The 576,716-nt window shown below is 38.5% G+C and overlaps 18 protein-coding genes and 1 long non-coding RNA gene across 27 annotated transcripts in view; 9 read left to right on the plus strand and 10 right to left on the minus strand.

Moving 5' to 3' along the window:
* The window catches only part of cdh4 (cadherin 4, type 1, R-cadherin (retinal)), a 235,449-nt gene extending 173,847 nt beyond the window's left edge, over positions 1-61,602 (plus strand). The window contains exons 6-17 of the mRNA XM_057362164.1: positions 11,141-11,296; positions 15,389-15,533; positions 25,090-25,262; positions 36,881-37,018; positions 45,238-45,423; positions 49,025-49,278; positions 52,485-52,627; positions 53,557-53,793; positions 56,423-56,656; positions 56,783-56,922; positions 57,055-57,219; positions 58,916-61,602. Coding sequence (XP_057218147.1) covers positions 11,141-11,296; positions 15,389-15,533; positions 25,090-25,262; positions 36,881-37,018; positions 45,238-45,423; positions 49,025-49,278; positions 52,485-52,627; positions 53,557-53,793; positions 56,423-56,656; positions 56,783-56,922; positions 57,055-57,219; positions 58,916-59,122 — 2,178 coding nt within the window. The 3' untranslated portion in view covers positions 59,123-61,602. The remainder of the gene's footprint in view (positions 1-11,140; positions 11,297-15,388; positions 15,534-25,089; positions 25,263-36,880; positions 37,019-45,237; positions 45,424-49,024; positions 49,279-52,484; positions 52,628-53,556; positions 53,794-56,422; positions 56,657-56,782; positions 56,923-57,054; positions 57,220-58,915) is intronic.
* Positions 61,603-73,926: 12,324 nt separating this feature from the next.
* taf4a (TAF4A RNA polymerase II, TATA box binding protein (TBP)-associated factor) lies at positions 73,927-88,143 on the minus strand. 2 transcript variants are annotated; one of them, XM_057362549.1, is made up of 15 exons: positions 85,713-88,143; positions 83,873-84,012; positions 83,578-83,691; positions 83,348-83,440; positions 82,864-82,986; positions 81,981-82,070; positions 81,342-81,515; positions 79,922-80,066; positions 79,733-79,841; positions 79,385-79,554; positions 79,161-79,291; positions 78,236-78,361; positions 75,981-76,037; positions 75,757-75,876; positions 73,927-74,778 (listed from the first exon to the last, which is right to left on the minus strand). In XM_057362549.1, the coding sequence occupies exons 1-15, from the start codon at positions 86,389-86,391 to the stop codon at positions 74,611-74,613; spliced, it is 2,439 nt and encodes an 812-aa protein (XP_057218532.1). In that variant the 5' UTR covers positions 86,392-88,143; the 3' UTR covers positions 73,927-74,610. The 2 variants fall into 2 exon arrangements, with proteins under 2 accessions (XP_057218532.1, XP_057218531.1); XM_057362548.1 differs by having other exon boundaries at positions 73,928-74,778; positions 83,348-83,443.
* Positions 88,144-88,663: 520 nt separating this feature from the next.
* On the plus strand, positions 88,664-92,537 carry LOC130571644 (acidic mammalian chitinase-like). Its single transcript, XM_057362769.1, has 11 exons — positions 88,664-88,688; positions 88,859-88,888; positions 89,029-89,230; positions 89,628-89,684; positions 89,870-90,035; positions 90,117-90,241; positions 90,328-90,451; positions 90,678-90,863; positions 90,997-91,119; positions 91,746-91,887; positions 92,221-92,537. The coding sequence occupies exons 1-11, from the start codon at positions 88,664-88,666 to the stop codon at positions 92,535-92,537; spliced, it is 1,497 nt and encodes a 498-aa protein (XP_057218752.1).
* Positions 92,538-99,142: 6,605 nt separating this feature from the next.
* Positions 99,143-102,653, plus strand: LOC130571645 (acidic mammalian chitinase-like). Its single transcript, XM_057362770.1, has 10 exons — positions 99,143-99,147; positions 99,454-99,512; positions 100,177-100,378; positions 100,511-100,567; positions 100,653-100,818; positions 101,049-101,173; positions 101,517-101,637; positions 101,726-101,911; positions 101,986-102,108; positions 102,486-102,653. Exons 1-10 carry the CDS (start codon positions 99,143-99,145, stop codon positions 102,651-102,653), a joined length of 1,212 nt encoding a protein of 403 aa, XP_057218753.1.
* Positions 102,654-104,173: 1,520 nt separating this feature from the next.
* Positions 104,174-108,684, minus strand: slc6a14 (solute carrier family 6 member 14). Its single transcript, XM_057362771.1, has 14 exons — positions 108,619-108,684; positions 108,324-108,492; positions 107,898-108,029; positions 107,453-107,605; positions 107,072-107,189; positions 106,706-106,838; positions 106,393-106,533; positions 106,074-106,302; positions 105,644-105,769; positions 105,231-105,349; positions 104,932-105,031; positions 104,728-104,837; positions 104,468-104,635; positions 104,174-104,339 (listed from the first exon to the last, which is right to left on the minus strand). Exons 1-14 carry the CDS (start codon positions 108,682-108,684, stop codon positions 104,202-104,204), a joined length of 1,902 nt encoding a protein of 633 aa, XP_057218754.1. The 3' UTR covers positions 104,174-104,201.
* A 2,297-nt stretch (positions 108,685-110,981) lies between these two features.
* On the minus strand, positions 110,982-114,276 carry fmoda (fibromodulin a). The gene is made up of 3 exons (XM_057362406.1): positions 114,164-114,276; positions 112,513-113,418; positions 110,982-111,822 (listed from the first exon to the last, which is right to left on the minus strand). Exons 2-3 carry the CDS (start codon positions 113,396-113,398, stop codon positions 111,671-111,673), a joined length of 1,038 nt encoding a protein of 345 aa, XP_057218389.1. The 5' UTR covers positions 113,399-113,418; positions 114,164-114,276; the 3' UTR covers positions 110,982-111,670.
* A 6,994-nt stretch (positions 114,277-121,270) lies between these two features.
* Positions 121,271-126,501, plus strand: zgc:113307 (uncharacterized protein LOC553753 homolog). The gene is made up of 4 exons (XM_057362266.1): positions 121,271-121,792; positions 122,170-122,806; positions 122,999-123,316; positions 125,799-126,501. Exons 2-4 carry the CDS (start codon positions 122,182-122,184, stop codon positions 125,948-125,950), a joined length of 1,095 nt encoding a protein of 364 aa, XP_057218249.1. The 5' UTR covers positions 121,271-121,792; positions 122,170-122,181; the 3' UTR covers positions 125,951-126,501.
* A 4,097-nt stretch (positions 126,502-130,598) lies between these two features.
* prelp (proline/arginine-rich end leucine-rich repeat protein) lies at positions 130,599-135,445 on the plus strand. Its single transcript, XM_057362083.1, has 3 exons — positions 130,599-130,890; positions 133,664-134,640; positions 134,741-135,445. The coding sequence occupies exons 2-3, from the start codon at positions 133,668-133,670 to the stop codon at positions 134,902-134,904; spliced, it is 1,137 nt and encodes a 378-aa protein (XP_057218066.1). The 5' UTR covers positions 130,599-130,890; positions 133,664-133,667; the 3' UTR covers positions 134,905-135,445.
* A 3,668-nt stretch (positions 135,446-139,113) lies between these two features.
* il19l (interleukin 19 like) lies at positions 139,114-141,354 on the plus strand. The gene is made up of 6 exons (XM_057362437.1): positions 139,114-139,151; positions 139,283-139,461; positions 139,989-140,051; positions 140,155-140,307; positions 140,444-140,518; positions 140,842-141,354. The coding sequence occupies exons 2-6, from the start codon at positions 139,303-139,305 to the stop codon at positions 140,923-140,925; spliced, it is 534 nt and encodes a 177-aa protein (XP_057218420.1). The 5' UTR covers positions 139,114-139,151; positions 139,283-139,302; the 3' UTR covers positions 140,926-141,354.
* A 10,930-nt stretch (positions 141,355-152,284) lies between these two features.
* Positions 152,285-155,238, plus strand: il10 (interleukin 10). Its single transcript, XM_057362122.1, has 5 exons — positions 152,285-152,763; positions 152,873-152,929; positions 153,149-153,304; positions 153,758-153,820; positions 153,992-155,238. The coding sequence occupies exons 1-5, from the start codon at positions 152,599-152,601 to the stop codon at positions 154,085-154,087; spliced, it is 537 nt and encodes a 178-aa protein (XP_057218105.1). The 5' UTR covers positions 152,285-152,598; the 3' UTR covers positions 154,088-155,238.
* A 2,984-nt stretch (positions 155,239-158,222) lies between these two features.
* Positions 158,223-206,161, minus strand: mapkapk2a (MAPK activated protein kinase 2a). Its single transcript, XM_057362098.1, has 10 exons — positions 205,494-206,161; positions 173,218-173,357; positions 163,439-163,503; positions 163,256-163,335; positions 163,033-163,159; positions 162,818-162,893; positions 162,528-162,652; positions 162,311-162,396; positions 162,128-162,208; positions 158,223-159,948 (listed from the first exon to the last, which is right to left on the minus strand). The coding sequence occupies exons 1-10, from the start codon at positions 205,719-205,721 to the stop codon at positions 159,799-159,801; spliced, it is 1,158 nt and encodes a 385-aa protein (XP_057218081.1). The 5' UTR covers positions 205,722-206,161; the 3' UTR covers positions 158,223-159,798.
* Positions 192,264-193,862, minus strand: LOC130571248 (uncharacterized). 2 transcript variants are annotated; one of them, XM_057362101.1, is made up of 3 exons: positions 193,424-193,862; positions 192,711-192,837; positions 192,264-192,618 (listed from the first exon to the last, which is right to left on the minus strand). In XM_057362101.1, exons 1-3 carry the CDS (start codon positions 193,490-193,492, stop codon positions 192,458-192,460), a joined length of 357 nt encoding a protein of 118 aa, XP_057218084.1. In that variant the 5' UTR covers positions 193,493-193,862; the 3' UTR covers positions 192,264-192,457. The 2 variants fall into 2 exon arrangements, with proteins under 2 accessions (XP_057218084.1, XP_057218083.1); XM_057362100.1 differs by having other exon boundaries at positions 192,264-192,837.
* Positions 206,162-213,877: 7,716 nt separating the features above from the next.
* LOC130571724 (uncharacterized) lies at positions 213,878-215,369 on the minus strand. The gene is made up of 3 exons (XR_008965116.1): positions 214,876-215,369; positions 214,546-214,716; positions 213,878-214,215 (listed from the first exon to the last, which is right to left on the minus strand). It is a non-coding gene; the product is annotated as an uncharacterized LOC130571724 (long non-coding RNA).
* A 3,717-nt stretch (positions 215,370-219,086) lies between these two features.
* On the minus strand, positions 219,087-228,168 carry dyrk3 (dual specificity tyrosine phosphorylation regulated kinase 3). The gene is made up of 3 exons (XM_057362455.1): positions 227,318-228,168; positions 226,229-226,344; positions 219,087-223,712 (listed from the first exon to the last, which is right to left on the minus strand). Exons 1-3 carry the CDS (start codon positions 227,358-227,360, stop codon positions 222,144-222,146), a joined length of 1,728 nt encoding a protein of 575 aa, XP_057218438.1. The 5' UTR covers positions 227,361-228,168; the 3' UTR covers positions 219,087-222,143.
* Positions 228,169-230,329: 2,161 nt separating this feature from the next.
* On the minus strand, positions 230,330-269,777 carry rassf5 (Ras association domain family member 5). 2 transcript variants are annotated; one of them, XM_057362171.1, is made up of 6 exons: positions 268,991-269,777; positions 254,963-255,093; positions 233,436-233,552; positions 233,072-233,354; positions 232,868-232,983; positions 230,330-232,621 (listed from the first exon to the last, which is right to left on the minus strand). In XM_057362171.1, the coding sequence occupies exons 1-6, from the start codon at positions 269,697-269,699 to the stop codon at positions 232,469-232,471; spliced, it is 1,509 nt and encodes a 502-aa protein (XP_057218154.1). In that variant the 5' UTR covers positions 269,700-269,777; the 3' UTR covers positions 230,330-232,468. The 2 variants fall into 2 exon arrangements, with proteins under 2 accessions (XP_057218154.1, XP_057218155.1); XM_057362172.1 differs by lacking the exon at positions 268,991-269,777 and adding an exon at positions 263,352-263,983.
* Positions 269,778-270,130: 353 nt separating this feature from the next.
* On the minus strand, positions 270,131-284,365 carry ikbke (inhibitor of nuclear factor kappa B kinase subunit epsilon). Its single transcript, XM_057362651.1, has 21 exons — positions 283,819-284,365; positions 283,217-283,343; positions 282,955-283,092; positions 282,646-282,781; positions 282,290-282,471; positions 281,883-282,043; positions 278,824-278,934; positions 278,539-278,718; positions 278,030-278,226; positions 277,779-277,837; positions 277,599-277,690; positions 277,429-277,530; positions 277,181-277,241; positions 276,989-277,104; positions 273,512-273,588; positions 272,517-272,556; positions 272,343-272,444; positions 271,574-271,670; positions 271,339-271,430; positions 271,186-271,257; positions 270,131-271,082 (listed from the first exon to the last, which is right to left on the minus strand). Exons 2-21 carry the CDS (start codon positions 283,328-283,330, stop codon positions 271,019-271,021), a joined length of 2,193 nt encoding a protein of 730 aa, XP_057218634.1. The 5' UTR covers positions 283,331-283,343; positions 283,819-284,365; the 3' UTR covers positions 270,131-271,018.
* Positions 284,366-285,312: 947 nt separating this feature from the next.
* srgap2 (SLIT-ROBO Rho GTPase activating protein 2) lies at positions 285,313-372,614 on the minus strand. Of its 3 annotated transcripts, none has more exons than XM_057361304.1 (23): positions 372,490-372,614; positions 371,578-372,081; positions 328,871-329,063; positions 319,805-319,967; positions 313,472-313,534; positions 309,336-309,551; positions 308,225-308,353; positions 306,910-307,131; positions 305,947-306,048; positions 305,359-305,556; positions 302,496-302,580; positions 299,950-299,977; positions 299,469-299,499; positions 298,413-298,473; positions 297,370-297,447; positions 297,097-297,231; positions 296,873-296,978; positions 294,284-294,508; positions 290,350-290,429; positions 289,859-290,039; positions 289,618-289,764; positions 289,218-289,539; positions 285,313-288,105 (listed from the first exon to the last, which is right to left on the minus strand). In XM_057361304.1, exons 2-23 carry the CDS (start codon positions 371,642-371,644, stop codon positions 287,638-287,640), a joined length of 3,300 nt encoding a protein of 1,099 aa, XP_057217287.1. In that variant the 5' UTR covers positions 371,645-372,081; positions 372,490-372,614; the 3' UTR covers positions 285,313-287,637. The 3 variants fall into 3 exon arrangements, with proteins under 3 accessions (XP_057217287.1, XP_057217285.1, XP_057217286.1); XM_057361302.1 differs by having other exon boundaries at positions 289,859-290,066; XM_057361303.1 differs by lacking the exons at positions 371,578-372,081; positions 372,490-372,614 and adding an exon at positions 330,340-330,464 and having other exon boundaries at positions 289,859-290,066.
* Positions 372,615-372,907: 293 nt separating this feature from the next.
* On the plus strand, positions 372,908-376,006 carry fam72a (family with sequence similarity 72 member A). The gene is made up of 4 exons (XM_057361305.1): positions 372,908-373,702; positions 373,813-373,890; positions 374,218-374,342; positions 374,434-376,006. The coding sequence occupies exons 1-4, from the start codon at positions 373,557-373,559 to the stop codon at positions 374,529-374,531; spliced, it is 447 nt and encodes a 148-aa protein (XP_057217288.1). The 5' UTR covers positions 372,908-373,556; the 3' UTR covers positions 374,532-376,006.
* Positions 376,007-529,184: 153,178 nt separating this feature from the next.
* Positions 529,185-576,716, plus strand: part of foxp4 (forkhead box P4) — a 116,161-nt gene continuing 68,629 nt past the window's right edge. For 3 of the 4 annotated variants that reach the window (XM_057362132.1, XM_057362133.1, XM_057362135.1), the window contains exons 1-3: positions 529,185-529,681; positions 566,747-566,870; positions 567,048-567,225. In XM_057362132.1, the coding sequence (XP_057218115.1) occupies positions 566,836-566,870; positions 567,048-567,225 (213 nt within the window). In that variant the 5' untranslated portion in view covers positions 529,185-529,681; positions 566,747-566,835. The remainder of the gene's footprint in view (positions 529,682-566,746; positions 566,871-567,047; positions 567,226-576,716) is intronic. The other variant, XM_057362134.1, reaches the window with a different exon arrangement.

A 576,716-nucleotide genomic window follows, 5' to 3' on the forward strand; every position in this document is an offset into this window, starting at 1 on the left:
AGTGAGCACTCCGTTCATAATACCCGCAGATTAGCTATCAAAGCTTTTGTTGCATAAAAACCTTTTTTTGTGGCTCAAAAATGTCTACATTTCACGCCAGATGTACCGTAGCAGTCATTTTGAGGCGTACGACGCTAAACCAACACCCCATTAACCAGTGACATCATTATGATAGCCATGATTCCCTCCATCCTTCTTATTAGCCCCACTCTCATCTGCATCTCTGGCTCTTCCTTTATTTCCGCCGCCTCGCCCGTGCACGTGACATTTCCCTCCGCATCCATTCTTCATGCTGCCTGTTTGTGTTTCTAAGAGCACGGCGTTGAGGGAGAGAGCAGAAAGATTGGTGAGGTGGATGGCTGCGACTCGCATGATAGAAAAAGTGCCGAAGCAGCACAAGCAGCCGTCTCCTCTCTCCTGCAGTCGTGTAGAGGTTGCCTCTCTAATTACCCGCCCCCCTCCTTCACGCCGCTGCCCCACCTCTTAGCTTGTACCCGGGGATTTGTCCATTGTGCTTTTCAATAGACACAGCGTGATTGGACTGAAAGCAGTCATTAGCCTGTGCCACTGTCTCTGGGGTCCTATTGCTTTTATAGAGGAAGAGAAAAAGATAGACCCGTGGCTGCGAGAATACGGGGAGGTTCTGCGCAGGAATACATAAAGGCTCTATTTGTACTATTCGCACATTGTGCTGACTAAAGGAAATTAATGTCAATGTTGATATGTGGAAAATTCCCATAATTCCACGAGTATCCAGCTATTCAGTGGACAGCTATTTTAATTGCAAAGCTAATGCCGTAATTGCATTTGTGATTTAATTCTTAGCAGCCATTAATATTAATTTTCTCCCTAATTATCTCATTTCAACACTGTTCAGCTTCTCTCTTCTCAGCTGGGAAAGGGCTTGGCCCGCTGTCACAAACTGGATGTGAATACATCACTGTATGACAGTCTCCTCAAAGGGATGAACGGTAACACATCAGATAGATTAATATCTTATTGATGGCCTTTAAAGACATGGATATTTCATTTATATGTGATATATATCAAAACATCTATGTCATGTTTAAATGATGTGTTATAGCTGTGTTAGAGCTGTCAATTTAATACAGTATGATCTCCCTTGGTCTGTACCTTATATAAAGTCTATAATCAATAAATTATATAACGAATAATTCATCAAAGCAAGTTAGGTTTGGAGTAACGCTTCCATTTTTTGGACGTCTTGATTAAACGTAGACACAGCGGCTATTTCAGGCAATGCGCCTCGCGAACAGCACAGATAACAGGCAGCACAGAATGACAAGCTGTCCATACAAGATAGAGTATGTACTTTTGTTTAAAGACACTTGCACAACTTTTAACTACACACAACTTACTATACATCAAGTGCAGAATGATGCACTCTAACGGCTTATATTTCCCACAACTCACCGCGAGTAGGCGGAGTTAAGTGACGCTCCACTGCATTAATAAAATTAAATAACTGATGCGTCACTAAATTAATAAATATAAGCACAAAGTTAACATTACATATGAAACAATGAATGAATAAATACTTAAATGGAAAGAAGAGCTGTATTTTGATGTGTGTGACAGTTAATGGCCACAATGTTGTCTAGGCAACAACGGCCACTTCTGTTTCCTGTTAGTATGTCCCAGTGTGTGCATATTGTTTTGCTACACACTAAAATGTATATACTTTTCCATAACAAAAACAGTACATACTTTTAGTGCATATTATAAGTAGGCAAATTGGGACGCAGCAATGTGCTGTGTCTGAAACCATAGATATCAAAACTAGATGCCCCATTCAAGCGCTCCAGGCACATAGACGCGTCCGCCATCTTGGAAGGGTCTACTGACGTCACTCACAGTTTACTAGAATGCCACAACACCTGCGCAGCCATGGCTGTGCATTTAAATTCCCGAAAAATTGGATACCCTTTCGTTGTTGTCATGTGTTAGTGTAGCAAATATAATGTTTGAGTTTGCACAACGACAAATATGTTTTCATAATCATGCACAGTCAGTTTGCTCTTGAGTGTTAACGGACCGGCTTGGCAGGGTAGCCAGATCTGTGAAACAAAATCCTTCATCACGAGCCTAATGTCCCTAGTCCATATAGCAGAACTTAACATTCATAAATAAAATCATCTTAAGATTGACGGCTATATAATACAATTCTTCCACTCCTAACCGATGGATAAAACAAACCGGAGCAACAGTTACAATTTTAACCCAATTCACGCGAAAGCCGCAGACTTGGCAATACAGACGGACTCGCACCGTTCCAATATGGCGGACAAAATACATATATAGGGGCTATAGAAACAGATGCTAATGCGGCATCAAGTTTTAATATCTATGTCTGAAGCCACTCCCTCGTTCACTATTCCCTATATAGCTAATGACATTTGAGTCCACTACAGGGGGAAGAAGTGAATGGAAATTAGTGATTGATTTCGGACACTGACATATATAGCCTGCGTCTCACAGTACTGTCGCAGACGTTCGTCATAAACATAACCATTAGCTTTTATTACACCTGTGTGGCTTTGTGGATTGTTTTATAAAATACTCAAATTCATTTTCACTTTATTTGTCACGTTTATTGTATTAGTTTAAAATAAGGAGAACAAAACAACCGTCACATTTATTTGCAGGCATGCTTATTTATCACGTTTAATACAATTATTTTATATATATAAAATAAAACAGTAGTGTTTATCTCATTCAGTTAATCTGCATATTCTTTAAATGTAGAAAATAACTGTCAACAAGAATAAACATAAGTGGGTATAATCACACATGCGTAACATTAATGATCAGTGTGTCCTCCAGCTAATTCTAATCAAGCGGTCGTCTCGTGTTGTATCATGGGAAATAGTGAATGAGCGTACGTCGTGTACACTCAAAGTGTACGTCGGATGTACACTCAAAATCAGAGTGTATTGTGGGTAAAAAAGAGTGAACGAATGTAGGGAATGAAAATAAATTGCCTCGATGATTTTTTGTATTCGAATTACTTGAGTTACTCGAGGAATCGTTCCATCCCTAGTTCGTTTTGTGGTTTTAGATCGAGCAGTATTTCCTACTGATTAAAGAGCCGTAGTTCACAGAAGAGCTGTGCATAAAACAAAGAATCGATTTCAGAATCGATGTTGACATGTATATTTATTGTGAATTGCGATATATATCGCCCAGCACTACATTTCTGTCAATACATTTCTTTCAAGATCCTCCAAAAAATGACACATTGTACCTTTAAAAAATATTACTGGCCAAATACAAAAAGTTGGCATTTTGCGAAGCTCAATTGCAACATGGATTGCTGTGGACTGTAGGTGAAAGTCTTATGTTATAAAATATTATGCAAAACATTTTGTAATATTTTTCATTGATTTACTCTCCGCCCATGATAATAAAACACCTTTGAATTATCTTTTTTTTTCAAAATGTAATATGTATGATTCATTTGATTTGATTAAAATTAGCAATTGATTGACAGTCCTAGTTTTATATACCACATTCATATTTCATATTCATATTTTTATATACATATTGATATGCATATATATATATATATGTAATAAAAGGAAATGTAACCTCACTACAGCAACAGTCTTCTACACATTTTTCTGGTCCGTGCCATCTTCTGCCCGATATATTTTTTTTTATTTGCCATCATGCAGTTATTGCCGCACTCCACTCTTCATCTCCTCCTTGTCTTCCTCTGAGAATGCAGTGGTGAATTCATGCAATTTGATTTGGCCTGTGTCTCTGCAGATGGCTGTCTCTCCTCATACTTCTCCATTGCTCTCCTCTTTTCGCTCACATGCTTATTTTATCCTCTGCACTGTCACTCTCTCTCTCTCTCTCTCTCTCTCTCTCTCTCTCTCTCTCTCTCTCTCTCTCTCTCTCTCTCTCTCTCTCTCTCTCTCTCTCTCTCTCGTCTCTCTCTCTCTCTCTCTCTCTCTCTCTCTCTCTCTCTCTCTCTCTCTCTCTCTCTCTCTCTCTCTCTCTCTCTCTCTCTCTCTCTCTCTTGCTCCTCGTCTCAAAATAAAAACAACTTTCAGGGGAGACAGAGAAATCGATCACGTTGACAAAAGATCCGCATGACTGCAGCCCTGGAGATGTGGTTCATCTTTCAGTCTTCCTCTTTATTCTCCTTGTGATAAACTCCTGATATCAGTCCGCAGTGTGATTGTGTTCTGTATTCACACCGAACAGCTTCCCTAGCGAGCATGATCGGGGTAGCTTTTCAATATTGGTCTGTACATGCATGTGTTGTACACGACTTCATTTTGCACATCGTGTTTAACACATTACTGTGGAATGTTGGCACTTTAACACGTGGGGGTTGCAATTACAAACCTCGCCTTCACCGGTACAGCCAGTGCTGTTGTAATTAAAGCCGGACCATTAATCTCACTACAGGACCTGAGGAATTACAGTGAAATGAGGCGGAGCTTTCAAGAGTCAAATCAGACGTGTTTCAGTACATCGAAATTGAGCCGGTTGAAATGTGAATATCAGTCTGGCTGAATCACCCCCTTGTGTTCCATTGCCGCCTCATTTATATAGATGGAGCTCCTTGTCACGCCATACGTAATGAGCGAGAAGAACAGAAGACACAGAAAAAGTAGAAAAGAATAAAATCCATATTTCAAAATCCAGCCTCCGCTCTACATTCAGATATTTCCGATTCAGTCTGGGATTTATAATAAAGTAGTCTGTGTGGAACAGGCAATTTCGGCTGTTTCTAATGAGATTAGAAATAAGAGCGTTTGACTGACTTTGTCACAAGCTCTCTTATGGGTAATATTAAACCTAAGTGCCTGCAACTGAATCCTAAACGTCGTTCATGACTAGTGGGGTACTGCAAATCTTGTGGCCCCCTTGCGAACCATGAGACGGTAGTGACGTCATTCATAAGCATTATAATCAGAGCTGAAATCAATGAGTTTTGATATAGAAGGTGAAATAGAATTGCCAAAACTGCAGCTCTCTGTTATGAGGATGGGCATGTGTTCACTGTGCATGTAAATAAACAATGAACCTTCATGAGTAATGTTCATGTGCATGAGTCATTCATTCATTCATTCATTCATTTGTGTTAATGCCATTCCAGCGTTCATAGCTAGTCCACGAATAAAAGCTAATGTTTCATTTTACCACAACAACATTTGATTATTTCTTCTCTTCTGGCTCATTCGAATTTGTCCATCAGTGAGACAGAACCTCCATCAATCCTGACAGATCTTTGAGAAGATGTTACATCCAGGATCAAAACGAATGCCGTGAGAAGTGCGAGACAGCTTGTTGGGTTATCACCTTGATGTGAACATAAGAAACTATGATTCAGAGAGTTAGAAGACTGACAGAAATAGGCTTCTGTCAAATTTATAGTGAAATGAATCATTCAATAGACACTTTTGAAAGTAGTGCGTTTTAGGAAATTTGTTAAAAGGTGTCAGGTTTGGTCACACATCTGTGACGTAAAGGAGACAAAGGTTTATCGCTTTGAACCTTGATCTTAAAGGATGTGACTAATCTTCTAATTGCACATTTCCCAAAGCATCCTACCTAAATGGGCTGCCATAGCAATACGTTTCAAACTGTTACACCGAACATTTTCAGCCACTCTATTTCTTTTCACAATAAATCCTCCACAGTGCCTCCTCACTTTTTCTTTTTGGGTGCATTTCTCATCGGTTAGCATGCTGGCAGAAAGATGATTCATCATTGTGAATAGTATCCGGCTGTCTATGGAGTATTGGACGGAAAACAATGAAGCTAAACAGCAGCCCTGGTCTCTATATAGCCGGGCAGGGGCTTGTGTACTGAATTATTGAGAGTGATCACACCAGCACAATCTGTAATCAGGGAGCCTTCGTATAGACGCCCACAAACACACACGCGCATTCACATGCGAATGAAAAGACCACTTTGTAGTTAGACACTTTGCAAGGCTTTGAAGACTTTCAATTCAGCTTTCTGGTCTTTAGTTACAGTTTCAGCAGAGGTTTTGTAAGGGACTCATTGGGGTTGTCAGAAATGAAATCTTAATTAAAAGTACATGACGGAAAGTAGAAGCACTAAGGATAAACACATTTTTTTTAAAAGGTATTGAATCGTCAACATTGTATTTGCTTTTTTAAATTGTTTATTTAATTGTTAATACTTTTAAATAAAAAAACATACAGGTAGGGCTGTCACGATTATTAAATAATCGTCTCATCGCGATTGTTTGACCTCATCGCGATGGTTTCAGATCATCGCAATTATTGCACATCTCTATAGAAGACACTAGGGGGAGCTGTAGTGCATCTGCATATTGCATATTTTATTGTATTGTAACTAAAGCATGGTAATACTTGTAAAATGTACCACCACAACACAATCACTTAAAAAAAACTAAAGCATAAACCATAAAAATTACCTGCAGTACAATTTAATATTATTTAAGCAAATCTCAGTGTGAAAACCAGTCTACAAAAATCTCATTAACTTTTATTGTAGTCTTGCAAGTGAGAAAAAAACAGACTAGAAGCTTTTCTATGACTGATAGCATTTTAATGGTGGCTTCAATTCACACCTGATCAATTTACTTCATTTACAAGTATTTGGCGGTTGTATTATTGACAGGTAAAAGCCTAAACCTGAAGTATGAAGACCCAATTTTTTCTTATGTATTTCCAAGAAAAGAACATAGTCTTTATATTCAGAACAATATGGTCATTTCAAAGCTGAATAAAAAATGTATGAGAATTAAAAGTCAAAGCTCTAAAACAGACAATTAATTGTCATAATCGCCATGATTTATTAGACAAATAATCGTCAGCCAAATTTCATAATCGTGACAGCCCTACATACAGGTAACGGATTAGGCCTATCTTCCTTTATATTGTAATCTAGATTGGTCTAGAGAGCTTCTAATCGAAGGAGCTTCTTAAAGCCTGTAGGCAAGAGAACCTGGAGGTGCGATGATCAGACTGCACTCACTGACCGTCACATCATCTGCCTCACACAGCTTTCGACTCACATAGCCTGGGTGAATGCCTCAGGTTCTCACAGGAGGAGCAGACAGTGAAAAGCCAATAAGAAGTCATAAAAGGTAGAGTGCAATACTATAAAATAAAAAAGCCATTCCTGATGGCAAAAAAAATAAAACGGGGCCATCAAGACGCCTGAGTAGCAGTCCACAGAGGCATATAGAAAAGAAACACACTTTTGGGCTTCAGTAGTGCATTTCAATGATCTCCAATAGGTCATTTAGCCTGATTTGTTGTTTTTATTTTCTCTATTTACATTGTCAGTCACACATGTGAATACCTAGAAATAACTTGAAATAATACAGTAGTACATTTAGAATTCTAAAGTTGTCTTTCGTTATGCCAGATCACAAAATGAAAAACAAAACAGCAGTGCGGAGAAAATCTAATGAAGGATTCAGTCTCTGATGCGAAAAGAATTCCCTGCATGACCAGGGTTGTGGGTTTTATTCCCAAGGAATACACAAACTGATTAAAATGTATATTTTGAATGCATCCTAACTCATTTTGGATAAAAGCATTTGGTTAATATTGAGCCAATCCCTTGCCTGATTCCATTTCCTCTTTTGAAAGATGCACTTAGGATCACTGATAAAAACTCTACCAGAGATTGAAAAAGGCCAAAGTCACTCAGAACCTGCCCCAGAAATTACACATGTATTTCCAACACGGTATCTGTGGAACAATCTCATCCCTTACACTCTAGGCTGCTTCCACTATTCGCCTGTACTTGCTGTGCTTCTAGGTTTGAAAAATAGCTTTTTGTCGTTGGCACTCTGTTCAGATGTCTCAAGCTCAGGGGACTTAACAGGGGCGCACATCATCATTTATTCAATTTAGCAACATAAAGAATGTTCATTAAACAGGAAGTTGGCAATCCAGGGGTCGGCAATGGGACACGTCCTACTACAGTAGGTGGCCCATGGGATGAATTTTAAAAAGACTTTTAAATGTACAAGAGATTTCCCTCTTTCCCTCTGGGATGTTTAAACAGGTATGTCATTGGGATGGCTAGAGCAAGCGAACTTCGGAAGAATATGATTCATCTGAATCAGGAAAAGGTGGATATTCTAGGTGTGTGTTCATGGTGCACCACCACGGCTGCTGAATTATTGAGCAGAAAAACTCTTTTTGATCCGTTCTATGTAGCCCACATACCAATCTCTTACCTGTCAGCCTCCCAGAAAGCCATTCATTTTTCAAATGTTTGCAAGGAGGATGCTGTGCTATGTTATTTTTCCGAGCGAAAGATATTTCCAATCCCCTTTGTGCTTTAAATTGATATGTATCCGACATGCTCTTTTCAGAATACATCAAAATACTTTCTTGACTTCAGATTTGATAGCCAGTTTACACTGGAAAGCAGTGAGATAAAAAGATGCTGAACTTTGACTTGCGCCTTTTTGTCTTTACAAACCTTGAAAATCAATGTGGACTGAAGATGTATAGAAAAGCTATCAGGAACGGGCTTCATTACCAACTTAATATACAGATTCATACAGTAATGTCATAAGCGAGGTACCTTCTGGGTGATTTTAGCCGCTGCTTTAATGGAAAAAGAACTTTACCAAAGCAAATGTTACGATATTGCACCCAAAGGTCATATGTGGGAGTTTAGTACGTCTGAGTGAAATGAATAAAAAACCATCACGCTCCGAATGCAGAATATGTTATGTAAAAAAGGACTGTAGCACGCTCACCAGTCATTTCACTTTCACGCATGGTTTCCAGACCCCCGGCTCAGGGAATGGGTAGGCGGGGCACGGGGTTTATATCCTGTGACTCAAACGCGTCAGGGTTTACATTTGATTGCTTCAGCACAAAATCCCTTCACATCAAATGTCTCGCGCACCGCAAAGCCCGGTGACATGCAGAAACGTGGTCGTAATTATGAATCTGGTGATATTTTGTGAAGTGCCGCCTGGTCCGAAAGTGGAGATTGTTATGTGGGTTCACATAAGCTCATCTCCGCAAAGAGATATCTCCGCTCTGTTTTCATTTTTCAGATGGATTCCTGTGTGTGAAATAAAAATGCAACAAAATTGGTATGTGTGGAAAAGTGGAATGCGTAAACAAGCATTTCAACAATAGAGGAATAAAGTGGCCCCCAAAAATGTAACTGGACAGAATAGCATGCATTATATTACAAAATATCAAATCTAGTGGTGTTTTTTTAAAGAAATGACACCTTTTTTAAGCAAAACATTTCACAAAAGAAAATGTTTGATGTGTGTTTGTTAAAAAGAGGAAACATTTTTAGGTTGTTTTTATGCAAAAATGTTTTAAAGCACAATGCAACGCATACAGTACACTATCCAACACTATTGACTGGAACAGTAAAAAAAACTACTATGATAATCTGTTGTGCCACAGAACTGTTTTGGTTTCCCACATCCTTAAATGTGTTCAGCAGAACAAAGAAATGTGTACAGGTTTAGAACAACTTGATGGTGAGTAAATAATGACAGATTTTTTAAAATCTATTTTAGTTCCCAGTCATTTCTAAAACCCCTACATACAGTATTAATGTATTTTTTATTTTCTTAATGCTATAATCCCCAAACAGGTTAACTGCTTGCACATGTGGTTTATACTGCTCATATGTTTGACTCATTCAGTGCAATGACAGCCATTTTATTCAAATGCGTCCGATTCACCAGCATGAGCAAAAGATTAAAGAGGCCATAAACTGTGTTCTGGTGGTTTTATAGGAGAAGCATTTTGTTACACAAACAGGCTAAACAAGGCACAACAAAATCTGTTATTAGAAGTTTGATGAGAAGAACCATTGTGAGAAACATCCTCCGTCAAACCAGAAACATCAAGCAGATTGATATCCAGATGTTTAATGTCCCACGGTTCTGCAACATGTTTCTTGCTTCAGTGCAAGAGACAGAGAAACAGAAGAGGGAAATGTGTATCGCATTCAGCCGTGCCATGGTTAATGATGCCAGATAGAAAGACAGGAGACAGGAAAAGATGGATGGGGGTAGGCAAAAGCAAAAATCGTCTATGCATCTGTTCTTTACATCAAGTTTGGATGAAAAATTCAAGACAAGAACTCCATGCACAGTTATCCTACAGTCTCAATTAAAAGTCATACAGCAATGTTGATGTCTGTGAATTGCAGTTTTCAGTTCATTAAGAGAATCAGTCTATGAAAATATACACAGTATGACATTTAATGTGTTCATGTATATTCATGTGGTGTTTAATATGTTTTTAAGAATGTCCTAATGGCTAAAAGTCAAGCCTTAGGAATACACTATCATATAGATGACCCCAGAGCTTACTAGTTGGACTAAAAACAATGAAACCTTTTTGATTTTAAAGGATCTTTAAAGTGGCACTGTGCAATTTTTTCCACCTCCGAATAGCTTACTTGTAGCTAGGTCTGCACAGATATTTTTACATCGTAAAAATAAACACATCCACTTTAACAAATGAGACTGTTGCTTTTGTCCTGTATCTTTCTGTCTATTTCCTTCATTCTAAGTTTGTGTGGCAGGCAATTGTCAGGCAGCTGACAAAAAGTGCGTTATCATTATGATCAATGGCCCAGTTCACTTGGCATCCAATTGTCACGTATCAAACCTGATGCTGAATAAAATGGACTTTTTGTGAAGCAACGCTGACAGTGCCTCGACTTTGATTAATAAACAAGCATGTGATGGCACATTTCACTGCCGCATTATCCTGTACGTTTTTTTTTAATTTCCTGATTCTACCAAAGTCTGAAGATTGGATCAGTTTTGTCTGGTGCAATAATGTTATATTAAAAAGTAAACTGTCTACGCCATAAAAATGTGTATTTCTGCAAACATTTCGGAATACAAAGGAAGCGTCAGGGCGCTTGAAAAAGAGTGAATTAAATGCAGACATTGATCGGACGGCTATGAAAAGAGACAGCGTGCATTGATATTTTACGATTTGCCAAACGTTGCATGTTTGAGGTATTTGCTGTTCAATCTTTTAAAGATCTTAACATGCCATATCTTGCCGTGGACGTATATATATTGACAGTGTAAATGCCTCCTGTGTTTGATTATCTATAAATCTTCCCACATTGTTCCTTCCTGCAGATTCGATCAGACCAGGACAAAGAGATTGAGATCCGGTACAGTATAACAGGAGCAGGAGCAGACCAGCCTCCTGGTGACATCTACATCATCGACCCTGTGACAGGGAAAATGTCTGTCACCAAACCTCTGGACAGAGAGGAAAGAGCCTCCTATCATGTAAGTGCTGTTCACCTGGAAAGATCAGTTTTACCTTGTTTATTTAAAATGAATACTTGAAACACTTTTAAATGAAAATTCTTTAATAATTTACCATCGTGGCATCCAAGATATATGACTTTCTTTTTTTCAGATGAACACAAACAAATAGATCATAATGACATCATGTTAATGTCTAAAATGTGGTCCAAAAAACATGTATACACAACATTAAAATAATCCACATGATTCCAGTATCTTAAAAGGATAGTTCACTCAAAGATTAGAAAATAAGATAACCGTTTTTTACTTTTACACCCTTATGTAATCAATACCTATTAACCTTCCAAAAGTCGTGGGAAAAATGCATAGGCTTTCAGTCGAGGGAACCACTTCACCGCTAACTTCCTGGTTGGCCTCCCAAAACACGTCATCTCTGCGGCTCCCTATTGCCAGGCATTTTAAATGTTAATATCATTTATTTTATCTGGCTGCATAAAAGAACTTTTAATCAGCACTTAAACAAAACCCAACAAATTCAAAGATCTGACTTGACAGCGAGTGGAAAGTTGGACAGTTTCAGCCATCAAAACAAGCGCGTTTGCCTTGTCAGCGATTTACAAGCAAACTCCACAGACTCCGTAAATGCTCCTTGCTTGTTAAGCAAAGTTTGCAGAAAGCATAAAACTCGTGCCTCGTTGTGCAATTAAGTCCATTCAAATTGCTTTCAATGCATTAAAAACCAAGCGCTTCGGACCTGCCGGCTGCCGTCACTTGTTAAGGACGCTCCTTTATTTTGTTTTTCCTCAGCTATCCTGTTTATGTAGCTCTTTTCCTTATGAATAATGTGCGACGAGAAATCCAGAGACAAAGAAAAGAATTGCTTTGACACGTCAGGTTTTTTCAGTTAGTCAAACTGTCAATTAGACGAAGGTTCAGTAGCGATGCGCGGATGAGAGAGGGAGAAAACGGTGTTGAATTGTCACAAGTGATGAGTGTGCAGCTCCCAATGCTTTTACTCAGCTGGGGAATCAAATCAAACAGTGACCCTGCCCCCATCATGTTTCTGCCTGTCACCCCAACCCCGTCACAAGCAGACTGCCAGCAAACCCTCTCCGGTTCCTCCCTCGACTGTCATTCACTCACGCACTCCTAACACGACACATTGCTTTTGATTCTCATGGTTGTTCCTTACAATTATAAGTGCCTTTTTATCTACCTCAGCCCTTGGTGTATATTTAGAACGGCTATAAAATGAGGTCTTCTCCATCTGTGGCTTCTACCCTCGCTCTCTCGCTTTCTTTTCTCTTAACTCTCCGGTTCATTGAGCAGTAGATGATGTGGCACTTTGCGTCTACCTATCAGTCTAAATTACAGCTAAGCTTGTCTCATCCTCACCAGGGGTGTGTGTGAGCGCCCGCATATCTGAATAAGTCAGCAGCACCCACGATGGTTAAGCTAGCGTTTGTGTGTGTGTATAAATGTGTGCGATTCTGTGCGTGTATGGGTTTATTTGCAGTCAGAAGCCTGCGCCTGCAGTAAGTGAGTCAGACCAATAGGCATATGAACGCTGTTAAGGTTAAGTGGCCCCTCGGGTACCTCGCCGGGCCCTCCGTTACTCACCAAAGTATGATTATACGTGTGACTGAGATCCTCAGATCTGACATCTGCTTACATTTTACACTTTCAGATCTCAATATTCCAGTTTCTCAGACTTCCAGATGAATAATTGTGGCTTTTCAGAGCATCGATTTTAAAGTGCGGCTAAATGTTGAAGGTGAATGATTCAATTTGAGATAGAATTGAATGTTTATTTACTCGCTGGTGGAGCTTGTCATTTAAAACTTGCACATGACTCTTTCTTCTGTGCAACACAAATATAGATATTTTGAGAAATGTCTCGGTGGTTTTGTGTCCATACAATGAAAGTCAATTGGGGACTATGTTGTTTGGTTATAAACATTTGTTGAAATGTTGGAGAAAACGTTCTTCAAACGTTGGTTATCTTCTTTTGTGTTCTGCAGAAGAAAGAAAGTATGTCTTAAGAGGTGTATAAAGACCTTACATTATGAAGCGTTATGTTTCTATTACCTTAGAATGAGCTATTTCTATCTACATACACAGCGGGTCCCCTTACATGGAATTCACCATGTTGTTTCTACAGTAGCTCTAAACGGACAAACTGCTCTACAGAGCGCGTTTCGTAAATATGTTACCTCCTTTGGAAAATAAGCGAAAACGTAACAACGTCTCAGTTCGGTGTCAACCACCATAGTGCTTCAAAAGAGAGGGGGATGGGGTGGATTGAGCCATTGGTTGCAATTCACAACCTCACCGCTAGATGCCGCTAAAATCTCCAGATTGCTCCTTTAACAAGAGTGACTACTTTAAATGTGTGTGAGTTTTACATTCTTATTACAAAAGCATCATGGATAAACCATGATATATGATATGATATGATATGATATGATATGATATGATATGATATGATAAGAAAATATAAGCAATTGTTCCTTGACTCGAACCTCAGACATCTGTGTAACAGACAAAGATAACAAAGGTTATTGTAATTGTGTGCTGCAGTCATGGCTTTCTGCCTCTAGCTCTTTCTGTAGTCTATAGTTTGCTCTCATTTGTGAGTTTCCTGTAGTTTTTCTTCACTGCCCGAGTGTGTCTCGAAGCGCTGGAGTGTATTGCAAAATTGAAGGGCTGATAGCTTTGACACGGTGGAAAGAGAAGAAAATAAAATGATAAAGCACTATGGGAGGACTCGGTTTCTTTACCGATCTCTCTCTGTCACTCTGTGTCTTACTAGAGTATTCGTCCTGTCAGCTGGCATGTTAATAATGCCATTAAGCCGCACATTTGCAGTCCGCACGCTCTTGTGGGTCGACAGATCAAAGATGCAGTGTCTTGGGCACTAACAACAGACAATGTTGAGCATATCTAAACGCACGCAAACAAACACACACACACACACACACACACACACACACACACACACACACACACACACACACACACACACACACACACACTTCCTAGCTGCCTCACCAACCCATGTAGAATGCGAAGCACAGCAGCTGAGAAAACAGATTTTCCTGTTGTGTCTTTATTTATTTGTTTGCTTGACAGTTAGTTTTGCCACGCACAACAAAAACAAGTCGTCTTGGGGAGTATTAGATGAAAGCTTAATTGTGTGATTAGATTGTTGTTGCAAAAGATAGCATTTAATAGTCAATACAGATACTGTAGTGCCTGTATAAGGAAATATATTGTTTTATCTAAATATGATTGAATATAAGCACAGTCCTCCAGATATTGTCAGTCTGAGGCAGACTTGGTTTTTTTTATTTTGTATAGTAGGGGCACAATATAAAATCTTGCCTAGGGCACCAACAGAGGCTGGGCCGGCCCTGGTGTAGAGGATTATCCCTCTTATTACTGAGGCAGGATTTTTGGCTAATAGTTTTATTTAGCGCTTGCACATGTAATTTTGTAGTATATAAAATCGAAGAAAAGAATTTGGAGGTAATCCATCCTTAAACCTCTCTCCCCTCTATCTGACCTCTCTCTCTCTCTTTCCTTTTCTTTATCTGTTTCTCTTTCCCTTTATCTCTTGCTGTAGTTGTTTCTTGATTCCCTCTTTCCTGCAGTCTCCTCTGGCAATGTTCTATCTTTAAAAAGGACAATTATATGTTAAGGGATTGTTTATCTGAATTAAAGAAAGCTTTATCTTACCTCGCGCAGCTTTTCTACAATCTAACCCAAACGGGCATTTTTGTAAAATTAATAAAACTCCAACGCACCTTAGCTTCCTCTGGAAGTCTTCTTAGAATAGTAACTCATGGATTTTAGATAGGAACCAGGCAACGCTGTCCCACTAGATCCCACATCTAACATGTATGAAATATGAATGCGTTTTTCGTTCTGTGCCTCCCTTTGGGCACGTGTGAGCTCTTTATTGCCTGAGACTGTCTTAAAGATTATCTAATATCCACAGAAGCTGCTTAACCAGACATGATAAGTGAATTTCTGTACCATGTGGATTTATTTATTATTGAATAATGTGTTATTGGTATGTCATAGTAATGAAACTTTTCTCATCCACAGCTCAGAGCCCATGCAGTAGATATTAATGGGAACCAAATGGAGCCTCCTATTGATCTATACATTTATGTCATCGACATGAATGACAACAGACCCGAGTTCAAAAACCAGGTGTACAACGGATCGGTCGCGGAAGGGTCCAAGCCTGGTAAGTATTTTTATGAAGTTCTGTAAATGTGTTATATTATTTAATGTCATTATGAATAAAATTATACCATAGTGCAGGAATAATAATTTATGATGATCATGTCACAGTGACAGACAGTGATGCTGACTTGACAATAGTGGTGATGAAGCAGCATCATACATTGTAATGCTTCACAGAAGCAGACTAAATCTATATACAGGATTACAATCACAGGAAACAGGACTGTATCACATGCTGAAATGTTGATTATGTATTTGCATGCACAGCAGACAGAAAACAAGATGTGCACTGATTGTCCTGACAGAGCTGCCGTAGCTCTGCAGTGTAATGAGGCTGCAGGAGCCGTTTCCAGGTCAACTGCTCTCTTGTGTGATGTGAAGCAAAGAGTTTAGCACAGAGATCTATTCTGAAAGGTTGGCTATGGAATTGCTTCACTTTCATTAATGTTGTGGTGAAGCGTTTACTGATCGGTTAAAAAAAATACATATCCAGCACTTTACAAAAAATATTTTACTCAAGGGCAGGGCTCCAGACTAACTTTTTTTACTAGGAGCACTGGACCCCTGACTGAAAATTTAAGGAGCGCAACCAAAAAAGGGGCACACCTTAAATCAGCCTGCAATGCAATTATAACTGTATTACTGATACTGACAAATAAGTTACTTGATAACAGCAGATTTGGTTCTGCTTATTTAAAAAGAAGCAGAGTATACAGAGAAGCTTTGTTATTGATTGGTGCTAAATAGAGAGACTGTAATCTGAATTCATTTGAACCAACAGAAATTGTGCTTGTCAAAAAGTATATATTTAATTGTTTACAGTGTTACACATTAAAGGAGTCATGAATTAAGACATACATTTTAACATGAGCTTTTGTTATATAAGAGGGAATCGTATTCAAGCGAACATCCTGTAAGTGTCAGAAATGAAAACGCCCTTGTTACTGAAATTACAACTGTTATTGACACCAGGCCCAGTGAACGGCAGATCCTGGAATGCACCTATCTATGACATCATAGATTCTCCACAGAAGAATATCAATGACTACTTCTCTAGCCCCGCCTACTGGTTCGCGCATGACAGTACTAAAGTAACACGAGTTGTGCGGAACCAGATAGAGCGCGCAAGCAATAAACATGCCGGTAAAGATCGCAAAATATTGTGCAGTCAGTGCCTGGCTGTGGAAGCACACAGTCCGACATTAGTAGTGCGTTGTTGAAATTTATTTTTAAAGACGTTCCAGCTCACGTGGGTAAAAAATTGTGCGTTTGTTCAATTCATTTCACCGTGGATTCCTTTGTGAACAAGGCACAGGTCGATGCTGGATTTGCGGAGAGACTAAAATTAAAAAGCAGTGCTGTGCCGTCAATATTGGATCCGATAGGAATGGCACAGCAATCTTGTGTGAATAAAACATTTTTGTACTATGCGTCACTATTGCTTTGTTAGAGGTCGCTTGATATGCCCGTGATAGCCCTATTCGCATGGGATTAGTATTACCTGGGGACCTCTAGTCATTTGAAATCGGCCATGTGTGTAATTTGTAAAGTAAAAATTCCCCCACAAATTACCTACCATATTTCTACGAACACCGAGGTCCTGTGATACTATTAGTCTCGTGCGAATCGGCATCTCAGTGATTTGGCGGGCTCATATATCATTTTTCAAGGTTTTATCCACCATTTGCGAATAATGGAGGGTGTTTTGAAGTGTTTTGATATTACTTCGGGTGCTGGGTCATATCCATACACTGTCAACACTGTCGTTTTGTCCGGGAGTCTCCCGTTTGTTTATTTATCATAGAAACTCTCATAACATTTGAGACCCGCGGTGATCACGGTGATCTTCTGTCTGGTTCGCGATCACGGGTCTCAAATGCTGACAGGTCCGGTCATATATCATTAAACACCATACAACAATAGGCTATACAAACTATACGCAAAGCCTTGCCATCACATCTGGGAAGTAAGTCAGTAAATTTGAGTAAAATCACAGGCTTCACTTATCCCGTGCGAATGCACCACATGAAATACAGATGTGGGGAGGTCATTTCTAAATCACAAGAGGTCCCCAGATAATACTAATCCCATGCGAATAGAGCTAATGTGTAACCTATTGTTACGTGTCTAACCAAATTCACAGAAGGCTCCAACAAAGTTTACTACGCAAACTGCTATCCAATAATAGCAGTGGGCGTTTACTTCCAAGTCTTCAATACGGCATGCCCATTGAGCATTTGTCGAGCCGGCCTCAAAACCCAAGTAGAAAATAGCTTATTACTTATTGATTTTGATGTTTTTGAATGTAAAAACCACGCGAACGTCATAAGTAGACCTCATATAACAGTATAAAACAATGAACAAGGCCAGTTCACGGCACCTTTAAAGCAAAATGAAAGGTCTTGTGTTATTACATTCTTACGAGGATTTTATTGTGTATGAAGGACACTTTTCCTCATGTTCACACAACAATGTAAATATAACGTCAAATAAAACTTAACAAGAGCATTTGCGTGTCATTCGTTCTTGTTGTGAACGGATTTGAAATGATCCAGCGCTGTCTTAATAATCTACAGTTAAATGACGTTTCCTGAACTCCTCAGTGGTTAGTTTCACGTATCAAATCGTTCGTCCTCGGGCTCAAAAAATCCGTCACAGCTAACAGCGACTCGTAGTAATGTGCTCACGTTTACTGATGTGTGTAAACTTGTCAATGAGGACCTGGATTGTGCGCATCCTGTTTAGCCAATCAGATTCAACCTTACCATTCAACCAATCATAACCGCGGAGAAACGGCTCTGCGCACCTTTTGCTCAGTTTGAGCCAGATGGACATAAGTGGTTATATATACATAGAGATTAATTGTTTGGTCGAAATTATTGGTAGGGACAATTTAGTGTTCCCTGTGTAACTATAGAAAACATCCTTGTTACAATTAACCCCGCATTACTTTGTGCCCCGCGCTCCCCTATACTTTTATAAACTAAAAAGTGGATCAATTTATTCCCAAGTATATAGAAACATACTAGATAAAGAAATTCCATACAAAATAAACACAAAATTTGTTAAATAGCAGAACACAAACAATGAACAGAAAAATGAAAATGAACAGAAATATGATCTGCAAAGAAAAGAATGCATCAGTAAAAAAATTGGAGCCCAAATTAACATCACTGTCCCTATTAACAATGTTACCTAACCCACAATACAAACACATATCCCATATTGCCCCTTATGTTGACAGTATGCTGACATGTCCTAAAATAGCCCTTATTTTGGTTTGAAGCTTGTTTTGCTTTTTTTGGTGGAAAAGGGTGTCAACCCCAAACTAGTTCTGTTCCTTGATGATTAAGATATCATCATTACAATAGTTTAGTATTTAACCTTGAGGTCCCCATATGAATATGCTTGTTGTGAATGCTCCTTTATGCTCTTTCAACTGCTCATGTTGTGTCCCAAAGTTGAAGTCAGAGTTGACTCCATGAGCTCCAAAAGCATAGTCTGTCCAACATCTGTAACAATACTGCCCGAACATCTCGCCTCTAAGGAAAAAACTTTAGTCTTTATTTTGTTGAGCTCTCCTCGATGAAACTTTGTTCTCGCGGGAATTCATAAACAAAGAGAAAAAAGAGGAGCACAATATTTTGTGTTTCCCTTCAGTAGAGCGTGGATCTGCTCTGCGCCAAACAAGCACTCTAAATTATCCATGGAAAACGGAGGCATTACAGACTGTGCCATTACCGCTGTCCGTGCTGACATCCTTGATGTTTTATGTGAATTAAAAACATTGCTTCCCCAGAATTCAAGCTCAACTCCACTCTCGAGGCGGACCTCGTGAGACTGCGTTTAATCTCATTGCCTTGAAAAATGGCAGTGCCAATAATTTGCCCGGTGATCTTCAGCGATCACAAGGATTTTATCACAGCAGATGTTTTGTATATTTTAAAAGTAAACGTTGAAGGAACATGTTTACCTGTTTAACTCGCCAATGGAAGCTTAAACCAAACAGATGCTCGAATCAGAGTGTCTCTGAAGTATAACAGGGGATTTTTTTATCAGCCGCTGCACCACGGGCCGCGTTCAAAGAGGAGCATGCGGGGAGGTGTCCTTATCACCAGCCGCAGATGTATGTGAACTTATCAGATCAATTCAGTAGAGAAATCCAGGTTTAAATGATACATTACTGATTTTGTTGCCAGCAGAATACCTACTCGGAGGTGTAGACAAACAAAGTAATTGTGTTCCTTGTTGCCCAAACACAAGTAATCACCCAATTACAGTGTATTTAGAAGACTGATCCAATTTAAGTTTAATCTAATTCGGCTGTGTTTCAGAATTGGATCAAATTGAATATAGTTTAATGTGAATCCAGCATTTTCTCATTTTTCTGATATGCGAGTAAATGATGACAGATTTTTTTTGGGGGGGGTGAACTGTCCCTTTAAGGCTATGACAGAATGACATTCTAGACAATTGTTTTTTCATACGCATGCTCATCTTTAAACCATTTTGTCTGTTGTTTTAGATTTTACTGGCCTCCGAAACAACTGTAACCAGCTAACTTGGCTGTGCTTTCTGTTCGTCTGCATTAAATAAATAATTAAATAAGACATTTTCTCAGTCTGTGGCAGAGAAAAACAAGCCGCAGCAAGTCGAGCCTTGAAAATTTCTTATTCACACTCTTAGCCGGCATGTCCGGTAAGGACTTTGCTATCAGTGGCTGATAGGACGAAACTCGACGTTCAGTCTCAGACGCCCGGGCATGAGGGTTAATTAGGCCCTGACGTCCGTGCACGGGAGAGGAGAAAACTAAGCAGCGAGAGGAGAGAGGAATGTTTCAATCAGTTTAATGGTCTTAAAGTAGGTGTCTGCCTCGGGCTCGTTTTGCAGGAAAAGTCATTTGCCTCTTCATGGCCCTCAAAGGACTCCATATGGCTACGAAAACAGATTTGCTTTTGAAAGCCCTGTGCAAGCATGTTGGGGTGTAGCTGAGAAATCTGTGTGAGCAAACAGGGGGCCGATGGCTTATAGGCAGCTGTGTTTTGGGTTTGTTATAGTTTTGATCATTTTCAAGTTTTGGTTTTAATTTCATTTTATTTTTTAAAATAATTTTTACCACGTATACTAAAATGGCACTATACCTAAAACAATACCATTTTTTGTCAAATGAACAGTAAATGGCATTGAACGTGTTAAAGGTCCAGTGTATGAAATTAAGCGGCATCTAGTGGTGAGGTTGTGAATTGACAAAGGACTAAGATGTACATATTTACGTGCTCTGTAGAGTAGTTTGTCTGTTTGGGGCTACTAGAGAAACAACATTGTGAATTCCATGCAAGGGGACCCGCGGATGTATGTAGATAGAAACAGCTCATTCTAAGGTAATAAAAACATAACGCTTCATTATGTAAGATCTTTATACACCTCTGAAGACATAGTTATGTATAATATATTGCATTTATGTCAATAGATCTTCTTAAAAAATTACACACTGGACGTTTAACATTAAAAAAGCTATTAGTTTTCCTAGTGTAACATGTAGCTAGAACAATTTTTTGTCATCTCCAGGGCATTTATAATTGAGAACATGTTCTGGAGCTGAATTACCAAACCGTGGTACATGGTATAGAACATTTTCATTCATTTAATTAATACAAAATATCAAAATATCAATATATTGAACCGAACACTAGATGTCTATTTATAGTTTTAGCTTAGCGTTTTGTTTTTGTTTACGATAATGCTTTTTGGGGGGTTTAGTTTCAATTATAACAGAATCACCTTGGGCTGTGTTGTCTTGTATGCCATCACATGCATTAGAAAGGATTGATTGCATCCGACAACCTTAAAATGGAGCAAAAACTATTTTTGTAATTCCAGAAGCTTTTACAACGCCGGCGCTGCAAGGGTGGGTTTCCAATCCCAGACTGGTTATGTTAAACTTGTTAAATCTAATGACTCCCCAATTTCTTATATACCTGTGAAAGAGAGAGTCTTCCAACCAGCGTGCGTCTAGTGAAAGGAGGAATTTTGAGCTTCAGTGGTTTAAGTCGAAAAGCAATTACAGCATTGAATTAGTTTTCAAATTAAAAAGCAATTGAAAGGGCCCAGGGGTTAACCGTTTCCTGCGCGGTCATCTCTCTCACTTTTACACATAAAGAGCATTTAATCCCGTTACAGAATGGCACTCATTGAAAATTGAAAACGACAGAGTTGACATGCAACTCTCTTGTCCTTTTTTTCCTGTCCATTTGCTCGCGCTCTCTGTCTCAATCCCTGGTTGTTCAAAATTTGATGTAGCCCCATCAGAAAGGGGCTTCATTGTTTTTTTCTCCCTTCATTCGTTTCTTCCTTTTCCCCGTTCTCGTGGGGTGCAGTGACAGATTCGGCTTTGAAACGTAATGAACTTTGAAATAGAACCCTCAGCCAAATTTATCCCCTCATAGGTGTGTTGTCACAGAAATGATGACACTATCTCCATACAATCACAGTGGTGCTGGAGACAGAGGTGGGTAGAGTAGCCAAAATCTTTATTCAAGTAAAAGTACAAGCAACCATTTTAAAAATTACTTGAGTAAAATTAAAAAAGTATGCAATGAAAAAAGTAGTACTCAAGTAGCTAGTTACTTCGTTACTTTGTATCTGATTATATAGGCCTACTACTGTCACGAACTGTGGCAGGAGAAGAACCCAAGCGTAGGCAGGCAGTGAAGGGTTTAACAAAAAGGATATTTATTTAAACATGAAAACGAAACAAAAACCCACGATGGGGAAAAAACGGATACGAATACAAAACATAAATTAAAACAAAACACTTCTCACAGGTGAGCAAAAAATAACCAAACAAACTAACGACGCAACGTCTAAATGAAAAGCAATGCAAGACAAGACAAGACAAGGGTATCCACTACAGGTAATCCACAACAGGTACCGTAACACACAAGGTCAAAGGCACACGACACGGTACATCCACAGACACAACGTGGTACATCCACAGACACAACGTGGTACATCCACAGACACAACGTGGTACATCCACAGACACAACGTGGTACGTACATACACACGCAATACAAGAGCACAGGACAAAGAAACAAGAGGGTATATATAGGGAAGACAAACGAGGGCTAACGACATGGGGCAGGTGTGGGACATTAAACACTCAGGGAAAGATAACGAGGAAACGAGAGGAATGGGGTCAATGACAAGACACTGGAGAGAACGTATATTATTGTCAAACGGACAATAATATGTTTCTCTCCACACATAACCAAAGACTTTGTCATGGCTCTGCTACAGGACCAAGAAAAACATGACTAAGGAAGCAGAGCCATGACAACTACATTAAATTAATATTAACGCCATTATTTTAATATTACATTTAATCAATATTTTTAATTATCATAAGCAGATATCTTTGCAATATACTAAAGAGACTAAAGAATAGACAAACACAGAAGAGACAAGCATTTCTGTAAATTTCATCTAGTCCTGATGTCAATGTAGTTTACACAACTTATTTAGAATAATAGACCATGTCAAACTAAAGCATGAACTAAACTCAGAGCATTTCCTAAGATGATCTAGAACATCTGCAGTGCTCTCTTAAATGAAATACACATTTTTGAACAAAGCTCTGTTTTCTCGTGTTGTGTCACGTGTGTGTTGTGAAACGCTCTTACTTGTAAACAAACAGTAAACAGTGAACCACACGCCCATCAACAAGTTTTCTTCCTTCTGTTCTTCAAATGTATATTTCTGCAAGCCCACGTCTCTGTGTCTGACAGGTAACGCGCATGTTGCGGTGTCTGACAGGTAACGCGCATGTTGCGGTGTCTGACGAACAGGTTGCGCGGGTGCGCGCATATGGCTGGCATTTATCATTGCTGGCAAACAATATGACACATTTGCAGTTTTGATTGTATAGATATAGATTAATATCCACTTCATCCAACGCTCTTTGTGTTCTGCGTGTTCTTAAGTTTCGCGCTACGAGGAGTGAGTAATCTTGCTTCAGATGATTCAGATCGTGCTGCGAACTGAACAAATCATTTGAACTGATTCATTAGCCTATTCAATTGGTTTTGCCCATTGTTCAATTAATGCTTTCAAAAGAATCGAATCAAAAGAATCGATCACTCGGGAATGCCCGTAAAAAGAGACGACAACCTTGAAATAAACAACGCGTTTTAAAAAGCATATTTTAAAATGAAGGAACGAAGGAACGTCATGCAATGTAACAAAGTAAAAGTACAGATTTTCTATTAGAAATTTACCCAAGTAAGAGTAAAAGTACACACTTTTAATTTTACATAAAAAGTACATATTTTACAAAATGTAACTCAAGTAAATGTAACGAAGTAAATGTAGCCCGTTACTACCCACCTCTGGCCGGAGATACCCGCGAACACGCCCTGCCACGCCGGCGTTCTCGCCCACAATTAATATTAAATGACAGAAGTGACGGAAACGCATGAGCAACAGAATGACATTAACACAGAATGACAGGGTGACATTTTGCCCGCTTTGCAAAGAGGTTTATCCTCAGTTTCTCTGTTTGGAGGCCCCTAATTGCTCACTCACATTTAAGGTGGTGTGAAACAGGCTCTCAGAAATCGATAAACACATTTTGGGGACTAAAGGCCATACGGCTCATCGTCTGCCACCTGACGCCTCACACGCACACATACACTTCACACTCAAAATGTTCTGGCTGAAATTGTTGTTTTTATTCACATGACCAGAGGTTAAATTGGTTCTGGCACCTTCAATTCAAAACATTATTGGCGCGTTGTTTGAAGTTCATTCCAGTTCATATATGCGCCAGTTTTTGATTCAATGCACACATTTTGTGTGAAGTGAGTTTGCTTGCTCAAATAAATAGTTAATGTGCTTTGTTTTTTTCCCCCTTTTTGGGGGGCTTCCCTCTAGTCTGTGATGGAATCTTGTTGAGATGGTTCTGTCCAGAGAACCAGTTTTGTTTGGTTTATTAAAAGTTTTTTATTAAAGCAAGAATCATAAGCTTTAGTCATAATTGTGGTTGTCTAGTTCTTTTTTTATTTTTATGGTAACTCAAAGGGTTTAACATTGGGGAATGTCATACACTGTACAGTATATTGCTTAGGACTTCAGAGTCAGCAGCAGATTTTAAGGTTCTGGTGATTTAGAACAAATAAAGGTGAGAGTGGGGACTTTTAAAGCTGGCGCAGCTATAGCAAAGCAATGGCATAATAAAACTGATGGAGTTGACGAAGGAGAAATGCAGACGGCACCTCATTACTGAAAAGATTCTGTAAGGAAAGCAGAATCGGGGATAAGCAAGCGGAGAAGATAAAACTCAGGTGTGAGAAACCGTGGGATTAGATGTGATGTTTGGACATCGCTCAGGCAAAGCGAGCAGCAGACAAAGTTTGGATCGCTGATTAAATAGCTCCGCTTTGTGTGTGCGTTGGTTCTTGGAACCCCAGACAAACAAGCACAGCTGTTGTGCAACTCCAGCGCGATTATGCATGCATGAGCGTTTTGATTTACGCTTGTTTTCCCTTCTTCCTCTGTAGGCACTTCTGTAATGCAAGTAACGGCCTTTGACGCCGACGACAGCACCACGGCAAATGGGCTCGTGCACTACCGCATCCTCAGCCAGACGCCGCACATCCCCATTCCCAATATGTTCACCATCAACGGAGCCACCGGAGAAATCAGCACCATCGCAGCAGGCATTGACCGTGAGGTCAGTGATGTCACTTCCTCTTGATGTACATACAAAATTTGTTTACGGAAACCCTCAGCAGACACGATGATATTTCCGTTCTTTCAGAGATCTGCTTAATTTGTTTGGAGTGCTCATCTATTAATAGATTTGCATGTTTGTGTGTGTGTTTACACCTTGCTTTCATAAAGAACGCCTGGCTTTGTTTCTCCCCGGGCTTCTGGCGTAATTAGTCCACAGCTATGATGTGTTTGAGAATACTTCCCTCCGTCTCTCGTGGATGGCGTTCAGAGGAGACTCTCTTGAACTATAACAAACAGTGTTTTTGGAATCAACTTAATGATCAGCCTGTCCTTTGAGCTGTCTGTAACCTTTTCAAGTTGAAGAGCAGCTATCTGCCCACGTCTGCCCCTCCCGAAACGCAACACACGACAACAGCCACAGCTGTTATGGCTGTTGATTGAGAAAATCATTGTTGATTATTAATTTGCATACAGTATGTAGCATGCCAGATTAGGGTTAATGTCACATTGACAAAGCAATGCACATTGACTATAGTGTGTCTGGATGGATGCAGAGGTGGACACTAGTACTTAAGTATTTTTTACTCTCAAGTACACTTTGAAGTATTTGTACTTTATCAAGGTGTTTTTACTTTGGAAAAATTAAAATTCTCCCTAAAATGAAAATATTGTCATCATTTATTCACCCTCTTGTCATTTTAAACCTGTATGACTTTTTCTTTCACAGAACACAAAAGAAGATATTTTGAAGTTGGTGCACGGTGCCGGCACCCATTCACTTCTATTATACGGACACAAAACCAGTGCAAGTGAATGGGTGCTAGTTAACAACATTCTTCAAAATATCTTCTTTTGTGTTCTGCAGTCATACAGATTTGAAATAACAAGAGGGTGAGTAAATGATGACAGAATTTTTATTGTTGGGTGAACTATCACTTTAATACCTAAGTACATTAAAAATCTAGTATTTTCTTAATTTTTCTTAAGTATTTTTTGCTAAAAAAAAAAGTCAGAAATACTGGATGACATACCACATGTCCAGTGGTTGTGAAACAAGGGGAACATATCAGAACAATGGAGATGTACAGCATATACAGTCAGCTTTTTAGGCAATATTAGACACACTTATGTGTTATTGAAAAAGAGGTTTGCAATAGTTCTTTTATGCATTTGGCAGACACTTTTATCCACTTTGTCAACTCATACAAATGTGGATTCAGCTCGTGTTTCATCCCTATGCCCTATTGCACAATAGAGACGTTTGTATCCTCATGAGTTTTGTTATAGGTATTATCAGCCCCGCCTAGCGTAGAATTCAATCATCTGATCACTGTGGTCTCTACCGGCTAATTTACAATGCGGTTGACTTCATTTTCAGTACATGCATGCCCTCAGATCCCCACACAAATGAACTCGGTGGGTCATGGGAACAGCTTACCCATAACTCATCTGAGTCTTAGAGCCTGACCCTTCCCACCAGACGTGTCCTCATCTTTAACCTCTCCAATAATCCCCCCTCCTCTATCTCTGTATCTATTCGTTTTTCTTGCTCCCTCACTTTCTCACAAACACAGGCACGCACGTCCTTAACCTCCCTCTGCTCCACTAATGAGGAGGGTCATTCAGAGGTCCATTCAATTTATCCCAGAATGCTTAAGCGGACCTGCGGGGAAGTCTTTCAGCCTCTCCTTTTTCTCTGCGTCCTACGTGATCACTTGCTTTTCCCATCATTGAATCTGGTCTCGTTCTCATTAGCATCATATTTAAATATTGCAAGATTTTCTTTGTCAAGTAAGTTGTAGCGACAGACTGCACTTCTCTGTTTTTAAAGAAAATAACCATTATGAAGTTCTGAGTATATATTAACATTTATGCATTTGCCAGATGGTTTTATTCAAAGAGACTTCATTAGTATTTGTGTTTCCTGGGGATCAAATGCATGAACCCTAACGCAATGTTTAAAAAACTATAGAAAAACTTGGTTGAACTCCGTTTGAAAATGGTTATAAAAAGACTGTAACTCCTCTGTGGATCCATTTTCTATACTGTATATGCACCAGGTTATTACAGTGGTAGATTGTTTAGCAAACTCAAACAGCATTATGATAATAAACTATATTACTTGGTGAAGGAATTGTTTGTTCTAGATCCTCATTTTCTACTGTATGAAATTAATAACCTGTAAGCAATAAGTGATTGTTAAAGAGATAGTTCACCAAAAAATGAAAATTCTGTCATCATTTACTCGCCCTCAGATTGTTGCAAACCTGTATACATTTGTGTCACGGGTGGTGAGGGAAGAACCCAAATGCAGGAAGGCGGCAGTGAAGGGGTTAAACAAGATATTTATTTAAACTAAACAAAAACCCACGAGGGGGTGTAGAACAAGAACATAAGTAAGATACAAACATAAAACAAAAGACTTCCCACGATGGGGCAAAAAATCTCTCAAACTAAAATACGACACAACGTCAAGGCAGGGTAAGGTAACTAAATAAACATACAAACAAGGCACATGATACAGACAATGCACAGGACTCACAAATACAAGGCACAAAGTACCAGGTACACAGAACAATCCACGAACGCAAGACAAAGAAACATGAGGGCATTTATAGGTAAGACAAACAAAGGATAACGAGCGAGGGCAGGTGGGAAACATTAGACACGGAAGGAAAGCGATACATGAAACGAGAGGGGCGGGGCCAATGACAAGACACTGGAGAGAACGCTTATTATTGTCAAAAGGACAATAATATGTTTCTCTCCACACATAACCAAAGGCTTTGTCGTGACTCTGCTACAGGACCAAGAAAATCATGACTAAATGAAGCAGAGCCATGACACATTTGTTTGTTCTGCTAAACACAAAGGAAGATATTTGGAAGAATGTCACTAACTGAACAGATCTCTACAGAACAGAACCGCCTCTTTACTAAACATATAGTTTCCCAAGATGTGCCGCGTTGCATCTTTAACATGCGAACACCTTGGTTCCCATAACTGTACGCGCACTTCACACACAAGTCACATCTTTAACTGCCAAACACATCGTTTCCCATAACTGTATGCACACTCGGTCTTTGACAACTGTGCACATTGTTTTGTCTGACTGTACTCTTACCGGCAGCGAACAGCTCCCTTCGCCACTAAATGACATTATATTTGACACATCTTGTCATTAAAGTGCTAGTTCGCCCAAAAATGAAAATGCTGTCATCATTTACTCACCCTCAGGTTGTTTCAAACCTGTATACATTTCTTTGTTCAGTTCCAGGACATCATCTACTACCATAATAGGGGGAAAAAATTGTTGAACACAAAATTAGATATTTTGAAGAATTTAAGAAAACAAACAGTTCTGGGACACCTTTGACTACCATTTAATTTTTCCTACTATGCTGGTCAATGATGTTCCAGAACTGAAAATTGCATTAATCCGAATATCTTTCTCTGTGTTCATCAGAACAAAGTAATTTATACAGGTACGAAATTACATGAGGGTGAGTAAATGATGACAGAATATTCATTTTTGGGTGAACTATCACTTTAATAGGCTATACATACTGACTGGACCGCTAAATAAATAGACTGCTATTGTTATACAAGTATGAGGATTATTTATGGTACTGGTCATTTCAAGAGTGGAAAAAAAGTGATGGAAAAATATTTATTTTCATACATTTTAAATGTTTAAATGTGGAGAGCGCTCATTGCATCACACCCTCTCCTGGCTGCATTATTATGTGAAAATAGGTGCTTTATGGAGTGTTTGTATACATGATTATAACATTTTAATATTTCATTAATTTAGGGAAATGAACAAGTGTCTTAGCATTCAAGGGACTATTTGGCCAACCAGCTTATTCCTGCTTGAAAATACTGTACTGTGTATAGTTATAGTGTAATAGTTAAAAAATAATAACAGTTAATTTAAATGGAATCGGAACCGGAAAATCTCTTACGATACCCGACCCTACCGTTTAAACACAAAAAGTAAGCCTGACTTTGAGTTAAACCAAAATAAGTGATTTCAAATTCTAGGTTTAGATAGAAATGCCTTACTTTTACAGGTCATGCATTACTGTAGTTTTACCATGGTAAAACAAGTCATCAAAACAAGTCCGTTTTAGACAGCATTCTTGTGCTAAAGTCATTATAATAAATCCTTTGGCATCTTGTTTCATTTGGCACATAATAATCCATACCCTTTGTGCCACTTCGGATGACACTGTTGTCATGTCAAGATTTTCTATTTTCTCTCCAACAAGTTCTCATAAGTCTATACCCGGAGCCATGTCTGCTAATCCAATGACTAAAACAGACTGGCTGAGATGGTCTCTACAGGAGAGTGAATGTGGGTCGTAGTGCCGACTGCAGGCAGGTAATCTGTCGTCCTCTCAGGAGCGGAGTGAGCCTGTCATTAATCTAAAACTGTGATTGCGCTCTCTTCCACCTGTGCTCTTCAATTAGAACTAGGACACACTTGTGTGTTTACAAACCTACAACGCAAATGGAACAGTTGGAAGATTTTCAACATCGTATTCCATGACGGTTATGTTGCTGGATGAGACTGAAAGGAACGATTCGCCCTAAAATGAAATTCTGTCATCATTTATATACACTCATGTCACTCCAAATGCCAGAGGCAAGTTTGAGTGAATAAAGACTTACGTTTTTGTCTTTGCCACACATAAACCCGTCATAATGCTTCTGAAGATATGAATTATAGCACGTCGTTTGGATTAGTTTTATAGTGCTTTTTATATTTTTTGGAACTTGACAGTAATAATCATCCTCCACTTCTATCACAGGAAAAAAGAGTATAATGTATTACTCTATATAAAAAATATTATAATGTATGTATAAGTTATACTGTTATATAACCTTTATATAAAAGTTATGTATAATTTACTATAGTTAACTGAAGTCAAATTTCTGGACACTATAGACGGTTTCATCAGACGCATGCGCCTGGTGTATTAAATTAAATTAAAACTACTCAACAGTTATGGATTTTTGCAGAGGTCTGTACTGCAAGTTAAGTTTGGGCCACATAACCTTTGTTTATGTTGTTGCAGCTGAAACCGTCTTTAGCATTTTGGAAGCTTAATTAAGTAATGATGCTATAGTATAGTGAAGTATAGTGCATATTTACTTTCATTTTGTTTTTAGCATTATTTAGTTTTATTATTATTTAAAATGAGCTTTTATTTTAGATGTTTTGTTTTTATGTTAATTTTAGTACATTTTTTTGCAATTTTATTATATGCTCTTGTTTTTTATGTTGCTATATAACATTTTAGTTTTTGTTTATTATTAGAATTTTAGTGCCTTATATTTATTTCAGTTTATTTCTGGGGCAACATTTCAATGTTTCTTTTAGTTTAAGTTTTTCCAAAAAAATTTAGGCCAATATTTTATTTGATTTCAATAAACAGAAACTTTTTCAAAGTTTTGATTTTAGTAAACAAAAATAACCTTGGTATAGTGCTATAATATACTATAGTATACTTAAGTTTACTGTTGTAAATGCTTTTGTTTACTATAGTATTTTGTTCATGTGGGATAAGAGAATGCAATTTTTGGAAAAGAATGAGTAAAAATGATGACAGAATTTTCATTCATCACTTTATTACTATATTATAAAATAAAACAAAAAAATGTCAGCGTGTCTCACATGTTGCTCTCTCGAGGGAAGCTTTTAGAAATGCTTTAAGAGAAACTTGTGTACAGGTGAGATGGCGGAGATTCTCACTAAGGGTTTGCAAAAGTGAAGAAATGCTGTTTAAACATTCAGTATGAAAAGTGTCGGGCATAAATGAATATGTTCCCTTTTAACATTGCCACCGTTGCCACTGGCTTACTCACTGGGAGACTGCTGAATTAGTTTAATCCATAAATATAAACAACTTGCGTTTAACAACACACATGCATATTAACATATTTGAACAAATATAATCTTTCCGCACGTTTTGGTATTATTGCAAATTGTTCTGGTATATTGTAACTTTAGGCTCCCAGTCATGATAACAATATTTAAAATAATAATATACCTAAATGAAATATACTTCGATTGAATAATTTACAGTTTCTGACAATCCACTGACATCAGTGTACATTGCATAGAGAAAGACTTGCAATAAGACCATATACTCTCTTTAATATTTCCCCTAGTATTATTTTTATTATTTTTTTATTATGACGTATGTAAAGCTGCTTTGTTACAATGAAAATTGTGAAAAGCGCTTTATAAATAAAATTGAATTAAGATTCCTTGGGAGCTTTCATTTCAACATCATGTTGTACACAGCAGGGGGCAATGCTCGTGTGTAGATTCCCGCAGATACATAGGGGAGACTGCCATCTTGCATCACGCACCCTAATATTTCCCTCTCTGCGTTCCCATCTCTCTTCCTCACACACACACGCACACACGCACACACACACACACACACACACATCCATTTTCACATCAGGAGGATAATCCTCCATCATCAGTACCTGTAGTCTAATTGGAATATTTATGCAGTAATTAGTGGGTTGAAGGAGCCTCGTACTGTAGCTGCACTGGTGGGAGTTCGCATTGACTTTAATGTCACACACATCTGATCAGGTCTGAATACCAATTACCCTCTCACACAAAGACCCCGTCACCTCTACACACCTCTTAACCCACTCGCCATCACCTGTCTGATTACAGCAGCTAACAAGCAGCCCCACCCTTCCACTGCATGTCTTTGACTGTCAGCTTGTCTTACGCTCTTCATAGCGTGTGTGTCATGACGTACTTTACAACTTCTCTTTCAGTTTTTCTGGAACTTTATGTCTTCTCTTTCTGCTTTAATTGCACTGTTTGAATCTTTAATGTCATTCTTAAATGTAGTTGGATGGGTCTTTTGCTTTTTGAGTTGAGGACAGGCCTTCCTTGGGTTAGGGCTCTCACTTGGCGGATAGAGGAATGGAACAGGGCCACTCTTTCATATTGGAAACAAGTGTTGAGTGTTTAGTTCATCAAGTCTAGTTTATAAAATAATGTGTTAAATGCAATAAGAATGTATGTGTAATGCTTACACTGTTATTAAATAAAAAGAAATTCATGTACAGAGTAAATACTTGTACATTTCATGTACTACAATTAAAAATGTATTGGTCAACAGAACAAAGAAATGTACAACAGAACAATTTTCCTACTAGTCAATGGTGGCCAAAGAACTGTTACAAGCATTCGTCCAAATCTTTCTTTGTGTTCATCAGACAGATTTGGAACAACTTGAGGGTGAGTAAACGAAGACAGAATTTTCATTGTCGAGTAAACTGTTCCTTTAACCTGATGTAGTTCCAAATCTGTAGAACACAAAAGAAAATATTTTTAAGAACGTTGGTCGGAGCCCATTGAGTGTATATAGAAACAAAACCACTTAGACATTTCTCAAAATATCTTCTTTTGTTTTCCAGAAGAAAAAGTCAAGAGTCATATAGGTTTGGAACTACATTATTGTGAATAAATACTGGCATTTATTTTTGTGTGAACTATTCAATTGATATTCTGTTTTTGTTTAACACGCTGCTTTTTTCAGTAACATTTGATATCAAACAGTAATTGGCAGATTCCCTGCAGTAGTGGATTCTCTGTTACATCAAGTTTTTTATTTGATACTTTTAGTCAGATATCTGATTTTATTCATCTGACTGATATCTGATATAAACACGGTGCTTGCGCTCTGTTTTAAAACACATAAAAGCACTTCAAAGTTCTGCTGTGCAATGGCAGTGCCGTATCTTTTTGTGTGTGCGTGTTAAATGCCCTGTGTGTCTGTCCTACAGCTCTGTGAATCTGTTCGGGCCAGATTGTCCAGGCTGTTGCTTTTCATTACCTGTCTCTTGTCTCTGCCAGAGGCCCTGTGGTGTGGTCTCTGTCTCTGTGTCTCTGTGTGTGTGCCCGCTCTTGCACAGTTATGTCAGGTCTGGGTTAAAATGTGTCCACTCTGCTGCGCCTGATTAGGGAATCGATCGGCGTGCAATGTGTGTGTGTGTGTGTTTCCCAGTTGCTCCTAAGGGATCCAAAGCTTCCTGCGGTACGTGATGAAAAGAATCATAACTTCTGCTTGCACTTTCTTTCCCATCCTCTCCTCTACCATCACATCTAGGTGCCGCTCCTCACCTCCCCTTCATGTCCTCTCCTTCCCTTCCCTCCCAAGAGATTCAGAGGTGAAGTCAGGGCATGCTGGGGCTGTGAAACGCTCCTCATAACGGTTGACTCAAGCCTGCGCGGGTGAAGCGTGTCTTTGGCTGGGTCTGCTGTCGAGTCGGGGAGAGATTCTGCCAGTTGTCCCGAGGTGTAATCATTTCACATTCTCTTCAGGACTGGAAATGTGTTTAAGCTGTTCTCCCGGGGTCAGGTTCCGTTCCCTCCAGCCGACGCTGTATGAAAAGTGTGCGAGATTAATTACACACTGATTTGTTCCTCTTCTTCTCCGCACAGCATAACCAGAGGAGACAGTATTGATACTTCATAAATAAAGGTCAGCTGCTATTGAGTTCTCATTAATAGAGCTGAACGGGGCAATATTATCGAGAGGACGCAGGTTTTAATGACTCTCAGCCCGAATCCGCAGTACTCGGAGGGGTTTTAAGTGCTTTAAACGCTCTGAGGAGTCCCTGACCTGCCTCATAAATACTGGTTCGTAGGGAGAACCCCTTTTCACAGAAATAGTCCTGGTTCTCCTATCGAAGCCGGTGCCAGATCTATAGAGAACTGGTCTGTGTTTCCAGCGAGCCGCACAGCACGGTTGAATTTTATTCAGCGCGACTAGCTGGCTTTGATGCAAAAGTGAGAGGTTTTCTCATATGAAAAACAAAGTCAAAGCAATCAATTCAAGTAGGCACGTCAGATACAGAAGTGCACAGTTTGGTAGTATAATGTTGCTACGTTAATGATACAATGCTCTACTAAGCATGAAAACAGCATACACAAATATTGCAGAAATAGTCAATTTTTTATTAGATTGATCTATTTTTATTGATTCTTTTAGATGCATTTACATTATATATTTATTCAAGGTGCTATCCATCATTTCATGTGTTCCCCGGGAACTGCAGTATAATTTTTCTGCATATATTTGAAGAGTTTGGTTCCGAAAGGAGATAACTCTGTTTTTTTATTTTTCAAAAATCATGTTTTTTATCATATTTTTTGTGTTTTATTGTGTTAGTTAGCTGTATTTTTTGAGTTATTGTGGCTTAAATCAAAACTAACCAACTGCAGTTTGATTGATATTAATTGGAATGCACAATAAAAAAACGTGACTTTGGAAAAAATTTAAAAACGGAGTTATCTCATTTTGGAACCGAACTCTTCATTTGAACAACCTTAAAGTCGACATGAAATGGAAGTAACGATCGTATTCTTTTCCATTTCGTGACATATCTGATTGAAACGGCTTCTGAAATGAGAGAAAATGTAGGGCGGGACTTGATTTCCTACATCAAGAACTGATTTGATCTTTGGAAGATGGGTGTTGCTAACAAAATGGAGGCAGATTTGAATGTGAGTTCGCAGTCAATTGTGGAGGATTATTTACTTTTACTTTATTTCCCCACCGAACTTACCATCAGCACCCTCCCATGAAGAAAGCTCCGCCCTCACGCCATTCCTTGTGACAGGAAGTGATCAGAAGTCGTTTCAGGAGGGGGTCAATGTTTTTGATTAAATATTATGAGGGCACATAAATTTAAATAAATAATGAAGTGCACAGTTAAGTCACTTATAAAAACACTACAATATTCCATAAAAAATATGATTTTTTATTTTTCCTTTCATGCCGTCATGCCAAAAGCGCACTTGCAATGTCTTAAAAGGCCTTCAGGTTTTGTCACCGAGGCAGTGAGAGTGATAGGAGGCATCTACCCTTAATGTTTACCTGAGGTTAAATTTAAAACCTATGGTCAATCATGTCCTATAACATTAAAGGGGTCATATGACACGGCTAAAACGAATATTATTGATTGTTTTAGATGTAATGCAAGGTTAAAAAATGCTGTATTTTCCACATACCGTGCATGTTTGTATCTCCTCTTTGCCCCGCCTCTCTGAAACGCGCAGATTTTTTACAAAGCTCATCGCTCTGAAAAGCGAGGTGTGCTATTATTGGCCAGTTAACCAGTGCGTAGTGATTGGTCGAATACTGCAAACGTGTGATGAAAATGTAACGCCTTTTACCATATTTAGAACATCAGGTTCCAAAGCAATTGTACTGACAGGTACCTTACTTGCGTATACATTTGGGCGGTCTTAGTCAAATCATACCATGAACTGAGGTAGATTTGTGGGGGTGTGGTTACACGAGGTGTTTCAGGCATGCTCACCCAGATTAGACAAAATGCATCTTTTGTTCCAACACTTTAATTTTTGCAATTTTACGTGTCTAATACATGCATGGGCAACTTCTAACACACCAAAGACACAGAAAAACATGTATTTGCGCCATATGACCCCTTTAAAGACAAAAAGCTATCAAAGCAAAGCCATCAATGTTCCAGCAATCTCCTGTATGGGTATTCATTGCTTCATATCAGCTTTAACCGTCAGCCGCTTCCTTCCAAGACACTCATACTCCAGACTGGTCTCAGCGGAACGGTGACTTGTCCTTGACTCCACCATTTTTTGTCCACAACAAGAGAAGGCTTTCAGCCAAACGGATTAATATGACTGAAGCTGGAAGAGACGGCGCAGAGGCTTTGGCTCAGCTTCAGCTCACTGTCTCCTCCCAGTGTGGACTAACTGGAGTCAGATTCACCCGGGCATGGACAGGGCGCAGTTTCAGATCTGTGCCCGAAGGAATGTAGGCCATGCCTCAACAAACAATCCGTGCATGTGTCTCTGTTTATGTGTTTCTATCCATCTGTTGCCCTCGCGACCCCCTGCGTTTTATCCGTGATGATAAACAGGCTGGTTCACGTCTTGGTGTGGAGTTGTTTTTGCGTATACTGATCATCTGTGTGCGCAAAAGTTGTGTGTGTGCTTCCATAAATAGCGAGTGACTAAGTATCAAAGTAGAACAAAGCTTACAGTAGCCATGTGTCCTAATTAACAAAAAACGCTTGTACACAGACAGACATACAATAGCAGTGAATGGGTGCCGGCGCTGTTCGGTTACCAACATTCTTTAAAATATCTTCTTTTGTGTTCTGCGGAAGAAAGGAAGTCATACAGGTTTGCAATGACAAGAGGGTGAGTAAATGATGACAGAATTTTCAGTTTAGGGTGAATTTGCACTTTAAAAGCAATAAAGGATTCGAAACCTGACAGAAATCTTATGATTATTGGAAAAATAAAAGATTGAAGCTCCACCCCTAAACCTAACATCACTGCGGTGAAAGCACACCATACTAAGATTATATGAATTCATACGAATTAGCTACCTTGTCAAATGCTTACAAACTGTGTTGTCATATAAATATTTTTTGGACAAAGTACCAGTTCCCATACCTGACTTAGCATAGTATTTTTTGAGTACCGTCTCAGTATACAGTAGTCCGTGGCTTGAGATACAGTACATGTTTAGCAAATGTGTTTTCCTTCAGCTTATTGAAATCTCTTCTGTGTCTTTCCAGAAAGTGTCACAGTACAGCGTCATTGTCCAGGCCACAGATATGGAGGGCAGCTTGAACTTCGGTCTGTCCAACACAGCCACTGCCCTCATTTCCATCACAGACATCAACGACAACCCTCCCGAGCTGGATGCTAAAACGGTAAGTGTCCTGCAGCACCAAATGTCCTGGGTTTCCCAACCTGTTCTGTTTTGTGTTCACATACAGACCCATTCCTTCATCAACACCAGACCAGAAATGTGTGCCGTTTAACTTAAGACGTATGAAATCACGTCACTTTTTACAGACGTTAATGGAATGATCATTAGAGGACCTCTACAGAAGAGCGGCTGAAAACATAAAAAGCAGGCAAACATATTACATTTAATTATTTCAGATTCGCAAGGAGTTCTGTTTGTGTTTCCTTTTATGCTTGGAGGCTATTTTCTGTGGAAAATATGTTTTGTATTTAAGTTATATTGGTTTGTGTGCTTTGAAGCGCTGTAGCATTGTACAGTATAAAAGGGATAGCGCACCCAAAAATAAAAATTCGGTCATTGTTTATTCACCCTCAAACCTGTATATGACACATTCTTCTGTGGAACACAAAAGATAATATTTCGAGAAATGTCTCTGTGGTTTTGTGTCCATACAATGACAATCAGTGGGGGCCAATGTTGTTTGGTTACCAGCGTTCTTCAAAATATCTTCTTTTGTGTTCTGCAGAAGAAAGTCACACAGGTTTGTAATGACATGAGGGTGAGTAAATGATGACTAAATGTTCATTTTTGGGTGAACTACTGTATTCCTTTAATGCAAATAAGTTGAGAAAACAGTAAATCGGCCTCTGTCCAATTGTACGCACAAGAAAAATATAATAACACTTAGTTATTTTAATCTGTTGACAGCCCTAATATTTTAAATATATATAATTTGTCTTCGATAAATTTACATTTTACCAAGTACTCCATTGAAACCTGATTTCTGAATTCTAGCTGTGTCTTGATACTCACGTAATTCACACTATTTTCTGACAGCTGGGGAAACAAAAGTTGTGAAACAAAGAGATTAATTTAGTGCAAGGAATTCTGGGAGGGAATGAGATGGAGTGAAATGAAGGCTGGAGGTCTCTCTGTCTTCTCATTGTGCCAGATATGCCCTTTAGGTGACTATAGTTTCTCTACAGGCATCTGGCTTGAATCCCCCTTTCATATCCTCTTTTTTCTCAATATCCTCCATCTCCGGTTTTCTTTATCTCTGTATCCTCACACCTTTGTCTCTGCCTACTCTTACCGGCGTTTGTTTCTGTCTGCCTTCATATCTCCCTCCTTATTTTTCTAGTTAAGTATAGATCTCCTTTGCTCAATCATTCTCTCTGGTTTTCAATGTCTGTCTCTCTCTCCCATTCCATTTATTTCCTGCTATCTGCCATGCCTATTTTATCTCTCCCTCACAGCACTCATCTATGGTGCCCTTGCGTTCTTTCTCTCATTAAGTAATAACCTCGGGCTTCTTCCGCGCTGTCTGATGCTGAAACATTCTGAATTATTTTGCACTTTTTTTCTACCTGTTATATTTATTTGAAGGCCAAGCGATACTTAGTGAATTAGTATGACAGCTATCGTCTGGCATCAGACGACCGTGCTTTTCATTTTAATTGATGTCAGATCATTTTCAGACGTTGAGTCAGAAGACTAGATGTTTCTGGACAGGTCTGGGGCGTCTGGCTGTTGTTGTTGGTGGGTTGCTTGAGATCCGATGAGCTGAATGTGTGCAGTTTTTTATTGTGTGGCCTAAGCCCTATTCAATGTGAAGCTTTGCCAGCCACAGTAGGAGGCTTCAAAGGTTTACAGGGTGTAGGGGTTGAAAATAACATATCGTTCAGAGGGTACTTTAAAGCAGCATCTTGTAGTTGCAAGATGGCTGAATCGACTTTCTGACTGGGCGTAAAGGTCCTTTCTATCTATTTCCTGTCAAATTCATGTAAAAATGCCAAAACAATTATTTTTTCGTAAATTATTTTTTACGATTGTTTGAACAATTTACGTGTTCAGTCATGTAATATCCCGCTATTAATTCGTGAATTAATGACAAAATCCTCCAATTTTGCGATCCAATTATGTATTATGTATACATCAATTATATTATATGTGTATATTCATAATATTTCAAAAAAATACTATATGTAATATTATATAATTTACATTTACATTACATTTTTAATATAATATAGATCTTACTAAAATATATTATTTTTAAAGTGGCCCTGACACACGCAGTTTCCTATACGAGTACCTATAGAGTAGTATTGCATACTTCGTATCTTCGAAGAGTATTTAGTTTGATCACATTTATAAAAGATAGATACAGCTGTACGATTTTTTCCGAAAGCATACAGCGCGTCTGGGGGAGGGGGGGGATGGGAGGGGTTGTCTGAATTAAAGCACGTGCGCACCCATTGCCAACAAAACACAGACATCAGTTTCACTCACCGAACTGCGGTTCATGTCCGGCATCTTTTAGCGCTGGGACGGCTCAATATATCAGTTTGAAACGATCTCCAAATCCAGCATTATATCCACCATTTGTATAACATTCATCACCCAAATGCAGTGAACAAACAAACACCTGAACTTTGCGAACGTATGCTCTCTCTCTCTCTCCTGCACACAAGTGAAAGTGATGTCTGTGCATGCTCCTTCTCCTGCTCTCCTTGCTGCTGCGTGGGCGTGCCGCGTGCTTTTCCGGGAGAATTGTCCAATAAGGGACTAAGAAAAATTGTTACAAAACAGTTTTATATGTTCGAAAAAAACTTTCCGAAACCTGTACGATCGCTGGGGGAGTGTATCGAGCACAGAAATACTACGTAATATGCCCAACAAGTTGACCATGTTAAGCATGAGAAGACAGCACGTTTAACATTGTAAAGAAGTCAGAATGCATGACACATCGTTGAAGCACCCCTTTAATGGTATTTTGAACAATAATCATGTTCAGTAATGTAATAGGCCTATCCCACTATTAATTAATGAATTAATGACAAAATAGTCTAGTATAACGAGCAAATTTTGTATTATATATACATCAATTATATTTATTACATATTCATAATATTTCCCAAAAATACTATATATAATATAATACAATTTAAATTACAATATAATATAACACAGATCTTTTTTTACAGTTGTTTTTTTAACAATTTACGTGTTCAATCATGTAATATCCCGCTATTAATTCATGAATTAATGACAAAATGATCTAGTATTGTGATCAAATGATGTATTATGTATACATCAATTATATTTTACATATTAATAATATTTCCCAAAAATGCTATATATAATATAATACAATTTACATTTAAATTACAATATAATATAACAGATCTTTTTTCCAATAATTGTTTTTTTAACTATTTACGTGTTCAGTCATGTAATATTCTGCTAAATTAATGATAAAATAGTCTTAATGTTGCGATCCAATTATGTATTATATATACATCTGTTATATATATTTATATATATATATATATATTTCATCATACATTGCTGGCATTTATGAGATTCGGTCCAGGCTGAAAGAGAATTGGGTGAAAACATGCAGAGAGACAAAGATAGGCCTCCATCCATCTTTTCTTGACACCTCCCCTAAGTAATACACACTAAGATTTTCTCAGCCGTGTGCTTCAACCTCTTGTTTGAATGAGCAGAAGGGAAAAAGTGCAAAACTGAAAGCGAGACTAAAATGAAATGAACTCATTGCTCACCCGCCCACTTAATTGCTCTTGATATTCAAAAAACTTCTTAAGTTTCAAAAGTTTGTGCACGCAGCTCCACCCACAAGCGCGTGCATCATTGTCCATCACGGCGTTCGTAATTATACAGAGCAACAGAAGAACGACTCGGCAATTCGGTTGTCTCGTCGTAGCTCAGTGTGTATGACAGGTCCTAACAGAGCAAGTTAACCCAGATGACACCAGCAATTAAGTTCCACACTCAGCGCATGGTCTCGCTCCCGATAACAAACACTTGTGTCACATATCACTGAGCAGAGAGAAAATTAGCCACAACTGGTTTATGGAGGGCTTGCGCGACCTGACACTTCTGAGGGTTTGTTGATTCAGTCAGCAATTTGCAAGGTGCTGATTCCATCTTTTTGAAATAGAACGTAAAGGAAAGAAAGAAAGAAAGCCTTGAAATCATGCTGGAGTGCAGACAGCTAATTGACTTGTTCATAACCGTCTAAATTTGTTACTACAGGCTTTTGCTGGCTAAACTCAAATAAACATTTCATTATAGTACAGCTTTAATGTCTAAAGCAGGGAATATCAACATTGAAATAAACTTCTTGCAGACACATTATGGATTTGGGCCGTGGTATTGGGGTTGTGCTTACTCCAATTGCATTTTGTGGCAGACATAGACACAATAATGCAGACACACACGCCGTTTTTCAAGCGGAATGTGTGAGTTATGTGCTAGAACTAATTTGTTTTGTTTGTCATCCTCTCTCTCTCTCTCTCTCTCTCTCTGTCTCTCTGTCTCTCTCCCCCCCCCTCTCTCTCTCTCTCTCTCTCTCTCTCTCTCTCTCTCTCTCTCTCTCTCTCTCTCTGCTCTCTCTCCCCCTCTCTCTCTCCTTTTCCTCTATCCCTCCTCTCTCCTCTATCCCTCTCTCTCTCTCTCTCTCTCCTCTCTCTCTCTCTCTCTCCTCTCATCTCTCTCTCCTCTCTTCTCTCTCTCTCCTCCTCTCTCCTCTTCTCTCTCTCTCTCTCCTCTCTCTCTCTGCTCTTCTCCCCCTCTCTCTCCCTCTCTCCCTCTCTCTCCTCTCTTCTCTGCTGTCTCTCTGTCCTCTCTCCCCCTCTCTCTCTCTCTTTCTCTCCCCCTCTCTCTCTATCCCCTCTCCTCTCTCTCTCTCTCTCCCTCTCTCTCTCTCTCTCTCTCTCTTCTCTCTCTCTTCCCCCCTCTCTCCTCTCTCTCCTCATCCCCTCTCATCTCTATCCCTCTCTCTCTCTTCTATCCCTCTCTCTCTCACCCTCTCTCTCTCTCTCTCTCTCTCTCTCTCTCTCCTCCTCCTCTCTCTCTTCTCTCTCTGTCTCTCTCTCTCTCCCTCTCTCTCTCTCTCTTTTCCTATCCCCCTCTCTCTCTTCCTCTCTCTCTCTCTCTCTCTCTCTCTCTATCCCTCTCTCTCCCTCTCTCTCTCTCATCTCTCTCTCTCTCCCTCTCTCTCTTCTCTCCTCCTCGCCTCTCTCTTCTTCTCTCTCTCTCCTCTCTCTCTCTCTCTTCNTCTCTCTCTCTCTCTCTCTCTCTCTCTCTCTCTCTCTCTCTCTCTCTCTCTCTCTCTCTCTCTCTCATCTCTCCTCTCTCTCTCTCTCTCTCTATCCCTCTCTCTCTCTTCCTCTATCTCTCTCTCTCTTCCTCTATCCCTCTCTCTCTCTCTCTATCCCTCTCTCTCTCTCTCTTCCTCTATCCCTCTCTCTCTCTATCCCTCTCTCTCTCTCTCTCTCTCTTCCTCTACCCCTCCCTCTCTCTCACCCACACAGACTGAGTTTGAGCAGAGTAGAAATGTTTGTGATTATTTGCATTTGACAGGGGCATGAAGCGGCATACATCTTGCCGTAGGAGACCCACCGAAACGTAAGCAAGCTAATTAAGCGAAATTGCTTGAGGGGGTGTAAACCTACCAGATATATCGCTTCCAATTTGAAGACAGCCGTATGTTTTATTCATGTAAAAGGCGCATGAATATGGAAAGAGTTGTCACTTCTAAAGTGTAAAAGTAACAACTGCTAAGACATACAACTCATCAGTTCCTGTTTTAAAGCACAATGATGACTATAATGACAATGATAATGATGATGATTATGATGATATTTGTTTAGATGATGATTATGATGAAGACAGTGGGTCTGAAAGTTCATTGTTAGGGGAAGCGTCATAAATGATAAATAAATATAAAAAAGTATTGTAAAATGTTTTATTGTCATTGCAGGGTGTTTGTGCATGTTGCTGCGGATCAGATATCTTTTTTATAGGATACATTATATCATCTCTGTGTGCAAAGAGGATTTTCTTTTTATGTGCTATATTTAGTTTTACAGACTGTCTAAATGTTTTATCATGTGGTGACATGGATATGTGTCAGAGGATATGTGTTTGTTTGTTTGTTCAAAACCCTGAAGTGCAGTCCTCCAAGTCCTGCACTTCATGAATAAAATAAATGTAAATTATGATTTATCATAAGTATAAACATATTATCTGTGTGACATTATTGTCAAAATTATGTCAACTTTATATGAACAAGTAGATAAGAAATGAAGTTTTAAAGCTCAGCTTTAAAAAAAATGTATTCATATATAAATATAAAAAATGGTTTAACAAACCAAACAATCTTTAGGTCTGATGTGAATTTATTTTCAGGTTTCAAGAAGCTGTTGACAAATATTCACGCCAGCGTGATGTGAGTTTTAAAAATTGAATATTGGGAAAAATACTGATCATGTCATTAAATATGAATCATGCTACTAGTTATGAATGTCTTTTAGCTCCTACATCCACTGACCTGAAAGGGAATGTGTTGAATATTGATGAGAAATAGTAAAACATATATAAAAATTTATTCTAATCAATGCATTACTCTCACTGTTGATTTTATTATTGAAACGCGTCAAACCATCTACTGCATCTAGAATCATTTTAGAGATGGTCAGATTTTCTAATAATTTATAGAGGGTGTCTGAAACGTTGCCCTTGGTTTTCTAGGACATGAAGAAAAACAGTACTTTACTTAAACAGTAAAATAACTTCTTTATTACTTCACCCCACAAATCCACATAAGCAAGTATCACTTTCTTACCTTCTCTCTCTCCACACACACACACACACACGCACACTTGCAATTTGAAAGTCGATAAAGAGAAATGTGACTGTGATTTTGCACAGATCACTCAATCACATCTTTCGCTGTCCTGTCCTCTATTGGTCTCTCACGCCCCGTCCTGGAAGGGACACAGCACACTTGTTTGATCTCGACAGAGTGTTTTTCTGCTTATCAGCAAACGCAGCTGTGCAAGCCAGACAGCATGCAGCCGGTGAGACAGGACGGCCCTCTGATGTTTTCATCACTACATCCACTAGATATTACTCGCTGTGTCTCTCGTTTCCATCCTCTCTCGCACCGTCTGTCTGTCTCTCTCTCTCTTCTTTCTTCAATTTCAGCAACTAAACCATGAAAATAAGCCACAATTTATTTTCCCACTTTAAGCGTTTGAATCTGGTTTGGTGATGAAGTATGTGTGTAAGCATCACTGCTGAATATTCAGCACTGTGTGTTTGGCTGTAGTCTGTTCTGCATGGTGATGCCATTACAGTGAACAGCATCTGGCAAACACACTTCATAACCATGTTAAACAGCAGGAGAGAGAAGCAGATTACCGAGCCGTAATGAGCCCATGTGCATGTGCTACAGCCTGCCGTACATTCACACCTTGGGCGATGGGTAAACCTACTTTAGTCGACTTTGTTTGTGTGATGTTATTTTAATAAATGAGACTCAAAGCCTAGACTTTACCCAGTCTGTAACCTTAACCCGAATCATTCTGCAATACTTTAACGCCATTCTCTACAGTCTGTGAGTTCTGGAACAGAAATGGCTGGTTTGGTATAATGGTTAAAACTCAGGACTAATAAAAAACAGAAGGTTGTGGATCCAAACCTGGAGGCCTGAACCATGAGTAAGCTCATGTGTTTGGATTAGGAGTCAAATATATTCCTCAGAACTGCAATGTATCGTTAAACTCACTGTATACTGCAGGTACTTTGTATATTCGTATATTCTGTATGTATATGCATCTTGTACAGTCATATACATATCCTGGACATTCATTTGCATTCTGCATAATCTACATATACTGTATATTCGCTATATATTCACATGTGTATTCACATTATGTCCATTATGTATATTCACGTAGTAGTTATGTATATCTATTTATTTAGTAAATCTGTACATACAGTATATCTATAATTACAATACCACTTTTGGCAAGATGCTAACTGCATTTCGCTGCCTTGTTTTCATGTGCAATTAAGTTGAATCTAATTGAATCTAAAAACTAAATGTCACCTGCTAACAAATGATGCTGCACATACAGTAGTGGCCAAAAGTAATGTCAGTGGTGTGTATTTGTACAATATTTCCTTTTAATTCCTCCTCGGGTAGGTTAAACCACCAGAATATAAGGTGTATAGACAAAAAACACTAAGTTTTTAATGTATTTATTAGACAATATTATTTGGCAAATAGACACACAGCATATTAGGGGCGTATTAGGAATCAGAAAATGACTCATGTTCCTCTCATTTATGTGCATCTTCCTTTAGTTCCTAGGGGAGGTTCCGGAAAATGCCGTGGGTGTGGTTGTGGCCAATTTGACGGTGCGAGACAAGGATCAGCCTCACACGCCCAACTGGAACGCCGTCTATAGGATTGTGGGAGGAGATCCCATGGGACATTTCGCCATACGCACTGATGAGATCACCAATGACGGAAGGGTCATTGTAGTTAAGGTGAGTGCATCCAGACATCTCATAAAATGTATTTGCTTGTCTGTAATGCTGGATACATGACTGTTGGTTATGTTGGTTGTGTTTGGTAACCTTCAACTGAACTCTTCTAACACTTTGAAAAAGTTAGTCTCTAATGCTTCATATCGTGTGTTTGTGAAATATGCTCCCACTCCCAATCTTGTATCCCACATACAATATTGGGAGTTTAACTGGTGGGACGCATATGTTTGTGTGTGTTCTTCCATATAAACTTGTTTATTTGGCCATTCCCATGGTGTTTTAGAGAGAGTGATACTGTAAGCCCTTGGCACTCTCAAGAAATTGATTTCAGCCTCTCTGGAAGTGTTACACAGCTTTTTTGGTCACACGCAGTCCAGCTCGCCGTAATCATTTCCGCCTACGGAACAGCTGATCCACTCGCGCTGGTCTCACAAATCCTAACCTTTACTTTAGGGCTCACTTCAACACTTCCTAACTCAATCAAAGTGACTTCCTGTTCCCTTTCCAACACTTTTAGTGTTTTTAGGGCCTTTCAGAGAAAAACTGTAAAAGTGAAATGATTTTTGGTAGTACTTATTTATGTTTGTATGCTTTCTCTTGCCAGTGGAACTGGCTTCATTTAGACACTTCCATTGAATGGTCTATCATTTTCACAAAATATACAGTAGTGGGGATATATTTGTACAATATTTAAGTTAGATTACACTATCAAAGTGGTGTATGAAGGTGTACTGTATGGTACAAAATAAACTAAACACTAAACTTTTAAACCACAGCAGGGTGGTAAGGGTTTTATTCTAATATACAAAACAAAAATGCATAGAAAAACAAAAAACTTGCAGGAAATAGCAAGTGTTAACTACAATTTTTAAAAATTTTACAATTTTGTCGTAATATTTTGTAGTCATTTTCCTTGCAGACATTTTCTTTATAAACTTTGCACATGTTTAGTGGGTAATATTATGTTTAGCCTCCTTAAATTCTCAAAGCTGAGCTTGAGTTTATACTCCACCAATGCAACATGAATAGGCCTACAACATTTTTAATGCATCTGTAATAAAAGTTTTGAATAAAGAGTGAAGATGCCAACTGTCCAAAGTTGGACATCAATTTTGGCCACTTTTGGCTTGTGTTTGTGTGTACTAGAGGGTGACACGGGAGTGGATTTTCAAACCTCTCCCATCCCACTCCCACAAAAATATCCCATCCCATCCCAGTCCGACAAAAAAACTGGGGGAAAATCCCGTCCCGTCCCAATTCCGGAAGAATGACTCTCATTCCCTCCCACTACCGTGTTGTGTTTATTTATTTACCTGCTCTTGGTGTCTGCGGGTCTTTATGCGATGCGACTTTGGTGGGAGAAGCTGCACTCGTGGAGCGAAAAGGGTTGAAATGAAGCGCGTATGGCGCTAAATAAAGATATTAGAGGATATGGTAGCAATATCATCAGCATAAATGGCCCTAAAGGTGCGTGTGATGTGTACAGCTTGGTTATGTAGACACGCTGCTCAATTTAAACTATAGAAATATTCCGATGTTTTTAATGGTTCATTATGTTTCGCTGTCTGGATAGAACGAAGCCGAGGTACGGATCCGGATTTGGTGCATTACCGCCAACAACTGTTATGGGTGTGGAGCGCGTCATTCACTTAACCAGCCACACCAAAGCAAACAGGAGAGCATATAGAGACAGCGCCACTTTAGAATTGAGTTCAAAATTAAAATATATAGTTTATTTATATAAAAGGTATGATTCCCGGTTCCGCCAACTTCTTTTTTCCTGTCCCATCCCAGTCATTTAATTAATTGTGATTTTGTTTTCCATCCCGCGCAGAGGTGGAAAGTAACGAATTACATTTACTCGCGTTACTGTATTGAGTAGGGTTTTTGTGTACTTGTACTTCTTTAAGTAGCTTTTTAAAATCTGTAATATTACTTGTACTTAAGTATGATTTGTGTGATGTATTGTACTTCGTTATATTTAAAATCACACCCGTTACTGAGTAAAAAAATGAAAACATCGCAAGGAAAATAACGTGACCGGAAATTACTGTACATTTACAGTAATATGTATTTATTACATTTAGTACATTTACTCTCATTCCGTACAAATGTGGAACCCTGCGTGGAACCATTTATACGTGATTTCACTACTGAAATTAAGCAGTGTAAATTTGTTAAGAAACTAAGAGGCCGTTTACACAAGACCGTTTTCTAGTGAAAGCATTTATGTGTTTTGGCTGTCCGTTTACACGGAAACGGCGTTTTAGGGGACTGAAAACGTAAACTTTTGAAAACGGGTCTCAAAGTGCAACTTTTTGAAAAAGCTTCCACTTTCGTTTCCATGTAAACTGCAAGTCGGAACTTTCTGAAATCGATGACGTCTCGCGCATGCGTATTACGCGCTCGGTCTCGCGAGTATAGCCAAAACAACATGGCGGCTTCCCGTACTGTGAGCTCTCGCTGCTCGACTATGTATTAACGTTTCCCCAGCAAAATGTGGATTTGCTGCACCAATGAGACCAGCGGAGACACACTATTTACATTCGCCAGACTATAAACACACATATACTGTACGTCGACCACGGTATTAAAAAGCACCTTTGGCTTATTACTGTGCATATGTATGCGCAAAGGCACGTCCGGCTTCTATACACAACAACATCGCCATCCACTGGCCTGGCGTGCATACTACAGCGGTTTTATCTGTTTTCCTGGATCCGTGTAAATGCAGACAGTTTTGATAACGCTGTCATGTGTACGTGAAACTTTTCTAAAACGCAAAGGAAAAACTTTTCCGTTTTTCATTGTGTAAACGTGGCCTTAGGCTTAAAATCTTTTTTAAGGCTTAACTTTGCTTCTGAAGAAAATGTATATTGATTTAATAATTGTTTAGTTAATATTTCTGCTATATGATTCTGTGATATTTCTGCAAAACAAGACAAACAATTCTTTATTTGTTGCAGTACACTTGTATTATATTTTAATATATAAAATTAGGCACTATGATGACTGTTGTTGGTGTTGCACAAAAAAAGGAGAGGTCCCGCCCCCACCCCCCCGCCCCGCTTTTAAAAAGTAACTAAGTAACTTTTACTTTGAGTTCATTTTAAACAAGCTACTTTTTACTTTTAATTGAGTAGATTTTTTGACTGGTAATTTTACTTGTACTCAAGTACAATTTCATCAAAGTAGTAGTACTTGTATTTGAGTATAATTTTTTTACTTTTTCCACCCCTGATCCCAAAAATTCAGATTCACAAAAAAATGTCAGCCTCTAGTGTGTAGTGTATACTGAAAAATAATGGTAGACATTTCAGCAGTGACCAATTTGTCCTGAAGGGCTCTTAAAAGCCTGTGAAAATGCAAAATAAGCTTTCCCCAGATGTTATTGACCTCCATGGAGTGTACCATTTGTTGTTAAGGCAGAAGATCTTTGTACTTATTAAAAAAGATAAAGCCAACATATTTGTATCTTCTTCTACCATTAGATTGATACTCTTTATGCTACATGAAAATACTAGTAGTAAAGGTATTGGAATCTAACAATTTCTACCTCTGTTTCTTTTTCTCATGTGTGTATGTTTGTGTGCACGTGTAGCCGGTGGACTACGAGCGAAACGGAGCCTTCATGTTAACAGTGGTGGTCTCGAACCAGGCTCATTTATCCAGCGGGATCCCCTCATCTCTGTCCTCCACTGCTGGTGTTACTATCACGGTGTTGGATGTTAACGAGGCTCCTGTCTTCCCATCCAACCCTAAAATCATACGCTTTGAAGAAGGAGTGCCTGCCGAAACCACCCTCGCTACCTTCGCCGCACTAGATCCAGACCGCTTCATCCAGCAGACTATCAGGTAGACAACATTGTCTAAATGACAGGAAATGCGTTTGTCTGTCGGTTTGAAACTGTCAAGATGTCTATCTGCCTGAGCGACTGTGTAACTGTCACATCGCCATCCATTTACACCCTTCCTCGCTCAAATATGCCAAAATAAAGTGCACAGACACATCATATCGAGTCACCATCTGAAACGTTTTTTTTGGACTAGCTTGACAAATCCCCAAAATCATTCCAAAATCTGTGAAATTGCATGTTTCTCTATGATAATAATTGATTCCATAACAAAAACTGATGTGCTATTGAACAGTCCTTATGATTGCTTTTGGTTAAAACTGAACAAAAATCAGTCACTTTGCAAGTACAAAAACTGTCTCCTTATCTTACCAAGATTCATGACGTTAAGCTTATAAATAATGATTGTGAGTTGAGCAATTTTGCAGGAAATGTCACTTGTATTTGACAGCCCTTATAAAATAAGTGAAGCACCTGTAATTTTATTATTCATACATAGATGGCGATATAAAGTCAACAGTTACGAATTGCAGCTGGTAAAACAAATATTAGTGTAAATTAGTATACAAATTCGCATGGGGTATGTAAAAGCATAGTAATTAGTATAAAATGAGTGGACATTTTAGCTAATTATATTGAAACAATGGCAGGTAGCATTTAAGTTAACATTGCTTAATTTTTTAAGTAATTATTTACATAACCAGTCAGTAAAACAAGATCAAAATAAATTGTAAAAAGCAGTGAGTGATTGTTTTTTTCTTTTCTAGCCAGTATTGTTGTTTGATATATAACAACAGACAGCATCAGCTCTATTAGACTGCCATTACTTTGACAGATTTTGTCCTGCCAGTTTACATTTACTCAAGCAAAACTGACTGTGTTTACATTCATATGCATTCGAAGCGAGTCTTTGAATGATTGATTCACTTTGAGTTATCGCTGTTGATGGTTTAAATAAAGCTCACGTTACGCCATTTATGAATAAATCAACCTACTGTGAGATTTGTCAATCTACAATTTTCTACCAATCTGGTTCCCTTTTCAATTTCTGCTGAATCATACTTGAGTTCTATTCTGAATATCATTGTCATACATCCACGATATTTGTTAAGTGACTGGTAAATGTATGAGGCATTTTATAGAAACCCAACTCAATACAGATCCATCACTCAGGTCATGCCGTTCAGCGATCGACTTGAGTGAATGTCAGACGTACATGTAATTTCTATACTGTGCTTTATGTCAAGTGATGTAGCACATATCGTTCGCACCATTAGCACCCCAGGGAGCAGCTAAATGCGTTTAATTGACTCTCTCCTGTTCCGGTACCATGGTTGTGGCTGCGTTGCCAAGCAACAGGGTGAAAGGTCACCGAGTAATGAGGCAAACCGTTCCCCAGACTGCTGGTTCTATTGTGTGTCCCCCCTCTCTCTCTTACACTTTTACGCTTGATCGTTCTTGATTTCTTTTTTCAAGACTCAAAAGTGTGCAGGCAAGATGCCAGCTTGAGGTATTGATCCAAAGTTCGCCTCTATGCACGTTCGCGCGCACACACACACACACACACACACACATTGACACATACGCACTCGGGGGACCTTCACTAGACTTGCTCCATAGATCACTGTGTGCAAGAAATGGTCCAATCAATACAGTCCACGCTGTGGCGCTCGCTTTGATTGTATCAGTGTTATAGGCTCAAGCATGGAAGTGCTTTGCAAACCAGATACCTTGACAAACAAAAGCTTGGAAATGATCCTTTGGCCATATAATTGCTTTTAAATAGACCTCCCTGCTGAAAAAAAAGCAATAGAAACCATCACAGAAATTCTGATGGTGTACCATTATGAACAATTAGCTTTTCCCATTAAAACTATTACAAAGTTCCTTTTTTTGTAGTGTGTTTTGGGCATTATTCCCATAGGATTTAACGGTGTTCCCATCTGCCAGATAACATCCCGCCAATAGAATCCATCACATACCAGTAGACACCAGTATTAAAACCAATACAATTCCCATTAAATGCATTAAATTATCTATTGTGTTTTTAGCAGGGTTCTATTTTTTTGTTCAGCGGGGCTGTGTTTGCTATTTTAAAGGGATGGTTACATAAAATTCATATAAATATTATTTAAATTGCCTGCTGGAAAAAGCTACCAAAACCAGTCTTAGTAGGTTTACTGGTCAGTTAAGACCGGTTTAAGATGATTTATCTGTTCACCCAGCCTGGCAAAGCTGGTGTTTATCTGGTTTAAGATGATAGGCCAACTGGTCTACCAAATTTAAGACCAGCTAATCTGGTTTAAGATTTATGTTCATTTTTAGATGGTTGTTTATTAAACATTTTATCAATGTGATTCAAGTTCTCATTCAAGTCGGGAGGGGATAAATACATTTTGGGATAAAGTCATGGATAGGAGTGCAAATGTGGTATTACGATCATGTAATTGGTAGTACGCTCAGACACAATACGCTGACTTTTCTGTTCTGATTTTCCAGAAATATCTGTGGAATTGCGTTGAATGGATTAAAACAGTGTAAATGAGTCGAAGAGAGCTGAGAGTACTATAATCTTGGCAGCTGAAAGCGTAATCAAATTAGCTCAAATATTTAATGAATTACCACATGAGGGGTAGGGAACGTGTAGAAAGAATTCTCAATTTGCATGTTGCACAATGGCCTGATTAATTGTCATTTTGTGATAGTCTGACACCAATCAGAAATCGCAGTGAATCCATGCAGTCACTTTCTTACCAACTCTGAGACCCGGTCCGGCAGATAAATAGACTCTAACAGCCTTTAACTTCAATATCTAGGATTAATAGCACCGAAGGCAGATACATTACCCAATAATATAGAGAAGAAAGATTATGTGTCACATCAGTGATTTGATTGAGTGTAAATATTTCCATATTCCTCTGTGCGGATCCATTGATCAGAACAGAACTGATTTGAATAGCCGCCCGAGCAGCGACTGAACGTGGGGCATATCTTAATAATCCACATCCTATATCCTCATAAGAGACAAAATATGATTTTAGCAGCATTTAAATTGATTGATGATCTCCAAAGTTCTACATTATTACCCTCAGCCATACCGTTGCGGGCGAAATTATGATTGAATGTGGAGCTTTATGGACGTGTCTTGTGGATGCTTATGGATTTTTATGTGACGTAATCTGATGAACAAATGCTTTTGGCCTTCAGGTACTCCAAACTTTCAGATCCAGCCAACTGGCTGAAAATCAACAGGACCAATGGAAGGATCACCACGACGGCGGTTCTGGACCGGGAGTCACCATATATGAAGAAGAATGTTTATGAAGCTACCTTTTTGGCCGTGGACAATGGTAAGGAATGGGGAAAAGTTGGAAAGTTTGAGCAAAATGAAAACTTTGTGTTCCCAGCATTATGTATGAAAAAAGGTTAGTTGAGGGGCTGGCTTAAACAAGCAGTTCACAGACAATCGATTCGTAACCTATCAGCACCGGGGTATATTATATTCCACCATGGAGTTCCAACAAAACTGCTGTCCAATCACAATTGATACGCGTGTCCATTTTTACCCAAACTTTCTCAAATAGGCATCCCGAAATGGGCTGCGTTGCTGAACACCACTAGTTTCTTCACAAGCTCAGAAAACTTTAGACGGAGTTTGTATGATTAGGAAATCGACCGATCTATCTGCCTGTCGTGTCGGGTTTTCCCCAAACGTTTTTAGAGGTGCCCGTAGTGGCAGGTTTGTCAGGTGTCCTATCTGAACAAAAGCATATTGGGCTAAATCAATATCTCTTTTGGGACTAGCGTTTTGTCTAGCAGTTGATACAGATGTCCAAGGTGACAGGTTATATTTTAGAGTCATATCGGCCATTCTAATAACAGAATTCTACAGAATCAATCTTTATAACACGTGGCCTGTTATTCTCAAGTCGGAGCTTTGGGGAACGACACAGACTTTGTTTTCAGCCCCTCGCCTGTGACGGGAGATTGCGTTTGTGAGAGTATATATCTGGCCTTTGTGCGCTACGGTTTTGTCTTTGATTCACACCCAGCTGCAGGGAGCAGATGTGTCTGTTTCTTCAGGCAAAGTTATTACACGTTGCTGTCCTCTGAGAGATGCCGGCTCTATTAAAGAGAAAACCGCTGTGTGAAATATTCATGCGCAGTTATCGTTTGTTATATCTGACACGATTGAAAGTTTTCAGGACAAATGCATAAAATGTGCGTTTATAACCCCCGTGCACCCCGCAGCCGTTGTCATCATCTTTCTCTCTCGTAGGTTCTCCTCCGGCCACAGGAACCGGGACTCTTCAGATTTACTTGATAGATGTGAATGACAACATGCCCGTCCTAGTTCCGCAAGAGGCTCTGGTTTGCGAGAGGTCAAGACACGGATATCCGGTCAACATCACGGCGTCTGATTTAGATACAGAACCCAACGCTGGGCCATATGTCTTTGAGCTGCCCTCTTACCCGTCTTCTGTTCGCCGTAACTGGACCATCTCACGGCTCAATGGTGAGAGATAAATTTTCAGTCATAAATATTTTTAATAGTATGAGCCACACGTGTGGACTTTTTACACTTAAACCTGCCTGAGCTTGTCTTCCGGCCTGTTCAGACTGTTGGTTTTAGAAGGGTTTCGAATCAACCAGATTGACTTGTCAACCTCTAAAATCTGTTCAAACTTGATAAGATTAATAGCAAATCAAAGGAGTAGTCATATCTTATTTTGGCTTCACATGTGTAGTCACGATTTTGGATTTCACTTCGTGCTTTTGTAAAACTAACCTTATTTACAGCAGTCTCTTATTCACACATCACTCTAGTTGTGACAGTTTAATAGGCTGCCTCATTAAAAATGTGACTTTTATTAAGGGAAGCATTCTTTCGTTTATTGTTGGTTGTGTGTTGCCAAACAATTTGCAGTGACAAAATAGCAGCTTGAATATTAATTCTGCTCAGTGCGGGGCTTCATAACCCGGGGTTAAAATAACCCTCTTTCAAAACGAATGTTATTTAACCCCAGGAATAAAGTGACTTTCATCCGGGGTTAAAAAGACTACAGGACAAACAAAACCTTAATAGAGTTTAATACACGACTGTGTATGTTGATGTGTGGTGCGTTAGAACGATAGCTCTCTAAACCATAACTTAAGAACTAGAAAATAAAAGAATCCATGTTTAATAATTGTGACCATGTCTTTGAAATCAAGACTAAAGTATGGAGTCAAAGTAGGGTCACATATATTTGCAACAAAAAGGTTTGCAAACAAAAAATAAGTTTTGCAAAATAAAAATTGAGCAAAAAAATACAACTGCAAACCAAAATAATGAATTGTGAAATAAAACTTAGGTATTGAGAGAAAAAAAGTTTTGCAAACAGAATGATCATGTGAGTTGAGCCTTGGATGTTTCATTGCATTTCTTCCAGAGCACAACACCTGTAGCCAAAACAAAGGAAAATCAACAGAATTATTAACTCCTTATATGAGCGTTAAAATGTTTACACAAATCATGGAACCTTTCTAACCATAAAGATACTTACTGTAATATTTAAGCTATGTAAAGTAGTGTCTTGTGTCTGAACAAAGGCATCTGCATATGAGACACAGAGTAAAGAGCAAATAACACAGTTAATATAAACATGTACAACAATGCCAAGGATGTGCATTGAGTACAGAGAATCAGCAAGTTAAAGCAAGTCATATTTTATAAGTCTAGTGAGTGAAGTTATACGACCCATTTACCATGGTTTTACTACAGTAGCCATAGTTTAACCATGGTATATGTACTACTATGCTAATACAACAGGTAAATATATATAGCAGTTTATACAGTGAAAGTGTAATAACCATTTTGTTTTTGGCAGATTGATTACAACTTGTGTTGTCTGTTGGCCTGTAGAATACATGTAGCAGCCATTCATACTGCTTAAAAAACCTCAGTTATCAATAACGCAGTTATTGATCTCTAAGTTCTTTAACTTGAGCAAACGTGTTAATATACATTTTAGTTAACAAACAAAAACACAGGTTTAATTGTGAAAACAATCACCTAGACATACTTGAGATCTGCCTCCTCTGCTCTGCCATGACGATCAATCCGTTGCTCTGTTGTCCAGCATGCCCAGACCTGGGCATGCCCAGACCCGTTATACACACCCCAATCCCCAAATATTTTATCTCTCAGTACTTAATTTTTTTTTTTTGCAAAACTTTTTTTTCTCTCAATACCTAAGTTTTATTTCGCAATCCATTATTTTGGTTTGCAGTTGTATTTTTTTTGCTCAATTTTTTTTTTTCTGTAGAAGGTACTGAATGATTATTAAATGTCAAACAACGACAAATCAGTCGAACCGGAAAAGGTAAGTATTTTGTTGGAATGGGATAGCTACTGCTGATTGGACGAAACTCCTGTCAATCAAGATATCCAGGACGCTCGATGTTGATGCAAAACTTTTTTTTCTCTCAATACCTAAGTTTTATTTCGCAATTGATTATTTTGGTTTGCAGTTGTATTTTTTTGCTCAATTTTTATTTTTATTTTGCGAAACTTGTTTTTTGTTTGCAAACCTTTTTTGTTGCAAATATATGTGACCCTACTTTGACTCCATACTAAAGTCTTTTAATCAAATTATGAGATTATGAACATCAAAGTAGTCATAGCCAAAAAATGGGCTATTTTTGCTTATTGCTGTATATAATAGAGTATATGATCGATTTCAAGATACAGTACTCAAATTTTCATTTATTACTGTATATCATATATATAATTTATTTATTAGAATTTATTTTAAATGCTGATTAAATGAATGATTTAATTGGTTTTGTTATTTTGCACAAAAAATGTAAATATAAACATCTTACTCAGTCAATATTAAAGATATCAAGATAGAATATTTTGAAAGAATGTTCTTTACATTATGTAGCATAATTTTATGTAAACGAAAAAAACTGTAAATCACAAAAAGAAAGATTTAGCTGGGTTTTCACAGGCAGGGTCACAATTATAATAAATGTGCATTCTTATAACTATTCAGAGTTCCTTAAAAGGAAAAACATATTGTTTAAGCCCTAAAACTTAAACACGTATGCAACATCCCAGTGACCATTCAATATCATTCTTCATTATATCTTTACTACAGGAAATTATGCCCAGTTGAAACTGCGGATCCCATACCTGGAGTCAGGCGTGTACCGAGTTTCCATTGTAGTCTCAGACTCAGGAAACCCTCCCCTGTCCAACACTTCGGTCTTGAAGGTGAAGGTGTGTCCCTGCGATGAAAACGGAGACTGTACTGTGGCCGGGGCGGTGACTGTCGCCGGGCTGGGGACCGGAGCTATCATCACCATCCTCATCTGCATTATTATACTGCTCAGTAAGTGATGGATGGACAGACATTCAATGCAAGACACACTCAGACCATTATTTGTGATTTTTTTGCCCCATTTTTGATGAATACGTTTGTCAGTTTGACAATTTTAAAATGTGTGTGTGTGTATAGGCATGGTGCTGTTCTTTGTGGTATGGGTGAAGCGCAGAGAGAAGGAACGTCAGACCAAACCTCTATTGATCGATCCTGAAGATGACGTCAGAGATAATATTCTGAAATATGATGAAGAGGGAGGAGGAGAGGAAGATCAGGTCAGAGTCTCTCTCTCTCTGATATTGATTGTAGAGTCAAGCCTGCTCGTAATTTTCAATATTTTGTTTCTCATAAGTCTGTTGCAAAAGCATTGCTGACCCTGTTTTCACATAATGTTATTTCTGTTGCAGGACTATGACCTAAGTCAGCTGCAGCAGCCCGAGTCTCTGGATCATATAATGAGCAAGCCTGCAGGTGTGAGGAGAGTGGACGAGAGACCCGTTATCCTAGAATCTCAGTATCCTGTCCGGCCAACGGTACCACACCCAGGAGACATCGGGGAGTTCATCATTGATGTATGATCTCTGTTTATATTCACAAATATAACCAAGGCCAAATTCTAATGCTGGTAAAGGGTCATGGGCTTTTTGTTCACTCTAAATAATGTTGGGTTATTTCAACCCAGCATTTGGTCAAAAATGGACAAACCCAACAGTTATGTTATAAGTTATCCTATACTGGGTTGTTATAAGCCATTGTTGGGTCCAATATAAACATTTGGTTAATTTAACTCAACAGTTCAGTTTGTCCATTTTTGACCCAAAACTGGGTTAAAAACAACCCAGCATTTTTTAGTGTGTAAATGGCAAATTGGCAAAGTTATATGTTTATTACATTTTATTATCTTTCTTCTTTGTATTCCACCAATAATATTAGTGTTTTTTTCAGCACTATTATGTATGTGTATGCAACCTCTATTTTTTACCCTTAAAGGAATAGTTAAATTTAAGATTTGTGGAGTCTGCGTGTAGCCATTTTTTTACGTGCCCATGTTAACAAATTAGATCATTCATACAGCATGCGGTGCGGCCTATCCGTTGCAGTGCGGTGCAGCAGTGCATCGATCGATTACACATCAAGTCTATTTTTGCTGTATAGCACGAACTGTTTAAAGCGATAGCACACGTATCATGCTCAAAATCACACCAATTGAGATTAAAATTGAGTAATTTCACCATAAATGCATGTAATTAAAGTGAGCCACTAATTTTCACAGTCATCTTACTGCTTTGATTTCGGGATAAAGCAAGAAAAAGCAAAACACTCCTAAACACCTAATCTGGTAAAAAATGATCTAAAAGTACATTTTTATGTGAAAGACCCCTGTTGAAAACACCAGCATATGCTGGTTTGGTATGTTTTGATGCTGGTTTCAGCTGGTCATGTGCTGGTCCTTAGCTGGTCATTTGCTGGTCCTTAGCTGGTTTAAGCTGGTCAAACCAGCATCAAAACATACCTAATGCAGTTTATGCTGTTTTTTTTTTCAAACAGTTTGTTTGTAACAAGTTTGTTAAAATGCATATGGGGGAGGGGCTTATCTGCTGAAAGTGAAACTATGTGACAATTGTTGAACTTGTGGGCCACAGAAGCCACGGATCGGCACGGCAAACGCAGTACCTATATGTGTAAAGACATCCAGCGCAATATGTACTGTATACGCACTGCAAACAAAGTATGTGTGAAACAGGCTTAAGAGTCCTTCTGAAACCTAGTATCTCCAGATTTGCTGTTTTTAGGAAACTAAAAAAAAACCTTTACTTTTTTAATTAAAATTTTAACTGTTGTCAAAGTGGACAAGCACTTTTTAATACTTTTTATTGGTTAGATATTTGCAAAACCCAGTGACAAACATAAAGGGTGACTAATAATGATTTATGGCAAAAAATAAAAATCACTGAATATGGAGATACAAGGTTTCAGAGCCTGAATTACATTGAGACAGGTTCGCATAACAAAAACGAGTCATTTTTACAGCTTGTTGCAATAAATGCTCGTTTTGGGACACTTTGAAACATTTTTGCAAGTTACAGTACGTCTTCATAGTACATCAAGCTCTTTTATCTAAAGGATCAAGGAAACTGTGATTCCTTGTGGCGTGGCCCCTTTAAATACCACCCCAGTGTAATTTCAGTTTACAGTCCTCATGTACTGTGCATGACACCTCTATTGTGTCTGTTCTGAAACGGTCTCATGTTCTCTCTCTCATGTTAGGGTCTGCGTGCAGCAGATAATGACCCCACCGCTCCCCCCTACGACTCCCTGCTGGTGTTCGACTACGAGGGCACCGGCTCCACAGCAGGCTCTGTCAGCTCCCTGGACTCTTCCAGCTCTGGGGAACAGGACTATGACTACCTCAACGACTGGGGTCCGCGCTTCAAAAAGCTGGCGGACCTCTACGGAGGAGGGGGAGAGGACTGAAGGTGCCAGTTAGAAGAGGGCAGAGAGGAACAGAGAGGGCCAGGAGGGACAATTAGCTTCTCGGTTGAAGCGTTTTATCGAGAAGCCGTACGCCAAGCCTCCGACGCAGGCTGACTTTCTCTCAAAGTAGTTCCACTGTAAGCTATGGAGCCATCGAGAGGGGAAGGATATTGCCCTGCAGCCTGCTCTGGACCTTTGCTGCAATCTAATCAAGTATTTTATGGCTTTTTACAATATTTCGCGTTGTGGTTTCTTCAGTGTTGTTTTGTCATTCCTCTCGGACTGCCTGGAGACGGAAGATGGAATCGAGATGTGATGGAAACAGCGAACTCCGCACGCACGAAGAAAACAAGTCAGAGTGCTCTTTCTCTGTTTGCTTTGTCACAAAGAAGAGTTCCACACACACACACGTTTTCTCGCAACTTGAATTTCAGTAGAACAGAAGCACTGTTGTTGATAAAGTGCCTTTTGTGGTGTGTTTTGTATCGGACTCCTGCAATCTCAGGGTCGGTTGCCATTTTGAAAAGTTTCTTCTGGGCGCACGTCCTTGTTCTTGTCCGCTCCGATATTTTTCTTTCATCCCTGCATCAGTGGTGCAACGCCTCTTTGAGTACCACGTGGGAAAACAAACAAAAGAAACTGAGAATGTTTTGTCAAGACTTCTGGTGATAAACACAGGTCTCATCGAGAGACTCATTTTCCCGTAAGAAATCTCATTCTCCCGTGACAAATTGGAGCGTAAGAAGTACAGTGATCCAATTCTGAAATCATAATTTGTTGTTGGTTTTTCAAACTTGACCGACCGCGACCATATAATGTTATGTTGTGTAATGGTTGTGTAAAAACTCAAGGTCTTTATTTTAAAAGAAGAAAAATCAGTAATGGAGAATGCCTTTTAGCTCATACTCTTGCCTGCCTTGTACGATTTTGTGTTGCGTTCCGATTTGTAAAGGTAATTTAGGCATGACAAGTTATCAGACAGCGAGACTAGAAGAGATGGCTGAAGAAACCCGACTCTAAACGGATTGCATCAGAAGAAACCTCTTTTTTTTCTGTCTTGAACATTCCCCTTTTCTAACTTTATAAGTTGATTAAAATATTATACGTGCATGACTTCTTTCAAGAACAATGTCTCGGATCTCTCGCACTTGTTCCTCTGTGGTCAGAATGTGAAAAGTAGTTGGCAAAGAATATACACCATACAGAATAAATATACTCTGAGAAAAATTAAAAAAAATGAACAAAAGTGTAAAAAAATACTGTAAAATACATATTTTTGAAGTATGATCTGAAACATTTGCTGCTCTTCAAGCTCTGAATTGGGCTAAATGACAATGTCTGGGCCCGTCTGGTTTTAATCGTGTGTGTTTGTATGCGAGTGTGCGCGTGCGAGTGTGTTTGTTTGTCTATATCGTGTAGGATTTTTAAATTCTCTTTTCTACGTTTGTGTTTTGTATTTCTTTTCTTAGGTTTTAAGTTCTGTTTTATGAAAAATGCAGCAGCGTTTTTGTCCTGTCTTGCTGACGAAAGTCTGTTTCGTATGTTCCGTCCCCGGATAAGGGTCTAAACCTGCATTGCAGAGAAGCTTAAACTCATGCCTGCTCCACCATTCAGTGTAACTGATTTCTCTTTCCATTCATCTCAAATATTGGATGTGCTTTAGAGAATAAACAATCACAGTTTTTAAAAAAAGAAGCGTTTGAAAACCATGGTCTTTGTCCTGTTCACAATAGTCCCATGTCTCTTCCTCACTTTGATATCCATCTTTCGTGTAACCTCTGACTTTATTACATCATCGAGTGACAATTGAATTTTGTTGATACTCTCAGTGTGGGATTTCTGATTAAGCCACAAAATCAGGCCGTTCCTAAAATGGCAGCGTGATTATGACTACAACTTCTAGATTTCCATGCATTACCATTATATTAACATGGAGTTAACATAATTTTGGATGAATGCTCCTCCTACACATTTGCCTTTAGAAGCATTAATGATGGACCACTTATCTGATAGAAAGTTTTCCAGTCTTTTCACATGTATTTAAATGAAATTCATTCACATGACCCAGTGAAAGGTCAGTCTACTCAAAGGGCATCTGGCATAATTAAAACATAAGGCCCGTGACTAAAGATGAATATCTGAGAGGAGATTAAAACTGAAGACCATAAACTTTATGGAAATTAAAATTGGGTGTAAAGATTCACGTGTCATAAGAGTGAATTCTCTTTAGGGACACATTTGGTGATTATTTCAAAGTTTTTATGATATTCAGATGAATCTATTGATAAAAAAAATTTCTTTTTAGCCACTGCAAAGTTTAGTTCCAACCGTAATGAAACAAAAGCTCCTGTAATCCTGGTGTTTAGATAGTCTATTTTATTAAGGTTGGAGCTTAACTCAGCAAAATGGTTTCCCACCACAACCAAAGCTGAATAGACCTGTCATATATCTGTAGCCCTAATAGAACCCTCATTTATTGTTTGGGTTCTGAAAGACCCCTTTTGCAGTTCTAAAGAAAGTTTTAAGTAAATGTAAATTTTGGGTTTTAAGTTAACCAATGCTATATTATTTTAACCCATTATTTGGTCCGATATAAACATTTTCTGGGTGAATTTAACCCAACAGTTGGGTTCATCTCTTTTTGATCTAACACTCGATTAAAAATAATTTAAGCATATTCAATTAATGTCCGCATGCTTTATAAGATTCTGCATCTGGTCTACACACTGTAGAGATACACTCCTGTCAGTTGTTTCTATTTTCTAACTACAAAATTACTCCAAACAGAAATATTTTCACTAGAGTGAGAATAGCTACCAGTCTCTCTTGAGAGGGAAAAACAAAGGCGTACAGCTTCAATAAAACTAAATAAAGCAACATTAAAAGGATTGGGTGAATTTTAAAGGGGTCATATGGTGCGAATATGTGTTCTTTACGAGTATCTGTGTCTTTGGTGTGTTATAAGTTGCCCATGCATGTATTAGACACGTAAATTTGCAAAAATTAAAGCGTTGGAACAAAAGATGCATTCTATCTAAAAGCGATGCTCACCCAGACCGGCCTGAAACCCCTCGTGTAACCACACCCCCACAAATCTTCCTCAGTTTGTGGTATGATTTGACTAAGACCGCCCAAATGTATACGCAAGTAAGGTACCTGTCAGTACAATTGCTTTGAACCTGATGTTCTAAATATGGTAAGAGGCGTTACATTTCGTCACATGGTTGCAGCATTCGACCAATCACTACGCACTGGTTAACTGGCCAATCATAGCACACCTCGCTTTTCAGAGCGATGAAGAGGAGATATAAACATGCACGGTATGTGGAAAATACAGCGTTTTTGAACCTTAAATCGTGTATACAGCATTACATCTAAAACAAACGATAAAATTTGTTTTAGCCGTGTCATATGACCCCTTTAACATATATAAATTAAGTAAAAAAAATAAGTCTATCTTAACAGAACATGTAGGCTATGCCACAGCTCTGATTTATCTGCTTTTCACTCTTTAAATAATCTCCCAAATATCAAAATCCATCATCATTTACTCACCCTCGTGTTGTTCTAATCCCATGTGACTTTCTTGCATGGAACAAAAAAAGATGTTCAGCAAAATGTCCGCCAGCTCTTTTCCGCACAATAAAGCAGGTGTAGACAGGGGACCGTGGTCACCATTTGCTTTCATTGTAGAGAACAGCTTGGACAGCAGTCTGCTATAACTCTTTCTGTGTCGTGTGCACAGCATGAGGGTGAGAAAATTGAATGAACTGTCCCATAAACATTTTGCACAATTTGAAAATGCTACGAACAGTTAGTCAATTCTCTTTGTTTTAATCGGAGAATCTCCTTCTGTGCTTGTCAAATATTGCATACTAATGAATAACCGTTTCATCTACCCTGCATGAAACAAAACTGTGAGTACGAGTATATCTCTGTGGTTTCGGCAAAGAGGAGGTATAACACCAGAGAGAGTGAGAGCTGTAGGGGATTGGGTCTCTCTACGGCCGTGTCTATCAATTAGTGCTCTGATTAATCCCTTCCTTCAATCTCATCAAGCAGAACACTGCTAATTACCCACAGACGAGAGAAGAGAGGGATGTTGAAAGAGAAAACTGTAACAGTATGTGTAACTAAGCGCAGAAAGGGGCGGAAAGTAAGAACGAACGGGAGGAGACGGATACAAAAAAGCACTGCCGTGATACTCCGGTTCAGCTGGTATGGTACTGCCTTGGTACTTAGACATCATGTACCGGGTGCTATTCTCGGGTACCAAAATTGCATTGTGGGACTATGGAACAGTATGTTTTGAAACTTCTTTATAAATCAGACAAGAAAGGTCACTCTTTGGGGTGAGGTGTGACATTTCATATAAAAAAGATTTTTTTATTTTTACTATTTCTGAAGCCAAATAAAATGAATTTCTCTCATCGATGTGGTTTTAAAGCAGCCAGGCTATTGCAGGGACAAATATAGTAAGGCATGCTGATGGATTGTTCCTCACGAACACAAACTTAACAGTTGGCTTGCGGCCAACGCTGTGTGTGTGTGTGTCATAAATAAAGTTTGCCCTTTTAAATACGCTCCTACATATTTTTCATCTACTCAATAAAGGCTTGCATTCCTCAGTCCATGAATGAGAACAAATCAATTTGAAAATGATTTGGACAGTGTTCATGTGCCTGCCTACATTTTTCAATAGGGTTTCTTAATTGAATGTTTCCAGGTAAGTGCTGAGAACGTCCAGGGAACGTGAATCACTTTGCCGCTCCGCTTTGCTGAATCAGCCGCACTCCAAGGCTATTGTGAGACGCAACTCCTTTTAGCTGCATAATTGTATTGAATACAAAGGCTCCTTGCGGTTTATTTGTCAATGTCAGCTGTAATGACAAGCCACGGTTCGCTTAACTGTCATTCGGCATTATGAATAAATATGCAACGTGGTGCATTTTAATAATTCATCAACTCAATAATACTATACACATAAAAACGCTGTAGAAGGTACCGAATGGTTATTAAATGTCAAGCTCTAAATTTGTTTTATCAACATGGTACCCACCGGTAACCGTTTGCTAACAAAACATGATGAGAGACCAGTCACCGGGGTAATGTAGAAATCTGTATTCAGCAACATGACATTCATACTGAAGTCAAAACTCGGCATTGGCAGAACTCAAAAATTCCTATGGGGTGCTATAGTTGGTTCTTCCCGATGTGGGCGTGTCTCAGGAGAGGACACTAATTGGCTGTGGCCAAAACATACAGTCTCTGTGGATTTGAGTTCAGTTGTTATGTATATATATTTCAGGTGGAAGTTGTCACACTGTTCTAGTTCAATATCATTTTGCTGAGTCTGACGAATTGCGTTTAATATATTTTTGTGGCTCGGAAAGAGATTTGTACGGTGGCCGGGAAGTGCAAAACAAAACAACAAATCGCAAAACTAAAAACAAATCTAAAAGCAAAATAAAAACCCCAAAATTAAAATGACACATCTGAAAACACAATATCAAATCTAAAAACAAAATAGCAAATCATAAAACACAACAACAATTCGGGAAACAAAATAACTAGTCAGAAACCACAACGACAAATCAGTCAAACCGGAAAAGGTAGGTATTTTTTTGGAATGGGATAGCTACTGCTGATTGGATGAAACTCCTGTCAATCAAGATATCCAGGACGCTCGATGTTACTATGAGAAAGGACACAGCGCATATTCTTTGATTAAGGTTCAAATGCCACATTTTGTTAATAAAGTTGAAACGGGCTCATCTTGCATTAGGAGTATATGCGTGTCTGTTTCACACTGCATGCATGCGCGGCTTGTTGTTTTGTTTTGCACTTCTTGGCCACGGTAGATTTGTCATCGAAGATTTATCTAGGGAAAATAATATCTCCCGAAAAGTTTTTTTTATGGTGTAATCCAACAAAGTTTATAGAATCATACCCCTACAAAAAACTACCAAACAGTTCCACTGTACTACCATGCTATTTTAGAAATGTATGTGTCACAATATTTTTATTGAAGTACCACAAGAATAACATGATGTTCAGCAAAAGTACCACAATTTGCATCCTTATCTGATAGCATCACTGTACCACAGTAGCACCACAATAGCTTTTGGATATGATTTGGTTGAATTATTATATATATATTATTATATATAACCAATTAATGAGATGTTACTAACTTCATATTTAGAGAGGTACTACAACATTTACTACAACATCTCCAAGCTAACATAGTACAGTTGTTTCAAGTAAACATTACTATTTTAGAAAAACATTATTCTGTAAACTTTTTTCTTAGTTATGCAGCCATTTTAAATTTCTCCATTAGTGGAAAATGGGTCTAAATGGAGTTTTACTAATCAATTGGGGACTATTTGGCTATAATTTTAAGTGAAAATACTGAATTTATCATGCATCTTGTTTATTGTGTTTTCTTCTTTTGTTTTTCTTTTAACCCACTTTGAATCAAACCCCAACATTTATTTATATTAGTTGCATTTAATTGATGACCCACAAACATAATATCAATCATGCCTTTGTTTCGGTTAGATCTTTAACATTTTATGTTAACTTTAAATTGAGATTTTCCAGAATGTCAATATAAACCTTTTATGAATATAAAACTTTCTGTATTTGAAATTTGAAATTTGGACATTTGCAGTCAGTTTGACAGCACTGAATGAAAAATGAACCTCATTCCTTCAAAGAGGTTTAAAGTTTCCTTACTGAAAATAGGGGAGAACACATTTCGGAAGAAGAGTATACTTGAAGCCTGCAGGCACTTCCACCCTATATTTCTAGTTGCAATTTTATACTTGCAGGTAATATATTTTTTATATGCAATTATAAAATCTAAGTATTTGAAAATGGCTGTGTGGGTTTAATGTTGCTTTAAAGTATTTAGATAACAAACAAAGAGATGTTTAATTCTAAAAGCATCCATAAAGCTTAAAATAGAGGTAATACGTGATCATTTTTATCTCCTTTGTAAGCATTTTTTCTTCCTCTACGGTGTCTATTAATAAGATTTATTTCAGAATTTATTTCAGAATGGCACATGATAATGACGCTGACTACCATTCAAATAATTGTTTAGAAAGCAATATACTGTAGAATTGTCTAGTTCATGTATGCATTGTTTTGGAATGGACAACAAGGAACGTAATGATTTTAAAATGACCTACACAACTACAACATTTCAACAATTATGAATTCGTTTTTTAGACTACTATTTTACAAAATTCAAGACGCTTTTCCCAAATGATGGATTTGAAACCTAATTCCTTATTCTAATAAGCCTAAATCTATTACCTGGCATTAAATGATCAAACCTTCATCTTAATACTGCCTGACCCACCAATGACATCCGTAACATTTTGATTATTTATTAAACAAGTGATTATGTGACAGTTAATCAACAGCCGCTGCTCAAACAGACACAATTTCCATAGGCTGAAAGCAATTACCATTAGAACTGTGCATGTAGCAGCAAGTGACACACTGATACATGGTTTCATCCAAATGAAAATATCCTGTTTGTCTTTCCAGCTGAGATACACCTCATTAGACAGATATAAATCAAATATACAGATGCACTGTTTACACGCAAATGTTCAGGTTTCCATCCATTACAGACCGAAACATAGAGCAGGTGCTTGTTTGAGGTTTCCCATGTGTCCTGAAAGCACCATCCACACAGTATTTTCTCTTTTTGAGGTTTAAATTCAGCAGTAACTTTGCGAGTGGATAATGATTACTTGTCTGTGCACATGCTTGTTTTTTTGCTTGTTTGTGAATGTTGCATCTCTGTTAATGGCCCCTTTTTATGTGCCAACAGTGGGCTCCATTAAATACGACCAGAATAACAGTGGAAAGCCGCAATGTGTTTTTGTGCAAATTATTGATGACAGAACCTTTCAGGTCAATTTTTTGATGGCGGATAAAGACGGTAAGGGGGCGTTTTAAAGTTTTCAGTTTGTTCAACTACAAGATTGTTGTTTCGACCCATGTCTAAAGGAATAAGCTCAAGTCAACATATTTTGAAATGTCTTTATGAATTCAAACTGTATTATTGTCTAAGACGTTAAAACAGAATAGAGACATTACTGCTCCGAAGTAAATTGTTGACGGAGACTGTTTGGTTGCATTGATTGATACATTGTATTGCAGCAACAGCATGTGGTTCAAACTCTCCCTGAAAAGTTTGTGTTGAAATTACCTTATAAACGTTTGTATTCTGCGGAGTCTGGGTGTACGAGTGCACATTAAATATGATTTATTCAACATTTAGCCCTAAACGTTTGGCTGTGCTAAATAATTTGGCTCTAGCTGAGACTGCAGCATTTGAAAGATGAGAGAAATCTTTGGCATGGTGTCTCTTCATTAATATTGTTAATGAACTAAGAACAGAAAAACAAAACTAACACCGACATGCTTATGGCAAATCGGGACCATATCACATTCACAGAATGTAAACAGGCATACAAGCTAGAATGTACTGCTTCATTGGCTCTTTCAAAGGCACAGCAGTGTACTGGATTTAATCAGTTAATATCTGTGGTGAGAAGCCACAGGCGTCAGAATCTTACTGATGAAAGTGCAGTGATTGTTGACTCACACCCGCTCGCCATCGGAATCACCCCCAGTCCAGTAAATGTAATATCTTCTCCTTTGGGTCATTGCCTAACTACGGGAGTCCTGAGGTGGTATCTTTAACATTCATGCAGAGAGGCTAAATATTCTGGATTGGATTCCTCTTTTCCCATTTGTACAAAGTATAACAAATTCTAAATATGTAATGCACATTATTGCGCTGCTTAATCTTTGTTTGGAACTTTTTGCTGTATTAACATGTGCAGCACAACAGTACATTTGCATAAGTCAACACAGTCATAGTTTTGTGTAAAGGGACCCCAAAAACAGGGGCAACTCTTAAGATTTCAGCTGCTAACAATATTGGAAAACGCGTTAGTCTGGAGGGCTTTTGTTTTGAACGCAAGCACTCGCAAATTCCTTTAAACAGTATTTTATTTTAAACAAAGCAGAAAAAACTGCAACATTAACAGTGTGCTAACAATAGATTGCTACTGTAATATTTTGTGGCATTTGCAAAGGCAAACATCACTATTACTATCGCTCAGAGTTATTTAAAGTCAACTGCATGAATTACACTTTAAATCATTAAATTTAATTTAAACATGGCTTGTTGTTACTTTTTTGTGAGTGGTTGGATGATAAAAATATTCCAAATAAATTGGAATAATAACAATTGCAAAGATAGAACTTAGGCAATATCTAGGGACCAGAATATAATAAAGTCTTGGGGATAAAACATCCTGACAACCACACATTTATCCAAAGAAACTTAGGACAGTTTCACCGGGCACACGTAAGCGGAACATAACTAGCGCATATTACACCCATGTGAACAGTTTAGCGATGAATCTATTTTATTTGCGCTGCTAATGGTCAATTAAAGTGACATTGCATTGTTTATGGTCAAAGTACATCAGGGCGTGTTTACCATTTTGGGGGCCCTAAGCAAAGTCAAGACCTGAGGCCCCTCACACACTGCCTAACATTTTTGTTTGAATTGCAGCGCAGTATTGAGTATATGGAATTCATATATACATACAAATATAAACTGGATTTATTTTACGTTGAACCACATAACAGCACAAAATTCTCTACAGTTTGTTATAAGAATAAACCTTCTTGGTTTTGGGATGAAAAAGTGTCCTTTGTTTTATTCAGAATAATACAGAATGCTTTTAGCTACAGTATAAGAACATAAAAGGTGCAAGATTCTTCTTTTCATGCTTCTTTTCATAGCATTGTTTTGCTATATTCGTAAAATTAGTGTTAGATTTCTTTTCTTTTCTTTCATTTTTGAGCACCGCTTTGATACGTGCGCTTCATTGCGTATATCTCAGTAATGTCTAAATCAAGCGTCAAATTATTTTACCGCTGGTAGCCACTAGGGGGCCCCCAAGCTTGCGGGGCCCTACGCATTTGCGTGCGTGGTGGTTAACTACGCTACTATGATGATATATGTGTATTCCCTGGGAATCAAACTCATGATGCTTGCACTGCTAAGCAATGTTCTACAAACTTCAGGGACACAAGCAACACCTTCCTGGTCACAGCTCTAGCACAGACAAGCAAAACAATATGCTACTTGCAGATACTTTGGATAAAACGCATGCGTTTATCTTCTTGAGCTATTATCCACGTCATTGACATTAATCTTAGGTTTAGTTCTGTATTAAAATGAATGACGTGAGCGTCCATTTATCATCACGTTTCACTAAAACAGGCTGAGTGTGCTGTATTAGAACAAATACAGGTGAAGGCAAACAAGGATGAGAGAGAGAGCAGCTGTTGAGGTGGCTCTCATAAATTGGAGTTGACGCAGCTCAAATGAATACATGCACAAAGACAATGAAACATAATCACTCTGAGCGCGTCTCCCAGTGATTCCAGTACAAGCTGCTGACACAAGCAATCTTACATCACGGACCCACACGACCGTAACCATTAGGAATAGTCATGGTTTAACTACTGTAGTATTTTTGGTTTTACTTGTAGTAAAATTGACTGTCTCACTATACCATAACAGTGGGTAAATTATGACAATACAAGTGGTTATCTGCAAATAAATAACAAGGTAACTACACCTTTATGGTTTCATCGAATGCACACGCCTGGCTCGAAGTTAACTTCCGGTCTGTGTTTGTTAATCGGTCTGGCTAGTGGCTTTTATTTAAGCCTCATTTATATTAGTAGGCTATTCATTTATATAATAAACAATTTGTTGAGTTTTTTTGTATGTTAATTTGATTAAATAAACAATTTGTTACATTTATCTTGTCACATTTAAGTTTAGCCAAGTAACTGTTCTTCTGGTAAGCCAAAATAATACTGGCTAGACTTTAACTTACTAGCTAATGTAATTTACTTGTTACTGTTTACTTGCTTTTCTTCAGGAATAATCTACAGGGACTTTTCTTTGCAGATATGTAGCCTACCAGAAGTTAAATTTGGGCCACAAAAGTGCGCGTGCGTGTTTGTTTATGCGGTTACCGTCTATGAAGATTTACACCAGGGGTCACCAACTAGCGGACTCCGGTCCCATTCGGGTTGCTCCACCCAATCAAATCCAAAGTCTGTGTGATTTTCTCCCTCCGCCAGCCACGCTGTTTACACAGAGCCGTCTGTGAGATGTAGCTAGGCAACCAGGCAGCCTCCGCCATCTCTGTCCGCCTCTTGAGGGGGCGCTTATGTGGGTTTAGCTCTAGAGGAACAGTGGCCCTTGCAGCGAGAAAAGGAATTGCACAGGATTGTGCCCGCATACAAAGGGCATTAGAGACTGACTCTGCACTGCGGGATAGACTAACATCATTCATTGTAGTCAATTTTGTTATGATTCAGTTAAGCTACAGGGTAAAGTAAAAACCAACTTGCAAGCCTTCTAAAGGGTAGCACAGAGAAATGTTTCGCCCGTTAACTAGTTTGGCTCATAACAGATTACCTGTAGGTCTTTAAAGGGATACTTCATACAAAAATGAAAATTCTGTCATCATTTACTCACCTTCGAGTTGTTCCAAATCTGTATAAATTTCTTTGGTCTAATGAACACAGAGAAATATATTTGGGACAGAGGTGTAAAGAGTACCTGAAAACCATACTTAAGTAAAAGTACAGATACCTTGCAGTGAAAATTACTCCATTACAAGTTACAAGTCACCAATTCCAAAACGACTTGAGTAAAAGTCTTTGAGTATCTGATTTTAACAGTACTTGAGTATTTTACTCATACTGAATGTAGGCTCAAAGCAGCACTAGTCCTCAACACTTAAGAGACACATCAGTGAAAAACTAGAAACAGTTGATTTGTGAGGTGAGCAATCGCATTTATTTTCTTAAATCATAATAAGACTGAACACCTCAAAATTGCAACAAATCATGGTCGACACCATAACCTACGTCATTACAAACACCCTAAGTCTCATTTAAGCTCAAGTGCTCATAAGTAAACCAAAGTCCTTCAAAAAGGTCTCTTCAATATAACAGATAAATAAAATAATGTTAAGTAGAATTAAAAAGTCAAAGCCTTTTTGCACTGGACATGCTGGTTTGGGCCTCATCGCCAGCTGCAGTCATGTCCTCATTTCACATACACTGTTAGCCCTTACCTGCCATTTCTACAGTAATATATTGGCAACACTGTTGCCTGCTAGTTACTGTAGGTGTTTTACAGTAAACTACTGCAATGGCTGTTTGAAGATACATTATTAAAGAATCTATTAACGCACTTAAGTCACACAGTCTTAGATGAACAAGTGTAAATAACAGATGAACACAATAAATCTGTCAAGATTTCACCAGAGGAGAATTAAACACAAACATCAATAACATCTTCACATATTACAGACACCACTTTCACTTTATTTCTGTCATCTGTGTAAGATCTTATTGAGATTTAACTCTAGTTCATAGTGGTTCAATTATGTTTTAAGTCACCATTATGGCGATCAGTGTTTGCTTTGGTTGGACTCTTTGACTTTCTTGTAGCTTTAAAATGTACACTTATACAATAACACTGAAAGGGACTTTACAGGAACCGCAACTTTATGTTTGCTTAGTAACTGAAGATACATCTGAAAGAATTCAATCATTAAATAATAATAATATAGCATTAAAGATTTATTAAGATATGTTTGGTAAAGTGATTACATGTTATAATGGAAAGATCTCTGTCAGAAAATCTTTCTTTGCAATTGAGACACAGTTAGACACTTGACATACAAACCTCATCAATGGTGACAAACAATCATGAATGAGTTTTGTACTATGTACCCAGCATGCATTGCAGCATGAAGCTGTTCAGTTGATTGTCACCATTGTTGAGATTCATATGTGGATTGTTCATTTCTCTGTGTCCGACTCATTCTATAGGTTAATATTTTGTCTATATAGTGTGAGAGCACTTTTGAAAATTGAAATACTATACATTCTTTTTACTGGTTTACATCACTTCATGGCAATAGTCCCACCACATGGTCAAATTTTGAGCAAACATGTTTAGAGCACATTTAGGAAGAGTTAGTTTTAAAAATAAGAGCTTTTGTAGATGTGTGACCTACAGTAACTAGCTGGCAACAGTGTTGCCAATATATTACTGTAGAAATAGCGGGTAAGGGCTAACCGTGTGTAAACCGCCAGCGATTGACATCTACCTGATACTGCACTCATATTCATATAAAGAAGCCATGTTGACAAGTTTTTGTAAGTTAGAGCAAAATCCACAAGATTGTAGTACCTTCATTGCCCTGTAAATGGCGATATTAATTATAAGATAGGTGCCATGCAAAATGTAATGTGTAATTGCATTAGTCATTACAAATGTAGTGGAGTAAAGAGTACATATACTTGTTCAAAAATGTAGTCAAGTAGAGAGTAAAAGTTGCTAATATCTTTAATACTCAGTACAACTACAAAGTAGCCAAAAAGATACTTAAGTAAAGTAACTAAGTACATTTACTCCAATACTTTACACCACTGATTTGGGAGAATGCTTCCCAGGTAGCACAATCTATCTGGCTTACGTCTATTTGACGTCTGCATTTACATCTGCAAAACATCTGCAATACATAGTTTGCTCATCTTCAATACGTCTGGGAGACGTCTGAACGTCTGTAATACGTCTGCTAAAGATCTGGAAAACATCTGCTGTGTAAAAACATCTGCTAAACATCTTAGAAAGAGCAGCTTTACATCCATTCTAAATCATAAACATCTTACAGACATCTTCTTGATGTCTATATGACGTCTGACAGCAGACGTCTCCGAGACGTATTGCAGATGAGCAAACTATGTATTGCAGATGTCTTCCAGATGTAAATGTAATCGTCAAATAGACGTAAGCCAGATGTGTGTGTGCTATCAGGGTTATAACCAGACAGATTTTGCCCCCCATTTACTAGGAAAAAATATAATGGTAGTCAAAATGCCCCAGAACTGGTTGCTGTCCTACATTCTTCAAAATGTCTTCTTTTGTGTTCAACAGAAAAAAATCCAAAGTATTTTTTCCTACCATGGGAGTCAATGGGGGGCAAGATCTGTTTGGTTATAAGCATTCTTCCAAATATATTTCTCTGTGTTCATCAGAACAAAGAAATTTATACATTTATAAATGTATACGTTTAAGGCACAAAGCCTATTAACCACGGTTTTATTACAATAAAAGTAGTTTTTATATAGATTATTATTGTTTGTATAACTAATTATCAGCTATAAGGTTCCTGTAGAATAGATCATGTGTGGCTGCTATGTTTATTTCTACAAATTCCACTTCAACTTTGGTTACTGTATTAAAACCATGGTTCATTTTCGTAATTAGCGTTGTATGATGGTCAAGAAGCTGCTTACAGATTAGAAGAAACAGAAGTTGTAAGCAGTAAATCAACTGATGCCATCTTGCCTTGCCAACACTGTCAAGTACCCCGATTAAACACGAGTTAACCCTGAAGGGATGACGTAGTTGCGTGTCTAAATCAGACTACAAACAGGGTTTAATCCAACAGTGTTGATGAATTATACAGAGGACAAAAAATTAACACATTTCTAAATCAAAGAACTCAAAAACCTAAACATCCTGTCATGTGCAATAGCAACCTTGTCATAAAATGCCCCAGGCGAGTGTAAATTGTATGTGCAATCACACTTTGATGGTCTGAGACTAGCATTTATTTCAATTATATCATTTGCAGTTTACCTCAACATAAATGAGCAGCAATGAGCACAAGTCTACAGTACCACCTAGTGGTTTAAAAAAGGAACAACAATGTTGGGCAGTGTGACGTCTGCTTGACTAAATATCCTGTTGTACACACTTGATTTAAAAAAACATTAATAACCGGATTATGTAACTAAAATAACACTTGATGACTGGGGAAATACCGGGTATTATATTTTAACCAAGTTAACAATGCAAACGAAACTGATTCAGACGTCAGTAGTAGTATTCTTCGCGTTATAACACCACACCACGAATATTTTAATAGAAACTTTGTCCACGTTTATTTCTTAAAACATCTTTATAAAAACACAAATATAAAATGAATGGGTAGTTCCACTGTGAATTCTTTTTTACATACATAATTTGCACATTACAAAGCCACCTTCTATGAAAACAAAAACATGATATATGTATTTTTTTAAAACACAATTAAAAGAATGAAATCCAAAAGACAAATTAAAAGACATAAAACAAACCGAATGTGAAAGACAGAGGAGCACAGGTCAACTCGAGAAAGCGAAGGAAAATGTATCACTGTGTGAGTATGTGAGACAGTGATGAAGTGAGAAGAGTACAAGAGTGATAAAGAAAGATTTAAAGGGAATGACAGAGAATGATAATAACAATAACAGAGACCTAAAGGCTGAAAAGATGGAAGGATAGGGGCCATCAGTTATTTGAGGAGGGCTTGGTAGAGCAAGTGTGAGTGGTTGGTGCTCCTCTCGTTCTCTAGACAGAAGAGCAAATCCCTGAGGTTTACGCGCGTGATGCGTTGGCGAGTGTACTGCCTCGACGCTCCTGCATTTAAGCCCCCGGACGCACTCCCTGACAAACCCGATCCCTGTGAAGACACAAAAACACATTATCTCATGTACCTGACACTGGTTTCAGTAACAGTGAGTAGTCAACAACCGTCAATAAAGAACTGACAGTTCTGCTGCTGGTAAGAGTTGGTAAGTTCTGGATGATGGAAAGATGAAGTGTACAGTAATTACAGAAAAAAAGCAGTGACATGATGGTGACAGTACTGAGGAGGCAAACAACAGACGTTGAGACCTGAAAATAATGAAAAAGCCACCTAAAATTGCATTCATGGACCAACAATATTTTTACAGTCTCCTGAAATGCATGTTTGTAAAAAAGTAGGGGTAAAATTAGGGATGCACGATAAATTATCGGCCATATCGGTAGCGGCAGATAAATTGTCATTTTTAATGTTATCGTATCGGCCGATAATCAAATTTAGGCCGATATATTATAAATAAAAGCAGATGTCCACGTTTTGCCTTTTGTTTCAGTCTTAGGGAATTTTATATTAATATTAAGATACTGTATATCAACCAATATATCGGTTATCGGCTTCCAATGTTAAAGAATTATCGGTTATCGTCATAGGCCAAAATTTACATATCGGTGCATCCCGAGGTTAAATAGCAAATAGTAGTGCATCATTGTTTATCCTTTAATTTATTTTATGGTTGCTAAGAGAGTCATTGTGAGACACAAGGTGAATAATATGATGGTACTGCGCTCTCAGGATAAAGTAATGTAGGTAGTGAAAAATGGATTTTCTTTTTTATGGAAACCTCTGCTCACCCTTTTAAAACCGCGAGAATAAATTTTTTAAACCGTTCTGAAAACTCAGATTTGGTAGCCCCATATGGCATCTTCCATTTGTTACAATCCGAGACCTTTGAACCCCAACATGACATCTCAGAGCTGCTCAACAAGTGCTAAATGATTCACAGAGGGCAAGGGGGGAGAAGAAGACAAGGTGGAAGACAGCAGAGCGACTTGAGGAGAGAGAGACATTCTGTACCTCTGTGTCAGTCCCGAGCGAAGGAGAATCCAGTTTCCTTTTCTTTCTGGGTCCAATAGCCGCCAGCGCCGTCATGTTAGCCTCCCTCTGTCGAATCTGCGCCAACTCCTGCTGCTGCATCTGTAGCCACATACACACGCGCACGCACACGCATCAGCTCTGATCCCTAATCAAACACAATGGTCCTCTGACAAGATAAACATCTCATAAGACCGCCGCCTAACCTCTTTGGCCTTCTGTTTCAGCCGCAGCTGCTCGGGGTCCTCTTGTCGCGAACGTGACTGCAAAACATAAACAGCAATTAGAGATATACATGGAGAGACTTGATCTGTTGGAATCAACTGAACATGTGAAAATTAGGGCCGTCTATCAATTAGCACATTACATCTCAGAACATTTATCACGCTAACACATTCGGTTCGTTTTTAAGGAGAGAAAATGAATGTGCAATTGTGCAGTTTTTGTGGATGACACTCAGGATATATGTGCATATATTCATGTAACACAACTTACTTTTTCATGCACAAAAAATATATTAAAACATCTTTTTATTTAACTACTTTAATGTATAGGAAATGCATATACAGAACTAAAGCAAACCTGCAATAATCCACTGATAAAACAATTTTGCCTTGCTTTATGAATATAATGTTAAGAGTCTAAAGATGTTTTTGCTGCCAGCCTGCGTTCTTCCCTCTGTGTTTATATTAGCATTTCTATGAGTGATGGTGTTTCATTGGTGGGTAACATTTCACTTGTTGAGCTTCAATGATAATTAAATTTCACCATACAAAGAATGCAAATGACTATTTTGTTGAGCATCCCATCTGGGGATAATTTATAACTAAATGATCCGCAAAGACTGGATTTCTCCATCATTCACTGATGAACGTCTTCTCCACTAGAGACTTTTGTGCGTGACATTTGCACTGCAAATTGCTCGGAAAGGTTCAGATCGGTATTTAGAAATCACACAAAAAAAACCCACTAAAACAGTTGCAATATTAAACTGAATAAACCTTGTATTTTTAAATAATCTGCATAAAACGTATTTGATTTTATTTATTGATGTTTTAACTGCAAATCCATTCAGGATAAGACCGTTCAACTGAACTTGGTGCTTAATCAATCATTTCAACTAGAGCTGTCCCCAAATAGTCGATTAAACATTAGTCGATGTGAAGGAGGCTTGGTCAAATACGTTTTCATTGGTCGGTTAGTTGCGAAAATGAAATAAACAAACTCACGTGACGTCACGCAGTCAGTATGCGCGTTAAAACTTCACGGCGCTGCACAGCTTGGTCAGTGTATGACATCAAAAGAAACAACGCGAGATCAACGCGAACAGTGCCTACGTTAATAAATATGAAGAGACGCCATTTGGTGCTGCGCGATGATGACAGCCTGACCACAAAAGCATTGAAGATACGACTCGCAGAAGAAATTGACAAGAGATGGGAATTAACAGGAAATCTCGCGACCAGCTGCAGTCTTAGACCCACGTTTTAAGAGCTTGTCATTCCTTGACACTGACAAACGAGAAGATGCATACTCCACAGTGTCAGATCTGGCAGAAAGTTTATCTACAGAAGCTGCGCAATATAGGGATCATGACAGCATTAGTACTACAGTCTACAGAGGAGCGTGAGCCCGCACCAAAAAAGAAAAATCAGGCCGAGATATCCATGCTTCTTAGGTTTGGCGTTTGCTACGTTTATTCGTTTTCGTTAATTTCCCTCTTCAATATAATTTTTCAGTCAAGTGTTTTTGCAATTTATTTATTTTGTTTGCCTTGCTTTGCACAAAGTTGTTTATGACTTGTCCATAGGCCTGTTTTTTTCTTTTATTATTTACTTTATTTGTACGTTTTACTCTTTTTCTACTTAATATTAAATTTTGTACTAATATTTTAAAGAGTTGCCGTTTGCGGTATGTTTATTTATTTGTTTTATTTATTTATTTGTTCCCTTTAAAAAAGAATGAAATTTTCTGTTTATTTTATTCAAAAGGGTGTTTTATGTTTATGGTTATTTTGTTGGCAAGTTCATTTGGCATGAAACTGATGTTATAGTTTGTATTTTTGTTAATAAATTATTTAAATATACAGGCAGTCTCCATGCTGTTTTTCACATGATAATTATAACTGTAAATTATAACTGCGGCTCATTTATGTGTCTGTTTAAGCGCTTAATTTATATTTTAAATGCTTTATTATTATGATTTAGCATTTTTCTGTAATATGGAAGTGTTAAAAAACATATTTCCTCAGCCGGTAAACTTAAGACTATTCTTTTCATGGTATATATACGCAAGTAATTATGTTAATATCATAAATGTGCGATTATTCGACTAATTGCTGAAATGAAGGACTACTAGTCGACTTGGAAAATCTTTAGTCGGGGGCAGCCCTAATTTCAACTTCTTGCTAATGGCAGTACTGGAGGTTTTTCTGAGCGTGTTTGTGTGTGTGTATACTAACCTTAGCTGCCTTCATTAAAATTTCTCTCTCCTGTTCCTCTTTCTTCTGCTTCTCCAACTGGTCGAGCTGCTCAAAGAACTTCAGCTGAGAGCGAACGTCCTCCACCTGCTCGTACCGACTGTCCTCCTGCACACACACAAATACACATAAAAGGAATAAATCATATAGACAAGAAAATTCTGTTATTGTTTACTCGCCCTTCATGCCGATCCATGAAACACAAATTTTTGAAGTATATTCCTGCAGCTTTTTTCACACAACAGATCATAGTCACCAGAGGCTGTCCAAATGGACACTAGCTGTGTATCAGTCTGTATGACTTCAGGCAACTTGGAATGTAGTGCGTGATAGCTTTGTGCTGAAGAATCAGAAGAATTATTGAAATATATTCGTATGATCACATAAAGCTCAAGTAGATCTGGAAAATCGCTTATTTTGGCAGCTTGACAGACATGATCACGATGAGTGTTCGCTGTATAAAAGATTCATCATAATGTTCTACTTTTGTTTGTACAATGTACAATTATAGCATATTAGGTTGGAACAACCTAAATGAGGATGAGTAAATAATGCCAGAATTGTCATTTTTGGGTGATTTAAAATGATAGTTTAGCCAAATTCTGACATCATTTACTCAATCTTTTGTCAATTCAGTCCTGTATGACTTTCACCCGCAGAGCACAAAAGAAGATATTTTGAAGAATGTTGTTAACTGGCACCCATTCACTTGCATTGGTTTTGTGTCCCGACAATAGCAGTGAATGGGTGCCGGCGCAGTTTGGTTATCAACATTCTTCAAAACATCTTCTTTTGTGTTCTGCGGAAGAAAGAAAGTCATACGGGTTTAAAATGACAAGAGGGTGAGTAAATGATGACAGAATTTTCATTTTAGGGTCAACTCTCCCTTTAAGTCACATTACTGTACCTTGTAAGTCATGTTCTTTTGTTGGGCAATCAATGAGACTTTCTCTAGAAGGTTTTGCAGTCTCTGTTGAGTTGCATGAGAGACGATGTTCACCACTTCGGGTCCCAGCTCCGTCACCCCAAACCTCTTGCCTGATAATGTGCAGGACAACATCAGGTTTCATCAACGCAAGAAAGATGACTTTTGGAAGTTTAAACATAATGTAATTCTACTAGATGCCTCACCTATCTGTAGTATCTTGTGCTGTAGCATACTGGCCGAGAGAAAAGCTTCGTCCTTACAAGACCGTGTGACTGCGCCAACCAGTTCTGAGTTGGTGGCCAGGATTCGGGCGCTCTCTTCAGAAAGATTAACACCTGCCATTGAGGCCACATCGTTGATGTCATCATCATCCCTGTATAGACACATATATACGAACATAGCATCATTGTCAAAACTTTGTAATCTAAGATGTTTTATTCAAAATTATAGCTATGGAGTACACTTCCCAGAGTACTATGAGGTGATCAGAACACCACCATGATTCACATGAATACAACAAGGCAACAGAGATACGTACGACATACACAGACCTGAAAGTTCCTCCTGCAGCATCCTTCGCTTTATTCCTCTGCACTAAAGCTACAGATACGGAACCATGAGTCAGTTTAGTGCTGCTCACCACACCCTGCTTTAGTGCCACTGAGACAGAGAGAGATCATGAGTTATCATAATGCCGTTACACACAGACACTGACAGACCGGATTGATGGATGGACTCACATGTCTGGATCTGTTTAAGCTGCACCTGAGGCTGACCCATCACTACGTGGCTTTGAGGTTGACCCCTGAGCGTTACCATGGGATTGGTTGTCAGGGTAACCTGAGGGGGCTTCACTATTGTCCCCTGCTGCGAGGGCTGCAACACCTTAATGAAACACACTTTAATAAACACACCCATTTGAAAGTATGTTTTACTACATACATTAACAACATTGTGTTTAGTTTCATTCATCAAATCTTTATCTCTTAATTACCTCTCAGTCATGAAGATCTTTTGACTTTTTAAGTAACTTTTTGGAGGCGGTTGTCTGAACGCTGCTGTGTTTCAGCGCTATTTATTTTAGAAAGTGTGAAAGATATCTGCAGTACAAAAGAAGCAGGGGGTGTAAACTCCCTAAGGCTCTTTTCACACTGAATGAAAATGACCTATTCATTTCAGTCATCCGAAATCATCAATATCTGTAATCAAACCGTCACAGATTTCAGTCTATTGTGTCCATTAATCTGTGTGCAGTGTTTAGTACATATATAATGGGATTTATAAGAAATCTTACTTTAAATTTTAAAGGGACAGTTCACCCAAAAATGAATAATTTATACAGGTTTGGAACAAGCTGAGGGTGAGTAAATGATGACAGAACTTTCATTTTTGGGTGAACTGTCCCTTTAATTTCATTTATTAATGATGGCTCCTTAAGAATTCCATTAAAGAGGAAGCTACTAGTTGAAACATTGACTTCAGATAGCACAATCCTTAAAGTGATAGCTCACTTAAAAATGAAAATTCTGTCATTTACTCACCCTCTTTTCATTTCAAACCTGTATGACTTTATAACCTTTCTTCCTCAGAACACAAAAGAAGATATTTAGCTTTTTGTTGCTAACCGGCAACCGTTTAACTTGCATTGGTTTTGTGTCCATACAATAGATGTGAATGGGTGCCACGGTTACCAACTTCCTTCAAAATATCCTCTTTTGTGTTCTGCGCAAGAAAGTCATACAGGTTTGAAATGACCAGAGGGTGAGTAAATGACCGGATTTTCATTTTGGGGTGAACTATCACTTAATTAGGTTACACATACTTCATAAAACCAGTGTTCTGGCAGTGTTGGTGAAACGCAGATGTTGAAAAACCAAGCAGAACTAACTGTTGTGAAAAATCCAAAAGATAAAATTGTCCAAAAGCTCTGTGATGTAACCAGTCCATATTCTGTAAGGCTGTTTAAAAGACACAGCCCAGACTTTGCCACAAACCAAATACATAAATTACCATAATACAACCGTTAACACTCAATACTTCTATCTGTAATTATTGAACCCAGTGTAAATTAAGACTAAAAACCTCACTTCCCTGTCTTGTACTTATAACTTACTCATAACCCCAACCTTTGGTAAGGAATGCGTGTGGATGTATGATTACCAGAGAGGCGGTGTGGCTGGAGTTGCTGAGGCCAGGCTGGATTAGTGTGCGGGGAGCTGTGGTAGCAGCGGTGTTGGGGCTGGTCAGCACCACAGTGGGTGACTGGAGGGTTTGGCTCTGCTGAATGAAGGCTGTTGAGTCGGGAGTGAGCTGTCGCAGAGCTGGAAGACTCCTCTGAGGAAACACATGGAAAGAGAGATTTTTAGTTCAGGGCAAGATTGCAAAATCCCTTGTAATAACTAACTGGCGGGGTGAGTACTGTATCGATTTAAATGCATGTGAAATTCATTTCAACGTGAAGAGTGTGATTTACACAAAGTTTGACAATATTTTGCCACACAGAGAGTCGCAACCCCAAATCCACAGACTTCAAACAGACTTTCTTGTTTTCTGATGTTGATGCACAACAGACTACAAATGCCAATTACAGCATTCACATGTTCCACATGTAGGCCCTTAATCCCAGTTCTCACCTTCCAATTAGTGACCTGATTTTCAATCCAATTAGTAGACTTTTAGGTCCCTTAGGATAATAATTCATTTAATAACAGGTCATTATACTATAATTTACTGATAATAACGTTACAACTAGACTTTACAGTAAATGAGCTACATGAATGTTTTGCCAGTGAGTTTTACCTTAAGGAAAGGCACTAGGTAAGGCTGTGGAGAGGAGTTGAGCTCTTTGTAGAGTCTGCTGGTGAACTCCTCGGCTTCAATCGTCCCTTCCTGAGGGAACAAACAGCAATCAGTTCCAACAAAAGCGCACACAAGAGGACATTTCAGTAGATTTACAGCTTGATTTGCCCATTACCACTGACTCTGAGCAGAATACATATTAAAGGTAGACTAAGAAAGACTTTAAATGGAACAAAGTGAATATATTTGAATCAGCTTTTTTGGAGACCACTCCAAATTTTTATTTATTCAGCATTTCTAGATGTATTGTGGCCATTCCAGCCCAGTGTCTGCAAAATCAACTAAATCAAATCTCAGGAGTGACGAAGTCATCCAACAGCAATGTGAAAGGCTGACAGCATAACAAGACACATGAAAATTGTGATAAAAATTGAGGTTATCACATAAAAAAATCCTTTTCAACTTTTCCTAAATACGTGTGCAAATATTACTGTTGTATTGCTTAAAAGTGAATATGAACTTGTTTTCTTTGCAGTATTTGAGGTCTGAAATAATACAGAGCATCTTTTCTGTTATTTTGACCTCATTCTCTAGTTTTCATTTTCTGCAAATAAACGCAAATAGAAACAATTTTTATTGTATTTTTATTTGAAATTTGGTAGAAATATTGTTAGTAGTTCACAGAATGAAACAAAATAATAATTTGACCTAAACACAAACCTATAAATTGTAAATTCAGAAATGGTCTCTTAATACATTTTCCACGGCTGTATATTATTATCATAAAAATACAAATATGTAAAACAGCAGACTCTAATTTCAACCTCAAAATTCTTAAAAATCAGAAAAGAATCATGCAACTCTTTGGACATGTAAAACTCACCAGCAGGTTCTTGACCAGCTCTTTGACGTTGGCGACAGTCTCCGTTGACTGCTTACCGCTAGTGGCCAGCTTTATCAACGTGGACAGAAAGTTCCTACATTTCTTTACATTCTCCATCGTCTCCTATAATTAAAGAAACAAAACAATTGCATTAGCACAACATGAGAATACAACCTGACATACACGACATACATACAAGGTTACAATTACGTGGCATAAGACCTGAATCATGTAACAGGGATTTCAGGGGATTCCCACCCTGTGAGAAACCAGTTGTTTTTTTGTGAGAAAAGCTTGGATCTGAAGGTCAAATGTCAACTTTATCGACACTTTTTCATCTGACATATCATCTCAGTTTCCACCATTCCTTTCATATATATGTTTAAGTCAGTCTACCGATTTCAGGCATAAAGCTAAAGGCCGAAGTCTTCCGTTGTGAACCAGCTTGTATTTGTGTGACTGCTAAGTTAGTGCAGCCTCCTACCGTTGTCGAGGTGACGGTGGTCCCCGTGGCAGCAGTCACAGTCCTCTGGGCGGTTCCCGCCTGCACTGACAGCACTGTGCCAACAGAGGATGCCTGCTGACACGCCAGGAGAGGCGGAGTATAAAAATAGAGGATTAAAACCACCACACAAATATGCTTAACAGCACAGATCAATTTAAATTTGAATGTGTGCTTCAACATGAGACATTTCTATGGTGCTTTGTTGTTACCTGCACAGGTGGTCTCTGGAGTGTGGTGGTGGCCGTGCTGCTGGCTGTCTGGGATCCCTGCCTTATGATGGCGGTAGGGGTCATCTGTCGGGCCATTAGTGGGGTTCCAGGTACCTGCAGGTAAACAGAGAACAAATTCAATTAAATAAGAGACACTGTAGATATCTGCATCTGATGTTATATTAAACCAGAACAGTCACTATAACTTCAAGATTATTCTGATCTCTTCTGGGCCAGTATTTCTGAAATATTTATGGCCATGGCAAATCTGTTCAGAGCAATGAGATGACATTACCTGCGCAGAGGTGATTGGCCCAGGGGTGGTGCTGGTGGGGGCAGCAGGGCGGGTGGCCTGAGACTGGGCCTGCATCTGTGCCAACATCTGCTGAGGAATCATCAACAACTGACCGCTGTCACTACGCACCAACACCATACCTGGACACACAAACACATGCACGTGATGTCGTGTTATTTATGAATGAGCTTCTACTCTTGATCCAACTGAAGGTCTAGCTTAAGTTTGGCAGCCGTGCACTGTTTAGAGACATGAGGAATAAATTGCACAGTTGGTGGCCTATATTTCACAGCACAGTGAGAACCCTACACACTTGCTCTCCAGTTACCGTGTGAACCAACCGATGTGTTTCGAACAGAAACCGTTGGTTGGAGGATCCAGATGGCGTCTAGAAGAAATGTGTCAAGCAGTCTGACTAACCAAAAACCACCCAGACAACAGCTTTGTAAGAATGATGATATATCCAAAATGAAAGTCGTGAAGTGTCCTTCAGTAAATGAAAATCTAGTTATCTTTTAATTGCTTTTACTAGTGGGGCATGGTTGGACTACGGTATATAATATAAAGATACAGACCAAATAGGACAGTGACATCCGCAGCTGACAGGCCATGAATGTAGGTGTTCCTGTAGCTCAATTGGTTGAGCCTTGCATTACGCAAACGCAAAGATCATAGGTTCGATACCCAGAGAACACACATATAGTATTGATAAGCCGATGTGATGACATCACAAATGATACAATGTAATGCAATTCAGTTACTTTGTTGCTGTCCTTAAGACGATATACATTTGTATTTTGAAGATCAGAAACAAATGGGAGATTTTAAAGAGAGTTAGCATCATTCACAACAAGTCTGTGTGCATGAATGTAATGGCCAGTTAGATGCGTTTAAATCAGTCAGCAGTACAGAAAAGTTTTGTTCAAATGTGCGTTCACTGCTTGATTTTATCATCAACAACAGCCTGCAGATACAATTTAAGGAGAGATTTTTCAGTGTTTTTGCGAGATTAAACTGAAGTTTATTTTAGTGAGGTTAAACTTTTTTTGCTCTCTTTCTATACAATTTATTCCCAGTTTGATCATCCGTTTTGTTTTTCATGCTAGTAAGAGAAGCCGTCTTTATTTAGTAATGAGTAAAACAAGCAATAAGAGCAATAAAATATTTCATAAACGCTTCTTAGCTTGTTTTGTCTGTGCGGCCAATAAGAATAAATCATGCAACAATTTAGTCTAGTCTATTAATTGACATGAATAATCATGATTACAATATCAATGTTGTAATCTTTCAGTTCTCTGTAATAAATACCTGTTTTCATCTGACGTCAGTACAATAGTCAGGATTGTTACTTTTACTAAAATAATGCCATTGTGTGGCATCTGTACTTAAAGCTTGCGTGCATACTATTTCCCCAAATGACACTGACAGCAACATTTTATCAGTCAGTAAAGTTTTACAACTTTACTTCTAATTGTGATCCACGCAAAACACTCATATCTAACACATGTATAATATAAAACTCAGGCAGAAATGATCGACTGTTTGCTTGTGATCTTCCTTAGAAAGCATTGTAATAATCACTTTTATCAAGTTTTCTTGGTACCATTGAACAAGTTGACATCGTTTAAAAACTATAAAACGCAAGTTGCAACATATTGAATTCTTCTTATTAATATATTAAACATATTACTTAAATGTTATACATTAGCACGCATTAAGCACAAAACACAAATGCATAGGAAATATTACTATCCACACAACTTCCTCCACTACAGACTGTCACACATAAACTGCGTCACTGTACACAAAGTTGAGAAGAGCACTGATGAGAGTGGGGTACCTGGAGGTAGCTGGATGTTCTGGATGCCCTGGCCCGGGCTGCTCTGGTGTAGTCGGGGCGCTAACACCTGTGGCGCAATAGTCCTGATGGCAGGACTGGATGCAACAGTCGCCGGAGCTGCTGTTCTCGCAACTCCCTGCAAAACAGCTCCCGTGGCCACCACGGGGCTCTGAATCTGGGGTCCGAGGGTCATGCCGGCGGGGCTGACAGTTTTAGGGGACTCGGACTTGTTGGGACTCGCAGACACAGAGGCGGGTGTCTGGTTCATCGAAAGAGGGGTGGCGGTAGTAGTTATTCCCGGTGCTGGCTGGGTCGCTACATTGGCTACAGTCACCGAAACGGCGTTATTGTTACTTCCGTTAATAGTTAAACCTGTTCCAGCAGTTTGCATAGATGGCCTGACAACTGAGGGTCCAGCACACTGTGGACTCCCGTAAGAAGACTGGATCACCGTGTTTGGGCTCGGGGCAACAGTCACGTTTGCATGTCCTTTCGACACCCCGGGTCCGTTATTGACAACCGGGACAGAAGCCGAAGCGTCGTCTGATGATGATGTCGACTGGCCACCGGACACTGGAGTGCCGCTTCCAGTGTGCGGATCCATCGCATTGCCTCCGTTCAAAGTTTGCACTGTGGACGTCCCGATCTTCGCACCGTGGCTGGGCAAAGTAGTTACCATAGCATTAAGAAACACTGTATCGGGTTAGTCGTTATCCATCTGTGTGCACATCAGTTCAAGAAGTTTTGATTCATCCACTGCAAACACCCCCTTATTTCCCTCCAGTTGCTTTTCGAAGTAGGAGCGAGCGTGAGTGAAGGGGAATCTCGTGTCACAATGTCAATACGGATTTGACAAGCGCCCTTGTCAACTCAACTCCACTAGTAACAATGATCATGTGAGAAATAATGCTCTAACATACTTCAAGACTCGCTGCTTTCACTATGTTCATATTTACAAGACTCGCAGCAGTAGCCTGAGCTCGCAAAATGTTAACATTAGCTAGTTGAATTGCCTCTTTTCCCGGAGTCGGCGGGGTGATTACCAACTGCCTGGGCGCTTACCTCAAATTTATTGTGACAAGATCTGGTAACTTCTAATCTAACACAACTTGAAGTAACGAGAAAAAGTTTCTTGCCCACTCTTTTAATACAGAAATCCTTATATAGCAGGTCAAAGCCTGCCGCCATCTTCGATGTGAACAGTGAGGAGCTTTGGACAAAATGACATTGCGCATGTGCGCAGAAGCGGAAACGTCATTACGCTCAGATTTTCGAGCGATGTCATTGGTCGTGCGCCTACGTGGAGGCGGGACATAAGAAACGTCAGTTGATTCTGGCGGAGCGCGGTCAGAGTCGGAGTGGCTGGGGCTGTCATCGAGAAAAGGGCCTTGTGAAGTTGAAAAACAGCCGTTGATTTATGCACAGGGTGCTCTCGGGTATATCTATACGCACTGTTAGAGTTCACGCGTTTGTTATAAAGTGTGCATCGGCTGTTCTGCGAACTTCACAGCAGGCTGTCTTCCTCCAAGATGGCCTCGTGTTTTGAAGCGTCTCTGTTAAAGGCGTGAAAAGGCGCCACACCTCTAGCAGCGTGACATAGAGGGCACGAATGCTACTGCACCAAGATAGCGCTGCTGTTACATAGTTCACCGGATGCCAGTTTAACCCCGTTTGATTTACAACATCCTCACGTTTACTTACTGCAGTTAGCTGGCAGTGTTCGGAAAATCACGTTTAAGTTTTTGTTTGAAGATGAAATTAGTATTATGTGCATAGATTAGATAGGAATTCATTCAACTCCGATAAAAAAAAAACTGCAAAGGCACCTTAACGTTGTGTTAGTGAGATGATCAACAAAAACTTTAATATTGTAAATGTTTTTACCAGTGAGTTTTATGAAAAATGCAAATACAATATACTACATGTTTGTGTGTGTGAAGATTTACTAAATGTTTATACTTTTTTTTACATGTTATAGAAGCAAATGTAATCATGTGTCCCAGATCAAGGAGTAGTTCATGTATGAGTGGTATGTTGATCAGAATGTGAGTCACTTTTTCTGTGAACTTCTAAAAAATTGATAAGCCGTGTTCATGGAATAGCAGTGGACATTGAGAGTAAATAATTGTTATATTGCCCTTGCTCTGATTTCATCCGTGACTCATTCATATCATTTCTTCTATATTCATAGCCCCTGTGTTCACTTAGTCATTTGTCCAGTGTTGTTTGTGTTGCTTTGTTATTATGGGTTTAGCTTATGGTGTGGTTGGATTAATTTGTCTGATCAATCATGAATAAAAGCTGAGAGTTTACCTTTGTTACAACTTCGATATAATTAAATAAAAAAGTTTAAAAACTCCATTTTTAAAAATGTAAAAATCATGTTTTTTATGTTTCATTGTGTTAGTTAGCTGTTTTCTGTTTTGTTTTTATGCACAATAAAAAGCATGATTTTTGAAAATTGTTTTTGCAAATGAACTTTTCATATATAATTTTGGATCACATGTTAATATAACTCGGAGTTAAAGCAGATTTAATACAGATAAACAGCAGACATATAGCAGTTATTGTGCTAAAGATAAAAAGAACTTTATGAATGCTAATAATAATGTCTATATAATAGTGTCTAATAATAAATGCATAAAAAGGTAAAGTATGCACTGACACATTGAAAATTTAAATATGTCATCTAGATATTGTTAGTGAGTGCAAGGACAGATCAAGTTCATCTGATAAACAATGAAAGGCTTTTAGAAAAGTACTCTTGTACAAACATAACTGTTGTTTTTTTGAATTGTTGAACTTGTCAATGTTGAATTTACAGTCAGCCCATTAAGAGCCAGTGCAAATATGATAGGAAGTACTCTGAAATCTGGATCTGAAAGGTGGTCCTTTCAAGGAATATAAAAGGCACAAAGGCACAGATTCCATGATTATTCTACATAGGCAACATGAGTAAGATGCTGATTTGTGTTGGTAAGTTGGAAATCACCCTGTTACAGTGCATTTATATTCATCTTTATAATGTTACATACGTTTGGATTGGTTTGATGTAAATGTAAACAACACATATTTGACGGAACTCACTTTGACAGGTTGTTTCTATAAAGAAAGAGATGATTTAAATGGTTATATTTGCATTACAGGTCTGGCTCTCCTGCTGCATGTGCAGCTAGGTAGGTATCAGATTTACATTTCATACTTTACACAGATGCTATTTGTCCTCACTGATTCAGAAGTTAGTTTCTTGTTCAACAAATACTCAGCAAATACGGTGTATAGCAGTGCTTCTTTCTAACCGTCTCATCTCCACCAGGATCAACCTATTTGTTAACATGTTACTTCACCAACTGGGGTCAGTATAGACCCGGTGCTGGACAGTTTTTGCCAACAAATATAGACCCGTGCCTGTGTGACCATCTGATTTATGCCTTCGCTGGCATGGAGAACAACGAGATCAAGACTACGGACTGGGATGATGATAATTTCTATGAACAGTTTCAAGCCTTGAAAAACCAGTTAGTATACTTCTGCATACTAGAAAAAAGCATTAATACTCACAACAGGCCTCTAAATATTAAACACAATATGTGTTCTGTAGTTCTTTCTAATAGTGAGTGTGCGTGCGTGTTTATAAAACCTTTTTAAAAACCCATCTTTTTTCCTTAGCTTTTATTAGGGTTAATGATTATATTTGTTTTATTAGAGTATTTTCTGTTTGTTTTTATTCATTGTTGAAATTTTATGTTCTGTGTTCATATGTTTATATTGTTTTTTTTCTTTTTCTTCTTATGCTATGACCATTGTACAGCACTTTGGTTGTCTTGGGCCATGCTTAAATGTGCTTTATAAATAAATAGCTTGAACTTGAACTTAAACTTTAAATAAGCACGTAAATAAACTATTTTCTTACAGGAACAATAATTTGAAGACACTCCTGGCTATCGGTGGATGGAATTTTGGTACCCAAAAGTAAGAGTCAAATAGTGTAACTTTTATTTATCCATATGACAGGAAATTCTTGTTGCAACCCGTACCTCCAAAGCATTAAAAATGTACAGTATGCACACTTTTTAGATCATACATTTTATTGTATAATAACAAGTGTTTCATAAACAGTAGATGGAGTTTATTCTTGGTTTCCATCTTTTATTCAGGTTCAGTACAATGGTCTCTACCCCAGCTAACCGCCAAACTTTCATCACATCTGTGATCAACTTCTTGAGGTTGAACGGGTTTGATGGTCTGGACCTTTTCTGGCAGTACCCTGGTTCCCGTGGCAGCCCTCCTCAGGACAAACAGCTCTTCACTATCCTGACACAGGTGAGACAGCATCCTAACTAAATGGTGGTCAAGTCAACATAAAAAACAACATGAATGCACACCAACGCTTATCTTTATCAGGAAATAATTGCTGCGTTTGAAGCGGAGAGCCAGTCAATCAACCGTCCCCGTCTTCTGCTGACGGCTGCTGTTTCCGCCAACAAGCCCATGATCAATGCTTCATATGAGATTGCCCAGCTTGGCCAGTGCGTAGAGACATTCTTACCTTTTTTTATTCCTGTTAGATCCACAAAACACTTTTATGCCAAGCGATCCTCTTTTCCCTTTGCAGAACTCTTGACTACTTTCATGTGATGACGTATGACTTTCATGGATCCTGGGATAAGATAACAGGGGAGAATAGCCCCCTGTATCCTGGTCCAGCAGACCGAAATGGCCTTGTAGACTTTAATGTGGTAAGTTTTTTATTTACAACAACCCTGCTGAAGAAAACAGCATTGCAGCCTAATTTATTTGAACAGCATGAGTTTCTCTGGTCAGAAAAGCCATGATGGTTGACAGCCTCACCTCGAACCAGCATAGAAATTCAATGGGAACCCATTATTGTTCAATGCTGAAGAAATTTCAGCAATTTTGTGTTTGAAACTTCACTTTAATTTTGTGGACTGACTTTATTTTTAGGACTTCGCAATGAAGTACTGGCAGAGCAATGGAGTCCCGGCTGAGAAACTTCTTGTCGGTTTTCCCACCTATGGACGTACTTTTAATCTGACCAACCCGAGCAACACCAGTGTTGGAGCTCCTGCTAGTGGACCTGGGCCTGCCGGACCTTTCACAAAACAAGCTGGAGTCTGGGCATACTATGAAGTGAGAATTTAGGAGATTTCACATAATAAATTAAAAGCCACTTTTTGCTTAAATATGACACTGTAGTTTATCTCAGGCTGTCATGCAGAGCTGTGACTCATACTGTATGTATGTTTGTTTGTTTGGTTCTCAGATCTGTTCCTTTATATCAAGTGGAGCTGATCAGGCGTGGGATACTCCCCAGATGGTTCCCTATGCATACAACAGCCAGAATGTTTGGGTTGGTTATGATGACATCCAAAGCTTCCAAGACAAGGTAAAGTCTCGTCTGGTGTAATATACAGCTACTGAAAGAAAACACTCCAATTTTTCATTTAATAAGCATTTCTAGATGTGTTGTGGCCATTCCAGTCCAGTGTCTGTTGAATTCCAATAAAATCAGAACTTAGGAGTGACGTAAAGTCATTCAACAGCAATGTGAAAGACTAACAGCATGACAAGACACATGAAAACTGTGATAAACATCGAGGTTATTGTATGAAATATTTATTTTTGAACTTTTCCTGAATACATGTAGAAACATTACTGTTGTATTGCTTAAAAGTGAATATGAACTTATCTTCTTTGCAGTGTTTGAGGTCTGAAAAAATACAGAGCATCTTTTCTGTTATTTTGACTTGTTTCTCCAGTTTTCATTTTCTGCAAATAAAAGCAATATTTTTATTTGAAATTTGGCAGAAATATTGTCGGTAGTTTACAGAATGAAACAAAAATTCAGAAATTTCAGAAAAACTGAAAATAGTTTTGGAATGGTGTCTTAATTTTTTCCACGGCTGTTATGTCATTATTGATCACATTCACATGGCAGCTGTAAAAATGTTTCTTTCCATAGATTTTCCCACAAATCACAACATAATGGTAAATGTGATTTCTCACAACTAGATTCAGTGGCTGAAACAATACAACTATGGAGGGGCCATGGTTTGGACATTAGATCTGGATGATTTTACTGGCCTTTTCTGTAATGAGGGGAAGTTTCCTCTGATCAGCACTTTGAAAAGTGGCCTGGAAACTGGAAACCCTGGTAAGAACAACAGCAGAGTCACATAGAGTATGTCAATGTACAGACTACGGCCTTTATGAGATGATAGCTGTCCTTAAAGCAATTTACAAGCATTGTGGAAACGTGTGCGCCCTATAAGAACAGAAGTCTATAAGAAAACTACTGTATAATGAAAAACAATCATTATTTGTATAATTATGTTGCTCATTATTTGGCACATAAATCCTAGGAATATTATATTGTAAAATATTAAATAATAATGTGCTTTGCAATAAATGAGGTATAGTGTTGATATTTCTTTGTAGTATATATCTGTGTTCTGAGGATCACACACAATTTTCTCTCTCCCATCAGATTGCAATAACTGTTCCAGCCCCCTACCAGTCACACAGGCCCCTGCTACACAACAGCCTGGAAGTGACACAACTTTTGGTATCATTACTGAAGAGACCACCACTGTAGAAAGCACCACTACAGAATGTAATACTGTCGGAAGCACCGCTGAAGAAACTACACCTGAGGGAACCACTACCATAGAAACCACCACTGAAGAAAGCACCACTACAGAATGTAATACTGTCGGAAGCACCGCTGAAGAAACTACACCTGAGGGAACCACTACCATAGAAACCACCACTGAAAGAAACACCAGCACTGGAAACAGCAGTTGAAAAATGGCTTCTGTGCAGGCAAAGCCAACAATCCTGTACCTTGATCCATCAACAAGATCCGTTCTATAGTACAATAGAAACTAGCGCACATTAAACACATTAAAAACAGTTACAGAATGTAACCTAATTTGGCCCCCATTCGCTTCATTAGTTGACCTTTGTTTTACTCTTTTACGATAACTTAAAATCTCACGGGACTGTAGTATTCGTGATGTTTTCCAATAGTGGTTTTAAGTCAATGTACTAGGAAAAGCATTGATTGCTGGATGGCTCTGAATTAAAAAGAAAAGAAAATATAGGATTTTGTCTTGTGTCATTGTGTTCAAACACATCGATCACATCTGTAAATAGAGAACACCTAAATCATTTACATGATTATGTCTAAAATATGATTTCTTTCAAATATTAAAAACACAAGACCTTGAACATGACAACAGAAGACCAGGGCTGCGTTTCCCGAAACCTTCTTAACGCTACGTCGTTCTTAAGTTATACCTTAAGCTGTACCTTATTGTTATTACGTGTTTCCTGAAACCTTCTTAGTTAAGTATCTGTAAGTCATACTTTCGTAAGGTTGGTCTGGACCGCTCTTAGCTATACCTTATAGCGGTTGATGGTTCATACCGCTATGCAAAAAGCTTTTCTACATCGCAGTTTAATTTCACATAATAAAATTTAATATAATAATTTAATATAAAATTCTATTTAGTATTACATTTACATTTTTAATTTAACTAGTTTTAATTTTACAAATAAAATACTCGGGTTTAATACACTCAGTGTAGGCTATTGAAGTGTTTGGGTTGAATTGTCATACACTGATGGTTGTTAGCGTTTTTAATTACATCCTATTATCCCAAGGCACATCAGCTGGCAAACCATTTGACAGGAAAGGCGTAGTCTATATAAAGGGAATGAATGTTATGGGGAGTTTGGTCAACCTATGGCAGCGAGACAGCGAATAGTTGTCTTAAATCAAAGAAGGCGCCGTCCGTGGAGCCAGTTAGTGTATTGCACAATTTCATTGTGAGAACATGTCAGAAGAGAAAATTCTACACAAATTTAGCCTGCCACGGGAGGCTAACTGTACTGTACGTATGCCTTTCACCAGGCACGACGTGATGGAGGCACATCAAGGCGTCCATGCCATTGCGGGTGTCCCGCGAGTGATTGGCATTCTGGATGGGACACTTATCCCTATACACAAATGAGTGATGTACGCCAATAATGTGAATCAACACAGATCGTGGAGAACATTAACACACGATGGCAAACTATAAGAATATAAATGACCCTTTCAAAAACAAGCGAAGCCAAACAGCCAGTTAATGTAGCTGGTTAACGCAGAAAACGTATGGCCGTGAGGGTGCGGGATCGGACACTTGCAAAATTATAAATACATACACACACACACACACACACATATTTCTTTATTTATTTATACTATTTCAGTGAGCCCTGATAAATGCAATTTCTACTATTTCTAAAGCGTTTCTTTATAATAAACATTGTTTTCTCAATACTTTACCCACTCTATAACGCAAGGTAGAGCGAACAATCGATTCTCGATCATCGATATCAACCTATTCAGCACCACCGCCATGGACAGCACCTGCTAACGTCGCACTTAAGAAGGTTTACCTTAAGTAACCTCAAAAGGTATAGTTCGGGGAACACGCCTAGAAAAGGTATAACTTGAGTTAAGGTGTACCTTTAGAGTCTTTGTAGCGCGCTAAGAGACAACGTTATCGGGAAACGCAGCCCAGAACTTTCCCGCACCATCATTTCTGCCATAACTATTTTTTAAAGACATTCTTATGGAGCGAAAATTGTGCCTAAACTTAACAAACAAATCCAGCGTTTTGCAAACAAACGCAACCTTTTTTGCAAAAGAAACTAAACTCTGAAACAAACAGAAAGCGTTTTACAAATACATAATGCAATTCGAGAGAAAATGCAAAGGTGTAACATATAAATGTACTGTGTTTAAGTCTCACCTTTTTATGAGATTCTCTCAGCTTGATTTTCTCACAAATGTGACCGTGCAGATTTTCTCACAAATGTGATCGTCCAGATTTTCTCACAAATGTGACCGTGCAGATTTTCTCACAAATGTGATCGTACAGATTTTCTCAGTTATGCAACTTCTCCCAAAACAGCAGATAGTTCAATTGTTTGACTTAGATTTATATTACTGTTTTTTTGTGCTGGTTTATTTTATTGCAAAAATTGCCCAAATAGCTTGAAATAGCCAAAAAAATAGCAGCATTCATTTTAAACCTAAATAGGCTAATGGCAACCAAACAAAGCCGACGACTGACTGAAACAACTGCCACGACGATTTATTTGCTTTTCCATCTTTTATAGCCTAGAAAGCTCTCTACTTTAATGCCATAGTGTTTAGACATAATGTTAAATACTTTTTATCTATGAGTTGTTATGTATAAAAGTCAAACATATGTATCAGTGCAACTTTCATGCAGAAAAATCACTAAAAACCGAGTCACATCTCAGAAAGAGCGCAAAATACTATACTGAAATCTTACAAAAAAATGACATATAAAAATATAAATAAATATAAATCAGGCCCGGTTCCTGCCAGGTGCAGAAGTGTGGACTAGCAGATATCCTGGGTGGGGATATACCCCAACCGCACAGACAGTATAGCTGCAGACAAAATTAAGAGTCCATTTAAAAAGTATTTTCCTCTTTTTCTGATAAGAATGTGATTTGGTAAAATGATAATTTTTGTTTATTTCTGTGAACTTTTGACAACATTTCTCCCAAATTTCATATAATTTATTTTTATTTATTTGGAGAAAATGGGTGAAAACTGGTGAAAACAGAAAAGATGATCTGCATTTTTAAAACAGAAACACAAAAACAAGTTCATATTTAGTTTTAAGCAACACAAAACTAAGAAAACGTTAGAAAACGTAAAAAAATGTTTTATGAAATAACCCAGATTTTTTTTTAAATTAGTTTGTTATCGTGCTCAGTCACTCTTGAGGTTTGCTTTTGTTGGAATTCAACAAACACTGCAGTATATGACTGCAATACATGCAGGATTTAAATGATTTATTTTTATATAAATATAAAAAACAGACAACATTTCATTGATGTTTTACACCTTAAATAAAGCGGTTATGTAAACTGGACATAAATAGAAGCCTACAAAATAAAGTGGGCTAAGAACATTCCCCATTCACTGAACGATCACTGATTTCTGTTTAATTTCTTTTAATGAATTGAATGAATTAATCTGATTACACTGCACAATGAACTTTACATCGTGTCTGCTGTTTTTTATGTGGTATCGTGAGCGCGCATCGCACCTAAACTGAACTATTTTGCACATTGTTTCGCTACCACCTGCAGAGTGAATTGGGGTGTTTGAGATGGAGAGAAACAGATTTATTTCTGAAGCGGGAGCTTTGGAAGATGGAGCTTTCAGTCATTACTGAAAGTCAATAGGTTAAAATCTAGCCTATATATTGCAAGCAAATAATAGCTGTTTGTTAACAGCACAAAATAAGACCGCAAAAACGAAGAAATGAATCTGATTTTACTGCACAATTAATTTGACATGCTTAATTTTACATATGTGCAGTGCGTCTAAAATTCCTTTGCACAGTATTTTGCTTCCACCTGTAGCATGTAGCATGCTTCTCTGTTACAAACTAAAGCCAGAGCAGTGAAGTGAAGAGTGACGTTGCTTTCAGCCAATAGAAAATACAACAATTTTTGGTGTTATTTTTTGATTCTCATTGGGTGGGCAAGACAGATGTTTAGGGGGATTCAGCCCACCCCTGCCCATGCCTAGAGCAAGCCCTGATATAAACAAAAAATTATGTCAAAATTCCCTTATAATAAAGTATCCTTGAAAAAGTAGTTTGTTTTGTGAACGTAAACAGTTGCAAATTGTGACAACATTGCAAATTGCATCCAGTTTGTTGTATGTTATTTGTATATTAAAACCAAATGCATAATTCATTATTTATTATTAAAAACAGCAACTGATTATTATTAACAGTTTCAATAAATTTCATGAGACTAACTGAATGAAACTTGATGAATGAAATTAATTTAGTTTCTGGCACTAGCTGGCAAGGGTGGCACTCAAGGTAATGTTCATGGCTTCTTCCTATAGAAACTAATTCTCAATAGCACCACCTGCTGTTGCACATGCATTTGTGAGAAAATCTGCACGGTCACATTTGTGAGAAAATCTGCACGGTCACATTTGTGAGAACATCTGGACGATCACATTTGTGAGAAAATCTGCACGGTCACATTTGTGAGAAAATCAAGCTGAGAGAATCTCATAAAAATGTGAGACTTAAACACAGTACATTTACATGTTACACCTTTGCATTTTCTCTCGAATTGCATTATGTATTTGTAAAACGCTTTCTGTTTGTTTCAGAGTTTAGTTTCTTTTGCAAAAAAGGTTGCGTTTGTTTGCAAAACGCTGGATTTGTTTGTTAAGTTTAGGCACAATTTTCGCTCCATACATTCTGCTATTCAATAAAATTGTTGTTTGCAGTTTATAACTTTTATAAGCAGTTCACCTCTCTTATTAACCATAGCATGTGTTACATAAAAAAACATAACTTTTAGCATTTTCAGAATATCTGCATGTGAAGTTAAAATAATGCTTATGTCATGTATGTGTAGTGGCAGTGAGCATACACTGACTAAATCATCAAGAGATTTGAGCTTAACTCCATGCCGATTGTTATTTAGGAGTTGTCCGTTTAGCATTAGCGTTATCTTGGTTATTATTACTCTTTTGATTTCAATAAATACTGTATTGCTGTTGGGTTTAATGTTATTTCATCTTATCTCTGTGAGTCATAAGTTACAATACGTCATGATCTTAGAACCTTTAATAGTAAATGAAAGAGTATATAAGTCAGTGGCTTTTTAAACTTATAATGAGAAGTATAGCTGCATTAGTGGTAGGTATGTACATATACAGTAAATAGCAACAAATAACAAGTGCAAATAGTTCATAAATGAGAAGTGATATGTTTTTTATCAAGGTCAATTTGGTTCTGGTCAATGCTATTAAAATAAACAGAGGAGAACAGTATTGTGAACAACAAATTTTTACTCTCAAGAATTTTCGAGTATCTGTATATTGATATGTATTTTTTACCTTTAAAGCTTAAGTACATTAAAAATGTAGTTTTCTTACATTTTAAATTAATGTGAATGGTGTAATTTGTAATGTAAATGCAGTTCATCCCTGTCAGTTCAAAGTGAAAATCACACTACAATACGTGTCATCATTGCAAAATGATAGCGCAATATATAATTTTATAATGACGGTAGACAAAAGCTTCACCTGCTGCAGGTAGATGCGCTATTTTAGGAAACGCTCCACCGGGTCGTATTTGGGGAACGTTGAAAACGACCAATGTGGTCGTATGAGTTGGAGGACTTGTTCAGACAGAGAGAATAATCCTACATTTTTAATGTACTCAAGAATTAAAGGTAAAAAAAACATTGTATGTCATGGATCTTTGTAATGTGGTGAAGTAAAATTTTCCAAGTAACAGATGTGCTTGAATAAAAATATACTTGACTAAATAAAAAAAATACTTTCCACCAAAATACTTTTCCAGATTGTACTTTCCACAAATAAACAGCAGGAATGAACAGACATCACCAGAGTCCCTTAAACATTTTGAGTGTTACATCTTATAGGTAAAGTATGTATAAAGTGTTTTTAGTGCAGTTAAATCAGTGTGCAGTGTGCAAATCACACACACTTTTTTGCATTAATGATAGCATCTGTCCAGCACATGTGCCCAGTCACTTGTGCATACCTTTCTTTATTTAACTTTTGGGTAATGCTTATCACATTGTGTAACATTTGATATTTGCTTTTATTAGAAAATGTAGCCTTATTACAACAGTAAAAGGGATAGGCAAAAGGCTCAATGCAGTACTCCATAATATGTAACAGATCATTGCAATAATTCTGTCAACATATAGAATAATTCTGTGATTTATGTAAATGTTTCTAATTACACATTAAGATAAGAATTTTTTTATTGGAACTTGACACTTAGCACCTATATCACAAATATATTACAATGCATTATAGGCTTTATCATTTTTAGTCATTGAATAGGTAAATACCGTTTTGATTAAAGTTTAAAAGTGTCAGCTATACAGTAGACATTGTTATTGAGCACAAAGACTGATTAAATATATCTCGTAAATAGGCTTTAAGGGAATTACTCTTGTTCAAACATTTTTGATATGCTCACAATGTATTCAACATGAAAGCAGCTGCCATTAGGAACTAGTACAAATATAATTAAAAGCAAAATGGATGTCAGAGGTTGTCCTGTCAGAGAATATAAAGCAGGAATTCCCTTTACATACAGTAGTCACAATGATCAAGCATCTGATTCATGTGGGTAAGAAAAATCATTTCTTTATTTATATATCAAATAACATTGTTCTGTGATATTTGGGTAGTTTTTGTAAGTCTGAATTGCACTAGTTTTATTTTATTTCATAAATGAGTTTCAGAAATTAATTTAAGTGGTTTTATTATTATTTATATAATATTATTTATATCATTTATTATGGGGTGAGAAGTACTGGAATAGTATTTCATTATTATACTTTCCTTATTTTCCAAAAAATGTAGAAAAACTATACTGAAACAGATTAGACAACTTTTATTCTTCCTCAATCGCAAGATACGTTTTGCAAGATTATTTCAGCATTACGTTTATTGGACTGCACATCTTGTGGCTTGATTTCTCAATCTTTTTCTTTTTGTTAATTTATTCGTATAGCCTGTGTCATTCATTTTAAAGAAAACAAAAATATTTTTCTTAACTTTGTTACTTTAAAAACACTTTGTATGCTTTTAAACAGTGTAATTTTTCAGTGCTTCTTACACTTCTGTTTGTATAACAGGTCTAGTTCTTCTGCTGCAGGCGCAGCTAGGTAGGTTCCAAATTTCAGGTAAAATTGTCATGAAACTCTCAAACAAATATGTGACCCTGGATCACAAAACCAGTCTTAAGTAGCACGGGAACATTTTTAGTAAAAGACAAAAATACATTGTGTGGGTCAAAATTATCGATTTTTCTTTTATGCCAAAAACCATTAGGATATTAAGGAAAGATCATGTTCCATGAAGATATTTTGTAAATTTCCTACCTTAAATATATAAAAACTTTATTTTTGTGAGTGGATGGTCTGCCACAGTGCCCCTGATTAACAACTTCAAAGGCAATTTTCTCAATATTTTGATTTTTTTGCGCTCTCAGATTCCTGAGTTTTAAACGGTTGTATCTGAGCCAGATATTGTCCTATTCTAACAACTCATATATCTATAGAAAGTTTATTTATTCAGCTTGCAGATTATGTAAAAATCTCAATTTCGAAAAATTGACCCACAAGACACATATGGGCTTTTAATTGTAGCTTTTTAAGTACTGTCAGTGTTTGTTAGACAGATGTCAGGATATTTCTGCTGACTGATCTAAATGTAAATTCCTGCCATGAAGCAGGAATTAAGCTTTGGACAACACATGTATACAGTATCTTGTTATACAACTTTTACCTAAAATGTTCATTAATGCTTTATTCTAACTGTCTTCATTAGGCTTGTCTTATCTGTTAACATGTTACTTCACCAACTGGGCTCAGTACAGACCCAACGCTGGAAAGTTTTTTCCATCCAATATAGACCCATGCCTGTGTGACCATCTGATCTATGCCTTTGCTGGCATGGAGAACAATGAGATCAAGACCACTGAGTGGGATGACAATGCACTGTATGAACAGCTGCAGGCTCTGAAGATCCAGTCAGTATTTAGAACAACAAATAAATAAAACAGCAATCTTGTGTCCCTAAACGGGTCTATATGAACTTAATCTTTGTTCTCACATTCTTAAAAAGATTATAATATAAATTATTATTTTCTGTTCTCCAACAGAAACAGTAATCTGAAGACGCTCCTATCAGTGGGTGGATGGGATTTTGGTACCCAGAAGTAAGAGATCATCAGAATCCATTATATACTCGTCTTGAAAACGCTTACCTCACTGTCTCTGTTGCTGTATTCTTTTTCTCGTCAGGTTCAGCACAATGGTTTCTACCCCAGCTAACCGCCAGACTTTCATCACATCCGTGATCAAGTTCTTGAGGTTGAATGGGTTTGATGGTCTGGACATCGTCTGGCAATACCCAGGTACCCGTGGCAGCCCTCCTCAGGACAAACAACTCTTCACTATCCTGACACAGGTGGGACAGAACTTGTTGATGTCAGTGTTATATTAATAATATACTCTATATGTTATTACAGTCTAACTAACAATGTACAGTAACACTCGGTTGTATATAGAGTATGTCCAGTACAAGGGTCTGAAAAATGTTAAAAACATTGTTCGAATGGTCTTGCAGCTTGTGACAAATAAACAAAAACAAACAGTCCTTAAAGATCAATACTGTAGGTACATTATATGTCACATCAGGAAATTATTGCTGCATTTGAAGCAGAAGGCAAAGAAACCAACCGCCCTCGTCTTCTGCTGACCGCTGCTGTTGCTGCCATCAAATCCTTCATTGACTCTGGATATCAGATTGCTGAACTTGGCCGGTATGTAGACATTCAAGGAAATATTTATATACAATCTGTAATTTTTACTCACCCTTGTTTCATTCCCAACTCTTTTTTTTGGCAAAAAAATAATATTTTGAAGAATGTTGGGAACTGAACAGTCAACCAATGCCGTCAACCATTCACTTCTATTTTATGGACTCAAAACCAATGCAAATGAATGGGTGCAGTTAACGACATTCTTCAAAATATCTGCTTTAGTGTTCTGCGAAAGAAAGTCATACAGGTTTGAAATGACATGAGGGTGAGCAAATGTTGACAGAATTTTCATTTTTGGGTGAACTATCACTTTGAGTCAATACATTCTTTTTTCTTCCTGTAGGACTCTTGATTATTTCCATGTTATGACTTATGATTACCATGGCTCTTGGGATCAGGTGACGGGGGAGAGCAGCCCCCTGTTCCCTGGACCATCTGATCATGGTTTTCTTAACTTCAATGTGGTACGTAATCCAATGACTTGGTTTTGGTGAAAACCATGAAAACCAGTGTTGTCCAAATCTGTGATATTTGTTTCTTTAATGTTGTTAGAACTTTTCAATGAACTACTGGAAGAGTAATGGAGCCCCTGCTGAAAAGCTTCTCGTCGGTTTTCCCACCTATGGACGGACCTTCATGTTGGCCAACCCGAGCAACACCAGTGTTGGAGCTCCTGCTAGTGGACCTGGGCCTGCCGGACCTTACACAGAAGAGGCTGGATTCCTGGCGTATTATGAAGTAAGACTAAATATTTGTTTAGATCATCCTAAATCTAGGCTACCATGCAGTACAATAACTTCTATTTCCATCAGATCTGTTCTTTCCTGGCAAGTGGAGGTAGTCAGGCGTGGGATACTCCCCAGATGGTTCCCTATGCATACAACAGCCAAAGTGTTTGGGTTGGTTATGATAACATGAAGAGCTACCTGGCCAAGGTAAGGTTTAGTCTAGACTCATTTTTTGGCTGCCCATCCTACTGACTTCGGCTCTTCTATTAGAGTATATGTGATTCATAGTAAGCCACATAAAAAATCTCTGATTCAGATTTAAACATTGTATGTTAAACAAATGTATAATTTTATAAAGTAAATAATGCATTTGTAATTAATTTGTTGTAAAAAAAAAAAATATTGAGGATTCTAAAATGTTTGTAGGTCATATATGAAATAAGCACTTTAGTGACATTCACCTCATTGATAAGATCAGATTTCCAATAAAGCGAAAGATGCTGTATTGTAATGTCATACCTTAAATGCCGTTACTCGCACAGTGCTTACATACAGATAAACTAATCTTTCTGAAAACATTACAGATACAGTGGTTGACACAAAATAACTTTGGAGGTGCCATGGTATGGACAATGGACCTAGATGATTTTACTGGCAGCTTCTGTAATTTTGGAAGATATCCCCTGATCAACACACTGAAAAGAGGCCTGGGAACTGGGAACCCTGGTAAGAACTATACTGTAGCAACATGAATGATGGTTAAACATCCTGAAGGTTGTTTTTTCCAATGACTGCAAATATATATGTGGTTGTCCTTCTATAACAATTACATCCAAGTTATATATCGCTGCTGTTTTTCAGGAAATGGAAAATACACTGTACATTTTAAATGATTAAATACTGTGTTGTCAAAGTTGACAAGCACTCTTTAATACTTTTTATTGGTTAGATATTTGCAAAACCCAGTAACAAACATAAAGGGTGTCTAATAATAATGACTTATGGAGAATTGAGGGTTCAGAAGGACAGCAGCGATATAAAGTCATTTTTTGTGATTTACTGTTTTACTACATCAATCGTTATTTTAAAAAGTAACAGAGGTACCTTCTGTTTGCACTGTGTCATATGGATCCTATAAAATGTTACTTTCTCACACCACTATCTTTTACAACTCCAGCTTGCAACAGTTGTTCTGGCCCCCTGCCATTCATCCAGTAACCTTCTACACCTCAGCCTGATGCTGGTAAAACATGAAGCTCAGAATAAAGCACCAGATGGGAATTTTTGTGCTTATAAAGTCAATAGCCTGTATTTACAATAACCACCAACAAGACCAATTCTACAACTGCAAATTTTAATAAAATATATGTTCAGTAATTTTGTGTGTAATATACAGTATGTTTTTTTGGGGGGGATTAATCCATTTCAGCAGGGGCGGACTGGCCATCTGGCGTACCGGGCGTTTTCCCGGTGGGCCGCTAACGTATGGGGCCGGAACGGAGGCGGTGGGCCGCTAACGTATGGGGCCGGAACGGAGGTGGTGGGCCGCTAACGTATGGGGCCGGAACGGAGACGGTGGCCGCTAACATATGGGCCATAACGGAGGCATTGGCTGCTTAGACGGGCGTATTATAAATGCGAATGCACGCAACGCGAATGCAAAAGACACGTATGCATGCACCCACCCAACCCACCCCCCGTCGACAGATTCGGTGGAGGGCCGATGCGGGCCTAAAAATGCCAGGGCCGATTTTTCTTGCCAGTCCAGCCCTGCATTTCAGTAATACACATAACAAAGTCTACAATGTCTGCAATCTACAATGCTAAATTATATTTGTTAGTCTGATATAAAACTAATTTGCTTTAAATTCACTTAAGCTTTTAAGCTCCCTTCTTTTTTTTAAGTCAACTGAACTTATTTACAGCTTAATAAATAATACATTTTAGTCATAAGCACACAATAGAATATAGTGAATTAAGTAAAGGATAATAATCTAAATGATGACTTTTACATTGCATTGTGCAATAAGAACAGTACAAGCACCTAAAAAGATAATTGTAAACATACAAAACTCTTGCAAAAGGTAGCAAATATCTACAAAAAATACTGTAAGAAATGTGGAACAATCAAACAATCAAAAACTTTGAAATGCTAAAAAATAAAAAAATAAAATGTTCAGTTGTTGTGCAATTTTTTTCATATGTAAATAATATATATGCTTTATCATTGCACACAGTTTCACAAGAAAAAAAATGGTTCTCTACTTTTCTGTGACCAAAGTTCTGCAAATCCATTAAAATTACAACCTAGTATCACACTTATTTGAGATTACAAATATATTTGGATCAGGCACGACTCTCGTACCATAATGTTCCTTTCTGTGATGCTCCAAGTAAGGACCCCAGTCTTCTGTGGGCGAGCAGGCTGATTTGACACGCTGTATAATAAAAGCCATAGAATCATAAAAAGACAGAAAAATACAACACAACTATGTCATATACATGTTTCTATCATTCTTGCAAAAAAATAATAATTTTGATTTGCAGATAAATGTAAATTCTATACCTGCCAGAGGTGTCCGTTAGCTTTGTACACTCTCCAGACTGCCAGTATGGGGATCCATAGTAGGCAAAATGCAGTCATGCACCAGCCCAGGGAAATGCCCCATTGTGGGTATGTAACTGAGCCATATGTGGGGGGAGTAAAAGTATATAGAGACCATCCAAGTATGATCTAATGAAAAGAATTGTAAAAAATAATGTAAGAAATGTATTTTTATGTGTATGATTAACATTACATTCGAAAATAAATGATAATGTGCATACAATTAGAACCTCTGGGGTTATAAAAAACCAGCAAGCTCTCCACCATAACCAGAAGAGGGCGTTCTTGGTCCCGATCATCATCTCAATGTCCTTGATGAAACGATTACCTCCTGAAATTTTCGGTTTAGATATAAAGAGTTAGGAATGTATAAAGCAAAAAATAAAGATACAGAAGCACATCATATTTTACTAATATATATTTACCATATAGAAAGGCTAGACCTATGACTTCCAGCAGTCCTGCAACTAGTAAAATCCATCCAGCACAAAATGTGTCGATCAGATTCACCCAGTATATTCCTGCCTATAAAACAGCATTTAAGCATGTGTTTCTGTTTTCAGTTTGGACACTACTATATGGAGAATTGATGTTTAATGTAATTTCTTCCATGACTGTAAAAACCTTTGTAAAGTTGATTCGAAGTTCATTCCACATGCACTTACATCTTTTTAAGGTGTTCAAGATTTTCTCAGTCAGTGCTGCTCAATATTCTTATTCTTACCCCAGTGACACACGGCAGGCCGAGCAGAAAGAGAAGAATGCAGACTGCTGTGGTAACAAGACCCCGTCTGGACTTCAAAACGTTGGGATAGGCATCCTGAAGGCAGGTGGTGATAACCTCTGTGAACAGATCATTATTCATATCAAATATTTGAGCACTTGTGCAAATATTCACAGAGAACAGTTGTTCTTAAGAAAGACTGTCTTGTTAAGCTTTACATTTGCACAGGCCAGACCATTTTTTTTCAGAATATCACAATCCTTTTACTGAGATTTGACAAATTTTCCTATAAATTAAAAAAAAAAAAGTTTACAAAAGCCACAATTCCCTTAACTGCAAGACTGAATGGCATGCAATACAGTTTCTCAACAGGTCAGGTCTTCAAAATATTGTTGATCACTCAACAGTCTTACCTATTCCTGCAAACTGAGAGTCCAGGCCAAGAGTTATAAGCATGAAGAAGAACAGGATTGACCACAGGGGTGATATAGGCAGCTTAGAGAGAGCATCAGGGTATGCAATGAAAGCTAATGCAAAGCCTGAAACACAAGTTTGGGCATAGATTTTTTCAAAAATGTACAAAAAAATACACAAATTAAGTAAACACAGATATGATTGTTTTGTTGATTTGAAGTTAATATGATATTAAAATTAATTAGTATTTTATTTTATTATGAAAGAAAGAAAAACTGTAAGAATTTGGTCCAAGGTTTTTAAACCTCTTATGTTGTTCAGCCCCTCCAATCTAACTACATAAAGACTACATCCAGCTTTCTTCACATTGTTACAAATACCATTCCATACTGACTTTAAATCACAACCCATTTTAATTTCAAATTTTACCCGCATCTGCAACTTCTGACACCGGTTTCTTATAGACGTGTGCCATGTGTCCGAGGATGGAGAAGATTGCAAAGCCAGCAAACACGCTGGTGCCACAGTTTGTAACACACACTATAATGGAATCTTGATAGCAGTTGTTGTAAAATTTATTGTAGGATGACAGAGCCATTAAACCGCCCCAGGCAATGGAGAGAGAAAAGAATATCTGAGTAGCTGCGTCCTTCCAAACCTGTAGTTCAAAAGGGGGCTAAATTAGCTCCGTGATAATATTCACATATTATCAGTGAATATGAACAGTGAAGAGGAAGTTTAACTGAACCTCAGCCTCGCCCAGTTTAGTGAGGTTGGACTGGGAACCGATGTAGTACTCGATGCCATTGCTCGCTCCCTCTAGTGTGGCACCGCGAATCAGCAGAATCAAAAGGACGATGTAAGGGAAGGTAGCTGTGAAATAAACAACCTGAAACATACGATTGATCAGATATAGACTTCTGTGAATATTAAACTGGGATAGCAGATATGATTTAAACATAGAACATGACACACTTTATATTTAAGGTAGCATAACATTTGTGTCTTTAGTGAAACATTCACTGTAAATCATAGAAACATTACTGAGGTGAAACGCTAACCTTCCCAGAGGACTTGATGCCTTTGAAGAGAGCTGCACCGACTATTATCCAAGCCAGCAGTAGACAGAGGGCCAGATGCCAGACGATGGGCCCCGTCTCATCCATACTGCTTGTGCGCTGAAGAGCCACTTTACTGAGAAAAGATCAACCAGTCACAAAAATGTTTAACAAATATAAGGGAAAACACACAAACATACCAATAAAAGAATTAAATATTAAAACAAACAACATAAATTAGTTGCAAACATGCAGTGCCAGAAACATGCAATGTGTCCTGGAATAAAAGCGTAAGTATAAATAATCTGACATTATATATATTTGGCAGGTTTTATTTGGTATCTGTTACAACAACAAATGTCAACTTACTTCCAATATTGCTCACTAGGGCTCTGCCCTGGTACAAAGTCACCCTGGCATGTGTGATTCTCAGCGGTCACATTCAGTGAAACAACGCTAACGTGGTAAACAGTCGAATTACAACATCCTATTAGGATCAGATAAACAACTGATCAGGACTTTTATGCAGTTTTGCAATTCTTCTTTTCCATAAGCAACTAGTTGATCTAACAATTTAATGTCTTATTATTAAGCAAAGGAAGTTTCCATTAAGGAAATTTCTCACATTGTTAAAATTGAAAGGAAGAATTCCCTTTAAAACCAGTTCTGCTGGAAAGATCCAAAAGATTTTCGCTGTCTGAGCAAAAGCCCTGCAACCTATGACCTATGACCTGTCTTTATATAACAAACCTATGTCAGTTGCGTTGCAGCTCATGCCTGAAGCTCCACTCCAGGGAAGTGGATATTGAAAAGATGCAAAAAGGTAATAGATGCTGTATGCAATGATGATATTATAGTAGATGGACACAAATGTGCTGACCAGCATCATTGTGATACCAACACCTAAAAAATCCATAAAATACACAGTAAGACAAGCATTTTATGTCAATTGTTTAGTTTGAAGCTAAAGTAATTCAAAACAGACCATCAAAATGTAGAAATGTTCACATACCCTATTAGACAATAATGTTTCCTGAGGACATATTCAAGTGTGCCTTCTGCATAATAATTAGATATGTGTCTGCAGAATGTTTTAAGTGTGTCTCAAGGTCACTTTGGTACTTCGGCAAATTAGCCTTGAGACATTTGCTGCCACATCAACGTGTGTCTGACTACTATTAAACTGATAGTTTACCTTGTAGTATAGGCACAGCTTTCCAGACATTGATGGGACCTTGGCTGCAAAACTGTCCAAATGAGCTTTCCAAGAAGAATAGAGGAACGCCAGCAACAGCCAACATGATGGTGTAGGGAATGAGGAAAGCCCCTTTTTTCGTTAGAAATGTGTAGTGTCAGCAACAGAGGTATATTATTGTATAAGCCAAGGTAACAGGATTATGAGAAGAGATCATTACAGGCATGTTTTGCATTTCACGGCACAAAATATAAAAAATATAAAAAATAAGGTAAGAAAAAAACTTGTTTTGCCTTTAAAATAAGTTTATGTTTATATTGTTCACATCCCATTGTTAAATAAGTCAAGAAACACTTTTACCAATTTATGAAAAATACAAAAATACAACTCCAAGTGAATGATAGAGCAAGGTTAAAGGACTATTACCTCCTCCATGTTTGTATGCCAAGTAGGGAAATCTCCACACATTGCCAAGACCTACTGCATAACCAATCATAGACAGCATATATTCTCTTTTACTGCTCCAATTCCCTCTGTCAGTGTTTTCATCTTCTGTTCCAACATGAGAGTCTTTCCTCGTAGGTTCATTGTTTGTCTGCAAAAAAAAAAGAAAAGAAATAAAAGTCAAACATGGGTTAATAAATTAATCATTAATAAAGCACTTTCTCACTATTATAAAATAAATGTGAGGTAATATGAATTAAGCCACTATTATTATTACCTGGTCACCTGCAGATGAGTTTTTAAATAGTATGTCTGTAATGTCACTTGAGTTGCATTTCCTCATTCTTCAGGTCTGAAGAGCAGCGGTAAAGTGATGAATTCACCTGAACAAGAGAACTTGAACTGCACTGGCTGATGTGGTCTTATATACTGCATGTCACGGCCTCCCCGCCTCAGTAAACCAACCAAACCCTCGCAACCCCCCCACCCCCAGACCAAACACCATGACAAAACGTCACATTTAGAGTGTTCATGCAGTAAACATTGCTGCTAAACTACACTAGTAGTTTTTTAGTAAATTTACCTCCACAGTTTAGTGTATACAGTATACTTCTCACAAGTTTATACACAGCTCATCATGCTGTATTTTTATACTATTTTTCACGTTTGTCTAAGTTTTATTATATATTATACAGCATGTTGATATAAGCTTAAACTCTAATGAATAGAAATCACTCTTTTGATGCTTGGGCGTGACCCAAAAAGGCTAAAAAAGAACACTGTCAGTCTGTCATCACAACCCATTATGATATAAAGCATGAGACATATTGATTCATCCAAAGCATTTCCAGATTATTTTATCAGTAAATACCTATTTAGGGAAGTAACAAAAAATGTCATAGGAATGTGTTTTCTAATAGGACATGATAGAAGAACACGTTTCATGGTTAAATCAAAGTTCAATTCATAGTAGTAATAAAACATTGTTTTCAAAAAAATTTGTTCATCATGTGCCACTGATCAAGCTAAGCTCCACACAATTCACACATTCTGCTGTTTAGTTGATCAATCAAAATGGTGGAAAGTTGACATGCTTCAATTGATGTGCAAGGCTCTTGATACATTATCGGAGTAAACAAGCGAAATATCAGGACACAAGAAATGGATGAAAGATTCTGGGAACTAATCACTTCCCTGTTTTTTTAGCTGCTAAAGTATAGATTCCAAATCCCTTATTGACATTCCACAGACTTTTCTCAATAGCCGTACACAGAGTGATGGAGAGCAAACATGAGAGCTTTGAGCACAATAGGCAACATTAACTATTAACCTAACAGATTGATTTAAACATCTATAAGTCGCAAATAAGGGAACTAAAATAAAAAGCAACAATCATAACCTCAACATCTGTACTGAATCTAGACTTCTAAGTGGTTGCTAATGTACTAACCGGCAGATTATAATAGTTTACTAGCACACATGAAGCTTTTGTAAGTATAGGTCACGGGATGTGTACCACAACATGATGTTATTGGCCCAAACTATCAGGACTGTCATTAAAGTGCTTATCGGGTAATTACAGGTAAAAAACAACAACATCTTCAATGGCCGTGACTATGTGATCACACTGAATGTATGAAAGAGCTGAAACAGATAATGCTTTGCTTTATTCAGATGAGTTCATTTGACATCTGCATTTTAATTCCAATGATTCAGTGAGTCACATAAATAATCTCTCATAAAAAGATTGTTTGGGCTAAAAATATGATATCTTTCTCTGGGGTATTGTAATGTGTTTGATATTTTCTGTTAAGGTAACTATCTAGTCTACTTAGCAGTCATCTACTTTAAAAAAATATCTTTTACATTTTGAAAATTGTTCCCAATGCAAGTCCTCATGACCTTTTATAGAAAATAACATCAGCACCCTTAAAAGGATTTGCACCCAGTATTTGTTTCCACATTAGATTATTGAGATCATGAAGGGGTGGATACTGTATTACCAATAAAGGGAGTGCAGTTGGTAAAGTCAGTGTCACTTGTCATCTACATTTTAACTCCTGCGGGATGACACACTTAATATGCAGTTATGAGTTGTTAACATAATTGTTCACATGTCACACTAGGACGTCATAATCACACTGTCACAAGTCGCTTAAACATGTTTCCACATGTGATGTGTAATGTATAAATATCTCAGGCTGCTAAAACACATGACTGTTTTCTTAGGAAACTTGCAAATTGTGTTACATTAATAGGTAACTGATTGATGTCATAATTTAGGAGAGCACGAAAGTTACACTTTCTTAACTGCAAACCTTTTTATGAAGGTTATTTCCTTGACTCCTTGTTCTCAGAAAAATGTTCTTCATGCAAGAATATATCAGCACTATAGCATGTGCTGATTTTTCAGGACACATTGAGATTTTAATTAAATAAATGTTTAATTTAGGAAATGGGGGAACCATGAGTATGTCTGTGTTTAGATTTTCTGGTTTGGACTAACAAATTGTTTATTTTCTAGGCATTTTCTAGGCCAAGCCAATTCAAATATAAAATGATCAAAGGTTTGTTCTTGTGAGACATGATTTGTTTTGTTCACAAAAACGCATTTTAGAAAATAAAATATGTTAGCTTTATTGAGGCATACGTATGAAAGATCTTCGGGTATATTTAAACACCGGGACATTAGGCTTTTAACATACAACATGCATTAAACTGATTACAAAAAACAATTCAGTGTTTATCTTTTTCACATGTTTAAAATAGAGATTACACATTTTAAACTGCATTAGTTTTAAAACAATGAAAAGCAGAAAATATCTTGCTCTATAATGATCATAACATTATAGAATCAGTTAGTAAGTCAAGTAAAAACCTTCTGTGTTCAGTTCCTACTTCTGCTTCATAGGTAGAATAAATACTCACAGCACTGTTCAAACTTGTTTCCTGAACAGATCTGAACCCACGCTGTAAACACCTACAGTAAATCAAATGTAAAGCAGACTGCAATTTCCATTGTAGTGCTTGTTGTCTTATAAACTTACACATAAAATAAAGCAAAAAATCATATTCGACTTTGCAGGCTTTGCATACCTTTACAGTGGATTTTAATTTCCTATAAAATCTCAAAATCTCTCAATTTGTTCATTTTTTCCCATTTTAGAATTTGTGTGTCTCTTCGAAGTCCACAGGAAATTACATTCCTCTTATACAAAATCCTGAAGCACTTTAAATTCAGGTTAAAAAGAAACCTCAAAGTCATGCTACTTTGTGATGTTAAATGATGGAGGAACACAATAGAGCCCCCTACTGGATGACAAGTGACATTACAGGGCGATATCAGAAGCAAGGCGCAGGCACAGGGCAGCTTCAGTGGGCATGTCTCCAGCACTGATTTCATTTCCCTCCAGCCGCAGGACTTTCAGCTTGGAAAAGTTCATAATGTCCACCACACTGCAGAAACTGCCCAATGTAAACTCTGACAAAGAAAAAATAAATTTCACAAGTATACACAATTTTAACATTTTTGTTAGGGGTCACTCATTTTTCCACAAATGTTCCCTATAACGTATTGTTTTAAACATTCATTTTAATACATTTTGCTCAGTATATGTTGAAAAAATGTAGTTAAATTGTCAGCTTGTAAAGGAATTCTTCTAAAAATCTTTATCTTTTAATGCGGGGACCATGCTTAAGCATTTTACTCTCAAGTACATCTGTACTTTATCACAGTGTTTGTACTTTTGCCTTTTTTTTCTTTAATAAATAATAAAGCGTGTATCATCATTTCTACTACATAACAGTTTAAATGCATGTTGTTTATTACCTTTAATACTTAGCTATGCACAGTAAAAAATCTTTATTCCTTTTACTTAAGTATTTTCACTCAAAAATTTACTTTTTAATACAAAATACAAGAACAAACAAAGGTATGCATTTTAAGTAAGAGTTTAAATGTACTTAAGTAAAAAGATATTTTAAAATGTAAAAATATATATATATGAAATGTAGTGGAGTAAAAAGCACGATATACGGTTTAGAAGTAAAACATTTCCAAGGCAAATAGACTGATAAAGTACAGATACCTGAAGGAACCAACATGGCGAATTCCATGTAAGGGGACCTGCGGTGTGTGTAGATAGAAATAGTAATAAAAACATAAACATACCTTTGATCTGATTTGCCTGGAGATAGAGATGCTGCAGACTGCTACTAACAACAGGAATCCTCTCCAGCTTGTTAAAAGACAAATCGAGCTCCACCAGACCGCTGATGTTAAAGGTGTTTTGGGGGATGCCTTTGTCTGTCAGCGCATTGTGAGAGAACCGGACGTACTGCAGGTTGGTGAATTGGCTGAGAAAGTCAGCAGGGATTGCGTCGATTGAGTTTGACTCTAGGTAGAGTTGGTGAAGCATCTCGGGAAGACCATCTGGAACCTTCTTCAGCTGATTACTGCTCACGTCCAGCAGAGTTAAAGACTTGAGGCCTTTCAAGCTCCCGCTGATTTCCTGCAGGCCGTTGTTATGGAGCAGAAGAATGGTCAAATTCTCCATCCCCTCAAAAGCACTGGGGGACACTTTGGTGATGCTGTTGTGATTGAGATGAAGGTCACGCAGGGAGCGTGGTAGGTTGGACGGCACCTCGGTTAGGTTGTTGTTGCTCAGGTACAGGCGATCCAAGTTGGCCAGTTTAGAAAACGCATTCTTGCCCACAGAGTTGATATGGTTCTCGTGCAGCATAATCCACACCAGGTTGGTGGCATTACCGAAAACGTTGTCTGGGACAGAGGTGATCTGATTGTGTTGCAGGTACACATACTTCATCCGAGACGGGATGTACGGCATTTTTTTCATGTCGCGGTTGTCACAGTACATGGCCACTGGGAAGGTTGGAGGGCAGTCACACTCCTCTGGACATTCTCCACCGGTGTTGTCGGCCTGAAGAGAGGCATAACCAGGACTGTGCAAAGAGGCAAGCCAATGGAAGGGATCTCTGTTCTGAGCCAGCGTGAAGTTCACGAGTCCCAATGCCAACAGGAGAGCAATTGGCCTCATTGTAACAGAGAGAGGAGACTCTATAGACAGATGTACACTTTAATATTCATGGATTTCTAATGGGGAAGGGAATATGAACATTCTGTTGATAACCTTTCTTTCTTCTGCAGAACACAAAAGAAGATATTTTGAAGAATGTTGGTAACCAAACAAGATTGGACCCCATTGAGTTCCGCTGAATAAACACAAAACATTTCTCAAAATATCTTCTTTTGTGTTCCACAGATGAAAGAATCATCTACAGGTTTTGAAAGACATGATGGTGAATAAATGATGACAGAATTTTTTATTTTTAATAACTTAAAAAAATGGCTTAAACCAACTGAGGAATGTTCAAAACTCCTTTAAATTTAGCAGGACTGAGCAGCTAATATGGGCCCAAAAACTCTTAAGACAAACCAGCGGAGACCAGCAATGAAGTATTGAAAGAATAGATTAAATAGAAACAGAACGGGGAGGGGAATGGTCCCTTACACAGAATAAAACAAAAGAACAGTATAACTAAAGATTAGTATGAATTGTATAAAACAGAAATCATATGTGTATAGAATATATAGAAAGAGAGCGGTGTTATATAATAACTCAAAACCTTAAGAAAAATCTCACATCACCGCAAAGAAAATGTTGAAGAGTAAACAACACTGTGAGTTTTTCCAAAGTCTCCAAATGATGCAAGATGCAATATTTCATAAATGAATGAATAAATAAATAATCAACTCCAACAGTAACCAAGTCTTCCATTAAAGATTTGGCAATCACACCTACCTGATCAATGTGAAGGCACACCCCGTCTCTTTGTCCCACTGCGAGTCTCTGTAGCAATATGGAGTCGGTTTGGCAAAGTCTGCAACTATACCCTCTCCCCTGCAAGCATTTTTCCTCCACCCTCCAAAAGCCCCCACTGAAACCCCATCCAATTACAGAGGACTTTCTTCTCTCAATCTCAAGTCCATTTTTCACCAGCACTGAATGGCTGGTCTCGATCACTCCCAGCTGTGGAACATGTTAGGAACATCTGCTTCTGCAAACATCAAGCTTTTCTCATCAAGGAGAAAGTGTCCCTCATCATGAGACAGACCTATCAACACAACAGTGCATCGGGGGATGTACGCACAACTCATACAGAGTCTTCTTTTGGTCCGTCCAAAAGACAAGCTTGAGTAACAGTACAGCTTTTTTCCCTTGCCTGGTTAAGATGTGGCAGCACCTTAGATCATTTCTATTAGAAAAGAAAAAAAATGGAATGTGGTAACTTTTAATGCTATCTTTGTTAAATGTTTATCTGTTTTTTAATGAGACAGATTTGATTGTGAACGTCTGGTCTTCACTTAACAAACAGTACATGTAGTAAATAACAGTAAATAAACTTTTTTTTCATATCTTCTGTCCATGTATCTCCAGGCACTCATCGTGATGAATGCTAGGGTCTTCTACCTCCTGAGAGGCCTTTCTTTGTGATTTTTGATGCCTGCTTGGAGCCAGCTGGTTTAAGGTAAGCAGATCTATCGTATGCTATAGAGGTGCTGTGCTTCGGACAAGACATAAAGCCTGACGGCTACATGATCTGACAGCTCCAGCTCCAGGCCTGAATATACCATTACAGCTACAGGTCTTAGGGGATGTCAACATTTTTCTTTATGTTTTGAAGATGTCCAGGGATGGGGCACATCATATTCATAATGGTTGTAGTGAGCAAACGCTGTAGTTCACTTTTAGGTAATTCTACAATCTGGCCTGCTTTAAAGTAACGATTCAAAGATCATAATACAGAAACTTCATTAAAGCATGCAAACAATCGTCCAAATGCAGTTTGAGTAATGGTGTAATTGAATGCAGTTTAAAGGAGTAGTTCACTTCAAAATTTGCCCCTATTGACTTTCCATAGTAATTCAAAGTCAATGGGGACAAATTTTGAAGTGAAGGACTCCTTTAAGATTAGTGGTCAATGAGAAAAAAAATGCTTAAAAACTGTAAATAGAATGTGAATAAAAATGTTTTCTCTTAAGAATTGTATTGTCGTAACATATGGTTAGCTGGATAGCTTCAATTATTTCACGATATATCAAATAATATGGGTTAAATATGGTCAACTTAACCTTGGTTGGATTGTCTTACTTTAGGTTCATTTAAACCAGCTGTTGGGTTTGTCCACATTTTACCCAACCATGGGTAGACACAACACAGTGTTTTTTAGATAAACAGATGATAGACAGAAAAGTGTACACAATCAAATCAGTACATTTATTTTTACTCAGTTCAGTTCACTTATTTGTCACATACACAACGTAATACAACTTGGAGTGTAATGTAGGTCTGGTCAGTTTTTCTTATATTTCAGTTACCATATTGCTTCAGAACATTGGTTGGTTTTATCACTTTATCACTCATGTTTTTTGTTTTTACCCTAACCTAATACCCAGAATGCACTGGGGCTTATCCCAGAGGGAGATGAACTCAGCATCAGGAAACACTTTACATTCCTGACATCCTTGTCGCCTCTCCTACTGATCTCTTCAGGTATGAGACTGAAGCTCTTTGAACTTTAGTGTGATTTAGCGCATAGAGGTCGAAAAACACAGGTGACTTGAATCACTCTCAACACAGACGTGTTGTCTCACATTATCTTGAGTGACTGCCCCGACTGTAAACTATAAATAAATGAGTACTATGTGTCCAAACATTTCACTTGTGCCTAGAAGATGGCAGATTATAAATTATAATGGCACATCAGTAAAATATCAAGCGTATAGCTTCAGTTCTGGCAGGCACGTTAGTCAAGCTTGCTCAGCTGATGTCATCAGGTGCAGCTAATCAGTGTCAACCAATAGTGAAACAACATATACTTGGCCACATCCACACGAAGCCAGAGCGGTCCCTACCCAATCTTTCTTTTCCATTTTCACAGCGTCGGCTCAAGAAATATCTGCGTACACGAAATCGCTAAACCGACTCAAAACGATGTAGTATACATGCCAAGTCAATGTGTGGCGCTGTAATTCTGCCACAGAGATGCACTAAAAACGGAGAAGATTTGGAGCATGCGCATAAACTTTGCGCGCTGGGGTGATGACATCATCGTTTTAGAAAATATACGGAGCAGCTGTACAAACGAAATCATAAGGGTGGGCGTTTTCAGATTTATCCACTCTAGGACCCGGTTTAAAAAAAACAGCGGGGTTCAAGCTCCCAAAACACCGGATCCGTGTGGACGAAATGCCGATACGATACAAAATCTTGACGTATACAGCTAAACGCATCTCCGTGTGGATGGCCTCAAAGACTGTGTCCTATTTAAGTTGCCTTCTTATTGCTCTTCTACAGCGTTTTAAAGGGGTCATATGACACGGCTAAAACGAATAGTACCATTTGTTTTATATGTAATGCAATGTGTATACCAGTGGCGATCGGTGCCTCCTTTTCAGGGGAAGCAGGAATACGTGTTCAGCGCTTCACATGAACCTATGTGCCTCGCGCATCATGTCAAAATACGTGCCTGCTGCAGACGCGTCGAAAGGGTTTATGATAAAAGAGACGCTCGAGTTGAGAAGACACTGCGTTAACACTTAACTCTGATTACACATGAGACTAAGCCAGTATCTAGCAAACGCCAGCATCTCTTTTATTAAGAACCCTTTCGACGCGTCTGCAGCAGGCACGTATTTTGAAATGACGCGCCACACACATGACGGGCTAAATGTATGGTTTGCCGAGCTTCGCATTACTGCTTCCCCGGAAGAGGAGTCACGGATCGTCCACTGGTGTATACACGATTTAAGGTTCATAAACGCTGTATTTTCCACATACCGTGCATGTTTGGATCTCCTCTTTGCCCCGCCTCTCTGAAACGCGCTGATTTTTTACAAAGCTCATCGCTCTGAAAAGCGAGGTGTGCTATGATTGGCCAGTAAACCAGTGCGTAGTGATTGGTCGAATACTGCAAGCGTGTGACGGAAATGTAACGCCTCTTACCATATTTGAAACATCAGGTTCAAAGCAATTGTACTGACAGGTACGCCCACCCTACTTGCGTATACATTTGGGCGGTCTTAGTCAAATCATACCACAAACTGAGGTAGATTTGTGGGGGTGTGGTTACACGAGGCCTTTCATGCAGGCTTGGGTGAGCATTACTTTTAGATACAATGCATCTTTTGTTCCGACACTTTAATTTTTGCAATTTTATGTGTCTAATACATGCATGGGCAACTTATAATGCCCCAAAGACACATAAAAACACTTATTCGCGTCGTATGACCCCTTTAATCATGTCACTTTCAAAAAACCCACCGCCATCCCCAAATCCTGACTGATGATGTCCTTTTAGTATATTAATTTTGCATATCACTATTACGCAAGGGATGTATATCCCTGTTTTGAAGGGGATATTATTATTGTTGCACTCCTGCTCTGTTCGTGGAAGGCTGCATGGACAGGCAGAGAGTTTGCACAGAACAGTTTCATTCTGCCAACCTTAAATATTGCTATTGTTTAAATCTTTGACAGTAGTGATCCTGACAGAAGTCATTTTTAATTGGTCTAACTGTAGTATGGATTATTTCACCAGAACACAGTCATGACACTCTTTGTGTCATGATAGAGAGTGATGATAGAGATACAGCTCCCTCTAGTTATCGGTTTAGGGAAAAACATGTGAGCTGAGACATCACTCACATTCAAAGTCAGACGATCTCACCAAGAAATACTTTGGCCATACTGGCTGGAAGCTTGATAATACTAGAGATATCAAAATGATACATGCAGTTTAGAGCAAAAACAAAAGATGTACAAGTTCCTTACATATTATATTTTCAGGAGGTCTGGCAAAACAATCTTCTCCGTCCTTGCCGTTATGTACGCATGGCTTGGCATGGTTGCTGCTGCAGACGGCAAACCACAAAAGTGGCACAAAGCGTTCAGTCATAATGTGCCAAGAGAGAAACAGGACATGCAACATCAGCATATACTCATAAAAATGCAAACACAAACACACTATACACATGTAAGCAGTGTTCGGACTGGAAGAATTTATGCTGACTGAGACAGAATGAAAGCTGAAGCAGTACTGGAAGTTAAGAACATGGGTATAGAGGAGTATGAATATCTCGCTGAATGAGATCCAAACGCTTAAAGCGTTTACCCAAAAAGGAATATTCTGTCACCATTTACACACTCTCAAGTTGTTCCAAACCTGTATATGTGTCTTTGTTCTGTTGAACTCAAAAGAATATATTTTGAAGAATGTTGGAATGCAAAACAGTTCTAAGGCACCTTTAACTACCATTTTTATATGTTCTTACTATAGTCAATAGTGCGCCAGAACTGAAAATTGCTAACATTCTTCTAAATATCTCCTTTGGGTTCAGCAAAACAATGAGATTTATACAGATTTGGAACAACTTGGGTGAGTAAATGATGACAGAATTTTTATTTTGGGTGAACTGTTCCTTTAAGATGTAACTCTATAGGATCTGTAACAGCAATAATGAAATGTAACAGCAAAACTAGCTTGTCTACAAGGGTTGATTTTGTTGTTGATGAAGGTGTACAGAGTCTCTGGCAAGACTGCCTGTCAGGTCCTAAAGTAAAATTTAAAAAACTACTGAAGGATCTTAATTTCCTTCTGTTCATATGGAAAAGAAATTCGGCAGCCAGTGGCACACTCCTGGGTTTCAGGGAACAGAATAACACAGACAACCCCTAAAACAGTCCAGACTCAAAGAAATACTTTCAGAGTGAAGTCAGTGTTTATGAAAAGTTACCTGTCTAGCCTTCAAAAAGATCTCAAAAGACTCTGGGAAGATTTTTTAATCTTGTAAATGGCCTCAGGCTAAAGACTGCAAGACAAAATATGAATCTATATGATGCAAACTCTACAACCCACTCTCACAACTATAGCTTACTGAATATCACATATTTTTTTAAGAAAACAAAAATGTAAAAAAGTAAACCGACACTTGTTAGTTGTTAAACTTTGTGGAACAGCTGTGGTTTTGCAGGACACCTGTGTATCTTAAACCAAATGTAATAATAATAATAATATAACTGTAACATAACTTACATTTCATATTTCTAAATATTCTATCATTTAAAAATATATCAATATTCCACTACACCTAAGAGACACCTTTTCACAGAATGTTGGTTTTGTGATTGTTATGGTTCACTTGAGTGCTAGGGGGCACTCTGACATCAAACCTCCATAGACCAAAACATTGTCTCATCACCATGGAGGGGTTTTGACGTGTCTGGAATGAAACTCTGAAGTACTCTCTCTCTCTCCCTCTTTTCTTTTCTCTCCTCTTGGTTTCATCCTGTATCACACACATTCAGACAAACAGGGTCTGTTTGGCTCCCCAGGTTCCCTCCAGATGTGTAACTGTAATCAAGCTCTCTCCTTGAGATGTTATGGAGCATGTTTGCAGAGACAAAATAATATACAGTTAAACATACTCCCTTTTCTCACAGACTCGATGACGTGCAATTACAGGTCATCAGTTAGCGTCCTCGGGGCTGTTTATGTATATATTAGGGCTGCAGCTATCGATTATTTTAGTAATCGAGTATTCTACTGATTTTTCCATCGATTAATCGGGTATTCGGATAATAAGTACTTTTTCTTTATTAAAGAGCAACTCTAAATATACAAGAGAAAACAAGACAGGTCTCTTAAAATGAACATCTAATTTGTTTCCTTTTTAGAAAAAATAACATTTATTGCTGAAATTGCATACATTAATATCTGTGAAAACTAAACCCATTTAGTACATTCCATTGACATATTACATTTAAAATGCAATATAGGCCTAATACAAATGTATAAATAAGAAACATTAATAAAAATAGAAAGAATAATTTCAAAGATAAACAACTAACTTCAGCTTATGCATGATGCATTTAGTTTATCTAAATTAGTTTTAGTTTCTTTTTTACTATTAAATAGTAATATATTCGTCCACATAAAAATACTGAGTTAACCGGACTTTTATTTTGGCAGGTCGTCGGAAGACGCTTATTTTTTAGTGTGTTACCTTCACTCCGTAAAATGTTCTGAAATAAACTCTCAGAGCAACTCTGGAGATGAAGTTCATGTGTTCATGTCCTCATAAAGCGCAGACGCAGACAAATTCATGAGCATCACGCGTGTAGCACGTTAAACTGTGCAGTTCATTCACTCAGACACGCAGAACAGACAGACGACACGTGTAAATAACAGGATTCGGCGTCCACTAACGTAAGTCCGCATCTAGTTTGATGGACTCAATGCAGCCGGAAAACAAGTTTCACTCGAAATAGACTAAAACTAAGTAAAATAGCAGTTCACCATTTCAATAAGCTATCATTTATTAATCAGCATGAGAAATACGTGTGAACAGACTAAAATGCGTGTGTCTCACGGTGAATGCGTGAGACTTGAGAGCCCTGTAACATTTAGCGGGCTGTGCGTCAGTAATAACGGTCCGTGGGGGAACGCAGTGCTCCGTGTGTACTGTAGTTAAGTGGATTAAACGAGGCAAAATTTGCCTCTATGATTTTTTGTATTCGAATTACTCGAGGAATCGTTTCAGCCCTAGTATATATGCATAATATATGATTCTTAATCAGCTGAACACATCAAGTTTTTCAAGGAAGTCTTAATACATGTTAAGGACATTATTTGGTGTGCATTTAAAGGGATAGTTCACCCAAAAATGACTTTAATTTACTCACTTTCTTGCCATTTCAAATCTGTAAGACTTCTGCAGAACACAAAAGAAGATATTTTGAAGAATGTTGGTAACCGAACAATAGTGGTACTTATTCACTTGCATTGGTTTTGTGCCCATACAATAGAAGTGAATGGGTACCACCGTTGTTCGGTTATCAACATTCTTTCGAAATATCTTCTTTTGTGTTCTGCAGAAGAAAGTCGTACAGCTTTGAAATGACAAGAGGGCATGTAAATAACGACAGAATTCTCATTATCACTTTAATGTGACTACAAACGTGATTTTTTTTCCCTTTCAAAGAAATACAATTCAAACTTTTCATTTTTGAGTGAACTATTCCTTTAAGATGAACAGGGCTTAAATCACAACAGCATTGTCTGTAAAGATTACCCTTTTACATCGCCAGCACACATGTTTCTAACAAATGCTGTGCAGTGTGGTTAGACTCCAACCATAAGCTTCCGAGTTGGAAAAAAACGAGTTCGAGTAAGTGTATGAATGGAAAGTAAAGGAAAGCACTGGGGCACTGGCCATCGCTGAGTGAGGAATGTTGCAGTAGCTGGGTACAACTCCTCAGGTTATCTCCACAGACGCCATGCAGTGTCCTGTGTAAACTGCCATACGGATCGTCTCGACAAATCTTCCGCTCCAGACACTGCTAACTAAAACTGGCTGTGGAAGAAGAAAGGTATGCACATTCCTTTTACATATGATAAAGATGTTTCATTGTGACAATATAGCCTCTTTCATTGTGAGCAGTATAGCCTCTTGTATTTTATTAAACAACTCTGTTTAACTTTTTGAGCACAAACAACAGAACGGTTACATAACTTAAGTGCATGTACATTATTAATGTAAATCATGAAACAGAAAACCTATTATTAACACATACAGTAAGCAATTATATAAAATCATCTTGGCATTGCTGCAGTTCTGGCTAGGTTTAAAAAACATTTTCCTACTTGAATTATTATTGTCTAAACAGCACGTGTGAGAGCTTTTATAAATTGCACGATGACAAAACGGCTTCATGATGTCATCGTAGACTGTTTTTGTTTAATTCAGGCAGGCAGACGAATGGATATCAGGTCAATTCTTCTGGTACTTTCTGTGTTTGGGCCAGCTTGGGCCTCCACAGTGGATTTGGATGACTATGGAGGTGTGCCTCTCTGGATAAATCGTTTTTTGGGAGAGCCAAGTGTGTTGACGTTAAAAGATCGGATGGAACCAGGATGGTTTCGAGCAGTAAATTCCCAAAGCTGTCCCCTGGATTGCGACTGCCCGATTCAGTGGCCAACCGCACTTTATTGTGAGCACAGGGGCTTTGATCAGCTCCCCACCGGTCTTCCAGCCCGTACACAGTACCTTTTCCTCCACGGGAATAACATCACTTCCTTCGGCTCCGGAGAGTTTGCCAATGCCACCAAACTGCGTTGGCTGATCTTGGATCGCAACCAGCTTCTGAGTGAGCAACTCGATAACGCATTGTTCTCCAATCTGACCAACTTGGTAAATCTCTTCATAAACAAAAATAGCTTAACAGAGGTGCCGGCTGGACTTCCCAGCAGTCTTAAGCAGCTACGTCTTGCATATAACCACATTGAAAAGATTTCCTCGGGCGTTTTCCAAAATCTGGGAAGCCTAGCCGTACTTCTTTTACAAGGCAATCGTCTGAAGACCATTGAGGAGGGTGACTTTAAAGGTATTGTTTTCATAGTTTTATAATTGTAATAAAAGACCACAATCTCTCATATCATATCATAACATTCTTGCATAAGATACAGACACGTCTTTCAAAAGATAAAATCGTCCAAAAACACTGCATTAACAACAAATACTAAAAGCGAATCTGTAATTCAGTTCTGTTATGTCTATGTGTCACAATGTTCACCAGGTCTTGGAGCCCTCAACTTACTGGATCTCAGTCACAACTTCCTGGAAACTTTTCCTAAAAACCTGCCCCCATCTGTCCAGCAGCTTTACCTGTCAAACAACTCGCTGACCGGCCTGACCGATGACAGCCTTCAGGGTTTCAACAGACTCCAATACCTACGGCTCGGACACAACAAGCTGAAGAACGAAGGTTTGGAACCTGACGCCTTCAACCTCACATCTCTGGTAGAGCTGGATCTTTCCTATAACCAGCTGACCAAAATCCCTACAGTTCCCATAACCCTTCTGTACCTTTACCTGGAGGTCAACCACATCCAAGGTGAGTGGATGTTAGAGGTGTTTACAAGACAAGACAAGACAGACCACAGACCAAGACAGTTTACTTGCAAGACAGACCACTTCAGAAAACGCAAACAACGCTGGTCCAAAAGAACTTCCTGTTTCAGTTTTTTAACATTGCGTGTTTGAACGGAATTCAGCAGAACATTTATAACCAAATAAAAATGTTAAATGACTATATTTAAGATTTTATTATTTATGTAAGATTTAAATAAAATAAAAAAATGAAACTGGAAGTGCTGCTGGACCAGCGCTTACATATTGTGAAGTGAGGAAGGGGGCTGGTTCTGCAACACCAGTCTGGTAAAACAGCACTGAAACATCTGCTGGATTTCATTTTGACAGAGGAAAATTCTCACTCCAAACGATCGTTTCACGCCATGCCGAACGAAAGAATAATTTTGACAAGACACAGAACGAACACTCCATGCTTTAGCTATTCTCTCCCTTACATTAACAAAACATTCAATCAGTGTCTTAAACAGAATTCGGAGAGCACACGTGCCAATTTTACTGCAGATCCTCAAAATGACAAGAAGTTTATAATGGAGAAAAGTAATGTTGACATAACTGAAGAAGCTCTTGGTTTTTGTATCTATGACATAACTAAAATGTGTCGAACTGCTCCTGATGAAAAAGGCCCAAATAATTCATTGAGAATCATAAATAAATAATATGAAAATTAAAAAACAGCGAATAAAAATATTTATTACATTTAGATAATACACACAAATTATCCGAAATTTGTATATACAAATATTCAAAAATAAAAAGCAGGACTTTTCATCCATGAGGAGTTGATACATAACAGGTGGGTGTTCCATTCAAGAAGTTAAAACTGAATGAAATTTTGATCAAATATTGTTTAAACAGCCATGTGGCTATTGATCAACAGTATGCATAAGTCTGCACAGCTAAAGTGACATCAGTGGAAAAGCAAAGCAATGTCAGAGAAAGAGCCAGTTTTATTCTGAATACCCGATGAATTATTCACAATATCACATGCATTTAGAAAGTAAACATTTCACATCGACTTCGAATATCAGCAATGTTCAGAAATGTTTCTAAACACAGAGCCAGACACTTGACTGAGAACGGACACGATGTTTGTGTCCCAAACATCAATGTTCTAGAAAGAGACCGTGTTCTTAGACCGATGAAATAATCCTTGGAATGGGAGACCCAGACGGGCCATGAGAAAAATGATGGAAAATGTGACAGATTTTGGGGGGAAAATAACAAACTTCCCCTCCTCTCAGCATTTCCTTTCCCCCTTTCTCAGCCTCCGAACCGGTTTGTCACACTGTGTTTGCAGAAAACCACTCGGTCTGATGAAAATACGGGCCAGCTAGCCCGAGAAAGTAGGTTAGCTGAAGGAGGAGGTGGGAGAAAATGATGGAGGGAGAAAAGAGGAGGGAAGAAAGTTTGGAAACATCTGTAAACACTCCAGAAGGAATCCACATATGCTAAAAGCACGCTCTGTTCCCCCACCCCTCCTCAGGAGCGCACCGGGCTCAGTTTCAGCACACTTCTTTACTGAGAGAACTTAGCAGACATTCGGTTTTACAGGCAGCGGTTCTGATTCATTGTTTTTTAACCATATAACAAAACCTCAAGCTATGAATAGTGGTCTAGCAGCTAATACATTCTGACTGCCACATAGTGAAGTATAATATGCTTATTATTAATAAACCACTACTGAGAAGTAGAAAACAGATGATTGTTATATTAGTGTGGAGAAAGAGGTTAGGATAAAGTGTAAAGAACCTGTCAGCTTGATAACCAGAAAACAAACGGAAAGAACGTAACAGTGGAATGTTTTGATTCGCCTCCTTCCAAAGTCAAGAAACCATCTGAGGGTGGAGACACTGTGTGCCTGTTTTCACACAGAGCTCCAAAAAATATATTATTAACAATATTATTGCTAGGCTTCTGTGTAGAGGATTGAAAAATGTTACAAACCCGAACTGATTGGTAAATCCACATCTATTAGAAATCCAATATAATCTTCTTGATGATTTAAAGGTTCAGTGTGTAATTTCTTGGAGGATCTATTGACAGAAATGCAATATATTATACATAACTATGTCTTCAGAGGTGTATAAAGGCCTTACATGATGCGTTATGTTTTCATAACCTTAGAATGAGCTATTTCTATCTACATACACGGCGGGTCCCCTTACATGGAATTCGCCATGTTGTTTCTACAGTAGCCCTAAACGGACAAACTGCTCTACAGAACGTGTTTCATAAATACGTTATCTCCTTCGGCCAAGAAATGAAAACGTGACGACATCTTCTGTTCTGTGTCAGCCACTGCAGAGCTTTGAAAGGGTGGGGTGGAGTGAGCAGTTGGTTGCAATTCGCAACCTCACCGCTAGATGCCACTAAATTTCATACAATGGACCTTTAAAAACTAAAAAAATACAGCATTCACCAGTTCTGTTTGTTATGTCCTCCAGAGTTCAACGTGAGCAGCTTCTGCAGGATACTGGGACCCACGTCATATTCACGTATGAAGATACTGAGGCTGGATGGTAATATGCTGGAGTATCACAAGCTGCCGTCTGATTGGGTGTTCTGTCTACGAGTCATCCATAACATTTATGTTTGATCTAATAATATAGGATATGGTTTAATAAACTTAACCTTTTAATCCAGTTTCAAAATCTTTACAATGCAATAACAATTTGGATGATGGAATTATTTTCCTATTAATCAACAGCTTTGTGTCTGTTTGAACACACAATTGAAATGTGTAAAACTAGGTACACTGTTCAAAAATAATAATAATTTGACAGAATTTTAGTGTTTTATTTGACAAAATTTGACGTATTTTTGAAATGCAGTAAAAAATGTCCAATTACAGAAATAGAATGCAAATTTACAAGTCAGGTGTAAAATAACATGTAGTTTTACTTTACGAAAAATGTTATTTAATGTTTTTCTGGCACCCAAGCTGCCAGAATATGACTGTTTCTTATGGGTATTTTTTACAGTGTAGAATCATTTAAGGAGGTTATAACATCTGGCTTTTTATCATGGCCTAGAAATCATAAAGTTTTGAGTAACAATATAAAGCTTTTTGTACTGAAAGACGATGCTTGAATGTTCTTTTTGGTACACTGTAGTAATCTGAATACTGCCAATAAATGCTGCTGTCAAGGCTGAGACATTCATTACTAGTGGTTTTCATAGATCAATGATCAGGACACACTTGGACAAAGACTCAAGTATTTTGGCAGAGGCAATCTTGAATTATTCATATTTCCAAAAACACTGCATGACACATTCACAAAAATGACTAGTCTTTCTGTTGGCACCATGTGTTTCCCATTCTTAAGATGTAAGACCCTCCCACTCAAATCTTGAGTATTTTCAAGTTTGAACATTCCTAGAAAAAAAACACAGCAGCTAATGTTTAATAAACATACCACAATGTTTTCCAGCTTAGTACAGAATATAAGAAAATAAAAATAAATATGACTGTTGGTGTGTGTGGACATAGAAAAAATGTTGAGAAAAGATGGTGACATCTTCAAAATCGTTCCCTTCCCATCCTATGCTCACCCCAAATTGGTTTGGAACTATAGAGCTATAGATATGCTGATCAAAAGATTACTTTCTACCTCTTCTCTTTATATTGACATCACAATCCCATTAGCTGACTAAAAAAAGAAGAGCTACAGTGACTTTTCATGACGTTTTCATCTCAAATGAAACAAAATCAGTAGCTGTTTTTAAATGCACAGTATTCCGACATTAAATCATAATAGTGCTGGATCACACACTTACTAAGAAACGACTAAAAACATGGATTTAATGGCCCATGTGTTCAAGAGGCCTGAACTCCCTCTGGGTCTTTCACAGAGATGTCTGAAGAGGCAAAGCAGCAGTCATGAATCAGCTCGGTTTGGACTCTGCATTCCCCATTAGCAGAACCATGACAACAGAATAAACCTGTAAATGCACTTTCTTCTTGAACTTAAAGCAAACAAGATCTCAGATAAACAAAGGAAAGCCAATCGCATACACAATCATAGGAACCATAACAACTTTTCCTATAACTTCTAACGGGCTATCAATGACAACCAAACAGATACATCCAAATGTCACTATAAATCCAAATGTTTCATTTTTATTTTAGTTATGATGTTAGGTTCGGTCCTACATCACTATTGGAACACATTTTCTATAAACCTTCCAGCTATATGAAGAAAACAGACAACCAGGCAAAAGATACAAGCCAAGAAGTTTGTATTAGAGAATGATGGGGTATAAGGAATAATATATAGCTGTGTTGTGTTAGAGTCATTAGAGGCATAAGACAGATACACATCACCTCTGGTGAAGGAAAAGACTGTCCCATAAAGAAACAGAACTTTGGACCAGAGGTGCTACTGGGGCCTACAGCATCCTCAAAGGGCCATTATGAATATGAAATATTAGGAAGCAAAATGGAAAAACGTACGATTACTAAAATTGAAGCCGTTTTTCATTACCACCTTCTGTGAGATAAGTGCTGCTATAAAGTCTGTGGATTCATTTTCACATTTAGCAATTTAGTTATGTACACCTACACCAACTCTACATGCATAGACTGGCTACACGTTGGCTAAACGTTCTGTGAAGATGAGTTCTATTGGCCCACTTTCAAACATTTTGTCTGACTAACTCAAACCCAGCAGATTCGCATAAACTACAATGTGTACTTGTGGGGATCTGTCTGTGTGTCAGAGAGAAAAACAGCATTACATCAACAAGACCCCCACCACCATAGACATCATCAAAATACGTTAAGTGGCCACAACTGCATTAAAAGTCTGGCATTCTGGGTTTTATTAATTCAAACTGAAAGGCTGGGTGGTAAAACTATTCACAACGCTGTTAAACTGCCTCATAATTTCATTCAGGGTGGCAAAACAAAAGAGTGCATGGCTGGATGGTTTCATAGATACATTGTGTGTCATGTTAATGTAATTGTAATGTTTCCATGTTATATTGCTTAACATTAATGTCATGCATCACAGTTAGTGTCAATGTATATGTAATATTTTCTTTGGCAGCGGCAAAATATCACTTTGTGCAGGTTACACAAGCCATGAACCACCCACTTACAGTAGAAATGACAAAGTTTTTTTTACATTTTAGGGTGGTTGGGATTTTCACACATACTGTGTGTCGTTGTGTGCACACCCACACACACAATAAAAACAAACCAGATGGCAAGACTATACACACTTATATCATCTGTCAAACACATGCCAAAAACATTAATCACACCTAAAGAAAGAGAAAGTGCATCTTCTATTAAATGCTCAGACAGGGTCGGTATAACCTTGTACGTCCATTAGTTATCACTTTGTGCCAAACCATAGTTACTGGACAATAAATCTAGTAAATAAGCAATTAATAAAGCTTATAATGTAAAACATTTGTCAGTGTTGTAAAAGGAAGGAAAGACTTTTACTGTGTAGTCATTGTTGCCAAAAGGGGTTTCCAATTAAAACCTTACCAGCTATTTACTTTTAAAGATGGCTTTAAACAGAGAGACAGGGTTTGGCTGGTACTTGAGGTTCAAGCATCAAAGATGTCATGACAAAAGGAGTGTTTTGCATTGACTGCACATTAAGGTAGGAGATTAAAAGAGTCAGTTTGGACACAAAAGTTAAGATGAACTTATGTTAATACCAATAAAGAGGACTCACTTTTCTCTTACACAATACTTTGTTGGTACACATAAATGTCACATAACAGTGGTGCCAACAGACACTTCAACATCTCTAACACCCCGCATCGCTTCTGGCCAGGTACGATTGGTCTGCACTGCCCTGTGTGAAGTTAAACTCACCTGTTATTTTCTTGTGTCTTCAGAGTAATTAGTCGAGTTAAAACTTGGGTTATTGGCTCCATAACAACTGTTTTTGGAATTAAGTGCCCTTGAGTTTAGATGGCAGGAAGTGGGGAAGTTGGGGGTGTTAACGCAAGACCTCCTAGGGTTTGCATCAAGACATGCTGTTAATGACGCTGGAAGAAATTACATATTCTTGCAAGAATATGCAGAGATTTATTGCTGTGCCATACACACATACACAAGAGTTGACCCAAATGAGCTCACAAATCAGAATAAATGCCACGATGACTCATGTGCGGTACTCGGCTAGACAGATTACACAAACATACACATATAAACAACACTGCTGCAATGTTATCTGACAAAATCCCAGAAGGAGCTGTGGTTTCTATAGGGTTCTAGGATTGAGATGAAAGGGAAGCATAATGGATAGAGAACGCCATAAGAAGAGATTTTACAGAATGAAAAACTGGATTAACAACACTGGTGACATTACCTCATATTTAAACAACATTATCCTCACAATGAGAAAGTTGAGGTTCAGTGAGGCTGACCACATCTAAAGTCCTTAAGATTTCTTCAAAGCATGAGCGATACATTAAAGAAATGTGTGACATTTCCAGCGATATCATAGAAAAACAACATTAAACTGTGTTTTAAAACACTTACTGGTCGAGTTTTCAAACACAAGACAGTATATGGCACCTTCCACCAATGCAGTACAATTTGGTTTCTCATTAAACTGTTTAAAGCATTTACAATCCTCTATCTGTTATGAGAAAATTACTTTTTGAAAGTTTGAAAAGGAAAAAAAAGAGTTGTTAGGTTTCATTTGTTACTCTATTCATGGAAAATGCTACACGTCACAGATGTTGCTACTCCAGATGTTGAATCCCCTTGGGTTCAACTTTCCAGGGTGTAAATGTGCACATGTGTGTGAGGGAGAAAATTGAGTAGGTTTCTTTGGGAGAATCACATACAGCAAATTAAAAAACGGCCTCAAGCAGTGGAGAGAGAGAGAGAGAGAGAGAGAGAGAGAGAGAGAGACTGCCCAGTGCAAATAATATTACAAACAACAATTTAGACAACACCAAATAAGGAAGCTCTTTTGATAAGCTGTTTTAACTTCATCATACAAAGTGTTAAGTGTGCAAAAAGGGTAAAAAAGGGGACGTTTTATAGGACCCCAAACTAAATAAATTAGCTTCCAAACTAAATAAAAGGCACATGCGTTTGATTAACTCCTCCAAGCATCCCTCATGATCAGCCAGAGACGGTGCTGAAAACAGCTACAGTACACTGCATCAGAACCGCAGAATTCTGATCTCAGTACAGTTTGCACAGCCCTCCACCCTGTCCCTCTGCTGCACTGTACAGAACACACCCATGCACATGCATTAGTGTATACAGCGGGGTGCGATGCGAACAGATCCTGTCGTCAAGGGATGGACGTTTCGATTTCATTTGAGCTACTTTCCCTGAAGGCGGGGCAGAGAGACAGCGCTGTTGACCTTCAGAAGGAAAAGAGGCAAAGACCCAATAGACGGATCGCTGAGCAGAGGAGAACAAGGGAGGCAGGGAGGAAAAAGGGGGAAACAGCGAGAGAGAGAGGAGGTGAAATATCGAAGAGAGAGAAAATCTCGCTGAGAGTGAAGTGACAGCTAGAGGATTCATCACACGAGGGCAGGAACCAGCAACAGGTAAGAAACAAAATATGGTTTCTTCCAAATAAATGGGCACAAACTACCATTTGTGTGGAGTCTAAAAAACGGTGGATTCCATCTAGATATAGCCAAATATTTATTTATGCATTTATTTGAATTTAACCTGCGTTTATAAATTAAGGTATAGATTCCTTTACAGTTTACAACCTCTTTGTAGGGTAAGATATTTTTTTTACATTTAATGGTAAAACAGGCAGAGGCTTCTTTACAAATGTATACTCTTCTGTAAAGTCTAAAGAACTTGTGGTTATTAAGTTTCCTTAGATCCACAATAATTACCTGCAGTATTCATATTCTTACTCTAAATTCAGTAAATATTTATTACTAGTACAATAATCATTTACTAAATGACGAATGTAAAAAGGAGTCTAGGTTCACCTGTCAAACTCTCCTTTTATACCTCCTTATAATCCAGGTCTATACTCTAATCCTGATCTATCAAAGCCGTATTTCAAGACAGAAACCAGCAAAACCTAAATGATGCAAATATCCAAATGTGTGTAACAGAGGCTGGTTGGGGAGGAACACCACCTGTGATATCTATCGGCTATCCTGATTTTGCCAAGTGGTTGATATCCTTAGGGCAACATCATGTTGACCCTGGGACAACATTTAAATCAACCAATCAGATTTCAGAAATAAGTTTACAGTTTATTTTAAATTTAATCTTCCAACCAGGATTAGGTGCTTCTAGACCATTGTTTTTCACTTATCATTTCCCTCTGATTTTAGGGGGTAAGTTATGGTTAGAGTTGGGCTTTGGTGTGGGTTTAGGTTTTATTTATAAAAATGTTGTCCTTAGGTCAACAAAATCAGGTCGAGCGATATCTACTCACAGCCTACATACACCTTTAACTGAATCTAGACATGGCTGATCTAAATCTCTTAACAGTATATTACTTATGCATCAGACTGATCTGTTTTTCAGTCAAACCATCTCTATGTTGATTCAGAAATCACATCTCAAAGACCTCTTTAATAACTAAATACAATTGATTCCTTTGAGTTTTATTGCGCTCATGATATGTTTTTGCTTAATAATACTATACTATGCAAATGTTATTTTGTTATTAAATTAATCAACAATTCTAAGAATTCCTGTTTTTTCTTTAGCCAGAAAGCAACTAATCGAAGCAAACTTTCTTTTGCACCACACCTAAAGCAGGCACGCAGCAGAATAACAAATGCACATTTCCCTAAGATTTCTAGTTCCCAAGGCCCGTCCATGCTGCCTGTTCTCCATGACCAAGCAGCTGACTCCCGGCCAGACTCTCTGAGCCAAACATCTGATTGCGATCATCTATCAGACCCACATTAGGCTGCTCCTTGTTTTGTGCTGGGGTGCGAGTCTTTGCATAGAATGCATAAAAAATCTTTCTGGTAAAATGATTCCTGTGGACATTACAAAGTTTAGCTATTTAATTTTATTTAAGTTAATGAACACTAAATATAGTACAGTCAGGAAAATCACTAATTTAAAGAAATGATTAGCTATTAGGTGTAAGCTAACCAAACACAGTGCTGCACACCCCTGCTTGAAGGAATAGTTCACTTTAAAATAAACCCCATTGACTTTCCATAGTAGGAATAAAACTGACTATGGAAAGTCAATAGGGGCTTAATTTAAAGTGAACTAATTGTTACCGTAAAGTTAACTTTTCTGCATATACTGTAGTTCCCAATAGAGTACAGAGCAGAAAAACCATGAAATCTGTTATCAGTCTGTTACAAAGCCATGTATCCTTTGCTAAACCACAGCAATAATCTCCAAGTGGAAATCACTTTCCAGAAACGATCAGCCTGTCAAAATTTAAGAAATAAGGGCTATAAATTATATTCGCTTAAAAACAATATACTGCAATTGCACCGGAAGACGAAATGAATTCTGCTTTGCATCATTCAGAACTATCCTCAAGTGAGCATCTGGACACTTCTGCTGGATGCTGAAACATTTAGGTCACATAGCAAGACAAAAATCCAAAACACAGATGAGACAGTACAAAGTCTTGATCCGTGTCTACCTAGCCATCTAAACGTATCATAACTTTTTTTACTCTGTGTGGTTGGCACATCAAGCTTTATAGAAATGTCTTCCAAATAATGATGTAATCTGTTTGTGTTCCACCAGTTAGCAGTTAAACTCTGAAGGGTTACTTCATAGGCAAACATGTGGCAGATAAAGCACAGAAAGCATAGCAATGCTGTGACCGGCTACAGCCATTGGATTGCTCTGAGCTCCCTGGGGTTTTTAATCTGTTTCTCTCATCACGGCTCACTCTTTCCCAGGTCCAGCTTTAAACAATAGAGCCTTTATCAGAGTGAAGAGCTACTTTTTTATTTTAAAAGACGGTAGAAGTTTAACAATCCAGACAGATTTGGTGGGTGGCTGAATGTTGACAAAATGTTTATATTCTTTCCTTCTTGTAAATCGCTTTGGATAAAAGCATCTGCCAAATGAATCAATGTAATATGACTGCATGCTTAAAAAACAGCATCAGAGTCTGGCTGTGTACATTCAAACCCTGATCAGGACATCTTATAAAAATAAAAAAAGAGAGATATTTAATATCTCAGTAGACTACTTTGAGATTAAACACATATAGTCTATGTAGACTTGTCTCTGGTTTTCTCATATTGTTTCTCCTCTTTTTGTTATTTTATTTTTATTTATAATGTTAATTTTTTTAATGATTATTATGATGCACTATTAGCACATGATCAAGTAAAACAAAGCTCTCTTTCTTTCTAGGACCATGAAAGCTGGGCTTGCATACTGCTCTCTTCTTATCCTTCTTATGATAACAGATGTCTGGGGCCAGCGAAGGCCAAAACCAAAGCCCGTCCGGCCACCCACCACCAAGAAACCTCCTGCTCCCAAAAAACCTTCCTCACCTGACCCAAAACCGGAGCCCCAGGAACCCACAGATTTCCCTCCTCCAATCCTAGGCCCTCCCTCTGAATTCCCAGACTGCCCCCGAGAGTGTTTCTGTCCACCATCTTACCCAAATGCCCTGTACTGTGAAAGCCGCAACCTCCGGAAGGTCCCGATCATCCCAGCCCGTACCCACTATCTCTACCTACAGAACAATTACATTGACATAGTATCTGCAGAGCCCTTCAACAACTGCAGTGATCTTAAGTGGATAAATCTGGGAAACAACCGCATCCGTTCGGTGGAGAAACAAGTTTTTGAGAAGCTGCCAAATTTGCTTTACCTTTATATGGAGAGGAACGAACTGAAGGAAGTCCCCAATGATCTGCCGGCCGGCCTGGAGCAGCTTAGACTCAGCCACAACCAGATCTCAAAGATTCCTGCCGGAGCATTCAGCAAGATGGAGCACCTTGCTCTTCTGGACATGCATCAAAACCGGATTAGTGATAGCAGCTTGGGCAAGAACATCTTCAAAGATCTTAAGAACTTGATTCAGCTTAACCTGGCCCATAACATCCTCAGGAGGATGCCCACTAACATACCAAACAGCATCTTTCAACTGTTCCTAGACAGGAATAACATCGAGGAGATTCCAAATGACTATTTCAAGGATTTCGCAAACCTGGCCTTTGTGAGACTTAACTACAACCAGCTCAACGACAAAGGCCTTCCCAAAATGGTGTTCAACGTGAGCTCACTCGTGGATTTGCAGTTGGCCCATAACCAGCTGACCACTGTTCCGCTGTTCAGCTCTGAGCTGGAGCAACTTCACCTGAACAACAATAACATTGAGAGTATGTATCATAATATTGTTTATTGTCTCCAAAATAGTGTCTTTCACGTATCAACTAGTACAGTCTGTGAGTGTTGAATAACAATGACTTATGTTTGCAGGTGTAAATGGAACAGAGATCTGCCCCTACAACTCTCACAATCCGCATGATGAGAACGGCGTGCCCAGACTGAGGTACTTACGTTTGGAGGGTAACCACCTGAGTCCACCCGTGCCCCTGGATGTCATCATGTGTTTCAGACACCTCCACGCAATAGTAATATAGAGGACATTATGAGTCGTGAACAAACACATGCATGCCTGAGCACAATCGGGTATTCCTGTCTACTTGACTGTACTGATTGAATCAAACAGTACCACAGAATAAATGGCAATGCATTTTCTCTCAATGTTCAGGAATGTTTCAATGTGTAACCTAAGAATCTCCAATGCACCATATTTATTGAATTTTCTGCCTTGAATACAATTGAGCATGAGTATTCGGCATTAAATGTTTATATGCGATTATACACATGCAGCAGCAATGGCTATGAGTGAAACCCTAAAAATAAAGGTACATTAACTGACGCACTGTGTAGTTACAACTATTGTATAAGGTGTAAGAAGTATACTGCTCTTTAAAGGTAGACTAAGAGGAGCACGAACTCTAGATGTATACATTGTGACATGCAGAATGATATAAAGGGAGGTACGGTAACTACTGTGTAGTTGATAATGTCCTTAATGTGCCTGTGTTTTTAAGGTACTGTGTGCAGTCCTGGCTTTACCTTGTGTCAGTATTTCTATATAAATAAATGTTCTATTCAAAAGTATTTCGTGTGCTTATTTATTAAGGCTTCGGGGCTCAAAGCGCACAATTCACTTTAAAAGAGGATGAACGTTCAATTAAATCAGGCTGAAGTTATTAAAGGGACAGTTCACCCACATTTTTTTCATCATTAATTGCACTGTAATATCAGTAATATGACTCTTTCTTCTGTGGAACACAAAACAAGATATTTTGAGAAATGTCTCAGTGGTTTTGGGTCCACACAATGGAAGTCAATGGGCCAATGTTTGGTTACCAGCGTTCCTCAAAATATCTTCTGTGTTCTGCAGAAGACAGAAAGTCATAGAGGTTTGGAATGACAGAAAGCTGAGCAAATGATAAAACAATTTTAATTTTCCCATGAACTATCCCTTTAAGTCAGGCCTATACCATACCACTTTATTTAAGACTTAACAGAATTATGAAGAAATCATGACAAATACATTTTTACACCAATAACAGTTTTGAAAATAGTCTACCATTATAATATGATATATGATGCTATGATTGACTGTTTCTTAAAAATATTCATAATAATTGATATTAATAATAATTAATATTATGAATCTTTATATAATTAAAATGAACATATCTAATAGTATTAAAATGAGAAAATTAATAATAGATCTGATGTACAATTTGTAATAATATACTGTACAGTACAACCGCCTCAACACATTTTTTTTCTGTCTATAGCGACATCTTGTGTCAACAATTATAAAGCACAATATTTGAGAGAATCAATCTGTCATCAATTTATAGCCTTCAATTTTATTAAGGACATCAATGATAATTAAGATCCATTTTAATAAAATTATTCGGGAAAACCCACTGCTCCTAAAAACATCTCTAGAAATTGTCTTGCATTTTGTATCAATATTCTGAGAAATGATTCTAAACATTTCTGATGGATTTTGTGTTGTAGTGCTGCATTGTAGTGTCAAATGAAAACAATATTCTCATAGAGCTCAATTAAAGCCTTAGATTAAAAAATGAATACAGCTCCATGATGACTGTCATAACATCTGCACGACGTCATGTTTTACCGCGCATCACGTTTTGATTGACGTGACATGAATACAAATAAATCAATGAACCATGCAACCAGGAAATGTGTTACGATTAGTTATCATAAATTACTATTGTTTTGATTGTCTTCCTGCTTACTGCTTGTAAACACACAACGTTGTTGTATTTCAACATCTAGTTTTAAAAATAGGACAGTGGTTGGTGTTTTAAAGCAAGCTTTCATCATTTACTTCGGTTAGTTACAAGAAGTCTTGCCACACAGTAACCAGTATTTCGGAAACTGGTTTGCTTTGGAAACATTTAGAGCAATGCAGTGTTCTTATGTTAAGAAAACAAAACAAATGCCTACAGGATTATGAAAGAGAATTCATGTTTATTTTCTGCCAATGAGAAATTGTAGAAAAAGCATTCGACTGGATAAAGTGTGTACTTAAATGTTCTTGTAGAAAACAGCTGACCTGTTCTATTCAAATGTATGCAAAGTAAATGTCAAATACAAAAACCAACTAGAGGCTATTACAGGAATTTGCATTGAAAATGGAAAAGAATGACGCTTAATAAAAAAGGAAAGTCCAAGTTTCTGGTGTGTCTTTATCAGATAAGCAAGGGTTGTGGTAGGTGGTTAATGCTTTGAGCAACTAAACAAAAGGTTGTAGTTTTTCTCATTTGACTTTTGAAGTTATCACTTGTCCAAGGCTCTTTATCCCCAAACGCCCAGTGGGACTGTCCCAATGGTAAATGTACAGTAAGTTCTTTTAGACAATACATGCGCTAAATAAAGAATTACCATATGTGACCCTGGATCACAAAACCAGTCTTAAGTAGCACGGGAAAATTTTTAGTAAAAGACAAAAATACATTGTGTGGGTCAAAATTATTGATTTTTCTTTTATGCCAAATATCATTAGGATATTAAGTAAAGATCATGTTCCATGAAGATATTTTGTAAATTTCCTACCTTAAATATATAAAAACTTTATTTTTGTGAGTGGATGGTCTGCCACAGTGCCCCTGATTAACAACTTCAAAGGCAATTTTCTCAATATTTTGATTTTTTTGCGCTCTCAGATTCCAGAGTTTTAAACGGTTGTATCTCAACCAGATATTGTCCTATTTTAACAACTCATATATCTATAGAAAGTTTATTTATTCAGCTTTCAGATTATGTAAAAATCTCAATTTCGAAAAACTGACCCATAAGACTGGTTTTGTTGTCCAGGGTCACATATGATGTGTGAAAGTACAGTGGTATGCAATCTGTCTTCCTCAATATTGTGGTTTTTAGTTACACGTGAAAATTATTTCTCTGTCACACTGTATATTAATGTGAGATGTTCACTAGCACGTTCCTGCCACAAATCTACAGGTTGATTTTTCTCGTTACATTATCAAAATTCAAATGTAATTACTCAACTAATCCTACTACAATCTTCTTGTTAGTCTATCAAAATACAGATATCAGAATTTAGATATCAAAACTATGAACGTCTTTAAAAGAACGTTACTGTCATAAAGGGAAGAAGATTACTTTAATAAAAGTGTATTTTTAAACCCTTAATTTGAAGGTTTCTCAGCTGTGGTAGTATACGTTTTCAATAATATTGTCATTTTCAATATTGTCATCCATTACATCAGACATTTTTTTAAATCCTTTATGTAACTGAAAAACCAAGTAATATGGCAACATTTACAATCATGTACCATGTGTAGACATATTGCTACAGCATTCATTTTAGTGTCAAGACAAAAAAAATCCTTTCATCATTTAGTCACCCTCTTGTCTTTCCAAACCTGTATGACTTTTTTTCATTTACAGAACACAAAAGAAGACATTTTGAAAAATTGTTGATAACCAAACAACATTGATCCCCGTTGACTTCCATTGTATGGACACAAAAACACAGAGACATTTCTCAAAATATCTTCTTTTGTGCTCCATAGAAGAGAGAGTCATGCACAGGTTTTGAATTACATAAGAGTAAATACACAATTAAATTGTAATAAATACGTTTATTTTGTGGTGAACTATCCTTTTAACGTTTATCTACTTTCACATTTTTTTTAATATAGCATTAGTTATGCACAATGACATATATGATAACTAACATTAACAAAAGTATTTTGTTTTATGATTTACTGTTAGATCATGTTCGCTAATGCTTTGACAAATATTAATCATCCATGTTTCTCCTGCTATGAGACCAATAATGCTAAATGGGAACTGGTAAAACCATTTGACAGCTCTGGTCCATATTAACAAACAAATATGCATGAAAAATTTAAAAATAATTATAATTCATACATTTAGTTACAGTATTTCGGTTGTGTCCCATCTCAAGAAAATTACCTAATAATAACGAAAAATGAACATTCAATAGTCAATAATACATCGTGGACCGCTCAGCTGAATAGTGAACAAAAAGGTAGCACAGGTATTTTAATATAAATGAGTTCACTAAAAGGAAGTGCCTGCATCCTTTGACACAAATACTAATTGAGACATAATGACTTAATGAACTTGCAAAATCAGGTAACTTCCTTTTACTGTAATGGGAGGTAGAGGAGAATCAAGGAATACCTGCCAAAATTCCCCTCCTGTCCTATAAGAGCACCTGTGATCAGCATCCAGAGCTGCACATCACAGCACAAAGAAAAAGCTCAGCGGACCTCACCAGGTAATACTATATCATGATGACAATACCTTACAGATAAGGATAACTCATTATGGTTTATTGTAGTTATGTAACTGATATATTGTTGATGTTGCGTATATGCAGATGCCTCAATGCATTTTTCATTGTTTCAGGCTGAATATTCAGAAGCATCATGAAGATCACCCTCATCTTATATAGTTGGCTTGTCTGCACGCTGCTGGGGTGTCTATGGGGTACAGCTCAGGCTCGAAAGCTTCATCTGGGCAACTGTGTAGTTAACATTCATACTCACGAGCTCAGGCATCATTTCCAGCACATCCGTCAGGCCATGGTGAGTACGCCTACTGAGTCTAAATCATACCTGAGTGACATCATTTCATTACATTCTTTAAAAATAGTCGGTGGCAAACGGATGCAAGCTAAACACGTATAAGTAGTAATATTTCCCGCCATAACAATGTCGTCATTTGTGATGTCAATGTCATTTCTTGACAGCTAGCTGTGACATCTCAACAAACAGGTTTATTTAAGCAGTCAATATCATTCTTCTCTGCTTGCATGCCTTATTGAACATGTGGCAAGACACGCTTTACCGCTTCACTTTTGAACGCAATGTTCCATTGGTTTTCCAAAAGCGGCATGACAAAGAATAGTCCAAAGTGAAAGAACGTCACGGAGCGATCAATGAGCTTTTGGAAACCCCTGACACGAGAAAAGAGTAAACGTGTAGCACTTCGACAGGATGACAAATCATATCCTCACAATTTGAATAGCAAAATAAGACCAGTAAATTGATGACACAACATTTAACGTAAACCTCGACATTATTTTTCAATCTGATTACATTTTTGTTGACAGATATCAGGAGACGATCACAAGAGCATCAGATTACTTAGAAAAGACATGATGCACAATTTACAGGTAAGATTATGAGTACATCAGATCTAATCCATGTCAAATCAAGTGATCGACTGACGAACCACATACTGAATTAAAGAGCACATATGCGTCTTCTCATTTCTAGGTCACAGAAACGTGTTGTTTCCTCAAGCAGCTTCTTCACTTTTACATGGATAAGGTCTTTATTAGCTTCACAAGTGGCAATTCCCTACACCGCAGAACCACCAGTGTCCTTGCCAACTCCTTTCTTGGCATCTCCAAGGACCTGCGAGCATGTGTATGTAGATGTTCCTAAGAGCCTCAAAATGAATGAATGAATGATTCAAAATATTAGCAATTTTAAGACTAAAACAGACAGTTTAAGCTTTAAGCAGATTAAACTAACCATGTCATGGTTTCTTTCTACCCTAAAGCATGCTAAGACACAATGTGAATGCACTGAAGGGGTCCGATTAAAACTTGCTGGCATTCAAACCATGTATGAAAAGGTAAGACAAACAATGAACTGACAGCAGAGGTAACACTGTAACTAGGCCTGTCTTGATTCAGTGGCACTGAATGCTGTACAGATTTCAACAGAGTTTTAACACATGTCATTTAATTCTACACATTATTTATTTCTACTCATTTCCATTTAAAACATTCTGTATAATGGCATAGACAGTAATTCTCTTACAATCAGCACTGGAAATAGGAAAAATGTGCTCCGATTCATTCATGGCAGTCAAGTAATAACTAGCTTTGTGTTATATGTAATATATAACACAATATATAGAAACAATTGTTTTTTGCTTTGTTTTCTGTTTTTTAGCTTGACCACGCAGAAGCAGCAGTGAAGGCTATCGGAGAACTGGATTCACTGTTTGAATGGATAGAGAGTTTCCAAAACCATTAACATCAAAACCAAACTAAACTAAGTTAATTTATTATACTACTAAAGCACAAACTAAGCTACATTAATTTATACATTTGTTTATTTACGACTAAACTAGATAAAAAGTGGTTTTAGGAACTATAACATCATGGACTGCCATATACTGGGAAAGAGATGACGGCTGATTAATGTTTCAGCATTTGGATATATAATGTATGTAGGAATAATTTATTCCAATAATAGACTACATTTTATGGACTATATATTTATATGCATATTTGCATGATGCATTGTTGTCATGTTGCAATGTAGACCTTTGAGGTCAGTTTGTAATTTGGGTTTTAAACAAACTTTTTATGAACTTTGATATTAGTGTGTGTTGCAGTTTTTCCCAATGTGTAAAATAAGTAATTGTAAAACATACAGTAGTGTATATGAAATAAAAGATATTTAAACAATCGTGCATTCTGTTTTTGAGACATAATTATAAGAAACTGTTTTAGAACTGATGCCTTATGTGAGAAGTTTCACCCCATGTGAGAACAGATTTTAATCTTGTTTTTCATGTCTATGCTAAACGAAAACACCTTGATGCAAAGAGCTGCAGCTTGCAGTTTTCATAACGATAATCACGATTACTCAGTGATTTCTGTCTGTCTGCTTTCTCTGTAGCCTAATATTTAAGAGTTATTTACAGACGTTCATAATCAAGCATTACATATTACACTTATGTATAGAAAAATAAAAATATGTATTTAGATAATTATGCATAAACACTAGTGTATGATATATTTCACTTTATAATATTTCACTTTGAAAATGGTTAATGTATGCAGACTTGTATGTAGCCTTTAAATGCAACCTGAAACTTTTTTATTCTCTTTGTCGGCCTAGCTAAATCACAAAAAAGATTAGTTAGTTGTATACATATACAGGGCCGTAGCTAGAGGATTGGGGGCCCCCTGAAAAAATATTGATGTGGGCCCCCCCACGCACACATATCATATACTGTACAATATACAAGCATGGAGGCCCACTTATATCCTAATAGGTGTTTCTTACAAAATAACAAAACAGTTAACAAATAAATGCATATAAAGGTTTTATACTGAACATCAGCACAAGAAAAATACACAAATATAAACCAAATATTATAACAAATAAATAGCAACAGTAAAGCAACAAAAAATTATTTTATCCGTAATGAACACTGATAAATAAATGACTAATAAATAAAACACTACTATTACTCGTTGTCTTCATTTAGATTATAAATGGTGCTGCATAATATATTATTGAACAAAGCTAATAGCTACATTTCTTCTTCCAAGAGCATTGTGTTGCATTCATGTTTTCTTGACCGTAACACAGCCGGCAGGTCCGTAATGCTTGTCATAATGCATCGTGACAGTTTTTTTCTGTTTGTTATACAAACCAGTTAACTCTATTTACAGTTGCGTTCAAAAAAAAAACACTGGGATTTTGACCACGCTATGCGGTCGGCGACCAATACGCGCCAGTAACCTAAATAAAATTATGTGATGGCGGCAACGGTGGTCGATAGTTTACATGACAACATACTAACCTGTCTTAAAGAAGTCTTGATAGACTGGGATACAGCAATTCTCCTGGCCTCTCTCTCCTTCTTTTCATTCCGTTTCTGGTAACCTGATTTATATTTTCTTTTCCCCAACATTGTCAGTCAGCATGTACATCGCTAACTTCATCTGACGTCTCAACTCTGATTGGTCGTCTTGTTCACGAGCTGGGGTGGGACTTCTGAGAATACTTCGTATCAGACTAAACCATTTTTCGGGAGGGTAGGAGCAGATATTAGAAAATTTCTTTAACCAAATTGCATGCTTTTTTGTGGTTTTCATAATATCTCAGTTATACAACTAATAAAATATTAGAATTATTCACAGAACATGGGCCTATATAGTATAATTCCTGGATTTTGTGGGGCCCCCTGGGCGGTGGGGGCCCCTAGAATTGTCCCCACCTTTCACCCCACTAGCGACGGCCCTGTATATATATATATATATTAGTCTGACAATTCAAAAAGAGCTTAGAAATAAAATGTCCTCAACCATTGTAATCTGCTATGCTGGACAAAAATCAGATATTATTAAGATAAACATCAAAACTGTGTTCCTTAGCGAATTAAATCCCGCTTTGTACATCACGGAGAAATGTTCTTTTTTTAAATAAATGTTGGAATAGGCTATTCAAGTAGCTTTCCGTTTACACTACAGTAACGTAGACAGTGCATATGACACGTGCCATAAATTATTCATTTGTTCACTTTCATAAAGGCTTTATAAAAAACGAATTCAGTGAAACCACATCAACAAAAGATATTTCCTGCTGTATAATACTTGCTGATCAAATAACACTTATTATGCTAAAAAGGCGATCAATGCATTGGAGGCGAAAAACTCCCGAAACACGAAAAACAACCACTCTTACAAAATGGTTTTGCTACACCACAGTTTAGCCATATGAAGTAAAACTATACAAATGATAATCCGCTGAAAACGGTACTTGCTGTATATAACAATGAATACATTCCAAATTTGGTAACGTTGTGTGACTCAAAATTTTTAATAACTGATTTGCATTGGGTCACATAAATTGGGTCAATCTTACCCAAAAGGGGAGAAATACTTCCTTTAAAATTTCCCAGGACTACCCAAATCGAGGACTAAGCAACTAGCTCCTTACAGCATTGCAGTATGAATCAAATGACCTTTAAAATCCTCTTATTCCTGCTTTACTATGGGAAAACACACGTGACGGGTAGCTGGCACAGAAAAGGTCAATAAAACAGCAAAGCGTTTTGGAGTATCACAGCTGTTGAGTCATTCACTGTTGTATCAATTCTGTAATGTACACGCTGGTCATTGTGTAGAGATGATGACCATAAGTAATATTCTTATTAGTAATGTTAAATCTATAGGAACTTGTTTGGAATAGCTCGAGCTAACTGCGGTTTGAAAATAACGGTAAAATACACTAAACAGTGCATCAGACATAAAAAATGCCTTAAAAATAAAAATGTATTCGAAGTGAAGTGAAGTGACCTATTAGTCAGATATGGTGACCCATACCCGAAATGTGATGAAATGTGTATTCAGTATTACCACAAACGGAATATGCCTAACAACGTTTAAATATGTGTTTGTTTTAGTTTATATCTGTTGAATATCGATGGTTTTACTGTGGCAAACAACTCACTTCAGAACACACGTTGCAGTTGGCGTTTAAAATTAGTCATTCGTTTTACTTTGTGCAAAGTTGTTCGTGGTTGTCGAGGATAATCTCGTGTCACGCAACATGTCCACTGGGTGTTCAAATTCAAGCTGCGCAGACGCAGACTGATCTATGTTTGACATCAAAGTTGCGCGAGAGAGAAACTGTTGTTTTTGTTTTTGATCGCTCTCGCGGTACTTGTATATCATACGCCGATTGTTCTACATGGCGCCGCATGAAGTCGAATTGATTTGTTACGGTGCGTTTCCACTACAGCGGATCGTCCCGCTTGCAACGCTGAAACGCGTTTGCTTCAAGGCGTGTTCAGTATTACACTACTAGAGCATGCCTCCCAAAAGAATCCTTTTGTTAAGTTTGTTTCTTTCTTTTCTTTCTTTTTTCTTATATTGTCTTCATTCATAGACTATCATTTCTACTTCCCCCCGCCTGGTCTCTGTTTAGCGATCTAATTAATTGTCATCACTCACACCTGTTTCCCATTACCGGTCTCCTTATTTATGCCACTTTGTTCTCTCACTAGTCGTGGCGTTGTATTCTTTGCGCTGCAACCAGTTGGATTACGGCCAGTTGTTTTGTCTTTCGGCCAGTTGTTTTGTCTTTCGGCCAGTTGTTTTGTCTTTCGGCCAGTTGTTTTGTCTTTCGGCCTGTTGTTTTGTCTTTCGGCCTGTTGTTTTGTCTTTTGGCCAGTATCGCTGATACCAGTTTGCTGCTCTGGGAAGCCGGTTTGGACGTCTTTCTTTCCCATTCGGCTGCTCCCGTTACCAGTTGGATTTGGCGCACACTCGCCCTCTGGATTTATTGCTGATTTGTTTATTTTTTGTGTTCTCGGGTCAGGAATACCCTGTCCCCCTGTGTTCTGGGTTGTTTCACCCAGGTTTAAATAAACCTTTTTCTTTTGCCTTCATCTCCTGCATCTGAGTCCTTTGTAGCGCCGTGACACCTTTTCTCTTATCTTTCTCTTATCGTTCTTATCCTTTTTGTAGGCATCCCTCAATCCCTTCCATTTTTCTTTTGCAAATATCAGCTAAATATGGTGGATATACAACAACAACACAAGAAACATGAACACAAAACAAATTTTACTACTTCGAAACCTACCAGGAACACCAACAGCCTCTGCCACTTTGCGCCATGTGTCATTTTTCAATGTTGCTTCTCTATATGAATAATAAAGCAAAAAGCCCCAAGAAGCATTGAGTTACTGGGGTATTTTATAACGGCTTTGAACTCCGCTCAGCCAATCAGAATCAAGGACCAGAACTGACCATTTTATAAAGAGAAGTATCGTAGAGCACAGGGAATGAAGACACAGCGACAATCATCTTCTCCATGTTGCTGCTCACAAATTAATTTAGAAGACAACATTGGTTACATACTGTATGTAGCCAATAACATGTGCATTGATTGATGATTGCCTTGAAGAAGTGATCAATAAAGGATTTTGGACTACATGATTTCTCAGTAGGGGAGTTTATTTGTGTAACATTTTAATCCTACATTAAATATATAGGAATAAATGCTTGTGTAACATTTTGATGCTACATTAAATATATACAATGACAGTTTAATACAGTTTCATTCATAAGACAGAAGCATAAAAAATGCATTAAAATATTAGGCGCACACTTTTTTTAGCATATTTATTTTTTGAAAATATTAAACAGAATGTACATTTATAATATCACTGATAAAAGAATAATTAAGCAATACACAAATAAGATAAAAGCAGATTCAAAGAAACAATAAAAATTACATTCTGATAGAGAGAGATGACATGAGTTTCTGCTCACTACTCCACCAGTTCCGCAAGCAATCGGAAGCATACGTCATAATCTTGGCTCACCTACTTTTCACAGCGATTGGCTGCCGCCCGGTGTTTTCCGCTTGATATTTGCATAAAGTCAAGAAAAGCCCAACTTTTTGACGCTCTCAGCTGCTCCCAACGCCCTTTCCACACCGCTGTCGGTCCCATAATGCAACAGGTGAGCGTCAAGCGCAGCTCTCATACAAATGAATTGAAAACGCTCGCTCTGCTCCGCACGTTCCGCGCCAGTGGAAACGCACCGTTAGGTCGTGTTTGCGCACGAATGGTACTCCAGAAACCTTTTTAGATGATTTCATAGGCAGCAAATTTTAAATATAAATGCTGATAGCTAAGGAAATTGTGTGTCAACACTTGAAAAAGTGTATCAAGTACAGAAATACTAGCCTACATCATACGTCCAACTCATTTTTTAACAAGTTAACCATGTTAAGCTTGAGAAGCCAGCATGTTTAACAATGTAAAGTGAGAATGCATGACATAGCATGATACCCCATCTTTAAGGATAGCTATGCTGCCTTCAAAAATCAAATCAGATTATAGTATGTAGTACAGGGTTCGAATTGAGGGCGGGAGGTCCCCTCATAAGCCTTAAGGGCCCCCTCATATAAGGTCTAAAATAATGAACTTGGGGATCCTCTGGTTTTTCATTAAAACTAGACTAAAAACCCAACTATTTTTGTCAAATTATCAAGCTAAAACAAAACACTATTGTCCATTATTTGTCCAAATTGAATATGATGCAAATTAAAATGACATTTTTAACTGACAAATCCGTGTATGCTCAAGCGTGCCACATGGTGTTCAATGAAGACATGTACAGAGATGTCGCACTGAGACACTGACCGTGTGCAGATCCTCTCATATTGAAAGCGTTTATCTTAAAACTTAACAAAAACTATAATTTTGATATGCAAGTCTTTCTTTATGTACAGTGTTATGTCTCACAATGTCAGATGCTAAACTTTGGCATTTCCCCAAGAATATTTTTCTTTCCCTCAAAACTTAATAATTTATTATTAATTTATGATAATTTTGCGCTCCCTTCTGCAAGCATGCGCCGACTTTGACGAGAGCGTACCCTTCTGCCTTGGCCCAAAGGAATGACATTAGTTTTTCTTATTCTGCATTGGTTCATATGGATTGTTTTCATAAACTTGATCTACATTATCAGGAGATGAATCACGTTTTAAAACGCTCATACGCTTCTGCATACGGTGACTGGCAGCACTGTACAGACAGCCACTATTCACTTTGACCCGTCCTCTCCCTCACTCGCTCCAAGGAGTTTTTGTATTAATATTCCAAAATAAAAAGGGAACAGCACTGCATTACAATAATATAAAGAACAAGATTAAAAGGACAAGAAAATAAATTAATTTCTCCCTCATGTGGATCTCTTTTAATTAATTATCAACATTTTAAGGACATAATGTCAAATTACTGTGATCCAAACTATCATGAGATTGATGCCTGTACTGGCAGCTCTGTTTTTTTTACTTGTTAGCCTAAAACAAGTCCAACCATGGATTAAGGCATGCCTTGATGCCTTCCTTGGAATGCATCCTTTACTTACTGTAGGATTCTCCGGATGTGTCAGCTTGCCATAATGTGGCACCTGCAACTTGCTACACGTCATGTCTACCATGAAACACATAAATGTGTGCCATTGCAGTTTGATTGGATGTGCCACCTTTGATGTAAACAACAAAACATTTATATAAAAACATTACTATATGAACAGTTTTCTCCTCCCTTTAATTGTTTACAAGTCTATGTTGCTATCCACACTATTTTACGATTAGTTGCATTCTGCAGTATTTTTTTCCGTTGCCCGCATTCGTGATCAAAAAAGACCTGCAACCCCGGTTGAGTACTGCATAATTTTATTGCCTTATGTTGTCCTTTGAAAACAACTCATGCACATGCAGTAACAGGAAGGGAGTAGTTTCTAAAACATACATATATGCTTTGCAGACACATGCTGTTTTTGTTTTGGAAGCCCCAGTCATGTGGGCACAATTGGCCGCAAAGGCACGAGCCATAAAAACATCCTATGTTGTTGACAGGCTTCGTACAGTGCGCTCTCATCTGCGTCACTGCAGAGCGCCCATGAGAGGAGTGGGTTTAACACCTTAACGTTAAACAGCCAAACTGAAGAAAAATGTGAAACTGAAACCTCAATGGATGATGCGGTTAGCCTTACTGCTTGACAAAAAGTATTTCCTCTAAGACAAGGCTTTTGTCTCTAAGTGGGGTAAGGGACAGGCAGTGACCAAAAGACATACTAAAGAACTACGCCAATGTCTAGCTTTAAGAATCATGCAACAGATTCTAAAGCTTGCTTCAACAGCACATGCCTAGTACAAAATTATTTTTTAAAATGGCACTAATTAAAGTCATGTTGAGTCTTCTGTATTTATCTAATTCCGTGGTCAGACTTGACTTTGAGTATGTGAAATTCGGTTCGGACGGTGGTACGAAAATGGCAGGAGCGATTCCTCCATTTTTTACACTTCTGTACCGAGAGGTCATGCTGTGGTGTCTTGATCTTCTATTGGTATCACTCACTCACGTGACGCGAATTCGCAGGTCAGTGGGGTCATGCCCACGGACCATTGGCTAAACGTTTTATGCATAAGGCACACTTTTCTGGAAACACTTCAGCACGTTCAAAGTCGTCATCTGATTGGTTGAATTTCACAGGCTTTCCGGGAGACGTGCGTGTCGCGTTCTTTAACGGTCCGCTTAGAAACAACACGAAGCCGTCTGATCTAAGAAGTAAGCTGTCGTGTTTACAACGGTTGCTATAAGAATTCATCACGATCGAATAAACGCGTAATTCTTAAAAGTATGTGAGGTTCATGGCATAAAGTTATAATCATTGTTGTTTCTGTTAACTTTTGACACGTTTGTGAATGTACACCGGTCTGTTACTGCGGGGACATTTCCACGCCTCTAAACATAACGCGGCACAAAACAAAACGTGATTGGTTGCTTTACCTGTCAGTCATATGGCCTCTTGGGCGGGCCTTGGCCAAAGAAAGTGGTGATAAGTTCCAGACCTTCACTATGAAGGTCTGGCTACGCTATACTAGAGCTCACCAAACTTTAACTTTGCTACGCAGCGAAATTACTTCGGACGGGCTTGCATTTCCGGTCTGATCCATTCGCATGCGTAGGAATGGAAGTCAATGGAACGAAAGGCAAGTGTGACCGCTGATTTAGAAAGAAGTATATGATTATTGTAAATGACTAATATGTTATTTATGTGCAATAGAGTGAGCTTAAAATAAATGCCTGCAACAAAATGATTTGGATAAATATAAATAATGCCTCACAGTATTAGCTTTATATATAGAATCATAACTTCCTAAGAGTATGGTCAATGAGTCGATTGTGGTAAAGCATGATTTTAGCCTGCGTGTGCTCAGTCAAGGATCACACCGAAACTAACTGTTGCCTAACAGAAACTACACTTAATTTGAATTAGGGGTTTCACATCAATTAGACATGTTAATTTAGCTGAGAATAAGGGTTCAACATAATGTTTTTTATTCATTTCATGAATCCAGAATAAGTCAAAGTGGTTTAAAATGTGTCTTACAAAAGTAAAACTAAAGGAATAGTACACATAAAAATAAGAAAATGTACTCAACCTGACCCCCACACATTGAACTTCATATAATATTTTTATCATATTTAGAGATCATTATCTCTTATCTAGAGATCATGTATGTATTGGCAACACAGAGATCATCTCAGTTCAAATAGTCAAAACTTAACGGTTCTTGCGAGGTTTGACGTTAGTGATGTTCTGCTGTATTTGATCAGCCACACTTTTTATGTGTTACCGTGACCAAGGATACATGATGGATTGATCACTAAATAAACTCAAAATATTATCATAATCTCTCACAAATGTGTCATTTCACTTCAAAACGCATTTATTAACTCATAAATTGGAAAACTTTATTGATGCATGTCAATGTTTATTGGAGCTTCTCCGTGTTGACCCCATATAAGATGACATGATGGGATTTTATTATAAAATTATTCTTTTGTGTTCTACCGAAGAAGAAAAGTTATATACATCTAAGACAGCATGAGAGGTTGACATTAGTGAGCAAGTTTCATATCTGTTGACATATAGTGAAACATGAAGTTGTCTATATGTAATGTAAATACATATGAGACACATATGAGGCTTGTATTCGATAAGGGGCCAGAGTGTCCCTTCTTGGCTTTCCCGTCAAAACACCTTATATTTGCAACTCAATCATCGAATTATTGTGGTGACAACAAGGACAAGGGGCGGCTGGTAGTGTTTTCCTTTGCTCATGGAGAATCAGGGTCTAATCCAGTCAGCATCATGTCCAGACCACCACCAACAATGTACCAAAATAAAGTTAACAGAAATTGATGCAACCGTTCTGCTTAGTAATATGTCTGATGGAAAAACTTTAACCAGTTACATAACAACAAACTAAACAAGTCCAACTGTTCACAGTGATAAATAGACTGCGTCTGTGATTTAAGACAAGCTTTCCTATGAGGGTTAAATTGATTTTAAGTTCTTCGTATATTGCACATTATTATAAAAATACTTTTTTTATATTATTATATTTTTATGGAGAGCCCCTCCATTACGTTCAGTGACTTTCAGTAATCTTTGAGTCTGAAGCTGATAAATGCTTCTCACCTCAGATGCACTGTGTGCAGGAGAGAAAAACCACCGGTTTGCATCATGGGTTTTGTTTGCCCCACTGCACCTCACTCTCAGACATGTGAATTACACCCAGAAGTTTTTGCATGTGTAATAGTCAGTCATGGAAGAGGTTAGCTCATTCATGCTTATCTCATTCAATGAGAGCTAATGAAATTCCATACCATCTTACTTGTTTCTGGTAAAAGCCTGTACTGAGGAGAATTCAGCATAATTGATTACAAATCATAAATTGTTGTTTCACATGAGAGATCAATTGTGTACACTATTTAAGTCTGATATTCATACTATCATGTACACCACAAAATGTACTGTTACGGCTAATTGGCCTTTTAGAGATTGAGATATGTTATCATTGATTTGGTAACATGATTTTTTTCTTTCTGCATTTTAAAAGTCATCATAACATTTTTCAACAGAAAAACTGCTTCAGTGATTGTGCAACTTTTATGGAGACATCATAGTTTCACTGCATGCATGTGCATTTTGAAGGATAGCTCACACAATAATTTGTCATCATGTACTCACCCTCATGTAGTTTTCAACCCATTCCAGTTTTTTTTTCTCTGGAACACGAAAATGTGATTAATACGATTCTGCTGATTTTTACAAAGTGAGTACAGTCCTAAAAATTATACTCATCATTTAAAAATGATGGAAAAGTACCTTACAGGTTACTTCGTAGGACTCAAGTGCTATATTCCAGGTCTTTAAAAGCCATCTGTCAGCTTTTTTTGTTTGTCAACACAAATCATTGGTGACCTCCTTACTTTTTCCCTTTTTCCATGCCCCCTTTTTCTCATTTGATTAGTTGCACTGTATGCAGATATGTCGTATGCAGAACATACTACATATACATATACAGGTATGTACAGCTGCTTTGTAACAATGAAAATTGTAAAAGCGCTATATAATTAAAGTTGAGTTGAGTTGAGGTATATTGTTTTTCAAATGAAATTTAAATGAACTTTGCAGCAGTCATTTTCCGTACACAATAAATTGCACTTTTTATCAATCTTTGTCATTATTGATTTGGGCACGTCTCGCCGCATAACAATGTTACATTTTCTGACATGACATGCATTGTTTGTGAGAGGCTAACATTTGGAGAGTGCAGAAGAAAGGTTGGTGTGTGTAACATAGAATTTAATGGAGCATAGAGTAAATGTGAAAGATATCTGCGGTTTAGAATACTAGGGAGCTATTTGTCACTGAAACCACACTGGACCCCTACAGTCATTTCTGTATGAATGATACGCTCACCTGTCAGTGTGTGAGTTAGTCAATGCACATGCAGGTCTTCAGTAAAAAGATATGTCAGAGATGAGATGTCTGTTCAGTTTACTGCTTGTATAATGTCTGACAAGTTTTCCCGAAACTGACAGAAAAAGTATGTTAGAACATAAATATAAATTTGATGCAAACTTGAATAGCCTATTATTAAACCTTGACCAGTCGATTTGGAAGAAATGTATTATTATTCATTGATTATTTATTTGATCTGTTATTATTCGGACAGAGAAATGATGAACTGTGGTGAATCTTAGCAAACGGATGTTTAATACCCTAAACACAGAGAAATCAAGTGTTTGGAAAACAAATGAAGTAAAAGAATTCCATCCGAGGTCATTGATGAAAAATTTCTGTACCACTTCTGTATTACAAAAACAGCAGCATCATCAATGAAGGTGATGATGACACAGGCTGAGTAAGAGAAATAGATTACCGGTAAGTCAACCCCCCAACACAGGAAGCAACTAGGAATTTTTGTAAAATGGGGTATAAAATAACGGCACCCCAAAGCACATCTGTACATCATCTCCACTCTTGCGGGCTCAGAATATCAAGAAAGAGTTAACAACAAACAAGAAGAATGAATTTCTCTGGAGTCATCTTTTCTGCTGTGGTCCTGCTTCTGCTTTCTGACTCTGCTCAATGCAAAAGAGACTGCAAGTCTGAGTGCTGCTCGTTTGTGGAGGGCATTCCCGCGAGACTGAAGGAGCTCCGCTCGTCATATAAACAAATACTCAAGTTATACGTGAGTATATTTTGGCTGATGTCCAGCTTAGATATACACAGCATCAAGTCTTAGCCAATTGCAATTGTGATGTTTCCCTCACATTTATTTGTCTCTTTGCTTGGTCCAGGAATCCAATGACGACCTCGAAGCGTTATTAGACAACAATGTGCAAAAGAACATCAATGTAAGTGAACACCTATGTACTCCTATGCACTTGAATCGGCAGTTGTCAGCTATTAAATGAGTAACAAAACAGCAGAAGCATCATACTGAAACTAAAGGTTGTAGCAATGTGTGCAAACCAAACTAACTCACGTCTCACCAAGCATCCTGCGCTGCAAAACGCCACGGCAGTCCGTAAAAGTCTCGTGAAGAATCAAGCTCGTGTATTTATGATCCACAGGGTCCTCACGGATGTCATGTCGTGAACGACATTTTGCGCTTCTACTTGGAAACAGTCCTGCCGACAGCCGTGAAGGACAACAATGCGCACATCAAAACGCCCATCGACTCCATTGGAAATATATTCCAGAGTCTCCAGAGGGACATGGTGAAATGCGTAAGTATACATACAGAAACGTATAGAAAAAAGTCTCCGTAAATTTGTCGTTTTCAATTGTAGATAATAAATCCTGTTAAAAAAATCACACAATAGAAATTATAAACACAATAGAATTCTTATGGATTCAATGGTTATAACAGAAACTGTATTTATTGTTTTTAACAGCAGGGAATATTAGCAAATGTCTACTATTAAAACAACTCTACTGCAAAGATTTGCATTGCTTATGCAATTACAATAGGTACCAATCATTTTAAAATGTAGTTTAGGCATTTTGAGATGTCGTAATAAAGTGCCAAAGTACAAAAAGTCAGCGTGGCTTTTGTTGCCAAGAGCTGTTGCACATAAACAAAATACCTACGAAATTTGTTGTGTAATGGTATGGTGAGGCAATATAGGTGTCTTTAAAATTGCAAACTATGAAGTAACACATGCATGTTTGTGTTTCAGAGGATTTACCTTTCTTGCCATAAGGCCTTTGATATCACCAGCATAAAAGACTCATATGAAAAGGTTGGTCATTTCACAATTAGTTAATAAGAGGAAACCCTTTATTCTGTGTAACGTGTTACATGATCAAATCTGACATTCTGAAATTGTATCAAACTTGCGTTATAATGCCCAATCATGTTTCTGAACGTTTTTTCAAAGGTTAACATGTTTCTGTTGTTTTTATGTTTTTAGATGGAGGACAAGGGCGTTTACAAAGCAATGGGAGAGCTTGATTTGCTGTTTAAGTACATTGAACAATATGTAGCATCAAAGAGAGGCAAGCACTAATAGGATGACAGTGTGGGGATTGGACGGAGGGCATGATGGACGTGCATCTCACTACAGTCTGATGCAGTGCCCGTCTCTCTCTCTGCTTCAGTTTATGAACTTCTGGAAACAATGACAATTTCACATTGTCAGTTTGACAGTGTTTTGCATAGATCTAAAACGTCGAATGCTTTTTAAGTCACATTGACCAGGATAAATCTGAAGATTAGTTGCATTTTGGCAACTTCATGAAACTACTTGAAATCTTTTTACTTTATATACTGATATTTATAAATCTTTTTATTTATTTTTTTATGTTTTGCAAACTTAATGTTTTTATTTACGATGCGTGTATTTTATTTTGTAATGAAATAGTTGATCCATTATTGCAAATAAATGAACAAACATTTCCTTATTTGGTGCATGTGGTTTGTCTTTCTCGTGTCAAGATACAAGTCTGCTTTTTACTTCCTAGTCTTCGTCTCGATGTTGAATGTGCAAACCTACTCTTTGAAGTAGCATGTGATTTAAACAGTCCTCCTATTAGCATATCATATAACACTTGTACATAGGATGTGTCAAAATGAACAAGTGAGGTTTTTTAAAACAAGTCTCGTGCTAACCTCAAAAGTGACCTAAATAGAGCAGTTACCAGCAACAGTGCAGTCAACCCTTTACTGTAATACAGCGATACATGTCGCACCCTAATGAGATTAACTATGTAACAGCTAACACATGCAGTGGAACTTTAAACCTGCAGCTGTGGCGTTAACATCTGAGTCAGCAAAAAGTCATTTGCATGGGAACAAGAAAATAGTTTCAGTTGTCATGTTAAATGCTAAGCAAGGTCTGGAGTGGTTAGCTGGTTGCAATTGAAATTGAAATGTTGTGCACAACAACAGTATAGAGTGTTAAATATAGTGTTATTACCAACATTTACAAACAAACAGTCGTGGGCACAAGTCAGCTTCAGAGACAACAAACAAACAAGCATTTGATGACTAAATAGATCATTTTCAAAGTGAATCTAAAGTTGTCCTTTCTGCCATCACGCCTGTTTAAAATGATAGAACACAGCGCACAAAAGAAGTTATTTTGAAGAAAGATGGTAACCGAACAGCACTGGACTCCATTCACTTTTATTGCATGGACACAAAACCAATGCAAGTGAATGTCGGCCAGTTAATCAACATTCTTCAAAATATCTTCTTTTGTGTTCTGCGGAATGATGACAGAAGTTTCATTTTTGGGTGAACTATCACTTTAAGCAGCCATATTTCATGTATTGAATAGCATCTGTATTATTTGCATACTATCATGGAATTCTATATTGTTTATAATAATGATATAACATATCATTTATAATATATAGGATTATTTCATATTTTACAGTTGCGTATGTAATGTATGCATATACACTATATGGACAAAAGTATTGGGAGGCCCGCTTCTATTGAACAGCTTTGACTACTTTATTCATTTCCGTTAAAATTCTAGAGAATTGTGCTTCAAATTTTTTAGCAACAGTTTGGACAGGGCACTTTTCTATTCCAACATGACAATGCAAAGCAAAATTCATAAAGAAATTATTGATTCCGTCTGGTGTGGACGAACTTGTCTGGTGTGCATAAAGACCAGACCTGAACCCAGCTGAACACTTTCGAGCCAAACACTCATCATTCAAACCCATCAATGACTTCATTTCAGAACAGAAAATGCCCTTTCAAAACTGTTGCAACAAAGATGCAACAAAATTCTTTGTTTGTATACCATAGAAAAATGTTTTGAATGGCATTTTAATATATTGATTACAGGATTAGATAAACATGTTTATTAGAAGGTAGTGCCCCAATACTGTTGACCATGTAGTTTACATATGTGTAGAATATGTGTTGTTCACTCACTCATGGTTTCTCTCTCATCCAATTTTGCATGTGGGCTTCTCAATGGGTGATTTGTGAGTCGCCGTTTGTTTTAAAGCTGCTTTGGAGCATTGTGTATTTTAAAAGCGTTCTTTCAAAAACATTGAAAACAAATAATGATTTTATTCTTTTCTGTGGGATATAATGAAAGATACATCTATGCTGTCTTCGTAAACCAGCCTAGATTGCACAAATTTTTACATGCCTTGATGCATTCCTACCTCTGCATACTGCCTGTGAAGGAGCACTTGTTGGCAGTCTGTGCAGATAACAAATATGCAGTAAAACCGAAGAAAATTTAAATGAGACTTGTGATAGCCAAGAGATCGGGTCAGTTCTCATAGCACCATGCGAGTATCGGGTGGTGATGCAGAGTCTGAAAGTGCTGTTGAGTATATGTGAGAAAGAGGTGTTACATTGACACAGGTCAAAGGGAAGGAACTTTCAAGTCACTTTCTGGGAGTTTGGAAATGGAGTTTGAATGAGTCTTAATACACATCTGCACATTTATACAAATAGAATAGCCTGTTAGTTAATGGAAGTGCCAGCTAAACTGTCAAATTTCTAAGGAAACATGGATGAGAAATGATAGCAGTAATGGTCAAACTGTTCCTGTATTGACCATGACCGTTTAAAGCAAATCTTATACATACTAAATACATAGAAATATATAAAACCTTGACTGTGACTGCTTTATAGTTTATTGCTACACGGCTCGTTGGAATGCTTGATTCTGATTGGCCAGTCGCGAGACATTTGCAGGTTCGTTATTCCCAGATAACAACTGCTCAAAACTAATAAAACATGGTAAACCGGCTGCAGCAAATCATTTTGACAGGTTTTTTGACAAAATTAAATATATATATATATATGTCTTTTAATAACATATATGACATTATATTTACAAATATTTATGTCGTTTCTTAACTTAAAACCGAAAGTAAACTGCTTTTCCTCGCGGAAGGTCTGCATTCGGTAAAAATATTTCAAATTCAAAATTCATGTCCAGTTTTTTCTAATGTGGCAAGTAGCCGTGTAATAAGCGGGATAATGTACAATCAGCCGGCTGTTGTCGCAAAATGAGCCACGTCAGTGTGATACAAAACACTGTTGGGGCTTATTTCTGCGATAACAACCATTGCCTGTACATTATCCCTTACTTATATAACTATGAATATTAATACTTTGCAAATTCTACTTTTCATTAAAAATATATAATGATTAGTTCTTATGGAAATAACTAGTACAAAAAAACAGTCTATACATGCTGACTGTAAATATTCTGTAGCGTTAGCTCATAACTGGATTATTCTCTTGTAAAATGTCTAATTTTCCTAAATGGTAACACAAACTTGCTCGAGTTTCTGTTTAATAAGTTGACAGTCATTTCCTCTTAATAGGCATTAAGTCTTATGTACAACAGAGTTTGACGATGGCGAAAGTCCATTTGAAGTTAATTTACCAACCAACGAAACTGTATTTGTTCGGAAACACTCCACTATTTCATCTCCAACATCTTGACAAATCCTGGTAAGCTAGGGTCACAGGTCACTCAGTATTTAGAATGAAATAAGATTGTAAGAAGCTTTTTTAACAAAAAGAAGCTGTACCTGTATCCCAAATTAAGGGATCAAGGTTTGCATGTCCCAGTCAGACCTTATAATAGATGCCATCTAAAAACAGCATTTTGAAAGCCAATCAAGAGTGCCATGTACCGGTAATATTTCATAATAATCATTAATGAAGAACTTGAGTCTTCTTCAATCATTATTATACATAATTTCAAGACCTCTGTTTCGGGGGTGAAGAGGGGGAGACATGGGGGTGTTAAGATGGGTACCGAAAGGGGTAATTTCCCTTTGCGGCATAGTCAGATGAACAATTTCTTACAAAATTGCATGACTCAGGTCACTAGAATCAAATGAGCTGTTCACGTTATTTCACAATTACTGAGAAGAGTTGTGGGGGCATTCACAGTCATTCAGAACTTTAGTGCCACTCGCTCTGACTGCTGCGATATACGTTTATCCATACGGATGGGACACGGATTTAAATAAAAATAAGAAAACCTAAATGTATAGATTAATGCTAAACTAAACTAATACTTATTAACTAATACTTAAATAAAAACTGTTAAAGATAAACATGTTCAGTGAAAAGGTTGTGTTGCGTTGTCTCTTAACATCAGATCAATCAATATTTGAGTCATTTCATGGCACGTCTTCAAACAAATGTTGTGTTTTAGGCATTTTAATGCAAAGTTGAAGCAGACCAAGACATAAGTACAGCAGTTAAATACTAAAAACAGGACCCACTTCTGCCTCTCCCTGTTAGTATAAAATTCTGTGGGAATACTAGTCTGTTTTTCAACTTGAATGACAATGTACACTTTGCATTGAGATAAGAAGGCATGGAGAGTAAAGAGAAGTCCAACACGATGGCAGTATCAAAGCAATATTTTCCAGACTAAATGATGAAGGGCAACGAAATGCTGTTTGGGAGCTCATTGACTTTCCTCAACTGTATGTTCAACACTTTGGGCATTAACTCGCATCCCTTTAAGAGGATAAAGCACACGACAAATATGAATATACAGATTTTAAAAAGACTATATAGAAAAATAAAATAAAATGCAACCTTTCAGCATCGGTCATTAGTGCAGCTAACACCAGTCCACTGGATCTGTAAGAATCTCCATGAAACTACTGGCGTCTCCAAGCTGCTTAGGTGCATTCAAACAATAATGCAATTACTGCATGGTAGGTATAGTTCATAGACACAACATGAACATACACGAAAGGACGCCCACCACCTTCACAAAGATCCCATATTCATATTGATTCATTATACACTTTTAAAAAAATAACAATGGGCTTTGCTGTTCAGGGCGGTGAGTTAAAACTGATGTATTTTTAAATGAAACTCCAGAGCATGTTAACATTCCCTACAAATACACAAGAAAAACAAGCTGGATACAAATATGCATAGAATCGATACAAGGCAAATTATTGATAACCCAATGGTGTGCAATAAGCTCAAGCATGAATCAAGAGAGCAGAAGCAATGTGCTGGATTGGCTTATTGGATATAGCGAAAGACTCGAATACTAAATCTTGAAAGCTGAGCAATGTGCATTATTTCTTTAAATCTGAATGAATCAATCCAACTCGGAGTAAGGCTAATTGAAACTAAAGATCTTGTATTTAACTTGACAGGGCCCTGAACAATACTGACCAACTTATTCACAGTAGAGAACAGAACGTGTCTACATTCAAAGAGTCATTTCAGAAATACATTTTCTATATCTGGGCACTAGTATTGACTGCAGTCATTTGGAGCATTCAAGTGCAGAAATGACATGTACTGTGTAGAAAAGAGGAACATTAGGAAAGTTAAGCATTATGCAAAGGCTTCTCCAAGCATTAGCAGAAGGAAATGCAACAACTCATCTTACGAACTCAAATGGAACATAATTAAAAATAACAGACAGTGTGTAACTTATGAACTCATGTACCAATGGCTTCTGATTTAGCATTCTAATTACCCCAACAAACACCATGTGAAAAAAAGTACTTGTGACAAATTTAAAAAGCAAATTACTGGACAACGGCTGTTTTACAACTCTTGAGTCTTGTATTGTAATTTCACAGCCCATTTCTTTTGGTAGCAACGTTGTTTATTGGTTACAAATGGTGAGTGAATAAAAAGAAATATTCAGAGTGATTAAAAAAAAAAAAAAGAGTTATTGCTTGCTTAACGTTTGAACTGAATGTACGTGTGTAAATGTGTGCATGTGTGTCAAAGATGTCCCTAGCAAGCAGGCGTCTCATTTTCAGCAGCCGTATTGTTGGCTTTCTTTCTCCTCTTCATCAGCATTGGATTGGAGGAGTCTTCGATCCTCTTAATTTTGATCTGTTCGTAGTCGACTCTCATTGTCGCCAAGGCACTAGTCATTTCCTCCTGTTGAGCGACAGATGAATTATCATTTTACAATCAAGATCTGAGGTGAGAGTTTCAGAATAAAGAAAGCATCCTTACTGTAACAGAACCTCATAAATGACTTTTTGTTACATTATAAGGATTACCCAGCACAGGAAACTGTGTGGCGTGCAAAAAACAGTCCTCGAGTTGTGCACACATGAAATTTGACTTTCTAATGATTTAAGCTGTTTCTTAGAATTGAAATTGACTTATAATCAACATGTCATTTAAAGATATTTTTTTGACCAAGATGGTTGTCAAGGGCACTCATTTGGTTTAAACACTGGTAAATTTAAAGCGGAGCTATCATGCTATGTCATGCATTCTGACTTCTTTACACTGTTAAACGCGCTGGCTTCTCATGCTTGATATGGTCAACTTGTTAAAAAACGAGTTGGACATATGATGCAGTATTTCTGTACTTGATACACTCCCCCAGCACTTCAACTTGTTTCGAAAAGTTTTTCTTGTCCTGGATTCCTGTGTCGTCACAGGGATCCTATTCCTTTTATTGGCTGAAAGCACGGCAAGGTGAAGGCAAAAAAAGCCCGCCCACCAGCCAACCGACGAGCGAGACCCGCTTACCATTAAGGTCATCTGCAGTGCGTCAAGGCGCTGCGCAGCTCGTTACTCTTGCCATAGTGAAGTTTAGGTTTGTCTGTTTGTTCACGGCATTTCAGTGATGGATGTTATATAAACGGTGGATATAACGCTGGATTTGGAGATCGTTTGAAACTGATAGATGTCGTGGTCCCACTGCTAAAAGATGCCGGACATGAACTACATGCAGCAAGTCAAACTAAAGTCATATTCGCACAGGATTAGTATTATCTGGGGACCTCTGGTCATTTGTAATAATCGCAGAGATTGTCTGTGATCTTAATCCCGTGCGAAACGGCCATGTCTGTAATTTGTCAAGTAAAAATTCCCCCACAAATTACCTGCCATATTTTGACGAACACCGAGGCCCTGTGATAATATTAGTCCAGTGCGAATCGGCATCTCTGCGATTTGAAATTTTGAACAAGATTTGGCGGGATCGTATCTCATTTTTTCAAGGTTTCTGTGCGCCTTTTCAGTCATCTTTCGCAAAGAATGGAAGCTGCGTTGGAGTGTTTTCACAGTATTTTGGGTGCTGGGTTATCGCTACATACCAGACAACAATAATATTGGCAGAGAGAAAATATTCACTGTAAAAAAACATGACAGGATCAGAAGAGCGAAACAAAAAAGAAGGAATATATGGAGATGGTTGACATGCATGGCAGCATGCGGTAAGGAACATTCTTCTGTTTACATACAACTACACCTACAACGACAAGACTTTCAAGTAGGGCTGTCAACGGTAACGCATTAACGCATGCGATTAATTATTTCAAATTAATCTAGCGTTACATTATGTAATCACGCTCTTATTCGTGTACAGGCTTTTAAACCACTTAAGTGCGATTTGAAACAGTTGCTTTGACATGTTCAATGAAGATAGCTTCTAAACTGTGGGACGTGGCAAAACGCAACGCGAGGTCCAGCCTGGTGTGTACAGTAAAGGGCTAAAGGCTGCGTCAATGAATGAATCTCTGTCAGACAGCGCATCCGTGTTAATTTCTCTTTCGTGCCATGTTTAGAAAGAGGGAAGCGCCTTCACGTCATTTCCGGGAGATAAGTCAGTAAATTCGAGTAAAATCACAGAGTTCACTTATCCAGTGCGAATGCGCAACATGATCACAGACAATCTCTGCAATTATTACAAATGACCAGAGGTCCCCAGATAATACTAATCCTTTATTAAATATACCAGAATAAATATATCCTTTATTTCCTAGTTTATTAAATATACCAGAAAAGTTTGAAGGTTAAAGAATCGTTAACTAGTGTAAAGTAGGCTTTGTAAATGATTTTCAGGGGAAAAAGAGAACTAATGGTTACCTTGTTTTCTGCAGTGAATGTTTTCAAATAAAAGCAGTTGTCCACTTTTTGCCATTTGTTTCAGTCATTCAGTCAATTTTACATTTATATTTAGATAGTGTATATCAGCTTCCAATGTTAAAGAATTATTAGTTATCGGTCAAAATTTACATATCGGTGCATCTCTACATTAAACCCTTTCGTGCTCATGAATCTATTTGTGATGAGTCTGAGGGGAGCATGAAGTTCTCACCTTGACATCTTCCCAAGCATCTTTTTCTTCTTTCAGAACACGGCTGGTGTGTAGGGGGGTCTGAGGAACTTCCATTGATTGCTATAATGACACAATCGCAACAAATCAATAAGAAGATTGCGAAATAAAACTGCAATGTACACCGGACATGAGCACACGACCTGCTGCAAAATCAAAACTCACATTGATCCAGGGGTGATTCATGAACTCTGTGATGGTCATCCTCTGTGTTGGCTCAGTTTTCAGTAATGTTCTGATAAGCTGTTTGGCTGAAAACAGACAGTCATTAAAAAATCTATGCTTATTCTTAGAAATGTGCTAAGCATGCCTTGAAGCTAACAGCATTCTAGGAAAGCCTTCCAGTCAATTTAACAAAATAGGAACTAGCTGAAATAGCTACCTTCCTCTGAGACATCAGACCACTCAGGGTTTGGAAACTCGTACTGTCCCATACGGATTCGTTTCTTCATACCAGGTGATATAGCCAGGCCATGGTTAGAATAGAAAGGTGGGTAACCACATAGCCTACAAGTGAAAGAAAAAAGTTTTGTAGCTAAATACATGTGACAGTTACGTTTAGTAGTTATAGTACATCAGACAAGGTTAAATGTGAAAAATCCAGTCGATATAGCAGACATTGTTTTTATTGGCCAAACAGACATATGAACAACACAAGACAGATTCACTTACAGAATATACATGATGACACCCAAAGACCACATGTCACAGGACTTGTCATACTTTTCTGGACCAAGAACCTCTGGGGCTATAACATGGAAAGGATGAAAATACATTTAAATGAAAATGTTTGATCTTGTATCAAAATACCCACGCAGAAAATAGAAAAATGTGTGTAATGTGGTTTGATCTCAACTTATTGATGATTATCAACATGATATTCTTACCAACGTAATAAGGAGTATAGCAAGGGGTGGCCAGTGAGTTGTGTGTGGTTGTCTCCTTTGCAAATCCAAAGTCTGTCAGTTTGAGAAGGGCATTGGGCCTTTTAGAGGTATATAACAGGTTCTCTGGCTGCAAGGTAGATGTTTAGAATGATTAAGATTTCAGTTAAGATATCAGAACATCTATACACCACCAAATGAATGATGCCCATCGTAAGACTTTCACCTTGACGTCTCTGTGTGCAATGTTTATAGCATGCAAATACTGAATGGCCTCTCCTATACTCTTCATGATATCTGATGCCTCTGAAAAATAAAGACAAATCAAGAAATTAGCCATTTATAAAGTTAAAATAAATAAAAGCCACTTTATAAAGTAAATCTGATAAAAAGTTAGGCAACTATGTACCTCTTTCAGTGAATGCCTGGTCCCCTCTGTCCTGAATCCGACTAAACAGCTCACCTCCATCCATACTTCAAAACATACAGAACAAGCAAATTAGGGATGTTCCCCGAATATTCAAATATTCGATCCGCAATAACTACTCGAATATTAAAAATGCTATTTGAATATTCCCATTTTTCATAAGAATAAAACTGCGTCACCACAGGGTTAAGTTACCATTAGGCTACAGAAGACCTTAGAGTTGTCACGTCTTATTTAACGCTTCTTCACTTCTTCTGTAATGATTTTTTAATGTACAGAAAATATCCTAATATTCCTAAATCTTTGTTCACTCAGATCGCAAGCTAGTTTAGATATTTTAAGTTTACACACTGGATGCCCGGATCTCGTTTTATGCTCGGCTCACATCACCATATTAAAATGTTTCAAAACTGGTGAGCCACAGAATCCGTTAACATTACTTACATTAGGTATAAAAATATCAACGAATATTAAATGATTAACAATAATTCATTTATTACCATTACTTGTTTGGAGCGGTTGTTCTTAGTAAATTCATATTCGTTCGTTAAAAATATATTAAGTAATGCTAATTTCAACAACTTGAACATGAAAATGTACATTTCACTGCAACAAATGTTAATGAATTTGGCCTTAACATAAGACTGCCACCTTTTTCCATACCTAAAAGCAAGAATTTTCTTTCTATAAGTTCAAATAGGGTTGTTACAGTCTGTAAATAAATTCGCACGGATGCTTTTTTTGTTTGTTTTAAAACGCGCTGTGATTCATTACCTTAGTTGAAATAAATAGGCCTACCTTATTTATTGATGCAAATCCAATGCAAAGCTAAACAAGACAGACACTGACCGTGAACGACAAAGAAAACAATATTTATATGCGTGCTGATCAGCAGAATATCTTCCTCAGATGACAGTCACGTAATCAGGGAATCAAGCACTATGGCTCCGTCTTTGTTGCGGGGTATTTTTTTTTTAGGATCTTAACAGTCGGCATGAGGTATCAAGCCCGTTTACTTTATTTATTATCAACATTATAAACAATAAAGCCAGATATTCTTGTCAAATCTGGGTTTTGTTACCGGGAGTTAGAGAAGAGCAGCGTGTTTTCCGCTGTCGGCTTGTTAAGCGCCGGCTTGTTGAACAGACTTTCACCAGAGTAAAATAAACCTATATGCTTGTTTGTTCTCATCAAGAACATGTAAAACAAAATAAACAAGATAACCATATATCACAGACTGTCAATATAGCCTACGTTGCGTTTTGTTCGTTTTGTTTTGTCTGTTTTCTTTTTGTATTATACCGTTCCGCGCAGGTTTAAATGCAGTTTTTATGTATTTTTCTATTTTTTCAACATAAAAAACGACATACAGGATATAATATTAATTAGGGATGTAACATTTCACCGTGAGCCGGTTGAAAATCGGTTATAATTAGCGACGATTCAAATCGGTTGAGGCTTGAACTGAATCGCAATACATTTTTTGAACAGCAGGGGCCGCTATTTTCACTGCAAACCTAAACGTGGATGCAGATATTTCTTAAATGCAAAAAAATCCAAGAAAAGCACAGACAGTATTAGTTTGTTTATATTAAGAGACTTTTTCTATTATTAATTAGTTATAAAATTGCAGTTTAGTTTTGTTATTTGAAATAAAACATTATTTTATCATACAAAGAAACGTGAAGCATTTAAGAAATAATGCAAGGGACGTTGTCCATTTCTAATTTGTTTCAACTCATTTTTTCAAAATAAATCGTGAGTAAATCGTGAATAAATCGCATCGTGAGATCAGAATCGTGAATCGCATCGCATCGTGAGCTGAGTGAATCGTTACATCCCTAATATTAATGCATGCTTGATGTGAAATTGTGACTAAATAAAAACGTAACAAATTACGTCATTATTAACTTAATTTAAATAAACCAATATTCGAATATTTGTTTTTTATGAGCTCAAATATTCGAATATGAAATTATTTAAAAATGCCCATCCCTAAAGCAAATCCGATTAAATAAAGACAAAACAGCCATTTCTTTAAAGGTCCAGAACATAACATTTAGCGGCATCTAGTGGTGAGGTTGCGAATTGCAACCAACGGCTCACTCCCCTATAAGGCCTTTATACACCTCTGAAGACATATTTATGTATATTATATTGCAATTCTGTCGACAGATCCTCCAAAAAAATGACCCTTTGAGACAATAAATAATTTCACAATGCAAATTGGCGAACGTGCTGGCCTACCACAACTTCAAATACATATAAAACCACATGAAGGGGGATCTTTTCACCTTTGCCCCCCAAGTAATCGTTGCGGTTATCATTTCCGATTATACACAAACCACTTCTAAGTGTGCAAGTCGGGTGAGTTAGATTTCTTGCAAGTATGCCAGTTGCGAGAAACTGGGTCAGTGGGCTTACAAAGACTGTCTCTCTCATCAGAAAAGAGAGGAAGGGGGGGAGAAAAAGGATGATTTCATAACGGGGACAGTGACTCGAAAACGTGTGATTCTTTGATGTGGCCTAAGAACATCTACTTTGCATTAGGGTAACATTACATTTCAAAGTGGAAAGCGAACACTGCCATAGGGCTCCGCTGATAACCGTGTTCATCTGCTATGCAAATGTGCAGAATTTTGCCGTTCTCACATCCTCACTATGGGCTGAAGCGTGCACGGTGAGTTTCATTTCTATGTTTCACCTACAACTGCAGCCGGTTTCACTTGAAATCATCAAACTTCTGACACAAATAGAAAAAACGCTATGAGTTTGACTGAGAACACTCGCGCTGAGAACACAAGTGCCGATGAACGACCGCAACACGTTTCTCTGCTTTCATTCTCACTAAACCCAGCAAATTTGCGTCCTGTCTGATAGCCAGCAAACACTACATCAGAATGTATAAGAAAAAAGCTGGGTTAAGATGAAGAGTATAATATGCAGAGACGTGAGGTTTATGGTACAAACCTCTAATAGGTGTGAAGCGGCACCCATACACCACCCCCCAAGACTATTCACATTGCACTGTGCTTTAACCATAACTTTTCTTAGAAAAACTACCCCAAAAAAACGTGTTGCACTAAACACTGTGCTGGCATTTTCCATCAGCTGCTGCACACTCAGTTCTGATGACCTGTAGATTCTGTTTCCTGAGTGCTGAGCAGTTGAAGGCCTTGGTCTGATTTCTTGTAATCTATTTTGATCTGCTGCAGTCTGTGGTGCACATTCAGCCATCTTATTTGAAAATTTCACCATGAGTAACAACATTGATATATGGATGATTTAAGAATGATGCCGGCGAACTAAACCTCCACAACATAATTTATGTTCTAGCAATGTCAAACATCATGGGACGGTTTCCCGGACAGGGTTTAAGCCTAGTCCCATACTAATTTAAATGTTAGAGGTGTCTTAATCGAAAACAACTTGCACTGACATATCTTAAAATATTTCAGTGTGATTGTTTTGTCTCAAGATGCCCACCAGTAATGTTTTTTTGTAAAGTACGTTTTTAAAAACAACTTAAATATCCTAATTTAACCAAGGCCTAGTCCTGGCTAGGGATGTAACGATTATCGGTTTAATGGTTTACCGTGATAATAACGCCCAACTGTTAGTATTACCGTGCCTTTTTTAATTACCGTTAAACCGTACCAGTGTTTCGGCTTGAAAATGTGACTTTCCCCCAATCTGCCATGACTAGGGATGTTATCGATATTATCGGCAGATAATGGCTTATAAATTAATTATCGGCATCGGCCCAATAAAGAAAATAACGCAGATATGCCTCGCCGATAGGAAGCTGTAATTAAATCATGCTTGTAAAAGCAGCACATTCTTACATTAACTGAGTGCGCAAAGAAATCCATCTCTGCGCCCGTCAGCCGCGCACTGCCTATTTATTGATTAACGTTTTTAACTAAAACACAGAGTAAAAATAAAGTTGAATCCTGCCCATCATCCATCGGGAGTAGACTTTGAACTTGAGCTCAAGCGTGCATAATATGCAACGCGCCGCCCTGTGACTTTCGTCTCTGCACACTGCCGTTTTTTAGTCTCCATTTCAAAGACACCTATGCTCGTTGCTTCTTTAATTAATATTCACCAAATTCGTTTTCCAAATGTTTTAAAATTATTTAGTTTATCATAATTTTAAAATGTGAAAAGTTCAGGGCTCGACATTAACGCTTGTCCGGAACAAGTGAATGTTTTGTATGGGCAAATGAGAGATAACTTTACTTGCCCGACTGGACAAGTAACTGGAAAAAAAATAACAACAGTGCGACATATATGTAGAATAATAAGAATATGTGCATTAGACAGAGCTGTGTGTTTGTGTGTAGTGCGTTTGTCGTGGTGGTGCTTGTTGTGTGTTACAATAATCAATGGCGCATCGCACTCGCAGTCCATGTAACTACATGCGGAGCTGAATCCTGTTATTTAAATGTCATCTGGCTGTTCTGCGTGTCTGAGTGAATTACGTGCACAGTTTAACATACAACAGGAGTGATGGTCGAGGATTTATCTGCGTCTGCACTGTATGAGGATGTGAACACACTTCCTCTCCAGAGTTGCTCTGAGAGTTTATTTTGCGAGCGTTTTACTGTTTGAGTGAAGCTATCTGCAAACAAGCATCTTCCCGAAGACCCACCAAAATAAAAAGTCCCGTTAAATTGAACACTGACAAAAAATACTGTGGTGTACTAAAGTATTTGCTTTTGAAAACTGTAGTGCCCTTGTAGTGAATTGATAAACACTGTATACTATAGTAAAGTTCAAAATCACTATAGTATCTAAGAATTTTCCTGCAGTTTACTATAGTATACTACAGTAATTTATGTGGACAAATATACCACTGTTGTATAGTTAAAAAGGAAAAATACACAACTGAGAAATATTCAAACAAATTTAGGTAATCTAAAAATGATACGGCCCTAATTTATTCATCTGTATGTATCATTAATGTCTTTTGTCAGTTACCTGTCTATTCATGATGAACTGCACTTGCATATTTTTTTTTTATGATGACAACAGACGATTTATACTCCTACAGTTTGGCCTGTGCTACCAAACTTTAAACCTTTCTAGCACCAGTCCTATGTGCAAAAAATGTTAACCTACAGCGTTAACACTAATAATAATTACTGCTTGCCTTTGTTATATAGCAGTCATGGAGAGTAGGCCTACAACCAAATTCAGGCGGACAAAGTAGACACTAGTTAAAATGCTTAGAAGCAAACTTTACCAATCTAGATCCGGAACAATTATATTGAGAATTCAAATGAAATATCTTTTTTTATCGTTGGACAAGTAATTTTTGTACTCGGACAAGTGAATGACAAGTTTACTTGTCCGAAGGACAACCACATGACAATGCTTAATGTCAAGCCCTGTGAAAAGGCACAGTCACTGAAGTGACCGGACTATGCCCCCTTGTTTTTTTCCACGGGCTCAGTGCTGGCGCTTATTTTTTTCCCATGCAGCTTATAATTGCGACCAAAGCCTGGCACTTTTAGCTGCGTAAAAACACCCGATGAATAGACAGCATATATCGGTATCGGCATCGGCTTAATTGAGGTGGAAATTATCGGCATATCAGATATCGGCAAAAATCCAATATCGTGCATCACTAGCCATGACTAATATTAATGTTATTTATGTGATGCAAATTAAACAAAAGTACATTTAAAGGTCAACTCAATATTAAATTTGGTTTACATCAGTACTTTTTTGACATTTCCAGAACACGTTAATAAAACCGTGATAACATTGATAATCACGATAATGCTGTTCGCTATAATCTTGATCCTGGTTTAAGCTAATCCCTGTCATGGAAACTCCCCCATGGGTTCAATTCCCAAGAAATGCATGTAAAGCCAAAGTTACTTTGGAGAAAATCATCTACCAAGTCTGGAAAGTACATCCTGCACTCACTCGTCTCAGCCTATTTCGTTAGAAACCATGGTTCTTTGTCTCATTGATAAGGCTATCATACCCAAAGAACCTCTTGCATTATTAAACACGAAACAGTTCCGTTACTAACGTTCCAATGCTCGTTTGTCTGACTAAAACAGCAGTAATTGAAAAAAAATCTAAAGTCATCTAAGGTCAGTACTTGTTACGTTTTTAAAAGGAATGTAAAATGATACTCCTAGTTAATTTGGCAATCCTCATAAGAATCAATCCTGCGGAAATGTGGACATGAACAGGAAGGGTAAGTCAAGTGGAAACATACCGCTGTCTCCACTCTGGTTCTTGGTACACTGAAAATTTCCAAAACTCAACAATTCTGGAGAACACAGAGTGCAAGAAAACAGCTGACTTTCAGCAAAACGGTGTTCTGCTAATAAGACGACTTACATTGCATTCTGAAAGTATTCAAAGCGCTTCACTTTTTCCACATTTGGTTATGTTACAACCTTATTCCAAAATGGATTAAATTATTTATTTTCCTCAAAATTCTACAAACAATACCCCATAATGACAACGTGAAAGAGGTTTGTTTGAAATCTTTGCAAATTTATTAAAAATAAAAAACGAAAAAAGCACATGTACATAAGTATTCACAGCCATTGCTCAATACTTTGTTGAAGCACCTTTGGCACCAATTACAGCCTCAAGTCTTTTTGAGTATGATGCTACAAGCTTGTCACAACTATTTTTGGGCAGTTAATGTTTCTATTCTTCTTTGCAGGACCTCTCAAGCTCCTTCAGGTTGGAAGGGGAGTGTCGGTGCACAGCCATTTTCAGATCTCTCCAGAGATGTTCAATAAGGTTCAAGTCTGACTCTGGCTGGGCCACTCAAGGACATTCACAGAGTTGTCCTGGAGCCACTCCTTTGTTATCTTGGCTGTGTGCTAGGGTCATTGTCCTGTTGGAAGATGAACCTTCGCCCCAGTCTGAGGTCCAGAGCGCTCTATAGCAGGTTTTCATCGAGGATGTCTCTGTACATTGCTGCATTCATCTTTCCCTCGATCCTGACTAATCGCCCAGTTCCTGCCGCTGAAAACCATCCCCACAGCATGATGCTGCCACCACCATGCGACCATGCGGATGGTATTGGCCAGGTGATGAGCGGTGCCTGGTTTCCTCCAGACATGACGCTTGCCATTCAGGCCAAAAAGTTCAATCTTAGTTTCATCAGAGCAGAGAATTTTGTTTCTCATGGTCCGAGAGTCCTTCAGGTGCCTTTTGGCAAACTCCAGGCAGGCTGTCATGTGCCTTTTACGGAGGAGTGGCTTCCGTCTGGGCACTCTGCCATACACACCTGATTGGTGGAGTGCTGCAGAGATGGTTGTTCTTCTGGAAGGTTCTACTCTCTCCACAGAGACATGCTGGAGCTCTGTCAGAGTGACCATCGGTTTCTTGGTCACCTCCCTGACTAAGGCCCTTCTCCCCCGATCGCTCAGTTTGAAGAGGAAGCTCTAGGAAGAGTCCTGGTGGTTCCAAACTTCTTCCATTTACAGATGATGGAGGCCACTGTGCTCATTGGGCCCTTCAATGGTGCAGAAAATTTTCTGTACCCTTCCCCAGATCTGTGCCTCGATACAATCCTGTCTTGGAGGTCTACAGACAATTCCTTGGACTTCATGGCTTGGTTTGTGCTCTGACATGCACTGTTAACTGTGGGACCTTATATAGACAGGTGTGTGCCTTTCCAAATCATGTCCAATCAACTGAATTTACCACAGGTGGACTCCAATCAAGCTGTAGAAACATCTCAAGGGAGATCAGTGGAAACAGGATGCACCTGAGCTCAATTTTGAGTGTCATGGCAAAGGCTGTGAATACTTATGTACATGTGCTTTTTTCGTTTTTTATTTTTAATAAATTTGCAAAGATTTCAAACAAACTTATTTCACGTTGTCATTATGGGGTATTGTTTGTCGAATTTTGAGGAAAATAATGAATTTAATCCATTTTGGAATAAGGCTGTAGCATAACAAAAAGTAGAAAAAGTGAAGCGCTGTGAATACTTTCCGGATGCACCGTATCTCTTTTTCAGGAGATTATGTGACTGCTTTCGGTTTGTGAGGGTGCTATGCACCCAGTGTTTGACCTAGAATGGACTGACACTAGCATACGTTCACAAAAAGAGTGAGAGCAACTGTGTGTAACTTCTTGCATTGTGCAATGTGTTATTTGGCTTATTTTATTCAAATCATAGGTACATACTGTACATACAATTCAGATGCATTGTCTAAATGTGCTGCCACAGCCGTTTTTCCTGCCTATGCCCCCTATTGGCAAAGTACGAGAAAACACGGACCACCGAGAAAGACAGCTACCTCCAAAACCATTAAAATATCCTCACATCTTTGCCTACTGGCCAAAAATGGTGACAAATATTTCCTTTTGACTTCCTGTAAAAAAAAAAGCCAGCATCAACACGACACCAAGAGACCTCATAATCAAAGAAATGGAAACAGGAAGGTGTGATTTCTGTTCCTCACATCAACATATGAGAGAATAAAGGCGTTCGTATCGTTGGCTTTCCAGATCAAAAACTTGAATGAAGATGTCAAAAGTGCATCACTTTGATGTTATCAGTGAAAGCAGACGTTTCAGCAAACCAAATCATGTTGAAACCAAACAAAAGAAAAACTCTTGCCCTGTAGATATTACGCATGACATGCAATAACCTGTGTCTGTTTGTTGCATAACTCCAAAAGACCATTTCAATACAAACACTACACATCATTTCAGAACATCCTATGGTTCATGAACATCTACCAGCTACACCAAAATGTGAAATCAGATAAAAAACTGCACTAGACTACTCCATATTCACAGCAGTACTATTTCCCCTCCCTTAAACGTTTCATATAATCAGTTCAGTAGTCTGCAAATTAAGCAGCCTATTGCTGACTTAACCATAACATTATTATTTTGTGTCATTATGTGACAACTTGCATTTTGATCATTGCAGGGACCGTCCCAGAGAAGCAACTATGGTTTCCTTGTCTTGTTGAAAAGTACAATGGTGCTCGGCAGAGAGGGAAGTAGCTATATGTTGCAGTGAAGTGTGGGAAGCAATGGTGTTGCGTTTATGCATATTATAGTCTATATGGAGAAGAGGTCACCGCACCACGTCACACATTTCTGGCGGACGAGGGACTTTTCAATTCACTCAGACATGAAAGGGTCCTACAGGTGCCTGACAGATTATCGTAAGTAGCGTTTAAACACCTGCTGGTAAGCCATTTACACAGATGAGACGCTAAAGCCTCTCTAAACCAATGTAATGATGCACCAGGTGATAATGCATTAAAGAGATTTTTCAACAAAACTGATTTGACCTCTGTAAATCCACCTTATTACTCATTTTCCTTGTATATTCTTGCTGAAACTCTTGGCCACTTATCTGAGCATTATTGTCATAATGTACTTTCAGTGTATTACAGCAACTATTCAATTAACTACTATTGTGTACTGCATACATCGTACGGGTTCTGACAAAATGGATGTATAAATACAATTTAAAATTAAATGTTTTAATTTTTGGGTTCCTTAAGACGTAAAAGCCGAGCAGTGTAAAGAAGAGGGGACAAAAAAAATAGGATCAAGAAAAAATGAGAATAAAAATCCTGATTGCTTAAGGTGAACTGATCATAAGGTTATATTCAGTACTGAAATGTTGTAAATTCCTTTGAATTGCTTTTTTAATGGAAAGTTGTCCCAAAAAAGGTGAAATATAAAAAATAACAACAATTCAGGGCATGTCACTCTCTAGACAATAATGAATACAGGTGACTCACCACTCCATTACAATAAGAAGGCACTTCCTGTTTTGGTAGAGGTTCTCATAGACGTCAACAATTCTGACGATATGGGTACAAGAGGAGGCTCGCCAATGCAGCTCCACCTCTCGTCTCGCTTTGGGACAGTCATGAAGCATCTATAAGAGTGGATGAAGAGAAGAACAAGTATGAACAGTTATTACTCAAAACTAAAGTTGATCTGAAACACACATACAGCCACAGAAAAAAATTAAGAGACAACTACAGTTTTGCCTTTAATCAGCATGTCTGCATGTGCTGCGGCTATTCCAGTCAAGTGTCTGTTGACTTTCAACAAAAACAAACTGAGAAAGTCACCCAACAGCAATGTGAATGCAAAAAAAAATGCATGAAAGTTGTGAAAAGAATCACTATATACCACTAAATCCATTTTTTGTTGTGTGTTGTTTCAACAATTATGAACTATGAATTATGAACTTTGCAGTATTCAAATACTGCATCTTTTTTGTTTGTTTTTCATCAGATTGTCCCGTTTCAATTTTCTACAAAAAATGCAAATGAAACAATATTTTTATGTGGAATTTGGGAGAAATGTTGTCACTAGTCCACAGAACAAAACAAACATTTCATTTTACTGATCATGACATGCACCTATGAATAGCAAATTCAGAAAAACTCAAAATAATTTTGAAGCGGTCTTTTGAATTTTTTCCAAAGCAGTGTATATCATATGTATTCTATTTACATAATATATGATGATATACATTATATATGTATACATGAAAACATATTATACATGTATACAATTGTATAGATCACGTATCACATCTATACAAACACACACACATTGTAAGACATTGCATGTTTACAATTATACAGTAATCTGTTTGGAAGGATTTCCCATCGGAAATAAATAAGCTCCAATCATTATCAAGACTTGAGTCCAGATTTCTGAACATATGCCGCCCCCTACAGATGACAAAGCTTAATAACATTGAGCTGCAGTCTTTGTAAATGTTCCATTTATCACTCTGCAGACAGAGCAAGTACACCTAAGAATGTCTGCCATGTGCAATTTTTACTTTTACTGTAACACAACCCTGTATTGCTAAAAATTCAGAGGTCATATGACATGCTATCTCCCAGGGGGAATATTCATGAAAAATTTAATGTTTTCCTAATGTGTCAACATAGGAGTTGACTGTACTACTTCGATTCTTTTACTATTCGAGTATTCTACTGATTTTCCATCGATTAATCGGGTATTCGGATAATAAGTACTTTTTCTTTATTAAAAAGCAATACTAAATATACTAGAGATAGTAAGACAGGTCTCTTAAAATGAGTAAAACAACTAATTTGTTTCCCTTTTAGAACAATTAAAGTTTTTATTGCTGAAATTGCATACATTAACTTCTGTGAAAACTAAACCCATTTAGTACATTCCATTGCCATATTCAATTCAAAATACAATATAATACAAATATATAAATAAGAAACATGAATAAAAATACTGTAGAAAGAATAATTTCAAAGATAAACAACTAACTTCAGCTTATGCATGAAGCATTTAGTTTATCTAAATTAGATTTAGTTTCTTTTTTTACAATTAAATAGTAATATATACCTTATTATTATTTTGCCAGGTTGTCGGAAGACGCTTATTTTTTAGTATGTCTGTTTCTTCACTCAAACAATAACATGTTCGTGAAATAAACTCTCAGAGCAACTCAGTGAAGTTCATGTCTATTCAACGCAGACGCAGACAAATTCATGAGCATCACGCGTGTAGCATGTTAAACTGTGCAGTTCATTCACTCAGACACGCAGATCAGACAGACGACATGTGTAAATAACAGGATTCCGCATCTAGTTTGATGGACTCAATGCAGCCGGAAAACAAGTTTCACTCGCAAAATAGACTAAAACTAAGTAAAACAGCAGTTCACCATTTAAATTAAATTTATCATTTATTAATCAGAATGAGACATACGTGTGAGCGTGTGAACAGACTAAAATGCGTGTTTCTCATGGTAAATGCGTGAGACTTGAGAGCCCTGTAACATTTAGCGGGCTGTGCGTCAGTAATAACGGTCCGTGGGGAAACGCAGCGCTCCGTGTGTACTGTAGTTAAATGGATTAAACGAGGCTTCGAGGCAACAAAATTTGCCTCTATGATTTTTTGTATTCGAATTACTCGAGGAATCGTTTCAGCCCCATCTACAAATAAGGCATGTTATACTGTACCATACCACAAAGTTATGTATGACAAGCAATGGAAAGAATCTATGGGGGGTTAGCAGGCAGTCATTCCCTCATGCCTAGAAAGCCAACTTACAAGTGTAAGGATTCCTCTCTTTGCCCACATCACACGTACTCACATAAGCTTGCAGGGGGCTAAGAGAGCTCATTCTGGTTAGTCTCAACCAACACTAATGTACACCTTTTCTTCCAGCAACACTTCAGATTATCTAGACACACTCCCCAAATGTAAAATGGGACTCAAATACATATACACAGAGAGAGACATTTTAAAGTTATGAAAGCTTGTAAACCTCAGCTGCTTAAGGGATAGTTCACCCAAAAATAAAAATTTGAATAATGTAAATTTTTATAATTTATAAAAAAATTATTAATTTACTCTCATGTCATTAAAACGTCTTAATGCCTCTTTCTTCTGTGGAACACAAAATTAATTATTTGTTAGAAATGTTTCAGTGGTTTTGTGTCTGTACAGTGGGGGCCAATGTCATTTGGTTACCAACGTTCTTCAAAATATCTTCTTTTGCATTCTGCAGAAGAAAACAAGTCATGTAGGCTTTAAATTGCATGAGGGTGATTCAATTATGCAAACTTTATTTTTGGGTGAACTATCCCTCGGAGTCGCAGGCACATCAGGTGATGTCATTCACACTCTCAGGACAGGCACTGACAGTCACAAAGATTTTTTGTTACATTTGTTTCCACTGAATGTACTGTAATTTTAAGTAGCATTATTAGTTTTATGTCTTAACATTTGTATTTTAATTACAAAACAATTAATTTCTCACAACTTTAAAATTGGCAAAGGCAACTCAAATATACAAACTAAAAACACCTTCAGTAATTGATGTAGTTAATAGTGCACTCCACTATTATTGGTACCCTTAGTAAATATGACCAAAGGCGGCTGTAAACATTTGTTTCTCGTTTTGATCTTTTAAAATTCCAACATTTCATTGAAAGAAAACAATTTGAAGTAGGGGGAATATCACATTTAAAAAAAAATCTTCCATCAATGTTGGCCACAATTATTGGCACCCTTGTATTTAATATCTGCAACCTCAATTTATAAGAAAAACAGCTCTGAGTGTTTTCTTTTCAGTCTGATGTGGTTTGAGAATACATTGAGAGACATCCGAGTCTATTCCTCCATTAAGAATTTCTCCAGATACTTCAAATGTTGGTGCTCCCTCTTCTTCAGTTCATCCCACTCATTTTCTATAGGGTTCAGGTCAGGGAACTGGGATGGCTATGGAAGGATCTTGGTTTTGTGTTCAGTGACCCATTATTTGTTGATTTGGATGTTTGTTTTGAACCAATGTGCTGATGAAAGATCTAATCACAACCCATTATAATATTTCTATAACAGCAAGTCGGGTTTTGATTTTTATATCTGTTGGTATTTGATATTATACATGATGCCATGTATCTGATCAAGATGTCCAGAAAAATCTCATTCTAATTCACAAATTCATTGTTGTTTTTTCAAGCAGGGATGGTGTTTGCAGTAAAACCACAGGATCCACAAATGTACCATTTTCTATATATAGTAACCATACTCCAATTAATCTATTTTTAGAAAAACCATTGTAACTAAAAATACCATAGTTTCATTATATTAGCTATAGTTTATGTTTGTAGTTAAACTATGGTAATACAAATAAATGGTAATAATCCAACAAACTTATGGCTTCTACACTTTACTATATAAAAGAACCTTACTGGTAAATTGATGCTAAAACTGGTAAAGGGAATATAATATACAAAAAAAAACACTGCTCATAAATAAATATAGGCCTAGGGGGCTAATTAGGACAATAAGTATGAGGCTAAATGATCATACAGGATTATATCTAAACTAAACATATATGTGCTAAACATATAAAGCTCTTAAAGGAGTTGTTTACTTCAAAATTTGTCCCCATTGACTTTCCATAGTAAGAATAAAAATTGCTATGGAAACTCAAGGTGGGGCAAATTTGAAGTGAACTACTCCTTTAATACAACTGATACTGTGAGCTACTCAGTGTATTCAGTAGGTTGCTTCAGGGGCATAAGGTATACGACAATAAAACAATGCACCACTGACAAAGGAAATTTACTTTTAATACTTGAGTACTTTTAAAAGCACGTACTTCTGTACTTTTACTTAAGTAAGAATCTGTCTTTACAACTTTTACTTGTAGTGGATATTAGTAGTAATATTTGACCAGTAGTATCTGTACTTTCACTCAAGTAAGGAAGTTGTGTACTTCGTCCACCTCTGCGTCTGGCACGAGCTGCGCAGAGACACATCTTCTATATATTTGATGTTATTTTCAATAAAAGAGTTATAAAAAGTGAGGCGCGTCTTCTTTATACAACGTGAGATGCGCAGACATGCGTCTTCTTTATACAACGCGGACTGCGCAAACTGCTCGTCTTCTTTATACAGCGCGGGCTCCACAGTTATTCTGATGTTATATTCAATAAAAGAGTGATACAGTGAGGCGCGTCTTCTTTATACAACTCGAGCTGTGCAGACACATCTTTATGTAAGGGATAATGTACAGGCAGCCGGTTATCAACACAGAAATAAGGTGAGGTTTTGTTAACAACTCAATTTGCAGCCGGCAGCACAGAGCAACGAGCGTCACCTGATGTCAAATGAAACATTTGTTGGAATCACCATGCTGGCTCAACATCATCAAGTCTATCAGCCATTGGCGATGGACGATGGCATCGTCTATCGGCCCAACCCTAATAGACACACATTGTCTTTCAGGCAGATTTGCAACATTAGTCCATTAAAACGTCTTAATTATTGCCCTGAGGTTGGAAATGGGAATTTTTATTTTTTCAACCTCTTAAATTCACTTTCTATTTTGTGTAGCTCAACAATCTTTTGCTGCACATCAGGGCCGGTATTCACAAAACATCTTAAGGCTAAAAGTAGCTCCTAACTTGCTGATTTAGGAGAAACTCTTAAAAATAATGGCCGTGTCTGTCCTAATTTAGGACTCCTAATTTTTTGTGCTAAGAGTATTTCACAAAGCGTTTTAGCACTAAAACTAGCTCCTAAAACTGTGAGACGTTAGGAGTAGTGAAGAGGACTCCTAAGTCACTAAGACCAACTCACAACAATCCTAAAATGGCTGTAACACCGGCAGTCTACCTTGAAACTTAAACATTTTAGAAAGATTTCATGACAATGAGCTCAACCATAAAGACTACTAATATCTGCTAACTGTTAATGAGACAGGCAAAATGCTTACAATTAACTGAACATTTACTTTATATGAACATATAGTTTATTTGCACAAGATAACTCCTTTTTTAAAATAATTCAAAAAATCACGTTGTTTATTGTGTTTTGTTGTATTTGTTAGCTGTATTTTTTAAAGTTATTGTTACTTAATAAAAAACAATAAAAAACAAACAAAATGCAGAATAAAAACTTTAATTTAGAAAATAAAATGAGTTATTAGTTCTTGTAAATGAACTCTTCACTTGTTGAATTAGTAATTTAGTGTATATTTTATCATCTTAATTTGAATACGTTAATAGATATTAAAACATTTTATTTGAATATGACCACATTTTTGTTTTAAGATCTTAATTTAAATATGTCAGCATGAGACCCCTATACTATAATATTTCTATGATTAAATGACTGACAGAGACCCATCCACTGTGGTCATAGTCAGTAAACTTGCTGACATCATCCATAGCAACGAGGTCAACCCCGCTTTTTTTCTTAGCTTAACATTTATTTCTGTTCCTTAGTAAAAGTTGCTCTCAGCAGCATTGTGAATAGCTTTTATGTTGAAACTCTTAACTAAAAACTTTTACTGCTGTTTTGGAGAGCTCTTAGTGTTATGATAAAATGTTTTGTGACTACGGGCCTAGAACGATATTCTTTGTTTTTACCCATTGTGATGAATGAGTAAGGGGGTTTAGGCTTTGTGTTACTTAATATTATTCTCCAGTGAAACAAGAAGTCATGACTGGACAACATCATGTTTCTTGTCACCTTGGTGTGCTCAGAAAATGTTAATATTAATGGGAATATACATATACACACATATTTTTTTTGACTCAGAATTTCTAGGGGTGCCAATAATTGTGGCCAGGGTGTATTAGAGAAAAACTTTTTTTCACAATGTGATATTCCCCCCACTTCAAATTGTTGAAAACTTGAATGAAATGTTGGATTTTTTTTAAATCAAAGATCAAAACGAGAAACAATGCAGATTTATTTTTACAGCCTTCTTTGCTCATATTTACCAAGGGTGCCAATAATAGTGGAGGGCACTGTATGAAAGTTCTCACATCCATCATTTTGTATGCAAGAACAAGGCAACAGTAAACAATGGCAGGCAGTGTTGGGTAAGTTACTCTGAAAAAGTAATTAATTACTAGTTACATATTCAATAGTGTAATTAGATTACTGTACAAATTACTCTCTCCAAAAAGTATTTAATTACTTATTACTAATTACTTTCTATATCCTATATCAACCTTGATTAGTTAAGTGATTCAAGGATAGACAATAAACGGCTCTTTTAATTAATTCAAATAAATAATATAAAACTACATAAAGTGGTATTATTAACTTACCAAAGTATTACAAATGTGAGAATTATACATTGAAGCACAGATTTTAAAGTTAGACTTTGAATTTTGATGTGAGTTCCACTATTGCACACATATACTTATATTACACAAAGTATTTAGTTTAATTACATCAGAAGTAACTAATTAAATTACAAAAAATTGAGTAATCCCTTACTTTACTTTTCAAGGGAAAGTAATTAAATTACAGTAACTAATTACTAAGTAACTAGTTACACCCAACACTGATGGCAGGTCAAAATGATCTTTCTGGGTAAGGTGAGACACACATCATTGTTCGAGGAAAGTGTTGACACAGACCACATTTATTGCCGTCACTCACTGGTCTAATGCACGTTTTAATGAACACCAAAGAGAAAAGCTTGAGAACAACACTCTTCGGCAATTCAATTTCTGCTCCGTCATTCTGAGTAAGGTTAAAGCACGCATACCATGTCTGTGTAACTAAGGCAGCACTGAAAGAAACTGCGTCATAAAAGGGCTCTAGGTCCAACTTGGTGTATTTGGCTTGCGTCATGGTTTCTGGAAGGCAGCCACGAAAACCTCCCCTCCGTTTCAATGTAACTGGGACATCTATATTGGACTTTGGTGACTTAAGTCAAAGATATTAAATGTCATCAGCAAATCTGGTGTGAGTGAGAGAGAGGACAAGACATATGGCAGGTGGAATGAGCTTTGTTTTGTATGTGAAGGGGATATGAAAAAGGGGGCGGTGTCACGTGTGGTGTCTGTCAAGAGGGAGGGTATTGGTTTTCTCCTATGAAACATGTGGTGGGGCTGCGTGTTCTCCTGTTTCACTGCCAAGCCCAAAGCAACCTTGATATCTTGCTAACGTCCTGACAACAAACAACAACTTGCGAAGACTTACACAAACAAATATGACACCCACAATGGCATTCGGGCACATTAAGTAAAAACATAAGGGAGTTTTAGAACTCCAAACAAAGTCTTCTAGTTACATTTGCTTATAAAACCATTAGCATCCATTTCTGTGCCTCGTTTCAACATGTACTAACTTACTAAAGAGACAAAGACATTTTTAAATGAGAGCTAAAAAAAAAGCTCAAAATATACAAAAAAACTCAATATCATTGGAATCTTTCCTACTACCAAAGATCTGTTTCTTTAATACCACCAGATCGGTAGGAAAATCGTGTCCATCTGTTATCAGTGGTTTGCCTTCACCCGCTCAGTGGGCGAATGGCAGATGTGGCCCAGCACAAAAGAGACCCTCCGCATACACACAAAAGAGCAGGGTGAGGGGGTCCTATAGGATGTGAGGGGGGGCGAAGGTGGAGGGTCTTCCACCTGCTTCTGTTTAGGGACCTAAAAAGCCTTTAAGCTACTTACTATCTTCATTTGGTAAAAAGCTCTTTGTCTAAGGATGTATTTGCAAGACTGTGCATGTGTGTGTTCGCTTGAGCGTGTGATGACGTACTATTGGTCATTGTGATGAATGGTCATCCACATGATAGGGTAAACATATTTGTTTCAAAGTGTCTTCATCTGATTAAAGACATCTGCCAGTGAGCCCCAATAACAGTGAGATTTAACTAGCTGATATGAGGCATTTAACTTTATGAACAACAGGGGCTTTGGCCATGAAACATAACAACATCTAAAGAAGAGACACATTATCTTCCATTTTTTTCTTTATAAAAGACTTTGTAGCATGATTCAACCTTCTCAACCGACTCCACATTATGACAGACTGCTTTTTAACAGTAAGTCTCTTTACTCTGATTCAGTAAGTTTCAGTACTTCGATTCAATGATATGCCATTCTTGTTTTCCTCTCAGTGTAAGGGTTTCATTTTTAAGCATTCTGAGAAGAAAGTATATTTGCTGCCAAAACAACCTGTCATCTGCTAACCCATAGCATCACTTACGGTCACCTCGGGCACTGGATGACACATGAAGTGCATAATGTTTTGCAAGACAAAGGCTGCATTTGAAATTGCGCATTCGGTTACTCATGTACTATTCAGAATATAGTTAATACAATACGCACAGAAAACATTTGGGAGTGACCATGGCGTATGAGAGTAAATCTCCTAAATCAAATAGGCGCACGACAGTTAAATACAGCAGTCACTTCCGATCTGAGTGATTCATCTCATTTAATCCTTATTTACAAGATTGACACTCCTTACTAATTAGGTAATACTTACATAATTAATACGTTACACAATAGTAATTACAGTATTTGCAGTAAAACTAGCAGCTTATTTTAAAAAATTTGCACAATTCTTTCACTTTCTATTACACTAGCTCGGCGGTCGTTTCGACAGGAGTATACCAAGAATTGCCAAACAACATTACATTTTTAGTCATTAATAACTGGAATATAGCTGACAAATGGGTTAAATGGGGTTTTCAAACTATTGATAAACAACGATTTAGCTTCTCACAGCAGTGAACACACAACATGAAGCCCCAAAACGTAACCATTTCTTATTCTGAATGAACACACAAAATTCATCCACCAGGTGTCCCTGCATGTTCAAGAATGCACGTATGACTAAAGAAAGACCGTTAAAAGGTCACTTTCACTTCTACACATCTAACAGCCTGCCTTCACTTCCTCAACATGACTGTGTGTGCTATCTACCCTGACCCATTCAATTCCCACTTCTCATAAGCACACTCTGCAGTTCTAACACACACACACCAAATCTGTGGATGGTATTTCCGTGTTATCAGATGACATTTTGTTCACACCACACCACTGAGCAGAACCAAGCCAATGATAATGATCCTTTCAACAGCAACACTTCTTGATTTGGCTTAGTCATATGTTTTCCCTTAGGGGTTTTCCACCTGTCTTACTGGCTGAGAGAGATCGGAAACTGCATAGTAAATGTGGTCAATTTACTTCTCTGGAAATGGAGGTTGAGCCACATGGGGATGATGAATAATAAAGTCTAACAGACCAGCATTATATTTGCTGGGCTATAAACGGAGTAAAAACCTTTCATCATTTATTGGTAAAATAAACAAATAAGTGTAATGCTACAGGACATGTGAGAGGTATATAAGTGTTATCAAAATGTCACTCTACATCAGACTGTGGGTGAACACTGTGGTGTAGGGCTGTATAGATTCCTCTAGTAACTCGAGTAATTCGAATACAAAAAAAATCATCGAAGCAAGCTTCGTTTAATCCATTTCACTACGGAGCACTGCGTTTCCCCATGGACCATAATTACTGACACACATCCCGCCAAACTCTGGACATGTTATGTAAACACAGAAGACGCTGCAGAATACATTACAGAAAAATAAACCGAGGGCAGAGGTTTTCATTTCTGCTCTGACAACCACGAGACTGCGAGAAACACTTTGTGTGTGTGTGTGTGTGTGTGTGTGTGTGTGTGTGTGTGTGTGTATACCAAACTTTTAGGACTTCAGCCAGCAAAGTTTATCCTGTCTGACTAGTGCGCGTCCCATAATGTCTTTATGGCTGTTTAAACACATGAGCACCTAACAGGACAGTACAGTGCGGCATATAAGTAGGGCTGGGCGATTAATCGAAAAGTAATCGAAACCGACATTAAGAAGCTCTAACCGACGTAATTTTTCAATATCGGTTATTTTGAATACTTTCCCTTTAATATCCATGTCGACGCGTGCAGCTGTACCTCACTTTTTTCTTATCAGAGCAAAAGAGACTTAAAATATTCAATTTATTTTGGGCATACACATATATGTAAGATATTATTAGAAACTGTAAGTTGTCTACTTTTACGTGTGTACACATACAATAACGTCAAAGCGTTATTTTGTAAAATAAAGAAAATAAACAGGGTGTGTTATCAGCCGTCTCCACTCCGCTCACATAAGTAATTTCTGAAATGCGTCACTGATCCAAAACTCAGCAAATACTTATCACACAAACATGAAACGTATGTCTAAAGAAAGCTTAAAATGTCTAGTTTTAAATGCCCCGATTCAAAAGGAAATGAAATATTCTGTGTTAATGTAATATGTGTGAAAGACAGGTACAGTTGATACGAGACATTCTCGTATTTTTCTCACGACACATGCAGACAGATGATTTGCTGATTTGTGTTGCGTTTGTTCTCCTGTCTTCAGTGGCAGAGGAAATGTTTCCAAAAAATAACACAAAGATGTCTATTATTCGAAATGTTCAATAAATAACCATAAATGCTTTGTATTTTCTTTGATTATCTAATAAGAAATGTTTCATTAGAAAAAATACCCCACCTTTAGTCGGGCATATTTACACTACAAACCTTGTCAGTGATCTATGCGAGCAACAAACAAAGAAAAATAAACAAAATAATTGTTCAATAATCGTAATCGAGAGAAAATGTTCAATTAATCGAAACTTTGATTTTAGGCCAAATCGCCCAGCCCTACATATATGTATTTACCAGTGCAGCACATACGCGATAAAGTTTGGCAGGTGCATTAAACGGAGCCGCTTGTTTGTGTGAAGTGCGTTTGTCGTTGTGCTTGTTTCTGTGTGACGTTAATCAATGGTGCACTGCCATTTTACTTAGTTTTAGTCTATTTTGCGAGTGAAACTTGTTTTCCGGCTGCATTGAGTCCATATAATTGAGTCCATATACTGTAACTAAATAATCCCGTTATTTAAACATGCCATTCGCTGATTTTCATGGATTTGTCTGCGTCTGTGCTGAATGAGGACATGAACACATGAACTTCCTCTCCAGCGTTGCTCTGAGAGTTTATTTCAGATCATTTTACTGAGTGAAGCTATGTGAAGTGAAGCTATCAAACACGCACTAAATAGCCAAAATAAAAGTCTGGTTAACTATAGCAGTTTTATGTGGACAAATATATTAATATTTAATAGTAAAAAATAAAAAACTGAACTTTGAAAAATTAAAACTAATTTAGGTAAATTAACTAAATGCATCATGCATAAGCTGAAGTAAGTCGTTTACCTTTGAAATTATTATTTTTATGTATGTTTCTTATTTACATATTTGTATTATATTGCAATTTGAATGTAATATGGCAATGGAATGTACTAAATGGGTTTAGTTTTCACAGATATTAGTGCATGCAATTTTGGCAATTAAAATGTTAATTTTTCAAAAAAGGAAACAAATTACATGTTCATTTTAAGAGACGTCTTATTTTCTCTTGTATATTTAGTATTGCTCTTTAATAAAGAAAAGTACTTATTATCCGAATACCATGGAATAATTGGTAGAATACTCGATTACTAAAATAATCGACAGCTACAGCCCTACTGTGGTGTGTGTATTACAGGTCTGGTTTCATTCATGCAGAGGCTATGTATGAGCAATGGTTCCCCTTACCATAAAACAAGACCATTAAAAATCATGTGACCAATCATGACATTACGCTATGCAGTCAAAGTATCTCTTACACAGTAGTAAAAAATATACACAAATCCCAAAACAATCTACACTTTAGTTGCGTCTTACTTGGGAAAATAACCTCTGACAGTCATCATTCCATGAAGTTAGAGAGGAAGTACAACCTTGCCATGAGGATCAGCACCGAAAGAAACAGTTCCTCTTTACAAAAAAATTTGAAGACTATGAAACATTCATAAATATGACTAAAATACTAGGCGTTCTTTTCCACGACAAGGCACAGAGTGCAAGAGCAACCCTTATTCAGGGCTCCAGACTACGATTAAATGGTCCAGTTTTTGAGACAGCGCAAGCATTTTTTACAAGTACTTCCGCATGTGCGACCTGCAAATTTGGAATTTGTTTTAATTGTTATTTCATGTGGAAAGACTAGTAGAACGTGAGAACTCCCCCAGTGCAGGGTGTGTGAGAGAAGTCAACTGCATGCCAGTGTGCAGGTCACTCAGGTGTCACTGATGTTTCCCACTGCTGTGAATGCGCACAATCCAGGTTGTCATTGACAAGTTTACACACACACAACGTGAGCGCATTACTACGGTTCAAATGAATTCAGATTCCAGTCTCTTAGGGCTGGGCGGAATGACGGAAATATGCAGTTACCGCGGAATAAAATGTCAACTGTAAGAGATTTTTCTATTCCGTGTATTCCGCAGGTGTGGTTAACTCGTTGTTCTGCAAGTTGGGAGTTATGATGAAAAAACATGTGAATTAATGCATCCATAACAAACAGGGCTCCAGACTATGACTAAAACGGTCGTATTTGCGACTAAAAATATTAATTTGCGAGTGATATTTTTGCAGAGATCGCCACAGCGACCATGCAAATGTACTCGTTTTAAATTGTTTCCAACGGAAGCGCCGCTTCCAGAAGGTATCTGCAGGTGCATATTAAAAAAGCTCATTCTCACGTATTTCAGAACAGAAGTCAGATTGTTTTGTAAATCTGTTAATAGTTTTAATAAAGTTCAACTTTAAGCGCGCCGAGGCGAAACTTGCGTTGAAATGTGCGATGATGCTCACAGCATGAGCGCTTTGACGTGACGTGACGCAAACCCCCGTTTTGGGAGACGCATGTGGAGTCACCAGAGACTCGCAGTGCAAAGACAAACCTAAAGACAGAGAGTCACAACACACTAAAAATGCGCATCTAATAAAGAGTAGGGATGGGCGATATGTCCCTAAAACGATATTTTCTGGTATTTGTTGCGATAACTATACAAATGACGATATAACTATAACACAAGTGATAGTAGCTGCATGTAGTCTAGAGCCTCAGAAACACAAACATTAATCAAAAAGTAAAACGTACCCCAAATCAAACAGGCTCCTAAAATATACCTACAGTATTTTTGTAAATATAAAATATAATGGTGACATTAGACTTCAAAAGGTTGTAGTAAAGAAATAATTAAATTAACTAAAACTCCATATACACATCATGTCATACCTAAACTGTATATAGCCTATAGTTGGGTGGAAACGATCACATCACGCTGTCAATTACTCTCTCCTGAATGTTTAAAAAAATACTTTTAGCCGAACTCAATGTTGTGGCGTTTTAATGTATTAAGACTATCAATAAATACTTAAACTAATTAAATAAATGAAAGTGAAACTAAACATCAACTCAGATGCACCTACAGTGCCATCCTTCACGAGAGGGAAGCTCCTCTTTTAGTGCAAACTCTTTCTCAGCTTCACGTCCACCCTCCGCTAAACACATATGAGCTGTGAATGGGTGTCACAAAGAAATACATCATCAACTAGGATTTTTCGTTTATATCGCGGGAAGACTAATTCCTAACGTGGGGAGAACTTCTACCGGTATATCGCAAACTATATAACATCACCCATCCCTAATAGAGAGTACAGAGCGATGAAGACCTACAGTACATGAACACCGGTTTACAACACCAGTCATATACTGTACTCTTATTGTTTGTGCATATATTCATACTTCATTGTTATACTTGTTGTCTATCTTTCTACTCTATACATATGATATAGCCAGAAGATAAATAAATAAAAAAATCTCATTATCAAAACTTAATTTGATATCTTTAGTACATTTTCAAATAAATAAAAAAATCTCATTATCAGAACTTAATTTGATATCTTTAGTACATTTTCATAGCTTACTACATAGGGATGGGCAATATTATATCGTTTGCGATATACCGGTAGAAATTCCCCACACGATAGGAATTAGTCTTCCCCCTTCCTATAAACGATAAATTCTAGTTGATGACGTATTTCTTTGTGAGACCCATTCACAGCTCAAGTGTGAAGCGAAAACAGGTAAAGCTGAGAAAGAGTTTGCACTAAAAGACGAGCTCTAAATCTTGTTTAGGTTGGCACTGTTGATGCATCAGAGTTCATGTTTAGTTTCACTTTCGTTTTATTTAATTTGTTTTTTAAGTATTCGTTGATAGTCATAATACATTACACCACAACATTTAGTTTGGCTAAACGTATTTATTTAAACATTTGTTAGATGTTATGCGGCGTGCGCAAATTGTTTAATACGATTTCTTGCCTGTTATATACAGGATGAACAGAGCGTCCCGTGCGCAGCTCGCGCCCACATGTGCTTTAATAGCGACACAGCGCGCACAGCACTGCTGCCCGTTTACATACAGTACAAATGCGAGTTTGTATTACGTTATTTTAAATACGTTTATGAGTGTATGAAAGCATGGATTATTTAATTAGATTTCTTTTATCCGCATTTTTCTGTTCTCTTTCTGTAGCGCGAGTTATAGACAGATTCAGTGTATGTTGCTGTGAGAAGAGAAGGTTCACACAGTTCAAGAGAGAGTGATTGACAGCGTGATGCGATCGATCGTTTCCACCCAACAATAGAATATATACAGTTTTAGGTATGACATGATGTGTTTATTGAGCTTTAGTTCATTTAACTTTTCTTTACTACAACCTTTTGAAGTCGAATCTCACTATTATATTTTATATTTACAAAAATACTGTAGGTATATTTTAGGAGCTGTTTGATTTGGGGTAAGTTTTACTTTTTGATAATATTTGTTTTTCTGAGGGTCTAGACTACATGCAGCTACTATCACTTGATGCAAAAAACAGTGGTGGATGGCGTTATGGATACATCGTCATTTTTATCGTTATCGCAACAAATACCAGGAATAATCGTGATAAAGTTTTAGGGCCATATCGCCCATCCCTATACCTACATTACAACTATGGTGAGCATTCAAATGAACTGTAATAAATAAATAAATTAAGTCTAAGTAAAATGAGGTATAAGATATAGAATTATAATGGGAGATTGTTACCATGAAATAAAATAACTAATTCCGTGAAATAGATTTTTGGTCATTAATTTTTATAAATAATAAACATTTTTGCTTGCGCTCCTAAAATTTTCAGTCAGAGGCTATAGTGCTCCTAGTAAAAAAGTTAGTTAGTACACCTAATGTGTTTTCACCATGCGAATTGTGAAAACATCTGGGGCCTGGTCTATAAACACTGCATACACACAACATAGCCAATGAAGTGTGGAAACAATTTTTCATGCACATATCAGGATTTATCAAAATAAATTTAGTAGAAATTTGTGCACACCGCACTGGATGAAATCTAGAGCCCGACCGATATGGATTTTTTGGGGGCCGACGCAGATACCAATATTAGGGAGTTAAAACTGTACATTGTACTGCATAATAGTACAGTCCCAGTCAAAAGTTTGGACACACTAACTGGAAGTGCTGTATATAGGCCACATATAGGGCTGTCACGATTATTAAATAATCGTCTCATCGCGATTGTTTGACCTCATCGCGATGATTTCGGATCATCGCAATTATCGCACATCTCTATAGAAGACACTAGGGGGAGCTGTAGTGCATCTGCATATTGCATATTTTAGTGTATATATTGTTACTAAAGCATGGTAATACTTGTAAAATGTACCACCACAACACAATCACTTAAAAAAAAAACTAAAACATATACAAATTACCTGCAGTACAATTTAATATTATTTAAGCAAATCTCAGTGTGAAAACCAGTCTACCAAAATTTAATTAACACACAAGTTAAATTTTATTGTAGTCTTGCAAGTGAGAAAAAAACAAACTAGAAGCTTTTCTATGACTGATAGCATTTTAATGGTGGCTTCAATTCACTCCTGATCAATTTACTTCATTTACAAGTATTTGGTGGTTGTATTATTGACAGGTAAAAGCCTTAACCTTAAATATATGATGACCCAATATTTTCCGATGTATTTCCAAGAAAAAAACATAGTCTTGTATTCAGAACAATATGGTCGTTTCAATCGCTGAATCAAAAATGTATGAGAATTAAATGTCAAAGCTCAAAAACAGACAATTAATCGTCATAATCGCCAAAGCCCTAAAACAGACAATTAATCGCCATAATCGCAATGATTTATTAGACAATTAATCGTCAATCAAATTTCATAATCGTGACAGCCCTAGCCACATAAACACATTTTTTTGCAATGATCACTCAAATTATGTGATCAAACACTTATGATGACATGACAAAGATATGTAATGGAGGCAGGGTATTTAACAATACACTTTATGGTCCAAAATAAGCTTTTTTTTATTGATTTATCAAAAATGACAAATTCGGCAGAAATCATAGGGCTCTACTAATGTAGCAAACAAATTTGATAAGCTCATTGTGAGAGCAAAAGACAGGAACATTGTTTATTTACTTTATAGCATTCCGTCTTACCAACTAGGTAACAACTTCCTGTCACCATTCAACAGACTTGCGCCACGAGCACACTGTTGTGGTTGTTGTACAGGAAACAACAAATGAGAAAGCAGCCACAGAAAGTTCAAATGTATGACCCAACATTTTAATAGTGGCAGGAAATGGAGAAACTAGCTATGTTTACATGGACACATCGGATTCGATTTATTCAGATTGTGTAATCTGATTGTAGTGTTTACATGAACAAAAGATAAAATGATCGGATTGATGTGCGTGTTTATATGCTTAAAGCGGATTAAATCTTTTGACATGCGCACTGCGCATGAATGGGTCTTTCCCGCTGTTTCAGGATGCGGATACTACTATCCTTTCTCTAACCACTATTTTACTTTTTAAAAAATAGACTTGATATTTTACTATTTGGTATTCTAATTAGAAGGTGACGCGAAGATTAAGCTTTATTCTGTGCTGCCTTGATTTATACAACTTTAAAAATGCCCCTTCCTTCGCCAAAAACAAGAAGTCTGTGGATGTGGGTTCGAAGCAAGGACTGGTGGGAAAACGTTGTTCTTTCCCACTTCACAGATGATGAATGGAAGGAAAATTTCAGAATGACTCGACAGACATATGAGACTCTGCATGATGGTGGAGGGGTACATGGCACCTGATGAAATTACCGTGAGAGCACCAATACAATGCGAGTCGCAATCGTGCTGTATAAACTCGGAAGCTGTGCTGAGTACCGTGTCATTTCTAATCAGTTTGGGGTCCATAAAAGCACGGTGAAGAAATTTGTTTACTTGTTCTGTAAGGGCATGGTGCAAGGACCGACAAAGCAGCTGATTCGGGTACCAAATGAGGAGGAGGCAACAGAGATCGCTAGAAGGTTTCAGGAAGCACACAACATCCCGCAAATAATGGGTCTTATAGATGGGACACATATTCCCATCCTTCCTCCTTCAGATGGGTACAAGGACTTGGTCAACAGAAAAGGGTGGCCGTCTTACGTCTTGCAAGCAGTTGTCGATCACAAATCATGGTAAGTAAATTCCTTTTTAGCATGATATAATTTTGTAATAATGTATTTTTTTCTAAATAATAAACAATTAAAAACTATGAATGAATAAATCTTCTGGTTTTAAAAAAGCATTATGACACTATGTGGAAAGGACAGTATTTATTTTATTAACTATAATGAAACTATTTTCAAAAAATAATTATACTTTATTTTCAGTTTTTGGAGCATCAGCTGTAAAATGCCTGGCAGCGCACATGATGCCAATGTGCTGCGCCAGTCTGATCTCTTCCAAAGATGTCACCTGCTGCCAAAGGTGAGGCTTGTGACATATTTACTTTTTAGTATAAGAGAACATGAATTAAATGTCTCGCCTTATTATTTTTTTAGGGTGTGAAAAACATCGAGGGACAGGACACAAGACTTTTAATAGTCGGGGATCCTGCATACCCACTCCTCGACTGGCTCTTGAAAGGGTATACAAACTCTGCGCGTTTAATTCCAGAACAAGAATATTTTTATGTGTACCTGAGCTCACTACAAGTAGGAGTTGAAAACACCTTTGGGATGTTAAAGTCAAGGTGGAGGGTGCTGTTAAAAAGAAGTGATTTTCACTTTTCCTTTACGCCAGCTGTGATTGCCACCTGCTGTGCACTACATAACTTCAGAATGAGAAGGACAATACCAACAGCAGGTGGTTGGAAGAGGCTTGTGACCTCAATTCCATGTATCCTCAGCCTAACCAGCCAGTGAATATGGAGTACAGTGCAACTGGAAACAATGCAAGAACAGCTCTCACAACTTATATGGCAAACCACTTTCTCCTACGTGCAGGGTATTTCCACTAAATGAAGCCACTTAAAAACAACTCTGTGTTGAAAAGGTAAAAAACTTTTAATAAAGAACAGTTTCACACATTTGAAAAAGTTATATCTTTCACAAGTTTAAGTGCAATATTTACCAATTTCAATGAAGAACAGTTTAACACATTTGAAAAAGTTATCTCTCACATGTGCAAAAGTTACCCATTTCTAAAACACAATTAAAATGTTAATGGTAACATATGCAAAAAAAGTTTGCCTAAGCTGCAAACACAACTTTCTTTGCAAAACTACAACATTAAAGTTACAGGTGTCAACTCAAATTGAAAAAAAAACCCTGCCAAAACTGGCAATAAAACTTGCAAAAACACCCAAAAACAAAATGGCTAACACAACAAGAGCCAGACTGTTTTTTTATATATTTTTTCTCATCTAACCCAGGTCGTGTAGGCTATGGTCAGATCTACAGCTTCCGCTGCCATCTGGGCTACTATGGGAGTGGTACATTGGCCTATTGTAAAACGGACCCATGTATTGCTGTTGAGGCTGCAGAAAAGGGTTTGAGGTTGGAGGCTGTCCCTGGAAAGGAGGAGCTGCTTGGTAGGGTTGAGAAAAAATACTCCTGAGACCATCAAATATCTTCCCTAACAGATATTCAGTTGAGCGAGTGCTTTCTTCCACACACCTTGAAAGTAACATCTCATCACGTTGTTGATTTCTCTCTTGGTGTTGTTCAATTCTATCCAAGAAGGATTTTTGTTCAGCTGACCAAACCTGCATGAGTTTAGCATAACCAGATGAGGATTTTTTTCCTAAAAAAAATATATATGCATTATTTCAAATGTCTGATTGCAGTGACAATCAAAAGAACACATAATACCTGTTTGTTTACATATTACCTAATATTCTTGCATTTGTTAACTAAAACTTAGTGCAACGTACATTTAAAAACGGACAATAGGTATATGACAACATTAAGTCCTTCTTATTGTGTGTCACAATAAAATAAAGTTCCACTAACCTTGTGTGTGTTTCTCTATAAACACAAGAAACTGTGTAATTTTTTATTTTGAGAAATTGCATACAAAACTTGTGTTGTTCTGTTAAGCACTTAACAACCAAGTAAAACTAAAAACTTTGTAAAACCTTCCTGTTTTTCGATTAATAAAGAATGGTTCTAATAATGCCAAAAGTCATGGGTTTTTATTGGTGGGAAACAAAGCAATATAAAAACTTATAAGCAGTAACTTAATAAACAGTAATCGAATGAATCCAGTGCACTGCTCGTTCCCGCATCCTCAAAGCTGCAGTCATCTAAATATGACGATCATCATGAATAAACAGCTAACGATACATAAATATATGTCGCTGCACGTGTTGCAAAACATGACAACTTACCAGACGCGTCTTCTGTGACAGAAGCACTCCCATCAAGCGAATCCTCTTCCGGCACCTGGAAGCCGACATCTACGGCATGAGCAGCGACAGTTACCAGTGGTCTTTCTCCCATTATCTCGTCCATAATATTGTAGAAGAGAAAATTAGCCGGGGATTCTCCAATTTTGTTGTTATGGGATTTCGCTTTGTAGTATCCACTCTTCAGGGCTTTCCAGCGGTTTTTTATTTGCTCAACTGACCTGTTTATCCCGGCTTCTTGCAGTTTTTCGAACACCTGCTTGAACAGTTCGTTATTCCTTGACTTGCAACCGTCTAATCTTTCAACTATTTTCTGTTCTTTTACAAAGTGCAACAAAGTGGTTTCTGTTGCAGACCAATTTTGTTTCCAACACGCCATCTCTACTTTGATAACAGGTGCGTTATACATCATTACGTCTTTGCGTCCCATCGATGTCTTTGCGCATGCGTAGACCTTTCTAGTTCGTTTTCAATCAGATCAAGTGTATACGTGTCCTATTAAGCGGTTTACAAATGGTATAAACCACCCCTTACAATCCGACAGTCATTTTTAATCTGATTGATGTGTTTATATGGAACATTTTCATTCGGATTGGACGTTTAATCAGATTACAATGGTCCATGTAAACGCAGCTACTGAAAGCAGCACATGCATACAAAAAAAAAACATCGGAGTGGTAATTCATTACAAGCTTTACATGGCAAACAAAACTGCAAGATATAATAAATTTAAAGGCACTAGTCTTTCTAACTAATTAAAACAAGCAGATCCCTTCCATGTTAATTTAAGAGATAAGATTCAGTGCATACTGATAACAGAAGACTTATGTCCTATCTTTCAAAGCAATGTCCTAGACAAAAAAAGAAGCTTTTCACCAGACTATACTAGGGATGTGCGAGACCATTCTAGTTGCATATGTTCCCTAAATTTAATCGGTGCGACCTCAAAATATATTTGGGAGCATTTGTGCGAGTGCACATTTTGTTGTGGTGCTACCTGTTTTCATTACTGTACAGAACACACTAATAACTGCACAAAGTATGTGCGTACCGCCGGCCCGGCCATTTATAGACAACGTGATTTTATTATTACAATTACTTAAATATCAATATTTTAATATTTCAAATGCAAGAAAGACGGATTGATGTTATTTGATGGCAGAATGAGCTGTAAATGCGGTGAATGCATCTTGAGCACACTCAATAAAACTGAGATGAGAATGTCTCAGCTTCTAGATTCATAGTAGTTTGAAATTTCTTTGATTATACCATATGTTCTATAAATGAGCTAATATGGGCAGTATGCTTTATTAGCTGCTTTTCAATGCATTCTATAGCTTGTTCTGCACTTTTTGTCCATTGCTTTCTATTTGCTTTTTGTTTACACGCATTGCTTTGCTTTATAAATAATAAAAACATGATATAATGTAGGCTATCCACCTTATTTTGGGCGTAAATGTGGGAGCCGCCATCTTTGAGCTGTTTGTGTTTAGACTTCCGGTGAGCCACTATAGCTAATGACAGTAGTAAGAGTTGCTGTTTTGACTTGTAAATTAATATTTATTCTGGAACCCAAAGGTTCAAGCGTAATGTGTGCAGTTAGAGGTTGCCATAATAGCCTGTACAAACGCAAAAAATGTCTACAAAACATTGGCTTTGACCATAATACACGCACCAGAGCTGAATCTGGATGTCGCGCACCCTATGATCTGCATCCATTATTCATTATTTTAGCCTACTGGATATTCTTTCTCCTGGAAAATTGACCTACTTGACTACAATAACTAATTAATGACTAAACAACTATTACTAACGTTTATTAATAAACGTTCAAAGGCAGGAGTTTACGGGGTAGAGTTACACTAAATCTAAAATAGCAGGTAACATATAAGACATATTAAGCACAACTAAAACAGTATGCAAATAGTGGTATAATAATATTAGCAGCAGTTAAAATTTAGCTGTTAACATTTTTATACGTATTTAGCAGTTAAAACTTAATAGGCTAAAGCAAACCTACCTGCCAGAGGATCGCAGCTGCATGACCAGCTACAGGACTTGCCCTGTCATTACATTACATTACATTTTCATTTAATTCGCTTTTATCCAAAGCACATTTAACATTTTGTCAACCCGCTAAACAGTAGGCTACTGCTAGCCTTTACCAGGCCATGTTACTAGGAGGATTGAAGCTGAAGCAAGCAAGGTAGAGAATGAACAACATGAAATATTGTCTTTATTTAGACATAAAAACAGACAGTTATTGGTTAGTATGTTTTGAGTCGTTTTTAGAAAGTTGTGACGGATGCTGCAGCTCTGTGGAGACCTGTGATACAAGAGCAACCAGCTGTCTCCACTCTTCATTCCGAAAAAACAGACTTAAAGGAGAAAATAAAATGGATTTTGTATAGGCTACATATTTTAAGCCCAGGCACAGACCAGCCAAAGCAAACAAATGCTCATCGCATTACTTCTTGCAGCCGCTAAAACGATCCAGTCAGTGTTGGCGCATCAGCAAATTTATAAATATTAATGATCATAACGTCAGGAAAGTGGAACACATATGCCGTTTTAGCTACATTAAGTCTTGGAAATGAACAGTTTGATTAATAGCCTACATTCTTTAGTCTTTAAAATGTATTAAAGTTTTTGGACCGCCTTCTGGGCCATTCTTAGTTTTAGACTAGTCGACTACACGGTTACAAAACTTTCGTTTAAATGACTGTCAAATTAGTCGTAACGCACATCCCTAGACTATACTAGAAATAGACTTGTGTCACAATACAAACTGAGCACACATATTTGGCTGACAGTAGGAAATAGAAGAGCTACATATATAATTTCTATGAAATGTGCCACTTTTCTAAATCTTAACATCTAAATCTTAACTAAATCTTCTAAATCTTAACATTGTGTATGAGCTGTACAGAAAAGGAAAATTAGATTTTAAGCCAAAGTCTGATATGACACTGCCTACGTCTGTTCTTCGGAACACATTCCTCATAGCTGTCTAGCAACTCAGTATATGTGATGAGCAGTAATGTTATCACTGAAATCTTTTCCACCTCCTCAAAATACACAGCCAAAGTCCCATTCACAATGATTTAAACAATGACATGCTGAATGCAACATGTTAAAAGTAGTGATGCACAGAAATTTCGGCTGCCGAAAAATTTCTGCCGAAAATAGCATTAGTAAGAAATAGGCCGAAATAAAAGCTGAAATATCCGGCACCCATGCTTCTCCTTTCCTCACTCACGCTCACTCTCACTTTAGCTGTTATCAAAGGACGATAATGTAAGCGCGCCATAAAGGCTGAAACTAATAAATAACAACAGCTCAAAACCAGCTGACAAAAAATGACACGCAAGCTCTGTGTGATGCGCGACTGCGTGTGACCGGCTTTATGTTTCTTTATTGTCAGATATCACGTGCATGCATTGACTTGTGCGTGTTTTAAAACCAAACTTTAAATGCAACAAACTCTTCATGTGAATGTTTAGCAGAACGATCTGTCAGTAACTGATGATGTAGCTCACATGGACTGTCATCCAGTAGGTGCTGATATCACTGAAGCTCATTTTAAGCTTGTTTACATGAACAGACTCACTGCCCCTCTGAGTTCTGCGTGTTGTTTTCATTAAAATGATTGTGCACCATATATAAACATCTTGTATTAGCAAGAGCTGCTGAGTATGACTATAACTTGACTACTATAATTCCAAGATAATTCTAAAACTACATTGTTTAGATTATTGATAAAAAAGTTATATTTGATTGTGTTGCAATGACCAAGGAAAAATTATATATTTTGTATTGTTTTAAAATATGTTCTTCTTAATTTGGTATTTTTTTTACTGTGTGTAATTAATGCAATTAACAAAACTATTTATAGTTTTTTTTAGACAGATTATAAAACAAAGTCTTGCATCTACATATAGCATTTATGATATTAATAGTATAAATAATCAGCATGTTAAGAGCATTTCATTGTGAATCATGTTTTAATTGGAAAGAATATTTAGAATCAGTTCTAGTAGGAATGGCATGGAAAGCCTGTTAGTAACTTTGTAAGTACTCCTGCTCATGATATATTCATTTCAGTTGTTACATTTTGTTGTCAGTAGTTTTTTTTAAATATTAAAATAGACCATTGGGACTTCGCTTCAGCACCAGAGCCTACAGCACATTTTCTCAGTTACTAGACCTTCTATGTTTCATACAGACTGTGGCTATCAGAATAAAAAGTAAATGGCCTGATAAAACATTAGATTGATTGATTTAACATTATTTATTAAAAAAAGTATTGTCCGGACTAGAGGTGGGCGGAATGGCCAAAAATCTATTTCACGGAATGAGTCATTTTATTTCACGGTAACGATATATTTCATGAAACAATCTCCCATTATAATTCTATATTTTATACCTCATTTTTCTTAGATTGATTGACTTATTTATTACAGTTCATTTAAATGCTCACCATAGTTAAAAGATATCAAATTAAGTTCTTATAATCAGATGTATTATTTATTCATATTTATCTTCTGGCTATATCATATGTATACAGTAGGAAGATAGACAACATATATAACAATAAAGTATGATGCACAAACAATGAGAGTACAGTATATGACTAGTGTTATAAACTGGTGTTCATGGGGTCTGTACTGTAGGTCTTTATCGCTCTTCACTCTCTATTAGATGAGCATTTTTAGTGTGTTGTGACTCTCTGTCTTTAGGTTTGTTTATTCTCGGGCTTGTTTTTGCACTGCAAGTCTCTGGTGACTCCTCACGCGTCTCCCAAAACTGGAGGTAGAAGCGCATCACATCAAAGCGCTCACGCGCTCGCGAGCATCATCGCACATTTCAACGCAAGTTTCACCTTGGCTCGTCTGAAGTTAAACTTTATAAAACTATTAACAGCTTTTCAAAACAACCTGACTTCTGAAATACGTGTTGAGAATAAGCTTTTTTAAATGCTGGCGCAGATCCCTGCACGAGCACTGCGGGTTAGAGAAGCGCCAGACTGGAGCGGATCACTAAACTACAGACTGAAAGAAGGTCAAAAGAATGTTTGATACGTTCACTTGTTACTGGTGGATTAATTCCTTCGTTTTTTTCAAAATAACGCCTAATTTGCAGAGCGCAGAGTTAACCACGCCTACTTATTTACATTCCGCGGAATACACGGAATAGAAAAATCTCTTACGGTTGACATTTTATTCCGCAGTAACAGAATATTCTGTCATTCAGCCCAGCCCTAGTCCGGACTGCCGCCACAAAAACAATATAGCGATCGCAGCCCCCCCCAAGCCATAAACCTAGGGGAAACACTACAGTGCATCACTAAATAAAATAAAATCAATCTATCAAATGTATACCATTATTTGACTTATTTGTGAGTGTTGTTTTGTAAAGTCCATGGCCAAAAAACAGAACATAAGGACAGACAACACATGACGTTTAATTCTCAATTTAAACAGATCAATATATCCTAGGACATATCCCACAAATCTGTGGATTAAAGAGTAGGTTAAATATTAGGGGTGGGCCGATCACGATACCCTGGATCGGTATCGCGTCGATACTAGGGCTGGGCGATGCGTTTTAAAAAAAATGATCAATAATCGACTTCAAAATCATTGTGATGTCCGATAATATCGGGTGTGTTTGACTTCATGCAACGTTGCGCAGACGATCAATCTGCGGATACGGACTGGGAGGGAATTCGTCCCGGACCCGCCAAGTGCCAAACAAACAAGCACGCCGACACACACACAGGCGCACCATGCGCACAAACCAGTGTTGCAGTGACTTCTTTCATCAGGTAAAGCGCGTAGATAAACCATAGCTTTTATGCAGTAGAAAAATGTTGCAGGTGTCCTGAAATTTCATCCTACCCGTCAGACTATCCTACCAGGCACGCGCACATCAATGTTACGTCATTTTTTTGTGCTTAAAAATCATCCTACCCTTTTATTTTATACTGCTACGGGAATACGACAGTGTATTTTCGTTGTTAAATCATTCTACATATAGTACAATTTGATGGGATGTTGCGCTGTAAATTAATCCTACATGTTTCTTTTATGCTGGTAGGATAATCTGGTATTTATGCTGTAAATTTATTTTGTGCGTTTATTTTAAGATGGTAGGACTATCTATCTGACGGGGTATTTTGCATTGAAAAATCATCCTACCTGTTTATTTTGTCGATGTGGTTTAGATTATATTAAGTTTTGCCCTGCGGTAGGAAAATCTGACAGGACAATTCGAACACCGGTTCAGCCTCGCGAGCGTGAGGTTTTGATTTGCCGACGTAGCTCGTCTTTCTCTTGGTCTGTCTGTGCAGCGACCGGCAGAAAACAGCAGCACTTTCAACTGACCGAACAAAACAGCGTTTCGAAAATTCTGTCACTGTTACTGACTGCCTGGCATATGAACATTAACGTTCACGATAAAGCCTACATCGCATGATAATGTTATAACGCGTATTATTATCAATTATCGTATTGTATCGGTCTGTTGTAATTGACATCGGGATATTTGCGAGACATCGGCGATATACGATAACATCGTCACATCGCCCAGCCCTAGTCGATACGGACATTTTTTGCTGGATCGGGTGTCGGAAGTGGTGGGACGATCCAAAATCCGATCTTGTGCTGAATAATATAATCGAGCTTTAAGAAGGCTGAGCTATTAGGAAATAAGAGTTTTCTTGCTGTAAGAGTTTTCATGCACTAAATTTTAACCTTTTCTTTTGTCATGCGATAGCGTTATGTGAGGAGAAATCAAAAGTTCATGAAAACTCTGCTACTGCGGTCATCTGTCACTCTCCATTCAACATAGTGTTCGGAGACAGTCAGGACGCTACTCTTTCCAAGATGTTCCAATGTTTTAATTATTCTGCATAATCACTAGATAATAGTCTTTGGATTTGTTTAAAAGGATTGTATTTTGCTGGAGTTGGGTGTCTTAGATTAAAGCATTGGAAGCGGTCTGAGTAAAACACGTCACTCACACACACACACACAATAGCTCTGTTTTTAAACCTCTGATGAAAAGGCTCAGTAAACTATTGGAAGGATGCAATGCACTTTATGTAAAACATATAACATATCTCTCTTACCTTTGTGTTGTAACTGTTATAATCTATAAAAGAAGATGTGTTAAGCGCGTCAAGGCGGATGTATTAAGCGCATCATTTCTGCGCACAGTACGTGTAAATACGATCATCAATGAAGCGTGTCATCCAGCTCCCAGAATGCGCAATACGTGTAGAGAAGCAGATCCATTAAGCACATCATTCTGCACCCGAGATGGGGCCTTTTGTGCCACTTTACATTAGAGCAGAGATGTACAGTAGTGAAGTATTTTCACTTTTACTCATGTACATTTTTCAAGTATCTGTACTTTATGAAAGTGTTTTTACTTTAAAAAAAATATTGCACTACATTATAAAGCATATATCATTATGTTCAGTCAACTTTCATAAGTAATAGTTTTGTTCAATACAATAAAATACATGCAATTCTACACTGATCAGGAAAAAGCAGGACAAGTATCGGATCGATATCAGTCAAAACTTACAATATAGGTATCGGAATCGTATTGTAGAGGAAAAACTGGTGTCGGCCCACCCCTATTAAATATAGGATAATCATGACAATTATTAAAAAATTAATAAAGTAAACAGAACAAAAGTATAGAAAAAGTAGTGCTGATTTCTGTAGTAAACAACAACATTTTCAGCTGTCAACAATGCATTCTATGGTGTGTCATGCCTGGTTAGGACACGGTAAGAGGGTAGGTAGGTTCAACACCTCAAAATAAATAAGTGTTTCATCTCTGGTTCACACAAGGAGATAACAAGATTTAAGTCCTTAAAACATCCTTTTTTGTGAAGTCTTGTAAACACATTTCCAGACAGCCCTTTGATAACAGTGTGCATTTAAACAAGTCCACCTGACTTTGAACTAGGGCTGTGCCGATAAACGATATCATATCGAATCGCGATAGAATGCATTTCAAAAACGATGATAAGCTATTGGCATTTTGACTCGATATGGATTAATTGGCAAAGAAAACTCAACATGAGGAGGAAAACATTACTGGAAGCGGAAACAAAGGTGAAACTAACCTCGAGTTGTCATCACGCCGTTTATCAAGTGTCTTATTTATTTCCGCAATCGCCGGTTAAACAAAACAAACGTGAGGCGCAATTGCAAGCGAGTTACTTCGAAACTCAAGCACAAACATTTTTATATCCATCGTTAACATATCTGCTAACATGAGCTGGTGCATATGAAACAAACCAGCACTGCCCTGTACAGATTAGAGATGTAATGAAGTGAGTTTGTGTGCACATTAAAATATTAAACATTGTATGTAAGATGCTTGCATGATTAAAGAAATGTACTACAGTTTATGTGAGATGTCTTTTTGAAAGACTGAGGTTCACTGAATGCATTGAATGAATCCCACTACTCGAGCAAGACATTATTGCAGCGTTATGTATGTGCGCAGGTGCTGAGCCAATAGCTTTCGAATGTACCAGTAACGGAGCCCTTTCATTGGTTGAATGTACTGAATGAACATTCCCTTTACTTAACGAGTCAATTGAGTCAAAATGAGACTGGTACATGTTGTTCATGGCCTAATATCCTCTGTGTTGCAACATTAATTTAATTGAATTTTAACTGGTTAAAGGTTAACTTTTGTTAATAAACTGTATTTAAAATAGATTATTTTAAATACAGTTTTTTAATTAAATATATATCGAAATAAATATAGTTATCGATCAATATAGAAAAAAACTATCGAGTTTACTTTTTTGCCATATCGCCCAGCCCTACTTTGAACCCAATCTGCCTTCACAAGTTTAAACCTGCAAGTGCATGAATTAAAGATCACAGTGTCACAGTAATGTCTATCTATCAGGCACAAAGTATTCTTTGCCTTGTTCTTTTCTTCCTCGTGTTTTCAATGACATAAAATGATTATATCTGCATACCAAGCTGAATTAAAGATTTATGGAATCAGCAAATGCATTTACTTCCAAGTAAGCAGAGTCATGAGCATGCTGATAAACAATGAAATGGTCTCCAAGCACATAGACATTAATGCACCGCTTGCGTAGACTCATGGGCAGAGAGTAGACTACTCTTCAGATCAAACTGGCTTTATTAATAGGTAAGGTATCTGCTGTTCAGCTCCGATTCACATTTCCCAAAAAATATTGATCCAAGAAACACTGACACACAACCACAAAAACTAATGACGTAATGCTTAAAGGGATAGTTCACCCAAAAACTATATGTAAATGTACTAACCCTCAGATTGCTTCAAACCTGTATACATTTCTTTGTTCAGCTAAACACAAAGGAAGATATTTGGGAGAATGTCAGTAAACGAGCAGATCTCATCACTCATTGACTCCCATAGTAGTTATTTTCACTAATCCCTACTATGGAAGTAAATGGGGGACGAGCTGCTCGGTTACTGACATTCTTCCAAATATCTTCCTTTGTGTTTAGAGGAACAAAGAAATTTATACAGGGTTGGAACAATCTGAGGGCGAGTAAATGATGACAGAATGTTTCAAAATTTTCATTTTTGGGTGAAAAAAAAATCGCTTTAACTGTCAGTTTTCCTATAACACAGATCATCAATGGACTCCACAAACAACCATCCAATCTCGATGTTCTCACTTAATCCAATGCTTTACAATGCCCCGGTTTTCCTGACTCCCACAAGCATGCATAGCAGTGCTCTTCAGGGTGCTAAAAAAAGCCAGGCTGTGTGTTGGTAATGAATGTAAGGCTAAGCCAGATTTGTCACCAGAGACCCGCACGATGCTGACATCATCAGTTGCCCTTGAAGATCAAATGGGTTAAACTTCACCAAATAATTACTCCACCGCATCAAGCTGAAGCAAACATCAAAAAATAAATCTTACAATAATGTTCATCATTATCAGTAAGGTGTGAAGCGACTGATTTGAGATTGTAGAAATACTTTGGGAGGCACCCGAACAAGTTCCAACTATGAAGTAATAAACATGAGCTACAACCAACTAACCAAAAATATGTTTTGAGGTGGTGAAAGAACACCTCTGCATTTCTACTCTGCTGCTAGTACAGACAGCAAGTGGGAGGAAGCCAACCACAGATGTGGATTGTTTTGACCTATGATACATAAACAACTTCACATAATTAGTTTTAGAAATGGTCATGCCCAATACCAGTACCTCTTCTACTAGAAGAGAAGATAAAACACAAATCACAATAATAACACTTGTAAAGACAACAATCCATATAAGACAACCAGCCCAGCATTGGGTCAAAGAGGGACGAACCCAGATGCTAGGTTAAATTAACTGTCTATATCAGGCTCAAAATTGGGTTAAAACAGCACAGCATTTTTGGTCGAAAAATCCCAGCAAAAGTTAGTGATAGTTCACCCAAAAATGAAATGTCTGTCATCATTTACTCACCATCTTATTTCAAAACTTTATGACTTACTTTCTTTTCAGCAGAACACAAAAGAAGCTCTTTCGAAAAAAGTTGGTAACTGACCAGCTCTGGCCCCCATTCACTTCTATTGTATAGACACAAAATCAATGCAAGTGAATGGGGGCCAGTTTACAACATTCTTCAAAAAAATCTTCTTTTGTGTTCTGCGGAAGAAAGTCATACAGGTTTGAAACGACAAGAGGGTGAGTAAATGGCGACAGAATTTTTATTTTTGGGGGAACTATCACTTTAAATTACAACCACACTGTTGGGTTTGCCCTTTTTTTTGACCCAACACTGGGTTGACAATAACCCAGATTTTTTTTAGAGTGTGTATGTTTGTACACAAATGTAGATGTTATAACACAGCTTACAGCCAAAATTAAAGTGTATTTACGCATAGATGTACGCCAAAATTTAACTATGATGATATTTCAGTGGCATAGTACAATACATCAAGTACCGGCAAAGGATGTAAAAGACATTTTACTATTAGATCCTATTACCTAGTTGGTAAACATTTACCAGTAACTTAAAGTGATAGTTCACACAAAAATGAAAATTCTGTCATCATTTACTCACCGTCTTGTCATGTCAAACCTGTATGAGTTTCTTTCTTCCGCAGAACACAAAAGAAGATGTTTTGAAAGCTGTTGTTGACCGTACAGTGATGGCAGCCAATCACTTAAATTGGTTTTGTGTCCATACAATAGAAGTCAATGGCTGCCACCGCTGTTCAGTTATCAGCATTCTTCAAAATATCTTCTTTTGTGTTCTGGAGAAGAAAGAAAGTCATACAGGTTTGAAATGACAAGAGATTGAGTAAATGATGACCGAATTTACTTTTTTGGGTGAACTATCCCTTTAACTTCTGCCGGAAAATATACTCAACTAAATAAATGGCCATGCTGGTTTAAATACAACGCATGCGTTTGAGACAAAGTAATGCAGTTTATTCCTTTTGTGAATGTAATATTCTAAACTATCAGTACGTAAACCAATACTACATGCCAATCTGATCAACACCTGTGAGTCAATTTACACACCCTTTCCACAATTACCTGATCAAAACAACTATTCACATTCCTGTTTTGTTAAAGCCTGTGGATTTGCGTCAATTCAAATAACCTCCCCTTGATAGAGGTGGGAAGTCTTATGTCATTCTCTGTCCTCTCCTCCACGCCACTTTTTCCAAAACACTGGTTAATATCAAAGGCCGGCTGGATCAAGGACATGCTCTGCCACCTGGTTCTTAATAAAACAGATGGCTGTTCAATTTCCATTGTGCTCCTAAAATGAATGATTAACCAACTCTTAAATCACTGTTCTGCACTGTGTATCCTGAAACGACACCTGCAGTAAGACACTTAGTAAGCTTACCTACTGTTAGCTAGAAAAATAGGTAGATGTCGTGAAGGTGGTAAAAATATATGGTATAAAAAGCTCAAGAACAATGTTAAAGTGTGCTGTTTTGTAGATAAAAGATATCCGTCAATAAGATCATTACAGCAGATTTATAAATGTCACTGTCCTACCTTTAAAGCGTACTTCTCCCCACTTCTCTTGTGAAAGATCTCCAGGACCCTGCCATTTATGCCCAGTCCCAGGACCTGACTAGTGACTTTGTAGTCGTCGATTATGGCATTTTTCTTGATCTGAAGTGAACCTTTTCCCAGCATGAACTGGGCTGGATTTTGCTGCTGCTGCTGTTGTGGCTGCTGCTGGTTCGGAAACTTCGGCGGACTGTTAGCGTTAGTCAACATCCTCCACCTTTTTCTTCCCTCAGTTAAACAACTAACGTTAGCTACTTCTCCCGAACTTCAATCCTTCTTTGGCAACACCCAAGGCGAGAATCTGCCTCAGAGAGTTCGACCCTAGGCACATAAACGACGTTTAAAAGCGATAAAACTGACACAAACCCTCCTCCTTCGGTTTCTCGCTGACTAGCCAAGCTAGCTAATATCCATGTCTAGGGTCAATCCACCACCAACTCAAGGCTCAGAGAGTAAAAAGGCGAGCTGTATAAAAACAATTTCAGGTTAAATGAGTTCGAAGTGTCGTCTAGTATTGGGAAAACGCCGCCTAACCAGTTAAAAACACGAAAGTTGAGTTAAAAAGTGGAAAATGACATGCGCTTAAACGGCTGTTCTCTGTGAGAAGCACACTGGCCCTTTGAGACTTTCGGCCAGCGTCTTGTTACTCTGACGTCATCATTGGGTTTGGAATGTCTGCGCTCTTAAAGGAGCCGACAGCTATTGGGTGCGTTTGACTTTCAAGCAACACTGCGTAGACCAATCAAGAGATGACATCAAAATACCGCGAGAACAATTCAAAACCTAGCTCACCTATTTGAGCGCTCTCGCGAAATTATTGTCAAGCGCCGAATCGCCGATCGGTCTGCGCAGAGCTGCGTGAAGTCGAACACACCTATTCACTCGGATTGATAAAGGGGTGATGTTAAAATATTTGAATGTGTGATATTTGTAAAGGTGGAAACTGAAGACAACATTGTCCTAATGTTTTATTAGTTGCCAGCTTATTTTTTGTTTAGTTATTTTAATGTCATCTTCCCCCGGCTGTAAACAATTTCAAATGTTTTGTTTAATAAAACAAACGACGTCAGTCATTACAGCCGCAAGAGGGCGTTGTCTGCAAACGGTTCACATGTGCTTCGCTTATTTTAAATTATACACTGTGAATTAAAAATTAAACAATTATATGTAACATTTTAAACAATACATTTGTGATACTAAATAACGTTTCTTACCTCATACAAAAAAATATTAATAGGCTAAGTAAATTTCATTAACTCAACACCAGACATTTTACATGGTCGTAATCAGAAAATACACAAGAGGGCGCATTCGATTACATCATCCCCTAAAAGCAACCGTTTAGAAAAGTTTCAATACCTTTGTTTTGTTTATTATGAAACAGGCAAAGGCACAGAACAGATTTAAAGATTGTAGTTGGCAAAAGGGCTTTCAAATGGCTTTGGTAGATATTGAGGAATGACTCAAATTCTTCTTGTCATTTCAGGCTGGGTGATCTCAAACAGAACTCAGACATGTAAATTGTTAAAACGTTTGGCACTGTGATTTTATGACATATAATCACGTGTCTGTTGTTGACACTTAAAACAATTGCTTAAAAGAATTCACTCTTCGTCATGTGCAGATACCCTAACACTTGTAAGGCAGATGTTATCAGCAATCTTGTCTTTTGTGTCAGCAATATTTCACAGACACATCCCCTGTTTTGTTAAAGGTGGTAACCTCAAAAGAGCTCAGTAAGAAGTGAAGCTCAAGCATACATTTAAAACTCTTTCAAGGAATGAAAAGAGATGGAAAATCCCTGTTATCAAACTGTCACTTGTGTTATGAGTCATGCCTTATACATGGTGTGTATTAATGTTGGATGGAAACATGCTTGTTGTTGCAGTATGTGGACCAACATCGCTGTCCAAGTTGATAAAAAGAAAGAAAAAAAAACTTTACAAAATCTACCTTAATGCACCCTAATGTTAGGGTAGAAATGTTCGATTGGTTTTGAGTTTATACATTTATGCAAATATGTCGAGTAACCAAAACAAGCTTGTAAGTTTGTTTTTCAGGGTTACTCTGTTTGATGTTTTCATTAAAGAACACAATATTTGATGCTTGTTACAAAACTTAATATGCAAATTATATGTGTTGCTAACTCGTTGTTAGTTTTTGGTGGTATCACTGTTATTTTATAGAGAGATAGTTTTATTCCTCATTTTATACCATTTTCAAATCTACAGACAGCTCTCTAAAAACTATATTAATCCAAAGGTTACGCCTATGTTTTTAGGTTGGGTGCATGCAGGGAATTCTGCAGGCTACATGGAGCATATGAGCCAAGGCTATTTACAGCAACCTGCTTCCAGTCGCGCTTGCTTCCCAAAAGCTAAAAACATCCAAACCCAGGGGAGAACTCTATATTGAGGGTAGTATCTAATTTCATACGTAGTCTATGTGGAAAATGGACTTGGCTTGCATCTGTGGACAGACGTGTGTGAACCCACTGCACCCACCAATTATACCAGGGTTTACCGTATGTCATCTACTTCCTGCTGATAAGCACAGTGACTTTGGCGAACTCACACAGATATCCAATTTAAATAGGTAAAACAGGCCTCTTTAACTTTATTTGTGTACCAACTATCTGCACAGAAACAAACATTTCACAAGCTCTAGAGAAGAAGAACAGGACACAAGCAACAGCAACCCAAATCTAGGCACAGTTTGAATGGCCTCCCCCTTCCCCCAGCCTAGAAAACAGCTCGACATGTTCCAATTTATCCAGAGACTGTGGTATTTAGGCCCTGTAGCTTAAGAGACAGTGCTATATTAACATGAAGACCAAACATACAAATTAGATAAACTCATTCGTTGAAATGCTGTCATAAAACACAATTAGACAGCAATAAAATGGATTTTAAAAAAACATGAAGGCTATGTAAAATGTTCATGATGTACCATTTGATCAGGGAGTCATTCCAGTCTGCATGTGACAGTGCAGTTATTTAAGTGGAATGTTTCTATGGTGATGCACGAAAAGAACAAGGGGGAGTATGCATTAGTTGGCATCATGGTTTATTTATTTAATAATTCAATGACTCAATAATTTAATTGACATTTATATCTTAGTGCATGACTTTTTGAAGTACCTCCAATAAAAAAGCTCTGTTTTGATTTTATATTGTTAAAATGATCAAGAACTTACAAATCCAATATGCACAAAGTAAACACAATAATAAGGAACTTCTTGTTCATAAAATTGCCGGGTATCATTTTGGCAGATCACATGACAGTGTGGAATTTCCCCTTAAGGAACACAGAATAAAAGCATTGTTGGGTATAGCACTCATGGTCACCGACAATTTTGTTATGGCCTAAAGCCAAAGCAAGAGATGATTAAAAGAAAGATATAAGAAAGGAAGGAAGGTTGAAGGAGAAGCTGTGACCATTCATAAACTCATGACCATAAACCACGTAACATCACAACAATCAAGGACATGCATTGTTGGTCCAATTATGGCAGTCATTTATAATTCAGTAACTTTTTATTTTCATATTGAATACATTTATTATATTTTAAATATCATAACTGATATTTTAGAGCCGATCGAAGCTGCAGCAGTGTCACACACACACGCACCCTGCAGTGTCCCTGAAGTCTAATAGACGCTATTAAAGCTCTATAAATTTTTACTGTTGCAACAGTGCTATTCAGCCAGGTGTTCAAAGGTTTGTGTTTAACGGGAATCTTTCTGCGATTAGCTGAGCTTGTATTTTGACAGATTTTAATCTTAACAAACATCTTTTGATGTTTGCATTATACTTCCTTTAGCTGTTTCTCATACACTGTATACAACTTTATTTCAACAGCTGCCTTAAATCAAATTGGCTTTACAAGTCCTTTAAATTAAATTATATTAACGTATTCAATTATACTATAAAAAAGGTGCATTTCACATAACTAATCAAATGAAGTTAAAACTGATTCAATTATTTTGATTATTTTGGTGTAATTTTTAGGAGGAGCTACTTACAGAAATGCAATATAATATATAACTATTTCTTCAGAGGTGTATAAAGACCTTACATAATAAAGAGCATGTTTTTATTACCTTAGAATTAGTTATTTCTATCTACATACACCGTGGGTCCCCTTACATGGAATTCATCATGTTGTTTCTACAGTAGCCTAATGGACAAACTTCACTACAGAGTGTTTTTCGTAAATATGTTGTATAGGGTATATATATGTGAGTAGGGCACTATTGTGGATGGTCGAAGGGCTCGCACGTTCGAGTCGCATGAAAATTCCTGTCGTCTCGCCCTCGTCTCATTTTCATAAGCAACAAAGAGCTTGACGGTGGAAATTTGTTTAGCCTACTTCTGGGTGCCAGTTTCCCTTGTGTCTCACTCAGCTAGAAAAACTGCCCCACTTTACATTCACTACTCTGTCACATGAACGCACCGATGACATGGCTAAGATGCTCCAGTTGTCATGTACAACTGATTTTAAATTACTTTTGAGTTCGAGCCTTCAAACTAAATCAACATCTCGGTGTACCCAGACCCAGTAACCCAATACTCTAGATAGCAACCAGCCAGGTTGGCAGAGGGGCATATGACCTGCAATAATGAACAGAAACAGTATTGTGTCTGTTCAGTGAATAGCAATTGAGGATGGCCCACATATTTTGTTTTGTGGACAATTCATAATGTTTTCAGACAAGTGGCTTGCAAATTCAAACATCATGGAACATGTTCACAGTTACAATTATAAACTATACACCTGTTTGAACTTGAGGTGAACTAACTTAGCAGCAAGAGAAAACATGAGCGACTTGCCTTAACTTAAAGATCTATTGGTCTATGTGCTTTTGGGCACAGACGCCAAATCCACCTAAACCTTCTGATCTTGCATTTAGATTACATGAGCTATTTGTGTGCAAGATTACCGCTACACAGTAAATCACCACAATGATCGTGAATAGATTATACAACTTTACTCTGAGAATTCTGAATTGTTTAATTCTACATCAGAATAGGGCCACTTGTTACAAGTTTTATCTTTTAATCATGCTCAACCACTTGTTTATTTTCGTATTTGTTCACATTGACTGGGGTTAAGTCAGTCCAGTGGCTCGCTAATCCGTGACCTCTCTGATCCCAGTCACGTTTCAACATTTGACACTCCAGCCGGCTACGACGCAGCCTACTGCCCTAGATAAAACATACGGCTGCTTTTTCCATACACTCAGCTTTTGAGGTGATAATGGCGTTGATATTTTGGGCAGGGGTTACTGAGGGCGACTGAGGGCGTGACGCTGATACTTGCTCATACTTACACCGTCATCACACAGACACGAAAACTTTGTCAATTCAGAGATATCCACCTGGTTTGGTGTCTGCACCCAGACATGCCCGATAGGCCCGGGATGGGCATTACCTGAGCATCTGCTCATGCATACACAATGACCGTCTTGGCGTATCTGAACCCAAGGCCATCTGTGTTGTTTCCTTATCATTCCATCATGACCAGTAGTCTATGCTAATCCATACTCACGTCTTCCTGGAGGAGAGAGTTATAAATAATCTGCTGTGCCTCAGACATCTGCATGAGTATCACATTCTAATATTGCTGCAAATACAGACCTCATGTTTCAGTGTAGATTTCACTGCCTAATAGGATTAACTGAATCACCCCTTGCAAGGCGCCTTGGCCAATTAGACTTCAACTCATATGCACAAATGTCTCCAGAGTTTCTGTAGTCAGGGACACAATGCACTCCCAAGCCTGTCTATCTTAACCTTGAACTAGAATGTATACACCTCATACCTCAGATCAAATATTTACCATGTTATTTGTGGTCGAGCAACAAGAGCTATGCGGGTGGAACTGGGATTTGCTGATGTGGCTTGCTTTTGCTTAGTTATCTCATAAGAAAATAAACACAGAGCTTTGGTTTGAACATTTCCAGTGAGTGAGAATGAAACCCAGAAACGTAAACTTAAATGAAATCTAATATACGTCAAAGTAACCAAACGGAATCAATTGCAGCTAACTCCTAGCATGCTAAATGACATTAGTGTCCTCATCCAATGCATGCTGGGAAAATTGAAAACCTCCCACAGTAATGCTACGTTAACTTATCAATTAAACACACTTTGTTTTTACAAATTTTACTTTTATTCAAATTTTAGTGAGAAAGATTAAAATGCTATACACGTTCAGTCATGTTAAACTATGTTGTTCCCGAGCTAACACGGAACGTTCTTAAAACTTTGGCTAACATTCTCAAAAGTGCTTTCAAAATTATTTTAAAAAAAAGCTTTTTATCAATAGTGTCATTGCAAAATATTCTAAAAATGTTGCTGTAAACATGCTTTACTTTCATTGTAGGTGGAACATTTAAACACATTGTGAAATAACGTTTATCATAACTTAATGGGAATGTTAGCTTGTTAGCTCTCTTCCTCTTTTTAAAACCTATAGAGACACAGTATAGGATTTGTGCTACAAGGAAAATAAGTCTGTCAGCAGCACTTACAGAACAATATTCAGTTTCTGCATTCTTAATAGCAAACAAGACTGACATCTACTCAAGATAACTGAGGGACTGAATTATTTACAGATCTCATTCTAATGCTTAGTTGTACAAGTATTTTTCTCTTAAATGGAATTTCAGAGTTGGTTTATGAATTCTTGCAGAAGTTAAAACATCTATAACATCGGTATTTTTTCCTGTTGAAGGAATTATCCTACAGCTGCTTTTGCATGTTTAGCATGCAAAAGTATCTATTATTTCCTCTCAAAAAGTCCAACAAAAAACCTTGTTGTTTGATTTCAGTTAAAGACATTTAGTTCAATTGAATTTTGTCCCAATACAAACTGAATGTCACATGATGGCTGCCTGGTGTTTGGCTGGCTCTAAATCTGTTTGTGATGGGTGTTTCATTCCCGATCAAGTGTCTGTTATTGTTGTGCCAATAACAGAGCAGATGAGCCGGACTCCCTCGCTTACCTTGACCTGGCTACTGTCCTGTTCCCTTCCCTACTGATGCATGACCAGTTATTCTGAACCAGATAATTATCCTAATCAATGTAACGTATGCAGAAAAACTGATCTCGGATCAGTGGAAACGGAGACTTCTGAACAGCACCCTGTCATAAGCAGGCGTATATAGGGTCCTTCACGGCCTGCATTGTGCCCGATCCTGCTGATATGGGAAAGCACTCAACGGTCAGTGTGCTGGGAGAACAAAGCTTAGCTGCTCCTTCAGCATGCCAACAGCTGCTCGGCAGGAGGCCTGGCCATAGAAAGCTTGCGCTTTTTTCACCATTTGCTCATATGCAACTAAGACAACAGGCACACACATTGAGAAACACATGTACATGTGATTCTCATCCAGATAAACACACACAGATATAAATCCTGTATAGTCTGAATGCAGTATAGTGCGACATGTTGAGAAACTCTGCTTTTTGTCTTTTTAGTCTTTAACGCATTCTGGAAATGTAGATTAATATGTATCAGTTTGTTTTTAACTCGTTTTTGTACTGTGAATAACACAATATGTATGTAGAGTCTTGTAAAGTTAGAGAAGTCATTTTTTCATAGAGGCGAGGCGAACCAAAAGTCACCTGTAATCTTGTCCAAGATGTTTTTTTCTTGCATTGCAGCCTCGCTGTTGAAACCAGATGATGCCACAAATAACCTGTTTACCTAGCAACAGTGATGCCCGGTAACAAGCTTCTGATTTAATAAAATTAGACAATGTCCTGCAAATGCAACATCATCCACAATATATATGACATTTCTACTAGTAGCTTTGAGATTGACTTGGGTGGTGAGTATTCTGACTAGGAAATATTATGTGCAATAAAAAAAATCGTACTAAATCAGGTTTGCCCGAAAGCCTTGCATAAATTCCACAAAGCTCGCACCCAGGCCAAGTTGTATATTATTTCGAACACTCTGTTCTTAAAGGAGCAGAGGAACACTGCTTCAAACTAAACCTGTTCCTGAAAGAACAACGGCTCCAGTCCAAACATTCTTTCTCTTTTGTAAACAGCATTATACACAGCAGTCATCATTTGTTCCCAGTGCTGCATGGTGTCAAAACTCTTTTCCATATAGACCTGGGGTTCATCATAGAATCATTTACACTATTTTTTGTAATTTGGCTTGACTGAAAGAAAAAAAACCATCATGTTCGCACGAATATATATGTATATTCATTCATTTCAGGATAAAAATGTTGCCATGACAACAAAATACTTTAGACAGCAAGCGTGGAGTCGGTTGTTAATGTCTATTGTCTGGCTATTTAAACATTAAGATTATTTTGGAAGGATATGGTAGTCTAGAAAGCTGCATCCCAATGTTTTATTGACCTACTTCAAGACTGCGCTTTTGATAAAACAATACAGCAATCGTCAGTGTAAACCTTTTAGGGGGTAAAATGAGGAAAGAAAAGAGAGGAAATTACTTTTGGGAGACAGGAAGAGGGAAAAGTGAGAGCAGATGCTAAGTTGTTTTTATGGGTCTCGACACGAAAAAGACAAAAAGAGGGAGTTTTCTTACTCAGAATAAGGTGTGATTCTATCACCCCAAGTTTTTCCTAGGCAGACGCTCCTCAGATGGACACTCCAAAAGAGGAACATGGTCTCATTTTCCTGTGGAGACTGTGGAGTCATGCGCTATTTCAGTGCCTGCTGAGTTCAGTCGTAAACAAATGAGCAAAAAACAGACAAAAGAGACAGAGCACATGAGAAGACGGTAGATACTGACATACGAGGAAGCTCATTATAATAAAAAATACATTTATATAGTTAAAGTGAAAGCTTTAAACACGCATTATCACATTACCATTACATTTTTCTGCAATTAAAAAACAAAGGGCATTACTTTTACATTTAAATACTTAGTTATCTTGAAAACTCACAACACAAAAAATCTTTCTAAAAATTTTGGGTGGTTTTTTTGTTCTTGAGGAACTACAAGAAGCCCTCACTTCAGGTCTAGTCACACAGAGGTCTAGCTACCTCTTCCTTGTCTGCGCTTCAATCCCTGGTTCATCCTGACCCTGTTGTAACCGAGAGCTCTGGCTATTGCACTGGAATGTGGAATGTTGGGGTTGTGGGACAAATGCAGCCCCACCTTTTGAAAACGTTTGCCACCACAGTTGTGGGGATCTGTGCGCGGCATGTGTCGGCCTGTGAATGCATGAGTGCCTTTGTGAAGGAGGGCAGGGCCTTACAAAGCTGCTGAGTTCAGATTTAATAAGTATGCCCCCAACCCAACGCTGACACTTAAAGCATTATCAGTATGGAAACAAAGACATTCAATGAGTGTAACAGTTCATGTAGACCTACCCTTTGAATATGTCTCTTCTTCTGGATGGTGGCACATACCACAGATGACACAATAATTCACATGTAGAGGGCTTGTCAGTCCTGATTCTTAAGAAAAAAATTATTCACAAAATCATGAATTGTATTCATACAAGATGTCAGGACAACCCGGTCTCATGAATTGCATATAAATAACACGCTGTTGCATTATCTTGAAATACGCACGCCAAAGTTCGATTTCGCTTGCATATGATACGCCAATGTTTGCGTGCACCTCGCTGGAGAGCAGCCATTTTGAAACGTACATGAAGAGGAAACACTGAAATAATTAAAATAATACTGTTAGGGTTTGGGTTAGAGCTTATAATATGCACGCACGCTAACATTAGGTTTAGGGTTTGGGTTAGGGGACAGGTTAATAAGACAAATTGCCGGTTAATATGCACTCGCGCTAAATTGGCGTATCATATGTACGCAAAAATAGGCGTATTTATGCACACAAAATCGAACTTTGGCGTACGTATTTCACGATAATGCAACACGCGTGTTATTTATACGGACATATTGTGTCATTACCCTTGAATACAGTTCACTAGAGGCACTTTTGACAATAGAGTACCCCAGAGATGACGTAATTTTGTATGCTAACGCAGGAAGTGAGTTAGCATTTTAGCACTTCTGGTTCCATTGCCCCCAAAGTACATGGGTTTTTGAATGGCTTTTTGGTAAATTGCCTGAAACAAAACCTCTAAATATTTGCATTTTTAATCTATGACATAAAACACACCAGTTATAGCCACTCATGATTCTTTAAAGCTTGTGTCTTAAACTCGGCGGTTGCTAACAAGTTGCTAAAACCTGGCAGGGACGTTAGACGTCATCGCGCATATACAGTAAATCTCACAACATGGTCACAAATCTCTCATTTTAAATGAATCTCTACTTTTTAATAAAGTTTGAAAAAGTTGTCGGAGGCTTGGTGGTGGTGACATATAACCTCATGTTAGCTTTTTACTTCTGGTGTAAACTAAGCATCATAAACCTTTGTTAATCACAGATCTTATTTTTTGCGATCTTCCAGAAGTCTATGGGGAAAATGCATAGGATTTGGGTCGAGGGAAAACTTCTGCTTTGGCCTACAAAAATATGTCATCTCTGCAATACTCTGTTTTATCATTTTTAATTACATGAATTGAAATAAGAATTTCATTATGTAATGATAATCACAGTTTTCACTTTGTGATAAACCTTGAACTGACTAACACTACCGGAATGGGTGCACTTTATTTTACACTGTACGTAACCAAAAAAATACTGCTAACTACATGTACTTAATGTGGGTTAGGTTTAGAGTTAGGTTCAGGGTTGGTACCTAGTAATTATACATAACATGTAAATGTACAACAGGACTCCACAATAAAGTGCTATTACGGGAATGACTAAGTATGAGTCAATTTACTTATACACTAAGTAATAACACAAATAACAAAATACAAATAAAATGGTATATTGGTAGAAATGTGCTTTCTTTTTACTCAAAAAAACTTAACTCAGAATCTAAAGTTCTCAACAACAACAAAAAAAGAGTAGAAGTCCTTGTACAAGGAGACACAACATAACATAAGAAATAAGGAAAATGTAATCAAAGATAGACAATAAAATATTTTAAACAATTATATATATATATATATATAAAATCATTCAGGGACAAACCAATTCACTTTCCATGAAGGCCACAGTTTTATGAGACACGCTGTGTGGAAAAAGAAGATGTGTCTGTCTCGTACAACAGTCTGTCACAGTAATGATGGGGCTTTGGTAAATGACAAAATAGACTGCATCATCAGCCTATGAAAGAGACAGCAAAATTAATGACACATCAGTGATTCACTTTTCATTGACGCATTTCATTCAGCTGTGATGAAAGCTGTCAGTTTGGCTACTTCCCAAATCCAGGTGAGCCTCCATAAACTCTGTTTTCAATCCAGGCAGTGTTTTTCTCCCACCCTATTTTATAAAACCAACTTAAACTAGCAATCTTATGAATCCTAAACTAATAATTATGAAATGATAAAAACATTATTCCTAAAATAATGCAAATCAATAATAGGCCTTGAAATGGAAGAAAAAAACTATATAGGATGTCAAACTTTTTGGGGGAGTAAAAATAGCTTTCTCTGTTTATGCCTCTAAGCATGACACTAAAACACACCATACCAAAGCTTATAACATCAATGGTAAATTCTCTCAAAACAAACAAGGCATGTAATAGCATGAAGCGCATGTCAGCGATATGAAGAAACAAGGACAATATAATAAAAAATTCTTATTGAAGGCACTGTTGGAATTACCCTGAAGTCATCATGGCATCATAACAGCAGTTGTCTTACATTATTCATTTTGTGCTTTATGGATTTATGGTTACAGTAAAAGAAAAGACTATTTCCTTCAAAGATAAAAATAACCTGATGATACTTAGAAGTGATGTTTGTTTCAATGGAAAACTCTAATATATCAGATAATCAGACATTTCTCAGTACATCCAAATAAATCTGCGGTTGGAAATGCAAAGCAATTTCATCTTTAAACTGTAAAAACTCACATTCCTAAAAAAACGTCACCTCAGCCTTGAAAACTGAACATATTTCTTTATCATGCTCTTCTGTCACATTCATGAACAGTTACTAACATATCACAACAGCTGGCCCACAATCCTTTGTGAGGGCTCCATATGGCCACAGGACTAAGTCTTTAAGCCCTTTAGGGAAGACAGTCCATGACACAAAGAGTGAGAGGAAAGAGGTGCGACATCTTGGTCCATTCACACAGTGTCTGACCGCTGATGAGTCCATATGGGTCATATGTTCCGTGTGTTGGACCCTTAATGAGATTGACTTAATCTGCTCTCTTTGGCAGGTCAATTTGTGGGACTAAATAAACTCCGCACTACCTACATCTCAAGGAGTGCAGATGAGGCATGAGTGGCTACCAAAGACAGCTTGGACGTGCTGAAGACTGTTGTCTTCACATGTCGCAAACAAGACATTCATACTCACAACTGCTCTAACATATTACATACATTCACATTGGTCACATGAAGATCAATATACCAACAAATGGTTTTTAAAACATGTGAGGGGTTGCTTATATAAAGCTGACATTATAAAAGAGTTTTAATAGATGCTCAACAGGTAAATTTCCAGTTCTTTCATTTAAACAAACAAGTTTTGAACCCCTACAGATAAAAAATGTGTGGACGGTAACAGAGACAGGAAAGGTAAGCAGCTGTGTGGTTTGGGTATATTAAATTCAAATTATTAAGAGTTTTGAAAAATAAAATGGCATATCTTTGCGAATAGATAGATTTATAATGGATAGTTTACACAAGAATCCAAATTTTTCCAAAAATATTTTCTTCTGCAGAACAGAAAAGAAGATATTTTGAAGAACGTTGGTAACCAAACAACTTTGGCCTCCATTGAATGAACAAAAAACCACTGAGACATTTCTCAAAATATCTACTTTTGTTTTCCACAGAAAAATATAGTCACATACAGTTTTTCCAAAGACATGATGGTGAATAAATTATGACAAAAGTTTATTTTTCCAAATTATATCTTGATAAAAAAAGGCTAATGTTATGTGTTTTATGACAGTTATTATAGTTTCGATTTTAGTTTTATTTAGTGTTATTAATACTTAAAATGAGCTTTTATTTTTAGATGTTGTTTTTATGTTCATTTTAGTTAAAGTTTTAGCAATTTTGTTATATGCTTTTGTCATTTTATAACTGATTTGTTTATTTTTTAGATCGGTTTTATTTTATGTCTTTGTTTATTATCATAATTTTAGTGCTTTAAACTTTTAACAACATTTCAGGTTTTCTTTTAGTTAAGTTTTTCCGAAAATTGTTAGGTCAATATTTTATGCGATTTCAATGAATTAATTTTGGTAAACTAAAACAACCTTGCGTTATGACACACACATCTACTTTAATAACTTCGAGAACTCAATGAGCATGTAAACATTGAGCTATTATTATGCATTATTATGTGATTATGATGTAATCGCATGCAAATATACCTACAAACCGGTTTGCCATCTCTGCTGCTATTTCCACGCTTGACTTAACTGGAGTTTCGTGAAAGTAGCCTGACAATTTCATATTTTGCCTCATAATAAATATTGCACAACTCTGACCTCTCGTGACAGTGTTTTCAAGCACTGTGTTTTCCAAAAGACTCCACGTCCAACAGTCTATTGTTTTATTGTTCAATCTACTGGGATATCCCCAGTCTAAACATTCAGCCATGCCAATATTGCCTGGAAAGCGCAGTCTAAATCATTAAGAGCCTCAAAACAGCTATTGAAACAGCATAACCAAATCCACATGAAATGGATTATACTCACAAGTCACATTGGCTGTCTGATTTGGTTTGACTTCTGGCACACAATGTTCATATATGGAGTCATATTCAATCACACACTGATGAAATGGACATACCTTTGGGGCAGTCAAAAAACAACATGAAAGGATTTTTTAGCCATACTGTACAGTTATCACATACAAATGTATGCCTTCTGGATGTTATGCATATTTTTGTGATGAAATACAAATGAAGCATGAAAACAGCAAACATGTCAAAATTAAATTATTTTATCATTCTGCAGAACACCAAAGAAGATATTTTGAAGAAAGTTTGTAACCAAAAAACATTGGCCACCATTGACATCCATAGACACTAAACCACTGAGACATTTCTCAAAACACCTTTAGTTAGAATATAACATTTTGGGGTGAATTATCCATTTAAATACATGATTCTCAAGAAAAACCTACTGATTTGCCTTTGAAGGGCTGGAATTACACTCAACCATAATGGTTTACATTTCCTGAAGTAATTTCAAAGTGCACATGTCCACAAAACGGCACAAGACAGAAAAAAGACAAGTTTCAAACTTTAAAATAGGTATTTATCCATTTTATTTCTTTTTTTTTTTTTAAAGAAACTAATACAAGCTCATTTGTTTACTTACACACACCATCATTACGAAAGTCTTGTCCTTTACTCCTTTTTATCACATATTTTTATGCTTTCTGTGATTATCATGCTCTGGAGCACATGGCCAACAGTCAGACAAACACCATCACAGAAAAAATACACCATTACCTCTTTTTTAAAAACATGAACAGTAAAAACTCTATAAAAGGGTGAAATAATAGTAGTACAAAAACCTGACCATTATTCTGGAGGAGAAACATTAGCCATCCCGTGCTGAGCCTTGATGATTTAGTCAAGTGTTGAATTAAAGGCACAGAAATGGATTTCCACACACAGAGACGAACTTTAGAGAGAGATAGCCACGTGAGCGGGTGCTTTGGTGAAAAATTCATGCTAATGAAAACAGGCAGGGATACAGAAGCGAGACGCTGTTATTTGTGCGGTAGTGATCTCTCGAGAGAGACGAACAGAGAAAAAAGATTTTCACAAGCTTTAGTGGAAGGAGGTAGACAAACAACATTTTTGAAACCACATTTGCCTGGATACTTTCCAATAACTGAAATATTTCCTTATGCATTCCAAGCTGAACCACTGCAACCTCGAAGAGTGAACCCCAAAATGATTATGATCGGAATTTTTTTATGGAGGACCGAAAATTGTGATGTAATTTGAAGCACCAATGTTTCTAAAGCTAAAAACACACAATGAGGTTAAGACCTGAGAAAGAAGCTAGTTGATTGTTGCCGTATTGCAGGTATAAGTAAAACAATATTGTGTTGTTTTCGAAGACATTTCCTTGTTTCCAACCTTGGTCCAGGTAGCACACAGAGACTTTGCATACACCTGTTAGTGCCACTGGGTTAAGCACCTTGCATTATCACAGTCCTTTAGCAGATTAGTGTCTTACCAACTATTAGTTTCAAAGCATTCAGTGTTCAATTCACAGCTAGAAAAAGTGAGGCAGTGTCAATAAACATGCTTACATTAGATGACCAAAACCCTTTCCAAATGCATATATCTTTCTTACAAACAGACTGTCAGAGGCCCTTTAATAAGAAATACTCAAAGTGCAGACCGGATCGCACAAGAGGTGGGTGAACGTGCTGCGTGCTCGACTGTATACAAAATAGGATTCTCGTGTAAACCTAAAGGACTGAGAAAGAGTGATAGCGAAAGAAAGGAGACCACTCTGCAGAGATACACCAGACCACACAACATCAGTTTCACTCTCTGTATCCTGATGCTACGCTCTGGGGGATGGGAACGGCTTTTTGTTTGCACTTTGGTCGTGTCGTTTTTCCTCACCCTCCCCGACTCTGTATATATAGTGATTACTGTAGTTGCTGCAGGCTAAACAAGACAATACAAATGTGCTCATGGTTGAGGTTTAAAAGACCGAGGGAGTCCCTGTAAACACACTGAACATGTGTATGAAGTTCACTCCGACACACGTTTCACACCAATTTGTTCAGCATCTGTCACTGCCCGGAGCAAACAACACACAGTCATTGACAATATTACCAATGTGCAATTCCCTTCCACCCGACCAGCTTTGGGAAACACGCTGTTCACCATACAGGCAAATATGAGATACCGCCCATAGCCTTTAAGTGAAACCTGACCACCATCTTTCAATATAGCACTGATAAAAACTCTCCTGCAACACCTGCGAAACAGCCCCCGTCGTTTCTAATGCCCCCCCCCGGATAGGATTGTAGTCTTGACAGGTGACAGGTAACTGTAACACACAACTCTACCGCTCACAAACTTGTCTAACTTTCTTTAATCGTATTCTAGGGACACACGTGTTGTGGGGAGAAATATCAGCATCAACTATGGGACATATTTGGGATTATGAACTCTCGATTCCTCTGTGTTTTAATTCAGTATTACAGCGAGAACTAAATTTTTAAGAATTCACTCAAAGCTTTTCAAACATTTTAAGAATGAGACAGAAAACAGCCCTTTGAGATGCAAGTTAAGTGTTTCTCAGCAGAAGTAGTGCAAACTTCAGAAAGAACTATTAGCAGTCAGCATCCAAATTTCACCCACCTCATTTAAAAGCACTCTTTTCCAAACCACGGTAAAAAAAATAGCCCTGATAACAACTTGAAATTTCGCACAACTTACCAAAGCCCATCTGATAAAAACACAGTATAACATGTTGTATAAAATTGTTTTTTTCGTATGTTACACTTCATTAAAATTTTTAAGTCAAAACCGTTTTGACACTCAAAAAATCCACTTCTAAAACTGCTACAAATATCCCTGAAAGCTAAGGAATCTCTATGAAACGAGTTTCGGCAGCACTGTACGTAAGGGTATACTTCCACTGGAGTCCCCCATCATGGTGGTCCGCAGTTTGTTATTGGTTGGGCCCATGACAGGCGGTACCTTGGAGATAATGGTAGGTAAAGAGGTGCTGTGCTCTGTGATGCGTTTGGGCACCATCGACTTTTCTCCACCGGGTACAGGCTTGGGCAATCTCTTGTAGAGCCATGGGTGTCTTAAAGCCTGAACCGGCGTCATTCGTGTAGTAGTGTCCCAATCCAAACACTTCTTCAGAAAGTCAATGAACGTTGGGTCATCGCAGCCTTTGAGAGCCGTCACCCACTCCTTGCTACCCGGGGGACCTCGCATTTTTCCTCGCCGAGAGCGGCTCCCTTTGAGCACCACCGTGCCGTTGCTGAGTGCGCTCACTGTGCAATATCGAGGGTGGCCTTTGGAGCTGATGAAGTTCTTGGCACGCTTGGCTTGTTCCAGCTGTTTCTGAGGAGGCATACCCAGTAACTCCATCATGCAGGCGAGCTGGTCGCCCTCATCTTCCCCAGGAAACAGAGGGTATCCGGTAAGAAGCTCGGCCAGAATGCAACCGAAGCTCCACATGTCTATAGGCATCCCATACCGGGAGCCCAAGATGACTTCGGGTGCGCGGTAAAAACGGGATTGGATGTAAGTGTAGATGCGTTGGTGATCAAAACAGCTAGAGCCGAAGTCAATGACCTTGATGCCGCTCCTGCCTTGTTGCTTGAGTAAAATATTCTCCGGTTTTAGGTCACAGTGGATGATCTTATGGCGATGGAGAGCCTCCAGGCATTGGAGGATAGAGTGTGCAAACTTGCGTACCAGCGGCAGACTGAACCCTTGGAACTTGTTGCGTTTAATGAGCTCGTACAAGTTCATACTGAGCAGCTCGAAGGTCATGCATATGTGGTTACGGAAGGTGAAGTTCTCCAACATGTGGACAACGTTCATGCTGCCCGTCTTGTCTTGCTTCTTCAGGTGCTCCAGAATTCGGATCTCCTCAGCAGCTTGCCGATGAAAGCGCTTCTCATTGCGCACCATCTTCAGGGCGAGGTGCTGCTGTAACTTGTGGTCGTAAACCTTCGCCACCTGCCCGAAACTACCTTTGCCGATCACCTTGAGGAACTCGTAGCGATAGGCGAGGTGGTCGTGAGGTACGTGGATGTAACCTCCCTGGTCATCGTCGTATCCGCAGTTGTTGGTGCCTCCTGCAACGGCTTGCTTTTTTTTGGCGTTTGGTCCCACGAAGTAGATCTCCGGATAGCTGTGGATCTCCTGCTGCTCCAGTGTAGTCAACTGTTGCCTGTATTGCTTCAGGGCTTGTTCCGTGGTCATCGGGGTGGCCAGCTTTGGGATTTTTGTTGAGCTCTCTGAGGATTTCACAGAGATGTTGCTCTCCACACTTCTCTCTTTGGTGATCGCAGATTGAGGCTTGATGGGTACCTGACTTGTGCCATTGATTTTGCGGTTGTATGTGTCTTCGTAAACGTACTTCACCTTCAATTGCCCTCCTCGGGTCCCTAGATCTTTCACTGTAGGCTTGTTGACACCCTTAAGAAGGAAAGAGATAATTTAGTATACATTATAATTTGTCATTAGTTACAACTTCCTACTTTAAAGCCAACACTGAGGATTAGGAAGGCTTAATAATGAAAGTAAAAAAATGAACGGCTGGCTACCTCGTATCACTTGTAGCTCCAGAGCATGACAGAAATCAATATGATGTTAGTCTGAGGTTCTATCGGGCCAGTGTTAAATGATCAATAACGTAAACATGCAGAGCTGATTAGCTGCCTAGTAACCCTGAGAATAACACGGGTTCAGAGAGGAGGGGGATTTGATGCACGAGTGATAATTTCAGTGACCGAGAATGCACAGTGGAACGTGACCACGAAACTAGAAGAACAGGATGTTGTTTCTATACTTACAGGGCATTCAGGAAAAACCTATACAGGCCAGAGTCTATTTGTAATTGTTGGAAACAGTCATGCTGTTTTCTTCAAAATACACTATGGAGAACCAATTAAAATATAAACCTATCTACATGTTTGGTTTAAAGGGACAGTTCACCCAAAAACGAAAATCCTTGCATCATTTACTCGCCCTCATATCGAAACTGACTTTCTTTCTTCTGCAGAACACAAAAGAAGATATTATGAAGAACGTCGGCAACCAAACAACATCGGCTCCCATTGTGTGGACACAAAACCACCGAGACATTTCTCAAAATATCTTCTTTTGTGTTCCACAGAAGTAAGTCATACATTTTTGGAATGATATGAGGGTGAATAAATAATTCATTTTGGGGAGAATTATCCCTTTAAGGAAGGGAGTATGACCGCACCATGTTGTTTTTACCTAACATACAAACATAGCGCTTAGAATGCATTTTTTACATGGTTGAGAGATTACCACTCAAACTAACTATATAATTAAATTTGCATTTACCTTACATAATAAGTATACCACAAGTTATAGTGGGCTTTGCTGACTGAATGCGAATAGAAGAACCATCTTTCACATTCAGAATGTTTAATGCACCATGGTTGCTCCAAGTCCCATTTGTACTGACGAGTTCCCTATCAAAGATTTATAGTTAAACCCTTTTGGCTCTGTATAAAAGAAAAACATCCAAAGACAACTGAAGACAAGACAAGAGATTAAAATTAGGTCACATATGTAAAAGTATAAGGTGAACCCACTGCCTCGAAAACTGTTCCAATTGTGTTAGTGGGGGCAGGGACATGGAATGACATTTCTGAGGAGTTGGGCGAAAATAGATTCATGTGTGTTGGGAACTGACGGATAATGCAGAGAGCAGCCAAATACACAGCTGCAGCATCCCAGACATCAGCTATCAATCACATAAACATCCTTATATACTCAAGTAATTATTCAAAACAGTACTACAAACAATAAGTACAGTTTATGATCTCAGTGAAATGTTGTGTAGAAGTGACAAAGGACAATAAATCAAAGTTGTTCACTATAGTTCGGGTATCGAGTACTTTAAGAGACAGTTCACCCCAAAATAAAAATTCTGTCATTTACTCACCCTCAAGTTATTTCAAACCATTGTCTACCATAGTGGGAAAACTATTGTTTTTTTCTGTAAAAAACAAGAATATATTTTGAAGAATGTAGGAAACAAACAGTTCTGGGGCACTTTTGACTACCATTGTAATTTCTCTATGGTAGTCAATGGTGTCCTAGAACTGTTTGGTTACAAGCATTCTTCCAAATATCTTTCTCTGCGTTCGTCAGAACAAAGACATTAAAACAGATGTGGAACAACTTAAGGATGAGTAAATGAAGACAGAATTTTTATTTTTGGGTGAACTGTTCCTTTAAGACAGACCAAACACTGGTTAATTATTTGCTGGAGTTAGTTATATATAGTTATATATGATATAGTTTTATAACCAAATTAATGCCACCAGGTCCAGTACGTACAGTGTATTATTTATTGCATAACAATAAAGATCTGACTAGAGAATCGGATTATCATATCCCTTACTTCCTCTTTTCCATGATGACGCATCCTTCTGTAAGCTACATGGACCTAACTGCAGGTATAATGTGCTCGGTTTGAAAACCTGATATTGTCCCATGCAGTGTAAAATAATCATTTATTAAACTGAGTGTTATTACATAATAAAAAAACTATGCACACAGCTGAGCCGCTGACCTTGTGTGCTACACAAGCTGTGAAACACAATAAACACTCATGTGTCACAGACTGAACCTGCACCATCAGCAGAATGTGGGGGGGGAGACTTCTCCAAATAAGTGACGTTCCAAAACGCACAAGTGGCAATAGCACATGCCCTCTTCTGTGGTTTAGTGGCTCAGCTGTGCAAATCTATACAAGCAAGTTCAGCAGGATGAGCACACAAGGCAACATTTTGCAACCTATGGAACATTTTCAAGCCCACTTACTCAATACACTACCGCACACAAGCAGTTTCCCGTTCATGCACTAGAGAAATAGTTTCACCATGAGACTGAGGAAGGATGACCCCAGAAAGTCATGGGCACCACTGGGGAAACAGGAAGTCAGAACTTACCGTGTGTTTGGGGAGGGGAGGCAGTCCGGAGGGACTCTGTCCATTCACATCAGCATCCTGATTCACAACATGATCGGTTCGCATGTAGGAGTCATACAGACCATCCCCGTGGCGAGCTGTGGAACAATACGACCATAATATGAGCATGGCATTATGTTGAGAATCACATTTAAATCGCAACAGAACATTTTTGCAGTAAAATACAGATCGTTGACATAAATCGTCCATGTGTCCTGTGGTGTGACAAGCAAAATGTAGAATACAAACTGTTAATATTACACTGTTTTATATGAATAATATATGTATATTTATCATATAAAATAGCAATAGAGAGTTGTATCTACATTGTTAGACTTTTTTCTCAATTTTTGCCGTCAAACCATAGGATAAGTTTGCATAATAGTTTGCCTCATCCAATACATCTGTTACACAAAATGATACATAAGGATGCAAGTAACAGATACACAAGGATAAAGTAAAAGAAGCAAGCTTCCCATCTGAGACACGACAAATCCCCTTAGGGAAGCATGTAACCAAGTTACAGGTGCGTCAGACAAAAGACAGTCGCAGGTGGCTACATATTAAACCAGTCTTTAGGACTCATTCCAGTTTTAACAGTTTCCAAAATTCTGCATTATTATATTATTACACTTTTTTATAACTGGAGTACTTTTGCATAGACAACAATGGGTACAGTACGCTGTATTCCAGTAAGGATGAAGAAATGAGCACCGAATAACAAAACAATGAACAGCACATATTTTATGCACCATTTATATGTTATAGTACCGTTATATACTACGAACGTATTACAAACACTTGACGCATTAAAATGTGGTATATTCTTTCTAGTCACCAATGCATTCAGTAGTATTGACATGCGACAATTGACGTTGCAGAATTACAATAGGGAAAAGAAAAAGTCCGCAAACTTGTTCACTACGGTAGGTTCACCAAAAATAGTTAAAATAACACGCATGCACTGCTTGTCTTCATAAATAACACTGTTATCCAGCTGTCTTCAAATAGTCTCTGCCAGATTAGCCACTGCAAACTCAGAAACTCTGCATATTAACTGGATATAATTACCTGCAGTTATGGGGCCATCTGGTTTTCTGCTCAATATCATCATGATTGGACGCAGTCAACATCAAACTCTTCTTTTTCCTCTGAAAAATATTTGTACTAGATCCATCCAAAACAATAACGCATGCTTGATGGGGAAAACGTCGTTTGGGTTTGAAAACACTTGTGGGATATCAACAGTCTTGTATCCGATGAGAAGCTTTACAAATGTCCAAAGAAACTGACAACAACTTCACAGTGTTGCAGGGTTGAGGCATGATCCCCTTTAAGATGTTTTCGTCTGGCTTATCGGTTTGACCACCTGTATTGCAATCTTGGTAGACATCTACACTTCCATTCTACAAATGAAACAAACAAACTTTAGACAAAAGAAGGTAATGGTAAGTGAGGAAAGGTCGGGCTTCCACTGTCTTCCTCGTCGATGATGAAGACTCAAAGTTGCAACAAGCGTTTCTTTCTGCGAGAATCAAAGCAGAAATATAAACTCTCTCCCTAAACCACAATTACATTGAGTCCGAGCACTAAACCAATGTGGATCTCCGCTCGTTCCTCCTCTGGAATATCGTGTTGTTTGTTTGATCACAAGAGTCATCCCAGCCAAAGCGCACGATCCAACGACCAGCTAAAGCTTAGGCTAGCGCTTACTCTTTTCCGGATAGCGCGAGCCTAACTTGCTTTTATTAGAAAACGAGGGGTGGGGGGAGTTTTAACTCATAATCCCCCCGAACCCTTGTCGACATACGAAACAAAGCTCGTCCTCGAAAGGTCTGAGTGTTTTGGATCTCTGCTGCTCTGTCCCGTTGGCTACACTCACGCATAGATGTGGGGTTTCTTAGCTTGTTGCTAAGAGCGTCGTCGGCTTCGCCCAGCGCGACGTCATCAGACAGGGAGCGTGAGGGGACTGCCCGGGGCGCGGCCACAACAACGCCATTCCGGCTCGAAAGCCGACTCTTGAGCCAAAATGGGGGAATAAACGTGAGAGGAATTTTAAATGGGTCATGGATTGAGAAATCTAATTTATTTTTGGCGTGAAGAGATAAACCCGTGTATCATTCGTTCAGTCATTTTTTTTATTTAAAATTGAAAGTTGAAAAATGAGAAAACGGCAGAACGTCCCTCTTAGTCCCCAAAACCCCGCTCTTTATTAATACTTTTCACACAAAAAGGTAGGCAATGTAAACATTAGTTCCCTAAAAAAATCACAGAAATTTTACTGGATTTAATGGTTGTAATGGGAATTTTATTGGTTTAAATGTTGGTGTATTAGTGGGATCTGGTGGAAAACAATTCTAGCACACCATTAAATCCCACTGGAACCAGGCTTAATATAATGGGTTTAATGGTAAACAGTGAATGGTTTATATTTGTAATGGAAAACGTTAAAATTTCCATTAGGTTGATGAACAGTGAACTAACATGAACATACTTATTGACTTTAATCAACATTAACAAAGATCAATACATGTCTACTAAATAAGTCTATTTTAGTTTGTTATATAGAATACAATCTATAAACTACCATACCTACTTTTTCAACTTTTCTGTGATTTAAGTTGAATTTAAATGTAATATTTAGAGCTAGAACAGACATGTTTAAAGAGCAAGCACTTTAACAAAACTATTATTTTGCAAAGTAAACACGACGTAAGTGTGAAAAATATCAACACACAACGACCCTAAGCAGTATTGCATATATATTAAATAGGCTTGGCTAGTCCGGTATCGTTGTCAAACTCTTTAGAGCTCAGATATAGATCATCAACACTGCTACAAGAGCACATTCAGGGGTGACAGAGGTGATATGGTGAGACATGTCAAGCTAAATTAGGTCACCTAATTTAGGTGTGCTTACAACAGGTCTGTGGCTATAGTATGCTATTCTTAGCTGTCAGTCTTAGGGTAAACCGAGACCGGTCTTTATTTGTGTCTTCAAATGACATATTGACTTTGTTTGCAGGTTGACCTCTCAGTAGCAGACTGGACGGGTGTGTCTAATGGCATCTCAGGAGGGGGTCTTCAACATTATGATGGACACACACAACTGCTGCCTTTTTGTGGTGACTTGAAAGGTTTCTGGGTGCCCTTAGTATAACGCAAGACTTTTCCAAGTATGGGCATGCTGTTGAACCCGCAAGGTCAACTTTCCTGCAACGCTGTTTTTTAGACATGTACCGAGTGTAACGGACATGTTTTTCTTGTATTGTCTCATGTGTACACAAACACACAGTGCACCACATGTGCAATAGTTGACTATTGACACTATACACTCTTAAAAATAAAGGTGCTTGAAAGGTTCTTCACAGCGATGCCATAGAAGAACCATTTTTGGTTCCACAAAGAACCATTCATCAAATGTTCTTTAAAGAGCCATTTCTTTTTTACCTTTTCATATCTTAAGAACCTTTTTGCCAGAACCTTTTTGTGAAGCAGAAAGGTTTTTCGGATGTTAAAGGTTCTTTCCATTTAGATAAAAAAGGTTCTTCTATGGCATCGAAGAACCTTTTGAAGCACATTTAATTTTAAGAGTGTACTGTTCAATGCTGGTTCTTATTTGTTCGGAGAAGTTATGACAACAGTGGTGGCACCTCACAGTCTGTTTCAATCTCTGTGCCATGTGCACATCATATACAGTTAATTCAGTCAATATAGTTCATGTAGTAATTATATTTAGGTTGGATTTACACTTAATGAATAAAATCACAAATACATTTTTTCTTTGTGTCAGTCATATTCTTTTGAAATTTTCTTTCTGAGGGAAACTTTATTCACATTGGAACTATAAGATTAGGGTTCCCTCTGCTGGATGTGAAGGACTTTGCTGAAATTCTATTTTTTGAAGCTTAAAAATACATCAGCTAATACATGACACAAACAGTAATATTCTGTCAATTATATATTTATAGTTTTCACTTTTATACCATTAAAGGCTACAATTTTGCAACCCAAAACCAGTTTAATTAACAGAAATACAACCAATTATTTTAGCTATAGTTTGCAGATTACCAGACACACTCATCACCATAAAAGCATGAATTTTTATTTCACTCTTCTGTATATTTACAGCTTTATAGACATTTTAAATCTGAAACAAAATGATTGCCCAATAGTACTGATTTGTCCACATATTCAAGTGTACACACTGAAATTGAACCAAAAAAAATAAATTAAACACATTAAACACAAAGCATACATACGCACACATTCTTTCTCACACACACTTAACACAAGTCCCTTAAAGTCCCACTTGGGCTTGATGGGCCTGGCATTAAAAGCACCTGGGGTACTGCCACTGTACGTGTGTGAATCTTTCAATATGTGGGGTTATAGGGCCAGACATCTAGAGCGTATGTACAGTACAAAACTACACAGAGACTAAAGGCACTGCCAGCAGGAATTTGACTGTCAGGGAAATGCAGCCTGAGCAGACATATCAATCCTCTTCCCTTTGCCTAAGAGTTGAAGTGATACCTCCAGTCCACTAGGGGCTGTACAGACAAAATCATACAATGCAAGCACAAGGGGAGAGTGATCAAAATGGAAACTTTCAAGTGCCATCTCTGCTAATGGTCCCAATGAAACGGTCAACCCTAATAAATTCAGTCTGTGATTTCGGCCATGACAAAACTGACATATACATGCTAGAGATGTTCATCCATACAGAGCTGTTTAGTTTTTTTAAAGGACTTGCAATCATAAATGCTTATATGGAGAAAGCAAATCAAAAGTCGACTTTATTCTTGAGAATTTGTAATAATGACATAATGTTGATGTTTGGGTGAACTACCTCTTATCAATTGACACAAACATCCAATGTTTTATGGACTGACGGTAAATAATTTGAAAATGACGAAACGCATTAAAACACAAATCCCTTTTTAAAACACATTATCAAAGCAAAGAAGAGAAGATGGTTAAAACGTCCCATTACAGAATAATATGGACCACATAGGCCTACTGGCAGACCACTTAGTGGTCTTGATCTGGTCTGACGGTAAAAGATGTCATGACTCCATAATACACATCTAACTTTACCTCTTTAGAACAATCTCGTTAATGTCATAATCAAAATACAGGGGTTTTACTTTGGTGCAATATAGATTTCAATATATTACAGCTTCAAATTAAAATAAAAGTTCGATTTGGATCCACATGGCCATTCAGACCACTTATATAGATGTCATCCTCCCAATCTAACATGACCTTCATATGTGCGAAAAGCTAACATTAAGCACTGTTGGTATATCTGAGTGAGTGATTTGTCAGTGCTGAGGCTTAAGACACCTGAACAGATGAGGGCTCTTTCCAGAGACCCAACACTCTGAGTAACAGTCTGGGTGCTTAATCAAACTGCTTAATCTATTCCAACATACAGAGGCTTATTTAAATATTACATACAGTGCTGTGGGTCTTTTCATGGCTTTACTGGAGGTTTGGCCATTTTGTTTTTAAAATTAAAATAGAGGGGGTGATTGTTTTGACTCCTGTAAGCACACTGTGACCAAATATCTACAGTTTTTCTTAGTTTATAATCTCAAGTATAAGCAGTAACATTTGTACAGTATTTAGCATTTAATTGTTTCTGATCTGTGTATAGTTTTCTATGTGGACGGGATTACTCTTTGTCCCGATATCATAATTTATGGTAAATCTTTTCACTTCCCCTGAAGAAGTGCTTTACTCCCCTATTTCATACAGTTATTCCCTGATAGGGGACATGCGCTAGACACAAGCAGAGAGACCAAAAGGAAAGTCATGCTTTAAGTAACACTTGCAGTAGCAGCAATAGCAGCAGCATGTAAAAACAAAACAAACAAAATGACACATACACACAGGCAGACTGGTCGATGTAATAACAAACAAACAAAAAAGAAAAACGAAACGAAACCCATTTAGCCAGAAATATACTCCTGGGCTTTCAACAGTGTGCCATTTCAAAGAGAATCTTTAGAAAGTATTAATATTTAGTTACATCCTCCTCTTTGTTTGAGTCATGTCTCATACCTTGCTCCTCTTTGGGGTCAAAGGTCAGAGAGTCATGCTGAGAGCTTTACAGTGTCCTGAGTGGAGGGTTTGTAAGTGAGTCTGTTGGGCTACCCCTCCTCCAGGCCGCCCTCGTGTCGGCTCAGTTTGATGAAGGAGATTTAATGTTGGACATTAGCCTGGTTTGCCCTGAACTTCACACAGAGCCTGTTGCAACTTCTCCCTGTAGGAAGCGTAACGTTGTTCCACCAGCCGCACGCGCTCGTTCTCTTCCTTCTCCAGGATGATCAGGAAGTTCTGAAGCTCAGGAACTGAGAATGCATGCCACTACAAACAGAGAAGAAATGTTATTAAAGTCAACTTAGATATATGTCTGACAGGATACTGAGGATAAGAGATTGTAGGAAAAAAGGTAAAACAATTGAAGGAATGATCATGTCAGCTGAAAGGGAAAGTCATTTTTGGAGGCGAAGCAACATTTTGATGAAAGATTATAAAAGAATGATGTGCATTAAGAAAGGTTTCATGTCAAACTCCAAGACAACTATCAAAATATCAGTAAGAATATCTCACCTCCACCTCACCAGTCTCATTTTCCTTAAGTACAAAAGTCAAGTTCTCCAAGTCTGGACCTGCTAACAGCCTCAGGTAGAGCGGGCAGTCTGATGTCGGCAACTTTTCGAAAAGATCTAACAAGCAAACAACACTTCAATGTTTTTCCATGACACTGAAACATATCATGTTCGTTTTAACATTCAAAGACGCTCAGTTGCTCACCCTGGCTGTCTCGTCGGGTAAGGCGATATAGAGCAAACTTGCTTGGGTTATCTTGTACCATGAACTTCTTCAGCAAGCCCTGGATGACCTCACGGACCGTGGTGGTACTGCTTATGTGTAGCTGTTTAACAGTCTCGCTGGGCAGGTAGAACGATATGCGTTTATCGGAACTATCACAGGAGGAACACGGCCCTGGTGACTTCCCGTCTACAGAAAGTACAGTTACAGGTCTGCGTAACTTCAAGTGAACCTTTATGAAGCCAGTGTATGAGCCATCTGAACCCTGGAGAAGAACACGAGAACCTTTATCAGAGCTTCTGTCACAGTAACATTGAAATACGTGCAAATACCTGACAAAACTTACTAATTTCATTCCATTCTCTGTCACTTTGGAGTTGTAGTCGTCGATTTTTGCTTTTATCTCTTCCTCTGTGAGGGATGTTACGTTTTCTTCTTCTTCCTCTGCTGCGAGTGCGACATTCTAAAACCCAGAAAAAGAACAGTGAATCAAACACAGTGGAACTAATACGATTTACGTCATCAACGTCACGTAATAGTGAATTCTGTCTTGTGTTTCTAGAGACATTATGAGCATGTTTTATGACATTACTTGGAAGGCCAGAGAACAGATAGTGATTGACATAAAGACTCTGGTTTCACTCATTTTAAAGGTGACCTTTGCTATGCAAACAGAGAGTTCCTTTGAATTGGTTCATCTAAACATTTCTGTTGGCATTTAGTGTAGAAGACATTCATGGCATCACAATATTTAGCTATTTGCCCTTTTCACGATTTCTTGGCAACACTGAACTCAATCCAACATACTTCTCAATCCATATTGAATACAGTTTCTATACAGTTTCTAAGGAGTTCTGGATTATTACAAAAATCCAAGAGTCAATGATAGGATTATTTGTATATCGTCGCTGTCCTTCCAAAACCTTGAATGTCCAAATTCGCTGTTTTTAGGAAATGGAAAGAATACTGTACTTTATTAATGATTAAATACAGTGTTGTCAAAGTTCACATGCACTTTTTAATACTTTCTATTGGTTAGATATTTGCGAAACCCAGTGACAAATATAAAGGGTGACTAATAATAATGATTGATGGCAAAAACTAAAAGTCATGAAATATGGAGATATGAGGTTTCAGAAGGACAGCAGCGAAGTGCAAGTCTATTGAAATTTAGCATTAGAATATCTAAGCATTTACTGGCAGAAAACTCCAATATGAATGAAAATTTGTGTTGCTGACTGGGCTATGCTTTAGGGGCCACTTTTATTGATCAACTCCAGGGGGCAATGTCATTCAATGAGCCATATAGACACCGATCTCTGTGTGTGTGGGCAACAGCAACAGTTTTACTGTCTCTCGAGACCTCTTTAAACATATACAGATTTATCTACGCTGGACATAGGAGTCAATAAATAGTACATTTTTGCTGCAGTATTGGCCACCGAGGACGTCTACCCCATCTATAAAGATTCATCAATACACCTTTCATAGGAAACACGTCCCCAAATTATTTTTTTCTTTTACCCCAATGAATGAAAAACACGACCAAAAAAAAAGAAAAGGGCCTTTTAATCTCATAAATGCTGTGATTTTTCAATACTTCAGAAATGCCCTTGATATGCCACACACTGTCCTCCATGTAAAACGAGCAGAAATAAGGGATAGGAAAGATGACGGGGCGTGCAGCACTATATTCCATCTTCTACAGTGGCGGAATGAAACACTACTCACGGAGGGGTGTTCTGGGGGGATGACATGCAATGCAGTTGCTGAGCAAGCCTTAGCAACAAAGATTCAGTCGGAGGTATTTTTAGCTACTGGCTGCTTCCCCCGTAATGCACGCAAAAGTGAGTTTCCCTCGTCTCTTTCTGGGACGAAGGAACAAGAACGAAAATAAGCAGGATCATTAATTCATGGAGATCCCTGGGGTGCCTGCATGGCAGCTCCAGGTCTCATTGAGCAGAAAAACACACACATTCATACACGAACACACAGACAGACTGACAGGAGGGGAGGAAGAATTTATCAGGATGCTTAGCAAATAAATGATTTCTGCCCAGCCCACATACTAGAGATGCTCGACATGGATACGATTAAAGGCACAGAATGTTTCAAAATCATTTCGAATGAAATGGAGGCAAGACGTGTTGTTGTGACAGACGGAATCTTCAGACAGGAAATGTGCAATGGTTGCTGCACATGTTGGTTTGTGCGGTATGTTCTGGTAGAAATGAAACACAGCACTAAATGAGGCAACATAAAATCTCCACGAGTGGAAGCAAAATTGGGTCTTAATGTCAGACGACAAAGTATGAGAGTTCTCTTTCACAGGCTAAATTGTATGTCAGGATGAGAGACGCTGTGACATCCGGGTTAGTGATTTATGAAGAGATTTCATAGGAAATGAAATATCTGTACACCTGTTCTCAAATAATCAGTGCATTATGTGGTTTACAAAGGTGACAATATGTAACGTTGTAAAATGTTATAATTTAAGCAACCTTATAATAAAAATGAATAAGTAAGGGAAACCCACGGCTAGCCGTGCATTAAAGGGTTTTAGTGCATGACGTGGGGCCAAGAACCACCCGACGAAGTGCATTAAAATCATTTACCGCAAGGCTAGCTGTGGATTATCTCACTTAAACCATGGTCATTTGCCAAGTTAAAGCTGTTATTGATGTTTACCGTGCAATTTTTCATCAAACAGGTGAAAATGACAGTTTTTCTCGTCAGTTAATTTCAAATGTTGATCAAACTGATTGGAGCCATTGAGAGAGAGTTGCGTCAACTCCGTTGACTCCAATGGAACAGTTTTTCACAGCAATGGCGGTTCACGGAGCCTCTCAAAAGTTCCAGGAAGTTACTAGTAACGCATGGAGCTGCAGCAAAACAGACCGATTGTGATGAACCTTTAACCCATTTAAAGACGTCAGTCAATTAATGAATAAAAAAATGAAAGAAATAAAGCATTAAAAGAGAAAACATAAATTGCTGGAACTGTCTGAAGGATCCATGAATCCATGCAAAAATGCTGAACTTCACAGTTGTCACGATTCACTCTCTCTCAACAGCTTTGACTGGAACTACCAGTGCATTAAACGGTTTTAATGCACACCTTCAAGCCAATCAGAATCAAGTATTCAAACAGACAATGATAATTATATTGAAAAGTACATTCTTCTGTATCATAAAAATACTGTGCACATTATGTTTTGGAATATCACGCAGAAAGATTCATCTACAAGATTTTCAATTAAACATCCTATATACAGGAAGCCTTTTATTTAGGAAACCAGGCTCATGTGGAAACATTATGCAACACATCTAGGATGTCTACCAATGCTGCAAAACAAAGATTTTTGAGGTCTCGTCTTCCTTCTCTCATCACTTGGAATCCCTTGGTGCATGCAACAAAAATCTCTCAGGAATTCCTGTATTTGTGACCAGAGGACTGTGTGTTTATAAATATATCTTCATCCCTCCCTTCCTCACATCCAAGGATTTCCAAGGCAGAGAAAGTTTGGCCTTTTGGAACAATGTAACCAAACAATAAATACCAGTGTGAATGCGAGTTCTGTTGCTGATGGTCTCATGCAGTGTTGGGTAAGTTACTCTGAAAAAGTAATTAAGTAATTACCAGTTACATATTCAATAGTGTAATTAGATTACTGTACAAATTACTCTCTCCAAAAAGTATTTAACTACTTATTACTGATTACTTTCTATATCCTACTTCAACCTTGATTAGAAATGATTTAAGGATAGACATGAAACGACTTATTTAATTCATTCAAATAAATAATAAATAACTACATAAACTATTCTTATTAACTGACCAAAGTTTACAAATGTGAGAAGTATATATCAAAGCATACATTTTAAAGTTAGACTTATAATTTTGATGTCATTTCCACTATAGAATATGTTTCATAGTATTTAGTTCAATTACATCAGAAGTAACTAATTAAATTACAGAAAAATAAGAGGAATTTAAATACTTTTCCCTTCAAAAAGTAAAGTAAGGGATTACAGTAACTAATTACTTAGTAACTAGTTACACGCAACACTGGTTTCATGAACATGCATTCACTTATAAATGACATGCAACAGGACGACACGGAAGCTTGGCTGTCACGTCCCATCAACTTCTTCCAGCGTATGAATCATATTTTTGAGGGTGTGAGGACATGAATAATGTCCTGCACCAAAGACGCTCATTCAGTGTTCTCAAGATACCTCAAGATATAATAGAATCCTACTTTATTTTATTAACATTATTTCAGAGAGAAGACAAAGTTATTTAATTCTGATGAAAGACAAAGACTGATATTTGTTTTCTTTGGAATAACATGCACTAGGAACTAATGAAACTAATGCACTAATGAAACATGTATACTAGGCCCATGAATGTGTAATGAAGAAGTAAATGGTTAGTTTAAATTTCATGTTCCATTTGAAGAATTCTTGCTGTAATCTACAAGTGAAGGCCACAATACAAATGTGTGTGTGTGAGTGGATGCACTGATAGGTTACGCTGAAGAAAACTGTGTTCATGTGTTACACAGTGAGCATTGGTGAGCGTGGGAGTTGTAATTGGAATAAATGGCATCATAAGTGTGTGTGATTGTGGGCGAGTTATGTGTGGGATGTCTCCTGATTCTCAGCTCATTGTATCTCCGGTCTTGCATGGAGCTTGCTCACATCAGAGCTACAATATTATTAATAAACACAAATATTTTCCCCAATCCCCCCAAAATGAAAGTTCTATTATCCTTTACTCACCCTCTTGTCATGTCAAACCTGTATGGCTTTCTTGCTTCTGCAGAACACAAAAGAAGATATTTGGAAAATGTTGTTAACCGGCACCCATTCACTTGCATTGGTTTTGTGTCCATACAATAGAAGTGAATCTGCCGGCCCGGCGCTGTTTAGTTAACAACATTCTTCAAAATATCTCCTTTTTTTGTTCTGTGGAAGAAATCCTCAATCTTTCATTTTCGGGTGAACTATCCCTTTAAATACACTAATATAAATGCTCTTCTAAACAAATCTGAGAAATCTGTGAGTTGCACCTTATCAGATTTTTACAGTGGTGACATCAAACACAAACCGGATATCCTGTGAGTGTGCGAAGAGCAGCGTGTGGCAGACTTTGTAACTTTCCAGAGCATTCCTTGCTGTGGGTCGACAAGGTAAAAAACTGGACAGATCAGGGTGAGAGAGCAGCCAGTCGGCCCATGTGAAATGTGGGAAAGGGTTTTGATTAAAGCAATCAAAAAGATAAAACCTTGTCTAACTTGTATGTAATTTAAACAATGCCGTTTCAATTGAACAATGCATTTGATTGTTAAACACTCAGAGCCATACTTCACATCAAAAAGTTGAAGAATCAAACAAACAGAGGAAAGAAAGTCAGCTACGGCACAAGAAGAGGGTGTTACCGCATGCGTAACAAAGGAGCTTTGGGGCACGACCTGAGCAAATATCAACTTACAGAGCTGACATGGCACGAGAGAAAAGGGCAAGGCTGTGGATGTTATCGGAGCGTCATGTCAAAGTCATCACTGCATGTCAGGCAGGTGTCCTTGAGCTCAGCACATGGCTACTCAAACTAATTAGGGAATGCAATGCCCTCAGTGTCAGTTTCAGACTACATGGGAGTCATCTACGCCTGCACCTGCCCAACGGCCTCTAGTCATATACTGTTGGACATCGTAGATGCAACACATTCAGTTTATCAGCGTGAAAACTATTGTAAAATATAGTTAACTACAAATACAAGCATTACTATTCATTTTAATAAAGTTGCATGTTGTAGCATGTAAGCTTAAAGCATGATACTTATATTGATTTGAACATAAAAATGTTTAAGAGTCTCCACATCGCTGCAAGTGCATGAAATGTAATTTGTATATGCACACTTTGGTGAGGGCGGAACAGATTCGATTTAAGTATTTACATGCTTGTTTATTGCGATTAAAATCAAAATACGCCATACATTTAAGTACAATTATGAGCGTTTGATAGAAAAACTGTGTATAAATGAGGTCAAGTATATTTGTCACGAACGGTGAGGGAACAAGGACAGAGGACCCAGGTGCAGACAGCGGGTAAGGGGTTAACAAGACTTTAATAATAAAATAAAACAAAGACAAAACAAAAACCCACGAGGGGGTAAAACAAGAACAAGGATATAACAGGACACAGGAACAAGGACTAACTACACCTAACATGACTAAAGATAACATTTACCATTCAATACCAATACCAATACCAATAACTAGACTAGACAGGAACTCACCCACATGAAACGAATGACAATGAACCAGCACAGGACAGAAAACACAAGGGCATTATAAGGGATCAAAATCCTTTAGGGGACAGGTGTGGGGCATGAAATCATAATGAGCACTAACGAGGAAACAAGAGGGCAGGAACAATGACGAGACCGGAGATTATGGAAGGCCATCAGTGCCAAAATGCCCCTCTCCACATGAAACAAGAGGTTCTGTCATGATTCTGCCACTAGATCAAGAAAAGCAAGACAAGATGGGGCAGAACCATGACAATATTATCAAAATTGGCTAAATCTCATTATTGCATTAGTTAGGGTGCATGTAAACAGTCAATGTCAAGTTTTTATAATCAACATCTCATCTTGGATTTATTTTTTCACAATCCACACAGGATTTTAGCCTCCATAAAGAAAACACTGTGCTGCCTAAGAATTAGACTAAAACAAGTAAACTAGTAAGGCAGCATTGATAAGCTGCAGACCGTTTGGAACAGCCTCGCTTTAGTAGTATGACTATGATAGGTCAAAATGTTGCCTTTGTAGGCGGCATACTGGTTTTTATACCAGCAACTGTTGTAATTTACTTCTAATGTGCTTTAATGCATCAGCTATAGCTGCAGTCAAAACCGAGCATAGTAAGGGTTCTATAATAGAAAGGCTACTACTGTACTACTACCTGCATGCTTGCTGTTGAACAGATTAATAGATATTTTGGGTTTATTAATGTTTATACATCCGTGTGTATACATGCCTCACATTACAAGATCATCTGCAATTTCAAATATTTTTAAGGCTATATTTCTCAGCACCCTTTCAAAGATGAAGTGGCCTGGATTTTCCCTGCTGTTTCTGACACAGTGTAGGAACGATGCTTTTCAATTTGCTCCCTCCCACACACTGCATATGCGTACTCATTTCTCTCTCTCTCATTACTGGGTCAAGTGTGCAGTAGATCCTGCCTCTCTGCAGCTAGCATGAATGCAAAGCCCATCATCTTCATGCCTGAATAAACAGCCTAGATCATCAGAGTCTTCAACACCTCTCCAGTAGACACAAACCCTTCATGCACACATATAAATGTTTGATAGAAAATGATTAAAAACATTTTTAATGAAAGTCTTCTTGATCTAAGCAGCATGAATAATTCTGATTTTATTTTTATGCATTTTCCTAATGATACATAAAGTTGATTTATACACCACCTGGCAACAACGGCTGTTTGCTTTAGCCATTTCAAAGCAAAAACAGAAATTTTGGTCGAAAGAGATTTTAGCAATTTCTGCTATTTTGCTCAGATTAACTAGTCATACCAACATATTAATAGTGATGCAAGAATCTACGAGGCTTGACATTTTGTTGCTGCTTACTAGGTAGGGAACCATTTGTCGAAGTGACAAGCACCTGTACCTCATATGCTACCCCAAATATAAGCGCTCTTCAATCATAGAAACTGAATAAAACAGCTCATAACTTTCACTTCTTATCAAGTGCGATGATCTGCCTTATGTTTGCATGACTTTGCCTATTCAAATGTCAGCACCTCCCTGGCTGCCCTCAAAGGAAGTTATTTCATTTGGTGAAGGAAACCAGACCCAATTATGCAGCGTGTTTATACTGTTAACATTTTGTTTCCCCTCCTATAGCACAGACATTAGGGTTACAAATCTCCACAAATATATACAAGTACTACAGTAAGGCACATGTGTAATGGGTCTATTCCTAGTGTGGGGATGTGTGTTCTCTTTAATAAATTTGTGGAATAATGATCAACCAGAGAAGCAGTGCTATTTATCAAAGCACTGTGGCAGTTTTCCTCACCCAGTACTTTGTGGTTTAAAAGCCTTTGGCCTGCTGCGGTTAACAGAGTCAGATAAATAGGAAGTGCATTATTGATCGACAAAAGCAATTTTAATCCCATAATTTACAAGGAGAGCATGCACTAAACTGAAAGCATAACGTAGTATTTGATTTATCCATCCCTAGGTAGTTGCTAGAAGATGATAGTTTATGCTACATTAACTTCACAAAACTTGTCTTGTCAAACTGCACTCAATTTCTGTCCAATAAACAAATAACAATTGAACGGTGGAAGTCTTATAATCCAAACAGTGACCAAGAGAGGCCTTTTCTCAAAATTGCAAATGCATCTAAAATCTGTCATCCAAGTTAAAATGACAACAACCTTCTCCCAGCACCAATATACACTATACAATACACAATACACAAAAGGCCAATACAACTGCATAAACACAGGTCAACTTAAACTGTGCCCGCTGAATGCCCTCAAACTGGCGACTCGCGCTGTGCCCAGACAAAGATGAGAAGAGAATGAATAATTCACATCATGACCTGAGTCTGAGAAGCTCTTTCCAAACCTGAATCTGATACATTACAGTAAGACACTGTAAGGCTGGTGAGTTTAGGTAAGAAAGTAAAGTTTACAGTATTTAAACAGAACGCCTGACAACATTGTCTGATGATTCATATTGCCATTTCTTTGACATTCACAATGAAACTGCATTACACTTACAAGATATGATTCTTATTGAACAACATTTTAGTCACTTAAGAACCGTACCTCAACAGAGTGTAGACCTAACAGGAAGTCAGTGAAAATACTGAGAGTTTCTGCTACAATCAGCAGCCATTTCCTTCCTTTCACAGCAATAGAGAGATTGGGGGTGTGAAGGTGCATTGTAACATTAAAAAAGTTTATAATGAAGGCCAAGATATGTAGCTAATGAGCTGCAACTTAATGCACATTATAAAGCACTCGACATAAATGCATTTGGTGCATGATATAAATGTCACTAAATAAGGATGATAAAATAAAGCTACACTCGTAAAGCTATGTGAGTCGTAAGAAAATAAAATAAATCTTTCAGGTCTTGCAGTGTTTCACATGTAAGATGTGACTTATTAAAGGATGGTTCACCCAAAAATGAAAATTCTGTTGTCGTTTACTCACCCTCAGATTGTTCCAAACCTTTATAAATGTATTTGTTGTGCTAAACACAAAGTAAGATATTTGGAAGAATGTCAGTAACCAAACAGATCTCATCACCCATTGACTCCCATAGTATTAATTTCCTTACTATGGCAGTAAATGGGGGATGTGATCTGTTTGGTTACTGACATTCTTCCAAATATCTTCCATTTTGTTCAGCAAAACAAAGAAATTTATACAGTTTTGGAACAACCCAAGGTTGTCCGAGTCAATGATGACAGAATTTTCATTTTTGGGTGAACTTTCCCTTTAAATGTATAAATATTAATGAAAATACCTATAAAATTACACTATCAGAGTGTGCGACAATCACCTAAAATGTTTGTTTTTTTACGTCAAAAACCCCTCATACGCGCATCTTTGAGATAACTATCATCAGTTGGGGTAAATGAGTGATCTCAACACAAAAGAGGAATCTCTCCTCTTACTACCACGTTAACAGTCCTCAAACCTAAAATAGTGCCTTTGTATCATCTGCAAAAATGACAAACCCAAACACACATTGTTTGGAGTAGAAAACCGTAACCTAGTCTTTCAGTAAGATATCTTTCAGTTTGGTGCTGCAAAATTACTCATGAAAATCCTATTATTCAAAAGCAAGAGATAATTGTTGTCAGTATTGAGTCACGTGAGCTCTTGAGAAATTTTCATTTAAACACGAGTTTGAAGTCTTTCTAAACAGGGAAGGTTTTTACATACAGTGTTCCATAGGCAAAGCTCTGTTCTAGTGCTTGTAATCTAACCCTTAAAGTCTGAACAATGTTGAGCTGAACGGTGATCTCAAAAGAAGCCATAACAGACCTTGATGCAGTCCCTCACATCATCATAAACATTTTTGCTCTAGAGTCTAGATTTCATCAAACCAACTCACAAACCCATTCTGAATGCACACTATAAGCATTTCCCACAATTCAACAAGTTTAACCAAATTTAGCACTTACAAAACACCAAGAGAAATGCACACTATCTCACTTCCGTGCGCACACTTCCGTGAGGTGTTTCTCCTTTTGGGTGTGACTAAGGTCACTCAATCTATGTTAAACCCAACAGCCTCGCTTTTAAACGCTACCTTGGCTACTTGCTTGGCCTGTGGCCGGCGAAAGAAGGAGGTCTTGGCGGTGAAGAAGGTGAAGTCATCGCTCTCCTCATCCAGGCTGCAGTATCCACTGCTCATGCTGTTACTGCCGGTCATTTGCGGCGTGGGATCCAGTTTGAGGGACTCGGTGTCCACCCTGAGGTGGGCTTCAGGGGACCAGGTGCACCATTCCAGACTCCAGTGATGCGAAAGGGCAGACTGACTAGGAGCGGGGACCACAAGTTAAGGTGAAGGGACAGTGCTCCACGTGCAACCGGAAGTCAAGCTGTCACTCGGCGTGTATGTTCAGAAGAGCGCGTGAGCGTCACAGCCGGTATCTGATGCTCAGTTCCTGTTTCCACAGGTCACAGGTGACAGTGAAGAAGTACGTTCCCTCTCTCTATGTAGCCGACAGCTCAGTGCATGATAGCAACGACCACCAAGAGCAACGCCAGTCCACAGAATGAGAAAATTAGACCAAATATGGAGAAGCGGTATATCCCCGCACGTCACAAACAGTCACACAGGTTTGATGTAGAAAAGCTCCTGAGCTCTGAAGGTTTCCGGAAAACGTTGCATGAACATGCTGTTGAATATTCCTAAAGCTGGGTGAGAAAGAGGCAAGAGTCTCCCTTCACAGTGAAGCTGCGGCAGCTGCCAGAGAAGAGCCGGAAAATCAACCTGCTTCTTTCTGCCTTACAGGGACTGAGAAAGCGGAGAAGTGACGTAGCACGCCTCCCTCCCTTCCTCCTCTCACACCAGCACGCCTGCTCTCTCTCTCTCTCTTGCTCCACCATCTGTGGTTGGGTCTGTTATAGTGCCTACACGCTTACCCCAAAACCCCCTCCCACTTCCACTATCTCTCTTCCTGCACTAAACTGCTTTTTGCTCAACTAAATATACTTCCCAATAAAGTGAGAGAGAGAGGCAGCGAGCGAGAGGAAGAAAGAGACCTCTGCGTGTTTTAAAAGCTATTTTACATACAGTATCTCCTGAGGTGCAAAGTGCATCCGGCACTCCCTATGGGAGTCAGCATGAATATTAGTGAACATCACTGCATTGGCTCTTTTCATACAAAGAGCTTTGCAATAAACAAAGCTTTTTATTTACATAGCACTTATCAAATAAACAAAATTGGACATGAAATATTGTTTTGAGTATGTGAGCAATAGGAGACTAAGTGATATGGAAGACTATAAACTATAGCAGAGATATGTAGGAAATTGTCTTTCACAATGGTCCATTATACAGTTTAATGGTCATTATAATCAAATGTATGACCGCACAACGCCACGTCTGGCTGTTCAGAATCAAGTAATCCAGAGAGCGGTATAACACGCTTTTAAAAGCCACAGGTAGAATTGAAAGGCTGTAACAGATCATCATTACAGCAGCACGGTTGTTCTATAAATAATTCATTGCACTGTATTGCCGCTTCTGCCTTTCCAATGTGCTGTCATGAGCCATCTACCACTAATGCAAATGCAGAGAGACAATCCTTATGTTTTTATATCTAAAAAGTAGAGGGTGCTGTAGCAATGGCTAGAGAAAGAATAACATGCTGCATCTAAACAGGGTTGCCAGATTTTGTAACCTACCCAATGTCCAATCAAACTAGCCCCAAAATAGCCCAAACACCACAACTCAAAATATGCCACTCTCATAACTGTCACTGTTATGCATTAGACAATTCAATAATAAATGCAAATCATTGTATAGTAGTAGTCATTGACCGTATATTTACATAAATAATATAATCTTACCTTGAGATTTACAGCTGATCATGACACAATCATGACAAGACCCGCAATCTGTTACCATAGAAACGAAAACCAGTGCCCCTTCCTGACAAAAACGTATATTTGGTCAAATATAGTGCCACAGATTTCTTATTGTTAGAATATACATATGGTAGAAAAAATTTGTTTATTACATGCATATAGGCCACTACAATTTATAGACGTTTCATCAGACACGCGCCTGGCCTTAAGTTAACTTCCCGTCTGTGTTTGTTGATCGGTCTGGCTAGTGGCAAATAATATTACTATTTATATTTTAATCAATTTATATTAATATTAATTTATATACATTTTTATTGTACAATAATTGTATTAAATAAACAATTTGTTGAATGGGTCGTGTAACTTTGTTGCATTTGCGTTTAGCCAAGTAACGGTTCTTCTAGTAGTAACCCAAAATAACACTGGATAGAATAACTTTTAACTTGCTAGCTAATGTAATCTACTTATTTCTTTTGCTTGTTTTCAGAAGTAATCTACTGGGACTTTGGGAATGTGTACCGAAAGTTAAGTTTGGGCCACAAAAGCGTGCATGCGCAGTAACGTTTGTTCACGTTTTTGCTTTCTCTATAATTATTTCAAATCTTCTTACAAAGAATAAAAACAACCAGCGGAATCAGTTTAAAAGTAGCCCAATTCGTATATAATGCATATAGAAATTGACACATGCACACAGAAACTTTGTATGTAAAAAACATCATTAGAAAACCGCCACGACAAGATGTACATATTATGTGCCTCTGGAGGTCAAAATTACAGTGACATTTGATCTCTCCCTGCCCTCATAAGGCAATTGGTCTTAACCTTTAACCCTGACCTTGGGGGCAAAAACACAAAGCGCAGCTCTAGCACCAGTAAACGTTACTTGTAAGAACAAGAGGAAATGAAATCACCGTCCAATCGTGATCATTTCAGAGACCTAACAAATTATTAGGGATTTTTTTTTCAATTAGACTCCTGTGTGTGCTTAGCAACAATTCCAGACTGTTACTATGGTAAAACGCCCTGGCAATATGCCATCTTAAAATTAGCACATTCATCACTTCTTTCTCATTCCTTGCTTTCCTCAAGCCAGTTTCTCCAGCTGGGAAGCGATTCATCACAGAGGGAGATGAAAGACAAGAAAAAATACTCTGACTCTATAAACAGATGAAGGTTGAAATCCACATCGAGTTTCCCTCATCAGCTTTATTACATTCTCATTGAACACTGCACTGCACCACATTTCTGCCATTTTATTTCATTACAGCACATGCTTCTTGTGTACTGGACTATATATTAAGTCCATATCCATAAACCCTGATGGCTGCTCTGGTGTCCGAGCATATAGCAAAAGACATAAAAACATCATCACGATCAGCTCATGACAAATTACTTGAAGCTGTGGCCTTGGGTCGCATTATCATAATCAATGAGGGACTGAACGCTTCTCGAGACGCTCGATATCCAAACCCTCAGGGGAGAGAGAGGGTTCTCTTTTGGCTACCGTCAATACATCCCAATTAATTTCCACTAAAGTTCAATCTTTTCTCTCAAAAGAGTTTGTAAGGGGCTTCATGCGGGTGCCTGGAAAATATAATCAATACCATGGATCAAAGTAAAATCACCCGCACAAAAGCGATACGCTGAAACCGCAAGGGTGCCGATACGGACAGACTAACCTGAGCGGCACCTCCTGCGAGGCATCATCATATAAAATACGAGTTGAAAGACCTCATTTGTCACTGTTGAATACAGGCTTGTACAGTTGCCTCACTGCTATTTGAAGTATGGAACGAAGAGGCCATTCGAGTGTTTATAGAGAGCTTGGGGCATTGTGGTGGTCAATGTCTGTGATAATGAAAATTCATCTCACAATCACAGGCATTTTTCTCTTCAGGATACCAGCTGCTGTGTATTTTTCCTGCAATTTTTGTCCAAACGCTCATCCCAAATGCTTTTGTAATTGGTTTGGTATTGTGCAAATGTCACAATCTGTGAAGAGTAATCGGAGACCTGGATGGATCATGACAGTGATACTCAAGTACCATACACTGGACTCAGCTTTAGTTACACAGTGGCGTTAAATGTGGTTAGGATACGCTTCTGAAAAAGCCTTAACACTTCTCTCTCTCCTTCTCGCACCTCGTTTAATAATACAGTCAGTCTCTGGTTTCCACGCTTGGTGATGCACAAAGTGTGCAGAAGAATAAGAGTATATGCTTAACCTGCGATACAGAACCGCATACGCTCCTGCTATAATGCTGTTATCATCTATAATATCGATCATTACAGCCTCAGAGTCTAGGTCTAGATGCAGTCTGAAATATTAGTAGCTGATGAACCAAACACTCTGTGCGAGTAAATGCAGCAGATTATTTGGTGCATGACTTCCTGTGAAATAACAAGCATACAGTCACTGTTCACAAACCTTGTACAGTATGTCCAAATTCGCTGTTTTTAAGGAAATGGAAAAACACTGTACTTTTTAAATGATTAAAAACTGTGTTGTCAAAGTTGACAAGCACTTTTTAATACTGGTTACATATTTGCAAAAGCATGTGACAAACATGAAGGGTGACTAATAATAATAATTATTTATGGCAAAAAATAAAAATCACGAAATATGGAGATACAAGGTTACAGAAGGACAGCAGCGATACGTGTGATTGTATATGCAAGTCTTTGGCTTTTGAGTCTACTAAAAAACAACAACAAAAAAAAGCTCAGGTAGTGCAATGTTTTCTGCTTCTCATTCTTTGGGCTTATTTTAGGGTGTTTTGTAGGAAGCACCCGGAGTGTTTCATTCTACGGGCATTTCTAAAGCGATTGTGGAGTAAACTTAGGCTTGCCTGCTCATTCCTGAAAACCACGCAAGGCTCGGAAGCTTATGCGTGAGGGCACAGGCAGATTTCATAACTGGTGAACTGAGATGTAGTAAAACACATACACTGCTCTGCGTGGGTTGTCTAAGTGCGTTTTTTACAGTGGAAGAGAGAAAAAAATTGAAACAGAATTTATATAATATATTGTAGGCTCTGTGTCTAAATATATGTACATATAAAGTTTAAATAAATGGAGGCCATGCAGCTCATTTGTAAAAGCTGTACAATATAAACCTTACTCCACGATCTCTGGCTTCAGATAACAGAGTTAAGTCTACATATACTGTACATGTACCCAAAAAACTCACCCTCATGTCATTTCAAACATGACTTTCTTTCTTCCACACAAAAGAAGATATTTTAAAGAACGTTGGTAACCAAACAACACTGGACCCCATTGACTTCTATTGGATGGACACAGCCACTGAGACATTTCTCATAATATCTTCTTTTGTGCTCCACAGAACAACGAGTGATACACACGTTTTGAATAACATGGGGGTGAATAAATGATGACAGTACCTGTATTTTTAGGTGAACTATCCCTTTAAGTTAAGCTTTCCATAATAAGAAAGATGTTGTATAAAACACTGGCGATTTTTAAATGGTGATATAAATATGTAGCTATAAGTGGCACATTTTCTGCTAAACTGCTCTTGATTTCTAATTTGTTATCCTGGCTTGTAGGGAGCTGTAGTGCACGCGACATTATAAAGTGTGTGTTTGCTGTGTGCGTGTACACACCCGAGGACAGGAAAAGGAAGTGTATGAGAGATGACAACAGCCTATCTTCACTACCATACAAGTCAAAGCCGATGATCCATCCACCAGCTGGGAAAACAAAGCTCACAAACATACCCTCAACACACGATCAACAACACTCTCATTAACACCCATAAAATAAAATAATCCTGCAAATGTATTCATATGTGTGCCTGATGGTGCAGTGGACTCCAGAGACCCCACCCAATCAGTTTATCTTTAATGGTGGCCGGGAGGATGTTCAAAACTGGAGGTATAAACACAACCTCAGGGTGGAGAATTGCTTTAGCTAATGGTGGTCTTCCTTTCTCTGGTGCCTGTAACGTTCTGACTGTAGGGTGTTGTTGTGCTGCCATGAGTGAAACATATTCTGAAGCGAACTGTTAATGCTAATGCAGAGATGAGGTTCTGACACTCGCCGGGCTAATGTTGAGGCCGTAGGGGGAACAAGAGGGCCAGTGCACTGTGCTTGCATGATGTGAGGGACATTAGGGTAATGTGCATGAGGAACATTTTGTATTCTTATGAGACAAGGACAAGGAAAAAAAATAGAAAGGGGGGATAAATATTTGAACTTCAAAAACATTAATGAGCGTGATTTATGATTGATAGGTCTTACATTTATTTCCTTATAATAACAACATACCCACAACAATATTGCTTGAAGGTTTGTCTTTTACAGCTAGCCTCAGAAGACATGATTTCTCAGTTTCACTTTTGTAAAAATGCGCAATATTAATAGTTGTCTGTACATATTGCTGACATAGAGAAAATATATTAACTTTAAAGGTGAAACAAATAATTTTTCAAACAATGTTTGATTTTCCTTTCCTGTGTGTACTACTTTTTCATTCTGTCACAGAGGCAATAACACATGCACAAACAGGCATAAAATGGCATTATAATAACAAGTGATCTTTAGGCCAGTGGGTTGTTTCGATGAATGCCCTTGAGATCCACACACACGCTGTGACTCATCTACATAAGGTCAATGGTCCTCCCCCAGTCCCCTGGCACTGGTGTGGCTATGAAACGGCTCTGTTCAAATAGATGCTTCTGGCGGTAAAGGTCCGTAATGTCCCTGTAGTCAAAGATGGATGTCTAGCTGCTCTTCATTGTAATTAAGTTATGAGGCACTCTTTACAGACCGTCTGCATTTACTGTGCATTTCCAATGTCTGTCTAAGCTCAGAATAAAGGGTCTCTCAGGTGTATTTCAATAGCAGTAATGATAATTACATTGGGATTCATTTTACAGGATTCAGTCAATGTAATCCATGCCTGTCGTGATCTGTCGCTCTTTCCATTTCATTAAAAAATTACTTCCTTTTGATTTGATTTACTTTGGTAAAAAATAGTCACGTTTTCTTTTCCATTTAAACTTAAATAAGAAAACAGTATACAGTAAATTTCTTTGCTGTATTTTTTGTGGAATCAATATGTAATGATTGACAGATACATGGATTGACACACATTCAATGTGACAGACCACTAAAAGCTTTGATCTGTACTAATGAAATAAATAACTTATGTAGGGGTTGTTTCATGTGCTTTATTGCAAACAATACTCATAGAGCACCTGACATCCACACACTCATGTAATGGAGGCATTCACATGCAAATCACACCGCAGAAGTGCAAAACCCCCTGCATAATATATTTGCACACGTCTGCCCCCTGTGGTGAGACTTGGAATGACAGACAATTGTAAACAGCCTTATAATGTATACATCTAACCTAATCAGTCATTCTGTGCAACAGCATCAAATCAGCGAGGCAATCTGTAGTTTCCTGACCCGTGTATAAAGCGCAATAATGTGAGATTTCATTCCGTCGAGAAAAACCCATAATGCCCTCTGCTGACAGCTTCATATTCAACAACTCTCAATCTCTTTGACATCACAGGCCAGCTGGGTTAGCGTTTTACCTCATTTAGAGAAGAGAGAAAGAGACAGAAGAGGACTTTAAATTAGACAGACAGGCTGCCATCACAAATAAAATGTCTGATAAAATGGCTCTTTTCATTAATATGCAGACAACATGATGAGAAAGAGTTTGTTTCATTATCCGCTTGTTCTGCTGGACTTAACATACATTAAAGGAACAGTTCGCCCTCAATTTGTTCCAAATCTGTATACATTTCTTTGCTCTGATGAACACAAAAATATATATTTGGAAGGATGCTTGTCCCCAAACAGTTCTTGGCCACCATTGACTACCATAGTAGAAAAATTACCTTGAAAATGTCTTGGTTCTGTAGACCACAAAATATATTTTGAATAATGTAGGAAAGCAAACAGTTCTGGGGCACTTTTGAGACTACCATTGTATTTTTTTCCTACTATGCACTGTAAACCCGAATAAGTTGGTTTTGAGTTTGTTGTACTGTTGTTGACTCCTTTTAATTTTGAACAATTTTAAGTAAGCAAAACTAGTCAGTTTTGAGTTTGTTGTACTGTTGTTGACTCCTTCTAATTTTGAACATTTAGCAAAGTAACTTTTTTTATTTACAGCTAAATAAATGAAAGGTCTTAAGACAACCTAAACAGTTCAGCTGCATCAACAATTAACAAACAGCCTTCACAGAGAGTGATGCAACACACACACGACTGCTATTGCACCTCCCACAACCTAAGCATAAGCACCACTCTTCTGAACGATGGTAACCCCAAAAGTCAAAAACACAACAAACTCTTCTAAATATCCAAGATAATTGAACATTCATCATTAACAAGGCTTTTTCCTTTCTAAAAACTCATAAAATAACACTTCATTTCAAAATTTACTTTCCTAATGCAGTCTCACGCAAAGCATGCTACGAACTGAATTTCATTCTCAACAAATCATCTTGAATTAACTTGTTGAAATTAAGTTAAACTAACTCAAAAGTAAGAATTAGTTACAGGAACTCAAAACATTTAAGTTAGGAATTTTTTTATATAAAATTAAGTTTACACTACTTAAACTGTTTAATTTCTTTGAACATTCGGGTTTACAGTGTGGTAGTCAACGGTGGCCAAGAACTGTTTGGTTACAAGCCTTCTTCCAAATATCTTTCTCTGTGTTCATCAGAACAAAGAAATGTATACTGTCTCTGTGTGTGTGTGTCTCAGAGGACAGTGTGCCCCAGGCTGCCTCTTGCTGCTTTTTCTCAGTCCTAACTGTGCTGTCACTTCCTCTGTACCTGGAACTAAACTCCTTGCTAAGGTAATTCGCAGTCAAGCATCAGACACGCAGCTGAGTGGATGCTAATATGTCCCAGTAAATTGACTTCCCAAGACTAATGTAATTCTGTTTCAACCATCACATCGTCTTCATAGAATCCCAGGGCTCTAGACTAACTTTTTGCACTGGTTGCACTGGTGCACCTAAATTTTTTTTTTTTGTTTTTCTTTTTTAAATTTTTGTTTTTCCTAATTTTTTTTCTTTTTTTTTTTTATTTTATTTTTTTTTTTTTTTTTAATCGCTGTCAATATAGGTAATATTGGTTTGTAAATGATTAACTAACAATCTGGTCAACATAAAGTTCTTTATTTGAGGCACAATTCTACAAGAAAGCAGGGCTCTAACACTTGAGAGAGGTGGCACTGGTGCTACCAAGTTTAGTTGGTGGCACCAGCCCTTAATTTTATAGCACTAGAGTAGTGGGGTGAGGTATGAAAAAATAATCACTGAAACTTCATTAAAATGTATTTAATACATTAATAAATCAATTAGAAATTAATACAAATCATTGTTTATGATTAAATTATTTTTAATGTACATGTAAACTCTTCCAACACTTTACCATATTTAAAGCACATCTTTCTTTAAAGCTACTTTCTTCCTTTATTTGTTGTGAACAACTACTATAAGAGAAAATCTTTGTTGTTTGATGAACATTATAAACAGAGATCTTTATTTTGCTGCTGCCCCTTTAAGAGCTCGCGCAATATACTTGGAACGCACATGTTTTGTTTCCCAACTGTTTTGTCACGAAACTGAATACCTTTACAAGGTTTCTTGTTAATATGGGAATTTTTACGTTATTTTGTGTTAATATGTCCGTTTCAGAGTAAGAAGGCGTGAAAGAGAACTCTGTTTAGTATTTTGTGCTCGGACTCTCTGGGCGCGCGCATATCTCAAACAACCCGCGAGACCTGAAGGCTTTAAGGGGCTGTGTCCACCGGGGCGCATTTACGCGGCAGGAGCTCGGCTGAAAACGCCCGCTGCAGGCGCAGCGTTCTGCCCAAAGTTGAGCATTTTTCAACTCTGGGTGCCCGGTCGAACGCCAGCGCTGATTGTGGGGAAAACGCATAGCACCAGCGCTGAGCGGACAAAAAACGTCAACGGATGGCTTTTTTTAAAGCGCGGCCTTACCGTTGAAAACAATTGAAAAAAAAAACAGGCTGGCCGCAGGCGTAACCGCCTCGGTGGACACACGGCTTAAGTGATTATGCTTCATGAAAGCTGCATTGATACACGTTTGGCTTCTATCAATAGCGAGTTATATTTATAAGTATTTATATAGTATTTAGCGTGATGTATAACGTTTTGTATGCTTTGCAGTATTGTTAGAGAGCTTTACGTTTTTAAGTTTAAACACGTTTCCTGCATTAGCTTAACATGCATACAATACTCGCAACACATTTCGTTATCTTTGCTGTTTGTACCTTAGCCGGGGAAATTCTTATATTCTGCATATTTATTTAAATTGCGAAATTGAGCGCTTCACTCGTCTGCTCTTTCGGTCCTTCGCCTCTTCGCCCCGCTAATTACGTCTTTGGGGCGGGGCCACTGATAGATAAGAGAATGGTTGAAGGAGGGTAGACGTAAATGAGTGACTGAATAGGCCGCTTACGCAATTTAAGATTTCTGCGCATTAAATTTATAATACGCAAAAATTATATATCATTCAGATTGGCAGTCGCACTGGTGCGACCATTAAGAAAAACGTGTCGCACTGGCAGGAAAAATAGTCGCAAAATGAGACCATTTAGTCGCAGTCTAGCGTGTCAGAGCATTGGTTATGATTTTCGGACGGATCAGGCATTAACTTAACATTCTTAACGAAAAAGTTGTCAGTCGTTCTTTTCATCTTCTCTCATCATCTGCGGCTACATCCACTCTGTTTATCTGACGGGCCTAGGCTACTCACCTCTGTCTGTCTGCAGCAGTGTTGCCAACTTTTGCAAGACAAACAAGCAACTGCAGCTCCAAAAACAAGCCCAAAACAAGCCCAACATTATTCATGATCATCAATGTAATTTATTATCAATTATTTATTATTAATGAACGAGCCTGGGTCATTTTAAACTGACACTACCCTGTTTGAAAAACACAAACATAAATTATTTTACAAAAATTAATTGCAAATCTCTGATGTGAGCAGTATAGGCCTGGAGAGATGGAAAAGGAGAAGATATAATGACCACTTAACGTAGCTGTAACAGCCACACATTTATAATAAAGTAAAACTGAACTATATGCATTTGATGTATACTTTTTAAAATTATATTCTGCAATGATCAATACATTTATTTAATACAATAAAAATGTTTGATGTTTACCTTATAGCCTAATAAATAGGGTCATCCCTCCCTACCCCTTTGCTGCACCGTGATCAGATCTGAACGTTTCGTTCATTTTCAGTGACAGTGCGACCAGCTGTTCGAGGGAAAATGGATCCAGGGGGGCACAGATTTTGTGGCATTTTATGAAATATAGAAATTGATCATAGATTTTATGCAATCAAACAAAAGAAAAATAAGACCACCAGACAAAAGAATTGATGTTTCAGCATTGTATAACCGAATATGTTTTTGTTTAAATAAATATGTTAAATTTAAGATTATAAGTCTTTATTTGGGGGGCCGCAAAGCGATGCACTCTACACAAAGGGGGCCTTACAACGAAAAAGTTTGAGAACCACTGGTCTAGAGCACTGAATCCTGCTATTTTTTCTGACTTTGGGAAAACACACACAATAGTATAATATGAACATAATACCTTTAAAAATGAACACAATACCTTTAAAAAGTATTGGAGGAGGAGGAGCTCTCTTGTGGTGTGTAAAAAACAATAACCTACCGTCTCCTGATGGTTTGTGTCAATGGGCCCATGTGAAGTGGTGGCAGACACATTCTCAGCCTGATGGTCTAGTTGGTTGCAGTCCAGCTGAACAAGCCCCTGACACTCCAAATGACATGTGTAGCTGCAGTCTGATGGCCAGAGACAAACAAGGTGCACAAAGTTAGTAAGAGCCATGAATCACACAGAGAAAAGGCACAGTTTAGAGAAGCAGTGAAGCCTGCCAACACTCCTTCAGGACCAGAAAAAGCACCAATGTTAAAAGAGCCAGAGGAGCATCAGATCATGTGGTTTATTTAGTGTCAGCCATGTCTATGCCTTGGGAAACATGTCAGTGCTGATCATGTGTATATCTGGCTCATATACAGTATAGGGCGACACTTTACATTAGGGTAACATTGAGTTCAAAATGACAATACTTCAACAGCTTTTATTAATGTTTAGATTAATTCATGTTTTTTTTAACAATTGTACATTACATTTCTATTGTAAGGAAAAAATAAAAATACAAAAATGTATGTTATCGTTGGTTTATCTTTAAATGTAATGTACAAAATCCAGAAAAGACTGCACACTCTCTCATTTACCCTTTAGACAGAGTGTCTGATGTGCCTCTATATAAACATGAATTATGTAAAAGAATTCAGTCATGTGAGGTTCACACACACTTTTCACAATAACAGCTGTTAAACATTTTCCTATTCATTTAACTTCACCTAAAACAGATTTGTACCCCAAGCTATGTTTCTAGAAATTGGAAGACTATTTCAGTTCTCAAAAGCTGTAACATTTATTACAGTGATGATGAACATTGTGCTTTTGAGAAGGTTGTTGTGTGTGGCGCCATCTAGTGTCTGATACTCTGAACTGTTTTTAGAAAGGAAATGAGAGGGGAGTTTATCATCATCTGTTTATCTTTATTTAATATTTTATGTTATATTTAACAATAATACAATTAAACAGTAATAATATTAGCTTTAGCTGAATTGACTGGATTTTAAAATGGTCACATACTGAAAAAAGCCAACCAACAGATGGCATCAGAGAGCGCAACATCAAAGTTAAAGGTATAATTTACCCCAAATTAAAACTCTGTTATCAATTATTTACTCTTATGTAGTGTAAAACCTGTATGTGACCATTTCTACGGTGTAACACAAAAGATGATATTTTGAGAAATGTCTCAGTGGTTTTGCATCCCTTCCATATTGTGTCCATTGTTCTTAAAATAAAATCGAATTTTCTGTTCTGCAGACGAATAAAGTCATACAGGTTTGGAATGACATGAGGGGTCAGTAAATGATGGAAAAAGTGCACATTTTGGGTGAACTATCCCTTTAACAGACACCAATTAAAAAGGTTATTAAAGGCCTTGAACAGACAGCTGCCGCTCAGTGCCTGCCAAGAAACTTTTCATTAACACACGACCATTCATTTTCTCCTCCCATATGCCCATCCGGTGCCCTTTTCCATGTACTAGCTTTGGAAACCAGCATATCAAAGAAAACACTAGTTAGCTTCCCACATCATGCAAACGTCTCTATTTAAGCAACATAACAGAGAGAACAAAATGACCTCAGATTAGGGCAGAAGCCAAAATCAACACAACTGCATAAAAAAATCCATGCATGAGCATCCATATTCATTGCTCACAGCCACACGGTAACCAAGGAAACAACACTCAGTGCCACTGGATATGTTCCTTCATAGGCTGACCATGATTTTACATGACATTGCGTCCTGCAGTGAGAGCTGAACAGTAACCGACATTCGTACATGATGTCTTAGTCTGTGATCTACAACATAACAACACGGAGCCCAATGTGTTTACCTTTCGTTTTGCTTTCAAGACACCGTTCAATGACACACAGATGTTGTGTATCTGTCCCCACACACCAGCAATATAAGCTGGGGCACAATGAGGGTGACAGATCAACAGTAACTGCTGATCAATTATCAGCAGATTGATTATCAGTGCCAAACACATTGCCTCTGTCAGCAGGGAAGAACAGGGAGTTGCACATCTCTTAGAATGGAGATTAAGAACGCAAAAACGCCCTAGATAACACACATGGAAAACAGACATCCCTTTCGCGTCACGGCAACACCACCAAAACATCATTCTTCAGGGGAGTGTTGAGCGTGACTCTGAGAAAGAGCGTCCAAACCAAACACACCGATTCAGGGTCAGGAAATGCATTATGGGAGGAGGTGAGTCTTCTGTCCGGCTGTGCCTCTCACCTCTAACCTCAGCTTTATATCAACAGTGTAGTTTAATCATGCAACACCCTGATAACTTTACACAGTGATAATATGGGAATTACTTTAAAAGAAGTAAATAGTGCAGCAGCGGGTGGAAAATAAAATGAGCCGAATGCTTGTCCACACAAAAACTGGACAAAACTGGAGGCATACAACAGCCAAATGGTTTAAGACTTAGATGTCAAGTGATTTTCATAGCACACTCCTGTGGCCTCCTGCAATGACCTGATCCTTCAAATCATGCATGCTAAACACACTGGACATATGTTCACTAAACCCATCGCCCCCTTCATATTCATATGCCCTTACTGCAGTGTAGTTTGAACCCCCTGACCCCGATTAATCTGAGGAGCGTGCCGCCAAGGGCGTATTACTGACCGGCAGCTTCTGAGGTTACAGACAATAAAGATAAGCCGAGATTTAACAGATCTTTAGATGCGTCCCCAGCATGAAGGTTTATACAATATATACTTAATGTTCAGGACTGACTAGGTGGAATATGATTGGATGATGTATTTTAAGATACATGATAAGATTGTTCGTCTGGTGTTTGAATGTTTGTCCCAAATTATAGATCCAAATTCAATTAAAGATGGAGACATTTTTTTTACTTACACAGGAGCAATAAATATGTACTTGAATAACAAAATGAAAAAATGGGTTACTAGTCTTAAAACGTCTAAAATATACATACTTAACCTTATACATTAGGGTGGTTTCCTGTACATGGTTTAAGGCTAGTCCTAGACTAAGATGAATGTTAGAGCTGTCTAAACTGAAAACAGCTTACACAGACACATCTTAAAATACATCTGTGTCATTGTTTTGTCTTAAAATGCACACCAGTAATGTTTTTCATAAGGCATGTTTTTTTTTAAAACTTATTTAAATGTTCTAATTTTTCAAAGGCCTAGTCCTAGTGTAATCTAATCCCTGTCTGGGAAACCACCCCTTTCATTTAAAGATACCAATAATACCTGTATAAATCTGTCAACAACAGACATGCAAAACTATATAATACAAACATACAGGTAGATATTTCCACGTAAACTCAAGACTGCCTTGAGATCATCTGTCATGTTCTCGTGTACTATTGGGGTCAATGGTAGAAAAACCCCATAGACAGAGAATTAAACTTGGAGTTTACATAAACAGTAAGTAATGCTTATTGTTATAAAAAACAGTGCTGGTGACAGAGGGTCAAACTCTTGCCCTTGTCACATTAAACACAATATTTATTTGGGCACACAAGGAATGCCTTCAGTAGGGCAAATACTTGCATCCCTGGGCCTGTCCCTCTAAAAACATCACTTCCCACTTTAACATGGCTACTTCCTTACGGGTGAACTGTGTCTACGCAGTAAAATTATTTTGGTATTTATCTGAACTCATATTGTGCCGAACTCCCTGCAATAACTGGAATGCGAGGGGGAGTTTATGAGGGACGAGAACACTGATGCCTTTTTGTCCCTCACGCGCCTTCTCGCCTCCCACTTCCCTCTGACATTTCTGCTCTCCCCCTTTGTCTTCCATACATCAGCATTTTCCACCTCAGGATTCACAGTTCCTTCTTAGAGCTACAATTTGCATCCAACAACCCCTTTTTTCTATGTGTGTGTGTCTCTCTCTTTCGCTCTCTGTTTCTCGGATTCTGCTTCAGTCAGCAACATTTTCTGGCATTTTTTCCCTCTCAGCTGACGCACTGACCCTATAACCTTGCTGCGAGCCCTTTCCCATAATGCCCAGTTTATCTGGTGTAAAATATCCAGTGTTGCTCTTGAATACAGTGTTTAACAGGTACTGTAAATAAGAAGTGAAAATGTATTGGTCGATTTAATTGACTCACAACATGCCAGCTAGGATCATATTCCAACAACTTGCCCCCAATGAAGTGTATCGGACTTAACCCTGTAATTTAGGACAAAATTACTTTTCCTGAATTAAACACAAATATTCAAATAAAAACACAGAAAACACACAGCAGTTCAATAGATACGTGACAAAGAGAGAACAGACAAATACACAGGAGATCTCTCTAATCCTCACTTGTTTTTCCTAGCTAGTTTTTAGATTTAAAAAAGAGAGCCAATGTCTCTCACATTGTTCTCCTAAGAAAGTGACCTCTGTCTCAGTTGGAGTTTAGAAAAGACGAAAATGTTATAAAAACTTAAAAAAATAAATTGTATAGCCCTATATGCTCTAACGGCAATTTTGTTTATATCTAGTGTATTTTTATCCCTCCAAAAAAATTGAGATGAAACTGAAACACCAGAAACAATGTTGATATTTAAAGGTCTACAGAGCTATGAAAAAACAACTCCTGACATTTTTTTCTTTTGGCCAGACACGCATTTCATTCAAATGGCAACAAATGTGCCAACGTTTTATGAACATATCGAGCGTATCGACTCGCACAAAGACCTATCTTTATTGGAGGCCTTGGTGGGGGAAAACAGTGTGTGTTCTATTATGAAACATGCAATGTTCCATTATACTGAGCGGGCAAATACATATTTATCCACATTCATAGACAAGGGGTAATAGTCATGGATAATGGTGTGTATTTAGTCAGTAATTAAACTGAACAGATGACTTTTGTCCGAAGAGGGACCACACAGCATCACTGGACCTTTCTTGACATTTTTCTTCATTGCAGATGACCCATAATACAATCTATGATTCTGTTATATTTTACATTTTTTTCTAAACAGCCTGATGTAATTCATGGCAAACAATCGCTTACAGGTTGCTTCAAAACCTGTCATTCAAGTAGAAGGTGGTTTTCATTCATTGGAAAGTACCTTCACTTCACCTCCCTTCTTTCTTCGTGAGATAAAAATTATTATGAGATCATTTTACTAAATGTTTTCACAAAAAAAGCTTATTATTGGAATTACCACACTGTAAAACACAGTCTGGCACTTATAGTATAAAACCTATTAAAAACAATGAATAGAAGTAACCTGACCTTCTCAATGCTTAGATGGCAAAAACCAAGGCCCATTAAAGTGAAGTATTGATGCAACACAAATCAGGACACAAGATAAAGCACAGACTAAACCTTTCAGATGTTAAAGATGCTGAAAGAGCACTAAAATCTAATCTAATGTATTTAAGAAACTGCACTGCCATGGTCACTGTTGTCTTGAACATGCCACACAATCATCGCCTCAGATGAACACCTAGCTTACACTGACAGAATGTTCAGCCTGACTGGAATGCATTGAGAGTGGTAAATTTGTCATTTGAAATTAAAAGTTATTGTGAACGTTCGGTCGTTAGTGAAAACTACCATAAAGAAGTACATGTGTAGTGTTTACTGTTTACTTTGAGATGGATGCAGACAAAGTATAAATACAGACAGGTTTGTTTAAAGGGGTCATATGGCGCAAATACGTGTTTTACTGTGTCTTTAGTGTGCTATAAGTTGCCCATGCATGTATTAGACATGTAAAATTGCAAAAATGAAAGTGTCGGAACAAAAGATGCATTCTATCTAAAAGCGAATGCTCACCCAGACCGGCCTGAAACGCCTCGTGTAACCACACCCCCACAAATCTTCCTCAGTTCGTGGTATGAGTAAGACTGCCCAAATCTATACGCAAGTAGGCTGGGCGTACCTGTCAGTGCAATTGCTTTGAACCTGATGTTTCAAATATGGTAAGAGGTGTTACATTTCTGTCAGACGCTTTCAGTATTTGACTAATCACTGGTTAACTGGCCAATCATAGCACACCTCGCTTTTCAGAGCGATGAGCTTTGTAAAAAATCTGCGCATTTCAGAGAGGCGGGGCAAAGAGGAGATACAAACATGCACGGTATGTGGAAAATACAGCATTTTTTAACCTTAAATCGTGTATACGCATTACATTACATCTAAAACAAACGATAATATTTATTTTAGCCTTGTCATGACCCCTTTAAGGCATTTCACAGCCAGGCTTTCACAATCAAGCTCACAAAACTTCTACCCTGTACAATCAACCACATCCACAACACCTTCAGCATAGTATTGAACTGTATGTTTTCAGTAAAATGAAAAACAAAGCATCTCTTCAACATCAGTTTTCTACGATCATTGTAGACTACATTGTTTCTCCCGATATTATCATTTGTCTGAATTTTTGCCATTTTATTTGACCTTACTCAAACACGCAACGCCTCAATGAACTTTAAAATTGGCTTGACAAGCTGGGCATTTATTTTGCAACATGAAAAATTAATGCCGCCCGCAGTTAATGTCTCTGTCTCACTCAGCAGTGTCTCTGTCATCTACAGCAGTGAGTCAGTGTGTGTGAGAGCGGAAGGCTAACTTCACCGTGAAAAAGGACGGAGAAGTGCGTCACCAATGCACTTTTTTTCTCAATCTCAAATGCATTTCTGAACCGGAAACAAAAAATGCTTAGATTTACCAACCAGACTTCAAATTAGTCTGGCCATCATAGATATTTTTCAATGAAACTGAAAAGTCAGATGGACATCATTCACAGAGCTACAGGTTGTTTGTCCATACCAAAGCATCAAGTACGACTGTTAGCAATCAGTTAAATTACGTTTGGTGATTAATATTACTGTACTTGAAGAAATACTGTTTTGTGCTAAAACATAATTTTTGTAATTGAAATTACATTCAGATATGGGCTTTTAAAACATATTGGGATTACAACCGTTGTCTTATTTGTCAAACACAAAAACTCACATCCTTGTGGTACCTGTAGTCCATTCAATATTTATATGAAGTATGACTGTAGTTTATGTGTACAGGAAATTCCGTCAACCTCAGACTGTACTCATTAATCATTATTCAAATAAAAAAACTTCCAAAAACCCATTAGAAATTCCTTAGGGCAGTGGTCACCAACCCTGCTCCTGGAGATCGACTGTCCTGAAGATTTCAGCTCCAACCCCAATCAAACACACCTGATCTATCTAATCAAGGTGTTCAGGTTTGCTTGATAATTACAGACAGGTGTGCTGAAGCAGGGTTGGAGCTGCAGTCTGCAGGACGGTCGATCTCCAGGAGCAGGGTTGGTGACCACTGCCTTAGGGAATACATGGGTGCTGTAACTGGCATCCACACAAAAGCACTAACTTGCTTTAAAATCAAAGGTTAAGCACCCAGTGCATCACCTTCACATCGGTCACAGACTCGACACCAAAGCTGAGCTGCCATTGGTCTTACCAATGTCAAGGTCATGAGTTTGTTTCCTAGGAATGGTACAACTAATCAAATGTATACCTCAAATTCACTGTAAGTCAGTTTGGGTAAAAGTATCTGCCAAATGCACGAATGCATATTCTTGCTTTCATTTGACCATGATACTAAGTGAATTGAAAGCAAATTAACTTTCACTTAACCAGATCTCTTTATGTTCATTAGGCTGGTGTACTGTATCCCTCTCCACAAGAAGAGATTCCGGTCCAGATCAATGAGTAATTCAATTTCAGCTCCCTTGGTTTCTGATCAAAATGACATTTTGCCAAAAACAGCACCGAGATCAAATTTATCCATTAATGTCTGGGTGTATAGCTTACAAATTAAAATTAAAACACCCTAGACCTTTTAAAACACCCTAGCAACTATACAGGATCACCCTGGCAACCAACATCAACACCTATTCATGAATTAAGCACATACACCACTTGCATTAAAAATCTATATTGTATTTTTTAAACTGTGGCAGTGCTATCACAGGTGTCACAATAGTTACTATAGTTCCATAGTGTGATAACTAAGCACTACTGTCTCTTTCTCATGATCGCATTGCACGCTGTCTCTCTGGTTTACTGGCACATTCTAGAACCACAGAAGCATTTATCGGCTAAGTTACAGATCAATGTCTACCACCACACTCTATGAATAGAAAACAAAAGGTAGGGAAAGATGGATAGACATAATTATAGAGAGAATGAAACAGGCAAAGAAACACATCAGGATCGTGATACGCCAACAAGAACAGAACAGGGCTATTTAAGGAAGGCAAAAGTCACTGCAGAGGTTTTCACTTAAACCAAACTGTTCAGGTCTAGTCACAGCGAAAATCGTCTCTTGTATGTTGCTCCAAACACTGTGTATGTTATCATCTACAAAACCGAACACTACTAATCTCTCTCTCTCCTCTGTTACCTGATAACTCGAGGGTCCCACTACTGCTGGAGCGCCGCAGAATGCGGAGGCCCTCGGACCAAGAGCGGGACTTGGGCAGGCGTCGGAAGAACCGTCCCAGACGCTTGGAGACCTGTCCGAAGCAGGCGCTGGCGACAGCCTCCTCTGTCTCCGGCAGCATGACGGTCGTTATCTCTGGCCTGTTACGGCCTTGCCCCAAGTTCCACCATTGCGTCCCGCTCCAGGTGCCGGTCCTCGAGCGGCTGCCGGTGGGTCTGGGCGCCTGTGGCTCCGTGGCGTTGAGGTGTGGGCTCTCTTCGCCAGTCGCTCCTGTGCGTCCACCATCGCAGTGCTGCGCTGGGTTTTGTGTTGTGCTGTGAACACCCCCCCTCCCCTGCCTTTCTGCCACCCTGCACCCCTACCCTCACCCAATACCCTCTCTCTGACACAATCCCACGCTCCACTCGCCCGCTTGCTGGTACTCTTCTCCTGTTTCTGTTCCCTGCTCTTGGTTTTCTCACGCAGTGCAGAACTCGTAGCAGCACAGACTGCACCCACTCATCCTGCTCTCTGCAGCATGTTTTTCATTGAATCCTTAAAGGCGCAGCCACACTGCACTCCTAACACTTCTCTCTCTCTCTCTCTCTCTCTCTCTCTCTCTCTCTCTCTCTCTCTCTCTCTCTATCGATCCACCTTTCTCTCCCTCCCTCGATGACTCTCTCATGTCACTCACTCTCTGACATCAGTCATGCCACTTCCTGTGTGAGAGAACACGGCCCACGGTTTGACAAACCTGTTGTCCTGAAGGACGTATCAAGTTTGTACCAATGCTCTGGCCCCCAATGAAGACCACTTTCTCTCAATTCAATTTTTACTCTCTCTCTCTCTCTCTCTCGGTTCTCTTCTTTTCTCTCAGTGTGCTGTGTATCTATAAATAAGGAGAATTGAGAGCAGCCTCCTGCTCCATTTCACTATAGAAAATAGCCATGAAGATGATTGTGAAACAAAACTAGAAAACCTTTGTAAATCAATTCATATCTATGATTCCACGCACATTTTCCAGTTTAGAGGTTCAGAACCTAAAAATGACACGTAATTCCTGAATAAGACACCTGAACAACATCCTTTATTGAATCAACATCTCAAATACTTTGTTCCACTTGACTAATTCTCAGCTCTGAATAAACACCAAGCAGTGTACATGAGCCATTGGACTGATTATAATAAATGGGGTGACACATTTCTTGCTGTCCTCACACCCCGATTCTCCCAGAAGAGAGAGTGGGTGAGAGAGATAGAGAGGAAGAGAGTAGCCAAGGGCAGTCTAATAATAGCCTGCGATAACTCCCAAAAGTTCTGTCACATATACAATATACTCAGTTTCTTCTGCAGTAACACTCACCGCCTCAAACATCCAACCGGAGATCTCATTAACACATATTTACTTCACACACACATCACATGTCACACACTACCCGCATGATACACATCCAACTCCACCTGATACTTTCATTAGTGTAACTACATAAAATAATGCCTCAAGGTTTCGTTTCCAATAGCTCATTAATTGGCCTCAGTCTGAATACTATGAGGCCAAAGAGCTTCAACAGGAAGAGAGATGACTAAACATGCCTGGTTCATCTGTGGCCAGAGGTGAATGTTGTGTTGAGAAGTCATAGATAAAGCTCCTACTGTACGCCGTGTTCAACAAGGTTAAACCTGTGCTCACCAATCCACTAGAATGTAGCCCAACATGTGCAGAAAAAAACTACACAGGTTAATGAATAATACTTTGTGTCAATGAGTTTTTGTAGGCGTAAAGAGTCAGGCTTAAGCCAGAGGTTTTATTTATTTTGGAAAGTTGGGAATTAGGGAGGAAGGCCAATTTAGTAGTAGAGGTTTCTTATCTTGATATGAAAAGAGTGCATGGAAATGACTTTGAATAACTTGAGCTATAAATGTTTCCTTATCTTAGAATAGAAGTAGACACGCTGCCAAACAAAATAGAAAATGTTTTAAGATGCATCTTTCTGCCAAAAATGATAAAAAATGTGTATGTTATCGTGACAGAGTACGATGCTAGCAACACCACGGTCATGGGTTCATTTTCTACAAAGCACGTTAAAAGCATCTACAGTGCCAAAAGCAAAGAGGAAGACAAATACTTCTAGACTAATATAACAGTCCATCTGAAACGTTTAATTAAAAATCAATCCGATGTCTGACTGGCATCCAGAAACCGTAATCCACCTGAAATATGGCTATATACAGTTTGGCCATAATGTGGATTAAGCACAGCATCAGACAGTCAGTCACTCCTCCATTACATACATTTGGGTGCTGAAATAAGGGGGGAAGTTTACCAAAACTAAGCCAGATTAGACACCGAGCTAGACAAAGACAGAGCGAGGAGCCTTTAAAAAGACAGACTAAGTATACTCTGGTAGTACTGATGTGTTGAGACAGGTCCAGGGAGGACGTCTTATTTTAGATGCCCACAGTCACGCTAGCAGTCAAGCTACCTGAGACGTCACTAAATCTTTCCATGACTTAGCATAAAGCATATACAGTACAGAATATATAGATGGAAAATAACTCGATTGTAAAACCTAATGGTACTAAAGACAATATAGTGCGCAGTATGTCTTTCACAAATCTATTTAGCGAGGCATTTGTGCAACTGAAGACGGATGAGAGGTTTTAGGGTTTCAAGTGTGTGTGTGTCCTTGTTTGGCTATATTTGTGAGGGCCCAATTGTCCTCAGTAACACTGTGAACAATCATTACACAACCCACTTAAAAAGGCTCATAAATCGGTCAAATCACATTTTTCTTTTAATCTAATATCATGCACGTTCGTGTGATGATTAGGATTAAGTGTAGGTTTAGGGTAGGGCCTATACAATATATCATTAGCCTGACATAAAATTGATGGAAGTCTATGTAATGTCCCGACTAGTATGGCAAAAGAAACGTGTGTGTGTCTTTGTGAGACAAAGAAAGAGAAAGTATGAACATAAAGGAGGCGAGTTGTTGAGAGAAGGAAACAAGCATTGATGTTCTCTTACTGCTGCTCTCTCATTCTGTATGTGTAATTATGGACTGTGTGTGGACTAAATTGGTGACTTGTAGTAGTCAGTATGCACCATCTTTAGCTCGTCTGAACAACCAACCACAACCTCCGAAATACAGCATTTCCCAGATTGCCTTCAGAATGGACTGTTTAAAACCAATGAGCAACAATGAAAATATCAAAATGTTATGCTTTACCTATAGCAGAGTCAGAAACATGTCACATTGATATGCGGGGAGTTGAAGGCACTAGTTGATAAAATACAATGATATTTTGACAAAATACATACCGGTGCCTATGGTAAAGGCAAATCAAGACATGTTCATAACATACCGTAAAAACACAAAAGCCCCCTGAACTGAAAGTGTCAAAATTTTAAAACTGCCTTTGGAAATCCCCATCAGATCTCATACTAAATCCTTCTTGTTGAATGTCAGATGCATACCACAACAAACATACCCCAGGAATAAAAACACCCCACCCTGGTATTGACAATAAAAGGTTAAATGAAAGAGGAACAAGTGCTCAAAAGGTCCATGGTTTCATGAAAATCGTGGAACTGTATGAACTGTGATAAGCAGCTTCTTCTTTCTTATGATTCTTTCAGCATGGGCTGAATTCCTTTGTGTCCTTCAGAGATGGATGGCTTTTATTGGGTTACTGCTGGTGCCACACTGCCGGGCAGAAGCAGAGAAAATCAGGGAGAAAAACAGAGGAAATGAGAGATAACGTGTTATGGCCCGCCGGCTCTACAGCTCAGCTTCAGTAAATTAGTTTTAAAGGGATTTATGACTGTCTACACCTACAAAGATAAATGAGAGGAATGGACAGATTTGACTTCCCTGAAGTGGAAAGACAGCAAACTATGGTTAATGTAGTTTGGAATAGGACTTGGATTAATATACAGTTTTTTTCCATTAGCAGATTGCTCTGAAATTGGAACTGCTGTTAGGTTTTATCCCCAAATGTGTCATTTTTGAGCTCTGATCCAAATTCCAGAATCATCCCTAATTTGCATTAACTGGAGGTTCACTGCGTTCACAGTTACCTCCAGTCCTCAGGTCTGATTAAACAAGTGGCATTTAAATAGCGCTGCCTTATCAAGCAATTCACTGCGGTACCTTTCCAAAAGAGAACTGCTGACACAATGCCAGCTCAGCATCGCTTTTACACATACTGTACACACACACACACACACACGCACGCACGCACGCACGCACGCACACAAAACACACACAATCAAACACATACTGCGCAGAGCTGCAGGCTGAGCCTTCTGTTCTCAATGTGCATCACATCACTGTAAGCCATTAAAGCATTTTGTACCTTCATTCCATTCATTCTTTGTATTTGCCATGAAGTAGAAACCTCCCAAATATTTTCTTTAAAAAACAAAGACTTTTGTTATTAATACATGTCACTTGTAAGAAAGTGGAGCAGGATCAAAACGAAGAGCAATGGCAGCCCTTTAGAAGCAGGAGAGTAAAAGATTAAATTATCAAGCACATCAAATAAGCTGATGATGGGACAGTGGATGAGAAATGCCAAATCATGTGTCAAAATGACAACATTATAGTGAGCAGTACAGTACACCTTTCTTTAAATGAATAAGACAAATGGAAATATTTAAATAATTCTGGCATTTTGGTCCTTTGGCAGAAGTGCAGTTTACCTCAGACCCCATTTCATTTATTGAGGAAGCACACGAATTCACATGTTCCTGAAATCCTTTCACTAGTAAGGAAATCTGATGAATGCAGTTAGTCAGAAAACAATAATTTATATTCTTAGAGCCCCTGCTCCCATTCCTAAACATCTATGCAAACATGACAAATAATGAAAATGAAAAACAAACATGAACCTCAGGTAGGGAATTTCCCCCCATCTTTTCATGCCTAACCTCCTCAATCCTCAACATGCATCAGTATGCTTCATTTTGATAAAGTACACCGGAAGGTCCTATAACAGAAGAGCCATACAGTACAAGCACTCCCTCCAGCAATAAATCCCAAAACAAACAATATTTTTTAGTTATGCAAGCATGGAGACTCCACTTTTTAAGGTGCCTCTTCAATGAGATTTCTTTCTCTTAGCCGTTTCAAAATTAGTTCCTATAATGATGTTTTCTTTATATAAAATAATTCAAGGCTTTGAAATTGACAGGTTAAAAACATGTGGCTCATTTACGCATTTTTTGACAATAAAAAAATTGGCAAGCTATTTATGGAGGTAAAAAATAAAGATTCATAAAAGGTTCTTTTTGGGCTGTATGTGGTTCAATAATATCCACAAAAGCTTTTTTGCTGCATAGGTACTTAGCAGTATAGTGTTAAATAGTTCTACAGACAATAAAAAGGTTAAAAATTGATCTTCTAAGAACCTTTGAATGTCCTTTGGGGAACAAAATGAATCGTTTTTAAGAGTGCATGCAGTCCACTGGAAATTTTTTAACAAACTAACAACACAATTTTTTTAAAGATATCAGTACTTTAGCAGCACACTCTCCCTGTTAACGGTTTTACAATGTCACCCTGAGGCTGTTCCCACAGCATCATGTAAACAGCACCAGACAGACAGCCATCACTTACTTTGACACTTGAAGGCAGCGCTGGTGATGTGCCGGTTGCAGGCGTCGCACCAGTCCTGTCTCACCTTTCTGGAGGTGAAGTTGTGGCCCTCTCCCTTTTCCACCTTCACCCTCGGGTCTTTCTGGTGAAAGATGGACCACGCTTCTCTTCTCAGAGGCTCGCTCCGCATCTTCACGACTCCTGACCTCGCCTGTGTCAGCCTGTCGAGCTGCAGACCCTCCAATTCATCAGGCACCGAGCTCGCGCTTTGGGAGAAATTGCCGTGTTCCCGCGGTGATGAGGACGAGGGAATCTTTCCCGTGTCCTTCATCGAACTCCTCCGGTTCCCTGTCGTGTACTTGCTGAAAATCCCGTTATTATTGTTCGCGTTTTCTCTGTCAAGGCGGCACTGCTGCAGCGCGTGGCCAGCCGTGTCACCGTGTGTGGATTTCGGCATCTCAGTCTCTTTATTTCGCGCGTCCATAGCACTACGTGGTGAACCGGTCTCACAGGCTGGGTTTGGGGATGCTGAACGCTGTTCGTGATTTAATAACACGCAGACCGCGACTCTCGTGCTGTCCGCATCACTCGGCCGGTGTCGCATGATCTTCTCCAGGGACCATTTGCGCGAGAATTTCTTTCTGTCGGTCGCCTTCAGCTTCTGGAGGAGCTGCTGGTCCGAGTCGAGGTGGTGTGGAGCGGGGTGCTGACCTAAAGTGACGGACGCCATGTCTGTAACTTAGTAGTATGTGCGTGGAATACAAACTGAATTGGAGCGCCAGCTGCGAGCGTGTGGTGACGCGCGTACTCGTCGAGCAGCGAGCTTTAAATGACAGTTGACGAGCGGACGCGCGCTCTTTAAAGCACATGTGAGCCTGCCCCTCACAAACTTCTGCTGTCAACTAAACAACCGAAACAAGAAACACTACATTCACAGCGAGAATTGTCAACCTGTTTGTTTTTGTATTATATTTCATTTTTAATGTGAAAATATTGTATACAATATTTAATATAATTAATAATTTATCATAATAAATCATTAATATACATGGTAATAAACTTATATTTCTCATTTGTTAATTATAGCTTATATATTTATACTGCAAAATTATTATATCATTATTTTATTATTAAATAAAGCAAATATAATTACATTCAAACTGTTTCACAGATTTGATTAAAATGTAAAATGTATTAGAGGTATATAAATAGTATGTTTAGATAAATATATATAAACATACCTTACACTAGAAAGTGAAGATTTATTACAACACATACAAAAAAGGCAATAAACAACGTTGATAAAAATTTCCATATGTAGACAAACACACAAATGTAGCTGAACCACAGTGGTCTCTGTGATGTCACCAGACATGGTAGTTCCCCATGAGCCAGGAATTCCCCATTCACTCAAACCATATAACACAACATCAAAACCCATCCAACACAAATTTCACCCTACAAGTCATATCTTACTGTAAACTGAAATAACATTAAATGAGACAGTTGACTCCTGTCATGATGATAATATTTGGAGTCGTGTCTGCTGTTCACATAGAGCCCGGATCAACACTGTCAAACAAATAAAACACAGAATCCAAAACACAATCTGACCACATAAAACTTTTTGTATTGCTCCGTGTTGTGTGATTACTCAGCTGTGATCAATAGACTAATTCAATTTGTGCTGTTCTCTTTTCCAAACGGAATCAATTACACCGGGTGGATTTAACGGCTCTCGCTTTATTTCATGGCTGTGCAATAATTACAACATTATTGTCGGCTGAACGCACAATGCCATCAACAGTGTCTCTAGATTACTCAGGAGAACTGCTGCTGTATGAATATTGACCTGTAGTGACATTTTGGAATTGTTGTGGATTTACTCTTGGCTTTTGAGAGAAAGTTTTTGGGTAAAAATATAAATGTAGTTTACAAAAGTACTTTGAAAACAGTTCTGTTTTGAGATGACTTTTGTATTCTAGCCACTTTCTTTCGCTTTCTCTTTCCATTTTCTTTCATTGTGGTATTGTGTAGTCTCAAAGATCCTCATGGTCTTTTGGGTTGAGGTACTTTTCTCTCCATTGGCAGTTTAGCAGTAACTACTCCAAGGCTTCAAAACACAGAAGACGGTTAAATTGTGAAAGGATTTTCAAAAGAGACTTCATTCTTTTGAAATAATACATACAGTAGAGTACAACAATAGGACCGCATACCTCTCTATAATGTTGTTGTTACTCTGTAGTTCTCGTGCCACGGCCTCCATCTCGCCTTTCAATCTATTCATTCTAAAAACAGAAAGTGTCTCATTAAGAATTCATACCGTTTAAATGGAAATATATACTGCCTCCTTCGCTCCAGTGACGTACCGGAGAATCATGTGGTCTTCATTTTTTGGTCTGTCCATGCCCTCGGCTCCTAATGGCTGCTGGAGAGCTCTGAGCACAGCTTGGTCCAAAACCTGCCAAGATCATGGTCAGGTTAGGCTTCGCTCAAGCATTCAAGCACATGTGTACAATAAATGTTTGTGCTGTCATATAGCAGTAAAATACCAAAACGAAGTCAATGAGACAGAACGTGTGTGGGTTTTTTTGAGAGGTTAACCTTGCTCTGCTGGGCTTCACACACATGCAGATCTCCCATCCGCTGTCGCAGGGCACCACTGAAGTGCTCTAAACTTGACTGCATCTCATGCAGAACTCTGTTTGAACATCAAATACTAACTTAAACGCAAGACATAAATAACACAGAATGTCCTATTGCAGAAGGTTTATCCTGTTTAGTTTAGGTGTGCGAGCTATAAATAATAATAAGCTGGTAATCTTGAGTAATATCCTCTTTAGTCTCCAAAGATAAACTCCAGAGAGCTTTGTTGACAGTGAAATTCAATATACATTCAGGCTTTCTTTTAAATCTGTCCAAGAAGTAGCAGCACCAAAACATACGAAGAATGTTTCTGAATCTATACTTTCCAAACTTTTGGCCCACCTTTTTCATATCAAATATATTTGGAGAACATAGGAAGCATTCATGAGAGGACCGTGCTTTAAAATGGTGGGCCAAGTTTTAAAAAAGGTACATTTCCATCCATTCCATCTAGCTGTTTTTAAAAGCCACAATGTGTCCTGTGTAAATGGCTCCTGATGATAAAAGGCTGCCAGTTAAATCCAATGTTTAAACTAGACTAACTAGAACTAGATACTAGACATAACTAGCAGAAAACAATCAATTATAAGAAATATGTTGGTTATATAAGTTATTGTATTGCATATTGTATATTACATATTATATACTGTACTTCATTTAGCAACTTCACATTCTTTAATATTGTGCAGTCATAGTCTATACTTAGTCCACATGACCTCTTCCTCACCTGTTCCAGTTCGATGCAGCCATCAGAACATCCTGGTATTTTTGCAAACAGTCATCCTTGAATAAAGCCTTCAACTTCTTTATGTATGAAGATAAATTGAGCCTGGGCAGAATATGTGCATTTGTCAGATTATTGACACACACATTTAAGAAGTTGTTAATGTTTAATACTCACTTTTCAAACTTGTGAATCTGTTCGTCATTATAGCTGAGCTCTGGGACAGAAAAGGAATGAATTAGCATCAGTCTGATAACTATTTCAACATTTCAGTCCCATTGAATTCTTTTCCATATGACTGTTGGAGATAGGATCTATTTTAGCTGACTGCACAGACTCACATCAGACATTATCATAGCAGGCAGGCAGAAAGGAGGATTAGATTCTCCATGGCTGCCTGTCTGGAATGGTCCTCACTGTCAGATAAGACAGAGCTTCTCCTCCTCATAGTGGGAGCAACCAACACAGTACTGAGTGATAATCTCACTGATCTCAGTACTGGCTCCACATTCACCAACTCCTATCTGTACCCTCTCAAAGAGTATAGTGACTTCTTTTAAGTGTTTTTTTTTTTTAAGTATTTTAAAGTACTTAAATATTATTATTTATATTTTAAAGATTTAAAGTTTTTGTAATAAAATGTCCTGTTACTTGAAACACGACAGAAATGAACCAATACAATTTATCGTTATTGATGTTTCACCATATTTTAATTGTGCACTCATAAGGGTTTCAATTTTGCTAAAATCTCAAAATATTATTTGACTTCTTATTTACACCTTACACATTATATCACTTTTATAGAAAAGTTTAACACACTCAAGTCATTTATTTGAATTACTTTAATGATGATGGATATGCAGCTTTTGGAGCTTCAATAAATTTAGATCTACATATTGCAATTAAGTGTTTTTTAATCTTTGTGTTCATCTGAAGAAAGGAAGTCCGATATAATACATCTGGGACGGAACGAGGGTGAATTAGAGAATTGTCAATTTCAGGAGAACTATTCATTTAAAGCTTTACATTTCTATTTTATTCAAGTTCAGACAAACACAGAAGGTTGTGTGTCTCACGGATAATCACATTGCAGTGGCTAATCTATATCTGACAGTCAACTAGAGTATATTTGTGTTGAGTGAATATGAGAGGGAAAACATTCATGCACTCACTTCCTGTCACTCTGTCTTTGCAGTACCGCTGATGTACAGCAGCAATCTTTCCCATCAGAACCTCCATCTTCTGAATGCTGCATTAAAAACACATGCTGGGTCTGATCACATTACAAATTTACACAATCTCACAAGCCAGTAAAGAACAGCATGTAAAATATTATATAGGTCTGTTATTATTAAATTAAAAGAAAAGAATGAGTTGATTTCATCAACTTTTACACAAAAGTACTTAATTGTTTTAACCAAGTTAATATCTGTGAGCTAACTATGTTGGACATTCTTAAATCTATTGAAGGGGGTATGCAATGGTGTTTCATGCATTCTGACTTCTTTACAATGTTAAACGTGCTATCTTCTCATTCTTGACATGGTCAACTTGTCAAAAAACGAGTTGGGCGTAGGACGTAGTATTTCTGTGCTCGATACACTCCTCCAGCGTTCGTATAGGTTTCGGAAAGTGTTTTTCGAACATGAAAATCCATTTTGTAACAACTTTTCTTAGTCCCTTATTGGACAATTCTCCCGGAAAAGCATGCCCACACGTCAACCAAGGAGAGCGGGAGAAGGAGCATGCGCCCACGTCACTTTCACTTGTGTGCAGGAGAGAGAGCACTACGTTCGTGAAGTTCAGGTGTTTGTTTGTTCACTGCATTTGGGTGATGAATGTTGTATAAATGGTGGATATAACGCTGGATGGAGATCGTTTGAAACTGATATATGGAGCCGTCCCAGCGCTAAAAGATGCCGGACATGAACCATGAGTGAAACTGATGTCTGTGTTTTGTTGGCAATGGGTTCTTTAGTTCCGCCAATACTATAAATACGGTTCGGCACGCGCTTGGACCGCGGCTCATCTTAAATCTGACGACGCATTTATAATATGGTTTGTTAAAAATTATAATGCGTAAAACAGACTGACAAAGTTCAGCTAATCAGAATCAGAATCAGAATCAGAATCAGAAGAGCTTTATTGCCAAGTGTGCTTGCACACACAAGGAATTTTCTTTGGTGTTGGAAGCTTCTAGTACAGACATTCAACACAATGACAATACAATATAATACGATTTACAGTCTAAAAGATTCTAAATTGTGCATATATAAAATAAAGACTATTTTACAGAAAATGGGGGATAATAACATATAAGAGACATTGTACAGGGTAGTATATAGTAGAATAAACATATTAACAGATTGTATGTACACTTGTGCAAATGGATAATTTAGTAAGTAGAGGTAGTGTTATATACATGTATACATAAGATGTAGATATAATAAGGCACTATAGTGCACACTATAGGAGTAGTGGAAGTGGAATATTGCTCTTAAGGAGCAGTTATCTGTTTAGGAGGGAGATTGCCTGGGGGAAGAAGCTGCTTCTGTGTCTGGAAGTCCTGGTGTTTGGTGCTCTAAAGCGCCGGCCAGAGGGCAGCAGATCAAAGAGTTTGTGTGCTGGGTGTGTGGAGTCAATGATGATTTTTCTTGCCCTGTTTTTCACTCTGGAATCGTACAGGTCCTGAAGTGTGGGCAGAGGAGCACCAATAATTTTCTCAGCACTACGAACTGTCCGTTGTAGTCTTCGTAGGTCTGATTTGGTGGCCGAGCCATACCAAACAGTAATTGAAGTGCACAGAACAGATTCGATGACCACTGAGTAGAACTGGGTCAGTAGCTCCTGTGGTAGGTTGAACTTCCTCAATTGACGGAGGAAGTATAACCTCTGCTGGGCCTTCTTTACAATGGAGTCTATGTGGGACTCCCACTTCAGGTCCTGAGAGATGGTGGAGCCCAGGAACCTGAATGACTCCACAGTATCCACAGTGCTGTCCAGGATGGTGAGGGGAGGAAGTGATGGAGGGTTCCTTCTGAAATCCACTATCATCTCCACTGTCTTGAATGCATTCAGCTCTAGGTTGTTTTGACTACACCAGGCAGCCAGCTGAGCAACCTCCTTTCTGTAGGCAGATTCATCACCGTCTTGAATAAGGCCAATGACTGTGGTGTCATCTGCAAACTTCAGGAGTTTGACAGAAGGGTCTGTAGAGGTGCATTCGTTTGTGTAGAGTGAATATAGCAGTGGAGAAAGAACACATCCTTGAGGAGCTCCGGTGCTGATGGTACATGTGCTGGATTTAAATTTTCCCAACCTCACTAGCTGCTGCCTGTTCGACAGGAAGTTAATAATCCACTAATGTATGTTTGTTGATGGATACACATGTAATACCTACAACAAATCAAATAACGTAGACGAATTTCAATAGGATTGAAGTATGCTGTATGTGATGTGGGCTGGACTGGGAAGAAAATTCGGCCCTGGCATTTTTAGACCCGCATCTGCCCTACACCGAATTTGTCTTCCGGGGGGGGGGGGGGGGGGGGGGGTGCATGCATACGTGTCTTTTTGCGTTGCGTGCATTCACATTTATAATACATCCGTCTAAGCGGCCAACGCCTCCGTTACGGCCCCATACATTAGCGGCCCATGTTGCTGTTTAAACTACACTCATTCAAGCCTTGACAATTTAAACATTTAAGTGCAAGATGATGCACGAGAAAACTCGCTTGCGCGCTGTGAGAAGATCCGAAGCGCGCATAAGGAAAGTCTCAGACATGGCACAAATATTGAGTTGTCTTTGAAGTCTTGCGCTTAAATGGACAAATTCACACACGAAGTAGGTCATGTTATGTCTTAAGTGAATAGACGAAACAGACGAAAAACAAGGCATGTGTACAGTATCAGTATACTGGATCTGTTTCATTCCTCTTAAAGCGACAGCAGCGAATTCCTGCTGTCTGTTAAAAGTCAAAGAAATCACTCACTGCTTGTGACTCAATAGCTTCTGTAACTTCAATTATGATTCATCTTTATTTAATTTGTACATATGCAATGTTATGTTTTATTTGATTACTTTAATCCATTTCTATACCTTAAAAGGTATATATACAGTATCTTATTTTATTTTCTGCTTTGCTCTGTTGTATTATTGGTGCTGTTACTTGTAGCTTGATTATTCGTTCTTATTTTTATTTGTCAGTAGTCCCTTTTCCCTGAACATAGCATAAACCAAACCGAACCGAAACCGTGACAAACCGAACCGTGAGTAGTTTGAACCGTTACACCCTTAGTATTCAGCCAATCACAATGCAATAAACATATAAACGCATTGTATTGCACCAAAAACACAAGTTAATAATGGTTTTAATCATGTCATATCAACCCTTTTAATCAGGGAGTGAATTTTTAAAGTGTCCCCCACTGAATCTATGGCCTTTTCCATCACGGTATATAATACTTTGGAAAATAATAATATAGAACACTTTAATGTAAATGTTATTGCCATCAGTGCAGTGTTTTTTGCGTTTGAATGTACAGTAGTTAGGTATTAATATAAAACTATTGGCACAAGCATAATGATCTACTATTATGATGAACCACTATTAAGACATGATTATACTGATCCCAACAGTTTGTATCACCTCTTGTCTTGTGCCAGTGTCTCCGAGTGTTTCAACAGCATCACGTGCAAATGTTGTAGCTGGTTCTGAAACTCTTTGATTCCACTGCCGTACATCCTCTTCAGATCTTCTTCAATCTGCACACAGCAGTACACATCAAACACACAACCTCTCCATTTACTAAACACAAGACTCACAGAACACAACTCATACCAGGGTCAGCTTCTTCTTATTGTCTGTGAGATCTGGAAACTCATGTGCAAACTTGTGTGTGCTGGTCGGGAAGAATGAAGAGACATCCATCAAAACCTCATTATAAACCGGTCAAGTTTATTTGTGCACCACTGCATGTACTGTAGTAGCATTAGTTATATTATATAAATTTAGCATACTAAAATACAACCGATTTATACTCAGAACCATCACTAATAATGCATTGTATTACTGAGACAAATACTTACAATCTGTGGAGGTTTTCCTCTGTGCCTATGCAGGACAGCAGCTTCATATTCACCATGGCAATCCTCTGTGCCATATTACTGCTTTCTATACCTGTGGTTTCACTGCAGTCAAGAGGGAATATTGTTTAAGAGCATCATATCATATACTAGAAGGTTCTAGTCATACTTACATGTAGATATAAAATCCGTGCAGAATCAACTCTCTGTACTTCTGCATGGATCGAGCTATCCGCAAATACTGATGGATGACTCCAACAATTGTCTTAAGAAGGAACAAGAAAAGGAAACATTGTAGTGACATATAAGGAAAATAAGCATCAGAAATTCAACGTATAGACTTCAATGCTTACCTTTGAGAAAGTGTAATCTGCCATTACATCAAACCTAGTAGGCATATTAGGGGATTCAGCTACAGAACAGAAGTCAAAAAGTAGAAGGGAAAATAATGGAGTTTAATTTGTATGTGAAATTAAATTACCTTTAGGAGCCCCCGAATGCTTTATTGACAAATACTGCAAACATAAATTCTTTTATTACACAGCACAGAACTGCCACTCAGGCATTAGAATGATAATAAAAAACACATTTGTTGGATCCTTACGCTCTCTGTATTGAAGTCCAACTAGTTTCTCCGGCTGTCGGCTGATCAAAATGATTGGTCGATCTGGACTGGTAGGCGGGAGGTTGACTACTTTCATGCTTGGCTCCAATATGAGACGATGACCCTGAAACAGGTACTGCTGAAACTCAGGTTCAATCCCAGTCTGAACTTGAACATCCTCAAAAAAGATGGAGACTCTATTAAGAAGAAATTAAACAAAATGGTCAGAAACATTTCCAACCACACTGACCTACATTAGGCTACACGAACTGAACCTACTTTTTAATGACTCTAATTTACTCAAATTACTCGCACACCCAAATATAATAAAACACAATTTTTTGATGATTTAAATTTTGTGACTGACAGCAAACAAATGATATGACACACACTTCTTTTGCCTTCTATAGCAGTAAAAATGGATATAAAAACATTGAAGAAAACAATACAGTTCATGCATATGTAACCATCAATTGTACAGATGTGTAAAAGAATGAAAGCAAACAAACGTGTTGTGGAAGCGGATGTAGATGCTGTGTGTTGTGGCACGCTGGAGAGAGAAGACGTGGATTGTGATGCGGTGCAGAATGTCAGAGGTGGCGGCAAAGAACTGGACGAAGCCCCAGCACTTCTCCTGATTGGCCTCCAGTATGCTGGCCAACACTGGAACCAGTTGAGTCTTTAAACCTCTGCAAATACCAGAGACATGAGTGAACTGCTGCTAAACTCAAGAGGACTGTTGCATTCGTAGTAAATAAAGATTACTATCAATAACTTCTCAGTATTCAGCTCACTCTGAGAGCTGGCAGGACTGTGGCATCGTGTAGCTCCATTCAATAGGGCCGTCCTCCGCTTTCTGTACACCTGCAATGGCTCCCTCTGGCTTTTCTGTTGTGATCTTGTACCTGGAAGAAAACACATTAAAGGTCCAATGTTTAATTTTTTGGAGGATCTATTGACAGAAATGCAATTTAATATACATGACTATGTCTTCAGAGGTGTATGGAATGATTTTGCGGACTAAATTAAAAAGGAATTACAAACTACATTTGCAAATGCGTTTTCTATTTATTCCTGTAAAAATTGTGACATAATTCAAACGCAAAAGCAAACCATTTGCATTTGCGCGAACGCACAATGTCCGCCAAATATCAAAAGGATAAGCAAAGTCTATTTGCAATTGAATTACCTCTGTCTTACGAGTTACGACCCTGCCATATTTAAATCGAAATGGCAATTCCCCATAGGCTATTTCACTTCCTCTGGCGTCGCGTATTAAGCCTGCCAAAACTCAAATGAAATCGCAAATCTCTTTGCATTTGCGTTTCCTCTGACTTGTACAGAAACCTGTCAATCAATGGCGGGGGTGGGTTTATTCAACGGGGCGTGTGTTTGTATTGGGAAGTGACATCATTCACCGTCGACTGGAACTTAAGTAGATACATGTGATACAGCTAGCAAACACATTAGGAGTGAAGTTACAACTGCACTCACAATCGGCGTTGAAAACAGTGCAGTTTTCCGTTTGTTTGGAAATAAATCGCGCTGGAACTCTGGGCTCAGAGCGGCATCACTTAGCATGTGAAACTTCAGTGCAGGATGGATAATTATCACCTGCAACATTCCTCTACACATGTTTGTTTGTTTGTTTATGGTATTCGTTTTCACAGTACTCCGAAGTCAAAGCGAGGACATGACATTTATTGACAACACTGTCACCGTATTTTGCATCATGATTATACGTGTTGTAAATCATAACAAAACATGTTCACTTTGTATGAATAAACAGCATCCTGCATTAGCATTGTTGTTCATTATGCATATAACAAGTTAATAATAAATTACAAAAGTACATGAATTCTACATCTCTTTATTTGTGTATCATAACATAGTGAGACAAAGACAAACTTGTGCTCCAGTGTTTTAGTGAGTTTGCTGGACACAGAAGTAGCTGTCATCTACGAATTAGAGAATCATCTGCCAACCTGAGAAATTAATGTAATTATGATGAATCCACACTGCTTCAATATGACTTTTATTGGTAGCTCATTGAGATCAACAGACCCCTCTTTTTATTGTTCATCTGTTTATCGAGCCCGTTGAACTTCTTTAAATTAAACTTGTTAAGTACACTGTAAACCCGCATGTTCAAAGAAATTAAACAGTTTAAGTAGTGTAAACTTAATTTTATATAAAAAAAATTCCTAACTTAAATGTTTTGAGTTCCTGTAACTAATTCTTACTTTTGAGTTAGTTTAACTTAATTTCAACAAGTTAATTCAAGATGATTTGTTGAGAATGAAATTCAGTTCCCAGCATGCTTTGCGTGAGACTGCATTAGGAAAGTAAATTTTGAAATGAAGTGTTATTTTATGAGTTTTTAGAAAGGAAAAAGCCTTGTTAATGATGAATGTTCAATTATCTTGGATATTTAGAAGAGTTTGTTGTATTTTTGACTTTTGGGGTTACCATCGTTCAGAAGAGTGGTGCTTATGCTTAGGTTGTGGGGGGTGCAATAGCAGTCGTGTGTGTGTGTTGCATCACTCTTGTTGCACACATTGTTGATGCAGCTGAACTGTTTAGGTTGTCTTAAGACCTTTCATTTATTTAGCTGTAATTAAAAAAAGTTACTTTGCTAAATGTTCAAAATTAAAAGGAGTCAACAACAGTACAACAAACTCAAAACTGACTAGTTTTGCTTACTTAAAATTGTTCAAAATTAAAAGGAGTCAACAACAGTACAACAAACTCAAAACTTACTAGTTTTGCTTACTTAAAATTGTTCAAAATTAAAAGGAGTCAACAACAGTACAACAAACTCAAAACTTACTAGTTTTGCTTACTTAAAATTGGGAACATCGTAACTCAAAAAATTTGATGTAACTGATTACCTCAAATTTTTTGAGTTTTCCCAACTTATTCGGGTTTACAGTGTACCGCAATTGTGATTCATTGTAAAGATTTTCTCTATATGAAACTTTGCATCTGATCCTCGTTTGTTCCATTATTGTTATTTTGGCTTTTAGCTGTAGCTGAATCCCTTTTAGCCACAACCGGTGTCGCCCTGATGGTGTCACCTTGGTGTTGGACTGACTGCCACCACTGTAACGGTGAATGACGTCACTTCCCGATACAAACACGCCCCGTTGAATAACCCCACCCCCGCCATTGATTGACAGGTTTCTGTACAAGTCAGAGGAAACGCAAATGCAAAGGGATTTGCGATTTCATTTGAGTTTTGGCAGGCTTAATACGCGACACCAGAGGAAGTGAAATAGCATATGGGGAATTGCTATTGCGATTTAAATATGGCAGGGTCATAACTCGTAAGACACAGGTAATTCATTTGCAAATAGACTTTGCTTTTCCTTTTGAAATTTGGCAGACATTGTACGTTCGCGTAAATGCAAATGGTTGCATTTGCGTTTGAATTATGTCACAATTTTGACACGAACAAATAGAAAACGCATTTGCAAATGCAGTTTGCAATTCCTTTTTTATTTAGTCCGCAGAATCATTCCATAGAGGTGTATAAGACCTTACATAAAGATACTTTAGAATGAGCTATTTCTATCTACATACACCACGGGTCCCCTTACATGAAATTCACCATGTTGTTTCTACAGTAGCCCTAAACGGACAAACAGCTCTACAGAATGCGTTTTGTAAATACGTTATCTCTTTCGGCAAATAAGTGAAAATGTGATGACATCTTAGTACTGTGTCAGCCACCTAGTGCTTCGAAAGGGAGGGGGGAGTAAGCGCTTGTTTGCAATTCGCAACCTCACCACTAGATCATTTGGGAATAGTTGGTTTCCCCTTATTTACTAAATCATTTGATAAGGACTCTCACATGGTTTTCTTGTTTCTCCGTGGGCCTCCAAACGGTATGAAAGGAAGGCTGCCAGTTGCAGCGTGATAGAAGGTGACACCAATACTCCAAAGATCCACAGAAACTCCATAAGCTTTCTGCTGCGGCTTTCTCAATACAGCTCGCTCATACATATCAGGATGCTGAAGCACAGATACACAGAAAAGTTAACATCAGCAAATACATAGTTTTCATGGACATCAAAAGAACCACAACAAAAACATAAGTAGATTTTTGATAAGAAACCGCATTGGTGATATTGACTGATTTCTGTGAATTACTGAAAAAAGAATGCTCTTTAGGCCTTTAATGTGGAATAGGCATCTACTGATGTGTCTATTAATGTGCACAAGAAATTTTGATAGCAATAAAAAACACTTCCGCCCTACCAGGTATTCCTCTGTGCCATATATTGACAAAAACTTCTCATCATCTTCCAACTCTCTAGCAGCACCAAAGTCTGTCAGCTTGTACACCGAGCATCCATCCTCACCGACCTGCCTCATGATATTTCCAGGTTTGATGTCTCTGTGCACCACCCCTTTTTCCCGCAAATGGTTCATACCTTGGACTGTATACGTTCAAAGTAAAAGAAAGAAATGAAACTGTTGTTTAAGTTGAAGAGAACTAGTTGTCTGGGTTGGGCATGTGGGATAATTATTGATCGGAGTATCTACATATCCAAATTACGAATTTGACATCTTAATAGCAAACTAAAAATGAGTTGTCATTTTTGGGGTCTTACCCACACACTGTAACACGATGAGAAACTCTGATTCACAAAGTCCAAAAGCATTTTCAGGTTTCTCCAGCAGGTTCAGCAGACTACCACCTGAACATAACTCCATCACCAGAACCTTCTGCTTTGGGTTCATATGCATCTGACAGGCACAAGAATCGAGACGGACGGTGTATTTTTCATACTCTGAATTCATCAAAGGGTCTTGAACGACCCCAACACTATACATCAAAGAGCGAGACAAAGCTTGAAAATGTCAGCAATACCGCGGGTGGAAAATACTAAACAGCATCACAAACCACATCAGATGCGTACCTCCTCCACAGCAAAGAGTTTAACAATGTTGACGTGATTGAGCCTCTGCAACATCTCAAACTCTCTCATCTGAACTTCATACGGCCTGTTGTAGCTCACCAGGTTGAAGACCTTCACGGCAACCAGCTCACCTGTTTTCTAAAGGACAGAATCAAAGTCATATGACTGTGGAGATGATTTTGTGCATAGAACCTAAAACAGCTTCCATGACTAATAATGGTTCTGTACGGGGTGTAATGATGGTGTCATGATGATGAAGTACTTTGTTTCGTGCTTTGTAAATGCTTGCCGTCGCCCCCTGACCAAGAATATCATCCAGGGACCAGAGGTGATTCACCGTACTCGCCATCATCGTACTGGCACCAGGGGATGACATGATCGTGTGGGCTCTGAGAATGACCGAAAAAACATAAATAAACATTTTCTTACATGAGATTTATAAAGTTTGTCTAGTATCCCCTACTGCAAGTATTTATAAACCACACTAAATGAATGACATTATATTAGACAGTATAAAGTAAAACCCTGTGGCATCTCTAATGGCACTAACTAAACGTTTTATCAGAACTAACTACTATTACGATAATTATATATGGCTATTCCTCAAATTATTATGGTTTAATAAAAAATATCATAGTTGAAATACGGTTCCAGTCGTAAAACCGTGGTTAAGTTTCGTTAAGGAAGCTATGGTGGCAGTAGTTACCAGTGTTAAGGTAACATGCACATCCCTATATTAGCTGATAAAAACACAACATTATGTTCAAGATGGAATCATTTTCAGTTTTATAGGAGCTCAACCTAAGAAAACAAAGTTAAGGTTCAGAGCCTCGTGTGTTTGTTTATAAAATAAAAGTAACTCACCACCAGTGTACAGTACTTCAGAGTAACACAGCAGGTATTCACATCCAACCGACAGCAGAAGTGTTAAATAAAGCCAATTTCCTATATGACCGGCAAGTCAAATGTAAAAGCACACCATACTCTCATATCATCGATGAATGTGAGGAGGATTTCCCAGACTCGCTCACAATACATGATTTTTGACAACTAAATAAGTTAGACAGACAAATCGCGTGTGTTGGTCGTCGACACATCTTCCATAACTTGGCAAACCCTGCAAGTTTCTTTAAACGAAGTTCTTGCACCAACAGTCCGATTGAAGAAACTATGAAAACAGAAGGACGGAAATCCACCCGCTTTCATTCTATCAGGAACTTCCTTGTTCATTTGTATCGAGTTGTAAGTTATATGGTACGCGTGTCATTTTCTGCACGGTTTATTCCTCTTAAATTCAGACATGAACTTGACAACATAATGTGGGTAAAAGAATTATAAAGGCACTGATTTATGTTATACCGCAAACCACAACCATATTCACGCTAAATATTTAATGTGGCGAGCTAATAAAAAGTTTTTCTGACGCCCTCTATAGGCTGATATTTCAAATGGCAACGTCTGTTGTACGTCATGCTGTACGTATGGCAACGTAAGTGTACGTAAGGCTCTTTTTAATCTCTTTTCGTCTTTATAGTATTACATTTGTATATTTTTAATAAAAGCAAGCAAAGTGGGACATGATAAACACAAGGATAACATATTTTTAAGTCAAATTATTGACGTTTCAAAGATAGTATTGTGCGACAGGAAAGCCTTTAAAAAAATCCAGAAAACCCGTACTGTATTTGAAGAGTTTGGTTCCAAAATGAGATAACAAAAAACATTCAATTAATATCAATCAAACTGCAAAAATACAGCTAACTAACACGATAAAAACATGATAACATAATAAAAAACATGATTTTTTATTTGAAAAAAACCTCATTTTGGAAATAAACTCTTCATTTGGGTTTTCCTTCCTGTGTATGCTCAAAACAGAATGAGGAATTACTTACTTGAGATACGGGGCATTCCCCAACTTTTAAAACACCGACAAATGTAAATCACTCATGACCGCTGCAAAATCTGAATGATGTTAAAGTTTAATGTCTTTTTAAAATCAACAAAATCTAATGAATCCATTTTTAAATGCATGGTAATGTGCATGTGTGCTGTCTGTAATATAAAGATTATAATCAAATTCTTGTTTAAAAGTTTAAAGCGTAGTTGAATCATATTTTTGAATAACATTAGATATATTTCACGATATGTGTCATGTGATGATGAGGAACCTCCTATCTGTTTGTATGCTAAAGTTCATTAAATCATGTCTAATGTAATGCTTGTACAAGCAGTTTTACAACATCACTTTGTGGTTATTTTCCAATCTGGGACTTAAATACTAGTCTCTGAATGTTGAATGCACTTGCTGTATGGCTCCAGAAGTTGTCCGGTGTTATTACAATTAAATCTGAGGCACATATTCAAGCAATTTTTATTTAAAAAGGTTTACTACAAGAACTACACGTGGAATTATATAGGCTAATGTGTATTTGAGTGGCAACTACTATTGCTGTAACTGTACAATACTGTACCAAACAAAACCCCACAAACAAAGTAAGAAAAAAAGAAAAAGAAAATGAATGTACCTCTGTAATGTACACTATTGTATATACAAAGTACATCTGAACACAGGTGACCCTGGCAACAGATATATGAATCGACAACTATAAATATATTTAAGAAGACAATTCATTTTACAGTCTTGCTTAAACTGGACAGGAATTACGTTTGAACAATAGTTATGATTACAAAACAGAAAGGAAATCACCCTCAATTTGTTCACAAACACACAATTCAAGTGTATAATGATTGATTTCAATTTACCAAATTAAAGAAAAAAATATGCATGTAAACAGAGGCGTCAGCCAACAGCATTCTGTTTTTTTTTTAATTAAAAAAGGGACTTTGCATGTAAAAGTCCCAGCCACAAAAGACCTCCAATAAAACAGTTCCAGTTGCCTTTATGAGGTATCGGTAACAATATACACAGAATACTTTCAATCATTTAACACATGAACAAATGTAACCACCGGTTAAGACTTTTTTCCCGAACGCAACATGACAACACATTAAACAGTTCCGAAAATAATACATTAGGAGAAGGCTCGTCCTCAAGACGTTCGTTAAAAAACAAAAATGCCTTAGTGATTTACAGCTCAATCTTTCCGTAGGTATTTTCTGGGATGTCACAGTCAGCCATGCATGTAAAACAGTACATACCAGGGCTTGTAGAGTGAAGAAACGCTTCAAATTGAAGCAGACTACTGAAGTTGGATGTTTTCACAAACCAGCTCAGCGCATTTTCTCAGATCTCATACTACTGTAAATAGTAAGGCCTCACTGAGGGAGATCCGTTCTGTTGAAGGCATAAACACGCAGACCATGTGAGGAGGAATTTAGCTCTTGGATGGATGTTGGACAGACGTTAATGAAGTATTTAGATTGTCAGACCATAAAGAGGCTAAATTATCGTTTTTTCCTCAGCTACAACAAGAACAAGAAAGTGGCAACCTTATGTCAACTATCGGGGTATATAAGAATGCAAAAAGCGATGTAGCTTTTCTCTCTCGCATGTTTTCCCCTTTTTGTCTGCTTAAATCCTCTGAGGTGCGTAAATTTTCCCTTTTTTTTGCTAAGATTCATAATATACATACATATACATACAGTACATACTGATACAAAGTTACCATGATACAGAGCGGGACCAAGTAATGACCTAAGAAAAATGTATTAAAATTGTTTTTTCACTTTTTTATTCTTTATATGTGAGCAATGAAGAAACAGTGTTGTGCTTGTGTGTGTAACAGGACATTCCTCATTTTAGATATTTTTTTCCAGTTATAATCATGATTAGTTAACGTATACAAAACAACACTGCATTTTAGCACTTATGTGACCACTGATATAATAATACAATACGTACACATGTTAGGCTTTTCAGAAAAATTTCAGAAGTGCTGTTGATTGATAGGGAAATGAATCGGTTTGCCAGGGAAGGCATTAGTTTGTTGCCATGCAAATATTCTGTCAAAGTCGAGGCTGGTTTGTAGGTTCTGGCTAACTGGTCTCATGCAAAGATGTTCTGTTACATTATTGTGTTAGTTTGCCGCCTTGTAAAAAGAAAGACAGGCTACAGCAAATATACGTTACTTAGCAACTAATGTACATGAAGACCCTGCGTTTCATACCAGATGCTCGATGCCAATGAATTGTAGTGCATTACTGTGAGCAATGAACTGTAAGTATTGTGTGACAGGTTGAACAACATGATGGTTGTTAAACAGAGTAAAGACAAAGGTTTGAACATTTCTGGTTATGCTGAGATGTAGCTGGAAATTCCTGTTTTTTTTTTTGTGCAGGCCTCAACAGACCAGCCACGATTCTGAGGGGAAAAAAGAGTTCTTACGGTATTTTTATGGAAAGAAATAATATCCACGGCTCACTCATACTTACAGTTTGAATAAAATCAGTCTACACATACGGGGAAAACCCCAAATCACTAAATCGGGATTAGAGACGTTATTGGTGACGTCCTTGTTCAAATCCGAACTAAAACAGTGCTGTAAAATCACTCCAATATTTCCACATGTGTATATCAGTTCCACACACACATACACACTCTGTGTCGTTCACTCGCGCAAGCAGTCCGTATGCAGATGTCCATTAAGATCCAGAAAAAGTCGAAATCATTTCGTTTTGTTCTTGGAATTAATAGACATAGACGGGGAGGTTGTAAACCCTTCAGACGGGGCAGGATTTGTCAGTGGGTGGTGGAGGGGGCGGAGGGGTCGGGGGTATGGTGGTGGTCGGGGAGCCCATCGCTGGACTGCCCCCTGCAGATCCGCTCTTCGGGAAGACCACAGGTTTGGGTCTGGTGGCTGGAGGCTTGCTCTCTCTAAAGGTGGATCCAGAAGCAGAGAGACCCGTGGCTGACATGGACGACAGAGGGCTCTTGGATCCGCTGCTCCTGCTGGGCCGAAAGGTGGAGGGCATGTCGCTGACCGAGCTGGCGCTGCGATGTAGGGGATGCTGGGAGGAGTCGGACTCACGGAGCAGGCGAGAGTGGAGCGGGCTAGACGGCTCAGACGCACCACCGCTCTTCAGCTGCTCCAGAGTGTCCAGCACGATGTCAGGAGCGTGTTTGACGCTGCTCTGCCTTTCCAGCTCTCGCAGCTCACTTATCGCCGTGGTCATAGTGTCCTCAATGTCCTGAGAGAGAGAATGGCACAAAGAGAAGAAGGAAAATACAGAGACGGAGTTAGTCAGTGCGCAGTGTGGTACTGTAGCAGATTGTCAGTCTGCCATTGGCAGGTGAATTTAGAACATAGATTCAAACGAAACCATTAAATGCAATAAATACAGTATTTACTTTAGTTGTAGTACTGCTGGGAAATGCACCTGGCCGAAAGTAAACTTATAATATATTTTATATGTCATTGATTTGAATATTTTATTGTATATTAATTGTTTTAAATTACATTTATTATTATTATTGATTCTTTGCGGAGGTCTACCGGAATTTAAGTTAATGTTGTTGCCGCTGAAACCGTCTATACTTACTGTATACTTCTCTGTCAGTACAAGTCAAGTATTCTCAAATGTTCATTTTATTTAAGTAGTAATTACAACAGATACGTTCTAATTTCACTTTAAATGAAATATACAAACAGCACACTTGATTAACCTTTTTTGTACGGTTCAGGCAGAAAGATTACGGCAGCTACTGTGAATGCAAAAAAAAAATCTTTTTGCTAAAAATATATCATGCATTTTATAGCTGATTTGCTGTGGGCGGAAATAGACAAAATTAGTCATAACGGGTCGCAGCCTGCTGTGAGATATTCTCAGTCAGGGTGCCTGAACCGCGGGTCCTTCAACTCAATTACAAGCACAGCCTGAATCGATCCTGCACCTCCATCCAGCCATGAAATTAACGCTCAAAGGAAGATAAATAAGACACTTTACAACACACAGACTGCTGTAGAGACCTCAGCACTTTCTTAATAGAACAGAGGACAAGGACTTCCCGTGTGTCGTTTTTAGTCAGTGCCTGCATGCATGTCAACTTCAGTTCGGTTTAACTTTGTAACATGAACTGTAATAAAAATATAGCTGTTTCCCTGATAATCATTAAGTAGCCATTTAATAAGGCCTGCATGTGTGCAAATGTAAATATGACTAAAGGATGACAACTAATAAATAAAAGAATTATGAATAACTCAAATTAATTGTTAAAGTCTATTCATTTACTTATTTGGCACAAATCACAGCATGTGTGGAAGTGCACTAAATCAAGATTCTTGATTCTAGGTTGGTTGTACCTGTGAGCTATGCTCCACCTGAGCGATAATCTCCGGGTCCATGGTTGGTCTGTGGTTGCTAAAACTCTTGGATCTTCCTGCAGGTGCAGTTTTCCGGAGCTGAGGCCCTTCCACTTTAGTCTTCAGAGAGGCGTGTCGGGTGATGGAGTTCAGGACGCTGTGAGCGCTGACCGGTCGCTTGTCTGTTCCCTCCTTGGACAGTCCTCCTGCAGACATGGGGGTGGTCTTTAAACCCCCAGCTGCTCCAGAAGAGCCCTCTCCCAGCCCCTCCACTGTCCGGAAGGTTCTACGGACGCTGGTTGCTTCTGGACGTTTCCTCAGCCTGTGATAGATCAATAAAGATAAATAAAAACAGGCGCAGTTCATTAATAGATATTATTCTCGGGCTTTATACACTTACTTGTTGAGGTTGGCCAGGTAGATATCAGCTACATGGCCTACAGTGGGCGAACTGGCGCTGGTCCTGGTGGACACCTTTTCTTCCATGGCATCATGGGATGACTCCAGGTCAGCTTTGGGACTTCCTCTGCCTGCAAACCCATCCGGCCTATCACAAAAAATTAACTTAGAGACACATTTACAAATTGAATGAACAATTAATACATTTATTTCTTATGATGCACAATAATCGAACAGCTTACGTGTCCTGCACCACTATGTACTGGTGCGCCACCAGTCCATCCGTGCCGTTGTGGCGACCCTCCCACCAGTCATCAGAGGCTCTGTGGTACAGCAGCAGAGACGCCCCCTTCTTAAAGGACAGCTCAAGGTTGGTGCGTCCAGAGTAGTCGAAACGTGCGATGGCCTCGATGGGGTCGGACTCTGAAATGTTTAAGGTCCTTGACTTTACTACTCAGACACGTGAGAGAGCACAAGAGAGAGAGAGAGAGGGAACAAGGGAAGAGAGCAAAGGGAAAGAGGAAGGGTTAATCCAAGGGAAGCCAGGCCGGTTAGAGCACACAGTTGAAAACAGGACTGGAGCTGCAGCAGGGGTATGCGGACACAAGAGGGCGTTGTGATAGTTTGGGACTGCGTTAGGCTTGGCAGGTACAATGTAAAAAGTTGTTTTAAGCTAAGCAGCAGTAATGTATAGAAGGGCTTAGGTTTGTGTACGTGTCCCATCTTGACTCACCATCATCACTGTTGCGTATTTCAGAGGGTGTGTCAGGTGCAGGCTCATCCACTAGAGGGGGCTCAATGTGTGGACTATCACTGTAGAAAGAGAGAAGAGAGGTCAGTGGAAACCCTCAATAACAGGCCTTCTTACATTAGATAAGTCAACAACAGAATAATAAAAAAAACACACACAAATGTTCAAAAGTTTAAAGCGTGTGACTAAATCATTCTTCTGACCTTACAAATCTTTTGATCTGAAGGTGTATGCTTAAATGCTGAAAATGGTTTTGAAGACAAAAATTACAATTGTACAAACAATTAGTTTCTTTCATTACAAAGCAAAATTTTTGTGTAGTATTTTCTTTAAAAAAAAAAAAGATTATTTGAACTGAATAATGAAAATGCAGCCAATAAGAGCACAGCATACATATGAACTCCATTAATACTGTTAAAAAAGTGGTGAAACTTCAAGAAGCAGATGCAAAGAGAACATTTTTCCAAACTGTAGACAAAGGCTGACTAAAAACGGTAAAATATAACAGTTTTGATTTATTTTATTGTAAGTTCTGGTTTAGTTTACCTTAATTTAGTTTAGTCACATTTTGATATACAATTTATGGTAAAATACAAGAAATATTAACAAAGCTAGAGAAAGTGACCCTAAACCTGCTCACCCTGAACTATACTAAACTGTAGTGTACCTGTAGTGTCATGTATTTTTCTTAGTCTCAAAGACATTTTTGATTTGATGTTTGACTTTATTTTGTCAATCAGAATATTCTAAAATGTATAGAATAGTAAAATAATACAGAAATATAGCTGCAAGCTGCAATTACGGGGTCAAGCCTGACAAGGGCACAAAGGGAAATAATGGTGAGTTTGGGAAAGCCGTTTAAAAGCGTAGGAAAAAGCTCATGATTTCAGACCAAAGTGTAACAAAGTATAGTTTAGGAAAAAATAGGCATTTTTCATATCTTTGCACCAGTAAGTGGCATTGTGATGAACTGGTCATGTACAGTCATGACAGTTATGAAATATTAATAGAAACTGAGTCAAATTTTGAAGTCAATCAGACCAACAGTACAGTAGTTAGAGCCAATTTAATGCTTTGTTCAATAAGGCAAATACAGAAATACTGTTAGAAGTTCGCAGAATGAATCAAAAATGATAATTTTACCAAAACACACACCTATAAGTAAATTCAGAAAAACTGAACCGTATTTTGAAATGGTCTCTTATTTTTTTTCTGTGGATATATGTACCATGCCCTATATACTGTAGGTGCTTGATCCCTAATGAGTAAATTTCTGAAGCACAATAGGTAAAGTAACAAGTAAAATAAGATATTCTCAATAAATAAATAAGTCTCGAGTTGATTTTTAAAAAACTATTATGACTTTAACTCTCTTTCCGTCTCTCGTTTTAGTCTGAAACGGTGCGTGTTTTTTTTAAACAAAAACAGGAAGTAGAACACAGATTTCAAGATCAAAGCTATAACTTCCTGTGTCCTCCTGACTCTGAACTGAACCTGCTCTCACGGTTCCACCAGGAATCCACTGCACTAATGCACAGCAAAATGGCTCTTTACCAAAGTCATACAAGCTTCAGTGCAGATAACAACTCTGTTATGCAATTCACAAGCCAAGAAACCCTCTAATACCCCAGTATTCATTTAGTATAAAACTCCCCCATAGAGCACTCAGCCGAAAACACTGACTAATTTACTGTCATCACTATACCAATAAAGCCGTTTTCTCGTAACACATGCTGGAGGACAGTCAAGCTCAACAGAGTTAATGTGCGGCGCTAAGACCATCCTGGCTTATTACATTGACAACTTGCACACATGAAGCCATGCCTAATAAAAAGCTTAGTTTCATTACAGAGCGGCTTTAGACAGAAGGAACTCTGGGATACGACTGCTCAGTGTGCTAATCTCTGCCCGGTGTGCGTCATGAAACATTGTCAGACAAGTTTTTGGCAAAGCACACGTATGTGGACACTTTGTCAGTGTTGCAGTGAACCTTTGCATCTCTTAGGACAGCAAATTGCTATGAAGTGTGGTTGAACATGTGCTTGTGTTTAAACGTCTCTTAAATGACAGATTGGCTCTGTTGAGCAGTTAGTTAGTGAAGATAATCCCACGATCCTCATGTCACTCTGTGTGAGTGAGTGAGCGTGCAGCTTTGATCTGGGCTCTTAAGGTAAACCGATCCTTTGGCTTCTGTACCCTCAAGCAGATGAGTTTGTGCTCGGAGAGGTCAGAAGTCACTCTGATTTCTAACGTCTTCCACAGTCTTCCACTGCTCTCTGTTTACACTACCCAGTTGTCGTACAAAAACGAGATTTTAAAGCAAAAACGGTTTCCACACACGTTTCAGACTGAATCTTACACAATAGTGTCGCACTCATACTTTTGCTAAGTGGCATTGAAACTGCACGAGAGATGATGGAAGACATGAGGGTGAGGTAGGCTAACAGATTTGTCTTTTTTTGGTCAATTATTCCTTTAAAACTTTTTTGCATAAAAAAATCTTTATTATTCTTAAAGTTGACTAAAACTAAATGCATTTTATATCATTGAAACATTTTTGTTAATAAAAAACAATAAAAATATCCGCCTTAATATTATTTGGAAAGCTTAAACTAACCAACAATTAGAAATGTTGCCTCAGTAACTGAAATAAGTCTAAAAATTTTTACTGAACATAAATAAAAACTAAAGCTGAAATAAAAATAAATTCACCTTATGTAGCAACATAAAAAATAAATAATAAAATGACAAATGCACATTAAAAAATTGTAAAAAATGTAATTACTACAATAACAAAACTATTGCACTATGAAGTTGATCTTTCAGGTATGATTATTTTGACGTCATTTGACTTCAAGCCGCGTGAAGATCATAAGGTAAAGTGCAATTTTATGTTTCAAACAGAGATAGCAATAGAGAGGAAAAAGTTGTGGAATTGACGCTTAAAATTGACTAGACAGGGTTCCTAGCCAAAAAATGTTGAACCTCTTGGCAGAAATCAAGTTTGCAACGTGTTGTTGTTTATGTGTCTCAAACTCATGACCTAAAGCCACAGGAAACCCTCAACAGAAAACACATCATTTCACCGACTCAATTTTTTAATTACCGCCCATGTAATCCAAACAATCCCGAGCATGACAACCATGTGGAATAAGCTGCGTTTTCACACCCGTATCTCCCAGACAAACCAGATAAACTGGGTGTCCCGAAATCTTCTTAAAGGTACGTCATTCTTAAATTATACCTTAAGAGTGGTAGCGATATACTCTTAAGAACCAAGTAGTGATACGAAGGTATCGGGAAACCCAGCCCAGTTCTAAGCACAACTTTCTTTCTACGTTACATCAGTATCTAAAGTCACTTCCTCCTTCACATCCAAAGCAGTTATTTAAAAGCTGTAGGAGAGGATTCCATTAACACTTGGCCTTGAGCAGAGAGGATGACCTCTTCTTTCATTTAAAAAAACACTTCATGATAATATTATATGAGATTGGCCTCCTGCCACGCTTCTGGTTATGTTCACTGTGACATCTCTCGGGAGTCTGCAGGGTCACGTGCTGACACACGCTGGGGGTCGGCAACGTATCTGTAACTTTACCCACTGTAACGCTGTTTTAATGACCTTAATATGTGTAGGATGTAAACATTAAAAAGACTTCTCTGGATCTTAAAGACCGACTTCCTGTAATTTCTCTTCATCTTTCAAAAGCCTTATCCATCATGTCAAACTGCTTCTGTATTAAATCATACCCGTCTCATTTCTGGCTTTGCGGTTCGGCTGAGCAGCTGCTTCAATAAAACGTGCGGCCAAAATTCTCATTGCCAAGATTATGAGCCTCATTTTCAGCTTTTGAACTTTTATTTTGTAACCACATTTACTCAAACTGACTCCAGATTCTGTTGGTTGTAACCGCACCAGTATTCTTCAGTGACTCCTCCGCGGTCATAAACGGGCCCCTCCAGCTCACGAGGCCCAGGGAAGATACTATCATGATGGATAATGATGGTTTTGATGAGCTCGTTCACATGTGCCTGGCAGGAGACCTGATCGTGGCCCTCGGGTACAGACATGAGTGTGGGGCCGAAGCAGATGGCCAGGTTGTAGGGGTCCATCATGTTGTCGTCACTGTACTGCGACAGACTAGAGAAAGAGAAAAAACGAAGAATGAACAAATAAACAATGAATATGTGATGTGAATGTTGCGCCTTAGTTGAGTGCGAAAATGTACTTTGCTAAAATCTTAGTTCTATGCAAATGAACTATTTAAGCTCGTTTTAGATTAAGCGTCTTGTTCACAAATGCCGTGAAGAGACCAGCTCTCTCTGTACTAATGTGAAAAGCAGACCGAGACTCTACCTACGCTTTCTTACGACAGCTCATCTATCAGAGCCTGAGGCGGTCTACTCTCACACATATGTTTGGACGCTTCTTACTGATCTCACTCCACAGGATGCCCCTTCATGTGCTTACAGAGACCCCATAAAGCGAGAAAATATGTTCTAGGGAAATATATTTGTGTGTTTGGTGGTGGGACAGAGAGGTGGTGTTTGGTGAGTGAGGGGTTGGGGTAAAAGCAGTTGGGTCTCATAAACTTCAACATGGAGAGACTCCAAACCAAATTTATGGGAGCTGTCCTTCCCAGACAGATACAGCACAGCGGTCTCCGATTACCCACAATGTTTTCTTTCTCTGTTTTCTGTATGTCTTCCGTACCATTCAAGTGTGATGTCTTCATTGTAAATGTGTTTTTGTGGTAACACTGGACCTTGCGCACGACCAGTGAGAGGCGAGAGCAGCAGTTCTTCAGAGACTCATTCTGGCACCCCGGTTGACTTTTATAGTGGAGGAAAGATCTATCGGCCATACAGCAAACACAGAGGCCATTCACAGACGTCTGGCATGGGAGGGCTAATGGGGGCTCGATGGCAACAACATACCTCAACACACTCGCCATCTCACTCACTTCCCATTTCTGGCTGTGATACCAAAGCTGGAGCAGGTTCAGTCGGTTTGGGGAAACCAAACACGCCTGTGTGCGCACCAGCAGGCTGGTATAGAAGCTAAGATCATGTTGTGGTCTGGGGGGGTCTTTCAAAAGAACCACAGGGTGGAAAAAAGGGGGGTGGCAGTGATACAGAGAGAACCGTTTCAAGGGGTTCAGTGCTATAGCATCAGCTAGCGTTGGGTTTGGGCCAATAGTCAAGAGAATTTTAGATTTGTAGGTCTTGTAAAATGCAAGTTTAAGAACACACATAAGCAATTTGTGGGAAGGGAGGTTAGCTATAGTAAATCACTAGAAAATAACATTGATTTATAGGAACAGATTGCAAAAAAGGTCCCATCTGTCGCAGCTGCAATACCATTGGTTACGACACATGCAACAACAAATGTATATAGCTTTTATAGATAGGACAGTGAAGAGAGGACGGGAATTTATATGGGGTGAGAGAGGGGAACAGGGGTCGGGAAAGGACTCAAGTCAGGACTTGGTTCACCATAAGTCAATGTGCAGTGCACTTGTCTATTGGTTTACGAAGGCATTTGGCATTGGTTAAAGCTGTTATACAATAAGTTAAAACTGCTACAATGCGTCTTTATCATTTATTATCTAAAAGAGAGATGAACCCATACAAAATTTCCCCACCGATAGTGATAACCAATTTTTCAGAGTGATATCTGCCGGATGCCGATTCTGAAGATTAAATAAATATTTCTTAACTTTCTGAATGTTATTAATTCATATATTGACTAATAATATTGAACATCAAACTCGTGATGTTTCTTAACATTACAAATACATATATATATATATATATATAAACTATTGGCCGATAGCGTGAAAATTGGCTTTAAAGACTTTTTAAAGACCGATTATTGACATTGATATATTGGTGCATCTTTAATATAAAAAGAAGATGCAATGAAAATCAGATTTGGGAGCTGAAATGGCCAGCAATTTCCAGTCCATTCTCTATACAAATCTACTACACAATTTAGTAGACTTATATTGACTTCTATAACAACATCCATTGAATGCAAAATATCGCTGCTGTCCTTCTGAAAACTTGTATCTCCATAAATAAGTTATTGAATAATATGATTAATATTATTATATAAATAAGTTATTGAATAATATTATTAGTCACCCTTAATGTTTGTCACTGGGTTTTGCGAATATGTAGACAATAAGAAGTGCTTCTCAACTTCGACAACACTGTATTTCATCATTTAAAAAGTACAGTGTTTTTTTCCACTTCCTGAAAAACTGTGTGAATTTAGACATCCAAGGTCTTGGAAGGACCGAGGCGAAATTCTCATTTGAAAGGGAGTAAATGATGACATTTTTGGGCAAACTAACACTCTAACAGCACTTCTGGACGTGAGATCTTTTTGAACTTATTGAAAACCCATTTAAACAAAAGAGCCACATGACTTCTATGGAAAACATTCAGCACTGCCCAGCAAACAAATCTTTCCATATGAGCTTTGAACAATGGCACTCACTGCTTGAGGAAAGCAAACAAGTATCTCATGATGACCAGGGTGCTGCTGGGTAGTGACAGCAGGACTTTACGGATGTGGACAGCTCTGTCCTGGAGGTTCTCCATGGCTGAAAAAACATCAAAAATGAGTTCATTCAACACAAAAACTGGGTCCTCTATTGTCTAATATGGAAAGCCTGAATTGAGTATGTGAGGTGTGGGTGTAAGAAATAAGTGGACACTCACAGACACAGGACATGAGATCATGGAAGACTTCCTTTGGAAAGAGGGCGTTCTCCAGGCCTCTGAAATAGAGCTTTAAAACTCCAGCGATAGAGTCCATTTCGTGGTCGTTCTGATCCCCAGCCAGCGGATCCTCTCCTGAGACACAAAGAGAAGAATCAAAATATACTACAAATAGATGAAGAACAATGACTGGGTCCTTTAATAATACAAGCTGATTCAAAACAGAGAGGAGACCCTAACAAAGGAAACAGATGATGGTCCAGATTGATTCACCTCTCTCAAAGGCGTTCTTTATGTCATTGACTTCCACCTGGGAGCCAGACACCCTGAATATACCCTCGTGATGGAGACCTATACAGACACACACAACATTATGGACACAAAGAACAGACAGGACGTGGCTTTTTCTCTAGTTTGTGCTGTGTGTTGAGGTTAAAGTAGATGCAGGTACATATATATATATTGAATGACTCTTTAACTAATCCATTATCTTTATCAGTTAAAACTGTATTGTATATTAGTCAAATAATATATAAAAGTGGTTGCTGAATATTGACTCACTGAGTGATATACAGCCGTGGAAAATAATAAAGAGACCATTTCAAAATTATTTTCAGGTTTTTTTAATTTACTTTTTATAGGTATGCGTTTAGGTAAAACGATAATTTTAGATTCACTGTGTGAACTACTAACAATATTTATCCCAAATTTCAAATAAAAACAAGCAATACAACAGTAATATTTGTACACGTATTTAGGACAACTTCAAAAATATTTTTTATGTGATAACCTGGATTTTTATCACAGTGACTTTTATCATGCTGTCTTTCACATTGCCGTTGGACAACTTGATGTCACTCCTGAGGTTTGATTTTGTTGAGATTCAACAGACACTGGACTGGAATGGCCCCAATACATCTAGAAATGCCGATTAAATTAATATTTGGGATGGTCTCTTCATTTTTTTCTGCGGCTGTATTTATAAGCTAGCAATAAGCTACAGAAGGCTGTGCTACATTGTGTAACCCATTATAATGGTTAAACCATGAAAGAATCAATTTTATAATACAAAAATAAAAACATTAAAATGGCAGAATAAAAACTGTCTTTTATATTTAGTATGTGTTTAGGACAAATATGAGGGAATCCCCAGTGCCAAAACAAAACTCTGTAGAAAATATGACTTATCGATTTAGAAACAGAAAAGCAGAAATGATCGACAGAACATCGTGTTCATTTCTGCAGAAAAGACCTGAGAGTTGCACTGCTATAGTGCCTTTGGCAAGAACAGCGAAAGTGAGATGGAGAGAGCTCACCATGTCGACTGATGAAGCGTATACAGCTCTCCACCATGAGGGGAATGATTTGGCTGGGCTCCTAGGAGAGCAAAAAAAGCAAAAAATGAGGGAGAAAATATGCAGGTCTGGTCAAATGGTTAGAGGGAAGGGTCCCTGGACATTTCACAGCACAGGAAACCTTTCTGAACAAGGGTTTCTGTTTCTGAACGGGATTCAAATTGTAATAATATTTGCAAAGGGAGGCAGGCATCAGACAGAATTTAGAAGGGATGAAAAAACACAGTTTGAGCCACGGGGGAATGGGGCAATGGTTGCTAGGAGACAGCTTCTCTCCACAGCTTCCTTTTGTTTATTTGAGTGAACAGGAAATGGCTAAGCCATGCGGAATCTGGGCCACGTCTAGCCTGAACGTAACTGTGTGAGGTCACGCTTACAGACACCGGTTAAGACGTGTGTGTCACTGTAAGACTAATACATACACCACTGCTGTTATTATGATGCTATTTAACAAAAGACGGAAAATGCAAATCTATTTGAAGTACATCAAAGTGCAAAGCATTGTGGGATTGTTTGTTTTAATATGATTATCTTTATGACTTTACAATCTTTATGTTGTAATTCATCCAATGGGGACTGTATTGTATATCATTATCCATCACTAGAGGGCGATATGGACATTAGGGTGGTACTCGGAAGGGATGCGGTGGGTAATTTTTTTAATCAACAGTGCTGGGTCACTGCCCCAAACCTGTGGGGTTGTAAATCCCTGTTGGGTTTAGGTAATAGGACAGACATGCTAAATTTATCCCAACGGTTTAGTTAGCAAATTTATTCCACTGTGATGTGCAAAATGATTGCAGGGTGGCATTGCCAGGAAAGTGACTACACACTGTAAATATTACAAAGAAGAGAGAAGTTACAGATCTGTGATGAATAAAAAGGGAATTGATCGACATTCCCAGTACCAATTATCTTGAGACGTGTTTAGAGATGTACGTGCATTCACGTTTATGAGATAAGAGATCACACGCAAATATACACACTATAAAACAAACACACAGGGCCGGTAATTACCTGTTTCCGCACAGTAGAGTCCCTGCGACCGCTAGAGAGAGAGAGAGAGAGAGAGAGAGAGAGAGAGAGAGAGAGAGAGAGAGAGAGCTCTGTCATTACGATGGATCATTTTCCCTCAAACTGCTCTCATTTTCCTCCATATTCAATCCACAAACCGCCTGTGGCCATTAGACCAGTAGAAATTACCCTCCAGTGACGGGTCCTATTTTAATATACTGCTCTTATATACACTTAAAACAAATACAGGCTGTCATTAAATCTGTTATTTCTATCTATTCTATAAACTCTTTGTTTTCACATCGATTTCCACACCGCATTATAATTGAAGTGTAAGACCCTCTCAATAAATAAATCATCAGAATGGAATAAAAGATGAATGTGTCTAGACGAGATTGATAAATGACCCTAAAACATCTGCATGTGTGCTAAATGATGGCTTTTTGTGTCTTGTTTGGGTGTGTTGGTTTCCTTTCCCACTTACCTGGCAAGGCAGTAGTCGGTCTTCTGACCTGAAGGGAGCGATAGAGTCAGGGAAGAGAAAAAAAACATTAGAAAAGCTGTTAGATAGAAGCTGGATGTGTGAGGAAGCGACCACAGCTGGATAGTAAAGCTGCCTGGTTTCCTCTGGGAGTAAAACATTTGCTCTTCTTGTCTGTACTGTTAAAAACAACCTTCCTGTGGGATGTGACCTCATACCCACATGGCCCTGACAGGATCGTTCTTACTATGCAGCACAGTTTCACATCCCTGTTATATATTCTTAAATGTATTGAACGTATAACTATGTTTATGAAATTCACAATTTGAAACCATTTTGACATTTTGGTTTCAAGCAGATATTGCCATTTTCCCGGATGCTATGAACTACATACACACAAAAAATGGAACTGCAATAACAAATGTATTTTCATTTTTTTTCATTTCTCCAGGCAACATTTTTTTGATAAAATATGTTATCTTAAGAGTATTATCTTAAAAACATTTAAATGTTTTTCCTATAAATTCCCCTGGAAGTTGCCTTAGGAAAAAACAACACAAATATTAGCAATAAAGCAACATTCATTGCTAATATATGTTTTATTATTACAATTATTTTATAATATGCTTTGTGGTATTACTTATATTTGTCTCACTTTAAAACATTCTATCCTGTTAATATAACAATATATCCTGTCAGATAAAAAGTAAAAAATGTTTAAAATATCAGTCGACGCTGTACTCTATACGCTAATTGTCGCTCATTCACTGAGCAATGGCTAACCCTGGCTCTTTATTGCCACTCATCTTCTTGCCATTGTATCAACAATTTGTAAGTAACAAAGTTTAAATGCTTAAAATTGATCATTTTAGAAAAATTACCATTCTAAAAAAATATTCGTTACCAAGCTTAAAATTCATAACAGGAAAGGCCCAGCATCTCCACAGCTCATGCACACACACACAGAACTCAGCAATACATCCCAAACATACGACAGACATCAGAGAGCTAATCATCAAACCACTACTTCCCTCAGTCATCTTCTGTCGTGTGTCTGTGCTGGGACATTCTGTCAGTGTGTTTCAATAACAACAGCTGGGCTCTGCACATACTGTACCAAAAACCATTTCACACTAAAATTCTGATTCACTAAGGCATTTTGATTATGTTCAAATCTGTTTTCATTGGCTTTAATGAGTAACAGAGCTAAAATGAGTAACAGAGCAAACAGGATCCTTGTATTTTTATATTATTATACACAGCAGAAAATGATATAGAATCTGTCCAAACTGGTTAATGCCCTCCGTAAGCAAGGGTACAGTGTTGAGAAGTACTGTAAGAAAGAATGCACCAAGACCAGTACCAACCAGTATATGAAGTATGGACATTCACTTTTTAGAAGGGTCAGTTAGCCAACACTATTACCATCTCCTCAGAAACATTAAACACATCATCATCTCTTAATCATCTGTGTTATCAGTCGGATAAAGACCATTTCATCTGACGCGCGTGCGCCTGACCCCCACTTAACTTCCGGTTTGTGTTTGGCTAGTGTCTAATAATGTAACTATTTAAATTGTATTTAATTTATGTTAATATTAATTGTATTGTTATTTTACTGTATAATAATTGTATTAAATAAACGATTTGTTGCATTTTGTCGTATGTTCATTTTATTAAATAAACAATTTGTTGAATGGGTCCTGTAGTTTGGTCGCATTTAAACAAACCGTGTGGTACATTGACATCTAGCGGTCGAGCTTGGTATCGGAGTCTAAATTCAAAATATTGGAGAGGCAAGTTTAGCCAAGTTACAGTTCTTCTCGGTTTCTTTTGATTGTTATCAGAAATAATCTGCAGGCACTCTATTGTATGTTAAGTTGGGGTCATAAAAGTGCGCATGGGCAGCAACGTTTGTTTATGTTGTTAGGATGAAACCGTCTATACTGACTGAGTTTAACTGAGTTTAACAAAACACAGAGCAGAAAATCCTCATTGTGCTCACACACACAGTCATGTTCACATATCCCGCTATGTCTTATATCAGTCTGTTTGCCCTTTGACCTCCACCACCCAGGACTGCCAATATGAGCTCAGAAGACAGCAGTACAGAGCAGTACTGTGATGTTGAACTTTTATGCTCTGATGACCACAGACTGATGACATCAGTACCACCCTCAAGCTAACACACACACACTTTCCTCAGTCCCTTCTCTGCCTGACACTGAAACCCCCCCCACACACACATACTGTACACATAAGTCTACAACACACACTCTCTCTTATCACTAAAAGAAAACACATTCCATTTTTAAATTAAAAGTATTACATAAACAATTTATTAATTATTTGATCATTTGGTTCCTGGACTTCTATTGTTTTGATATAAAGCTAATAATATTTACTACAGACTCGTCTGATCTTACTTAAGTTCGTTTAGCATTTTTAGCAAAGAAATACATTTTTTAAATGGAGGACGTCAGTTCTGGGGACAACTGAGTCCATAAACTAAACCCACATTCAAGTCACTTCAGGGTACAATAACTCACTTTCTCCCAGAGTCTTCTGAATCAGATCATGTTTAGCCTGTAGCTTGGTGATGAGGTTCCTGCCCTCGAGAAACTCCTTCAGTTTCTGAAACGGAAAACAAAATCACAGGTTTAGCCCAACCGCTAGCCATCTCAAACACTTCTGAACAAACACTGCAGACAAATTTCACTCAAACATAATCAATCTTTGCTTCTTTTCTCCACCGTGACAAGAAAAATCCTGCCTCCACCCCTTTCAATTTGCTGTGCTGTGAGACTATACATCTTGTTGGCGTAAACATTAACTTCATATTCACTGGCCTAGGATATATGCGCTGTGATACCTTATGGCTATTTGGGGGCAGAAACCCTGACCTGATGGAAACCTGACAACAGACAGACAGTTAGAGGGTCAAGAGATGGATGGAGAAGAACCCGAACTGCGGAGGGATTGAGGGAGCTGAGCGGACAGATGCTTATGATTACATCCATCATATATCACAGCCACACCAGCAGAACGGTAAAGCAGACAATGATAGAATGGTCAAGGCATGAAGCCATGCACTGATGCTTTTGGCAGAAGAGACGGACAGAAATGGAAAGTATATAAAGGGAAACAAATTGAGGGAAAAATGTAGCAAGCTGATGAAGAGGTGCTAAAATGTCTGCATAACATCAATTGACAGAAGCTTTCTTTAGTGAATATATGTGCTCTTATTGATCATTCTGTCCAATATTAGGCCGAAGTAAATGCAAATCCATCTTTTGCCACTAGGATATTATACATATTTTCTATGTCCTAACATAAAAAAATGTATGCAACACAAAATCACAAATGACCAAAGCTGATAGTATTTTTGAATTTGATTGTTATCGACCATTCTACTGTATATCGTATAACATGTTGTCCTTCTGAAACCTCGTATCTCCATATTTTGTGACTTTTATTTTTTGTCATAAATCAGTAGTCACCCTTTATGCTTGTCACTGGGATTTGTGCAAATATCTAACCAATAAAATGGATTAAAAAGTGCTTGTCAACTTGGACAACACAGCATTTAATAATTTAAAATGTACAGTGTTTTTCCATTTCCTGAAAAACAGTGAATTTGGACATACGAGGTTTAAATTGGAAGGACAGTGACGATATTTAATACTACATTGGAACCAGGTGCTTATATTTTTCAATATATTAAAAGTGTCATTTAGATTATTTGTATTAATTAATTTATTGTAATATCGAAATATATTAATACAATGTATTATTCTATAGATTTTCAAATGTGTATTAAAAGATTTAATATATTGACGTTAGGGCTGCTCGATTATGACAAAAATCATAATCACGATTAATTTGGCCAATATTGAGATCCCGATTATTTAACACGATTACTCACTAAGTTTTAAAACAACATAGAAAAATAAAAAAACTTGGCTTTTAAATGTGAATTCAACTGCAAAATAAATGTAAAGAAATAGCACAGCTGAACTACTGTAAAGGAAGGGGGTGCGCTGTGGATTTATACCACAAGAAAAGAGAGGATCCTTGCAAAATGGAATGCGGCACAATAATCGTTTTACGTTGATTATTTTGTTTTTGTAATTGCTGAAGGCCAAAATTGACGATTACAATTATTTTCGATTAATTGCACAGTCCTAATTGACGTTGTCATTATCATGTGACCCCTATGCTCTTTAACAACAGCTGCAAAAATAATGTAGGCCTACTTAGGTTTTGTTGAAGGGATACTTCACCCAAAAATGAAAATTCTGTCATCATTTACTCACCTTCGAGTTGTTCCAAATCTGTATAAATTTCTGTATAAATTTATTCTTATGAACACAGAGAAAGATATTTGGAAGAATGCTTATTAGCAAACAGATCTTGCCCCCCATTGACTCCCATAGTAGAAAAATTACTTTATCATTTTTTTGTTCTGTTGAACACAAAAGAAGACATTTTGAAGAATGAAGGACAGCAAACAGTTCTGGGGCAGTTTTGACGCCCATTGTATTTTTTCCTACTATGGAAGTCAATGCGGGGCAAAATCTGTCTGGTTATAAGCATTCTTCCAAATATCTTTCTCGGTAAATGATGATAGAATTTTAATTTTTGGGTGAATTAGCCCTTTAAACAAGCACTATTTAACCAAGAGGAATATACTTCTTGGTACCTTTATCACCTACACTTGAAAAGAGCCACCGCCCATTTTCCACTATATTTCGTTTATTAACTTTTGGAATTTTGCTCCTCAGCCCTGTGGCATTATGGGAACAAAAAGGTACCACTTAATGTTTTTTGCATACTAAGGTTTCAGACTATTCATGATGCATTGCATACTGATTTCCATACTACTATATAGTATGGAAGTAGGTGATTTCAGATGCAGCCCAAATATATTTACATTTTCACCCATCACTGCTGCAATTATTAGTGGTTACCAGAAGATAGCTATACTTTTCTATAAGTGCTGTATAGTGTTATAAATGTCAGAAAAGAGAATGGGGTCAAAAGAGCACATTTCAAGTCCCTAAACATGACTCTTTGCCTTTCACGCACCACTAACTAAAGAGGCTTTCTGTCGTAAAGAGGAGTACTCCTGCAATGTTATTTTCCAGAATTACAACGTGTAATTCTGTTTCAGCCGTCAACAAATAAGCACAGATCAATAAATGGCAGTCAATCGCTGCAGTCCTGCAATTTCCTCTAATTGCCGTCTTCTGTACGAGAGCCTTTTATAAGAGGCCTTTGAGTGAGGACAAAGACATTAAGCTGTATATAAAACATTCAATCTCTTATCTCTCCCATTGTGCTCTATATTCCTATTTTCCACCCTCCATCCATCCATCCACCACCTTCCTCACTCTTTGACCCCTCATTTACCGTGAAGTAGAACTGTTCGGTCTCCTGCTGGTTGGCCCGTCTCTTGGCGATGCTGGGTTTGCTCATGAAAGATTCCGACACGGTGGACTTGACCGACTCCATGGAGTTGCTGTGGTGGAAGCAGTCGGTCACATCAAAGTCCTCAATGGTCACCATGTCCTGGATGGTTTGGAGAGTGGCCTCCATTGTCTTCTTCACCTGGAGGGAGGCATGGCGGGATGGCATGATTATTAAAGAGCATACTCATTGGCAATGTTGCAGATTTATTAATGCAGAACTTTTGTTTATGAAAGACGGATGTTTCTATGAAAATGTGCAACGCTCCGCAATATTTATAGGAATCTGTTCACTCTGTCCTTGATTTGATTTGTAACAGCGCTCATGGAATGTAGAAGCTCATATGATATATGCATGTGTGTGATATCAATGTTGAAATGGAAAACATGCTTGAAAGAAATGTTTACACAAATGTATACAGAATTAAACGAGTAGCCTATATGTACAGTATGTACAGTATGTAAATACACATCTGTTTGTTATTGTGACGGTATGTAAACAAATATGTTTGCTTGCGTTTGTGTATATCACCTCTTCGTTCTCTATCGTGAGTGTGGACAATCTGGACTGAAGCTGCTGGCATCTCTGGATCAGCTCTACCTGCACGGGCTGCTGGGCACACATGTGTCCCTCCTGAGTGCAAAGAGACCATGAGACACAGGAGAACTGAAGCTGAACCATCTCCAGCAGTGATCACACACATCTTGTCCCCACGTGCTTCGGCTACACTTACAAACGGAGGACAAAATCTGACCTACACTAGCCTCTATCTGCCCCCTCTGTCTCTCATATTGACTCTCTTTCACTTTCCCTCTTTTGCCCTGACAGCTGAAGAACATCTGGCCCGCTGTGGTCCACCCTTTCCCTGAGGGATGAGCACACAACAGGGCACATATGCACTGGGGATAACCAGCTGCTTGACTCATCACACACAAACACACACACATCCGAGCCCCTGATGCAAGGACAGTGGTTTAAAAAAATGTAAAAACAAACACGCACCATACGTTTTGTATTGCAGATGACAATTTATATCGAACGCATGAAGAAAAAAAGTAGTCTTGGTATTATCACTGATAGTAGCTTCTTTAAAAATATAGATCGTCTTTAGCTTTGAATGCAGATCTTATAAAATCGTTTGTTATAGATGTCTACAACGCTTTCTTTCTGACTTTTTTAAATTACAAAATCTGTTTTAAAAACCTCAATCAAGTTCAATCATGCTACATTTTCCACACGGCTTGTTTCTTAAGATTCATCTAAAAATAAAAATTCTGTCTTCATTTAAATTTTACTCATCATCCAAATCTGTATAAATGTCTTTTTTCTGATGAAAACAGAGGAAGATATTTGGAATTTGGCACCAGTAAAGCAGCATCCACTTTCCTAAGTATGTTTGTGCAAGTGCATACCAGCATTTTGACTCTGCTGCTGGTACATGAAAATAATTGCCAATTTTTAGTTATACTATTACTTATAATTTGGCAAACTGACCATATCTCCCATGTGAGACTGGAAATCGAAGCGCATTGGAGGGCAGAAGACGTTGTTGTAGGTCTCCATGAGCTTCTGTTTGTCAGCGTTGGCCTCCAGGTTCTCCGCAGCATTTTCAATGGTCTCGAGACCGCAGTGTTTGGAAGTCTCCACGTTAAACTCGGCTGAGAGGTAGGTACGCAGTGCACGGTTTAAGCTGGCATGGTATCCCAGGTCACAGCACTGAGAGAAGGAAAGAAAATGAGAGTCAGATCAGTTTTGGGGTCTGATGAGTCAGGAAATCAAAGAGGTACAAAAGGAAGCATCCAAACATTTTCTGACACCTTTCATTTTACTTTCTGTATCTTTGTAAAATTCTAACTGAAACCAGTGTATTATTTTTAACTAAAGAGCCGTCCAATCAAAACACACAGAACATGCCTAAATCTCCAGTGGGAGGAAACTGACTCGCCCGTTTTTCTATTAACACACACACGGTTTGACACTTTCACGTCCATGCTCTGATTGCGTAAAATGAAAGACTGCTCAAAGTAAACCCATCATTCATTTTCACAGCCTCGGAGGCTTTGCGGGCCCCAGCGTGCTGCAAATGAGGGTAATATGACCACTTTGTGGGTGCCTTGTTAGAAAGATTCTGATACTAATAGGATGGGACAAGCGGGCCCTCTGGCGGAGCTCACCCAGGGGGCTGCTGCAGGTCTACCTGCAGGGTCAGACTTAAAGAAACAAGACTGATGAGGCAGCAAATGCCCCGCTGTCACATGGTATTATGTAAGAAAGCTAAAACTAACTCTGCAAACGTATCCAGTACACATTTGGTCAATGAAGCCCCCTTGTCTAATAAACTTTACTCAGTGTGAGTCGAGCGTAACTACATTGTCAAAACAAATAATAACAATGACAATCAGAAAATGCTGGCAGTTTCACAGCAAATAGTTTTGAGCCGAAATTTTATTAGAGCAAAAATGAGATATCAAGAGACTTTTAGGGAGGAATACAGTACAAACTACGTTAAATGGATAGTTCACCCAAATATGAAAATTCTGTCATCATTTACATACCCTCTTGTCATTTCAAGCCTGTATGACTTTATTTCCTCCGCAGAACACAAAAGAAGATAGTTTGAAGAATGATGGTAACAACAAACGTTACCCATTGACTTGCATTGGCTTTGTGTCCATACAACAGAAGTCAATGGGTAACGCCCTTTTTAGCTTACCAACAGTAGAAAGAAAGTCATACAGGTTTGAAATGAAATGAAATTCAGAACCAGACCTTTTTAAAGCTATACTGATCTGAGACAAGTTGAACTTACATCTATGAGGTCTGACAAATCGTGGATGTAGTATTTGAAGACGCAGCTGTTGGTGGCCTCCAGAGCCAGAACGTACTCATTCCTGGCCTTGATGGCTTTCAGCTTGTTCTCGGTATACTTCGCTTGACGCTGAAAACAAAAAATGAGATCAGAATGAAAAACAAACAAAGACAAACTTAGAACTCAGCATGGAGGACGGGCACCTTGTTTAGCGTCTACAAGCCCATGCTACCACAAACAAACACAACAAGCTTCTCACAGAGTGACCACAAGCTTCCCCCACATAGAGGAGCTGCTGTTGACCTTGTGGAAACAGAGATGGCCCGGTGGAACAACCCAGTGACGTCCACATCTGTCATTCTGTCAACTGGTGGTACTGGACAGAGATGGTAACCAGAGGTCTCCGGAAGAACAAAGAAAGAAATTGACAACAGTATCTGGCCCAGACATGCTAATCCGTGACCTCTGACCTCATGTCATCTAATTACATCATCTACTGACATTCTCAACACAGCGCATACTGTTCTGACGGACACATGCGGTTAGATTCATTTTTGAAATCGCTGTTGAGCGTTCAAAATTTTACTACGGCCGTGTCGAATTGGGCGCTGCTGGAATTTGCTGACTGGTATGTCAGGAATACGACGGTCGGATCATTATATTAACCAGGCAGTTAAACAACGACTTGTATTTTATCCTTTACATTCTTGTCTGGTAAGGCTATAATGTATAGTCATCCTCGTATCACCCTGATGTGTTTTTATTCCATTTTTGTGCAGTTATTTGGACTTTGCAAGTCAATATACCAAACAAATAAACAGACAAGCTGTAATGAATTATTTAAATAAAAATGAAAAGTCATCCTGAGGTAAAACAGTCTCAATTATATAGTTAGGACTAAGTGCAGATTTTCAGGAACCAATCAGAATGGAATATTATTAACATTTACAACATTGTACAAAATGTTAAACAAATATCTTTAGGATTTTGTCCAATATGAAAGAAATATCAAATTAAATAAATAAAAACTGACACCAAAAATGCTTCTGGACCAGCGTTTACATCTTGTGAAGTGGCCTATACTTTGAACTCTCTCATCCTTCATTCTCACCTTCTCCTTCATCTTCTCGATCTTCTTGACGGAGCTGCGGCGCACGTGTTTCTCCTCGATCTTGATGTTGGTGAGGGAGTCAGGCGAGCGCGGAGTCTGTCTGTCCTCGTGTCGGACGCTGCGGCTCATTTGCTTCTCTTCCTGTTTCTCTGCCTCCTTCAGCTTGCTCTCAGCGTTGATGCTGTCCATGTTATACATGTGATAGGTCTTCATCACCTGTGGAATAAAGAGGGCAAATTGGATGGAGGCACTGTGTAATGTTCAAAGGTCAAACTTTCAAGAACTTTGTCATGCAGCTGTTACGAAGACATTTTGAGTATCAGAAATCTATACAGCTGTTGGAGTCTTAAAGTGACAGTACACCCTAAAATAAAAATTCTCTAATCATTTACTCACCCTCTTGTCATTTCAAGCCTGTATGACTTTCTTTATTCCGCAGAACACAATAGAAGATATTTTCAAGAATGTTGGTAACCGAGCAATGGCGTTACCCATTCACTTCTATTGTACGGACACAAAACCAATGCAAGTCAATGGGTACCGCCGTTCTACGGTTACCAACATTCTTCAAAATATGTTCTTATCTTTGGTATCTTAACTATCCCCAAACCTGATCCTAATCCAAATTTAACAAACCTGATACAAATTGCATTCACTTATGTATGTTGGCATCATGATGTAAGTATACCTAAACAAATGGCATCATTATATCAATCATCATTCACAAAATTACAGTACTGGTGATCAGTCCAAAAGATCAGATGAAAAACACAAAAATGTATTCACAGACTGAACAAAGCCAAATTTTTGTTGTCTTGTATGAGACAAATTGGACTTTGCGTAGGCAGAGAAATATGATGGCAGGCAAAGCAATTGAATTTCATTCATTCAGAGAGAATAATTCGATTTTAGTGCACAAGTATTTTTAGCAGGCCTCAAACTGTTTTGGCATTTTAGTCGGTTTGTTTAAATTGCCCAAGAAACTTTGCAGGTGGTCATACCCATGAAAGCTGCCGACGGGGAAAAAAGCAGACAAGAACAGGGCTGAAACAGGAAAACACTTGAACCTGTGACCTCTCTGCCTCAACAGCACAGAGTTATTCACAACGCATTTGACTCCTAAGCACTCAAAGAAATTGCTTCGCAACAAAATCATTTGCACAGATCATTTATCCAGTACTCACAGTCAGGCATGCAGGGCAAAACTGATTTTCCTTTTTAGCTCGATGTGTTTGGGGAGGGAGAGGGGGCGATGTACGACTGCTACGTTTCCATCATGAGGGCTACGGTTCCTGTGGGGCCGATTACTGAGCAGAATGAGATTGAGATGATCTAGAGTCTAGCCCAAGCAAACCTATGACTAGCTTTACCCCATCCATTCACATAACAGAGGAGGAATAAACTGAGCAGATAAACATTGTATTGAGTGGACCACAGACCACAGTATTTAAAGGGATAGTTCACCCCAAAATGAAAATTCTTTCATCATTTAGTCACCCTCATGTCATTTCAAACCCGTATTACTTTCTTTCTGCAACAGAACACAAAAGAAGATATTTTGAAGAATGGTGGTAATCAAACAACATTACCCCATTCCATTTCTTGGCTTTTATGAGACTGTCAGCCTTCATGATGTGTTTAATAAGCTGAGTTAGCTCTCTGCAATATCAACATTAATAGAAAACATTTAGTGGGAATCTGAAAAAATTTGCTTCCTTCTTGCTCTCCTAAAGTGCAAGGAAGTGTCATGTTTTTTACATTCTGTTGAGGAACAATGCTGAAGATCACTGTCTCAGAAGTGCTGACTTAATAATCACCCTCAGCTTTTCCATTCATTCCTCCCTCTCTTCATAAAAAAGTGCAGATGTCACTAAAAATGGTGCCAGGTTTATTTTCATAATCCTTAACTCTTTAATTTAAGGATTTGCTTGCTTTTATGGCTATTGAAATAGGCTACAGTCATCACCAGGAGCCCATATGTGGGGGGAGTCCCGAAAACCCCACCCTGAAAACCCCAAACTATTTTGTTCTCCCCCACAAGAGTGAGGAATAAAGAAATGTGTGCAGAATAACAAAAGCAATTTCTAATTTCAATAGGCTGAAATCTTTAGAATTGTGATGCACGTGGCATGCAGCTTATTAAATGCACGAAGCCGCGTGCAACACTGCGGCGCGTATCGGAAAGTGCTATCACATCTCATTAACAGTACAGCAGGATAATATTATATCATGAGTTTGGATCCACTGATTCAGCCCTGATTTTTCCATGAAACATTGCTAATTCTAGTACTGCTAGGAACACGGGTCACTGCGGTGGTGTGGGAAATCACAAAAGTCTATAAAACAGTAATCATGGGTTAAAAGAGAGGTTAACTGCTATTTAAGGTCTATTTAAACTGTGAATGGGTTCACTAGGAGAGAACTTGCATAACGTTTTAATATTAGAGTGTTATTAGAAAGTATTAGAGTGACCACTATCCTATAAAATAACAATTTAGCCTCAACAGTCAAAACATTCTTGATTATATGCTAAATCAATAAAAAAGTAAAAAAATTTAGTTAATCCATTGAATTAACGTTCAATTCATTATAGTATTTTGTTTTCATTTTAACAATATTAATTACTAAAATATACAATATTTCTCTGCCCCATATTGCAAGCAACCCTGATACAAAGTTTTTGGACAAAATATGATCCCCATGACTTTCCATAGTAGGAATAAAAAATACTACACTCAAGTCATTATGGGTACCATTTTTGGGAACTATTTCTTGAAAAAAGTAGCATTCCTGAAAACTGTGACAGTCTGAAATCAATCGTTAAGACCCCCTTTTCAGCAATAAAAGGAAAATCTTGTTACCATTCTTGTGTCCTCATTTCTAAAATTAGGATTGAGTACATTGTGAAAAAAGCTGTAAAACTAGGGTAGAATGTACTGTATTAATATGAATGAATTTTCCATACTGATTTTTTAAAGCCGTTTCAGCTGTATTATTTTGTACTGCATTGTGTTTTATATGGTTAACAAAAATTATCGTAAAATTAATGCTTAATGTCCTGTGGCAGAAAATTACCAGTACATTTTCCTTCATTTTGTTCATTTTTTTAGTTTAGGTCTGATAAAAACTACAGTGCGTAATGAGAGGGACAGGTCTGTAATGAGAGGGTCTGTGTTTCAGAACCTCAACTGCTGCCATTCAATAACATCATTAGTGTTTGAACATCCCACATTCTCTCCTCTCTGGTACTGCTAAAGTAATAAATTGTTGATGTCGTTCTGAAACCTCATATGTCCAAATTTACTGTTTGTCATGAAATGGATAAACACTGTACTGTTTACATACTTTGTTGTCAAAGTTGACAAGCACTTTTTAATACTTTTTATTGGTTAGATATTTGCAAAACCCAGTAACAACATAAAGGTTGACTAACAATAATGATTTATGGCAAAAATTTAAATCAGAAAATATGGAGATACAAGGTTTCAGAATGACAGCAGCGATATGTGCTCCAGAGTCTCAGGTAGGATTTGAGCAGTCAGGTAGTGTAGCTTCATGTTAGATTCATTGTTGGCTGACGCCTATAATTACTATCATTCACAACATGCTCGCACGGCGCACACGCCTGTCTTTCAGTCTGGTAAAACATTATCTTTTTGTGATACAAACACATCCATTTCATGGCACATAAATATTTAGAGGGTTCTTCAAGACCTTTTTCAAACTAGAAATCTGAGGCCAGACAACATAGACTAACATAACCACTCACACAGAGACATTTTAGACAGAGAAGAAAAAATATAAACTATAGCCAACCGCATGCCTTAAAAAAACTGATTGGGCATCAACCACAAGAGAATAAAATAACCACTGGACTGAAGCAGAAGTTCAGCCCCACAATTCCTCAGAACTACGGCAGGGTGATGTAGAGGAACCAGACAGATAGAGCGATAGAGAGAGAGAACATTGTGTACTGAAACTCTCCCTTTGAAGTCTTTGTAAGTAGCACAACAAGATACTGAAACGCTGCAAATTTCTGCAGAAAGATGATTGCCTCAAATTTACTCCCACTAGTGCTAAAAAATAAAGATGTGCAGTATTAGAATAGGGTTTGTTTGTGTTTATTGGTATCTTACTGTGTACAGCTCATTAAGGACCTTCATCATATCCTCTTGTAGCTGGAGGCCCACCTCTTTACTCTGTAGACAGAGAAAAACATTTGTAAAGGACACAGATAGAGACAGAGAGAGGCAGTAGATATTATAACCGGGTAGATCTTGATCAACAGTAGTGTCCTGTACTCCATCACTTTGCAGGCACTTCCAGCCAACTATCCTTCATAAGGGCAGAGGTGGATCTGTCTCGGGTTGTGAGCCCTGAGGCTGTCACTTTCACAGACTGATGGGATGTCCACCTGCCCTCTCAGTAATGGAGGTCAGCACCGGCAAACCTCGCACACATCTAATTCAATCGATAGTCTACTGTTGCCCAACATATAAGATTGTACAGGAACACACTGCACAGGGGTTATTTTAGACATTCATTTTACTCTGACATATTGGAAGTATTGGGAACGTTACTCATAAATAAATAGGGCTGTCAAACGATTAATCGCGATTAATCGCATCCAGAATAAAAGTTTGTGTTTACATAATATATGTCTATGTACTGTGCATATTAATTTTTTATTTATAAATACAAACACATACACATGAATACATATTTAGGAAATATTTACATATATTTATTTATATTTACTAATAATTGAAATTATATATCAATGTTTATGAATTTTTAGATTTTCCTTAAATATATGCATGTATGTGTATGTGTTAATAACTACAAAATTATTATGCACAGTACACAGATATATATTATGTAAACACAAACTTTTATTCTGGATGCGATTAATCGCGATTAATCGTTTGACAGCCCTAAAATATATATTAAAAAGTTATGATTGTTTGCCTGTTATGCACAATACATTACACATAAATTACATCTAAAGCTATATCACCATATCTACATAAAAACATAACTTGCAGGTTATTTGCATACTTATAGTTATGGGGGTTAAAGTCAAATTATGTCAACCTGCTCAAAATTACCCAAAGGCACTAACTGTGACATGAACTGAGATGACTAATGTCAATGTAAATCTTGTTAATAATATGTACATTATAATGTTGTAAATAATATACTTTAATTAAACACTTGACAGTTTCTGACAATACAACATAGTATTCAGTTAAGTTTCATTACACTGCATAGAAAAAAATGTGTAAAAATACAATTTATTTTAATACCAAATTTTGTGTATTTTACTTATTCATGTCTTATTATTGTTATTTTCTTTACAATGTATGTAAAGCTGCTTTACAACAATTCAAATTGTGCAAAGCGCTATATAAATAAAACTGAATTGATTTGAAAAAAATATATATTGTAATTTTACAATTCAGAAACTTTACGTCCCGAATAAGTGATATTTGTTTACTTGTAATAATAAGTTACAGATTTAAGCTTTCATTTTTGCAATCACAGGATGTAGCTAATATGTGGCACATAAACACAAAGGATCTTAATCAAGATGACACATTAAATTTGAACAGATAAATTTACACAGACGTACAATGCTAAGGAAGGGGTAAAAAGAATCAACTGCATGTGCAACACAATCTGACATAAAAACTAACAATGTACAATGTGTCATGTAGCTTGTTACTGTAAAGGCTATTATGCTTTGAAAACTGAGCTACTTTAACTCAACTACATGTTTTTACAGTTTTTACTCGCCCATCAAACTCAACTACATGTTTTTACAGTTTTTACTCGCCCATCACTGTTCTGCCCTGGCATCTAAGGTTTATATTTCTGTCAGAGCCACAGGTCTGTTATTTGAGAAAACTTGAAGTGGGTAGACTTTGTAAAAGCATTGAATTTCCTTCCAATATCAATTTTCAATGCATGTTATAACTTCTGCAGCCAAACTGAAGCTGGAAAGCATTACTCATACTGTACATTTGATGAGACTTCCTCTCAGAACCTTCAAAACGGAGAAGCGTGGTGAAGGTTTTGTGAAATGGAAATGGTGGTTTGCAGTTCTGGTGGATTCTGTGTCTTGTACGAGGAAGTTCAGGAACGATGGCACAGCATGACATGAAAATAAAGCACTCGCGAGTTCAAGTCCAAACCCTGACAGCGAACGTCTCTCCAACTTCAAACTTCAATCGCTGTGGGCTGATAACTCGACATGCAGCCAAATGAAAGTCTAGCATTCACAGAAAGCTTTCATACAGCTCTTTACCCTCATTGACATTTTTGTGGGGTTATGTGTGAGTGAATGGTTTTTGGACAAATGTCAATTAGCTCCTGAATTCCTGAGGATAAAAAGTGAAGGAAATCATGGGAGAGACAGGAAACATGTGACTGAAATGTCAAACAGACGGACATGGATGTGTGTGCATTAGGGGTGTAACGATACTTCGTATTACGATATTTCGCGATGCAAAAATGTTACGATGCACATCGTAGAGAGATGGGGATATTTTACGATATGTTTAATTCTATTCGTTGAGCGGTCAAGACGCTACCTACTCTGCGTCAGCGCGTCACGTGTGCTTATCTCACATATGCGGTAGAGAGAGAAGTCTCTGTGAGAAGGGGAAGCACAAGACACAATCTGTGTCTCCACGTGATTTACAAAGCGTCTTATTTTCCTTCACAATCGCCGTTAAGACACAGCAAACTTGAAGCGTGACTGCAGGCGAGTCACCCCGAAACTCATTACAAAGGCAGCACAAACGTTTTTAAATGCCAATGTTAGTTTATCCGCTAACGTGAGCTGCTGCATAATGTGATATGCAAAGAAACTAGCGCTGTTCCGATCAGAGAAGCGATGAAGTGAGTCGTACTGTATATTAAAAGATCGAATTGACACTGATCTTAATTATAATTTCAGTTAAGCCTTAAAATGTTAAAATTCTTTATTAAATTGTATGTGCAACAAAATAAGTTACTGAAATTGTTAATATTTTGAAAATAAATGTTATTTGCATTTTTAATTTCGTTCAAAATATCGAGATGTGTATCGTATCGTGAACCCATGCATCGAGATATGTACCAAATCGTGAGCTGAGTGTATCGTTACACCCCTAGTGTGCATGAGTTGAAGGCCAGGACAGATTAAAAACTGGCACAAAGTACAGTCCCAAAAGAGTGGAGCTCATTTATTAACCCATTCAAAGAGTTATTTAATAACATTTTAATAAAATGTAATAATATGAAAATATTTCAAATTATTTCATCCTTCTATTCTCTAAAATGTATAAGAACCAATAAAGAAATGAATAAAGAATATTTATTAATGAACGAAAATCTTAATGAGGAAAATATCTACACATCACTCTTTGGTGAGTAGATTTATTCTGTCTGCTGTTTGGATTGTTGCATCTCATCCACTTCTTTCCATTTTCCCCTCTTCTCCATCACTCACAAACATATATAACACTTCCCTTCGAACACCATAACACCGCTGCGGTGAAATTAATCTTCAGTAGTGTGGGGAGAGCGGGCAGCTATGCCTTTCCTCCATCTGTTCTCAGACACACTCCAAAGACAACACACACACACACTCACACACACAATGAGCCTGAGAAATGGGTGTAAACTATTGATTTTCCATGAAGAGCTCTATAAATCTAACAGACAACTACTGTGATGGACAGACATGGATTTACAAATCCTAATGAGGAGTCGTACTTGTTAAATGACAAGATCACAAGCTCGTCTATGATCTTGGCAGGAGATGGTTTGGCACAAAGCTTGGATCATCACTTTGGGGTGCTGGTGTGTGTTGTTGTGAAGGGGAATTGGTTTACTGGCACATCAGTCACATGTCGGTCGATTGATCGTATCAACAGGATTTTGTTGCTCTGAGCAACATTTAATCCTGCAATTCCTTTAAAGGAGCAATGTGGAGATTTTAGCGACATCTAGTGGTGAGGTTGAAAATTGCAACCCCTTCCTATAGAACCACTACGGTGGCTCTCACAGGACAAACATGTTGTCGCGTTTTTGCTTCGTTGCCGAAAGGGGATAACGTATTTACGAAATGCGCTCTGTAGAGCAGTTTGTCCTTTTAGAAACACTGTAGATACAACATGGCGAATTCCATGCAAGGGGACCCGCAGCATGTGTAGATAGAAACAGCTCATACTAAGGTCATAAAAACATGACGCTTCATTATGTAAAGTCTTTATACACCTCTGAAAACATAGTTATGTATATTATACTGCATTTCTGTCAGTAGATCCTCCTAAATATTACACAAAGCACATTTAAACAATAAAAAGGAATTTTATAGGAACTTAGTATAAAAAAACTTGTCAGATTAAAACTGTAAATGTAATACTGTAAATGTAAATGTGACAGTGTATACGAAACTTCCTGCTATACTTGTATTTTTCTGAGTGTTTTCTTGTGTCAGGGTTGTTATGGTTCAATAAAGATTGTCTGGACATGGCTCCCTTGACTCTATTTGCATTTAGAGTGCAGAATTTCTGCAGCGTGTCGTAGAGCTTTTAAGACAGGTGGGAGCATGGGCTCGGGGACATGGGGTTAACCCAATCGCACAGACATTAATGAGTGCCAGGAAGCCTCCAGAGGGCGGTCAGCTGCGATATTAAGCAAGGCCCGTTATTTCTACAATGTGGAGGGCCGAGCGAGCTTCCCCGCAGTAGAGTGAGACAGAGGAGAATGTTGAACGAGAGGCCTCAGGAGAGCTGAGAAACTGTCAGAGACACAGCAAGAGAGATAGAGGTGCTGATTGGGATCGAAGTCCGTTTATGGAAGTCGTGCCACTCGGCAGCCATGTTTGCAAAAATCACAATTAAATAGCATAGTTCCGATCACTGATTAAACCTGATATTAACTGTACCATAACTGTGGTTTGCTAAGCTTAAGTTGCGCTAAAATCTCCTTTTTTGAAGTCGCTTCAGCTACTGCGCATGCCAACAGGCTGGCAAGCGCCTCACCAGAGCCCCGCCCCAGAGAATCATCAGCCTTTATCGATTGACGATTGGATCTTTTTAATGGAAGGCGGGACTTTCTTCGCTAAAGTGGCCATATTGAGCGTTGCATTCCTCCCCGTTCATTGTAATGGCAGTGGCGCATATTGTTAATATCTATTACATTTACATTTACATTTATGCATTTGGCAGACGCTTTTATCCAAAGCGACTTACATTGCATTGTATTATACATTTGTTTCTGACTATGTGCAATCCCCTGGGATCGAACCCATGACCTATTATCTTTGTTGGGATTCTTACCGCTAGTTACACTGTACAAGGAACAGAAATGTATAAATGATTCAAAACAAGCCTCCTGATATGAAAGGAAAATGTAGTTCAGATTTTAGCATTCTGCATTTTGGGGATTTTGGTGAGGTATGGCAATTTTTATTGTTAAAAAGTACATTAAAGTTTTTACTTCGTTTTTACTTCCGTATTCTGACGCATTTCCGAGTGAAAAGGAAGTACAAACGAGAAAATTAGTGGACGTGGCTTGCGTTTTTCACTGCGCAACAGCCGTTGCATTTTAAAATGAAACTGGCAGCAGACTGACAGTTGAAGGGGAGGAGTTAACGGATGCTCCGCCCAAGCCGTCTAATTTACGTCATTTGAGATGCATAGTCATTTCAGGGGGAAGTGCATTTTCAGATTTTAACTGAAGATTATAATGAATTTTAAAAAGAAAATGACCCACATGGATAAGCTATTTATTATAAACGCTGCAATATTTCATGACAAGCTTAAGTAAAGCTTCATTAAGGCCTAGATTAAAACCAGTAATCTTCAAACTGAATCTGTAAAATAACCTAAACTGAGAATTTTTTTACTGTATGGATCGGAAAGCACCGCTCTCAAAATGGAAACAGTTCTAGGTCAATAAGATATCTAACTAGTCTAGACAAGCCCAAGGGAATGTGACACCAAAGGCTGGAATCCTTCTCATATCTTAATTCCACCTACTGACAGTGACTGACAGTATACAATGTTTTAGCAAGCTTAACCAAAATCTTATTTACTTCCATCAATTATAATCGTCTTAATGTCACAAAAAATGTCTCCATCTAGTTAAGTAACTGCAGATCATTCAGAAGCACTCAATTAGATTCTCAAAATCTTTCTTTTAGGATTTTTAGACAGCTCAGTATGGTCTGTATGTACCAACAACATAACCAGCACAGTAGATGTTGATCAAAACAATACGTAATGTGCACATCTGCAAACAAAATGACTTAAGTTGTAACAGACTGACATGTCTCTGGTGTTATTTGTTTCAGAAATAACTTCAAAATTGTGTAAAAGGTAAATAAGGCAAAAGGGTGAAAGTCCTCATGAATGAGAAAAGATATGATGCAAGATGTCTCAATAAAACTGAAAGATTCAAACAGAGAAACCGACCTTCTTGAAGAGGCGCCCCGAGTCCTCGCTGATCTGGGCAAAGCGGGGTATGATGTTATTGAGGTAGAGATCGCTCAGAGTGGCGTGGTCTCGACTCTCTCTCTTCACCTGAGCTAACAGAAGGTTCCAGCAGTTGACCGGAGACAAGATATTCTGCTCTTTCCTGTAGAGAACAGAGAAGAACAAGCACCTGTGTTGAAACAGACTGTCTACACGCACAACAAATACTGAATGCACAGCTGGTCATCATGCACAAGTGTAGAGTGTGAAATATTATATACTGCAATAGAGAGTATATTTCCTCTGATACCGAATGATGCGATGGATAATAAAATGCAATATGTGGTCATGATTTTATTTGATTCAATTATGCTACAATTGAATAACATGACATGAAACATTTTTACAAATACATAGTCATCGCCCTCCAACACACTCTTTTTACTTTTTGCCATTGCAAAGTAAAAAAATGCAAAATATCTAAAGTCTCAAAATAAGGGATGTACGATAAATTATCGGCAATATCGGTATTGGCCGATAAATGGTCATTTTTAATGTTTTCGGTATCAGCCCATAATACAATTTAGGCCAATATATAATAGCCGAATCGTTTGCTCTGGTTCAACCACTTCATCTGCACGCTGCTCACAGTTCAAATACAGTACAGTACTGTTTTTCTGTCATGATCTTTCACTTACTGCTGTTAGCAAAACATTGTTGATGTACAGTAGTATGTAGATATTTATGAATGTTGCAATTATAGGAACAAAAGCATATTGTTTGAAGCCGACTGCTGTCTGAATGCTTTCTGTCTTGAGACCTGTTAGACTTGTGGCTATTGAGAACACCTTTCTGGAAGAACATCTTTAATTTGCTTATTAAATAAAAAATTTAATTACTTTATAAAAAAGTTTAAAAGTTAAAGAATCTTTAATTCGTGTAAAGTAGGCTTGGTACATGATTTTCAGGGGGGAAAGAAATTCAGTTTTAGAAAAAGTTTAATTACTATATACAATATTAATATTTAGATACTGTATATCGGCCAATATATCGATTATCGGCTTCCCATGTTCAAGAATGATCGGTTATCGTTATCGGGCAAAATTTGCATATCGGTGCCTCCCTACTTAAAATATTCACATGGTTAAGAAGCAACATATAGTTTATTGTTATGTGACAAGGACATTTTGTTAGCACAATTTGATTTGAAAGGTTTAGAACATAATTAAAACCGAAAAAAAGATTGGCCTTTGTTTTGCAGTCATGCTGGATGCATCTTAGATAATTGACTCTCTGCACTTCTATCACTGCCAAAACCATTTAAACAGATAAACAGATGCAGACACAGAAGAAAATGAGGCGTGACAAGCACATTATCAGCACACAGATATATCACCCCTCCTGACTGCTGCTCCGATCAGAAATTTGCCCTTGATGATGTTAAAGACCGTATTATAGTATTTAGGGTATACATATGTATAAATCTGCCCTGATAAACCCTTTGCCCTCCGTGTGGAGGTACCTCAGACTATACACCAACCCATGACATAGCAAAGAGGAATGCTGCTAAGCCCTGAGTTACACAGGGCATATGCTGGAGGGATGGACGGAGCGGTTTGTGCATGCCAGAGAAGACAGCTGATGCTGAGAGTCCCGTGTAGAAGCCGCGGTGGTGGGACTCATGCCCTCCTGTCAAAATGCTTTTGAATGGGTGGGGCACAACCTGATGTTTCTTCAGACCAGACAGTCTGTAATGTCTGTAGAGATTCTCTTTATCCTCAAGGCAGACATAATTTGTATTCCGTTTGTATTATAATAAACTTTTGATTAACAGTGTGCCTAAATATGTCTCACTGTTGTACACTGTACTTTTCAGGCTCAACGGTGGAGCTCCCGAATCCCAGCTGAGAATCTGTGAGAACCACTATTTATCACGCCCACTCAAACAACCACCGCCATTATCCATCAACATTATGCAAACATGTAGATTTGTGCTAAACAGTGCTAAACAACTCATGACCTACAGGGGCTAATATGTCAAAGTAAAATCCATTTCCTTTTTAATTTTACAAACACTGTAATTTATCAAAACACTTGTACATATAGGAATAAACACATACACAGTGAAAAACAGAATTTCCTCTGTTGCAATAGTGCTGCCCATCCTCAATCTAAACAGCAACCGCTTGACTTGACCAATGGTGAAACAACAACTTAAATTCTACTCAAAATATTGTTATTGGTGCAGCAAGATTAACAAATATGCTTAAAATAAATGCAAACCAATTTGGATGTGGAATCAGTCACTGTTTCGCTTATCAGGTGAATTATTGATTTCAAGATGTATTTACTATAAAGCAAGACAAACTACACTGAAAAAAACAACTAGCAGGAATACCTTTTTTGTGTTAAAGGCGGGGTGTCCGATTTCTCTTAGCCGTTGTTGATGTTCAAATCACCAAAACAAACACACGCTGTCGTCAGCGCTCGGCTCGGCTAATGTCCGTCCTGTGCACTGTGCACCTTACTGCTGATTGGCTACAAGGTTGTTTTGGTACTCGTCCCGACTCAGTGTAATTCGGAAATCGGTTACCCCGCCTTTAATTTTTTTGTGTAAATTTACACAAAAAAATAAGCACATCCTACTAGTTTTTGCAGTGTAGATAAATAAATATTACATATAATTATGCATTTAAAAAAAATGATTAATTTTGTTCACTGTATCATTAGGACTGTATCAGTTAAACATTTGGGCGTTATGTCATCCATGTAATCTAAAACAAGTACTGTATAAACTGGTAGGGCTGCTCGATTATGACACAAATCATAATCACGATTATTTTGGCCAATATTGAGATCCCGATTATTTAACATGATTACTCACTAAGTTTTAAAACAACATAGAAAAATAAAAAAACTTCGCTTTTAAACTGTGAATTCAACTGCAAAATAAATGTAAAGAAATAGCACAGCTGAACCACTGTAAAGGAAGGGGGTGCGCTGTGGATTTATACCACAAGAAAAGAGAGGATCCTTGCAAAATGGAATGCGGCACAATAATCGTTTTACGTCGATTATTTTGTTTTTGTAATTGTTGAAGGCAAAAATTGACGATTACAATTATTTTCGATTAATTGCACAACCCTATAAACTGGGCTTGGACGATGGCACACACGGGATTCACATGTACAGATGTAACACTTGTATGACACTGTCTTCTGTATTGAAGAGCGCACTGGATTAATCCTATCGCTCTGCGGGGTCTCTCTGCTGCTCTGTACAGGACATTCTTCTAGATCTGCCCGAAGACAAAACTTCCAGACAGACGCCCCTCCCTACAAGTTCAAAGCGAGAGAAAATCAGCCAGCGTTCAGAGCTCAGCGGGAGGTACATCACAACCTGTTCCTCTTCTCAACATCTGTCAGAACGGTGAAAAGGACACGACACATCTCACTTCATTTTCGCCCATGCAAATCTTTTGATGGTGGGATTGAAATAAACACACAGCCCAATCAATTCTTCTATCCTTTGATATTCTTCTTTGATAGGACATTGCCTTGCATTGCGATGAACAGTGATTTGTTTTATTCAAGATGGCCGACAGAGTACTTGCACATGAAAAGCATTTCAGATCAGTCGTGTATGAGGTCTTGAAAGGATAGTTGACCCAAAAATTCTGTCATCATTTACTCACCCTCATGTCATGTCTTGTCATGACTTTCTTTCTTCCGCAGAACACAGAAGAAGATATTTTAAAGAATGTTGGTAACCAAACAACGGTGGTACCCATTGACTTGTACTGCTTTTGTGGCTGTACAATAGAAGTGAATGGGGACCACCGTTGTTTGGATACCAACTTTCTTCAAAATATTTTCTTTTGTGTTCTGCGTCATACAGGCTTGACATGACAAGAGGGCGCGTAAATGATGACAGAATTTTCATTTTTGGGTGAACTATCCCTAAATGTACAGCCCCAGAGACAAATGATATTGGTTGAATTTTGTAGCAATGAGCAAAAACAAGTTTACACAAGCAAACCAAGAACTTTGAGATGTCATAATACATCTGTCAGAAAGAATGGGATGAGTAGTGTTGAATTATGGATAAATTCAGGATAAAGTTAAAAACTCCCATGAGACAGATAACCTGATGGCCACCGTCCAACCAAACTATTTCAGCATAGTTAAAACATGTTTGGGAGTTCAGGAGCATCTCTTCCCACCACCTTCCCTTCGAAAACCCCCTCAGTAACACATTTCCCCTATTTAAACAAGGGCAGAAAAGACATGTAGCATAAATAATTGCATTTGGACGATACAGCTGAAGTGAAATGAGGAATGAGAACATTGGCAAGACAAGCACACAGCATGTTGGTATAAAGAAACAACAAGGCGGTATGAAACTGGTCTGAGCATGTAGCAAAAACGTGAAGTAAAATTAAGGTATTGCACAACAAGGGTTCATGAAAGGTGAGTCGCTAATGGTTAGCCACAACGCTCTGTGAGATATAAGGCCTTGGACGTCGGTACAGTCATGAGACCTTTTAGCACATTTCTTGGCTCACAAAAATGTTTTGACACCTCATGACTGATACACACACATTTTAGGATAAATAATGAAAGTAAGAGATTAAGAACAAACAAGGTGTCCATTCTCTATTCGCAACACAGAACCGAACTATCAATCACTTGAACGTAAAACAACCCTGAGAAACATCCTCAAACATCTCCCAAACATACTAATTTACTTTTTTATATGCAAAGAAGCACAACACATGCTTAAACGCATAAGACAGAGTCCTTGGAGAGACACATATCCTCTTGAGAAACCGAAAAAAACAGACAAAGAGATGTTGATGAGATTAGCATGGCCCCTTGGCTGATGGAAAGGCTTTCCAAATGGGCATTCAAACTGGGGCGCTCCGGGTCATTTGCAGAAGGCCGTGAAAAAGTTGAGATCGCATGAGCTGAGGAATTGACCAATTAACAGCAAAGTCATTGCAAACAGAGCCGTTCTTTCACTGAAGGAACGCTTCGGAGAGCCAAAAAGGGCCCTATTCCTTGGTGAAACCATCAGAGATGTGACATGATGGCATGCGAAAAATTGTGAGAGGTGAAGAATACAATGGAATTCTTGATATTTGGTGTGCACAAAAAATGAACGTATGATACAAATACACAACGCAATGTGTGAGGTTTCGGAAAAAAGAAAACCCACCAAAGAGGAATAAATGGCAGCGAATGTCGGATTCTCTCTCTTGTACTTTTAAAGTACATGAAAAGAGGTGTTAAGGGGGATTTTTCACTCTGGTGAGAAGTGTTTTACAAGTCACTGGTTTCTGTCCAGACACGACTTTGGAAAAACATCATTCAACCACGTCAAAATATAAAGGAAATGAAACTTGTCCTGTTTGCCTTCTCTTACCACCACACACACAAGTACAGACATACAAACCGGATCAGACAGACACACTTCCTCTAGACAAACTCATCACAAATGGAAAGGCTGTTTTTGTGATACTGGATATAGCACAATAGGTAAATTTACGGCACACAGACTGTAAATAAAGCTCATTGGAAAAGGATTGAAAGTGCATTTAAGAAAACAATGTGAAAAGACATCAAATGACAGCACTCTGGAATGACAAAGACCTTTGTTGTCTGTAACCTCTTCCGTTCCTACACACAAAGGGGAAGAGAAACGTTGTGAACTTGAAGTCTAATCTTGGATCATCAGAAGAGAGCAGTAAGCATGTGACACATCATTGCTCTTCTGTGGAACTAGTGGAACCACTGTTCTTTATATCTGTCACGAGTCCACTTGTCATCGGGTCTCCGGCTGGCTGGCTGAGCAAATGACGCAGTGTCATACCACACATTTATGAATTAAACTCTTTTGACCCTTGACTGGTAGTTCATAAGGCTGCTGAGTGATTCCTGAAAGAACATAATCAATATGTGGTGGTCTCCTAAGGATCATTCCTCAGATGCCCTTCAACCGTAGAGGACTGTGGAACACACGGCGTACCCGACAGCCACGTTACACTGGAGGAGCAGGGCCGGAAAATACCTCGCATACCAACACAGCATTATCATTCCAGATGCTGCTTTCGCCTGTTACACTTGTAGATGTTGAAAGAGGATTCCTGGGGATTATGGAGATTCGAATATGGAAGATATTTCATATTCAAAACTTGAAAATGAGCAAAGCAATACTTAGTGAAGTCAAACCGAATCCAGAATAAAAGTTTGTGTTTACATAATATATGTCTGTGTACTGTGCATTTTTATTTTGTTTTTATAAATGTATACACATACATGTAAACATATTTAGCAAATATTTACATGTATTCATTTATATTTAACAATTATTGAAATTATATATGAATGTTTATTAAGTTTTATATTTTATTAATAATGTATGTGTATGTGTTTATAAATACAAAATTAATATGCAACGTACACAGACATGTAATACGTAAACACAAACCTTTATTTTGGATGCAATTAATCGCGATTCATTGTTTGACAGTCCTAATGAAGTTAACTTTGAAACAAAACAAATGGTGAAAAAAGTAATAAAAGAAAACCGTATTTAGTTATTGCATCTTTATCTGTAAAAAATTGTTTTACTGTAATTTAAAAATGTATATAATTTTTGATAAATCATTACTATTGGTCACCCTTCATGTTTGACTGTTTGTTTTGCAAATGTTTAACCAATAAAAAGTGTTTAATTATTTAATGATTTAAAAAAGACCATTTTCTGAAAAGTAGCAGTTTTGGTATCCACCTGACAGCAACAATATACAGATAAAAGTCAGAAATTTGTCAAAAACTCACATAGCCTTCAAAAATATCCAAAATGAGGAGTGAAACTGCAAAAAATCAAAAAGACATAATATACAAAAGCAAACCAACACACTCCAACAATGAAAAACAACAAGTGCAAGATAAAATCTGAGAAAGACAAAAAAGGGCAAACATTGTGGTCACGTGTGACTTTCCTCGATGGTTCCTTCACCAAGCATTGTAATCGGACACTGAAAACGGCATGTTGCTGAATTTTTCTCTAGTTTTTCTTCAGTAAAGTATGAGATTTTATTGAAAGATTCTTGTTAGATTTATATTATGTTTGTATTGTTATATCGCCCAGGGCTCTGCTATATCATACAGAGCTCAGGGAAACACAGCTCCTCTCTCAGGCTGTGAGGAGCACCGGAGTCTCATCTGCACTGTGGTCTCCGAGAGCTGTCACACAAACCTCATGTCCCTCTCAAAAATTCAGTCTGTTAATTATTGATCACATCTGCCAGCTGATGTTGCGTATGTTGACTTTCCCAGACATGAAGCAGACCTTCAGACCTTGTCAATGAAAGCCGTGGAGCCAAGTGAATTTACCAAAACAAGGCAAAAAGATTTTAAAAGTGAGAGAAGCATCTGAAGGGAGATGGTGTAAAGGTGACAAATGAAAGCAGCATGAAGTAATGAAAGGAAAAGTTCAAGCTCTGGATACTCCCGCTGTCAAAACAATGCCTGGGGCAAAACTGTCAGAAAGAAACTTGTGCCAACTGACAAAGTACGCAGGAAAACAAGACTTCGGTTAAAATCCTGTCCAACATATTTACATAGCGACACAGAAGGGTCAACAATGTATTATAACAAAACAGTCCGTTAGGAGTTAAGGAGGAACTGTAATAAATGTTAAGCTGTTTGCACTAAACACACAAAGTAAAAGATGTTCCTGTTAGACATCATCCTGAAGTCCTGAATTCTAAAACCGCTTCTTATTTACAGTATGGCTGTATTTATTGTCAGGTTTTCAGCATACATGTGCTATTCCAGGCAATCCTGAAATTAAATCCTGAGAAAACTCTTCAAAATTAAGCCCCACATATAAAAACAATACACTGGAAAGGGAGTTTGACACAACTCAAAGGAAGGTCTTGTTTGGACTGAACATCTAAAAGCATTACAAGCTAATCATTTTAATTAAATATAAACAGCCAGCTAGGACTTTAAACAATACAAAACTGCACTGTAGTTCATAATGGAAGCCATTTAAGCATTTTCTCTTGTCTTTTAAAGAAACTCCAGCTGTTTCACCATAATACAAGATAATAACTCTTAACTGCTACAATATCAGGATCAAATGTGGGTCACTGGAGCAGAACCAAAGACTTCGAAGAAAATACTTGACATTATTCCATGATCAGAAAGAATCCCCACTGCCATCTCATCAAAGTCATGAGACAAAGACGCTTATATAACAGCGGGGTCTTCTGAAAAGACTCTGTATTCTCATGATCTGAGAACTGGCTCATCGCAAACAATGAGAAACAAGGAGACCTTGTTTACACCTGCCTGCTAAACTATATACATTTTACAAAAAGCTATAATATTTTAACACTTGTATATGGTAGTATACAATTTATCAATGTTTTTGAGTCACTAAGGGTGTCCTGTTTCCAGCAATCTGTTCTTGTTTTTTAATGGAAGAACAAGTCATTTTGTAAAAAAAATAGTTAATTTTGAAAACTTTCAATAATCCCAAAGGGAGATATCACATTGGATATCTCATGACCTTGGTGAGTTTAACTCAGCGTTCTTAATCTCCACTGAAAAACAGCTTGTGTAATCGTGCATGATAGGGAAAAAGCCTGGATAAACATATTGATCTGAAACTGTGCGCAGTTAAGAGCACATATTACTAAACTGCACTGTTTCATTTAATTTCTAAATATACGTATAATTAAATCTATTTAAATCTATTAATATTTTACATTTTAATTACTTACATTATTTTACCATTTAATGAAGAGTTTATTAGCAAAAACAAATTGTTTTTTTACTATGTCATCATGTTTTTATTGTTTTTCGTGTTAGTTTGCTGTGTTTTTTTAGTTGTTATTACTTAATCAAAACAACCCAAGTGCCGTTTGATATTAATTGGAATCCATAATAAAAACATTGAATTTTTTAAAATGAACTCTTGAAGTATAGAAGTTTGTTCACAAAATACTTTACGGCATCAGCAAAAACCAGCCATTTATAAATCTTCTCTTACTTGTATTGAGGGTCTTTTGTGTAGCGTGTCTTGGCCAGGAACCTCTCAGCCAGCTTCTCGAGGTTGCGCGAGTAGTCCATCTCGATTTCGGCCTTCTTGCGGAAGAAGTCCTGCAGGTCCTGCAAGAGCTGCACCCGGAGCTCACATTGCTGGTCCAAACACTTGAGCTGCTCCACCAGCTGAGCTCGAATCTCTGCCAAACAGAGCACAAGAAAAGAAAGCGGGTTTTTATAGTACTTCACAATGCAGTATGCATACATTTGTTTTACTTTTCACGTTTGTAAATGTGATAAAAACCATGCAAGTTCAAACATTTGCATGACTTTATTGCGATGTCACACTACAGCACTTCACAGGATTTTGATGCAGGCAGAAAACCTATGAAATAAGAATTTCATTGTACTAAAGCAGAGATGACAATAATATTATTTGGTTGAAAGAGAGATTCCAGACATAAAGTACATAGCTGATCATGTGTTACTGAGTGGAGATCAGGCCCATCAAACACACAAGCCTATCACTTCTCATTTCCGTTTTCTACAGCATCTCTTCCTCTTTCTCCCTATCCAGCACCGGTGCGACTGACAAACTGACCAATATATATTTTTGGCTTATTCTAAATTTAATGCGCAGAAATGTTATATTGCGCATGCTGCGCATTCAGTCACTCATTTTCGTCTTCCCTCCTTCAACCATTCACTTATCTATCAGTGCCCCCGCCCCCATAGACGTAATGCGCGGCGCATTTAATGCTATGATGAAGCGGAAGGTTCGACAATCTTGCAACTCAAATATGTTTTCCCATATTAACAAGATAATTCCCATATTAACAAGAATCATTGTAAAGGTAGTTCGTTTCGTGAACAAACAGTTGGGAAACAAAGCGCATGTGTTACAGTAAAGTGCGCGAGCTCTTAAAGGGGCAGCAGCACAATAAAGATCTCTGTTTATAATGTTCATCAAACCACAAAGGACGGCCCAAAAACACTCACTGATATTAAAGGAATTGTGTTCTCTTATGAGTTGTTCGCAACAAATAAAGGAAGAAAGTAGCTTTAAGAAAGACATGCTTTAAATATGGTAAAGTGATGAAATAGAGTTTACATATACAATAAAAATAATTCAATCACAAACAATGATTTGTATTAATTTCTAATTGATTTATTAATGTATTAGACACATTTGAATGAGGTTTTAGTGATTCTTTTTTCTTAAGGGCTGGTGCCACCAACTGAACAACTTGGTAGCACCAGTGCCACCTCTCTCAAATGTTAGTCTAGAGCCCTGTTTGTTTGCATGATTTAACATGATTGCTTAACTTTTCAAAGCATTTCAGATTTTTTGCACAGTTTCCACCTGCAGGATCGCATTTCAATTGACGTCAACTCACGAATTCACTGTCAAACCACAAACTTAAAAGTATACGAAAACCACTAAACCACCCGAACCACGTATAAAATCCACAATACCTTTGCATTTTCTGCTGTATAGAAACCTGATGACTTTTGCTTCCATGTGCTCACACAGTCCCAGCCAGCAGTAGAGAGGAGAGGTTCAGGATCTGACAGTCTCGGGGCTATGATACCCAACTGCCCGGCTGTATTGTGCTTTTACGCTGAGAGCACACTTTCAGTCTGACATCATAGAGAAGTGGGATTTCCATGGCCCCTGTGTCTCTACAAGCTCCTAACACAACAAACTCACAAACTTCCCTCCAGACTGCTGGTGTGAATGAACTTTTACAGTTGAGCTGTATTCCAAGTCGGTAAAAATAACCAGTCGGTCCCTCATTCAGGCATGCTTTGTCAAACATGTGTCAATACCACTGACGCTGTAATTTTCTTCCCTCCGTATAATTTATGAGGATAGGAAGTGAGTCAGTGGTGCATTGTAATGCCTCAGATCTCAAAGGGAAGCCTGTAATTTTAGCAAAAGGCAAAGTGCATCTAAACACGCAAACACGGTATGAAGCAGCATGGTCGGTCAACCCGCTGGGTTTTCATAATGACATTATGACCTTTTATTGAGATAAACGTAGAGACTAAAAAAATCAACTGCTTGTGAGGGTTGTGCATCTGGTCATCGTTGAAAAACAGGAACTGAGAATGTCTTTTAAAACTTCCAAATGCAATAAAAAGACACAGAATTCAAGTTCAATTCTGAGGACGTGGTACTAAAACCGTCAACATCATGTGAGGGATGAATAAATCAGTACAAATCAATACAAATCAATACAAACTTTGACTTTATAAACTTTTGAAATATAAGGGATTCATCTCTAAATTTTGCTGAATTTTAAATGATGGTACCCCACCCAGTGTGGTCAAGCCCACTCTTCTGTGGAGATCTCTCAAAGTGAAACTCAAGTCAGGAGTTCTGCATTTGTCAGGGGCTCATCAAACGCTTCCCAAGTCTGGGAAATACTGTACCAGTTCTGAGCTATTCTGAGTCTACTCATAGAGTGAAATACACAGCTACACAATCATTGAAAGGCTATAAACTCTCTTCAGTTCATTTCCACAGGAGCTCCACTGGGTGTCTGAACCCATTTTGATTCACTCTATGAATTATAAATTAATAAAGAGCTTTAGAAATATAGTATGTCCTCTGTAACATTTAGGCCGGGTTTGAGTCCAGTCTGGGACGCGACCAGATTACTCTCCACCTCTCTCATTCAATTTCCCTGTCCTTCTTGACTGTTCTATAAACAAAGGTTAAAAATAAAAAAATCATTCCTGTGCCAACCAGATGTGCTTTTATTACCAAAACCTTTCATATTTCTGTGTTTACATGGACATTATGTTACAGACCCTAATGTCTTACAAATGAAAACAAATCTCAACTTTCAAACCCGTAAGACTTTCTTTTTCTGCAGAACACAAAAGAAGATATTTTAAAGAATGCTGATAACCGAACAATGGCAGTACCCATTCACTCGTATAGGTTTTGTGTCCATACAATGGAAGTCAATGGAGTGCAGTGTTGTTTAGATATCAACTTTCTTTAAAATATTTTCTTTTGTGTTTTGCAGAAGAAAGAAAGTCATACAGGTTTGAAATGACAAGACGTGAGTAAATGATGACAGAATTTTCATTCTTGGGCGAACTATCCCGTATCAAGCTCCTGAATTAAAAATCATAATGAAATACTACATGGTCTTAGGGTTGTGCAAAGAAAATAAAGAAATACAGTAGCCACAGTATTCACATAGAACTGGTAAAACATTCACAAAGAAGGCTAGATTATAAATACAGTTTTTTGAGGACTGTGAACGACACACAGACCATTTTGCGAGATGTAAAGACTAGGGCTGAAACGAATACAAAAAATCATAGAGGCAAATTTTGTAGCCTCGAAGCCTCGTTTAATCCATTTAACTACAGTACACACGGAGCGCTGCGTTTCCCCACGGACCGTTATTACTGACGCACAGCCCGCTAAATGTTACAGGGTGAGACACGCATTTTAGTCTGTTCACACATATTTCTCATGCTGATAAATATGTGATAGCTTATTGAAATGGTGAACTGCTATTTTACTTAGTTTTAGTCTATTTTGCGAGTGAAACTTGTTTTCCGGCTGCATTGAGTCCATCAAACTAGATGCGGAATCCTGTTATTTACACATGTCGTCTGTCTGTTCTGCGTGTCTGAGTGAATGAACTGCACAGTTTAACGTGCTACACGCGTGATGCTCATGAATTTGTCTGCGTCTGCGCTTTATGAGGACATGAACACATGAACTTCATCTCCAGAGTTGCTCTGAGAGTTTATTTAACGAGTGAAGAAACAGACATAGTAAAAAATAAGCGTCTTCCGACAACCTGCCAAAATAAAAGTCATAGGCTATATATTACTATTTAATAGTAAAAAAAGGAAACTAAAACTAATTTATATAAACTAAATGTATCATGCATAAACTGAAGTTAGTTGCTTACCTTTGAAATTATTCTTTCTATTTTTATTCATGTTTCTTATTTATATATTTGTATTATATTGCATTTTGAATTGAATATGGCAATGGAATGTACTAAATGGGTTTAGTTTTCACAGATGTTAATGTATGCAATTTCAGCAATAAAAACTTTAATTGTTCTAAAAAGGAAACAAATTAGTTGTTTTACTCATTTTAAGAGACCTGTCTTATTTTCTCTTGTATATTTAGTATTGCTTTTTAATAAAGAAAAAGTACTTATTATCCGAATACCCGATTAATCGATGGAAAAATCAGTAGAATACTCGATTAGTAAAAGAATCGATAGCTGCAGCCCTAGTAAAGACTAAAGAAGACGAAGAAGCACTTCCTATTTTAATTTTTATTTATTTATATTTACAACCAACAGAACATTCACAACTGATAAACGTTTCAACATTTTCAAGATTTAATAATACATGTTAATGTAAGAATGCTCGTAAACAGAAAATGGGAGTATGTCATGAAATGACATAAGATTTTAGGTACAGAGGCCTAGACATGATGAGACCACAATGAGATCCTGACGAGTCATCAAAAGGAAAAATAAATGATTCATTCTTATCCAAAATCCTCTTACATTAGAAGGTTGCCTGTTGCTTGGTGGTACATTACACAAGTGAAAAAAAACAGTTTCACTTTAGCAGTTCGTAACAACATCCAAAAAAGCCACTCTTCCTTAGAAGCGATTCACTTAAGAGAACACTTGGTTGTTCCACTGAATTATGAACAAGTTCAATTGACCTTGATTCAAACAGCCTGTGCCTGATTGAGAAGCATTAGTCAAGCATGTCCTAAACATTAAGACGACATTAAAGCTTAACCCATGTCAAAGTAATCAGACTGCAGTCTCATTTGCTGAACATGCATTATATAACGACATAATTGCATAGCTGTATGGCGCTCTTTCAGACACAGATGTTGCCTTTTCATGCGGCCAGCGTGCCACAAAGAAGTGACTGGGGTTTCATTATAGACCAGAACAAAACACAGCGTTGGGTAATACCTACTATGGTCTATGAACAGCATCCTGCTGAGATTTCTGCTCAGTCTGGGTATTAGACAGGCATGTATTATTGATTCTGGTGCCTCTTAGTTAGAGGCGGAAGGGGGGGTTGAGTGTGAAACAGAATGACAGACGAGCTGGCGTTAGACAAAAGAGGAACAAGGAACCAAAGATCATCATATGGAGATGAATGTTGTACACACACAAAATCTGACATCATTTAATGACTGACCACATTTAAACGTAAAGGGATAGTTCACCCAAAAATGAAAACACTGTCATCATTTACTCACCCTCTTGTCATTTTGAACCTGTATGACTTTCTTACTTCCGCAGAACACAAAAGAAGGTATTTTGAAGAAAGTTGGTAGCCGAACAGCGCCGGCATCCATTCCCTTGTATTGTATGGACACAAAACCAATGCAAGTGAAAGCGGGTCATACAGGTTTGAAATGACAAGAGGGTGAGGAAATGATGACAGAATTTTCATTTTGGGGTGAACTACCCCTTTAAGTGATTCTTAGAAATCCCTAAAAATGTTGGCCTGAATGGTTCGCATGACAAACTAAACCCCCTACGCTTTCATTATAGAGAAAAGTTCAGACACTTCTCCATTTGTGTTCTGCACAATAAGAAAGCCAATCGAAGTTTCTTCAACCTGAGGGTGAATAAATAATGTCAACATTATAATTTTCAGTTGAACCATTCTTTTTAAAACGCATGTTTATAAAAACTATGGTTTTAAGTCCAGTTCACTGGACTGTAATCTGATGGTACAGCCTCTTCCAGGCCAAATCTGCCCTCCTTCCCTTCTTATCCCAGCTGTCACTATGCTCATTTCCCTGAAAGCGTCTCGGCCGGCTACCCGAAAAACCACACCCCAAATCTGTCATATCTCATTACAAGCCCTGGCCAAGGGCACCAAACTCCAGGCTGGTTGCCAGAGCTTAGAAATCACCAGGAGGTAGACAGCAAGACTGCTGTCCTTAAGAGACGGTCTTCCGTGTTCTCAATTCTGGACCGCTGGGGTGCCATGGTGACTAAGAGGGGGAGATTAGTGCCACAAAGACATCTCAAAGGGGTTTGTGGACAACACTTACTGGGAGGACAGGAAGGGTTAAATTCATGTGCATTCAAAAACAATGCATAAACAACACAGCCTGTTGTCACATTAGTCATCCTCACAAGGTTAAGTGCATGTCTGAGGTATTCCCTGTGGCAAACACACTGACGTATTTAAAGGGGTCATATGGCGCGAATACATGTTTTTTTGTGTCTTTGTTGTGTTATAAGTTGCCCATGCATATGTTAAGACACGTAAAATTGCAAAAATTAAAGTGTCGGAACAAAAGATGCACTCTATCTAAAAGCGAATGCTCACCCAGACCGGCCTGAAACGCCTCGTGTAACCACACCCCCACAAATCTACGTCAGTTCATGGTATGATTTGATGCCAAAATGTATACGCCCAAATGTATATGCAAGTAAGGTGGCCGTACCTGTCAGTACAATTGCTTTGGAACCTGATGTTACAAATATGGTAATACTCTTGCAGTATTCGACCAATCACTGGTTAGCTGGCCAATCATAGCGCGTGTTTCAGAGAGGAGGGGCAAAGAGGAGATACAAACATGCACGCTATGTGGAAAATACAGTGTTTTCGAACCTTAAATCGTGTATACACATTGCATTACATCTAAAACAAATGATAATATTAGTTTTAGCCGTGTCATATGACCCCTTTAATAAATTATGAATTAAAACACCTAAATTGACTATAGTCTATATTTTTGCAGATATCATCCCTGGAGTTCCTATCAAGGAAGATAATAAACATCTTACGTTTCCATTCTGTCAGTAAAGTTCTGGCAGTATTGGCCCTGTCTCAGCAAAAAAGTGTGTCAGCAATATCAATGGGTTTTTCATCAAAAAAATCTTACTAAAAATGCTGAGGAAAGATATTTTTACTTAAAGTGATAGTTCACCCAAAAATGAAAATTCTGTCATCATTTACTCACCTTCTTGTCATTACAAATCTGTATAAATTTCTTTCTTCCACAAAACACAAAATAATGATTGCAATCTTATTGGATGTATACGTCAAAGGTGAAGTTCATAACATTCACTACGCATAAAGCTTTGAGCTTTACGCTTGGACAAACTTTCTGTAAAGCAAGCCTGGTTCTGTTCATATGCTGTTTGGGGCCATTGTGGACAACTATACTGCATTTTTGTCTCACAGCTGGGTGTGAGAAGACAGCAAGGAAGATTTATACATTTGTGCATTTGATAAAAACAGCATTGTGCAGCTTTGAGTCAGGCTATTGTCTTCTAAACACTTATGAGATACAATAAAAAAGGTCTGAAAGGGAGCAGTTGTTTCCAGGAGGCTGGATGGATGGCGTATACGGTTTGCGTCACCAAAGGCAGCTTGAAGGAAAATCCTTCATTCAGCAGAGCAAACAGGAAGCAGAAGGGACCCAACAGGAAGTCATGTTGTGCAGCATGTTATAGAAAGACGGAAGGAGGAGGAGTTATAGAGCCAACTTTACAATGCGTAAGAGGATCTGAACCAAAACTCCAGGGAGAATGGGAAGAACAGCTGGCTGGAGTGAGATCACCCACCTGAGCTGTAGTGTGAGCCCAAACTACAGTGAGGATGAAAGAATGTATAGGTTTTTTTCCCGTCACATTTTCTGGGTCCCCAAATTGGTCTGTCCATCATTTAATAATATATTTCAGCAGGATGGATTATATTAGTTCCAGACATGCCAAACCTAATCCTCAATTGAAAGATGCATTCTTCATCGAGGGAACGGGGGGACAGGAAATTTAGGGGGGATACGGTTTCAGGAGAGGTGGAAGGAGAAAAATAAGGAGGACAAAATGGTCTCAGCAACATTTTGTATCCTCACTGCACTTTTCCACCTTTAAATACATCTATCGAAAATGTTCATGCCTTATATTAATTCTCATAACCTGGAAAAAATAGTTTGATTTCCAGGTTTTCTATGATCATGGGAACCCTGCAGGAATTGGAAAAATCAAGGGAAGGAGGAAAATTACTTAAATCTTATAAGCTTGTGATAAATGATACGGTTGGAGCATTATGGCACCATTACACGTCAACTGTCATTATCCTGATGAGGAAGAGATTGTTTGCGCCATGAGAATCACTTTAAGGATGTGTAACGGTGACTCTAACGGAAAGCGTGTGTTAAGTTGATGAGAGATGGAGGAAAGACAAAGAGGAAAACCAGGCACATGAATGAAACCACGCTGACATGCCAACATCTACACCAATGAACATCAGAACGAATAGATGAAAAGAGACACACTCCCATTAGAGAGCAGCTGTCAGGACAAAATAAACATCTTGGAGGAACAAAAGAAGAGGAAGCGTGTGTGTGTGTGTGTGTGCATGTGTGACCTAAGGCTAAAAAATAAACTCAATCTGACAGAACATTATCAAAGCCTTAATTCCCCTCAATTTCCATAATCAAACCTGTTACCGTGGAAACCAAAGTCTACGTGAAGACTGAGGGGAGTGTGGCTGAACATCAGAATCACTCAAGAGAATTCCCTTGATAAATCATTGAAACATTTACAGGAGATAATTGCCCAATGATGGTGACCCATATTTTCTGTTCCACGGATAACCCGCTTCAGTGTGAATGAATGAGCAAACACAGCATTGAAATTCCTTCAGGAGAGAGAGACTATCGGGAACATGGAAAAACAATTGTCACCTATGCATACAATGTAAAATGTAAAGATCCCACACACATACATGTGACAGGATTGTGTCACTTGAAAAACATCTTAGGTCAGAGATGTGGCTTTGTGGACAATGCTCCAGACATGTTGTGTAACATTGCCTCACGAACCCAAGATCGAGTCTGGATCCTGTTGTCCTCTCTCTTCCCCTATTGCTCCCTGTGTCTCTTTGCTATGCTCTTAAAATAAGCGGCAAAAAATGTAACTTAAGATGTTTCAAAAATGAAAATCTTTCATCATTTACTCACCCTCATGTCACTCAAAACCTGTATGACTTTCTTTATTCTGCAGAACACAAAAGATATTTTGAAGAACATTGGCAACCAAACAACAATGGACCTCATTGACTTCCATTGTTTGAACAAAACCACCGAGACATTTCTGAAAATATATCTTTTATGTATTCTACAGAAAAAAAGTACAGTTTTGGAATGACAAGAGGATGAGTAAAAAAATGCAAGAATTTTCATGTTTGGTTGAATTATCCCTTTAAAAAAGGAAAACACATTAGAACAGACATATTGGATGAAGTAACAAACTAAATGGTGGAAACAAAAAATGGAATATACACTAATAATAATAATTAGAGTATCTTGATTCAGACAAGGTAAACTGATACGGATCTAAATCTGTAAAAAATAAAAGAATGTCGCTTATACGTCTATTGATCTGTCTGCAATGGTACTGGAACTGGTAAAAACAGAAGATATTTAAGTCGGCTAGCTTACACAATACCCGTGGAGATCACTTCACAGTTTCATGGCAGACGTTCAGGGCATTCCAACGCTGGTCCAATGAAAACATCTGGGGAATGGAGGGCAGCTCTACCTCCCTGGTAAGTTTGTCAAGAATGAGCCAACTGGGAATGTACCCACTCCGCGGGATGACATTTCTCTCATAAAGACTTGTTCTGTACTGTAGCTGTGCAGCTCAGGTCAGAAAATATTAACCCGTTTCAAGATCATATGACCAGCAGCCTGCCTAAAAAATGCACAGCGGGAGGTCATATGATATTTGAAAACTGCAAGAACGACTGAATGAAACCGACTTGAAATATATGAGAAACCAAAGAAACTTCCAAAACTAGTGGATTCCATGTCCTAGTCTATTCTTGTTTATTGAGGCATCGGGCCAATACTCTGGGTATGAGTAGAGAGGAAATTCTTTGGCTGTAAGGAAAACAGAAGTCAACCTTTACTCCAGTCTACAAGCCAATGATGATCGCAAACCGTTTCACAGCTTCGCTGTCCTCTGTTGATTGTGCAACATTGATGTTAATGATCGAGCGCCAGGGTCTGCTGCTGGACTTCTTCAATTAGCGATTGGCACATGGTTGGGTTAACACTTTCAACAGTCCATTAACAAACAGCGACTACTGAAGAGGAAGTTATGGACAAGTCATTGGGGTCATTTAAAGCTTTATGTGGTCGATTGGCTTTGAAATATCGCTTTTAAAGTTAAGCACAACATGAGCGAGTTCTGAATAACTTTATGATAAAAAACAAATTGGTAAATCATTAACTGGTGAATCATGCATTTTGACAAACACCCAACAACCAAAATGATATGACATTTTCTTGTTAAATGTATTTCTGTATGTAATGTATGAGCTGTGGAAAGCATCATACACTACTGACAAAGACTAAAAGTCAATTGAGTCAAGTTTGTGTTTCTTTGAACATTGCTTGAATTTCTATTGCGACAGCAGCCCAACAGCAAAGATCAGTAAAGGCATCTGCTTACACCACATATTCTCACAAGAGTTCTCAATAAATGTCTTTTCTGTCTGTGACATTGCCAGAGGAGAAGCAAAGCCAATTAGCAAGCACAGCAAATGACGGGTTGCTTAATACACAGAGAATGAGAAGAGGAGATGTGTGTGTGCGGGTGTGTGAGTTTCACAATCTGCTGTACTTTTCTCTCAGATTCCTATCTGACAAATAAAACCTTTCATATTTCGTCAGAATATAGTCTCACTTTACAGACAAACCGAAAGGAGAAGAACACAGAGATATCTCTCCTATGTCTTGCCCGAGATATCCACAACAACATCAGCAATAATAATGAGCAATAAATCACACCCTATTTAACCTCAGCCTGTAAAACACATGGTTTTGGGAACATGGACAATAAATTTAATCTCATCTGTTGGCTTTGCGCTACATTGAACCTTCAATAACGCCGTCTCTTGGCTTCATGTCTTTAAAACGCTTGATTTTTAAGAGAATTGTTGGTGCTTGTGGCAGATCTAGTTTTCAGTATGATTTGGTGGCTGGTGTGGGAGGTTGTGTGTTAACCAGCTTCCCTCCATTTTACCTCTAAATTCTACTAATGTGTTTTTCCTCCCATTTAGAGGTCACATGTGAGCCCCAGCGGTCTTCAATCAAATCAATTAAAGGAAACCCCTCATGACCCAAAACCCCTCCCCGCCACAAGAATAAACGTGTGCGCGTGTGTGAGACTGTGTACTGACTCCGCCCCTTGAGTGTGACTGACAACCACAACTCCCAGAGTCCCAGGCAACCAACGAGAAGGCCATTCCTTTTTCCTCATATTTTGGGAAATGATCAGAGACATGTCTGAAATGAATGCTGCCTTCACATGCTCTCGGAAATTCGATAATTCCCACTTCTACCCGGAAGTAACGTCTGGATTTAGTAACATTAAAACCTTACAAGTGTCTGCTAACATTAAATGAGCACCGTTCCATAAATTATTTCTGGGTTGAAGTGGGAATTTCCAAGAGCACATGAAGGCAGCATTAATCCTAGTGTTCTTCTTGCTACATACTTAGCAGAATACACCCATGTTTCCGGCATTCTGATTACTCACTGAATTAGCATCTGACTTACTCATTGACAACATACAGTAAGGTAATGCTTTGCTATAATAAAAGGCCTTTTAGTTTGTTTTGTTTAGAGTTAAAACTCATTATGGGGGAACAGACAACAAATACAGTGCATGCTACACACATTTGCATACTATGTGAAGCATGCAAACAAATACTGTTGAGAAACAAGACACAGACAGCTATGGCTAATACTATCCCTACTTCATAGTAGTGTTTAAGTGTTTTACAGTCTAATAATCTACTACATTTTGCTGTTCTGTTGAAGTCTGTGTTTAAATATACTGCTTGGACATTAATACACTGCTTCACATCCCGCCTGTGCATAAAATTACTCTAAAAGGAAAACACCTTCGGTAATAATGTTGCCGATCTGTTTATGCCCATGAGTTGACCTTCTGTCAGACTTCATGCTTTGTGTCACTGGTGCCACTTCCTTACCTCACCCAGCCACGAGCGGACACGGCCATCTGTGATGCAGTCTGGTCTCCTGCTCCACTCCCCAGTGTGCCATGTACAGCATCACTCCTTCTACACACCGTAAAACCAGCCAGCCATCTGGCAAGACAGATAATGTGGCCAGGAATTACAGGATCGCGTGCCGCTTCCTCACACTAATATACCGTGACCAGGTTAGTATGGAAAAGATGAAAGAACATCCAATAATAAACTAATTATGCACATAAGGGATCATTTCGGACATTAGCAGCAATTTTATCCGAGTCGATTTGGAAAATAAAATATCTTTCTTCTAACCTAGCAATCACACAGAACACCTTAGCAACCACATACCAATGACCTGGTAACCAGCCACAGCATCCCAGCATCAAGACGGTGACTTTTGCAGAGACAAGCAGCATGGAGAATAGTGCAAATCTAGTTGAACTTAAAATTTCACAACGCTTCTTTGTCATTGGGTGACAAACCCTGAGCCTGTCTGCAATGACAGCTTTTTGACATGGGGTGCTTATCTATGAGAAGTGTGATATTAATGAACAGCCTTCTCTATCAAACCCCTCACTGGTGAAAAACAGCATCTTATCAAGCGGAAAGAGGATCAGACTAACGGTAGCATGAAAGGAGTGAGGAGACGATTGAAACCAATGATCTGTTCAAACAGATGTTAAAGGAAAAACCCAAAGCTTTCGCACAAATCCTTTGGAGCATCGGGCAGCTGCACAATTTTCCCTCCCACATACAGACAACTCATTACTAACACTTAACACACATATGCAAATGCAGAACTCCGCCATAAGGCCCAATGTTCTTAAAACACTGTCTCAGTCTGTGTTTACAAATGGACAACGCATAGTAATCAGCTTTCCCGTCCGTCCGGGGATTTGAGAGGGGGTGTGTTAATCCAGCCAGCTTTGGCAGGAAGTGGTTTAAGAAACAGCCGTGCGACAAACTCGCAGGCGGGTACATGAGCAGCACGTATGAGTATGGATGCAGGGTTTGGAAAAAAGAACAGCCACCCGTCTTCCGTAAGTGACAGAGAAGGCAGAGGTCAAGCTCAGAATCTACAAAACCTTGATCTCGATCTTCAGACCTCATGAATTGCGTTGTACTTGTACTGTGCACTGAAAGTCCAAACAATGCTTTATGCTTGACACAGACAAACAGTAGGTGAAACATCTTCAATGAATAAGCACATATTGATGTTTTACAAGGACATTTTGGCTTAGAACTAAAAGAGATAACTGGCAAATGCGTCTGTTGGCACTACAGATAAAATTGAAGGTGCTTGTCAGCCGATTCACATAAAATATATTGACTTTTCAGAATTTCTTTGGCAATACCCATGCATGCATAACACCTTGTGGCATAAACTGGAATGCCAACCACAAGCACCCAACATCATGGACCAGTGTTGGGTAAGTTACTCTGAAAAAGTAATTAATTACTAGTTACTAATTACATATTCAATAGTGTAATTAGATTACTGTACAAATTACTCTCTCCAAAAAGTATTTAGTTACTTATTACTAATTACTTTCTATATCCTACATCAACCTTGATGAGTTAAGTGATTGAAGGATAGACATCAAAAGGCTCTTTTAATTCATTCAAATAAATAATATTAAACTACATAAAGTACTCTTATTAACTGACCAAAGTATTACAAATGTGAGAATTATACATTAAAGCACAGATTTTAAAGTTAGACTTTGAATTTTGATGTCAATTCCACTATTGCACACACATATATTACACAAAGTATTTAGTTTAATTACATCAGAAGTAACTGTAATTAAATTACAGATTAAATAAGAGTAATCCCTTACTTTACTTTTCAAGGGAAAAGTAATTAAATTACAGTAACTAATTACTTAGTAACTAGTTACACCCAACACTGTCATGGACCTCATGGATGCTCTTGTGCCCAATGGGAAGCAAATCTCCACAGCCATGTTAGACATATAGAGAAAAGCATTCCTAGAGGAATAAAAGCTGTTATAGCAACAGAGAGAACCAACGCCCTATTACCATCCATGCTTTTAAAATTAAAAGTCCAATAAGCACATATGGGTGTTGACAGAGGTTTGGCTTTGTAATATACTGTATATTCACATCACATGCTGCGTTTTTCACAGAACTGAATGCACAATGTTTCTTTAATCCTACAGAGGATTCCTGGAAAGGCATGATGCTTTTATAGTTCTTCTAAAATCAGAAAAAAATCAGAAGAATGAACGGAGAGCGGGACAAGAAAAAGAGAGCAAAGGATTGATATTGACAGGTCCTGTTTCTTTCTCATAAAGCCTTTGTAGCGAGGAAGGCGGGGCGAGAGCCGTGGGGCGAGTAAGGCGGGGCCGGCGGCGTAAGTGGCAACGAGTGTCAGCTGTGCGACCGCCGGTCCCCGCATGCCTCACGGGGGAGCTCGGGAGCATAAGAGGACGAGCGACCGGACCATCGAGAGAGAGGACCTGGGGCGAGTAAGGCGGGGCCGGCGGCGTAAGTGGCAACGAGTGTCAGCTGTGCGACCGCCGGTCCCGCCTTACTCGCCCCACGGCTCTCGCCCCGCCTTCCTCGCTACAGCCTTCTGCATGTAACAATTTCCTTTACTGGAGGAAACAGAGAATAGACCTTGGATGGTGTATTTTCTTATCCTGTTGACATATGTGTTTATCTTTGTTTAATTCTGCCTATGCAGTCAGAAAAACAATTAGACTTTTACGAAACCTATAACCTATTAGACTTCATATGTGGCAGTTAGGTTAAACTGAAAATATGAGAGGTGAAACCACATGCCATATCACAGTCTGTGATTTCACAGTTGCACGCAGCAGATGTTTATCGCATGCAGGCCTATGACTGTGCCTGAAGAAGAGACGTTGAGTCCAGAGAGGACGGTGTGGTGAAAGAAAGAAGCAAATGATATGGATCAGAGCGTATAGATGAATAAATGAGTTCGGAGCCAGGCTGAAAAGACGGGGGGTTCTTATCAGAACCTCACAATCCCATGCTGAAGATAACAGTGACAGCAGTGTGCGGTGGCATGCAGATACCATCACCCACCTCCAATCAAATCTACATCTACAGACAACAATGTCATCACATGAAAAAGAGCGAGGGAAAGTGGCACGGTGAGAAAAGAGGTGAGCCTTAAAGGGACAGTGTGCAAAAAACAGCCTTAAACACAATCACAAATACATTGATTGTTTCCAAAATAACCTGGTCTCCAATAGCCCCTGTCAACCATTGCTTGGACAAACAGGTCGCTGTAATGTTGCTCAAACATAAATACAGATCCTGTGTTCTCCCTTGTGCTCTTTTTACAAAAAAAGTGACCCTACGACTGGCTTACTTATAGTTGACTTTGCACATTAAATTGGAAAAGAAGAAAGTATTTTAAAAGTAAAGGTCACCAAAAAATGAAAATTGTATCGTAATTTATGAACCCTAATGTCAATCAAAACCTGTATGTGTGACTGTTTGTGGAACACAAGAGATATTGTCTGCGTAGTTCTGCAGAAGAAAGTCCATCCCTTGTGTGTTCATAGGCAAATTAATCATTTTTAAATGTTTAAAAAACGTTTTAAAAATGTACACTGAAAGGTATTGCTGCCATAAAACCATTTCACATGCACAGACATCTTTTTCATTCCTAACATTCCCCTCATCTCTCTTCTGATGTCTGTATTGATTAGAGATCAGACCAGTTTTTCATAGACAACACGCTCCATTGAAAAACTTTAAAGTCACCGTCTCTTTAAATGAGTACACGCTTAATGATCAAAACTACTAATACACAGCTTAGTCTGTTTAATCCTGCTACACAGTGAGCCACAAAGGGACAAATATGACCTCATACCTCTCTGCACTACATCTTCAAATAGTGCATTATGCTCAGGACAAGGGAACACTTACAGAACATTGTGCAAATTAACAAAATGGCCATTCTGGCTGGTGACCACCTGCAGTTAGATTAAGCCAGTGTCCTCAGAGTGGTCTGATGTTCCTTACGGTCTCAGCTCTCGGGTGATGTTTACGGGGTTGTGAGGTAAGCCGACGGGCACATCGCCCCCTCATTTCTCTGGACAGACTATAGCAATGCCTGCTTAGAAAGCAGAAATGAGATTAGCGGGGCACAGGACGGCCTGGTGCCCATTGTCTGCATGCATTATCACACCCACTCAGGGTGTTGACGGTTAGCCGTCGTTCTGCTGACGTATGCTGGGCCTTTGTGTGCCAGGTACGAGTCCAGAGATCCAGTGTGTCTCTTTCTTGCTGTCATACTCACAGACAGTGAACAGAGTCAAACATACACACATTTATAGTACACAATTATTTCGATAAATATAGCATAATAAATTATTAAATAAGCGCAACATAACAACAACAGACTAACCATAACCTGTTTTGTCTTGGTTTGCCAGTAAAATCTCTTTACATTTTACAACTACAATTATTTATTTAGCCTATGCTTTTATCCAAAGAATTTACAGCTGAGGAATCCACAGTAATACAAAAATAATGATATTAATATTTGTCTTCCAGATACACTAATATTTACTTTAAAGATAGTTCAATTGAATAATTAAGTTTATTTTTCTTACACCATCGGCAAAAACTTTTTCTAGTTTTAAGCATAGAAACCAAAAAGCTATTTGCCAATAATGTGAGCGAAATAAACATGTTCTCTGAAAAGAAATCTTATTATCTTTTTGTTTCTCATATAAACTCTCTTTTAGATATTTTATTGGAAAACAAGAGAAATAAAAATGTTTATTTATTTGTGAATTATTATTTTAATTAAGGTCATCCTTAAGAGAGGTTTTGACGGGTTTGTTCCCTGAAGCATCGAGAAGTAAACACTTGTGGGTCACAAAGTGGACTGAGGTGGGTTGCGAAAGGTCATGACACAATGACACAAAAACTGTTTAGTCCATTCAATGACCAGCAATGAGAAAAGGTTTTGACATATAACAAAGGAATATAAAAATTACCTTCTACTAAAAAAGAACTAATATGCATTTTCCCATATTTCAATTTAAAAATATTAATATTAAAATATTAATATTACCTGTCTAGGGGGTCCTGAAAAAAAACTCTTACGAAAATATCTCACACACTATATGAAGTGTTTAACACAATTTCAAATTTCAAAAGAGTATCTGTATTTAACAAAGCAATTTAACAGCTATTCCAAGAATCACTTTTTACATACAATGCAGTTTCAAGCAAGGGCAGCATTGAAAAAGCAATCACGTACTGGTTCTGCATGACAGCTGATAGTAAATCTACCTTTAACCTCACAGGTACTTACAAACTTAAAAAGCTACATACCTCAGCTGTATATTAACATCTTAATATTAGCCACACTTCTGCATGGTGGTGACTGGGTCATTTTAAACTTTGTAAGCTTGGAATATTGTTTCTCTAACCTGCAGTGTCACTTGGCACTGCCACGGTCACGGTCCAAAAGTGCATTAAAGTTTCAAAGCACAGCGCTGGCGAGACAGGCGTGATGATGATTTAGTAGCTGGGTAGAGAAGGCTTTAGAGACAAGCATCGTTTTAATACTACATAAATAAAGAGGTTATTAAATTACTGCGGTCAAAGCGGACGCGCCGCACACCCTGCGAAACTGTGCCATATGCTGAATTCCAGCAAGAGTGCGTGTTTGTATGAGGAACAGTGCTGGATTGTGTCGGTGAGCTGATGTGGACCACTGCGGTTCACCTGAGCTCAACACTTCGTGGTATATATCCTCTGAGAAAAGAGCAAACATTATAGTGTGAGAAAGTGTGTGTGCGTCTACACAAAAACAGCTCAAGTGTGCATTAGCAGAGACTTACATCCGAGCAAATATGAGCCTTGTGTCAACACACAAGCAAGAGCTTTTTTCCTAACATAGAGCTTTTATAATGGAAAGTGTGGCTGTGAAAAAAAATCACAATTTCCACACATGTAATGTAAGGTTTGATACCCATTCAAACAAACAAACCAATAAACAAAAATATATCCTTGTGCAACCAATTCGCAAACAGCTAAGACGTTATCACTCTGATTGAAGTAAAATGTGATAATTTGCTAAATAATGTGTAACAATAATGCTTTAAAGGAAACGTTCATCCAAAAATGAAAATTCTGTCATCATTTTCTCACCCTCTTGACAACGGTGGTACCCATCGACTTGCATTGGTTTTGTGTCCGTCCAATAGAAGTGAATGGGTACCGCCATTGTTCAGTTACCGACATTCTCCAAAATGTCTTCTTTTGTGATCTGAAGAAGAAAGAAAGTCATACTGGCTTGAAATGACATGAATGAGTGAGTAAATAATGACAGAATTTTCATTTTTGGGAGAACTATCAGCAGATGATGTTGTAAAATCCTTTAGTTATGGCAAACCATTATGCATATTTGCAGTATTTTGATAAATTGTCATTGTCAAACTTTTAACATATTCAATGTTGCTCTGCATCCACAATTAATCTCTGCTTTATGTTTAAAATACATGAGAAGCAGATTTTGGTCCAATCAGTTCTAAATGTGGGCGGAGCACCCAGCACAATCTAAACACAACTAACAAAGAAGTAAATGACTTGAGACAGCTGGTGTGAGATGTATGTATCGATTCTGATCCTGTCAAGAATGATCGCAAAAGACAACATCTAAACACGTTTAAAGATCAAACAGAACTCCAAACCATCTCCTAAAGTAATAACCAGAAAAACATCAACGTTAATAACATCAATGCAGAATATGAGATGCCCACAGACGTCAAATATACTATATTTATTACGCACAATTCAATTCAAACACAAAAAGATTAACCATATCCAATCAATCAAAATTCACTTGAGCTTCTGGTTTGTTTTAAAGTGATTGTCAAATACTGTAGCACAGGAACCTGATAGCTACTGGTCAACAAAACTGGCAGCATTTCAAATCATCTCTGGCCTCTCCAAACCAGGTGGTGTTCTAAACGCAATCTGATCTAAGGATGAGCTCTGTGACCCCGCTGGCAACATCTAATATAATAGAAAATACATTGTGAAAAATGCAATTGATTGTGCTTGAGGTTCTCGCATCGGGAACCAGAACGGTAAACAATTAGGGTTTGATCAAAACCGTCTCTAGGCGGTATTTTTATCTAAGGGATATAGAAGCGCCAGAGGAAGTGTTGGTACAGAGAGAATGACTAATGCTTTTAAAATGCTGTACAAAAGAACTTGAATTATAAATGTTTTTATTAAATATGCATTATACTGTATGGCAAGCAATATTTTTAATTCAGCATTGTAGGTTACATTTAAATATAACAAAACTTACTATTATTATAAATTTAAATTATGTCATTTTACAAAATTTTACTGCCATTTTTCACAGATTTATCATGTTTTAAATACAATGATAAAAAAAATAGTGCAAATGTACAGTCTTTTAATTTGAAACATGTAATTTTACATGAAAAAAATGACCAAGCCAGGAATTTTCACTTTTTTACGGGATGTTTTTACAGTGAAATATGGTAAAAAAAAACGTCAAATTACAGGAAGACTGCAAATGTACATAAAAGGTGTCATTTTAAAAACAACTATTTTACTGTATTTTTCTGGTGTCCCAGCTGCCAGAAAATTTCAGGAGTTTTTTTTCAGATTTTTTTACAGTGCAGGTGAATATGATGTGTCATATAAAATGTGTCAATGCGTCTAATTTCAGAATAAAGCTGTATATATCATGATAATAATGCATTTTGGATAGATATAAATATAAGTTCTAATAACATTTATAGACATGTCAAAAGCATTCTGAGTCACAAATGAAATTTTAAGTAGTTGTGGCAGTAGCTCACAAACCTGACTGGGAAACGAAGTAGACATCTGGCCTTCTGTGCTGTAACTCATTCTGAATGTAGCGGCATTTCCTTTGCTTAGACAAGGGCGACATTATAACTGCTGTAAAACTTCAAACCCTTCCTGCCGTCACACACAGACCTGCATTGTGCTGGCGGGCCCAGTCTGAAGTGCCCGAATCGGCAGGAACATGTGGAGGCTTTTCAGCGACTGCTGTTCTATTCCCTGACCCAGTGAATTTAGAGTCTCCGAGTTGCCAAAGTTCCTGGCAAAACATTTGCTTTTGAATAACCATGAGACAATCCAGAGTCAGACACTCTCAGGTACCATGAATAAATATAACGTTACTCATTCTAACATGGTTTAAAGTGACATTTATGTAGTTGGCATATGCTTTTATAAAAAAAAGAATGTGGTTACGGTACAAATAAAATACTGATTCTATAGAGAGGAAAATGTATTGCATCATTAGATGACGTAACGTTATACAGTCTTGTCATTACTCAAGGAGAACGTAGAGGGCACAGAAAAACAGCTGAATCAGAATTGGTTGTTTCAACCACCGCAATCTCTTAATCACCCAGCTGCCTCTGCTCTCCACCGCTCCTCACTCTCGGGTGGTATAACTCATCCCAGCAGCCTGCTGAGTGTGAGAGCGATTTAGTCACTCGAATGGGAAACAGCAGCACATCGCTGTAATGACTTGGAGAGCGGCACGTTTTTCAGGGCCGGGTGGCGGCTGCGACACTGCATCAGGGTGAAATACGACAGTCATTTAGGAATGGAGGAAAGCTCACAATCACCAGGGGAGACGGAGCTGCTGGGCCTAGGATGCGGCAGTCGCGATGGGCGTGGACTTTGTTGAAACAAAGAATATGAAAGCATCCTTTAAAAGGCCATTAGATTTAAACTATCCCTGGCTTGTTGCTAATTTCCAGCTCATGTTAGATGGATTGCTGGTGTCACACAATGCTGCGTTACACAAGGTGATGACAATATTGTGCTCACTTCATACTGCAGACACACAAACACACCGAAAGTAGGCCAGTGTGGACTGGAAGAGAGGACAGGGAAACTCACAACACCTCAGCAGAATTACACTGTGGAATGCTATAATAACTCTTCAAGACAAAACATATCCTTTGCAAGAAAAAAGTCAAGGAAGGGAGAAATTGTTCTACTTAGTAAATCTTTTTTAAGCATTCTCAAGGCAGTCGTGAGTCGTTTTGTTTTTTAATCTCCAATTATGAAATGTCTTGTATTGACTGACTGATATATTGACTAAGTTGAAATGTTTACTTAATTTTGAGTAAATTAATATTGCATACAACATGTTTATATGGTTTCAGTATCTGTCCTTGTTTATTTAAATTGCCACTGATCATGAATACCTTCTGAAACCCCGTATCTCCATATTTTCGCTTTAATTATTATATGATGTTTATTCATATTATTCATATATATATATATATATTCATATATAATTAATTTGCATCCTGTTTAGGAAAGATAAGTACAAAATGTATTTGCAAAGTTCATTTAATGCAGTAAATGCAACAGCTTTAGTAGATAAAACAAAATAAATGCACAAATTGTCAAATTGTTCCGTGGAATCATTAAGCATACTTTTATCTTCACTCTCAAACTCTAGCGGTTTTATTCATTGGTATTTCCTGACACGGACAACAATGCCGCCAATTAAAAACCCTTACATTTTAGACGCATTCTTTCATGTGAATGTGTGTGCAACTCTCAGAGTAACAAACCCCAGGACCAACATCTAAAAACAGATCTCGACCTGTTTTCTCATCGTGCATGAAAGGCATGCTGATTTATGGCTTGCACTGCAAGTTCTGCAATCCTCTGCAACTGATTTTATAAACTTTAAGATCCAGAGCAAATCCTTTCATCCCCCTCTCTCTTTTCTTGTTTTCTGGGGAACGTCTGGTGCCGTTCTATTTCCTGCAGCCGCAGGCGCAGAAAGCTGCAATGCAGGAGGGGGGCAATCAGGACACATTGTTCTAAATTACACCGCCTGTTTTTGTTTGCTTAATGAATTGCATGGCACCATAAGGTGACTGCAGGTGCTCTATAATGCCACAGCCTTCACTGGGAGACGCCAGATTTCATGCTGCAACATAAATGTAGACTGCAGAAACTGCAAGGATGTATTTTACACAGAAACAAGAGGGAGGGCGTGCGAATAATGCTGTGTAAAGCTTAGAATTTCAGTGCAAGAATCAGGGAGTGTGCTGCAGTTCAAGCACATTTAATAGTGTGGAACAGTGGGGTTATATCAGGAGGAATTTATCTGCCCTATGGGTTTAATCAGGGGTGGGTTGCTATGCGCTACAGAAAACTGAACAGCCATGTGTGTCTGCAGCAGGAGGCAACCGACGGATGATTATTTTTGACATTGTGAGAGAATCCTATGGCAATGAGATGATGAGAACCACAGTGAGGTCTATATCCCAAGACCTTTCCAATGTTACCAGGTGATATTTGATTTTTAGTATTTTGCAAATCTGCACAAAGATGATCCTCAATGAGTCTGAGAAAATAGTGAATCTATTTAGAATGCATAAAAAGCAGATCAGACATTAGAAATGTTTTCACTTACGGGCATTTGGTGGTGGTGTTGCTGTGTAATCTATGCATAACAACTCGAATAATTAGATTTATAAGCTCTGAATAGCCCCAGACTGCACACATGGTGGCAAAAAGCAATTTGGAGTAGCACAAACCCAGATTAGCCTGCTGTGATTATGATAATTATGCTAATGCTAAAATGTTTACTTGTGATTATCCACCGCTAATACGGGAATTTAGCATTTGGACATTTGTGGAAAAGTTGAATTGTTAGCCTTTGTCAAGTCAGCTAGAATCAACCAAAGACTTGAGATGAATGACACTTTATTTGTTTGTAGCGTTAGGTTTCCAGAGGCAACTAATAAGCCACAGGTAAAGTTGCTTAAAAGATCCACAGAGATGATTTAAACTTCCAAAGGCTTGAGAACACGCTGCTACCTACAACGGCTGGAAGACAGACGGCTTAGCCGAGCTCCTCAGCGACTGGCTTTCTGAATTTTGCATTGAAGATTCGGCATATGCCTCTATACTACAGTACTGTATCCTTGTCTGGGTGTCAAATCTACAATGAGACCAGAAGGCATTCTCCGAACCCAAGCAGTCATCAATAGCATGTTTTTCAAGACGGTTTAATGTGGTTTAGGATTATGGAAGACCCCTAAGTTGCAGGCTCCGAGGCAGGATATTAGATCAGCAGGAGGGGTGTTGTGAGACCGTCTGAGGTGGACCAGTTGAAGGAATGGGAAAAAGCAAAGTTGTTTATCTATTACTAATTTAAAGCTGCAATTTGTAACTTTTTGGGTTACAACTATACAAAATGATTGGGCAAGTATAGGACTCTATGAAATCCGTAATTTTTTCCAGAAATTTTGTTTAATTTTTTCCCAAATTCCGTTTTTTCCGACGTGAAAAAATACTTAAGTAAACTATGAAATTTATTTACAAAATATATTAAAAAGCTACAGTGGATACTTTGCACCATACAGTGAAAAAAGAGGGTATAATGTACTTAACTAGGTTAATAAACCATCTTACCAGTATACATTGTCTTTTTTCTTTCGTTTTCAGATCTACTTAAATGTAAGTATTATTTTTATAATTTTAGTAGCACTTTAACTTAAATTTACTAAAGTCAATAATATACTAAGTGGTCGATTTATTTAAAAAAAAATTGTGGGGACGTTGTGGTAAAATCTTAACTTATTCAAGTTAACCAGACTTTTATTTTGAAAGGTCGCTGCAAAGGTTGTTTGACAGCAGAGCCATTGAGAGAGAGAGTCGCGTCAACTCCGTTGACTCCAATGGAAGAGGTTTTTTTTACCGAAAGTGGAGGTTCGTGAAGGCTCTCAATAGTTCCCGGAAGTTACTAGTAACGCATGGAGCTGCGGCTAAACAGACCAACTGAGGTAAAATTTGAACCCATTTAAAGACGAAGCCACTTAATGAATAAAAACATGAATAAAATAAAGCATTTAAAGAGAACACATAACTTCCTGGAACTATCTGAAGGCTCCATGAATCACTGACACAAACTTACGTTGGCGCAACTCTCCCTCTAAATGGCTCTGTTTGACAGTAGATTCAATACAGTTAAAAGCACCACATGAGCATTACGTGTGCAGTACACGCAATCCAACCACTTTTGATACAGACAAGCTGATTATTTAGACCGCATCTGAATAATTCTCATGTTATTCGTAGCACAATTAGCATTGTGTTAGCTGTTCAGCACTACTTTCTGGCTAAGAAGTAATAACTTTACATTTGCCAGATTCTGTGCCATTATACAGCACATTCTGTTTTTATGCCTGGATTCCACGATTCCGTCCGCGTTTTCCACATCGCAGAAATCATAGGGCCCTACAAGTACTCACAAATACAGGTTTGGTGAAAGAACAAAAATAACTTGATCTCTTTCATCTCTTTAATAGTTAGATTGTTACTTATGAGGAACATTTTTGTTCCAATCTCTGTATACACAGTCTACAGCACATTAACTGCAACATGTGAATCAACAAAACAAACACATCCTAGACAGAATGAGCTCTGTTGCACTGTTCCTCCTGTTTCACAGAGAGATGATGCATCTGATTGTTTCCAGCCATTGTGGTTGGGGGTCTCCTGTTGCCATGGTAATAGCGCTGACAGGCCCGGGGCCGCCAAGAGCAGAGGTCAGTGGCAGGATGCCAAACTCCCCCCAACAGGCATCATTAGACAATGCAAAGTGGACACAGCGTGAGTTCGGGACACCAAGAAATGCATTGTTGCACTGCAGATCCATTCAGTGGCACTCTCACGCTAGCACAGAAAAGCTCCTGACACTGGCATCTACAAAACAGCACTGCAGTTGTAAACACCGACACACACTCCAATGTGAGATACTGTAGGAAGACAATGGCTGGCCTCTGCGTTTGATGCCACACCCTTTCCTTCATGTCGCTTGAAGTATCTACACTGGACTCTTCAGAGCTGAACAAATAAGATTGGGCCGCATGACAGATATTCCAGCGGTAGAGAGGCCATGTTATCAGAGGGGCCTGGAACAGGGCAGGGACTGGCCAACACAAACAAAGTCTAAGCTATCCGCTCCATCCTCCAACACAAAACTCTCTGACATCCCTCTCTTCATCTTCACGCACACCTCATCTTTAAGAACTTAAGCACTTTCACCGTTCTATTTATGATAGAAGCCACGAGCTCAGACAGTAAACGCTGGATTAACAGCGTTTATCCAGCGTTTCCCCTTACCAGCCCAAAAACAGGAAGCAGAAACGAAAGCGAAAAGGAGAGGCAAAGAGAAGTTCGGCTTCTCCTGTCGCCTGCTTTGTGTTCTCTATATCTGCTGTTTAATTATTGACGCACTTGTCACACTGCTTAAAGATGAGAGTGAAATACACTTCCACTGAGGAAGTAAATGCACACACACACACACACACACACGCCATACAGAGTTTCTTGACAAAAGCGAAGACATACGTTTTCGCCTCTAAATGGACTGAAAAATAACAACTAACTGAAAAATGACACCAAAAGAATACAAACCTCCATTCTCTCATAGAAAACGTACAGTGGTGACTAGGGCTGTGTATTGGCAAGCGCCTCCCGATACGATACATATCACGATAGATGGGTCACGATACAATATATTGCTATGTATTTCAATACGATACACATTTGCAATATATTGCAATACTTTAAATAGAAAATGTAAAAAGTAGAGCTAGAAATACAACTTGCTGTGCACCACCGGGGGTTTTCTGTAAGGATAAGTGTAAAAACATCCCTTACCTCTGCAGAGTGGCCATGATGTGGGATGCATGGACCTTTAGATCAGAGGTTTGGGTTCTCAAACTGTGGATTGTGTCCCTCAGGTGGGTAGCACAGGGGAATAAGGTGGCTCACGTAAGTCACATGGCTGTTGTGGTGCATTACAGTTAAAACAATGAACATGGGCAGTATAAAACCCCTGGTTCATGCGTTCTGTAAATGCGCTGGTGTCACATCCGTGAAAGCACAATAAATGTCATTTTTACTTTTCTTAATAAACTTTTTGTCTAATGCACTGCAGTAGCCAAGTGACTTGTGTCATGACTTGCGAAGCCTACAAACAGCATTATTTTATATAACTCATTTACTCCATTACTTATTTTGAAAACCAAAGCACACCCAAACATCAGCTCTGAGAGCTCCAACCATTCTTATATTTTTCCACTTACTTTGGCTGTATGTATATGACATGATTTAAAAAAAAAGTCGATAGTAGAGGTATCACTAATTCTATGGATTAGACATGTGCCCGGTTAACCGCGGTTACCACTAAATCCTGCTGAAACCGAGCTGGCTGCGATAATGCAAGGTATTGATTATTTTATTGATGCGTAGCTTATCCGTGAAGCACGTCTCTGGAATCAGTAGGAAATGCTGCTCGATCTAAAAGCAGTGCGAGTTTGAGTCACTTATAACGTGCATTTAAAAAAGCACCACCTGTCAAACATGATCATTATAAATATACTTTATTATCATGAAAATACCTGAGGAGGCTTGAGTAACAGTGATAAAAACATGTCCTTAGGCATTTCCTAGAACTAGGGGAAACTAGGGGAACTAGTGTTATGGTCTTCTTCTGCAGTGCGTATTTTCGAGTTTCTGCAAGAGAGCGCCCTCTGGCTTTCGGATGCAGCAGCATTTTACTGTACTTACTGTTTACTGTTACTGTTACCTAGAAAAACATGGTAGTACCACTGCTTGTCCGTTTAGGGCTACTGTAGAAACAACATGGTGAATTCCATGTAAGGGGACCTGCAGTGTACAGGATGTAGACAGAAATAGCTCATTCTAAGGTAATAAAAATAGTGATGCTCTGATAGGTAAATTTTGGCCGATAACGATAACCGATAATTCTTTAACATTGGAAGCTGATAACCGACATATTGCCCGATATACATTATCTAAATATTCATATAAAATTCCCTAAGACTGAAACAAAAGGCAAAAAGTGGACAACTGCTTTTATTTGAAAACATTCACCGCGGAAAACAAGGTAACCATTAGTTCTCTTTTTTCCCCTGAAAATCATGTACCAAGCCTACTTTACACTAGTTAACAATTCTTTAACCTTCAAACTTTTCTGGTATATTTAATAAACAAATAAGATTTTCATTAGCCACATGTCTAACAGGTCTCAAGACAGAAAGCATTCAGACAGCAGTCTGATTCAAACCACATGCTTTTGTTCCAATAATTTCACATTCATAAATACTGTAACTACTACATACTGTACCTACATCAACAATGTTTTGATAATAGCAGTAAGTGAATGATCACGACAGAAAGACAGTACTGTACTGTATTTTACTGCGAGCAGCGTGCAGATGAAGTAAACCAGAGGAAATGATTTAAGATTTATCAGTTTTAACATATCGGCTTAAATTTTATTATCGTCCGATACCGATAACATTAAAAATGACCATTTATCGGCCGATACCGATATGGCCGATAATTTATTGTGCATCCCTACATAAAAACATAACGCTTCATTATGTAAGGTCTTTAAACACCTCTGAAGACATAGTTATGTATATTATATTGAATTTCTGTCAATAGATCCTCCAAAAAATGACACACTGGACCTTTAAAGAATAGCATTTAAAGCTTAATTGAAACTTCTGTATGTGAATGAATATTTTCACTTTTCACTTTAAAACAGAAAAGATCATGTCACTGAAAAATAAAACTGAATTTTAACATTTAAAATACAATTCCAAGCTCTAAATTAATGTCCCATGTTGGCAGCTCAACCAATAGGATCACTGAACAAAAGTCATATCGGAAAACAATCAACATAGCTTAAACACCCCTATTGGTTAGTTAGCAGTATATCATTTGACCAAAACTGTCAAGACCAACAGTGAGCGAATACTGACAGTAAGGATCATTTTAGACTACCTGTCTCTAAAAATGACATCATCTGTGACCTTATCCCTCATTTAAAACAGCCAATCTGCCACATAGACAGAACACATCACACCTTGCACCATCACACACATGCAATCTAGTGGGTGAACAGCGAGGTCTGTTGTGCACGGGGAAGGATAATCTATTATTTACTGAGAGACAAACAACAGACTGTTCAGTGAAGCACAGTTTTGGTCTGCTGCAGCGATTAACAGCGAATTCCAACACTTCTTATTCAATTCAAAGTGGTGAAATACAGTTGAAATGCTTTTTTAAGAACACATATGCTCAAACTCACAGATCTCATGCCGAGTGTGAAATGAGCACAAGCGCTCAAAGATATTCCTTTAAAGTAGTCGCCTCATCTGTTTGTCAGCTGGGTTGCAGAAAGCAGAGACAAACTTCATACTGTACATTAACCCCCTAGGAAGATACATGGTAGTGATCAACTGTGACATGTCTACTATTTCCTCTAACAAAAAAATGCTTTGTAAATTATGTGCTAGGCAGGAAGAAAACTGATACATCTTGCATTTGTTTTCCTAATCCGTCTTTGAAACGGTTGTTTTATCTAAGGAACATTAAAGGGAGGTTGGAAACTCATCCCACCAGGAAGCTGTTTGATGTCGCTGAGCTCAAACGCCACAACTGTATCTGAACTTTAGCACTGCAGTCAGCACAAAACAGTTCAACCTCGGCCTGGTTTCAGTTCATTATTTAGCCTATGTTTTAACTTTTAACATGATACAACAAAGATATCGTTGCTGTCGTTTTGAAACCTTGGATGTCCAAATTCGCTGTTTTTCAGGAAATGAAAGAAACACTTTTAAACTATTAAATGCTGTGTTGTCAAAGTTGACAAGCACTTTTTAATACTTTTTATTGGTTAGATATTTGCACCCAGTGACAAACATAAAGGGTGACTAATAATAATGGTTTATGGCAACAACAACAAAAAATATGGAGATAACAAGGTTTAAAAAGTACATCTTTTGAGATGAAAATTTGGAGAACAAATTTTAGTATAGTATTAGTAAAATTAGTTTAGTATTTAGTAGTGTTCACTTGTAACTTGAAATGTACAGAAATGAGGGTCACCCTACTTATTGATTCATTTATTTTAAAGGTCCAGTGTGTAATTTTTTGGAGGATCTATTGACAGAAATGCAATCTAATATACATAAGTATGTCTTCAGAGGTGTATAAAGACTTTACATAATGAAGCGTTATGTTTTTATTACCTTAGAATGAGCTATTTATCTTCATACACCGCGGGTCCCCTTGCATGGAATTCACCATGTTACATTATAGAAAGTATTGAAATTTTACCATCAACATCTCAATTACAAAGTACAAATAGCTGCACTGCAGTAAACCCATGCTTATAAAGATGAAACAAGTTTATGATTATTAATTTGTCCATTAAACAAAAGACCTCTGTGTTCCCTCCCATGATTACGTTACATGTAATGAATTCAAATGTCGCATTATCATGCCGTAAATTATACTGCAAGCTCCTGAGAAATACCTTACAGTTACAGTGTGAATTACTCAAAAGACAAGACAAGAGATTTCTATGCTTTTGGCATTCCTGTGTGGGACTGCTGGTGGTGACTACTGTCCCGAATTATTACCTCCCACTCCAATGGGGCCTTTGTAAAGTAACGGGGAAGAAGACACGGACATAGCAGAGCCATTGAGAGAGAGAGTTCTGCCAACGGAAGTCCGTTTTTTATTCATTAAATGGCGTTCGTCTTTAAATTGGTTAGAAGTTTTCCTCAGTTGGTCTGTTTAGTCGCAGCTCCATGCGTAACTATAGTAACTTCCGGGAGCTATTGAGAGCCTCCATGAACCGCCATTGCTGTGAAAAAACTGTTCCATTGGAGTCAACGGAGTTGACACGACTCTCTCTCTCAATGGCTCTGGGACATAGGAAGATAATAAGAGACAGACCCACAGAGTAGCATATATGTGAAGAGTGCGGTTTTTATTCCTGAAGCATTTCCTAATAAACAGGAGGTGTGTGGGCGGAGCATATCAAAGGGATTGTGACTTACATCGAGGATGCTTAAATGAGGTATAAATAAAAACAAAAATGTCAATGCTAACATTAGCTTTGCGGTGCAACTGTCAAAAAGGAAATCTCCTAGCAACTATACCGCATTGGATATATGAGATCCAGAGGTCTCTAAAATTGTAACACCTGCCTTTTCACAACATTAGCAGAGCTCAAACACTCATATTGGGTGTGTCATTTCAGAAACACCTCAACTGTGCAATATTAAAGGGCTCCGGGGTGCGCTATTGAGAATCATGGGGTGTGGATATAAGCTCTGTTCCAGTCAGTTTGAAAAAGATCGACTGAGGAGACGACGTGTCTCTCTGCTTAAATTCTTCATTTACCATTCAATTGCTGTTTTTTTGTAAAATGTGTGAGTGAAATGTGCGACTGTGTGTGCAGATGTCAGATGCCTCTTAAAATACCAAGGAGCAGTCATGGGAAACCAGGGGAGTTTAAAAACACTGGCTTGTACCCCTCACTAAACTACAATTTAAAAGGACAAAAATGTAGGGGTTCCAAACCTTCCGATAGATTTATATTTGTTCATTGACCGCATTGGCATTTGTGATAGTTTGGTGGTGAGAGTGATGTGGTCTGGGAGTGCTGTATTTAGGGTCTGCTTAACTGTGAACTACTCTGTCTAGTAAAACAGCGACAAAAAATAATTGCCACATCATAACGCTGATAATTCCGATTAGTGCGTTCAGCCGGATATGAAAACACAAGGAATCTCTGCACGACTAATAAATCACTGAGCTGTCAGCACCTGACTGAATTTTTCACATAGAAAGCCAGAAGCACAGCGGTTTCTGACAAATATTAGGGGCTATCACAAAATTTCAACAGCACTCTGAGAGTGTGCGGATCATGTTAACACATAAGACGACTATAGCTAGGGTAAGACAGCAAAGAAATATTTGTTTTTTTTGGAGAGAAAAGAAAAATGATTTGCAGTACAGGCCCACCAAAACATTACAGATAATGGCACTAGTACACATGACTTGTTGCTTTTTCTATACAATCTTTCACTCCTTGTTTGCAACGAAAGGTCTATGCACGTAAAGCCAAGCAAGCTGTAATTTACCAAATACAGTATATACAGTATATATATATAAACAAACACTTTTAAAGTTAAAAGCGATGAAAATCAGTTTTTCGTTGCATAACTACACTTATGTATTACAAGAGGTTTTCAAGGTTTTTGAGAACGTGCAAGTGAGCATTTAGCAACACACAATAGCATAAACTTCGCAACTTGCCTTTTTACAGGCATTCCTCCTGATTTATCTCCATTTAATTATTATATTTGCATGTGTCTTAATGAAAACTGACGTGCTTTCGTCAAAGCATGCCTTGGATTTACAGGCTCAGCATGAACAAGCATGCAGTATGCACTAGAGTTGTGCTGACTTCAAAGGAGAAAAACATCCTCGCAACTATAAAACAGGCCCCTAAATTATTATGTAAGAAGGAATATTGTTCAAAACAGGCCTCGAATGAGGAAAAGGAATGAGCGTCTCAGGTTTGGCTCTCATTATGGAGTCATGTGCAGGGTGAGAGGACATCTGGTTTGAGTAAAACAGCCAGAGCTATGAAAGCCCACGGCGGGCTGAGATCCGCTTGTCCTCGACTCAGGAACCTCCAAGGGTTCCTTCGTCAAGGGTCTGAGGGTAATCCAAAACATATAACGTCGGGGTCAGTGTCTGTCCACTCGGTGGTTCACTCCAAAATGTGTGTGCACCAACTGACCTGACTGAATGTGTCTGAATGTTTAGGAACATGGAAAGTGACACAGGTTGTAGGAATTTAATGCTTAATTTATTTCTTAAAATTACTTGTAATTTATTTATTTTTATTTTAGTTTTGTTTTTACTTAATTCTAGTTAAAAATTGGAATGCCTCAACTTTAGTTTCACAGCCTTCACAGTTTCTTTTGATAACATTTACATTTAGTCATTTAGCAGACGCTTCTATCCAAAGCGACTTACAGATGAGGGAAACAATGGAAGCAATTGGAACAACATAAGGACAACAAAAAGCATAAGTGCAATAAAAGAAAACTGGTCTCATATAGCCTACCACAGTATACAGAGCTAAGTTTAGAAAAGAGATAGAAGTCAGAACTGATCAGTCAGGTGTTGACAGAAGAGATGTGTTTTCAGACGGTTCTTAAAGATGGCTACAGAATCTGCTGATCTTGTAGCAGCAGGCAGGTCATTCCATAAATGTGGAACCGATCCCGAGAAGGTACACGAGAGTGATTTTTTACCTTTTGGGATGGCACCACAAGACGTCGTTCGTTTGCAGAGCGTAGGGATAAGGCAACATTTCTTAATTTTATTAAACTTACACATTCCAAATAATATTTATGCCCACATTTGATTAAGAAAAATGTTTTAAAGGTCCAGTGTATGAACTTTATCAGCATCTAGTGGTGATGTTGCAAATTGGAACCAATGGCTCACTCCACCCCTCCCTTCCAAAGCACTATGGTGGCTGACACAGGACTAAGATGTCGTCACATTTTCACTTCTTTGTTGAAGGAGATAACGTATTTACGAATATATGCGCTCTGTAGAGCAGTTTGTCTGTTTAAGGCTACTGTAGAAACAACATGGCGAATTCCATGCAAGGGGACCCGCGGTGTATGTAGATAGAAACAGCTCCTTCTAAGGTAATAAAAACATAACGCTTCATTATGTAAGGTCTTGAGGACCCAAAGCAAAGCACGTTTTGTATGTCTCCCTTATCCAACACACCCAATGTCAACAAAATATGAAGCGGTGTGGGTCCCCAGGATCACAACCACAACTGTAGCTAGTGGTTTATGTACTGTATGTGTATAACTGAAAGCAGTTTTGGCGCAGACAGTGTGGCATTATCTTACAATTTCAAAGCAAAGCAGAGCTGATAAGGAGGGGAAAAACTCAACTCTCCGAGCCTGCATTCACATAGTGCGGCCATAAAAAAGATCACAACTGATACTTTAAAACATGTAAAATGGCTCTGAGTGATTTATGCAAGCACATCAGAATAGAGATGAGGTGTACGCATGGATCGCTGACTCTCCCCGAACATCAGATCAGTGGAAACATAAGCATGTTTGCGGAGAGTGAGAGACCACATATTACGAGAAAAACAAAGCACAGTGATGAATTGCTTCATTAAAACCACATTAGAGGACTTGTGACCCAGTCAGAGGAGCTGAATGTCCACGCTGAATGTATCATGGCAACCTCACTGCCAATGCAGCAAATCCTGCAGATATCTACACCTAACTGTTATACTCTGTGCCGAGCGTTTACGCTAATCACTGGAGCTCTATTTGTGCCAATATTCTTCACATACAGCCAAAAACATGTATACTGTACGTTTTATTGGATTTGGCAGATTTATTTGGCAACACAGAGGCCGCAAAGTTTTAGAAATGAATTGCATTTAAAAGCTGGATCAATAATAAATGCAACATAATAAATACAGGGATTAAGCACCAACCTTATACACCCCCCCTTCAAAGGCAGCATTAAGCTCTTGTGGTTAATAATACATTTAAAAGGAGCCATTTATTATCCACATCATAAACAATCCCATCAATGTAAAACTGAATGATGCGAGTTAGGTAAAACACACAAGAAGAGTAAAAAACATTGTCAAAGTTTCAAACTTAGCTACGAGCTATTTGTCTTGTTAGACTTGCAAAACATTTTTCTGTTAGATGAGAAGATAGATGACTGCAAAAGTTGCGGTTTGAGGAAAAAACATCTCTGTGGTATTGAGATGGAGGGAAAGTTTAATCATCATGAAGAGAGACACACCTAAATTTCATCTTTTCTCTCATGAATTTGCAAGAAGAAAATGAAGGTATATCTTTTGTTTTTGGCAGGCACTCTTTTTCCAGTCTACAGGCGCTAGACAAAAATAAGGCATTTGAGATTGTCTGAATGTTAAGGTGCAGCGTGGCAGACATTATGTCATACTTCACACAGTCCCAAATGCTTTTGCATGGTAATTACAAGAACTTGTGTTGACTTTTGTGTTGTGTTGCATTACTGGACGCTTAACTTTAAACCTGGATGGATTAAAGCAGTATACAGCTGGATTTTAGGCACGGAAGTGAGCCAGAAAGCCATGGAGCGGTCAGTCGCTATAATCAAAAACCTGCCTAACAGAGACAGGAAACAAAGCAGTCCTTAACACAACGAAACAATCTGTTTCCTCTCCTGACCCAAGGGACTTCTCAGACATCTTATACCCCGCTTTCAATTGTTTGTCGAAAGGGGCGGGTTTATTTAGAGAAACTGCTGCCCTTTTTTCTTTATTTATTGACTTTTTTATTGAGGATAAAAATATGCTTTTGTTGATATAGGAAGCTTTTTATAGCACTTCGCTTATTCTGTGCAACCTGAAAAAACAAACGGCTACATTTTAGATAGAATTAACAGCCAATGTAGAGCCAAGACATGTGATATACAAGGTGCATAAATTTTAGCATGTGGTCACATGAAACTGTGTGCCTTTCCATACGGAAATGCATAGAAAACAGAAAACTTTATGCCGAAGTGTGTGGTCAACCGTGTGTTAAAACGTCATGTGTTTTCAATTATTAAAAAAGGTTTAGGGGGAGAGGGCCAATGTGTCATATTTCATCCTGACTGACAAACATCATTTCAGGGTTTGAGAGCAAAGTAGGAGTGAGCAGGCCAAGAAGAAAAGAACAATAGCCGAACAGAGAGCGCTTTGGTCCTGCAGGCCTACACAATACTCTTATTGTTCGAGCAGAACCAATGCAGATTTGGAAAGAAAGGAGAAGGAGCTAGAAAAGACACCAGGCCTCTCCAAAGACTGTGATCCGGACTCATGTTGCACATTCCTACAGGCCTCAGGTCTGTTGCTGTGTGAGATGTGGCCTCCATTGTCACAATCACTAGATTTGTATTGAGTGGAGGAACTGAAACAACCTACGGGAAAGCCCAATTAGACAAACGTCAATGCTTCCTTATTACGAGAAACGTTTCCCAGGGACACTTGTCGTGGTAAGATAATGGCTTGGCTTCCCACCCTGGTCATGAAAGACATTTCAATTGTACACAATTTATATGTGTTCCTATCAAACTCACAGTGGTGTGCTCTATAACAGAGTATTCCAATTAGCGATGCACCGATATATCGGCCAATAATCGGTATCGATCGGTAAAAGCAATATTTCACACAATAGGCTATCGACCGATAGTTTAAGTTTAAAAACAGCTGATGATCAGGGCGGATATATCCTTTCAATCAAAAGAATGCAATGAATTTGTGCTCTGTATATAGAAAATACTAAGAAACATCACCAGTGTGATGTTCAATATTATTAGTCATTATATGATTGAATAACATTAAGTTAAGAAATATTCATTTAATCTACAGAATCAGTATCGGAAGATATCACTCTTTTAACAGATTTTGGTTCATCGGCAGAAAAAAATTGCTTTAAAGAGTAATGTCAACGATATCATTCCTTTGTATCTTTATCATTATAATGGTGAATTTATTTCAATTTAGAATGATTAGAAGGAATAGAAGGATTTTAAATGTTATTATATTATTATAATTATCAGTTTTGTCCTTGATGTGAATATGCTTTAAAGCGTAAAACATAGTATATGTGAATATGTGAATGCAGACATTTACATGCTATAACTGTGTCAGAAATTTGAACAAAACTATGAGTGCTTACAGATCTTAACTGTTTGCCCACTATTGACAAAGTTTTGTGAGACGATGCTTCATTGCCATTGATGAAAATTTCTGGCAATATAATTTACAGGCACTGTTACCCACCTTCGGGAAGGGTACAGCATTTACAGATCTAAAAACAGCAAATATGCTTTGAACATCGCTCTGAATCCAATCTTGGACAAAAAACTACATTTTCTCTGTTCAAAAGTTTTTTTTTTTTAAGAAACCTACCCACATTCAAGAAGTGATAAAAAACTCAAGATATAATCGAATCTGATATATTGTATGTTCATATATTCATAGAAGAAAACATTGGCCATCAAAGTTTTGTGAAAATTATTAAAAATGCTGCTGCTGGCTTGCAACTTTTTAGAAACGTTGGTGGGAAAAAAGTTAAAATAAGTCGGGGGTTTTTTTCAATTCTCAAACAAGAGTCAGGGTAACAGTTATCAAGGAGATGCCTGGCTACACATGATTTTCATAATTTAAGTTCATGCTGCATTTCATAAAACAGGCTAATCAGTTCAGTGCAAGCGCTTACACTCATGCATGCCTTCTTTATTTACTAGAACTGATCTTCTTTTTATGTAAATGTAACCCGAGGTGCAGAGGTAACAGAGTTGATGGATCTTTGTTGTGCAACTGAGGCATCTTCAAAGCAGCTAATGAAAAACAGCCACATCTGTGACACTGAAAAGTAATAAGTAATAAGCACTTCTACAAGGTAAGCACTTCCTGTTTGGCATCATCCAATCAGAACGAACAAAACACATAGCGGTTTACTCTTTCATTTGATCCTCAATGTAAAATTCTCTGGTTCTTACCGGTTCTCCGGTTGACAGTTTACTTTGTCACATGTTTTCTTACCATGTATTTAACTCTGCAGAAGGCAAAATCCTGTAAAACCAAAACTGCCCATTTGACTGTGAGAAAGAGGTAGGAGATAGAAGACTGAATGCAAATGGTTTCCCACTCTGCAGGCTCCTGCCTACCCTCCCCCAAACCTTCTTTGGAAGAAAACTAAGAAACTGTTTGATGACTTTACCATAGCCATCTGAAGGCCTGCCGGTGAGCGGGACATTAAGCATGCACTGACAGCAGAATTACATTATAGAGTCCAGCGTCACTCATCTACGAGACAGGCCATGGAAATGTGCACGTGTGTGAGCGCACCATTTGGATGCTTGCTAATGTACTTAATAAAAATTAAAAGGATTGCTGGAAGATGGTTTGGAAACGGCCGGTCCCTGAGCGGAGTTTAAGTGGATGCAGGTTGAGTGCGGTTTAGCCTCAGAGAATCGGCCTTGATTTTTCTTCTTCTCACTTCGTGAACCAGTCTGCCAGATTCAGGATTGGGAATAACCTTGTAATCATTTGTCCCACCTCCACCAGCTGTACTGTTGTATTAAATTGATATTGAGGAGCAGGGTGGAAGATTAATTAGCAGGAACAGAAAGTCGATACAGCCATTTTCATTTGCACAGTAAATTATGCTGATGCGGTACAAGCACCATAATGGCATTTGGAGGGTTGGGATTTCGCAGTCGTTCTTTCTTTGCTGTTCTGTCTCAGGTAACAGTTTGTCTGTCTGAGAGTGTGCATCCAGAGGAATCGGGCATCTGTTGGCAATTACAGCCTTTCTGTTGCGTTCATAAACATCAGGCTGTGTTTGTCCATTGATGGAACCAAAAATTATCCCTGTAGCCCAAAGGTAAAGAAACCTGTGATACACAGTAATTGGAAACATAAATAAATAATTGATTAAAGAGCTGAAATCCCTCTGCAGATGTGTGAACTACAACAATGGTTTTATAAAAAAAGAGCAAAGTCTTCTTAGGAACATGACACGAACTATGGATGGTATAAACCAGCAAAAAAATCCACATTGGGTTCAATCATGAAGAGCAATTTTTTTATCTTTCACAAAATAAAAAGATCCCCGCTTTCTACTTTAACACAAAATGAGACGGTTCTCGCAGTAACCACTGCTCCAGTCATAAACAAACAAGTATTTAGAATCAAGACCACATGGTCAACGGCTCTTATTTATTCTCAAACCAGGGACCTTCACCCTGATTCAGGTCAACTATCTCAGGGCTGGTCCTCTGACAGGAAGCCCAGAAATCAGGGGTGAGTTTCCAATTCAGAGCAACACAATAGCAACAATACATGTGTGCTGCGCACTGTATCTCCGTCCTTCCTCTCACATGCCTTAACAAACATCCTTCCTGGAGGAGATTATTTCAGAACTCTGCATTTTAGATCCACACTAATCACACAAGTGAAGGGTATTAAAAGACAAGATGGCTACAAGTGGAATTCCATGTAAGGGGACCCGCGGTGTATGTAGATAGAAATAGCTCATTTGCAGGTAATAAAAACATAACGCTTCATTATGTAAGGTCTTTAAACCTCTGAAGACATAGTTATGTATATTATATTGCCTTTCTGTCAACAGATCCTCCAAAAAAAATTGTTGTTATTAGTAAAACGCCACAAATTAAGCCCCTCCCCTAACTCCATCCCTAAACCTAACATCACTGGCGCAAAAGCAAATAGTACTAAAATGTACTAATGAGATCGTACGAATTCATGCAAATTAGTTATGAATTATATATATTATGAATTTCCACAAGATTGTGTTGTATGCTCATATATTTTTGTTTTGTAAGGGAAATGAGCTACAATAGGTTGTTTGCACATGACGTCAAGGCACTGTGCGAAGTGCCGATGGAGGAATGGAGTTTCTCTATAGGAATTCACTATAACAAACTCAAAATACCTGTGTTTTGCGTCGTTTTTGACTGTTCAAATCGATCAAACCTTGAAAGGTGTTTTTATTGTGTAGCAAAAGTTTATGTTCATGAAGGGGGAAAATGCGAGTATCGACTGAGAAACGGAGATAAAAGTGGTTTGTAAACCTGAATCTGCGGTTGGGACGAGCCGAGCCGGATGACTTTCTATAATGCTTAGCGAGGTTTAACGTACCTAAACAACAACCAAGTGAGCTCAAATTTACTGCTCAAGAACCTGAACACTAGCTGCAAAGATCGAGTCCTGATTAAACGGATAAAGTGATAAATCGCTGCGTTAAGCATTTCTCCCCAACATAAGTCCATTATAATAACACAGCTTACCGAAACAACGTCCACACAAAAAAACGAAATTTCTTTAAACCTAAATTGTAATAAACACTAGCTACTGTTAAAAGAACAAGCACGTATTCCAGGGGATAAGAATAGTCTCACGTTAAGCTTGTTCTTCATTAAAGTTCATTATACAGAAACCATGTAACATGGCTCAAGGCAGCGACAAACTGAGAACATAAAACTTTTCTGTTATCATGTTTATGTTTGATATCAGTGATAAACAAATGTTTTTATTTTGGTTTTCCGTGATTGTTGTTTTGGTACATTAAGCTGTTTCCTTTTAATGGACTTCTATGGGGAAGAAACGCTTAACGCGAGATTTTTCACTTTATCCATTTAATAAGGGCTCGTTCTATTAACGGAAGCTAGTGTTTATTACAAGCAAGGTTTGACAGAAATTTGGGCTTACCTGGTCGTTGTTCAGGTCATTAAACATAGGTACTTTGAGTTTGTGATAGTGAATTCCTATGGAGGAAAATAACTTGCTGCCTTCCAGCCGCGCCTCGCGCATCGTAAAAACCATGTGATTGCAAGCGATCTATTGATACCACATCAGATGCTGATCCTTTACAAAACTGCCAAATACCAGCCAGTTAACCAGCCTCACCAATATATCTCTCTCTGGTAATGTGCAAAACTACATTTTCAAACCAGTCGCTTGTGATCCATAAAAGTCAACACATATCCCTCACAATGTGTGATATGTGTTGACTTTTATGGATCACAAGCGACTGGTTTGTGAACCACAGCTATTGAGACCATTAGATGTTTCTTCTTCCCCTTTTCCTATTCTGTTTGTTTCTGCATAATAAAGCCAACAGCTGCTTGGGCTGTGAAGACTTCCTCATTTCACCTATGATTGCCAGCACAAGCACATGCTGTTACAGAATGAGAAATGAGCAGCCAATGGCTGAGACTGAGAATACAGGGGAAGCCATGCAGAATACAGTGTGAACCCGATCAAAAGAAAGGGGTCGTCTCTGCACCGAAACTGGATGAACGTAGTGATTACTGACATTCAAACAGAGAAATGTGAGAAGCTATGCTGAAAAATGTGTTGAGAAGGAAAATGTAAGGCTCTGAGCTCGGCTTTAACACCCTCCCCCAAAACCAACGAACGCATCAGCACTTCAAACGGAATTGCACAGCAACCTATATACACGAGTGTCAAAATCACTAAGATAAAAAAAAACTAGAAAATCTTCATGCCTCACATTTTACTATTGTTGAATCATTGTTTAATCATGAATTCCTACAGCTTCTGAAAGATCTTTATATTCACTTCTCAACGGCAGACAGACATCACTCCCTGTATGCATCTCAGGATTATTGCTACATTATCCTTCCAACCATTTGAGGTGAAAACACATGTACATTTGGAGGTGTCGGTGAAGAACAATATTCTGAACAAAATCCTACCAGAGCCATCTTAAGTCTTGGATGAGTTGGATTTTGTTTGTGCTTCTATGTGAACAGAAAACCAGCTACATGCCACATGAGAAAAAAACTGGACATAAAATGTGAATTTGAAATATTTTATTAGCTCATTTTTACAGAATGCAGACCTTCCGCGAGGAAAAGCCGTTTAGTTTTGGTTTTAAAGTAAGAATCTACGTTTAAATGTCACGAACAGGCAAATTGGTTTAATCATTTGTAAATATAATATCATATATGTTATTAAAAGACATATTTACAATTAATTTTTGTGTAATATTAAACTGCCCCTCTCAAAATGATTTGCAGCATCCGGGTTACAGGGTGTTATTAGTTTTGAGTGGTTGTTATTTGAAAATAACAACCTTTGGAATGTCGCGACTGGCCAATCAGAAACAAGCATTCAAATAAGCTGTGTAATAATCAATGATAATCCAGTTAGAAGTTTACGCAGCTTTGATCCGTCTCTCACTGCCTTCTTAGGTTACAGATTTTCTCTTCATGTCTGGTTGCCTCATCACAGAAATGGATTACCATGCAATTACTGTTTCCTCTTTCTGCCACTAATTCATGACGGAATATTTAGCCAAATTAGAGATGTTTTACTAGGCCTGGTTTCTTTCAAAATCTAGGCCACTTTTCAGCGTGTGCCCCTTTAGATCCAAAGAAATCTTCTGCATTATTTGTGTCTGTCGGTTCAAAATGATTGACAAAACAGGTCTGCAACCATTTTTATTCTCTCTTTTAACAAGGACAGAAAAGATAATGGTAAAGAAAAGACTTAGCAAGCGCTATGATAAGAAACCCAGATGAAAGGTGCTAACAGTGCAAAATTAATTTCTCTGTTTATTGATTAATATTTATTTTAGAAAGTAAAACACAATCTCTCTTTGCAGTGAACACATCAGTGCCTTTCAATGCTCTCTGTTAATTGTGGTGATATAAAAATAACAACTAAAAAATGCTGATTTGTCAAGGTTTTCTACAGTATAGGCACCCATGACAACATTACAATGATGACAAAAACAATCATGCAAATAATAATTTGTAATGACACCGAAAAATGGCAATAAAAAGCTGTATACTTTACTTTCATTTTTCAAATGTGCGTTCAATTCATACACTTCATTATTTGTAGTGGTCATAAAAACAACATAATTCATTCAACATTAACAATGCCTATTTAAAAACATGATATACTGTACAGCCAATACACATGATAACTGGCACTGAAATCTCATTACTAAACTTCTATTTAAAATATTTAAACTGACTCTGGTTATGGTTGGTACAGTGACCTACTGGAATAAAACTCTCAAAAATACAAAAACTTATTAATTGAGATTTCCCCACACTCAGCACAGCAGCAACAGGCACAAGTTACTCAATGCTCTATTCAAAGTGTCAGTGTCCGGGCAAGTACACAATAGAAATGGCGTGAAAACATGATAGGGAGCGAGCTTTACTAATGAAGGAAATCATTCAAGTCATCTCTCAATTAAAAACAGCTTAGTTTCATTTCATCAGGCAGATGTTTCTATGGGAACGTAACCCCCCTGGTGAGACACAAACGTGCCACATCTGGAGCGAAGAGAGATGCGGGGTGTATTGTTACAATTACTTCAAGAAAAGCTACATTACTATCCCCAAAAGACTAAACACCCCCCAACTCTACTATCAAACTTGATTTCGTTAGCACAGCATAGTATGAATGAGGTCATAATCGCAACCAAACTCTCATCAAGCGTAACACTTTTGCCCACGTAGCCGTTCTGTCACGATAAAATGAAACCACGACTTTAGTCTTAAACGTGTTGCGTATCCTCGACCTAAAACTCCAATGTCAGCTTCATACAGCCACCTTGACACGTTTAAACAAAAACAATAGCTTTCAAGCAGCACCACACCAGCTCGTATAGAGAGACACGAGGGGCAAAAGAAAACGCCCTGCCTTGTCTATACATACAACCTCCACACGTTGACTGAGACCAACAATGCACAAAAGCGGCACAGACGTCGCATAAATGTCATTTTGACATATCAGAAGCTATGGTCTGTGTTTGTTACAAAACATTTAAGTTTATCTATTGTCAATACGGCTTCACACGTTGCCAGTGCCTTGGTCCAGATAATAGATTACTATGACTGACTGACACATCTATCATTCGGTTTAGACACATTGCCACATGTGGAGAATGTGCTACTATTGTTTCTCACAAAGTCAAATGAATGCCCTAATACGCATCTCTTCATTAATGCGACCTTGTTCTTCCCGTAGGTAACCGCTGTACATTGTCGCATATACAGTGTAACCTATCTATCATAATGGTGGATGTGCGAGAATGTACATTATAGACGATTTGCGTTTCATTAAAGACGTATATCGCTTACCTTTAACGTGCGTTTCATATTCGGCAATAATCTCCTTGTCCTTTCGGAATTTAGCTGGAGACGTCATATCGGTGTAAATGATACAAGTCCTTTTACAGCAAGAAACAGCAGAACAAAAGATCCTTCGTCTACAGATATCCAAGGATGAGGAGTATGCTGGAATGGAAAGCAGTCACTAAAATGGTTATTGTCTCCTGAAGAAGATCAATCTCGCCGCATTATTAGTTGGAGCTGCCTTTGGCTTCCTAGAAAGAATGCGTCCACATACGACTCCGTAAGCATGCGGGAAATGAATAAAAAAGGACGAGTTTCATCCCACCGTTCACTCGCACACGATCAGCAGTATCAGACGCAGTGCCTTCAAAAGTTTCTGCTTTCCTCTAGCGGACAGAGGACAACAGATCATCCGTGTGTGGCTACAAAGTCTTCTCAGTGCAGAATGAAGGCAAGGGTTACACACCTTAAACCACTCTTAACATCCCCCTCGGGCTTTCCAGCATCACACTACACAGAAAAAGAAGACAAAATGTTTACTGGATCAAATTTGTAAAGATCAGTTCCTTCCAGTAAACTTCCTCAAACTTTTTTCTCTTTGTTTCATTTCTTTAAAAGGCAGGTCCGCTGAGACAAGGCACTAGCGTGTTTAAACACGGCTATCAGGACGTGAAATGCACGTTTATAAGGAGACGGGCTACATGTTTCGAAAGGAAGTTATTTTCAGTGTTGTGTGGCTCAACAGTAGTCTGTCGACCAACGTGATCTGAAAAGTAAAGACTTTAGGGAACGCCAGACCCTCCTCACTCTCGGAACAGCTCTGGGTTTCCTTAAGGAGATTCCCACGCTCCGCGTAGGATTGCGGAGATTTCTTGCGCTTAAATCATGTGCTATTAAATAAATCCATCAACAACTTACCTTGAAAGACGATTTCCATCTCTAAAATAGAAATTCATTTAGCAAAATTCTCCCACAAGACTTACTGTTACGCTATTCCCTGAATTTTCCAAAACTCAAACCCCGCCTATTTTCATGGAAGATAAAGAACACCCCCCCTCTTTGGTCATTGGTTACAACACAAGAGCATGACACGAATCTATAAAATCGCCAAACACTTTTTTTGACGCTTTTTAAGGTTGTTTTATAGACCATTTTTATGCTAAAAAAGTGAACGTCTTAACAACGAGCTAATATTTTAAAAGCGTTCGTTTTTGTGACTTTGCCATTGCTATATTACGACCAAACCGGAAAAATCTTTCGTTGAGACTTTTAGTTTATTTTTATTTCTGTAACAATTATATTTCTTTCTTGCTACAAAGCAAAAAAATAAAATGTGGTTTTGTGGTTTGCTGTAGGTACTGTAATCATTCGCTGAGAATTTTGATCTGACCAATCATATGCGAGATATGGTAATTTTCAACCAATCGCCTTTAGCCATAAGGCCGTTTGAAAATGTTTTAGGATGTACTTGCGGATGTAAACAAACGTAGTTTAGCCAGATAAGCCCTGTTGCAACGGCATAGGACTTTAACAAACGTGCAGTGTGTTTCGCTGCTATTTGGTTCGCGAAAGCCTTTATATCCGAAAACAGTTCGGGATAGTTTCACGTCTTCATAGAAAACGAGTTCATATTTAGCTAGCTAACTTAGCTTTCTAACAAGAAAAGGTAACTACGCTCAGCTATTGTGCCTTCTAACATAAGCGTAAAAATACCAGAAATCACGGTGGACTTCGGTTTATAATGTAAATTTAAAAGGAGTTGCCGTTTGCGTGATAAGAGGACTAGGACCTAAAGACCGCAAACGTTACACAGGTAAAAAACAGGCTAACGCTAGCTAGCTAGCCAGCCAGCCAGGTAGGAGCAGGTTATCCGTTTTAGTGCACTGTGAGACTGTCACGCGCTGCTGACTCGTCTCTTGTTGTTCTATATCAAGCACGACCCGGCGTTTTGTAAGGAGCAGTAAACAAGTTCTTAACTTGCTACAATGTCTACTTCAAATTTCAAGAATAAGTGTGTGACCCAAGTCAACTGTATATACTGTGACAGTCTTCTGTGTATGAGAGGGATGAAAGCAGTACTGTTAGCCGATACGGAAATCGAGTTGTTCTCAACGGATATACCACCAAACAGGTGAGGATTCTATGACTAGAACACTCATTACTTAAACCTGTTCAGTACATATCAAATATGGCGAATTTGTTTATATATAACACATAAACATGACTTTTTTTCCCTTTTAGGACGGTTGATTTTGTAGCAAGCTGTTATTCCACCGAGAGCTGCAAATGCAAGTTAAGAGACATTGCATGTTTAAAATGGTAAACAAAAATATTATCATCATATGATGACATTTTTTTCTTTTCATAACTTTTACCCTGTTATTGCTTGTGAAGTGTCCCTACAGTTTAGAGATGGATATTGTTTATAAATCATAAAGAGTGCAATATATTTGGCATGTATCTACATGGCAACAAATGTATGTATGTAGATTAGTAAGTTGGTATCAGATGTTGCTGTTTAGCTTTAATACTCAGTCCATTGTTTTCACTGAGGTATTTGCTGTTCTGTTTGCTTTTTCATTGTCTTGCAAATCATTTTAAATTGGGTGTTTTTGTCTGTCTCTCTGGCTCTTTCTGCACATTCAGTGGGAATGTTGTGGGATATCACGTGGTTGCCCCGTGTAAGCCCTGCTTGCTCTCCTGCAACAATGGACACTTCTGGATGTTTAACAGTGAGGCTGTGTCCACCATCAATAGACTGGATGCAACAGGTTTGAGAGACCCGTCCACACCTGGTCACTTCTATTTCGACACCTGTAATGTGTATTTGACACATCACTAAAATACTTGTGTCTTTCATAGGACAGAACCTGCTGCTGTGGGGGGATCTACCTGAACTGGAGGGTAGTGATGATGATGAGAGTCTGGACAGCTTTTCAGAAGAAGAGTACCTCAGATAGAAGCGCAGATGTCCAAAGGACGCAACAATTGACAGTAGTGAACTTGTAACTTTCACGCAAATCTACATTTGAAGCACATTGTCCAGTTTTTAGATGACTGGAAAACAAACAAAAAAGTTTGTCTACCATCCCAGCCTTCACTCTTGATTTGCAGTATGAATTACAATTTGTAATAGTTTCGGCATCTTCTCAGATTAGTTTGTATGTTAGAGTGCCACTACCAAAGAAGAAAAGTTTCCATTTTTGTCAAAGGGTTGCAGAAACACATTGACAATAAGATTTTTTACAGACTGTAGATTATTCATGAAGATTAACGGAAGTATTTCAACAATTTGAGACGTTAATGCAGATTGTTTACTCTGGTACAAACACATTTTGGGAGATTTCCAAATGATAGACAGACAGACAGCTACATAGATAATTGGTTGCTAGTTTCACAGGTCAGACTTTATGTTGAAGTCTATAAACGATTTAACAGAAAGAAAATCACTTTAACCATGTTTTAATGGTTTCCGAATATCTTGTTAATTTTAAATGGAATGTTACTAATTATATATTCAAGCTGGATATCAATCCACCTTATATAAAACAGACATCAAATTCTTAACTAGACATTCATGCATAGTCATACAATTTTATAAAGTCTATAATTTAAGCCATTTTCTGTATTCGTTTTTTTTATTTTACACAGCTTTGACATGAAGTGGCATAAAATGGCTTGGCTGCTTTGAATAGAGTAGTTAGGCTGAATAACATTTTAGCATTTAAAGTTGCAATGGTACTTGGCTTGCTTCACTCCTTTCAATTAATGCTGTTTTTTTAATGTATCGTTTCATTATTTGTCACTAGGTAATTATGAGAAGAATCATTATTTTGTTACTGTAGACATTTCGGCGTGACACTGTGTGATATATTTTAGCCTTAAATTTTGCACCTATAACTCTCATGCAATTGTCTATATTTACAAAGACATAAAGTCAACCAGTAGCAGTTATTTCACAACCCTGTTTACCATTTCACTCGGAAATCACTGTAGTTTCCATATTCATTTTTAAGCGTTTTAAAATATTATGAGTATGATGCTCCACTGTAAATGTGTTACAGCATTTTCCATCACATTGTGGTGGAGGTTTTGCATTATCATAGCAAAAAGAATAAGCAACCACTATTGTGATAGCTTTCAGGTGTAGCATTTTTATGGGTTTGGTTTTGAAGCAATCTTGAGTATGCATTTGTGACCAAAATTAAGAAATGTTTTGAATTGTAACTTATTAACAGAGAATATATTTGATTTAAGTTATCTTTGTTTTGAATGTATTTATTACCATAAAATTACTGTATTTATACCGCCATGATTTAATTTGCGCCATGTGAGGATGAAAAACGTTTGTATAATTTTGATCTGCTCTGACAATGTCATTGGTTTAAACTTTGGGTTGTTTTGTATGCTGAATGCCTTGGTATTAAACATTTTAATGTGGCCCTTTGTGTTGTTTTGGAATGTTTTTGCTAACACATGCTTGTTGTCTAAAAACAACATGGTAGAGCAGTCTGAGAAACCGTCACTTCAATATTAAACTGATTTGCTTCTGGAAGAATGGTATTATCACACAATACTTCAAAAGCCATGTCACATAAATTGGGGGATCTGTAGTAAGAAGCTTTTGTGCATGGTCCGAGAAGTCTGAAGTTAAAGGTTTGTCCAGAAACATGCGATGCACTTAGGGCTTTACGATAACTCCAGAGCACTCGTACATCTAAGATGATTTTCAAGTGCTTACTATGCTTTTGGGAAACAGACTCGTACGATCGTTTTTACTATCAATTTAGGCTTACGATGCTTTTGGGAAACACAGCCCTGTTTGGTTACTGACATTCTAACCAATATCTTTCTCTGTGTTGATCAGAAAGAAATGCATACGGGTTTGGAATAATCTGAGGGTGAGTAAATGATGATAGAACTTTTGGGCATTCAAAGTTGTGACACCACCCACTCCTCATACTAGGTGGCGCTATACATGTGTGATGTGAGACCGCCAAACTCGTCGTGATCAGAATCAGAAGACCTTTATTGCCAAGTGTGCTTGCACACACAAGGAATTTTCTATGGTGTTGGGAGCATTTAGTACATACATTCAGCATAATGACAAGACAAATTATAATAGAGATAAAAGACAGTGTAAAAAGATTATAAAAAATATGCATGTATAAAATACTATTGTACAGAATGGGAATAACATATAAGAAACATTGTACAGGGTAGTGTATTGTTGAATTTACATTTTTTACAGATGTACACTTGTGCAAATGGGTAATGCTGTGTGCAGAGGTAGTGTTATGTATGTAGAAATACATTTGCATAAGGCATTATAATGTACACCATAGGAGTAGTAAAAAAGTAGAATTTTGCTCTTGAGGAGCAGTTAACTGTTTAGGAGGGAGATGGCCTGAGGGAAAAAGCTGCTTCTGTGTCTGGAAGTCCTGGTGTTTAGTGCTCTGAAGCACCGGCCAGAGGGCAACAGTTAAAAAAGTTTGTGTCCAGGGTGTGTCGAGTCTGTGATGATTAATTTTTCTTGCCCTGTTCTTCATTCTGGAATCATATAGGTCCTGAAGTGTGGGCAAGGGAGCACCAATAATCTTCTCAGCACTACGAACTGTCCGTCGTAGTCTTCGTAGGTCTGATTTGCTGGCTGAGCCAAACCAAACAGTTATTGAAGTGCACAGGACAGATTCATTAACTTCTGAGTAAAACTGGGTCAGTAGCTCCTGTGGTAGGTTGAACTTCCTCAAATGACAGAGGAAGTATAACCTCTGCTGGGCCTTTTTTACAATGGAGTCTAAATGGGACTCCCACTTCAGGTCCTGAGAGACAGTGGAACCCATGAACCTGAATGACTCCACGGTAGCCACAGCGCTGTCCAGGGCTGCGTCCGAAATCGCATACTGCTACGTACTGAAGTACCTACCTATCGGCCGTTAAAACAGTACGTTCTATATAGTATGAGTGGTAGTAGTATGAATACATTTCGGATATACTGCGTCCGCCATGTTTTATGTTCATGTGACCCGTATGCTCTTTGACCTATGATGTATTAACAACAACCTACACGTGAGAGTTGATAAAAACATCATTTAGTCACGAGAAATTCATTTATTGGCACTTACATTAAAAACGAAGGTCCGCCTTAAAGTTTTCCGCTATATTTATTTGATTTACTTTTGAAATTTGACCGTTGCTCAGCTCCCGTGGCATCATGGGATAGAGAAGTGTCCATCCGATCCACACTCACGAATCTCGGCGGAAGTAGTAGACCATCCGGGTATTTCTCGCCTACTGTTTTTTGCATACTGAGGTTTCGGACATACTATTCATGACTCATACTCATTTTCGCCTGCTATATAGTATGGAAGTAGGCGATTTCGGACGCAGCCCAGGACTTCCTTCTGAAGTCCACAACCTCCCTTCTGTAAGCAGATTCTTCACCGCCTTGGATAAGTCCAGTGACAGTGGTTTCGTCTGCAAACTTCAGGAGTTTGGTGCATTCATTTGTCTAGAGTGAGAAGAGCAGTGGGGAGAGAACACATCCTTGAGGAGCTCCGGTGCTGATTGTACATGTGCTCCAAGGATCTGTTAAAGATCTGAGTGAAGATGGGCGACAGCTGCTCTACACAGACTTTCAGACAGGAGGGTGAGACATTGTCTTGGCCTGGTGCTTTTCTGATCTTTTGTTTCCGGAAAAGCTGACACACATCCTCTTCGCAGATCCTAAGTGCAGGTTGAGTATCTAGAGGAGGTGTTAACATTATAGTAGAGATAGGGTCTGAGTGGGTGTGATGGGTGAGACTCTGCTTTTCAAAACGACAATAGAAGTCGTTCAGATCGTCAGTCGTTGATTACCGACAGACTGAAGGGATGATGACTTGTAGTTGGTAATGTCTTTCAGTCCTTTCCACACTGATGCAATACATAACATAATAACATAAATACGTACACGCTTTTGGATTAACACTATCAATGGACCTTGTTTTCTGAAGCTCTGTGATTAAAAGTTTACCGGAATTTATACAATTAGGATGCGATTTTGGCTCTTTAAAAAACAGGTATGAACTTCGTTTGGCAAGGTGTGATAGTCCTCAGTCTGTGTTAGAAACATCTTGGTTCAGATTCTCACCTGTTTAGTAACCATGGTGATTTCAATTAGAAACCCATTTATAACGTCGAACCAGATCTTACTTTAGGACTTTAGGATATGAAGTTTCTGTAATATGGCCACTGAAGCTTAAGTGTTATACATTATATAATATACGTGTACATACATTATACATTGTACTCGGTGTGGATAGTACACAATGAAATCGGATAAGAAATGTAAACGTGATTGTGCTGTAAAACCGCAGCTCCCCATTGCCTTGTATGTTAACACGAGAGCCTTGCCCTGTCTAATATGGCGGACTAATTTTGACATATCCCAGGAACTTGTATGGGTGCAGTGACGTCTACCTACTATGACACCACATGTATGCTAGGAAATATAAAATGCATTCTAATTAGAATAATTTAGGAAATAATGTAACATGATGCATGTGTTGTATTAAACAATGTGAGGTTGTGATCTTACATTAAAATTGACCAATACAGTGATTTTTATGGCAGGCAGGTGGACCTTTTTGTTATAACAACAGCAGAATAGTGGCTATTTGAAAGCACTGTTGGTTTGACTTTAGTTCATTGTAACCCAATGACAGAGGTATTTGAAGCTGTCAATCATCCTGAATGTCTTAGAGTCAAAAGTGACCTGAAAAGATCTGTCAGAGAGAAGTGGATGTTATTTGAATGGGGTGTTGTCCACGGCGAGTTCAGTGATGTCTGTGAAAGGTCTGAATAAACCTTGGATACAGTGCAGAATAGATATTACATTTAGTAGTGGTTTTATGTCTATGTGTATTTTTTTCTATTCAACCTGCTATGCTGTTTAAAAAGCAGGGTGATACCTCAAGCTGCTTGATAACATGCAAAGAGGATATTTTTAAGCAAAGGGCGACTATATTGAAAATTCTGAAGTAAAACCTTAGCATTGAATGTAATAATAGTTTATGTTATATGAATAAAACATTTATTAAGATATTTTTAGTTACAGCGTCATTTCTATAGTTACGTCTGTGTTATTTCATATTTTGAAGAGTTTAGCATTGTAAGCCAATAAAATGTAGAAATGATTAAGGAACATTAAGTGACCCTAAACTGGTAGTGTATATGATTTGGTTAGCAATGGGCTCCATCTGCTGGTTGTTCATGAAATGTTTGCTGGTTAATTTGCTTTCAGTTTGTCAAATTGTCAACTGTAATCTCCTGTTTGAGAATTTTTATACCACGCGATAAAATAACATCATTTATTTTCTGTATTTTGTACAGAATATATATCAAATATAATTAAAATGGCATTATTTGCATATCGAATCCCTATCCCTAAACTGGTTGGCTGATCATAGCTGGGTTAAGCGGGTCCTCCCATGATTATGTGTATCATGTTTATGTAAACGTGTCATTTACAGCGTTTCTAATTATACATCTTAATTTAGTTTGACATGCATTTCTATCACAATCGCAAGAACACCTGCACTTCCATTACGAATCTATAGGGGGCGCCTAACTACTTTTGGGAACGCGTCTTTTTCTTTAAATCGTTGTCTAACGTACATTTTTTAAATATTTTAGAAGTTGCAATTATCAGATGATGTACTTAATCATATATTTTTGTTCCCAAATAAGTTACCAACCCTAGAGTAACTTGTGACAACTGCATTTTAACAATCAACAAGATTATTAACAACAAGTCAAGATCAATAATTTATTCATAGTTTTTTTTATACATTCTTAGTGAGATACTTCTAAAAACAAGAGTCTTGTGAACCAATGGAAAGTCCATGCATTTGTTTACAACGTTCACATTAACTTTTCAGCAATCTGACCACAAGAGGCCGCCATTGTACAAGCATACAAGAACTCAGCTGGAAAGCATAGCCTGTTAGAACGAGGAGATCATTTTTAAAGATCGCCGAGTCAAATCTACTGTAAAATCACATTTGAATCTGGCTTTGATAAATGGAAGATATATATTTTTGACTATTTTTGACTAAGTAGATGAAGTGCTTCATTTTTACATTATTTATTAGCCTATTCTGTTGTGAACACGAGAACGCAAATATGACCATACTGTAATAGCCAAGTTTAGTTTGAACTGAATGATGGTGAGTTATTTTGCCTCTTTTATATTTATTTTTTGAAGGTTCATAATGATAATCTTGTACAACGTAGTAATTACGAGACTGTAAAATAATCGTATAGTATACATAAACCGACTGCTCTTTTGATTTGATAAAAACATAGGCTAATAAAAATGATCCATATATAAAAACATGGAGAGTTTAAAAGATTTTCTTAAATGCATTTAAAACATGGAATAGCCGTTTATATGTAAGAATCTTTATTTATTGTGTTCGTCAGTTATACTGTATGTGCTAAATGTAGCTAATCATTTTGTTTAGACCTCTTTATCACAGTTCCCATTCACATTGATTGTGAACTCCTGTCTTTAGTAGTTATTATGGTGCGTGGAAACCTTTTAATGGCTCATTCGTAGATACCCATGGTATATGTTAAACATCACGTCGTATTAATAGTATTTTTTCGTAAATATATATCAAACCCCAGAAGTGATTGGAGGAAGACGCAGACAGTGTTTGAGAGCTGCTAAACAGTTTGATGTTTTGTTTCAAGATGATCAAAATGCCACAGTTTTGGACAGCAGTGGTTCATTATGTGTGGTGTAGATGGAAGCTAATGTCACTTTATTCCCTCTGTTTTAATATTTTATTCCTCTCCCTAAGAATAATGTGGTGCTAATCTCACCAGATGCTCTGCTTTATCTAAACAAACCTTTAATACTGCAGCACAGTCTTGTAATTAAAGGGCTAATAGGCGGTAGGTGTCTTGTGGAGGTCGTTGGGTTTGTCAGGCATGTCTGTGCATTTGAATACATGTATCATGAATATGCATCTTTTAACCTTGAGCTGCGTTTGGTCAGTGGATCTGTGTGATTAATGCAAATTTTGCTTAATATACATATAGAGGCCACATTTACTTATCTGCCCAATTGTTCTGGTATAAAACAGATCAAATTCAACACAGGCTTGTGCTTGGTTTTTTATGTAGCCTAATTATTTAAACATTGTGAATATCTTTGTTTAGGCTAATACATATTTGTTTCTAGTCAGACAGATGACTTTGGTGTCTTCGGGCTGACTGAAAGAAACAGTGCAATAGAATGTTTGAGTTTAATTCAAACACTGCAACTTAGTTAACCTTCACAAAAATCCAGTGGGGTTGAGTATTGAATTCATTTTCATGAAATGATTGCTCTCTTCATAAAAGGGTAAAATAATCCTCACTAATCACAGTGTAATAAAACGTGTTTTGTTGAGTCGAGCCAAATGCCTTCTTAAATTCACTGCATTCTGCATTCACAACTCTTTTTAAAAGTAGTTAAACAGCATATTTGCGGAAAATATTTTTAGTGCAAGGTCTCCTATGTATTCTCTAGTTCAAAAGTGAACTTTGGAGCCCTTCAGCTAAAATGTGTTTCTAACGCTAAAAACAAATAGATTCAAGTAAAAGTGATGTAAATTGTAAAAGGGCGACATGGCTGGCATACTGATATTTTTTACAAAGGGAGTTGTTTGGAATTCTTCAAATAGTATAAAATATATCTTATTTTAACAAAATGTTTTTATTAAATTCCCCCCCAAAAATGTGTAAAATTGTTTTTTTAATTACAGTAGTACATTTTATAGTTTCTTTTGCATTGTTTCAGGTATGTTAATGTTTAGGTTTGCTCCCTCGCTCCATTGAAATTGCATTTATAGTAGCATTTTAATTTAACAGTAGTTTAAAATTTAGGGACCAAAAAATTATCAACGTTTATTTCCCCCAAATCCCCTCCTCTCCTAACAAACACACTCTCGACAGTGATTGGCCATTTATGTGTTCTTCCTCTGTGTTGCATTGTTTTGAAGTTTGTGTGTTCCCCTTTAAGAACAGGGCTCTTTGCAGCTAAAGAATTTGCTCTCCTGTCGCTGTGAATGGGGCCCAGGCAGGAGCTTAGCGAGGGGCCCAATGTTTTGTTCTGTTACACTTCAATAGGGCGTCAAGCAGGGTTTGGGCCTGACAGCCTGTGGATTAAAGGCTCTTACCAGAATCTGTTCGCCCCACCCCCTGACCCGCACACTCCAACAATAGCCTGAAAGAAACACATTCTTAACTCTTCAAGTACTAAGTTGTAATTTGCAGGTGGCTATAGCCTAGCAAGTCTCTCCTTAAGGGTTATAGAAAAAAACGGGGGAAGAGGTTAGAATGGCGTTAGCTGTGTGCCCCACCCCTTCTTTCTCCACTTAGAGCTTTCTTACGCCTTTACAAATATAAATCAAACATCATTGCTCTGGAAATTACAGTAGTGAGCCTCAGCAGCACATGTTGAACGTGTTGCTGGAAGAATTGGAAAGGTACATTGTGTTCTAACAGCCTGTTATTTTTCCAAATAGTGAAAGATATACCGGATGGCAACAGTTTGGGGTTAGCGAAGGAGCCGTGGTGAACAATAGCCAGATGCCTGTACAGAGCAGGTAGTGATGCTCCTACGGAAGGACGACAAACAATTGTTGTGCTTTGTTTTGACAGCACTTCCGAATGGAGCGAGAGATGGTCTTGAATTGTTAAATGTTTGCATTTCCAGATCTAGGCAAATATAAAATAAAACAGCACAAGGCTGCTTTAAAAAAGGACATTGAGCAGACTATAATTTGGATGCGTTCACATGTGCACAGTCTATCTGAGTCACTAGATGGTGCTGTATGTAAGTTTCTTAGCAGTGACTGGGATGCTCTTCTCTGTTGGAGTCAGTCTTTTTGCACAGGTGAAGCATTCACAGGCATGGCTTTAATGTTTGTGTAAGAACTCTTATTTACGTTTTCTGAGTTGTGGGCTGGTTTTTAAGAGAAAGGTTTTATCTAAATGTTTACATTCCCTTGTCAGTTTGACGCGCAGCGCGGATATCAAAAGATGAAAGCGTTACAGTTCGCATTCATCATATCAACCAAAACTGCCGGGTACTGTGTCATAATCCAGTGTAATGTAAAAACAACTGAAAGGTTTTGAAAAACAATGACTGTATCTCCACACGCACACGCAGAAAGGTTTTTCTGTCATCCTGAAATAAAGGCCCTCGGAGTATTGCTGTCCAGAAGCTCTCCCGTGGTCCAGCAGAGAGGAGGGGTCAGGCGGGTCAAGCCTTGCTCATCCTTATAGTCCCAGCCGGGTGTGTAACCCCAAACGACATCTGTCCAATGATTCAGAGTTTCAAAGTGCACGGTTTATACACGCACACACACTGAGGCTTGGGCACGAACCTGCCAGTCTCTGATGATTCGATCATTGTGGTATTGTCTTTAGATAAAACTGGATAAAACAAGTTGAGCTTAACCAGAGTCCTACACTGAATGCTGTTCATTGAATGCTGTTCATGTTCAGGCTGATGCACTTCCATGCGAGAAGAACCCAAGCAAAATGTTTTTATTTATGGGGAAAATGTCATCGGTGACATTGCATATTGGCTGTAATTGCGTGCCTGCTCAATGGTGTTTTTGAAAACTTCTCTGTAAAGTGGCAGGCTTTCAAAAGCAGTCGCCCTTTCCCCTCCGTTTTCCTGTCACCAGTAACACAACACAGATGTGACATGGGGTAGCAATTCCACCTCTATTTGTTTTAGAGCCGATCGAGTAATTTAAAATGTTTGCAGTCCTGAAAAGGACTAAAAGGAGAGAGATGTGTGGTGTATGGGTACGTGTACAGCCCTAAAAGTATTTGAACATTTACAGTAAGTCATACTTAGAAAAGGTTTAGAAACAATCAAAAAAATGCACCCAAGTGGCATCTGTTGCGGTGCTTAGACCTTTTCACAGAAACAACTTCAAACCGTGTCTCTTTTTGCGAGTCACAGTTTGTTTTAAGCAACTGGCCTCAAGGTCATTTTTAATGGAGGAATATCAGTTTCACTCAAGTTCTCGCAGGTGTAGCAGAATAACCACAGGTGTGGTTCATTACATTAACTAAAGAAGCGTTCCACTACATTTGACGCATCCAGTGACTTTCATCCTAATTATGAACTACAAATCTATTTTATCCTTTGAAACCTAACAATTTTTTTGCTTGAGAAGAGCGCTTTCAATGTATTTCTTTTTTAATGAAGTGCCACTTGGTTTGATATTTCATTATGTAATGCAGAGTGTGGCTTAAGTGTCCAGTTATTTTAGTCGACTCTATATGAAAAAGAAAAAGGGTAGACAGAGAAGACATAAAGTGTGTGTGTGTAGACTCCTGGCAGCACCAGGTACAGCTCGTGACAGATATGTAAACAGCTCGAGCAAGGTTGACACATGCTGTGAAAATAAAGTAACGCAGCCAGATTTTAAATGTCCACTGTTTACTTTGGGCTGTATCCTAAAAACAGTCAGAACTGGGCAATTCTATGCAAATGTCAATATTAAGATGAAAAAAATCTAGTTTATACCAAAGGTTTTCACCTTCCTGATAGATCAGATGTCAATATTTGGTGGGTTAAATACCCATGTGAAGTCTCTCTTAAAGTTTTTAAAGCATTTGCATTTTTAAAGCATAGTTTTCTATAGTCAGGCTAGTCAATTGTCACATCCATAACAGTCCATATTCCTCATAAATGAACGCATGAAAAGTTATTAAAATGACTGTTTTATGTTCTATGAAGAGCCATCCCTTCTCCATTTGTCGAGTATTTTTGCTTCTGGTTTGCACATTTTAAATCACAGAAATCCAACAATGTTTGTTGTCTCTCAAAAACGTACATCCTCTTGGATATCCATACATTTTTCTCTTTTTTAAAAACGTCTGCATATTTATCTGATGTCTGGACTCTTCATCAGGGGATTAGTAAATATAAACAGATCTATTGCTATATTGGTAATAAATACATTCTCTAAGAATTTATATTTCAAGCTTTGACTGAAATTGTCACATCCATAACGCTCGCATTTTCTCAACTGCAAGTCAATTTTGTCTTATATGTGTCATAAATGCTTTACTTCTGTACATTTTGAACAGAAGAACAAAATTTGAGGCTTGTTACAAAAGAGTCAAGTTAATGACTGACTTTTGTTGATTTTTGAGTGAAATAATTGTCACATTTTTGTAGTTGTTTTGTACAGCTAGAACACTGTAGACTTTTCATAAAACAGCATTTTAATATTTCTTTCGACCACCTGGGTCCTTTGTTCAGTTTCCGGGTGTTTTTTGGGCATCTAATCTGCGAAGCACGCTGTACACAGATGAAGGTACTCTCTGGAACACTTCACAAACAGCCGACTGTAACCTTCAAAGTATGAAAGAAAGAATCCAGGCTGCAGTGAAATCTAATCCAGCCACAGCTACAGCTACATGTTTCTCTGGCCCCCTGCTGAACCCTGACCCCTGACTTTGTCTGGGTCATCTAACCTTGCTTGAGTTATAGACAGAACAGATCTTCTCCTGCTGTTGTCTCTCTCTCTCTTCTGTTCAGTATGTTCCCATTGGGCAAGCAGGAGAAGAAGAAAAAAGACCAGATTGGGGACCTGGCTTGCTCGCAGCAGAAATGTCAGGGAGACATTAAACAGTGAAAAGCTGGGTGTGCTTTCATAGCACAACCTGTCTGTGTTCCTTCCTATTCTTTTCCAGCCCGCACATCATCTCGCTGTCTTTTGCTGAGCCTTAAGCTCTGTGATCAGTATAGGTCTCACTCATTTTCCAGCCTGTTTGTTGAAGCCATGACTTTTAATGAGGGCTGTTATGAACTACAGTTATGCTGCCTAATAAAAACGAATTATGGTCTTCCAAATATATGTAAAATACGTTCCTTTGAAGGGACAGTTCACTCGCATAATAAAATCTCATTTATTCACTCTCAATTTGTTCGAAACCTGTATATGACTACTGTGGAACACAAAAGAAGATATTTTGAGGAATGTCTCAGTGGTTTTGTGTCCATACAATGTAAGTCAATGGGGGCTAATTTCAAAATGTCTTCTTTTGTGTTCTGCAGAAGTAAGAAATTCATACAGGTTTGGAATGACATGAGGGTGAGTAAATGATGAAAAAATTGGATAAACTATCCCTTTAAATTCTGCATGCATATAGAGAGTCATACAAGAGTCTTATGCCAAACGCATGTCATAGGCTGAGCAAATGTTGTGTTTACGTTGTGTTTACATTTCTGAGAAAATCGCTCACTTATTGTTGTCTGCATGTTACGCCGCGGTCAGTCTAGACTTTAAGACTTTTTCGGTGCTGCGAAAATGGGCGGGAACGATTCCTCCATCTTTTAGATTTTTGTACCGAGAGGTCACGCTGTGATGTTTTGATATTCTATTGGTCTCACGCACTCACGTGACGTGAATTCACGGGTTAGAGTTCACCAAACTTGAACTTTGCTACGCAGCGAAATGCGAAATATCTTCGGACGTGCTTGAAAAGTCAAGTGTGACCGCGGCATTAGCCTGGAATAGAAGTATTCTATCTTCCAAACATCTTAACACCATACCTTTAAATTTAGGTTTGAAGTCACAATGAAAACCTATAGTTAATATTCTTGATTTTTTGACAAAGGTGCCTGCCAGCAGTGTTGCATGTCGGCGTGAAATCTCTCTTTGGGTTTATAGTGATTACAACTGGTTGCGTTTGATTAGGGGCTGTTATAATTGGTTGATGTTAGATTTGTGGCCGCATGCTGCTGCTCCGCAGGTGGTCTTGGCGTGGACTGTCATTGTCAGGATAAAGGCAACCATTATGTGAGGAAGTAGTGATCAGGAAGTCCTTCTGCCCAAAGCCACGACTTCACGGTGCTCTCCTCTAGAGACCAGAAACAACAAACAAGCCAGACAAACACATACACACAGAGCTACTCTCTCTCCATCCTAACTATAACCTCTCTTTAATTGAATGTGATTCATGTTCCTCCCTCCTTTTCCCTGAAGAAGTGCTTTTGTATGCATCCTTTAGTTCCAGGCCAAAAGGCCCTTTAGTGCCCTTCAGGCATTTCTTATTAGTGTTGTAACATTATACTGTTACTCTCTCTCTCTCGCTCTCTCTCAAAACAGCTTTGAAACTCATCCTGAACTGGTTCTGCTACCAGCACCTGAGGGCAGAAGATGGCAGGTTTTGTGTTTAAGTCCCATCTTATTCTGTCCCACGCACCTTCCTCCACCCCTCCTCTCCCATCCTAGAAGGTAAAGGCCCTTTGTCATCCGAGCGTACACAACCCCCTTTGTTTATTTTATCCAATGTTCATTTCACTTTTTACCGTGCCGCTCATGGGCTCCGAGGAGACGCGTGTGTACCTTTCCTCCAGCCGTGTAAACACAGCATATTTCGCCACTCGTTTCCCCCGTAAAAAGTTTATATCTGTAATCTGTTAAGTCAGATATTTTAAACAACATCTCGCTGTGTTTATAAATACTGCCGGGCCCCTGTAATGAATTTACGGTAATGCATTTTTTTATCTTCCCAATCACTTCGAACCTTTTGCGGAGGCTCAAATGAAAATCCTGCAAGAATGTTTAGGCTTTATTGAGAAAAGTAAAGAAAACAAAATGACCGAGATAGACAATGTTGGTGTGACAGTTCACGGTCGGTAGAATGAAGACACAACATGAGCGCAAACACTTCTGTGTGGAATGAAGACAAACAGTTAGCATCTTTCTGTCAGGAAGAAAAGCATTCGTAAATGCGTACGAGAACCGATGAGGTGAATGATGAAGATTGTTATAACCGGCAAGACGTTTCTCAATGTGAAATATACTGAAAAGTCTGTATTGATTCAGTAAGATTTTCATTTTTTTCTACTGAAATAACATTCAGTTGCATTAATAGAGTGTTGTCACAGATTTTATTCATCTAAATGTTGAAAAGAAGGTGAAAAGAAAGTATTGGAGGGTTGGAAAACGACGAAATAGATCCGGCTATACTCTAACTTGAGCTGTAATGCACATTGAGAGCGTGATAGCCGTATCTAATCACACAGATCGACTCTTTTCTACTCTTGGACATTGTTTTGTCGTACGTTTACATCACCACACATTTTCTTGACAAGCTAATGTCATCTCCGGGATGCTTGTCATTTATCAATTCACGCTGTCGTTGTCTCATTTCAGTCATCCGATATTGTCTTCGCGTTACAAACCGTTAATTTGTCAATGTGATCAAACAATCGCCAACCCGTGAACCAATGTCTGTAACTCCGCCGTGATGATGCTTCACATCGGGAACAATGTGAAGTTTCATCAGAGGAACACAAAGAAAGGTGGACGCGTGGCCGAGGAGGGAGTCGTTCTTCATATTTCCGCGGATGCGAGGGGCTGTATATTAAGGCGGTTAAATTGTAGTGTGCGGATGATTGGTGGCAAGAACCTGGACAGGAAAGATTGCTCACGAGAGTAGCCTCACATTAAGCCTGTCAATGTACGAACGGTTCGGAGGAGAGAGCTATAATTAAGCCTTCCTCATCCAAGCGAGCCTCTCCATTATATTCAAATTAAGCATGAGTGATTTTGATCAATGTATTCAGGTATACGTGTGTTGATAGCCTCGGAGAGACGTGGGATTTTTATGTCAGACAACAGAAGAGAGAAAGGGTGACAGAAACGGTGCATTTGTCGCAAATCAGTGTGAGGACAGCAGTCGTTTTGTTTAGACGTTGTTGTTGTTTTAAATTGTCGGTTTGCACGTGCGCCAGTGTGCCTAGACTGATTTGTCGCTGTCGCCGCAAGCGACAGAGCGGTTCCTTTGCGATCACGACTTCAGGGAACAGTTTGTTCATTTCAATAGCTCGGAGACGTGAAGACTGGTGAAGTGGTGAGGTTCCTTCCATAAATCTCCACAGAAATATGACTTCCGCAGCCTTTCCTCATCGCTCGAGTGCGGCGGCACGCTCGAGTCTGACATTAAACGTCCCTGTCTAAGTGAGCGTAAGAGTGATGGCGGAAAAGTTAGACTTCCAGAGCAACAGATAGTGACCCATAAGTATACGACCTTTAAACAATATGAATTGTGCTCCAGTCGTCACTGGTTTATCTGTCCAGGAAAGCTATAAAGAAAAAGAAATGGGCGCAGGGGCAATAAATTTGCCTATTATTTGTTGGCGAGAGCAAGCGTTACATATCTTTGTTTAATGTCTGTGTGTGACTGAAAGAGTGAGGCCGAGATGGAGTGGGAAAGAAAAAAGCGTGGCAGAGACAGACAGGAGAGAGATGGCTATCTGTCTGCATGGAAAAGCAAACGCAGTGTTGGGTTTCTATTGGAACACAGGCCTGTTTTGTTGCAGCCTGGCTCTGCAACCTCTTCCTCCGGCCTCGCTTTCCTCTCACACTAATCTCGCCGTATTACCTTCCAGGATCGCCGGGCTGTTTTAATATCTGTCACTACCTTCCTGGATTTTATGACTGCGCTTCCTCCCCTCACATTTGTCCTGTATTTGTTTGACTAGCCTGTCTCAACCTTTTGTATAATTCTCTGTCTTTGTTTGATGGGAGAAATAAGAGTGATTTTGGGTCTCTGCTCTATCTCCGGCTGTTTTTCTCCTTCGTGCCCGAGCTGTCGTTCGTAGAATGCGCCCGACAGTTTGGTGTAAACACACTGATTGCGGCGCTGGTCGGTCTCCGAGCGCTCGACTGCGCCGCACCTGTGTTTTATTGGAAACGGCGTAGCAACAGGTCCGTCATCACAAAAGGAGGTAATCTATTAGCTTTAATGATGCCTGGCGGAGAGACGCATTGATTTTTGCCTCGGAGGTATAAACGCCCGTGATTACCTTCTCACTCAATGGAGAGCTTAATGTCTCAGAGTAACAATAATGCTAGAAGTCCCATCAGGGTTGGGAACGCATTCATGATAAATATCCAGTTTGTTTGGAAAATTGAATCGTAATTAAAATGTTCAAACTTAGTGATGTTATTTAAACAACAGTTCGCTCATTGCAAATACGTTCACACCGTGACTTGTATACGACAGTACGCTATGAGAAATTCTATTCAAACCTAACCAAAACATGCACGCTGAGGACTGAATTGGATATGCTGATGACATCTCATGAAGGCCTCTGCTTGTTTTTGTGTGCTTTATGTACTTGTATGTTTCAAAGCTCTCGTATTGTAGAGAGTCAAAGCTTTGCCTTATTATTACGAAACCTGAAAGGCCAGAGCAGAACTAATTCGATATGTCCTTGTTAGCGAAGGCCGTCAAATAGAGTATTTGTACCTTGGAAAGCTTCACGGAATTGCGTTTTGCAATTTTTGCAATTTAAGTCGGGCTCTTGCCATTTTGATGTTTGCTTTTATGTCCCGGGCGTATTATTTTGTTATTATTATCCGAAACAAGACACGCGCAAATTGAATATTGTATTTAAAAATCAATTTCATTGAGGAGATAACGCAAATCAGCCTCGTTCTCCAGCCTGCACCTTGATGCACCTCTTAATTTACGCTGCTTTACTCTATTCATTTGACAGAGCCTTGCCGAAGATCTTTTCACGCTTTGCCACTTGCTTGCGTTGATTTCTTTTGCATGGTTATGGCATTTGTGTTTGTCATCTTCTGGCGCACCGTCTTAAAAAAGCAATTACATGCCGACATTTAATGTGCCCGACCAAGGTGAATGTCATTTTGCCCCGACTGACAACATCAAGCGTGGCAGTTGCTTTTCCCGCATCGCAATAAAAGCAACATATACAGTTATGAGAGCAAAAATCATAAAGCATTTCTGCATTTCGTTTTTGGTCATTTTTATGGTGTTTGGCCATTTTGGCCTCAAACCGCTAAACCTTATGTGGAATTTCCTTTATTGGCCCTTGCGAGGGTCAGCCAAAGATCTCCACGTCGGGGAAGCTATCAAAAGTCGTGCCTGAGCCTTTGGGGGTCTGGTGTAATAGGCCTCCTGACAGGGGGAGAGAGAAACCCCCTGATTGGCCAACATTTTACAGAGCACATGTTTGTCATTAACACATCCTACTATGGTAGTTGCCGATGTGATTAAAACAACCTGGGACACAGGTGGGTCCTGGAGGCCCTGATTTGCAGGCCCTTTGTTCTGGGTCTGATCACCTTTGCGTAGGGTTTTGGGGGTCTGTTGCTGTTGAGTTTAGTTTGGGTGAAGGTACAAAGCTGCATTTTCCTCCATTGAGGCCCAGTCTTCAATTTTAGCCCTGACCTTTGGGTATTTATTTTCCCTTCTCCTTTTTTCCTCTGTATGCGTCTGTTCCGTGCAGCTCGGTGGTATTTTATTTGGAGGTCAGGAGGTTTCATATGATGAGTGGAGTGGATTGTGTGCACTTTAAACTGCAGACGCAGTTGTGGTAATGACTTCAGAGGCCTGTTAAATGAATAGTTCACTCAAAAATGAAAATTCTGTCATTATTTGCTCACCCTCGTCATTTAAAACCTGTATGACTTACTGTACTTTCTTCTGCAGAACACAAAAGAAGATATTTTAACGAACAACGGTGGTACCCAATCATATCTATTGTACGGACACAAACCATTGCAAGTCCATGGGTACCGCCATTGTTCGGTTACCAACATTCTTCAAAATATCTTCCGTTGTTGAAATATCTTCAGGTTTGACTTAGACTGTATAAAATATGGACGTAATGTCCGTGACGTCTGTGATGTGTTTTTTTCTGCTGTAAAGTTGCCCATTTTAACATGGGGCTCAATGAGATTCTGCTTTCTTTTCGAGCCAGTCTCTAGCGGCCAGTCGATGAATTGCAGTTTAAGTCACTTCCGTGGTGGCTTGGGTCAAGGTTGATGCTTGGGTTTGACATGACAAGAGGGTGAGTAAATAATGACAGAATTTTCATTTTGAGTGAACTATCACTTTAAGAGCTTTACAGATTTTAGACACGCAATGAGCCACAGAGCCAGCCAAAAAACAAAGGTCATTTAGACATTATTTCCTTTCTGTATCCTTGGTGTTATTTCAAATGTTCTTTCTTCCAGCACCTGTCATCGGACCGCTAATGCATCCAAAAACACTCATGCCTGAAGTTGAACTCTTTCTTTCAAAAAATTTAGATGTTCAGCAAGTATGTTTCTGTATTTTAAAGAGTAGAGCATGCCACTATAGGTTATAGGTGTGATTCCCAGGAAATACCTGTCACTTCTACCAGATGCATTAATTTAAATGATTACGAATAGGAAAAATTTGTGTGAGAAGTTGCCCCTGAGCATAAGTCTACACTCAGAATGATGTGTTTATAGTAAGCAGCTTTGGGGGAAATGTGTCCTTTTATGGTCATTCTCTGTGCTTTGCAAATATGCGCTAATGCGATGGCATCTCACTTCTAGCTCTCTCCCTCGCTCTGATCCGGGTGATGAGGTACCAACAAGGGCCACTGGTGTCAGGATGGTCCAGCATCCTGTTACTCATCCACTTGTAATCTCTCGTAAAAGTACCTTTTAAAGTGTTCGCATGAGTGTGTGTTTTTTTAAACCCTCAAAGGCCCCTGACAGGGGTTTGTTTTTACTTTGGACATGTAAAAGCCTCACTCAGGAGTGTTTAGGTTAGAGCGCTGCTGTCTGCAGCCCTCTGGCCACTTACGGCGAGCGCCAACAACATGCTGTCCGGGAGTGTGTTTGAGAGGACATATCTGCATTTAACATATACAAACACACATACAGAGTCCCTGCAACCAGTGTTACTTTCCATCACATTTATGCGTTGGCTGACGCTTTTATCTGAAGTGAATGATATTTCATTTGGGGTACATTTTTCAGCTGGCGTGGTTTGTGGGAATCAAACCCTTGCACTTACCACACTGCAAAAGTTTAATTTCTTTTATGCATTTTGTCTTGTTTTACAGTACAAATATCTAAACATTCTTAAATCAAGATACGTTTACTTGGCAAGACAAGTGACCTAAGATATTTAGTCTTTTTTTATGAAAGAAAATATAAGAATCAGGTATGAAGTAGGAAATATAAAACAAACAAAAAAAATCTGCCAGTGGGGTGAGAAAAATAAACTTGAATTAGGTACTTAAGAGAAAAAAAACATTTTTTTCACCCCATTGGCAGATTTATTTATTTTTTGCTTGTTTTGAACATAAACCTACCTAATTCTTTTCTTTTATAAAACAACACTACATATCTTAAAGTCCCAGTGAAATAAAAATTACAATTCCTATTTTTTCATGGAATATTGCAGCGTTTATTGTAAATAGCTTATTAGTGTGGGTCATTCTCTTTTGAAAATGTATTTGCCCTCATAATCTTCAGATAAAATCTAAAAATGCACTTCTGCCCTCTAGTGACTGTCTCAAACGACGTTAGACGGCTTGGGCGAAGCATCCGTTAACTCCTCCCTTTCAGCTGTCAGTCTGAAAACAAAAATCAGTTATTGAGCTAGTATAGCATTGTTCAAGACTAAGTTTATTATAATGATTATTAATTTGGGTCAAATTAGCAGGAAATGTAAGTTTGACATAATTTGACTTCAACCTTTATAAAGATAAGTAACCAGTTTCTGTATTTTTATGTATTTACAGTATGTGTTTTTCCGCCCACAAGATACTGAGGAAGATTAAGATGAATTAAAAAAGGCAATAGTAATTTCAAATGTGTTGGTTAACTTAATAAATCAACAAATGTCAGTTGTCTGTAATTTGGTAAAACTGCATTGTTCACAGCACACCCCGTAAGCTTTCCATTCTGACCTTGTCTGTAGTGACTAACAAGTATCCGAGAGCCTATATAACCAAGTTATTTCCAAGTGTTCAAAAAGAACCAAGGAGAAAATGTCATATTTCAAAGCTATTAATATGTGCGTGGCGCGACAGGGAATGTATTAAGTCATGTTCCTTATTAAAGCTCACTAATGCCACATTATGTAGCATGTCATCAATTAAAATCAATCATTGGAGCTGGGGCATCATGAATTAAAGATGCTGTGAAGGTGGACAGCACATGTCGGGATGATTGGTGTGAGCTTTGTTCTTGGCTGCAGTCTGGCTCAGTGACCACAGTTCATTTCATCTTTGAGCTTTATGTAACACTGCTGAGGAATCTCAGGCTTCTGTTGTATTCTTCTAGATATTGTGTGCTTGCGTAGAGAGCAACAGGATGAAGAAAACAGTGCAATGGGATCTTGAGAAACGTGTTTAAAAGTTAAAATGTCAAAACATTTTTAATCCCGATGGTGTTTTGATAAAAGCACTTTTAAGGTGTGCATGGCAAGATGCTGAGAAAAACAAGATGAGAAAACGTATGGTATGTTGAGAAACAAATAATGTTGGAAAACATTAAGGAGGTGGTCTTTAAGGTGGGCTTCTCAGCCCTTCAAACAGTTAATTGCTGTTAGCACGCTGTCAGTGTGTTTACACCCTCTCAGAGAAGTTCATTCTCTAAATTAATCTTTTTAAGAGCACTGCAACAATAAATGTAATTCACCTAACTAGTCAACTAGTCAGTTTGAAGATTGCTAGTTGACAAGTCAGGGGTCGTATTCAGAATCAAAATGTTTGACGCTCCAGCTTGTAACTTTTGTCTCTATATCGCCATTTGTGTTTGAAATATAAAATTGCAGTTTGCTTTATGTACTTACAGTAGTGGACAAAAGTGATCAAAGTGTTTGGGGGGGTATATTGGTACAATATTTGCTTTTAATGCCCTCTCAGGTTAGATACCATCAAAATATGAAGTGTTCGATACAAAATGGACAAACTTTGCATTTGTAGGTATTTACTGGAACAAAATATTGGGCAAAAAGGCAAAGCACCACATGTCAGGGAATATGAGTTTTATGTGAACATACAATATAATGGATAGAAAAACAAAAAACTGACAGAAAATTAAGCAAACATTTACTACAATTTTATTTGTTAGTATTATTTGATCTTGATCTTGTCGTGTAGTAATATTTTCGAATCATTCTTCTGTCTTTCTACACTTTACACGTTGTGTCATTTTTTGCTAAGCCTTCTTAACCCCTTAACATGCACATGGCCCATGTATTTTTATGCATCATTTGAAAGCTAAAATATTGAAAATTTATCTGAACTTGTTTTTGCAATCAATACAATTCTTGCAAATTCTCAAATCTAAGCTGTACTTTGCACTCCAAACACACCAATGCAACTAAAATTTGTATGAAGCATTTTGCAGCAGAAGTCAACAGAAGCGCTTAAGTGTAATTGATTAATATTGAGTTTAAAGGCAGTGTCGTAGCTTTGTTTACTACCGCCGTGTCACGTGTTGAAGTCGCGTTTGTTCTAGTGCTGGTTTCACTTGTTATTGTGAGATTTTGAAGGCGTGTCCTGCTGAATTCAATTGCGTGATTAAAACGGGTATTTAAGTGCGATTAACCACCGTGTGCAGTGGTCGCGTGCAGCCCTCACCGCGTGAAGACCAAAGAGCGTAAAGACCATCGACTCTACTTCTCTCCACCGAGCAAGGACACCGACAAGGCACTTGAGTATTGCACCTCAGTATTAACTTGTTGCACTTCTATTTATTCTCTTCTTGTTATTTGTTATTCCCCGTTTTTGACTGTGTTTTCAAATCCCTATTGTCACTTTAACTCGTAAATCACCGGTATCACGTAGAAGGCCACGCAGTGCTAATGCTAATAATCTGCGCACTCTTTCAGCATCCACAACTACCTCAATTACATTTCCCATTGGTTTATAGAACTGCCAATCTGCTGTAAACAAAGCAGATTTCATTACAGCTATTGCTAAACACTGGTCTTTCTCTTTTAGCACTTACTGAAACCTGGATCAAGCCAGAGGACAGTGCCACACCGGCTGCCCTCTCCAATAACTACACTTTCTCCCACAGCCCACGCATATCAGGGAGGGGTGGAGGAACCGGTCTACTTATCCCTAACGACTGGAAATTCAAACAGCTTGCACCCTCATGTGACAACATCTCATTCGAGTCACATGCTGTTACTGTAATCCACCCTGTTAAAAGTCATGTTGTTGTTATCTATTGTCCCCCAGGTCAGCTTGGACATTTCTTGGAGGAGTTGGATAAGCTTCTGTCATCCTTCCCCGAGGATGGTACTCCTCTGGTGGTACTTGGAGACTTCAATATCCACATTGAAAAACCGCAGGCTGCCGACTTCAACAACCTGACTGCATCGTTTGACCTCAAGCAAGTTCCCACTTCAGCAACTCATAGGTCTGGTAATCAACTAGATTTTATCTACACACGCTACTGCTCCACTCATCACTCCCAGGTCACCCCACTGCACACATCGGATCATTTCATCATCACTCTTGATCTCGACCTAACTTCCCCAGATACTACACATGCCTCCCCACTAGTCACAGTCTGACGCAACCTACGTACACTCTCTCCTTCCCGCTTATCCTCTGCTGTCTCCGCCACGCTCCCTCCCTCTGAACAGCTCTCTCTCTCTTGGATACTAACAGTGCCACGGACACTCTTTGCGCCACACTTACCTCCTGCTTAGACAGTTTATGCCCCCTTACATCTAGGCCATCTCGTGCATCCCCTTCTGCCCCCTGGTTATCTGATTTTCTCTGCGAGCATCGTGCCACTCTCAGGTCTGCTGAGAGAAAGTGGCGCAAATCTAAAGAACCCACTGACCTCGGTCTCTATCAGTCTCTCCTCTCTTCTTTCTTTGCTGATGTCTCCTTTGCAAAAACTCAGTACTACCATGCTAAAATCAACAACTCGCCTAACTCTCGTACTGTCTTTAAGACCTTTTCTGCTCTTCTTTGCCCGCCTTCCCCCTCACCTGCATCGGACTTAACAGCTGATGATTTTGCATCTTTCTTCGTAAAGAAAACTACCACCATCAGCAGTCAGTTCTCTGCGCCGCCGCCTCTTGATCACACCCAAACCCCCAACACATGCTCGCTCCCCTCTTTCTCCCTCCTATCTGAAGATGATGTTTCCAAGGTCATGTCTTCGAACCATCCAATGACCTGCCCGCTAGATCCCATCCCCACTCATCTCCTCCAGGCCATCTCTCCATCGGTTGTTCCCACTCTGACCCACATTATCAACTTGTCTCTCACCACTGGCACATTTCACGCAGTCTTCAAAGAAGCCCGTATTACCCCGCTACTGAAGAAACCCACTCTTAATCCTGCACTGTTAGATAACTACAGACCGGTATCTCTCCTCCCCTTCATTGCCAAAACTCTTGAGCGTGTTGTATGTAACCAGCTTTCCTCCTTTCTCACGCAGAACAACCTCCTGGACAGCAACAAGTCAGGTTTCAAGAGCGGTCATTCCACTGAGACTGTCATTGAAGCCCTGAGACTGGCAAGAGCTGCCTCGAACTCATCTGTACTCATCCTACTGGATCTATCTGCCGCCTTTGACACCGTTAACCACCACATCCTCCTGTCGACCCTCAAGGCTATGAGTGTCTCCGGAATGGTGCTACAATGGTTCAGGTCTTACCTCTCAGGTAGGTCATTTCGAGTATCCTGGAGAGATGAGGTCTCTGAGTCCCAACATCTTGATACAGGGGTGCCTCAGGGCACAGTGTTTGGGCCGTTGCTCTTTTCTGTATACATGACATCCCTTGGCTCTGTCATTCTGAAACATGGCTTTTCCTATCACTGCTATGTGGATGATACACAACTCCAACTGTCATTTCAGCCTGACGATCCGACTGTTTCTGCACGCATTTCAGCATGCCTGAGTGACATTTTGCTCTGGATGAAGGACCATCACTTGCATCTGAACCGTGCAAAAACAGAACTGCTTGTAATCCAGTCCCACCCTAGGATCCATCACAACTCCTCCATTCAACTGGGCTCATCAACCATCACATCTTCCAGAACGGCCAGAAACCTGGGAGTGGTGATCGATGATCAGCTAAACTTCACAGATTAGGTTGCAAGCCCCACTCGGTCCTGTAGATTCATCCTCTACAACATCTGGAAAATTAGACCAGGTCCTAGTCCAGGCTCTTGTTCTGTCCAGACTGGACACTAGCTGGACTTCCTGCTTGCACAACAAAACCTCTGCAGATGATCCAGAATTCAGCAGCAAGAGTGGTCTTCAATGAACCGAAGAGAGCACACGTCACCCCTCTCTTGATTAAGTTACATTGGTTCCATATAGTCGCTCGCATCAAATTCAAGACTCTGCTCCTGGCCTACAAGACCACCACTGGTTTGGCACCCCCCATCTTCATTCACTAATGCAGACTTATGTACCCGCCAGATCCTTACGCTCTGCAAACGAACGACATCTTGTGGTGTCATCCCAAAAAGGTAAAAAATCGCTCTCACGAACCTTCTCTGGATCGGTTCCACATTTGTGGAATGATCTGCCTGCTGCTACAAGATTCTTAAAGATGGCCACAGAATCTGCCGAAAACACATCTCTTCCATCAGCACCTGACCGATCATTTCTGACTTCTATATCTTTTCTACTCTATCTTTATATAATAAAAAAACCTTAGCTCTGTACACTGTAGTAGGCTTTGTGAGACATTTTTTATTGCACTTATGCTTTTTGTTGTCCTAATGCTGACCCAATTGCTTCCATTGTTTACCCAACTTGTAAGTCGCTTTGGATAAAAGCGTCTGCTAAATGTATGTATCTTTACAGTAATAATGTCATACAAAACACATCCCAACAAATACAATATTTGAATAAAGAGCAAAAATGTCAGAACATCACCTTTGGCCACTGTACCTTTCAAATGATGTCAAACTGACATTTCCAGCAAAACTGTATTTATATATCTATATCTATGTATCTATATATGGATGGATGGATGGATGGATATATTTATCTGGAAGTAAGTTCGGAAGTTGCTAATATGTAAATTGAAGAGGTAAACTGGTTTTTCTAGAGATGGTTGGTCAGGTCTTTGTGTGTGTGTGGCTTTGATTAGACACACACGGTGAGGCCCCTAATCTGCCATTCATCTGCTTAGGAATTTCTCAGTTTCGGAGGGGCCTCTGAGAAAACTCTCTGCGCAAACAAACAAAATATCAACTTACCCTGCCTCGCAATATCCCCTCCAATCTGGGTACGCTGAAGCAGCACACTGTTTATTGTTTCAGAGTAAACTCCGCTGTTGCATTTCTGCCTCCCTAATTAGATTTTACCTGCCTTGTTTTTCTTTTTCTCCACCCTGGCTTTTTTATTCTCTCTTAAAAAGGTGATGTTTTTAATGGACCACTGTAAACCAGAGGGTGTTTGGAGCATAAAGTCTCTAAGGGGGAGAACTCTAATGGTAATGTATCAGACTTCTGAGAGTTGACGTGCTTTTATTCTTCTGAAAAAGAAGAGTTTTTATATGTTTAATATATTAAGAGAACCAAAGTGAGATAAAAGCTTCCAATGCAAAGTTTCACTAACATCTCTTCAGGAACCTCTCTCTCCTTTTGTTTTTCTTTTCTTACTCTTTCAAACATACTCTGCCGTACCTCAAGGGATAACCGGGGTGTTTCTTTGTGTTTTGATTTGCCCCGCTGTGGCCACGAGAATGCAGGAGCTCCACGGTAAACCCCCAGGGTTGCCACCAGGCAGATCCACCTCCTCCTCACTCACCTGAGGGGGCTGTCACCCTTTCCTGAGGGTTGTGATGCACCTCTTTTCATAGACACTAGGGTGAGATATATTATCGAGGGAGACGAACTTAAGGGCCCGTACTTCACACTTAGAACAGAGCTCGCTTTGGAGTCTCTCTGCAATGACCGTCTGATCTCGATCGTCTTGGGAAATTTTAATGTTGTCAGTCACTATATCGTTCTTTCTTGGAGTTTTGGTGCCACACTTGGTGCCACACCGCTATTCCAACTTCTTGGTTTAGATGTGCAGTGCTACAAAAGTGTCACAAAACTACATAAAGTCATATTTTTTCTATGTGTCATATTCATACGTTTCTCTTTTTTAAACATAAACAGGCATCTTCGAAAACTTTTACAACCAAGTGAAAACTTTGAGCACCTGAGGATGATTTCTCAGCAGTACCCTGAACTTGTTAAAGGTCCAATGTGTAATTTTTTGGAGGATGTATTGACAGAAATGCAATGTAATCTATATAACTTCAGAGGTGTATAAAGACCTTACATAATAAAGAGTAATGTTTCTATTACCTTAGAATGAGCTTTTTCTATCTAAATACACCGCGGTCCCCCCTTGTATGGAATTCATCATGTTGTTTCTACAGTAGCCCTATATGGACAAACTGCTCGTCAGAGTGCGTTTCATAAATACGTTTTCTCCTTCGGCAAAGAAGCGGAAATGTAGCAACATCTTAGTCCTGTGTCAGCCACCGTAGTGCTTGGAAAGGCAGGGGGTGGAGTGAGCCTTTAGTTGCAATTTGCAACCTCCCCACTAGAAGATGCTAAATTTCATACACGGGACCATTAAGAGGTGACGTTTTACAATCCTGCTTTTGTAGAAGTTCTTCTCTTGTTTACTGTCTTCTTTGAATTTTCACTGTGTTTTGGAAAATCTAAAAGAAGCTTGTCATTGGGCTCGGTGACCTCACCCCATCACACTTAAAGTCCTCTTATGGTATTGTATACACAAGGCATGGCACTTTGTTTTCTTTAATACACTTCATGCCTTACATGGAGGCAAACAGTGGCCTCAGCCAGCGTTGTGTATGAAGGCACTTTTGCATTGTGTATCGCCTAGAGTAAACCTAAAAGAGGCACACGGGGGTCACATCATCTCTATCAAATCCTGGGCCGTTTCGGATTGGATGTCAAGGCTCATTCAAATGCGGCATGTGGGTGTTTAGAAATGAAAAGTACACCACAACAAAAGGAGGAAACTTGATATGCAGTGCCTTGATGCACATTTATCGGCTCACTTCAAAGTGCACTTGTCATTCGCCATCTGAAGCAGGACCATCTCTATCTATATCTCTCTCCGCCTCTGTCAAACAATCATGCCCCCTGAGCAAAAAAAGTACACAAGACGTTGGTGAAGGGGAAAATGCGAGAATGTTTTTTAGTACCTAATACCCCCCCTTGCTCCCCCTGATCTCAGGCCCCCCTCTCTCTCTCTCTCCACGCACTCACAGGGAATGTTTGGAGGCCCTGTTCCATATTTTGTTTGCACAATGCATTCCTGTAGGGTCTTTATTTATGTCAATCTCGCCTTTGATCACAGTCCGCTTACCCACTCTGTCCCTGTGAGTGAAAAGACCCACCTGTGAGGCAGCAGCCAGGGCTCTGGATTCTTGGGAAAGTTTACCGTCAATTAATATGGCTAAATTATTTCTTCACATGGCAAACTACTTATGTAAGGTGATCCTGGCCGGTGGCTGATTCTCCGACATCTGGGTTGGATATTCGGCACAGATGGTCCTACCTGCTCCGGGAGTCTCTTTTCATTCTGTTTTTCTCTCTGTTCTTTCTTTCTTTTTTGTGCGGGTGAAAGGTAGGCCACGGTTGAATGCTTGGGCAGAGTAATTCAAGCGGTAGGGAAGTATAGAGAGGGCTGTTTTTCTATCTTTTATTGTTTAGCTGCGGCTCGCGCGCAAGCAGATGAGACTCATTAGCACACGGCGGTGCGCCTGAGCAAAAAGCAGCAAACTTTAAGCCGACAACTAAAAGATTTAAGACAAATAATGTAAATCTGCGTTACCTTGTTTCATTTAATTCATGCCTGAAATTGTAGGTAGACTTACATTTTAATGAATTACAAATCAGATTTTCTTTCCTCCAGCAACAGGGCTAAGAGACCAAGAGTCCTCTTTGTTTTTTAAATAACCAATATCTTTAAACCTCTGGTTTTCTCATACCAAGTTATTTTTTTGTCAACTTGATTAACCTCTCTACTCAAATAATGTCTTTTTTTTGCCTGTCGTTGGTATAGTTTATAGATTATCAGGATTTTTTAGCACGCTTTTAAATAGATCAGCCAGGTTTAAACCCTACCGTCCTGCTATCTGTCTGCAGTGAGACACGAGCTCTGGACACGTTCTCATACAGACCCCCCCATCACGCCCTCAGCTATCCCTGAACCCCCTCAGGAGCTGTGGACTCACAAGTACCCCATATCCAAATAATTAATCCAAAGCAATTACTCACTGCCTTCATCTCTTTCTTAGCCTGCTAACAAAACATTTCTACGTATGTCCTCATCAGTTAACTTTAATTACGCCGACTACAATTTATCAGCCTCACATTAATGAAACATGCTTCACCAAGATACTCACAAAAACGTCCTATTTTCGCTCTTTTTTTTCTGTAATGGAGGGAAAAAAATAATAATTAAGAAACCCAACAGTGAGGAGCCTCATGAGAGAGCCGGCGGGAGTCGTGAGATATCACTTTTTTCTCTTTTACTTTGTTCTAATCAGGAAACATAGTTACCGTCAGCAATGTGTCTCCTTTTAGCGCTAGTGAATACAAACTAAAAACACTTCACGTTTTTAGCTGAATTTTTCATAGATTGAAAGGACTTTTCTCAGTGCTGTTTCTTTACCTGGACGTTGGAGATAATGTGAAATCTGAATGTTAAATTAACTTCTTTTTGCTGCAGTGATGTGGGTTTGGTGCCACAGTTTTGTTTCGAATGCTGTGAGATACATAGTATTTCTCCCTCAGGATTTATAACATTTTCTGTAAGAATCATAAGTTCTTGCACGGCAGCAAAAGTGTTAAAATGATGTAAAATTATTAGTTGCTTGAAGAGAAAATTAAAGAGAGAGGTGAAGTATTATGCTTTATATAAATACATTTAAGAAGAAAGTCTGGAAATATAGATTTGATTGGCAAATATTCTAGCAATTTATGTCGACAGGAGATTCTCAAACTTTAATTTCTTAAAGGGATAAAGTTCACCCCAAAATGTCAATTCTGTCATCGTTTACTCACCCTCTTGTCATTTTAAACCTGTATGACTTTTGTTCTTCTGCAAAACACAAAAGAAGATATTTTGAAGAATGTTGGTAAACAAAAACCGCTGGTCCATTTATTGTATGGACACTAAACCAATGCAAGTCAATGGGGACCAAACATTTTCTGTTTCAAAATATCTTTTTTTTGTGTTCTGCGGAAGAAAGAATGCGACACAGGTTTGAATTTACACGAGGGTGAGTAAATGATGACAGAATTTTCCTTTTGAGGGGAATTATCACTTTAAATCTTAAAAATTCACACTGTAAATCTGTGATTCTTACCCTTTTTAGTTTAAAACAAGTGAGAATTGGTTATTGAGTTATTGTTTCTGGGATGTTAGACAAAATGTTAAATGCTCTCAAATTTGTAAGTGGCTTTGGATAACACATCTGCTGACTGAATGTAAAAATGAATAAATGAGCCAGTATATAAAATAAGTGTTTAAAACAATCTCCTTTCCCAATACGCAATAGTAAGCTTATGAATATAATTTATAAATTGAGCTGTCGGGTACGGTTTCGTGGGAAATTCGGTGTCAGTCACATAAAGAAGTATGTGAGATAACCTGCAATTTTATGTTTCAAACAGAGATGGCGGTAGAGAGGCAACAGTTACAGATAGCATGTTTGAGACTGAAATTATAAACAAGACAAAGCTGGAATAGTTCAAGCTAAATCAAGTACAATAAGTTGCGAATGAGCAATGGAATACAACAGGACTTTAACTAAGAAAGTGGTGCGTTTTTTTCCCAATAATACAGGGCTTTTCCATCTATTAGATATCACATCTGACTCTGTTGGTGCATTATCCCAGAGCCATAGGATTCCTACACTAGCATTTTTGTTTGGGAGAGGCTTGTGTTTGGCGGGGGTTCATCCTTGCTTATTCGGCCAAGGGCAGCCTGGGAGCAATTTGGCAGTGTAAATTGTTGCCACACATGGGGCCGGTTGCTGGCAGGGTCAGAAGCCCTTGATGTCACACCCTGTCATTTCAAATTAAGTTATGCAAAGCGAGGCGGCCGCTTAATTTTCTTGTAAGTTGGACCACGGGGCCCCTTGGGCATAATGAGCAGGAAGTTATAATTGGACCGAGCTGTTGATTGCGATAATTGCTACTGTCTGTACGAGGTAGCCCGGCCTGCGCTGATCAGCTTGTTACCAAGCCATGACAGCATGCCGCATGCCGCCTGGACTGAGCACGGAGACTCGGGGAGGCGGAGGGGAAATGAAGAGTGAGAAGTGCAGCTCGAGGGGGTTGGAGTGCTGCTGTCAGGGGCATCTGTGTTGTGGGTTTAAGATGTATGTGACTTCTATTCTTAAACCGGCCTTTTTTCCAAGCAACAATGCTTTTCGTCCTTCCCCCGCTGACCTTCTGACATCTGCCCACTTGTTGACCCTTACTTCTGTGGTCTGTGTGGGGGAAACGTAACAAGGTCATTGGTCTTTGTTGTGTGCTGAAAGGTAGGAAAGGGTCATTAGCGTCTACAAACCCCCTGACATAACTATGGATTTATAACGCTTGATGTATAGGCTCCGGTATCCTAAAACAACATTTGGAACATATAGATGGGTAGTTGACAAATATGTGTCCTATGGTGTGACAGCTAAAATTTAGAAAACAAAACAGTTAATAATATATACATTTATATTGTTATATTTAATTAATAATTGTAATTAAATATTTATAATATTAAAAAGCGTTAGAGATTTTTCTTCATTGTTAGTTTAGAAAAAATGAGCAGATATAGTTTCGGTCAAAAGTGATGTCCATTTATTTTTTATTTAAATATATTTATCAAGGATGTTTGCTTTTTCTTGTCAGTTTTTTTAATGCATTTTTTATGCAGATTTGAATATATTTCCCGATTTGCTGCAGTTTGCTTCTTACCAAACAATTTTGTTCAATAAATACTTTTAAAGTTTACTGTTTTGTCCATTTTGTACCACACACCTCATATTTTGAGCATTAAAATGGAGCATTAAAAGCAAACATTGTATATACCCCCAGACATCACTTTTGTCCTCTACTGTATTTGTATAGATATACTGATGTACAGTATATTATAACATGACTGTAATAGTTGCATACGATAAACTTTCTCTTTTGCCGTCACATGGCTGAATCAAACTCTCATTACTTTCCTCAGCTACTAAACAGCATTAGCCATTCTAGGTCATTAGACTTCAAAGGCAAGGGGATGGATTATTTACTGAACTTCTGAAATCACATGGCATGGCTCTCTCGTCGTTCCAGATGAGCCTCTAATGAGATAAACACTAATTCAATCCAGAAAAAATAGCAGAATCTTAAATATTTACTGTTCCTGTCTATGAAGCGTGATTAATCCTGGGAGGAACAATATTAGACGACACTTCTTTGAGTCAACGGTTAAAGGATTTGCAGCATTATTGTTTCGAATTATCGCTCGAATAAATTATTGACGGTGTGTTTGAATGTTTCAGCTCAGTTTAGAGTTAGAACAGCCAAATACAAAAATAATTTTACAAATATCTAAAAGGTTTATGTTTCGCATTTCAAGTTATACATTTAATGTACTTTGCCATTTACTCCATATGCACCAAGATGATACTAGGGCTGCATGGTGTATCTGCACTACAGTAGCATCATGATGCTAAGGGGCGATTCACATTTCGCATCTAAAACCGTTCGGAAAACGCCAGCCACACTGCTGTTTCTTTTTTTCCAAAGCACCCAGGAGTTTGCGCTCTCCGGGCATCTGTCTGTCGTGATTCTGCCTCATCATGTCATGTCTTTCTTGGTCTAGTGGCAGGATCATGACAGAGCCTCATGTTTAGTATGAGAGAGACATGATATTGTTATGATGTACCGTGCGCTCTCTCATGTCTCGTCTTTGTTCCCGCCCTCTCGTCTCCTCATTATTGCTTGTTAATTGTTTCATGCCCTGCACCTGTTCCCTCTTGATTTGATCCCTTATTTAATGCCCCTGTGTTTTCTGTCTAGTGCTGGTTCATTTTGATTCATGTGGGTGAGTTCCTGTGTCTAGTCTAGTCTAGTCTAGTCTCGTCTCGTCTAGTCAGTTGTAATTTAGGTCAAGTGTTGTGTGTGTAGGTCAAGTGTCTTTAGTCTTGTCTAGTGTAGTTAGTCTATGTTCCTGTTTACCCGTCATGTTTTATACCCTTGTTCTGTTATGTTACCCCCGCGTTGGTTTTTATTTTATTTTTATTATTAAAAGTCTTGTGTTAACCCCTTACCCGCTGTCTGTGCCTGGGTCCTCTGTCCCCTCACACCCCGATCCTGACACTGTCGTTGTTAAAGGAATACTTCACTCAAAAATGAAAATTCTGTCATCATTTACTCACCTTCGAGTTTTTCCAAATCTGTATAAATTTCTTTGTTCTGATGAACATTGAGAACGATATTTGGAAGAATGCTTGTAACCAAACAAATCTTGCCCCCCATTGACTACCATAGTAGGATAAATTATTATTTTTTAAATGGTAGTATCATAGTACCGTAAATTATGCTGCATATGTGCATTAGCATTCGCTTGAACACTTACATTTTTTTACGCCTTTTTGTGGTGTTTCTCAATGTTTCATTTCGATCTGTGTATTAAGGAAATTTGGTTTATTTTTCAATTATGAACATGGAACAGCATCGTAAAACTACTTGGTATTGTGATAATTCAGCTGGTATATACAGTATAGTAAGATATGTTAATGGTACCATGACAACCTTATAGTTTGAACGTTTCAGCTCAGTTTTGAGATAGAACAGCCAAATGTAAAACTCTTTGTTACGTTTATGTTACGTTTGTCACTGTTGATACATGGTAAATTTAATGTACTTCATCGTTAACTCCACACTTAGAGTGCACATGCAGCTGATACTGATATAAGCACATGAATGCTGTGAACCGATTCAAACCACAAGCGCACTCCAGCGGTAATAGGCACCACAGATAGTTCCTCAGAACAGAGGGCCCAGACCATCCAACACTGATCCCTGCATTCACAACACCCCACTCTTCATCCACAAACCCATCTCAAAGGTCACCGTGCTATAGTAGAGGGGCTATTGAGAACCCCATTCCTTTTATCCCACTTCAAGGTACCAGCACCTCCATTCAGGTTCCTCTGGATACAGCACTCGACACTGCCGCTCACTCTTGTATCCTCGCAGGGTAACATTGAAGAACTGGAATCTTAAGAAGGTTAAAAATGTGGCAGAATGTTTCTATTATTTTTTTTCACATCTCACTTTGTTTGTTCATTCATCTACAGGAACTGAAGTGGTGCTGTTTTAAAAGCAGAGGCCAACTCTCACCGGGGGTGTTACTTTTAATAGAGCGGTAATAATGAAAAAGTAAAAAGAAAACAGGACGATAACCAGCTATATACACATGTACCCTTCGTCGTGTTGTTTAACTTTCCTCTATAATGTGTTTAAGACAGTTCCACCTGCGGATTGAAACAAGCACATACTCAGAGTTCCTAATTGTCGGCGTTCTTCAGTTTTTCCTGTCGAGATGCGACTGCGGAGCGGCTAACGATGCGCAGCTACAAAGGGAGAGCAGCGGCGGGGTTAACATGTCTCAGTGCTCTCCCTGGAAGTGGGATTTTTGGGGTTTAGACACCCACTGAGAGAGAATAATGAGTATATGTTTCTAATCTGGGCCCCTAGGAGATGGCAGTTCCCTTGTCTTTTCACACTGGTGGAAATCGGCAGGCTTCTGCTCTCTGTTTTTTTCACAGGGTAATTTAGTGCGGTCTTTGATGCTTTCTCTCCGGAGCTTCTGTTTCAAATATCCAAATGCAAGGATTAGTGGGTTTTTGTGCCGTAAACCCCAATTTATCCTGTTTTCTTTCCTTCTTTATTTTTTGCAGTCTTCCGACCCCAGAACCTGCAAACAACGACTGTCAACCTCTGCGGTGTTTGTCACGTAGTTATTTCTTTCTTTCGCCTGTTCAGTTGTGCTTCTTTTCCAGGGGTTTCCGCCACGCTTTGGGAAGATGCACTTTGGCGCCGCAACAGGAGCGATTTGCGTGCCGTATCTTGTTTTAAGATTCATTAGCAGGAATAATGTGAAATAATAAGGACTGAAGCGTATTCTCTGGGCGATATTCCAAATCCCTTTGTCAGGCAAAGCACTGTCACTTCTAAGTCTGAGTGTGATGAAAGAGAGGAATAAGGAGAAGACACATGCAGCATGCACCCGTCGTCTGCTAACTGAGCCGCCTTTCAGGATCCCTCCATAGATCCTCGGATGAAGCCTTCAGTGGAACTGGCAGCTTACGTATATTGCAGTTCGCCTGCGCTTGCATTCCCCTCCCGACTTGTTGCGTTGTCACATATTATGCATTTAAATCCTTTCGTGTCACAACACTCCCTCTTTCTCAACATCTCTGGGGTGATTGTACCGAAAGAGAGTGACTACAAGAGAACTGATTAATCCGAGGGAAGCTAGCAGCCATTATTCAGACCCGGTCACTCAGGGGACACCAAGGGTCAAGTGACAAATATAGACAGAATTCTCTCTCCGATCCATTAGTTGTTCTTTCTTTCTCCATCTCCTTCACTTCATCGTTGTCGTTGTTGTCATACTTTTTGGCCATAGTGCTCTCTGTTATTGAAGGGGCCTTTCACCTGCCTCTTGTGTTCAGCTCCGTACATGTTTGTGTCTTCTGGAGACCTCAGTGAATGGTTTTGTTGCTGTGATTCTCTTGGAAATGTTTTGCTGGGCTGACTCAAAGGTCAGAGTGCTGTCTGTGTGGAGATGAAGAGATGATAAGATGCCTTCATACAGCATGCAAACAGTAGCACCTTTCATACACATGTGGACCTCTCAGAAATCTACTTGCAGCCATTATAACAGTAATGACAGAACCTGTCAAAGACATTGTCAATAAAATAAACACATTTATAAAAATGAGCACAAATGGGTGAATTGCACAAGTTTGTCTTTTTTTGCATGTGGTGCTTGTATTATTGTGGTGCCTGATTCACTGAAGCAGGGGTTCCTTACATTTATTTTGTAGCACCCCAGTATTGTGTCTAGAATATAAAAATCATCAATAACATTTATTTATTTATTTACTTTGCAGGTGTGAAACCAAGAAATGGAACTTAATGGAGACATCGAAATTTAAGTAATAGAAAGAACTGCTGGGAAACAGGTTTCCGCTTTTTTGGTTGAATAACAAAATTAGACTTTACACAAATTGTCATCATTTATTTTATTCATCTTCATGTCATTCCAAATCTGTACATGACTGTTTATTTGATGGAACAAAATATTTCTCAGTGTTGTTGTGTCAATGGTGGCCAGTGTTGTTTGGTACCGCTCGACCTGATTTCGTCAAGTGGTTGATGTCCTCAGGACAACATATTTTGTTGACCTAAGGACAACATTTTTATAAGTAAAACCTAAACCCACACCAAACCCCAACCCTAACCATAACTTATCCCTAAAATCAGAGGGAAATGATGAGTGAGAAACAATGGTCTAGAAGCACCTAATCCTGGTAGGAAGATTAAACTTAAAATAAACTGTAAACTTATTTCTGAAATCTGATTGGTTGATTTAAATGTTGTCCCAGGGTCAACATGATGTTGCCCTAAGTACATCAACCACTTGGCAAAATCAGGATAGCCGTTTGGTACCTCAGAATATCTTCTTTTGTGTTCTGCAGAGGAAAGTCTACAGGTTTGGAAGGACATGAGGGTGAAGAAAGGATGAAAGCGTTCATTAAAAATGTATTCTGTAACTCTCATGCAAAGTGGTTCAGAATTCACGTCTTAAACTTTCTTGTAAGTTCTACTTACCGTGTCATACACATCTGGATAAAGATCCCGCTCTGGCTTTGGAATGTCATTGGTTGACAGCGCTTTGCTCTCCAGCCCGTCTGATCAAGGGCCTTCTCTCTGTACGGCCTGTGAGGAGATCTCCTCCACCTGGCAGACCATGTCACATGAGTGTGAAATACTGACAAGTAAAAGAGATCAGTGCTGTTTTTTTCTATCCTCAGGTTGGCAGGTGTAAGGAGAAGGTGACAGGTTACATGGATAGAAGGGGACTAGCAGATCCATCATGATCCCACCACATCAGCCACAGCTGCCAATGAGGTTTGCACTAACAAAACCAACACAGAGCTGGAGCAAAAAATAACATCCACCCCGCCCCACCCCTGCTTACCCTTCCTACCAACAACTGCGTGCTTGTTTGCTGTTGCCTTGCTCCCGGGATTAATTTTAGAGGCAGAAAGAAGGGGCAGGAGAAAAAACTGTCATGCAAGTCGACAGGCAGTGATTAAGGTTTTAACCGATCATCCTCTCACTGACAGCTAACCAGCTATTATCTTAAAAGAATCAAACGAATGTTCAAAGCCCTTGCCGGGCATGCAACATGAAAGGAGACGTCAGGCGCTGGCAGCTGACAAGAGCCGAGGAGTGCACGAGGATAGAGACAAAGAATAGGAGAAGAGAGATCTTTATTTTCATTTTACTACAGGGAATTTTGACAAACTGATCTCTGAGCCCGAATGCTCATGTACTGGAACAACACAACACAACGGCGTGTTTATATTGTGGGAACTGGCACAGATAAAAGCAATGGGATAGAAGGTGCCGACATTCACGTTTTTTTGGTGTGTGGGTGTGTGGGTGTACACGACATGTTTTGTGCGACACTTTCAAAACTACACAGTGTTGAATTCATTACGAAGCTGTTTCTCATACATCAACACTAAGGCGAACTGCTCGAATTTACAGGTCACACAAATAATTACTGAACACGTGTCATGTTTGATGGCGGGAATGCATGCAATAAAAGTAAGATGTAAATAAAATGAAGGTGTCAAAATGCTCAAACATTGGCTCATTTAACTGAAGTGAACTGGAACCGTTTAAAGAGTCAGAGATTTCTATTTTGTCATTTATTTGTTTATTTGATTTCTCTTCGAGGACATTGAACTATATTTTAATTTAACTAATATTTACATATTATTTGAATATTAGAAATATTAAACAATAGTTCAACCATCTCTGCCAGACTAACACTACTTTTCTAAGTGGTTACGCTCGACCCAAATGTTTATACTTTAATTGAGAGTAAAATTGGCTCCACTTTCCCAAAAGTTTTCGACGTGTTACCATGACAATCGTGCCAGCAAACCTGGGGGAAATTAGCCCGGAGGGTACCCAGCGGTCTGCTGATACTTCTGAGATGTAGAGGGGGGATTCAGAAAGAGACCAAGTCACTATTTGTAGAACGTAAATATGGAAAATAGTTCACCGTAGCCTTAGATAACACAGTGTCCTCGCTGAAGTTTGCTTTTGTAGACCCACTTTGGAAACAAACTTCTGAAAAAGTTTCTGAATAGATTCTGAGTTCTTCGAAGGCAACATAGGAAGGCTAGTTTTTGTTTGCTTCGTTTTCGCGACGAGGCGCTGCAACATCTGTGGGAGCATATGGTCACAAGGTCGTCTTGCCCACTGAACTGGCATAGAATTCACCCTTAAAAGAAAACACACATTTTCTTGAACAGAATGTTCCTCTTTACCCGCTCGCATGTGGCATGGTGACTGCAGGTTGAGCGAGTATTACTGTATAGAGTGACTCATCTGAACAGCTTCAGCCATTCAGACAAGAGGCCTATCAGTTCAGCACCAGGTTCAGCTCTTATAGCCTGAAGGTATGATAGGATCTGCCTCGCTGTGGCATTTACTGTTGTTCCCCATTTACCACTATTATATAATGACAGACTCAACTTGCGCTAATGTTGAGGCTTAATGTCCTTCACTTTCTCAGTGTCAACTCTTTTTCTGTGCCAGGCACCAGATTGACACTTTGATGTTTGCTTTGATTAGAGCGCTCATACTCATGAGAGTAATTATGGGATTTTGAACTGATTTGTACTAGATTCAACGATATATCGGCAAATAATCAGTATCGGGTCAATAGCTTAAAAACAGCTGATGATCAGGGCCGATATATCCTGTCAATCAAAAGAGGACAGGAAAATGCAACGAATTAGTGCTCTGTATATAGAAAATGTTAAGAAACATCACCAGTTTGGTGTTCAATGTGTATAGTCATTCTATGTATTTATACCATTCAGAAAGTTAAGAAATATTCATTTAATCTTCAGAATCGATATCACTCTGTATAATCTGCTATTGGTATGTATCTGTGGAGAAATTTAGTATGGTGCATCTCTAATTTGTACTAAATACACTTGCAAAAAAAGGGTGTCACAGGGACGGTACCCTTTAAAAAGGTACCAATGTGTACCCTTTAGGTGACGTATTGTATACATTTGGTACCAATATGTACTTTTGAGGTACTAAATTATGGGTGCTAATATAGCAATGTATACAGGGTGCTGTCCGTGTGACAGCATTAGTACCCTTGTTTCCTGAGAGTGTTCAGATATTATTGTCCATCGTATTTTGAAAAGCTGTGAGCATCAACAGCATAAATTGTCCAAAGTTTATTCTTTAAGCGATACTTCACCCAAAAATAAAAATCTGTCATCGTGTATTCAGCCTCATGTGACTCTTTCTTCTGTGGAACACACCTTATGACATTTTGAGAAATGTCTCAGTGGTTTTATCTCAATACAATGGAAGTCAATGGGGGCCAATGTTATTTGGTTACCCACATTCTTCAAAATATCTTAATTTGTTTAGCGCAGAAGAAAGTAAGTCATACAGGTTTGGAATGTCAAGCAGGTGAGTAAATTATAAAGGAATTTAAATGTTTGCGTGAACTATATATAAGTATTTATTTCAAAGTAATTGTACTATAAAACGTTTAAACTATAAAACTGAAGCTATGAACGACTTTACTGTACAAAAAAATGACAAAAAAAGCGACAATGAAAAACATTTTTTAAGATGGCAGTTATGATGTCATGCATTAGGTCACATTCCAAGAACAAAAATGAATAGCCTACAGGTCCGTGGATAACCCATCCATGCGTTCAAACCCATATATAGCCTTAAGGAATCATTTTCACCTCCTTCTAAAGCTGATTTTGCACATTACACCGCTCATAGTGAGAAACATTAGTGAAGAGATGTTGGCATTTAATCCAGCACACATCAGTAAATCAGTGTGGGGACAGGAGCCATGCCTTCTAATTGTCCTGTTAAGTGTTCCAGAGTATGACATGTTAAACACCCCGTGTCCTTTACAACAGAGGATAACCTTGCAAGGGCTCTCAAGCCAGTGTGTTTTCATTGTGCAGTACCTGCATAGAGCTTTGTATCACTTTTGCCTTTGTCCTATTTCTTTCTTTAGAAGTATCAGATTGTGTAGCTTCTAATCTCGTCGGAATGTGTTTCTGTAGTTGGGATTGAATGATGGTCCCCTGGCAAGCAGTTTAATAACAATTCATGGTCATCTGAAGACATGTGGTTGTCCCCAGGTTGATGTTGGCAAAACTGAGGGCTAATAATGGAGACAAGTCCATCAGGTTCCTTTGAGCCTCTAAGCCAGAGAACCAGTGACCCACTTAGCCAACACACAACCCAGCCACATTTTGACCCTTAAAAAGAAGCATAATTGCTCTTGAAAACAATGTTTGCATTTGCTTGGTCGTGAATTATAATAAAATGATTGCACCAAATTATAAGAATGATATATTACATTGATAGAAATAGTGAAAAGGTTGTAGGTTGTCCTCACAGTTGTGCCGCTGGCCCACTGGTGTGTCTGACTATAAAATCTATCATCTTTACATTTGCATTTTAATTGCTCCAGTGTTTGGACTAATTTTGATTCTGACATGTCTGGATGTAAGTCATGCATTTGAACAAACAGTTGGACTCATGTAGCGTCGGATGTGTCACATGTTGTCATTAATGGTAAAGCCCGTACGGCAACTGCAGAGATGTTGATTGCGTGATCATATTAATTGATGGAGCCTTTATTTGATCGTGCTTTTGACAGGCACGCATTACAGGGCATTTGATAAACTTATAATTGTTCCATGTTCATTACAAATGACTGTAGTCAGTGTTGTGTGGATAGAGACTTCACATTAGCCAGTGCACAATCCAACAATATATAAACAGTGATTAAAATGATTAGTTTAAAGCTGTTGACTTCAAGTATAGAACGAATATATTCTGAATAAGCATGTTTATAACATAACAAACCATATTGCATTATGATGGATGGTTATACATGATATGGTTTATGTGATGGTATCAGTTTTTCACATCACAAGAATATTTTAATTATTGTTTACAATATACAGTATTATGTTGTATTTAATAGTCAGATTCACTTTCATCATTTGAAACAATTTAAAGGGTTCACACGAAAATGAAAATCTACTTCATCATTTACTTGCCATCTTGTCATTTTAAACATGTATGGCTTTCTTTATTCTTCAGAACGCAAGAATGGGAATGGGTTCCGCCATTGTTCGGTTACCAACATTCTTCAAAATATCTTCTTTTGTGATCTGCAGAAGACAGAAAGTCATACAGGTTTGAAATGACAAGAGGGTGAGTAAATGATAACAGAATTTTCATTTTTGGGTGAACTCACTTTAATAGGCAACTTTTCATTTTGTTTACACTTGCTCTCTATAAGCAAAGGTTGCATTAGAGCATTCAGAATCTTGACTTATTGATGAAAAGGTTATTAAATGTAAAGCATTTTGATAATTAGATATCTAATATTATTCATGGTATTTTAAATTGTACACTGTAACCATATTGTGCAAATCACTTATCAAGATAAACCATGTTATTAAATACTGGCAAAAGTCTAGGTTTACTAAGATACCGGCCACTATAATTTTAAATGTATTTCTCAAAAACGAAGGAGACCTTAATTTCTAAATTTGTCTCAGATAGACTCACAAAATATAGTCTGCAACTTCATCCTTTCTTTTGATCATTCCATCATCACTATTATCACCAAACCATATGACTCCCAGCAGTGAGTAAGAATCTTTCATCACTTCCTGTTTAAACTTTGTCTTGAGTGATCCACTCATCTTCCCCAAAGTATGTGGCTTATTTGAATCATGTAATGTCGGAAAAAACTGCTATTCACTGATTTTCACTGTGTTGAACGGCACAGAATAGCCATGGCAGGTGTTATCTGATCAGATCAATTATTTGCCGTGATTCGAACACAAAAACACACGTATGTGGAATGGCGTCTGTCATCCGTTCTAAAGCAGATTTATGAAGCAGTTAAGCTTGTGCTGCCGTGCTTTGTCCTTGACTGTGAAAACAATCGAGGCGTGAAACATTAGTTATTCTCCATGTATTTTAATCAGGGCGGTTTTAAACCCATTGTCAAAGAGGGACTGTGTACTCCGAGGCACTTTGTGTGTCCCCTCATGACGTGGTTTGGGGGTTGACGTTGATGTGGTCACCTACATAGCCATCTCCTCATTTCGAATGAATACGGACACATTTTCTATCCACCCTAATGATATAATGTTTTTCTGTCCACAGGTGACTAACGCATTTTCTTTTCACCGAATACGGTATATTTCTGTTTTTGCTGATCTAATGGCACTTTTTCAAGTATGAGGGCATGGTTAGAACAGCACAACATACTTTCCCTCATACGGACAAAACAAACAAATGTCAAATGAAATGACATTAATTAAAATGTATTATGATGTCATGTTTACATTATGACTAATGTTTTAGACATTTATTTACTTACACTCAATCCCATGATGCACTGTAAGGTTCCTCAAGAGCAACATCCAACAAGGATCAAACCTTCGACGCGATGAACCCATAACCTCAACCACGAGGCCACCTCTAAATCATGTTTTCATTGTTACAGTCACATGTCAATGCATATCTTTGACCTGCAATCAGACCAAGCGCTCGCAAAAAAAACGCACGCCACCCCCTCCTTCCCCAGGCCAAGTCCCCCGCGCTCCTAAAAAGAATAACACAACCTCATTTATCATTATTTGTTTCCCCCCATCGCTTCCCGCAATTGATTGACAAGGGCACCGTCGGGGTAAGGGGTATGAATTACCTCACATTCAAGTTATGGATAGTAAATTATGGGTGGCTAATCCCCCATAGGGAAACTCAACCCTTCCATTCAACCCTATTATTCGGTAATGGATGTCTGATTTGAGAATAAGACACTCTGCCTGTCGGGCAAGAGTTGATATAGCGGCGGGCCTGCGGACAGGGAGGGGTCTCCGGCTATAACTCACTGGCAACTTGATCAACGGCGTATAAATCTGCCGCCGGCTTCCTGCGAGATGCGCTTAGCCCCCTCCGCTTGTTCCCACTTGCAGAGTTCTCCCCGAGGCTATTGGGAAAGGGTACACCGCATCCCTTTGGACAGCCGGCTTGCTGTCACTATCTGATGTATAGATACTGTATGGCCACTGTCATTCCTTAGAATTCTGTAATCTTACATAGGCTGCCCCAGGGCTGGGGGCTTTGTTGTCAGAGAACCACAATCTCCACAGTTTTTAATGGTATTAGCTTCGGATTAGATTTTGAATGATTTTTTGGACAGGTGGGTTGTAATGTTTTCACTGCTCTCTTATCAGCGATTATCTGTGGTATTTTTGTTTACCGGACAGTGCTTATTTTTTAGCAGGCGTACTTTCATATTTTGACATACAAAGTTATGTTGTCTGTTGATGTGCATGACGATGTTTCATTCAAACAGTTTTAAAGACGTTTCTATGAAAGTGAGGCACAAAGCCTCATTCACGTTGTGATCCGACAACATTATTTAATTTACTGAAATGTTTTATTATTTTATATGCTTTTGATTCAATCCTCTTAGCTCAAGCACACTGCTCGAAATGGATAGCGCAAGGGCACACTCCATTCACTTAAAACTTCAAAAATACTTTTTCTTATTTGAAGGATACTTGGATAGACTTACACGGCTCTCAACAAGTTTACTTGAGACATCACTGTCTCAAGTAATTAAAATTCAATAATTAATTCAAAAATTCCTTTAAATCATAATTTTTAGTTCTCTTTTTATTCTAGGCAAAAATGCTTACTTGAGAATCCAATGCTATACAACGATAAAGGTCATCTTCATTTAGTGACTCGAAATTGTGCTCTTGAAATGCTTTACTGAATGTCTTATGTAAACCAAGAACAAGTCCGTTTCAATAAACCCAAAGAGCGCAGAGAAAGAGAAAAAATGAATCATTTTACATTTACTCTGAATGTTCATAGTGTTTGAATATTATTCAACTTTTCTTTTCTCAGTATGCGGATCACATTCTAGTCGTTTGCCTGATAATATTTTTGCATATTTACTTCTTAGAAATAGAAGCTTGCATGCATCTCTCTCCACAATGAAGTGAATCAGAATGCTTTGCTGGGTAATTGACAGGTTGATTCACATCACCAGTATTCTGTCAGATTCAAAGCCCTGGTCTTACCTGGATTAACTCAGATCAAGCAATGATTGACACGGACTCAGTCGGGGGGTCTAAGAGTGAGGTGGGGTTGGTCGTGTACCGTGTTTGTGGCTGACGGTGAAAGACGGGTGTGAAACCATGGCTACAGAGCTCTGAGTGAATAGACAGTAGACAGAGATGAAAGATTTGAACTGTCTGTCCTTGTCATGTTTTACAAGGCAGCCCTGTCCATACTGTTATATTATGTATTGATTCTGACTTCAGTTTTGTCAGATTGGCTTTTGTCACTGTTTGTGTATTTTGAGAATTATTGCATTTGTAACATAAAATAAAATATCATTCATAATATTGAAAATAGTTTTAAATAGTTTTTATTAATGCAATCAAATTTTTTTTATTAAAGTATTTTTTAAATAAATTATTAAAAAGCCTGACGTGAGTTTAACTTTGTTCTAAATATGCAATTTAACTCTCTTTGACCTGTACATATAATATAACCCATTTTGAATCGGATTGGTCTGTTTAGTCATGGTGTGAGATTAGTGATACTAAGGAACTTCCCCACAATGCACTGCAAATGAAGGGGGTGCCTGGGTACTGATCATCTCTATTCTCAATCAGCTCTTGTGTTTTCCTAATGATGCATGCAGTAGCAATCTCTACACACTTCTCTTTGTAAGCTCAATGCTACCTTGAGTCTGACATTTAAAGTCATGTGTTACTCAAGTTTCCAATTGGTTTCCTTCAGTTCCACCCAACAGGCCAGAGGACTTGCCTCCAAACACTGAAATTAATTGCTTTTAGCAATGGGCATATCTGTTTTACCCAGCATTCAACACTGTAATCAATCAGCATTCAGGGTTAGTCTGGCGTTAAACCGCTCTCAATGTTAAGGTTGCATACAAACAGAATGACAAATTTGAACTTTTTTTGTGTCATTTTTAATGATCTCTGCTCTTTAAATCTGCAATCCGTAATTTGTACGATTTCGCAAGAAATTTGAGTACATAAAGTAACCTGCAGTTTTATGTTTCAAACAGAGATGGCGATATAGATGCGAAAGTTAAAGATCTCAGGTACACTAATTGACATTTCTTAGGGCCGGATTTACTAACAGCTTGCAGCAGCGCAAACAGCTTATTTGGCGTAAGAAAAACTACTGTCTGTATTTACTAAAGACATGCAGTGGAAATTAGCGCTAAACAGCATGTTTTTGTGACTGATGTTTTTGCATATGCATTTGTAGGAGTTTCCTCTTCAGACGCAAACTTCATGGGAGGTGAGTATTTAAATGAATCACGCAACGTGATTTTTTAATGTGTGCCTTGTTAGTAAATCACCCACAGAAATGTCCAGTCCCTCGCGTTATTTTGCTCTGTTTAGTAAATCTGGCCCATAGTGTTTACAAGCCTTGAATCTCTAAGCAAAGGCACATTGAAATAAAACATTAATAAGGTGCTTGCAAGCGACAACAAAAATGCTAAATCAAATTGGTTTTGTTCCACTCCTAAAGTCAAGATATCCCACAATCCAGTTCACCCTTGGAATGGTCCCTCAACATGTGTTCTCTATCCGAGTAAAATATTTTCAGCCATATTAGCTTAGAATCACAGAGCAGCTGAGGTGTGCACTTGTAAACACAAGGATGTTTATTTTCTTAATTTAAAATGGGAGTAGACATTGAACCCAAATAGTTCCCCCATTTTTCTCTCGGCGTACTGTTGTATTGTTATTATTATTGTGGCCTTAATACGGGCCAGATGGCTAATATTAGATGTAATCTGTTGAAATAGTTGTGTTTATGTAATACTATTTTTCCAGCCAGTTGTTTCCAATTAGTATGTTTGAAAGTTTTAATTGAATTAAATGAGAGATTTCGATATGTAATGGAATGGCGCAGAATAACAGTTCATGCCTGGCCATATGTGATGTGCAGTTCACTGAGTAATGTCATTCTTTACCGAGCATCTGCACTCTGTCTGGAATTCAGGCTCATATGTGTTAATCTGATTTTATTTGGCATCAGACAGATGCACATCCAACAAGCAGACAGATTTCTTATTTTTTACTTGGCCTTGAATACATTTTCAGTATGTATAATTATCTACAAAATCTACTCTAGATCATCCAAAAATGTTCCTAGAGCATTTTTATTCAGTATGCTTTCAATCTTTCCTATGCAATTTCCAAACACTGCGAATCGCTTTCCACCCAAAATATTTATTGCACACATCTGCAAAACATTACAGGCATGTCCCACTGGCTTTCACTGTACAATGACATAATATATATATTTTTGTCAGGCATTGAGCGTGTCCTGTCAGCAGTGTTTATCTCTCTGTTCACCAGTGGCAGGTGCAACATCACCTCTCCACAAACAGCCCATCAGCTACAGATGCATCTCTCTGTTCAACTTGTAAGCACTTAAGAGAACACAAATAGCAGCTTTATTAAAGTCTTATGCTAATGTTACATGGATCCACTTACTCAAGAGTTAAAGAATTAAATAGATAAAAAAAGCATATCCTGGTTCTGCCATCTCTCTCTCTCTCTCTCTCTCTCTCTCTCTCTCTCTTTCTCTCTCTCTTTTTTCTTGACAGCCTGCACATTCTTTTGAGTCCAGATCATACCAGAGTTGGCTTCTGGTCGTTTGCACAATAAAAGAATTGACAGTACACAGAGGGAAAACCAGAGGCCGACGGCCCGAGGAGGGGAGAGGAGGAGCCTGCGGGTTGCTTTGACAGCAGCCAAGTGAATATTGAAAAGGAACTTTGTTGTTGGTAATGTTCATCCCTGTTTGTTTTGGACTTCACACGGAAAGCAAGAAACTCGCAGTTAGATGCCAGGTTACTGTCAGGAGGCGAACATAATATCAGTGGGACTGTTTACAGAGGCAGCGACCTTTTAAATGTTTGGAGAACAGGAGAGCGCGTGAGACCGCATTCTATATGTGAAGGAAAACAATATAGGAAGAAAAGAACACCTTCCCCATCGCAGGCCTGGAAATCAATCGCGCTGCATAAACACACGTGCCGATGTCGCGAGCGGGAGAGTGATGTGAAGTAATTTGTTTTCTCACTCTGGTAACTTTAATATGGATGATTTAACGCTTAAATGCAATCAGTGTTAAAACGTTCCCAAAAATCCTCATGCAGTCATAACAGGGTTGGGGGTTGTTTATAGAGAGAGGCACAATGCGGAAGACAGATGTGGAAAACTTGCGTCCACCAGACAAGGGCCTCCTTCACTTCTCTCCTGTGCTCTTTTTCAAGATGGAGGGCTTAAGTTACAGAACTAACTTCCTGGATTACATCAAACAGCAGGCCTTTCCCCTCCTCCTCCCTGTACTTTCCCCAGCTCTCCTCTCTTTCTTCGGAGAAAGGCGCACAACACCTTATTTCGCCCTCCTTTGCTTTTTTTCCACCCGGCAACTGTAGTTACGTGTATGTGAACCATATGTGTTCAAGGCGCACGACTGCAACCCCCACATCACCCACTTTTATATGAAAGCACAGTGGCGGAAACCAAGGGCTCCAGTCGGGAGGTACGTGACCCTGGGCCACACAGGAGAGGGAGGAGGTGCAGAGGGAGGGTCATGAGACGAGACTGTGAAAGTCAAAGGCGTTAGTTGCTGTGGCCCGCTCAGGCATGGAGAGCGTTGATCCCGGTCTTAGGGGAGAGAAGTGGATTTGATGGGTTGGGGGGCGACAAAGGGGTCCTGGTTAGAGGCGGTGGGTTTAGGATAAGATGTGGCACGTTATCTGGCCAAAAAAATATGCAGCTGTATTTACCACCTCTGTTTGTTGTTCCCGTGTAAGCTCCAGGATGGGAATTTTCTGTGTCACTGCCTCAAAGGATTTTGGCTGGGGCTTTGTTGATCCTGTGTTGTTGTAGAAAAAAGGAATAAGATTTAAGCATTAGCCATGTCAGGAAGGATTTAACACTCTGCTCCCCAGACCTCACGCCATTTAGGCAACTCTTCCCTTAGCGCTTAGCACTCAGCGGTCTGCCTAGCTGCCCACCGGGTGGAGAATCCGCCGTTTCCCTCCACCTGCTCTCTTGTGTTTCCGCTTTTGCGGCGTCCATCCAATGGAAAAATAAGGTTCAAGCCACTTGATTTTGTGTCATGCTTCCTGGAGCATGCCAACTTTCAATTACAGCACCTCCAGTCCACCTTGCACTTTGGCCGTGGCTATCTGACAGCTCCCCCCTGTTGTTTGTGGCTGGTGGCCAACTGATTCCCAGCGCATTATGTTTCTCCGACCAACTGAGAGATAGTTGGTTGTTTTCCATTAGACTGTAAGTTATCACTATCTGATGGGGCACGCTGACCTTGACAGATGCCTGGATGAATCACATTTTGCTTTGAGTTCATTCAGTGTGCCCTAAACATGGGACCTCACTGTCACAGGGTTTTACAGTAAAAATAGTTTTACTGTAGTAGATAATTAGAATTCATATTTTATAGAAATATGTTTTGAATCAGATTGTGTGACCAGTGTTAAAAATGCTAAATCTGGTTAAAAGTCCTCCCTTATTTATTCATATTTAATTAAATTCAATTATATTTATATAGCACTTTTCACAATGTGCATTGTTCCAAAGCCGCTTTACAGGAGAAAATAAGAAAAACACAAAAAAGGTCAAACACAGCACAGTGCATGGTGTTTATCGAACAAACAAGATCAAAATAATATCTAATAAATGCAATTTCCCGGTGGTTTATTTAGCATATTATGCATTAAGTGAATGCTTGGCTGAAAAGATGTGTCTTTAATCTAGATTTAAATTTGGAGAGTGTGTCTGACCCTCGAATAGTATCTGGAAGGCTATTCCAGAGTTTAGGTGCTACGTATGAGAAAGCTCTACCCCCTTTGGTGGATTTAGTTATTCTAGATTTTATGAAAAGTCTGGAGTTTTGATGTCTTAGAGAGCGTGATGTGTTTTAATGTGATAGAAGCACTGTTAAGTAGGGGCTAAACTGTTTAAGGCTTTATAAGTAAGTAAAATAACTTTAAAGTCAATACGATGCTTAATGGGTAGCCAGTGAAGGCTTGATAACATTGGGGTTATGTGATTGTATTTTCTGGACCTGGTTAGAACTCTGGCAAGTGGTAGTGGTATAAGTGGTAGTGTTCTGTCCTTAACATTTTACATTAATTTATTCAGTATTATACCACAGGGCTGTTGAATGCTTCATTCTGATTGGCTGACGAACGTTCGACGGGTGTGCATTATTTTTCAGTTAAACGCACACCTATGAAGGTGTTCCAGGTCTGCTGACCGCATTACAGTTCCATATCACTTCGCCAAGTTTAGCCTACTGTCCGCCAGTGAATATGTATCTAACAACAGACAAAGTGACTGGCAAATTCCATTGTCTGAGAAGAAATAACTATTAATATTTATGGACAGCATGAACATTTGAACAACAATGGCGAGAGCACTGTACAGGACTGTTCAGATGAAAAACTAAAGCATATATCAAAGGTAACGGCAAACTACATGACACAATCAGCGGGTTAAAGATAAAACACGAAGCACAAAAATAACAACAACAACATGTTAAATTCGTCTGTGGAATGGGTAAACGGGACTTAAAACACACAGCAGGAAGCTTTCTATGCCACTGCGAGAACCGCAGCTGGCAGAAACCTCCGTGTCACTTTTTTCTCTTAATACTTTTCTTATACGACAGGGGTGTTAAATACGACGAAAACAAATCAAATATAGATACTTGTCTTTTCACTCTCAGTGAAGCAAACGCGTGTGCACGTGCACTGTCTGTCTTCCTCTCGCTCTCGGAAAACTGCATATGCAGCTCAAGCAACGCCTTCAGATGAGATGCGTAAGAAATTAGTCCTACCAGCAAGAGCATTCCGGGACAAATACCATACAAATGTCTTGAGATAAAACATCGTAACAACGTCTTGTGGTATCGGAACAACGTCTTGTGGTGTTGTGACCGTGGTATAAGCGGAATAATTGACTCCGGTCCGTTCAGTTATCGAAAGTTAATGCACACCCGAGGTGTAACGGCCACTCCGCTTCGCGTCGTGGCCGCATTACCACCTCGGGGTGTGCATTAACTTTCGATAATTGAACGGCCCGTCGTCAATTATTCCTTACTTATGAGACTTATAGTGGTAAACTGTATTATAAAATGAATACAATAAAAACAAGTCACCACTCTTGCTTTTAAAATGATGTACACTACTGTTAAGAAGTTTAGGATCACTTGTTCATTCCTCATAATTTTTTTCTAGATTGTAGAAAAATAGGTGTACCTGAAAGACTTTTAATTTAAACTCTTTGTATAAATTTATATTTATGTAGAAATAGCTCTCACGTTATATCAAAGCCTTCTTTTTGTGGACACTTCTAAAAGTTGATTTATCATTTACTCATTTTTAGACTGTTGGTTATTAATTTTGCTTTGAGTAGTTGATCTTGCTTTGAATCCAAATTGCAGTAAGTCTAGTATTCTAGTATTACTGTATAGGACCATAGACTCCTGTTGAAGATTTCTGCATTAATGAATTCACATTTTCATGTTACTTGAGAGAAGTAAAGATGACCACTTTTGGCTTGCTGTACTTGATCAAGGGCTTAAATAAGTGTTCTATATACTTTGTGCATTATATTCCAGTCTTCTTAATTCGTATGATAGTAAATGCGTGAGAAACTGACCATTTACATTTATACTGTGATTCTGACTATGTGCAATCCCCTGGTATCGAACCCATGACCTTAGCGTTGCTAGTGCTATGCTCTAACCACTGAGCCACAGGAAAAAGCCTTTTAGTGGCATTAACCACAGTTGTGCTTTTGCCTTGCAAAAAGATTCATTCAGAAGAAAACATATGGAACTTGACAACCTGTTTTACTTATGTAAAAAAGAATGGATCGTATATTGTTTAAAATTCTGCTTTTATGTTCTATGAAAGAAAGTCAGGTTTTAAAATAACATTACTCTGTCATTTATAACAATTTTCTTTTTTTTGGTTGTACTGTTTTTTTTAAGACATTAAGAATCACGCTTTTGACATCAGGGTCTGAATGAGTTAATAGTTGAGAGCAGTGAATTGGGGTGGGGGATGTTTTAAGGATGCAGTGGGGCGTGTCTGTCTGTGTGTCCCCCTCTCCCTCACGGCCCCGATTCTGCCTGCTCAGGCCCTCGACCGGGTCACCTGCAAAGGATTAGGCTTTGCCTGGTAGACAGTTGTTGTTCGAGGAGCGCCTGAACACGTCAGGGGGCAGGAAGAGGGAGGAACGGGTGGGTGAGTGACCCGGTGACTCATCTCACCTCCAGATGCCCAGACTTCACCCCTGCCAGGAGCAACACACCAGGGGTAAAAACAAACACAACAAACGGCCTCTCCCCCCACCACTTCGGAACATACAAGGTTAGGAATCTGTGAGGAAATCAGCTCAGGAACGCTGGCCCGAAACACAGTTTAACTCATTAATCCACATTAATAAAAGAGAAGAAAAGGCAGATAGACCGAAGAAACAAAGACCGTATCCCTGAGCACGAGTGTCAGAAAGCTCTGGAGGCAATGGAAGATTGAATATGCCGGAGCGTCTGCGTGCCGTGCCTGTGCCAGCGGGCCGGGAGAAGATTGCACAAAGGGAACAGAGCGGCGCATCGCTAAACTCGCTTCTGTCAATAATGACAAGGCAGCATTCATTGATATTCTCATGGAAAAATAATGTGTTAATAAAGACCCTCTCAGAAGATTACCCAACCTCGCCCTGCTAATCAGCCTCTTTGTAAAGGTCCATAAATCACCAAACTAATAGCGCGGCTGATATTAATAACTCAAATTATGATTTATATCTTTGTTGTCGTCTGTGAAAGGATCCCTCACCTCCTTACATTTTCAATCAATATCATCAAAATACTAACTAGGGACTGGCTGCAATTACCTTCATGGGGGACAACACTAATTTACTTCTTTCTGAAATGCCACAATGTAGACAGGTGGAACCTGCGTACCTGTTGCATAAACAAAGCAGAGGTGATGCATTAGTCCAAATTAACTGTCAAGCCGGGGTCGGCCTTTTCACATCATACTTTGTGCTTTCTAATATCCTCTTCTAAATAAGATGTGATAAACAGATGCATATAATCATAGTGTAAAAATTACTCTTACAGTGTACTGTTTATTTTGTTTTACATACTATTTCATAGTGTCATTTTTATTTAACACTGTTAAAATTATTTTCAGTGTTTTAATTTTTGTGATTGCCATTTTGGCAAAACAAACAAAAGAGGGGTGTTTCAGACAAGCTTTCCTTTAGCGGAGGCCTGTATACTCTAACTATTCAAAGGTTCAAATGTTGTGATTCCATTCAGAAATAATTTAAGTTAACATTGTTTCTTTGACGATGTTAAACAAATGAAAAAACTCCATGAGAGATTTTGTTAGAAAAGATGGAATACAGTAATCGCATGTCATTCTTACATTTTCAGCAAAACTTCATACATGACATCCAACTTAACATTATCTTGGGAACATGGAACTCCGCCCCTCCCCTTAAAAGTCACTATACCTGGATTCTGTACCCCGCGTATCCCCATTTCCAGCCCTACTTTTTTCTTTAAGTTTAATTCGAAGCTTATCCCTTTCGGTGGTTCTCAACAGGGGGGCCGTGGCCCACAAGGGGGCCCCAGCTGACTTCCAAGGGGGCCTCAGGATGACTTATAATTTAAAATGAGACAGAATGAGCATTGAAATACATTTAAAACAACTGAAAACCAAGATGTTTCTTATTATTGGTATATTTTTATATTAAATAGACACTTTTACAGTTAAAGGTGCAGTTTGTAAAAACAGCCGCTAGAGGGCGCACAATCAAAACAATAACAATGTCGTAGCTTGATGACGCTGTGAAGGAGCGGGATCTGTTGTCTTCAACTCCACCGCTGATGGCCATCAATCAGACGGGAACAAGAAATCATTTTAGCAGATGAGGTAAAGTTTTATAATTGTTGCGAATAATTGTGGTCCATATATAAGTGACTGCTCGAAACAAGTTAGTGGCTTGCTAGACGCTAGACACTACTTCCGCATTTGTCCACGACACTGATGTCATGCGGTTTCTACGTCAGTAAAGGCGGTAACAAAGGGGAATGCGGATATGACGCCATTGACAAGCGACTGCACAGCCCCGTGTCACTGTTTAGAATGACGATTTTCTCACGATTTACAAGTAGTTGGAAACATTTGAGATATTGTAAATACTCAGCTGAACAAAATATATAACAGTAGCTTAGTGGTTTTTGGATATTTTACTGCAAAATTAAAGCCACAATATGGAATAATTTTGTTATGAAATATCCAAAAATCACTTGCACAGTGTGATATATTTCATGCAGTTGTGTACTTACATTATCCCAAATGTTCCCAAGAATGTGCAAATCCAGAGAAATTCCTATTTTAAATAATTGCCCGTCCCTTGTCTCTCTTGTATTTGTTGCATATCAGTGACTTAATATCCGCTGCTCCGCACTACCCTCAGTTTCCGGTTATAGAAACACGCAAATGCGGAAGTGGTTATACAGCATCTGGGATGCAGCATCTGTTGTTCTGTTATTATGGATCACGATTACTCTTTGGCTAGTAAAGGAAACCCAAAATAAGCGTAAACGTATGCCAAACGAGGCAAGCAGGCTTATGGACAAACGAAGAAATAAAACAAGGATTAATATCGGCGTGGCGTTTTCTAAATGGAGAGAGCTTCGCGACCAATTTGGACTCGACAGAGACTCCGCTCTCGCATGTGTTTTAATAGACAGGTAAGCAAAGAAAATGTTATTGTACACAAAATACTCATGCACAGATTATTTGAATAGTTATGAATGCAGTTACCCTATGAAATACAGTATATGTCGCACAAAAGTATGTAGCCAGTAACGTTACTTGTAAATACTGTGGGTTCGTTCAAATGTACTTTTTTAAACGACGACTGTATGACTGTTTGAAACATGTAAAACTGTTTAGAAGTACGCTACCAAATCAACTGACAAAGTCCAGTATCAGTCGCGGGCTAACGTAGCATTACATTCCATGTTTATTGCAAGCTAATTCATTATGATGACATAAAATAAAATTCATTCATTACCTCGTCCGTGAACATGATGGGCGATCTCCATACGCCCCTGGATGGTGAAAACGACATGTCCCATAATTCCACTATCCTACATAACGTCATTTAGCTTCGGTTTTTGTTTCGAAAGTGCGCCTTCTAGCGGTCCAAATATTCCATATTGTGGCTTTAATATCAAGCTCTGAAATATTTTATTTATAGTTTTTGTGAGCGGGAGAGGGGCCTTAAAAATATTGTTGAATACAGTGGGGGGCCTTGGCGTAAAAAAGGTTGAGATGTTGCTTATTTATAAAGTTTAATATGAAGTTTATTATTTAAAGCCTCAACCCTTAAAGGAATAGTTCACAAAAGAAATGGTCAATGGGGACCATTTTTGTGTGAACTATTCCTTAACTATCTCTGTGTGAAACAAAATTCTGGAGTGCTTTTTGATGTGAATTGGGGTAAGAAAAGGGAACAGTTAGTTGCTCAATAACTATTTTTTCTTTTTTAAGTTGCGAATTGTCTATTATCTAGTCTATTTAAGTTCTTTAAAGGTCTTCAAAAACGGTTGTGTACAGTTTTAAGTATTCTTGCACTGAGAGGTTATGAGTCAGCTGTCTTAATTCTTGATTGAGACACACGATTATTTTCCCTTAGTCCCTGTGCTTGTGCTCAATGGAGAGTAATGGCAAATATATTAATTTTAACAAGATGCGCCACTGCCATTACAATGAATGGCGAAAAATGCAGCGCTAAATATGGCCGCTCTAGCGAAGGAAGTCCCGCCTTCCAGTAAAACGAGCCAATCGTCAATCAGTACAGACTGAAGATTATCTGGGGTGGGGCACTCGTGAGGCGCTTGCCAGCCTGTGCGCAGGCGCAGTAGATGAGGCGACCTCGAAAAAGGTGATTTTTAGCTCAATTTACGCTTAGCAAACCAAAGTTGTGATGCAGTTCATGTCATGTTTAATTATTGATCGGAAATATGCTGTTTAATTGTGATGTTTGCCAGCGATTTTTTGAAATATCTGTATTCCCCCATTCGAGTAGATAGGACTGTGGACTTGCTATGACTTAAATAGCTGCCCAGAGGCGTTGCAAACATGGCCGCCGAGTGGCATGACTTCCGTAAACGGACTTTGGTAATGGTCGTCTGTCTCTTTTGCTGCCTCTGTTTCTTGTTTAACAAAAGTCATGTGAGACTGAGGTTTTAGGATTCTGCAATGTGGTGATTCAAATCTCGTCCAGGACTTTTCCTGTGGCCAGCATGATGTCAGCTTCAAGCTTTTGTCACTGTCTGATAAGGCAGCTAACACAATGGAATCTTTTGGAAGGCTGGTTGAATGATAACCTATAACAAAAAAGAAAAGGGGAAAGAAGGGAGTACGTCGGATTAATGAAAACTTTCCACGCACTGGGATTTCAAGGCTCTTTCTGAGGTGACTGAGGTTATCGGCCTTGTTTTTAGCCGTGCGAGGACAGAAAAGCAATCACGCAAACAAATTAATTAGTCTCCCAACAATAGGGCCTTGATAAATTGAACCACTTGCATCTCATAGACTGTCGCTCCATGTTTCCTTTTTAATCTCAGCCCTTTCAACATGGACTTGAGAGTGCTGTTTACATTTAGTCTTTGTAGCGAGACATTGCGCCGTGGTTTTGCAATAAACAGCTAATTATCATATCTCTGGCTACAGCTTAATTATATTTGCATAGAAATTCTTTGTCTGACTGTCTCAACAGAGCCTGTGTTACCTTGTCTTTTGATTGCTCAGTTTTTATTTACATTTCTGAAACATTCTGACTGAGATGTACAAATCTCCTGTTTATCTCATCTTGCCTTAGGTTGCCCCTCAAAGTAATTGTGAAGGTCAGGGACCGTTTCTGTCTCATTTTTATTTTTGCGTCGACAACTGTTCTGATTTGGAAATTAGTGCAAAGTTGCTGTTTTCACTCATGCATGTTGAGTAATTCACTTAATTATTCATTTTTTTCTACTTACAAAATAATGATAATCAGTTACTTCCATTTTTTATACGAGCGCATTGCGCAACGCATGGTAAATTAGTAAAAGGAGGCATTAAAACGACAAAAAATGCGTTCAGCATCCTAAATGTATTTACAAATTAATTTCTCAGTGTTTTGGCTCGGGGCAAAGGGAGACTGTCTTCATTCAATTATGGAGTTGGAGTGCAGTCATTAAAGAAAGCGTATTATTGGCGTTGCGGAGTCGACCGACTACAGGTACAACCCACGTGATTTTACACCCGACTCCTTCCAGTAACTAACTAAAATTAGTATTTTATAGTAAGAATCATGTAGTGTTTTTCTGTTGTGATGGTAGTTCATATAATCATGTAGCTTTTGCACTAAGAATCTTGGAAAAAGTGTTTAAAAGTTCCATTCACCTTGGTTATTTAGTCAATTAGTGTTTGAATGGTTCATTAAAGGGATAGTTCACACAAAAACGAAAATTCTTTACTCATCTACTCCCCCTCATGCCATTCCAAACCTGCATGTTTTCCTTTCTTCTGCGAAGCACAAATGAAGATGTTTTGAAGCATGTTTAACTTGGCCCCCATTGACTTCCATTGTTTACACACAAAACCACTAAGACATTTCTCCCCAAAACAAAAAAATATTTTGTGTTTTTATTTTAGGGTGAACTATCCCTTTAAAATAAGCACAATAAAAGTAACTCATTTATTTGATCCATTGAGCCCTACTAAATTATTTAAATACACTCAAATATCAGCAGAACCTTTTATGGCGATGACTATACAAAAAAGCTAAAAACTTTTTCTATTGAGGCAAATTTTCCTATCTGAATTTGAACCTCAGATGCTACAACACAGTCGTCATGCAACATATCCATTTAAATCAAACGCCAGCAAACATCTTGTTTTCCTAACTTCACCTGTCAGTGTTTCAGAATATTTTTTTGTCTCCAGAATTGTTCTGAATGAGGTTGAAAGAAAAAGACATAAGACTTCACATCTACCGCTGTACTATGAAAGTACTTGTCAGCAAATTAAGGGAGGCTGGAAGCTAAAAGGCAGAGGTGGGGAAAAGTATTTATGAAGGTAATTTCTCAGAGTTGCACGCTGTGTGAGAGTAATTACTGTAGCCTCTATAGGCAGAGTTAAGGGGATTGACTGTAATCACGGCTATAATGAGACTCATGGCAGAACTCTCTCACACAATATAAGGTCAAACATGTCATCGTAGGCAGCCTTTCATTTTTCTTTGGAGCCGTCATTGCTTTAATAGTTCCTTGACTGACATTAAGAGAAAAATGGGGGCTCTGTTGAAGAATAGAAGAATATGTGAAAGTGAAGTACTGTTTAGATGGGTGATTGGCGGGTGACGTTAAAGGAGCTGTATGCAATAATTTTACTGTATTAAATCAATACCTTAATATTTTAAATATGCTAAATTCATATATTGGTTTGTCCAAAAAACAATGCTATAGTCAGTTATTCCACTCTGAAATGTGCGTTCGGTGCCGGAATTTCTGTTTTTGTTTTGGTTTGTGTGGCCCCGCCCACAGACAATTTACCCACTAGTGTATTTCAACAGCTCGGTTGCCAGTTGGCAACAATCACAGCATATTGCAACAAACAAATGATCTGTGTCAGAGATAGTAGATTCCACCCTTTCCGGTACTACTACGTTTCAAACTTAGAAAGAATTACTACATTATTTTACAACTTCCGAGGGGTAATATATAATTTTATTATGATTATTTAAACGAGACAGCAATATCCGGAGGACGCAACCTCTGAAAGGAGCTGCTGATTGAGTTATATTTGCAAACAACAAAACCACTGCAAACCATTACACTCCTGTAAGTGTCTGACAACTCCTGTGAGGAGGGGCGGGGAAAAACCCTCGCCAATATTTTGAATTTGGACTGCAATACCAAGCTCAACCGCTAGGTGTCAATGTTACATACGGCTCCTTTAAAGGAACAGTTCGCCCAAAAATCTAAATGTTTTTTCGCTTCTTTGCTCAAGTAGATAATATACTTACGAAAAAAACCCGATATATTTTTTACCTCAACATGTTACATGTCTAATTGGTCAGTAATATCCAACCTAATGCATTTTTTTGAGGCCAAAGAGCCATTCTGGCCCTCTGAGCTGCAATCAAACCTTAATTCGGCCAAACAGTTGATATGCTTGCATTCGCTCAAGGCTCATCTGTATCTGATACAGCTTTGTTTCAACAAACGCACTAACTTACCACAACGGTAAACAAACGTCTGGAGAGCACCACGCACTGCGGATCTGACAAAAATGAAGAGTATCAGATAAACACCAGCATCATCGAGACATAATGTGTGTTTGTGAGCGCAACCAAACTGTGACTGCATTTGATGTCCTGCCATTACCAGTACAGAAGTGGTGCAGGCTCCTCCTATCTCGATTTCTTTTTTCTTGCTGATGGCTCAGTGTTCTGTAATCCTTGCCGGTTCATGTAAACCAGATTCGTCTCTTCTTGATGCACTTCAAACTGGTTTTCTTTATTGAAACCAAACATGTTAAGTTATCCCCATTAAGACTCCAAATGTTTAGACTGCAGAAACCAAAACTGGAAAATTGAACAAAAGCGTCTGACAGAAAATGTCAAGGAAACAACGGGCGCAAAACGGAACGGAAAAGAAAGGAGACCCAGACGGTTCAATTAATTTTATTCATCATTTTTCTCTGTCCAAAAAGCTCACAGAGGAGCAAATCCATTTGTCTTTAGCACACAAAAACATGAAATTGGTCCCAGTGACCTATTTTTTTGAGGTTTTTCTCATTCTCTATGGACGAAGCCTTTGACTCTACTATGTGCCTCTATTGTCTTTATGCAATGGACCTTTTTTTGCTTCTCGCCAGGTGAATGAAAACCAATCGTCGGGTCCGGCGTCTCCTTGCAGAAGTCATCGGGAATAAAATATTACCTCATTCCGAGCAGGGAAGAATCCTCTTTTATGGAGACATAATGACTTAAAGTTTAATCTCTTTCGTGCTCACCTTTATGAAAAGACCACAATGATCCATTTGAAGTAAGTTAAATTACACATTTAAATGGAGACGTGTAATATACTTAGTTAAAGTGGGTTTGACCACGGCACCAGTTAATCACTGGCCGTCCCATTAAAATTGGACCGGCGCCCAGGTTCTGTGACCATATTTTAGAAGAATGTGGGATTTTTATGACGTGTGTGTGTGTGTGTTCGAGTTGTCGTCCCCTTTCTCTATTTGTCCACACCCTTCCCTTTGAGCAGTGTATCGTAGAATTTTGAGTAGAAAGAACATCAAAGCCGTTCAAAAGGCTTACACTTCCTTCTCCCCTACCTTTCAGAAGTCTTAAATCCCGCTAAAGCTCAAAGCCCACTCTGTCCGGTCTCGGTGCTCTGAGCAGACAGGTTTCACGTCTAACATCAGGACAGGAGACACGAAGCGCCTCAGGGGCCTGTCCTCTTCATCTTTCCATGCAAACATCTCGAAGTGGCACCTAGTCGAGCATCAGAAGCCTGTGACATCCAGAGAAAGAAAGACATGTTCACATTCACACAGATGAAATGCTGATGTGTCACGCAGTGCCGAAATGCCACAGTGTTCTTTGATTCAATAAGACAACCCTCATGATTCATTTAGAGATGATTCACCCCCTCCTTCTCAATTTCCTTCATCACATTGGAGAAAATATTAATTTGATACACACTTCTCCATGCAATTAGAGGATCATTGAGAAGTCTGCCACCTCTGTACAGTAATCCCATGTTAATTTAGGAGGGTTTGGTTACGTTACGGTCAGGCAGACGCCGGGGCAGGTGAAGTCGGTTAATTATTCCTACTGTTTTCAAGATGGAAATGAAAGATGCCGTTCCATTACGCAGGCATTTAAAACATCCCGTGTTTGTTTTACCATGGAAACGGTTTAAACATTACAAATACAAAGGAGGAGAAACACAAGAAACAACATGTTTAAAAAACGTCTCGACGCTGTGCTGCGGCTGTCATGCTTATAAAATAATTTCTACAAGATGTAATTATATTTTATGTTCCTTGCTGGGCTTTTTCAAACACAGAAATATTTGTAGCTACTTATTTTGGGCAAATAACATGTTTAATTCTGAGAACACAAATCAGCGAAGTGTCAGTATGGCTCATAATTATAGTTTTTGTTTTGGCATTTTTTACCTAGCAGTTTCTGATGCTGATTCATTCTGTTCACTGCTCAGACAGGCTGCAAATACCTGATGACTTTAGCAAATCTTAGTCACATCTGTTTAGCTGTTTGTAGCACTTTTGCCAAGTAGTTTTCAGTGAAATTGCTAAAGGCAGGACGATTTGCATCTAAATGACGTTGTGATGTCATCACGTCATGATGTCATTACATTACGTTGCAAAACTGTGTCATTGTGTAGAATATTGTAACAAAGCAACCATTATATAAAAGTAACATATATTCCTTGTGAGGCGTAACAATAAATGATTTCTTTGAAATGCAATGATTGCTTTACTTACAAAACAGACAGCTTCGATGGCCAACAAATGCGATTTCCAGAGGACGCAGCCTTCGAAAAGACATAGCTACTGTATATTGTGTGTGACAGAGAATTTGTGTGTGTAATTTTGAGGAAAATGCATGCTGTTTATTGTTTGGCTCATTTTTTAAAAGTTGCGCAAAGTTGCCACACAAATTTAAAAGAGAGCTTAACTTGCACCTGTATAGGTGCTTTTTGGAAAATTGTTGCCGGAGCAGTCTGCAAAATCACTAAGTTGGCATTAATAGTTTGTAGTTATACCAGATAAACACATGACATTTTTAAAAATATATTTCAATCTAAAAAGGGATAGTTCACCCTAAAATGAAAATCCTGTCATGATTTACTCACACTCAAGTTGTTCCAAATCTGTATAAATTTCTTTGCTAGTTTGAACACAAAGAAAGATCAGTCTTTGATATGGCATTTTAAAAATATCAAGGTTTTATTATGTATATTAAGTATTTTGTGTGTAATTTCTGTGTAAATGACTTCAGATGGATTTTCATATGCAGGGTCAAAATGTTGTACTTTGTAGTGTCTGCAACATTGTCCAAATCATGAATATTACTCTCAGTGTTTAGGAATAGGCTGATGCATTCTTTACTATAGAACCTTTACTACAGAAGTCTTTACTATAGAAACCACTTTAAAGTTAACAGTTAAAAATCAGATGGCATTTAAAAAAAATAACTGAATACAGTTTGAGCAAAACCTTCAGCTTAATATTTAGGCATGTCACTATTTGTATGCACAGTGTCCATAAAGGAATGCACAGGTGTGGATTTATGCAGCACATTGAAAGTATGAAGATGCTCAGGGGAGCAATCCATCTAGCAGAGCCCAGCTATAATTCAATTGTGCATGTGTACCCCCTGCTTTTTATCTACTCTGCCCTCGGTCTCTCTCCCACATCTCAGTCTCTCTGAAGGATTAGATGCTATGCAAGTATAAGTGTCTCCTGGTGACCAAAGCCGTCTTTAGAGTCAAAGAGCATTTTGTCGTTTTTAGTGTTTGTGCTCGACACACTCACAGTCTCGCAGTCAAAGATGAGAAGCGCTGCTTTGGTACATAGGAACGCTCGAAAATGCGCACGCACATTCACAATCAGGCCATTCAGATCACAAAACCGGTCAATCAAAGGCAGTTACAATAAGGGGCCCACGGGGCCGCACCTGCGGAGGCAGTGGTGACCTTGCTTCTGAAAAGCTGCGCTGTAACGATCACATGCAGATAGCGTGTATTATCCAGAAAGTTGACCCCGAGGTCATAAATGAACTCCTTTTAATACTTTTAAAAGACTATTTTAAATGTGAGCGCACCCCCAAAAAGGCTATTAACCTGTGTTTATTTTTCATTCTTTTCTTTTTAATATGAATGGTCTGCTGTGATTTGCCTTCAGCGCACATGAGTTTGTATACCCCTGTCAGCAGCGACGTGTGCGAAGAGAAGCGTGATCACACTTTTGTTTGCGCGTTTGTACGTGTCGGCCTTTCTGTCTTTTTATTGAGAGCAACAGAAGATCTATGAGCCCTCTGATAATGATGTCACCTCGAGCCACGGGCCAGTCTGAACGCATGAGTAGGCTTCGAGCAGATTGACTGTCTAATAGCTCTCATGTCCGGATTATTACATATTTCCACTTAAGGAAGGGCTGAATTTTATGTAATCTTGAAAGCTTCAAATTGGGAAAGGATCACTTGCCGTGGCTGCGCATCAGTGCTATAACATGTCCTTCAGTTTAAAAGTTTACAACAGAAGGACTCATGCATGTGTGTTTATATTTGTGTTTGTACTGGGGGTGTTAATTTGTGTTCCTTTAATATAATAATTCATAATGTACTTTGAAAATATTGTAATGTAATTCCATAAGAAGGGATTTTCCTACCATTAGACCAATTCACCTAAATTGAAATGCTTTTGCCAACCTCATGTCACGGGGAATTTATTTGGTTATTTTTTGCAATGTGAATTGTACCAAAAACAGGGAAAAGCAACCATGAAGCTCTTACCGTAGTGTAATCACGGTGAAAGCAGATCGTACTTAAATGTATGAATGAGTAAAAATGGTTGTTTCTACAGTAGCCCTCAAGGGACAAACTGCTCTACAGAGTGCGTTTCGTAAATAATAAATGTTATCTCCTTTGACGAAGAAGTGTAAACGTGTCGACATCTTATGCCGCGGTCAGACTTGACTTTGAGCATGCGAAATTCGTTCGAACGGTGGTACGAAAATGGGCGGGAGCGATTCCTCCATTTTTGCATTTCTGTACTGAGAGGTCACGCTGTCACGTTTTGATCTTCTATTGGTCTTATGCACTCATGTGACACGAATTCGCAGGTCCACCAAACTTGAACTTAGCTATGCAGCGAAATGCGAAATATCTTCGGACGGGGCTTGCGTTTCCGGTCTGTCGCATTCGCATGTGTATGAGTGGAAGTCGATGGAGGGAAAGTCAATTCCGCCGCCGTAGTGTTTGCAACCTCACCGCTAGATGCCGCTGAATATCATATACTGGAGCTTGAAATGAAATGAAAAACACTTATTTGCCAGAATATTGTCTTTGAGTTATCTTTTTTTAAAGGTTTTTCCTATCACATATTGACATATGTCATTAATTGGGATTATTTAACTTATTAACTAACTGAATTAATTTTGAATTGATTGATAGACATATTTTATTTGACATGCATCTGACCTAGTGCACATCTAAACGAACACTTGACATAAATGTGTGCACAAAACGATATAAGTGTTTGTTTTGTTTTGCTCTGTACTGTGTGGGTATGCTCTGGTGTATGTGCGTGAGCGTATTTATGTGTGTACTACTCCAGTGCCCGTCCCTTTGGGAGTGTCCCGTCAGTGTAGAGCTCCTAACATCGCGGAGAGGCTTTCAATAGCTGCCTTTCAATCCTGATGCAATAATGATGCTTGGTTGCATTTCAGCAAAGTGGAAATTAGGGGACTCAAAGAGGAAAGCGAGGAGATCCTCTCCCGCTTCCCCTCCTCCCCGCTTAGGGGGGGACGCGTGGGCCCAGAACGTGGCGTCTATGAGTGGCAGCCCTGCTATCACCACCATCACACACTGCTGCCTGTGTTAATGGAGAATGCCCCGAACTGCCAGTGTCTTTGTTTGCCGGGCCACAGCAATAAATATGCATGAGGTTGAGTGGTGTATGTGTGTGTTTAATGTGCGCGTGTGTGTATGTGTTGTGGGGGGAGTTCACTAATTACCAGATTCCTATCATGAATATGTATGGCCGCATCTTTTATTATGGGATTGGCTCAAACATATCACAGGCCGGGGAGAGGGCCTGCGCAGCATGCGTAATTTAGGCCTTTTGGAGTGTTTGACTTTGATGGCAGTGAGATGCCTGACAGAGAAGGCAAAAGAGAGGCTTAAAGGGACAGTTCACCCCAAAATGAACATTTGGTTGTCACAATAATGGTGTCCTGGGCAGCTGCATTCTATATACAATGGAAGTGGACTGTGATTTTTAATGCCAAACTTTATAAAAATGGATTGCTGTCCATCCTGTTATTATGCTGTTAAGAAGTGGATTAAATAATGAGGTGTTTTGTACATTTATAAAACTTTATTTTATTATTATGTTTTCATATTTGTTTCAGAATTTTTTTGTCTTTCATCATGACTATCTGTGTTAATATATATTTACTGTAAAGCTGCTTTGCAACAAAGCAAAGCTGTGAAAAGCACTATAGAAATAAATTACATTTTATTTTTTATTTACATAAATTTAATTTTTGACTTTATAAATCACAGTCTACTTTGGTTTTATAAAAATCACATGGTTTTATAAAATTTTGTGTTTCACAAAGGTAGAGAAATCAAACACGGTCACAACAAAATCCCTCATGAGCATGTTTTCATTTTTGGCTCAACTGTTCCTTTATTACTCACCGTATTTTCTTGTTTCCCCGTGGCAGATGCAATACAGTTCTCTGCTCTTCTTCACTTGCCCTCAGTGAATTAAATAATACACCTGTGCAGCAAGGACCTGAATCGGGGTCCAGCCCTTTTTCTACAAACATATGTGACAGATAGAAAGAAGGTCATCAATTCTTAAGTACGCTCTCATCCATCTAGGTGTCGACGGAATCCAGATCTCTCATTTCCCCAGAAATAAAGCCCCCGACCCCTCCTCACGGCTCTCACTCCACTATGACGCTCTTCTGTCCGAGCCTTTATCCATTAGATAGATAAATCTCTTTTTCTTCTTCTGTCGTGCCAATGTCCATTTGCCGTGTCCCACGCTCGAAAGTTATTACTAACCTCAGAACAAGAGCACTGTGCAATCTACCAAAAAGCTAGAGAGCTTCTTATCTGTCTGGTTTATGGCCACGGTGTAATAGATCAATCGAAGAAGTTAACTGGAAAGAAAGGAGCTGCTTTTGGCCTGGTGTAACCCCCATAATGCCAACAATGTCTCTGTCCGCAAAAGTCTGTAAGACATCGTGCTGTGATAAACGTGTGTGTGTGTGTGTGTGTGTGTGTGTGAGAGAGAGAGAGAGAGAGAGAGAGAGAGAGCAAATCGTACATTGTCATTTAATTTGAGGATGGTGTGGTGTTTGGATAAATTGAAAACTATGTGACAGCGATTTTCCAGTGTATAAATAGTTTTAATCTTGTTGACTGTTCTGACTGTAAATTCTGATTGGATGAACGAGAAGTCATTATAGAATGCTGATAAACTTTGTAAACCTGAATTTTATTTTTAAACTAAGATTTTTATTTGACTGATTTTTGTATCACCAGTTTCTAAAGTGCAGATCATCGTTCACAAACGTTTTATTTGGGATGTGTCAAAGGTGTCCACGTGTATCTGGAGCACAGAGAATGATTTAATCAGCAGCTTTATCATTTATCAGAGCACTGGGGATATGAAACGTGGACGGTTAGCTGTTTAGAATTTATTGTCCCCTCTTTAAGTCGATTCTGTGTTGAAAGTATTGAGTTTACAAGGGCATGACAGCTGGCTTACGGTTCGATTGCATCCTCTGTGAGACTGTCAAGGCGACACGGGCAATGTCATTTCTGTGATTCCATTCCGTTCACACGCGCGACACGTTTCACATATTACATAAAACACAGCTCTGGATGTGCGGCATCCTTTTGGTTAATGCACTTTCTGCTTTTTCCAACACATCCTGAAATCACATCTTCAGAATATAAGACCCTGCTAGCATTAAGACCCTGCTGGCATTATCTGATACTTCAGATGAACTAGACTTTCATTATTGCTATTATTACCCCTACTCTTACAGCAATGATTTACAGCACTTATCAGCAAAAGAGGTAATTAGAACTTAAGCATTTCTATAGCGCCGGGCCATCCAGACAATTGTTGCGCTTAAGTCTTCGCTGACTTGAATATGATATTATTCATCTTTAAAATGCGTCACGGTTTTAGTCAAATCAGCTACAGAACAGAAGGCAGAAAAGAAAAGGCACGTAAACTTTCTACATTTAGAGACTGTTTATAGCAGATATAAAAGAGAACTTTTGACTTTTGATGTAAATGCTTATGGATAAACACATGTGACTTCTTTACTGTCATTTATCGATTTGATTGTTTATGTGTATAGCTTTAAAGTTTGTCTTGGTTACCTCAGACTTGCATCTCAGTTTGCAATAAGACGTGAAGAACGTAGATGCAAATATGACCATGCGTGCATACTGCTTTCTTTTGTTCATTTAAGACTGAGCCTTTATGTTGACTAAGAATATCAATGAATCTATGCGTGGCTGCTTGACTTCATGCAGTTTTATTGAGGCACAGTTATCATTAGTCAAGCTTTATCTCCCTTTGAATATTTGGTTCAACATTTCTAAAGCATTTTCTCTGTGTTTTCAGCTGGTACAGTTCATATTTTACATTACACATCATTCATACTAATAAAATGAAAGTTTTGAATGAAGGTAAGAGCATTGTGTTAACAATGCAAGGTTGTGGGTTCGATCCCAGGGGATTGCACATACCTATGTATAAATGTATAGGATAATGCAATGTAAGTCGCTTTGGATAAAAGCGTCTGCCAAATGCATAAATGTAAATAAATGCAATGGATTCTGGCTATACAAAACATCTAAATTCTCCTTGACCAAAACTTTCAGATACTGTTTGATACCTTTTTCCTTTCTCCTTTTCCCAGTTTATGTCTTATCTCAATGACAAAGTATACTTTTTAAGTCTATTTAAGTGGCACTGTTCTACTGAAACAAGGTGTTCCTCAAGGCTCAGTTCTCGGTTCATTACACACGGTGACATCATACACAGGTATGGGCAACACTTTAACTGTTATGCTGATAATATTTATCTAAACATCATTTCTGATATACCATCTCTGCATGCACTACTGAAATCAAACGCTAGATGCCCCATAATTTTCTTAAATTAAATGTCTGTAAATAGAGCTGCACGGTTAACCGTTAAAAGATCGCGATCTCGATTCAAACACCCACGCGATCTCATTAATGAAAATCAACGATTCTCGTGTCTAATTTACCTCGGACTAAAAAAAGTCTCTATTTGAAACAAAAGAATCGGGATTCTCAATTTATCCAGAATCGTGCAGCTCTATCTGTAAAATTGAAATAATGCTGATTCGCTCCGCTACACCAGTCATAGGAATTGATTCGTACTTTGACATTGATGGGCATCTTGTTAAACCCTCATCTACTGTCTTCAATCTGGGGGTTTTGTTTGACACTTCTTTTTCCTTTGGTTATTATATCCCTGCAGCCGTTCAAAGCTTTTTATCATGTATGCATGCACATACAGTATCTGTCCTCTCGGTTCTAGTTGTTGCAGAAGTCAACAACTTCTGCAGACCCCCAGATTGAAGGTTTCTACAAAACCCCCAGAGTGAAGACAGTAGATGAGGGTTTAACAAGATGCCCATCAATGTCAAAGTACGAATCAATTCCTATGACTGGTGTAGTGGAGCGAATCAGCATTATTTCAATTTTACAGACATTTAATTTAAGAAAATTATGTATTACATAACTATTGGTGGATATACTCTATACGCAATTCTCTTTGTAATATCTCGTCAATATCCGCTTTCAAGTCACAGCTTAAAAACATTTTCGATATGTATTTTTTGATAAATTGTACTTGGAGTTTTGTGCTTATTTTTTATTGTCTCCTTTAAATGTAATCAATCTATCCTGTAAACCAACCTTGACTTGTGGAAAGGCGCTATTAAAAAAACACATTCTCTTTCCAAGCCATTTTTGTATGCCACTGCAACACAAATGAAAAAAGTGAAGAATATTTACAGTATGTGGCTCTTTTAAGCACCAACACTTAGTAGCTACATAAAAGCACCAAAAAATAGTCCATACTTGTTGTCACATATACCTGTGTGCGTTTATCAAGTATCCTGAAGCTATTGCTTTTTATAATTGTGACATAATCATTTTTTATAATTTTTCATTTCACACACAAAGCTCTCATAGGACTTTAAAACTTGCCTTATGTTGCATAACTATATTTACTTTTAGAGTGCTTTATGGTACTTTTTGGAGTTTGACAGCATCACTATGAACAGGTCTTAGAAGATTCCCTAAAGCTTCTCCTTTTTGTGTTCCAAAAAATGCCATTTGGGTTTGGAATGACATGAGATGACATTTGGGTAAATAATGACAGAATATTTGGGTGAACTATTTAACATAATTATCTAATTTAATATAGATTTTTACACACAAAAAAGCACAGCAAAGCAAATTTAAATGTCCATTCTCAAATTTTCCTTTGCTTTCATAACTGCTAAATAAATCTAAGCCCACATCCCTCTTTACCCAGAATAACTGTGGATAGATGTGGGTTGTGAGAGCAATGTTCATGCTGCTTGAGTCCCTTCTTCCATCTCTCACACGCAATGCGCAAATGGCCCCAATTTAGCTTTAACACTCATGCGATCTGACATGTATACAAAAGGCATTAAGTATTTTTCTTGTATGTATTGTTTTTCCACATGGACAAATTCAATTACAACTGCAGCGTTTTCCAACCATGGAAATTTTTTACTAAAATAGAATTCTGAAAAGTGGGAGTGATTGAGAAAAAGAGGCTAAAACAGCACACGACAGACACGTTTCTGCATCTCTATCCTCCCAGACAGGCCCAGCAGGTGATAACGAGGGGTCCCATGTCAAGTCTGACCTTGATAAAGTCGAAATAAACAGATGCGAATAGGAAATAAACAGCACAACGCTGTGAAGACGACAACACAGATGTTTAGTGATAACAGCTGTCATTGTTAATACAATAACAATCTTGTCTCATCGGAATCACTATGAATCTGTCAGTAGCTCGCTCTACCTGTAGCTCTGTCTTTTTGCTCAGAAATCAGAGATATAACACTGTACCAAAGCAACCCGTATGCCACATCACTCTTCCTGACACTTCCATCTTTCTATTTTTCCCTCCTGCTTTCTTTTCCCCTGATGGTTGTGTCTGCTGCTCCCGGCATGAGAAAAAGGTTTGGGAAAGGACTGTAAAAGAAAGGAGAATGTCAACTGTCAGTCTTCCTCTGTTAGAATCTGCTGAAACCATCAAATGAGAAAGAGAGAAAGAAACATATAGAGAGAAGGAAAACAATGGAAGTCTCCATGCACATCTATGCTGTCCGATTGAATGTCAACCATTCAGGACTAGGTCCCAGAAGCCCATGTTACAGTAGTATTTTACAATAACCTTCTGTTTACAAAGTCAGCTGCCTTCTGATTTAACTATAGTAACCATACTGTATATAACGTTTGTAGTAAAACTGGTAATAAAAATGCTTAATCGATCTGCAAAAAAGCAAGGGTACTACTACAGTTTTACTATAGTAACAGCACGGCTATTTTTTATTACACACAAATGTATAATGTATTTAGTGACACTACTTTAATATTTTTTAGCATTGATAGCAATACACATTTTTTTCTATGTTACATTTTTACACCTCATCTGCAATCTTAAAGTCCCAGTGAACCGGAAGATGCGATCGTTTTTACTTCCGTATTTTGACGCATTTCCGAGTGACATGGAATTTCTAATGAGAAAAATAGTGGGCGTGGCTTTCGTCTTTCTCTGCGATTTGATTGGATGTATAAAACAGCCGTTGCATTTTGAAATGGAACTGGCAGCAGACTGACAGTTGAAGGGAAGGAGTTAACGGATGCTCCGCCCAAGCCGTCTAACATACCTCATTTAAGATGGATAGTCATTACAGGAAGGAAGTGCATTTTCAGATTTTAACTAAAGATTATGAGGGCACACAAGTTTTAAAATGAGAATGACCCACATTGATAAACTATTTACCATAAACGCTGCAATATTTCATGAAAAATATAGGCATTGTAATTTTTAATTACTTTAAATGATGCTGTCACTGAGCTTGTTGCTATGCATTATGGGATTGTCTTCTACATAAAGGATATATTTAATACTGACAATGCGGCGCTTAATCTGAAACTAATTTAAAGGAACAGTTCACCCCCAAAATAACATTTTGTATAAAATTTTGTCATCATTTACTCACCCTTGAGTTGATCCACATCTGTATCAATTTCGTTGTTCTGATGAGAAGGATATTTGGAAGAATGCTTGTAACCACACAGTTCATTGACTACCATAGTAGGACAGAATGACAATGTTAGTCAAAAGTGCCCCAGAACTGTTTGCTTTCCTACAATCTTCAAAATATCTTTTGTGTTCAACAGAACAAATATATTGATAAAACTTTGGTAGTCAATGGTGGCCAAGAACTGTTTGGTTACAAGCATTCTTCCAAATATTTTCTCCGCGTTCATCACAAAGAAATTCATACAGATTTGGAACAGTGTGAGGGTGTTCCTTTAATACGACCAAAACAGTGAATCTGAGAAGGCTGCATACTTCGGAAGTGTGCCTGTTAGGCCTTAAAATGTAGCCCACTAAGTTTGGAAAAGAGCATGTGAGCTTTGAGCTCGGTGTCTGTATGTAAGTTCTCCAGAACTCTGTGGAGAGAAATGATCAATTATTCAATTTAGAAAATGCAGGATATTTTAAACTCGCACTCTTTCGGAAAATTGCCCCGGTGCAATCCAAAGCTCTTCGGTGGTGGGACGAATAAAGCACGGCTTGAGGAACTTGATGAATCATATTAAAGTATATATTACAGTAGCTCATGTGAGGAAACAGCTCCCTCTGCCCTTTCTACATGAGGCTAGATTTTCATACACAGATTTATGGAAGTAGGTGGGCCCCATCAGAGTTTTTTCCAGGGCCTCATTCAGAGCTCTGGATTCTCTTTCTGTCTGTATTTGCCTATTTTATGGTTGAGGCTCACACACAGAGGCACTTGACTTGAACTCGTGCGCCTGCCTGGGTCAGGGCCATTTTGTACCCTGCCAGCAGGTGGCCTCTTCCCTCAGGCAGTGTGACTGACCCGGGTGCTGCAGGTTATTGAGCTTCCTGCCCCACCAGCTGAGTCATCTACCCTGAAGGGGTCTGTATGATCTCATGGAGTACACGGCTCTCCACTTGTGACCTCTCCTGTGGCCCCGCAACACATCTGACCCTTTACATGGATCCTATTGAAAAATATATGCTAGGCTCTGCGTGTGAATGGGAATTCTTATAGAAACACACTTAAGAAATTTTTAATGGTTTCAGTACTAATAGAGAGAGCCATACATGCTGTATTGATCCATCCATTTTCTATACTGCTTGCGGGTTTGTAATGAGTTGTTCAGGACAGGCTGATGTAAAGCTTTATTACTATGGTGATACATAGACGGCAAATGACGTGTCAATATAGGAACTTGATTCGAAAAATGTAAGGCAAATTTACACCATTTGAAACGCAAATGGATTGTGTATTGTAAAGGTTTTTCAACCCATTTTGGCACATATTCATATATCTCTTTTATGAATAATATAACATATTTTTCTACAGTTTGTTCCATGTGGTAAATTAAACTTCGATTGTTGTTTATGAATTTGAGTAGTTGACATGTCCTGTGGTGTGTTTACATGCTGTCACTGAATTCAATTGAGATTTATTTCTATCTTTATAATTTTGCAATGTTACAAAGTAGCTTTGAAGAAAACATATTAGTATATACGATTTCCCCAGACACAGGTACGCGCCTGGCTTGTAGTTAACTTCCAGTCTGTGTTTGGTTACGATTTAACAATTTATTTTATATTCAATTTATATTAATATGAATTATATCAATATGATTGTATATTAATTACATTAAAACTACTCAACACAGTTATTAATTCTTTGCGGAGGTCTACCGGAAAGTAAGTTTAGGCCACATAATGTTTGTTTATGTTGTTGCCGCTGGAACCATCTATAGGCAGTGGACACGTAAGGAAAAACAGTATAGAAATAAGGAAAAAGGAAAAATGTTCAACTATATTTGACACCTGTAGCTTATTTGGCAGATCAAAAACAGAAAGGTCACCAACAAGGACTTAAAATATACATTGTAAAGTACCTTGAATAGCTTTGAAAAGGAGTGTTTGCTAGTTATAAACATTTTATACAGCATTTTGCTCATTCTTGTTTGGTAGTCATACATGCAAGTTTTTATGATCATCATATTAATAGAGAGAAACTTTAACTTTTTTTGCATGAATTTCTGGTCACCTGTGTTTACATTAAACACGTGTGTAGTGTGACTGCCCCTTTAACTGAGAATGAACAAAATGTCATAATTTTTTGTAAATAACAGATTTACAACAGAACGGCAAAGTGCCCATGATGTTCTGACCTCAACATCTTAAAAAGCGGTGATCCACAGGATAAGATCGGCCATCTGCCAGCTTCCCTTCCACATTCTCTTACAGTACACTCCAGACTTTTAGCTCTGACACTACACATACTCCTTCCTCTAGAAGCTCCTCACCGAGGAACGGGAAACTCTCTCTCCTAACGCCAGTGTGTAATAGCCGCTATGTTATTATTATCTGGAATATATCAACCTAATCACAGCTCCATTTTACTACGCTTCCTCCCTCTGCTCCAGTAAGTAAAGAGATGGAAAGAAAATGAAAGCGGAAAAAGTAGTATATATCACAAGGCCGGGGGATGTCCGAGTAAAAAGATAAACCTGTTAATTTTTCATGGACATCCACACTAATCTGTGTCCATAGTGCCTTTAGTGTCAGGGAGAGAGAATGATGGAAATTAATTAAAATAGACTTGGAAGATTTCCCTGTGCTGTTAAAAAAGTAAAAGTGTTAAATATTACGCAGGCTTATTAGGTCGTACTATCACTTCAAATTACAGGCCTGACATGAGCGTTCCTTTGGCTTTGGTTATCAAGTTCATATAGAAGATTTATGTTTTAATTTAATAGCTTGAAATTATTACTTGCAGTGAAAGTTTTGCATTATGGAGTTTCAAAAGTAAGACTTGTAAAGTGCATGCATGTTAACATTAGAACTTAGAATAGAACCCGGTGAAATAAAAAATTACAATGCCTATTTTTTCATGAAATATTGCAGCGTTTATTGTAAATAGTTTATCAATGTGGGTCATTCTCTTTTTAAAATTTGTGTGCCCTCAAAATCTTTAGTTAAAATCTGAACATGCTCTTCCTTCCTGTAATGACTATCCATCTTAAACAACATATGTTAAACGGCCTGGACGGAGCATCCGTTAACTCCTCCCCTTCAACTGTCAGTCTGCTGCCAGTTCCATTTCAAAATGCAACGGCTGTTTTTAATACATCCAATCAAATCGCAGAGAAAGACGAAAGCCACGGCCACTATTTTTCTCATTAGAGATTCCATTTCACTCGAAAATGCGTCAAAATACGGAAGTAAAAACGATCGCATCTTCCGGTTCACGGGGACTTTAAAAGGATTTGATAGGCTACTTTTGGCAACAAAATCGTATTTGTATGATGTTAATAATAATTATAAGAAAAACAAGATTTTGTAAAGCAAATTAGAGCTCCTTAATATCTCAGTTATTTTATTTAAATTAAATTGAGAGCAAATTGAGACCTGATTCTTTTATTTACAGATGAGACACAGTATCTCACACAGAAACTGATAACGTTTCAGAAAGTGAAGATTCTGTGATTTCAATCTGAACGTTTCTCTTTAGTTATTTTAGGGTTTGTTTCTAAAAGAAAAAGAGCATTTAAGTCAAGGATAAATAATGAAACAAAACAGAACTCCATTATATCTCCTGAGTTATGAAAAAGCAACCTCTGAGCAATATTTAGTTAGATTTTCCTTTCAGATATCTCCCTTAGACCAAATCCTCTTCACACTCACTTTACTCACAAAGATCTGTTTCCTGAAGATGCCAGTTACATAAAACAGTCTGTATAATGCTAGCGCTGTCATATCTGAACCGTTAAAACCTTTCCCCGAGTGTTGTTTATACGTGGCCTTTTATCTGAAAGGTGCAAGTACTAACATTTAACATGTTGCAATGGAGAAGCTGTTCGGTGCAGCTCAGTTACGGACACATGTGTCTGTAAGAATAGGTTAATAATGAGGGTAATTGTGCGAATCTATTTACCCCACATGCATAACCCACCAACATGCTGTGCACTGCATGCCCATGTAAGGTGAAAACATGGAGCATGTTTACATAGAATTTCTAAATCGCTGAGCCACAGAGGAGAGAAAGCAGATATGTGTTTTTCTTTACGGAGCCTCGAGAATTGAGCTTAAGAAATACAAAGGCACAAAGCTTTAATTGAGACCGATGTGAAGTGATATGATGTGTGGAAGTGGACTGCTTTGCCAAAGGAAATTCTGTTGCTCTGACCACCTCTGGCTGCAATACTGTGGGTCTGTTTATATGCCTTATACTTTTATTTGTTTATAGTTCTTTTCTTTAAAACGTGGAACTGATATTCACATAGATTTTCTATATCTCAGTTGTATCTTTTAGACAGCAATGAGAATAAATATAGAGCAAATGGAGACAAATAGTGTTCTGTTTTAAAGGGATAGTTGGCCATTGTTTTTGTGTCCATATACAATAGAAGTCAATGGGTGCTATTGATAGGTTATCAACATTCTTCAAAATATCTTCTTTTGTGTTCTGCAGAAGAAAGAAAGTCATACTGGTTTGAAATGACAATAGGGTGAGAAAATGATGACAGAATTTTCATTTTAGGGCGAACACAATTTAACAGGAATTTGTAACTATTTTACGAAATGGCAAATTTGTATGAATTTGTAAGATCTTATCTGTATGTTTTTGTACGTTTTGCATTCGCAACAGTGACAATATGTTTGATGGGAGTTATGGGTGGGGTTAGAGGAGGGGCTTTAGTGTTGCTTTTTTCTAATAATCGTTCGCTTTTGTAATTCACATTGTACAAATGAATTAGCCACCTTGTAAAATAGTTTCTAATAATTCCTGTTTTGTTTATGTTACTCTCCTGGACATTAAAAAGAGTTCTCTACTAAGTCTCAAACTTTGCTCAGTCTGGAATTAAACATGAGATTTTCCAAACTCCTTTAAAGAAATGCCATTTACATTCACTTAAACACTGTAAATCTTTGGAGACAGAAATTGAAACATGTAACTAAGTGAGCTATGGGCTATGCAACCTCCCAACAATATAATTTTCCTATGGCTTTTCATTACTAAAAAAATTCCTCAACCCAAATATTGATTTTTTTGTATCATTCCCTTTTCTGTAAAGTTTTATGCTAAAATCACTTGTGAATATGTGTCTTTATGTGTCAGTCTCAATGACATTGACACTTGTTCTAGCCTCTGCTTATTTGGATTCGGTGTAAGTTACCACGGAAAAAATGTGAGACGGAAAAACAATGTTTGGTCTACAAACAACCTATAAACAGCTGCTCTCCCTTTTAAGGGATTGTTTAGGGGAATGGGATGAGAAAATAAACATTCTCAAGAAGTCCTTGGCTTTTTTTTCCAAATAAAGTGCAAGCTGCTACTTGCTATCAGGGGATGACCACAGAGATGTTGTAAATTCTACTCGATCCTCAAATGAAAGATCCACTTTCTGTCAATCGATGAACCTCTTTTGCTGCTCCCCCTTCCTTTCTTCTCCCAAAACTGTTGTGTCTGTCTTAGAGACACAAAGTATGTACCATTTACTTAGTTCAGATATGTTGACGACATTCATGCAAAGTCGCACGTATGCGTTCGGCCTTCAAAAACCTCTCTTCGCGCACGCATGCACGGCAGCCGAATCTCTCGCGCTGAGGAAATGTATCGCATACACAAATATGATTTAGTGCCGAGGGAAAGACAAATCACAAGGGCCTGTGTCTGTTTATTTGAACCGGGAGCCATTACTTGAATCTATCAGCTTTATTTATACTAGTGGCAGGAAAGCACCGGCCAAATTATTGCAGCTGTACAAGAGAGCCAGTCATTGGCTGGAAGATGTGCGTAAATATGCCGCGCATGGAAAACAAACAGCGATTATTTTGTCATTGTTTTGGTTCCATCGTTCTTCCCCAATGCTAGCGTGCTTAGTAATGTGGGCCAGATGGAGAGCCAAGCTGTCAGTACGCGAGCGGCGGGGAGCTCGTGTTCCCTATAGGAGTCCCTGGATGCCAGCAGGCTTCAGTGTCATTACTGAAGGGTTACCACTGCTTGTAAAAGGCTTGTTAACACAAAGCCCTGTTCAGATGTTAATTGGCTAATTGACTAATTAATTTTTCTATAAAGGCATGTGGAGGAAAAAAGTGAGTGCTAATTGAAACCGACTATTGGTTTAATTATGATGGGAGTGAGGTTGGGCTCGGTGATATGGCAGACTGACAGCTAAGGTTGGAGGCAATGATACGACATAATTCTTCTTTAAAGGCATTTGCTTATATTTTGCGTCACATTACATTTGTTCGTTTGGCAGAATGTTTTATCTAAAGCGTGTTGGAGCGCATTCAATGTTTACATTTTATATCAGGTGTGCTCTTTGTGATTCTTTACAAGTCAGTTTAGTTATAAATTGAATCACATTCCTTTCTGTTTCTTTTTCACTATTCAACTTTATTAGGCATTAGAGACTGTTGGTTGTGAAAAACATATTATAAACCAAATGAATTCGATTTCTGTCATTTTAATTTGGCTGACAATAGGTCATTTTATTTGTCATATTGTACATTTTCACTTGATAGTTCACCCAAACACAACAATTTCAAACCTGTGTGGCTTTCTTTTTTCTGCATTACACAAAAGAAAATACTTTGAAGAATGTTGGCAACCGAACAACGGCGGTACCCATTGACTTAAATTGGTTTTGTGTCCATACAGTAGAAGTGAATGTTCGGTTACCAATATCCTTCAAAATATCTTCTTTCTAGTTCTGCAGAAAAATGAAAGTCATACAGGTTAGAAATGACAAGAGTAAGTAAATGATGACATACATTTTCACTTTTGGGTGATCTATTCCTTTCACAGTCATTGCGTTTGCCATTTTACAGTATGACCAGAACAGCGTTGATGTGCTTTTCGTAAACTCACCTTTATCTTGCAGTAGTGAATAAAAATACTCCGTATCCACACACGCTTGCATTTACAAGAGAGAGAGAGAGAGAGTGCATGAGGGAGCAACTGAAGGGTCCCTATTTAATTACCTATCTTTAACTATGTTTGTAATCTCAGTTGATTTATTGAGCGACTCAAAAAAATGAATTGAGGAGAGGTTGACAACACAGACATCTGTGTGGAGAGGTGCCTGCAAATTCAATTTGGTTCGCCGGCTCTCTAAAAGACAACCACAAATTAAATCCTCCATCTAGGAAGAGCCTAATGAACAGAATTACCAATGATGCAACACTTTATATTAAGGCATATGGATTCACGACATGTTTTCCGCGCGTCTAGGTTCCTTGTGCCTGCGAGCGAAGAGAAGGGGGAAAAAGGCCATTTTTAATCAAGAAATCCATTCCACTTTTCTGCAGTCCAACCCTCCTCTCCTCCACCCGAGCCTGCCCATCTCTGTAAAAGCTGGGGGGGGGGAGTTAAACAAAAACATCTTGTTCTGCTCTAAATGGCATTGTATGCATTTTAATTGCAGTGAAATCTCTGCAGTACACTCTCATCCATAGACAATACTGGGCACGACTGGAGGCCGATTACTGCCCTGCGAGTGTAGGAGGATTCCAAGGTTATCTGTTATTGTTAGTTAATTTGTAAAACTGATAATATCACTCTGGGTTTCTCAGACTTCAGTGGGCATTTCACACAAATTAGCCCCATAATCGCTTTGCGTTGTACATGACCAAAATCTTAAACCACAAAGTTTAGGAGTTAATTATTGAATTGTGGCTTGGAACTTTGCCGAATTAGATGTTCTCATAAACTATTTGTTTTTAATTATTGTAATAATATTCCCCTAACAAGTTTTTCACGATCATAATCATGAATACAGATTAAGCCCTCAATTAACTGAGATTACACAAAATAGTTTTGAATCAAGATTTTTATTGTGCTATCCGTAAATTAGTATTGTGAAGTATTTCTTTATTTATTAATTAAGATACCACTCCAGTTTGACCTTTATTCAGCATTTCTGCATGTATTTTGGCAATTCTATTCCAGTGTCTATTAAATTTCAACAAAATCAAACTCAGGAATGACATAAAGTCACCCAAAAGCAATGTGAGATACTTAGAGAATGCAAAGATGCATGAAAGTTGTCAAAAAGTCATCTTATGTTCCATCTTATATTTTAAAATACATGTGTAAGTATTAAGTATTGTGTTTAAACATGAATATAAACTTGTTCTCTTTGCATTCAAGATCTGCAAATATTCCATCTTTTTTTGACCAGTTTGTCCCACTTCAATTTTCTTCAAAGAAAAAAATATATTTTCATTTTGAATTTGGGAGAAATATCATCACTAGTTCACAGAATAAAACATTTTTTTAAATTTAAATTTACTCAAACACATACCTATAGATAGTGGATTAAAAAACTGAAAATAATTTTGGAGTGGTCTCTTCATTTTATTATATACATATTTGTGTGCAACCAATACAATATATTATTTTTTTCTGTGTTGCGTTAATTTGAGTCACAATATTGTGATTAATATATGATCAATACACATTACACTATTTAAATGAGAATCACTGCTTCATATTGTTAACCTCAAAAACCTAGGTTTCTCGGAAGTGATAGACAGTTTATATGATGCATTTTGTCGGTCACAGTTTTCAGTTGTAAGCCCTTCTCAAGGCTCTGTAGAGGGAGGCGTATTGTTATGCGTTTGTTATTTATCTTCTCCGCTCGAGGAGAGGAATTGCTTATTTATTCTGAAGTTCTTTATCACCGTCTGGCTCCCTCAGGGAGCCTTGCGCCTCGCTAACAGACAAAATAGGAGGCAAATTAAAACGCCGGCCCTATCTGATCTGACGCACTCATTTCCCTTAATAATCACATTAAAGATGGCCACTCGTCTGGCTGGGCGAAATTACGCGCTAAATAGCAACATCACTCATCCAGAGTGAGGACGAGGTGTCTTTAAAGAGGTAAATCCTCGTTTTTTTCACAGTCCCCCACACCATTGCCTATGCATGCCTCTTCAATTAGAGATATTTATGACTCCTTCAGGTTTACTGCTGAATGCGTGTGTGTGTCGGATGAAGCCAGGGGAACACTCACGCTTTGTTGGAATAGTGACGCATGACAACAGCTTTACGGTGCTCCCTAAGGCCATTTTAGGAGGTCACGATTTCTGCGTCCCTTTTCAAAAACGATGCCCCCTCGTACCGTTCACACCCTTTATAAGTTTTTGTGCTTCACAAACAGCACCTGACTATTTTTAAGTGCATTTAAAATGTTTAAGCAAGTGAAGTTAAAGAGTGTTTCAACCAGTTTTTAAATACTGTTTTTGTGTGTTTCACATAGGGCACAAGGTGTCATCGGTGCCTCCTCATTAAAAACCAAATAGGTGTATTACACCCTTGTGATACACAAATGCAGCTCTCACTTTACTAGTTTCAGCTTGACTTTGCCTGCCCCGCCGTGACCTTGAGTGGGTGTAAACACATGGGTTTTGTGTTTCAGTGTGGGTGTGTGTTTCTGAAGTGGCCATGCCCTCTGAACGTGATGGCACACACCGATGAGGTCATTGTCTTTGGACGTCGACCAGCTCGCTTCCTCTCTCAGAGAACAGGTCCTCTCAGTGGCTGCTTTGGGATTCCCCGTCCACCCCCTCCTCCCCCCACCAGACACAGGGAGGGATTCAGAAAGTCACACTCTCGATGCTTTTCCACAAGCCAGAAACTTAAGTGAACGCTCAGGGTCGTGCTTCCTTTGGCCCGCATTTCTTTCCAGTTGTTTTTGGTGCCCTCCCTCCCTTCACCCCACCTTATTTCTCCCTGCTTCTCTCTCTCTCTCTCTCTCTCTCTCTCTGTCTGGTAGGTCTTTCCTCATATGTTCCCTCAGTCAGTCTTTTCCTTTTGCTTTCATGACTCTTAAACTCTGGCTGCCGGGCTGAGAAGACATCCGAGAGGATATGGCTTTGCGTGCCTGGCTGTGCTCTTAAAGGTGAAATGGCAATATGTGCCGTTCACAAAAACTCCCTCCCTCAACTGTCAATCCTACTAAAAGTGTGTTTATGTGTGTTTAAAGCATCCGATTCTTATATTAATATTTCAGTTTCCGTAATCACCATTACTGCACATCAAAACCAATAATTGACATAATCCGGTTTCTGACTTCATGTTTTCCTGTTTCGCACGAAAGCATGCTCATCCATTGCCATTCTATGTACAATCTCTGTGAAATTGATATCTTAAAGGGGTTTCTGGAACGCAGTGTAAAGCGAAACGTTAAAGCTTACAGACACGCAGCCCGTAAAGGATTGCAGGCATGACAACAGATAACAGAACAAATTGTGTTGCACCGCAGGGACATACAGTTGCCAGAAACAATTTGTGAATCCTTTGGAATGACATGGATTCATTCACTTTTTCCAGCCGGCACTATGAATGATGTCTTCAATAAAAATGAGTGACAGTAAACTGTTTATGTGGCATTAGTTTAGTCAGAGTGCTCAATGCAGGTATTTCCAAAGGGATAAACAAATTGTTTCTGGCAGCTGTGTGTCCCTACAGTACAACACACTTTGTCAATCTGTTGCTTTTATTGCAACGTTACTGCAATCCAAGTACTGTGTGACACTAAACGTAACAAAGCAACACAGAATTTGTTTTAACTGCATTGACATGGCAAACACATTTTGCACCTTTCCTGCATACGTAAATACGTTTATTTAGACTTCAATCAAATTGCACTACCTCAATCAGCATTACTAAATTATATTACATGTACATAATTTCATTTTATGCATGCGTGTAAATGCATGCATGCATCGGTAAACATCCTTGTGCATTTTAATTCAGGCAATCATGTTCTGCGTGGACGGAGGGTTCAGCAGCACCATGGGGTGAAAACCAATCAAGGGTTCTATTCCTACAGGAACATTAATTCCTGCCCATATTTCCATCTTATTACTGTCCAGTTATACCCTGGACTAATTGAACATTAAATATAAAGAAAGTTAATGAAAATGTCCTTTATCCCTGTTAAACTGTGCCTGAGACTGCATTTATTAAAGGGAATTAATCGGCACATACCCTCTGCAGTGAGGGAGGGAGATGTGTGCGCACATCGCTCCTCTCCATAACACTGAAAATTAGGCTCTTTTTTCACCAGCCGGGTAAATAACAAAGACCTTGTTGTTCCTTCGTTCCCAGAATTCCTGCATTCCATACCAAATTTCTCATTTTCCCTTCTCCGCTTCCACGGCCTCTCTCATCTCTGCGGCCGAAAACATCTTGGAGTAGATCCATGCCGGTGCTGATTCTGACAGCTTGGCCATTGATTCGTCCATCACTGTTGAATGGTTGGTGGTGATATTGAGTGTCTATGATCAGAAGTGTGCAATTAACATTGGTACTTTTCCTCAGAAAGACGCTATTGTCAGACTCCCTAGCGTGCCCTTAACAGGGTCCATTTTGAGGCACTGTCGTTTTTCTCTGCTCTTTAAATGACATTTGATCATATTTATGTCGAAACACACACATGAAGGGCAAATCACAGGTCTTATGTGGAGTGGAGTGGAAGGATGAAGGACTCCTCGTCGCCATCAATCTGAATATCTGACTTGAGTCGAACACAAAGGTCGTTCCCAGACACCCCTGGTTCTCCTGGCCTTCTGAGGGCCCTGCTCATGTCAAAGCCCGGGGTTCTGATAACAGCAGAATGCCAGCGGATGAACAGTAAAGGACCAATTTCATTTAGATGAAAGGAAAACTAGAATAAAATGATAACATTGGCAATCCCAGACCTCCCCTCTTCAAAATCGTTCATTAACACTTTCCCATTGAATCGGCTCGAACGGGGTTAAAAAGCCATTTAAGAGGCACCCGGAGAAACAATGCGAGGCCGAAAAAGACAATAAATAAGATTCCATGTGCATATTTGTAATTTAACATCAAAAGACACTCCAACGTAGACCTCTGTAGCTGCCGTTCTTTAATGAACACAGCCCCCCCCTCCTTAATCACATTCAAATTGGTTAGTGTTCAGAAAATAGAAATATGTATTAGATAGCAATAAATTTTCATCATTGGCTAAGCCTGCTGCTTAATTGTCCTGTCCCAGGGCTTTGAAATTTCATTGTTCGTTAGGTGCTTAAGTCCCCCATCTCATTTTGTCTCTGTGACATTAGTGCTGAGGGCTCTAATACTCGAATAATTTGAATGGGGATTTGCATGATAGAGCGGGGGAGAATTAAAATATAGGGGGACGAATCAAAACGGGGGAAACGGCTCCTTTCACTTCAAAAGTCACTTTGTTCAAAGTCAAATCACAATATTTAAAGATGAGTTATTGTTTTTTTCTCATTTTATTTCCCAGGGTTTGGATGTCAGGATTGGTTAGGTGTCATATATAGCTGTCACATCTTTGTTGTCAGGGTGTTGTATCGGCTTCCTCGGTTCACGTTAGAGGGGAAAGCGATGTGGAATTAATACATTTGGCGCCCTGAGCTGTGGCGTTTCTGTTGTTGTTTTGTATCTTTCTTTGCACTACAGACCCCTTCAGAAGATTTAGACAATGGTGGTCCAGAAGAACATCCTGGTCCTGAACTGAATCAAAATGTTAATCTTTGAGATTTTATTATATTAAAAAGTATAGTATTAAATAAATAAAAACTGGTACCGTAAGTGCTTTGATATTGTAAATGTCTAACAACACAGCAAATACTTTTATTTGTCTACATTATTTGATTTGACCATAAAAACATTGTAGCCAGGGTAACAACTGCATATTTTCCTATTTGGTTACACTTTATTTTGATAGTCCACTTTAGACATTATACTGACTATAAGTAACTTTGCAACTTTATGTTAATAACTCTCAGTAAATTGCATCTAGGCTACATATCAACTAACTCTTATTAGAGTATCAGGTGGTTAAGTTAAAGGAATAGTTCACCTTCAAAATTTAAATTCTGTCATTATTTACATGACCTCTTGTCATTTCAAACCTATGACTTTCTTTTCTGTGCAGTACACAAAAGAAGCTTTCCTGTGGCTCAGTGGTTAGAGCATGGCACGAACAATGCCAAGGTCATGGGTTCAATCCCAGGGGATTGCACATAGTCAGAAACAAATGTTTAGTACAATGCAATGTAAGTCGCTTTGGATAAAAGCGGCCGAATGCGTAAATGTAAAGATTTTTTGAAAAATGTTGGTAACAGAAAACCATTGGTCCCCATTGACTTGCATTGGTTTTGTGTCCATACAATAGAAGTCAATTGGGAGAAACTGTTTTTGGTTACCTACATTTTTCAAAATATCTTCTTTTGTGTTTTGCAGAAGAAAGTAAATCATACAGGTTTAAAATGACAACAGGGTGAGTAAATGATGACAGATTTTTCATTTTTGAAGATGAACCATTCCTTTAGGTTAAGGTTGGGTATAGGAGATGCAATGTTATATAATTTGTAAAATATCTAAAGTGGACGATCGAAATAAAGTGTTACCTCACTTTTGAACAGTATTAAAAGTACAGTATAGAGACATTAGAACTGGAAACAATATGTTACTTTATTATTAGGCTATATATTTTTGCAGGCTTTTGCCCCCTTTATGTGGTAATGAAAAGTGGGAGACAACTGAGGCAAGAAAACACAAAAAGCTGCACTGAATTTGTCTGAATTTGTTAGCTGGCCAGCTGCTTACTGAAGCTAACTGTGCGGAAAAAGAGTTCAACTTTGGCACTGGACACTGGATTTCTCAACTGCACCCGTCCTGAATGCACTTTCTCTCTTGTTTCCAATGTCTATAATTAGACACTCAGGAATCACCATCAATGAACAGCCAGAAAAAAAACAAGAAAAATATTAATACAACACCTTGAAGCCCATAAAAGGGATAATTTGAATAATAACTAGGTTAAAAACTAATAATTAAGTGAAAAAACGTGCCTCATCTAAACCGAGGCACCCGCTTTCTCTCAAACCGGCCAAGCAGAGATGGCCAGGCTTTTGTTGGTGAGACTAAATGAATTTATTATCTTAATGCCCTTCAACTGCAAATTAAACAGACGTCGTGGCCATTGTTTCAGTGGAAGTCATTCCTTGAGGTACTTTTCAGTCTGTCATTCAGCAGTAATGGACGGGAGAGAGGCAGAGAAAAGCTCAGACGGTCATTGAGAGGTTACTGTTCCTCTCTCTGTGAGTCTGATCATTTGACAGAGATTTGCACTCCACAAATAAATAGCTGCCTGAAAGAACGTCACGGGCTGCTTGTACGGCGATAACTGGTAACAATTTAAGTTGTGGCTTTTTAAATGGATTCGTTTGGATATATTTATTAGGCAAGAAATGAGGTGGGAAACGGATATTTCACACTTACACCGTCAAACATTTACATCATACACAAATAGTAGAACATCCATCCGGCTCATAATATTTGTTGTTTGGGGATTTTCCGTATAAATTGGATGACTTCTGAGTTGGGTGTACCCTGAGAGTCAGTTTGGTCTCTTTTCTTTGCCTCATTAGTTCTTGACAACGGCACCTTCTCCACAGTGTGTGAACCTCCCAAACTGTTAAAATAATATTTATAATACTCATGTCAAGTAAATAAGAATGGGAACCTGTTATATAACAGCTGTCCCAATGAATGTCCCGTGTTTTTTAATCGTTATGTAATGTTTGCCATAAACATTGCATGATAACGTTATTTTTATTTTATTATAAATAAAAAAATATATTTGGATTAGGATGTCCAAGTTGAGAGGAATGTTGCAAATATATGTGGTTAATAAACAAATATACTGTAAATGTGTCCTATGGTGTGACAAAAAAACAATTAAGATAAATCTCACTTATGCTATTTTATATTATAAATATAAACAATAATAAATAGATAATACATTATTAACAGTTTGTTTTCTGAATTTTTGCTATGTCACATCATAGGGCACGTGTATATTTGTCAACATTTGTTTACAGATTTAAGCTTCATGTAAAATACCACTGGTCACAGTCTCTCTCTCTCTCTCTCTCTCTCTCCCCCCCCTCCTCCTCCTCCAAAAGCCAGTGTTTGCATCTCATTCGTTATTTTTCAGGGCTATTATTTGCATTCTGACTCCCTTATTAGTTAATTTCTGGGAATCCAAATGTCATATTCCGGCAAATAAACCCAAGGTTCTTTTCCCTTTGAGGTCAGTGTTTCTTTATTGCTGGGGTCTGAGATAATGAGCCTGCGCCGGGTGACCCTACAACGGCAGTTTTTTTTAAGAGCAGGGCATGCAGGGCAGAACGGCCAGTGCAAAACAGCAAAACAACAACATGCGCTTGTGTTTGGCACAGCGTGCACACAGAAGCCTCATGTGGTAGCTTTATTGGATAAACTTCACTCTATTAGACACTGTGAATAAGCTTCTAATTAAAAACAGTTTGGTAGACGGCAGTAATTGTATCTTGTTAAATCTGGCTTTTATTTCAAGTGCAAAGGAGGCGATTCAAAGCGTAATGGTGGGAAGTAAGGCTGTGTACAAGGACGCAGAACGCAAGCATGCGTGTTAACTGACCCCATAAAAAGGTCTCGATCTTTCTCTCATACTCTATGCCCTTTAATTCCATCTCTCTTTAAATAAAACTACTTAAGTAAGCTATCATACCTGGACCAAAGGCTTCTTTTGAAAGTCCCTATATGACAAAAGTTTGTCTTTTGTTGGAACAATAATGTGTTCTAATAATTTGTCTTCTTTGACTTATCTCACTTTATTCCAATTCATATTGAGATGCGTCATTCCACCCCATAATATCATCATTTCATTCCTTCTCATTATTTTGTCCGTGGCTTCTTATTAATATGCATCAGGAATTAGGTATCTAAATAACGCTGGAACATGGTGAAAAGGTGGAACTGTAAAATGTTCAGAAATGTCAGATTTCTGGTAGATGGGAATTGTGATCTTGTCATTAAGAGATAAATGAATGTCCTAGAATCACAATTATCACTGTAAGTGTAGGGTAAATGAATGGAGATGGGAAGGACATTGTCTTTTTTTATCATTGCTTTCTCCTTTCTTTTGTTCCATTTATTAGATTTTTTTCTCTTTCTTATTTTTGAGCTCCAGACCTGAAGGATTTTATTACTCAGAATCAACGGTTGTACTCTCATACCCCAGAAGACAGATTGGTCGAATTCTCAGATGTTTCATTTAGTTTTCAGCTTTTATACATTCTTTCTTTCAAAATAAATATAAAATGCTTATAAATAAACAACATTGTTTTTTAATTTGACTATTACATTTATTCTACTCTAAAGTTGGTGGAATTTGCTCAGAAATTTTCATTTCAAAATCTTTGACTTAATATTAGATTTGATAAGATTTCTACAAAAATTCTAGATGGTAAAATGTGTGATTACAAGAAGGAGATTCTAGGAAAACATCTAATTCGAGATTTTTCGTTCCTACAAAGTCACTTTCTGTATCAAGTCTATTGAATTCTTCAAGCAACAAGAAATAAATAATTAAAGAATCACTTTACAACTAGTTAAGTGAACGTATTAGTTAACCGCAGTGTACAAATAGGCCTGTCTTTCTTTCCCCAAGCTGTCTGTTTAGATTAATGGGCTTCTTCACTGCTGCGCCACACAGGGATTTTTGTTTCCTTATTAGATTTGGGAACATCAAGTATTAAAATTAATTTCAGTCTTCTTGCATCCTCATTAAAGGCCCCTGTTACTTCATATTTATATAATTCATGAGTAAACAAATCTCATTGAAGTCTGTACCGTCTTCCCGGCTTTCAAATGGGACTTAATGAGCAAAACCGGGATCAGATATTCATCCCAGGCTACTCTTGAATATTCAATGGGATACATATATATGTATATGCTAATGGCTGAGTTTAGACATATGTAGTGAGCTCTTAGCATACTAATAGGTCACGGAAGACATAGGGCATGAATCTTATCGGGACAATCACAGATGTAAGGGAATACAGAAGAGGTTAAACACAGAGATATATGTGCATAGGTAACGGCACCACTTTGATTTGGGGCTTTATGCTGCTATTATGCTCATATAGAAAATGTAGAGTTCTCCTGAAACTTAGATCAAATGTTTTATAACTAGCCTTGGTATGTATGCTTTTACCTCATTTTACAGGGATAGTTCACCCCAAAATGAAAATTCTGTCATCATTTACTCACTCTATTGTCATTTTGAACCTGTATGAATTACTCTCTTCAGCAGAACACAAAAGAAGATATTTTGAAGAGTGTTGGTAAGCGAACAACGGCGGTACCCATTCACCTGCACTGGTTTTGTGTCTGTACAATAGAATGTGTGTGTACCGATGTTCATTTTGGGGTAAACTATCCCTTTAATGTGTTTTACAATGACTTATGTGCAGTTTAGTTAACAATGTCAGATTTTGGTTTAGAAAGGGTTCCATGTGAAATTGCTACTTAGTGTTTTAAATGTGGGATTACATAAAATTTTCATGCAATGGTTGTAATAATGTTTTCCCCTACTTTCTTAATATGACACATGTGGGAGTTTAAACGTAACAAATTTGTATTTTCATTCGGCGTGGTTTGAACACAACCATAAAGTGGCATTGTGAAATGTTGTGATAACATTTTGCGCTTGCTGGGATACGCAGAACACACATAGGTTCTGCGGTCACATAGAATTTCAACAGAAACCTTCACCCTCATACACTGAATCAGTTTTTTCTTTTTCTCTGACATAAATGGCCAGCTCTGAATCCACAGATTCCCCCCTAAATATTTTTTAATATTGCTAACTCCCTGTCGTCCACGTTAATCCCTTGTAAGGTGAACGAGAGCAAATGTTTTGAATTTTGAGCACCTTTACGGCGGCTGTTTGATAGCTCCGTGTGCTGCGTTACGGTCAGTGTGTGTCCACATTTGGAGAGATTAATGGAGAATACTGTTCCTGTGACCTTTCCTCATAGAGATGGAGGTGAGGCGAGTCATTAATGCTTCTTATGTGGTAATTAATGAGCCCCCATCCCCCATCAGCACCTATCCGGCTCTGTCAGCCACCCCCACGCCAGGAAACAGCGAGTAAAAAAAAGATGACCGGCGAATGAAAGTGATCATTTAATTAGGCTTATGTGCATATCTGGTGATAGCCAAAGAGAGGTGTCAGATTTTAACTGCTGCACTAAATTACAAGCCCTACCAACTAGAGCTCACCGGCCTCGGACGAGACGCCACACCAGCACGCTAGTTATTCCAAAAATAGTTGCAGCACGCTTCCTGTGTGGCGATTAAGTGGCATCGGGAAATCTGGAGAAGGTCATGGGTGTCCACAGCTTTGAAGCGATGCTAATCTCTAGGTATTTTTCAAGGCAAGCGATAAGCAATTATTTTCAACAACCAGAAGCATGTTTGGAACAGAATGTGTGTATGTGGCAACAGAGGCGAGTTAGATGTCAACCACGCACGCTGCTTTGAGGCAATGACAGCTGTGGAGCTGGAACCAATAGGGTGACAACCTGGACAAAATCAGGGAATTTTAAAATTGTGAAATCCAAGCATAGAATGTCGTGGAAATGATTAAAATCATAAAAAGTCAGTAGTCAGACCATAATTTATTATTATGGGCTGTATATTAGTTCATTGGCTATAAATAGGAATGTCACAGTATACCGGTATTGACAATGACTGCTATTTATATTTGAATATATATAAAATTATTTATATTTTTTAAATTAATATCAAAAACCATGATTGTTGATATCATGTTAATTCTACACGATAATAAAGTGAATAACTTGGCCGCTGTTTGAATTTTTCTTAAGAACCACAATGGTTACAAAAAGAGAAAATAAACTAAATTTAATTTGACTGATATCATTTTATTTTAAAAAAGCGTAAATAAAAAAAGCATAAAAAATACCTAATCAGTAATAAAGTAGAACAGGAAAATTCATGAAGAGGATATTTATTCTCTAGTAACATGTATTTCATAATTTTCTTGTTTTTCATCTCCTTGTTTTTATAGATTTTACTGTTTGCTCTACAGTGTGTTTTCTATAAAGTTGCTTTGCAACACTGCAAAATGATAGTAAACGTTTAAAGTAAACGCTATAGAAATAACCTTGAATTTGATCAAACAATCAATAAGAATCATTAGTCAAAAGGGTTAAGTTCTTTGGAGGTCATGACCTCTTAAAAAACACTTCTGTTCTCTTGACTTCTATACACACAATAGGCATGGGCCGTTTACCGGTTTCAAGGTTTACCGCGGTTTAAAAAGTCACAGTTTCAAACCACTACAATTTTCTATACTACCGTTCTTGCGGTATAAGCCATTTCATGTCTCGGAACTTTAATTATTTAAGCTAACATATGTTTATTATGGTTCCAAATATTCTATATGTACCTTAAAAATAAAATATATTGCGTCCAATAAAACTAATTTTGATATGTAATTTTAAAATGAACATGTTTCAGAGCTGTAATCTCAATACTGTGATATTTTTACTTAAGCAAACCGTCAAAATCTCATATCTGCTCATACCACTACACTTGCTCCAAACAGCACAAGAGGCTAGCGTGTTTGGCTTGTCCTTCCCGCATAGCTACCTCCGCTCTGATCGCCCCTCTGGCTCTGACTCGTACCCCTTCTTACGTGTGTGGATGATTGATGTGGCTCGTGCTACGACCCAGCTTCATTAGCGCAAATGTCATTCCTGCCACGGCAACTAACGCTTCTGCCTCGGCCATATTTTACCATTTCTCTTCTAATTGAGTTTAGAGTTAAAAATGTATGAGTGTATTAATTGTTTTGTGACATTGGAAGGGAAGTTTGGGTGACAAAGAGGGCCTTCCATGCAGAGTCGAGGCTGTATGATTCAAGGCCTTAGAGTATACTGCAGTGACTCTGTTACCCGAGGGACTAAAACAAGAGGACCCTCCTACTGAGGAGAGACATTTAAACACCAATTTAGGCCTGACGGATGCTAAAATTTACATGCTTGGCTCTATTCATTTGAGATATTTAGTTGTTTTAATTCGGTGCTTTTTTATTTGAAATGTGATGCACTGTGATTTCCCTCTCATATATTTTTGTTAGATGTATAATAAAGCAAGCAAAGAACTGTATTGCGTTTATTTTGAACGTTTTAAGCAACCACCTACAGTTAGCAGCCCCTTAGCAAGGCACTAAAGAGACTCAGAACATCTTGGCAACCACCCGAGCATCATGGCTGTGAATTTCGTTTTAATAAAACAATCTAGACGTTTTAACGCAGACTTCTTCATGCAACACAAACTTCTCAATGCGTGTGTATTGTATCCACTATTTCCTCAAGGCTGAGCAAACAACAGACACATGGAGTTCATCAGCTCTTGGGCTTCATCCTTAAAGCTTTCGTCATAAACCCATTCTCTCACCTCGAGTACAACCGCTACTGTAACGCTCATCATCTAGACCGTTCAAAACCGTACCTGAGAATGGACGGGAGGGATTACTGTACTGTATTGTATGTGTGTGTGGAGGGCACATAGTCTGCCGAATGCACCTCTCTCCGTCCTGTAATCGTACACTGTTCTACTGTTTGTCTCCATTCATTCCCTGTTTTTTTCCCTCCTTCTTTTCCACTCAATTTGACCCAGCTGTGAAAACTATCCTGGTGGTGCGGGTGCCGTCTGGCGGGTCTGGTCTGGTCATGCAGTAGGTGAGGGCCGGGGAGCGGTGCAGACCTCTGAGACAGTGAGCCTAATGCTCTCCACATGTTACTGTCTGGAAAGCGGCCCTTCGGTTAGTCATCCACGTGGAAAGCGCTCAGTTAGCATAAGGCTGGATTAAACCGCGGAGTCAGGCTGAACCAGACACCTCCCAAAATCAAACCCTCAGATGACCACGTCTCCAACCCACCCCTCCCAGTTAGTTCTGTCATCTAATTTGATTAGAAATGCCAAACAATGTTGCGGAAGTGTTTGTTTAAGAGCTCTGCTTGGATGGTGTGTTGTGGAAGCCGATTGTGTGATTGTGATTATGCTCATGTGATAGTGCTTAAATATCTTTTATACAATCCAATCGAGTAAAAAAAGCATTTATGTGGACTTTGCTTACTGTAGGTCAGATATCAACCCAGCACTTTTGTGATGCCCGGCACATGCGGCTTTGCTCTACGGCAGTCTGTCCTTCTGAACTGCAAGTAAAGCCGTTCTAATCCTGTCCTCCTTCTTCTAGAGACACAATGAACTGTTGAAAATGTAATTGCCTCCCTGATCTAACCACCATATGCCGTTCAAAAGCCCCTCACTCACTCCAATGGGCAGCCGCTCAGATGATCTCACCCCGCTGTAAGAACGTTCTTATTAAGGAATGGTGCAGACATGACGAAGACAGCGGAACATGGATAGAAGAGATTTTTTGACATACTCTGAGAATTTTAGTGCCAGATATTAATTACTGCATGTTCAAAGGCACGGCTGCTATGAATTGAGGTGCTGGTGAGTCTAGAGGGGATTGAATGACAGAATAGCTGGTGGTCAAGCTGCTCCGGAGATCAGGCACAACAGACATCCAAAGAATTCTGTTTATTTGAAACATTTTGATTGGTTTGTGGCAAATGAGTGTGCGTTTGTTGCCTCTCTGTGGCTCTCTATCACTGTAAAAAATGCTGGGTTGTAAATTAACCTATGTTGTGTGGTTTTAAATTGTTGTTGGGTCAAATACAAACATTTCTGTGTTGATTTACCTTAACGGCTGGGTTTGTTCATTTTTTTTGACCCAACGCTGGATTGAAAATAAAGACGTGCTCCGATTTGTCTAGTCAAATGACCCGCGATGCATCTCGACACATAGAAAAATGTGCGCGACACGCATACGGCGCATCGTTCCCTATTTGTGCGCACCTGCCGCATGACTACATTTAAAATACAACGGAACAAAGAATTGTATATGGTTCTGGAACAATTTGAAGGTAATTAAATGATGACAGGATTTTCATTTTGGGGTGAACTATTCCTTTAAGGCTTCATTCTTATGTTTTCATTCATCTATTTATTAATATTACAGCGTTTAACATATACACAGATTTATTTTTAGTTTTCATGTATGAGGCTGAAACTAATTTTAGTTTTAGCTCCAGGCATTTACATGTATTCATTTGGCAGATGTTTTTGTCCAAAGCGACTTACAAGTAGGAGAGCACATAACATTTTGTCAACACGCTAAAACAGTACCGATAGTTTACAAGGCCATGTTACAAGGAGGACTACAGCTGAAGAAAGCAAGGGAAAGAATGAACAACAGGGAAGATTGTTTTTTAATTAGACACAAGACATTGGCAGTTATTGGTTAGTGAAATAAATTTTGTTTTTTGAAAATCATTAAAGATGCTGAGGTTCGAGCGGAGGCTGGCAGTTCATTCCACCACAGGGGAACCGAATGAGTAAATGTTTTTGCAAGAAATTTGGTGCCTCGTTGTGATGGAACAACCAGGCGTCGCTCATTTTCAGATCGAAGATGACGGGAGGGGATGTAGACCTGAAACAGTGAGTTAAGGTAAAGGGGTGAATTTGCCATTACCGTTCTGAAGGTCAGTGTCAGCGATTTAAACTTGATGCGGGCAGCAACATGGCAGCCAATGGAGTGAAAGACATATTGAGCAGGCTACTTATAGAATTCTTTAACATTTTAACAAAAATTGTGTTCCTGTAGCTGAATTGGTAAAGCGTTGCATTTGAAATGCAAAGTTTGTTGGTTCGGTTGCCAGGGAAAAACATACTGGTGAAAAAATGCACTGTATAACTTGAATGCATGCACTGTACGCTGCTTTAAGTGTTTGCCAAATGTAATGTAAATGTAAAATTGCGTAACCTTTAAAAATAGATATAGAATGCATCATATTTCCTTGTTCCATCAAAGGTCCATACACATTCACAGATGTCTAGGTTAAACATTGACCCCTAAAAAGTCCCTGCCACCTTGTACAATAACACAACTAATGCAGAAGCTCCAACAATTCTGATCAACATCCTCCCATGCTCAGCGCTGGAACAGTGTGCATAACTGCCTTCACGTAAATACTTCATGCAGCCTTCTTGGAAAAACACACTTCAGCTTTCTGTGTGTGTGGCGGGTGAGGGAGAGATGAAGGAGATGAAATGAATAGAAGAGATCAATAAAATAAAAAGTGTGAAAAAATAGAATACAGTAATAAATGCCTCACTGTCAGGAAGCGGAGCAGAGGTATTTCTTTTCCTTACCAGACCGACTTGTGATGTCTGTGTTAGACTTGGCAACAAGTGAATTAGCCTCCGGAAGAAATCAAAGAAAAGCAAAGAAAATCAATAGCAACAAAGTAGAAGTTTTTCATTACGCTCTACAGCTATTGAATCAGTGCTGGCCGTTATCACTTTATCGGTTTGGGGTCGCTGTACCGCGGTCATTAACATCTTCTAGTCATGCTAGGGCCGTCTGTTCCTGCTAGCGACGTCTCATCTCTGTCCTGTGCTTCTCGTACGCCTGTAGTGATGAAATATTGACCAGTTGCTCCAGGATCCAACTCTATTGATCTCAACTTATCCAGCTGTTTATATCTGAACTTAAGGTTTAACTCTCATTGATTTCTTTGCCACCTTTAAGTTCTCAAGGTGCTAGCCTTTGCTACCCACTAATTGGCTTAAACAAGGGAGGTCTGCAGTCTTTACCTAACAGACAAAAAACACATTGACAAAAGAATTAGGAATGATTATAAACACATTAAAAGCTTTGAAGAGAAGATAGGCTGCATTTCTTTGTCAATGGCTGATTATTTCTTTAAGGTATTGTCTGTATCCTAGTTCCAGTCTTTAAAAAATCATTAAAAAAAAAATTTGATCCACCATGCAGCGGCGGCTGAGTGGAGAGTTAAAAATTATATATTTTAAATATTAAGATGCACAGACATCAGAAACCACAACGTCTTTAAGTATAGTTTAAAAATAACATTGCAATGTGTTTTCATGCAATCTTTTTGCTCGAATGCTTGTTTTGCGAATAGTGAAAACTTTCAATGAAAGAAAATATAGCATTGAGAAATTTATGAATATTTCTCTTTAATGGTGTGAGGTAGAATGGTGTTGACTTGATAATGTAAGTTGACCCAAGCGTTGCCTAAGAATGATTGTATGGTTTTCCAAAGAGTACGGCGAGAAAGTGAACTCTTATAGTGACACAATATTGACCAGCGTGAGTAAACCCAATGCACAATCTGAAGAGATAAAATGCTAAGCTTTTATTTGTTTTCTGTCAGGTGACAAGGTCAAAACGCAAGCCGACATTAAATCCATTCTGTAGTCTCCTTATCTTTGTGAAACCATTAGACTCGGTCCATCATTTATGAATTTGTGTATTCTTCTATTTATTTTACCAGTCAGCCTTGGATGCCAATAAGTATAAGACTGCTGAAGAAAGTATCTAGTTACTGGTTCAGATAGGCATAAATATGCATTAAACTCTATATAATGCAGTTGGTTTTAAAGCTGTTTACATGATATGTTTCATGTAATGAAAGGAAAAAGGCCTTGTAGCTTAGAGAGCCTTCATATTCTTCATATTCTTCCTGGCCTTGACAACCAAAACATGTTTTTTTATCTAGTTTCCAGATGATACCATATAATAAATAAATAAAATCATCTTGTAGATGTCTCTTGAGCTACAATATGAAAGTTGTTCATAATTTCACCTTGTGTGTATTACTATTATCATATGTTATACTGATAATCAATCTTCTAATGGGGGGTGGCAAGGCCCTCTGCGCTCTCTGAGGTCTAATTCATGCGTCTTTCGGTCATAAGAGGCATCCCACCAGAGTTCTTCATGAGAGAGGTCTCCCAGGGCCATGACTGGCCCTTAATGAATATGAATGTTAAAAAAACAGAGAGATAGAGGGCTGAATGCAAACAAGGCACCACTTGCACCCTTTGGCCTTTTTTTCAAAATCACCAAACTGGTGTCAAGCCCTTAATGTTCAGTGACTGCTCACCAAATGTTTTGGGATCCGATCATTGGTGTTACTAAAATCTCCCTAAGCGTATTGATCATGAATGTATTGTTTTGGTTTTACATTATTGGGGCTCTTCATATAGTTTTCAAATTCCAGCTTGATTCTTTCTCAAACAACGTCTTTGTAACTTTGCTATTCTCTCCAACAGAGACTGAGATCAACCAAAAACAGAGCCAATTTTCTGAAAACAGAGGCTGGGTAGGTGTTTCTGTACAGTAATTCAAAAACATGTTGAGTTTTTTTGTAAAAGTAAAATCACAAATTGTTCCAATTTACAACAAACAAATTATTTGAATTTTTTTCCTTTCCGTAGACTTTCATTAAAGATCTCCCGATGCTCAAATTTGCCAAAAAACTGCATTTCAGCAGACTTCAATAGCTCCACTACTATCTGCAATATTTTTACAGTTCTGTTCTGTATGTCAACAATTGTTACATTTGCTATGCTGATTTCTCCTGAGGGGAGACATCTGAGACAACGTTGTTCCTTAAATGAAACACAAATGAGAACTCCACTGAATCTCTAGAGCTATGAAAGAGCAACCTTTGGGCAATAAAACGTTCCTTTGGGAAGAACTGTAGCTGTTCTTCCAGAAAACAGCAACTCTTATCAGCGACTATAAGACTTGAAGCAGTAGATCAGATGTGGAAGTGACTCAGACGCAGCAACAGCGTAAACTCACTCTGCCCCCAGAGAGCAGAGTTCAACCACACAGTCAGAGCAAAAAACATTCCTCAACAACCAACTGTGTGTGTGTGTGTAAGGGAGGAGGTCTGTCTTTTCTCCCTGGCCTGTTTCCTATGTCGGGTCTGTTGTGTCTGCTGATAAGACTCTGGTCTCTGGGAGACTGAAGGCTGTGCCCAGTCTTTACACAGATTGTGTTTGTTTGTCCGTGTGTGTTCAGACAGGAGATTGAGGGAAAGGTGCATGTGTGTGTCGCCATACTAAAAATAAACATTCTGTAAATTGGCTCCACCCTGTGTGACTGAAGTGAAATCTTTATTTCATTTAAAACATGAATACACACACTCAGGTGTGTTTGCTGTTAGTGGAGACATCTTATTGACTTCCATTGTTTTGTTACTCTAAACCAGACCTGTTGACATTACATTAGATCTGAAGTAAATCATTGTTGAGGTATTTATACTTTATATATATTTTTTTTACTTTTTTTACTAAAAAGAAGCACCTAAAATGCCCACATCAGTCTTTACTGTCTTACTACTCTCTAAAAACTGGTTGGTTTATTAAAACAACACAATCTGTCCTTAACTGAATTTCATTTTGTGTTACATTTAAGTAACTTAACCTCGTGTTGTCACTTTTATTTATGTAACACAAAATGACTCATAATGTGTTAAAATGTGTTATTATTTAACAAATCAGTTTTGAGTGTATATATATATCTGAAATAATATCCAAAAACGTGCCCCCCACAACTAACCAAACCTATACATACATACACATAAGCAATTATTCCTTAAAGAACACAATACCGCAAAGACTTCAGGGTGGACAGGTGCCATGAAGGGGGGGGGGTTGAAAAAGTGTGTGTGTGTGTGTCAAGATGATCATTCTGTCCAACTATTCAGCCCCACTAATCTCTTTAAAGGCAGACGCAGGTTTAATTGCCAATAGCTGTTGCATATTTAAAAGATTTAATTTAGGCTGTTTGCAAAGGAGCGGCGAGAAGCAGCGCAGGCCTTTGTTTTGTGACGCGTGTGTGTGTATTTGTGCACGGGTGACATGTGGCAGCCCTACAGACAGCAGGTGAGGCCAGGCGTGCTTGAATGGTGCAAGATAAGACCGGCTCCTTTTCTGCTCAGATGGTCGGTCATTATCACGCCACACCACTCATTAACAAACACACATTTGCATCGCTACTATTCATTATTCCTCGTTTCTTTCTCTGTGGCCTGATCCTGTCCATCGCTTCCCCGTCTTTCTGCCCTCGTCACCTCTCTTTGTCTTGTTCTTTTCTTTATTTCTCTCTCTCTCTGGCTTTCTTTTTTGGTGTGAAGTTAAAGGAATGGTTTATTATTATTTCTTACTGCTTTTTTCAAACCTGCTATGCTGTTATTTCTGTGAAACACAAACATTGACATTTCAAAGGACTGGTAATAGTGACCGTGTTCGTTAAAGGAATAGTTCACCCAAAAAATGGTCCCCATTGACTTTCCATAGTAGGAATAAAAATGACTATGGTCAAGTCAATAAGGACCATTTTGGGGTAAATTATTATTTTAGACTCTAAATCAGGGCCAAAGTAATACAAAAAACGTCTTATAAAATGCTCAAGAAGTAAGCTTATTTGTTATGTTTACATTCTTATTAGACCAAATGACAGAGATAGACTGAAATTTAAGTGATCTTTATTGACCCTCCTTTCAAGCTCATGTCTAGCTTATGATTAGGATTCAAAATGGTGAAATAGTCACTATAAACATTTTATGGCAAGAAATGTTTTATTTTGTGTTCCGTGGAAAAACCGTGTTCAGGTTAGAATGCCATGAGTAAATAAATGCTGATACAATGTGTGTTTTTGGTGAGCTATTCCTTTAATCCTCAGTATCTTGCAAAGGTTCTGAACCCTCAACCTGATGTGGAATAGGAAGCAGATTTATAGATATTTTATAAAGAGGTCTATTCAAATTTTCACTTTTATTATTTCATCTCAGAGGAATGCCACCTCAAGCATTCACTTTAATGAGTCATGAGGGAAAAGGTGATATGAATTATTAATGTTCAATCATCACGCCCAAAAATAACTAAATAATGTTTTTAAATGAGAAATTCTAAATAATTCCCCCCCCTCAAACATTGAAACATTGGTTCGTCACACACAAACATGGAATATCAATTTGTTTTCCATGTTGTCTTTTTGTTTGGACTGATAGGTGAATGAAGGTGAAGATGCAATTCACTTGACTCAGATGCTAAAGAATCTCTGTCGCATCAACAGGTTCATGTGATTTCAATGATTCTGAGTGGAGTTCTGTAAGCCTTTACCATTTCTCCTTTCATATGTAAGAGTTAGAAGATTTTATTTAACATAAGAACGGCAAATGACAGGTCGAAGATGGGGAAAGAGAATCAGAAAATGTTGCAAGTCAGATTCAAACTCGAATTGTCCGTATAAGCACCGCAGCTTGATGTATCAAAGCCAAAAGCAACAGCTTATCTTGTTTCATTTTATCAGTAGCACTCATATTTCCTTAGCCTAACATATAAGATTTATTTATTATTATTTATTTATAAGACCTCACTGAGTTACAGTACACAGCTACAGAAAATAAGAAATACATTTGGTGTGTTTTCTCACTTTCCCCATCTCTCACTCTCATCTGACCTCGACAACTCATCAACGCTTTCAGATTTCTCCACTATGCGTTTTGTTCCCCTCACAAAGCTGCACATGTTTGCGGTCAGCTTGATGTGAATTGAAATGTCTTTCTTTTCTAATTACAGTTTGTTGTTTGTCCTCAGTATGGTGAAGAAGTCTGTGGTCAGAGGCGGCGGGGGGAGACTGTCGGTGTCAGCGGACCCAGCGAACCGAGCCCAACGTTCCCGGCAAGCTGTTGGTTTGTTGCATGGCTGCAGCTCGACCCTTTCAGCTCACTCGTTCAAATCCCACACTCCACGTCCTTTCTTTCACGGTCTCTGATAGCGGGATGGATCGCGATTAACCCCGGACAGTAAATCAATTAATCAACTGGAGCATTGTGGATATTTGTGTTCAAATGGCCAGCTGACCTATGCGTCTGTGCAGCCACGGCACAATACAGTCGACTGTCCCAAACACGCACAAAGAGCGTTTTGTTCACGCGTGGAGTGTGAGGTAAGCAGCGAGGAAGACATCCTTCATCTCCTCCCTGCGCACGCTGTAAGCAGCAGATTTAGTGCTGTAGAGTTATGTTCAAGAGACTCACTGAACTCAAGAGCCGTATTTTCACAGTTCTTCTTCTTTTCAGGATGAGTTAGGGCACATGTTGCACATCCTGCTTAATGAATTAAACACGCTTGAAAGGATGAACAAATTTAATCAAAAACTTTCTTTCTCCATTTCTTTCTTTCTTTCTTTCTTTCTTTCTTTCTTTCTTTCTTTCTTTCTTTCTTTCTTTTTCTTTCTTTCTTTCTTTCTTTCTTTCTTTCTTTCTTTCTTTCTTTCTTTCTTTCTTTCTTTCTTTCTTTCTTTCTTTCTTTCTTTCTTTCTTTCTTTCTTTCTTTCTTTCTTTCTTTCTTTCTTTCTTTCTTTCTTTCTTTCTTTCTTTCTTTCTTTCCGCCAACGCACTAACAACAGTAGCTTATAAAACATCTCCAGAGAAGACATGAAAACAAGTGTTTACATGGGAAACAAACACGAGTCTATAAATAGGCAGCGCTGGGTGAGTGCGTAAGGGCCACATCGATCTGTTGACAGAACAAGGAGAGAACACGGGGTAGAATAATAACCTCACAAACAAAAGCTCTCATAAACAAATATATCTGCATGGACAAACAATCTGCTGGGTTTAACAGACACGACACTGAGGAAATTATATAGGAGCACAGATGAGGGGTTCATGTGGCGTTTCAGTTCGATTAGACAATGGAAAAGCGTGAAATGCCACTGAAATCTAAGTTCCAAGTCTCGTTGGCGGTGTCAGATTTTGTCGTTGAGCGGTCAGACTGAGGTTTATGGCTTATTGTAATACAAAGCTTTTACAGAAGTTTCTGCCATAAACTTGGGCGAAATGGGAGTTTTAATAACAATGCAAGCTTGAAACACATTTTCCTATTCTCATTAAAGCTTTCTGTTTGTTTGTGGTGTTTACTGGAGCGTTTTACGGCCTGTATTACTGTGTTCCTGCGTTTATATCGACCTCTGCACTGTGTGCAGTGAGCCTGAAGTGCGTGAGATCTTGAGATCAGTAAATGCTTGTGGATGTGTGTGAAGTGAGCAGAGACTAGGGGGTGCTTTCAAATCTGTGTCATGACAAATGACATAAAAATGTCACTCTTAATGTGTATCCAAATATAAAAGATGTGTTTGTGCACACACACAAAAAATAAAACGCTACGTGAACCTCAGAGTATATTGACCCTGTCACAATGTCAAAATATAGAAGTTGATTAGGACTTCCAGTTCCCTTGGATTTTAAAGGAACAGTTTAACCAAAAATGAAAGTTCTGTCTTCATTCACTCACCCTCAAGTTGTTCAAAACCTGTATAAATTAAGTTGTTCTGATGAACAAAAAATAAGATATTTGAAAGAATGTTTGCAACCAACAGCACTATTGATTACCATAGTATTCAAAAATCTACTATGGTAGTCAATAGTGCCCCAGAACTGTTTGGCTTCCCACATTCTTTCAAATATCTTGAACTATCCCTTTAAAGGTCCAGTGTAATTTAGCGGCATCTAGTGGTGAGGTTGCGAATTGCAACCAATGGCTCACTCTACCCCTCCCTTTCGAAGCACTACGGTGACTGACACAGCACGAAGATGTCGTCACGGTTTTGCTTCTTTCCCGAAGGAAATAACATATTTAAGAAACGCGCTCTGTAGAGCAGTTTGTCCATTTAGGGCTACTGTAGTAACAACATGGCGAATGCCATGTTAAGGGACCCACGCTGTATGTAGCCTAGATAGAAATAGCTCATTTTAAGGTAATAAAAAAGAACACTTCATTATGTAAGGTCTTTATACACCTCTGAAGACATTGCATTTCTGTCAATAGATCCTCCAAAAAAATAGGGAGGTATTTAATATAAAACCGTTAGGAATCATTGCCAGTGGCTTCCTTTATACATTATAAATATCTTCTAGTTTTATATTTAAAAAGTAAATCTGATTATGTTGTATGTGTGGAACATTTTTTTAAATCTTGATTCCAGGTGTTTCCCGGTGTTCTCTTGCTCTCCCTGCCTTATAATACAATGCATGAAGAGCATAAGCGGAGCATGGGGAGGTTACCTACATGTTTCTGAGGTTATTAGATAGAATGTCAGCGTGTCATATGTCAGCCGCTGTGATGTGTAGCGGAGTGTGTGTGTGTCAGCATCCTCACTGGGCTGTATTGATATTCAGATGTTTATCGTGAGAGACTCCTACAGGGGTCTTTAATGTGCCGTCGTGATAAGTTGCATAGTGAAGGCCACGAAGCATGTAAACGGCTGTCAGGGGATGCGCGCCTCTGATCCGCCCTGTCAGAGCAGAATTGAGTTAGCACGTTGCTCTTCCAGGTTATCTGATACGGGGAGATGTGTACACAAATGATGCTTCGCTCACCGGAGCTTAAACACGGCCTTCTTCACGCGCCGTGGATTTGAAGACGTGATTAAAGAACGATTGTGATTTGAACGGTAAAGACTTCCCAAGAGGGCTAGGTTGACATCAAAAGCTGTTATAGGGAGGTATAAGAGAATTGAAGTAAAATGGCAGTGTTAAAGCGTAGGTTATAAATTGTTAGTCAAACATGAGTGTACTGAGATAGTAAGTGCGCCTCTTTCCTCGTGGGAACAGCATCAGGATGAGTTATTGTCTTAGATTTTTTTTATTTTTTTTATTTTATGTGATTTATTTTAATTATTTGTTTGTTTTAATTAATATTATATATTTTTGTTTTATATTATTTATTTTATTTTATTGAAGTATATATCTTTTGGTTGTTGTGTTCTACTTAAGTATAACGTAAAACTTGTTCATCTTCATGAGCCACTCGTGTAAGTCTTTTCGCAGGCAGGTGTGTTGACTCAGTCTGAAGGTCTCAACTTTATGTGTTCGTGTGAAAATGTCTATCAGCTCTTCCTTCTTCGGATAACTGGGCCGCCCTGACAGCTCAACCTGTGGTGCGTTTAATGTAGATTGTACAAACAGATGCCCACACCACGTCTACCACACAAGGGAGATCCAAACAGACAATCATAAACAATTTAATCCTCCCCATCCTCAAACATATACATACCTCCACTCTCTTTCTATCTCTCTCTCGGAGACTCTTGACCATAACACCACATCTATGTAATACATTCCACTGTTTATAGGAGAATTTGACATATATAGTTTGTCTTCTCAGCGGGCTAGAAGCTGCCGTCTAGAGCTCACAGATGTATGCGTGGTGGAGCGGCAATGCGAAAAAATGACTCGGGCATTTTACCTTTTTTATGCATATGAGCTATAAACATTATTCGCTGGCTAAACTGCTTTAGTGCAATTTCGTTGTTCAAAAACTGCAAGGATGTGCGTGAAACCTCGCGTTGAGCCCCATTGGTTTTCTCCAAAGTGCCAAACCACTCTGTTACCGACACCTTGCACATACCTTTTACTCCTGTAATAACTGACTGTCTATGTTCTCCCGGCCAGTTCATTAAGGGAGTAAATATTTCCTTTTGGAATGGGGCAAGGACCTGGAGAGCATCCAGGGAGTTCTCAAAGCAAGACAGGAACCCACAACTAAAACAACTATTACGGCTTACTGCGCTGCCAAAGTCTACCGTTCTATTTAGCCAACAGAAACCCTAAAAGTAGATATTGGACCATCAGAAGATCAGGTTTGGAAATACACAGTCTTCCTTGTTTGTGTTAAACAATGTGGATAATTATAATAAAAATGAACATTTTGTCGGCGTCGCGGGCTTGAAACGTGAACTGTGCCCAGATCAGAAGTGGCAGACCCCTGTGAGGATAAACGCGTTTGAAAAAAAGGAGAAAAGAGCCAGAAGTAAATGGAAGAATAGGTTATTCAGCTGTGATTAAATAGTAGTTTTGTTCAGCCTCTGTCCAGATGTTGAGTCTATGTATTTTATTTTTACATTCTTGGCCTCCGGCCCGTATATATTTTGGATACGGCCGGGAGTATATAATATCAGTGGAAAATGATGTGGTCTGGTACCTTTTAAATAACATTTCCGCCTTTTTGTGCTGCTTTCTTGTTTTTCTTTCCATGTTTTCTTTTATTTTGGAATCAGGTCGGAGAGGTGCTGTTTAAAAATGTGCTGAAAGTGGAGAGAGTTTAGAGCGCTGGGGGATTGGAACACATTCCCCGCTCGCTTCCTGGAAGCTCTGGCCCCCTTTTAGCCCTCCTCTGAAAATATATAAGATATAGAGGAGGAAACTGGAGGTCCTGGATTGAGAAGGTCAGTCCGGTCCGACTCACGTCCAGCTGAATGTGTCCGGAGCAAAAAATCCAGACTCTTGCACTGTAGACGAATTCACCACACTGGGTAACTCGACGATTACAGAAAAGAAAATTTGTGCCCCAGATCTTGTTTTTCCAATTTCCTTTTTTTTTTTGATTTACTTCAGGACAAATTTGAGGGGAAGCCGGGTAAAATCAGCGCAAGAGAAGTTAATTGAGTCGTAACAGTGTGGTACACTCCTGGGACGACGTATAAAACTCAAACCCTGAGGTCTGGCCACAAACCCTCTTTCTCCAGAGCACACGCGCACACGTGTGGCCCTTTGAGCTGAGGTGACTAAATGAAACGATGAGAGGAACTGAGAGGTGGCCTGGTTTTGAGGCTTTCATGACTTTGACTTAGGGAACAGTGTTTGTCTGTGCCGACTGCGAGAGCTCTTGTTCTAACGAATTTATGGGCTGGTGAATGTCATTCATGCTTTGAGGTGGCAGAGGAACACTTTTGTCTTAATCCAAAATGAATTTCAGTGCATTAAAGGCATCATCCGGCGGGTTAACTAAGGCTAACTTGTAACAATATCGGTTTACCTAGTAGCTATAGGTAAACCGACTAAATTATACACTATTGATTGTGTTTTAGTACAGATGGAAAGCAGTATTAAAATAGCATTTTATAATGCATCTGTTTTATAATACATAGGATTATGAAGCAAGATCATTTTATTATTACTTAAAGAAACAAGCACCCAAAAATGAAAATCCATTGTAGGAACAATTGCTTTTTAAATTGCTTTGTTGTGTTGAACACATAAGAAGATATTTTGAAGAATGTAGGAAAGCAAACAAGCATTCTTCCAAATATCTTTCTCCGTGTTCATCAGAACAAAGACATTTATACAGATTTGGAACAACTTGAGGGTGAGTAAATGATGACAGAATTTTCATTTTGGGTGAACTGTTCCCTTAATCTCTAGTTGGCTTCTTATGCTAAACCACCTTTATAATATCGCTGTACTTTGCTTTTTACAGTTACTTTATTCTTTTGTTTCACGCCTTTAACAATAAACAGTAGTTATTAGTTTTATAAGCATACCAGGTAAAAAACAGAGTCTATATGCTTTAGAAGGACCTAAACAAGATAGAAACAGGTTGAGAAACTCTTATAAACTTTATGCATTACAGCAGGCAAAAGCTGAAGGAGGAAGAGAGGAGTCAGCAGCTGCCTGAAGCCTGAGTTAGTGATAAACACCTGAAAACAGCTCTCAACTTTCTTTTATTTGGAGCGCTAATGGAAGACCGTTGCCAGGAGTGGGAGCTCCCCGGTGCATTGCGTCTGTTGAGAGAGTGTCTGTGCCTGCCACTCCAATTAAAGCAATCTACAGTGAACGAGAGAGAGAGAGAGAGCCAGAAGAATCGCATCTGGATCCAAAGCTGTTTCCCAGCCAAGTCACAATTGTTTAGTCTGAAATAAGAAGAGTGTCAGGGGAAAGGGTTCGTTGTGTGTGTAGGGATGTAAACGAGTGAGAAAATAGAAGAGCCAAACACAGAACCTTTGTATATGTACATGCTGTTGTGTGGTGGAAGAGTTTATAAAATGTGATGTCTCATTTCAGAAGTGCTGTGATATATGTTTCCAGGGGTGATTTTTGGCACAGTCTCCAAATGCACTGCCAAAGGTAACATCTGCTCGGGGGGTGGCGACGTACCTACTCTCGCCTAGTCACACGCAACCCGACACGTGCAATGGATTACACTTGCGTATTTTATCAGCACATGCAACTTAAGGCTACAGTGTGTCCACTCAGCACAGAGCAAATTCTCTCAGGCAGTAAACACAAGGTATAGTTAATCTAAAAACGAATATTCTGTTATCGTTTACTCACACTCATGTAATTTCAAACCTGTATGACTTTCTTTCTTCTGCAGAACACAAACGAAGATATTTTGAAGAATGTTGGTAAACGAAAACCGTTGGTCCCCATTGAATTGCATTGGTTTTGTGTCCATACAATAGAAGTCAATGGGGACCAACGGGTTTTGGTTACCAACATTCTTCAAAATATCTTCTTTTGTGTTTTGCTGATGAAAGAAAGTCATACAGAATTAAAACGTCAAGAGGGTGAGTAGTTGATTACATTTTTCGCTGAACTACTCCCTTAAGATATACTTTGTGCTAAAATATTTTAGGTAATGAGCCCATGATATTCTGGTTTCTCTTGTTTACGTCCCTCACCCTACTGTAGTACATTATACTGTAAGCTAAATTCAATCTTTGCCGTACCAGTAACTATTAGTGGTGAATGTTTGGGCCTATTGGACAGACAGAGAGTGTGTGTGTGTGTGTGCGCGTGTGCGTGTGTGTGTGGCATATCGCGAGCACTACACTGCAGCACGCAGGGCCTGTGGAACGCAGGGGTCGAGAGGATCTGACCTTCCCCTGAGGCCTAGAGTCTGGGTCAGAGAACAGCGCCACTTCCGTCCCAAACAACTCGCTCATAAACACCTCTGGGTCTGACACACATACACATGCAGTAAGAGTGTGTGCGTGCGCCGGCAGAGTTACGTGTGAGAGTCTTTGTGCGAGTGAATGCATGGGTTTGTGTGAAATTGTTAGTGTGTTTTCGCAGTATGAGAGAGAGGGGTCGAGATGATCTGTATGTGTGTGTGCGAGTGTTCATTATTGTGAGCCTTCCCATGCCCCTGCATTCAGATGAGATAAATGCACGCTTTGTGGATGCACTGTGCAATCTTTGTATGTTTTTTTGAGCTGGTGCTTGGCAGGTATGAAGGATAATAGTGTCAGATGAAATAATGTACATGAAGAATTACTGACAACATTACATATTCAAGTGGTATGCTTGTTTGTCCACAAATACTGGAATGACTTTGAAACTGCAACACTTGCCATTGCACTTCTGTCAGATTTGAGGGTCCATTCTCATACTCTCCTATACAGTATACTATACCTTCCTCTGCCACCACGGTGCTGCCATCAAACCTGCAGTGCGTTCAGAAACCAGCCAAATAAACTGAGTCCACGGGATTAGACTTAATGGCTGTAGGTACTGGTTTCTGTTTAAAGTGGATTATCCTCAAAGCAATAAATGAAAACCCTGTTACAGAAATGGCGCCCATGCCTGACACTGTACCATCGGCCATCATCCAGCTCTGTGCCAGCCTAAATACACATCGGCCGTAGTCCCAGACTCTTATTAGGCATTTGAGGAAATGTTATATAATTCTGTGGTATAGTTATCCCAAGTTCCTCAGTGCGTGAAGTAGCACTTTTGATTTCTCTTAGGGTAGTAGTGGTGGATGAATTGCGTTATTAAGTCTAGTTCTCTTCGTTAAGTACTGAGAACCCATGCTGGATATTAGTTTGAGGTTTGGGATGGATAGCAGTTAAGTGCCTATGATGACATTTCTCACTGGGGCAAATTTCATAGGAAAATTTATTAAGGAACGGCCATACTGAAAGATTTACAGTATGAAACCAAACGTACTAATTAAAAAAATCTTTTAACAGGTCTTTACCAAAAATAAAAAAATATGATTCTCATCCTGAGTTATTCCACATCTGTATGATGTAAAAAATGTGCTGCCTTAAATTTAATTGTATATACAATTGTCTGTACAAGCAGGGCCTGGTTTGGGTGGGTGGGGGGTCTAGGCGGTACATTTCCCCCCAGGTTTTAAATTAAATAAAAATTTTACTGTTTGTATTACCTATTAAATAACTATCTGTCAATTAAATCACAGAAAAATGTTAAAATTATGCAGGCAATTATATATCTGCACAACAAGAATATGTATATGATTGGCCCCCCAGTCAATCGTGACTAGTGATGAATTATGTCTGACTGTAACTTATAAAAAGTTGAAATTGTTGAAATTGTTTTGAATTTAAAATGATACTGCACCCAAATATGAAAATTCTGTCATGAATTCCTCAACCTCAAGTTGTTCCAAACCTGTATAAATGTCTTTGTTCTGTTGAACACAAAGAAAGATATTTAGAAGAATGTTAGCAACTAAGATTTCTGGGGTAAAAAATGGTAGTCAAAGGTGCCCCAGAACTGTTTGTTTTCCTAAATTCTTCAAAATATCTTCTCTTGTGTTTAGCAGAACGAAAAATAATAATGTTCTACTATGGTAGTCAATGGTGCCCCAGAAATCTCAGTCAGAACACAAAATATCTTTATTTGTGTTTAACAGAACAAAGAAATTTATACAGGTTTGGAACAACTTGAGGATAAGTAATTCATGACAGAATTTTCATTAACTATCCCTTTAAGTTGAAGTTATTTTAAAAGCATACAGTATGTTGCCATTACTTTTTGATCACATCATTGCTTTACAGTCTAAGCTATTTTTAGTTGAACTTTTTTTGAAGAACCGTTACACATCCAAGGTGACCATGTTTGTCAAAAAGTTACAATAAAAGTACATTTATGACTTTATTGTAAAGCTTCTGAACCCATATGACAGCTTTGACAGAGAATCAGACCAACCTTTTTAATAAAAATATTTTTTCTGTTAGTCACTGAAAATCACTATACGCTGTCCTTGTATGTCAAGTAGGCCTATATTGATTCTAGAGCACGTGTTAGAGGGTGTAAATTACACAATCTATAAAAATGTAATGAAATAATTTAAAATGGAAATATTTATGAATATCATATAAAAATGATCAAGAGCTTGTAAATACACTGCCCGTCCTAAAAAAGTCACTACCTGGATTTAACTAAACAAATAGGTAAGAGCCTCCCATTGGATTGGAGGTCTAGGTTCAGCAACGTTATGTGCCTAAAGAATGAGGTCAGCTGAGTACCTGAATTTACTGAATGACCAGGTTATTCCATCAATGGGTTCTTTCTTCCCTGATGGCACGGGCATATTCCAAGATGACAATGCCAGGATTCATCATGCAGGCTCAAATTGTGAAAACGTGGTTCATGGAGGATGAGACATCATTTTCACACATGGATTGGCCACCACAGACTTAACCCCATTGAGAATCTTTGGGATGTGCTGGAGAAGACTGCGCAGCGGTCGGGCTTTCCCATCATCAATACAAGATCTTGGCGAAAAATTAATGCAACTCTGGACGGGGAAAAAATGGACATTCTGGACATTGCGGAAGCTTATCGAAACGATGCCACAGCGAATGCGTGCCGTAATCAAAGCTAAAGGCGGTCCAACGAAATATTAGAGTGTGTGACTTTTTTTGGACGGGCAGTGTAAATTTGAAAGACTTTCTTTGTCATGACAATGTTTATCGTGTTTTTATGATTCATGGCTACAAGCTAAATTAAGTAAAAACTGACATCTTTTTTCAAGTGCACTGTTAAATGCTCCAGCGTTTTAGTTTCCGCCAAATTGGAGCTAGCCACGGGAGGTTAACATTATACAGTTAACCTTCTCGCACTCGCAGCGTATATGGTTAAACATGCATGCGTCTGCCCGGCGGCGCAAGAAAAGATAGCAGGGTAACCGAAGCCTAAAAGGTAAAAAGACACAGGTAATGGCTCCCTGATGAAATCTGATAAAAAGAGATTGAGCTGAAGCATGCGTGCTGCCTCCAGCCACACCTGAACTGTGCGTCTGCGTGCACGTGTGTGTGTGCATGCGTGTGTCGCCGGGGCTAATCAGCAATGCAGCGAACACCCTTAGAGACAGGTGGAGGGGTGTGCGCGCGTGTGTGCGCAAGCAGCGTTGAGCGTGGTGGCAGGCCGGCCCTGTGGGGGGGCTTCCAGAGGTCTAGCTAACTAATGAAGCGCAGAAAATTAAACTGGCCTCTCCTCTCCTCCTCTGGGCTGCCGCGGAGACAAAGCACTCGACTAGAGTTTCACATTTGCTAGGGTCTCATCAAAAGCACACGCTGAGGTATTTCCACCCCTGGGACGGCGCTCTAAATAAGAAATAATTACTCCGTTTTTTTTCTTTAGTTGGGTCGGTGCGAGATGGCGTTCTGACACAAGTCTCATTTGAGAGCGCAGCGGATGAAAAGCGGTTTCCTCTCCTTTTCCTCTCTGCTCCGTTCAGGAGGTCTGTTTTTCCTCAGTGGCTGCACAAATAACACAGCTGTCATTGGGAGTATCTCTCAGGTACACTTTATCTTCTCCAGCTCTTGAGAAAGAGCTTTGACCTCTATTTGCAAAGGTAACTGAGAGTGTGTTTATTGCAGCTGTGTTTTTTCCCAGTCACAGGCAGCACACAGGGAGAGATGTTGTCACACAATGCACAAAACCTGCATTTTATACGCTTTTTATCTGTGTGAATTTCCTTCAAAGCTTTGTGTTTCCAATAATTTGTTAATCGGTGAAGGTCAGGTATTTGTTGAAGGCTTTTTTCTCAATAATGACAGTATATTAGCCGCCCAAATGTTATGAGATCAACAGCAAGCGCATTTGGCCTTTAATGACCAACAACTGCTTGTTATTTCAGAAGAGAGGGCTCCATTTGTATCCGTACATTGTGGCCACACAATACATGTTGTCTTTCGCAGTTCTCCCCTTATTTCATTCTTTTGTGTATTTTGTGCGCTCCAAGGTGGACATTGTTAGCCTTTGCCGCTTTCTTATAATTGCAGTCTGAGACCTATCGGGTCGAAAAGATTGATTTTTTTTCATTTGTTGAACCGAGAAGTCTTGTGTATTTGACGTGATTCAGAACTACAGTCCTAAGCATCACCTCCATCCACCCTGCTGCCTTCATACAACTTTGTGTCCTCGTCCAAACAAAATTAAAAACGAAAGAAAGGAAGTTAAGGCGCATAGAAAAAGACATGTCGCCATTCATTGCTGTGTCATTATGCTCTGCCGTAACATCACAGTTTGGGAGTCTAAAAAAGCGAGAGCAATATAATTGATTTTGTGTGAAACAAGTATTATTCTGATGTGAGGGCTTGTCCTTGGTCAGTGAATGACACATGCAAAGTTTATGGGTGTGCTGGAGTGAATCAAAAGGTGTATTTTCTGCACAACCCAATAATTATTTTATCTTGATTTGTGTATATTCTCGATAGACACTGTACATACATTTTGGCACAAATGCTTGTGAGGGTACAAAAAAAATGCTTTTTTACATTATAGTTTGGAAACCGAGAACTTGTTCTTTCTTGTTATATTTTAAGTTTCGTTGTATAAATTGATATTTTAATAAAGATAAATATTGAAATATTAACATATTTAAATATATAAATTTCACTGCCGTCCTTCTAAAACCTCGCATCTCCATATTTCAGATTTTTTTTTAAATGCTAGAAATCATTATTATTAGTCACCCTTTATGTTTGTCGCTGGGTTTTGCAAATATCTAACCAAAAAAAGTATTAGAAAGTGCTTGTCAACTTCGACAACACAGTAAGTTATCATTTAAAAAGTACAGTTTTTTTTCCATTTCCTGAAAAACAACAAATTTGAACATGCAGGGTTTCAGAAGGACTATATGTTAATGTGTTATTTAAATAACCATTGTGTATTTTAATGTAATATTTTTTTAGGAGCAATGGATTATTTAACATTATTAATGCAAAAACTACCTGCTCTGTTTAAATAATGTAATCACTTGGCAATGGACAAAACTATTATCAAATGATCAAATACTCTGTTCTTTATCAGTATTTTAAGGGTTATTTTTTAGAATCATTGCGATAAAAAGACAAACTCCTTTCTTCATTAGACAATGGTTCTGTGTAGTTTTATGGTTGTATGAATGCAACAAAGCAAAGTTTCGAGTTTCAAATCTGCAGCTCAAACACAAGGGTGATCTGAGCATCACCTTTCTGACAACAGAATTTCTCTCTCACAGTCACCCACTTATGAGACCCAGGGCCATTCAGTGTATCAATAATACTTTACAATCCTGAAGGCATCTTGCCTTCCCTAAAACCACAAAAGAAGAGATATAGAAAGGAAAATAATTCACTGTGGAAACTTGAGAGGAGTCAGACTAGGTGGACCTGCTATGAAATTTGATAAAAAGCAATTGAGTTGAAGCATGCAGCAAGGACACAGAGAAAACAACACATCAGAGCCGAGGCTGTAAGGTGTAGGGGCGATGGCCATTGAGCAGACAGCGGCGATGTGTCTGGGAAGGGTCTGTTGTATCTGTCAACGTAATTCAGTTAAAGAATGTTATTTTAAAGGAGTAGTTTGCCTTCAAATTAAAATACTACACTAGTTTCTATATCAGAGTGCATGAGTGATTCAGAAAACATCCACAGCAAACAGGTTTGAAAAGACACGAGCATAAGTAAATGATGTCAGAAATACCTATTTTTAAGTGAAAATTCAATCTCTCTGTTGAACCTGAATCTCTCTACAGTTGTAAATACACCCCTGATAGACAGCACTTCTGAGGGGAGAAACGGTAAGAAATCATATGGAAATTCACCATACAGTACTCCATCATGTTCTCTCTCCTCAGCTCTGGAGCCGTTCACATGAGACTGCTTGTTAAGGAGAAATACATCCAGGCCAATGTTATACAGTGAGCAGGGTCTGTGTGGGGGCTTATCACACACCCCTACACCCTCATCTATGATTTCCTCTGCTTCTGTAACGTATTTGTATCGACACCTCATTAGTGATCTGATGGTGTGGTGATGGAGGCTTTCTGGGTTAAGCTTTGAAGATCTGCTGCTATGGTGTCGGCAGGGTAATAAACGCTTTAAAGGGGTCATATGGCGCAAATACGTGTTTTTCTGTGTCTTTGGTGTGTTATAAGTTGCCCATGCATGTATTAGACACGTAAAATAGCAAAAATGTAAGTGTTGGAACAAAAGATGCATTCTATCTAAAAGCGAATGCTCACCCAGACCTGCCTGAAACACCTCGTGTAACCACACCCCCACAAATCTACGTTAGTTTGTGGTATGATTTGACTAAGACCGCCCAAATGTATACGCAAGTATGGTGGGTGTATCTGTCAGTACAATTGCTTTGGAACCTGATGTTCCAAATATGGTAAGAGGCGTTACATTTCCGTCACACGCTTGCAGTATTCGACCAATCACTATGCACTGGTTAACTGGCCAATCATAGCACACCTCGCTTTTCAGAGCGATGAGCTTTGTAAAAAATCTGCGCGTTTCAGAGAGGCGGGGCAAAGAGGAGATACAAACATGCACGGTATGTGGAAAATACAGCGTTTTTAAACCTTAAATCATGTATACACATTGCATTACATCTCAAACAAACGATAATATTAATTTCAGACGTGTCATATGACCCCTTTAATAAAGGAACTACAAACGCCTATGCCATAGAAGAACCATCGCTTCACAGCGATGCCATGGTAGAACCATTTCTTTTAAGAGCCATTTATTTTTTATTTTTGGGAATCGAACAAAGTATATTCTTTTTGAGGATGTTTAAGTTTCTTTATGGAACCATTCAGTATCTGATGATATTTAATGTTTCATTTATAGCTTTGAGGTCCAGTAAGTGGGCGGGGCTACCCATCACCGGTCTACCCAGCAAGCATAGAACAGTCTCCTAACGTTAATTTTTGGTTCCCAGGAGGTTTTCAATGTTAGGGGAACCAGAGGCTAACTTTCCCTTTTGTGTAAGGAAAACTTTCCTGGAAAACTAACCTTAAAACATAATGTTCCTAGAACCAAAAACTAACGTTGCCTAATGTTCAGGGAACCAAAAATTGTTCGCTGGGTAGAACCCATATGACACAATATCCTGTCGCTGCTGATTTACATGAAGTAGATACTTTAGCTTTGATCGCTTCCACAACGCGACACGACATGAAGACAATAAAATCCATTATCATTTTCAATTTGTCCAAACTGGATGTGGCACAACACGACACGACAAACCCATTAGAACAAGGCATTTGTCATGTCACGTTGCGCCACTCTCGACCAGTATAAACACGGTGTTACCATTTTATGTGATCGCGTCTAGTTACAGCACAATGTTAAATCACTACTGGTTTCTTTCGGGCTGGCCGGATTACTCCATGGCTGCAAGTCTTTCATCCAGGTCCTTCTGAGCTCAGGTGTGACTTCGCTAAGCTCTCACCCAACCTGTGATAGTGAAAGAGAGAACACATGGAGCGCTAGATTAGAGACGGCTTCTGCTCCCGTCTGACGGCTTTAAGACACAAAGGTACACCAGGCCTGTGATTCCAACTCTCCCTGCAGGAACTCTCTCCACACTCCGTCAAACTCAAAGCTAGCGTGCAGGTAACACAAGTTTGCGTGAGAGTAAACCAAACAAAACATGAAACGCCGCTCCGGCTCCGTTTCATCTGCGAAAGCCGACAGACTGCCAGGCTGTTTGGGAAGAAGAAAGGAAGTTATTTTCCTCCTCATTTTTGCGTGAAAGACTTCCTTTTGACAGATTGTGAAGAAAATGAAGAGATGTTAGTTTTATAGGAATGTTGTTGGTTCAATAGCAACATTAGTGTTGCCTGTTCAAACCGTGCGCTTGCAGATAAACGCACTGCGCCTTTTAAAAGTTTGCAGAACTCGGGCCTGATAAGCAAACATCCTTTTAACGTATTCATTGGTGTGCCTCAAGGAAACGTGTTTTACTGTGTTGCAGCATTGTCAGACCTGGGAAAAGTTCGATGTTTGAGTACAAATTTGCTAGCTGTTTCTCTCCCATGTAGAAGCTTTCATCATTTCCTGCGGTTTTGTTTTCTTTTGGTAAATAAGAAGTCTTTGTAACCCCTTTTCCCATTTATGATAAGGCTTAAATAGAGGTCTGTGTTCCATACACACACATGCATGCTCACACACTCACAGATACTATTGTTTCCGTGGCTATAATTGCTGAGAGACAATAGCGGCAGTCTGTACTACTTTATTGTCTGTTGGGTGCCATACCAGCCACAGCAGGAGAAATGTCTTCATGTTATCTGCAGTGATACAAGAATTAGCAAATTGTGTAGACTGCAGAGTTAGTTTCGTTATCTTTCTGTTTGACCAAAGACATTTATTCGCATAGCCTCAAATTATGGGAAGGTCCCAAAACTTTTTTCGTTTGACTTTTTTTACTTTTTTTCAGACGTCTGTGTATCGATTTAAACATGTCAATATTATATTTACCTAACAGTTCTTGGCTACCATTGACTACTGTAGTAGGATAAATTACTTTTGTTCTGTTGAACACAAAAGAAGATATTTTGAAGAATGTAGGGAAGCAAACAGTTCTGGGGCACTGTTGACTCATTTTTCCTACTATGGTAGTCAAGGGTGGCCAAGAACTGTTTGGTTACAAGCATGCTTTCACAAATCTTTCTCTGTGTAATGGCTGGAATACACTACCAGACTTTTAATAATAATAATTCATTACATTTATATAGCGCTTTTCTAAAATCTGAACAGATTTTTTTTAAACTAGACATCATGCACTTGCAGACTTTTTGAATGTTTCAGATAGAAACACACTAACTGATCAAATCTGCAGACTGGCGCAGACTTTCTGCAACAAGTCCAGACTGAAAATCTGAGCAAAAGTCTTGTAGTGTATTTTAGCCTTTAATTAGAAAAAGAAACGTATACAGATTTGGAACAACTTAAGCGTGAGTAATGAAAAGAAATGACTATTCAACCATTGTAGACCAATGAAAAATGTGCAGCTTGCGTGTGATGTATATTTGATTTAGCAAGCTTGTTTATTGTTTTGAAAAGACAAAGGTGATCTTGGTTATAAAGATCAGACTTCTCCTCTCCTCACCCTCTGCTTTGTGAAATATTACTCATTGGGTGTTGATTACTGGCCAGTGGCTAAGAGCAGAGCTGTGGGTGTTGAGGTGATGTCAACTAGACAACATTGAGAAGAATTATCTGGACTTTTTTTGTTCGTGCTGTAAGATGCCACACTATCTTCATTTTGTGAGGACAGTAGCCCAGGGCTTGTTTGTTAGGTCTCCATTTGAAACTCAGCCTTCTCTTCAGATGTGACGGAGCTTTAGGGCTGTAAGTGATGTTTTATGTCTGAACGTACGCAGAGTCTCTTAGATGTGGCTGTGCGGCCGCCCACTTTCGTTTGAATTGTCAGTCAGCAACATGTGTCATTTATCAGTGTTTGTGGAAAATGAAATCAACTGTGAAAACAGAGAAGGCTCCATTCTACTTAATGATGTTGGTAGTTTAGCTCATATGGCGCATTCGCTGTTAACAGATTAGCATAGTTTTTCTCTCAGTCATATATCACACGTGCACAGTGTTTATGGTTTACCGCGGTTATTGATTTAACTGCATTTAAGACATGAGGTCCACATATGTGTGTTTCTTATGGGTCTTACTGGATTTATTTTCACAACGTAACGTCATCCAAATATGCAGAGGTGCTATTTTGACTAGCAAGCAGTTTTGATAAGTTTTCATTAATAATAATTAACATATTAACCTTACATTAATTGGTTGCCACACTGAGGGACATAACCCTGACAATGATGTCAAAATTATGTTCGCGGGTGTGTGTGTGTGTGTGTGTGTGTGTGTGTGTGTGTGTGTGCGTGTGTGTTGTACAATATGTGAGCCAATATTCGCACGAAAAGATGTTTTTGTATTTATTTGTATATGTAGTTTCAGATTCATAGTAGGCCTTCTTGAGAAGATTCTAGGACATGCTGTTATCTGTTTAGCATCATTTGAGTGACAGCTCTTGCGGCTTTACAATATATTTATTTCCAATACTATGCCATACACAAACTCGCTCACTTCCTTCAATAACACACAACTGTAACACAGTTTTTAATGCACAGCGTTGGCATAAATGTCTGTGAATTCTCTCTCCATTCAGCACCGTTTAAGCACATACACCTATGTGTCTCTGCTTACTTTATGTACAGCAGCACTCACAGAATTAGAGACTCTTAAAATATGTCCGCTCAGATCTGCATCAATTAACTTTGTGTTTTATGGTTCATAAATTCAGTAAACAGGGCTTTCAAAACACGTTTATTGCACTGCGAGGCCAAAAACAAGCTCAGTTACTGTCTCCGGTGGTGATGCTAACATATTTACAACAGAGGCATGACAGTTTTACATCACAATCGTCTGCTGATGTAATGATAGCGAGAAATAATTCACATGAACCTCTTTCCTGTAAATCTATTTATACCTGGTATTAACATCTGCCTGAGGTGATCCCATCACAAGCAGCAGTGCTAAATGTTTAAACACGGTCCAATATGTTTTCCATATTGCACGCATGGTTTATTCAACACTCCAATTAATTTCCTACAGACATTATTTTCACAGTAAGCATTTAAACACTCTTTTGACATTTTGATATCTTAATATTCAACATTTGCTGACTGTTTTTATGCTTGGTACAGCCAATGTAGCAATGTGTTTTGTGATAATACCATATGAAGAGTTTGGTTGCAAAATGAGATAACTCTGTTTTTAAAATGTTTCAAAAATCATGCTTTTTATTGTTATCATGTTTTTATTGTGTTAGTTAGCTGTATTTTTTGAGTTATGGCATAAAGCCAAACAAACCAACTGCAGTTTGATTGATATTAATTGGAATGCAAAATAAAAAACATGATTTTTGAAAAAATGTAAAAACAGATTTACAGTATCTCATTTTGGAACCAAACTCTTCATATATCATATACATTTCTTAAATCATTTTCATTTATTGGCTGTACTTTGCTTATTTATTGTAAAGCTTTGATACAATCCAATATTGCGAAAGGAATATTTGAATAGAATTTTCACTCAAACCACATTCTGAGGTAGACAGAAATGCATTTGACTGCATCACATTTGTAGTGTATACACTAATATGTCTTTCAGGTCTTTTTAGTACACTGAAGCTGCATGCTCACTGCAGCGGCAGAGCGATGCAATCTTATTTATTTTTATGGAAGCTTGGTTACGTCCGACGACACAAACGACAGCGACAGTTGGTGACAGGAAGTCGCCGTGTCTAATTGTTGAGAGAAGTTGAGAATTGTTCAATTCCATACAAATGATGTTACTTTTGGGAGCGACTACCAATGGGAGTGAAGCAGCAAAAATCATGTCTCTCATCAGTTACTGCAGTGTTTGTTAATAATTGTTACTAGGGCAACCAAAACTAGGAACGCCTTCTAACTACCTTATAGCAAGAGGTGTGCAACACATATAGCAACAAAGTCACTGGCAGTGTGCACACAGCTTTAGAATACTTTGACCAGTTAGTGTACTTAAAGGGACAGTTCACCCGGAAATAATAATTCTGTCATCATTTATTCACCCTCAAGTTGTTCCAAATCAGTATAAATTTCGGATGAACACAGAGAAAGATATTTGGAAGAGTGCTTGTAACCAAACAGTTCTTGGCCAACATTGACTACCATAGTAGGAATAATTACAATAGTCAACAGTGCCCCAGAACTGTTTTTTGTGTTCAACAGAACAAAGAAATTTATAAAGAATTTTTTCCTACTTTGGTAGTCAATGTTGGCCAAGAACGGGTTGTCTTCCAAATGTAGAAAGAAATGCATACAGATTTGGAACAACTTGAGGTTGAGTAAATGATGACAGAATTTTTATTTTTGTGTGAACTGTTCCTTTAAGAGCAACAGTGTGCTGTGAACCTCTGCGCAATATTTCAGTGTGAACACATTTTGCATTACTTGTGTCCAGCGTAAGTGCAAATTTGTATCTTGTTTAGGTTTTAACAGTAGTTGCAAAATATGTTTCACACTTAGATATCTGTTCCTCTTTCTCTTTTCACTATCTGTCTTTGACTCTCACTTTCTGTGGTGTGGTGTGGGTGGGGGCGGTTGGGGGCTTGAGGTGAGACCCAGGTCAGTGTGTTACTAATCAGTCTGTTTCATCACTGCAGGAAATGACCCATTTCCTCTGACTCTGGATCAGTAGGATTTAATTCAGCCGAGTCAAATCACTCGAGTTGCCAACCCTGTCCGTATAAACCCATGACCATGTCCAAAATTAAAGGGAACAGAATTGCAGTTGAGGTCCAGGAACATTCATTGATTAATATTCATTGATGGTAGCTAACTAAATGTATGTGTAAGGTAAAAATAAATTAGGGCTACAAACTGTAAATGGTGAAATATAAAGACAGTTATTTGGTTTCACTTGACATGATTTCTTGCTGTGTCAAGGATCCAAAGCTCTTTAAAATAAATCATCTAGATATGTTTATTTACAGCCGTTATCTAGTGTTATAATTTGTCTGGGTAGAAGTTAAATCACGTTGTTTTTTTGTTCTTCTGGCATCCCTCCGCACTTGGTTTAGGGCACACAAGCCAAATATGTGCTGCTACTGTAGATTTTAAATCACTGACAGAAATATCAAACATAGCAAGACATGAAGTGTATAATGTGGTATAATTTGGTAAACCGTGTCAAACATGTATGTACTCCACACAGCTCCGACACATTCTGAGTCAAGTAAACATCTCTCCCATATGCGATTTCTCCACTCCAGCAGCTCCGGAGGACAAAAGGCCAGAACGAAACATCTGTTTTACAAATACACTTTCACAAACACTGTAACATGTGCCGACTCGCAAGTAAACAAATCATTTCTATGCTGTCAAAATCAAAGATAATCCATCCGAGGGTTTCCCCCTAAATGCCAAATGACTATTCCTATATTTTATCTGTCAAAACAAGACGTTATAGCATGCTGAAGTGTGTACAGATATGCTAGTGCACTGCCAAGGGGTCGAGGCTGTGGCTGTCAGCTACCCGTCAACCCTGAGTGACGACCCCCCCAAACCCCTCCTTCGATGTCAAGAGGGGGGCCCTGGAGGGTGTGTTGTGCTCACCATGTACAAAATCATACAGTGACCCCCTCCCTCCCCTTCACGTGAGACAGCTCGCCATGCCTGGCAGGCCTTTAAGGAACCCGTTTAAAGACTCCCAGTGGGAAGGGCCATCAAAACAATTTGGAGCGACTGCGGCATACTGTCATCCGCGAGACCCTCAGACAGAATGTCTCAATGGAGTGCTCGTGGTCATGAATAGAAAGGGGTGGGGTCGTTTAAAAGGGTGGGGCATTAATATTAAACAGGGGTCTCTAATAGAATCCTGACCAACAGCAGGACGGGGCTTTGGGCCAAATATGCAGAGTAAGACTGAATATTTGCATACACGTGTAAATGGAAAGCTACTTAACATGCACTTATTAACTGTGTTTGCATGCGTGTGTGTGTATTTATTCTTGTTAGACTGGCTATCAGACGGCCTCTACACATCACAAATTAACAAGATCATGAAACTGATAGTTGCTCAAAAATGTTTAAAATGTTCGGTGTTGTTATATATTAATGCACATAATAAATGTAAGGAACTGTATGAACTATGGAATATTTTTTTATGATGATGATCTTTATTTAAAGGGATAGTTCATCAATAAAATTATTTTATTATTTATTCTCCCTCATGTCGAATTCTGTCTGACTTTAAATCTTCTTCAGAACGCAAAAGAACATATTTTGAAGATTGTTGGTAAAAAAAAAGGTCCCCATTGATTTTCATTGCATGGTCACAAAACCACTGAGACATTTGCATGAGACATGCAAAGATTCTGGGTTTGTTTCTTGTACCTTAAATGCGCTGTTAAGGTGCTTTGGATAAAAGCATCTGCGAAGTGCGTGGTACAGTATTTTGTCTGTTTAAGCTTTAAGCATCTACCTGCCCACTTAGCTGCAGATAGTCATATCATACGTTGAAGCCTTAAACACAATCTCAGAAGACAGACCGTATTAATGCAATCCCACTTCTCTAGCCACAGGAAGCCTTATTCTGTATGTAGATAGGGGGATTTAAGCTCTCATTGCAGTGTTCTACATAATGCAGTTTGCTCACTTGGGAAGTTGTGTTTTGCTTGATTTGACTTTTAAGTAGTCCTCGCTTTTATAGATAAGGGAACGGCGTTGCCAGGTTGGATGATTTTTTTAGTTAGATGTGACTGACATATAGGTCCAGTGTGTATTTTTTTAAAGGATATATTGACAGAAATTAGGGCTGTCAAACGATTAATCGCGATCAATCGCATCCAGAATAAAATTTTGCGTTTACATAATATCTGTGTACAGTGCATATTAATTTTGTATTTATAAACACAAAACATATACATACTTGTCTATATATTTAGGAAATATTTAAATGTATTAATTTATATTTACCAATAATTGAAATTCTAAATAAACGTTTATTAATTGTTATATGTTATATCTTTCTTTAAAAAAATGCATTTATGTGTATGTGTTCATAAATACAAAATGAATTAGCACAGTACACCGACATAAATCACGTAAACACAAACTTTTATTCTGGATGCGATTAATCACGATTAATCGTTTGACAGCCCTAACAGAAATGCAACGTAATATACATAACTATGTTTTCAGAGGTGTATAAAGACCTTACATAATAAAGCGTTATGTTGTTACTATATCTTATAATGAGCTTTTTCTATCTACATACACCGCGGGTCCCCTCCATGTTGTTTCTACAGGACCCCTAAACGGACAAACCGCTCTACGGAGCTCGTTTCGTAAATATGTTATCTCCTTCAGCAAAAAAGCAGAAATGTGACGACATCTTAGTTCTGTATCAGCCACCATAGTGCTTCGAAAGGAAAGGAGGAGGGTTGGAGTGAGCTGTTGGTTGCAATTCGCAACCTCACCACTAGAATGCCGCTAAATTCCATACACTGGACCTTTAAGAAGTTAACTTCTTGTTTTTACAATACTTTGGCATTGGAACAACAATGTATCTTTCAAAAACAATTTTCACACAATTTATTTTGTGTTAAACCGTTACAGCTGAAAAAACTCATACAGCCTCTTTAGATTCTTTCTAGAACGATTTCTTTGCCTCTCAACCCTTCCATTACACAGGAGGTTAGCGGAGGGTTAACAGCACCACTTTTATAATAGCTTGTGTTTGTAAATAATCATGTTTTGTCAGCGGAGTAAATAGGCGCTTTATTTAACAAGTCAAATGGGAGGAACGGCGGCAGAAGTGTTTTTCATAGCGTTTTATTCCCCTTTGTCCTATTTTCCTCTCTAGTCAAACGTTTAATACAGAAAATAATAATGGCAATAACAAACAGCGCTGGAGATAACGCCGCCGTAATCGCCTGAGAAGTCCCAGCACTGGCGTGTGGCTTTGTAGCGCTAAACCACACAGCAAGGGAGCGGGGGGAAGATGGGCTGCAGTTATTTTACATGATATTAAACACTTGAAAGCATCCAGCCATCGAGCCATGGAAAATTGTGGGAGTTAAAGGAGTGTTAGACAGAGAGAAAAGAGGAAGGAATATAATTGTAAATAAAGGGATATTCGATGGTAAAGTTATCTAGCTAAGCGCTGTCAGGCCGCTCATTGTTTAGAGAGGTGATAAAAGGCAATTTCCCGCTTTTTCCTCACCGCCGCACGCGCGCACGCCTAATTTGAGGGCCATTTTCCATGACAGTGTTGACAGTTTAAACATGTCTTCCCTTTTTTCTCTCGGGCTTTGTTGTGTTTTCCGTGCAAAGCTACTTGTTGTATTCACTCTGCTGTTTATTAGTCTATAACCCTCTTGTATCGCATGTTCCTCTCAAGACTCTAACAATGCTTGCCATGGGGCCCTTAATACCTGTCAGCTCCTGCCAATGCAAACCCATTTTGTTTCATATTCAAATTCCCCATTGGGAAGATTTGTTTTTCTCTTTGGCTTCCTTAATCTTCTTCCCCGCAACTGAGCTGCGCCTCAATTTGAGGTGACACAGAAAATATGGCTTACCATGGCGCTGTGAAAGCGATCCCATTAGGTTGCTGCAGCTTTCAAGTGAGCATGTAAATAGTGAGCGAGGATCAGGGAGAGCAATTGACATAGATGCTCTCATTCAGAGCAGGGCTTCCCCTTGTAATGCCTTTTTGCCGGAGCAAATAAACTCAGTTCTGCATGCTGTCAGATGTGGCGAATGTTTTTTTGTGCAGGAATGGGACTTGATGCTGGAATCTATATCCAGGGATTCTCAGTGACTGCTTGTAATGACTGCTGCTGTTGTTGTGAGAGCTGTTGTCTGTTCATTTCAGCACTAATTTGACAGGCTTGTTAAGTCTGTTGATTAATGTTCACTTTTTTTACAACCCTCATATGCCTTACATTGTTTTGTCAATTCGCAAATCTGTCTGAATCACTGCAAGCTATTTGAATTAGTCACTTAAAAGCTTTTAAGAAATTAGTCAGCTAAAATCTCACTTTTTATTAAAGGAATAGCTTACCCCAAAATGAAAATTCTGTCATTATTTACCCATCCTCTTGTCATTTCAAACCTGTATGACTTTCTTCTTGTGCAATACACAAAAGAAGATATTTGTAAGAATGTTGGTAACCGAAAAACGGTGGTACCCATTCAATTCTAACACAAAACCAATGCAAGTCATTGGGTACCACCGTTATTCGGTTACCAACGTACAGTACATAGCAACACACATCTTCCAAATATTTTCATTTGTGGTCTGCGGAAGTAAGAAACACTACAGGTTTGAATGACAAGGTGGTGAGTAAATGATGTGTTATCTGTAATTTTTAAAGGAATGCTAAAATAAACAATTGCATGGTTTGAATGAAACTTAAACAAGTTTAATTACTGACCAGTAGTTTATTATAACAGGTATAGTTCCTATGAAAATTCTCTCATATTTTTACTACCCCTTGTGCCATCCGTTTAAGATTTTCTTTCTTCAGTCGAACACAAAAAAGTGTTTATAGCTATAAGAAACTGTCCCTTTTTTATATATAGGTCCCAACTTGTTAAGGCTCTAGAAAGGCACTTACTTTTGTCATAAATGGAGTTTTCTGTTGGTTTGTTGGTTTGTTTAATAAGTTATTATGCATTAGAGCCTCTGTGTAAAGAGTGAATTCTGCTGCAAATACTGTATGTTTTCTAGGTTAAAATCTATAGTGAATTGAGTTCAACACCGAATAGAAGTAGATGATATAGCCAGATAACCATGCCTGGTTATTGAGGTTATACCAAAATGTGCTTATTTATCTGAAAACTCCAAACCGTTTCCAAATCCCCTCTCCCCCAATCTGAACTTTTAATGCATTGCTCCTGATGCACGGTCATCTCTACCGAAAAATAAAACAAACTGCAGCACAAAGAAGAGATGCCGGCATGCAGTGTATTTGAAAGGTGTCCGGTTTCATTTCTTTGGTTAAGCCTCAAAGTAGAGAAGCTGCATTGCCTCACAGACAAAGCCATTCGAGACCAACTTACTTATTATTGTTATCTATTGCCGCTGCTCAAAGAGAAAGAGACACCTGGCTTTATATCCTTCTTTTTTTCTATTATCTGCTCACTGCTTTATTTTCTTCTGAGGATTTGCCTTTTCTTTTTCTCTTCTTTCTTTCTTTTTTTGATATATTTATTCATCTTTTGTTCGTGATCTCTGGAAGAAAGCAGGTGTATTGTTCCTGGCTGCTGAAATTGTGCGTTCTTAATAAGTGAAGTTATAATAATAAGCTTTGAAAAATATGATAGCATCTATCAAAACCACAAGAGACAAAAAGCAGGCTTTTGAGTGCACGTGACAGATGAAAATACAGGCGGTAGAAAACTTCCCTGGAGTCGATTGAGATGTAACATTTTTCCTCGGTGTGCAGGAGACGGGCGTAAGAGAGTCACGGCGTGACGGGAGATCAGTGATAACTATTATAAAATGCTTTCTATCTCTCCAGCTGTCTCGCTCGTACTCTAATGACCTCTCTCAGGAGTGTTTATTGTTGCAATTCAGGTGTCACATCAATTTTTGCTTGTTTCTTTTAACAAATGTTTACACGGGGAAATGAGCCAGTTATTGCTAACTTAATAATGCTACACAAGTTCATCAGCAGCTGCAGCAAACATACCCGAATCTACTGGGAACATTTAATCATCAAATGCAAAACTGCTACGGTACATTTAGGTGTAATTTTCAGTCATGCAAAGTTAATTTGTTTCTATATTATAAATCAATTAAAGACTAACAATGATGGAGAATGCTTGTGAATATATAATTGAGAGCTCAGTGTAGACATAGATTGATTATATACCCCCCTCTTATGATCCTCCGCCCCGTCTGTTTACGATGCCAAGTGCATTTGCCTGTTATTCCAATATTGTCTCCTCAGAGAATTTTAAAGAATGGATTACAAATGTTATTTTTGATCCACTTGGCCTTTCTGTAACCACCAATAACCACCACAATCTGGTATTGCCTTTGACGATCATTTCTACTCTGTGCAGACGTAATATGTGCAAATAATTCTTAGTGTCAATGATAAATGTTAAGGATAGACGAAAATTGAACATAAAAAAACATCTGATCTATGAAACCCAAGCAATACATTCTGCCACATTTACATTACAAGAACATTTACTATAATTATTTAGCACGTTTATTAGATGCTTTTGTCCAAAGAAATCTAAAAATGAAGAAAAAAAAACATCACATGCAATTGGCAGAAATCTGGACACGACTAATTGTTTCTGCACTGTACTTTCAATCGATGTGAGCAGCTTTGCATTGTTGCAGCTGTTGGAGATAACAATCTGCTTTTGCTTCATCACACATGATCAGATTGATGACTTTAGCTATATGTGTGTTTGTATCAGTTTGTCAGGCTGCGTGTTCATGCATGGGGTGATGTCATTCTTTTGGCGAAATCAGTTTCCCCTGATGGCCGTGATAAATGGAGCAAAAGCCACTTTTACTTTTTAACTGCAAAGAGGTTTTATCTAAACATCTGTGGGAGAGGAAGAGAGAGAGAGAATGATGTAGTGAGAAACCGTTTGTATTTTTACATGTCTTAGTCAGGACAGGACATGCAATGTGTGTCTGTTTGTGTGTGAACGTTATCCCAAGGTGACACTAAAGATGCTCACTGTACTCATTTCTCATGAATCATGAGCATTAAAGGCCTGTGGATGAAATTTCCACTAGTCAACACATTACTGTTTACTGCAAACTCAGGAGAGCAATAGGAATGTTTGTGAGGCTTCATCAGAGACGAGCGGATTTGTTACACACATGTAGAAACACTTGCCTTTGTGGTTTGGATGGCTGAACCCGAATAACTGCACTCTGTAGTAATTCTTTGTTAAAAGGGGTGTGAAGTCTAAACCACACCAATGTGTGGTTCTTCAACTGCTGTTCTGATAAAACACAAAAATTGTGAATTGTTTGTTGTTTGGGAATGATCTTTGTGTTTGTACATATATATGATATCACTGCTGTCCTTCTGAAACCTTGTATCTCCATATTTTGTTTTTTTTTGCAAAATGCAATGAATGTGTGCTCTGTATATAGAAAATGTTTAGAAATATCACCAGTTTGATGTTCAATATTAATAGTCATTATACAAATAAATATCATTCAGAAAGTTAAGAAACGTTCATTGAATCTTCAGAATCAGTATCGGTATCAGCAGATACAGTATCTATCTGGATAATCGACTATCGGTGTCGGTGGAGAAATTTATTATCGGTGCATCTCTAATTATTAGTCACTCTTTATGTTTGTCACTGGGTTTCTAACCAATAAAAAGTCTTGAAGAGTGTGTCAACTTTGACAACTCAGTATTTAATCGTTTAAAAAGTACCATGTTTTTTTTATTTCCTGAAAAACAGTGAATTTGTACATTCAAAGTGTCAGAAGGACAACAACAATATACAGTATATCTCACATTAGGTTTTCATGATTTATATGAAAACACTTTGCATCAAGGTTGTATATGTTGACATTAGGTAATGCATTGTGAATTTTTTTAAATCTCTGTTAGTTGTACTGTAAGTTGTAATCACCGTATGTTACCTAAAGTTAACATATAACTTCAAGTGTTTGTATTGGTTTACTGATTGATTTGAATACATTGAATTTTCTTCTAGAAGTCTTCCAGGTTCAATGCAAGATAACCTTTCAAAAATGCAAGGCACGCTACAAAATAATTTTGCCTCACCTCTCAGTTTGTTAAAACAAACAAAAAATGCTAATGCAAATACAATGGAAGACTGTGGGACTGTTATGATACCACTCAGACAAAGAGGTAACTTTCGACTTCAGGGATATTTATTGACACTTCAGGTTATAAACACAGAGCGAGGAGAATATGTGTTAATACTGTCCTTAATGTTGCAGGAGATCGTGGATGGCAGGCGTGGGAATCCAGGGAGTGCAGGTGAGTATAGGTGCTGGTGCAGACGAAGGTAAATGGTGCATCTGATGATGACAAACCTCTTGGATGGAAAGATCACTTGGGGAACTTGGAGAAATCGAAGACTTGGAGAACTAGAAGGTAATAGCTTCGTTGGTAAGAATGAAGTCTGTAGCTAACGTGTTAGACCAGACAATGAGTGTGAGACCGAGTGCTCCTTTTGACTGGTGCTTGATGGTGTGATGATGAGGTGTAAGTGCCAGTAATTAGTATTCAGGTGATGGTGATCTCTTTGTTTTCGTGGTTACAGTGCCTGGTGGATCCGTGACAGGGACACGCTGAACCCGGAACATTCCTCTATTTTTATTTTTCTTCCTGTCATCTGATGATTTGTTGGTATGTGTCTGTTGGTCCTCCCATAGAAAGGTGCAATGAACACAATATAAACACAATAGAACCCTATAAGCTGCACGGGTTCAGTAAAGATTACATACTATAGACTAAATAAATGGTGAGTAAATGGGCGGGCGTCATTACCGTGGACTCACTGCAAAGACGAAACATAAGAACAAGCTTTTTACAGACCCTGAACGAATCTTAAGCAAAGACGGCAAAACTTGTTTTAGATAAGAAGACTCAGACTGGTGTTGCATTCCCAGAGGTGCGCTCTCTCGTCTGTACAGTAGTGAACTAAACCAGCCCCAACCCAAGCAGTCTGCACGCCTGTCAATCACTGTCTCCTCTGGGCTCTGCTGCCCCATGTCTCCAGGGCAAAAAAAGATGCTTGATGCTTTTTCTTAAGTGCCTCTTTTCACACGCGGGGCAACCGCGCGCACACACACGCTCGTAAATCACTGTAAGGGAAACATGCCGCCGAGTCAGACTTGTGCCTCTCACGCAGGGGTGAACGCATTGTGTCATCCCCATGCAAAAAACAGATCCCTTCTTTTGCTGTAAAACGGCATACGTTTATGAACCCACTGAGGCAGTTTATCAAATCTTTACAAATGGATCGTTGTTATTGCTAAATGCATTTGTAGGATTTGTCATAGCGTCTGTTAATACGTATCCACCTCATATTTGTTCTTGTATAATAATCCCTAAAAATAACACAAAACCTGTTTCAGATTTTCATTCTTTCAGCTTGTCACATTTGGGATTAGTCATCTTTGGCTAAATAAAGATCTAAACAAGAGCTTTAATGTGAGTCCTCACAAGCAGGTTTTAAAAGTTTGTGTGTGCTTGTGGTTTTGTGTTTGCAGATGTGCACGTACATGTATGAATGTGTTTACAAGTAAATGTGAGGGTGTGTGTTTCTGTGTGCAAACTCACATGCTCGCTCAAACATCGAGCCGTGTGCAGTGTGTTACAGTGTTAAGATAAATCACAGCTTTAGAGCAAACATTGTTCGTGACAGGCCAAGGGAGTGGAGGGGAATGGAATGTTTTCTGAACTAACCAACAAGGAAAACAACTTGTCCTCTTGTTAAACTTCTGACTAAGTGCACAAGTAGCTTTACTAAAGGTGTTAGATGTTTACCTAGCGCTGGATGTACAGTGTGTGATAGCAGATCAACTCAGATAAAGAGTGCCAGTTGCCTTTTTTGTTTGCAGGTGTAAAGGCGGCTTTCAGAGTGAAAAGAATCCAGCTTTAATCCACACCTACATAGACCCAAACACACAATCTTTTATTCCCTGATCCTGCACTTATGAAAAATATTTGAAACTACCAAAAGACTTTTTTATGTTTATGTGATGGTTAAGTCACCAGTATGTGTAAGCTCTTTAGTCACAGCAGTATTTCTAATGCTAAAATTTTTGTTGTTGTCCATGAATCAAATTTACGGTTTAACAAGAAAGGCATAAAAGTAGTCAAATCGCTTTATTGTTTTTATTCAGATGCCGAAATACAGTTACTTGCTTGTAGTCCTTAAAAGAAAAATACGTTTTAATGGTTTAATGTTACACTTGGTTATAGGGATGGAACAATATCAAATTCTCACTGTGCAATAATACCTCTGTATAAAGTCCACGTCACGGTATTTTCCAATATTTAAAATGATTAATGATGGCTTGTAAACGTTCGAATAACATTCTTTATCCTATAATCATAACTGTTGCTTAGAAGTATGAGTTATAGCATGAGATGGGTCAAATGACCAAAAATTCCCTTTTATAAAATAAAATAATTGCACCAGATGGACCATTTTGTCTAACTTTCTTTATGTTACGCCCGGAAGACCTATCGTTTCAGTCATGTGGCCACAATAATATTGAGACAATTTTGCTATTGCCATAGAACGATGCTATTGCGATAACACGATATCAATAATATTGTTACATCCCTACTTGATTTGATTAGTTTCTAGTTTCTTGATGAAAGTGAACGGACTTGTGCACATATTTCATTGTTTTAGGTTGTCATTTGCTTAACATTTTTAGTTTTAAACAAGATTTTGAAAGATTCCTAAAATATTTTACTTTCTCTTTATTATATATCATACATTTATATTTGTAAAATCTATTTATTTATTTATACAAAATATATGTATATTTATTTACATATTAAGTATACAATAAAAAAGTGTTATTATGTAGCTGTGAAATAGGTCAATACAAAGACAACATAGTTAAAATGTAAAGACATTTTACTTTTATATCAAATTCCATTACTGTGATTTGTATTACACCGTGCAAGATATGATGAAAATAGCACTATGCTGTATCTGTTAGATAACATTTAAAAATAATATAACATACATATAACATAAAATTAATTATATAACATAAAATGCAAAACATATAAAATGCTTTGTTCTGATACCCAATGCGCCTTCCACTCATGTGCGAAGCGTGGGGTGAGTTAAAGACCCAAGAACATCCTTGTTCCGCAAGAAACCTTGAAACTTTCGCTTCATCAAAGTTGGAAGGAATTTCCAGCTCTCCACACGCTCCCACAAAGTTAGTCCCGCGATCTGATCGGATCTGCTTTATTGGACCTCGGACAGCAATGAAACGTCTCATGGCATTTATAAAACAAGAAGTGTCCATAGACTCCACTACCTCTATGTGGACAGCTCTAATACTCTAGCAGGTAAACAGCACTGCCCATCTCTTGCTGTTCACGTGACCGCCTCTTGTCCGACGGGCTGCAACAGTCCAAGGTCCGAATACATCAGTCCCTACGTAAGTAAAGCGGGGCTCATCGCTGATTCGGTCGGCGGGCAGATCAGCCATCCTCTGAACTTCACCTCTTCCACATAGCTTTCTGCATCTTTGATGTATCGGAGCTCTTCGGCGAAGGCTTCCTGTTGCAAGGCTTGAATAATAGTGTCCTTGGCTTGATTTAGTTCCTCTACACAGTATGGCACTGCGCAATAATGCCACCCTCTGCAAGTCTCTGTTTCTTTGGTAGAACCATCTTTAAACGCCTGAACGATATGTATAAGATGTGCGACAGCCTGAAGAAGTATTTTATAACTGTAAAATCGATTGAAACGTCTCAAACCAAGCAGACTGTCTTCAGTTGAAGTAATGAACGTAGTTACCTCAGGGCTGACTTCAGCATCGCCAGCTGAGTCGATAATATCAAATGAGTTAGTGTGAGAGGTGTCTGATCTGGACGGGACAAGAAAGGAGGGCCTGTAAGCCATGTAGTGTGGTCTGCAGGATTCTGTTCACTGGGGACATAATTCCACTGTTGGGGGTGTGAGCTACTTCTTATCCTCTGTACTCGGTTGTTTACAAAGGCGTAGAATCTCCGTTTTTTGTTACAGATGTAGCCAAGAAGCACTTTGCTGTCCGTGAAGAAGGTAACTATCGAACTACATATCCATTTCAGACATTATAAGATCGGCCACCTCAACAGCTAGCACAGCACTACAAAGCTCGAGACGTGGGATTGTCAACTCAGGACGAGGAGCTAGTTTGGTCTTGCATAAGAGATCCTGAGATAAGGTCTTCAAGAGGGAATGCACTCATGACCTCCTTACGGTTGGATACAATTTTGTGCAGTTTCAGATTGGAGCAAGCAAGCACTTTACGCGTCCTTTTGAGGCATTCGACGGCAGCTGTTACGGTGGGCAGTGACTTCAGGCCGTCATCGACATACATGTTCCTTTCTACACTTACAGACGTCGGACACCCATTCTCTGACTCTCCTTCCTTCGCTGCTAGTTTGAGGCCATAAATTGCGACGGCTGGAGAAGGACTGTTACCGAAGATGTGAACCTTCATCCTGAATTCGACGATGTTGCCTTTTGGGTCGTTATTTTCTTCCAGACGAACCTGAGAAAGTTTCTATCCTCAGGGCCTGACAAGAAAACAATGGAACATTTGTTGAATATCGGCGGTTATAGCTACTTCTTCCTTCCAGAGGCGCAAGAGTACTCCAAGGAGTCCGTTGTTCAAATCAGGGCCCTTCAGAAATACCTCATTAAGGGTGACCCCTCATACTGACAGCTTGAGTCGAAAACAACTCTAGTCTGGTCCAGTTTTTTCGGGTGGTATATCCCAAAAAGAGGCAGATACCAACATTCTTCTCGCTGCTCAAGGGGTGGCGCTACTTCAGCATGACCTCTCTCCAGTATTTTCTCCATGAATGCAAAGAAATGCTCTTTCATTGTTGGCTTCCTAGCAAAAGACCGCTGAAGAGATCTGAAGCGATTTAGCACTTGGTCCTTGTTGTTGGGTAAATGTCGTCTTTGAGGCTTAAATGGAAGGGGAGCTACACAGCTATTCTTTACATCTTTGAAGAAGCCGTCGTTCATTATGCTGAGAAACGTCAAATCTTCCTTTGAAAGAGCTAACTGCTCATCCTCTTTGGTTCTCTCGAAGACGTCCTGTTCTGCAGAACCATCTTTCACCTGTGCAGGCCTTCCCAAAGCAACGACAAAAGAGGAAACTGGTGGCTTTATATCGCACATTCTCTCCTTGACACGAATAGCATAGGGACATGGTTTGAAGAGTGATTGACCACCTCCCTCCCAGGAGCTGGTGAAGGGAACGCTAACACTATCCGGTTTGTGGGCTCTGCCGAGACAAACGTTGACTATTATGACCCACCCTACGTCCAGCTTTTGAGCGTACGGAGCTTTGGAGGCCCCATTGATGCACTTCCTCGCTTTATGCACCTCCACAATGTCCCTTCCTAACAACATTATTATTGGAGCTTTAGGATCACGTTCTGGGATCTGATGTGCGATACACTTCAAATGGGCATGACAGAGCGATCTGTGGCGTAGGTATTTTTGACCGATTGTTTGGGATGTTGTTGCATTCAATCAAGGTAGGTAGGGTGTGAACTGTCTGACCGTCGATAGATGCTACCTGAAAACCATTTGCTCTCCTTCCGCTCGTTTGTACCACCCCGGCACATGTCTTGAGGTAATAGGGAGAACTTTGAGGATTCAAACCAAAGACGTCAGAATTCTGATCTCACCAATGAGTGGTTGCTTTGCTCGTCGATAATGGCATAGACTTTAACAGCTTTCTCTTGCTGTCCATTAGGAAACACCTTGACGAAGCAAATCTTGGATTTCACAGATTCTGGTACACTTTGTTGACACTTCCTCTTCTGAGGAGTCTGAAATTCTCTGGCTTTGTGTCAACATGAAGAGGAAGGCCCCAAAGGTGTCATCTATCACGTGACTGCTTGTACCTTTTCCACCCAAGGAGATGATCTGACCTTCTCTGCTGTAGATCAGTCCGCAAGAAGCCGTTGTTTTACTGTTCTGCCACCCAATGCGCCTTGCATACGTTGACAGAAAGATAACTCCTCAACCAATCACCACGCTGAAGCAGATATCCAAATCACTTCGTTTAATGGATGACCAGCAGTAGGGTAAAACTAAAAGAAAACAATACAACAGCATTTTGATGACATTTGCTTGTACACGTATGAAATCGCATGTCTATTTACACAGATTAAACATGCACACACAAAAGTCAATATCTGAACATCTCTGCTTCCACGGTGTAAAATTCAGCTTTCCCAAATGAGTTACACACGATGGTAAATTAAGATTCACTGTTACAAGTCCATATGTATCAAACATATGCTACATATAAACACACTGAACACACTGAACTGAACACAATATAGCGCAATCTTATCAAAGATAGGAAATACTCTCAAATATCATCAGATAACCTGTAAATATACATAAACATACCAACGATGCTCTTAAAAGACATGAAATGTAGCAGATGGATTCAGATAGCAGCCGCCACCATGCGGGCCTAGCAGCTTCCGTAAACAACTACCGTCATCCATAGCTGATGACATCATCTGCCAGCGACACTCTGAAAGGAGCCGCTACACATTAAATACATCGCATAGCAACACATGCTTTATTAGTGATTTTTTTAAAGAGATACAACTGCCCATAGTTCAAGAAACGCCCATGAACTCAGTAAACTAGCATTGTTTACTTTTCACTGTTCAAACAGAGCATGCTCATTCATAACACAAAAGATAAACACAGCAAGAATTCATGCTGGCTCCAGAACTCGCCATTATCTTACATAACTGCTGGTTCTGTACATAAACGTTTGGCGCACAGTTTCATTGACAGCAGAAAAGGATGGTGGAGTTTTGTCTGCGGGGCTTCTGCTGGCGGAGCGCGTTCGTGTCATCCTCCTCCCCCCTCTCCATGGGTAGATTGAGCCTCACAATTATGCTTTATTAATCTGCATCCCTTAATTGAAAATTCCCCTGATGAGGAGCGATACTCGGGGCTGTACCTGGAATACGCCACTCATTATCTGCCAAGGTGCCTTTGTGGCCTGACGGCACTTTCCAGCCACGTCCAGGTCCTGCATGCAAATCAGAGGATGAGCAGAGTCCCTGATGACCGAGAGAATGATGGAGAGAGGGAGAATTAGAGTGAGGTTTGTCAGTGTGTTTGGCAAAGACCTGGCAATATGGTGAATCTGTGGTTGTGTATGCAGAAGCGTCAGGCCAGTTCAAACGTGCACCCTAAGATTTTGAGCCAAGTAGATTTTAAATATAATAACTTTATCTTTTGTAATTAGGGTCATTGTGTATATGTATGGAACGACTTATGTCAAAATAATTTTTGCAATACATCTAAAATTCTGCCAAAATTCTAGTAAATTTATTTATGGTTTGTTTAAAAAAACAAAGATCAGGTTGTCATTTTGCATTCTAAATTCTGAATAATAGTTTACACCTGTGTAAATAAGTTGTAGAAGTGTTGATTCTGATGTTTCAACTTGCATAGGACAATAAATAAGCCAGGACAGCCTCTGGTTCCCCCTTAAGACATAGTTTTGTGCGTCTATTTGTAACTAATCTGGTGAAATTGTGGCAAGTTAAGATAGCTATGGTCTAAATGCTTATGTTGTAAAGAAAGAAAGAAAGAAAGAAAGAACAGAAAGAATAGAAAGTGAGAAAGAAGAGAGAGGAAAAGAGATGTTCATTTTTTAAAATCTTAATAACAATCACAGGTACTTCACCATCTGCTAATTTTATCAGCACATCTGTATTTCCAAGGCTTTCAGATTAACACTCAAAACACATTAAATGGAAAGGTACATTGGCGGGAAATTAAATATGTGAATTGAAAATGATTGTTACATAAAATTAATTAGGAAGAAGAAGAGGAGCTAATAGGTGATTAAATATTAAGCAAACTGTTCGGAGAGGTTTCAGCTTAGACTTTAATCACCAAACACTTGCGCTTCATTTTCCATGTTTTTGATAAATAATGAAACAGTTAGTCTTGGCCATTATGGCCTTTCCTCTCTCTCTCTCTCTCTCTCTCTCTCTCTCTCTCTCTCCATTATAGTTCCTTTCAACAGAGTCACTCCGTGCAGCTGCAAACAGGAAATGTGGGCCAGTTTGTCGTTTAAGAGGCGACACATATTTAATTGTATTTACCATGCCGTGCAAGCGTTAAAAAAGGAAGAATCCTATTATGATTTCCTTGAAAGTAATTACCTTAATTATAAGTTGTAATATAGTAAGACAGGGACTGCTGGAGTCGCTTATGGAACAATTTGGGAACTGTTTGATTTAATGAGGTAGCAACGGCACAGGGAGCTCTATGTAGATGTCATACCATCTCTTTTACTCCCATATCCTGGAACGTTTTTAAGGCCACATCTTGAAGTATCTAAAAGTCGTTTGGCTGTGTTTGCTATGAAACAATTGCGCTGTTCGAAAACCTTTTTTGTGTCTGACATCACTCCTAAAGGGTGGCTGCTTAATTTAGCTTATAGGGTAGTTCACCCAAAATTTAAAATTCTGTCATCCTTGACTCACCGTCTTGTCATTTCAAACCTTTATGACTTTCTTTCTTCTGCAGAACACAAAAGAAGATACTTTGAAGAATTTTGGTAACCGAACCACCGGGGTATCCATTGACTTGCATTGGTTTTGTGCCCATACAATAGAAGTGAAGGGTACCGCCGTTGTTCGGTTACCAACATTCTTCAAAATATCTTCTTTTGTGTTTTGCGGAAGAAAGTCACACAGCTTTTAAATGACAAGAAAGCGAGTAAATGATGACAGATATTTTATTTTTGGATAAACTATGCCTTTAAATATAGACAACATAAGCGTTTGTGGACTGCTCTTAACCTCCGATACACATCACAAACAATAGAGTGCCTGTTGATTATTTCTGACAACAAGCAAAAGAAACTGAGAAGAACTGTAACTTGGCTAAACTTGTCTCTCCAGTATTTTGAATTTAGACTGCGATACCAAGCTGAACTGCTAGATGTTAATGTACCATATGGTTTCTTTAAATGCGACCAAACTACAGGACCCATTCAACAAATTGTTTATTTTATAAAAAGAACATAAAACAAAATTCAGCAAATTGTTTATTTAATACAATTATTATACAGTAAAATAATAATATGAATTAATATTCAATTAAATATAAATAGTTATATTTTTAGACACTAGCCAAATACAGCCTGGAAGTTGACTGCAGTTCCGGCGCGTGTCCGATGAAACGGTCCATACTAACGTTACCTCCTTAGATACCTTGCGCATATTTCCAAAAGGCATTTAGGCCCGATTCACATTTTGCGTCTTTTCCGCGCGTATATTCGTTATTAGAAAGCCGCAAGCGCACCGCAGGTCATGTGACAAGAATCAACCAGCCAATATAGACAATCTCAATGAAGATGGAGACACAGATGATCACAGCATAACTACATAGTAGCAGAGTTATTGCAAGGTTTTCAGTGCATATAATCCATATAGCCTTTGTTTATACCTCCTCGTCTCAATGTATCATGGCCCATGGTTGCTTAGCGACGACAGACACCTGGAGAGCGCAAAGTCCAGGCGCTTTGGAAAGAAAGGAGAACGCAGTGCAGCTTGCGTTTTCCATGTGGTTTTAGACGCGAAATTTGAATTGGGCCTTATGCGTTCTTGAAGGGCCCTTCGAGAAGGGGAAACCATATGTAGGGGCCTTCCAAACTAACGCGTACACCTGGGAGCATATTACAGAAAGTTTCTTATCTTAGGTCTTAACTTATGATATGTGTAACGGTTTCAGCACCACCGGCCACGCCCCCCATGTCGTCACCGCCAGCTCGCTTCACCCGTTCCCTCTCCCCGGAGTTCTGAACTCAGTTTCCCAGCATGCACCGCACATCCACCATTTTTGATTAGTCCACACCTGCATCACATCATCAGGATTCTATTTAAGTTTGCACCTTTTTGTTCTTCCCTGTTCAGTCTTGTTGTCTTCACGGCAATTCTTTACCCCGATAAGTATACTTACCTGTTTTTGAATACTTACCTGTTTTTGGATATACCTGTTTTTGAAATACTTACCTGTTTTTGGATATTCCTGTTTTTGAAATACTTACCTGTTTTTGGATATTCCTGTTTTTGAAATACTTACCTGTTTTTGGATATTCCTGTTTTTGAAATAAACTCCTTTTTCTTATCTACCTCCATGGTGTGCTCTCCGTCTACCAGAACCCTGACAATATGATACGTTAAATTAAGATTTATCACAAATTCGAATTACAGAAGCAAATCTTATCTTGATTTAGGATTCCTATCCTATCTTACAAAATCGTATCTTTTCTCTAGTTAGGAAATCCTAAATTGCACCATCAAGCTCGGCAATCCACTTTCAGGTCTGTTACCAAGCAACCAACACTGTGCTAGCTGCTGATGAGGTAAACAAAATGGAAAAACAAAACCGGTGAGCTTTTAATTTTAGTGCCGCGGAAATAGAAACTTTAATAAGTTTGGTAGGAAAGGCAAAGCCGATACTATTTGGTAGGTTTTCACCTTAATTCGCTCACTCACGAAGACAAAGACTGGGAGTGGGCCGATAATGTGTCTGCAGTGTCCGGCATTAACCGTACAGCTGAGACAGAAGAAAAGTTTACCACCCTTGCAAGCAAAACAACAAAGAAAGAGGCCTACAGGCAAGCGGTTTTCTGTTAGTTTTTAAATCATTTTGAAGTTAGGACAGCTGTGAGGTTGTCCTAAATTTAAGACTATTTATAGGATTATTTGTCAAGTTAAGATGCTTCTGTAATACCCCTTTCCTATCTGTAGTTAAAATAAGATTATGCATTTAGGAAGTGCTGTTCTGTAATTGTCCTAAATCAGGTCCTAACTGAAATTACCATGGTTACCGAACAGATAGGATAAGATTTTCAAGATACAATCTTTCTGTAATATGCCCCCAGAATCCCTTCACGAAGAGCCCTTTCACTTACGTTAATGAAGGGTACATGCCATGGTCACTTCAAGGAAATGTGTTCCGTTTGTGATCACGTGATCTTGGATTACGAGTTCTCGCGACACATTTTAAAGCAAATATGGATTTGCAAATATTCGTTTTACACAGACTTTATAAAATATGGACGTAGTGTCCGTGACGTCACCCGTAGATTTGTGAATAGTAAAAATGAAGCCTAATGTAGGCGGAGGCGCTCGTCGCCATCTTGGCATCGCGTCATCGTGCGTCTCCCTGGATAATCGAAAATGGGCAAAAAGGCGGGACGTGGTTAGAGCTGAGGCGCCTGGTTTGCTGAAACCACTTGTCACTCTAGTGACCACGCACCTAATTTGCAGAATTTTAAGGCTTAATATAAGTTAAACGGGTGAGTTATAAAAAAATTACCCTCCTCACAGTTGTCATGAAGGGTAAAATGATCTTTCTAGACCAAAATAATTTTTTGTACCAGGCTGTAAACATGTTTTTTTCTGCTGTAAAGTTGCCCGTTTTAACATGGGGCTCAATGAGATTCTGCTCTCTTTTGGAGCCAGTCTCTAGCGGCAAGTCGATAAATTGCAATTATAGTCACTTCCGTGTTGGCTTCCCGAAGGTTGCCCCTCGGTTTTACACTGTTTTGTCAGTGATAAATATGATTTAAGATGGTTAAAATATAGTATAAGATCATTTAGTTTATAGGAAAGTATGTTTAATATGTTTAATACTTGTTCCTTTATCATATATTTCCTTTTTTAAATACCAAGTGGAGTGAAAAAACAAGGTGAAATAAGACATAATTACTCAATATTCAACAAGACATATTAAATACATTGTTTATTTTCAACAACTGATTGCTGGATTCAGAGTGCACGTGTGGCGTTGTCAAGGTAACATTTGGCCAGCCATTCCCTTTGTGAAGGGAGTTCCAAATGCATACACGAGAGACAGTAATGCCCTATACCTTTCAAACAGTTCACTTCAAGGCCCCAGCCCTTCGAAGGGAGTAAGGCATAGGGATGCTCACTTCCGTTTGGAAAATACCCCTTGTTTTACCCAGATTCTAAAGCAAAATCTATATAGGGAATGCAATCCAATAATGCATAGCGCAGTGAGAAAATAAATCCAAGATGGCAGATGAGATAAAATGAAATATATTTTAAAATATAATTTCAACAAAAATTCAATTTACTGGAAGGTTTTGAGAAAACATCAGTGTAGGTGAAAATGTATTTTTATACATATTTGTGTGTGATTTTAGCTTTAAATGTTCCAACATCAACTTGCATGTTAAACTAACATGTTCAATTTCCTGTGCACTTTTTGTATGACACACACAGTTACAGCCTACATAGAGACTTCCAAATCAACTACGTATAGTCAGCAGCAAGGCTTAGTGTTTTCTCTCTCCTGTGAAAAATCTGGGGACGGTAGGTGGCCCTATTGTGTTCCCCACATTTTTGCTTATCAGTGTTTTCTCAAATTCTTTCCAGAAAGAAGCAGAAAAAGTCCCTAACATTATTCACTGTTGTCATTACTCTTCAGTGACATCACTATTCCTGAGCAAGTCTCTGATTGGTCCCTCACCAGCCCGACCCCTCCTTCTACAGTACGTGTTTGTCATTAGTTGCGAGATGCCTGCCTCTCTGGCTGTTATCTACAGTAATGCACAAATGCCGAGGTGGGGATTTTGAAAATAAACCCCGGGCGCCACAACTTCCTCTCTGCCCGCTTTGCCCACATGCCGGCGTGTCTGATAACAGCCCCTTTAAAGGGCGCCTGTTTCACAAAGCCTTAATTGAGTAGAACAGGTGAAAGTTTGATAACATTTTGTAACATAGACTTTTTTCAGCCCAGCAAGAGGTGCTTTTCTTTGAAACAAACAAACAGTCGATAAGGCCGTAGGTGCTTAAGATTTCTTAATATGAGGGCTTGGTTACAAAGCTACACTTTTGAGTCTTTTCTCTGTATTTAAACGCCTTGTAAAGTAGCCTAGTATATCTGTGAAAGCATCATGTGTAAACATGTCAGTTTGATGGAAATATATACCGCATGCTAAAGCTTTGTCGCAGTCAAATCTGCATCTTTCGACTTGTTTGCTTTTCAAACACCAGACTGCATAGATCACAGTGTAGCGAGAAATAACAGCAAAAACAATAAAAACATGATACCCTCAAGAAAAAAAATATCATGACGGACCTGGAAAATAAATGAAAATACAAATCACTTGCTTATTCTGTAAAAGGAAAAATACACAGAGCAAACCCCTCAAATTATCAACGGTATATCACTTTTCATTGATGGCATAGATGAGTTTTTTTTTTTAAATGGACAGACAATTATGTTCACTTGTCGTATATTAATACAGATTCTTGACATCTTCCATAGAGCCCGTGCTGTCAGCTCTTTGTCTGCTTTAATTGAAAATTAATGGTTAGAGTGTTGCCTTGGAAACCAAGGCAATGGCTGCCAGTGGCGTTGACAATTCATGCACACACACCGGTGGCATGCGTTGTCCTGTGTGACCTTGGAAGTTAAAAAATAAAATAAAAAATGACAGAACGCAATATGTCTCTGTGTATGTTTTGTATGTATGCATGTGTGTGTGTGTGTTTGTAAGAACAATTTTAGCCGATAAAAAAAGTATTGTACTTTGACAATGAAAGAAAAGAAAGAAAGGAAGGGGCAAAAGCATGATGGTGTCAAAATGGCAAAGAGAAGAGAATTATGTCTGAGTGAGAAAGCATAAAGGACCATCTCTTCATTCAATTCTCCCTATTACCTTTGTGATACTACAGTGATGATGTTGCCAGAGGTTATGTTACAGCGTCATAATAGGCCAACCGTCGTGGAGCAGCCAGTGGCCTCTGAATAGGCTAGTCAAGATTGTATCTGTCTGAGAGAAGAAAGAAATCGACTTTGACTTCTGAGGGCATCGGCGCACAGAGCAACAAAAGGCACTTTGGAACGGCGAAGCGAGCATCATCTGGAATTTTGAGCGAAGGTGCTGCTGCTGGGAGTTGGGGAGCTTGTCTGTTTGAGCGAGTCTTGGTATGAAGTATCGTGCTTGCTTTTGTTTTTAAGGGTTATGTCTTGTCAGGGTGACAGGATCCATCAGTGTGTATAAGAGGGATAGTGAGACGGTGTGATAGAGATGGATGGATTTCTATCTAATCTACCCTTATTACGTTTATTTTTGTGGTGTGATCTAATGAAGCCAATATGTTTTTACTTAAAGGGATAGTAAATCATTTACTCACCCTCAAGTTGTTCCAAATCTGTATACATTTTTTTGTTCTGATGAACACAGAGAAAGATATTTGGAAGAATGCTGGTAACCAACAGTTCTTGGACCTCATTGACTACCACAGTAGGAACAATGACAATGGTAGTCAAAAGTGCCCCAGAACGGTTTGCTTTTTCTACATTCTTCAAAATATCTTCTCGTGTGTTTTTCAGAACAAAGAAATGTATAAAGCAATTTTTCCTATATGGTAGTCAATGGCTTGCCAAGAACTGTTTGCTTACAAACATTCTTCCAAACATCTTTCTCTGTGTTCATCAGAACAAAGACATTTATACAGATTTGGAACAACTTGAGGGTGAGTAAATGAAGACAGAATTTTCATTTTTGGGTGAACTGTTCATTTAAATATTCCTGAAAAAACTACTAGACAGATAGATTCATTTATATAACTGTAATGTAAAAGGAAAATGTTAAGTCCCTCTTAAGGTCTTTGCACATACAGTACGAAATTTTCGTATGCGTTTTTCGTATTTGGCTTTTGTTTGTACGGTGTCTCTGAATTGTTAAAAAAGGCCACTCAAAATGCTTGACGGATGCGAAAAACGCAGAAAATTGAACCCTGTCCGAATGTTTTTATGACGGACGAAAATATCGGAGGCAGTGTGTAAATGTGATTGACACAACGTGAGGTCGTATTTATTTTTTAACGTGCTGAAATTTTGGACGCAAATTTCGGACTCAATGTGCAATGGGCTTTACACCCCTCCTTAATTGACAATACAGCGATTCTTTCTAAATTTATCTTGAGAGGCTTCCTAGTGGCTTCTTCCTTCACCCGTTCTATTGAATAGCAGATACCAGTGGAGATCTACCACTCTGCCTTAGAATTTTCGGCATTCTTCCGATGTGCCCTCTTTGTCTGAATGCCCTGCATCAATAGCGAGAGGCACCTTTAGCCTCTCAGAACAGGAAGCTGGGCTCTAACCAGCCACAAAGACTCTGCATGACGGCCTGATTAGGCTCTCACAGGACGCCCCCCCCCCCCTCCCCATTCCCATTTGATTATTGTGAGGCAACTCTAAATCCCCTTGGTTCAAAACCAAGCGTAGGCCTTAAACCAACAGTTCACCCATAACTGACAGTTCATTATTCATTGATTCCAAACCTGTTTTCTTTCGTGGAGCATAAAAGATCATTTTTAAAGTACGTCTTGTCCACTCTTTTACAGTACATTTATGAAATAAGTGAAGAAGGACTGGGGCTGAAATGTAAAAGTATCATAAGCTCTTCATGTGAATCTTTAAATTTTCAAAAACCATACTGTACTTTGCTTTGGGTGAGGAACTGATATAAATGTAAGTTTTCATATTTTGATATTCACCCTAAACTTTTTGGTTTGTTTGGTTGTTCTATCACAAACGCTTTGAGTTGAATCTTTCGAATGAATCAGTTGATCCAGTTCACAAAACCATCTGAATGAAATGAATCTGGTTCTGGAGTTCAGCTCATTGACTCAATGATTCGCAGCTTTAACAGCTCACTGGAGTGGAAGATTTTCAGTAAATAGACTTATATTGCGATTTAACATATGGATTCAGAAGAATTTAAATATAACTCAACGAGTTATATGGACGACTTTATGATTTTTTTATTGTTCTTTCTTTTTTTTTAGCATGACAGCTCCAATTTTGTTATGCATGATATGAAAATGAAAAATTCATTTGTGTTCCACAGAAGAAAGATATACAGTACACTTTGGAAAATGGCATTTATTTATTTCCAAGCAATTACTTAAAGCAACATGTGAGAGAAAATGCATTCCTCAAATGTTTACAGTGGTGATTTAAAAATACGTAAGACAGTTAAACATCAATCAAACATCTGGACAGTTTTCTCAGTACATATTTAAGCACAGTAAAAGTCCCTCTTGACCTTTACATGAGTAATAATAGTTTAAATCGGTCCCTTATTTGGTTTTAAACATGGCTGGGTGAATGGAGTTTATTTTGATATACAGTACGAGGTTACGATAATATTTCTCTGCCAAATATACATCTGTCTGTAAATCCCATGCGTTCCGGCTGATGCTCCAGCATTCTGTTTGTTTGTTTATTTGTCTCTGGGTCAGCTGAATTTGTTTCTGTACTGAAAGAGGCCTTGGGGATTCTGTTTTACTGAGCCGTGAGGGGGGATTTTCCAAGCCCCTGTTAGGACGGGAAATGCAGAAACAATGGAGAAAGACAGAGCGATTGCTAAACAGAATCAGCTCAACAGCGGGGACGATCCATGCTGGCGTTCCTCGAGAGAGAGCGAAAGAAAGAGAGAAAGCGAGAGGTCATGGAGCTTCATTTTCTTTTTGCCTTGAGGGAAGGCACAATAGCACACTCACAACCCCTGAAGGCACGTTTGTTTGAGTGTTCCACAAATTCAATTTGCTCACACGTTGAGAACATGTAACATTTAAATGATCGGCATTAGCGTTGTCAATAACAAGTTGGCAGAATGGGGAATTTGGCGCGTTGCCCCAAGACACCTGGCTGCTTAGCTCAAATTGATCATTTCTCTTTTTTCAGTTATTGTGTGCGCAGTGACGGCGTTGTAAATAGTGTATTTATTTTATATACACCTTGACGAAGGCTTGGAGCCGAAACGTTGGTTCAATAAAAGTTTGCACAAGTGAATGTGCGGTCTGACTTCTTTTTTATTTATTTTTATTGACCTTCCTTGACCAGCACCTCATATGTTGTGCATTTGCTCTTAGACATTTTAAAGCTTTATTTTATATACAGTCATCACAAGACCACCTAATAGACACTTCACATCTTCATACATTTAGACATGGTTAACTATTCAAAATCTTAACTCATCTACAATTAACATTTTAGAAAAGAATGCTTCCTCTAATTCTTTCTCTCTTGGCTTATTGAAAACGATGTACCCTAAAATCATTGCACGCATTAAAGCTGGAGGCCCTTGTTTTGTCCACCTCATATTAAATTTATTTTGCCATTGTATGAAATTAACACACATTAGTAAGGAACGATAAAAAAAAACAGAAATCCTGTATTTTGGAAAGTCTGACCTGAGCATTCCTAATTCTCTACCTGTTTTTTCACGTGTCTTTTCAGACATTTCTTCCCTGCATTTTAAAGTAGAGTGAAGGGCTTTTCAAGGCCTTAATATTTCAGTTGAGTGTGAATAATGAAAATCATCAAACAGATTGGAGGGAATAATTTAATAAATGGCTGAAGCATTCAGTGCGCCGGTGCAGTCATTGTGCTCCAGAGCATTTAGTCACTTTGAAAAACTCTCCGGAGGCCAATGAGGTCATGGATCATTCATTAATCCCCTATTTTTTGGCATGGGTACAGAATTTTGAAGGTCTTTTTATAATGTATCGATGCACTTGGATACGTGCACGCACATACATGCACATTTCAACATATTGTGAACTTTTATTACTAATTTGGATGCGCCTCTTTGTCCTGTACTTTCAATGAGACATGCAACCACAGTGCAAGTCCTTGCCCATGTTTTTCCCTCCCTTTGCTGCATGCTATTTAAAGCCTCTAAATGCAGCGGTTAATTCCTCCCCATTTAGTAACCGAATGCTTTCGTCCAGGATGTCATAGCAGCACAATAAATTCCAATAAACATAATGCACAAATAGCACTATCTCACATCACGAATTTAGCGCGATGTTTTTTTTTCCTCCTAAGTATCGTCTGACTGTAGGGAGGTGAGCACACCTTAGTTTAGGCTGTCACTCCTTTAAGCCCGAGTCGTGTATGCTTCTGTCAGCGCTATGTCAAACTAAGTGCTTGTTGGAGTATTTAAGCATGAATCTGCTATGTTGTTACTGCCCCTCTGTGTTCCGACATGCCCTGCTTCCCTGGATACCCTCTGTTGTCAGTACACACAGGTAAAGTGGCACTTTTGAAGGGCTGTCTGGGACAGTCTGATGTCATGCTTGTAGATAGTAGAGGAATTTGCCCTATAAGAGTTGCAGGTTTTATTTCTGACAAGAGGAGCTGTTGGAGAAACACATGATATCATATCCACCGGCGTGCCGCGTGCACTTGTTTGTATCCGGCTCCTCTCTTTACGGTCGACAGTGTGACAGCGGAGGCGACGGGGTCATCTAGGTTTAATTGCCATTTGGTGTGCTTGCCCCTCCCTGCCTCTCTCTCTCTCCATGCATCGCTAATGCACGCAATATTTGGCGAGAGGAGGAAAGGTAAAAAACAGAAGCATCTGTGATGAGGCGTAGGCGGGCGGCGACGGTTGCCGAGGCCCCCTCTTGACAGTGCGGGCACCCAGCAACCGAACACAAACATGCGTTACAGGGATAGCTCACACTAATATGTATGTACTGACTCTCTTGTTGGTCCAAACCCATTTCATTTTCTTTCTTCTGTTAAAAATAAAAAGTTTAATTGAATGTCTGATCTGTTTTCTTACTTGGGACGGAAGCGTTGTAGTACCCAAAAGATAAAAAAGCCAAGTTTGAGCCATAATAGTGGTCCATACAGCTGTGGTCACCATTCACTTTCATTGTATGAAAACATCCTGCTACAAGTAGATAAAATGTTATTCATTTTGCTTTTTTGGACAATAAGTAATTCATGAAGGTAATACATGGATACATGCATGCACATGATATTTTCTTTTTTAGAACTGCCCCAGTATTCTCACATAAAACACATGCTACACATTGATCTCCAGATGCCAGAGGATCTGCACGCTATAAAATAATAACACATAATAAGCTTTATTTTCTTTTTTCTTAGAGTTTATATGCAGTGTGGGTGAAAATTCCCATGCCCAGAATTTCATTTTCAATACAAATCATACCACGAAAGAAAAACAGGTCAGATTTCATAAAGTATAGGTTCTGTGCACAAATCCCCTCAAATCTTTATGCCAAGTGGGTTTTTAAGTTTACATTTTAAGAATTGTTTTAAAGTCAGTTAATTTGAACGATTATTGTGAGTAAAATATCTTTGTGTAAAATGCTCTGACAAGCATGCATGCTTTTCATGATAAACATCAAAATGTCAAAACTGTTTTTTTCATTAATCACTTGATGAATGGCTATTATGTTCCGTGGTAATTTTGCTCAGTATATTGAAAAATAAAAGCTAAATGAAAAATATACCATTAGACAAACATGTCCTATATAGTCAAATAAGAAGCTTGTCAAGCCCACCAATGGTGCTGCCTCCAAAATTTACAAATAAACCGTAAATGTGTTGTGTGACAGCTAACAGTGAAAATAAACCTCTGATATTTTACATTATAAATAGAAATATTAATGATATACAATTGTATTTTATTAACAGTGTTTGTTTTCAAAATGTTTGCTATGTCACACCAGGACATACATGTATGTGACACCTTAAATCACCTCTTGAGTTCATACATCCATGCTTCTGTGCTGTCCTGAAAGTGTCGCAATAGCCCTGCCTCCTGTAGGTCTCTCCATCCGACTAAACATGAGTACATGTGTTTACCGACCATGCCTCGGTGTCCACAGCATGAATTATTCACACCAGAGGTAATGGACCCCGCTGAGAAGCTCACAAACCGGTTAGTTCGAGATCAGGGTTAACACATACAAAAGGGCAGTGCGATGGCTCTTTTAACTTAGAATCTACATCACTTAATCAATCTATCATCTAATCAATCAAATCCCTTTCGTTTATGTCTGTTTTCTTCCCCTGTAAGACGCTGGCTGATGGCTTACATGTCCTCGCCTCAATCAATCGGCTTTTCAATCAAATCAAGTAGGTTTACATCAGCCTGATTGGCCCACATTAGTCAGCACAGTTGTACGGCACCTAGTAGGGCTTTACATCAATCCACCAATCAATCTGCCAGCTCGCCGGACATTCGAGCCAACCACGGGGCTTTGTATCATTACGTATACCAAGACACGCATGCATACACACCCAGAGGACTTTCTTTTTTAGTATGTCCTCATTTCCCCCCCTCTCTCTCACCAGAGACTCCCTCGTGAGCTCCTTCAAATCTAGAGACTCTGAAGTGGACTTAGAGGTTGTAGAGTGGTATCACACATGTGCGTGTGTGTTGGGATGAAAGCGTGCCTGTGTGTTTGTGTCGGGAGCAGTGGCTTCACTGGAGAGACAGCAAATATTTAAGTAGAGGTGCCTGTTGTTGGTTCTGGATGCCTACGGCTGCTTATAGGATTTATGAATGTGAGAGAGTGGATTTTTTGCATTGTGTAGTTGCCAGCAAGTGTAAGTAAATGTGACAAGGTGATATTCAATAATTGCTTGAACTCATGCTATGAAATCTCCTAAACAGAAATTAAAAAAATATTGAGGTAGACCACAAGAGTCGACATTTGTCTTTCTTCAAGAATAAATGTGATTGTGTACCGTGGGAGTACAAACGTGTATGAGACCAAAATCAAAATCTGGAATTTAAAATGTATTGACTGTATATGTGGAAATAAAGTTTCGTGAGTTCACTAATAATAATAATAATAATAATACAAATAAAGAAAACAAATACAGAATATTTAAGATTCTTTCATTGAAGCACACAAGATCCTCTTGGGAATCATTTTAAATCCTGTTGTGATAACATGAATCATCAGGTTTTGCCCAAACTGTTCTTGTTCATGCAAGTTCATGCCATCTTGAATGCATAATGACATTACAGCAAAATAGAGGCACAGCAAACATTAATACAATTCCTAAAGTGATGATAAGTTTTCAGTTCAACTTTTGACTCTGATATTGTAACTATGGTAATAATAAAATTGCTGTAATAAAAAAGAAGAAAAGGCAAAAAAAGGCATTTGAATAGTGGTCTTACAATTTATATATGAGGAGTTCACGGATAACTCTATTTACTCTGTTTTTGCGAACAAACTTCTTTTTTTTCTTTTTTCCTTGTTTCGGGAATGCTAAGGAACAGTAAAAATCTGTGCTTGCATTTTAAAGTTTTGACCAAAACCTTGATTTGTTAAAAGATTTTTTCAGTAAATATCAAAATTTTCTTTTCCATTAGTCTATTTCAAGAAGCGCATACATTCCTGTTGGTCTGAAATTCCACTTGCAGATTTCTCATCCCTGATGTCATGGCTCAGATGCAGTAGTTCTCTGTCGCGTATTATTACTTTAAAGCTTTGCACCTCCAGTAGATGCCACAGGGTTGTGGTGCGTAACCAGATTGTCTACAACTGTGCGATTATCCAGTGCACACACTTGAAACGAAAAAGATTTCATCTTTAATTTTTTCAAGACTGAAAGAACATTATACTTGATGTACACTATCCAGGGTAAAGCGTGTGTGGATTTGTCTATATAAATGTATTTATAAATGATAAGTTAGAACTCTAGATTAGCCCAATAAAAAAAGGTCTCAGAGTTGCTTGATGGAGTTTAAAGCTGTAAAGGTAACATTACAAATCATGGCAGGCTTTCTGAGAGCGGCTGCCAAGGCGACGGCCTGTGCACATATATAACCATCAAAGTCTGCAGGGCTTTCTGGCCCACACTCGGCCTCAGTGGGAATAAAGCTGTCTTCTACTGTGCGCTGTGGGGCTGTAAAAAGTTTGGACGGGTAATAAGTGGCTCATTTTTAAATGAATATGCGTCAGTCAGAGGGAGCGGGTCGGCCAGATCCCGAGCTTTCATCCTAGAGTGCACGGTAATGATCCTGTCGTAAAGGAGAAAAGGGAGAGAGAGATTGAGAGGGAGAAGCAAGACAGGAAGAAATGAAAGCAGTGGTGGGGAGAACATAATGCATATTTCCACATTTTGGGGGGAGGTGTTGTTAGTACTGGCATAAGTGGTAAGCGAAAAGCCAGACAAGCTAACATCACACACACAGATCAAGATGCTTTCACTTACAGATATTTAAATGTGTGCGTGTGTTCGTGTGATAGATTTAAGTCAAAGTTTTCTCTTTCTGTAACCCAATTGAAGTTCTAATGTCTGCACACATAGGCTCATTGTGTTCTCAAAAGTGTGGTGTACATGTGTGCGAAGAGGTGAAAGGGTGGAAGTGTAATTGTAAAATACATGCAACACATCATGTGCTTCTTATGTTTGATACTGTCGAACAAAAAATGTTATTTCAACAAAAAATCAGAGAGGACTCTTCACCTGCTCATTTGAGTAGTCCCCCACATCATATCTCAATGTAAAGATGACGTTCTCTATCAGAGATCATGGCAGAATGTCCAGATTTCAGTAATGTCTTCAAGGACATTTCCCCTCCTGCACACTCAGAAAAATGTGGCGTACTTTATCTAATTCCCCTGCCCGCACGACGTCTCCCATCCTCTCATTATGTAATTTGTCCTCTCATTTTCTCTTGTGTTTGATTTTGACAAATATGGGGATTATCTGAATATGGGATTTTTAAATATATGGCTAATGTTAACTTTCATGTATTTCGTCTAATCTGCTGAATATTCATTATGGGTCTCAAGGACGAGCTGAATCGCAGAGGTCATGAATTCTGTGTGGAGGGAGAGAAAAAGAAGAGAAAGGGCTAAAAAGAAAGATTAAAATTTAAACCAGGATTCACTTTTGAATTACAGAAATAAAGTTGATCACCAGTCACACAAAATCTTGCACGAAAGAAAGTCTGTGTGTTTTGTGGTTACCAGTTAAAGGACCCGATTCTTTAGTTTTAGAGGTCACAATTGCGAAAAAAAAAAAAACATTAAAAAGAACAGAAAAAGACCATTTCAAAGACCATTTTCAGTTTTCAGAATTGACTATTTAAAGGTATGTTTAGGTAAGAAAAAATTTGTCCTCCCAAATTTCAAACAAAAAGATTGTTTCTATTTGCATTCATTTGCAGAAAATGAAACCTGAAGATACAGGACAAAATAACAGAAAAGATGCTCTGTAATTTTTGAGACTTCAAATACTTTCATATTCACTTTTAAGCAATACAACTGTAATATTTGTACATGTATTTAGGAAAAGTTCAAAATTATTTTTATGTGATAACCTGGATTTTTATCACAGTTTTTATGTCTTGTCATGCTGTCAGTCTTTCACATTGCTGTTAGATGACATTATGTCACCCCTGACATTTGATTTTGTTGAAATTCAACAGTCTGGACTGAAATGGCTACAATACATCTAGAAATGCTGAATAAATGAAAATTAGGAGTGGTCTCTTAATGTTTCCTCGGCTGTATAACCCACAGCGATACAATAGTAAACATATAAAAAATACTGTAAATGTAATTCCTTTAATAATACTTTACTAATAAATTCAAAGTTTCCCTCAGATTTACCTCTGAATGTAACAGATTTATAGTGTCAACATGGAAACTGCAAGATTTCTTTTCCTCCTGTGAAAAATGATAAAATAAAGAATATGTCAACACTATCTTTAGGTACAAACCAACAATAAATGCTCCCCTTGTGGTCTCCCATATCAGATCCAGATGTCTCTTTCACACCGACACAGGACGACAGACCTCTGATATATTTTATATTGAAGCAGAATCCAGCATTGAGAGTGGAAATGCCACGGCCTGCGCTGTCTGACGGAGGCGTGGATCTGAGCGGGCTGACAGTATTCCTATTCTAACCCAGCGTCCTGCATGCTAGGCTGCCTGTATGACAGCTCTCCTCGTGCAACGGAAAAGTCACGGCTGATTCCTGTGGGATCTCTTAGCAAACAAAGGACAATGCCTGTGGATTTCCTCTGGGAACGGCAAGTTTGGCTGGAAGATTTGGGCATACTGCAGATTGATAATGTCAGTCGATTGAGATATGGAGTGTCATTTTAGTGAATGCAAGATCAAAAAAGAAAGGGGGAGGAAGGTTTAAAAAAAGAAGACAGTGTGTCATTTGTTTGCTTTGATACAAGATCGCACCCGAGCAAGAGAGGAGGGCTTGTGTGTGTGTGTGTGTGTGTGTGTGTGTGTGTGTGTGTGTGTGTGTGTGTGTGTGTGCGTGCGTGTGCGTGTGTGTGTACAGACACACCGCCTCAACAAGAGACCTTTTGCTGCCTCCTTTTGTACAATAGGCCGCTCTCCTCATGTTCGCCCCGGCCCCACCTCTGAGCCCGCTCGGTGAATGAAAACTTTGCAAACTCCTCATCCCCTCCCACCCTCACTATCCTCCAGAGGAGGCAGGTGACACTTCAGCCTGCTTGCAGAGCCTCTGTGGCTGGGCTACAGCTGCGTCGAGCATGGCAGTCGGTCAGCTCCTCATAAGTGGCCCCAGGCTAGATTCATACCCTTTTCTCTCTTTGAAAAAGGCGGCACCTTAAAACGGCCCGTTAAACGCCGGCCTCATCTTGGATGTTTTTTTCTTTCTTTCCAACTGATCTGTGTGGTTGTTCTTCATTTTTGGACAGCCTTATTCAGGACGGAGTTCCTCGCATGACACGGGCTGTTAGGATCGGTTACCGCTCCCCGAAGACAGCTCGGCCATGTGGTTTATGTGAGGATGGATGCAGTGTTGACAAAAAAGACGAGCGAGAGAGAAAAGACTTGAGAGAGAAAGAGAGACAGAACACGATGGCGGAGGAGTAAACAATACCGCGCTGTGTTATTTAACACCCTCTAACCAAAGCCAGCTGGGCCTGTAAACACGTTTATGACGATTTAATGAATACATGCTGTTGCGTCTCTGATCTTCCTCACCAATCAAACTGCGTAATTTGTGTACACAGCCACTGTCTTGTGGCATAAACAGTGGCTTGCAGCTGTCATAAATTTATCTCTTATTCCGAGGAACCGTTTCAATATAGTCGTTTCGAAGGAAATAGCTCCTTTGACTCTCCCCCCTGTCTTTCCATGCAATCTCAAGGGTAATCTTTTTTATATAAGATGTATCTGCTGTTTTTGACCTTAGGGTTTGTTTGTAAACATCAACAGTAATCATTTTTATTTTACTGGGTTCATTTTTTACTGTATTGCTCCCGTGTGGCGGTTAAAAAGAGCATTTTTAGCTTGTTACTACACAAATACAGTTTAATGTAAATGCAGGTGCAGTCTCAAACACACACCGGTCTCCACTACATCATCAGGCAACGACCTGTGTCGTGTGAGGTGGTCTCTATGTGTGTGAGGTGGACCGAAATGTTGTTGGCCCGCTAAGGGCCAAAAATGATAAAGATAACTAACTACAGTATAGCGCCCATGCTAGTAGAGTAGACATTAAAGTTATGTTTATTCTAAACTATTATTTAAAGGGATAGTTTTAAGGAAGATATTTTAAAGAATGTAGGAAAACAAACAGTGCTGGGGCACCTTTGACAACCATTTAAATTTTCCCAACTAGTCAATTGCGCCCCAGAAATCTCATTTGTTAACATTTTTGAAAATATCTTTCTTTGTTTAACAGAATAAATACAATTATACAGGTTTGGAACAACTTGTGGTTGAGTAATTCATGACATAATTAAAATTTTTGGGTGACCTATCCCTTTAAATTTTAATACATTTTGATCGGATGTCAATGCTTTAACTTTAATCAGCTGAAAAAAATCACTTTGAAAGTGATCCCAACAATATCGTTCTTCTGTATACAAACATAGTTGCAGTGTGTAGGTCGCTAAATTTTAAAACACTTTTAGAACGTTTTTAAAATTGTATATTTATTGTTCGCTGCCTAACACCGTGTCTACACCGGACGCGGAGCAGCATGATGCGACGCGACAAGAGACAACAGAACACATTAGAACCCATTATAATTTTTAATTTTGTCCACACTGGATGCGGCGCTGTCGCGTCCGGTGTAGACAAGGTGTAAGACCTTAAAGGGACAGTTCACCCAAAAATTCTGTCATCATCTACTCACCCTCAGGTTGTTCCAAACCTGTATAAATGTCTTTGGAAGAATGTCAGTAACCAAACAGATCTCATTTTTATTGACTCCAATAGTATTTATTTTCCGCACTATGGAAGTAAATTGGGTATAATATCGGTTTGGTTACTGACATTCTTCCAAAAATCTTCCTTTGTGTTTAGCAGAACAAAGAAATGTATACAGGTTTGAAACAACCTGAGCGTGAGTAAATGATGACAGAATTTCCATTTTTGGGTGAACTATCCCTTTAACTTTGTGTCCATAATGCTACTGTGGGTCAAAACATATACCTGAATTTTGAAACTTTTAAGATACAGACTAACCCTTTTACTATTCCTTCTAAGTATTACCAACTTCTCTAGTGTCACTAAACATTTTTTTGTTGTTTTTACCTCAGTCATTCTCTTCTTGAATGCTGACATGTTTCTCTTTAATTATGAGGGGAAAATGTTGTAGAACAGCCAATTCGTGTAGCCAATTATGTTTAATTTAATTACCTGTCGACTTTGATAATTATTACCCCTGATTAACCACAAAGCCTGCTCTTAAATGTTAATCGAAAGTGCTGGATGAAAGTGCTGAGGAGTTTTTCTTTTTCATTCATAAAAGAGAACATTATTAGATTACAGTGACTGAGATTCTCACCTTTGTCTCAGGCTTCTATCTGTCTGAGGTGCTGCATAGCTCTTTTTCATTCGTAACTGGCAGTGTCCTTGCTTTGGTCCGGCGGTGCCCTCGTAGGCAGTGAGGATTTAATTTTTTCCCTTTGTTAGGTAGTCTTGTTTACAGTCCCTAAGGATGTTATGCTTGAACAAACAAATAAACAAACACGCACATACACAGATAGCATCAGCATCAATTTTTTCGTTGCTGGCGGGAGTGAGAGACAGAGCGCGCAAGAGAGAAACCGAAAATAACAAACAGATGAATAAGTAAACAAACAACAAACAATAAATAGAAGCGTTGTTTCCATGTCCCTGGGCTCTGGCAGTATTCCTGCAACCAGCTGGAGAGGAGAAAGAACACACAAGAAAAAGTCCACTGTAAACAAAATGCCTTTCTTCTTATCACCTGGTGGTCTTTTCTTTGCTAATACTGTGCAAAAGTGAACAATGATAAAAACTATTTTTGGATGTGTGTTTGTGTGTGTGTGTAGGTTGGGATGTTTTTAGGTGGTCACTAGAGCCTAAATCATACAAATTTGGGCAAACTGTTTTATTTAAGGCTTAGATTTAGGGGTAGGGGATACAAAATCTCATTAGCCTCATATGAAACCAATGGATGTCTATGAGATGTTCTTAAATTTGTGTATTTGTGTAAAAATGTGCAGATGTGATACTTATGGACTAGATCCGCAGCTTTGATGTCAGCTTTAGTGGTGATGGGGTAACAAACATTCAGATCTTAGGTCTAGAGATTATTCACCTCCTTGTGGTCATATGATGTCTTGTCATAACAAGATTTATCAAAATGGCTTACTGAATCTGTTTGAACAGAATTAAAACTTAAAGGGCTCAGTACTTCCTTTGGAAGTTTGGAAACTTCAAACAGGTCACTTTGTTTAGAAGCTGAGATGTGTTACAGATATCAGTTTATCCACACATTATATTGCTACTGATTGTGATGTTTTGATTTGAAGCACAAGGAATGTACAGATATACATAAAGTATATCAAGAAAAGTTTTCATTTGCAATCGATCACTGGTGGTTGTGTGGATTCTCTAATCTTGTTTGCATGTGTCCCTGTGTGGGGTGAACTGTACTGTATTTAGGCTAGTTAAGTATGATAATTGGCCAATCTATGGGTTCTTTTGGTAATCCTTTCATAGGTGCCTCATTAGCCAATGATGGCAAAACCGCAAGAGCGTTTAATCTTAAACCCGTGATGGTGAACAGACCGAATCTCTTTCTGTCCTCAGTACCACAGGGTCATGGCATCTGTTTTGGACCAGAGTCTCTGTCATGCTCGACCGTGTGTGTGGGGCAAAACAAGTTTTGGTAAAGTATGTTTGTGTGTGTCTGAACATGTCAATTTGGAGGACATTAAGAACACACAAACAAATTCAAAAAGCACCTAAACCGCTTCGTTTGTCCGTGAAGACATTCATGACTATATCATATTAAAATAGAATTAAAAGACAAAAAACTTAGAAAAAACGTATAGCTTAAGTAGATCTTAAGCTATAAATACTGTCTTAAGATGAAATCAGACTGTGTTCTTGGCACTGCTGAGTCCACATGGCAGGACACAGTATTGCAGTCAGCATTGTTTTATGAGCCTGCTCCCTTCATTTTAGCCCAGCATGGCTACATCTTGGAATATTGATTTTTCTAATGAATATGTCTTGACTAATGGGGGTCGTATCCTATTGTCCGGTGGAGATATGAATGATTGCCATTTTCTGATGGTAAAAGAAGATTTTTGCTGAGAGAAAGTTTCCACTGACCATAAAATAAATCATGTTTCAAAATGTTTGATGAGGCGACAGATTTTTGGTAAAGGATCACCTTGACTATGCATTAAAAGTTTAGGAGTCTTTTTTTCAGCTTCCTCACAATGTAGATAATAATACTAGTACTTCTAATAATAATCATCAGTATAAACTGTAATAAACTATATAAATCTAAAATATACATGTGCATTAACTATATCTACAATAAATGTATATTATTAAACAAAATAACGACAAAATAATCATCATAATAATAATATAAATATGAATAATAATGCTTTTATTGACAGATACGTTTATAACATTTTCATTCAGTTTCACTGAGAACAAAACTCAAATAACGATAAAAGCTTGCTTACAAACAGCAAGAACAGACTTGTTAGTTCCCGAAGAATAGATGTGGAGTAGGTAACGGTTCCCATGGTGTGTCTGTCCTTTGACTAACATCTGTTGCTCGTCGTCTGCCACAATGGCCAAAGTAAAGCCGCGATGCGCGCGGAGGTGAAGAGATCAGCACATGGAGCGCGCGGGGTTTGTTATTGCGCTACAACAAGCGGCAGAGCAGAGGATGTGCACGCGCACCTGTTTTAGACGCATTACGGTAGACTAAATTGTCCCCTAACACATCGCCAACACAAGACACAAGCCGAGTAATTCAACACTGATTTCTCTGCGAATGAGCGAGGAACATACGAGATGCCAAAAACTCCAGCAAGAAGCATTATTTGGACTTTAGGAAAACTCACGTTGTGAATAACGGAGGAAGGAAGAAGATTTGAAGCCACGAGGAGACATTAGAAGCGGCGTGCTTTTTCTTCATGAACTTTCAGGAGCGCTGTGACCATGCAGCCTTTGAGCTAGTGCACGATTATTGTTTCCACTTATCACCCAACTGAGTGATCAGTTTGAGAGAGGAAGCCAATAAAAAAGGGAAAGGAAGACTAATAAAGACAGTTGTCGTTGAAAGTAATGGTCCGAAGATATCACTCATAGAAGAGGATTTTTTCTCTTTTGCGTTGCTCTTCTCAAGGTTTTTGGGATCGCTGGGACATTTCACCCAAGCTGGAAGCGAAAGATCCACATGGTCCAGCCCGTAGAGTGAAAGTAGAGTTCTTCAGTATATCCTAACAGGTTGATATGCACTTTTTTCTCTTTCTATCCTTCTTTGTTCCACGTATGATTAAGTGTGATTTTGTCCTTAGGATGAAAAAGATTTGATTCGTGAATGCGTAAGTTATTATACACACTAGAAAGCAACAAAAAAATAAATCTCACAAACAACGGAATTACCAAAACACGCTGATTTTTATAAAGCAAAGACCCAAGTGTGGCAGTGAGTTAGATGTTGAAACTTTTAGTTTACTTTACACGTTTGCCTATATGCGAAGAAGAACGTTTTATTTTTCTCTTCGATGAGGAAAAGTTGTCTGTAGCCTACATGAGATGGAGTCACCCATGACGGAACCGTTCATTTCTTAAAACATGTAAAAACGAACAGTAGTTTAGTGAATATGTGGCACTTAATACTTAAATGCGCACGGCCTCATTTATTGTGTCAGCTCCATCAATTCAACCAGCTAGAAGTTCAGAAGATTCACGTGCATACAAACGGCAAACAACAACTCCAACAAAATACTCATAAAATAGTTTTTGACAGATCAGTTACGTTTGTTCATTCCTCGTAATCAAAATACACATTGCAGTAAAGGCATGTAGGTGTATTTGGTTACATTTGAAAATACCACTTCCACCTTAAAAATGTGGAAATCACATCCGCGTGACCCGTCATTTATGTAAACAATTCAAGTTAATAAACAACATTGAAATATATAGGCTATGAAATGTATATCTAAATTGTCTTATCGTTTAGGCTACTCTGCAGGTTGCTTTAAATCACTAGTGTTTTTCTTCATTTAAGGCCTCGAACTAATATTCATGTAGTGTTGCTCTCTTCTCCAAATTACCCAAAGCTTAACGTTTGCGCTGTATTAAATGACATGTTAATTTAAAACAAAAAATCTAAATAAGCAGAAGATGAAAGAAAAAAAACGTGGTGAAGTTCTCGTGACAATTTTAGGCTACTCGTTTGAAAAAGTTGTGTGTTACAATGGAATAATTATAATACAATAGGCCTACATTAAAAAGTAACTAGCCATCATAATGTATATCCCTTAGCAGTAATTAACGCAAGTTATATATCCATGTTAGCAAAATTTAATGGATGTAAAATCAAGTAATAAACGTGGACGAAAAAGTTGTTGTTCAACTTTAAATGTACAAAAGAAAATATTGTAAAATTGTATTGTTTTTAACACGGCATTCACAACGTAATGATTTCAACGAAGATAAAATGAATTGATGAGTTTTCGCCTCGACGTGCACGAACAGACTATAGCTTAACTTCAGTTGTGCAAAACTTATTTTATGTGTTTATTTAGAGATTAATTTTGCATACATGATCAAACTCTACATCAAACACGAGCAACGTGTTTCTTTTATTTTTGAAGCATATTGTTTTAAACCGAAGTCCCACAGTTGTGTGTTACTTTAGTGAGCAAATCAGCGCCCTTTGTTTCACTGTCAAACACTCGGAGCAGCCTGGCTAAAACAAAACCAACTAACTACAACAACAGCAGCAGCAATAATTTTTCATTGCCAGTCCAATGCATGCTTAGTGATTTTGCAAAAGGAAATGCATCTCAGGGCTGTGACGAACCGAGAAGACTATTCGCACTCTCTCAATACTTGGTTTGTACGAATAAATCTCCACTTCAGTCTACGTGTGAAGAATGGCGCACCCGCCACATTGTCCTCCTAAAAAAATATACATCATCATCATATGACAATGTGTGTAACTTTCGTGTTATTAAGAATTGATTAATGGAAAATTGTGCTTTTGACACAATTAGTTTAATTTAGTTTGCATGCACACTGTGTCACATGCATTCTTCTTGCATCTTGTAGAAAGTATAGGTGAATTGTTTTAATTCACTGTTGGTATTTAACAACACAATGCAAACTTGCTATTAAAACCACACAAAAAAAAAATTAGAAGGAGTTGATAATTTTTGCTACATGATTTCACAATTTTTGTTAAAGTGTTTATGACATTTTTAATTGCACTTTTCGGACATCTTTTAATTAGACTTTTCTAACTGAATTCAAACACACATTATTTTCAATCAGGGTAAACATCAGAGCTTTGAATAAAATTAACATTAATAAAACCATTTTTATTTTATTTTTTAAATGATTTTCTTGAGCTAAAATAAACATTGGTTGATTATTTTACTGTCACATTGTGACTTACAGATAACTCGGTTTTGTTTGTTCCTGTAGTGTCTGTTCCCTGATAATATTGTCTCTTGTGAGTGCCTGGTAATTGAAATGTTACATTTGTAAATGCAGGTGAACATAAGCATAAAGTGATGAGTACAATTTAATTTGATCTGCTTTTATGTTAGATGAATAGAAGAGGGGCTGAATGATATTATGTGTTCTAACAGTGATAATTTATGAAGTCGAACTTCATGACAAGGAGAAAGGCATTTCTTTTTGGGAGGGTATGAAAACGGCTATAAAGAGGATAATTTACAGTTATTTGCATGGCCGTCTATGTAACCAGCTGTAAGCAGCGACAACTACACCTCTGTCGATAGTTTTAGCACTCTTTCTAACGGCAGACACAAAAGGCAGTCTGATTAAACACACGGTGAAATTCAGGTTATCATTGATATAACCTGCACTTGTTTCAAGAGACAGTAAGTGCATTTCATGCATCTTGCAATGCTTACACAAATACAAACTTCACTTTTTGAGTTTTTCCAAATATATTACATTGATAAACGTGTGTGTTGCATGGCAGGCTGGTATTCAGGCCACTGTGGGTATCTGTCTGGGTATGTAGAAAGGGTCAGATGTGTTTATTTGCATGCTTGTTTGTGACTGATGTTAATTTCAGTGTGAATATTATGTGAATACATGTTGCTATTTGATGCATATTTTAGGAACATTTTTGGATTGTAAAGTAACATCTCTAATTGTTTTGTTAATGCAGATATATCTGTGTGCTGTGCAAAAAGCATGTAGTCTGTAATGCGTGTTTGCATGATTTTGTTAAACTGAGATGAGCCTGAGTCAAGTGATATGGAGGGAAATGTAAGTTTTCGATATTATGGGTGATTTTAACATGAAACACTCTGGTTCTTGTGAAGCACTGTCCCTTCCAACCCTCAGATGGCATTTTCACCATTAAGCTCTTGTACCGCTCCAAAAATAATGTTAGCTTTTACATGAGTGCATTTTTCTAACCAAAGCATTTCGAAGAGGAACACACATTCATCTCTAAATGATTATTATTTTTTGTCAATCATACTTTTTGCCCTCGTGTATTAGATTTGCCACTCTGGTACTCAAGTCCTGCTCTCTGAAACGTGTTTGTGTGAAATATGTCATGGCTACGTTCTCTCTTTTGTATTTTAGTTGACCTGAAGTGAAAGGTCAGGCTGGAATTTTTACACTCGTTTGCTAGTACGCAACTACGCATCGACTCCAGCGTTGACCAGCGGGCAGAATGACTGGTGATTAAACATGTGGTTTTAATTGAAGATGTTATTTGGTGTAACGGCGAGGCTGAGCATTTCTTCTGTGTGTGAATAATAAATTAAGCACAGTTTAGACAGTGGGGCTGTTTTTATTACTAGAGTGGTGTCATTTTTTTTCTTGAGCTCGTCTACACTAAAGCAATTTCAACTAAGTTCAGTATCTTGCCCATCTGTAAATCAAAATCAAAAGAGAGAGAGAGAAGAGGTTGGTTGGAAAAGAGGGATGTTTTCCAGATGACAATGTTGATCTGATTATATAAGCTATTGGATTGTAGGACTAGCATTAACCATTTTAACTTTGAGCGAGACCAGAAGCTGTGTGCCGTCTTTGTTTTAGAATGCTGCATATAACTGGACATTTTTATTCTTACTGGTATTTATCACAAATTTGTTTCAAATGCGACCTTTGAAGTCTTAAGCGCAGCTTTTTTTCCTCACTGGTACCTTTTTTGCTATATTGTTTCACGCCCAAGATTTCCTGTGCTGGGAGGCTTCACACAGTGTTTCGAGAGAGTGCCAGGCTGTTATGAGGTGATGACTGTCTTAAAGAATGACCCTAACGTTTGCTTAGGGAGAGGAATGGCCCATTTCCGATGAGCTGGGGAAATGTGGTAGAGGGAAAAGCAGGGTGTTCACTGTACGGAAATGACAGTACTTGAGTGTGAGGCGTTGATCATTACTTCTCTATATCCATTAGCCGAGCACCTCAGGAGAGATTATTGGTACTCAGAGCCGCAGATGCTTGTGGAAATGGGACTTCTTTGTGCAAGCCTATGGGCCGTCACACTTTGATGCCTGCTAGAGAGTCTGAGAGGTTAAGAGAAAGTTAGACAAAGACAAACCTGGCCTCTTGTGCACTCACTAAATTCTCTCCTCAGAGCACGGAGTGACTTGATCCAGGCTTGATAAAGAGTCTCAGCGTCATTGGGAATGGCATAACTGTAGTGTCGATAACTGAAGCTTAGTATGAGCGCGGATGTCACCTGAAGTCGTAAACTCGCTCCCTTCAGCCACCGAAGCTGCTTCTGCTAACTTTGCATTCCAGCTGACAGCTGTATTTGTGTTATGGATTTTCTCTCAAGTCCTCCGTCTCCCCCCTCGAGCCATCACCCCTTCCCCTCTCCTTCCCCCCTTCACGATGGTCTTTATAACGCGACTCGCTGTATATTTTAAACGCGCGGTGAAACTCTTGACAGGCCATCATGTCCGTCAGAGAACGGCGGAGAGCAGACGCGTCAAGTAAAGCGCTTTGGGAAAGATGGGAACAAACTTTGGGCACTTTAAAACTCTGTCACGAAAGACGAGACGCGATCTCGAAATGACAGCTCGTGTAAATGCGTCTTAATAAAGTTTGTTCCTTCTCGACGCTTCTGTCTTCGGTCAAATCCCGCGCGCGGAGCTCGCGCCGCCACTCGCTCTTTCTAAGCTCTCTAAACAGTGATGGCGATTACAAAAACTTCTGCCAAAACATTATCCACAGCGTAGAGAAGAGATGTTTTTTTCCCCTCTCTTCGCTTTGTTTAGCGGGAACAGCGGGAAGAATTCCTGTCAGTGTTGCCGGCCGCGGTAAACCATAGTCCGGGTTTAAATCTAATCCACCCTCAGTTGCAGAAGGTGCGAGCGGTTCGTTCCTGAGGGAGTTTGTGGCACTGCACTGTATGCTCGGATAAATCCCCCTCCCCACTGTGTGACCATATAAGTAATAACCATATAAATGTATCTAATTTTCATTCACTAATCCGTAAAGTAGCAGCGGAATGGAGAAGTGTTGGTTTCTTTTATGGTATTAGTAATGGGTAACAAGGGGATGCCTACTTAAGTTATTTGCATTTGAAACGGACGAACGCGATACATCTTCTGACAGAATTATCATTCAGCCGTGTGTAAAACAAAATCAGATTCGCCTGTGTTTGATTGAGACGACTGAGTTTGCAGCTCCTTCCACCCCTCGTGCAGATTCTTCGTTTGTGTAATCGTATATATTAAACAAAAATGTTAATAAAGTACTGAAGTTGTGTAGGACTTTTCTTGCCTTTTTTCTGCTCTTGTGGTGAAGTGTCTTGTCTTGATGCGAGGGACGCGGCGCTCAACACGTGCGCGTCCCCTTCACATGCCAAATGCAAGTAAACACAACAGGAAAACTTCTTCAGTAAGCGTCTGCACGATTTTACATTTATTCATTTTATTTAGTAATTGGCTTTTAGTCTAAAAAATAAATTGTTAATAATTATTTATAAAGTGTAGCTGTAGCCTATGTGTAAATTGTACTGTATTGTACAGTGTAGCCTACGGTAGAGTTCATAATTAAATGTCAGAGCTCAAAAGAGCTACAAGATATGACAAATATATTTTTTATAGTGGGGTTTCTGAAAAATAAGGCACATTTTTTTTTGTTTGATAGTTAGTTTAAAGTGAGTGATGAACATCGGTAACCGTTGGTTAGAGTTGCCTTTTACTCTCCGGCTGTGGTCTGTGAGCATTGTTGACCATGAGACATCTGCCACTATATTATCCCCAGCTGTTATCTGAATAATTGTGTAATAACCCCCCTCCACACACACACAGACAGACAACCCTCACTCTCCATTCATCGAAGCCCTAGAGGGAGAAGTCAGGGAGAGTATTTTCCTCAGTCCTAACAGAGGGAGCACAGAGGGAAGGAGGGGTGCATGGGTTGGGCTCCCGGTCAGACTTCATACCGGTTAAGCTTTTCTTGTCAGTACGCAGAGGGCATGATGGAGCTCTGTACCGGTATGAAATCTGCCCTCGCGGTCGCTGCCAGTCAGGTGACACCTGTAATGGGATTCTGCATCCCTATCCTCTCCTCCCTGGGAAATAACCCAACCTTTAAACCTAGGATTACCATTCCTGTTCAGGACTTTTAGAAGTTTTGTGCTGTTTTCTTTCACACAAACACTTTTTAATTCTGTACCTTGTGTTTGTTCTGTGTGTGGCACCGGTATTATAACGCTGTGGTCAGTGAGAGTGAACAGAAAATAATCAAATAATTAAAGCGAACATGTAAACTTGTGTTGTAAAAATGGATTTTGCATGCACTCGTTTGATTTGTGGAGAAATGAAGAATTGCACGTATTGTTTTGGGGTTATTTTCTTTTTTTTCACAAAAATGTTTATGGACCAAAATAGGATTTTTGTTTAATTGCAGAACAGGAAGTGATGTTTTAATGTTGCATATAATATTTTCATGGAAATGTTATATGCAACAAATAATATATGCTAGAGATACTATATGCTATAATGTGAGAGAGATACAATCTCATTGGTCTGTTTTTAGTATTTGCCAATTCAAAGCAGTTTTTTATAACAACAGATTAAGAGAATATCAGATGCATGTATGTGTTATACTTATTTAGCATACATTTAACATGCTGTCGTATTCTATAGCAGAGTCAGTACCATAGGTGCAGAATTAGTGATATAATTAAAAAGATGAGCTTTAAAGTGGCCATAATTTAGACAGTTTCTGCATATCTCATGTTAATCTTGAGTATTTACAGAATAGTATTGCACACCGTAGAGTCTTTAGTTTGATCACATTTATTAAAGACAGATACAGCTCTACGATTATTTCCGAAAACATACGACGCGTGCGGGGGGATGAGGGGGTGGAACTAAAGCACGTGCGTACCCATTGCCAACAAAACACAGACATAGACTCCGTTTCACTTACCGCGTGCGGTTCATGTCCGGCATCTTTTAGCGCTGGGACAGCGCCATCTTTCAGTTTCAAATGATCTCCAAATCCAGCGTTATATCCACAGTTTATATAACATCCATCACTAAAATGCCGTGAACAAACAAACACACCTCAACTTCTCTCACTATCACAAGAATAACGTGCTGCCAGCCCACAGCGCAGCCAATCTTGTCGCAGCGCAGCCACTCTTGATGGTAAGCGGGTCTTCCTATCGCTTGTCGGTTGACGGGTGGGCGTGCTTTTTCTTTCACCTTGCCGTGGGCGTGCTTTTCCAGGAGAATTGCCCAATAAGGGACTAAGAAAAGTTTTTACGAAACGGATTTTCATGTTCTAGAAAAAACTTTCCGAAACCTACACTGGGGGAGTGTATTGAGCACAGAAATACTACGTCATACGTCCAACTCATTTTTTTGACAAGTTGATCATGTCAATCATGAGAAGACGGCACGTTTAATATTGTGAAGAAGTCAGAATGCACGAAACACCGTTGCACATCCCCTTTAACTAATAAAACATGTATTTAGTTAAATGTCCTTGTCTATTGATTTGCTTTTTTGATAGGCCTTTTGCCAGATTGTCACTCTCACCCACACACAGTAAAAAAGGCAAACACTGCCACAAGTCCTACAGCTCAGTCTCCTTGATCACTTAAAGGACATCAGGGCAACATCTCGATACTTTCTTTCCTACCTTTCTCACTTTTCACAATTCCTAAATCTGTGTGTTGGAAGGCATTTGTGCAGAGACACAATCTTACCTTTTCAAATTAATTAGTCTCCCGGCATCCTTGAACTCATGATGAAAGGGGACAGAATACTTTAATTAACAGAGGAATGATGGCCAAATTCATGTTTCTCTCCCCCACATGTATTTTTATGGGTGGAAATGAGGTTGCCGTGATATTGGTTTGGCATGGCATTCTATGGTAATTTTTCACTTTCAATTCGAATTACCTTTCCTGACATGACCTGTGACCAGATTTTATTAAAGGAATCTGAATGATAAAACTTGCAGATAACTCCGGGCAGAAAGGTGTTGTGATTGTGTGTTTAATTTTGAAACTAGCATACCTAATCTTTACATCATTTCTTTTCAATCACAGTGAATTTGATCAGATAAAATGTTGAGCAGATGAAAGACCCGAAGCCTCAGATGTAAACCTATGCCTTGTATTAAAACCTGATTAAATTTGTTTAAAGAGTTTGCACGCTGCATTTTATTACATTCAGACAATTCAGCTGGCTCTTGCTGGCGTTGTGAATAGGTTGCATTGAAGGACTTTTTCTCGTGTGATCTTTTGTTAAGTATTTGGTTGCCGTGATTGCTGTTCAGTTTATAGAAAACAAATTTGGTTCTCATAGGTAAAAGAACAATTGGAGCGAAATGTTTCAGAAATCTTTTGATGGGAAGAAACGGAGCATCATGGCCGCTGTCCTCTTTCGCATCACCCACAGATTTCTTTTGAAGTATTTACAATCTGTTGGTAATTGATAAAACACAAATATTTCTTCAAGGACTAACAGATTTTTTATGATTCGCTCTTAAGCACTCAGCTCTCAGCAAAACAAGCTTACAATAGCAGTGCATACACACACCTATAGAAAAACCTGTTAACACACACACACACACACACACACATGTACAAATATATAAAGTGTAAAGTGTAATCTTTATATATTTTTGCTTTGTAAAATTGTTTTTTGGTGGGGGGGTTGGTAAAAGTGAGAATAGGGAGAGTTGGTCAATTGAGTGATCTCAATGTCTCTAACAAGTCAGTTACTTTTTAAGGCTTTATGATGGAGGTTTGTAAAACTGGCTGGAGAGAATTTTCCAGAAATCCTGCAACACATCTCCTGAGTGCTATAGGCATCTGCGAGCGTGGACCTCTGCGGTCCCCGCTGTTAATGCTCCATCATTAGAGCAATCATTTTCTGCACACCAGCTTACCATGGTTAATTTAAAAAACACAGTCATGGATTGTTCCTAGCCCCCTAAGTTCCCCACAACCACCACCAAAAAAACCCCTTAAAGACGACTACAACCTGCATCATGCTCCCTATAGACAATCATAGCTCGTGTTACGTTTCACTGAAATCTAAATGTAAATCACTTTATTTTTTAATCCTCCTCCTTCCACGCTCATTACTGTCCACCAGGTTAATTGTGTATGAAACCAATTTTCAGGTAGGTATTGCTTTGAAAATGTGCACTGGAGGGATAGAGGAAGACAGAGAAAGCTTGTGTATGTTAGAGAAGAGTGGGAAACCCCCACGTGGTGGCTGCATTAGAAACCAGAGCGGGTCTTTGATTGACTGGCGGTAAGCCGAACCCCTCTGTGGACTAATCATCATCCCCAATCATTCAATAAACACCTAATCAGGCTAATTGACCCACTCCCTGTAGGAAGCAAAGCCCATGGCCTCACTCACACCTGAGGGAGTGGATAGGGATGAACAGACCTTAGCGGGGAAAAAGGGCAGCCAGGCAGACCTCCATTGTCAGTAAGACTTGTTAGCTAAAAACAAAGTTTTGCGTGTGGTCAGTTTTGTGGAGCTTTGAAACTCTACAGTGCTTTGAACTTCGTGTTATGGAAACCCCCCAAAATAAATACAGAAATGTGTGGAATTTGATAAATGCTCTGATTAGTTGACCACCCTGTTTTAGTGATGAAAAATGTCTGTCATGCAAAGAGGGAAAAAGAGACGGGGGATATTTAAAAGAAAATATATGTGACTTTTCCAATAAAAAATAGAATTAGTGTCTCATCACCTGTTTTATCTCGGCATATTAATGTGTCGTTCTAAGCACATCGTCCCAAGGTTGTCTGGCGAAATCGTTTTAGCGCGGTGTGTGTTTGGCTGACTTTCAGAGCGGCGCGCCTCTCCGCTGAAGACTCCTTTCCCTCGACTCTGACATGCACTGTCTTATCTTCCTGACAACTTTGTCCACAGAGACGCTCCAAAGATATTGATATTACAGTGTATTTTATTGTAATGAAATATGCGTTAAGCTTTACTTTGTCAAGTATGACTTATCGGCCCCCTTAGATCCTCTGTCTGTGGAATGCAGGATTCCTCACTGTTGCTTAGAAAACCTAAAAGGGTCATAAAAAAGACCTGCTTTTTTCTGTCCTTTTTTTTCCGCTGAGTGCTTTTGTATTTCGGTTTGATATCTTTTTTCAGGGGGAGTCGTGTGAGCTTTTTAAAAAGATTTTTAGCCATTTTTTCGTGCTGAAAAACACGTTTGTATCTTTGGTTTGTCATCTTTATTTAATTTAGCCGAAGGTTCAACTCGCGCCAAGACAGCGGGTCGTTTTCAGCGACACCTCAAACATACACACACATGCCGGTTCTCACACACTTTGTAGGATTATATGAGGAAATAATTCCATACGGTCATCCATCCTACAATAGTATTCTCTTTTTCTGTCTCTCTCTCTCTCACACACACACACACACACACATTTTTTCTTCTTTCTCTTTTTCCTTGTATTCTGCCTGGTAATGAGAATCTGTTAATGAGAGTGAGAGATCTTTTGGGTAAAGCGTAATTTATCAGAAAGGCATAGGTTTTAAAAAATGGGGAAAAAAGAGACGGGCCTTCAAAGAAATTCTATTCTTCTTATTTCTGAATGTTTGATGAGACATTGAAAAGTTTTCTAACGTCATGCGGCCTGAACAGAAGAGAACAGAGCGCTGTCTAATCACGCTTCACAGAAAAATGACTTCCAACCAGATTTAATTAACTGATAAGAGGGGCTTCAAATTAATTTTTCAAGGATGTTAGATTTTGATTAAGAAACTCCTAAAAGAAATAGACGAATAATCAATTTTTTAATCAACTTACTCAAATGGTAACTGGTTAATATGGTAATTCTGGCAATTAGGCCAAATGTTGTAGAGCAGCATTTTCAATGCATCCTTGTAAAGAAATTATAATATCTTTACATCTAATTATTACGCTTATTTCGTTTTTTGTGTGTCTACCTCTCAATTTCAGTGCTCAGGTTTTTTTTACTCTTACATTAGATCTGCGTTCAAATGAGAAGTTGGAGTTTGAGAACACCGAACGCTGTGAATGGAGTCTTTCAGGAATCCATATTGAACGGATATTGGGTGGAAGTGTGGGGTGGAGGGGTGGGGGGGGTGAGAAAGGGAAGTGTTAAATGTAATCGGAGTCATTTACATTTAAAGCAGAAATTACTCTTGAGATTTCTTAAATCTTTCTTCGCCTCTGTAGATTATGTGAATTAATGGCATGAACTTTTTTCTTAAGGGCTATTCATTCTGAATGGACGCTTGCCTGTGGAGGTATGTGAAAATTGAGAAAGTCATAGGAAGTTTTCCAATTCATTGTAACTGATTAGTTTCTCTCATGCGATTACACTTTTAACAGATTCTTAAAGAGTTTGCAAAAATAGAACGGCTTGCGTAGTGCGTTTTTTAATTGAGTATTTTTAACAGGTAGCTGATCAACTGTGATTTCACGGTTTCTTTTTTGCGTATTTGGCTCTAAGCTTAAAGTGGCTTGCTTAGATTTATCCTGGCATGAGCCGTGCATTCACAAAAAATCAATACCCTCATGTTGTCATACTTAATTCTCATTGATTTCTAAATAGTTTGAATACAACTTTCAGTTATTTCTAAATGTAAGTTTTATTTCTGTTGAATAAATACCTATTTAATGTGCATACTTTATTGAAAGCTTTAATTTGTTGTTATGTCTATTAATAAAGAAATCTCATCAGAGCAGCATTTGTTTTTTACCGAGCACGTGGCTACGCGCAAGTAGACAATATTGACAAAACATTTGAGTGGTTCTTTAAACGGCACGGGGCTTTCCAGGTGCGATTTCTTTCCATTTGAACTCACTCGCACAAGTGGCTAAGTAGCTTCTTGATCGGGGGCCGGCTGGCAAAAACTCAATATTGAACGTACATATTCAATTAGCAAAACTCATTAGCAAAACTTGGCGTTTGTTGTTGTTTTTTTCTCTTTCTCTCTGGCACAGAATTAATGGTTTTGATATGCTAATTAGCGAGTAATTTAATTTCAAAAGGCCTCAATTAACAGCGGCGTTGTGGACACGATGAAGTTAAGCAGCGTAATCTAATTTGCATTAGTAACGAGCAGGGAGTAATTAGGGGACTAATTAGACACTTCAGACAGCACTTGTGTTTACTTTCTTAATGAAGTGGAGAGCTTTTTTTCCACGGGAGCCAGAGTGTGCCAGGCATCAGAGCGGTGACGATAGGCAGGGCGGTGGGGGCGGGGATTTGGCACTAGGAGACGAGAGGCATTTGGCTTACTGATCGACTCCAATTACAAACCCCGCTACCTGTCACGTTAGTGGGCCGGCGACGCGTGTCATTGGCCATGCCGCGACCGATCTCAAGTATCAATTGTGAAGGTCTGAATTTTTCAGGAAGCTGCCGTGATACACGCATCTGAATGAGCGCGCTGCATCGTGGGCCTCGTGAATGAATTAAACCTTCTGGTGGAATTTCACCGCTCTTTGACCTGGTCCTGCAAACTGTCTGAGGGCTAGATGATGAGGTCATAGCGCACAGACATGTCAGAGCCATTATAGTCCTCCTTCTGCCTCCCCGGATTGGTTCGATTTTTGTACCAGGGACGTTTTTCAAACCCCTTAACCCTTTCGGCAGATGATTTTTCTTTTTGTGGAAAATGGAACCTTTCCCCACCTCTTTTTATTATTTTGAGAGCGACACGGGATGCTGGATGGTTGAGGTATCAGGGCACAGACTGTTGCATGCTTGAACGTCGCTCATGATGGTTGAAAACTTGACTAGCAACAAGCCAAGTTGATTAATGAGGATTTTACCCTTTAATAGTTTGAATATTTTTATTGGTTGTGTCTGAATTAGTTCACGATAAAGTCCTTTCGATTTATGTGTCGTTGAATTTGTCCTATTTAAAGCACAGGCTGAATATATTTACATCTTCACACAGATTTATATGCGTGACTGTTTCAAAAAAAGTTCAGCTGAGTACAACTCTCCAACAGAAAACATGTCTCAGATAAACAACTTTTGAACGAATGTGTTAATAAAAAAAACCTCAATTTTTGTGCATTTCTAGACTCACGTAGCATCTTGGAAATGAAAATATAGAACCGAGCAAATAAAATCTTTCCCTCTCCTTCCCTTTTGCATTTATCTTTCGCTCGCTTCCTCTCTTTCAATCTCTTACAGTTTAGCTTCGTGTCTCTTCTTCTGTTTTCCTTACATCTCTTTTGAGGTATAAACAGACTCTTTGATAAAATGGTTTGAGGATATTTGGCCGTGGGCTTGGTACACAAGTCTGTGTTATTTTCCCAGCTGCTGCGTCAATAAGAGTCCAGGAGTATCCAGGCAGCTAGCAAACATTCCACCAGCTTTTCCAGGCTTTGTCCGGCGGGCGAGTATAAATTATTGCTTTGCTTTTGTTGAACGTTAGCTTTCTTAAAGTGACCACACATTGAGTGCTCTTTACACACCCCCCTGCTGTTTGTGCCGGATAAATTTTGTAAATGTGTGACTGAAGCGAGTGGCACTGAGGTCAAAAGGAAGGCCGCAGTAGATAAACAGTAGGAAGGCCTGAAATCGTCATTTGAAGTGCTCATTTATTTGAATTCGAGCTGCGTCCCATTAAAATGCTGAGAAATGATTGTAAACATTGTGGCTTCTGAGTGTATTCTCTGAAGCCTTGAGTCTGTGTACTGTTAAAACGGCATCTCTGGATGGCGGGGGCCAAGCACGGTTTCCATACGAGCGCTGACTGTGAGCAAAGCAGCCGAAAAGTTTCAGAGTCTGCATGTCGTCTGCGTCCTTATTGGCACACGGCTTCAGGTTTCAGGCGGATTTGTTTTTGGATACAGTGGAGCTGTGAAGCTGGCCTGCCATTCAGGAAGGGTGTAGCCATAGGTGAAAAAGAGGGCAATTTTGATTGACATCTTCTAAAGTGGGTGGGATTAAAGTTTTAGAGTTGTGAGTGTTTGGGGGAGCATGCGCGCAAACTATTTTAATATTGCGACTTATGACATCGCCCCACCCGCTCAAATGAACACGTTTAATTGCAAAACTATATTCCAGATCCACTCAACCTTTATACGCTTCCTGGAAAGGGACCAGGTTTTGATTTTTGCATTATGCTTTTGAAGTAGCGCTGAAATTTGAACCCTTCCTTGTTTTAACAAGGAGACTGACTCATTGGTTGCTGGTTCAGCAGTGGACCACGTAGAAAAACTGTTTTTCACTCAATTTTTTTCTCACTTTACGACCAGCCGCCCTGTTGATGTGTCTAAACGCGTCGCTCTCTATAACTTCTGACAGGCATGAGGAGTTCATTAATGCTCTAGGCAGTACAAACTCTCCTCAGTCGGGCCAGAACTATTTCTCATATACCATCCAGTGTGTTGACTACATACTGAAAACAATAACAGGATGGCGCTGGTACCGTAAACCACAGCTTTCGTGAGCGGTCAGCTTGGGAAATATGAATTTTCTCTTTCGATATTATTCTTTCTTAAATGCTGATCAGAAGCCTTTTAAATTCTCCAAACGGAGCGAGTTAAAGAAACTAACATGCGTTACGGGCATATGAATTACAGAGCGCGGTCGCTTTCTGAAAAACCATATAATCCTGGCGAACGCATTAATTTATCACATCACTCAAGCTTATTTCCCTTTTTTCTCTCATGCGTGAAGAAATCTTTAACCAAGACATACGTTTCTGCATTTCTATTAAACACAGCTATCCATTCAAAGAAACTACAGAAACATGAAATTCCTCTCTTGGATGTCATTTACATGAAGTTTGCATTTCTGTTGCTAACCTTGAGTCGGAGCCCATTTATAACGGCCTTTTATTTCTGAAAAAGACTACTCGACTTTCTGACCTTTTATCTCATTTTTCCTGTGGAGGCTGCAAACGCTTCAGCTCCGGCCAGTGTTTTAGACACGCATGTTGGGTGAGAGAGGACACGTCTTACAAAGTGGACAAGAATTCCAGCTTCGTTCCAGGACTAATTATTAAACCGTGTTTAAGTTTGTGTTTGATTGACAGGAGAACACGGCGTGAAAGCTTAGCTCAAACTTTCTGCAGCTACAGCTGCAGTGGTTTTGTGGATTTGACAAACATAACCCTTTCTTTTCACTATTGTTTTTTACCTCCCCAATTCTTTTTCTTCTGCTCCAACTCCAATAACAATGCTATTTGGGGGGACTGAGGCAGCTGCGTATTTGCCGACCCCCTCCTTTCTCCGTCCTCCATTGTGTGTGATCTCAGCGTCTGGGACAGCCGGTTTGATCCCTCTGCAGTGGGTATGCTGGGTAATTTGCCTGTAGTCTTCTGTTTTTGAGCCCTGAGAGGGATGAACCCCACCTGGGCACCGCTTCAGTGGGGATTACAAAGTCTAGGACCACCTTCTCCTACTGCTAGCTGTTTTTAAAGGGACAGTTAATCTAAAAATTCAACAAAGTAATTTTTGAGTGGGTCACCATTTACTTTCATTTTGTAAAAAGTAAATAATAACAGAATTTACATTTTTAGCGTGAACGTTCTCTTTAACTCACTATTGAACATACACAAAATGCGCAACCAAATTTCGTCATTCTAACACACCTCTTTGAATAGTACCCTCTTTTCTAAAATAGTTCACCTTTTCCCTATCCTGGTAATGGGTTTACAACCAGACCAACTATTTGTTCAAAGCAAATGCATATTCATCAGCACCTGAGCCTGAGCCTTAAGTGGCCACATTTGTATTGATCATTATGTGTAATTCATGTGGCTTTTATTTTACTCAGGCAAGTTAAGGAGCATTCCCACCCCTCTCACTTCAGCCCGCACGTGCTGCTTTTAAACATAAATAATAGACCCTCTGATCGAGTCGTATCTGGTGTGTGATAAAGCCAGAATGACGCAGCCAATGCACACACTTGAAGTTTTAATGTAGCATCTGCCTTTGGGAGGTTCCAAAAGAGCGCCAGGTGAGGTGCGAATGATAGAGCCATACTCCCTCTGAGAAACCATGATTGAGATTTGGTATAGATTTAGTAGCGTGCATTAACCCCAGCACAGTTTATAGAGTCGCCTCACATGTCCGAGAACGTTTCATGAGAGGAATATTAATCTTGGTCGCCGCCGTACAAAGCCCTGCCAAGCCAAACTTTCTCTCTGTGTCTCTCTCTCTCCCTCTCTCTCCTACAAGCTCAAGTCTGCTTAAGACGGAACTGAAATTGCCTACCCGAGGTAAATAAATTACTTTTATCGATTGGTGTAGTTAGAAACTGACTTTATCACAGTTTCACTTGACAAGAGTCGGATCCAGGCCTGATAAAGCGTTTCGGTATTAGGGCTTGTAAAATCAGTGCTCTGTCTCTCGATGACTATCGCACTTTATTAAAACTGAGAAAAATGTAAAAGCGATGGCTTCCACTATAGATTGTGTCCAACTAACACACAGAGAGCAGGGAACACACAGCTATCCTAATCAGAGTCTGGGCGTCCTGGCTGCTATCTTAAAATGTTTTTTTAATTCTTCCAGAACTTGTTACATTATAATCTGGGTCTTATTATCAATTAACGTTAATGCCATGTACTGTGGGTTTACATGTAAAAGAAGTTTGATTTGGTGTACTCATCTATCACAGTAACTGAAATTACAATCATAATACAATTCTTAGTAAAAATCAAGAATATTGATAGTCTCATCAAATATTTGAAAATGGAAAAAAAACTAAAGGTAATGTTATCTGTACAATAGTGAAGGATGTGTAAGAAGTGCGCCAGTGAAAATGCTTACAATTTTTTACGTGAAATCATTTTGTAACAATTTTAATCGATTTTGACTAAGGACTCAAAAGACTTTTAATTTGAATGACAGGTCATCATTACCAATGCCCATATTAAGGGTTAAAAATGTGTGTCCAGTTGCTTTCATAAACTATTATATTCACCTGATAGATGGAGTTAAAAGTTCAGCCTCAGGTAGTCTGAGCAAGAGCAGAGCAATCCATGACACACAGTTTTTGCCCACACCATCCCCTCTCACACATAATTCAGTTCTTCTATTGTCCCCGATCTGTTTTTCCATTCACCAAACCTATTCATTTTAGCTGCTTGTATTTAGTTTGGGTAAATTTTTTTAGAATTTATGTCATGTCTTATCAAATGGCAGGTGCGTTGTGTCAGCGACTCTGTAACCTCAGACTTAAATTCAAAGCTGCCTCTAAAGTACACAGTTTACAGAACAATGCATCCAGCACACACACATTCTCTTTTTCTGATTTCCTTTCTCTCCCTTTGTTTTTATATTTTCTTTGTCCTTATGCAAGACCTGACAGGAAAACTGTGACAGAGGCCTGAGCACGCTATCTATTAATTAGCTTCCTTCTGAGGAGTCTCTAAACACACACACACCCCGCTCCGACCGCGGCTGTCAGCTTCTCTTCTCAAATGTCCGACATCTCTTTCTGCCGCTCCGGAATGACAGCAGAAAAATGAATGTTGTCAGAAAAAGCGAGAAGTGGAATTGTGGTTAAATTCAGCCTGCCAGGATGCGGGACTAGACGAGGCCGTAATCGTGGCCTGTGTTTTTAGTTACACGGATTTGGCCAGGTTCAGGTGTTGATGTGCTGTCAAACAAACAATTCTGTTTCATTACATAGCAGATGCGGGAGATTAAATAGAAAAGCAGCATCTTAACTCGCAGGAATTTGCAGTTTCTTCGTCGGTTATTTTTATAGTTAATTGATGTGTGGGAGGGTGTTAATTGGAATTCCTTTAGATGATGTGAACTCTGCGTCGTCTTTTTTCCTTTTAAAGAAAAGCTGAATATTTAATTGACGTCTGCCTGTTAAACGAGAGAAACGTGTAATTTTTCTCTGAAAGCAGAAAATATCCAGCATCACGTGTGCATGTATGGAACAGCATGTAAACAATTCCTGATTAAAGCTTAACGTCGCTTGTAGTAGGTTATCTGAATCACAGCTGACATGATCCAATATCCTGCAGCGCTCCATGAGCGGTTGTGAGGCGGCTTGTTCGTGGAACAAGGTCAGCAGAGACCTCGCCAAGCATAAAGCCGGTGTATCTGCCACTCAGAACTCCCTCAAGACATTTCTGATCTGAAATGTACCGTCCTAAAGCGTGTCTTTCCTTCATCTGATGGGTAGACATGTGCAGTGGCCAGCTGCAGGTTCTTTGGAAGTGTTTGAACTTGTTGACAAAGCTTAAAAATGACAGTTTCTTAGAAGATGCGATGCCTCAACAGAGAAGAAGAAACAAGAGACATGAATTAGAATTTGATACCGTGTGAAGGTTGATTTGTAGACAGCCTCACACACTTCATGAAATGGACCTTCTCTCATCATTGAGAGAATGGCTTTCCTGGACATACTGTAGACAATATTAATGGTATTCCACTAGTTTTTCTCTTTTATAAATAAGTGTAAATGTGTTTATGTGATCAGATCCATGGAATCTGACGTGTATTATATTTGGCTTCGTGTGTGAGTTCACGCACCCCTCGTGGGTTCTGCTGTGAGAAAATGACATTTTGTAATCCATTTGGATCCCCTGAAGATATTGACTTTTCACTCGGTCTAAATGCTGCTTGTTACTTTTAAAAGAAAGGTGTGAATAAGGAACAAGAAAAAAGGTGTGGAAATCCATGTATCATGTACCCAGGGTTCAAAATAATTTTTTAACGTTAACAGGTGAATGAAGGAAATTAACTGCCTTGTTGGCAATTAAACTATATTTTCATTTTTGTCTATATGTGACATTTGATGCATGGCAAGTGTTAATATGACAGAGGCACAGATCATCCATTTGAATCCAGAGTCATGCTTCCCATTTGTGTATATACTCCAGATGAATTAATCTTTGGTTTTACACTCTTTGGCAGATTGGATATTGTTCCAGTTTGGGTGAGAGTGTGTGAACAGCTCTGCACAAACTGGCTGTTATGTGCTCAGCTGCGGGACTGTCTGATGAGCAAAAGCTTTCATTAGGATTGCCACAATGCTGTGGATGTCAGTGTTTAAAGGGAGCTATTTCACACAGCTCAAAGTAACTCCAGGGCACTGCATTACTTAGTTTCACTTTAGTAAAATGAAGACAATGGACTTGAGTGTTGTTTCATTTACATTTGTTTCATTCAAAATAAACATGAATTGCCATTCGCGACCCATTTACAGTATGTTTTTCCAAGCCTGAACTGAATGCGAATTACCCCCATTGTAGCCGCAACAACAAGCATGAAGAAAATAAATATTGTCTATTTTTATTTTAAAGGAACACACACCTGTGAATTTGCGGAGGTCCTCTGCTGTAGAGGTGGAAATGAAAGTGACCCACACGCATGCTCAAACATACACTGACGGTGACTGAGAAGTCGCCCTCCTGGCAGGCGCTTCTAATAACAACTGAGTTAAAAGGTAGCGTACTGGCAGGCAGGTAACGGGGCAGCCGAGGGCCAGGCACACACACGACTCTGAATGCCCGTGAATGGCTGTTAAATGTTTATAGAGTTGCCAGTCGGCCGTGGACTCAGTTCCTCTTGCACGGCGAGTCACGACCATTAAGATTAAGTAGTGGAAAAACCGCTCTGATTTGCGAGCTGGAGCTTGTGTGAACAGTAAGTTGACCCTCAAATGGAGTGGCCTGCCCTCTTTTAGCAATTTCTCACATTTTTCTTCTGGACTTGTTGAGTTCTTGAGTAGATCAGGTAGGAGCATATGAGCTCTCGGAGTATAAAAAATAAAAACTTCCTGTTTGGCTTCCACATATACTGTACTTCAACATGAAACTGACAAGCCAAACATTGGCATTACATACATACTTTATCTTTTTGAATATTCATAACTTACCGTCTATTATTGATGAATTTTATGTCTTTGGGGAAATGTTCTTTTTTTCAATTTCATGCTAAACCAATGATGTGTCTTTGTAAGGATTTTCTAGGCTGTTGTGTTCTTGTCTACACTGTGATGTAAAATACAAAGAAACCGTATGATAAATATCTCAGTTAGTTCTTTAATAATTAACAAAAATCAAACACAGTTTGTTCTTAATTAGGACTAATAATAAAACATACAGATTGAAGCCTGTGTAAAAGACCTTTTAATGTTTAATTAAATTAAAATCTTTTGAATAAATTTGAATTAAAGCAGCTGTCATGATGCATGAAAATAAATTATGCTTAAGAAAACAAATGTCAGAGCAGCTTATTTCTGGTGCTCTGCAAAACGTTTATCTAGTGGTAGTTTTGTTCATTGAGATTTTAGTAAATGTTAGTAAATAATAACAGCAACTATTTTTATTGTTATTTTATTATCATAATTAATTGTTATAATTATTATAAAAGGTTTGTGTAAAAGTTTGTGTAAAATTTTTCACCCAATTTTTTCACCCGATTTACTCGAGCACTAAAACTCTTGAGATTCTCACAGCCCATTCAGGATCAGCGTCCAGCCCAATGATGGTCTCTACCTCTGACAAAATTCCGCACATTTTCCACATTCTGATTTGCCCCATTTCTGGACTTTTCCCAGGGTTGTCTCTCCTGGCTGCACCACCATGTGACTGCTCATCTCGGACTGTAATTCCCTTTATTTCCCATTCAGCTGCTTTGTTCAAAAGGTAACAATCGGTGTAGATGTTAATCCGTGAAAAGTCAGTCTCCGTAAGGGCCACGAGATGCCATGAGACAGGCTGCCTTAACTTTGGTTCCTTTCGTCCTACTCCCATGGGAAAGAAGTCAGTAAGCACAAAGGATTACAAGCTTTTTTCTGTGGTGCAACATTTTAAAAGTAATTTTTTTAATTGAGCTTCCAGCACATGGATGAAATCAAACTGCTGTGTGTGACAGCGTTTCATGTTTAGATCTATGTAACACACATACAGGCATGCATTTAGATTCACATGTCGACCCATAATAATGCGGAATGTCTGTTCGCAAAGTATGTCATCAGAGCAAATGTTAGTTAGTTCAAAGGTGAGAAGCTGCGCTCCACATCCCAGCCATGTGCAGACTGGCTGGAACACGATCCGCTGCTTCTCCTCCATCTGCCCGGCCGGTTTCGTCTTACATGGGTAAATTACACTCAATCACTGTAATTGCATCCTACACAGCATGTGCCTTTGTGTCAAATTCTCGAGCAGACCCTTCTCTGCCCGCCTTGGGGAAGCGGTTGAAATGATGTCAACGTTCTGGGCTATTTTATGTCTGTTTTCATTAAGCTGAACAAAATCCAAGTGTTTTTCCTAGTTGTTTTCTACATTTAAGGGAAGGAAAAACTTAAGCGCAGCTGGTGTGTGTGTGTGTATTAGGGGTTTAAAAGAGACCACGTGGAGACGCTGGTGAATATTTATATGCTTTGCTTGTGTGTTTGGTAAGTGTTGGCAGTTATGATACATTTCAAAAATCAATGTGATGAGCTTTTCTTGATCTGCTCGGAAATGTTTGAAGTCAGTCTGGTTTAAAGTTTAAAGGCATGAGTAGAGTGGCCCAAATAGGAATGCAATGAGGGATTTCAGGTCTCTTTATTAAATCATGTGTAGGCCTAATAAAACAACAACAACCGTATGTAATTTTATAACTTTATAACATTTACAGTAGAATATATGAAATGGAGAAAACTGGCAAATATTGTTTTGTAGCTTGATTGAAGTTGGTGCTTTGAATCTTTTCAAGATCCTCCCTCTTGCCTATTTTTCCTGTTATTACTGGAGCTTATTTTTCGTTGAAAAGCGAGTGGTGTGCGATTGATGAAAAATGAGTGTAGAGAGGGCAAGCTCCAGTAGGAGGAGAGAAAGTTGTTAGAGTTTAAACAATCCTTTTTTGTGACCTGGCTCCTTATTACTCTTCTGGCACCTGCAGTATTTTTCACTGTTTTGGAAATGTAAACAGACTCAAAATGCCTCCAGATGTTGCCAGCTGTGCTCACTACCACCGCAAAATACTGAGAAACGGAGCTCGGGGGTGTGCGCGAGCGTTCGCGTGGGACTCCCGAAGGACAAAGCCATTGTGGGTTTCCATTATATACGTTATCATTTATTGCATGTTTCTTTAGGCTCATTTTGTATGTTTGTAACTTTCCGTCTCCATAATGAGTGAATAGACACATTGTGTCTTTTTCAATTTGCCCCGGCTTGTATTGCCTCAGTCCAATAGAGTGGATGAATTAGCGAGCACCTTTACAGTAAATTTTAAACGTGAAAATACAATTAAACGCCGTTGCTGAGGAGATAAAAATGTGACGGAGAGCTTCCATAAAAGAAATTGACCTTGGAAACCTCCCATTACAATGGAGACACCTAACTTCAAAGAGGTGCTGGGTGTTAAGAAAATGTTAATTGGTTGACACCGAGGGGGAATGGTGCTGTAAATCGCCCAACAATTTGATCCAATCACCGACGATGAGCGGACCCCTGTGACACCGGTCCCAGCTGTACCTCTGAGAGCTGCGAATATCGTTTTAATTTTATTTAGCCTAATTGTTACAGGCACCAGGTTCAATCTCTGTTTCCATGCAAACAGACCCACATAATCACTTAACTGCATTTTAATTGCGCGCTCTCAGTGCTTATTTGTAATGTTACCGATTTATAACAAATACAACTGTAATTCATCCGACAAGCATGAAAGGATTATTTTAATTAGAGGCAGCTTTGCCCAAAACAGTGCAAGTATTTGGCAGCAGGTTGAAGTAAAGTCAGTATCGAAACGCTAAATCTTCTGATGTTCGTGGAATAATACTAGCCACAAAAAAATATGCAACTGAGGTGCAAGACCACCCCGTGCTGTCCTCTGGGAATAATTAGACCCCTAAAAGCCGCAGTAGACGTTTGACTGCTTTGACCAAAATTGTGACTGCTCATTTTCACTCAGGTTTAGTCCTAATTCGAATTCACTTTCACGTACGTCCAGTTTGTCCGTTCTTAAGGTAAAATATGTGAGCACCAGATGCATGCTAGGCAGTAGATGCATTTGATCACGGTGAAGGGAACAAAGCGAGGAGTTTATCACCTCCTGCTGTTTTGGGAAAATAGGCGTTCCTATTATAGAAAATAAATAAGGATTTGTCTCTGCTGGAGCATTGATGAGGATTTAAATTCCCCGAGAGCCTTTGAGCACGTCCCTGCGCTGAGAAGCATTTAGTCATGCCGGTCCATTTAGCCTTTTAATCTCTGGTGAAGTTTTAGGGGGTTGAGTGATGTTTCCAGCTCAACAGGTTTTTAAGATCTCAAGGAACAGAATTCCCCTTCGTTTTTTGGAGGATTTATCCACACACAAACACACAATACAAAGGTCTTCACAGCTTGAATAGTCACAGGTTTTGAGTTTGTGCATTTTTTTAAAACCTTCAGACTTTCCATATGGATTCTAGATGCTTATGTTTAACATGCAGCATCTGGCATGACTTTTTCAATGGCATTTTTGGCTACAGAAAATGTGTAAAATTTAAGCACAGTGGATGGGTTTACATTAAGTCAAATTGTTCAGACTAAAGACAAACAGTGCTTTGGGAAAATTTGAGTTGACTGATCGTTCTTGTAAAAGTAAAACTTAGAAAAATGTGGCTTAGAAAAAGAATGTTTTGTATAGACCATGGCCCACCACTACTGGTTTCTCTTGTTTTCTCCTGTTTTGGGTGAAATAGTGAATAGTATGTTAAAAAAACAAGTCTTGAGCTATACCGTAGAAACCACGTGACGGTCACTAGTCACAGTGAAACGACTGCTTCTTAAACAACCTAATAACACAGTTACCTGTAAATAAGTAATCTGTGTCACATGGGTCTTTTTGTTTTATAAGCAAAACATGAAGTCAAGAGATGTGAATAAATGATAAAAGTAGGCTTGAAAACATGCAGTGGTGAACTGAAAGATAGACGAAAAATGCATGCTGGATATTTAGGTAATAGAAGAGAGAGAGAAAGAGGGAGAGAGAGTTAAAGAAAGAAACAGAGGTGCCTGGGACAAAAGCGGTATTGTATCATTTAAATGACTTCTGAACTGAAAGCTTTAAAACTTCTCCAGAGGACTAGGTCCATAAAACAGGGAGACAGGGGTTGGCAGGCCAGCATCTAGACGCTTCCAGGAAAAGGAGATGTAAAAATCAATTTGCCGTGAAAAAGGTAAACAATCGGAAATGACAAATATGCAGCTTTTTTCCATTCCTTTATTTTGGAAGGTATTAAAAAACGCAGACAAAGCTGTGGAGAGTGAGAAGTTGGAGTCAGAAGTCTCTGGTGAAAGATAGCAGATGGCGGTGCCCCCATCCACTCCCCCACCCTTTCCCGTCTTAGACTGGCTTGATACGTCCAAGCTGTGTTTTTTTAGTTGTTTTGAACCTATGAATGCTACATCATTTAAGGTTTGGCAGACAGGTTTAGAAAGTGGAGAATCATGCAAGTGCTGTATTGTTTATTTTACAGGAAAGAAATGATATATCTAACTAAAGTTGTAAGAAATGTAAGCAACAGGTGGGTGCCATTCTTCAGACAAGTGATGCTTATTCAAAGATTCACAGATTGTATTTGAATAAACCAGTCAGGCCCAGATGCTCTGGAATGTTTTTCATTGAAACAATGGGGAGAAATCAATGTGGTTTAATTGTCTTTTAAAAGCATCGACTTTCCTTTTTCTCTCTCTGTCTGCCCCCCAAAGGCCCCCTCCCCGCTCGCACCTTTTAGCCCGGGTGTCTAGTTTGATGTTGGCTTTGTGCTGGCGTTCACCTCCTCCTGACTGGGGGCGTTAGCTCTGCCTGGCTGCCTTTGGGCTCAGGCTTCGGGGGCTCTGAACCGGGCTCGCGGCTTTTCTTAGTCAGTCATGCGAGCTCTCCAATTAAAGCCAAAGGAATGAATATGCTTCTTACACGTCCAGTCTATCCATTGGTATCATTAGAGCCGCCTCTAAAGATGGCCTTTCAAGTGCGCTTGGTGTCAGAAGTAAGGAGATTGGAATGAGTCCTTTTAGTATGCACTTCATTAGTGTTATTGCCCAAGGATTGATTAGAGAAGATGGACGTTTTGTTTCCACAGGAAAGTTCCACTTTTACAGAATTGAGACAGTGCTGTAATGTATTGTCGACGCTGTGCGTTATTGACACAGTTCACTTCTACGCAAGACAGACATGGCTTCTAATGCGTCATTTTTTCTTTTCTCTTTAGTGTCTTTTTGTGTGTGTGTGTGTCATGATTTTTGTCTTAAGAAACGTAATCCTCTTTTCATTCCCCCCTCCGCCTTTCTTGTTAAAGAGAAATAGAACTCTTTACAAACTCCCTAGGGAAAAAGAGAAAGAATTGAAAGATTGAGAAAAAAACAAATACATTCCAGGTCCTAATTAGCCCGTTTTTCTGCCCCTAGATATTCTCTCTGTCTTCCTCACTTTAACTCTGCCTTTCTCTCTCTCTCTCTCTTACTCTTACTTGTTCCCTCAGTACTTTCGCTCTCCGCGTAAATGAACTTGTCTGCATATCCTTCTCTGGAGAAGTGAAAAAAGCTGGTTCTACAGTAGGAGCACACAACAGGGAGAAAGATACGAGATAATGCCATAAAATCCATTTTTCTTTCCTTTAAATCTTTTTCAGGTTGGCAAGTGCGACCTGTCAGCACCTGTAAACGTGAGCCTTGTAAATGAAGAAGATGAAACTCTATCGTCAGGGCGATAACACGACCCCCCTTTTATGTTTCGTCTGCACACTGTTCACAAAATTGCTCTTTTCCTGCTCCGACCCAAAGCTGCTTGACTTTTTTGTCTGACTCACAACGCCGAAGCTTCCTCTGATTTGTGTTGTTTTATTTTCTTACACCGATGCAGATAAACAGTTAGCGCAAACTAGGCATTGCACAAACTCGCAGCGTGCAGTCCATTAATTCATAATGAGATAATCATGCGGGAAGAAACATTTGGTAGCATAATATTTAGACAGACGCAACACAAACTTCTCAAAGAGAGGCAGACGTTATCGTTCCTTCCCGCCATGTGGTTTCTTGTACGGTTTTATATACATAATCTCTGTGAGTTGGCTAAAACTAACGCAGATGGGCACGTTGAGTCCCTCTTGTTCATTTATGTGTGAGTGACTGTAGACATACCCCACCACCACCCAAACCTCTTATGCATCACAAACTACATTATGGCACTGAGCCAAATTTGTCTTATAAAAGAAAAAATTACATGCAGAGCCTGTTTTTTCTCTTGCTGATTCTGAGGGTTTCCCACTCAAGATTTTTCTCTTCAAATGAAATGGGGGTCCCTTTTTTCTCCCTTTCTCTTTCTGACTCTGTCGCCCATATTCTGTCTAATATTGGTACTCTTTGTAGTTTCAGGTGCTGCAGTACACTTTTTTTAAGACTAAAATTGTTATTTTATATTTTCTTAGTGTTAATAAAGTGGTGTGGCATATATAATGAAGTCTAGTTGGGAAATGTAACCAATTCCACTGAATTATTGAAGTTAATTACATAATTACGCAGAATGTTTTGTAAAACGTAATGAACAGAAACATTCATCCATCAGTTTTATTTTATTTGAGAGCCTCATCATAGTTGTGTTCCAAATCCGGCTTAGTGAACTTTAAACTAGGTTAGGAACAACTTTAAACAACCTAGGCAGAACTTTAAAACATGCATTCAAATACTTTAACCTTGAAATCTCCCCTCGCGAATGTGGCACTACTCTTTTTTTCATCTTTTAAATGTTTGAGTGTTTGATAGTTTGAGGTCTATAGCAGAAACCACTCGGGAATTAATGTCATTCATATGCCCTGCGGAAATTACTTTTGAAATGCATATAATCTAAAACATGCAAATGAGGCTGACTTTATGCACCCTGTTTAATATGAATTATCATTTTCTGAATACCTATTATTACTGCGTACATTTCTCCAATTATATTGTTTTTTTTTTGTCACTTCTGTGCACACACACACACGGGCGCATACTCGCCCAAAAGTGTGACACTCTCAGAGAGAGAGAGAGAGAGAGAGAGAGAGAGAGAGAGAGAGAGAATTTCTTCTGGAATGTTCTTCCACTATTTTAATGACGTGTAATAAGGCTGATAATGACACAAAGGCAGCTACTCTTGTTCCACAGAGAGGAACGGAAAGCGAACAAGGTGAACAGAAGACGTGTCGAACACAGATTTTAAAATCACCTCACTCAAATTGAATTGGAGCTGGCGCTGGTGTTTTCATACCAGGGAAAACACTTCACGCCAGATATAAAGAGAAGTTAGCGAGAGCAAGCATAATTCATGAATATTGAATAAATGCAGTGAAAAATTTATGTAATATTAAAGTGAACTCTACATGTTTAGTTTCTTGCCAGATTCTACACTAGTTCTGACACCTCATACAATGACTACAGTTAGGCAATTAATGTTCTTGTCTATGAAACGGGTGTATGTGCGTCTTTTGGGGGAGGAGGAGGGCATTAATTGAAGGCATCCATTTTCAAGCGAATTACCTCTCTAATTTATTTATATTGCGTTATGAATTATTCTATTGATATTATTATGATTCAGATTAGTAGTGCTTTTCCACTGTTCGTTCTAGTGATATCAATTTGCATTCGAGTCACTTTAACAAAGATTTTACTTTCTGTGCTAAATAATAAAAAAGACGTTTTTTAATGCAATCAGCAGTGGTGCTGAAAAAGGAATTCATATTTTAGGTTTTACATTTGCTAAGAACTTTATTAGGCAGTGCAACTACTGCAGAATATCATAGAGAAATTACTAGCAGCTGTAGTTATAAACAGCCGTGGCTTTATCCCAAAAATCGTGGAAGGAAGAAAGGTTGTGTGTGCGGTGCGTGTTTAAGTGTGAAGATGGTGTGCAGTTAGTACTTGAGAGATACCTTGGACCGAGTTCGGAGTGCACAAATTCAATTAATTTGAAAAATGGACATGCTATCATTTTTCCTCATGCTTCCTTCTAAAGTGTTGTTTTTATTATAGAGTTATTAAATTTGATTTGATTATACCCACTCTGATCCAATCAATTAATTAACTTAGAAGTCCAGAGTGGCTGTCATGAAAGCAGATGTATAAAATTATATCATGTCCACTTTGAATGTCTTAGGAAATGGCCTCACTGCCTCATTAAAAGACTCGAGTCAGTCAGTCTTTCTAAATGTATAAGCAAAAAACATTAATAAATAAATAAATATGCTTAATATAAGTTAATTGTTTAAAAATGTATCATGAGATTTAGGATTATGTACATGCAAGGCAATCAGAAAATTGTAATTATAAAAAGAATACTGGTTGTATATTAAGCATATAGAAAGTGTAAATTAATACATTTGTATGTTAGAAATAACATTTAAATAAATGTATTGTTTTAGTTGTGTATATATAGGCAAAAACATTATTTAAATAAAAATATTAAGATAATTGTAAAAATCTATTATGAGATTAAGAATTAAATATATAAAAGTAATATATTATATGCATATTAGTATGGTAGACAGATTTTATACGCTTCTATTCTGCTGTGGTACTTTACATATTTACTGTTTTTGATGGTATCATGTTTTTTTATTGTTATCTGTTTGTCAGTTCTGATCTCATACACACTCCTTATCTTCAGATGTGGTAATGCTGAATAATAGCTGTTTAACAAACAGTTTTTCCAGTTTGACTTTGCAGTAACTTAGATCCTTTCGTGAGACATCACTTTCCATTACCCAAACTATTTTGTCTTTGCCATTGTTCTGTTTGGTTACCTATTATGTATGTTGCATTGCTGTTCCACTTTCCCCCTCCTGTCTGTTCCAAGCTGTCAGTGGTGTGGCTTTCTTGTTTTCTTGATTGAACATTTTTTTATAAACCATTTTTCTCAAGATTTGCCTTTTCCCATTTGCTAATTCAATCCAGATCAGATGACTCTCTAATAAGGCTCTGCTTTATTCGGGCCTCTCTCTCTCCTTAATCCAGTAACTCATCCTTCAAAGTTCATCTAGTTTATGGAGGTCATGTTCATAAAGAGGTTCTTGCATGTGCATTTTGGTGATTGTTAGATTGTTGGCTCCTGAAAGCCATAAATATCCACCTCTGTTCAAGCATGTTAAATACAATTTGGGCATTAGTGCCTGAGGCATCTTAAGACTGCCCTTGCTCTGATATTAAACTCTTACAGGACGTGAGAAATGGGTTTATTCGTCTTGATGATCACAGGATAATAACCACCGGCTATTAACACGACCCACAATCCCCACAGCTGACCTCCGCTTCTAAATAGGCATGCACATATAATACAGCATCCCCAACACACTGATTTGTCCTCTGTCAGTCGCACGCATTACATGCATGTGAGTGTAAGGATGTATGGCTCTGTGTCAGTTTATGCTCAATGGCTGACAAACAGGCTGTCTGTGAAGGCCCCGCACCTACTTCAAATATTTGCAATGATCTGTCTGATGGAGAGGAGACCTCGTATAAAAATCTCTAGTCTTTTAAATGTGAAAGGCAAGCTGGAAAATCACTTACTTTGGGCCGAAGAGAAAAAAGCAGAGGGTGGTGCTGTCAGGGAGAGTAAATGTTTGCCCCGGTCACACACACACAGGAACGATTTCATCGGTCGGGAATGCTAGCGCTGTTTACCTATTGCAACGAAACCCACCTGATTGAAGCTAATCTTTATGGGCTTTGCAAACAGGACTTTGGCTTCATCTGCATCAGGTGCGCCTGACAGCATGGACACATCAGATTGCCATATGGTACATTAGATGTCATAGGAAATCTCCAGTCTGCCTCCCACACACACACGGTTTCCATGATTGTCTTCTTTAGTTCAAGACAAATTCCCTGTTTTATTTGGCCTCCTTTTCTTTCCCCTTGAGAATCTTTTTTACTTGTTACTTGAATGTCCTTGATAATTCAATTGTCCTTTATACCCTTCTTATGAAAATTGGTTGGAAAGCAATTCCTTAATTGTCATTTGCAATAGTTTAATTTGGAAGAAATTGGGAAAGTAATCCAAAAACCAGTTTTTAGTTTTGATCATTTTAGTTGCGTTTTAGCTGTTATTTAGTTTGCATGGTAAATCACTTGCTGAAGGTCTTTCAATTCATGCACTTCAAAGCAATGACTCTACAGTCACACACAAGTAGATGAATGTTTTAAAAGTCAAATTTTTTCTCAAACATTGCTCAAGCTCATTAGTTTAGTCCTCAGAAAATTCACTAGTTAAAAATATGTAGTGCTGCAAATCTCTATTAAAAACACGAGTATGTGCTGTAATTGGGACACCAGCTCTGAAACCCAAGAAAAAATGATGTCATTATCACAAGATCAAAGTTATGTCATTAGCCCAATCTTTCTACTGTAACTCTCTTTTGTGCCATGGGGAAATGAATCTGTTATTTTTGGACATTGGTGGTCCTACCCTTGGAGGGAAGGGGTTTAGTTGGAACTGTAGTCTCCAATAAAGCAGCTTCAATTTGTTTATACTTTGCTCTCTTTACTGTAAATCACTTACTTGTGATCACTGTAAAACACACACACAAACATTTATTTTATACCTGAGGTCATTGCGCATGGTTTGATCATACGTGTCTCATCTTTAGTACAGCTCATATTTTGAACAACAACACTGTTTCTATATTGTCCTAAATTGTCCTAGGTATGATAATTTTTTTTCCAAAGTGCCACACAACTCTCTTTTGCATAGACCTAAAAGGAAAAATCTGAGTGTATTTGCTTTGCTAAAAAAAAAACTGGCTTAGTAGTCATGTCCATGGGATTCAACCAGGTAACCCATTTAAAGCAGTCTTGAGAATTAAACATAAGTGTGACCAAGAAATACCGATATTAGTTTCTTTTTTGATAGGTGAACAGATTCACTTATAGCGGCAAACATGCAGGCATTTTATTTAAAGGGATAGTTCACCCAAAAATGAAAATTCTGTCATCTTTTGCTCACCCTCCAGTTGTTCCAAACCTGTATAGATTTCTTTGTTCTAATGAACAAAAAGGAAGATATTTGGAAGAATGTCTGTAACCAAACAGATCTCATCCCCCATTTACTGCCATGGAAAAGAAATACTATGGGAAGAGATATGTTTGGTTACTGGCATTCTTCCAAATATCTTCCTTTGTGTTTAGCAGAACAAAGAAATTTGTACAGATTTGGAACAGCCTGAGGGTGAATATATGATATGGTATTTTCATTTTTGGCAGAAAATCTCTTTAATATGAAAGTGACCCCCATTACTTTCTAAATGTGTACAATTATTTATCAATTAGTGTATTGTTGTTAATTATTAGTTTAAAAAAGCTAGTTTAATCTTTCATCAAAATGTAAAACTACTTTGTCACTAAATTATATTTCCTGTCTTATTTCACAATCCCTCCCTGCCAGCAACCCGGCTCCATTCCAGTACTTAACACCCACTTTCACAGTCCAATTATTCCCAGGTAAATAAAATCCAGTCCTGTTTGTGTAATACGGAAGTAAATTCGGTTGCAAATTCCATTTCATGTCAAATTTAAAGGCACAGAGTGAGTGAATAAGTAAGTGGGTGGCAACACTGAGGGATTCTGTCATAATGCCAAGTGGAGCAGTGTGCCACCTCCACAGAGAGAAATGGCTATAGGGGGAAATAGAGAACAGCTTCGCTCATAAAATGAGAACACATAAGTGCTCAGCAAAGCAGTCTTCAAACGAGGATCTCTTTTTTTACCGTCAGGATATTCCACTGCACCGTGCCCCCCGGGAGGGGCGGATGGTTGATCCCTTTGAAGTGGGCCGTGCCGGGTACAGAGGGAAGCAGAAGGTTAAAACTGCCAAGAGACGCCCAGCAATTCAAACTTTCTCATATTAGTAGCACTCGTGTGTTGGGATTCTTTCTTGTGGCGACTTGCTTCGGGTGCCCTGCTCATCACATCTCACTCACTCTCACGCCCTCTCTTCAGTCTTCCTGCTATCTGTCTTTATGGCAGGCAGTGACAGAATTCCCCTGAGCCTTTTAGTTGATGTAGTCATTCCTGCCCACCATCCAAACGCCTAGGGAAGATAAATTTGGAGGAAGAGCTGCAAGCTGTGTTCTAACCACTGGGACACACACACACATCTGCCCTCTGCCCTGTGGGTTAGCTTTTGGAGCTAACACAAATACACCCTATCCTTCCCGTAGACGGCGTTCCTGAACGTTTGGATGCGGAAAGCAGTTCTTCCTGAAGAGGCAGATAAATAAACAATGAATGTGGGTTTTTACTGCTCCCAATTTAACGCATTTAATTCAGCAGTCGTGATCTACTTTTTCTTAGAAAGCTCAGTTGCAAAACCTAGTGAACTGCCTTTAGAAAAATTCTTGGGCTGTCAAACGATTAATCGCGGTTAATGGCATCCGGAATAAAAGTTTGTTTACACATAATATATGTCTATGAACTGTGCATATTTATTTTGCATTTAAAAACATGCACACATACATGCATAATTTTAAGAAAATTATCAAATTTAAAATTACACTTATAAATTAAACATTTATATATAATTTCAATTATTGGTAAATATAAATAAATACATGCAAATATTTCCTAAATATGTATAAATTAATAAACATACATATATGCAGTACATACATATATATATATGTATATATTATATGTATACTGTATATATGTATATATATATGTGGTGCGAGCAACATGAAATCTGCGTAAACACCTATCACAGACATATAAGTTGTGACTGCACACACACACACACACACATATATATATTATGTATAGGCACAACTTATATGTCTGTGACTGGTGTTTACGCAGACTTCATGTTGCTCGCTCAGATTTGTTGACAAACAGAGAAGCGGGCTCCTGTAAAAGTGTTTACTTCTCTGCAATGCTGATACTGTTTCGGGTTAGCCTGAGAGAGAAGATATGAGATACGCTGGCACAACTGCGGCTGTCTCAACTAATCATGTTGGCTCCTCCTTTGTTTTATTAATAAGAGCATTCCTGCGAGCTGATGCAAGGCTCTAGAAACAGCCTTTGTGGGACTTATATAAATAGACCTGTATGAGGCTTAACATAATAAAGAGTTATTAATCTGGTAAGCTGCTGGATAGAAAAAAGTCTCTAAGAAGGGTGTCTGTGTGTGCTAGCGTGTGCGTTATGTGGAGCAAGACTTTTCCACAGGTGCAAGAAAAGACAGCAGCCGATGGCCCTGCTGAATAATGTAAAACGACTCCGTGTGTGCCACGAAGAGTGCTTATATAGAGGAGGAGGATGGTGAAGAAGAGTAAATGAAAGAATGAGTCAGTAATATGAAATATTTTAAAATGCGCATAGGAGAGAATAGGCAGAATTAAGCCATTTATTCCATTTTTATAAATATTGTCAAACTTATCGTCTTGTATTATCACTTTTGTATTTTCATTTTTGTGGTAAAATGGAGCTCTGGTGTGTGCCGGGGAGCTGAAGTTGCAAATTTAAACCAGTCTGTCGACATTGCCAAAAGAATTACTGTGCGACTTGAATCAATGCATTATTTTAAAAATGGCTCCGTTCAGTCCTCTTCGGTGCAAAGGAAATTCTTTAGTCCGGTTTAATGTTTGCCATATTTTCTTTCAATGAGGCCTAAACAAGGAGGGGGGAAAGCAAAACATGCGTAAAATGAAATTTCAGGTATCACAGTCAATCATCCGTTATAGAGCTCTCAATGTTTTAGAAGCCAGTAATAAGTTTTTATGTGAAGGATTTGAAATACACCCATTTTCATCTGAAATAATAAAGACTGATTCCATTAGTTGGCGATGTGAGTACCATCTGAACGCAGCGCTGGCTGTCTACCATCTTTGCTCCGGTGAAGTGATCCAGGCTGGAACTACCGAATTCAGAGGGCATTAGTGAGGCTTGTGTTTTGGAGTCGGACCGAAACGATGAGTCCAATGCACAGGATACGCCCGCAGATGTGCTGATCTGGGATCAGGCGGCTGGATCCGACAGTCTCAATCCTTTTCAAAGCTCTTAGCCCGCCAACTGGGTCATAAAATACTGTGAAAGCCGTTCGTCGGGTTCAGAGGTAAATTCACTTCCACTTCGGTTGACAGTACACGAGAGAATCTGTGTTTGAGTCACCGAGCCTGTCATCGTTTGAGCATTTACAGATTCGCACTTGTGCCGGCGTATGTTAGGATTTTAGTTGCGAAGAGTTATGGTTAATGGATTAGAGATAGCGCTCGGGATGTAAGAGTGTTATGGGGATCTGCTTTGTTGTTGGAAAGCAGTGTCGAGTTCATTTAGCCAAGAACACCTGATGCTTTGTCTACGGTTTATAGTGTTGATGTCTCAGTAAATGATGTTCCCTAAACAATATGTTCTACCTTTCACCTCTGACCTTTTGAGAACATTGGAAGTTTTTAGTCCCCGCTGGGCTGCTCTTTTTTGAGAAGGTGTGAAGTGACGGCTCACCTGTATGAGATTTACCCAAGAGACCGCTAACCTTTGCCCGACTGGGCTCAGACTCTCTCTCCTACCCAGCACTCTCTGAATCCTCCGTTTCCCTGCCAGCCACATTCTCTCACTGTGAGCTAGGAACCTTATCTGCCTTTAGGGTAGACGCTAGAGGAAAGGAGAATCTTTGCATGTGGGAGGAAGAGACTGTCATAAATTATATAAAATGTTTCGCCATTGCTGCTTTTTCTGACTCTATTTGTTTTTGCATCACTTCCTCAAATTACAAGTACTAGAAACAAAGAAGGCTGAAAGCATGCATTTTTGCTGCTAATATGCACTTCTGGAGCCAAATCAGAATTCGGGGAGGTGTTTATTCCCCTTGTTGCTATCTTACCTTAGCAACTCTCAGCATTATAAACAGCTCCTAACAGGCAGTCACAGAAGTTCCCATGATCCCTTGTTGCAGCCTCGGTACTTGCAGAAACAGGATAGAGAATGAATAACCACCCCTCCACCCTTTCTTGTAAGTGCCAAAGAAAATCTGCTGATATTAGAACATAAAAAAGAGAGAGAAACCTCAGTGCATAGCCAATGCATTGCGTTACCATGCCGTGAAGACGCTGGTCCTGGGTTTTTTGTTTTATATGTTGAAAGCAGATTTTTTTCTTTTGTCCCTGAAGCGAAGGCAAGTTTGGTCTCATTTCTCTTCCATCCCAATTAAAAGGCAAACGTGCCATTTTTTGCTTCCTCACATGCATGTTTTTATCTCTGCAATCAGTGGAAGAATCCCCCTCCCACCCCCCCTAGAAGAAAAATGCATCTTATGTTCTCAGAGGTCAAAGTTCACACTGAGGGGCTTCAGGCTCCAAACAAGATGCGGCAAGCTTTGACACAGGGTGCTCAGATGAGGCTGCCAAAAACAATTACAAGACGCAGCAAACTTCTGTTTCGCAGGCGTAATCAAAGGTTCCCTGCACAGATTTATTGGGCTGCTTTATTTATGACCTTCCATTATAGCGGCAATATACACCCATTACGGGATATGACAAGGCTTCATGCTTGCTTACACCCCAGGCTGGTTAATATGGCAGAGATGCACTCGCTGAGCAGCTGCACATCTCTTGATGCATTTTTTCAAGCGCAATTTCAATGGCGCAGGCAACAAGTCCTGCATATCCTGCATGTGAATGCATTTCCAATGGGATTCTACTGCACAGTGTAATGAGTTTACATTTTAACTAATCTTCTTTATTTGGTGCCATAAGTACACTTTCAAATACAAAAAAATACAACAACTGATATGAGTGGCAAGTTGAATTTCAGAGCTGATAGATGTTATCCCCACCATGTCATATTAACACTTGATGGATATAGATGGGTGGATGTAAAAGTAAGCCGCATGTTTTAAAATTTCCTCACTGGTCCGTAGGCGACAAAACTACCCACATCTTTGGTTTGTGTCCCTCATGATACAGGACAAGCCTGCATATTCCTCAGTCATGCAAGTTTCGCGTGACTAGTTCAGTTGACAGCTTTTGGCCGAAATATATATAACTCCTCAACCAGGTGCGTTTTTGTGACTCCGAATGCGAACTTGTTGGATTCATAGATGTGCCTTCAAGTTTCCAAAGTATCCTAATGTACATCTGGCCTATGAATATGTTCTAAAGTGGCTAAAGCTCTCTATCTCGATGGTTTTCAGCTGTTGTTGTGGCGAGCGACTAGCACAGGGCTGAACAGCTCGTACCGCATGGGCAGATAATAACATTCCCACAATTCAAGCGCGGGATGCGCCGATGCATATTGTTGATCTTAAAATGCTTCTTGTCTCTTTGTAAACAACAAATGTCGGTGGTGTATTTTAGATTCTCGCTTTGTCACTTAATGACACTAAAAGCATTCCTTCTGTGTTGGTGGATGCTTGTTTCTATACTTGCAATAATAGTGCACATGAGGTTGGTGTTTCTTTTCACCAGACAGTGTTTTATCAAACGTTTCATTGTAACTCCGAAGGATGCATTGACGCATTCTAAGACAAGCGCACTTCAGAGCTGATGTACTTCTGTATATTGTAACTTTTGGTAAGGATAAAGTATGCCACCCCCACACTGCAAAAAATGACTTTCTTACTTCATATGTTTGTCTTGTTTTCCAGTACAAATGTCTAAAAATTCTTGAATCAAGATGCATTTTCTTGATGAGCAAAACGACCCAAGAAAATAAGTCTTGTTTTTAGAACAAAAATATGAAATTTCAGTGAATTTGTACTTAAAACAAGCAAAAAAATCTGCCAATGGGGTAAGAAAAACCATCTTGAATTTAGTGACTAAGAAAAAGGTAAACCTTAATTCAAGACTATTTTTCTTACCCCATTTGTACAATAAGTAAGAAAGTCATCTTTTGCAGTGCAGACCCCCCCCACCCCCCTTTCATAGTGTTGTTTTGATCTCTTCAGGCAGACCTTCTTCATCCATGTTCGTGCCCTTGGCTGCCATTGGCTATTCAGTGGCTCAGGTGGTTCTTTAGGTGTATCTAAATAGATGTATGGCTGACTACTTGTTTACTGCGTTGTTTTCAAGGTTAGCAGACGCGTCACTCACTGTATTAACACTGCAAATAAATACTTTCTGATGGGTTGTTTTTTCACATTGTAAACCTTTTCACGTCTGTGCTGTTGGTTAGTGTTTCTGCTTTTTTATTTACAAAACTACACTTGCAGATTTAGTCTTTTAATATGTTTTCCTGTTTGCCTGCAGGTGCCACGTGATGATGGTAGAATCGGCAACAGAGACCATTCGAACAACACCCTCCAATCAGAATGGAGTCAGCAGTCTAAGCAGCCAATCAGACGGCGGAGGAAGGGAGGGGGGGTCCAACGGTGACACCAATGGGGAGATCAGCCCAGTGGATTTACTGCACCTTCAACAGCAGCAGGTGTGTGTGTTTGCTTAAGTTGTTGTCTGAAAAAGTTGTGTGAGAAACTCTTTCTTTCAGGAAGTGTGCTTAGCTGTTAGTTATTTCTTGTGCAATCCACACATCTTGCGCAACATACAAACAATCAGATATATATGAAACGATCCGCAGCTTAAAGTCACATTTTGGTTTTTAAAACCTGTCACAGTTGACTTTGTGCCATGTTTATATTTCGCAACCATTTAGTCATATTTAATGGCCACACATTAAATTATTAACTAAAACTAGTACACAGGCTTGACATGTTCACACATACTGTAGTTTAATAGAAAACGCATTTAAAAGTGAATTTGAAGACACAGAAGAGTATTTTTCTGTACAAGCTAACAGCTAAACACAGCTTTGTGACCCATTCCCAAACTCCGTTCACCACTAATACAGGTCGAACTGATTTCCTTATACTAAATCACACTTTCAGGTTTAATCTTTGCAGCCGTTTAAGCCCGGCCTGAGTCACAATAATGTTTTCTGCTGTGACACGTCAGCATGCAGAGGCCTGCGCTGTTTTCTGGACTATGCGTCAGTGTCTTCCATATCCAGTTTGTCAGCTGGAATTTCCTCACTTCCCGGACTCTCTTGGCTGAAACTCTCACTTTTTCTGTTCACACTCTTTTCCAAATGCATCACAGACGCAAAGGTTAATAAGACGCCTGGCCTTGTTATCAATGAAACAGAAGGTGTGTCTGGAAATATTTCTGAGCAGATATTTATCTTAATGTGCATTGAAAAAAACAGATTGACACATTTATCTGGTATGAAGTATATATGCCACTAATAGACTGATGCTATTTAATGTTTTTCTATATTTTACATTTATTATAACACATCTTAGGTGAATTAATCATATACAATTTGTAAATGACTTAATTGTATCTAAATTGAGTAAAAAAATGACTTGGCATAGATAATAAGCATAGAATATCAATAATAAAGAACAATACACTTGGCCTCTGAAAACCCAAATGTCATTTAGTTTGGTTACAATATTTATTTCTCAAAGAGTTTTGGATGTCTTGCGTTCATTATGTGACATCACATAATGGAATAAAGTTAAAGTGAAAACAAAAGATCGAAAAATAGTTGTCAGCCTGTGCTAGTCACTAGTTCCTCATGAATGGCCACAAGGAATGATGCAAGAGCACGATACAGAACAGAAAGAGAAAAGGAAAGAACTTGGTTTGTAAAATGCCAAAACTTTGCATTGCTCTTTTATTTTTAAAATGCCAACAACTTTGCATTGCTCTTTTATTTTTAAAATAAGTGCTTAAAATTGTAGTCAATGTAATGAATGTGAATGTATGCGATCCTCTGTGGTGTGTGCGTGTGTGTGTGTGTGTGTGTGTGCGTGTGTGCGTGTGTGTGTGTGTGTGTGTGTGTGTGTGTGTGTGTGTGAAGAGTTCGCTGTATGCACAACGGGGTCTTTCTTTCCAAATCTGCAGTGTGGTGTTAGTGCACCTGTACATGGTCATGCGAGCCAAAGCCTTTAATAAGAGAAAGAAATTGCCAGTTTCTTCTGCTCGAAACCATTTCCAATGTCAAACATGCCACACTCTGTTTCGCTTTACTTTACTTCCTCTCGTCTCTCTTTATTTTCCTTTTTCACTTTTTGGCCACACTGACCCATAATTCTTTGCTCTTTGGTGGCATTCAGTAGCTCCTTGTAAAAGTAACAGTAAAGTTACGTCCAAACATTGACATACTCTATATTCCTGATTTATATGTCTTCTGGACACAGACAGCTTAACTATCACTCTATAAGAGAGTAACGTCACATAGTTTGAAGGCTTTGCTTTGTGGTCAGAAGAAAAAAACGTTTTTGTGTATTTGTAAACTGCCATTTAGCCATAATTGTTTAAGAGCGGCTCTTGAAGTTCTCTGTCCTTTCACTGAAAGCTTAAGAACTAAATGCATTTCTCCGCTAAGATAAGCTCACTGCATGCTCCTCAATGGCAAGATTATAGAGTGCTTGTTACATAAATTTGCAGCCTCTTAGCATGTCAAAACAGAAGCCGTTCGTTTAGTCTGTCAGTCGTATGTTGCGTTTTTGTTTTTCATTTGTTCGCTGCCACTGGCTATATAGTAGTGTCAGACCAGAAAAACCTCTGGCAAAAATTTTCTTAGAAAAACAGCCTAGTACTACAAAAGTTTTCAATTTTTTGCAGAAACAAAATATGGCAAATAGAAAGCAGCAGTTGTGTAGCTAATGCTCATAACACAATGTCTTGAAGAAATTTGGTTTCATCCACATCATCCACAAGAAACAATCATCCACAGTTAAATATACAATATTACTCAATAAATATCCAATATGAACTGATTCTAAGATGTAAAAGGATTCACTAATACCTTGTGCGCCTCTAGAATGTGTGCATGTGCCTGCATGTGCCAATGTTTACGCGCAAGTATATTTAATTTCTTCATGGCCTTGAGCCTTATGCATTGAAGCTGCACACATCTGCTCTTCTTCCAGTTGTAGTTTAATAAACTTGCTCTGGTGTTATCTGAGTCCCTTTGAGGACGAAAAACAAGAATGTCCCCAGGGTGTCTGCTTGAACTCTTGTCACCATCTCAAATGGCAAATTTACGAATGCACAAATGGTTTTATTCACTATTCAGCTGCTTTGGAATCAACATCCACAACAAAATGAATAGAATAGTTTTCTGGTCAGTTGTGTCGTACCGTTCACCCTCATTTGGGCTGAATGAAAATCACGACTTTGTTTTACACAGCCTCAGCCTGAATGACATTCCCTCACGGGTCTGACCTATTCGTCCACAGAGAGATATCCCAAATATTCTTCTCATTCTCTACTTCAAATGAGATGTGTTTTTTTGCCAGCAAGTATTGCAATGCACCCCTTGATATGGGTGGCAATGCAATAGAAATCTGTGGTCTGTTTCTCTTTCAGATAACAGTTGTTCATAAGAATATGATGAATGCATTAGTTCAAGTTCTCTCATTTGATTATAAATGAATGGAGAGTTTGGCCTTGAAGACAAATGGCTTTAATGAGGAAGGCTCTGAAATGGCAAAGCATGCAGTAAAGTGGTATTATTGCAGAGGCTCCTAAAAAGCCATTTATCAAGTTTTAATGTCTTGCGACCCTATACCTCAGACAGCTGTTTTATTAAGAGATGCAGGGAGGGTTTATAGACAAAATGACTACATGTGAGTTCCTGTACTTTCATAGTTTGTAATAAATACTATAGATTGTTTTAAAGCAACAACAACATAAACAAACATTACTGCGCATGCGCACGCGCACTTTTGTGGCCCAGACTTGACTTCCTGTACACATCCGCAAAGAATACGCCCTTTTCACATGACGTCACGCATCTTCCGTTCTGCCGCGAAGCAGTGTATCATTACTTCCGCTAGCACTCCAGTTCATAAAGTGGCGGTAATGCACCTATATGCTGATTTGCCAACCGCCAGTAAAACTCAAGAAGAAGAAGTTACTTCCGCTAGCGCCTCAGAATGGAGTTTACCAAGTGGCTTGCACATCTGCCACAAATACGGCTAGATGATGTACAACGTCTTGCAGACAAATTTTCGCTAATGACAAGATCAAAGCTAGAGAAAGGACACAAATTCTTCGTTGAACAGTACCTGTTTGATTATGAAGGTAAGTGTTTTCTTTTCTTTTCTTTTTGTGTTAGCGAAGGTGCTAGGATAAGTACTTGAATACGTGTTCTGTCAGTTTTTTTTCTCACTGTTGTTAAATTCCAGCGCGACGGCAAAACGGAAGTTCTTCTTCTTCTTCTTCTTCTTCTTCTTGTTTGTTGCAAGACGGATGTTATGATACACTGCTTTGCAAAAAGGCGGAAGTTAAGTGACGTCATTGTGAAAAGGGCATATAGAGTCCCTGTAGATTATTTCTGAAAACAAGCAAAAGAAATAAGTAAATTACATTAGCTACCAAGTTAAAAGTATGTTTAGCCAGTATTATTTTGGGTTGCCAGAAGAAGAACCGTTACTTGGCTAAACTTAAATGCAACAAAGTTACACAAACCATTCAACAAATTGTTTATTTATTAAAATTAACATACAACAAAAGTTATTTTTTATTATTATACAATAAAATATGAATATACTGTAAATTCATATTAATATACATTAAATAAAATATAAATAGTTATATTATTATCTACTAGCCAGACCAATAAACAAACCAAAAGTTAACTTCGCGTCCGATGAAACCATCTATAAAGATCTTCGCTGGTAATGCAGTGAGTTCAGTAGAAGTATAGATCTCCAGAAGTACAGACCTGGGAAGTATGCATAGTTTAATAGATGTCACACTTTGTTGTGCTTCGTTTCGCTTCTCTCTGACATTGTTAAAAAATATCAACAGTAAACACCTCCCATTATTCAATTCCACGCTAACATGCTCGCATTTCACTGTTTATTCTATTTATTAGCTCTCGTTGGCTGTTTTTCCTCTGTCTGGTGTCCTCCTCCGAGCCCAAATCTTTCACCTGGAAGCGGCACTGCTCAGCGATACTGGTTAAACACCCTGCCAAGAAAGCACTGGAGCAGAAAAACAGTCCCAGGTCTTTTTTGCAGGCCCGTGTTGTCAGAACACAAAGCGCTCTCTCCCTGGGCCCCTCGGGAGCCTGGGAGAAATCACAGGCATCTACAGACGTCAAAGACTCAACAGACTTTACCAAACAAACAGAAGCCCAGCAGAGTGATGGAGAATGCGAACGGGAAGGAGAGCGAGGGAGGGCGAGCGACAGGGCGACGGGTGAACACGGGAGAGCGCAGAGATGAGTTGGTGGTTTGAAGGCAGGTTGAATGCGGCCATTTTGGGAGAAGTGAAGAAGAATGACATATCAGAGTTTTCAGATTTCAATATAAACTCAAATATTTCTAACAAACTTGAGATCAAGTTGGAAACTAAGAGCAACCTATGAGCAATAAAATATTTCTCTGGGATGGGTACAAACAGATACCGGTAGAGGAGTCCGAGAGAGAGAGAGAGAGAGAGAGGGTCGAGAAAGATGGAGGGCAGGGGGAGAGTGGAGCTGAAGTGTTAGGAGAGAGGGAACAACGGAGGGAGGGGAGAAGAAAGTGTAACGCTGAGATGTGTCAAGAAAGGGCGCCTGGGCCCCCCTGAGGAATGTTCCTTGTCTGCTTCACAACCCCAATACCAGCAAAACCCTTTGCTTTGTAAAAAAAAGGAAGACAGGAGAGGTGGAGAGAAAAAACAAGAGTGCACACTAGTGGAGTCCTCATAGAATTTCATCCTCTTGTTGCACAAAGCCAGGAATCCAAGCAAGGGTTTTCTGTTTTTCAATCCCTTGAGTGTTCTTCACATCAAATGGTCCCGCTCGGCAGCCAGTGTACGGTGTAGTGCTGCCCGGGCAGGGGGAGGTGGCCCTGTCAGACCTCTCTATTGCTTCTCTCTTTCTTTAATTGGAGGTCTTATCTCCCTCTCACTCTCTTTAGGTTACAGTAGGCCAGTGGTTTTGCTTCAAAGTGAGCATTTCGATAGAAAGTGCCCTGAATGGTGCGTAGCAGGTTGCATCTTTGGGTTCACACTAGCTCTGCTGAAGCACCATGTTGACCCTTCTCTTGCTTAAAGAATGAGTGTTTTTCTAAAAAGAATCAGGTTCTTTTATCTCCTTTTTTTTTAGAAATTGACTATTACACTAAATGCTAAAATGATGATGGACCACTTGGAGGGCCTAATGCTCTGGATCTTTCATTGGTTTTTGGGGGGTTGAGCACTTGGTAGGAGTGAGAGGGCAAGCAACCACTTCTCTAAATAGTAGAAGGTTGAGAAAGATGTGTGGCGAGAGGAGGAAGATATTGGAGATGTGAAACACACAAGAGAGAAACGGAAAGGCAGACTAACGTCTCGCTGTGCACTTGAGATGAGCTGATCATTAAGAGAAGAACAAACATTGACAGATGAACATTGGTTATGGTTTGGAGCTAGAGAAGTGCATATGGAGACCACATCGTGTAAACCTCTGGCTCTTTTGATCAGATGTAGGACTACAGACAGGAGATAGCAGATGCTTTTCACTGTCTCTCTCGCTTCCTGTTCTCCTTTCTGTTTTATTTTGACTTGCATCTGTGACAGGGATTCCCGCATTTTAATACATATATATACTACTAGTAAAAAGTTTAGGATCACTTACTGTATTCCCTATTTATATTATTTCCTCATTTTAGAATAATAGTAAACCCATCACATTATTGGAATAACAGAATTGTAACAGTGGGTATTATGTTGACTTAAAAATTCATAATAAATTAACTCTATTTTATATTGTAGTATCTTCAAAGTGGCACCCTTTGAATAGAATTTGCACACTTGAATAGAATCGTACACTTGGCATTTTATCACATTAAGCATCTTGAGGTCTCAACCTGGGAAGATTTTTAAACAGTAACATTTTTGTCAAGTAATCAAACTTTTGACTAGTAGTATATACTGTATATTCCCTACTGTGTTTGATGCAGGTTTACTGTTACAATTTGGTACTGCTCATCACTTTTGAAGCATCGGACATCTTTGACTGCTCAAAACCAACCAGTCCACATTATTTCTAGTGTAGACTTGAGCTAAATTTTGGGAGTATCTTTGCGTATGTCTATACTCTCTATTTTGTTGTTCTTTGGTCTTTATTGTAAAGGATGCTCATGGTTTGTCTGTGGTCACTGTATCATAACCACCCCCCTTTTTATGTTATTGCAACTCAGAATTAGCCGTCTCTGTGCTCTTTGTTTTCTCCGGCGCTGTTCCCCATTAAGAGCTCATAATGGACTCTGCAAATTGGTCGTAATGGTAGCTTTAATTAAACTGTCTATGGCACAGATGGGAGGAGTGGATAAAGACATGTACCGTATAGATCTCAGATTTGGAGTCCACAGATGGCGATGGCCGATCGCGGGTACCTGTGAGGCAGTCTAGATGCTTTAATTGGGTTTCTATGTGTGAAATGCTAAGCGCGGTGAGAAGAGGTAGAAGTGAAGTTTGAACGGCTTGACAGTCGGGGTGTTTGGCCTCTCTCCGGTCTCATTAATGTTGGGAAATGGCCTTCTGTTCGGCACTCAGCGAACAGTAATGGCCGTATCACGTCCTCGTGTGAAATGAAGCTCGTTTGACCAACCGCGGCCGATCGGGGAAACGAACAGAAAAGGAGAGAGGTGGAGACCGGTGGGCTTAAATATGGGGAGCATAAGTCTTTTTAGACAAGGATGCAAGGTGATAGGGGCCAGGCAAATAACATCCAGTAAATCGAACATTGTCAGCCCATTGAAGGGTGTCATCGCGTAAAAGCATTCCGCACTTTTAATTGTCACGCATCCCATTGTACGGAGGGTGATGAAGAAGAAAGGTCAAGCTGGGTCACCAAACGCTGGTGGTGACCGAGGTGCAAGGGTGAGGGGTTTTGAGGGGAGTTTCAGGGCAGGGTAGTTGCCTAGCATCTTTAGGTCGCCTCAATAGATGCGGCAGCAATACAAAAAGACCTCCAGCGTGCTGGTTTCCTTTAGTACAATGGAAAAGGTGGCGTGGGTTTGAGCTTCTTGCAAGATTAAGAAAGGAGAAGTTTTAAAAAGTGAAGAGGTTCTTTCAATGACCTCTTACTTTAATACTAGCCAACATAAATTTATAACTTCAATTATTTTCTCACATACATGGTGCAGTTTTGTGCAAAACTGTAACACACTCTATGTCATGAATAAAGTAACGTAATGAGACTGTCACGTAATGTCCTGTCCAGGATTGGTTGCACGTGCACATTTCTATAAGTACTAAGAGCTGTACGAAGCGTAATGTATTTCACATGTGCTCCGAGATATTTCATATTCTTCATTTAATGATTTTTTCACACATCAAGTCCTAATTCTGGAATGTGGGAATGTCATATTTATGGGAGGCTAATAAAAGTTATTTATGGCTTTTCCAGGGAAACCTTTGAGAAGGCTAAAGAGTACCGCCGTTAGTCTGCATTTACATACGTGTACGTGCGTGTGTGTGGAGAGGACGCTGGTTTGCTATTTTTTCTTTGTGTGGACTCAGTTTAACTCCGAAGGACAGTTGAAGTCACATTAGGAGCAGTTGTGGAGATGCACGGCCGCTTCGTCTCGTGTCTGTCTAGAGCGTCTGCTGGAGCATCTTAGAAGAAGTGCCAGCACAGCACAGCTGTGCTCAGATCAGTTCCAAATGCACAGCCAGACCACAGTAGCACCCAACACAAATCACATTTACAATAGACTCACAGAATCACATGGGAATAATTGTCACAATGAGACGTGAAATTAGGTTTTGGCTCATATATTTTTTGAAAGATAATATTATCTTTTTGAATAATATTAATGATCAAATGCTAAAATATTTATTAATTATTTAAATCAGTGTAATATTACATTAAATATGAATGAATAAAAAATAAACATTTTATTTAATTCATTTATGACATTTTTGTACCACAAAACAGTTTTTAAAACATGTCTACGCAGATGTAAAACTAAAAAAGTGAATCAGTTGCTATGAATGTAATATATATTTGAGTCTGTGTCCCATTATTCCACTTCCTGTTGCACTGCAAAGTGCTAAAGTTTTATTTATCATATATTGTCCCTTGACTAACAAGCCCTCATTTAGCCTCTGGTCCTTAGCAAACAGATTCACACACAATAGCACCAACAAACACTCACATCCCACTGTCTAAAGTGGTGCCACAAAGCCACCTTTTATTCCGCGCCTGTAATTTCCACGGCCCGGCCAGTTCATAGGCAATGCTTGAAGCACATCAAGCATTGACCTTCTTCTAGTCACCATGGCGATTATGAAAGATTCTCAGCTGGATACTAATGTGTGGGCATTTGGAGGTACGGCTCCCTCAGAGCTGATTGACAAACCACTGGAGAGAGAGAGAGCGGAGGAGAGAAAGGAAGGGGGCCGGAAAAAAAGAGTGCAGGAGAATGAATTTAGTGAGCAGTATGGAGTGAGGAGAGATTTAGATAATAGTTAAAGTGGAGAAAAAGGATGGAGGAGGTGGTTGGGGAGGGAATTTTAGTTTGAAGAGAGTGTTAAGGGGCTCATTTTACTCTGACCACATTTCTCTGACTACATCTCCTACTGGACTCCACATTAGGAAACAACAGCTTTAATTGACATTAATTGGCATGTGTTTTTGCCCTCCCAGCTTTAGTCAACAGGTGAGGTGGAAAGAGATTAAATTGTTAGTGACCGGTACCTGTTTTAACCTCTTAAAGGAACAGTGCAACCAAAAATAAAAACTGTCATTGTTTATTCATACTCGTGGCATTAAGTTGGACAAGTTTTAACCATAAAAATGTTAATGGAGTAGTTCACTTCAAAATGTGCCCCCATTCACTTTATCATAGTATTTTTTATTCCTATTATGGAAAGTCAATGGGTGCAAATTGTGAAGTGAACTACTCCTTTGTTAGATATTTAACGTTAAAA

This window comes from Triplophysa rosa, linkage group LG20 (assembly GCF_024868665.1).
Source record: "Triplophysa rosa linkage group LG20, Trosa_1v2, whole genome shotgun sequence".
Lineage (NCBI taxonomy): Eukaryota > Metazoa > Chordata > Actinopteri > Cypriniformes > Nemacheilidae > Triplophysa > Triplophysa rosa.

Coding starts and splice junctions, on each gene's coding strand:
- LOC130571248 (XM_057362100.1), bottom strand. CDS start 193,853: ATGATGTATAACGCACCTGTTATCAAAGTAGAGATGGCGTGTTGGAAA. Junction 192,838..193,423: donor TGTCACAGAAGACGCGTCTG/GTAAGTTGTCAT, acceptor TATTTTTTTTAG/GAAAAAAATCCTCATCTGGT.
- fmoda (XM_057362406.1), bottom strand. CDS start 113,398: ATGAGGCCAATTGCTCTCCTGTTGGCATTGGGACTCGTGAACTTCACG. Junction 111,823..112,512: donor CCAGGCAAATCAGATCAAAG/GTATGTTTATGT, acceptor TTTCTTTGTCAG/AGTTTACATTGGGCAGTTTC.
- fam72a (XM_057361305.1), top strand. CDS start 373,557: ATGTCTACTTCAAATTTCAAGAATAAGTGTGTGACCCAAGTCAACTGT. Junction 373,703..373,812: donor ACGGATATACCACCAAACAG/GTGAGGATTCTA, acceptor TTTCCCTTTTAG/GACGGTTGATTTTGTAGCAA. Junction 373,891..374,217: donor GACATTGCATGTTTAAAATG/GTAAACAAAAAT, acceptor CTGCACATTCAG/TGGGAATGTTGTGGGATATC.
- ikbke (XM_057362651.1), bottom strand. CDS start 283,330: ATGTCATCCCCTGGTGCCAGTACGATGATGGCGAGTACGGTGAATCAC. Junction 282,782..282,954: donor AACTCTTTGCTGTGGAGGAG/GTACGCATCTGA, acceptor TGTGCCTGTCAG/ATGCATATGAACCCAAAGCA. Junction 282,472..282,645: donor CATCGTGTTACAGTGTGTGG/GTAAGACCCCAA, acceptor GAACGTATACAG/TCCAAGGTATGAACCATTTG.
- LOC130571645 (XM_057362770.1), top strand. Junction 100,568..100,652: donor TGGGATTTTGGTACCCAGAA/GTAAGAGATCAT, acceptor TTTTCTCGTCAG/GTTCAGCACAATGGTTTCTA. Junction 101,912..101,985: donor GATTCCTGGCGTATTATGAA/GTAAGACTAAAT, acceptor TATTTCCATCAG/ATCTGTTCTTTCCTGGCAAG.
- zgc:113307 (XM_057362266.1), top strand. CDS start 122,182: ATGGATATCAGGTCAATTCTTCTGGTACTTTCTGTGTTTGGGCCAGCT. Junction 122,807..122,998: donor TGAGGAGGGTGACTTTAAAG/GTATTGTTTTCA, acceptor AATGTTCACCAG/GTCTTGGAGCCCTCAACTTA. Junction 123,317..125,798: donor GGAGGTCAACCACATCCAAG/GTGAGTGGATGT, acceptor TATGTCCTCCAG/AGTTCAACGTGAGCAGCTTC.
- taf4a (XM_057362548.1), bottom strand. CDS start 86,391: ATGGTAACTACTTTGCCCAGCCACGGTGCGAAGATCGGGACGTCCACA. Junction 83,444..83,577: donor TCCAGAGACCACCTGTGCAG/GTAACAACAAAG, acceptor CTGGCGTGTCAG/CAGGCATCCTCTGTTGGCAC. Junction 79,842..79,921: donor GCTTAAACAGATCCAGACAT/GTGAGTCCATCC, acceptor TCTCTGTCTCAG/TGGCACTAAAGCAGGGTGTG.
- LOC130571644 (XM_057362769.1), top strand. CDS start 88,664: ATGAGTAAGATGCTGATTTGTGTTG. Junction 90,242..90,327: donor GAGATTGCCCAGCTTGGCCA/GTGCGTAGAGAC, acceptor TTCCCTTTGCAG/AACTCTTGACTACTTTCATG. Junction 91,120..91,745: donor TCCAAAGCTTCCAAGACAAG/GTAAAGTCTCGT, acceptor TCTCACAACTAG/ATTCAGTGGCTGAAACAATA.
- prelp (XM_057362083.1), top strand. CDS start 133,668: ATGAAAGCTGGGCTTGCATACTGCTCTCTTCTTATCCTTCTTATGATA. Junction 134,641..134,740: donor GAACAACAATAACATTGAGA/GTATGTATCATA, acceptor TTATGTTTGCAG/GTGTAAATGGAACAGAGATC.
- il19l (XM_057362437.1), top strand. CDS start 139,303: ATGAAGATCACCCTCATCTTATATAGTTGGCTTGTCTGCACGCTGCTG. Junction 139,462..139,988: donor AGCACATCCGTCAGGCCATG/GTGAGTACGCCT, acceptor TTTTGTTGACAG/ATATCAGGAGACGATCACAA. Junction 140,052..140,154: donor ACATGATGCACAATTTACAG/GTAAGATTATGA, acceptor TCTCATTTCTAG/GTCACAGAAACGTGTTGTTT.
- dyrk3 (XM_057362455.1), bottom strand. CDS start 227,360: ATGATGATATTGAGCAGAAAACCAGATGGCCCCATAACTGCAG. Junction 226,345..227,317: donor AGATGGCCCCATAACTGCAG/GTAATTATATCC, acceptor ATTGTTCCACAG/CTCGCCACGGGGATGGTCTG. Junction 223,713..226,228: donor CTCCCCTCCCCAAACACACG/GTAAGTTCTGAC, acceptor TTCCTTCTTAAG/GGTGTCAACAAGCCTACAGT.
- mapkapk2a (XM_057362098.1), bottom strand. CDS start 205,721: ATGTTGACTAACGCTAACAGTCCGCCGAAGTTTCCGAACCAGCAGCAG. Junction 162,209..162,310: donor TGAATCACCCCTGGATCAAT/GTGAGTTTTGAT, acceptor GTGTCATTATAG/CAATCAATGGAAGTTCCTCA. Junction 159,949..162,127: donor ATGCTTGGGAAGATGTCAAG/GTGAGAACTTCA, acceptor GTCGCTCAACAG/GAGGAAATGACTAGTGCCTT.
- slc6a14 (XM_057362771.1), bottom strand. CDS start 108,684: ATGAGGAAATGCAACTCAAGTGACATTACAGACATACTATTTAAAAAC. Junction 108,030..108,323: donor GGCATACAAACATGGAGGAG/GTAATAGTCCTT, acceptor TAACGAAAAAAG/GGGCTTTCCTCATTCCCTAC. Junction 104,838..104,931: donor AGGTCTAGCCTTTCTATATG/GTAAATATATAT, acceptor CGAAAATTTCAG/GAGGTAATCGTTTCATCAAG.
- rassf5 (XM_057362171.1), bottom strand. CDS start 269,699: ATGGCGTCCGTCACTTTAGGTCAGCACCCCGCTCCACACCACCTCGAC. Junction 255,094..268,990: donor CGCTGCCTTCAAGTGTCAAA/GTAAGTGATGGC, acceptor TCTGGCCATCAG/ACTGCAGCTACACATGTCAT. Junction 232,984..233,071: donor TACCCGACGAGACAGCCAGG/GTGAGCAACTGA, acceptor TTTGCTTGTTAG/ATCTTTTCGAAAAGTTGCCG.
- srgap2 (XM_057361302.1), bottom strand. CDS start 371,644: ATGACGTCTCCAGCTAAATTCCGAAAGGACAAGGAGATTATTGCCGAA. Junction 313,535..319,804: donor CGGGGCGCCTCTTCAAGAAG/GTCGGTTTCTCT, acceptor CTCTGTCTACAG/AGTAAAGAGGTGGGCCTCCA. Junction 289,540..289,617: donor TACCTGGCCAACCTCAACAA/GTAAGTGTATAA, acceptor GATCTATCACAG/GCTGAGGAAACGTCCAGAAG.
- il10 (XM_057362122.1), top strand. CDS start 152,599: ATGAATTTCTCTGGAGTCATCTTTTCTGCTGTGGTCCTGCTTCTGCTT. Junction 152,930..153,148: donor ATGTGCAAAAGAACATCAAT/GTAAGTGAACAC, acceptor TATGATCCACAG/GGTCCTCACGGATGTCATGT. Junction 153,821..153,991: donor TAAAAGACTCATATGAAAAG/GTTGGTCATTTC, acceptor TTATGTTTTTAG/ATGGAGGACAAGGGCGTTTA.